Source organism: Anguilla rostrata, chromosome 1 (genome assembly GCF_018555375.3).
Source record: "Anguilla rostrata isolate EN2019 chromosome 1, ASM1855537v3, whole genome shotgun sequence".
NCBI lineage: Eukaryota > Metazoa > Chordata > Actinopteri > Anguilliformes > Anguillidae > Anguilla > Anguilla rostrata.
The window spans coordinates 59,162,180-59,738,895 of NC_057933.1; the positions used below are offsets into that span (position 1 = coordinate 59,162,180).

The following is a 576,716-nucleotide window of genomic DNA, read 5'->3' on the forward strand; positions in this document are numbered from 1 at the left end:
TGCTTTTTTGAATTATAATTTCCCATAAATTACAAAGATTAACCATTCCCTTCCCTCCACCTCCAACTCCCAAACTTTTGTACACATGGACACAAGATACTGGCTCGTTGGCTGATGAGCACACAGTGTGTTAATCGTTTGTTGTTTTTTAATTTTGTGTCTCAGTGACTTGTTTATTTTTAAGTCTGCAGCAAAATAGTGCAGTTCAGCTCCTGTGTGGCTTTGCATATCTTCACTCTCTGGCCCCTCGCACAGCAGGGGGACCCAATTACACCGCTAATTAAACCTCAGCGGTGGAAAAGAAGGACTAATTGGCTTCTCAGTGAGGAGGAGCTCGCTCACGCTCTCTCTCTCTCTCTCTCTCTCTCTCTAAAGCAGAGAGAGGCATGACTTTGTGAGAGGCTTTACAACAAACAAGTAGAAACTAGGCTGCTTAGGACATTCATCCCCATCCTGCGAGCATCCGGTCTTGTGTCTTGACAGAGGAGAGTATTTAGAGATAATGCAACAATCACATCTCCTCTTATCTTCTGAAAATTACATTTCAAATTTCTCACTTATCTGGGGGACAGCTGTTGAGAAGTGCAGATGATGGTCGGCATCTCATTTGTTTTACTGGTTGTTTTCCTGTTTCCCCTCGTCCCCGAGGCCTGATAAGGCCATATGTTGTGGGCAGTAGGGGCTGGGGGACGCTGGGGGACAGATGACATTTGTGTGCAGGTTTGCAGAGACTCCCCGCTGAGTGCTCAGTAGCCAGTAACCTTAAAGAGATTCACTTCATCCATGCTCCAGGAGCTCCAGCTTAGACACACAGAAACAAACACATATACTCACACCCCCAACACACACAGGCACGCACACACAAACACCCACACACACACACACACACACACACACACACCCTTAGGCATGAACACACTTACATGCAGACATACCTATTGGAGGTATGCTTTTGTGACTGAACACTTTGAAATAGGTTTATAATATAGTCTGATATGTATACATGTATTTAATTATTTCTGTGACTGAGAAACTTTAAAGCTTGAAATCCCATTTAAATCATGTACATTAAGAATGAACTGAGTAGAGAATATTGCCTGGAAAAATGAAAAATGGCAATGCTTTTTACATTCTTTGAACATTGATTGTCTTTTCCCCCCTATGTGCTCTCTGTATAAACCTAGATGGGCTGAATGGACTGTTCTTGTCACTGTACATAAATTCTGATAGACTTATGCTCAATATTCATTTTTTTGTGTGCGTCACAAATTGTTGTGTCAGATTGTTTCATATGAAATGGCAATGGAAATGTGGCATTATGTTTTGGGGCTGCCAATGTCCAGCTCCATAGAGGAGGGACTAGAAAAATCCTAGTTACTTCACCTCCGTGTGTTTATTGTGAAAGGATCTCAATAATATCTTCATCACTCTTGCATATCAACACTTCAGTTCTTGTACTGAGCTTTAATTCTTTCCAAAAATTGAATGATTTGATTTAAAATCCTAATATGATGCCACTCAAAACATCTCATAAAACAAGTTCAGTGCTTTTATCGTAAACTTGACCTTATTACTGGCACACAAAGTTTTTTTTAAAAATTAATGCACGTCATTGTAATATTATGGCTTCAGAATGTTAATGATGAAAAGATTATACTACATGACAGATGGTTACTTCAGCTATTAAATCTATTTTTATGCTACTGTTCATGCTTTAAGTGTTCTTACTGAAACATGAAGAAGAAAAAAACGTTTTTGAAAAAGTGTTTTTTATACTGTATATGTCCAGATTGAGTAATGTTTGTCTTACAATGATTCATTTTCATGAATAATTACGTATATTGAGTACTCCTATCATACAGATACTTTTCATGACAATTCCCACAAATTAATTTTTTAATATTTCATATCATAGTAACAAAAGACCAATGAAGCCAGTCAGTATCATAGTTTATCCTGTTAATTTTTCATCTTAAGTTTATATTAATTATTTTGGAAACAATTGTGTTCCTAAATGTCTAGTTTGGTTATTCCTAAGAATATGACACGTACATAATGTGCTTACAGATCATTTTACTTGTATAATTAGCAAATAGGCAAAATATATGACATGTTCTATGATGAATGCATGATAATTTAAAAAGATTTAAAAACTTCTGTTTTTGACAAGCCTATAAAATGCCATGCTGCAATGCTTTCCATTGAAAAATTTGAGAAAGGAAGTCATTTGGTGGAAAATTGCTCTATTTTCCCTGTTTTCCCAGCTCAGTGCTAACCCCAGCCTAATAAAAATGCCTTTCTTACAATGAAGCATGATTACAGACATAATCAGAAAGCCTGATGATGCATATTGAATGGCTGAACACAGATCTGGAATCAAATAAGCCTCAAGCAGCACAGCAAAAAGTATTCAGATTCACATAAGTAGTGACTACCTCATTTGCACCTGTCTTCCAGTGGATTCTGGAATGGGCTCTAAACAATTCTGATGCACCAAAAGTTCATGTATAGATCGTGCTGAATGTTGTGTAGTGTATTCAATGAGAACTTCGCCATCAGATATGTATCAGGACTCTTGAAGTAGCTGACTTCCTAAATCTTCTACCAATGTTGGGGACATTCACACATTATTTTCTTTTTGACTGAAGTGCATAATAGCACAGCCCCACAGAGAATCAGAAGGCCGCTAGCATTGGCTAACAGCTAGCATTCTACAATCTTACATTGTTAAAAAACTGACATACTAACTGAACTCAAGGCCCCTTGGCTCAGGAAGACTGGATTGGGTCCTATAGACCATAATTCACCATATAATTAATAGGTACCATAATTGTTCAGTCAGCTCAAATGCAACCATTGAACACCTGAAATATGCTGAAATCAAGATTAAGAACTGTACACAATGACTTTTTCAGAAATGACTTTACCTCCAGGCTACGGTATATCACAGCACCCTGTCATGCAACTGTTCCATTTTTCATCACAGCTCTTTGGGGTGTACGTGTACTTAATTGCTGGGAAATAATCAAACCCAAACCCATATATATTAGTCTGGGATAAATATATTAATAATTATATTTAACTGCACATGGAATTAATTTTTATTGGGACCGTATTCTGCATAAAAAGCATATTCCAAATTATACAGACAATCAAATTGTAGTACTCTGTGAAGATTCTGCCCTTTAACAAGTTTTTGAAGCATGAGAAGTCCTGTAGACCCATATTCCCAAAGGAAAAATGGGCAGAGTGAATATGAAAAAAAAATGACAACGTGCACAAGAACAAGACCCCCACCCCCAGAAATTCTGCAACAGAAAATTTGATAAGTACAGGAAAGCAAAATTACGTTAATTATGTTGAATGCAACTGCACAGATAATAGATTATTGGAAATGACACATACTGTATCCCCCTTAGTCTAGGAAGAATGTTCACACCTTGATTTGTTTGACACATGAGATTTAGAAGAGGTATAAGTACTCTGCTCACACCCTCACTGTACAGTATCTCAGGGTTCAGTCTGCCTTCTGTGCTCATGGAGCACCCTGGAAAGGGTAGTCAGAGTTCCACGCTGTCATTGAATCTCTCTCGTGCTCTGACAGGCTTGTCTCTCCTCTCTCATACATGTGTAAACACTAATAATAGAAGCACAGACTGGGACAGGAAACTGCATAGCTACTGTTGAGAATATAGATTGATATGTTATATGTGATAACATTTTTCATCCTTACAAATGTAACAACTTAGATTATGAATTTTAAAATGTATACATAGGGGATTTAACACTTATGCTTGCCTTAAAATGAAATATTTTGCCAACAAAACTGTTCTGTGAACACACTGGATACCTTTGTGGACATGTATTTGTAATGTTTGATTAAATCTTTCTAGGTATTTTTTTTTCATATGCTCCTTATGGGGAAATCAAGTCCAAGAGATATTTTTTATTAAGAGTCTTGATCAAACCAATGTTGAAATGTGAAGTCCACTATATTTCTAAACAATTGTAGGTTATCTTATGACATATCTTATCTTATCTTCCAGAATACTCCTCGGCATAAGGGGTCAGTTGCTATGGTTCTCAAAGTGTTTTAAAATAATAAAAAATTGGCAAATGTTGGGAATGGCATATAATAGCACAACATAGACCTTCTGACCTGCCTACTGCAAGTGCTTTAGGAAAAAGAGGAAAAAAATAAAATAAAATTAACTAGAAACTCTCAAAATGGAGTTTATTAAAAAAAATTATTTTATCTGTTTATACTGCAGGTAAGACTTATGAGAGAGAGAGAGAGAGAGAGAGAGAGAGAGAGTAAGAGAGCCTTTTGACTATTTCTTGAAAGGTTCACATACCATTTTCAGATTGCATTGATGGGCAATGCACAGTGGGCACAATTATGCTGCACTCTGGAGGACAGTGCTCAGTGACAGTGAAAAAGGAAAGATGCTACGGGTGCTAACGTGCTTAAGTACTGCTGATGTTCACCTGAAGCAACCATTTGCCCGATTCATCAGCAGTCATACTGCAGAGTGAGCACAGCCATTTTGGAATCAGGCTTTTACCTTGCAAGTTGGAGAAAACTAACTAATCTCACTTCTTGTGACCTCCATTTACACATTCAGCATGGGTCTGGAGAAACAACATTTGTTTCCAATAAAAAATTATAGTGTTTTAGTGGATTTAACCCCCTTCCCCCCCTGTTTAAAATTAGCATTAGATGTCGGTGTTGAATTTAAATTGCCACTGGAGATTTTAAGAATGTAAAAAATTATATGAAAGAAATTATGCAGTGTTGATAAAGGTATGAATAGAGGTTATCTTGTCACATTGTCTAGTTTTGGCCAGGTTATTATACCGTTCTCATACTGCCTCCCATGTCCATTTGCATATGTGATATATGCACATATATGTGTATGTGATATCCATATACACACATGCATTTTGTGATTTTTGCAGGAAATAGAAAATCTCAGGAAACAAGGCTTTCAGTCCCCTGGTGTTTGCAGTCACAGCTTAACCAATCCAGACCACAGACCGGAGCTGCAAAGCATGGCACGGGTGGGGTTGGATTTGAATGAGGCGCATGTTGACAAATAAAGAAGGACTTTAGGGTTTTAATTTTGGAAGGGGACTCGTGTGTGTTTTTGCTCTGCTGAAAATATGAGGATTTCTGCAGTATTGATTCTGCAGTCTCCAACCCCCACCTCAGCCTGCCCCCCTGCTCCACTGCCCCATACCCCCTGCTATGACTAGAGTAACACCAGAGAGCTGCAGGCAAAGAAGGGGGGGGGGGGGGGGTGGCAGACAGAGAAACAGAGATGGTGTGAGATGGATAGAGAGGAGGGGGAAGGAGAAAGAAAAATAACAGAGAATTTGTTGGTATGTGAGAGAAAGATAAAGTGTGTGTGAGAGAAAGAGAAAGATAGAAAGAAAGTGGGAGGGAAGAGGAGAACAAGGGAAACAATGAAAGATTTTTGAATCCGTTGTAATCAAATTTCTGAACTTTCCCTTGAATGCTTGCCTGGCTTAAAAATCTGTTTCAAAAGCTTATTTGGCTAATATTCATATTACAATTTCTCTCTGAATGCTTCCAGCAATTATTATTCTATAATTATTATTATATTATTCATGCATGTAACATTGAAATGTTCAGAAACTAGGTATTCCAGCTATAGTATTGAGATCTACATTTTATTTTCAGATTATAAGCAAAAATAAGGTTGTCTCCAAATTCATGTATGATTCTAAAGCCCTTCAGACTGAACGCATTGTTTCCACAAAATACAAATGGAAAATTGGCATAAAATCCAAGTGCAATTGTTGACATAGTTTTCATTGTAGAATGTGATCTACAATGTGTACATGCGACTTTAGAAATATTATGTTATGTAGCTCACAACGATAATAAATTAAGTGGATAATTCAATAAATACAGCACAGAAACAATGCAGCTAATTGTTATCATGTATGATAGTTAAGTGCAGGGAGATAATATATAAAGCATGTTAATTTTCTAAAATAGCTCTACCAATTTTGTTATTTAGTTTTAGATTTTCTATTATGTTGTTGTAATGATCCTTTTCATATTTTACTTTTCCGGCAGTTTATATTACTAATTGCTCTTGACATATTCTATTTTGGATTTTGAATTATTTTCATGATCCTCGAACTGTGTAATTGAGCTCTGGAATGTTGAAGCTAATGTACAAAATATATACACACAGAAACACACACACACACACACACACACACACCTTATTTTCTGTAATTAGATCTGATCCAGACTCTAAATTGGGTTGTTTAATGTAGTCTATGGATATGATTAACAAATTTGTTAGAAAAATATTTTGCCCTTAAACATTATAATTGAGTGTGTACTATTCAATATTAGCTTTTTCAACAGATGAGCTAATAGAAAAAAAATAAAAATGGAAACACTTTTATTTCTCTAATTATTACCCCCTCATTCCAGAGCAAGTATCTATATTTTGATTTAAAAAAACAATAGCAAAAAAAAAAAAAAACTTTTTCAACAACAACAGAATAATTAAGTGTCCAATGAATTTATATGCTAAATATGGCATAATTCTGGTGTGGAAAGCAAGGTCTTTTCCCTGAGGGAGTGTTCTAAACTGCAAATATCTTGTGGCAAAGTCACAGCTTCTACAGTAACACACTGTGGACGGTGCCAAGACACAAATTGTATCATCATATATTTTAGTCAGTTATGTAACGTGATATCTACAGTGTCCCTCTTCTCACCAAAGAAAGGAACACAATGCAACATGATGTAATACTATTAAAACAGAAATGCTGAAAATAGTGAGAACAAGAGCACTCTCCCAGTGTGGTGTAGTGAGTATAAAACTACAGGTTGCAGGTTCAAAACCCAGATGGAGGCACTGCCATCATGGTGCTTAGCCTGAACTGATTCAGTTTATGCGAAAAGATAAATGTAAAATGTAATCTGGGTCAATTACCCTGAATAAGGGTGTCCATGAAGAAAAAACTAATGTGAAAGAGGTGCTGTGATCAGTATGCTTGTTAAACTATTTGCTATAGAAGCCTGTATTCATGAAACATAAAAAGTCCCCTTTTCATGAGACAGTTTGAATTAAGACATATAAATATATTTTAAGAGGCAAGTTGCAATGTCTTTGAGATTGAGTTTATTCTTAAATACTTAAGAAGTATACATGTATACAGACAAAAAAGGCTATGTATGTGTGGCAATTTTAGTTGAATATATGTATTATCTTCATAAATAAATACTTATGAAGAAATACTGAATTTCATAGCAATACATTTGTAACCTATGCTCTAGAGCAGTGGTTCTCAACTCAGGCCAGAAAGGGCCGGTGTGGGTGCAGACTTTTGTTCCAACCAAGCAGTTACACACCTGATTCTACTAATCAAGGTCCTTAGTAAAGACTCCAAAGGTTGATTACTAGAATCAGGTGTGTAACTGCTTGGTTGGAACAAAAGCCTGCACCCACACCGGCCCTTTCTGGCCCGAGTTGAGAACCACTGCTCTAAAGAATGTGTTATTACTGGAATAACAACTTTGAACCACAAACTATGAATGTGTTTGACAAAAGTACAAGATTGATAGAATTCAATGATTTAAAAAAAATCAGTTTGTGTGACATACATAAAAATGCTTAAAATAACATTTGACTATTTAAAGGTATAATTTGCTATTATGCACTTACTATTTTGGTCTAACACTGACAGTTACAACCTGACAAAAAGTAATCCAGGAAGAATATACATTTCATGAAAAGGCAAAAATTTACAATACGGAAAATGAAAAACAAACCATGTATTGAGGTCATTCATTAAGTATACCATATGTGGCAAAATAACGATTTTTCTATCATTACACTCATTTAACATTTTAAAATGTAGGGGTTTAAAAATGGCTATTTACAAAACTGTTCTCAAGATACTCTTGTATAAGAGGCTCATGCTCCTTGTTTGATTTGCAGTAATACTTATTCTGTCCATGCATTATTCAACAGATATATTATTAAAACTTTTCACAGCATCATTGAAATGCTTTTACACAGAATAATTTTCCTTTTTGAAGTTTTGCTTTATATATTGTATATAAAAACATTAATTTATTTACACTTTTGGATTCTTTCCAGATTCAAAAGTACTTGCCTATTTTACTTTGAAATATTCTTTGTATTTATAAGAATTTCCAAGAATTGTATTTTAACCATTTTTATAAATTATTGTGTGTATGGACTCTGCTCCCAAAATGGATCCCAATGCATCATATTCTCATGAGTCTGTATAACGGCCCAATTCATTTTTTTTTGGACGTAAATACAGAGGAAATCATATAATTTTTTCAGCATGTACCTCATTTACCATTTGAACTGGAAAGTTTCATTGATGCAAATATTCCATACTGAACAGAAGAAGATGAAGAAGTCACACACTGGGGAAAGTGCAGGTACGTAACAGCATCCTGTGGTCACACAAGTTTAAAGTGCAATGAAAACCTCTGTTAAAAAAAATATAAAAATAAAAATATATCTGGCCTTCTGTTTTCATCAATCAACATCTGGTTTTTGAACTGAATTGATATGACTGTTGTTTGCAGGTGATTGTAATCCCACTCCTCTTGTGCAGCCATGCACAATTCAGACCTAAACTAAACCATGAAAAAGACAACAAGCCACCGTCACAGCTGGGAATAAAAAGAGGTAAATAAGTGGTCAAAATGACCCGAAGGGCCACCGTAATGAGACACTGTACAGTCTCAGAGTGTCAGACCCAAGGCACGGTTTGCTCGCTGTGTGTATTATACGTGCATGGGAGGGAGGGAAGAGACACAGTTGTGTATCAGTCCGCTCCCCCGCACTCCAGTCAGACAGCGCTGATCCAAAGCTGGCTCATCGCTCTGCGCTGTGATAATCATTTTGCATTTACAGTTTTCATTTTTCTTTTTGGAATTATCGGCTGGCGCTACATAATTACAGGCGCTCAAATGAGCTGTATCCGCACAGAAACAAACGTCGCAGCTCATACGACATGCTTGTTTGTGACAGAGAAAGCTCACCTGTGCCACGATCATACGCCAATAGAGAGATATGGATGTTGCGCTTTATTTATAAAGAGAGTGCAGCTGTCCTCCGAGTGTGGAAATCGTAAGAGCGGCTCTCAAATCAAGTTATCCGCACCAATACTAATGTTCCCTGTAAAATGCTTTCTCAAAGACAAAAGATTTGATGAGTGGAAGGTTATTATGGGTTATTGTCACGATTACTGCGCACATATAATAATGATTTCATACCTGCTTGTACCTGATATAATTGCAATAATTTACTTATATCCAGAGTTACCTCTGCCCTCCTCTCTCTTTCTATTCTTTGGTCTCTAATATACTCCATGATAGTAGTCTAACTGTGACAAGCAAGCCTGACCCTACTGGCCGCACAATTCAGAAGACCATAGAAGGCCATGCATTATATATATATATATATAGCATCAGATGTACACTTCCAACATACCTAGTGTAGACTCCCTCCCTCATAGGTGAAATCAGGCACTTCATAGAATAAGGCCGAGTCCAAAGTCTCTGCGTCCACCTTCTCCTTCTGCTTCTGTCTTCCTGCTTCATCCAGAGTGCCAAGAACCTCTCTCCACCATGCAAGGTATTCAGGAAAGGCAAAAAGTGTCTCTTTACTGTCGCTCATCCCTGTACTGCTGAAAGCCTTGAAGATCCAGCTCTTCTTTCTAAATCTGTGGACTTGGAGCTTTGATGCCCCCCAGCTGAGCACAGTGTGGTGTCTAAACCAGAGAAAGAAAAACTCAGCTTTTTCCAGAAAGTGGGGGAGAAAAACCAAAGAAGGCCCAAACTTTGATAAAAGTAACATTTTCAAGCTCAGAATTTGTGGCCTAAAGCAGTACATGTAATCTTCTAAAATTCTTTAATCTTCTAAAAATAAAAAAAACACACTTTAATCTAGAGGTTTAGATTTTTTTTATTAACATGCTCTGTTCTGTAGTTGCAGGGTGGATGTTCCTTTGGTTGTGGGCTTGTAGGGTACATATTCCCTCACTTATTGTGATTCTTGGATTTTGGAAAGGTAGACAGCCGTCTAAAACAATAGCTTTTATTTAAGATAAATCTCACTGAATATATGTTCACATGCAAAGCAGGTTTGTCCTTTAAATTCTCATTTCTCAGAAAGCATTACATTTTACTTGTAGCAAAAACGGAATGCAAGGAAAATATACCTGTAGGGTTTCTGAAAACCCAGTAACATACAGAAACTTGTAAAAGTGAAAATCTTGGATGTAAACAAAACTTAAAAAGATATTATGCCTTTGAACCTTTTCATAAAAATGCAATTCATAGCATATCCTGAACAGTATAATACACAAATTGTCAAGGACACTACTCCCCAGGTAAATTTCAGAGATAAAATATAAACACAGAGGAACCAGTAATTTAAGGAAAACATTATTAATCTCACCTCTATCATGCATTTTAAGTCTGAAAAAGTGCTTTTTAATATTTATGACTAACAAGAGGCAACATACGTCACACCTGTGTCACATGCAGAATGAATTCATTCATGATGGCTGTGCATCGTTGTAAATTACGATGTGTTTTTTTTAAATAGTAGGGATGACGGGGGAAGCTTTGAATATCCGTAAACTATTTTTGATCCATCTGAAAAGGTCTACACTTGTTTGAAGAAACTGTCATTGCAAAAAAAAAAAAAAACACCTCGTTCACTTCAATGCTCTGATGGAGAATTACCATCTTAGACAAAAACCAACACTGCCATTGACGTTCGGCTGCTTTGGTTAGTGTGCGATGCCGGTGCTGCACGGGACCCAGTGAAAAACTAAACCAATAAGAACATAATGCACTTTGTAGAAAAGCCCTAATGTTATGCAAATTGCTTTTTTTTTGCTGAAGGGGGCCCTGCGTATTTCTCTGGCTGCTGTGTTGATAACCCCCCTTTACGAGGGGATTAGGCAAATGCTGATGTTCTTCTTCTCCTTGGAAACCCGTCTTCATCCCAGATCTAATCCCGTGATCAGTTTTCCTCTGTCGGGGAATTTTCTTCTTTTTTTTTACTCGAGGTAGGTTTAGTGTGTGGTGTTGCGGTTCGACTGGCAGATTCTCACAGCTGTGAAGCACAACTCTACTGAAGGACATATGATGACATATTTGTGAGAGTGTGTTCTGACAGGCCCGTGTGAAAAGTGGATTTGCCTTGCAAAGTGAATGGGATGTCTTTGGAGCAAGGCCCAAAGCAGATGTAGACTAGCTTAACAATTCTTATGCTGTCGCTTGCAAAAGTATGGTAGCGGTAGAGTGAAATTTGCTCAATTTTTGCTCAGTACTTAGGGCAATTGGATTTTAAATCAAAATATGAGATCAGCTCTGTAAAATTAAGTCGATGGTTGGTAAGTTAAAGGATGATGAACAAGAGTTCTGGAAGTTTTACGGACAGGTGAAACCAGAATAAACCTTTGCCAAAGTGATGGACAGCCAAAAGTATAGAGAAAGGAAATAACAGGCTGTGATCCAAAGCACCTCCCTCCCCCGATCTGTGAAATATGGAGGAGATAGTGTCATGGTTTGAGCATGTATGGCTGCTTCTGTTCCAGGCTCACTCTTCTTTATTGATGATGTAACAGAGGAAGCAGTAGGATGAATCCAGAAGTATACAGACAGATTTTGTGTGTATGTACAAAGAAATTCCTCCAACCTGAAGGGCCAGTGCTTTATCCCGCAGCAAGACAATGAGCCCGAACACACTGTCAATGTAATCAAACATTCATCAATGGGAAAAAGTGGAAGGTTTAGACTGGCGAAGGCAGCCACTTGATCTATCGAGCATGCATTTCACTTGCTGAAGAGGAGACAGAAGGCATTTCCAGTCAGTGTCAACAACTGGAAGAAACCAGAACTTATCATGTTGAAGCAACCAACTGTAAGAAACCCATCCAACACCCGAAACAGTGGAAGTATCTGAGGGGCAAAAGCACCCATGTAATCTTACCTGGTGCTGCTGGAATGAGATTCATTTGCTTTTATCATAATTATCTGACTCCAAAATAGTGATTTAACCTTTCCTCTGTGCAGTTATGTATAGACGGAGGAGGAGGCTGTCGTCCACCAGTAATGTGACTGTATCACTATCTTCCTTGGTAGACGCGGATGTACCTTTGGCATGTGTAGCCTGCATAAATACAATTATGCATCCTGCTGTGACATTAGTGTATAGGCAAGTGACTACGAAGTTCTAGGTGTATGTTAGGAGCTTAAAACTACTAGGTGTGCAGTGGTAAGAGTCAAAGATGAATGCTAGGTTAAAGTGAATGCAGTTTATAGTACAGTTTGTTAAAAATGACAGGATACAATGGTGCAATATGTGTGCATAGTGGGATGGCTATATGCATATGCTTATGAGCAGGAGACCATGTTGACAAGTCTCCCCAAACCATTGCACATTTCACCTCATATACCAAAAAGATAAAAGAAACGCACCAAGTCTTCAATAAAGACACAATAATGACAAAACAGTACAGATCAATGATCCTGCTTGCACTATCACTACAAGCATATCACACCCAGTTAACCTTTGTATCTGGCTGGGTGTGGACTGATACGTATCAAGATCTTTAGTCAACACGCTATCACCAAAGACATCAACTTGTTCCCCATGACATCGGCTTTCCAACAATACAAATCATGATTACACTGTATTATGGAGACCCTAAGGATCACATAATGCTTATCTCGTAGGATATTGTGCAACTGATGTATGTATATAAATACCATGATGGAAAAGCTGATTGTTTGTACTTCCATCTCATGTTCATGTTTTGATATGCTTATTTAGCAAAAATAACAAAGTTCACTCTACTGTTACCATACTTTGAGGGCACTGTATATATGTGTGTGTTTATTTTACAGCCTGTAATCAATGCTACCAATCCTTTCCCTCCAGGAAGCATTTTCTTGACAGCTTGTGTGTCTGTATGCTAAACCTTCCCTGCTGGAATATTCTTGTTAATCTGTATTTAAATGTAATTAAATGCAAAGGCAGGGAGTTCTTGACTGCAGCCCTTACAGACTAGCTTTCCATCCCGTACTTTGCAGTTTAAAATGTAAATATATTTCATCCCTTCATTTTCTGTCAGCCCAGCGTTCTAATCCACATCTGCTGCCACATCCACCTGCTGCATGCCGGAACTTTATTATCCATTGGGCACCCAAAAACGCGAATGCTGGAGCTAACCGCTGCGTTGACAGACAAATCTGTGGCTCCTTCAAACGTCATTTTCATAACTGAGGTGTCAGAGCTATGTTGATTAAATGGATGTTTCTAACAGCAGCTGGGTGTTTGAGGGCTGCTTTACGTACAAATGACCTTTTAATTTAATTTAGGCCTATCAGAGAGGGACTTACGGCTTTCTCTTGCCTTAATAATATTTTTGGTTCATATTCCAATTTGCTAGTATTATTAGCCATCAAATTATATAGCACACAAATTGCAATGCAAATTGTAGCTCTATCAAGTACTGTCAGTCAGGGGATATGAGTACTCCCTTGCTGGAAAATACAACAAATATATTTTGGTTAAGCTCATGATGGGAATCTAGTCGGACATATGCATCAACTCTCAATTTATTTATTTGTTTATTTGGTTACTTATTTATTGATTTGTTTGTTTATTTTAATTTTGCAGCTCTCCAAGCCATTCATTAATGTGGCCAATATTATATATATAATATAATATAATATATAATGAGTAAAACTGAGGATAAAATTTGCCATAATTTACAGTGGCCCACTGTAGTGTTTCCAAATTGAATTTTGTTGTTTTACATTTATTCATTATTTGTACCTGCAATGACATGGAATAACAATCCAAAAACATAACATTTAGCCATTTATCATGGTTTAAAAATAAGAGGCCAATAGCTCCTCCAATTAATGACTGACCAGTTTCTCCAAGTTTCATTCTGGAAAATAAATAAAATAAATAATTTAATTAATTAATTACATTTATCGATAAAAGGCTGAATTTGAATAATCTTTATTGACAAAGAAACACACTACAGTATATACATTTAAACTAGAGCCTGGAGTCCAGGGATGAGTGTCATCTAGGCTTGAGGGTGTTGACTTCATCAAACCCAGAAAAAAATGGTGTGGAGGTGAAAGGATAATGGAAGCAGCCAGTGCAAGATGATGGTACATTTTAACACCAGCAGAAAACCTAGTTTTACAGATTGAGGTAATGGTACCAGGGGCTGTCAGTAAATTTTGCTCCTAAAATTTAAATTAAAACTGTAATAAATATATACGCAGTTTCGGCACAATAACCTTGAGTCTGAGTGGGGTTTTTTTCAATTCTAAAAGATTTCTTTGGCTTTTGATATTTCTAATCAGTGTTTCTAATTTCTCTCTTTATGTCATGAAGCGAAAGACACTTATTTGCAGTTGTTCCATTCTATTCTATTCTAATTTCATTTTAATTTCCTCCCATACGTGCTGATCCCAGAAATTCTCTTAGTTTTGTATGTTGAACAGGCGGTGAATACATTTTCTCATTAGAGGTGCTTTGTTTTCACAAAGCCTCGTGGGTGGTTTTAATTTGTATTCATTTGCATTTTATATTCCCTATAAAAATACCTGGGCCCTCAGTGAAGGACATGTTTTTGCAGCATTTCGAATCATTAAGCTGTGCTATTCCAAATGTTTCACATAACATTCATATGAGCATTTATATAAATTTGTCTAAATTTAAATTTTATGTAAAGTTTTAAAAACAAGTGCTTCTTTATTTTTACACATTTTTATAAAACTCATAGCTTAAAATAATGGAATCTTTACATGTCATGGATTTTAAAATACATAGAAAAATATGCAAACTATTTAGAAAGAATGAGTGGCGACCATTTTGGAAAAGCACTCAGTCATACAGTCGGTGAAATGGAGTGTTTACTAACACAACCTCTTGAAAACCCATATAGAGCAAAAAATAAAATAAATGATCACCTAGGGGACCATCTGTGTCAAGGGGTGCGACCATCTGGAGGGGCATCAATCTTTCCTTTTGGATTACCTTTGGGGATAATGTTATAGGTATAGCTGTGAAAGATGGGTTAGCTGCTGAGTGGTATTTACGTTTGATTACAATATTAATAGCTGGTTTCTTTGATTTAGCTTTTCACTGTCTGATTATAAATGGGCCTTCTGTGCCTTCATGGTGAAATTTTACATTCCTGATTCTGACACTAAAGTTATTCAGAGCAACAAAACTTGGGAACATTTGTACCAGAACGTGAGACGTGACAGATAAAATCCTGTAGCTAATTAAGTCGATACCTCCACGGAAGTTAAGAAATTCAGATGGCCAAAATGAAACTGCAAATAAAGAGCTGCCCTTTAGAACACCTTTCAGAGGATCAGAATCTTTCTCTTTCATGCAAAATTCTCACATTTCAGTGACAGTTCTGACTTCCTCATGATGTCATTTAATATGCTGGCACTGGGCAGGGATAACTGGTGTTATCATGGCAGCCAGCATCACCACTCTGGAACGGAGCATGCAGCTGCAGAGGGAAGGATGACCTCATCCATGGTTTGGCAGAAGGCTGTCAGTGGAGATAGGGTAGTGGGAATAATGCTGGCTGTGCCACACACACACACACACATACACGCACATGCACACACACGCCTGCACACACACACACGCATGCACACGCACACACACACACACACACACTTTACTTTCCTTATATAAAAGGCAATACTTCTGCCTTTGCCTCATTCTACCAAAACACCAGCACTAGTTTTCTTACAACAGAAACACTGTGTCAATCATAACACAATGCCCAATGACCTAGAAAACACTAACAACCACTAACATCACAGTTGATGCATCATTTTATATCAGTCTGTAAAGTAATAAATCATTTTGTGCTCTCTAATTTTTCTTATGTATGTATTTATTTATTTTCGTAATGTTATTAATATAAGAGATGTGCAGTATGGATTATGTCTAATATGCAGTGCATGCAGTGCAGTCAGATGCCCTTGCAGAATACATATCTTATCTGTTGGTTTACTGGAAAATTCTCAGAATAGATAACACTGTTGTGCGGTTCAGATTTGCCGCCATTCTCAGACCAGCCTCTCTCATTGATAGGCTATGATTTATCACATGATCAATTGTAGTAGCCCTAATCTCCTTTGAGACTACAGCCCTTTGGTCTTCCTCTCTGTTGTCTTCCACAATGCATGCAAACTCCTTTCTCTCCCCCTTTCCAGGCCACCCTTATTTCTCTGTTACCCAGTTCTATATCTCTTCTGGGTCCATCTTTAGATTTAAAAAATCATTCCAAAGATGTCCCCATTTACCTTATAAATGGTAATGACGTTGAAAACTCAACATTGCTGTCAACATTTATTTTTTATGTTAGGTATTGAACTTAAATTTCACAGTTTTGAAAAGATCATGTAAACATTTTCAAAATGGGTTGTAGATATGCATACAGTTTTGCTGGTCGTTGAGTTTGAGTGAGGAGAGAAATAAAATTGTGGTCATTCAATACATTTTGTGTCAAAACAATGAAAAGTAATTCACAGTCTATATAGATTGCTGATGTACTAACTGTGTGAAGAGTTTTGAAAAAGTGAAATCAGCTTGAGAAATGCTTGTTAACAATTGTAAGCACTACAAAGGTATTCCCTTGCAGTGGTATATTCTTACTAAAACTGGCAAGCTTGTTAATCACTGAGAACAGGTTCAGGACCTTTTTACTAGTTTTTTAATTTGATGCATTCCCCATTTGTGGCTCACCTATTCCCTATCTGTAGCTGTCACGGGTATTTGTGATTTGTGTGTGTGTGTGTGTGTGTGTGTGTGGGTGCATGTACATATGTGAGTGTATGTGTACAACTGCTATTGATGTGCGCTGAAAGTGAAGGTGCCTTAGTTACATGTCCCACAGGGTGATGGGAGTATGCTCGGGTGATTTTTTTCTGTGGTCATTTTGGACCAGACAGGCTAATGGCTGTATACTGAGAACAATGACCTCTCCAGACCAGAGCTGACTGAACAGGGAGTTTGCACACAGAGATCACAGGAGCGGTCTGGCTGTCTTGCAGACCAGAAATTGGTGGTCTTAAGGGGGAGGAATCCTTGCACAGACCCGGGGGCCACATGGAGGCAAAAATATGAACTTTGCCCATTTTATTTGTTGTAAGACCCTAATTTATTTAAGTGTGTTCTATTTTTTGTGGTCTTAGGATCTGTATTGGGACAATATTGCCAGGGAAGATTAAATGCAGATTTTTTTTTTGTTGGGGGGGGGGGTGGGGGGTCATGCTATTTATTTGAGCTTGTGTGTTGTTAATTGTAGAGAAAATCTCCTTTTAAAGGTGCTTGGTTGCATTATTGGCCATATGGGGATCAATAGAAGCGTTTCAATGCTTGCTTTGCTGCAGAACCCAGATCAATGGCCTGAATAATGAAAGTGTTTGTATATATGCGCACAAAACAATCTGACTGCCTTCTGCATTGATCTGAGCTGTTTTCAGCAATAAATTCTAAACTCGCTGGTGTACTAGAGGCAAACTCTAATTGCTTTTGCACCAAGTGCTATACACAGTCAACTCCAGGCAGCTTCCTTATAGATCTATCTGAGCGTACTGCAAGGAATCATTTGGTGACAGTAAAATGGTAAATGTTTTCATCTTATAAAAATGCATTTGATAACAACCCTTTTTACAGGCAGAACATTTTGAAACCTGACATTATTATCAGTGCAAATCACTTGCTCAGACGGACATAAGAAAGTATTACAGTACATTTTACACATTAATTCCTGGATTTTATTACAGCACATATTCACAGGTGGGAAATACACTATGCTACTACAATGCATTTTAAATGCAGGTTTTATTGGTGTGCCAGGTTTTCCTGCAGTCCTGACCTTGGGTCTGCAATCCTGCAACATAGTGGCAAATGCTTTTTAAAATGACTGTATATGACCTGCTGCTTGACTGCTTTCCAGGACATTTTGTGCTATGCACATGTGTGTGAGGTGTCATATTGTTTGGTAGTTATGTGAGGTGTTATCTTCATTCCTGTGGTGATGAGTCAATCTGAACCTGTCGAAACGCACTCCAACTCTCCTCCCCCAGGACGTACAAACATAATGCTTCCCCTCAGTGTTTTCACTGATCTGCTTATACTGCAACACAGAGGCACCAAGGCACAGACACACACGCGCACACACACACACACACATACACACACACGCATAAATAAACACACAGACACACCCACACATGCAAGCACAAATACACTCACACACACACAAACAAATATACACAGCATTGTACTGCTATACTTGTGAGGACTTCCGACTGATTTCCATTGACTACATTCATTTCGTAACCTCTAACCCTAACCCTAACCCCAACCACTACATGCCTAACCCTAACCGTAACCTTAACCTAATTCTACACCCTAACCCTAGCCCTAAGTACTAACCCTAAAACAGCCTCTTGAAAAAGTGAGGACCAGCAAAATGTCCTCACTTTCCGTAATTTTCCTTTCTATCCTTGTGAGGACATTTGGTTCTCACAAAGATAGTAGTACAAGTCCACACACGCAGACACACACGCGCACACACGCACACACGCATGCACATTCATGCACACACACACACGTACACACACACACAAGCATGCACACACACACACATGCGCACACACACACACACACAGTACATCATACTGTGAGGAGAAGTGTGCAGGTTATGGTGCAGGCTGCAGTGCTGGGAGAGTTACTGCAAGGCCACACACTGATTAAATTGTAGGTGTGGGGAGACGGGGTCACTGATGAGGGCCATGCTGGCAGATGCAGCTGTATCCGAGAACACCTCTTCTCTATAAGCACTGTTTGATATTTGGAGGGATTTTCCATCCAGAAACCTCCTTCCCCCAGATCCTTTAGTGAAATAAATTCAGAAAGTGCATGCTGCACCTCCTACGTCTGGCAATAAAAACAGGTTTTGTGAACAATACATTATATAAAACTCCCCATTCCCCAAATATTATATGTAATTCTTTAAAAACAGACTTAGGAGAACTGATAGTTCTTCCACATTCACCCACTTAAAGAATCTCCCCTACTCCTCCTTGTGTGTGTGTGTGTGTGTATGTGAATATGTGTGTGTGTGTGTGTGCATACCTCTGTGTGTCTGTACTGGCTACACCTGTAGCAGGTAGACCCTTCTAGTTGCAAGCATATTTCCTAAACCACAAGCAAGCTTAATAACACAGAGCAGGTTTGATATTGATACGCATGGGTGACAGTTTCAGGAGTAAAGCTGCCCTATTAAGAAAGAGAAAAGTGAGTTTAATAACAGATTTGTCTGCAGGGGAAATATTGGTTTCCCATGGTTCCAATCTGTTCCTGAATTGTCTCCACCTGCCCTCAGTGATCACTGCTTACAATTTGGACATTTACAAAGCCCCCCCACACAGTACACAGACACACACACACTCTCTCTCTCTCACACACACACACACACACACACAGCTAAGCACATCATTTCACTATGAATCTGCAGAATAATTTAAGTTTTTGTTTTAATTTACAGCATGTGTGCCTCAAATACTACTGAAATCCTTTCAAACATGTTCAGTGCTTGATTGAGCCTGTCTATAGCACCAGATGGACAGGGTCTGGACTTTACTTAGGCTGGTTCCCCTGTTTCAGGCAAGCTCAGTCAAGAACAGTGAAAGTATTTGAAAGGATTTCAATGCATATTTGGCCCAGGCCCGATTTACCGCTAACTAAATATCAACTGTATCGCATAATTTAAATATAAATACCAAATCAGTCGTTTATTACCTGTTGTTATTTTTGTTGATTTATATTGTGCTTATTTCAGTCCAGTCACAGCGTGTAATACTGTATATATAATGTGATATCACAATCCTTACAGTACACATTCAGGGACATTGTTGTTATACCCAGCTCCCCTTTGAGCTGTAGGGATATAATTTGCCTCAGGAGAAGACTGAGTAAAAGGCTGAATGACTTTCCTGGGCTATGGTCCTCTAGACACTAGGCCCATTAGCTGGGCATAGAGGAAGCACCAAGAGGTCTGTGTATGCTGTATGCTGTATTTGTTTTGAATTGCATCTGTGCCCTGATACCAGGAGAAGAGAGAAGGGCCATTTGCCACATCTATTCTGAGTAATTTCTCACCTTCCCATTTCTCCCAGCCTCTCAGATCTCAGATCAGTCAAAATATAACACCTCCTTCTCATGTCTGTGAATACTGAGCAAAGAGCAAGTGCAAAATGTACCAGGCTGGGAGAGAAGGGGGACAGAGACTGGAGTGAGGGAAACAGGGGTAGATGATAAGTTGAGGAGAGAGGGTATGCATTAATGAACAATGGAAAAGAGAAGAAAACACAGAAGAAAAATATAGAGAACCAAAGGGAAATGTTCTGAAGGCACAATTGAGCATGTAAAAAAGAGAGTGAGAGACAGAGAGAGAGAGCAAGAGAGAGGGTGAGGGTGAGAGAGAGAGAGACAGAGAGAGCAAGAGCAAGGGTGAGGGAGAGAAAGGAAAAGTGATTAAAAGAGAGTGAGAGATACATGATGGAGAGAGAAAGCAAAACTTGGAGAGACTAGTCGAGATACAGAGAAGGAGAAACACAAGCTTCTACTATATCTCACTAGAGGCAGAAGATGGACTTTTCTGAATCTACAGTTGTACAAATCATGCAGTGCCGCAGTTATTGGGAGTTATTCTGCTTCTATAAAATCCCACAGAAACAGATACAAACATGGGCCCATGGACAATGGGCCTTCTGTTGACTCTCCAAACTCAAACTCAAGATATGCACATGTTCCAGGCATCCAGCAGGTTTTCATTATGGGCATACACACATTCAGGAGTTTGGACAGGATTAAAGTAGGATAGATTTACACAGGCTGGAGGGCACCCAAGCTAAACATAGCTGTGCATAACATGAACGGTAAAGAATTGAACAAATCTCGCCCTGCACCGTGGGGCTTTCCTGAGCTCTGGGCTGCTGAAAATACACCCACTTCGGCTGATGAGAAATCATTTGGGCCAAATGTTTTCTTCCATTAGAAATAAAACCCACAGTTATTTCTTATTTTGGAGGCAACTGAAAAAAAAATCATACTTCTGTATTCTATGGCAGAGACTCCAGGCTGAGCTTTACAGGGATTTTATAGAAATGAGAATGGTTAACTTAGCAGAAAATGCACCCAAACGTAAGGCTCCACCAGGCTTCCTCTAAGGCACAAACAAAAGTTTCAGAAAACAACCTCAACCCGACCCTAAAATGCGTATCAGCAAAAGTGACACTATTCCTCCAAAAAACCACAGACTGCAGTGTGAAAAGGAAGTTAGCAGCATGTGAACATGATTGCTCATGATTTCAAGGTTTTTCGCGTGATTCAGTGCACCCTAATTGAACGAAAGAGGGAAAACTATAACAATCTAAACAAATTTAAACAGAATGACAGAAACAGCATAGTACTTTTTAAAAAATTGAATGGGACTCATTTCGGAATGGGAACATTCTAGAATCAGTTGCTGATCAAAATAATGCATAGCTTCTACTTGCACCAAGATAGACGTTTATCACATTTATTATCATGGATATTTTATCCACATTTTAGTTTTAATTCTTTAGATAATTCTTCAATTGTAGAAGTCTTCCTTGGCCTACCAAGCCCTTTGTGATTACTGAGCTCACCAGTGCTATCTTTCTTCTTAATGATGTTCCAAACTGTTGATTGTGGTAAGCCTAAAGTTTTGCTTATGTCTCTGACTGTTTCTTTTTTATTTCCCTCCCTCACAGTGGCTTCATTGTCTTTCTTTGGCACTATGGTCCTTATGGTGACAAATGCAAGTGACAATTGAAAGCCTAGAATCAAGACTAGATACTGAAAGCTCTCTTATGCCTGAACTTACGTAGTAAATGAACACACCTGACTAATCAAAAGCCATTTGTCCCAAACATTATGGTGCCCTAAAATGGGGGGACTATGTATAAAAAGTGTTGTCGTTTATAAAATGCATAAAAATACCCTTTAATAAAAGCTGAGAATTTGCAACCACATGTGAATTGTCTGAGAATTTGCAACCACATGTGGATTGTTAGATTACAAATCAAAAACTGTGGAATATAGAGCCAAATCAAGAAAAAAAAGTGCAATTGTCCCAAATATTATGGAGCTCACTGTAGCTAGACAGAGCTGTATCTATTTGTTTTGGTGGTCTGTACGCTTTGTCATTATGAGGGTGTAGTTGGGGTTGAGAACAGAGAAGTTTTTCCACTGTAAACACAGGAGCTAAGCAAGGAAAGCAATCCTGTTTAGTATGCCTTTAAGGAAAAGCACGCTGCACGCTGTAGTTGGTGAGAGACTGATAGAGAGCTTTGTTCCCACGCACTTGATGTGGCATTTAATAATTCCACTTTTGTGTGCCAGTCTCAGTCATGCGCAGGGCATGTCGCTGTCTGCCGCGGCTAATTTCCGTTGGATGTGGTCTGAATGTAAATCAGCCTCCCAATGCTAAGAGCCAAAGCTAATGCATACAGGCACTCCCTACCATCAACGTGAGGGCTGATGTCATGACAGGTGTCAATGCCCGGCCCAAGTTAAGGAGGTGGGGGGGGGGGAGGGTTGCAATTCTGGACCAACTGCAAATTACAATTCAAGTACACTTACTGTTCCTTCACTGAAAGGCAATTCAGTGTCAGCCAGGCGGTTGTGTAATTTTGGGTGCAGTTAATTTTTTAAAACACACCTACAACTGCCCTGCCCTTTGCCCACATGCTTTCTGCGCATGAACGCACTGCACTGCACTGCACTGCACTTTCTCCTTCAGCTGTTTTGCAGTCCAGCTGATAGGTCCGCTGCTGATGAGCCTCGTCTTTGTCTGCATGGTGCCTGAAATTAATTTTGCATGCCGGTTTCGCCCTCTCCCTCTGACTGCAATCTGCAGGGTTTCAGTCGCTGCCTTTCTCTAATCTCCTTAAAAGTCCCGAGTCAGCAGAATGAATCTCCCGGTGCCCTGGCACCTACAACCTGCCAACTTCGCGGCTTTGTTCCAGCCCCAGGAGCTGAAGCATACGTGTGACTGCAGGGAAAGCCTGGCATTTGCACCACTACATTAAAAATAGTTCAATTTTTTCCCCCACACAGTTTATAAGCCTGAATTTAGACTAATTACATTGTTTTCAGTGACTCAATTTTTATCACTGAAGCACCCACTCAAAGTAACTGACAGAAAGTAGAAAAATTGACGCGCATTAAAGAAAGGAATTCACCAGAAAATTAAAACTTTTTTTTACGCTAGAGCATGATGTGTGTAATGCTTTGCTATGCAACACAGCACTCCTTAAAGTTAGATAAATTACTCCCAATGATGTAGCTGGGAAGAATTTCACTCTAGTGGATTTGTCGAGCATGACAGTATTTTTTCAAAGGTACGTTTTATAACTTACAAATGAGTCAAGCTGTATATTGGTTAGATTGATACAACAATAACACAAGCAACAGCATATGCATACATTTTAATGTGTTGCAAAATGTTTCCTTTAGTTCTAAGGGACTAGAGCTAAGCCACTGTAACATAAAATGTCTTCCTTTTGACCCTTTCCTGACCTTTTCTTCAGTAAACGCAACCCCAGGATCCTGCAGATATCCAATGTTACCCATGAGGGTGTTCCCCTGCAGAAAGCTGGATCTCCAGTGTTAACAGAGTGTGTCTGTTTATTTATTTTTTTCTGCCGAAGGGGCCCGCGGGAGATCTGAGCAGGCCGGCGGGCAGGTCGCCAGCAGGATCGCCCGCATGTTATTCCACTTCTTGATTGGACGGCTCCGCACTGCCTCCCAGGGCTCCCAGCCTGTCAGCTCTGACACCTGTGTCCTCAAGCTGATGCAGGGGGTGGAGGCACGGGGGCCTGGAGGATATAGACTAGTTGGTGATGGATGGCTTCCAGTCACATGAGAAAGCTCATGCTTACAAGCAGCTGGTCCAACCCACCAAGTGACATAAGCGGCCTCGAGACTGCCAGGGGGCCCCCTATTTACTAAAATACATACAGATGGGTGACAAATGAAAGGAAAAGCCAACATGAAGTGTCTTGGTAAGGTGTTGGGGCACCACAAGCTGCCAGAACATCTTCAGGCATAGATTCTACTAGTCTCTCTTGCTCTCTAGGAACTCTACTGATCACTCAGAACTGATTTGCAGTGACCCTACCCTCTAAGGGTTCAAGTGGACCCAAACCATGGCAGCAAAATGCTCCCCACAGGATAACAGAGGAACCGGACCCCTTCGTTGTAGGGGTTAAGAATTCAGGCCTGTGCCGCCACACATGCACTCGCCCACTTGTCAAGAATATGGTGAATGATGACTCATCTGACCACATCACTTTTTTCCACACCTCTGTAGACCACCAGCATCACAGTCATCAAATGTACGCTTTTGACCACAATTTCCGACCTTATTTACTGATGCCTTTCCCATAGATCTAAATTCAGATGTCACTTCAGTCACTGTTCCTATTGAAACACTAGCCAGTTGAGCAGTCTTTGTTCCTGAAACTCCTACCATCCATGCCCCAATTACGAACCCTCTTTCAAAGTAATTTAGATCTTTTCCTCTTGCCATCTTGATCCAAAATCAAAATCATCTAGGCCTGCTCAGTATTTTTTTTTACATGCCACAGAGCATGATAGGATGTTAATTGCTTAATTGTGTCATACAGTACACCTGTATGGAAGCATCTGCATTTGTTATGTTTCTCCACTCATTTATTCGGGGGGGCTGAACATCCTATGTTAAATAGGATGTTCAGCTCTATGTGTTTAACATTCTCTGTCTCTGCCAGGGCTCTACGTAGCAGATGGGGGTTTTGGTAAAATATAGTTAGCATAGAAACACAGCAGCTATGGAAGCTATAAGGTCCAGGGGACGTTAGTACAGAAGACAGAAGGAACACAGAGCTGAATATCTGTTCAATACAAAGAACATCATTGACTTGTTGCGCATGTATTGACTGAACACACATACTGATAGATGTAATTGGTGAAAGGCTGGTGCTTCGTCTATGCAGAGTGCTTTGAATGGGATGGGGCAAACAAAGGGAATTATACAAAATGTGCTTTGTTTAATTTGCCTATGTATGCACAGAGTGACTAACAAGCTAGGCACTTCTAGTAAAGATCCATCAGCATCTTATTTAGCAGCTGGCTCTTTTTTCAAAGTTCTCTGCCTGTGTGCTAGCTCACTGCAACAGTAACACACTAGCTTTCTACCACATTAGCTTTTTCACTTTTTCACTGGTGGCTTCAACATGATTCATATTATGGTGGCATGTCAGCCATCTGCAATAGAAGACTTTAATTTTAGGGAATGTCCTTTTTGACAGTCTGATCAGTCAAATTTTGCTTAATGCATTGCAAAGTTAAATCACAGAGGGTGATTATGAACTGGAGGCTGTGAACAGGATCTCACAGTGAGCTCTGCAAACAACAAGCAGCCCAGCAGAAGAGGAAATGACCTGGGGGAACAGATCTTAAAAGATAATGGGCTGACTGCTTCCTGCTACCTGCATTGATTCTGCAGCGCTGCAGTGTCTCTACAAAAGGTGGATTTCGCAAGCGGAAAAACGTGATGGCCTCGATATCTCTTGGTTGTGCGTCAATGAGGTGAAAAAGTGTCTGCTCAGCTCACCAGAGCCTTTACATGAGGAGAGTGGAGGACTCAGACTGTTCCACTGGAAATACCCATTCTGAAACCCCTGCCATGGATGCAAAATTACCAAAGATGGCCAGAGCAAATTGACCCCTTGTTGAAGTCTCATTCAGAAGTAAAACCAAGGGTGTGGCAACATTGCATGTGGACAAGCTTGGGATTAGTTGGTCCATGCCTGGGGGAGGGGGACCCTACGTTGGGATGGAGCCTCATGTACTGGAGACCAGGTGGGGGCACAATGTTGGCTTCATCACAATGAGGGCACTGTGGGATCACCCTCCCTAATCCATCCAGATGGGTCACTCACCTGGCACACACAGTCCAGCACCACATCACCACAGAGAATGTATCAGACCTCTCTGTCTACTGCTGAAGTTAACCATCAAATGGAGGATGTCAATATCTACACCCAAGGCACCATCTGGTCCTGACATACGTGTCCTTTGTCTACTCGAGAGCCTTGGCAAAAGGCCCTTAAATAGGGAAGAGAGTGTGTACCTTGTAACACTGGGGAGAAAGTCAATGAGCTATGATGGACCAGTGGCCTCAATGTGGTTAGAGGACAAGAGGGCACGCTGCTAGGTACACATCACGAGCCAAAAGTCAGCATTCAGATGGGCCACCCCCAGTGGGATCAGCTGAAACCATATGGTCTGTTTGCCCATTTGTTATTTTTTGGTAGCAATTATCTTTCTGCAACAAAAATAAAGGAATGAATCAGAATTATACCTGTAATAAGTAAATTGCTTATTGTAATATACATATACCTTGCAAGATAAGAAAGTAACTTAAATAGTTAATCGAAACCCAAAATGGAAAATCCCAGCATAGCCTCTTCTGATTGGTCAAGATAATGCGTGTGAGGCACTCAAGACAGTCCAATGTGATTACATTGAGTGTACTCTGAATAAATACATTTTAATTTCTTTTTGTATATCACAATCTCACTAGTTTGGCACCCTGTCTGTTAGTTTCAGCCTGGTTCAGGATACACAGGAAACACAACTGGATACACTGCTAATGAAGAGACCAAAGGAGGGGCAGAAAAATTACAACAGTCTCTTAATGAAAAAATCTTAAGGAAGATGTCTGCCCTCCTCAATATTGCCATTGATCCTGTGAGTGCTGTGTCAAAAGATGATGTGGCTTGTCGATTGAAGGAATGTTTATCAAGCTTAGATAATTGATATGTCAAAGAAATTAGTGACAGCACAACACATCAATAAATTAAGACTCACTTTGTCTTCATCACCTGATATAAAGCTGATTTCTGGAAGGGTCATTTAATTCATACTATGAATGCGGAGGTTTTCTCAGAAGATAATAAAGCTTTTAAAGGTTTCAATCAGTAACTTTCTTATCTACGTTGCGTTTGCATTGTTTTATTGTTTCTATTATGGTTTCTCACTCAAACAGTGCTCAGAATATCAATGACAGAAGAGAAACACTAGGCCTACCAGCCAGCAATGTTAACAACACATTTGCTAACATATAAAAATGAACGTACAGTGCCTTCAGAAAATATTCACCCCATTTGAACTTCCTCACGTTTCCTCCTGTTACACGTTAAATTTTTAATGCCTTGAAGTATTTCTCCCCTTCACCAACACAATAAATTCAACACATTTATGACCCCAAAATAGTTTTATTCAAAAAATATATTTTTTAACAAAATGCTTACTCATCTACAGCAGTTTTCACCCCAACCTCAGTATCAGTACTTTGCAGATAGGCCCTTGGCAGCTATTGCAGCTCCTCTGTGGTATGTCTGTATGAGCGTTGCACATTTAGGTTTTGGAATTTGGAACTTGTCTGTTCCTCCTTACAAATTTGTTCACACTCTGCCAAGTCAGACGGAGAGCATTGGTGGGCAGCAATTTTCAGGTCATTCTACAGAATTTCAATAGAAATGATGTCTGCATGGGCTTTGGCAGAGGCCATTTCATAATACCTTCTTATTTTAAGCCATTCAGTAGTTTTTTTTGTCCCGTGCTTTGGCTCATTATCTTGTTGGAACATGAATCTTTTCCTGAAATGCAGAATTTCAGACCAAATGAAGCTGGTTCTACTCAAGGACCTGTGTTTGTTTTGTTCTACCTTGCCCTTGATGGCAACATGTTTCCCAGTCTTTCAGCAGCCCCATAACATGACGCTGCCACTACCAAGATAACAAAATATTGACTCTAACAATTTTTCTGTTCAAAGTTTCAGAAAATTTGCCACACATAACAGTGAGATTGCTCCTTGTTAACTGACTGACTTTCCCTCCCGAATGGGGTATTAGATAAAAGAATCTGCTTTTCCATGTTGATCTCTGACAGCCCTGAATCCGGTGTGGAGTCAGCTGGTGGAGACCGCGGCCCCAGGCGCAGGTGCTTCCATGGGTCCGTGGTGCCGGAAGTTTCCCGCTCGGGGAGGGAGCACAGGTGGTCCGGAGCGGTGCAGACCCACGGAGCAGCTCCACAGCATGTGGCACGGCTCCAGCCCCTCTCTGAGCATATGTCTGGGGTATGAGTGGAGGGGAACGGGGACAGAGAAAGGCCGGAAAATATGACTAACGCGAGCGGGAGCCAATCTTTCTGTGTTGTTGCACATCACATTTTATTATTTTCTCCAGGAATGCTATTGGTATTTATTCATTCCTATTTTGTGGGGATTGCACCTACTGAAACAAAGGTACAGCTCACACACACACACACACACACACGCACACACACATGCACGCATACCCACATGCATGCACACACACAAAATGTTATGAGAGGAGTAAAATTCCCATATACCACAGCTGAAAAATTCCAAAGAAATATGCTTATGCAAATGATGCACATACCTTTGGCTAATAACATTGATTCATTTTTTACATTTATACAAATTTTTTTTACTAATTTTGATTGATTATTCAAAATAAGAAAGAACCATTTTAATAATTTGTAGGTGATTTCTACATGTTAAATGTAGATCTGAACATTGGCCACCAAAAGAATCAATGAACGGAAAACAGAATTTAACCTGTCGCTGGTTGTTTTTCATGATGAATCAATAGACTTAATGATCTCTTTCCTTTTACCATAATTGTGCTGATTATTTCAGTATTACAGTGTCCCCGTAAGAAGGCTTGCATGTCTGGATAAGAGCATCTGCTAAGTGATTGTAATGTTATGTGTGTATTACACATTAAATAATTTCAATTATAGCAAAGCAACTCATGACATTAAATCATTTTGAGCTCAACAAATAGATTTAAAATCAGTTAAGCAGATTTATGACTAGTTTTTGTATAAGTCAAGAATAAGTCAATTTAAATGACCTATATTCAGAATGTAATATTATAAATAATACATTCTATAATATAAACTGAATTATATAAACTGAAAGCAAAGCTATGCTGAAGTTTTCAAGACCCAATAAACATTTCTTCTAATATACTTGTCTATATTTTCTGCAACAACATCACAGTTTAACATTAGCATAACCTTGCATGGATATTATCCTATATTTCTGCATGAGGAAAAATAATTAATGATTTTTACTGGTTTTCTTTTAATTTAAGTACATCGCCCTTTTAAGTAAGCTCATCATCTTTTTTATATGTGTAATTTTTTAATCATTACCCTTTGATGCATACAGCTATTATTTGCTTTACTTTGTGGTAAGCACACATATCATATCCTTTTTTAACAGTTGGTTAATGATTTAACCAACTGTACTGTATATATCCCAGTACTGATATATAGATATATTTTACCAGCTAAGTCACTTTGGAGTTTATTAATTGGCAGGATGATTGACAAAGGATAAAATCACATGATTCATATTCATATCTCTAAATGAGTTATGATGTACTTAAAATCGCATCATTAATGGGGTTATATTATTTTCTTTGGGTTACTATAGAAGCCACAGCCATACAGTATGTGACATGACCCTTTATGGTATAGCACTGGCAGACATAAGCAAGGGCAGAAGTGTCCGAAACATTCAAGTACCTGGCAAAACATAATTATGAACAATTGAAATAATGTTGCTATTGTCAAAGCCTTTGGTTCCATGTCAGTGTTTCTCATTATAAAATGAACTCGCAATGAACTCCCTCTCTTACTATTCAACCTCCTTACTTCGCTCGAGGTCCACCAAACACATTAAAAATAGCATCCCATTCTTCACATAGCCGAGCCTCCACACGGGAACAAAGTTGTGCGGCGCTGCGAGGCTCGCGCTGACACGGCTCCCTCAGAGATTTCCCGGCACGCAGAGTGCATGCCAGCCCCTGTTATTATCACATTTCATCACTTATGCAAATGGCGTCCTGCTGCGAAAGCCTAGAACCGAGCAGCACCGAGCTCCCCCCAAAAACGAATGCAAATGCACCTGCCGTAGGGGCGCGGTGACCCCCGCCTCACCTCTCCCCCGCCCCGCCACACGGTGCTGGCGTGGTAATCCCTGGTGCTCCTCGTGTCTAACGGAACGCTGCCGGGGGGGTACGCACATGCACACGCGCACATTCTTACGCAGATGCTTATACACATGTACTCACCCAGACGCACACACGCACGCAAGCACACACACAGGCGGTGTTAGGACCTCTTTAATACTCTACTGGGCCATCTGTCCATCAGATGTGCATCTTGCCCTCACTGTCCTACACCAGAAACCCAGAATTTTACTGAGGGATGGACCCCGGGCATGGACCCCCGGATTCTGTGATTGGAAAGATCAGTTAACTAACTAGAGTGTGAAAAGACCAAAAAGCAGAGGCTCAAGGCCGAAAAAATGGACTCATTCGTCTTGTTCTTTTATTAATTCAGAATGTCTTTTATTAAATCTAAATGTCATTAAATGTCAGAACTTCTTTATATGCTGACTCCTGGCTTTGTTCTTTCTTCAGCGGTACATCACACATCAGCACGGCAGTTCCACGTTAATAAATAGAGGTCTGCAGTAATTGCTCTGTTCACCTGCACAATCTGTGCTATGCTGTTGCATAAGGCAGAAGGCAGGAAGACAGAGGCTGTGACTAATTTGTGACCAGTGAGGTTGAAAATGGGCAGGCTAGGGATGTAAACCAAGCCTGTTTGGTGTGTTGTGTTCATCTAATGTAGTCCATACTGGCACACGAGGGCAATGTGCCCTGCAGACTCGCGTTGAGGGTGAATACTATTAACTAGATATAGGACCCTTATCTGTAATGTTTCTACAGTTTTTAAAATTTTAATTGGTTTAGTTTATCTGGTCACATGCTCCAGCTGTGACCATCCAAATGGCTAATATTAATCACAAACACTGGTTTGTTCATACTCAAATCTAAAAGCTCAAAGCAGAGTATTCCAATATGGTACAATGAAATGCAGAATTAATACAAAAATTAATTTGGCTTGTTTGGTTCTGTTTTTTTTTTTAAATGTACCCATTATTTTAATTACACTGAATTTCACCAGGTGAGGACCACACATCATTTATACAGAGTTATAAGTTATACAGTTACAAAGACTACATTTTAAAAATAATACAGGTTTTGTATAGGTTTTTAGAACAGAGAAAATTATGATGTTAAGTAAGCACCTCATAAACAGAGCACAGGCCTGTGTCAGAAAGTCCCCTGAGACCTGAGAAGGGGGGGGGGGGGGGTGGGGGGGGAGTGCAGACACAACATTCTGAAATGAGCTGACAAACAGAACCTTGCTGTGATGGATTTCCTGTATGTAATCAGGGCAAAACAAAGGAACACCACAGTCTCTGTACGTGAAATGTGTGTCATCACTGCCAGGGGCCTCATTTATGAAATGGTCTTGTGATCAAATTTTTACTTAATCGTGGCTTATGCAAAAAAAACAAAAAAAAAAAACAAGTATTATTTATAAAACCACACTTTGTTGTAGCTATGATCCTATCTATGTAAAGTTTGTACATGACCTAAGTTAATTACTTACTGGTAATGTGGAAGTACTGCAAGTTTCAGGGTTGCATATGAATCCTCAAAGTGGGCTGTCTCTGCACTTTAACAATAACTTTTAATTGTTAATTGATTTTAGGCAAGAAGAGGGCCATAAATACTGAAATGGAAGCTTTTTAGAGGGTAATGGCCATCATTGGCCGCATTAAAATGAAAGTTCATTTAAGATTTATATTTCACATAAGATACACCACTTCAAACCAAAAATGAACTCCGGTCTCAGTTATTTTTTATAAATCAAGCATAAGCACTACTTGAGAAATTATCTTAAATTTAAGTTTAAATCCAAGAACATTTTTTATAAAAGAGGTCTCAGGTGTAGACCTCTGTTTCATTGAAAGTGAGATGAAGCTGACAGTTAAGCACTATAACATCACTAACATCAAAGCACTCAGCAAGAGTGCAGGATATGGTTTTCATTTATTGTTATTGACCAATAGTTTATATATATTTGTCCTCTGAGAAAGTCTGCAATGGATTTTGAAGTATACATTTACCCAATTAGACAGGTCATCTGAAACACACACATGCACACACACAGGAACACACTGTTCTCTGCTATGTGTTCCAGTGGATTTCATTTTTTAGTGTCGGGAGAAATAATACAAGTTCCACAGGTCTGAATATGGAATCTGTACAGCTAGTTTGCGTTGCCATAGCAACCCCAGCTGAATTTCCGTGCCAGTGCACTCTGGTGTGTCTGCAGCTGTCCAAAGCAGTGAGCTTTCACAGGGGTCAGGCAGTGAGCACAGGCAGCATGTGCTGTGACAGGGCACAGTGAGCACAGGCAGTGTGTGCTGTGACAGGGCACAGTGAGCACAGGCAGCGTGTGCTGTGACAGGGGGGAGGCAGTGAGTACAGGCAGCGTGTGCTGTGACAGGGCACAGTGAGCACAGGTAGCGTGTGCTGTGACAGGGTCGGGCAGTGAACACAGGCAGTGTGCTGTGACAGGGCAGTGAGGCACAGGCAGGTGGGTCACTAGTGACAGGGAGGTGCTGGGGAGGCAGTGAGCACAGACAGCGTGTGCTGTGACAGGGCACAGTGAGCACAGGCAGTGAGCACAGGCAGCGTGTGCTGTGACAGTGGGAGGCAGACACAGTAGGCAATGACATGTTGTGCTCGGTAATTTATGGTTAGCAGTATGTTGATACCGTGCATGTTTTAAAACAGCCTGCAGCTGATTCTTATCTATTTGGGCCATTAAAAAGACTAAACTCAAACGTAACTCTGTGCATGGAAAAAAAAGTTGACTCGATCAAGCACTTTCTCGATAGGCCTCAGCTCTTGTGGTTCCTTCTTGCATGCGCTCTTGACAAAGCCAACCCCAATACAAAAAACTCCTTATTTAAAGTTTTCCAAACCACAGCATTGTTATTACTTAATGCCTCTTACATTTAGACAGTTACAAATTAAAATAAACTCTCAACATTCTGAATACCCCCAGCCCCCCCCAAAAAAAATTAAAATAAATAATAAAAAGGCAATTATAAAAATGAGCAAATGTGCATTATCGCCTATGATTGCTGCTTCATTTGAATATTGTACAGTGGGTACTATAGCTGATATGGTACTTTTTATATATAGTTAAGATTGTTGCAATAGACTATTTACTGTTTAGTCTGTTTTAGGCTATTATTAACATCCAGTTCTCTGGATAAGACCATATTAAATAAATAATATTTTCTTCATTAACATTAATGCTCTATAAATTGCTTTTGGATGAGGATGTCTAACCAATAACCGGCTAATCTCTGTATAAATCCACCCCCCTCTTGAATGACATGCACTGAGAGCAGAACTCCAGCAGAAACACTGAAAGTACAGTAAAATGGTCCAACAGATAGGATTTTTTACAATGAGCATATGACACATGTATCTAAGCCTCATTAGGGAGAGACTATGGAGCACTCTGGGCCCTGAAAGAAAAGCAGAAGTCAGGAGATTCAGTAAATGTAATCTCCCATCTGGTCCAACCGCTCTGCGCACTCTCACAAAGATAATCATCGAGGAGAGATAAGATTACAGATTGTTCTGTAAAAACAGTGCCCTGATTACGACGGTGAAGTTCAACATTGTTACATCTCAGACTCTTTGTTTTAAAAGAAATGATAGACAGAAAACTCTGAATTGTCAGCAAAGTCAGACAAAGAATAAATGAGCCATCCTTGACCATATAACTCCAAATCAGGAGGTCTCGGAAAGAGCTTTTACGTAAGCTCTCCTCACAATCTGATATAATGAAGGCCTGCCTGTAGGTCCCTCGTGCTTCTCCTCTTCTCATTCTGGAATTTGATCTTCAAATGCTCACCAGTGCAGTTTCTTAACCTCTAGCACCTGCTTGGCGTTTGCATGGATATCTCTGAGCAAAGTGCTGCCAAAGGGAACACGAATCAATTTTGCCCTCAATCACTGACCCTGAGTGAGCCTCATCTTTTTCACATAATAGCCGGGGTTAGGAATAGGGCCAGGAACTTCTTTTGCCCACTTCTCTGCCTCTGTTCTCATGAGGTGCTCTAGCAAAAAGTGGCACGTAATCTGCCTCTAAAATAATAAGCAAAAATGAGAACTCACATTGATGCGTATAAGGATAGCATCACTTTTTATATGGGGGAGGGGCTACATAAGGAATTTCCTCAGCGATGTTTGTTTTCGTTGGCGAGTGTGAAAACAAAGACAGTGCAGCATCTCAGATCAGCCTTGGCGGTGCTGACAGCGCTATCTTCTGGTTGGCAATATTCTCAATTCAGCAGAAAACAAGCTGCAGCCTAAAACATGGGTTTACTCATTATCACCCAAGGGACTTAACATAGTGGAGAAGCTAATGTATATCTGAAGCTGTAAGCTGCATCTGTAGTCTGGCAGCTCACTGTGGGATGCACAAAAAATAACTGAAGTTTGAAGGGTTTGGTGCCCTTAAAGACCAGAATGTGTATCTGATAATGAGGCTGGGAAACGGTCGATATGCAACACTGGCCTCAGCTGAGGAGAGCCTCTCTGCCTCTCCCAGCGGCTGATACGAGGCAAAAAAAGCTTGTGGGTACTGCAGGAAAACCGGGCGCCGCAGGACAGTTTTGATGTTTTAATGGCCAGTGTGTCAGTGCAGACAGTTTATCAGTTGGGCTGTCATGGTGCACCGAGGCCCTCAGAGAGAGACTTTAGCCTGGAGCAGAATCAGATTTTCTGGGGAACATCTTTGTGCTCTGGCCGTTGGGCAGTAGCTGCCTCATTGTCACACAAAAGGTATTTACAGTTACACATAAATGTTATATTATTGAATTCCCTCTCAGTATTTGAATTGTTGGTGGGTTAGGTTTTAAATGATGAAAACTATTCCCATTCTCATTTACACATTTCATACCCCTCAGCCCACAGCCCTACATGTAGTGAACCGGAGTTTTTAAAACATTCTCTCTGAGGAACATTGGATGTGCTCCCTCCCCCTTTCCTGTATTGTCTCTTTCCTTCCACCACCTCTGTCTCTTACACTACCTATCATTCCCTTTCTCCCACCCTCTTTCTCTTTCCCTATCCTTTGCTCCTCTGCTATTCTTTACCTCTTTGCTATCTTCTCTTTCTTTCTTTCATAATCCTTTCTGTCCTTTGTTCTGTCATCACCTCTCACTGTCCTTCTCTATTTTCCCTCCTCTCTCCTGCATTCCACATGAGTACCTTATTTTCGGTTCCTTCATGACTCAGCTGGGATTGAGCCCAAACTCTGGGGTTAATAACTCTAATTAGTGTCAGTCCTTTAGTTTGGTCTTTTTTGGCCTCAAACCCTCTCTCCCCTCCCAGCAGAAATCCTGAATGCAACCTGGGTTTCAAAGAGGAGGCATAGTAACACCATGATTTTTAAGGACAACTTATGAATTTTATGCCTGTTCCAGATCCAGATTTCTTCCAGATCATATGTTTTTAGAAGCTAATCCAAACAGAGATTACATTTACAAATGATTTTGCTTGTAAAAATGTTTAATGAACTGTCATTTTCTATGCAAATTATTGTAAAATATGTAAAAACCTCTAATTACAACCATGAAAGAAAGGATTGTAGAAAATCAAGAAAGAGAAAGAAAAAAGAAAAGAAGGGAGAATATTCTAAAAGTGATTTTAATGGGGTTTTTTATTTATTTTTTAAGGTTCACTAAAATAAATGTGAGGAGGCGGGGTCATTTTGTATACATCACCACACGCTAATTCTGAACACAGAACACAGCTACTATTTTGTTTCTTTACATATTTTAACACCTGTAACAAAGCAGAGCATTTGTGCCACCTATTTCATCTCATATAGTCTGCCAGAAAAACTACTAAGATTCTGTTGCATACAGGTATATCCCGAATGTGAAAATAATAGCAGAAGTGTGATAAAAGAAACAAATATTCATTTATTTTACTTATTCAACAGAAGTAAATCCAGGATTGTATAAAAGTTGTTCCTTTTGTGCAGGTAAGAATACTCAACCAAAGACATGGTAATTTTGCAAACTCAGCACTTCTGTTGGTTTTAACCCCTTATGCACCGTAGGTTCTGAATAAGGCCCCTGTGTGTAATTAAGCGAAATCAACCCTTTAATTACTTCCTCTGAAAATCAAGCAGAGGATGTAATCAGGAAATGCTCCCAGCCCCAGGACTCACAGTTGACAGCATTATGGTCATAACATACAGAAGATTGCATCATGCACAAGGCCCTCAGCCCATCCCGGCTGCTCAGAGAAAATGAATCAAAGTAAAAGACTTCGAGCACGTTTTGTTGGGCAGCCTGCCTATAGAATCCGTCAGTTGTCAGGGCCTATTTTTTGTGCCGCTTCTCACCACTCCTGCTGCATTTGGTGAAAGCTTTGATACCGAAAAACATTCCACCTTAGATTGGCATCAGGCAACATCTCACTTTAAACGGAAAAAAAAACCTTCATTTCTCCTTCTCACGCAGAGGCTTGCTTCCATTCAGACACATCAGCTCAACTTCACTGAAAATAATATTGACTTTCCAAACCCCTTGTTTTGTGCTTGACCTATTTACCATTGTCTGCGTCTCTTCTTTTGTCTGTAAATGGAAACTCTCGGCAATGTCCCGCCCGCACTGGCTCACTCACTGTAATGAAATTTTAACACTGGAGGGCAAAGAGGCAGGCCAAGCAGCCATTGCGCTGTTCATGCTCAGCTCTTATTTTACCCCAGCAGGTCCAAAATATACATCCGTCAATATACAGCTCAGATAGAGACCCTCCAGTGGTGAGTGACGTGGGCTGGGGTTGGTCATGCTCAGGGTTGCCAGACCTGTGTAGCTGCAGGGTTGAGGGCATTGGAGGCCAGGGGTAATGAGAGTGACGTTGACTGTCACAGCAGCTCAATCTCCGTCACACCGTGAGATGAGAGGGCACTTTGTGCCCAGCGTGCTGTCTCACCTGAGCTGCTCCGATCAATCGCAACATTGTTGTGATTCTCTCTTTGCCTGCTTGCTAATTATTGCACCTGGAAAGAGGAGTGCAGGATCGATCTGCCATCTCTGTTCATTAAAGCATCAAAAAAACGCCAACAACCCTGTGATTTTCCATTACAATGGTTTAAGAAAAGAAAACAAAACAGACAGATGCTAGCTTGTTACATTGCAGTGGTGATCACAGTCTCTTCTGCGCTTGAAGTGTATAGCTGTGTTGTGAATATTGAGATAACTTGGTGGTAGTAATAGGATGGAAAAATGTATATTCTGAAAAAAAAACAATGGTAAAATGCAGATTTTCATTGCTGGTTTCCCCTTGTGAAAAATCGTTACTCCTTTTTATCCAACACAAGATCATAAAAAAGCTATTATTTATGAACACTGTAATATATAAGAACATTTTGAAAATGCACCTCCTGTGCAGATCTGTTGTGACTGTAATCTTATAATCAATGGTTTTAGCAGTGCATTGAATGTGCCCTTGCTGATTGGACCTGGGGTAGATGCTAATGATTTCTCTTACTGGCCCAACACAGGTTTCACTTGTTCACCATATCCAATAATTATACAAAGTTGTGGAAATGTAAATTAGATTTCAACATTCTTCCATTAGGTAATGTCCAGGTAACACTAGGCACAATAGCTATGGAGGAATTACATTACATTACATTACATTTGTCAGACGCTTTTATCCGACGTACAATAAGTGCATCAGGACTGTGAAAAGATGCTCCTTGACCATGATTACAAATTGGCGGGGAGGACATGGAGTAGGCTGCGACAGTGAAAGAGATGGTGATGGAAATACAGGCATATTTCAAGATACAGTAGCTGCAGTATACTGTTGACCCATCTCATCATTGCAAGATCCAAGGTCAGTTTGCGAGAGCACAGACTAGAAGAAGTATTCTTCGACACACACTCTGCTAGATTCTTTTCACCCTGCAGTTCACCGGCTGTGCACTTAGTTTTCCGCTGGCTCAGGAGTTTGAATAGCCACAGGAGTCCCTATTGTGCTGAGGTGTGGGACGCCCATCCGACTCAAACCAGAACTGCTGCCAACGCTAGGGCCAGCTGTGCACCACCCCGCAGGAGTCCTGGTCATATACAGGCCTGGTGTGGTCAGGATTTGATCCAGACCACAAGGCATATCACATTTTTTAGAATTAGTCCTATAGCTGAATATGCTACTCCCAGGCTCCTTGCCCTCTTTTTTTTTTTTTTTTTTTTTTACATGATTACCAGATAAACCAATACTATATGCAATAAATATCATTATGCTGCATTCAGTTACACAGGTCTCAGAATAAATAATTAATTGATTAAACATAATTAATAATGAATAATTTTAGCTGACAGCCAGCCATCTTACTGTATGTCTGTAGAACAGAGAAAGTCCATGAAATGGTTCTGCATTCATATTCCTGCACACTGACCATAATGAGATAACAGCCATAACCGTTCATTAAAAAAAACAAAAAAAAAAAAACAAGTAGAACTGTTTCACAATTTTTTCACTCAATAGACCTAGAGCCATTTGTTTATTAGCTTTCTGCTCCTAAAGGGTTCATTTCTTTCACAGTATGATATATCTGCATGGAATTAAGGGAGCAATGTGGGGTTTGTTTTGGAAAATCTCTTCAATCTGAATCAATATTATTATGGCTGAGGCGAAGACTCATTTGCCGTGGAATCTCTGTGGATTAGTTTCTTATTACCCTTAGTGAAAATATATTGTCATTTAATTCAGTTTTTCTTGCATACACATACACACATACATATGCACACCCGCATGCATGCCTGCACGCACAAACACATGCAAATTTCCGTGTCAAATAACAGAGATAAGCCCTGGATTTTCTTTTGAATGTGCACCTTGGGGTTTCATGGGTAAAAGCACATTTCAGAGTTTTTAGAGTTTTTACAAATCATGTCACAAATATTTTGAGATTTCATTCTATTCAGCTCAAAAAGACCATTATAGAAAATAAATGGTGAATGGGTCGTGTGTTCCACCTCTTATCTTATCTCTTATCATACTCTGATATAATAATATAATTGCTCATAATTTTCTCCACCAGACAGTGATATGTTTCACAGGCTCTGAGTGTCTTCCACACAGTTTTCAGGTGCATATAAACAAAACCTCAAAGGTCCAAGAATTGCCAAACACAGCTGTCCTAAATCAGGGGGTCTGGGAATTGGAAAGGAGTGTAGGGGTGGGGCAGGGATGGGGCTGGGGACTGGGGTTAGATTTGCATCTGATAGTGATAGTCAGCACTCTTGTTTTACCACAGCTGACAGTAGTGAGAGCGAGGCACATGCCCCTCTGTCTTGCTGTGGTGGATCCTGTCTCCCATCTCATCACGCTCCAGCTTCATTCCAGGAAGGAACTGACTCACCAGAGAAGCCCAACATTTAAACAAAATGGCTTCAGTTTTTAGTGATTTAATTAAAACATCTAATTAAAGGCAAAGCATATGTGATAAATGGTTCACAGAAGTTCACTCGGTTTCCAAGTCATAAATTAGCAGCTAACTGAAACCATAGAAACCTGCAGAAACTTTGGCCTTCTAGGAGTTCTCATGAGAACTGTGGTCAGCACAGGGCTGTGGGTCAGGCTACACACAGCTATTATAGGACACGGCCTGTCTACACAGACCAATGGGGCATAGTCAGTTCAGAGTGATCTATGGAATGGGGCCAGTTCAGACAAAGCAATGGGAGCGATCAGTTCAGAGAGGGCACTGGGGTATGCCACTTCAAAGCAGGTGATGGGGTGTGGCCAGTTAAGACATACTGGTGGGTGTGGCCAGAGAGAGCTGGTGGTTGTGGCCAGTTCAAGGCATGCAGCATTGCAGGCTATGGGGTTCTGCAGCAGCGTGTGGGGAGTGAGAGCGGGGCCAGCGTTGCAGGAGCTGCTCTGGAGGCCTGGAAGCGCCAGGCTCTGGAAACCAGGTCGCCGTTAAAGCCTGTCCCTGGCTCGCTCGTTAGGCAATCCTATTGCTCCTTCTCGCTGCGCGGGGAGGATCAGGCGGCAAAGATAACAAGCAATTATTAAAGCTCCGTAAAACTGGGCTCTGGCGGTGGAGACAGCTCTCTGTGCGTCGCCGGCGCTGGGGATGACAGCTTTAGCGAGAGCAGCAGCGCACCTGAAGGCTTAAGCAGGGAGCAGGGCGCCGCGCTGCAGCGGCAGTTCTATCAGTCAGAGCGCGTGCAATTAAACGCCTCTAAAAATATCAAATGCCTAAAAATAGGTGGAAAAAGATGGGACCAGGTTAAAATGAGGGATTTCATAAAGCTGCTACCGTAAGCCGTTCCTCTGAAAACTTAAATGATTCTGCAAGAGGAAAGGCTGAATAAATGGCTAAATTAACTTGCATCTCCAAATGATCTGCTGTGAATAAATAAGTAATGGTTTGATTAGATACTCTACTGACCAGTTCCAACCTTTTAGCTTTTACCTGCAAATAAACTATTTTGCTTTTCTAAGTCACCACATTATATCTGTTGTGCATATTTGAAATAGTTGTGCGAACACCTCATTGAAGACTGCAAAACCTTCAATTTAAACTGCTGCTCATTCTGGTCACTTTGAAGCTCAGATTTCAGCTGACCTTCGACCAAGGGCCAAATGAAAATTCTCTGAGTTAAGAGCTGGGTGTCGCCCTGACATTATCCAGATGTTAATTATGGCTGAACACTAAAGTCAGTTCAATAAAAAGGCTTGAAGGGTGTGGCCTATTGCTAAACCCAGAGGACCAGTCTTCCCAGCTCCAGTCAATGATATAGGGCAGTCCTGAAAGGATGAGGAATGCCTTTGTTATCTTTAATAACGCAGAACAAATAGCGAGAGTGGCGTAGTTTGCCTTGTGAATGTCAAATGGCCGCACTACCCTTGACCATGCAAGGGATGAGAAATCCCGCCAGAGAAACTGCAGCATTGTTTATTCAGGGTACCACAGACGCACAATCACAGAGCTGCGTCTGAATGGCCACCTCCGCACGGTAATCGCAATAACACGGTCGTTTATATCAAACGCACCCCCTCTTTTCACCACATGTCCCCGGGCAACAATAAAAGCACTGGCTCAGAAACTTGTGTTGACACAAGAAGTCCTTCTAGTGCAGAGAAATGGCCCTCCAGCCCTCTGAAGTGAATGGAGCCCAAAAGCAATTGAAAGGCCGCTGACTATCACAGCCTTTGTCAAATATCATTATGCATGACTGAAAACAGGTGTTCAGTGACCCTCAATGGTCAGCGTTAGATGCTGGGGAGGGGTAAAACGAGGGATTGTTCGGGTTTTCGCGTCCATCCACAGCGATGCTTTGTGCCATAAAATAAAGATCTGGCCCTTTGATTGGGGCCGACGGCGGATCGTTTTGCAAACACAGGAACGCCCTCCTCATTCTCTCTGCCAAATCCTACTCTAATCCTCCTGAGTGAAAGGAGAAAGAGGAAGGAATTCGACAGAAGACAGGGAAAAAAGAAGCAAACGATGAAATTTTAGTCAGAAATACCTCATCTCCTGGATTGTTTGGAAGTACGGTAAAAATACTAGTAAAAATGTTGTTTTCAAACATATGATCGACAACTATGAACACAACCAACTCCTGACTTTCTCTGATAACTACAACTTATGTATTATTATACATGTGACAACAATGAGACAGCATGCAACCAGATTCGTTATTAGGCACTTTTAGCAATGCAATCGAATGTGAGAAGCGAGGCTAGATCAGTAATAAATGAGAATATGATCGATATTCAGTCCCAGTGTCTCCTTCACCAAACTGGCTCGCTAATCGATTCGGTGCAATACAGAGTCCCTCCAAGGCATATGAGGTAAATATTATGCGATGGGTGAGTACTGTGTTCTGAGAGCCCTCTCTCTGACATGGTATTCTGCTGGAAGGCCCCTGTCCTCTTGCCCTCCCCCTTGCAAAAACAAACATCATCTCCCATGCAATCTCTGGAAGCATTTTCACTTGACATTTCCTCCCCAGAAATGATGGGCAGGTTCCCAATAGATTAATTCCCTCTGTAATGATGACATTTAGTCTGAATAAAATTACCATGTGGCATGGGAATTAACTTGCAGATTGCCCTCTGTATTGTGCCTCATTGCAGACTGTAATGGGATTTTAACTTTTTATTTTATTTTGCCTTTTATGTCCTTCACTGGGTGAACTCCCCAGCCCCCATCAGTGCCATTCCATAATCACTGCAGCCTGGTTTGGCCAATCAGAGCTCTCTAATGAAGCATGTTTATAAGACCTAACGAGGGCACACCTGCTCTTTTCCATACAATAACCTACTGCCCTCTTGTACAATACTGAACGCTGTACTTCAATTAGGGAAAATTGAAATGTGATTTAAAATTTTTTTTATTTATTTATCCATTATTTAACTAGAAAGGTCCCATTGAGATACAATGTCTCTTCTGCCAGGGAGTCCTGGTCAAGATGGCAGCAGAAAAATAAACGTTTCAGATAAAAAGCATACCAAAAACAAAACAGAACAGAACATACAAGGATCAGGAGATAAAATGCACTTGTTGTTAGAAGCAATAACATTGTTCAATAAAAACTGATTTTAACATACTTTTAAACATGTCAAGAGAGGGTAAGGATTTCAGATTAAGTGTGCCTTGTAACTCATTCCAGGCATGCGGGGCATGAAAGGAAAAGGCAGATTTACCCAGGTCTGTTCGAGTACTTGTGACCATGAGGAGAATTTTCTCTGAGGATCTAGTGTTATGGCTACTGGAGTAATATTTCAGTAAGCCGGATATGTACTGCGGTAGTTTGCCCAGTAAAGCTTTTAAAATAAAAATTAACATATAGGTTTTTCTCCTTGAATACAATGAAGTCCATTGAACCATTTCATATAAGTTACAATGGTGTGTATTAGGGGTGTGCTGAGACGTCATTATCTGTATCTGTATCTGTATCTGTATCTGTTCAATCAACAAAATTATCTGTATCTGTATTTGGATAGAAGACAGGAAGTGGGCGTGGTTTATACGAAAGTCACGTTAAATCGGGCAAATGTTGTATTTTCTAACCTAATATTCATTGGCGATGCAGTTGTTGTGCCTTCAAAGCATCAAATTGATTTTATATTGGCATATAAATAATTATGAAATATATATAACTGTCTGAACCTATGGTCATTCTAGCAGTAGGCTCCAGGTAACAAGCTTTTTAACGATATATGATTCAACTAGGTCAGTTTTAAAATCGCAGAGGCATTTAATCATAAAAGATGCTATCATAAGCTCATTTTATGCTTTGTGTACTTGACGATGGTGTTATATTATTATCTAAATTAACTATTTATAACAATTATTTACCTTTAGTTTGTTCATTTTATGAAGCCATAGAAGTTATATAAGCAAAATATCAAAAAATATCAAAATTGGCATATGGAACCAAAATAATTGTTTTTGACGGTGTTGCCTCCCCTTAAACTGCTTTAGAATGCTGGATTTTGTAGCGCATTGATTTTAGAACTGTTAAAAGGCTGAGGTGTCCCTTTACTAAGAAATAACTTGTTGTGAGGTAAAAAAAAAAAAATAAAAACCTGGACTGGAAGAAAAAAACTGGACTGGAATAAAAAAAAACCTGGACTGGAGTGAAAAAAAAAACTGGACTAGAAGAAAGAAAAACCTGGACTGGAAGAAAAAAAACTGGACTGGAAGAAAGAAAAATCTGGACTGGAAGAAAAAAAACTGGACTGGAAGAAAGAAAAACCTGGACTGGAATTAAAAAAAAAAAACTGGACTGGAAGAAAAAAAAAAACCTGGACTGGAAGAAAAAAAACTGGACTGGAAAAACAAAACCTGGACTGGAAGAAAAAAAAACCTGGACTGGAAGAAAAAAAATCAACTGAATGAAAAAAATACGGAGACCCTTTTTTTTAGCTACTTTTGCGTTCCTTCGCAATGCTTTTGCATTACCTCGCAACGTTTGACATTCACAACAGTTACACGCAGGCTACCTTTCCGTGCAACTCTGGTAATTCATCTTGCCCTGGCTCTACATTTTGGACGGTGCAGTTGCATGCGCCCTTTTGTAATGTCTAATGTTGATATAAACAGAATGTCATCGCTTGCAGTGATTTGTTAACATCGTTTTGTTAACGATGTAAGGAATAAACACGACGGGCTGTCCCGTTATTGGAAATTATACAACGGCTTGGCTGAATACTCGATTCTGACTGGTCCAAGGGTGGGAATTATTTCGCAGTTAAGAGACACCTCGGCCTTTTAACAGTTCTAAAATCAATGTGCTACAAAATCCAGCATTCTAAAGCAGTTTAAACAGCAACATTATTCTTTCGCTTTTGAATTGTTGTTACCTTTTCAATATTCAATTTCACAATTGATGGCAACGTTGAATCACATTTCTAGTTACTGTTGCTAGCTTTATTTACGCATCCCGCAAATCGGAATCGTCCCTTATTTTGACATTGGAATAGGCATTGATATAACTCATGGCTATGGGACCCATTTTCATCCGTATTTTTGTGAACGATTGCGTTTATAGTAACCGCTGGTTTAAAGACAATTCAATAGTCAGCTAGCTAGCTAGCTAGCTGGGACAGCAAGCATGCCTTGAGACCAAATCAAATCAAATTTTAATATAGGCTAGGTAACAAGTGAGGCCGAAGCTGTTGTAGCGAGACAATGCTCTTTCAGGAAGCTGCTCGTAGGTAGTTTGAAACTCAATGACTACGCCTAGTTTTTTAAAACTAAACTAAAAGCAACAAACACAATTCAGCTAGCACAAGAACACATATGTACACACGATAAATTCACTTTTTACACGTATTTACAATTTACAGTCCCTATTTACAAAAGTCTGCATGCCGTGCATTCTGGGAGCTGCCGGCGCAGCCTGCCGGAACAGCCCCCGGATGTCACACTATCATAAATACGACGGGGGTGGTGATGCATCCGAGGCGAAGCCGAGGGTCGCTCAACCATGCCCCGAAGTACATTATTTTCCAATAACGGGACAGCCCGGAGTGGTTTATTCCACTTATACAATGGGTTACCAACAATGACTATAGCTATATGGTTACAGATTTTTATAGATTTAATCAGCTGAAAGTGAAATATTCTTCCGCTGGCGTTTGGGCATATTATTTTACCGTTGTCAAGCAAAACTCTGGTTGGTAGTTCTGTTTGGACCGTCATTATGCAAAAACTCTGGTTGGTAGTTCTATTTGCACCGTTGTTAAGCAAAAACCTCTGATCGTTAATTCTATGAAAACAATGATTCTATCAAGAAAAAATAGTTCCTTCTCATTTTATACCATACAATTAGTTTATGCCATGTATACCATACATTTTTTGTCATTACATTATTTAATAAAACTGCATGAAACCATAAGTCAATCAAATTCATCTCCCTAGCACTGTCTTGCTTTCTAAATGGTGTGGTCGCGCAGTGTAGACATAACGTTGTTCTATGACCCTCTGAAACGGGTTTTGAATGCCAGCTAGCATTTATGATAGGTTCGCCGTCATGAGGCAGCTGCTATCTGCCAGAGTTCCAGACTCTCTCTCTCTCTGCCCGTGTAACGTTAGATAGAGGCTATGAGAATTCGACATGGAGCTGACTTTTTTTCCCCCGAATCCGAATAATAACGAGCAACTTCCGGTAGAAGAAATATCTGTTTCCATCACATTATTCGTGCTTTCCCGAATACAGTATTTGGATTTGGATACATCCCTAGTGTGTATGTACACTTGCACAAGTTACAAACCGCAGGGCAGCATGATAGACTACATCCAGTTTTTTCAACAGAGATGAAGATGGATGCGTATAAATTTCATCACCATAGTCTAATACTGACAAAAAAGTACTTTGAACTAATCTTTTTCTAGCAGTAAAAGAAAAACATTTTTTTAAACAAAAATAAAAACCTAACTTTGGTCTAAGTTTTTTTTTTTTTTTTTTTTGATTTGGAATTTGATTTGTGACCACTCCTTTTTGGAAGAAGGGAGTGATTTCTTACCAGCATACACATATATTTAGATGCTATGGATATGTAGTATATCGATATTCATTTCATATTTCAGTTGAAATGAACTGTGAGAAAAAGCTGCAGAATTGGATTGAGCGGCATTTTTACTAGACCACACAGTGAAAACTGAATTTGCTGTTCAGCACAGTAAAACTAATTCTCAGAGGTGTTCTGCAATATGCAGCTTCTTGCATATTTAAAAAAATATTGGATACCATGACAAAGAAAATATAATTGTAACTGAAGTAAAATAATTCACAATTATAGGCTCAAGACAATATTTACTTTCCAGTATTGTGGCACCTTTATGTCTTTGCTGAAATGTCCCAATAAAATGTTGTAATGTAGGAAAAGTTATGTGTTATACTCAGCATACTCAGTTATACTCATACTATGACAATATTTTCAGCATCTAACCACATACTGTATATGTGGGCCTCATTGTAAGACCCACAGACACCTTTGCCTGCAGTGAGCTTTTCTTTCCTGCTCATTCTGTTCCAGGCATCTATCGATTTGTCAGCAGTGTGTTCTTAATCACTGTAAAATAACAACAGTGCAGTATTTGCATTGTTGTACCTTTTATCATTTTTGTAAATATTTTATAGCTCTGATACTCACACACTTGCTCTCATGCACACACACACATGCACACACATGCACACACGCAGGCACGCACACACACACACTCACACACACACACACAAACACATAGACATGCACACACACCCACACACCTTTTGTCAGTCTGGAATTGACAGGCCCATCCTATCCCTGTGGGTATCTCCTCTGCAGAATGTCCAGCCAGCCTCTGCTTCTGTTCTCTCTGCAGTGCCTCAGCTGAGCAATGCAGCCCTGGCATCGCAGAGCCATTCTTCCATTCTTCACGCACAGTTGGCACAGGCAGATTGGAGGAGGCACGCTGTAAGCTTCCAATAAAACAGGAAGTTAGGAATGAGGTGGAGAGAACCCTGCACACTAGGGCCCTTCCTCCATGGGAGACAGTGCAGCCAATTATGCACTAACCCGCTGGGCGTTGCTGACACTGGCACAAACAGGATTTATTCATACCTTCTGCAGTACCTTCCATCCAGCCTGATATGGGCTTCTGACATGCCCTCTGGCAGCCTCATTTCTCAGGCCTGAAAGATCTGACAACTCAAAATGTAGTCTAAACACATTAACATTCTCCTTATGGACCTTAATTAGCTCCAATATAATATGAGGTGTAATTAGTCAATTGTATGTACATTTTTTATTGTGCTTTTATTAGAAAAAAAAAGTTCTATAATCACGCAGAACCTGCTCTACTGTTAAGATTTCTGCTCGTCTGGTACAAATGACCAATCGTGGCTGAAATATACCAAGACGTTAAACGTGATATCCACTTTTGTTTATCTGTAAAAGAAAATAAAAGTTGTTTGCAAATTATGGCTAACTTGTGAGAAGAATATATCAGTTATTACAAAATACTGAGGTCCCCTACAGTAGTGGTGGTAGAATGAGGTGCCACAAACCCCAGAATGGGAGGATCCATCCTGTAGTATCAATGACTGTGATATCAAAGGAACAGTTGTTTTTTAAAATGTGTTCACATACATAAATGCTTCACAGCATTTGGTATCTTCACCCATTTTGTAGTTCATGTGGTCTCCCCCTGCCATTGTATGGGACACATAGCCATGTTAATATGGACCTTGTGATCGAAGAAGCTTGCTTAAATATTTATATCAGAAGGTAATTTACTATTCTGTATGGACACGGGGAGGCTGACTTTCAAATCAAAACTGTACAAAAGATCACAAAGATATCCTTATACTCAATGTGGCCCTTGCCAGGTCTTCCAGATATCTCTGGGGATATGAATATGTTTATTTCATAAGCAGTCACTTAATCTGAGAGTAAATTTGTCACACCTCCTGGAGGCCTGAGCACATCTGGTCTCCCATCTTAGACCTGCTCTTAGCTTCCCTTTGTGATAGTGTCCTTAACCGTTTCCCTTGTGTCTGGTTGTTTAGCTTGCTCCCTTGTTAGTTTTTCTATAATTGTTTTATTGGTTGATTAGTTTTCCCCACATGTATGTCGTTTGTCATTAGCCTCACCTGACTCTGTATTTAAGTTTGCTGTGTTTGCTCTGTCTTTGCTTGGTTTTTTGTAGTCTTTGTGTGTGTGTGTGTCCTCAGCCTTGTTTCATGCTCTTGTGTTTTTGTGATTCCTGGTTTATTGTCTCCCGTATTTGTTGACTTTCTTCTAGTGTGTTCTCCGTGTTATTGGTTTTGTTTCCCAGTGTTAGCATCTGGTTCACTCCTATTTGTCATTTAGTTTTTTCTTTATTAAAGTTATCTTGCTCGCTTACCCCCCGTCTTGAGTCGAACTCTGCATTTGGGTCCACCTCGCTCCAAGGTCTGACAAAATTACGCACACCTGACTAGACTGGTTATACAGAGCAACATTTGAATTGTGTTTCACTCCTATGTGTTCTTAGAGCTAGTCCAACTGGCAGGTGCACGTGCCATTGGTAGCATCCTCTTGGACATGGGCGCTGCTTGGCTACTATGTACATGAGAGGGCACACACAGGGGGTGTGGCAATGTGTGTCAGAAATGCTGGGGTCACAAGACCTCCCTCATATTTCAGTGGGGAAAGCTGACATGCTGGAAGGCCTCAGGCACATCCTGGTTCTTCACACAGCAGGTACATCATTCTCACAGAGAAAGATCTTCACATTAATGCTTATGTTTATTTTCATTTTCAGCAGGACCTCCAGAGATTTCAAACCTCTCACACATAGGATGATTACAGCAGCTACAGGTGTCTAATTAACCATCCTTTCACTTATCACTGGTACAACGGTTGGTTCATAAACTATAGTACTGCCGTATGGGGTTTCAGAAAAAAAGCTTGCAGGCAGGGCTGCTGGTTGCAATTCCCTGGCCTGGGACAAAATTATATTATTATTTTGTAGCAATTTCAGTGAGGGACAGACCAGGCAAATCTTGCATTTCAGTCATTGCTCTCATATATTAACACGCAAAGCAAATGAAGCCCGAGACTGGCAGAACTGGCTGTGAGTGCAGGCTACATAGCCTGTGGCCCACATGCAAACACTAGTAAGTGCAAAGTTAAAGTGTGCCCTTACTGGTTAGTTGCACATAAACATTAAAGTGATTTACCTATGTTACACAAGCAACAGCGACTGGCCAGTTAGCTACAATATTATTCCCAGGCCCAGGACAGTAGTATTTACCACAAGTTCACAAACCATTGGGGCCCCCCAACCTACCCGGTTGTCCCCCCTGACCACGACCCTGCTTGTAGGAATGTAGTTTTTACACTGTGCTGGATGGGTTTACTTGAAGAGTATGAAGATATGCCTCATACACAGCAGTACAAGGGGACATAACTTCTGGTTTATCAGATAAAAATGGGCCAATAGAATATAGTATATGGAAGGCATGCTTTGCTCACATGTACATCAGGATATCACAATGAAATTGTATTAAATGTTTCATATATTCAGCAAAAGTATTTAAACATGAGATCAAATATTTACCAAGACAGTCACTTAATATGAATCCAATTGGACATGCTTTTCATATGCTGAAGAAAAGAACTTAAGGCAACTAGCTCCCGAAACAAGCAGGTGCAGGAGATGGCTGCAGTACTGGCCAGGCAGAACATCACCAGAGACAATACTCAGTACTTGGTGTTAATGGGCCACAAACTTCAAGCAGTCATTGCATGCAAATGATATGCGACAAAGTACTAACAAAGTAAAAACAAAGTGTTTGCAATTAAAACTTCTGGATTGCCTAAATAATTCAAAAGAGAATTTCATCTGACCTAAACACTGGTTTATAGTGTCCTCAGCATGCTGTTCTGATATTTATCATGTGTGTACAAACTGTGCTCTCATAGCTGGCATGATAACTTTGTCATTTTCAATTAAGATTGTCAAATATCTGGGTGTGGCTTCACAAAAGTTGTGTTAGCTTATTCCACTCAGACATGTATTTATTTATTTACCTAATTTGAGTCATTCTGCTATCTCAATTTCTTTATCATTTAAATGATACTACATATTCGTTACCGTGAACATTCATTACAGTACACTCAACAGTATACTGTACTGCTTACAACACATCGATCAATTCAAAACAGCCACAAACAATCCAACCATGGACACGCCATTGTTAAAATACCGAGTTATATTTTATGTAAGTTTGAGCAAATTATTTTTTTCATTGTGTGGGAGTACTGTCTGCATTCTAGTGTCCTTGAGGGTAAGAGGACAGTCTCATTGCTATGCAGCCTTATGTGTAAATTTGAAATCCTTCCTGCTCTACAAGACAGTACAAGGTTCTGCTCTTCCATGACATCTGTCTCCCAGGTTGTATTGCAGGTTTTTGATGCTCCTGTTTTTTTCAATGTTAGACCATGTGCAGGATGAACAGTACAGTCACGTATGGACTCTCTATGTCAGGGGTTGCATATATGCATCCTGGTATCAGGGCAAGGGGGCTGGACTCCCAATGATTTTATTTAATATGAGAAGGACATCAACTTGAACTGTGAGAAGATAGATGGAAAGACAGATCAGATAGAAGGAAGGTGGGAAGGAGAAAATAGAAGAACGGGAGAAGGGGAAAGAGGGACAAAGATAACAAGAGGATAGAGAAGAATGGAAAAAACTGATACGGGAGAAAGAGAGAGGGAGACGGGAAAGGGGATGAACAGGCAAATTCAGGAAAAAAAATTGGAAAAGCAATGGAGCAAAGTAAAGGAGAGGGGGAGTGAGAAAGAGAGAGAGACAAAGAGAGAGGGAGAGCTGCTGAAAAATTCATGCCCCTGCCAGCTCAGTCCGTTCTCTTCTCAGCAGGAGACTGGCTTTGATACTTCACACTCTCGAAAAAAATGCAAATCGTTTTCACTGCCAAACGCCAGGAGAATATGTCCTCGGCAAGTGAGAAAATCCCGACCAAAACAAAACGAAACAAAAAATAAGCCATTTCCTTGCATTCAGCCTTGGATTAAAAAACACTGTTTGCGGTTCGAAGAAACGGTGTGAGTGGCATTTATAGTTTAAACTAAAATAATTCCATTTTGGAAATCATTATTTTGGGTCATGAATATAAATCTCTAATCCTTGACACAAGCCACAATTTGAAAGCAATTACGAGGTACAAAACTGAAATGTATAATTTTATTCTCATTATGAGGTTTTACGTCTGTGGTGGAAAATAACTAGCGGAATTAAAAAAGTGAACCCTTCGCATACCACGAAATGTGTCTGTAGCAAACAATGGATTCAACAAGGGCAAAGAGTGAAATATTGAATGTGAAAATTTGAGTGCCAGGCTGCTTTAGACTAGCAGTGGGGAGAATATTGGCTTTGACAGGTAGCACAGCAGGGGGCTTGGCTATGAACCACTGCAGTAAGATTGTAGATCCTTTTTTTTTACACAAGCTTGATTTCAGGAATACTGATTAGAACAGTGATGTATCGGTGATGTATTGTGGCAGCATTACAGACCACATGCTATTTTTCATTATAAATGTGAAACAAGAACACAAAACTGCACCAGACGGCTACATCACGTTTATTTTATATGTTGTTACACTGTTTTCATAATATTTTTGTAACCATATAATCCTTTTTTAGAGTTAATGTCAGCAGGTGAGACAGGGGGGAGAGGTGGGGTGGGGGTTGGGTAAGGGTCTTGTGGGGGGAGGGAAGAAAGATGTGGATGGAACAAGATTTTCCCTTCTGTGAGAAGCCAATCATGCCCTGGTGTTTGCGTGGCCAATCAGAGCACAGATTGTGGACTGGCCAACCAGAGCTCAGGAGGTGCACTGGGAAATCAGAGCACAGCTTCTGAGATGACTGAGGAGCAAGCAGCTTTAGGTTCAGCAGGTGGGGGGTTGTGCAGTGGGAGGCTGCCGTGGGAGTGGGGCTGTTTTAGGAGCAGCTCTGAACATGCTCTGAAAGGCTTCAGCGCGGAATGCAAAGCAGAGCTGGCCAAGGAGCGGGGATGGGTAGGGTGGGGTAGGACGGGGAGGAACAAGAAGGAGGAGTGATGGGTGAAGGGGAGCAATCACATTTTAATAAATTATACTTTCACAGTAGACACACAGAGATATGGAATGACCAGTCAACCGAATATATATAAAATCAACAGTAGACTACACAATTGTGCCATACCAAGCTCCTTATTAAAACTTCAATATAAAAACATTTTCTAAATTAAACAAAGGGATATGTCAACTTATTGTACTATGATATTTCAAAGTATTTAATATACCAAATAATTTTAAAAAGGTAACAAAAGACTAGAAAAATGGCAGGCCTCTGAAATGGAGATGCATTGTTTAGAAAGTCAGGAAGAAATGTATATTATATTATATTATATTATATTATATTATATTATATTATATTATATATTCTAATGAAATTTTGATTGCATGTTTAATGTTTGTTATTAAATGAAACTGCATTTCTATTTACAAACTGAGAGTAGACTATTTAAAAACAAGGTTACTGCAATGTAACAATTCCAATAAAAAAGATTCCGATTCCTGTATTTTGATGTCAGATTCAAAGTTATGAACACACCAGATCACAATACCCATCCACAAACTATAAGGTACCTTAACAGGATGAGCCACCCAGCAGCCTATTTCAACTGTATTTCATCATCATCATCATCATCATCATCATCATCATCATTGATCCAAAACATCATGATTTTAGCAAACTTACAATTACTTTGAGTATGTTTGTGGGTCTGGTTTGAAATGTGAAACAGGTTTAGACTTGATAAAATGGATATGGCAGAGAAGACAAGGCAGGTGTTAAAAATAACTAAATGAGGTACAAAAGGTTTAACATTATCTTTGATGTGCAAAGTGTGCCATGGCTGTACCTATGTTCATTTAGTCTCCTCTTCACTTAATGAAATGCATGCAGAAACTGAAAGTACCCTTACTATAAAAGGGCTGGCCAAGTGCAGCTTGTTGTATATCCATACACATTTGCAAGAAACAACAGTTCAAAATGTGTGGTTTAGTTTTAAGCTTCAGGGCTTTTGGTTATGCTCAAATGTGCAGAAGAAACACTGTCATTTGTGGACTACTAATGTCTCAATCCGTAAATTATACCTAAAGGAAGCAGAGATACTCCAAAACACCTAAAGAAATCGGGCAACAGATAACATGGGAGGAGAGTACACTTATGACATAGGGTAATATATTATCACCCACAATACCACAGCCCACACATATCATTCTCTTGTCATGTGACTTGTTGAGATGGTACCGAAATAGATATGGTTCTGTGCCTGTGTGATTACCAGATTTCACACAGTTCTGCAGGTCATAATAACATTTCTCTCCCCTGGAAAAAAAAAGTGAAGCTGAAAGGAAAGGCAAATTTGAATTCACAGTTAACTTATCTTTTACCATGGCAAGTGCATATAAAATACACTCCCTTAACTTCAGTGTGTGAGAAGCTCAGCCAAGGGGTGAAGGAAAGCTATGACTGGTAGATGTGCTTCTGAGGAGAATTGCTGCGGCAGTGACTGAACAGACTTAAAAATACAATGCAATAAAAATCAGGGATAAAAATACATTTAAACAATTATTTTGATTAAACTAAAGATTTGAGTGATTCATTTTGATTAACTTGATTTAAATTAATTTAATCAAATATTTTCCATGTTCCTTTTTACTTCCTTTGAAATTATATTTGGCTTTTTAATTAGTTGTGGATGATTTACAAAGCCCTTTTGGTTTTCTGTCCTTCAGATCAGCATAATGACTTCTCCCCCCTGAACTGATTAAAATATCTGCATTGTGTGTGTGCGTGTACGTGTGTGTGTGTGTGTGTGTGTGTGCATTTGTGTGTTCTCAAATTTAGGTCATTAACAGGTCTCTGAGTGTCCTAGAAAACCCAGCTTGGCCCTAAAAGATGCGATAAATTAATTCCCTTGGTGTTTTCTCCTTCATAGGTTTTCAGGGGTTTACTTGTCAGGTAGAAAATGGAATGAAGAAACAAGAAATAAAGAAAATCATTTCAGTAATTTAAATATAAAATAATTGTACTATTTTTTACTTTCAATTTCATGTTACTTCCTCCAGAGGCCATGAAAAACCTCCTATTCACAATTTTAAAATAATTCAGCAAATTTAGTTCTTTCACTGTTACATTCTTTTACCATTACAGTTGAAGTGCCAGTCAGTGATTGGTAAAAATTTGAGAAACAACTTTCTAATTTGCTGCTTTGATCGAGAATGGAAATGAATCTGTTGGACTCCCAGTTGATTGCGAATAAACAGCTAAACATACCTGAATGAGCAAACTTTTGAAACATAAATTGTAGCACTTATCATATTGTGGTTTGGCCACAGTCACAGTGAATCAGAGCCGGCTGCTAGCATTAACATTCTATGCAGTCATTTAGGGCCACAATCGTCCTTGGGCCACACAATTCAAGTTTGTGGGTATGATTCATGTTGGAGCAATCTGGGGCCACAACAAGAGTCTTGTTTAGAGCCACCAAAACCCTAGGGCCAACTGTGGTAACAAGGCTATTTGAAAAACCTGTTCAGTGATAATGAAAATTCCTTCCATATTTTGATATATTATGAAATGAGAAATGCCAGTTTGTTTACAGCCTCAGAGGTTTTATTGTGGTTAATTTGAATACTGTTATATGTTTCATGAGCAAAAAGAAAGTCTATTTTAGTATTTTTTTTTTTTTTTGTATAGGCACAGGTTGAAAGTGGATTGCATTATACTATTAACACTATTAATATATTGCCATTTTACAATTAAAACAATTTGTTGCCATTTGTTTTGTTTTTTATGTTAAAAAAACAAAAAAACAATAATCTAACAAGGCATTATTCCAGACTGAGATAAAATGTACAGCCAAGTTGTATTTATTGACAGAAGTAAATAAGGAGCACAGAACTAAAGTCTGTTGGTACAATAAGTAGTGATTATTTAATCTCTGATGTTATAATAGTTGTGTCTCATTTAAGCTCTCAATACTTAATCTCCATGTTACAGCAGATTCATATTCATGATTTTGAGTCTCCTTTCTAGAAAACATTAGAATATTAATAACTAGAAACACAAACAGTAAATTCTCGGCTCCAAATAAACAATAAAATAAACATTTATACTTTTATTTCCAACTTTGAGGTGTGATCAGAAATTTCAGTATTTTCAGACAGTATTTCAACTATATTAATAGATTTCAAGATAAACATCCATCCTGGCAAATACTATTTAAAAATAATAATAAATTAAGAAAGCCACATTTTCTGAAATGCACTCAGACACTTTGAGAAAATATGCAAGTCAATTAAACATGACCCCTTTTTTTTGTTGTTTGGGTATCAAGCAAACAAACATTTTGCAAATAAGGATTTGTCATAATGCTCATAAAGACTTAAAATTCAATAACGAAGAAAAGGTATGGACTGAAATCTGTAGTGCCAGGGCTGGAGATGGGAATATTTTTGGTATAATGTAAAGCACAAAATGCAAAAAATCTAAGTTCCTGTCTGCAACAGATTCAATGCAGTCAAAAAGATATAGAATACTTTTTTAAAAAATGAAAAAGAAAGTATTTTGTTAATGTTAGATGATGTCTGTACAGTTTCGGCATACTTCTATTACCAAATATAATCGTTTCATACTTTTGTCTTTAGCATTTGAGTCAAAAAATATTGGAAAGTCAAAAGACTTTTCCAGAGTCAAAGTTATTTCAAAGGCTATTTCAAAGGATAACAAAAGAATGTACCATTAAAATGTGTTACAATATACCACACAGTGAGTGAATAGTTCTGATATATGCTTGTAAACTGTATTCTGATTTCTTAATGATGATTAAGAAGTACAAAATCGGTATATGCTTTTTTCACTGAATACAGGTTACTTGCCTCATTTTCAAAGCCAACATTTGACATAGTCAACTCATTGCCCTTAAACAACCAATTACAACAATTCTGACAGATAATTTAATGTTAGTTTCCAAATGGTACCACAATTCTGCAATGTCAAGACACCTGTGTAAATGAAATTGCTTACATTTTTGCAATTGCTTATAATTGTTGTAGCAATGAAATTCATGCAAACATTTAAACACTGGGCTATATATGTAATGAATGCAAACAAAGTTGACCCTGTCTTGGCACTGTCTTTTGTAGTTACAGAGTAGATGAATTGATATAAAACTGCTGTTTAATTCTTGCGATGAAATCTAAAGACATTTAAGGGTGTGGAGTGCTTGTGAAAAAGGTACATCAAATTGTCATCTGATTTATTTCCAAGCCCATAGCAACTGATTGACAGCCCAGTCCTGGCCCACACTCACACCTCAGGTGGCCCACACACCTCCAAGGAATGATGGCGATGAACCCAATCCAAATCTACCTGCCAGAGCGCAGCCACATCTCAACCTTGATGAGACCATGGTCTCAGGTGTGGTATGCATTTGGGTCATGTTTGGACCAGAATCCAAATGCCGTGATAAACCTTAAATGTGGCTGGTTACAGTTGGGCCACTTTTGGCCCAAAATTGAAATGCTGCACAAACCTTACATGTGCTTGGTTATATTTGGATCACTTTTGGCCGACAGCGTACTTTCCATTGCCATAACTAACCCTTAAATGCCTTAACTCTACCATATTCAGACTGGAATTGTCTGCTACGTGGGTATGGATTTGCTGTTCTTTTGCCCTCGACCAATGTTAAACATTAAAGTAAATGAACACAACACTACGTGCGAAACCAAGGGAAAAAGAGAATAAATTGAACAATGCAAATGGATTGTAGTTGACAAAGTGAAAGACTGAAGCACAAGCATCACGTTAAGATTATTTAAAGTGTGTTGGTGTTACTCTTGGCTTGTCCTTAATTGAGGAGGGCCCAGAGCACGAGCAATTTACTGGCCATTATATGACATTGATTGGGCCCAAAGTGAAAACCAAACAAAAGAAATCAATAATGCAGTCAATCTTAAGCCTACACAGACTGAGAACAATAGACTGTGAGACAATTGACATAAGTCACATTTTATCTTCTCTGAAAATGTTTTTGCTCTGAGACGATTAGTTGGGCAGTCCAACAGATCAGTCAAATTTAAAGAATCAACAATTTCAGATGAGTTCATTACGGAGTTCGAAAGCATCAATAATGGCCCTACTAAAATTGGAGGTGCCTCCTCACTGTTGCTTAGAAACCTCCATCATAGTTGTTAGGGGAAATCAATGTTTACTTTCCCTATTAATCAGAAGCATATAAAAATCAATCCCCATTTTGCAGCATGCTTCAGAGGAGATGGACGGATTACGCATGTCTGCCCTTTCACCGCCGAACAGACACTAATGGCTGGAAAATGGCAGGCGACTAAGTGAGAGAGCTTTTATGCCACTTTCAGCTTTATTTTCTCATGAATATACAATGATAACGAAAAAGGTGAAACCTGTACCTTTGAAGTAGAGGATAAAAAATGGCAAAGGGCCATCCAAATGGCGCATAAGCTTCTAAACCTCGTGTAAGAACAGTGCTGTAGTCGATATTATCATTAGTAGTAGTAGAGTTCTTGATAGCCTTGAAGCATTAGGCTCTGATATTGGATATTGGAGAGACCAAGAGAGGCACTCTGAGACTTGTTGTGGATAACATGAGCTCTCTAAAGTAGCACAGCATTTTAGCCCAGGCACTGCTATTTTCAGGCCACATTCTTCCTAGTTCTTGAATTTTCAGTCTTCATAAGCATTAAGGCAGACATTAAGAGCCTAAGGTCTTTTTGAATCCTGTTAAAACCAGAAGTATTGGTTGTTTAAATCGGATATACCCTTAAAGTAGGTAAGAAGGTTTAATTAAATCTAGGACTGCATCTGACATGACAGCCTGGTCGCACAACCCATTCAACGAGTTTTTGAGCGAAATCCATTATTAATCATATGCATCAGCATATGTACAGATCTGAACGAACCTAGATATCTATGTAGCTAGCAATTCCGGGTAGCTGGGTAGCTTTTTAAGATAGGGATAATATGAGACAACTGGGACAATGCACACAGGATAAAAGCTAGAAAATGATACATCACGTTGCATTAAATTAGAACATAGTGGTTAGAAAACAAGAAATGTTTTCCATAAGGTTTTCTTTAAATTAACCAGTGAAAGAAAAATGTCCGATTTTGTTCTGGTTTGTACTGATTTAGAGAAACTCGTCAAGCCACATGATATGAGGAGTCCCTTATTCGTATGGAGAAGTACAAGTTTCAGGGAGCTGTAAATTTGTTCAATAGATACGAATGGATTGTGCAACCAAGTTGCACTAGAAAACTCAATCTCATTAAAATAATCAGATATAAACCCTATACTATGCATTATAGCACCTCCAGTGTTGTCCTTATTGCACCTCTACTGTAATCCTTTGCTGAGAAATCCAAGGTTAAAACCCAACTTCAACTTTTTTTTTTTATCTGTAAAGCATTTGCAAAGAAGGTGTTTTTTCTTAAGGAAATGATGAAAATCAGGGGTACTCAGAATAGACTAAAGCTTGAATGCTGCTGCATGAGATTCAGAGATACAAAAATGATCTATATTAGTGTCCTCTAGTGTGCTCCCCTCAAAATCATTGAGCTAGCCTGCACGCTCGTGACCGTTTTCCGCAAATTCAGGCTTACTTCAAGTTACTGTAGGTGGGTTCAGTAACCTAAGTCTGTCTGTGTTGCGCTTACCCAAAAGCCTGTGGCTGTGTTTCACTCTCCAGGCCACATGGTACCATAGGAAAGCAGCAATCAAATGAGAGACACATCTCACTTCCGACAGCTAGTAGCCTGTGGGTGCCTTGAAATTTCAGTGAGGAACAGCAGTAACCCAAGAAACCCTGGCCAACTTAAACCACCCTACCCCCGGCAGGGTGAAGGCCATTTTGTTTTTTGCAGTGGTGAGTCACGGTAGCGCCCCTTAGGCACAAACTCAACTCATGAGCCCACTCCGCCAGGTAGGATTTGTTTCCCTCTCGAGGCCTACATGCTCAACTCAAGTAAAAATGCATAGAGAAACTCAGCTTGAGAAAAAAAGAAAACTAACACGCAGAATGATAATTAGTTTAAAACAAAAGCCAATAAAACAACAGCAGTCAGCTTCACACCATAAGCCTCAACAGACACACCACATACGCTCTGGATTTCACAAGACCCACACCAGCCACCATTGTCATTTCACATATTTTCATATTTTTTTTTAGTTGGAAATTACTTCTCCCTTTTACCAAATCATTGACTGTACTATGCTCTCAACAGGGAGCACTGCAGCTTAGAGTGCATGAGTTTCTTGCTATACGTGCCCAGAGACTGTGACTATTTTCTACATGATAAACAGCAGTTTATTGCAGCAAAACTTGCATGGATTTGAGGATAACAGCTGCTCTCACTGGTCACTGCTATGCTGTGTATCACTGATCAGTCACATGGGCTGCCTATTCTATAGCAACCTGGTGTGGGGATTACAGCACCATTGAGACACACAGGTAAATGGGGAAAAGACCACTAGCTGCTTAGCTTCATCTAATGTCAAATAGATGCCAACTGTTGTATTTTTGTCTGCAGGCATGGAAATGTAGGTGTGCAGTGACTTATTCACCAAAATGCTCCCAACACATCAACTCTTACAATTTCAGACAATCTGCTGGCTGAGGTATAGAAACTGCATTGGGCTCTATGCAAAAGTATGAATGAACAATTGTGGCCCACCAAAGCGGACTTCTTGGTTCTGCAGCAGGCTAAAGACTTAGTCCAGAATCTAACATGTCATGTCTTGGCTATAGGACTCAGTCTGTGGTTGTGGCCAGCACCTGCACCGATTTTATTTTGTATATGAACTTTACACCAGCCATTTCATCAATTTGTACAAACATTCTATAAAGGGGCTTAGAAAATGAAAAGGGATAAATAAAAGACATAAAGATATTCAGTATGAATGTTATTTATGGCCAATGTAGCTGACTTCCCCAGAAACACTCTTGCAATTGCCATGCAGCTCTGCTGCCACCTGCTGGATATAGGCCTGTAGTTTAATACAGGGGTTCGCAAACGCAGTCCTGGGGCCCGTCTGTGCATGTCAGCTTTTGTTCCAGCCACAAATTCACTATTAGTTGGGTGGGGTTAGGATCAAGTTTGACAACCCCTGGCCAAATAAATCATTTTAAATAAATATTTTAATAATACAGCTGTGTTCAGATTATTTTCTGGTTGACTAGATCATTGAAAATTCAATTAAAATCAAGAAAATGTTTTATATAAACAATATGTAAAATACCCAGACAAAATAAATATGCATTATTTAAATAAATAATAATGCATCCAAGTTGCATTTTGAAATTATATCTACACCAGCATGGACAGCAAGTGAACGGTCTTGCTGATATTTTTTCCAGTTAGTCAATAGTTTGACTGTAAAAAAGAACTGCCTGTAATTCAGTTAGTATACATTTTAAATACAGCACACCTTGTTGAACAATAATCATGTTACAAGTTTAGTTCCTTGACAACTGCAGTGCACTGATTTCAGAAAATGGTAATGGCTGCTAAGTTTGTACCCACTCTCAGGTGTTCATGTGATTAATAAAAGCAATTCCCTAATTAATAGTCCTAATTAATGCAAATCCTAAACCCCGCTAATTTCAAATTGCAATATGGCTATTTACTGAAACAGATTTGTCAAGTGAGGTTTCAAAATTATAAAGGAGACTTAAAAAAAAAAAATCATAAGTACTCCATGTTTCTTTACCTTTTCCATTCATCTTTACATAATTTGTCTAACAAAAAAATTGCAGTTATTATAATTTATATTAATACAATTTAATCACCATAATACACATCATCATGAACATTATGATTATTTTTTCTTATGTAGTCAAGCTGTACCAATAGTATCTACAAGAGTTTTCTACAGATGCAGAATGTTTCACATTAGTTTGGTTACACTGCCACCTGTTGTTCAATTGATTTTTCCCCCAACACAGTGGTGATACAGGTCCAAGAATCAATAGCCACAACATGTGTAAATCACATTTTTTCAAATATATATATATATATATATATATATACTCAGGAGATTAAAACTCAAATTAAGACACTGATTAGTGGTAAAGCAATTTTTTCTGTTCTCACTGGCTGTTGGGCTGCTTAAAGAGGTCATGGATGGATTTTCTCTTTTAATGCATGCTTATGGCTCTCATGCTTATTTATCCATTTAGTATGGCAGCTACTCTTAAAATACTCTCCTGGTCTACACTAATATTTATGTCTGCTGTGGTTGGTGGTGAAGGCAGCACTTGCATCATAGTGGGTCTCACACATCTAGACTGACCATCGACGAACTGGGCAGTGCAATTACATGTATTACCACTGGAGGCATCAGAGAGCAGTGCCTGTGCTTCACAGTGTCTGTTCATTTCTGATGAAGTTTTATTTTATACTACCCTAACTAAAAAAGCCGGAATCGGTGATAACTACATTATTTTTTTAGGTAAGTTATATATTTTCAAAAATCATATGAATTACGAGTTGATAGATAGATTTTAAAAAGCTGAGAATGTGCAAAATATGTCTTTGTCCCAAACATTATGGTGCTCGCTCTATATAATAGCACAAAGGATTACACTAAATTTACGGATAAATGGGAGAACATTTGCTAAGGGGAAGGCTGAAATATAAATAATTAGAAAGTCTAGTCTGGATGTAATCTTTAATTATTTCCAGTTTATGCTATGGTTCTTGGTTAGCAAAGTTAACTTGCACTGGTGCTTTTGTGACATTGCACCTTTATTACCCAGTCTGAGAATGTTGTTAGTGAGGTCTGACACTTATGTTCATATTAATCAGGGGAATACATTTACTGTTTCTCATATTTTCTAAGTTGTCCTGGATAAGAATGCCTGCTTAGTGAATACAGTGTGCTGTCTAAGTCATGCACAAAATAAATTGTGCAGAAACAGTTGCCAATTAATTGTGAACAGCTACCACACCATACAACGTGCTGATGTACCACACTTCTCCATAAATGCCGTACACCACAGTAAAGCCTCAACACTTCCAGTTCCCAAACATTCTGAGGCCATGACCAACTGGATGAGAAAAACCATATCCCATATCCCAAAAAGTCTAGATGTATGCAGTTAAAAAAGGAAATTTTCAGCGTTATTGTTTGGTGTCCTTGCTCCTTATATTTATTGTGAAATACGTGTAGTTGCATTTTCATACAAGAAAGTCTCGATAAAAGTAATCCCAGAGCTCTGACTCCAGGCATGAATATTTGTTTTATCAGAGATTTTTTCTGTGTGAATGACAATTTGATGGCTCAGGTAGCACAGGGATCGTATTGTGAATGGTGAGTATACAATATGTTAGTGATGTTGCCCTGTGGCAGTAACAGCAAAACATCCCTTAATCTGTCACTACATTCATGAAAGATTCACACTAAATGTTTTTGGAGACATGAGGCTAAAAGAATTGAACATTTTGGCAGACAGCCAACAGTTAAATGGTTTAATAACCTGATGGTTTTCCGACATACCCATGTACCAAACTGTAAAGCTGCTAAAGCACACCAAATTATGTACAGCCTTTCAGTAAAGAAATTCAGAACAGAAGTGAAAAGCAAAGTACACACGCATATCCATTCCTTTTTTTATCCTGCAGCATTTAAAAGTAAATGAATCAGTAATTTGAAAATCTCTGCCAGGGCTCCATATCTTACGATACTCATTAATACTTAATTGCCGCTTACTTCTTATTCCAGGTTATGGTTTTATTTCAGTTTTTCATTATGTCTGGCCTGGCCTATTTCTCTGTACAGCTTTCAAATGTTTCAACATGGTCTTTCAGGGCAAGGTGACCACATGTCCTTCATAGGGGCCTGTATGTCCTGAAATACCAACCAGATAAGTCCATGCTAAAATCACACCTTCCACAAAGGCTGCTTTGATGCCATTGTTTTGAATGTTTGTGTAGAAACCACACAAAGATACTGTTTTACTGTTTCATGTTTAACACTGTTCCTTTCAGCATCAGTGTCTTTTTGTGTCCCCGAGGGTCTGATAAAAGACTGCTTTTAAAGATTTACAAGCATGAAGGAACTAACAACTCTTTGGAAAGAACTAACTGAAAGCTTTTGTTGGTATAGCAGAGGGTCAAAGAAGTTAGGCAACAGGCTTTCACACAGGTTTGAGCAGCAGAAGAGCACTGCCTTCATACCCTGCATGGCCAATCACTAACCTTTTATGGCTTACATAAATATCCAAGTCTATGTATGGATGTGTATGAAAAAGCCAAAAGTCACTCTGGGTAAGGTCAGCTGTCATCTAAAATATAATTATGAAGTGCATCTCATGAAGGTATATAAACAATAACATTGTGCGTATGGAAAATGGAGTGAACAATTGTCATCTGTGTTTTTAAAAAGTATTTTAGACGGCTTATCTTGCTGATGTCATGTATTATCAAATCCAGTGTATTATTAGCGTTCCACTGCCATTGACGTATTTTATCTAAGTCACACAAAATTTCCCATTTTGAAGTTTTTTCGTATTGAAGACTATGATTAAGATTGTGGAGTTTAGTCAGAACATTTCAAAGCAATCGTTAAAATGAGATTGACGATTTACACGAACCCCCCAGCGATCAGGAACACGTTTTCCATGTAATTCTGTGGCACTGATTGCTTAAGCAGAGCAGTGTTGGCAGGACAACGCGCCAGGAAATGGACACAAATCGCGAGACACTGAAACAAAGAAGGCAAAAATACTGAATATGATAGGCATATATAGCCTAATAGATTAAACATATGAATTCAAATCAAGAAAATGTATTTATTTATTCCCTGACCGTAATTGACCATCATGATCCAATCTTAATTTCAGTGGTCCTACAGTTACTGTAGCAGGAGGACGTTAACTAATTATGGTGTAGAATCTTAACCTTGTGGACGAAGCACCTAAATTACAGTATACTGTGTCTTGCATTTTTGAGAAACAGTGCGTAAATTGCATACAGTACTTAGGCCATGACTAAAAATAACGGGAACGAAAGCGCCTGTCACCTGTTTGCCGCGGTCTGTACTGCCCCCAGGGCGCTCCTTCAGGACACCACGTGCGTATCCGTAAAAAGATGACTTGTGAATTTCATTTCGTTCCCACATCCCCACGTAGAAGGAAGCCATCAGGAATTCTATTTGGAGTCTCGCAGTGCATTGGACATGTCACCGAGACTTTGCTAAGAGCGATAGCTGTTAACTTTAAACAAAACGCTGATGCATATTTGAAAATTATTCTTAACGACAATTATCTGCCTTTATTTTATTAGACTTAATGATGACTTGTTGAGCCTACAATTACGTCAACATTGAAGGTAGTGCCTGTGTTGTTTATTTATTCATTTAAATTTTAAACTTCTGAATAAAGAATCGGCTCACTCAAAGAAGATGGAGGAGAGCACTCGGTCACGCACGGTGATTACAAGCCACAGCAGCCCACATTCGGACAACTTCTCCACTTCAACACTTGCCTATGACAAACATTTTATTCGCACCGTACCGGGATTCCTCATCATTGCAGAAATAGTAAGTGTTAATTTCAGTTTTAGCTCAACCGTTACAATATGGAACAGAAAGTAGCCCGTTGGAAAGAAAAACGCAGACATCCGTCGCATGCAAGAGCCCTGAACATAGTAAAGTTATAAAGTTGGATGGGCTTGCTTGCTGTTTGTGGTTAATAACAACACGCAAAGAAAATAGCGTAGAACATAAAAATGAAAAAAGGACAATTAAACGTTGTAGCCGCATTACATTGCGAGGTAAAAATTAGTCTCAGTAAAAAGCTGTTATTAACCCCCCTTCTTATTTAAAAGACAATCTACATTAAAAAAAAAATGTATTTGGTTATCGCTCAAATATCGTTTTAGGTTAGCTTTAGCTCCCTTTGGGCAGGTTGATAGTCCGTGGAGTATTTATAGACGGGCGCCCCTCTTTTCGTTTGCGCCATCTCTGGAATTTGAAAAGTATAAAGGACCATTGTTGAATTTTGGCTCCGTGAGGAGTGGAACGCTAATAGAGTGCGACGTACATATGATGTACGATATGTAGGAGTACAGATATAGCTATTTATTTGTAAGAGCACACATATAACCATAAAAGACGACAGCACGTAGAGATTTTTCAGTTAATCTTACTGCGCACATTACAAACACTTAACTTTGAAAGCACACTGAAAGTGGAAATTTTATACTTGTTTCTCGCTAGAAATGTAAGTTTAAAAGTTGTGTTTTGCTATTAGTGGAACAGGTCATTTCACTTCCAGTACGGCAGTGAAACTACCATAAATTGTAAAATGTTAGATCATTTTCCAATCTTTTCCTGTCGATACCACTGTGACCTCTGCTCTAAAAATCTGTTGAATGTAAGGGAGACCGTGCAAATAACGTGCGATTGAGACCCTTAAAAACAGTGAACATTTGATCCCAGAAAAGAGTTAAGTATGAGGGCTGACCAAAAAACGATAAGCAATTATAAAAGGTTTCTTTATCTTTGTACTTCCTTGGAGTAGTGTGGATTTACTGTAATACTGGACGAATTGATCCAGATTACGGAGAAATTCCTTGGATCTTTATCTTAAGTCTGTCTTTTTCAAACGGTTGTAACAGATGTTCTTATTGTACAAATGCGTACACAAGGGAAGACCCAGTTGTCACCAGTTCAACAAACCATGAGATAAATTTAAGGATACTTCAGATGTAATAGACTGACTTCTTCAGAGTAGTCTTCTGAGTCTGATTAGTACAGACTAGTCTGTCAGTCATTTAAGTTGAAAACCTGAGTCATTTGATGTTTTTTTCCCTAGTATCCATGTTTAATGGAATTACCTTGCAGTTGTTTCCTGTTGTTTATCTGGGTGACATGCTAATATGAAACGGAACTGGTCTGGCAAACTGGATCATTTGACTAGCACCAGTGTTAGGTTAGGAAAAATAGCCTGCTCGCTAAGAGGTTTTTTCCTGTTTCCTTTTTATGTTGTCAGATTTGCACCTGTGAGGGAACAGGGTTGTGAAGCAGACACGTCTGGCTTACAGGAACACTATTTTTATCGGTTTGTAGTGTACATACACTACATTTCCAAAAGTATGTGGACACCTGAACATGACACCCATATGTACTTGTTGAACATCTCATTCCAAAACCATAGGCATTAATATGCAGTTGGACCTCCCTTTGCTGTAGTAACTGCCTGCAATCTACTGGGAAGGCTTTCCAGTAGTTTTTGGAACATGGCTGTGGGGATTTGGTTCCCATTTAGCCACAAGAGCATTAGTGAGGTTGGGCACTGATATTGGGCATGAGGTCTGGCTCGCAGTCGGCATTCCAATTAATCCCAAAGGTGTTTGATGGGGTAGAGGTCAGGGCTCTGTGCAGGCCTGTCAAGTTCTTCCCCATCAAACTCAGCAAACCATTTCTTTATAGACCTTGCTTTATGCATGGGTGTATTGTCATGCTGAAACAGGAAAGGGCCTTCTCCAAACTGCTACCACAAAGTTGGAAGAACATAACTCTCTAGAATGTTATTGTATGCCACAGTGTTAAGATTTCCCTTCACTGGAACTAGGGGGCCCAGCCCAAACCATGAAAAATTGCCCCAGACCTTTATTCCTCCTCCACCAAACTTTACAGTGGGCACTATTTGGGCCAGTACAGTTGGCACTACACTTTCCGCCAAACCCAGATTAGTCAGTCAGACTGCCAGCTAGTGAACTGTGATTCATCACTCCAGAGAACGCATTTCCACTGCTCTAGAGTCCAATGGTGGTGTGCTTTACTGTACGTCACACCAGCCAATGCTTAGCATTGTGCATGCCACTGTACATCTGCTATTGATGCGATTTTCAAAAGACACTGCCTACCTTCCTAAATTGTAGGGTTTTTGTGTCCTTATAGGGCAATTGTTGCTTTATTTATGAGGCATCTGCCAACTATTAAGGTATATTTATCGTTCATAATGTGATGTAATTGGACATAATTCCATGACATATCTGAATTATGCCATAGTGGTTTATGCAGATATTCATAGCCAGTGACAAGCCTGTGTCACTAGCTATGTTTTAGAACGGTTTGTTTAATATGGTATGCAGAATTGCTCTGTGTATATCTATGAGGGAAAACAACCAAAATAAATGTGATTTTTTGCTTCCGGCCATAGAACTTCTTGTGTGGTTTTGATAAGCTGTTTCCTCAAGGTTTGGCCAAGCCCACCACAATTTCCTTTTCTTTGCTTTGTAGTCAGTGGGCTGGACCCTGTAGTTCATCATTTGAGACTTCCTCCTCCTTTTAGATGTCACTATGTAGTGGCGTGAAAAAGTATTTCACCCCTTCCTGATTTCCTCTATTATTGCATTTTTAGCACACTGAATCAGATCTTTAGACAAAATGCAATAGCCTATAAGATAAAGGCAACTTGAGTAAACACAAAACACATTTTTAAAATTAGTATTTCATTTACTTAATGAAAAAAAGTTATCAAACACCCATATCACCCATGTGAAAAGTAATTGCCCTCTTAAACTTGGGGTTAATTGTGATTGCACCACCTTTAACAGCAATAACTGCAACCAAATGTTTCCAATAATTTGATATCAGTCTTTCACATTGCTGTCGAGGAATATTATCTCACTCTTCTTTCCTTTAATTCTGACAAATTGGTAGTTTTTTTTAGCATGAACTGCTTGTTTCAGGTACTGCCACAGCATCTATATTGGGTTCAAGTCAAGAATTTGACTAGGCCACTCCAAAACATGAATTTTGTTTCTTTTCAGCCATTCAGATGTGGACTTGTGTTTTGGATAATGGTCTTGCTGCATAACCCAATTACACTTCAGTTTCAGCTCTTGGATAGGCCTACATAACCGGACATTATCCTTAAGAGTTGTCTGATGATATAGCTGCTTAACTATAATAAATTCAATAATAAAATAATGTGTTTTTTGTTTATTCAGTTTCCCTTATTTCAGATCATTTGTGTAATGATCTGAAACTATTCAGCATGACAAATATGCAGTTATAGAGTAAATCAGGAAGAGGGCAAGTACTTATTCACGGCACTGTAAATGTAGTGATGAGATATATGTTGAAGGATTTGTCTCTTAAAATGTTTACCTTGCAAGTCAGTTTACTGTGTTTATATATTCTATACAGTACAGTCTAGGGATTTTGCTGATACAGGCATTTTAAGCATTGGCTATAGCTGTGCCAAACTGATAGTCATTTTTTACACCTGCATTCTTGTATTTAGATTTTATTGGCCTCCATCTTGTCTACTGTAGTTCAGCAGTTCTCCTGTTCTGTTCTGCCCCCTCTCACCCTCCCAGAGTGTTCCTCATGGAATCTTCTCTGTGTACTGTATTCCCCCCTCTTATTTTTTGGAATTTCCTCAGGTTTCAAATAAACCTCTGCAGTGAATCTGAATGGTCCTCTCCATGCAGTCAGTGTCAGTTTTACTGTAGGTGGAAATGGGTGAAGGATTCTGTGCTTGTTGTGTTTGAAGCAACAGGAAGCTGATTAAAAACAATTTCAGAGGACGGACCCCCCACCCCCCACCCCACCCCATCTCCATTGTTGCTCTTCCTTCCATAGCTGGTGTGCTTCAGTCTCAAATCCGCTCTGAGAATAATCACAGATAGCGTTTATCCTGCGATATAAAATCCAATTTAAAAGTATTTCCCGCACAACAGGAAGGGAGGCATCATATGAGCCAGCAACAAGGGAAAACAAATATATGCATTCTTTTCATATTATGTTAAAACACCAATTATTTTAACCACTTGCTTTATTTACTGAGAACCAATCAGGCCAAATAAGTGTTACAGACATTTTGTTTTTGTTTTTTTTTGTTATTATTTCAAAGTAAATGTATGGATTTCAAAACCAAACAAAATGTCTTTGGGCTTGAACACAACTGAATTCAAATGTATTGGAATGTCAAATTAATTTAAATACGCATCATTCTACAATATGCTGTTTTTCCAAGTTGTCATCATGCAGATAAAGGCTCGACTTCCCCTGAGGCAAACTGTCTTGTCTCCCTCAGATCTTCGGCCTGCTGGTGTGGACGCTGATCGGTGGAACTGAGTATTTCCGCGTATCTGCATTCGGGTGGGTCATGTTTGTAGCAGTGTTCTACTGGGTCCTGACAGTATTCTTCCTCATCATTTACTTGACCATGGCCTACACCAGAATCCCCCAAGTACCCTGGACAACAGTGGTAAGTGCCCTCTGCTCTCTACAGTGCCTCTGACACAACATGACCTTTAACAATAACTGTACACTTGTGTCTGCATTCCATGGAAAAAAGTGGTGGCATTTGCTTAAAGGGGAAAAAATCCATTTCTAATATGGTCAAAGCTATCAGAATGAACAGCATACTAATTTTACTGACATCTGTCTTCCATCCTGGAACAATCTGTCAAAGTGATGCATTTCACATTACAGAGGAAGCAACAGCCACTGATTAATGGACAAAAATGAATAAATAACATGAAGCAAGATGCCTTTCTGCATGGAATGGCTGGGGATTTATGTCTTCAGGCATAGTTACAGTATAGCAGAAATGTAAGTGTATTCACCTGATTAATATGAGCGATAGTGTCAGACCTGCCAAACATACCAGCAGGTGAAGATGCAACATCATTAAAGCACTAGTACAAGAACATTTTTCACTGAACGTCAAAGCTGTTTGGTGGCATTTTCCCAAAGTATTTCCATCACTTGTATTCTAGCCTTGTGCTCCTGGCAGTGGGCTTGTCTTCAGCATTTATGTCCTGTACCTGCCCTCATATCTTCTGTTTTTAAGCATTCATGTCAAATGTTAAACGTCGACTGTAATAGGCTGGCTTCTGTGCCTGTTGACTGCCAGGGCCTGTGCTTCAATAGCAGTGCAGCCGTGCTCTACCTGACGGCTGCTGCAGTGGATGCTGCTTCCATCAGCCGAGCCGTCAAGGGACAACACGACTTCAACAGCTGGGCAGCCTCCACGGTAAGGCCCCATTTTTCGGATAAATGATCCAAGTCTGATCCACAGTTCACCCTCTGCTGACATTTCACTTTATTGGCAAATCTTCCCCTTAATTGCAGCGAAAGCCTTTTGACTGGAAGCAGTGTACTAGTTACAGCAATAAATGATCAAATCCGTTTCAATTTTCAGCTGGATGGGTCAATTCAATTTTAGTTTATCAATTCAGGAACGTATTTGCAGTTATTTTTTAGAATTGATTTTAACTGAAAAAGAAGTGACCCTTTCCAAGGTTATGACATTTATCAAAAAAAAATCCAGCAGCACAGTAAATGTATGTCAGACCTTAATTGAATCGGTATCGAAGGAATTTAAGTGGATATTTACTCATCATGTTATGCCCATTTGTGCAGAAAAGCAGTTTCCTTGTGTGTAACTGAATGTTTCTGTTTCTCTCTTCCAGTTCTTTGCCTTCTTGGTAGCGCTGTGCTACCTGGGAAATGCGTACTTCAGTTTTAAATCCTGGCGATCACAGGAAGAAGGTCAATAAGAGTGAAAGGAAAAGGAAACTGATGCCGTTGATTGTTAAAAATATGAAGAAAGAGGACAGAGTTCAGAGATTGTTGCACTTTTTGCGAAAGACAAAGAGCTGGAAGTGCTACGTGGGCCAGGACAGAGTCCCTCCCATGACTATTGACAATCGTATTGTTTGTAGGAATCCAGAGACACTGGCTGGGAAGCCTATTTCAGGATGTGCAGGACTGACTATTTGAAAATATTTTTTTTTGTTTTTCATTGCTAATTCATTGCTAATAGACAGTGGTAAATGTGTCATTGAAGGACATATTTTAAATGACCTGTAATTTCTGTAGCTGGACTGTAGGATTAAATTACACTATGTTATTTATTTATTCATACACCAATAAAGTATACAATATGAAAGTTTATTAATTAACTAGCATTGTACTGGAATCCCTTATAACTGAGTAAGAAAAACTAAATGTGTTGAAAATGCATGTGTAGCACATTACACATATTCCCAGTGTACTGTATTATCATCAACACTATTGTTTGCATTTTTTTTGTTATCCACATGTAATGTAAAAATGAATGTAAGAAGTGAATTAATTTTATTTTGTACTTAAAGTTGTGCTTTGAAGATGGCACAAGAAGATTGAAGAAGATTCTCTTTTTTTACTCATTGGATTGGTTAAAGGGCAGCCCTGCTTAAATTTTATATTTTGAAATTAAAAGTATTAAAGTAAACAATTTAAGATATATTTTGATATATGGACACATTTTGTGGGGGCTCTCTTCACAGATCTTTAAGGCAGTGCGCTGCTTGTTTTACTGTTTTAAACTGTATTATAACCACTGCAGCAGGTCTTCTATGTGGAGAGAGTGGGCGCTTTATGAAGATGCGGTTAGCAACTTGCACTGGCTGCTCTGTTCCGCGCACCTTTTCAAACAAAAGATGTGCTGATTGGAAAACTCATGAAAGCAAAAGATGAGCGTAACACACATCCAGTTATACACACAGGTACAGGGTACAGTGGAGTTTCGTCTTGCCAGCTTCTGACAAAAAGATGATGTACAGGTACATCCGGTCAACATTGTTGTATTTATTAATCAGGATAGGTATAACAGCGTTCTTTAGTAATGACAAAATAAAAGTATATTTATACTATTTAGTGTAACCAAGTCAAGGCAATCAACAGCAATACAGGGATACAACCTACACAGGGAACATAAATGTGCCATAGATGGACATCCTTGAGCTACAGCTCTCTTTACAGAAGCCTGTATAGATGAGTGGGGAATTACATCAAAATTCAATTCAAGTATTTTCATTTTTATGTATTTTTAAAAAATAATTTTGAAATACTCAATTTCCTCACTGAAGAAAAATATATATTCTAAAGCATTCCAGGGTATTCCTAAAACCTCATGCTATTTGTCTGTATGAAGTGATAAGGTCAAATGGAGAACGCCTGGGTAGCATCAGCTAAATAACCTACTTGTCTTGGAAGTGGACACTGCTTATGCCTTTTTTTAACATTCAAAGTGGTCTGCCAGCAACAGCAAAAATCCATCCTTTTAAAATTGAGCCATGAGGCTAGTACAGTACATTTTACTGATTGGAAATGCCCACAAGGCTATAATATGCATCTACAGATGCCCACATTAAACATTCTTTTTCCGACAGCTACTCAATAAAACATTGTTCAGAATTGGCTAATTAGCACAAAGTCTCCTAAAAGGAACCTGGAAAAACAGGAGCTCCAGTATTCAAGAAATTAAATATTGATCACTGACTTTCTTCACTCCATCTTGTATCTTGTGACATCGCTAGTTGGTACTCTCCACATGATACGCTTACACAAAGTAAACTCGGGTTATCCACAGAATGGAAATTACGGTGTCAGGCCTTCTGGATAGAGAAGTGAAGGCAGCCTACACACTAGTTGGAGGCAAAGCATTTGAGCCACTTATGAAGCCAAAGAAAGCAAAGAGGAGAAATACAAGGTGAAGAAGGGACAGAGAGCTCTAGTATGAATAAAGAGAGGCTTCAAACCTATCCAATTTGCCGACGTACCCTGAATTTGGAAAAGCGCAAAATATGAATGCTTATGTGACAAAATCTCTAAAGCAATTATTGAGAAGAACAAGAATGTCACATAGAGGAATCTTTGTGTTGTCCATGCATAGTCATTAGAATGCATCACAGACAACGTGGTTTATGCATATTGAGCTCTCCAGAGGACGTGCTTGATCTCACGATGAAGAGTGTCCGAGCAGGAACTCAGAAAATGGCAGGTTTCACAGAGCAAGCTGTACTGGGTTACACCTGAAAAGCACAGCAGATCATCCCCTCCTCACCTCCGGTCACAGACTCTCAGTGCTGCCGACTCTTGTATCTGATGATAGGGTTGGTGGGTGTGTGGATCATTGTGGTATAATTGACGGTGGGGAAGTAGCCATCGACTAGGTCAAACTCATACAGACGAAGCATAGTGGACCAGATGGTCTTGATCTGAACGTAGGCAAAATTCTCACCGATACAACGATGGCGACCTGGAGGATGCAGAAAAATAATTACACTGTGCAAAATTAAAGGTCAGAAAGAAGTTATTGTGGCTCCATTGATCTCCATTTTATCTATGTTTTTTTTTATTTTATTTTTTTAAAACAAGGGTGTCATCATCCTGGAGGACAAATTAGTATGCTGGTCTTTGTTACACGCAATTGTTCTGGCTTAATTTCCTAATTAGGTCAAGGTATTAACCGTCTACAGCTTGGGACAACAGTTTATCAAAGGCACGGGGATTGTCACAATCACTTGGCTAATTATGCAGTTAATTGTGCAATCAATTCTGATTTTCATATTAGCAATCTTGATGACGCTGTACTTTGGTGCCATAAATCACACAACTCAGTTATGGATAGCATCACACAATGCATATTGAACTTTGAGGTCGATTTCAGCAGTGTAACTGCATTTATCTAGGATATTGCAAGTTAGTACATTCTGAAAGCACACAAGGCTTGATACCAAATGCAGTTTATTTAACAACATGCAAATCTCATGTTGTGGCACATGTGAGTGATACTTCTGCTAGCAATTTCCCCAAAAGTAGACAAATTTGTGTAGGAGGCAAAAAGATCAAAAGAAGTAAAAAGAAAATCAAGAACTGTCCAAGCAGAAAACTGCTCCATGGCACTTCTAATGAGTGCTTTAGCAGAAGGTTCTAAACTAGATGATTACAAATTACTAGGATGTGAAAAAAGGCACTGACACTTACTGACTGTACTGACCCCCAGAGTTTAGGCACAGAGGCACATAAAATCATTCCAAATACCCTTTCTTTTCTTATAAGCTTAAGCCACTGCAAACTATATTATTGCTATTAGTCTTATTTAACCATTCTGTGCAGGCAGTGCAATTGGACTTCTTAATGTGAGCTCCCCATTGCATAGAAAAAAGAAAGAACAAATAAACACGCGTGGAATGCAGCATGTGACAGCGTGGGAAAGCTGCTGTCAGTCATTGTCTCTGCTAATTAAAGAGTAATTTATGTAGATTGCTGGGGAGGGGCAATGTGATAATTGACTGACAGAAAGGCGACATTAACCTCTCGCAGAGAATTAAATGAATTGCAGGTGAGAAAACTGCCCTAAATTAACTGGTGTCCCAAACCACATTATAGTGACATATTTCCTCAATATACTGTGAGACAGCTTTATCATTCCCGTAAGTGCAGAATGAAAATACATTTTAATTAAGTAATTAAGAGCGGGGGCTGGAGACAAAACCAGCGCACGCACACACGGCCATCCTGCAGAAGTGGTTGAGTGAGGGCCGTGCTTTGAAACCGGCCCTGCCTCCTCCACACTCACCCGCTCCGAAGGGCACGTAGGCAAATTTCTCCCCTGCCGCCGGGTTCTCGTCTAGGTAGCGGTCGGGGTCGAAGTCCAGTCTCTGTATCCACGTGTCTGACAGGCGGTGGTTGACCGTGGGGGACACGCACACTTGGTGTCCGCTTGGGATGCTATACCCAGCAATTGTCTGGAAAAAGAGATGCGCGTTACTGTATTGGCATTCGTTCACTATGCCATGGCCCCCAAGTGTTAATATTCCAAAAATAATATAATACCCCCGCCAAAAACCAAACTGAACTGTTGGACACTGATCATGTCTGACACCTCAAAAATGGATCAAAACCCTTGCTGATAATAACAGTTGAAACAACATTTGATATAATCACTCACAGCCAATTATTTGTCAAACAAATACTGCTTTCTTTCCCCCACTTATTTATGCTGCAAGTATCCCTGGTTTCAATTCTCCAGCACCGGAATTCTTTTCTCATTTAATAAAAAATATTCTTGTTTCCTTGTTTTCTTGTCTTGGATGCAAAAAAACAACAAATAAAAACAAAATACTAATATTTACAGTCCTGAGTTCCACCATCTCTGTGTCGAGGCTACGGTGAATTAAAAAAAGGTGAAAGTTTCCACCTAGTGGTGACTATGGGAAAAGCAGCTGTGCTGGTGAATCTATACCTGAGGAGATCTGGCCATTCTCATCATTGTCATGATGGGGGGACGAAGTCTCAGGGTCTCTTTCAGACAGCGATCCAGCAAAGTCAGATCCTTCAGCTTCCAGAGGAGAAAAACACCATTAAAAGGGATGGCAGTGTCAACACACTGCAGCCTCACATAATAATAATGCAGCCAGTACGACAGTGGCTTTGATCACCGAGGGCCCTGGCAGCCAGCCAGCGGGGCATCACACAGGGCTGTGCAGGAGGGCACGGTGGAACCGACCTGGTCGTACTCCAGCGGGGGCAGGTCCTCTCCGCACACGGCCTTCTGCTCGGCGTAGCAGCGGTCCTGCAGCGCCTTGTTGCGGGACAGGAAGAAGCCCATCCAGGAGCTGGTGGTGGAGGAGGTGTGCTGCCCCGCCAGGAGCAAACCAATCAGCATCCCAGCAATCTCGCTGTCTGTCAGCGGCTTGCCATTCCTGCAGGGGGCAGGAGAGAGCTGAGCCCGTGCCTGGGCTTGGAAGCCGCATTCAACTATTTTTGGCTTCGACTACCTAATTAAATCGTACAACTGTGCACTGTGAATGCAGCTAATTAGGTCAAGTTTGGTACACAGACATCGTTTTGCTGCAGGTGTGAGGATCATGCCCATCCAACTGAAGTACTTCAGCCGTGAAATATGGCCATCTGCGAGAGTTCAGTTTTTGGGTTTAATGAATATAAATATCTACATACTGCTTTAGGCTTCACAAATGGATGAATCATATAGTGTTCTAACCAAAGCAGAACCAAGCTTTGCTGTATTGTTTTTGGAACAATGTAACTTTCTTATCACAGTTCAGTTGTTTTTTCACACGGCTGTTGTGCAATACTTCTTGGAGCAGAAAAACATGCAGAAGATATTTAGTACTGGAGGAAAAGAATATTTAAATCGTGCTAAGGAGATTACCCACAGCTAAATCAGCTTTCTCTAAAAACTCTAGTAGGGCAAAGCTGCAAAGCTAATGAAATGAGCATCCATTTCTGCTTCTAGTTTAAAGATGGTCAAGTACTTCAGTAAAGTAGAGGAGTGACTATTAGCTGTGGGTACATCTGTGCCGTTACTTTATGTGCTATGGGCAAAATGCTTATTATGTCCTGTGCTATGACTCGGGCCTGACTTCACAACTGTACAGTCTTACTTGTAGGTGGAATCCATAAGGGTCTGAAGCATGTCATCCTCTTTCTCCCCTGATTCCCGACGCCGCTGGATCACCTTGTAGAAGATGTTCTTGATCTCCACATGTGCTCTGTCCCTTCGTCTGCAAGAGACAAAGAAATAAGAGAGCTTAGATGTTAGGCCGCTCAGATGCATTTACTCACTACACACTGCAAACAGCTAAGACAAGGCTGTTGAATGATAAATGAAGGCTCATGACCTGCACAGAGCGAGTGAATGTCCACAAATATAAACTGACAATACAGTATGTCAAATGGGAGCCACTGTATGTAAGTAGAGTAAAGACCCTTGTGGCATTCCATACCAGGCTTGATATATTTCTAGACACTCTGCTGACAGTAGGTGAAATTATGACCCTAGAAGTGCTGAATATTGCATGCTTAGGTTCTCTGTACATTAGACCAGGGCATGAACATAAATAAAACAGAGTACCCTCCAGGGCTCTGACTTACCTGAAGCTGGGGAGGGGCAGCCAGCCGGGGAGGAGCCAGGCCGCGTGGCTGAAGCCCCCGTCCAGGTCCGCGTAGAGCTGGGCGACCTTCTCGTCCAGCATGCTGCGGATCTCCTTCCCGTGGAGGCAGCGGCTGGCAGTCAGGATGATCAGCTCCGACAGGGCCTCAAACAGATCTGTGAGAAAATGCACAGTGTCAGAGGCCCGCTATCCAAACAGGAACGACAGCCTGAATCAATGCCTAGAGAGCAGACAAAAATACATGCATGTTAGGGTTAGCTGTACTCCTGCTGTTGCCCTTGACCAGGGCACTGGCCTCAGAACTGGAGTAGGTCCCCTGGTGGCTGCCAAATTACCCCACAGGGTCAATAAAGTTTAACCTAAGAGCAATCTCATGCTGTGTGCTAGACACAAGTCAGAAAAATACAGGTATAGAAGTAACTTAGCTTAACTGACTAAATCACAGGAGCCAGCAGAATTGGACCCAACAGCTAGTTTATATTCAGTCTAACAGAGGGGAAAAGAAAGCCCCCAATCAACAAGTCATCTAAACATGAAGCAAACTACAATTTTTTAAGTATGAATTAACTTCAGTAAATAAATTAAAAGGCCAAATACAGTAAAGTATTTCTGTAATTTAGCATACTCTTTTCTCCACTGTCCCCCCAGCGCGTGAAGTAGTCCCTTGTCTCCTCCTCAATTATCATCACATGCTGTTTGAAATGGGCGATATTCAATCCTGTTTTCAGCATTTTCTTCTGCTCCAGAAATATCTGCAAAACAAGTTAAATCAGGGCATAATGATGCATTTATATGCACATAACAACAGTACTCTGTTAAGTTTATTACTTTTTTAACATTTGTCATCCAGTTTCATAAGAGAACATAACAGAAAAAAGATCAACTAAGGATATAGCGTTCATTTTCAACCAGACTTCATGAACATTACTTGGTTGGTACTACAAGACACAGAAAATGCAGACTAATAACAGGAGGAGCCACTGGCCACAGAGGTGAACCAGACCCAAGTCAAATATACCTTAAGATACAACTGCTAAATCTGAACGCTGCTTGGTAAAAACAGAGCAACAGATCAAAATCTGGACCTATAGCTCCATTCACACAGACAGATCCAAGAACATTCACTCGGATACAATGCCAGTGCCTATATTCACAAAGCGCGGGGGCCCTCTCTTACAGGGTTAGGCACGTCGTACGCCACTCCTTTCCCAAAGACTGGTGTCGTCAGTCGAGAGTACACATCTTCAGCGTTCAGGTCCTCGTTTTTACTGTTGAACATCAACGTGGCTGCATCGCTTCCCAGGAGGTACGTGAAGGTCTTCCCCACCATGGTGAAGCTGAACACAGGCCCATACTGGAAACAGAACACAAGACAAACCGTCTTAAACTGTGTAGTGTCAGGTTTCAAAATTCTATGCTGATTTTCAGCAATCTAATAATTTTCCATCATGTTACAAGTTCACCGACAAATTTTGTTGAAAAAAAAACCCCCACTTTAATTCAACCTGTATGTGACAGCTGAAATATAAATGATCATTCCAAACAGGTACATTTATCTATCTCAATCTTTGCCAATGTTTTTCAACGATACTATAATATAATAATATTGGGGAACAACTTTTTTTTTCTTTTCTATATTTCTGGCTCTGCCCTTATTGCCTGAAGGTGGAACAGTCCTTCTGAAACTACCTTTTCTCTTATTTTGCAGGTCTTGAGACAGGTTTTATTGCAACTTTTCTGATCGCTAGGTCTCGCGTTGTTGGTTAACCTTAATTGCGCTTTTTAAAAGTTATTTTGGCTAAAAGTGTCTGCAAGATGACTACATTGTAAAAATTTTAAAAAAGAAAAAGAAAAGAATAATAATAAGAAAAAAGTACATTATGGTATATATATACATAGCTTACCACTCTCTTTCATTCATTGCACTAAACTGGATATAAGAATACACAATGGATAATGAGGCAGTTCGGGGTATGCTATGGAGTAAATATCCAGAATGCGTGTATACTAACGTGTTCTTAATATCCCGTTCACATCACACAATACAGGCTGTGCCAAGTATACCAACATATTAAAAGACAAACAGAATTGACATTCTGAGTGACCTCACCATTCGCGAATCTTCTCGTGTCTTTCTGTCTTACCTTTTCGTAGGCACTTTCGAGAAACTCGATCGGGCTTTTCCCAAAGGCTATGGCGTGACCAAGAAAAGGAATACTGGAGGGAATGTGAGGAGGATATTTCTGTTGGAAAATAGCATAAAAAATGACAATCCCAGCAATTGCTTCGTATTAGATAAACGCTGAATTGGTGAAAAATAGGTAGTTCACATAACGATTAACGGCCTTAAATTTATAAAAGGATTGGTTTGGGTCTTGAGGAATAAAAGTTAAATACGTGCAGAAAAGAACGAGCAACTCACCGATGTTTTGTCAGGAGATTGCAGCTGTTTGTAGATATGTTTGGAAAAGTATCCCAAAGTCAAGATGGACGCAGTCGTAACCAGAATCATTGATGTCAAATTGTCACCCATCTTCTCCATCGTATTCTCTATCAGAGAGCTGCCAACTTCAAATATCCGTATCGTCATTTTCGTGGCTGTTAATAAAACAGTTACTTTCTAATGAAAGGTTTATTAAAGGTTCTCAACCAATCCGTTTTTGCTAAAATGGAATATAACGATGGACAATCCTGTTTGATTTCGTCGTGCTACAATAAAATCTGTTCAAAATCCCGTCCAACGCAGGATTTAAAAATGCATTCATGCATTTAATAATACACAATCTATATATGCGGCAAATTCAGCCCTTTTTCTGGCTAATACTCGATAAAAGAAAGCATTGTACTTGAACAGAAATAAGTCAGTAGACGTGTGCCCGGTAGCTACTCGATGTGCGTCTTCCCTATAATGATCTGATTGGACGACGCTGCCTGAACTGATGTCTGGCTATGTGCTGAGCTCGGTGATTGGCCGGGCGCGGAAACTGGCTACATGTGCGGCATATCTTATTGGCTGGGTAAACACACAATGTTGCAGGTGTGCTCTAGGTGGTGTCCTCATGTATCGCTTACAGAATGCGAAGTTCTCCTATTCGAAAGCTCTGATGAAAAGGTGATTTTTATACCACTGGCAATTTCCTATTTTGGAGCCTGTATTGTATACCTAACTGATTATTTTATTTAGTCTCCAGAAAACAAATTCTGCCCAAGTGCAATCTTGAACATACATAGTCTTTTTATATAGTGCTTTAAAGAATAATTATAATTTTATTCATTTCTAAATTATCACTTTCATTTGAGTAGTCCCATTGAGTGAACATAGCCTACACATTCACTGGAGTGGAGTGCGGTTGTACCTAAGCTAATGACAAAAATTTCCAATTAAACTGCCGTATACAGTATTTTATGAAGAACATTTTGCTCAGGAACATGACATCAGAACCTCACCAAGTATTTGAGCCTGACACTGTATATTTAATAGTGCAGCCACAGTTCTGGCACCATCAGTACTATTTCAAAGAATTTTAAGTCCTTTTCAGCCTCATGTGTGGTTGAGATTTAGGGAGCATGCGAGTCTGATACAGAAAGGGGATGTTCCTCCCCAGAGTGAAGAGAAGCGAGGGCTTCCTAAATGAGAGACCTGGCTGTTTACCTCAGTAAAATAACCAGCATTATGCCTGCAGATAGCCTGTGTGGTTGTGAGTGTCCAGGTGGATTATATATTCAGTGCAGTCTGTCTGTGCAGATACAACGATAGTGTCTGATCCAGCATGTGCAAAGGCATTAACTACCCATGCTTCCATGTGAAGGTAAGAAAATGTCTTTGTAACTATCATTCTCAAAGGAAAAAAAATATGATTCAGAAAGCTAAACTGATTGCATCTTCCTTAGTTTAACATCAGAGGTTTGAATATTACCATAGCCCTAAAACAATGAGGCCAGAAGACATGAGGCCTAGTTTGTGCAAGCCTACAGTGAGATATAGTGAGTGTTTGACTACTCCCACCTAAAAACTCAGTTTTCAGACTTGCATTAACTTATTTGTAACTAATTGTATATATTATGTGACTTATCTGTTATATGTTTGCAATAATATATTCTAAAATTATCACATTAATATGGAACAAAATATGGTAGATCAATTTCTTCTGTAGAACACCTTTTCAAGTTATATGTCACTGATTTTTAGCTATGACTGATAGAGCTGTCACAACAAGATTGAGTTTAATTTTAATGTTCTGCAAACTCTTGACAAGTGGTGATAGATTCTGGGTAGCACAGATCAGATAATAGAGTCTAATAGATTATTGAGGTGTGAAGTCATCTTGGTTCAAGCTTTTGACTCTTATAAATCTTCCTCAATCCATCACTCCCAACTCTTATCAGCAAATAATATGTTATTTGTGGTATCTGCTGAGAAAATGTTCAACATCAGACTGCTGAAATTTCTGGAAATTGTTGAAAGAGAGATATAGAGATGTAGTTGTGTATAAAAGGGAGAAGGACGCTATAAATGACATCGGAATGTTAAAGAGAATACTGTGAAATATTGGGCCTCTACTTAGGATGGGGTAGATTTTAAATACGGCTGTACAGCTATGGTCACACTCATGTTGATGTTATTGGAGAGTAGTATGGGGTTGTGGAGTGAGCTTAATATGTTCTGAGATGACGGTAATGGGCTGTGCAGATCAAATACTGTTAGACATGGTATATAAAATAATTAAATTAAATTCACAGTACAAAGATATGAATGAGAATTATTGATTTCCTTAAATAAAATTCAATAATTCATATCGAATAAATAGTAATAGTAATATGTAATATGCTATAATACATATAAAATAAAAATACAAATTAAATGTGTGATACTGCTTTATGGTCAAGTAATTTCAAATGCCTAACTGATAGCATTTTTAAAATAAAATAAAAGTACCGAGGAATTACACATATAATCCCAAGGTGGGGAAAACTGACGTTTTTATTTTCAAAGCTGTATGCAAATAAACATAATTAACAATATGTTACAATTTTAAATGATCATTTGCACAATTGTTTATAATACACTTTTAAAGAATCATAATTCCATTCACTATGGGTGATTTATTTCACATGAAAAAAAATCAAGTAGACATTAAAAAATCAAATTCTATGTGAAAACTGAACTATTCCCAGATTCCAGAATTCTCTGATATGTTGTCAGCAAGAACTTTTTTCTTTGCTTTAAAGTGAAAATATTTTATTAATATTTTCACTTTAAAGCATGTCCACATTGGACATTAATTAGGCATATGTACTGCACCAAAACATAATATCTGCTATCACAGAAAATTCAGCTAAATAAAATATAAACAGAAACATGTGCATGCACGCATGAGTGCAGGCACACACACACACACACACACACACACACACAAACAAAACATACACATCAGCACTAGGTTTGAATGCACAACAGGTGTCAGCAGTAGTGAAATCATAGCTGAGTGTAAGGTAGTACAGAAGTCAGTGCTGGATGTAAGGTAGTACATGTATCAGAGCAGGGTGTAAGGGCATTGTTGCTGGGTGTATGGTAGTGTAGGAATCAGTGCTTGGTACAATGATTAAACAGGAATCAAAGGTAGCCCAGTACTAGCGGCTGAATCCAATAAGCTGTAGTAAAAGGAGGAACAGTGTGATTATATCAAGGTACAGGTTCAGAGCAGCAAAGATATACTCTTCTGGACTGATGCTGTATTTGTGTTTTCCGCCCAGCATTAGCTGTGTATCCATCACCAAATACTGAGGGAGAAGGAGAGAAAGGAAAGAAACATAGATATCACAGTGCAAGTGAGAAAAAGGACTTCATATACAATTAATAATTATATATACAATTCTATATTTTTTATTTCATGATTCTACTAAGGGTAGATACTAATATATAAATCGTAACAGAAACTTAGACACCTACACACACACAATAAAGATATATGTATAATATACAGTTATTTTTCATCAAAGTGTTTTTCAAACACGTTTAGAATAAATTAAAAAAACAGCCTTCACTCACGAAAAAAGCCAAGAGATTTAACTCTTTACAGTAATTCAAAGAAAGTACCAACAGATATTAACCATAACGAATGATTAATATGTAACCATACTTACAATTGAAAAGACCAGAGTCCCCAATGAGGCATATACAATGTACAAATACTGATGAAAAGAAAAACAAGAATCATTAAGATGCATGCTTACAAAGTCTCACAATTGATTCTAAATGGCTAAAAAACCTAGGAATACAAACAAAATATGAACTCTAAAAGTGAAATATTCATATTTCGATACTGTAGACCACACTCTTCTCGTCTCCGCGCTGGCCACACTCGAGGTCTCTGGCACAACTTTAAAGAGGATTGCATCCTACATCTCTGAATGGTCCTTCAAGGGTTTCCCTGGCTGGTGGCTTTTCTTGTGCCTATGACCCTCCACCAGGTGTCCCAAAGGCTCTGTAGTCTGCATCCTCCTCTTTGTCATTTGCGCACAATCCTTTGGATCTGTCATCTCTTCCCGTGGTTTCTCATACCATTTCTACACTGGCAATACTCAGCTTTTCCTCCCTTCGACACACACAGGTCTCACTACCCATGTCAGTTAGGTTGGATGGTAGGCCGTTGCCAGGTGCACTTGATTCCCTCCTCACTATTGCAGGACCTGTCTGTCAATTTGAATGCTACAGGAGAGCTCACTCAGAACACTTCTACTGCAAGAGGCCCAGGGGTAACTCTATCTGACTACTCCTTCTCTTACAGCAGCAGGGAGTCAGGCCTCCTTTCTATATAAAGTCCAAAGAACACATCCCTGCATCGCCACCTTCTCTACACAGCTCCTAGTCCAGACCCGGGTGCTCTCATGCCTGGACTGAATCCCCTTCTTACTGGTATCCCTGCCTGTGCCACTCAGTCTCTGCAGCTAATGCAGAACACAGCTGCATGACCTGTCTACAGTCTTCCCAAGCATGTTCAACCTTCCTCATCTTACTAAACCAGCTACCTAGTAGCTGTAATCAAGTTTAAAATCATTGTTACTAATCTACATGGTGGAGAATTAAACAGTTCCACCACACCTCCAGTTAATCTACAGACCCTGCACTCTGACCAGATCTTTCCATTCCACAACCTTAAAGCAGCTGACTATCCCCTCTCTGTATTGTCAGTACTTCCTGTCACAATGCCTGTCTGTACTGGCCCCATGTGGGAGAAACAATCTTCATAACCCCAGCACCAAGCACTCCCACCTTACTTTGGTTTATGCTTTATGGGTCATGTATATGTTTTCCTCTTATGGCTTGTATTTTGGTTCTTAGTCAGCGTGGTTAACTTGCAATAGTGCTTTAGTGATGTTACATATAAATCTTCTGGTCTTGGAATGCTATTAGCTATGCCTGGTACTATTGCTCATATAAATCAGATGAATGCACTTACGGTTTCCCACAATGTGAGTTACTGTGGATAAATAAATGTACTATAATATAATGCATACCAACTGTATTTATGCTTTAGCGGTCAGCTGATACATACACTCATATATACAATATACTATTATTTGTAAACTACTGTTAAAACATATCTGCCTCACTTACCTGTGTCCGTAAAATTGCACACAGCAATCCAAATGATATTAGTGTCCAGCCAATTGCCCACATGGCCCCACTGGCTGCAGTGAAATCCCACTGAAAACAGAACCATTATGAGAAAGTCATATTTTATGTCCCAAGCAATATGTGCTGAAAGAGAGCAGCTGTTGTCCTTTCCCAGATTTTGTATTACTTCTCTCCCTGACCTATCGATCGGTTTGATCCAGTAATTGACACAGTGGTAGATACTGTTGGTAGGGTAGCATTTGTGGGATAGTAATTTTGTAATGCTGCAACAAATAGCTGATTTTCAGTTCTCAGGCAGGAGGCTATTGTTGCACTCATGAGCTTGGCAGTTATCCAGCATGCCTTGCTTATCTCATGTTTTTATAAATAATACATTTATCCACCAGGGTATTTAATGACGCAAATCAACTTAACTATCTCGCTCTTGTAGAAAACCGTAATGTATCTTTTTTACTGTGCTAGTGTGAAAACCAAATCCAAACTCACTCTCAGACACCTGTGAAAAAATGATTTAGGAAACTCACTTTTGACTGCATAGCAAACACACTCAGTGCGAAGGACACCAGAGCTGTGGCCCCTATAGCCCAGAGTACAGCTTCAGCCTCATAGAACCTGAGAAACAAACAGAGCACAGCTAATCCTTTACTTCCCACCTCCATCTCATCTCATATTCACACCAAATCATTATTCATTACAGTCATTAACTGCTGTTGGTCACCAATCATCATTAGGTTGCTGGCCCTTGACAGAAATAACCTTCTTTTGTCCCCCTGAACTAAAAAAAAATGAATCGTCATTGAGTAAATTGTAACCACTGTTGATGAATTTGGCCCTTGTTTCAAGTCTCTTGTTACTGGTAGTTTGTCAGCTGGGCCCAATTGGATCAATGTTTTCCACTTCAAAAAGGTAAACCTGTCTATTTTATACATCAGTACACATACATCAGTAACTTGTATAGTCATCCACTGCAGTAAAACACTGTTGATACTCACACTGTCACTGAGCCCAGCATGAAGCCTTCCACAATGGTCTGTACAGACAAAGGATAAACATGAGAGGAAAAACACACGCACACGCACACACCCACACACACACACACACACACACACATACACTTCACAGTATTTAGTGATGACGCCACCCTTCAAGCCCTCACAAAGGAAGTAACACTGGCTGCAAGTTAAGGCTAGGGGGCAGAGTCCTTGCCAATAGGGGAAGCCAAAAACAGGTGGAAGCTAGAATGGAGGAGGGAATTGAAAACAGAAAAAATAAATGCATTTCGCTATAGCTGGATAAGCAGTGCTGCTGCTTGCTCGTTCATCCCAACCCCTCTGAGAAGTGAAGAGGAAACTCCCAAAAGTAGTTTTGCTCAATGTGTGTGTGAAGCGAAAACCTTGTTACTTACGAATAGTCCCAGGAAGATAAAATTTAGTGGGACCTTCCGACGTACATTGTCGCAACAAGAGAGCACTATGATCAGAACGAACACAAGTCCCCTGCTCAAAATAAAAATACAATGCATAAGAACATAGCATTTCAAATATAAGATATTATATTATATATATATTATATACAGTATATTAGATATTCATAATGTCATGTGACACAACAAAGTCACTTTTAATGTGTGGCTAATTCAGATAAGAGGAAATGAACCATGCAAAAGAACAGAATGAGAATGAGAGAATTTTCATTATGACTTACATCATTGTATATGTAAACCAACTATTGTGTTGAACCCAATGCTTGAGATCATTCCTGGAGTGGGGAAAAAGATAGAATATTAATTGTAGCTTCAACAAATTTTTCTTTTTAAGATGTAGCACAAGCCTGTTCATTCTAAATGAGACAATATTAAATATACATTAGAAATATAACACACCTACAATTAGAGATAATGGCGTGTCCCTTGACTATGGTCCTAGTGGTAGACACTTCAATTTAAATAAATCACTTCATTAGTATGTTTAATATCAGCAGAAGGGCAACACAGAAAACAAATTTATTTCCCACTGGATTTACAGCTGATTAATTCTGAAATTTTAAATACTGGCAAGTATTACTTTCAGTCAAACCTAATAAACTAAAATGACTTTGAAAAAAGACTTGAATGCCCAGCTAAGTCAAGAGCTGCAAGATCCTACTAGAATGTGAGTCATTGATTATCAAAACCTTGCATGAATGCCAGAGTTGAAAGGTGATTTTGGAGATTACACATGCAATGGTTATTCTTTGCCAGAAGGACTTGAATGAAATGAAGAGGGTCACTCATCACTGCAGAAACTCCCTCACCAGTGCTGAGGACAACTACTATAGAAACACACTAGCCATTAAAGAAACTCACCACTATAGAAACACACTAGCCATTAAAGAAACTCACCACTACAGAAACACTCTAGCCATTAAAGAAACTCACCACTATAGAAACACACTAGCCAGTACAGAAACTCACCACTACAGAAACACTCTAGCCATTAAAGAAACTCACCACTATAGAAACACACCATTAAGACTCCACTATACGAGAAACTCACCACTACAGAAACGCACAAGCCAGTAAAGAAACTGACCACTACAGAAACACACAAGCCAGTACAGAAACTCACCACGACAGAAACACTCTAGCCATTAAAGAAACTCACCACTATAGAAACACACAAGCCAGTAAAGAAACTGACCACTACAGAAACACACAAGCCAGTACAGAAACTCACCACGACAGAAACACTCTAGCCAGTAAAAAAACTCACCACTACAGAAACACTCTAGCCATTAAAGAAACTCACCACTATAGAAACACACTAGCCAGTACAGAAACTCACCACTACAGAAACGCACAAGCCAGTAAAGAAACTCACCACTACAGAAACACACAAGCCAGTACAGAAACTCACCACGACAGAAACACTCTAGCCAGTACAGAAACTCACCACGACAGAAACACTCTAGCCAGTAAAGAAACTCACCACTACAGAAACACTCTAGCCATTACAGAAACTCACCACTACAGAAACCACAAGCCAGTACAGAAACTCACCACTACAGAAACCACAAGCCAGTAAAGAAACTCGACCACTACAGAAACACACAAGCCAGTACAGAAACTCTCCACTACAGAAACACACAAGCCATTAAAGAAACTCACCACTACAGAAACACACAAGCCAGTAAAGACACGCAGAACTACAGAAACACACAAGCCAGTAAAGAAACTCTCCACTACAGAAACACACAAGCCAGTAAAGAAACTCACCACTACAGAAACACACAAGCCAGTAAAGACACTCAGAACTACAGAAACACACAAGCCAGTAAAGACACTCAGAACTACAGAAACACACAAGCCAGTAAAGAAACTCTCCACTACAGAAACACACAAGTCAGTAAAAAAAACACACAACTACAGAAAGACACAAGCCAGTAAAGAAACACACTAACCATTATAAAAACTGTCAACACAAACAACTTACAACTTCACTGATGCAGAAATGCACAATCTTTCACACAGAAACACACTTACCAGACCGATACTAGAAATCACTCACCAGTAGGCCTGCAGAAACTCATTAGCAGATCAGTGCAGAGTAGACATTTACTGTCTACTACAGAAACACAATCACTATACAGAAACATGCTCAGCAGTAGAGGTGTAAACTCACCAGTATAAAAATGCACAGATTATTCCAACAGTGATCAGCAGCTGAACCATCAATGTCAAGTAGACTTTTCTTACAAAGCCTGGAAGACATGAAGAACTCCTTCCAAACTTTTGCTTGATGTTCTTATTTCTATTCAATGCATTATTTACATTGTTATTCAATTTAAAGTGCGGTAAGACACCATCTAAAGAAACCATACGCACCCCTGAGGACATGGGTCCAGTTTTGGAAAAAAGTGGCTGATAGAGAAAACTTAATTCGTCACAATGACAGACATAGATTTATAAATATTCAACATGTTCATCAAATATTCATCATCACATTTTAATTATTTTCCATGACTGTTTAAGATGGTAAATTAGAATTTCAAAGCTACCCATATCATTAGCAAAATATGGAACTATATATAACCCACTTTTTCATAAACTTTTTTGTGACTTCTAAAAAATGATTCATACAAAGGCAGGCTGGCGCACGCAATAGGTAAGATAAATATCGTAATTTATTAGGTTGCTACTACATTAGTCGCCCCCACAGGCCCACAGGTTACCAGCTGGAGATCATCAAGGGATATGGCTCTTCCACAGTTGGAGCTAAGTACTTTGTGTACTGCAGGGTTTTATATAGTCAGTGGCTCAAAGGTGAGTGCATCAGAAAAGTTTACTGTACACACTCCAGCTGCAGTATTCCTGGTGTATGGAGGAGAAAAGTTTAATAAAAAATATTTTTCAATAGCACATTTTTTTCTGTGGGTTGGTTACACATAGCACATCAGTTAAAAGATTTAGGGCAGATCTGAGACCTATTCTTGCAGCTAAATGGATGGCTTGAACTTATAAATCCTGCTAGGACTCTGGGGTGTCAGGACAAATAGTGTCCAGATCTTGCTCTTATCATTCAGTTCAATTCATTTCTCCACTCTTCTAACAATTTCAGTTCAGTACTATTCAAATACTCCCATTATTCTATCATCATATCATAACATCTTGATTTGATGATTAATTTAATCTGTGATATTAATATATTTTTATATGCCTCAATTGAAGAGTGACTGCATATTCCGAAACATGTAAACCATCATTTTAATAACAGTATGAGATTGAACTCTGTAGTTGGCCTATCGATGAGATAATGTACATATCATTCAAAAACCAGAATGTAATGAAAGGACACCCAACACTTACTTTTTATACACGGAAACACTTCAAACAAAAACTATGTATTTAAAGCAGACCCAGTCTTTGTCTGTCTATCTCATTTCATATTTGGTTTGAGTCCAAGGACACACTGTTGCTAGGGAATCTGACTCTACTGGCTTACCGAGAGCCAGTTTTACTAAAGGATTGCAACTGCTTTTCAGTCGCAAAAGCAGTTGCAACAAGGTTGCAATATCTACTTCGCTATTAAATCTTTGAAATGAGTCAGAATCGCTTTTCAAATCTATTTTTTGTGAGGATTATGTCACTCTGTGACTTCCTTTTGATGCATAGTTAAACGTGTTCATGCATATGTTTACCTGGAGAGAACGCGCTAAAACAGGGTGGAGATTATATAAATTAGGCCAATTACGTATTCCACCTAATTTACTAAAGCATGGTTTAATTGCAACTCCCCTCTTTGCGAGATAATTTTTAGAACTCCTGAAAGCAGGAGTAACATAAAAGCATGAAAGCAGCTGGAACACAAGCTTAGCCTATAGCTCATACACAGGCTGCCAGGCTGTACACACAATCTCTGCAGTCAGATCAGGGCTGCATGCGCTGGAGATGAACGAATGATGCATAACACTCTGGAAAGGAGTGCTATACGCTCTAAAATTATATTTGTTTTATTGAAAGGATGCAAGACATCTGTTGAAGTCGTCAGCTAGCAGCTCGTATGAAAGCGCAGTTCTGGATTTAAACAATTGTTCTGAATATGCGTTCATAATGAATTGTAATAAAATACAATCTCTTCACTGCCTTCTGAAAATTCTCCATCTTCATACTGTCTTCTGTTCCCACATTTTCCGATAATGTTTAGCCAGAAACGTTTTGATTTATGATTAGGATCATGAGTGCAGGATACATGTTAATGAACTGTTATTGTTTTCTATATAAGTATTGAAAAGGTAGAAGTGTTATCTTATTCTTTATTATTATTATTATTATTATTATTATTATTATTATTCTTCTTGTTGTTGTATGAATTATGCCTTTTGATAAGTTTGATTAATGTAATTAATCCCAGGTCACTCACCTCTCCGGATAGCTGCATCAGAGAAATGGAAGGTGTCCTGGTCCTCAAAGCCCTGGGAGTACTCGGGTGGAGCAGAGGAGTGACTGTCCATGGGATTCCCCATGTCGTCATAGTCACCAGCCGGGGTCACTACGGCGATGTTCCCCTGGCCAACATAGAAACCCTGTGTGGGCGCTGGATTCTGGGGATAGTAGTGTGGGCTGTAGGGAGGTGGATTCTGGTCATTCTTCAGATTGTCGCTCTCCATGTCTCACAGCTGTTTGTAGCTTTTCCTTTGAAGGAGTAGAAAAATTTCCCAAAGATTATCATCCCTTAATCCTTTGTTACTGGGAATTCCAGATACAGTATTTAAGTAGTCAACGTAAAATACCAAATGACATACTATAATTCTCTTAGAATAACTAAACCGAAGAGCAGGGCAATGAAGTGAAGAACACAAAACTAAATCAACCTCACCGATCTTCAATATATTTGAATGCCGAACCAAAATAAAGGCTTCACAGCAGAGCACTCAATATCAGTATAAATAGCTGATTATTTCCCCATTGTTACTCATTTCTGTGCCTTTCACACAGGTCTCCAGTTCTCCGCTGCTTACGTGTAAGGGTGCATGCAGGTCAAAGTCTTCCTTTTATCTATTTTTATTTTTTTTACCTCAGAAACAATGATTAGTCTTTAGTCAAAGAGAAAATTTACTTCCATTAAATTGAATATATAACCATAAACCATTTTGCTTATCAGGCCTTTCACAAGTCAAAAATATACGCATTTAAATTTCTGACTTCCTGTCACAGCACTAAAACAAGGCAACACCTGTATTTAATTGGCCCACAGTTAAACTAGATCTGTAGCAATCAGTATTTACTGAAAAGCACTTACCTTTTCAGTTGGAGATCTAGAGCTTATTTTTCTTTTGATTCAATTTTAAAAAATGTTTGTTTGAATACAGTGCGCAGTGAACAGTGTTGTAGCTTCTGAGCGATACTGTTTGACACTACTGGTCATGTGACCCGGAATTAGGGAGTACTTTCTGTTAAACATTGATTAGCCGTGTCATTCAAACATGGGTCCTGCAGGTTAAATTCAACAAAGCAGACACTTTTTTTCTAGCAACATCGAACCATCATTGTTAATAAAACATATGTATACATTTTGGGATGATGATATGTGGAGCATTTTAAAAAGTGCTGACAATATGCAATACATTTATATCTGTAAATGCACAGTAATGATCTAGAAGAGCAATGCATGCTTATTTTTTAGCACAGAATAAGCTGGCTCTTTTGCTCCTCTACTTTCTGGGGACAAAAATAAAGAATACAAGTCCATGTCCCTTTTTGGCCTTTTAATATTTGAGTTATGTACAAGCCTATTTCTCATCTTAATTACATTAATTAAGGTTCCAAATGACATAACACATAGTCATAAAACGAAACACTGGTGCACAGAATTCCACAAGCAGAATCTGAGACTGTCTCAACATGTTTTGCAGTGCCACTATCACCTCTTTCTCTCATACGGAACTGAAAAAAAACATGAATATAAAACACCACAATAATTGCCATTCAAGCTGCGTCAATTACATAAATAGATGCAAAAGAAAATTAGCTCTACAGATACATAAAATAAAACAAGTTGCAATAGGCCTATGGAATGTTAACTGCGGCTATTCAATTAGCACATTGTCAATTGACATATTCCTAGTTCATTAATTGGCTCTGCAGTGTAAATACTAAATCAAATAACTCTCCTTTTCACTTCTACCAAAATGAATGTAGATTTCTGTTCTTTGTCCCAAATGTGAAGACTCTAGATCTTAAAATTGTATTTGAGAATTAAGCTAGGGCGGCACGGGGGTGCAGTGGGTGGCACTCTCACCTCACAGCAAGAAGGTTGTGGGTTCGAATCTCGGCTTGGGGTCTCTCTGTGTGGAGTCTGCATGTTCTCCTCGTGTCCGCATGGGTTCCCTCCCACCCAATCCAAAGACATGCAGGTAAGCTAATTGGAGACTCTAAATTGCCCATAGGTATGAGTGTGAGTGAATAGTGTGTGTGCCCTGCGATAGACACCAGTCCAGGGTGTATTCCTGCTTCTTGCTCAATGCACGCTGGGATAGGCTCCAGCACCTCCTGTGACCCTGCTCAGAATAAGCGGGTATAGATAATTGATGGATGGAATTAAGCTCCTTTACCATCTGTCAGAATTGACAATATGTCTGATTACAAACAAGTCCAAAATAGAGTTAATGCAAGCAAAATGGTTGAGCTGATTAATAGGACTAATCTGTACTGTATGCATTTGGCAGTTTATCACCAAATGGGTAACTAACTAGCAACTCTCCTCCTCTTTAAATACCTCCTTCTTTGTTATCTTGACATGGGTTACCTATAAAAGCACTCTCTCCACTCTTCCCCTTGACTTTCACAAAATATGAGGCTACACTTCAGACTACCATGGGAAAAGTATCAAAAAGTTCCAGGAGAGCATTGAGGGTCTAGGCTTGTTTGGAGGTGTGCGCCGTTCCGTGCCATGGCACAAATTATCCGTGACATTCTGACATGATAACGGCTAATGACTCCCACTGTGAAGACTGACACTGACAACTGATGGCTGCAGGTGGTGCAAAATGTGAGGCACTTTGCTGAGAAAACTCACAAACCTGTTTCCTTATCATGAGATTCAGAACGCTTTAGACCTCTCAATGGTGTCTAATTCACAGATTTATCTTGGTATAGAAAAGGATTCACTGCAACTACACAGTAAAATGTTAAGAGTTAAAGCAACTCTTACAGAGTACATATGGTCCCTATTGGACTCATACGTACTCTGTCACAGCTGAATTAGCCGTGGACATGACTGAAACGTGCAGCTTTCAGTTATGACTTCATACTGATTGGTCAGTTCCTCAGAAGATTTCTCAGCAGATTAAAACAATAAATAAAATCTGCTGTATCAAAAGACAAACATTATATTAGTATTTAGTATAAGTAACACAATGAACCACAAGAGTTTATTAAACGTAACTGCCCTGGTAGCTAAACAGAAACAAAATCAGTCCAGGGGTTCAGTGGCTTCTGGTATAAAAATGTAGTACAGAATCACTTTCAATAGTTGCTTGGATAGTTGTGACTTACTCAGAAAAATTCAAATCATTCATTGGTCCCAAGAAAATGTAAAATCTATTTTTAAAAATTCACAGACCTTATGGAAAACAAAATAAAAATAATAATAAAAACAGTTGCACACTTTTAAAATCAGTCAACCAACTGCACTTTCCTTACATTCCTGTATATACACTCTTAACTCTCGCATTAGGAAAGAGCTGCATGGGCTTTTTATCAGGGAGATGATAAGCCAAATTACTTTTAGGCGTGCTTGATCAGGAATGTACTGTAAGACGGCTGGGGGTGGGGAAGTAGTGCTCAGCCACTTAGAAAGCTAGCCCTAGTCATGTCTTTTTCTCTCTCTGTCTCTCTCCCTGCACTATTGGGGCAATATGCACCCCTACCTGGGGCTAGAAGCTCCCGGGGGCAACTTGCTCCAATTGGCATTCAATTTTTATAGGCTTTATCATTTATATTTATTTTATCATTTATAGTATTTTCTAATCAGCCACATCGGGTGATGTTTTTTTACAACAATACCTGTCCTGTTTCTATTTCAAATTGAGTTATTCAGTCATTCTTAATTATACTAAGCAATGGTGAATGAGAAATCACAGCAAAAGAGAAACATCTGAAATGTTTCTTTTTTTACTCATTGAATGATTAATGCTATGTAAATTGAATGCTTTGGCATAGATTCTACAAGTCTCTGGAACTGCACTGGAGGAATGGAACATCATTCTTACAAAAGGAGACAAGCATTCAGGCCTGTACCGTTCTCTTGGTGTACGTTACACATGCACTTGACCACTAGTCGAGAATAGGAATCATCTGATCATCTCACTTTATATATATATATATATATATATATATATAAATGACAAAACCCCTGCTGTACTGCATTTGTCCTAATAATTAAATTAAAGTATTTCATTTTTCACACATAGTAGTGTTTGATGACATGTCAGCAATCAATCTAATGAGGTGCTAAAGTGGACCTGCTGTAACAATTTGGAGAGGTACTTTTTTTCAGGAAGCAGCGTGGGAGGAGTACATGGTCTGGGGAAATGGTGGGTTAAAGTTCAGTATCTGGCCAGTATGTTCTTGTGCATGAATATTTTAAAGATGCATAAGGGATAGTTTTGGAAATAATGGATAGTTTAGAAAAAGGATAGATGTATAATGAATAGCTTCGGAATCAGGTAATTTTCTTTTTGTTGCCTTGGGGCTACGTTGTGCAGCAAGGGGTACCTTTCAGGGCAATATAATGCTCCATGCAGGTTATACAATTTGATGTAAAATGATAGCCTGATAGTCAGTGTTTCTTTTGGCAAAATATCAACTGCTATTCACAGAAAATGGACCAAAAAAGGAAAAAAATGGAGCCAAATCAGATTTTTTTGAACCGTTCCCTCAAATAGTGATGACAGTGAACGAGAGCAGTGGATGGCAGAAACAGGTTTTAGTGGTAGTGAAGTGTTAGAATTAAGGGCATAAAATGAGCTTTGGTTAAAAATGCCCACGTACAGCTTGCTTGAAAAAAAGAACAAAACACACACACACACACACACACACACATGCACGCACGCACGCACACACACACACACACACACTTCACAGTATTTGGTTATGACTCCACCCTTCAAGCCCTCACAAAGGAAGTAACACTGGCATCAAGTTAAGGCTAGGGGGCAGAGTCCTTGCCATTCCTCTATACGCACACTCACACACACACACACATGTACATACACACACACACACTCTCCATGCATGCACAGACCTACCTTCAATTCCACCTCATCCCAAATTGTATTTATTATATTGAGCTCTGGGGACTGTGCAGGATATTTGACCAAACTGACATGTCACTGACATGTTCAGGGAACCATCTGCAGATGATGTGTGCTTTGTGACATGGCACATTATCCTGCAGGAAGTATCCATTTGGAAAAAGGGAAGACTGTGGCCATAAATGGATGCACATGATCAGCAACAATGCTTAGGTATGCTGTGGCATGCAAATGATGCTCAGCCTGCACCATGCACGCAAGGCAGGATAAATGTATTTGCCAAAATCTGACTCTGACCATCTGCATGTCATAGCAGAAAACGAGATTTGTCAAACCAGGTGACATTTTTACATTACAGGCATTTACAATCTTCAGTCATCCAGTTTTGGTGACCATGTGCCCGCTGTAACCTCATCTTCCTGTTCTTAACTGACAAGACTGGGACCCATCTTTGTCTTTTGCTGCTGTAGCCCGTCTGCTTCAAGGTTTGATGCATTGTGTGTTCAGAGATGCTCTGAAAATTGATGTTTTTGGAGCATTTGTGGCCTTTCTGTAAGCTTGAATGAGTCGGCTCATTCTCCTCTGACCTCTCCGTAACAAGGTGTTTTCACCCACAGAACTGCCGCTCAGATCCCATATCTTGCCCATTCTAACTTTTGGTTGAACAACAAATAAATGTCTTCACCATGTCTGTATACTTCTTATATTGAGTCATAATCACGTGATTAGCTGTTTGGAGGAGAAGGCTATTTGCATTAACAAACAGGAGTACCTGATAAAATGGCCACTGAGTGTACATTCAATATATCAGGTTGAACAATAGCTGTGTCATTCTAGTTCTTGCTACACATTGCAAATATGTTTAGAATGGATAGTAATAACTCCTTATTACAACCATTTTTCATGCAATGCATGTCCAGGAAATGCATGACATTCCTTGGTGCTTTAGTACCCTAATGGTACAGCATTGCCCTGAGGCAAGAACATTTTTTGGGGAGGCGGGGGAGTGAAAGAAAAATACATTATCATTGATACATTATCAGATGTCCTAAATAATCCAATAAATGGGATATAATCAGTTTTTTAAATAATTAAAAAAAAAAAGTAAAACCAAATGTGTGCAGTAGAGCCCCCACCTCCCTCCCGTTCCAAAATTTAACTGCCAAGTTTCCTTCGCAATAAATCCATCGCCGCTAAGACTCTAGGTGGCAGTGCAACATTGCTGATCTCGTTACGATTTAGAAAGCCAGGAAAATGTGTAGAATACTACATCGCCGATAAAGAGACGTAGACGGACGAAATTTGATTCCAGGTAACGTTTTAACAACAATAAGGTAGATGTGCAGCATACGTGATGTTAATCTGGATTACGTAAGAGGCGAATACATCCAACACATTTCAAAATGACAGTTACTTGTGTCTCATGCAGATGGTAATGTACATCGACTTCAAATATGTCACAGATATAGACCAAAACAAAGCAGCGCTGTTGCATGTCACCAATGACAACCATTGGTCGTGCGCACCAATTTGAGAAACAAAGAAATACATGCGTCAGAGAAATGCCCAAACGGAATATAAACTTTGACAAAGGACAGATTCTTTTTGTGCTGCGTCACCAAAAAGGGAAAGTTCATATGTGGCGCGACGGCTTTCCACAGACCAGAAAGTGTTAGAACATGGGCCGTGCGCCTAGATATATCTGCTCTTCAAAAAAAGGCGTTCCATGTGTAATCCGCCCCCCATCAAAGGGAAGCAGATTTATATTCAGCATTTTGAGGTGCATCTTCTGACGGCCTAGATCCAGAACTTTTAACCCAAAAAAGAAATGAAGCTGACGACTGCTTCAGACACTTCAAAGGAGCTGCGCTTAGCACTCTACGCTTCCTGAAGTACTGTGACCAAATGATTCGCAAATATTACTTGCCAAAACACAACATTTCGTTATAATCTTATGTCTCACAGGATTTTTTTAAATGACAAAATCCTTGAAAACCGAAAGTCGAAAGCCGTTGTCCAAACAGACTGGCACTACTAATAAACTTAATGCAGTCAAAAGTTGATCCTGCATTGTTTACATACTATCCATATTTTTTTCTGGTATACGTAGACCCATTTTGATTTTCATTCCATCTCTTATTTTTTCCCTGAAGTCAGCGTTTCCTCCAGCGAAGCATGCATTTATCTGGATGTAAAGTAAGCTCTTGCCTTCAGAATGTCTAACTCAGCTGAAGCATTATAAGCGTTAAGCTTGCATATTATCCTATAACATGGTCCGACAGACATGTCAGATTTGAATTCATTTCACCTACCGCCTATTTCCCGAACCCAAACACACCAGTTTAGGTTACGAATATGATATGTTTTTGTTGAAATGTGGTTGTGATATTGATAAATTGACGCGGTAGAGTTGTAAACACGTGGTTTGCTCGTTGTAACCTTGATAATTAGACGAGGAAATACGGAATTGTTCAAATAAGTGTTTTGGATGGAGATTTGTCTGACCGGCATCATTTTTATACATTGTACGCAATTTCGAGCCTCAAGCTATGTAAACGCGTTGGTTTTGATTGAAACAAGTCATGTACAACCTCATGAGAAATTCGCATTGCACTAGAAAGAATTGCATTCAAAATAAGAAACAAACCTAAACGGCGCCCCATAATATGCTCCCCTCACCTCTGCAGCGGTTTACTTATTTCACTTCAGTAGGCTACATATTTCACTTTGCAAGCTAGCTCAGTTTTGTTAGCCAAAGCAGCCTACAGACTGTTATGCCGACATTAAATTAAGAACACTTAGGCTCCATCGACATGTTTTTTTTTTTTTTTTTTTTTTGGCAGAATACTGATTTCCTATCTGTTCATGAATCCTTTCAGTGGATCACGACTTGCTGAAAGCCAACACAATTTAGCCATCAACATTGATATATTCACACGTTACTTTTTCTGTAAGGGTTTTTATTTTTCAGACTGAACTGAATACAATGTAGTAAATGGCCAGCATGTTTGTTTAAGATGGAGTATTTCGCTCTGTTTATAGAGTGCAGTTTGAAATGTTCATGGTTCATAACTTCATGCATATTTTATACACAAATCCAGTTTTATAGGGAAGAAACACTGAGCGGAGTATTAGCGTTTCCCCCCCCAAAATGCATTCATATCCATGGCATGTAATGATCATCTGCACACCACTCTGTCAGACACAGTATAAAGCTACTTTGAGTAGTATTAAACAGACAATTGTTCCTCTTCTTCCACGATCTCAGACATCAGCTTTCCTCCTATCTTGTGTCTTCCTTATTTTCTCTTCAGCTACCTTTATTGCAATGTAATGGAACTTAGCGTCAGTCTTTTCAAGAAATGATACCCCCGAGTTGTTGTCATTTCTTTCTGTTTCATGGCTTTAATATACAAGTCATTGTCACCTGTCCTCTCATTCTTTCTCATTATCTCTCACAATCCATTTGTTCATTGCATTCATGTTTTGTGTGTGCTTCTGTCCGGACAGAGTTGTGAAACTGTCTCTGTCATACCTTGCTGTTTCTTATCAATAATGCATGATGTCATGGTTCGAGTCATTTCTGAAACTGTACGTAACTGCAAGTTTCTCCCATGTACCTGTCCCACAGCTTGTTTGATCCTAAAATTTAATCTTTCATCTCTCATCTGAAGCCAGATAATGCATCAGTATTCTCCAGCCTTCTTGCTCTCAGAAATATATGCCCCTGCCTGTCTATATCTTTCGTTGTCTTGTCTGCGCAGGGAATGAATGGGCACATACCCTTCGCCCAGTTTTTCTTTTTAATTGGGAGAGTAATTCTAAAAAATGCCAAAAGACTGAATTATTCAACGGCCCGTCGGTCTTATAATTAATAGATCAGCGCAGTGCTGTCAGTCTGCTGTATTAAAGGGATGTTTCTCCCTGTTTGGTGGATGAAGTGTGTCATGACCGACGGTGACGGCTGGAACAGCTCCAGGTTTGTTCCGCGGGGCAAACGGGGATATGGCTGAGGTTCTGTGGGCCTCGCAATGAAATGGTGAGGTCAGGGCAAGGACAAAGTGTGGCCTTCGCTCAGCGGAGGCTGAGCCAATCGCATTTCCACGCAGCTGTGTGGTATTGCTCACCCAAGTCTATTGCCAGATCTTGACTCGCAGGTCGACTGGGTGCATTTCTACATCGCCGCTCCCCACACACAGCCAAATGTGATCCCGTTCACCTCAGAAAACCTTTTCTCTCACAGGGGCTGAATCCTGCTGTAACTGCCATTTCATTGACGTATTTACTGGAAGTGCTGTCTTTTGTACGCCATTCCACCTGTTGTAAAATACTTTCGTTCTCATTTATATTGTGAATAATGACAAATAATTATTCTTCAAAACAGGATACACTTGGTATGCATAAACAAAAGATACAAAATGCCCTAAATGCATTAAGAATTATCTGTGCAGTTGTTCAAAAGAAACTGATTTTGAAAGGCAGTGTGGTCTTTCTATGAAGAGCAGTAAGTCCATTTCACGCATATAGTCAGCACCGCAGATAACACTGTACATCATCTTATGATTACACTGGAAAATGAATTCAGGGTGCTAATAAATGTCCAACTTAAATGAAGTGTGTGAATACTTTTGGAGGAGGAGATAAATGTGATATTCTAAACTGTTTGTGGAGCTCTTCAGACTGGTAATATGGTATGCACTTTATTTTGGAGGGGTATATAAACCTTGTGTGATCACTGTGGTCCATTAATTCTGTTTGAAGAAAAGACTGCTTGTAATGACAAACATTACGTTACATTCATCTAGCAGATGCCCCAGCTAGACCTCAGTGAAAGAAAATAGAGGTTCATCGACCTGTGTTACAGTATGTGAGCACCAGTGCTAGACCTGGCTTACAGCATTTCCAGACCAGCAAGTGTTAGTGCATTGTCAATAAAGCAGCAAATGCAAGGTATCTTAGACCAACGTAGAACCATTAAAACAAATAGCAATTCATACTCATGCAGCTATCATCCATATTAAACCATGCTATAACAACCCTAAAGAGAATACAAAAAGGTTTACCCACTTTACACAAGCATATTCATTAACTTTCCTAACTTTATTTTATTTGAATTTATTTGTAAGGAGACCATGTATAGTTAAACCTACATTTTTGAAAGAGTCTCTACATTAGTTAAACTATTAGACTGATTCATATAAGAACATGTAATATTAAGTAAATATTTAGGGAATTCATTCATGTAAAATACTCTTGTTTTAATGAATCACTTGATTCTTTCAGGGAACAGACATTTTCGTGTACATGGTGTGAAAAGAATGGATTTATAGAGCTGCTGTTTAAACATCACACCACCGCTAATCAATCTCCATGCTTCCTTATATCCGCCACGCATTATAGTAAGCTCCAAACAAACTTAGCTTGTTTCCAGTTAACATCAGTGGCAGACCAGTGCAGAGTGCAGACTGATGCACCGTTTGTGATCACACTGAAATAGGAAAACCATTCAGATTAATCATCATTAAGCTGGCAATGTTTGACAGTAATTATGTATCCCTCTTGTTCATCAGGTTAAAACCTCTTTCACATTCAGCTGTGCTATTAGGGAAGGAATTCAGGTGGTTTAAGCAATTGTTCTGTGAAGAACATATTTTAGCTAATTTTAGCACTTGCTAATTTATCTCGGAACAAGCCCTTCAGGTCCTGTCTATTAGAAATAATTTGTGTTCCAGTAAAGTATAGTAAACTTATGTCAAAGCCAACTGTATCCTTAAATACTAAATTAGATGGCGAGTATTGGATTGAATGCACCGTTTCTTCATAAGTGATTTCTAGGTTGAGAACTTGATAGCAGTCATTGCTGGGGGCCATATACTCTTGTGGTGAACTTTCGGCCCAGTTCCAATGCTAAATTAAAGGAGTTATCCTTAAAGTTGGTTGCTATAATAGAGTTGTCCTGAAGACTCCCATTTATTTATTTATTTTAAAGAAAGCTGGCAGCATGCCCTCCTTTTGTATTTAACCTTTATTCAGATAGAGGGAAAAGCAGAGAGGGTTGCAGAGAGAGATGGGATCACAGCACAGGGAGTATTATGGCCAGGAAGTGAACCCCAGGCACATTGGTGAATTCCCACATGAGTTTGAGAGCCAGCTGCCCTATGGACTGCACCACAGTTTTGCCCTAAGACTTGCATTTATCTTTAGTTGCAGTTCTTCTGTCAGTATATCCCTTTTTAATTAGTGTAGCGACATTTTCCCCATAAGCTTACTGTTGCCCTTAGCCTCATTAATGTTGCTCAGAAAGAAATTGGCTTTAGCTTTCCTTTTTTTGTGATCAATTGGTTTTATTATACTTTGAAAAAAAGCATTTATGCTTTAGGCTTTCCAAAATGTGTTGTCACTTTATTTTTCAATACTCTGTGAACAAATCAATCAACAGACTTAGAATATTTTCTGGACCAGATTGTAAGGATTTCTTCAAAGCAGTATTTCTTCCTCACCAAGTGCCACATTTAACCAGGCCAGGAATTTTTGTTTGTTTAATATGGCATCTGTTTAGTAAATGCACAAAATAATTTTTGAACTCTTTATTTCATAATTATTGCTGCACACCAGTTATTATCAGTTTCTTCCTGAACGCTCTTTGGAACGGGGTAAATAGTTGCATGTTTCCCCTCTGGGTATTCTGGTATCTGAATATCTGCATACTGAGTTTTCTTGAAACCAAAGTAAGATAATAGTCAGTTAAATCTGTGTCTGTTATATAACATTGGGATCTGTGAGCATGTACAGCTATTGGACATCACCAGCAAGAAGTTTCTAGTAGCCCAATGGGAGGGATGTGCCATCTTGGGTTAAGGTGAACATGGCTGGACAGGAGAATATTGGCACAGGTTTTTACAATTTTCTTCCTGAAACGCAGGTGTTTTCATTGATTGCATGAAGTGATGTACGCACATACTGTATGTGTATGTTTGAGCAGGATATCCATTCAGCATTTGGTGCTGCTGTCTTAGCCTTTGTAAGAAAGGCTAAGACAGCAGTACCTTCCTGACTCCGAATCCACTTTGATGCCGGTAATTAGGTGTAGTAATTAAAATAATTAATTGCAACTTGTTGTTACCGGGTTTGCTAATTTGTGTATTATTGATTTTATTCTCTTACATTTTTTAATTAAACTGCTAGATGAGTAATGTGCTTTACAGCCAAACAAAACAAACATAGTTTTACATTTCTTAATCTGAAGAGGTGAATCTCTGTCTATTCCTCCTCATTTTTCAGAAAATCAAAAAATCACCCATTCTATGTCTATGAGTTTTACTTAGATTGCACAATGTTTATTTTACTAAGCTGTAAGATGTTTTTATATTCATCCAACTCATTGTGGGAACAGTGTCGTGACCTATTTTCATGCATGTTTGACTAGCCTCCTTTAAAGCCTGTTACAAGGCTACCCACCAGAATAATGGCATTGGTGGTTGGTTCCCATTGGACATCCTTCAGACAGCCACATATTGACAGAGTACTAGAAGACACGAGAAGTTTGTATGCAGAGGGAGCTTTTGTAATTACAAGTAGGTAGAGTCATTGTAAACAAGCACAAATTCAGAGCCATTCATATGTCTAGTTTTTAGATTATAGCATATGAGAGAGGGAATATGCTTTAATATAGGTACCTTGCTCAGGGTCCATACATTATTGCATTGTTAGAAAATGGCTTGTTCTGTTTGACCTGACTGGCCTATGCCTGTTTCTCTCTCTCCTCTCCATAAACATCAAAGGGAATTAATTTGACAATTAAAGGATACTCTGAGACCCTCACAGATGAACAAATAAGTTGAGTATAGTGGTTATTACCATGGCCTGAAGGTTTTATCACCTTCCTGAAGAAGCAGCTGTACACAATCTATTCAGATAAGGAGGGCCCAGTTTGGCTATACAACATCACAGGATTACTATAATAAGTTGCAGTTAAAGTTGAAAAACTCCAATAAATAAATAAATAAATAAATAATCTGTGTCATTCAATAGAAAACATCAATTGAATGCCTTAAATCCTATGTAAGTTGTTGAGGTTTTCCAGTTTGGAATGAACATTTTCTAGACAAACCCAGATAAAAGCATATGACATTTAGCAGTCTTCTATTGCTTGTTCCCTTGAGCTATCTTTCAGAGAGGTAACCTGTTAAAAGGGGATAATTAACTGTAGACGCAGCTGGATTCAGCACTGCCACATCCAAGATAGTGACAAATCCTGCTTTCCATGCAAACACCCACGCACACGCATTCGTACAAAAATAGTTGAAACTACTTAAATAAAATATAAAATATGTAAATTGTCTGTTTAAGCAGCATTAGCTTTATTCTTTACTCTACAATCTTAATTATGAAGAAAACATCAAACTAACTTGAGAATTTTTCCAGATGCTTTGACATCCATCCATGCTGCTTGTCCTGTATACAAACAGAGTAACAATAATGAAAACTAGCTAGCAATTCCAAAAATTATTTACATGGAGAACACACAGTTTGCCCGTAATTACCCATAACTCTGCATAAACAAAACTGCCGCAGCTTGTGTCTTTGGCTTCCTGCCAAAGTTCAGCATTCATTTTGAAGAGAAGGAAGAAAAAGAAAAAAAAACTGAATAATGTATTTATGTCAGGTCAAATGGTCCTGAGAGTGAAATATAGTATTTCAGTCAGTTTCTCCTTTAAGTTCTGGCACACTTGTAAAATATAGATATTGTATTGATTTAGCAAACAAAAGAGGAACTCTCCAACTCTCAGTTGATCTACCTTAAGCTGAAACTGTTGATACTTGATAATGATAATGATGGATTGTATTTATATAACACTTTTCATAATCTCAAAGGAGTTTACAGTGAAGGGAGAAACTCACCTCAATCAGCATTAATGCGCAGCATCCACCAGGCTGATGCACGGCAGCCATTTTGCACCAGAACATTCACCACACAAAAGCTGATGTGGAAAAGGAGGGAATTCCAGAGCAAATTCAACTGGAAGGCCAGGTTGAGAAAGCAAGTTTGGGGGCCGTCTGGGTAGTATAGAGGGTGGGAAAGCCGGTGAGGGTATGAGTCCTGATCATTAGCAACTCCTACTGGTTGGTCGGGGCGCCTGTCCAGCAGGGAGGGGATCAGGGGGAGATAGCGTGAACCTCCGCATGCGTTACGCTCTCCCAGTGAAACTCCTCGCTGTCAGGTGAAAAGAAGCGGCTGGCGACTCCACATGTATCGGAGGAGGCATGTGGTGGTCTACACCCTCCCCAGACCAACAGAAGGATAGCGCAACGGCCAGGACCGTGATACACACAGGGAATTTGTATAACGACTAAACTGGGGAGAAACTGGGAGAAAAATGGCAAAAAAAAGAAAAGAAAAAAGAAAGCAAGTTTTGGAATTTTGCCAGGACAATTTTGCTGAGAAACTGCCTACTCTTTGCTCTTTACATACCAGAGCATCTTCAATGACCACAATGATTCAGTTCCTTGTTTTACCATTTCATCTGATAGACAGTGTCTCCTGCAGCACAGTTTCCCTGTCATTCCAATGGAAAGTGAAGACCACCCCTACTGGGCCACCAAAAACACTGCACCTGCATCACGCCCAGATCTGCTAGGCTTCAGTCATTACACAGAAGCTAGGCACATTGTTGTATGTCTGCAGGTCCCTCTCGTCCTCTATAGACCCCATCATGCATAGCCAGTTCTGGATGGCTCTACTAAAAACATGACAGTAACATTCACCTACTGGGCAGGGATGGTTAGAAACACTGCAAGATGTACCTTGCCAACAATATGAGATAATGCTATGATGAGAATGCATCCCTGGAAGCCTTGGATGCAACTTTTTTCCCCAAACAAGTAAAAATGTATCATTTAGTCATGGAAAAAAAAAAACATAATCAATTAAATGGCACACAACATCTTAAGGCTGTTTTGAATAACCATCCACAATTCAAGTTCTTTTTCAAATGCTGGAGTAGCACAACTGAATAAAATTCAGATACTGTTTTGACAATGCTTGTCACAAAAATAACAAAACAAAACCAAAAAAAAGTGTACAAATTTCAAAATTTGAAATCTTTATCCTTTAGTTACAGGAATTTTCAGTGCCTTAAAACTGTTAGCTGGGTGGGTTGCTACAAATAAAATGTGGCCGCATGTTTTATCTACCTACTAAGGAGCCCTTTGCAAACCTTTTATTTAAGTGGGGAACTGTGGGTAGGGAACAACTATTTTAATCAGAAGTAGGGGTTGCGGTCATTGATTCCATCATCCAGTATTTTATATCTAATTTAAAATATGATATAGAAATATGAAAACATTAGAAAGCCTCTAAATAACAACTTACAAGTTGGCTATCATCAGGAGTTTGAGCCTCCAAATTTGTGCAGATTGATATACATAATTTTAAATTTCCAACATCCTTGTCACCATGACTACTAGACTGGGACTTGGGTGAGTCAAGAATCATAGGCCAGTGTTCGAAATAAGGGAGAGCCACCCTCCCCCGATTGAAATCTCTGGCGCTGCATCTTCGAGATTACTGATCTAAATGCCTTCAGCAAGTAAGTGCTCAACTGCATAAATAGTTGATTTGTAAAATGTAAGCTGTGTCACCTACGATAAAGGTTCTTTCATTGGAAGTAAATGTAAGCAATAATGTCCTTTCACACTCTTGCACGGCAAACACCAAAAAAGTTTTGACTTTAAACAATATGGTGTCCATGCACACCAGTTACACGCAAGGAGCCAGATGTGTACATGTGGTACCAGCAGGGGTTCTGTATGATACAGCATGTACTGTACGAAATAACGACCAGGGAAGAACAAATTACAAAAGCAATAGTTATTTCTTTTAATATTTTTTTTAAATTTACACAACAGATTCATAATTTTACAAATGATTTTGTAGTAAAAATATATTTTTTTTTTTACAAAAAAGAGCTTGTTTAAATATCTTTTGTTTCGTTTATTTTCTTTCAAATGCATTCACATACGAGGAGTACCCAGCTGTACGGCAGACAATTCTAATTGTGAGTGAAAGTGTCCATGGGTGTTTGCATTTATTGCAGTCATTAACAGGAAAGCAATGCAACAAAAAAACAATGGAAAAACAGCTTTCAGGGTGAACTCAAAGAAATTGCATAACACAACTATATATTCAAACCTTTAATTCAGAAACAGAAATAAATAAATACACGGAAATGGAGGAAGTAGCAGCATTGGGTTTGGGAATTTTTTGGTAGATGTTAAAGAATTTAGACTACTTAAACACTGAGAAATTGGATAATAATTATAAATTTGCATGTGATCATATAGGCCCAATATGAAGGGTTTTCCACTTGTATAAAAAGTTCATTGATTCAGATAAATAAACAATGATTCACTGATCACACCATTTCGATGCATAACCAAATTTAAAGTCCACAACCATCAGTCTGAAATAATTTAAATACATATCCCAGTTCTGTTGTCTCTTACTGAATGAGATGCATCTGCTAAGGGTTAATGTACAAGGCACTGTAATGAATTATATGTTTTTGAATCTTCTACTAAACCCTTTCCTACTTCACCTATGAATGTTGGTGCAAACCTCATCTTTGATTCATTGAAAAAAATGAGAGATGGAATTTACTAAACTAAGTACGACTATATAGTGACTGAATCATGTATAATATATATATATATAATAATAATAATAATAATAATAATAATAATAATAAATACCACTTCCACAAGTACAGAAGAATGGTAAATAGGTACAACTTAGGCTATATGTGAATAATGAATGAACAAATACATCGACTTACAAACAAATGTGAACAATTAGTCTAGTGCAGTGATTTTAAAGGACAAACTAAATCAAAGCATCTCTGTCTTTAGACCCAACAGACAATGCTCAGCTGTAATAGGTGCCTGGTATAGTTTCCCTGTAAGCTGAATAAATAAATTATAAATAATGAAATGAGCAGTATGGACTGAATCAGTCACAGGTCACAAACACATTCAGTGTATTTCTGGTTGAGTAAATGTCAAGCTGTCATGACAAAACAATGATTATGTTAGCATATGGCATAAATAGAGACATCTCTGTAGTCCATGATAAGATGTACTAATATCTGAAAAAAACAGCCCTACAAAACACTGCTTTGCGACTCATGTACAGCATAATATAATAATTTTAGACATGAAAAATGCAGGGTAAAATACTGAGTCAGTCCATTAGAGCTGATGGGATAATTTACTCAAAGGCATGAGACAAAAATAGCAACTAACAAAGAAAACTATGGACAGCATATATGCAGCAATGGGAATTTAGGGTGCGACCATATTTCTTTATTCTATCTGTTCCATATTCAGGCATTCATAAGGGGTACCACAGTCTATCACCACTGTCTCATCTCTTTTTAAGAAAACTGAAGCAAGGAAGTGTATGAAACTAAGAGGCTTGTGAAGAGACTCACTGAAACAGGATTCTGCCATTTCTGTGAAGTGAAAGGCATATCTGAATCGGCGTTATCAACTCACGTCCACCCCAATGCTTTATATTTATATATATATATATATTTATGTTTTATATATAGCACAAAAATATAGGTGGTGAATGCTCCTCATATATATGCAAGTAGATTTACAGATAGGTTAAATTTAAAAAAGCACTCTCAGAGTGCATATAAGGTAAGGAAAGATAACTCCACTCGTAGTTGTGAAGATGGGTTTTCATCAGTCGATATCAATATCAGTTGATATAGGACTCCGATGTCTTTCCGATGCACATCGTTCATTGGTTCCTGAAAAGTGTGCTTTAAAATATACGTGGACGTGCATCTTCTGGACTCAGAAGCGTGACGACATTTATCTTGGCAAAGCATTAGAACAAAAAAGACGTCCACTTTGCCAACTTTGTTAAACCATTGTGCAGACAGTGTTGAGGTTGGGGTCAAATCGAACAGCTTTTCCTTCTATGGATTTTGCGTTGGTGTTGTACATGGGGTTTTCAAAGGCTGCCTGGCCGTTGTTGTTCTCATGCGGTGAACAGCCTGAATACTGCATCTTAGGTGTGGTCCTGCAAAGAATCCATACAGTTCACATTGGTGAAAGGAGGCCATTTTCACACTTGGAAACCAAAATAAACCCAATGATGATTTTGACATGTACTCTGAATGCCTGGGCAAGTGTGATGCTGCTTGGGAACAGTACAATCTACAATCTCAGGAATGTGAAGCGTATGCATATAAATATGCAAATGCCGTTTCTTATTATTTCTTGAACACCAAAAAATCCATAATAGATTACAAAATATTCTACCAAGAAGCTTCTTGCTGTAATTTTTGTAACTATATACAGTGAATATTGACAAAACAGCCAGGGTCACTTAAACCACAGACTGTGGTTGTTAGGCAGACCCAGCTTCCTTTATGAGTTTTAGAGGACTACAGACTACATGCACAGACATGCCCATATGACACTTGCTGTTGAATTCATATGCAGTTCCACCTCCTTGGGAGCGGGCTTATAATCATACAGCTCCAGATCTCTCAGGTTTCATATTAGGCCCAGTATTCATATTCTGAGTGCAGGTGGAGGTGCGTTATATTACTGTAGGTGCATATGGAGTGCCCTTGGAGTCCATACAATCATAGATTCCATACATGTTGAATTTGTTCCTCAGAATATGTTTGAAGATCACGTTTGCATGGAATTATGAAGAAATGGCAATTTTCCCATAAATAATAGCAGAGGCACTTGCCTAAATACGACTAAATCAATCGGTAAAAAGGCACCATAACACATAGCGAGAGATACGGAAGGAGCAGCACACATACCGCTGTTTATAGAGGTAAAACCCAAAGCCTGCAGATATCAGGGCGAGAAAAGGCACGAGGATTGCTATGGCAACAGAGGCACTGCTGGTACCAGAGGGAGTACTGGAGGAGTTATCGCTCTGTGACACGTTCAGACCTGGGAGGAAAAAGCACATGCTTCAATACATATACATCATTACAGCAAAGTGGAACATGCTAATTATCACTGTTAAGAGGGCTCTGGTCAAATCAATTGTAACACACGTTCGGAATTATAAGTGTAATCATATTGTCAATAGCATAATTTTCATCATCGTCATCACACCACAGTCATTACCCTCCATCAATCAATTTGAATTAATATAGTACCATTTGCAATTTGATTGTCAAAGAGCACTTCATCATTGCCGTTAGCTGAACTGTTGATTATAGTGAGGATTTGAAAAATAATTCTGTCTCTTTCTATGCCCGGCTTTTTATCAGACTAACATTGCTTTCTGTAAGTTTTCTAGCTTACCCAAAAGAGATTACTTCAGTTCTGCTCTGACGTCTATTACCCTGCTACAAAATCCAGAAGTGCTCCCTGCGTTGTTTCTTTGCAGGCAAGAATTCATGATTTTAGAGAGAAATTTATGCAAACTTGGTGCATGGGGTTAAGCTAAGCAGTGACACAGTGGATCACAGACCGATTTTGGATAATCATGATATTTTTAAATAATGATCAGAGGTACCTATTCTCTGCAGTCCGAACTGGCCGTAGTCTTTACCCTGTATGAAGCCTTGGAACACATAGGTGGCACCATCGGGTTCTGCTGAAACCTGGATCAAAAGGAGATACAGAGTTAATCCAGCTAGCCCCGACCGCACGTGTCAAGACTGCAGGCCTCTGATATAAAAAAGCAATGGATAAGACGGGCTACCATTACAGACTGATATCAGATACCATCAGTGTTGCACAAAACATTCTCGGGTAGACTTTCACTCCAAAGAATATGGAATTCTCAGAAACAGCAAAAAAACAAAAATAATAAATAAATAAATAAATAAATAAATAAATTAGCCTATTATGTCCCCTTAAAAACAACATTATGGTTGATTATTTAATACATTGAATTACCAGCTTTAAAAGCAGATCATAGTGCATTTCAAAATTTTTCTGCATATATTTTTTAATTTTATGTTAATATGGTGACATTCAAAAGCACAGTAAAATCACTATTAACAGTACATTATTATAATTTTTATACAGTTATTTCAGATAATTGCAATCATCATAAAGTCTGCAATATAAGCCACATTTAATTGCACAATGCTTTTCTCTCTCATTTCAGTATACTTTCCACCTGCATAAGACTGGCCATGACAATTTAGAAGTAACACCATAACAACGTTTATAAATTCCTTTTATAATCACTGTTCACAGTAATGGCATACAATTCAGGGAAAATGATCATTTTGGTCAGTGGTTCAGTTCTGGCCTATTTAATAGCAGTACACACTTTTTCTTTAACAACGGTATGTGCATGAATTTCATCACAGTAAGCATCATGATTGACTTTCATGAATGCACCACCCTCCTAAAAAAGGCATTTCTGCACATAGCTTAAATCGCGCAGAGCAGAAAACATTACATCGGTCAGCGGGGGACGGCGCCATCCCGCAGGTTACCGTGTACTTACAAAACCGTCCATGGACCAGGTCTGGTCTTTAATCCTGCTCAGCACCACGTGAGATGCTGCTGTCGCGTGGTACACAAAGAGCATTAGCCTCGCCTCCTGGCTTTTATAAACTCCTGCATTTCAGGGGAGAGGAACAGCACAATAAAGAAGTTATCAGCATGCAGCACAAAGACTTCCATGTCCTCTCCTGAATTTGATGGGGTCTGTCACCTATTACGGCTGTAAATTCACTGGTGCCTTTTTGAATGGGGAAAAAAAGAGATGGAATTTGAATTATTTTTGAACTGGACCACTTTTCTATATATAGCTGCGTTCTGAAGCAGAGCATTAAAAATGAGATTATTTAAAAATTTTTGAAATTGGCAGCAGTATTGTGCTCTTGTGCCACTGCTACACTTATTTGTTTCCATACTACAAGACACACAGTGTACTACAGGAAAACTAGCACCAATCAGAAGAGGTACGCATCTCTCACTGATGAAAACTGGTAATCTATAAGCACCCAGTAAGTATTGAGGTTTGTGGTAACCCCAGTTGAGCCAAAAGCCACTCTTTTCTGGTAAGATGAAATCAATTATGTTTTGCTAAAGCAGACTCCCAGTCAAAGCCAGCTAATGACAAAACCCTGGCTTTTATAATGAAGATGCTTGCTACATGCATGATTTAATATGATTACTCCTATAGGCTGCATGTCTACTCTCAAGGAAAGATTAATGATCTAGCCTAAAGTCCTGCATCAGCTCAGAGGACGTATTGATGGGGAACAGCGTATGAGTACAATTATGTTTTCACGCACTGATGAAATGATATGCTGTATTACATTACTTTATGCACTTTAATTATGTGGGGCTTTAATTACAGATTTTTCCTCTGTTTCTTTTTAAATAAGATTGTGTGAATTCTGTTCTTACATCATTACTGTGAAACAGTCCTGTGACACTATGTTTGTTTTCAGGTACTTACTCACCTTGCTAAAGGAACAAGAAAAATAACTAAATCACAAATTAGCACACATAAAAGGTCTGCCAAGGATCTGCCATCACAGCCTGCACATGCTTCACAGTAGTAAAACCAAGGTCTGTTCTGCAGACCTACTGGGCCATTCTCACAAAGCCACATTATTTTAAAAGCTTTCACATTTACCCCCCTAAAAATACTCTGCTGTTTCTTGCGCACTGAAACACTAGATTGATTCAAACGCAGGTTCCCTTTTCAGCAGGAAATGGAAAGCTGGACTCTTCCTTCATATTCATAGTAATTATATACGCTCACTTTTGCATGAAACATTTCTGCCAATCTGATGGCCAGATATCCAGAATTACGTACCAGATGGCATACAATGAGGCAGAGCTGGCAATTACCAAGAATGTGCAAATGGAAAGAGGAGGAATTCTTTGAGAACCCTGAAAAAGTGTTATACAAATGCATTTCTCATTTTAACTTTGCAGGTAAACAGAAGGCTGCGATAATCTCTACCCATATTTAACTGACATTAAAACTGGATTCCATTTCAAGCAACATTTTTAAACCATTGCTACTTTCCCCCCTCGCTCAACATTTCCTGTCAATTTCAGTTGAATCATCGCACTCACAACACTGTATAAGGCGACAGAATCCCTAGCAGCTAGACCACACCTAAATGCTGTTCTGTTGTAAGCACAACTGTTCCGGAAAATAAAACTGCTGTGTCTGAGGGTGGCTGAAGGCGGTGACTGACCCTTACCTGACAGCAGCAGCTCCATATGACTGTTCGTCAGTGTAACGTTGACCCTCCCCGTGGTCATATTAAAGCTTGTGACAGTCAATGTCATTGGGTGCTTCCGGCCTCTGTATTCATATGAGCCTTTCCAGATGTAGTCAGGAGTGAAGACATCATCAGGCACTGCAATAGGGAACATGGCAACTTACAGTGAAAAGGGCCCTGTTACTGTACATCCTCAAATAATAATGGCCACGCTTGCAGACTGTTTAATGGTTTAAATAATTAAATATTTATGTCATTTAAAAAATGTGTAACCACTGCAGACTTTGTTTAAAGGTTTAAATAATTGAATATTCCTGTAATTTAAAAAATTGCAATGTGACCATAGAGGTGATATAATAGAAAGGATACCAACTTGAGTCTCTGTGAAAATGACACATTTACTGATAATGCAAAACAATAAAGAACAAGGGAACAAGAGGAGGAATTAACACTTAATTAAGAGTCATGTTGCTTACCAGTTATTTTGGGACTTGGTGTTCCTGGTACAGGTTTAATTGTTTTCTCAGACAATTTTGAGCCAGCTAAAGTAAAAGAGTAAAAAAAAAACCATCCTTAGCATATTCCTTCTCAGTATGTACTCTCTCACTATATCGACTCCTGAAAGTGAACTTCATTTCTCACAAGGCTGAAGATGCATACCTTCCAGGCTGTTGCTAAAACTGGGACTGGCGCTCTACAATTGACACGCATAGTGACAGAACAGCAGTGAACAGAAGAGATCAAAAAGCTTAAAACGGAGAGTGATGCAATGTTGCTACATGCTGCCAAACCTGGAATTCATATGCTAGCAAGAATACAATTATCAATGAAGAGATTTGTCAAAGCCTAATGTCAACCATGAAACGAAAGCAATGATAATAATTGTTGCATTTGTGATTCTGTTAATACTGATGGTTTAATAAAGCAAGCATTTCTTAAAAATTAATAGGTGAAGAGAGATACAATTAGAATGCAGAAAAACGAACATTATGGAACATACTCAGCAAACTATCATGCCTGATGGTTAGTTGTTGCCTTAAATCATTTGTGTAAAATCACAAACTAAATTCAAGTGGCTTTTGCAGTTACACAACTGTATTGTTAATTATTATTCAAAAATACTTTTAATAAGCTTTGCCAGTTATTTTAGGTTTTGCATGACATTATTAATCTTAAGTCATAATAGTTTGTTTAGTGTAAAATGCACATAGAATGCGGCCTGATCTATACATGCTTTACTCTGCTCACCAACTCTATGCACAAGGACAGTTACACGGATAATGGGATTTACTCAAGAAGGACATGTTCCTGGATCAACAGCCACTGTTGTTCCTGGAACAACACTCCTATTGACCAATCATTTCCCTCTGATGTCATCAGTGCTGTGCCGAACAACCCCAAACCCCTGAGCCATTTCAAAATTCCGTCCAAATTGCCCCAGTTTCCAGAGAGATAAGCACATTTTGTGCACCATAGCTCTGCATTTCTGTTTGCAAAATTTTACAAAATCACAGATTTGTTGAAAATATTAGTGGCACCTTATTTCCATCATTTGTACTGTATATATGAGCACTATTAGTGGCTTGCATTTGTAGCTGAGGAAGTGCAGTGACTAACTGAGCTAAGATTACTAGCTAGTTGCTAAGTAACACCTTACAGTTCTCAAATAAGCAATGACGAATCGTAACAAAAACATGATAGGCTAATAAACTTGCATGTACTTATTAATGAAATAATTAATTACAGTACTAAATAATATTTAGATTAATTATTTGGTAACATTTTAGTCACTAGAAAATATTGCCCATATTCAGGATTGAATTCAGGAGTGTTTATCGGGATATACTGTATGTGCTAAGGTTGATCCAGGATCATCATCGGATCATCTATGCTGAAATAGATTTGCAAATGTTGATCCTTGATATATTTCTCAATGTTTATCGAGGATGATCATCACTGTGTTGATCCTGGACATATTTGCAAGTGTTTATCCAGGACGATCATCACCATGGTAATCCTGAATAGATTTTCTAATTCTGGATATTTGCCGACGTTGATCTAGGATGATCCGCACCATGTTGATCTCATATACTGGCAAATTATTATCTGGGGTGATCATGACAGTGTTGTTTCTACATTTTCAAATGTTGATCCTGGACAGACTTGCTAATGTTGATACAGGATTTTCATTACCATTTTCATGGATAACAATACATTTAAAAAACAAAGAAAACCAATCCACATTTTGAAAACATTATTTTCTCTAAAACAACTGAAGGTGGCCCTTATATTACTTATTGTGAATAATTTGGAATTAAAAAACAAACATGGCAGAAAAGCAGGGCCATCTGGAGAATTTTGAAATGGCTCAGGGGGAGGCTGTTCAGCACAGACTGATGACATCAGAGAACAATTATTGGTTAACTGGAATGTTGTTCCAGGAAAAATAGTGTTGAACCGGGAGCATATCCCACTTGCCTAAATCACATTGTGCCAGTATACACATCTGTGTTACACCACACTTCTACCAGTTAGGGTGCACTCGGCTGCACGAGTTCTGTTGGTTAGTCATAGCGGGGAATTAGATCTAGACTTGTAGCCAGAGGGTTACAAGCTTTCATGTCTGGTGGGAAAGGCCTTGTGCTCCTCACCACGGCTTTTAACCTGAGCTAACTGCTTTAGCACATATCCAGCTGTATAAGGAGATGACATATAAAATCCTACTTCCAACAATCCAAATCCAATTCAACTGTATGTTTCCCTGGATAAGGATTACAAGCAGACAAAGTAATAACCTATGACAGGTGCTGCAGTTATCTTTTAAGAACACAAGGCCCTGTATCCACACTGACGGACCAGAACACATTAAGCACAGCGTGTTTCAGCAGCTCACCTCGGCACACTGGCATTTTCCCCGTCCACATCCCGTCGGACCTGCACACCCGATGCTCAGATCCCCCAGAAAGGAAGAAGCCATTCTGGCAGCTGTAGACAAGGGTGTACCCAAAGCCAGGCAGGTCCATTCCCACTACGTTCACATGAGAGGGGCTGTCTGGCTGCTTGCAGGAATGGGCTGAAGGGAGGGAACACAGGCTCTTATGAAACCAACACAAAGTCATTCTTTCTCCATTAAACCCCATTACAGGCAGGTTGGTCAGCACAGGCCTGCTGGTTTGCTTGTTCCATATCTTCAATGAAAGGCGCAGCTGTCTGGAATAATGCCTTAAATCGCCTGAAATCCAGCAACCAGGAGCTGGACCGGCCTCCTTCAAAATGGACAAACTTCAGAAACTTCTGTCAGTTGACAGAAAATATGCTTCTAACACTGTATCATTGAGATTTGACAGACATAAGGTGGAAAGGCAGAATAATGCTTCCAAGTGATGTACTGAATTTCTCATTTTCTGTTTGTGTGCGGTGCACATCAGATGTCTGGAAACATATCACACAAAGAACATCTGAAGGTCAACAGCTGCCCCAAGGAGGATGTAGGCACTTCACTGTATGCTCTATTCTCACATGTGTGGCTCATTCACAATGGACTGGATGAATTAAATCTAAAGAAAATAGAAAATGTGATTATTACTGTCACACCTTCAGAACATTGACTATTCATGTAAAATTACATGTCCTTGTGAGCTACCTTTGCTTTACATTCTGATGATACGAAATATCAGTGCCAGCTAATTATTAACAAGTGAATCATGTAACAGGTTTTCAATATTTTGAACAAGAAATGCATGTGTTTAAAAAAAAAAAGCATTATTACAACTTACAAAAATAAAGCACAAATATATACAATGAATAAGAATGGCAAAAAGTTAACAATTATTGTATTTTTTAAACACAACAATTGAACTTCTGCATAAAACATATAGCTTAGTATATAATATACAGTAACACAGAAACCTATCAGCCTTTATAAAATTATTAGTCCATGCCCACTTTTATACTAAGTTATACAAACCAGATATTTTTTGTGGTATTTTTAAAATAATATTTTATGATTGCTGTGCATATTGACAGACTGAGCATCAACAGTAAAAATAAAAAGGATGATAAATGAACTCATGATGCATCATCTTAACTGTAGTATCATGCCAAAAAAGCGTTTCTCCAAGAAAATGTTGTCATTTCCATAGCCAGCACTAGAGACAAGCTTGGCATGTAGTGGGATGAACTGGCATCCATAATTTTCCACTGGGGCCATTTCCGAAGTCTAAGAAATAAAAAAAACCGAATGCCCTTTTCATCGTGTTGATGCTGACAAACCGTGCACTCTGCACTAGGCCTTGTTCTACGCATCCGAGCGGTAGCGAGAAAATGTCATTTTAGGAAGTTAGGCATTACTGTCAAACTTGCTTAAGTGACAGCTTAATTTTTATACCTGAAAAAATTGTCATTTTAGGCTTTTTGATAACCCTCTGAAGAGGTGGTTACTGGGAGAAAAGCATTCCTCTGTCATTCCCAAAAATAAAAAAATAAATACTGAGGTCTGTGCTATAAATCAACGTATTTTTTAGGTCTTTGGAAGATTCTCTAGACATAGAAATCCACGGAAATCCATGTATGAGCTCCAATACCATGCATAGTTACATCTGGATGAGTGATGTGAGTGCCCTTATAAAATTATCCATCATTATCCATCATCATTATTATCCATATAATTGTCCTTTTCATTTATATTTTCTTTTTTTAATCAAGGAATGACGTTTTTTTTTTGTTTAATGTCAAATCAAACTCACTGACTTTATCATTGCTGATCATACTTTATTATATTTATGTACTATTTTTGTCAGTAGCAATAATGACGATGGAAATGAAGGACAGAAGAACAATTTTCAGACAGCTGAAAGCACAGAAGTACAAAAAAAAACATACACTTGAGTATGTCAAGCATACTGGGCTCTTCACAATGGGATGCCCAGATTCGGCCTGACCTTTGCTGCACGGAGGTTTCACAAGAAAACACGTACATAATGTGCTGACCTTCTCCTCAAAAAAGTGTTTTCCCCAGATTTTAGCCATAGTTGTACAAAAAGTTCCATTTAGCTCATTATACCATCAAGGAGGTAAAGAAGAATACATTTATAGGATCTGTAGAATACTTAACAGTCTAAGGCTTAAAGTATCAAAATGTGATTTTGGTGATTCAAACAATTATACACACAGCACGACACAATTATAATTGGATGAATAAATTCCAATCTGTCTTCCGAAATCAAGAGGCAGCTGTTAATGCATCATGTCAGCAAAGTTTCTCCTGATGCATTTTTCATGACTTCTTACTTTGAATGCCACAATGACAGGGAGAGTGTGTATAATCTCCATATTCCAAAAATACAGGAATGCAAGGTGACACAGGGACAAGCCATCTTAAAAGTTTTTGTTTCCCAGAACAATCCCTTTACGTTGGCAAACATTCTCAAATTTGTCCGATTATCTGGATATCAGTGCACATAATTTTTAAGACAAATAAAGCACTGGAGGAACATTCTTATTCCATTTAAGTTTATCCAGTTTGGATGGGCATTTGTGTTAACTTTACCAAAGAATGTATATAGTGCCATGTAGAGATCCTCCTTATCGAAGTAAGCAACAGGAACTGGGGCAAATGATCACAACAGCCAAAAACCTGGAAAATGAGAGTTATTGTGTAGCTGTTGAACATGACTGCCTACATGCTATCAGTGCTAAGCAATGCAAAAACCTCAGATGCTCCAACTTTAACTAGCAAGTTAACAACACTGTGTGCTAACTGTTCATTAGCATTCAGTTACATTATGGTTATGGGACAATCACATCTTTTTGATGAGAAGGTTTTTGATGATACATCCAGTATATGTTATTTTCATGGTCTATAGTATGTCTGGCATCATTTAAAAAGAAAAATGTTTGTGTGTGTGTACCTGTATGAAATAAAGCAAAAAGCTAGGAGTAAGGATATAGTGATTTTCAGTGTATGACCCTTGTTTGACAACCTATTTTGGTATTGTGACCTTTTGCCTGTGTGGATATCCAGCAGTATGCTTGCAGGCAGACCACTCTTTTACACTGCCTGCGTTGTCTGTAACAGCTATATTTTCAAGACCCTCTGTGTGTCTTAGTTAGACTCTATGAAAGAGCTGGAATTTTTTCTCTTCTGTTCGTTTTCAAATTCAAGGCCTGGTGAACTCGCTGAGGGAAACACATTCACTGTTGTTCAGCGCATATATTGTGCATGTTTCCTCCCCCCCCAGGGGCCTGGCTCTCACTGGGCTACAGCATGTATAACTAAAAAACCGTAGTCCTCTTCTCACCACCATAGCCTCTTTGACTTGCCGACAGCGTACTGTATGGCTGCAAGCGTTAAGTGAGAGAGCCTACAGTAAATCACCCTGTGTGGTACCTTCCCACTGTAAGCCCTACCAATGAGCTTTGGCTTGACTGGTAAGTGTGAGAGTAGCCCATGGGTTCTGAGGACAGAAGGCAATTTTTGACAAAAGTCAAATCTTCTTATTTATAATTCTGTACATAGGGTGGTCTGTGTTTATTTATTGATTTATTATTATTATTACATCACAAGCCTCATGTATTATTGATATACATATATACGAAAAAGAGAGAGGCTAGAAAGAAAAAGGAGAGATAGACAGCGAGCACTTTAGCTGAGGATTCACATCAGTGAAATATGGCCAACAAAATATTTTTATAATTATTTCATGATAAATATTGTTAAATTTAGAAATATGTGGTAGAAAGTGTTTGTTATTTTTGTCTGGGCATGCAGCCACTCTTCATTTGGAAGCCGGAGAGCCCTGTGGCAGAACGCTCTCCTTTCTATGCAGAGCACGGCACATCTGGGGAAATCATGCGCCATTATGGAAATCATTTTTAAAATCAAGTTTTCTTTGAGTTTTTCCTCACGACATTAATTTAGGAGCCACTTATTGCACCTGCCGGGCAGGCATTGTGAAATGAGCGCTCTCCGCTGCCACAGGTGCAACAATACACAGCCTCATATCGCCGAATTGAACAGTGCTCTGTGTGAGCCACGTCGGGTGTGATTACATGTACATTTATCAGTTCGGAGGCATGGCTATTCTGAAGGCTTTCACAGCCGCAGAGAGCGCAGCAGCAGACACTGGGCGTGGTGTTCTGCAGGATTACTGATTGCAGAAACTCGGAAAAGGTCTCGGGGCACACTCGTGCAGTAAGGCCGGGGGCACAGGAAATGCAAAAACAATGAAACACACCGAGAGGTTAATAACAAAGTTACTCCGGAGAGTGCTGCGAACTCACGGATGCATTCAGGCTGGGAACCGCTCCAGGTGAAGTCGGGCTGACACAGTCGGGTGGTTGAGCCCTGTAGAAGGTAAGAGGGCTGGCACTGGAAATGTATCACACTGCCCACCTGCGATGGAGGGACAAATGCATTACTAACCACACCCAATTACGCTTGATTTATTTAACCTTTAATTCACATTGAGACTGCAAGAGTGAGCTGAAAAGGTACGCTGTCGACCATGCATATTCAAAGGAACAGGTACTAGCATTATAAGACCTGGCACACACAGCAATACCTGTTCTTCTTCATCACAAAAGAACAGAAATTCTTCTTGGAATATACATTCATAGAGGGTCTATGAAGCTTTTACCTCACATTAATTTCCGCAACAAAATAACTTTATAAATCTTACAAAAGCACTTGCTCAGGAGATTTTGTTAGATGGCTGACCGTAAGTCAAGGCACATCATGACTCATACCTGAGAGTAATATTTAATATATCATACGTTATGTCATCTTTCATAAAGCACTGAATTTACTTTCCAGTAATTTAGATTTTCATGACATGTCAATACGGATGGTTTAATGCAGTATATTCTCAGGACAATATGTGACAATATTTTTCTGTCCCCCTCTTGTGAAGTCGCCTGTGCATCACAGACCTGAGTGCTGGTGAAACAGATACCTCTGTGCTTAACAATGCTTTCTGGCTTAATTATTGTGAGCCAGAAAGCATTATTAAACATGCAGTCTATGAATGCATCATTATTACAGTGGTCATTATGATAAATACTGGAGACATGGGTTATCTAAATGACAAGATGATAATATCTTCCTCACTTCATTAGAACGTCATTATAATTTGGTGAATACATTCCTGTTCTGTTCAGTGCAGGGCTAGACAAATGATTTATGACAGCAGTATGTTATATTTCAGTGTTTCTGTGAAACTTGGTCATTATGTATGGTTTGAGGTTTTACTGGAAACAAGCTTTGCAAAGTGGCTGACAAAATTATTACTGTGAGTACAACTTCCCGACGATCTGGAAAAACCTTGTTCAAAGTTATGCATGTGGCAAATCTGTTATTATCTCTCCTCAGAAAATCAAATTAAAACTGTGCCAAAGGCTGCTCTCTTGTTTCCAGGAGAGGTTTGTGTGTGAACATAAGGACATAAATGATCATGTTCGTGTGGATCATGATAAAAGCGCTGTTTTTCTTCCCATCGAGCAGATGCACTGGGAGATGGCAGTGTGTATCTGCAGGTCCTGCTGTGATGGAAGCTCGTGCACAGGCAGCCCCAGTGAGACTCCATAAGGACACGGCCAAGGAAGCAGACAAACAAATGCCTGTCTGCCGCTCTCCTTCCCCGAGTCCTTATCTACTGTCAGTTGGCAACGCTCACTTGCTGTCGATGTGCTGATTTTCAGGCAAAAAAATAGTTATCTTGCTGTTTAGAACCTAATGAAGAACAGCCTTTCCTCCGGCCGGCTTTTCTAGAAGAGTAAAGTGTGTGAATGTGGTATATGTATGATGTATGGCACATACATGCATGCTAGGAGCGTGGACTTGTTGACTGTATGACTGATAATAAGGGTGATAATAAGAACCTCTCTTTTAACATTGGTAGGTGACATTTCTTTGGTTATTATCATCAACATACAGTACATAACATAAGTGTACATATAAAATCTAGGATAAATAATCCCTCTGTAATGTCACGTGAAAAGTTAAATGCAATTAATCACAAATGGTACAATTATCCAAAAGACAAAAAGCTGGAAAACATATTTTAATGACAGTATAATATTAATATCTGGACTAGCCATGAATCATGAACAATATTGTGCAAAACTGCATCAACATATCTACAGGTTCCTAACTGATCAAAGTTATAAAGTAGAAAATTACCTCATCACAAATCAGAAATAGCTAATCCCCCCATGTTTTTTATCTTTACAAATGTTGCAACAGAAGTATATTGCATTCATTTACAGAGCCCCAACCACAAATTTGCCCAGGGAGCCATTGCTTCCTAAACCAAAATACACTTTTTGGGTACCAAAATGCCAAATGAGGAATAAAAGAAAACTATTATAAACGAAACCCACAACTCTCTACCTTCCCCCTTTCTACATGTAAGGCTGTTTGCTTTCTGCTTCGTCTTTCTCACTAGCCTTCAGGTTGTGAAAGTGAATATACTAGCCTTGCCTGTCTTTATGTCACTTTAAACTGAACATCCACAAAAAATAATTGGGGATGGTATTAACATGTCATGTCTTTCACCCGTTATTCAGATTCAGAACCAACCCTACTTATCAATTCACTACAACACCTACAGAATGTGCCTACAGTATGCAATTATGTTATATCTCCCAGATAACCACTGTACCACAGTCCTTTATTACTGAAATGTAATTTGCATTTTTATAAAGCAAGCTTTGATAGCTGGAAGTGAAAAATGAAAACAAACCATGGACACCATGTGTATTCACTGGATTGTTCATGTTTTGACCATCATTATCAGACGTCCACATTATTTAAGAAACAGAGAGGTGGAAAAGTACTGGTACTAGTAAAAGTACTAGTTTGGCTCTGTCCTCCAACACATTGGATTTGAAATAAAATAATGCATATGAGATTAAAGTGCTGACTGTCAGCTTTAATTTTGAGGGTATTTACATCAATATCCGGGTAATCCATGTAGGAAGTACAACCCTTTTTTACACAGTCCTTTCATTTTAGGGGAGCAAAAGTAAAGGGACAACAGGCTGCTCAACTGTTTCTTGCCAATTTGAGTGTCTTTGCATCATTAATTCATGCACAAAAAAGATAACAAAAGGACTAGAGTTTCTAGGTGTGAAATTTGAATTTAGTCTGTTGCTGTTATCTTTCAACATGAAGACCAAATTAATGCCAGTAAAGCAGGCCATACGAAAAATCCATATAAATCGATCAGAGACATAGCCAAAACATTTGTCGGGTCCAAATGAACTGTTTGATACGTTGCTAGAAAGCAAGAACGCACTGATCAACTCAGAAGCTGCAAACAACTTGGTAGATCATGGAAGACCACTAATGTGGATGACTGAAGAATACTTTAAATTGTAAGGAAAACCCCCTTTTCAACAGTTGAACAGATCAGGAACACTCTCCAGGATGGAGGCACAGGTGTGCGAAAGACTACCATAAAGAGAAGACTACATTAGCATAACCTCAGGGGGTTTTCTGCAAGATGCACACAGAATATATTGCAAAGAATAAGCTATTTTGAGTTCCTGTCTCCACTAATGATCAACGCAAATATTTTTGGCCAAATTTGCAGCCAGTTACATTGCAATATGGAGCTCTAATTTAACTTTCTATGGTAAAGGTACATACTGTGTAATATTATTTCAATGGCAATACTATATCTCTGTGTTGATGCCCCTCTAGCATAATCAATAGTTTTTGTTTTATTACTGACTGCAAAATATTCTGGTACATTGTGACAAGGTTACCCTTGCATTAAAACCACATTTTCCTGGCAGATTGAAAACCTTTTTTAAAATACCACTGTGGGATAGTAATCACATCCTTAAGGACTTGATCCCCTTTACACTCAGTCAGCTCAAATTTTAAGAAAATGCCAAAGGGGCGAAAACATAGCTGACTGTCATAGCAAGCCATCTGCACTGCTCCAAATATATACAAATATTTAGCTTGTTTACAGGACTTAAGCATCCCTGAAGCTTTTTTCTAAGAATAAAAGACAGCTTGGACCCTGCGATGCACAGTAAGAGGTGCTTAAGCCTGCGAACTAGGAAAAGTGTTTCCATTTACACAGTGATGGGAGAATGGGGCTATGCACCCCAGAATCTGTGTGATCTACCATATGCTGTCAATCTCAAACACAGCACAGGGATTGCTCTGAAAAAGCAGAGATGACACAACACTACGATGTGTTCCAATCGGCGAATCAGTGATAGAGTAATAGTAAGTTCTATTTTGTAAGAGTCAGTAGAATTTTAAGCATTCTCACATGTTTTGTTTCATAACAGCACAAGAACCAAACTCCACAGTGAGAACTTGATTTAAGCAGTCAGATTTAAGTATGTGGATGATTATGCTAATAATGCAAAACACTCAAATCTGAGTCTCCATGAGAACTGAGAACGAGGATCAAATTGCATATGTAAACAGGACAAATTATAATTTATATATTTAAACCATAAGCTGTTTAAGATTCAAAGACTGTTAAAGGATATTACATTCAGAAACATACAACCAGGCAGTTTCAAGAACACTGGAGAAAAAAAAAACCCTTAAACGACCTTGAGGTTCTCGTATTCACAATTAACCAGTTTCAAGGTCTTCAAGGACATGTGGAAACACTGTATTGCACTTTATTTTTATGTTATATAATAATAATTATGCTATTTTTTACTTACACCTTTTTACTTTTCTAATTTCCGTGTTTTAGTTTTCATTTTATTTTTCATTATGTGGAAAGGGTGTGATTTCTTAGAATTGTCAATATTACAAGAATGGCAAGTTACAACTGAATTTTCACAACTATGTTTCACAGAAATTAAACAAGCCATGTTTCAAAGCAGAGCACTCAGCATTTTCCTACATTCATTAAAATAACTTGGTACTGTTTTTTCATCTTGCCAAGAGCGTGCAGTCTTTATGTGTGTGAACACAAGTTTTAATATTGGCCAAACTAGTAATACAGAAGCCAGCTAGTGGGCGGGCTTAGCAGCAAAGTGTCTGATAACATGGTACTATAGGATTTTCAGTTGCCAAAAGCCTTCTGCTTTTTATTCACAGACTAGTTGTATAACTACTTTGGTAGTGAGTGTCTATTCATGCAAGCTCTTGCATTACCAGTTTTTTTTATCCAGGCTTTGTGGTGTATTTGCTAGCTAGTTAGCTACTTAGTACTTACTAACTTAGTTACACGTTCTATGTTTGTTTTCCCAGGACATTACAGTCAAGACTGTGCTGGCTGCCAGACTCATTGAATCATTGAGAATGCATTTGCAATTTGTGCACAAAATGTTAAAAGAGCTCTGCATTTTACAGACTAAATTCAAATATGATTTAACATTTTGTGAATGAAATAAGCACTTTTTATGTCGTGCACAAAATGCAGTAAGTTGTTTCTTTATTTTGCTACATGAAAAACATCTTGTGGCACAAAATGCATGAAATTTAAAATACATTTGGCACCCAATACTGTTTAAGTTTTCTAGCTGTTTTAAGTTATACAATGCAATGCTATTTTCAAGGTCACAAGTCATACTCTATAAATGTACTGTTTACTTGATGCCTGCTGAGATTTTTTTTTTTTTTGCTGTATCAGCAATACTCTATTTGTCAGGAACCTATCTTGGTTTAACTCACAGGGAAAATGGGGATAATTTAGTTATTTCAGTCTCTCCTCTGGGTTCAAATAGAACTGCATGGAAATAAATCACTCTGATAGGCCATTTAAATGGTTCAAAATGAAACCAGTTTTGGTGAAGTAATGTTTACATAAGGAATTAATGGGCTCAATTCATTTTTAGAGGCATTTTTTTTGCATTTTGTTTTCATACTGTCAGTTCAGGAAAGTGTAGACATCCCCTGTTCTCTTCCAAAATTTCATATGGAGGAGATGTTGATACAATTGTGGATTAGGCCGGGGGGGTTAATACAGTTCTGCTATATTATCATAGATGCAGCACGTCCCCCCCCGCCCCGTTTGCCCCCTCCCCAGACAGTCGACGCCTCTCTCCAGACGGATGGCACCCTTGGCAATCACATATGCTGGCTAGAACCAGCCATGGACTGGGCTTATGAAAAAGTTTGATGACCAATTTGTACAAGCCTCTGCCTGAAATTGAGAAATGAGGTGCATCAGTTACACCTGATTTATGACTGTAATGTTTCTTTTTATGCCTTTGTTTCCATTCTCACGTCAAGGTTCTCAAGGCGGGAAATAAAGCATCTATATAAAAAGTGATTCCTATTCTCATCACATCATTGTTGTCGTTGTGTGAACATTGATTATTAATGCTAGCCGACAGTCTCAAATCCCACACATAACACTGGTAATGGGGTGGACTGTTTAAAAAAAAAAAAAAAAATTCCTTATCCTTTCTTTTAGGCCATAGTCTCTAGCACATTTAAAAATAGCATACAGAACAGAACAGAGCTGAAAGCTATTCCACATCACTCACCTTGAAGCCCGAGGTTCTGTTCAGAGAGCCATGCCGAGGTGTTCCAGGGTTCTCACATGTAGTGCGGGTTGGTTCTAGGGAAGAAGAGAACGGAACTCAGGTCTGATATTGACAAATTTCTACAATTTACAATATACAGTAAATGTCTTCAAGACTTTAGAGGTCATGCCCAGTGAAATGTCTGAACGCTCAAACCCTCTGTTGGCCTGCATGTTGATGATATAAATGCATTCAGTCTGTTTTTGCCTCCCATACACAATTTCTGTTTTCACAGTGGGTACCTAATGGAGAGATTTGATTTCAGTTGGCCTTCATTTTCCCAATAATCCTAACAATACGGACTTTGTTCCTCAGACATTCTGACTGCTTGGGTGATCTATCAACATAAGCTCCGGGGCACTTTCATCAACTGGAATTAAATCACAAGTATTCTGCAAGACAGAAGACAGTGGCTAATCAACACTTCTCTGAATATACTGCAGAATTTGAGATGCAATGAAAAAAGACAGAGGAAACATTGGAGCAAGTGAACAGATAACAAAAGCACTTAGTAAAGCACTTTATCCAACTGGTGTCACTTAAATTGATTTATAAAACTTCTGTAAATCATGGCTGTCCTCTAGCATCCAAGAGAGTCCACCTCACAAGAGCATAGCTTTTACACTAAGGAGTGCGTTAAACAGAATGTACTTAAATACAAAGCATGTATACAACTCCCCTGGAGCAGAGGGTGGGGGTGACACAGAATAGGAAACATCCTTGTCAGCATTTTTGACTGTTGCAGTTCTACCTCAAAAACATTGTAAGCTTATACTTGCAAAGAAACACTTTTGAAGTTTCATTCAGTTTTATCCTGTCACAGCTATGACACCTGACTAATGTCATAGAATTTCAAAAGCCTTCTAGAGATTAAACCTTTTTCCCAGCAGTTTACCTAAGAGATATGTCTAATTTGAGCCTGAATCTTTAAAAAAAGGCACATGGAAAATGGCTTACCTAGCGTAATGAGAATGAGGCATCAAAAAGCACAAAATGGATGACACTATCATCTCCACTATTTGATTCAATGAGTTAAAGAGATAATATTGTTTAGTTGGAGTGCAAAGTCTTTTGATTGGTTTGTACAATTAATAAAAGGCTCAAATGTACCTGTCCCATCACTAGGTGCAGAGAACACAGATCACTTGGCCATCTCAAGGTTTTTAGCAAATATTTTTTATACCAAACATTGTAATGGGGTTTTAGAACAATACTCAATTTTTACTATTATTATTATGTCAATGAGAATGTATTTTGCGGATAGTGAAGCAAAAATGAGTTGCCCCTGGCAGTTGATATTTTCATCATGCACGGTCTTGAGTGCTGAGACTACCCACCCCCCTCTTTACAGATTAAAGCCGTGCATGGTAACAGTTCAAAATCATCACACGCTTTTATCTTATCAAAGAGCATTGTTGCGTAGGCAAGCCTACGCCGGAAAAACTCCTCTGCAAAGCATTTAAGCAGGTCTGTTGAAAAATGGCCTTTAGGCAGCAAAAAAGTACTCGAGTAAACGCAAGGACAAATCAGCTTACAATCATTCAGGGAAAAGCGTAAAGTGTCCCCACCCCTCCTCCACACGGAATCACGCTCAATCCTGTTTCCTCCCCTGGCTGTTATCTATGTAAGCGCTCCCCTGACGCGTTACGGTACCTATGCATCGCGGCTGGGTCCCGCTCCAGGTGCCGTCGGCTTGGCAGATGCGCGTTGTGGAGCCCACGGGGATGTAGGGGGCGCTGCAGCTGAAGGACACCTCCGACTGGTAGATGAAACTGCGTCCTTCCCTCGTACCCTGCACCGGAATGCCGGGGTCCCCACAGAATCTGGCTGCAAAGATGACGGTACTGAATGTTTAATGTCTGAAATGTGCCAGGATGCTGCAATGCGGCCACACGGATTATACCACGTTATATGACACTGTCATTTAAAATGCCCTAAATCACAATAAATCCACAGGTTGTTTGATTCTTATTTGCCCCATTTCAGGTAATGACGGCTCGGGAACTTGCTTTACTTACTGTCCTCGGTGCCATTCAGGCGTGCTTTGGGTTAATATGCACCCGGATAAATAAATCAAAAGTGTTGGAATTCGGAATTACGCATACACATCAAATGTCAAGCAACTCTGAATTGCATTAGTGAGACCCACAGGAATGTGGATGCCCAGAGCTAGGAGGCACCAATTATGACAGAGATAAAAAGGAAAGGATAAAAAGGCGGCATCAGACAGAATGTGGCTTCGCTTGTTTTTCTTATGGAGTGCTAAAATATTTATGCCTAGCACTTATAATTATTATATTGAGTTTTTCTTTTTCATTTTCTGACTAGACCATAGCCTCAAATGATGTTATTACTACATGATTAGGTCAGCTGAAATCATCTGTTCAGAGTCCTGAAGCCAGCAGAGTGCTGATGAACAGATGCAATTCCACAACTGAGACTTCGGAATGGACAGAATTGTTGATCTATCCGGTGTATTATGTACCTTTGCTATTCTGAGTTTCTTTGCCATTAGCTATAAATGCCTGCGTAATTCACATACAGCTCTTCTTTTTTTGGGTGTCTAGCCAAACTTCAATTGTTATTTTTTTGCCTGCATGACTTACCAACAAGCACACTTTTCACTGCCAAAAAAAAACAAAGAAACACAACGAGGATGTGACTTGAATCTAAATATGAGGAATTTAGCTAAATTTACGTTTTGCCACACACACACACACACACACACACACACATACATACATACATACATACATACATACAAACACACACACACACACACACACACACACACACACACACACACACACATACATACATACAAACACATACACACACACACACACACACATACATACATACAACCTCTGGAGGCATAACGGCACTGTAGAAGCTATTTTGGAGTCAATGCTTTACACTATGAACCTGTGAATGCACTTATACTTACCGTAAAGCTGACGTGTAAAGTGTTAGAAATACCTAAGTAAGTACATAAGATATTACATATTGCAAGCAAAAACTAGGTCAGTTGAAAACACACAGTGAAACTGAAATAATTTCACAATACTGAAATAACCCCTTAAAGACAAGAAGCAGTAAGGCTGAATCACAAAATGATGGGAGGTGTAAAAGAAGAGTACAGCACAGGAACAGTAATCAATTGCAAAAAGGAAGAGGAAGTGACTCACGCAGGCACTGAGGCAGATCACCACTCCAGGAACCACTACCCACGCAGGTGAGGACTGCAGGAAAGGACAGCTCATACCCTGCTGAGCAGCTGTAACTCACACTGGAACCCCACTGAAAATCTGCACCCTCCACTAACCCATTAGAGATTGTAGGGGGTGAGTCACAGGTCACAGCTGAGGGCATAAGAGGACAGGAGGGAGAACAATTACGCTTACACCTGCCATGGAACAATGTTTGGAGCTGGAGTTGGACTTGGAGTTGAAAGAGATAAGGTGAGTTTACTGAGAATATACTTCAACAATGCAACTACTGTGCTGCTGAGCGTGTATTGTCTTTGTGGTATATGATGATGTACACAGTACAGTGAAATATAATGAAATCACTTTGATTCACCCAGTATGCATAGCTATTGAGTGAATGAAAGGTAGAGGTGCCTTGGATCATATTACTTTAGCCATTACATTTGGAGATACATCAAGAAAACCATGAAAAGTAAGCTTCGTCTCTCGAACACCTACCCTCAAATACATTTTCATAAAAGGGATTAAAAAAGTGAATTACAAGAGATTCTTCAGGTTGAGTTTTATCAGTAGAATGTGGGGACATTATCAAAAGGAGCAGTAGGAAATTAGCAAAAGGTAAATTCTCACAAAGAGAGAAGTGGCTGTGTGGTATAGCTTGCAAGGTCATGTAGTAGGCAGAAACTCGATTTTCAAGCTTTATACGGTGCTAGATACTGTTCTCGTCATTATTCCATGTTACATAAAATATTTCTTTTGAGTCAAAATGCTCTACTTAATTATTATTTATACATTTTTCCCATAGCGCGCAGGCAGGACTGCCGCCGTGGGCTATGCATGGCAAATTGTGGTCACTCACTCACGGACGTTTAGTCGGACGCATGCGCAGGTGGTGCCAGCTAAAACGTGTCTGCGGAAGTGAGTTGCGCCGTGGGTCTGGACGGTTCCGTGCTTGTTAAACAATTTCATCAAAATGATCATCCTAATCAGTACTGTCCAGCTGGGTCGGTAGGCCCGTCTCACTGCTGAGTCCTCCCTCACTCTTCACTCTGCAGGCCACTCGAGTGGGCACCACATCACAGGAGCGCCTGATTGACAGGAGGAGCCCCACAGAATGAAACCCTCCCTGGGGCTCAACACATAGCCAGTGCCTCAGTGCCCCAGTGCCTTAGCAGGAGGAGTCAGCGGGCGGCCCCCGGCACAGAATTCTCATGAACGAATAATTCAAATTCTGTTCTGACGTGGAACACAAGACTTTGAACACGGATGGACGTTTCTGACAGCTAGTGCCTTTCGTAAAATGCGTCCTTTCAGATTTCTTTGATGTTTTATGATCAAAGAAAGGGGCACCTGGCTTCTCATGAGAAAATGATGAGAAGAAGGAAATTTGACACGGGTCCTCTGTACATATAGAGGTAGAGACGGCTAGAGCTGATTGGCTCCTGAGTCAGTCTGCTGATCTCCTTGCACCTCAGAGATGGTGTGATGGAGTTGCAGGCCTCTGTTTTCAGCAGAAGGGTTTGCCAGTGCAACTGAGGTTACGGACGTCACATTGCCATTTTTATTGGTGTTACCTGTCACCTGACATGAATCCCAGCCTTGGTGCACCTTGACCTTATTTACCACAGAACATACATGAAAGCTAAAATACACATTTAAAACAGTGTACATGCACAGTTTGTTGACAAAGATGCCATACATTATGAGATTTGTGTATTTAGGTGATCTGAGCCACACTTACAGTTTTGGGCTATATTTCAACGATCTAAGCGCACGGTCTAAAGCGCATGGCGCAAGTGCATTTAGGGCGTGTCCAAATCCACTTTTGCTAGTTTAACAGCGGATAATCTGAGCGCAAAGTAAGGCGCATGGTTCAAAGGGGTTGTACTTAGACTCTTAATTAATCATAGGTGTGTTTTGGGCGTAACATGAAATAAACCAATCAGAGTGTCATCTCCCATTCCCTTTAAAATCCAGGTATACTTGCACCTTGGTGGATTGCTATTATAATGGCGGATTTGCCAAGTAGTAGGAAAGAACGCTTCTCTGCAGAGGAAATGGCATGTATTTTTAAAAAATATTGCACGTTGTGCACCCGCCTATATAGGCGCATATTACTATCTAAATAATGTGCCCTTAAAATAACAGTAAAATACTGCGCCATTGACTTAAGACCAGATTTTTGTTGGTCAATCGCGCAATCGCTTTCCGCTGCCTCAAGATAGCAATACACTAACATTGTGCCTGACCACGCCTCATTTTAAGACCAACACGCCCATGGGCGCTCAGATGGGTGCAATTTACATTTGCTATTTAAACAACGTGGGCGCTGGACGGGAAAATGACAACTGCGTCGGTCTGAAACTAGCAAAGACACCTGCGTTGCGCTTGGCGCCGCTTTGCGCCGGGTGTAAGACTGAGCCCTCTGTGTTAATATGAAGCAGTGCGTCAGAGAATGCCCGAATGGCGAGGAGGATGTACCTGTACAGGTGGGCGTGACTCCACTCCAGGTGCCATTGAGAGTGCAGGAGCGGGTAGCAGAATCGGCAGGATCCATGATGAACCCAGGGTGGCACAGGAATGTGACATTCTGCCCGACTGAAAAGTCGTCTCCATACCTCAGACCCTTGGCTGGTGTCCCTGGGTCACCACAGGTTATCACTGCGGAAACCACACAAACGCTTCTTAACACAGAGAACAGAATGTAACCGGAACATGGTGATCACGGTCTGCTTAATATTTAAGGCTATAATTGTTTTACATTTTGAAGAAAAACATTACAACAAAAGTAAAAATATAAACAGGAAATCCTTTGGTGTAATTGTTTTTGTGAATGCAAATAATCTTAATTTTAAGGTTTTTTTATTCACTCTTTATTCAGCACTATACTGTTGGGTTTGTTCTTCATTTAATCTCTTATTTACACTATTAGGGTGACCACGTATTAGATTTAAAAGAAGAGGATGGGGCTGACAGCTGTTATGAATATGATACAGTCTAAGGAATACAATATAGTCAGTTTGTTTGTTCAAATACAGTCTATGGAATGAGAAAAACATAACAGTACATTTTTAGGAATGAAAAATATAGCCTGGATATATATTTGTGGTCCAAAAAAGAAGAAATATCAGGGCAAAAGAGGACATCATGTCACCAGTAGTGAGTGCCATATACTGTCTCTGCTGAAAGTCAATTGACACAATATTCAAATATACACCTTTACGGGGGATGTGTTTTAAAATTAAACAAGAACAAAACGTGCATACAGTGGCATTCTGGACCTTGACACCTCCTACACTGAACAGACAATTAAAACTTAAAATTTCAAGTGAGAAATAATTGTGTAAGACATCAACTTTATGCAGTTTTGGCGGAATTATTGAAACCCAATAAGAAGTTAATTAGCAGTGAACTTTGTGCTTGCTGTTACAGCAGAAATTTGGGTTTTGTTTTGCTTCCTTTATTCCTATGAGATTTGTATGACAATGCAGTTATTGATTACAACACTTCACAACTATTTCTTGCAGCATTGTTTCATACAGTGAAAATTAGTTTTGAGTCTGTGCCCCAAAATTCCTATTGCTATAATTCTGTGAGTTATATGCCATGTTACATTTTCTCATCTGTAAGTGCATATACTTTACAATTTTTTTTAACCTTCTTTCATGATTCTTTTACTTGTATTACACGATTAGATTTCTCCATTTGGTTTATGTTCTGTGAAGCCCCTTGAGATGCATTCTTTGTTGTTATTATTATTAGTAGTAGTTAGTTTATATTTCTCATTAATTCTTGTGAATTCTTACAGGTTCTTGTAAATCTTCATAGGAATGTCTACTGTATAAATCACTGTAAACATTACAGTTCAGGTACATAACAGTACTTTATGAAAGTAAAGACTAGATGTTAAAGATAAAATTTTCAAAAGAGCATACGCAGTTACACAAGTGTAACCTGCTTTTTTATCAACTCACATTCAGGTCTCAGTTTTCAAGCTTGCTGAAATGATACTTTTCTGCATCAAACTGAAAATGAGCATGTCATGGGAATTGCATATGTAAAGTCTGTTTTCAGAACAACGTTATTATTGCTCCTTTATATTCTTGTGCCAGGGTCATTGGTGTACATCTTAATCATGTAAACAAAGGTATGTAATTCAGCTTCCAGTACCCGGTTACTAAAAGGCACAACACAGCAATCAAAGGTAACTATGGTAATCACACCACCTAATATTTCTGCACATTCTGCACTGCTTCGTGTCCTACAGTACATTGGTGCCTATATGTTTGCTTCTGGGTTGCCGGTGCTGCATGTTTTTGCTTTTTTAATTTTGTTGCTGCTCTGAACTTCTCTCTAAGATCATCAGTACTGTCTTTGACGCTAAGGCAATGATAGCATCCCATGTTCTGTACATGATTATATAGCTGAAGCTAATTTTTGATGTTATATCCTTTGCACACATAAAAACATTTTTAACCCGGAAAACTATAGTATCTCTTGAAATCTTGACACTGACTCCAGAAGGAAAATGGAATATGTCTAGTGCATGAACATGGAATACGTTTATGGAATATGTTTTCAAGTTTCCTAGCATTTGTTTCCCCCGTTTTCCCTTGCTGCAGGCACAGTGTATAATCTATTCAACAAATGTACAAATTGAAAATGATCAGGTCCAAAAAAATATACTGAAATTGTACATTTCTGAAACCAAACGAGTCTTGTAATACACAAAATAAAAAGCAATGTCACTGTCAAATTATATTATGACCTTTCAAAACTGTTCCAGTGGGCAAAACAGATGACGCTGTTTATGTTGTCAGTGATACTCTCAAGAGTAAAATGCATTAAAAAAATAGTTTTTCATTTATTTGCTCAAAAATACTGCTTGGGCACTTGCATTTCTTCTGTTAAATGGTTTTTCATCTAAAACAATCAACAGTATGACTACAGTTAGAGCAAACTGTTGGCACCACTATTTCATCCTTTATAATTGTCTTTGTATACTCGTTATGCCAAACCTTTCATATTCATACATTTACACTCTCAATGCAGGACGAGCTGCAGCACAAAGATATCAGCAATTCATGTATTCCACATAGCTATAAAGTGACTGTAGCAGCTAACATAAACTGCAGGAATCACAAATCACATTAAAACAACCAATTTATGCAGACACAAAGATATCCCCCAGGCAGTATTCCTTTTATTCTGAATGATAGATCTCACTGTTACCGTAACATGTAAAAATCAATGTTAGAAAACCTCTTTTCCCATAAGTCTCAAAAGCTCTCACATCAATAATCAATGCTGCAGATCTTACCGATGTCTCCAGCGGCTGCACATGTCCTCATATCACAGCATATCACTCAAGCAATTTTAGATATATGAGACATTGAATAAGTAAGACTTCAAGTCATGCATCTGCTGCTCACTTTGCATATAGTGTAAAGGCTTGCAGATTGATATTTAAAAACTGATTAATTCAGTATTAGAATTTTGAACAAAATTGTCATTACATAATGCAATGAATACATTTCTTTAGATTTGAAAAACAGGACACTATCAGAAAATGTGTTTTTAAATCCATTCTTGTTAATGTGCATTTCAGTTATCTATTTAGATAGTGGAAAGATAAAACTGAGTGCATGTTTGATATAGGACTCCTTTTGATTGTAGAGCGCTCTCCTTCTCCTGACGAAACCATGCATATAATATTTTACCTTCTGAAAGGATATGCACTCTTATCTCAAATTGATCTCCTGTTCTCACCATTATCAGTACATGCATTTGGAAAGCTAAAATTCCCTCTTAATGTCTCAATTCACTCAAACCCTACTTCATTCATATTGGATAACTGCTTGATTCAGCTATCTACAGAAAATGTTTTTAATCTAGGGAAATGTATTTTACTACCTTTCTTTACATCTAACAAATGCTGAAAGATTTTTTTCTCCCATTGGAATTAAGACACTTAGAATTAAGTTCACAGACCCATAACTTACATATATAGAGAGGTTTCAGAATTAATTTCAAGGTACCTATTGCATCCTAACTAAAACCAAGATATACAACCAATTAAAATAGTCAATAACATAATCTATTCTGAATTTTAAAATTTATTATTCTAAAATTTAAAGCTAATATAAAAATAGTATAAAATTGTCCAAGTAACCTATCCTATCTCAAAAACACAGATTTCTTGATCTTTTTCACCCTCGAAGAAATATTTTAATAAAAATAATATAATAAATGATTTGTGTGTACAAAACAACAGAGTTTGAATTAAGTTGTGTAACTTCCATATATTTAACATAAAATTCAAGGGAAATGAAGAAGGTAGCTTTGGCCCAATATGACATACAGTGCCGTTGTTTCCTCTATTATTACATATTTGTCACACTGAATGGTTTCAGATCTGCATACAGAATTTAATATTAGACAATGGGAACCTGAGTAAAGACAAAAAACATCTATTAAAATAATTATAAAATTATTCAATCAACCAATTAACCAAATTGTATTGATAATTAGATTCAGTTGATTGAACTCAGCCAGGCTTGATTGCAGCCAGCCTTTTAAAAGTTAAACCTCACTCACAGTGAACTTTACCATCAGAGAGTAGTCACCACAAGTTTCTACAAGCACTCTATGCCATGATCAAAGGAAATTCCAGAAGAGACAAGAAAAGAGGTTATTGAAATATATCAGTCTAGAAATGGTTACAAAGCCATTTCTAAGGCTCTGGGACTCCACTGAACCACAGTGAGAGCCATTATCTCCAAATGAAGAACACTTGGAACACTGGCCAATCTTCCTGCCAAAAGTTCTCCAATGGTACAGCAACAACTCATCCAAGAAGTAAAAAAACATGACCAGGTTAAAACCTAGTATATGGCTGGCCCTAACACGTGATCCGGCCGACCAGTGGTGTAACTGCATAACTTGGCCAACCAATGGTGTAACTTCATCACTCAGTCAGTCAGTACCTCACAGACATTTGCGTTTGTAGGGCTGGCCCCGCTGTTGCGGTCCAGCCAAAAAAAGATCTCAGAAAAACATCCACTGCCAGCCTCTCTAGCCTCACCTAAGGTCAGTGTTCGTGACTCCACAATAAGGAAGAGACCGAGACAAAATGGGATTCATGGGAGAATAGCAAGGTAGAAACTACTGCAAACCAAAAGAAACAATGTTCAGCTCACATTTAAAAAAAGCACCTGGATCGGAAAAAGTTTTGGAGTGGCCAAGTCACTCGAGTCATGGGTTGAACTTGGTTCAAGTCTGACTTGAACCCGATAGAGATTCTGAAATGAGCAGTTCATGTTTGAAAACCTACCAATTTGTCTGAATTAAAGAAGTTCTGCAAAGAAGGGTGGGCAAAAATTCCTCCATGGCAATGTGATATTGTATTATAGGAAGTGTTTGGTCGCAGTTATTGCTAATAAAGGTGGTGCATCCAGTTATTAAATTTAAAGGGGCAATTCTTTTTTCACATAGGTGATATGGGTGTTTGGTAACTTTTTTCATTAAATAAATTAAATAATAATTAAAAAAATGTGTTTTGTGTTTACTCAGGTTCCCTTTGTCTAATATTACATTTTGTCTGAAAACCATTCAGTGTGTTTAGAGATGTTCAAAATATCAACTACAAACCAGTGGATCCAGTGTAATTTATTTTTCTTGTACAGCTAATGGTCTTGCATAACATACCAGGAGAACCCCACAATCCTTTGCACAGACAACAATGAGATTACCATGGCTGAAATCAAACTGTATGCCACTATTTGAACAAAAGCTTTTGCCAAGCTTTCTCTTTCAAGTTAACACCAGTTGCTGTTCATGTTTGCCACACAAAGAGGAGAGGCCAATTAAAATTATTATCCTTTTTCATTTTTTATCATTTTTAAGTCATGGTAAGGTACCCTCCTCCCCATTTTTTGCCTCTACCTCCAGAAGTGTAGATGTATGCCTTTTCTACAGAGGAAGTCAGACCTTAAGCTTTCCTCATTCAGTCTTACCCAGAGGCATCCCCAGAATGCCTTCCTCTCCAGTTCACCTTCAGATTCTGTTCCTATTCTAGGAATACCTTGAAGGGACACTTTTCATCATTCATACCTTTGATGCCTGGCTTACAGTTTAAGAAATGAGAACACTGCTGGAACACATATTTTATATGGATAAAAGAGACAAATTGACAGGATTAATTACATTAGCATTCATTACTGGAAGTTACAGAATTAATCTTTGAAGGATTAATTTGTGTTTAATCATAGCCTATGTTTACCATTCTGGCATGTCTTTATATCAACATGATGAACAATATTTCAAATGCACATTTCCTAATAAACAGTTGTCTGTAAAGTTCCTTGCTAATAATTACACTTACTGGTGCAGTTTGGTGGGTTGCCAGACCATGTGCCATTGGCCAGGCACTGCCGCACAGGTGACCCTGAAAGCAGGTACTGGTCCATGCAAGTGTAAACAATGGAGTGGGAGTAGCTAGTTCCCTCCATGTGGAACACACGGCTGTTAGCGGGGGTGCCAGGATTCCCACAGTGCACCGCTAGAGAGGGGAACAGAAAGCCAGTTAGTGACAGCCCAAAAACAAGACATAAATTTAACACTGATAATAATCCAATGATGGAATAATTGTGCTTTTGTAAACGTTTCATTAAATAAGATAATACTTGAGAATAATAATCATAACAGATCAGTGATCAGTTCTGAACTTCAACCAGTTTTTTCTATTGTCAACTAAAATAATTTCATGAGAAGTTAACAAAGGAAATGCACTCATTACATTTCAGCACTTAGCAGATGGTGGTATCCATAGTGACTAACACAGATTACATTTTTACATACAATCTGGATATACAGCTGGCTATTTTTACTGGAGCAATTCAGGTTAAGTACCTTGCTCAAGGGTCCAACAGCAGCACTCCAATTGGGAATCAAACTCACAACCTTTGTGTTAGAAGCCAAGTTCCCAAACCATTATACAACACTGCCACCCTTACATTAGCTGCTATGTAGAACAGGAATCACTTGCTAATAGGGCTGTAATATCTATTTGAAAAGGAGTGCTTCTTAACCAGAAAGAATTCAGGTTATTTAAAAAGTAAAGGTTAAATTAGCTCACTAGCCTTTATTGAATTGCACATTCAAATATGCAAAGATCCTGAATGCCCTCCAACATTTGATAAACACGTAATTCTTTGATGAAGTAAGGCAATTGACCTGATTTAATTGAATACTGAAACCCTTCTGTATAAACTACAAAATATACCTCTTTGCATTTTTGCTGGATATTCTGAAAAGGGATAATGAATGTAAATACTATTCTCACACATCCATATACTATATAAAGAACACAAATAAGATGGATAATGTGAAAGACAAATACAAAAGGGAAGGACAAATATTCAAGTAATTATTTCACCCCCTGCTGAACTGCATGATTCTAAAGCAACAATTTATTTCACACTATTTTATCTCATTTTTAGACCAATCATGGCCAATATTCTCTGTTAATATTCATATGTTGTCGTTTTAATGTCGTTTTGCTGGCACTTTATGTATTGTATTTTTGTTGTGCTTTCCCAGTCCATTTCATACTTTGTATGGTTACAACTGTGCATTATCTTTCTGAAATACTCTCTCTAACAGCTCTGTGGCCTATTTTGTTTCGCAAAACGCATAGCTTTATTCAACAGAGTGAACAGCAATTCTTGCAATACAAAGGATTTTAAAATGAGTCATAGCATACAAATCATGTGATTCCTTCTACTAATACAAACATAATGTGAGCAAACAGGTTTTATAGAATGCTACGATTACATTCAAAGATTTCCAATGAAAAGAATCAAGCTGGTGATTTACCATAAATATTTTTGTTTAACAAATACAGCATATCTCTATAATATATTAACAATAATTGAGCGACACGTTAGTTCAGACACGCCACGGCAGTCAAGCCTGGCTCTGGCTGAATTGGCTGATGGCTTAGCTGATTAGTGATGTTCACCTATCGCCGTCTATTCACATAACAGGGCAGTCTATTTAAACTCCCTTCCCCTACCCATTTAGTTGCTTCCTCCTGCATACTTGCTGCAGACTGCCTGTCTGAACCTGTTCCCTCCTGCATGCATGCTTGCTGCAGACAGCCGGTCTAAACCTGGTGCCTCCTGCATGCATGCATGCTTGCTGCAGATTTTCTGTCTAAACCTGCTGCCTCCTGCATGCATGCTTGCTGCAGACAGCCTGTCTAAACCTGTTCCCTCCTGTATGCATGCTTGCTGCAGACTGCCTGTCTGAACCTGTTCCCTCCTGTATGCATGCTTGCTGCAGACTGCCTGTCTAAACCTGCTGCCTCCTGCATGCATGCTTGCTGCAGACAGCCTGTACAAACCCGCTGCCTCCTGCATGCATGCATGCTTGCTGCATATTTTCTGTCTAAACCTGCTGCCTCCTACATGCATGCTTGCTGCAGACAGCCTGTCTAAACCTGTTCCCTCCTGTATGCATGCTTGCTGCAGACGCCGTGAACCTGTCCTCTGTAGCATGCTTTTGCAGACTGCTGTTAAACCTTTCCTCCTGTATGCATGCTTGCTGCAGACTGCCTGTCTGAACCTGTTCCCTCCTGTATGCATGCTTGCTGCAGACTGCCTGTACAAACCTGTTCCCTCCTGATGCAGCTTGTGCAACTGCTGTCTGACTGTCCTCTGTACATGTGCTGCAGACTGCGTACAACGTTCCTCCTGTATTTACGTACGCGCACTGCACCTAAACCCACCCCACCAGCCCCTCCCTCCTCCTTTATGGGTGGCACGGTGGTGCAGTGGATGGTACTGTTGCCAAAGATATGCTATCATCCTATCCTGTATAATTAAAGGTTAATAATGGTCCTCGTTGCTGCTGGATCTGTACAGTGTGTACCCCTCTAGGAGGGTTTGCTGCTTCCCTCCCTGCCTCACCCACGCTTGCTTGTGTGAATGGCCGGGAGGGCTTCCAGAACAGAGCCATATGACACCAAACATTACTGTATTGCCTTTTAGGATTATTAATGAAGATTCTAACCTTGACGACAGTGGTCCTGACTGAAATACAGAAATTATATTATATCACTGGTGTGTATGATAAATAGGTAGTGGACGTTAGAAGCACATGACCAGGTGAAGGTTTTAAACTGAGCCATCGAAAATGAAATTGGATTTTTGGCAAGAGACGATGTGCGGTCACATTTCTTCGTACTAAAATGAGCCCAAGCTGATAGTGAGCAAGCCAAACATATTTGAAATGTATTTGCAGATAAAAATGTATTGTATAAACTGTGTGGACGATTTGGTCAAAGGAGGCCAAACGGAGAGCTAGGCAGCATCAAATGGCTGGCTCCGATTACATCAGCCAGCAGTGACATTTACAGTGTAGTGATTGGTCGACAGAGGGACAATCTAAGGAAAGCATCAGTGCTGACTTAGAAGGTGGGAATGGAACAGGGGTTTAATGCAACACAAGCGTTCAGAGCTGAAAGGGAGAGACGCTCAGCTTTCCCAGGGTGTGGGGAGTCAACCGACTGTAAATCTGTTTGGTTTCGAAGCTGTACCACAGCTGCTAAGACCGGGGCGGTGAAGTGAAACAGCACCTCACTGAAATTGATTTAAACCACGCTCTCCCGCCTGAGGACCATATCACTATAAAGACAGTGAAGGCAGCCAGTAAGACTTCTTCACCTTCCGCCGACATTTGGGACTTCCATGTGTCTTAAAAACGTCCGAGTCCATTTTCAACATTCTGAACAACTGAAAGAATCATTTTTGTGTCCTCCAAAACCAGGATGTGGTGATATTTTATTCTGATGGAATTTTGAAACATGATTCACTGTGCTGTGGCAGAGAGAGAGCTTCTGTTAAGATCAGGAGTGTATTAGCTTACAGAGGTCCTAGATTGTGAAATGCAATGTAAGCCAGAAGGAATGTGCACGTCTGTGTGTGTGTATTGAATTTTGGCCACAGATTCTGTCTTTGCGCCCTGGTTGTGGATCATTTTTATGAAATAAATTTTCTAAAAATGTATTGGGGCTGGGCTCAATATAGTTTTGCCAATCCTTGGTACAGAAAGTAGAGAAAGTGGTTGGCTGGGTAGGGAGCTGAGGGTAGACACATTGCAGGGTAGCTTAAGATAGCACGCCCAACAGTTTGACCCGAGTGTGAAACTCACGTTTACAGGTGGGCTGCTTCCCGGACCAGGTGCCATTAGGGAAGCACATCCGCTCAGCTGAACCGTACAGTGTGGAGCCCGTGGAGCAAGTGAAGCGCACTTTACCACCAACCCTAAAACTGCTCTCCTCTCTGCTTCCATGAGCAGGAGTGCCTGGGTCTCCACAAGAACCAGCAGTGTCACCTGGAGAGAGAGAGAGAGGTGGGAGAGAGAAAGAGAGAGAAATCAAACAACAGTATACAGGAAAAATGAAATAGGACACCCTTTACAAGTGTGAGAAAACAATCAAAACATTTAAACTGGCAAGATTAAAAAGTAAAAGGTATAATAACATTGTGGCAATTGGAAAGCACTCCCATAGCACCTCATAACAAAGTTATTTGTCATTTTATCCAATACAAAATTTAATTAAGTGTTTCATTTGTTTCTATGAAACAAGATAGCTAAGTCATTGTCTAGGGTTGAGCTTTGGAACGGTGCCATTTTAGACATGGCATAGGAAGACTGGCCAGATATCCCATTTGTATGTTTAGAAGCTATCAAAAGAAAAATGACAAAAAACCTATTTCAACACAATGGGAACCCCTTAAGTTTCCAAGAGAACATATATAACTGAGTGGGAGCAGTGTCAATATTTTTACTGCATCTGCTTTTTACGGCAGATCATAAAACCTCATACTCAAAAGACAGCTTTGCCAGGTTTGGCTGTGCTTTAGTTTGACCTGGTGTTTACATTTAAGATATGGTCTATAAAGACTTTCACTCTGAATCTACGTCTTCCAGTCCTCTAAGGGCTACTCAGTGACTCAGCTAGGAAAGGACGTGAGCTCAGGCAAGGCCCTATAGCTAAGACATTGCAGGCCCTAGCCTCAGCAATATTTCCACAGTGGCAGAATACAATTAACAGTAACATTTTGCTCTTGGGAGGTTACGCAGGCATTCCAAAACAAATTACCGAGGGTTGCAGAAACAGTCATCTAAGCTATCATAAAACATTTATTCAACACAAATGACAATTGTGATATACATGCAGAGTAAAATGTCACATTACAGGATATAAAATGTTAAATGTAAAGTCCAAAACACCCATTTTCAGCGATGGGCATTTCTGAAATTACCATGAAGGTCTTGTGAATGCTTAATGCACAGTGTTAACAAGGCCTATGTAGACTCCCCTTAGGTTATGTCCCATTCAATTAAATTCAGTTTTATTTGAATAGCCCTTACAAAGGGCATTGTCACAAAGCAGCTTTACAGAGATCCAGACCAGGACTTGTGTTATTAAAGGGGATGTCTAAGAATTCCATAGTTCCACAAGACTATCTAAGGTCTTATGAGTGCTTTATGTAAGGTGCAGTGAATTCTTTCAGGAGCCCCCTTATGCCAACTTTATCACTTAGGGTCTATGAAGTTGGAATCCATTTTAGCTGATGCCAGAAGTAGAATGGTTTTATACGAGCTCAGAGGTTACTGTTGCATTTGTTCCCCTTAACCAGTTCCCATACAGCTCTATCTTCATATGGCATGATGCAAGCAGTTGGATTTCGATGCATCGCAGCCCTTTGGTAATTTTGTGACTCACCCTGCGCTGAAGTGGGAGGGGAGCAGCTGCTGAGGGTTGTGCAGCGGATTGCTCATTTTGAGGCTATCCCGTACTATGCACGTTTCGCAGCCTATTCAAAAGGCAGCGTTTGAAGATTATATATATGTACATATATTGCATTTATTGCTCATTGTTTTTCTTTCTTTATATATGATTTTAATTCCTGTATTTATTTCTATTTTTAATTGTCTAAGGTTGTTCTGGTTCAAAAGATAATACTGTGCATGGATCATGTTTAAACGTACAACCAATTAGGAAGGTCACGTTTTTTTTTGTTGCCAAAAGCGGTACAAGAGGGATTCGATGAGTTGCAGTTTGCTCATGTTACAGTATATATACACTTATTTTATCTATGTAGTGAGTAGGGAAGAGTAAAGAAAGCTTTCTCAGCCAGTCTTGGTTTTCTGTAGGCTTTTTAATTCATTTGTTGGCCAGTTACTTTCTAATCACGTTTTTACCTCTTCTATATGTATGTCCAATTTCAATTCTATATGCAGATGTGACAGCTATGCCGCATGGAGATAGACTTGCTGTTTTGTTGCTTAGCAATGTCTATGAGTAATTATATACCACAACTTATGCAAGCCCACTCAGTTCAGTTATAATTTTTCCTTCTTTCATTTGAGAAACATCGAGTCATTTTATATTGTATGATTTTCCTTAATTTTACTTTGTCTAATAAAACTTCAAGATACTGTTGTCATTATTTCTTAGTTATAGTATAGCATATTTAAGCTATTTAACTACAGGTTTAATGGGAAATTAAATCTGGCCTATAATACATTTTTAGGAAACCTTTTAATTTTGATGGAAGAAAATTTGAACAAATGTAAAATGTCCCTTATTTAAGAGAATCTTTTGGACACAATTGTTTGAAAAAAAAAAGACAAAAGTATGTTTTCTGAGAAACATCTGATTATGATATCATTATCCTTGTCTTCCAAATTGACAGTATGCCCTGTGCAATGGATATGGCTCTTGAAGGGAATAAAAGACGTCATTTGATTGGCTATTAATAAATCCAGCTACGCCACACCCACTGATAATATATTCAGTGCAACCCAGCCCTGTTTCCACGTGCACCATGCCTTTTGCGCAGTGCTCTCCTCGCCTCTGGTCTATGTCTCTCCACTGATCAGTAATTGCTTTCCTGCAGTGCTATGTAGCCTGAGCAGTCTGTGAATTTCACATACTGAAATTCTCTTGTGTGATACATGTGAAGGCAAGTGAATAGCACTGGGTGATTATGAAAGCTAAATATTCCAACGTGACGCTCTGTGAAGGAGTATTGAGGCTGTTATTCTGACGATCAGAGCTTTTATTCTGCGTGACCCAGGGGAACAGCTAGTTCTGTGCTCTTTGACCAGTTTACCAGAGAAGCTGAATGCTCTTAAAGACAATCAATACAAAGCACAATCTTTCATTTACAGCAGTCTGCAGTAACCACAATACTAAGGGCTCCTGTAATTTCTTGAAGCTATTGTGACTCATTTTGACTAGCTATTGTTACATACATAACATAGCAGGCTTCAAGTCCTCCAGTTGTGTCAAATCAAAAAATCATCCCACAATGTTTAACACAATTCCACAGGTAAACTACTTACACCTGGGCTTTTTCTTTGTTTAAACTGTTTTAAGTACGAGTGAGGTCACTCAGAGCATAGTTCCCTAGCGGGTCACCTGCTTGTCCTCAGGGACCTGTGGAAGACAACCACTGAACTAAATCTGCTCCACTCATCCACAAGCCTCACCGCAGGAAGTAGTGCAGTGCCTTAGTACCTCATGTCTGCTGTTAGCAGAGACCGGAATGTTCTGCCCAACGGCAGAGTGTAGGCAGTGAATTACTTTGCTCCGGCCTTGCTTTCTCTCCAGTCCATAAAAGCACTTGTGCAATTCTTGTACAATAGTGCGTGCCGGGCTAGACATCTAGAATCTATAAGATTCCCTTGAGCTTTGTTGATCTTTAGGACTGAAAATGCATTTTTTTTCTTTACATTTAGAGCATCAATCAGTCCCTGATTTATAGGAGATGCACGAGAGCACATATCTGTGAATACATGTGTCAATATTCCACCAATGTCTTGGTGAGGAGATGCATATAGTTTTTAATCATCACTGTTGTCAGAAATAAATGAAACATCGTAAAAAGGGGGCATGGGTTAAAAGGGTTATAAATCAATGATAACCCATGGCTTTAAAAATGATGGATGTGATCTCTGTACACAGTCAAACTACAGTACGAACACATAGCCCTCGGGGACAGCAAAACAAGTCTATAACAATAGGCATTATGAATTACATCTACAGAAGTAAGTCTATAAAGAAAGGTCACGTCTGGCCAATGAAAAGTATTGTCCCTAATCTGTGACTGTGAGTGCTGCATACACTACAAAACTTTATCAGCAATACTTCTGATAGGTTGGCTGAGCTCGCCATAACATTTTTAGATTGCGAAAATTATTTTTGATCTCCGGTCAGGCCCCTCAGCCATTAATTACAGACCTGACAGAATCACTCCCCCAACCTCCCCGACAATACATGTTCCTAAGAGCTGAGATGCAAGTGAGACTCTGCTAACTTCAGTGCTTCCTGCTGATTTGCACTGGGTACACTGCTCTCTCCCACCCTTCCTCAGATGCACATGCAGCAGGTGGGGGAGAGTCAGACTGGGGGGGGGGAGGGATTTTTCAGACAAAATGTCCCAAACTTCCACACTTCAGGCACTTCATGAATTTCTGTACACATACAATGTGCTTAAAGTTTGCATTACATCAGAGTACAAAAGTCATATACACCTGCCTGCAAAATGCAAAAAATAAAAAATAAATAAATAAATAAAAAAACATGTTTGAGCTGCGGAAATTGACACCCAACGGGATTCATTTTTATTCTCGGCACCAATTTGCCATCTTAAAGCCTGCACCACTACACCGTGGAGAAAATGTGAAAGTAGTATTTTTCAGAGGATTCACAAGTGGGAAAAAACTTGCATGAAAAAATCCTTTGTGGTAATGCTCCTTTCAACTACTCCATTAACCATCTCAGCAGAAGAAAACCAGGAAAACAACAACCATGGAGCAAACTTAACCTCGCCTTTTCATGAGTTTCTCAAAATATGTCGCTCCTACGGGAACCATCAAAGCCACTATATGCATACATGCTCAGCCTATTAATGCTGGCTGAAGCCTTTTGATGACTATGATAAATGAAATGCACTTTAGTATAAGACCCAGTGGATGTGATGCACCATTACATTAAAACACATTTTTTCTTAAAATTCATTGTTTTGGAAGCAAAGCATGATTTTGGAAATGGTTGGAAACATCCTGAATAACAGAACCTATTGTGCCAGAGATAACAGTTTGTTTCAAGACAATTAATACTTCCGTGCACTGTGGTGTAATTTCAAAACAGCTAGCTAGCAATTATGATGGTTTGCTAGGCTACTTGCTCTACTTAGCTCTTCGTAGACATGATCGGTTTCTGAGTACACCACTCTATAAGACTGCATTGCATCTCATGGTTTGTGTAATTGCAAATCTGTAGCCTTACCTTGCAAGCTAGCGAGATTTGATAGCATTACAGTGAAAATGCAATAAATTGTACAGAATACTGAAACGTAAGTCTTGTTTGTTATCTTGCACATTTTATAACTGTTAATTTTGAGCCATCCTTCAATAAAATATAACTCACTGAATCACTTACTCAGAAACTCCACCCACATACTGTAAGCATACACTCTACAGAGAGAGAGAGAAGACAGAGAGAGAACAAAGTAGAGGGAGAACTAACCTGAGATAGATTTTGTTTCCTGAATTCACTCTTCACCTTCAATTTCAATTAATCAAACGTGTATCAATGCAGCATACCTGACTGCATGAATATAGAAGCTATGAGGATTTACAGTGATATATATCATCCAAGACTCAATGATGGTCCAGACAGCATATTTTGATGATGTTCTGATGAAGACCAATGTGGTCAAAATGTTACCGGTTCTCATGGCTAAATAAGTACAATTTTTTTGGAGCATCAAACAAGTGTGCATGTCTTTTCTTTTTCGATTCTCATGTTCCTGTGACCCAGTTTTTTGGTGTGCATTTGTTTTTCTAACACCAGACAGCATATCTAAACTGCTACATGTTTATCTGAGAAATCCATAAAATATACTAATTATAACAAATAAAGAAAGCTTTACTTTTCATTAATAATCTTCAAGAATGGCTTATGATTATGCAGTTGGTAAACAAAGGGTCATATAAAATTTTAAATACAGTGCTTTCCCTTTCTGTGGAATAATGTTAACATGTTAAATTCATTAAATATAGTTATGCTAAGGAATTTTGTTCCTAATAACAGTATCAGACAGTGAAAACTCCCAGGAACTACTGAAGAAAATGAATGATCTCAGTTAAGGCTCTATTACAAGTTAGCGATGAAGGCGTCATCTGACCAACGTCAAACAAATCCCCTTAAGCATTGTGTATACGTGCACTGTATGATACAGTGATCCCCTCAGGCTCCAGGGAAGGACCCAAGGGTAAAACAAATCATGTGAAATTCAATCTACAACGCTCTTCATTGTTGCAATTTAAGCTATTTGCATTAGCTTGCTGAACAAAGTAATAAACAGTGCTAGCAGTTAACTAAATACATTTTGGCAAACGAGGAACTGTATTTCATGGCAAACTTACAGATACCAAAATATATAATTTTACATCAAAACTTAAAAAAATTAATTTGTATTTAATTTATTTGAGATATTTTCTGGAGAGGGAACCACACTTGTATCTGTCCTTTTGCTGCATTTCTGCTGTGGGTATGCACACAAGCCCAGAGACCACCACATAGCTTGTCATGGTTTATTCCGTATACTCTCAGAGTAACAGGATGAGAGCTGATTCTCATTCCCAAGAGGAATTGTGAGTGCAAAGCTGCAGGACTCTGAAGAATCAGACTATTTTCTAGAGGATAAGTCCCTTCCATCTCCGGCAAGACCCACTGGGCTTCTACATTATAATATTTATCCATCCCACTGAAGGAGCTTTACTATATAGGTACTGTTGGTCTGTCTGAATAGCAGCTTTGATTTGAGTCGTTATGGCCCACATTCTGACAATCCACTTCACTTCAGTTACACTGCAGGGTGGTAAAGGGGCAACTTCAATGGCAAGAGATAGAGGGGGAAAGGGGTGATTCCCTGACAAGCTAATTTAACAGTCAAGGTGTGGAGAAAATTAAGTCTCCTGACTGAGTATTGATAACCAGCAACAGACATGGTATCAACTGTGTAATTAAAAAGAAGGCTTGCAATGCCCATTTGCAAAAATTCAATAATGCCACTGAAATGTATAAAACATAGCAAGAACACATAACGTAGCCACACTTTCTCAGTTTCTCAATCTGGAGTCCTATTAATGTTTTATGAAGCAATCATAAGTCATTATATTGATAATCAAAGCCAGGGAAATGTCTGCACGTTTTCAGCCACAGATTCACTGCTGACTCCGGAATGTTCCTGTTTCTGTATGGATGAGGCCGAGGGCAGAATTATTAACCACCAAAACAGCCTCTTGAGCGGGGATGACTTTATATACGGTCGTGCTCTCGAAATCATATAAATGTACTTTGACACAAGCACACTCAGCTTTCCGTACGGCGGCACTGCTCCTGAATATATGGATTTATTGCCCTGTTTTCTGGCAATGCCCACCATCACTTTGGCAATAATCTCACGCTACACAAAAGGACAGAACATTCTCAAGGGGAAAAGCAGAACGATTCTTCAGTTTCTCTGAAACAGACGGCGCCTAATAAAGGAAGAAAAACACTAAATGCCATCCGGATTTCACTGATCAATTACTGCCACTAAACCTCCGGACTCCCACAAGGAAACACACCCGAGTGCCTGATCGCAGAGAGAATGGCATCCCTCGAAACAGGAGACAACTTCCGCAATTTACTTTCAGTCCCTGCAGGGTCAGCGTGATCTTTGATTAAAGACTGCCTGGTAACAATTTAATTCATAATGGCGTGGTATATTCTACTAATTTTGCCATTTCAATTTCTCAGTGGGGGGAAAATATTGTCTCTTGGTTGGAAATGAAAGAAAACTGCGAGAACTGTGAGAAAGGCAAATTATGGGGAAAATGGCATGAGTTCTAAGGTGTTTTTTCACCTTGCTGTATACATTGATGACAGGATGTGACACCAGATTCACAGATGCTAGAAAGACATCACATGAGACAATATTTGCATATTACATCCAGCGTCACGTTCTGTCAGCAATCTTGCAGTAGGTGTATTTATTTATTTTATCTGAGGTTCAGTTTTACCATGGTAACCTGAGGAATCAGAGGGGATAGGAATGCAAGGAACTGTGCAGCCAGGGTGAGTAGCTGTAGAGAGTGAATAGCTGTTCAAATGTAGAGAGCCAGTTTCATGAGAACTTGATCAGGGACATTCTTCACTGTGCTGGGACAACAATTTTTTTCTACTTTCGGTCCTGAGGGAAGAGCGCCCCCTTGTGACTCACCAACAACTCACCTAGCAGCAACTTCATTTTACCAGGAAGTCTCTCCTCCACATACTAACTAGTCCCACACCTGCGTAGCTTCAGGGCTTTTACACCAGAAGGGCACAGGGTGATATGGCAGCTGGCTACCACTTATTAGAGTTTTCCTACTTGGTTCGTTTCAGCCTCTCAAGTGGACTCAGAACGATGACTCAGCATTTTTGTGCCTATGTGAACACGCCAATGGGACACAGACCCCTCTGAAATGGACTGAACTGAGACTACCTTAGGAGGTGGTCTCAGCACGGTTCGCTTGTGGTTCTTTCTGAGGTCCACTTATTTTGTGTGCATTGGGAACACAAAGCGGCCTCAGTCGCATTTTGCTGTGTATTTTGATGTCCACGAATACCTCGAGCCTTGCCATACGCTGATTCTATGCAGCTGCAGTGACTTCTGAGCGTGCCCGGCTAAAAAGAAATAGCAGAATGCCTGCTGGTGGTGTTTGGGGGATTGTGTGTTCAGAAGAAACTGTGCTCTTTTTCTACAAAATGTAGCACAGCCAAATCATAAACACATCTACAGAGGCCATCTTGAAGAAAATGACCCATAATCAGGGCTTGGCATAAGTAGTACACAAGCATTAACAGAAAAAAGATTAAAATGCACATCAATTTTAAGTCATAATGGTGCAAATGCCCACCTATTGTTAGGTACGCATTCCGTTAGGACATAAAATAGTCTTGGATTTCAATCTTTTTTTGCCATAAATGTGTACTTGTGTACCACTTATGTCAACCCCTAATCCAATGTTACAGCAATGGGGTCCAAGTTCTAAAGGAGTTATTGTCTGAAGAACTAGTCGGATATCTCATCAATGCACAGTAGTGTCCAATCTTATTCGAAAAGTGCCATCATATTTTGCTTAAAAAAGAAGTCCATTCAATCAGTAATCAATAGACCTATTTTGTTATTGACATTACTGTGATTTCTTATCTTTATAACTATGCAAAGCCAATGAACTATACGAAAATGATGAAATACAGTGGTGATCTGAATTCCATGATTTATTACCGTTAGCTACCTTTGTAAGCTTTGTAATCAAATGTTGAATATTCATTTAAAAGATTAACGGGTCAGCACATTCATTTTTGCAAGTTGTACACAATGTTCCGCAATGTGAAAATGTGATTCTGCCTCCAGAGGAATGATTAGTGATACTGGTCAGTGCTACACCAGTACAGCCTTTAATAGCAGCCAATATTACTTACCCCTAGCAGCATTTAGTACCAGCCAGTATCACTTACCTTCTGGGCAGCATTTAAAACACTTGCTATCATCTACCTTCTAAACTGCATTACCTAGTAAGAGGGTATTATCTAGCTTCAGGGAAGGAGCAGTAGCAGACAGCTACTGTTACAAATCTTGTCCTGAAGGATCATTAATATAGTGCTTCAAAAGCTACCCTGAGGAAACAAGATAACAACAACGTCCCAAATGTAGCCTTGGGAGCAGGACTGACCCTCTGTTGCAAAATGCTGTTCTGAAAATAGATGATATACACTGTAATTAAAAACTACGCTGAATACATCTCACCCCTAAAAATCAGTCAAAAGCACTTGGCCATTTTAAAGGCATATGCAATTCTCCAGTTCTTTTCTTATATTCAGTCTGCCTTATTCTTTCCAATTCAGATTTTTCATTCAATTTTACTTCATCCTCAAAGCAAAATTCTTCACATTTGTCAGTCCACATCCATTCTATTCAGCACATGTCTCGTGCCTAAGATTAAAAGATTCAAGGGTATTTACACCCATACCAGGTGAACCGTGTTAATTTTATAATATAATTCTATGTGTACATTTGCCCTACCCTGTTGGATTTGTCTCTCTCTCTCAAATTCGAATTCAAATGAGCTTTATTGGCATGACATATATCGATACATATTGGCAAAGCATGGGTACAACTAACATTCAAATAAACATTGAATGCGCATGGGTGTGTGTGGTATTTGTGTATGTTATCTTGTGTAATGTCATGTCATGTGCAAAATCAGGAAAACAGTGAATATTTAACAATAGTTAAGAAAAGTATACAAAAAGTATCTCTCTCTCTCTCTCTTTCCCCCTCTCTCTCTCTCTCTCTCTCTCTCTCTTTCAACCTCTCCTGCTGCTCAGCACCATGGACAGCAGCCGCAACCTAGAGAGGCTCAGCAGTATATGCACTGCAGCAATTGTCAAAATCACTCAATTATTGGGAGCCAGCTTTCTAAAAACTGGCGTCTGCCCTACAGACGAAGCACAGAAACTCCAGCTCCTGTCACACCGAGACTTCATGTTTACGGACAGAAATCGAGGAGGCAAACTCCTGGCTACCCTGACCTCAAACTCCATCCTATTGGCCGTTTCCCCCACAGCTGCTGTCTTGTTTCCTACAACCCACGACTGAGTTCGGACTCTTCTCAAAACCTCCCCATGGTAGTTGTTTGTAAGTTATAAATAACATGCACGTGCACCTGCGCACGCACAGGAACACACACACATTTTTTATTTATTACACTACCAGGACAGCTGGTGATCACTTTTCTCCCTGCGTGATATCTCTTTCTCACTGTGTAATATCTTCATTACACTGTGCTGCTAAGATGTAAACACTGAGATACATTCAGATTTCTACAAACACGTGGCGTGATATTGAAGACACGGTCTACAACATGTTGTTCTGGAGACACAGTTGAGACCAGTAGTCAGGCTTAGCGCATGCAAAGCTGAACCTTCACAGGGTTTATGAGCCTCATTCTGCCTGCGCTAGCTACAAAACCCAGTGAATCCAGGTGCAGCATTCCCATGTGTGATGGTGCCGCTCACTCTACCTGAACAGTGCGGCATGGAGGCGTTCCAGTGGCCATTGGGCTGGCAGGTGCGGGACGCAGGACCCTTCAGCTCCCGACCGTCTGAGCACGAGTAATACACAGTCGATCCGACCGTGAACTTATCCCCCGTCAGAACTCCACTGGGTGGGGAGCCCGGATGACCACAGTTGATGACTACAAAAGCACAAGAAAATGCATTAACCATGACGAGCATGCAGGAGTGTCATTTCTGCTCAGGGAACAAATTCTGCTCCACTTTCCCTAGTAAAACACCAATAAAACACAAAAAGTCTTCTGACACATTTCCAGAAAATAAATCTTTCCACTTGATATGTTTTTCTCAGCTTGTTTTATTCTCAAATCTATATGTAGATAAGTTCCATGCCTCTGTCAGTTTTATAAATGACCAGAATACTAAAATTAAACTAAAACGAATGATTCTTCCCTTTAGGTTCTGCTACAGTCAGCAATTCTCACAAAGGGGACAGAAGGGGAATGCTTCTGAAAATGTCTGCCTCTGGGCTTACCTTCAAAACCTTCACAACATCTTGAATCTCAAACACTTATACAAATACAGCAGCATTTTTAAAACAAACCTCATTCTGTTTGACTGACCCAACTACAGTATTTATCACATTAATGTCCCCTTGCTATACAATATCGTACTACATTTTTAAATGTGTCTATCAATTATTCAGTTCCGACAAATTGAAAGTAACAAAGTGAAAAGTCAGTTTCACTTGAAACAATTCAAGGTCTAGGTCAATTGATCTCCAGCAGCATGACTCAAAAGAGTGACTACAGGTCACTGAAGTCAAAATAGGCAGCAAAAACTGTTATGTACCTATGCATTCAGGTAAGGGCCTGTCCCACTGTCCAGTCGGCTGGCAGGTAAGCACGGATGAGCCAAACAGGAAATGACCCGGACTGCAGACATAGAACACCACCGTCCCGTAGGTGAAGTTCCCTTGTCCGATCTTACTCTCCCTGACAGCATTGGCTGGGACACCAGGATCTGAGCAATTCACCACTAAGCGAAAAAAAGAATAAATAAGCACTGCAAATCGTGCAAAACCACAATGTTTATATACTTCAAGGTTAAAACCTTTATTAAACATTTATATCAAACCAGGCATGACCTCAGTACTTTCACAGTTAAATGCACTTCATGTTTCAGTCCTTCTAGAGGAACACAGGCTTCTGCATAGATAATGTATTCTTAACCTATGTCAAATGATACAATTTTGTACGATTAAGTTGGCAGGGTCAATAAAGACATAAAGCTTTGTTTCTAATGAAGTATTGAGTGACGTTTCCCCTCATATTCCATTAAAAGCAGGTATGGACAGTTCCAGCCCTGGAGTATCATGGAAGCTTGTTGATATTCATTCTGCTTTTTTCGAGACTTTTTTTGAGCGTGATTAAAATTGTCATTTGGACCAGAAGTGACCTCATCTGGTACAGCAGATGGTAATCAGTGAAAAGCTAAAATGAAAACCTGCATCCATCTGCATTTGTAGATCATATCTTCATCATGTGTGATCTTGACTTGCATATGTAAGTGAATATATTGTTGCTAATTAACATATTGAATGCTGAAAATAGCCTTATGCATATCTGACTACATTCCATAAAATAACCATTAATGAAAGAATAACAATGAGAATAACAATGAAATACAGGCTGTTGACTGACTAATTTCTCTCATTCTTGGAGTTAACACAATAAACACCTTATTAAATTACATTTCTCTTAATACTGTTTTTCCTCCACTACAACTCTCAAGAGTTGCTTGCAAATTTCATGGAAACATAGCCACTGACATTCAAGACCATTCTGGCTTCCCTTCCCTGCAGCGGTTCTTGAGTTTTAGGGGTCAGCAGCTGATCAGAAGACCAATCACCCACCTCGGCAGACTGGCGGGGGCTGGCTCCACTGCCGGTTGGCTTGGCACTGAGTTCGCGACGGCCCCTCCAGGGTGTAGCCCGTGTTGCAGGAGAAGGTCACCACGTCGTTGAGGTTGAAGTCATTGCCGATGGTGCGCCCATAGATGGGGCTACCCGGGTGGCCACAGCTGATGGCTGTCAGGAAAAAAAAAAAAAGATGGAGTGCTCAATCTGCCTTGCTTCGCTTAAGAAGATAACGAGCGCGCTTTCATATTACAAGCGGAGGAGTCCACAGGGCCAGACTTAACAGGGAGAAAAGAAGCAGAAACCAACTTTTTTGCAGCTGAAAAGTAGGTGAAAGCCCTGAGGCATGAAGAGGAGGAAAACACTGAACTCCTCCGGAAGATCTGCAGCATCCAATAAAAGAAGATTACGCCTGCAGGGACACTTCCAGGAGCTCCTCCAATCTGTGTGAGGCAGTGTGGTTTTCTTGAAGACAAATCCCCTCCCCCCCCCCAAAAAAAAATCCAAGGGATAAAATGAGAATCCTACACAGAAAGTACAACTTCACTACAGATTAATGTTCCTAAATCAAATACCAGGTATTTCACAGAAGTTCAAAGCTTCTAACAGAGTGGTGGTGCCAAAACACAGCACTTGACTGCACAGCTCAGCATACCACATTATTGCCTACAAGACCGCCAGCAGCAGCCATGGGCACAACCAACCAGAGGGTTTCATAATGAAATACTGCATCTTCCTGAGCGCCACCATGTCCACTGCCTGGCACAACCAGTCAGGAAAGAGTGAGGAAAAAAAAAAACCACTTGGGGTACATAGGCAAATATGTTTGTGCATGTTGTGTGTGTGTAAGTACTAGGACAGTCACACAATTTTTGTTGTTTGGCTCTGTACTACTCGTACTTTTAAAGAAAATAATGAGTATGAAGATAAAAGGTTGACTGACAGTTTTAATTTGAGGGTATTTGCATCCATATTAGGTGATCCGTGTAGGAAACAGCTCTTTACATACACAGACTCCCCATTTCAGAGGAACAAAAATAAAACGGACACTCGTTTCTTGGTCAGCTGGTCCTTTGCATCATTTGGTCACGCACAAGAAAGATTCAACTCTAGGCCTTTGTTGTCTATGTGTGAAACTTACATTTGCTCTTAAGTATGCAATTGTGATATTCCTTGGTGTGGCAATAAAAGAGCACATACCCTCCTCCTCCCTATCATCTGGTAGGAAGGAGGATGTACATGCTGCCAAAGGGAAAACTGCCTTTCAATCCATGGTGTACATAAGCTCTCATTGACCAAAATGGGGACAGTATTGTTTGGTAGGTGGGGAGGGGCTGAGGTTCAATGGTTATGTAAATCTAAAGTGAAATGGAATAAAGTTGTTCCCATAAAGGTTGAGAGAAAGAGGGGAACTTGCCAGCCTGTACAATAAACCAATAAACCAATGTTTGTTTTCCTACAAAATCAAATTGATATTTTCCTAAAGTGCCCAGTATGAAAATTATTGTTCAAGTTGTGAATCCATAGACAAATGTATGAAAATATTCACAAATTGCATTTATAAATAGGCTATATGAGATACAGCCATTACGTTTTAAGCTAGCTTATACATTAGCGTTGCAATTTTAAAGGAACCGAGAAATCTAATGGTAAATTTAGGATTTTTTAACTTATCTTGTTTATTTTCTCTGTTCGTGTTGGTGTTTGACAAAGAGAGAGGAGAGGAAAATAAATTTTGGGGACTGCTTGTTTATCTCGTTCAGGGAGAAACACTCCTGTTGCACCCTGTGAAATTAAATCTGAATGAACAATTTGCTGTCGCTTGAGCACTGGGTTTTTTAGATGGAAAAAGACAGATGATGAGTTCAGCCAACTCCCTTTACCACCGCCCTGTGTCACGACTTCACACACACGGTGAAGACTGGAAAATAGAATTTCTGCACATCGTAGTTCTATGACCAACAACAGTGACAAAACAGAGCGCCATATGTTAATAAACATAGATCATGATTTATTTTGTCCACATTACATTACATGTAACAGGACTTTGTAAGTGAAGAAGCACATCTGAAATGTAAACAGAGAAAACAGCAGAGGGAAGCGGATACTCACGCACACACGCTGGGAGCTGCCCGGACCAGCTGTGGTCCTGCTGGCAGATACGGACCGAGGAGCCAATGAGGCGGAAGCCGGGGATGCACTGGTACACCACTGTGTCCCGGTAGCCGAAATTCTCCCCTATCACCTGACCGTTCACAATTTGCTCCGGGATACCACAGTGACCCGCTTTGGGTAGAGGGAGGTGGCAAGCAAGGAAAGGCAGAGAGAAGAAGAAAGTGAGTGAGATAGACAGTTATCAGCCTGCACGCTCTCCATGCACACGCCATCTCAGCAGCATACTGTATCACCTTTTGTGGGCAGCAGCGCAAACCACCTCTGCCTGTATCCACAAGGCAGGGTTACTGGGTTAAAATAACTGAATGGAATTCTCATTTCCTATCATTTTCAAGTCTACCCACTGACCAGTTGGTCATTTCAGACAGTATCATGAACACTGAAGAATGTGCACTACTTGGTATTCGGTGTTAGTACCGAGGCACTGGGTCTCTGTCCCACTCCAAAGTCCAGAGGACAGGCACTCCCGCACGGTAGAGCCCAGCAGCACATATCCCTGCTCGCATGTGAATATAGCCGTGGCTCCAAAGGTATTCTGCGTCCCAATCTTCCTCCCGTGTGGGGGTGTGCGGAGCTCGCCGCAGGAAACAACTGGAACAAGACGACGTGTCCACAGAAAAAGCACAGTTAAAAAAGAAGAGAACAGACCACAGCGTGCTTCAACACAGAGGCTGAAGGCAGGAGCACCGCGGGACCTGTAAAGCAGAGTTTGTACTTTTCAGTCCCACTCAAACAACGCCATTAAAAGCTACTGACTCACAACCCAACTCTGTCTTCTGCTGCTGCTCGTACATTCATATTTCACAGGCAATAAAATCTATCATATCTACTCCGGACCTGGATGAGTTTCACAGCTGATTGAAAGTGAAATTCACTACTTCTCTAGTTGTCCTTGTTGTGTGATACGGTGCCATGCTTTTGTTCCTGATTTCAGTTTTTTCATTAATCATTAAACACAGAATCTAATATTAATGGTCACTTAAAATATAGATGACTTCCTCACATCTGTGTTGCACTGACAGCACTGTACTCAGATTTCCTGAAAAAGGACAGTAGGCCATATTTGATTCAGTGGCCGTATGGTTAGAGCATCTGCCCTCTCCCTGGAACATTAGGAATACAACTCCCCAGAGAAGACATGTCAAAGAATGGTACCCACAGGCTCCCTGCTTAGCACACATTAACAGGGACTGATTGTGGGCAAATGTCCAGTCCAGGGGGTGTGCTTGCACATGAAGCCATCGTACATCACAGCGACTCCCCGCGCCTGGACATCGCTTCACAATGAGCAATAAATGTGTCAATTCATATTTAAAATATCAATATTTCATCCAGCACATCTGTGTGGCCCATATTTGGTCTGTATGACAAAGTTAGGTTTAGAAGTTGATCGCTGGGTAAGGGCGGGAGCTTACTCTGGCAGTGCGGCCTCTCGTTACGCCAGCTCCACACTCCATTGGCCAAACACTGTACGTGGGCGGGGCCCTGGCGGAAGTACCCCGGGTCACAGGTGAAGATGACCTTGGTCCTGTACTCGTAATTTGATCCGTTGACGATTCTCCACCTCCCGTGGTCCAGCGTGAAAGAGCCGATGCTGGGACAGGTCACCACTGTGGATTGCAGCATACAGAAGCGCCCTGGGTCATTTGCATAGAGTCTACTGTGCCCAGCCTGGTATAAAACCCAGACAGTGTAACACAGCTATGCACCGAAGCATAAAAAGCTGGTTTTTCAATTATGCCATTTGCTGGAAATGACGGCAACAGCAGCAGCAGCAGCACCTGCATGTTGTTGAATGGGTGCATTATAGGACATAACCCAACACCGCCGTGGAACTGGCATGTAATTGTGTAATCTGTGAAAAGCTGATTGTCTGGTACATTTAATTGCGGAACGCGTGTCCCCTGACTGCAAGCTTTCAAAATGCCTTTGAAATAACAGCTCATGAAAATGATAATAAATAAAGTATTTAATGATGACATTTCTGTGTATTTTCATGATGATGGATAATATTGTCTTTACAGCCTGGAGGCAAGAGCACCTGTGTGTCTTCTTACAGCAGTTTAAGCTTCCTTTGACTCTGCTGTTGCAAACTGGGTATTGTGAGCTCTGTTATTTATGAAAATATACATTTAAATGAAATAGAAAATGAATAACAATAGTTTGAATAATACGTAGAAACAATCATACTTGTGAATCATAGTTTATCTGAATGAGCTGCTCACGATCAAACAGCGGAAGGTGATGAAATACATTTCTCTCTGACTGCCTTTTCGCCTTCTGTGCTGCACCCAGGCTGGAATGAAATAGGCAGTAACTTAATGTTTTGGGTAAAATGTTCATCTGCTCATGAATACCTCAGTGCAGCTAAATTTAAAGTCCTTCTGGTTCGTTAAGTTCGCTGACTTTGTTTCCACTGATACCTTCTGGCACTCAGCTGCTCTGGAAAGCCTCCCTATAATTTGGTTTAGCTCACCTCTCTCTCACCAACGCCTCTCTCGCACCTGTCCCAGCATCCCCCTCTCTCTCACTTGCCCCAGCACGAGTGTCTTTCTCACCTGAGCAGCGGGGGGTTTTATTGTGGTTGCTCCAGGTGCCGTCGGGCTGGCACACGGCGGTCGTTAGCTCCTTGGAGGAGAGCCTGTAGCCGTCGTGGCAAAAGTATGTGACGTGCGTGCCCACGGAGTAATCTGCACTCAGCACACCCCCGCTCGCAGGGGCTTTGGGTATTCCACAGGACACAGCTGGAAGGGAACAGGAGGACGAACACATGCTACTCAGACGGGGAAGGGAAAGCAAACACACGCCACTCACCGAGAAAGCGGAGCAGGCACCTGGAGTTCACGCAGGGCTGCTTCAGCAGGCGCAAGGAGATTGTGGAGGAAAGCAGCAAACACCTGCTGCTCTTGTAGGTAATACACCTCATTGACTTATTCATCTCTTAATTTGGTACTGTCAGTTTCATACAGCACACGGACATATGGGTGTGCATCTATGCCTGTGGATGTGTGGGGTGTGTATGTACGCGCTTATGATAGAGAAAGAGAGCCATTGAATTTGTAAGGCTCTGTTAATTACAGAGCGATTCAACAAAAAATATTCGGCTTCTTAGTAATTAATCTGGGCATGAATAGAGAGAAATGACATTTCCATAAACAAGGATAAACACGATCATCGAATGTTTCCTTTCCAAGAATGTAAGCATTCACAGAATTAAGTGACACTAAGGCAATAATTCAACCATTTGATTAGTACAGTGTCTCAAATAAGCAGCATTACCATAGATACAGAAAGAACAAAATGGATAACTGAAACAATGTCACATGAGTGCATTGCACACATGTTCCAAGCACACACATTATGATGCAAAGAGAACATTCACATAAAACAGCACAAAAAAATGCCCAGCATATGTCCACATCAAGCCAAACAAATCCAATTCAATGCTCATTGGCCCTTACTGTGACAGATTTAAGCACACATGTTTTATTTCTGTTTCTTGCACATGATGAGCTCATTGAAACTGGGGGCAGAATGTTACATTAGGGGGGGGAAACATTAACACCCCCACCCAAAAAAAACCCCATAAAACTGAGCATTCAAAGCCCTAGACAAAGAAACCTCCATTCAGATCTATACCATAGTGCTTCTGAAATTACATTATTCATTTGCACAGCAGACTTCAGAGAATTCAGCTCAGGAAGACACTGCGCTGCATCTAATTATGCAGCTAGATATTTACAGAAGCAATTTAGGTTAAGTACATAGCTCAAGGGTTCGACAGCAGAGGCCGACCCACGAATGTTTAGATACAAGTCCAATGCCCTTAATCACAATGCAATTTGCACACAAACACCCGTGCACACAAAGGAACCCGCGGCGGAAGTGGCTCTGTGACACCTGCACGCACCTTGGCAGGCCGGGACAGGCGAGTCCCAGGTGTAGTAGCCGTACGGCGTCTTCCTGCAGACGGCCGAGCTCTTGCCGATGAGCCGGTAGCCGCGGTCGCAGGCCCAGCGCACCACGCTGTTCAGATAGCCTCCCGTCTGGCTGAGGACCGACCCATGGGGCGGTGAGTCAGGGGTGCTGCAGTACAGAGCTGCGAACAACAGTAGGCGTGAGCTCATCCTCCGCTTCCTCAGAACAGGAACATCCCCATATGTCCGGCAGCACAGAAGGCAGCAGAGCGGATTGAAGTGAAACCAGGGGAGGAGGGCCGTGCGTCTGCTCCATATGCTGCAAGCTCTCAGCAACATAAAAAAGCAGCACTCCTGCATTTGCATTCCTTCAAAACACAAATGCCGTGCCGCATATAGCCGAGATAAAAGAACTACTGCGCTAACTTAAGCCCCAGAGATGTAAGTCCTATCTCTCCTCATAAAAAAAGGTTACAATTTATATATTTTAATGATTGACTTTTTAATATGATTTTAATTTGAATGACATCAAAACCATTGTTATCAATGACATTCTATTTTTATACCACAGATGCACAGGAAAAAATAGCATGCAGCTAGTGGTGTATGTTTCAGTAATTCAGCTTGAGATAGTCATGATCACAAAAAAAAATAAAAAAAATAAAAAAAATAAAAAAAGCACCGGACAAAAGAAACACACAACTGGGACTGTTATATAATGTTACATACTGGCAACGGTTCTGTTGGAATTAAAGACGGGCTCACAGAAATAATTTCACACACAGCAATTAATAGCATTTACTGAATTAACATAGGACCACAGCTGAGACTGATCCTTACACAATATGCTAAGCTGTGGCGCCACACAGCTCCAGGAAGCAGAGAGCTTTAATGGAGGAGGGCGATCAGAAAATCTCCCCAGCAGCCCACACTTCAGAGGAACTCGACCTGTATCGCAGCCAACCCGTGCAGCAGCGTGGCGTAGTGCTTTGAGAAGCTCGTCATTTAACCAGAACGTTGCAGGACTGATTCCGCAAGACCTTTTGTGCAATTGCTTCTGTACATGTCCTGTATTGATTACTTTTTATCTAAGGAGCTTGACCTTGGTAAAGGTTTCTGCTAGGACAAGCTAATAATAATATAATGACCAGACCCAATGGCGTGGCTGTTATTTGCTAAGGTTTCATCCAGTCAGGCAAGAAGATGGTTGATCGAGAGACTGCTTTAACAGCAGCTGCACTCAGACAGTAGTTTGTGAGGCAAGACTCATTTAAACTCAATGAAACTGATGACAAGATTCCAAAAAGGCATGAACAGTCTGTTATTGGGGGACACGGTAGTTTTAGGAAAGCTTGCCAGATGTTCCATTGAAGTGTTTCAGAACTGATGGGATTTGCCTCGAATCATTCGATAGTTTCCTTAAATTTAAATTTAACTTACAATGATATTCAAGCATTTGGTCTTTTTCATCACATCACAGTTTGGTGGGCTTAGTTATCACCCAAAATTCACTAGCCAAACTGTGATCTTTAAGGAACAAAAGTTACACTTGCATTTATTTGTAAAAGGTAAAGACAAATTTTGAAAAGCCTAGTGCATTACAAAACACACTGAAAATCCCGAACAAGTAGTATTATATTTCATGTTATGTTATGTACAATTCAGTGCAAACATTTTATTTCCACATGATATTATATATATAGTATGTTTCACCTTTTAACACGTATTGTATTAACGTAACTGGATTTTTGAAGTATACTCAAAGGCATCACAGGCAAGTTCAAGTCACAGATTTAATAAAAGATTAATACACTTCACAGCAATCCATTTTGCAAAGTTGTAGGTCACAGGTCAATGTGTCATTTTAAAGTTTCCAGAGGGATTTACCATGTCACTTTAAATCTGTGACCAATGCAGCCATTGGTAAGTTGGCCAACATTCATCTTTTCAGACTGAGGCCCTCGACGCATTAATATAAAAAGGCAGGCTATGGAACACTGGCTTAGAAGAACAGGGTCAAACTTCAGCTTCAAACATTACTTTATCTGGACTGACAGAGATAAATAGCTCCCACTGGGAGTGGTGTCCTTTTTTGCAGTCTCTTTCTGTCTAAAACTGCATATATGGACACCGTGACTTTGGCTGTCCAAATATCCTCTTGTGAATTATGCAATAAAATACCCTTTAAATTATTTGAATGCCATGACGTTCAATGCTTCAACAGTTAAGACAATGCATTCAGCAAAACATTACTGTAGCTATTTAGCAGTGATAGGCATTTCTCCTCTCTACCATTTATACCTGTGATGGAGCACATACATATTGGCAGCAGAACAACATCACTTACTGATGAAGGCAGTATGCTGAAATATTTGGATCTTCAAGCCTAATCTATTTCCCTTATATACAAATATGTAATCTATATGCATTCCAGTATAAATGCATCATTTCTTTCATTGCAATCGATTTTCACTGAGATTTACACAGCCATTCATATTGCTGGATATTTACTGAAATAATTAATACAGCTTGCTCAAAGACACAAAGGCAGAATACCGCCTGAATGGAACTTGAAACCTGCAGCCCGCAACCATCTGTTTCTCTCCAACAACGCCACACTGCTGCACCAAAATACCCAGTCTCTCAAAAGAGCCCCATGCATGCTGTCAAAGGGAAGAAAGAGGGCTCTTTCTGGGCACAGCGCCTCAGTCATCTGCTCAAGCCATCTCCACATGCCAGCTGAAACATGCAGAGGTATAAACGTGCAGGAGAAAGGTATTGATCTAAAAGGATACATACTTTGATACTCACCGACATATCTGAGGTTGAAGCCCTTCTTGTTGGTGCCATGGTCAGAGGACCAGCGCAGGAAAAGCTGGTGGCCAGTGGTGGAGATGTTGAAGGGTGTAGGGTGGTCACCGCTTAGGGCAGCCAGACTCTGACTGTGAATGGTAGGACCTTTACACACATACACACAAACACAGATGCAAACAGACACACAGACACACACACAACACACAGGATAAAACAGGACAGCACAAAAGACATGTCAAAATCCATATCCTTAAAAACAAAACAGAAATTCATTCTTTATTCTGAGGTTTAACCACTAAGTGATGTTTAAATCTTTAGAGTCTGTAAAAAGGTCTTTACAACTTTGAGTAACTTGGATTTTTGAAAATGAGTCTTTGCCTTTGGTATTGCCCCATTATATTTACTTACATCATAAATACAGTTGGAAAGTTCAGCATTCACCAAAATTAACCGATGAAAAATTGTTTCACAATTTGTCAACTAAACGAAATACTGATTGAACCGAGGCATCAGTTTCAAACAATGGAACAGAGTCAACGTGTAAAATATAAAGGACAGATAAATGACATGTGAGATGAGCTACCATCAAAGATTTCCAAGATATCAAATTCCTTCTCAGTCTGGAACAGCTCAAAGTACAGGGTGATGTTGTAGCCCTTCTCCACACTGATGGTCCAGGAGCAGGTCTGCAGGTTGGGGTAGCTGTCTGGGTAGCCGGGGCTGAGGATCACCCCCGTCGAGTCGAAGCGCACCTCACTGGCTGGGCACTGAGCTGCAAGAACACATCGGAACGCAGGATTACGTTCGTCACCACGGCCACCACCTCGTTACACGATGCACCTGCCACGTTCAGGGACGGTGGCAAGTGGCTACATCTATGAATAATGTTTTGTACCGTTTTATGTCACTGTTCTCTTTCCACCAGTGTTGCTCGTAATATGCTTGGTACAGGTACACAGTGTACTTTGGAGCTGCCTCTACTTTAAACTGCTCGCTGTCCGAACTGCAGTAAAATGATGTAGGAGAAGGGATTAAATTGGGAATATGCATGTAATACCTTCTGAAGTACTTGCTTTATAGAGAGCAATATATCAGCTTGAAGGAGAGGAGGTTAAAACATACTTTTACAGTTTGAAGGTAAGTTTTAACCACCCCATTCGAGCTTATGAGTCACCACTGGCCAGGCATGAGCGTGCACTACAACTGACCACTCTAAAAAAGCACATTAGTTCAGGGCTGTCCAGCCCTGTTACAAGGACATCTACCATCCTGGACATTTTCATTTCAAAAACTTAATTTGGAACACCTGATTCCACTCATTTCGAGCGCAGCCAGATTTCTAGCTTTCTGAATATACGGTGTGCTCTATAATGTTTGGGGCAAAGCCCCCCATTTCAGGGCAACATAATGTTTGGGACACATAATGCTAAGTAAATTAAAGTATGTTTTGAATGTTTAGTACTTTGTCAAATATCCTTTGCATGCAAGGATCGCTTGAAGTCTGTGACCCATAGATATCACAAGATGCTGAGTATCTTCATCGGTGATGCTCTGCCAGACCTATACTGCAGCCATTTTCTCTTTAGCACATGTTCAATTGAATTCAGATCGGGTGAATGGCTTAACCAGTGAAAACAAATTCCAGTTTTTGGATTTGAAAAGCTCCGTTAAAAGTATGTTTGGGATCATTAATGCAGGATGAAGTGCCATCTAATGAATTTGGAGGCATTTTGGTTGAACTTGAGAATATATATATATATATATATATATATATATATAGATATATATTGCAGTTGAAGTCAGAAGGAAAAACATCAACATGTTCAAACATCTACACCTACTCTACATCTACTCATTTTCTTCCATCTTCATCTTCTGGTTCAGCATTTCACACACAAAATGAGTTTAGTGTTTCCTATTGTGCATTCTTGTGCCTGAGGCAGAGGCAAAATTCAGATAAAGTAAATGACTCTCAAGGGGGAAGAGGGGGAAAATGTGGCTTCATGAAAGATTAACTACAACAGATGTTCAGGCCAAAAAAAAAAAAAAAAAAGGCAGGACACTGATGCATTCAAAAAAAAAACCAAAATGAATAATTAAACCAAGCCAAAAAGTGGAAGAAATACAGGGAACATGGATAGAAGAAAACACCACTGCTGGGAAAGGTAATGGGTAGAAAACTCTTACTGGAGAAGCCACATGTGTGAGTGAAGCAATGATTAAATCACATGTACAAACTGAACCTTGGCATGTGGGTGGAGACCCGTCCATCTGTAGCCTCTCCCCCAGCCTGCAGGTCAAGATCTCATTTCCCACCAGCGTGAACCCAGGATGGCACTGGTACCTGATGATGTCACCTGGAGGACATTTCCAGACAGCCAACATTATGTGATTAAAACATTAAACTGATTAAGAAGGACACCGGTCTTGTAGTGGTGGGATAGAGAGGTTTATGAGCCCACAAATCAGTGAAGCATTTCACAAGACACTTTAAGCATCAGTGACTTAAAAACATTGATTTAGCATGGTATGCGCACAACACTAGAGCTAGTGATAGGAAAAGTTACAGTTAAATAATGTAAATGCCTTCAGTGATTCACTGATTTTGAAGCAATCATAGTGCTTCGGTGTGGAGCGCAAATAGGTTTTATTGGTTGATTTGAGTTCATGATTCACAGGACATGGTGGCTGCACCCATTATTGTGTTCATGAATCCTCATTCTCCAGGACTAATGTCTCATACTATTTTGAAGACCTGCAGAACTGTAGGGGATATAACCTGAATGATCAACCACTGTAGAGCCATCTGGAGAAATGGCAAGAAAGAGATAGTAATGATACTTTGAATCCAGGTGGTAAATCCAGACACACTGTACTGCAATGCCGGTTCAACAATGGTTCAAGACGGAGAGGCTAAAAACTATCCTGCACCAGTTTTTAACTGAATAACAAACATGACAATATAATACCCATTCATTAGCAGATAAATCCTTTTTTGATAGCATATAATTTTTTAGTACCATTACCACCATGCACTTCCCAAAAATGTAAGTGTTATAACTGTAAAATAAAATGTTTTTTTTTTTTTTTTTTAAATCATTCTTTGGTCAATTTGTTATAATCCAAATTATCAAATGTGGCCTAATACCATGGTTATATCTTAATATGAAGTTCATGAAAGCACTGTAAAGCAACAAGATTAGATAAAGTTAAGCAACTCACTTCCTACTGTACTATCATCCTTTGTTTTGATATAGAACTCACAGTAGCATTTGATTATTATCATATGGCAAGCCACACAAAGAATTATCAAGGAAGGCATACACTCTTACCTGAAGTTTTAAAGTAAAATGAATAAAATGCAATGGCCTTGTACTATAAATGCAAGTGTTGATGTATTTTTTTTTTTTTTTTTTACTGAAACAATTTACAAAGTCACGGCTGCCAAAAGCGAAAAAAACTGATGAAAAAAATGCTTGCATTGAACAAAGGACTGTATTTAACCAAATGTCAAATTTAAGGACAGCTATTGATTTCATCTAAGGCAATGCCTCATGCAGAGAGATAGAAAGCTGTTTTCCGTTAGCTGAATTAAGCCTGCACAAAGCTGTGGTGTGCCTCTCTCGTACGTGCTAAACTCTGCAGGATTATACGAGGACCATGGAGACGGCACAGCTCCTCTGAGTGTCCGTACTCCTCGTGTAACCTAGTAGATTAGGTATAAAGCTCACGAAAGCACGGCATGGCAGCCGAGCACGGCAGAAAATGAACACATTGTTAATTTATGATCCCAAACACATGCAATGCATCAGACAGTTTGAAAGCACTTGCTGGTTTTCTTATATTTTGGCATATTTTACAGCTTGTGCCAGGGGAAGCGGATCACATATAATGAGACAGACTACTGCTCTGATCACGTTAAAGAGGATATTTCATCCAGTTTCAACACAGAGGGGAACAAAAACAACATTTCATAAAGAAAAATCTTTCAATTACTGCACAGAGCAAAGCAGGACAGTAAATATACAAAAGGACATAACATGTTCATAAGTTTCCAATTACGAGCTCGACAATATCAAACAAAAAACGCAGAAGGCGGAATGAATTTTACCGATTTCAAATTCATCATCGTCTGTCAGGATATCTGCATTAGCGACAGCTGAGGGAGGCTGGCAGACTCTAAGCTGGTAAGCTGAAATGAAAAATACATGTATAGATCAACCAAAGGGCCTGTGCTGGTGGCTTAAGAGTGAGGCTTTGAGAACCCCCCAAAATGGATGGTGCTTTAAACCACTCACAGATTTTAACCAACTGCTATATTTTTTGTTCTGGATCACGAAGCCATTTGATTACTTCATAGAAGTCCTTTTTTGACAGTGCACGGTAGCCCTGCCCATTTTGGTTCATGCGGATCATGGAGCCTCATTTATACCACTGGTAACTAAATGCAATGTGCTGTAAATACCCATGTTCATATTAACAACTGACTACTTCATTTCTGACATATGGTTTGAGAGATGAAAGTAACTCCAATAAAACGTATAAGACATCTGTCAAATTTTAAAGTTCTCCACAATTAGAAGCATTTCAAACATGTTCATTTTGAGGTTATTTTGCAGCACCCAAAAAAGTCACCTTAAAAATGGCAGGCTATGAAAGGCCAGTGGATAAGCTTTCAAACAAAACTAATACACTATTCCCGAACTGAACAAGGTAAGACAGACTAGAGTTTATCAGGTATTGTGTCCAAACCAGAATTAAGTACTGCATATTCATTTATTTACATTTAAACATTGTGTACACAGATATGTGGATATATTGCAGTCTTCATTAAGCTTATTTATTAATTTGTTTATTTATTCATTGCTTGATTGACACAAACTATGACAGTTGCTCTGGACAAAGGCTTTTGTTTGCCAAGTAATCAAACAACACAAATGAGTGGGAAGCGATAAATATACATGAATAAGAGACTGAACTTCCTTATCTTGCCTTTCTCTCGGCCATGCACTCACCATGGTAACGGAGGACAAAGAAGCCGCTGCCACTGAAGTCGCTGTGGAACTTGATGAGCACCTGGTTGGAGGTGCTTTGTACGGCTTCCAGCGCAGTGGTTCCGCTGAACTGTCCAACCTGTGGTGAGTTCTGATCGGGTCCATCCCTGCACAGACAACGGAACCCATCAGCTGAGGTTCATCATTGCAAATGATCCCATAAAAGTGTAAACATTATTATGTTTTTAACTCACCCCAAAAACATGCTGAATATTTTCAATAACATGAAAATACAGCTAGTTAATCAGCAAATTTGAAATGAGAAAAATGCATGTAATTAAGCAGTGTGTAGATGGGAAATTAAAACAACATCTTTGCATACTTTAAACACATTATTTTTTGCTGAAGTCAAGTAAACCCAAAGTGCATTTACTTACAGACAGCTCAGAATAGCTATACTATGTTTTTAGTTTAGAAGCAACAAATTATCATATTTGTAAGTATCTTGTTAAAATGCAGTAGTAAGCAACTTTAGTGGCTAGGAAAAACTGCAAATGGGTCAACAAACAAATTCCATACACTGGTTTTATACTTTTGGGTATGTTCCCTCCAGAAGCAGTGTGAGCTATCACAATCAATGAATTAATAACACGAAGATGCGACTATTCGTTTTGTTTGACATTCACCTGAACATGCATGTCTGAATAAACTACACAGAACATTACAGTTAATGAACATAATCTAACAACCAACCCAAATATACCACTGCAGGTTTGCTGCAGGCTGAAAAACTGGAGCACATTACACATTACACATGAATATATAAAAGCACTATCTTCATGAAATATTGTTGAAGCCTGTTACACTATTTATTAGACCATTAGCTCCCATTGCTTAACTGTCTCATAATTCAAACGTGTAAGAATTCTCTAAAAACAACCTTTAAACAACAATTCCCTGTTTTTTCACAGAGGTACCAAAGGAGCTGAATGTTATCAAAACTAATTATCTCATCAAAGCAAAATGAAAAAAGAATACAACAGGGCTTGCTTCAGATTGAAATAATACAAAATATAAAAATAAGGCAGGAAATTGACTTTAAGCAAAAGCGGCTAGTTTTACAACAAAGGCTCACTCAACAAGATTAATCATGGAGAAGAGATGGACTCCAAGTAAACTCGCTTTTTAGTACAGTCAAGCTTGGCTAATGAACAGCAGGCGACAGCTGATTAAACTGGGTCATCCATTACTTTCTAATAGTTGAAAGGCACACCATATGGTTGTTTTAGTACACAGAGAATGTGGAAAATTGCAGCATAGAGAGGTGACTCGGCATGTTCCTTTTCTGATGACAGTTTACCGACACCCACCCCTACCCCCACCTCCAACAGATGGTTCCAGACACTTTGGAAATGCTGAGGGACATGTGAATGGTGATGAGTTATGGGAGTTAGGGATTCCTATTGTGATGCATTGAGGTTATTGTAAAACAGAATTTTGGGCCTGTTCATTATTTTGTGATCAAGAGATAATCATCTCAGTATTTGCTCAATTATCTCAAGATCATAAGAAATAAATATTCTGATTATTCCATAGGCTTAACTCTACATGGATAAAAAAACAGTCCTTATACAGTTCCTCTGACTGGCTATATCTGATAGGATATTTATTCTTCAATTTCTATGGGAAAATAGCTCTAAGCACTCTGTATTACTGTGGGAGAAATATCACTAAAATACTCTCCATTGAGGAGTCATTTTGGACTAATAAAATCAAAGACTTTAAAATAGAAATGGCTGTGTCCAAGGTGCACACAGAAAAATAAAATAAATCTGTACCATACTTCACCATTGTAATATGAAGCAAAAAACATTACATGGAAAAGCATGACCAAAATGGTTGACCTTGGAAGATAATTATATTTATCATAATTTGCAGTGTAGCTAATCATACTGTTGGTGGCAACAGGCCAAAAGCCACTCATGGCAAAACTACTGATATACATAATAAACACAATAACTTACAATAAGACTCATTATATAATATTGTATTCATGAAAACTATAACAGGATTATAGCGTGATGGGTGAGAAGACATACAATGTCACAATTGAGTGCCTCCCTATGATTTGAAAGGAATGGAACTAATTATTGATTACATCTACAAAAAGAAAAACAAAGAAAACAAGGATTATCTGTCTTTTTTCTGAAGCAGACAAATATTTATCTTCCTTGACAACTGAGCGGATATCTTATCACTCCAAGATCTCTGAGTCTACAATCTAAATTAGCATTTTATGATTTGATATTTGCTGTGTGTGGGGTAGTTGCACTAGTGCATGGGCTAGTCCAATGCGTTAAATAAAAATGTGAAGTTATCCATCTATCGAGCACTTTCATTCCTCAGATCTGCTAGGTTATTCATCTTTCCTGCGCTACCATCACTCAGCCACAAGCAAATGTCTCTCTGAAGAGACTGGAATGTGTGTGCCAGTAAGAATGTTCTCATAAAGCTATTGTTTCTGATAAATGGGATATTATGAATAAAAATGATGCCATGTCAGTTCAGGATGTATTTTGTTCGTACGCAAGGCTGATAAATGAGACCCTCAGGTCTGAGATTATCAGAGATCTCCAAAGATATTCTCAAATGCTTATAGACTACGCATCACTGGTGAAAGTGATGTATATTTTAAATTCATCTAATATATTATTCCACTCCCCTTGTTTTTCCCTGTTTCTTAATGGCAGGTTTTCTCCAGATGTTAGACACTTCTACAATGCACTGAGGAGAAATGAATGATGAAAAGATAGTGAGACTGCAAACTGTGCAAATACAATAATGTAGTTTCTTTTGAAACTCATTTTTTAGACTGGAGAGGGTGGCAGGTATGCGGGCAGTGTTCATAAATAAATGCACCCAGAGGAGTTTAAAGTACAGAACAGCATGAGGGATCATAGAGTGGAACAGAACTATTCTCCTCACTCTTATAAGCACACCCCATAGTTCCACTAGTGGGGCCAAGGTGGATCAGATCCCACTTGTTTAAAAAGAGGGGTATGCTATGAAACAAGAAACAGGAGGCAGGGGAAATCACGACTGTGGTGTCATACTTCATCATTTAAGAGTGCGTAATTCTAGGTGTTTCAAGTTCGATCAGATTATTAAAACTAACAGATGATGTCAGAACAATCTTGTACTTCTGACAATAATTCCACGGATGGGTTCTTATCTCTTAGCATGGTATCCAAGATGGATTTGCATCAGTTAGGATCAAGTCAAGGCGGCATTCCTACCACTTTGGGGTGCCATCATAGATCACACTGTCCAATCAGTAAAGATGCCATGGATAGGTTGACATAGTCTTATGTTACAGTTTACAATAATTGCTGTGGTGTTTTTCGATTATTGTTCTAGTGATGATGTCATAGCTAATATGATTCTTACCACACAGTGATATAGTCATAGATAGGTTCAGTGCTCAGGAGAGTGAAGTTGATGTAAATTCCATTTCCAGGTGGTACCCTGATGTTCCAAAAACAGTCCTGAAAGTTGGGGTACTCTGCAGGATGCCCAGGGGAGTAGATGGTCCCATTCACCAAAGTGATGTTACCCCCGCAGAGAGCTGTGGGACAGACAGCAAAAGAAATAACCATGGTTTCACATACATGTACCTATTAGAGCTTGATGCTCAGTCGCTCTTACTGACTTGTATCTTTGCTCATATTGTTCGTCTTGCACAATGAATTTACTGTACCTTACCATAATTCCCATATTAGTTGCTAAGGATAAACGTTTTAGTGCACAAATAGCTCACATGAAATTATTTTAGCTAGTAGCAACATTGAAATACCTTATATGGTGTGACCATAAAGAAAGTAGGGATCAAGTTTCAGAGTTTTGAATATCAAAGTTGGAATGAAAATAGCATACTCTTTGGTTCAGGCTAAAGAAATACTAGAAGCCACATATATGTGTTTCCCTACTGTGTGTCAAATTAATTTCAAATGAAGGTCACAATATGTCTTCTGCCTTCTTCCTCCAGTGAGCAGCTAATTCAAGCTGACATCCGAAGGGTTTTTTTAATTAAGAGTGAGGGAGCGAGGTGCATGAATCCACTGTAATATTCATGCTCTTTTTGGCAAGCTGATGTTATACCCTGGGGTCAGCAGAGAGAACATGTTCTGGCAGTGGGTCAGAAATCTCCACAGAGGGCATAATATGTTTAATTTAAGGATAGGATCAAGGGAACGGATGAGTTCCACATTGACTCATGCGTTTTATCCATAAACAAACAATTTAAACCAACCATTTAATTTAAAAAATCCAATGCTGCCATGAGTAGGAGAGAAAATAACTTCCATTACCTCAGAGATATGATCTTCAGTGTTACTGACCACCCTCAGTGAACTGTCACTGAACCCCAAAGGGCACAAATCAAAGAGCTGTAAATGCAATCGCACCTTCTTATTATAATAAAATACACAGATTCTCTGCGTCATTATTCTCAATTCCAAAAAGAAAGGGTATAAAAGAAAGAAAAAGCAAATGTAAAAAATAAAAAACAAAAAGGGAATAATGAAAAAAGCCTGTGAACTCTCTTTAACTGTGTGTCAGGAGCGTTTGCAATTTTTTGAGTTAAGCAAGTTTCTGAGGGAGCGGTATAACAAAAACAATGATATGCACTAGGGGTGTCCACAAATACAAATATCTTATTTGAAAATGCGCAAACAAAGACATTGTAACAAATAATACGTATGTCTGAATATTAATACAATTATTCTATTTTTTTTTTTGTTAAACAAAGGCAAAGTAATAGTGCAAGTCTGTATGTTGCTGCTGTCTTGATTACATTTTCAGAACTGCCGCATAAGTTCAGGAGGAAGTGGGAGTAGGCCAAAGTTCTTGGACGTGTGTGTCCGTGTGGGAGAAATTTTATCTGTGTGGGCTATCCATGTATGGTTGGGCTGCCACTACATCAAGTGTTTACTGTTAGTCTATATAGCCTTGTTTCTCAGATGCTTGTTATATGACTCCTGGTTAACAAGAACCAGTAAAAACAAGCAGGGTGCGTTTTCATTCAAAAACAGAAGTCATGCATTTCTTTATCAAGAGTGGAGCTGGCAAGCCAGCATCAAAGCTTCAAGTAGCCCTCCCCCAGCTACCCCTCGCCTACATGGCCTGTACTGTAGGTGACTCAGAGGCAGTGTAGGCTTGCAGATGTAGCGTTCACACACATCACCACTTTGTCCCCAAAATCTAAATGAGTAGCATGAAGCGAACCAATGGGCTTCATTCACAAAACTTTTCTTAAATTCTTACTTTTGTTCTTAAAAATGTTCCAACGAAAAACCAATAAGGGATTCATGACACATGTGCAGACCTTTGTTTTTGTGCATATCCCAGGTGTATGAGATGATGAATGCAGACTGTTTGTAAATTTTATGTGCAATCCTGTGCATGTGATTAACATAAGGAAACAGCCAAACACAGATAAGAAAAAAATGATGAATGTCGAAATGTTTGTAGAAACGTTCTTACACACAGTTTACAATCAAATGTGATTGTACACATATTTCATGAATGAGGCCCAATATGTCTATGTAATCTATCTTGAAAGTCCATTATATGTCCTTCATATACTGTACATGTTTTCTACTGAGTAATAGCCGACTTGTTACTTAATCACGATATTAACTCCTCATTAGCACATGAGCTACCCATAATTGACATAGTTCATTGCAAGAAGATATATTCAATTTATTAGTATTTGATGGATATCAATGATAGTGGATCTAAACACAGAACTATTCTGTGGGTATAAAGCCAGAATTGCATTCCTCTTTGGTGTAACTTCTGGTTTAAACTACGCCCACTTCCAGTTTCTATCCAAATACAAACCCAAATAAAAATACAGTTGAACCAATTCAGATACAGATACAAATAGTGGTACCCCTGAATACCCTACTCAAGTACAATATAAATGGTCTACACATTTATTTATTCATTTCCAGTCTTAGATGCAGTTCCCCTTCCAATGTTCCCTCACTGATTCTACATCTTCCATGGCAGGATCCATCCCTGTGAAGTCAGTATATCCAGTGTATCTAGCTCTTTTCTTGGTCAATAGCTCACAAGTTCTCTGTAATCGACACACATACATTATTTATGACATTTCCTCTTGCTGTTTGCAATGTAGATTTTTTTGAGAAAGCCAAGTGGCCAGTATTCTTACAAGCTGTCGGCTGCAGACAGGTTATAATGCTGTATGTCCATATTAATTATGTCATGCTCATTCTTGAATATTGACATTTCACAGGAAATCCAGGGCCATCTGCCCAAGTGTAAATGATCTGAATCTGTGAGTTCTTAGGAGGTGAATAATGCAAGGGGAAATGTACTATAATAATTACAGAAGGGTCACGTCCTTGCACTATTGCTAAAAAATACCACATTTGAAATAAAGAAGGGCCAGAAAAAAATCAGTTTGCAAATGAGCATGATCCTGGGTCACCAAAGAAAAGCCAATGCAGAAAAAATGCAGTAAAGAGATTCTGCTTAACACTTGTTTGTTATAGGTTATGACAAACTTGAAACCTGGATAAATATAGAATTAATAACGGATTTAAATTAAAGTTGCTATTTTAACATCACTTTAGTTATGAACACTGCATTACACACAACCTCTAATCCTGAAGTGTTCATATATTAGAGCTTGTACTGCATTCATACATACATATATAATTCACAGACTCTGAAATCTGTTGAGTTGCAGGAGAAGAATTTCTCCTACGGACTCCTGCATATAAATATGTGTCTTACTCCTGGCCTGGATTCAGCCAATAAAATCATTCTTTTCTTGACAAACACAATATGAGTCACCAAAATTAAAAAGCACCACTAACTATTTTATTTATAAGTTAATAAGGTCACATTTTGACTAAATCCTTGTTCATTGTCCTCAGTGCCAAAATGAGTCCCAAGCCTTGCCAAGAACAGGCCATATATTCAGCATTCCCTGTAATTTAATTTTGCTCAACCACTTTGTAACAGTTGTATAACTGTAAACATCACTGTTGGCTTAAGGTTCTAAAGACCTGATGCTCTAACATAAAAAAATCTATTTTTGCACTTTTACTCTGTAGTTAATTCAATTTATGGCCTTCTCGTATCTTTGCAATTGTGTCAGGACTGTCAACATTAGTACAGAAATGGCCCATATTTTAATCATTTAATGATATTAAATGATTAAAAAAACGGACACAGGAAGCACTGATGCTGCCCTTCACTGTCAGAGTGCAGATTGACTGGACTGACAGACAGGAAGTGAAGATAACTCATCCCACCTTCACTGCATAATGATACACAGGCAGAAATGGAAGACCCCGCCTCTCACCTTCGCAGCGCGGCACAGGGTGGTTCCAGGTCCGGCTGACTCCATGGAGACAGGTGAGCGAGGCCTCTCCAATCAGGGAGTACCCAGGCAGGCACTCAAAAGATACAGTCAGGCCAACACCAAAATCATCCCCAATCACTATGCCATTGCGAAATGGCCGGGGGTCAGGACAACTCTGCAGCTCATATGCTGAACACAGAAAACAAGCAGAAAAATAAGTACAGGTATTCACTTCAAATCCTTAAATGGTTGACAAAGGCCTTTCTGAAACCAGTACCTTCACAATGTTTACTTTTATAATATTCTTGAGTCTATTCACAATATATTTTTCATTATTAGTCCCTGTGTCCCTGAGAAGGCAAAACAGTACACAAAAGAAAAGAAAACAAACACAAAAAAGAACTCATATTCATGTATATGGGATACAATTATAATGTTAAAACATGTGCTGCTATGACAATCCAACAAGATGCATGGAAATAGTCAATATGCCAATCAGAACACTTTTACCAACACGGACGTCTTATGTGTGTCCGTGACAATCCGAAACGTTTCTGGGTGACGTATTTTTAAAATCTCTGACAATCTCAGTGAGTGGCAATGAAGGCAGTGGGTCCCGAGATAAGGATGACCTTACCCTGGTAAATTATGTGGAAGCCAGGCTTGTTCTGTGAGTAGTCACTGTGAAAGAAAAAGCTGGTCTCATGGGTGGTGCTGAAGAGCGGCTCTGGAACCACAGGGCCACTGAACCTGTCAATCACAGAACCCATCTCCTGTGAACCGCTGCGGATCTCCAGGTAGTCATGGATGGCCTCGGTGGAGAAGTTCAGGAACTGAATGTGGATTCCTTAAATGGAACAGAACAACATTAAAGATAAACAAAAACATACAAAAACAGCAACAATAACATGAAACATAAGACAGAACTGGATCTTATTTTTCTTATTTGAACCAGGAAGTCAATTTGAGGGAAATTTTCTTAATTTCTTTTGTCAAAATTTTGCTGCCCATTGCATAACTGCTAATCTTTCATAAATTCATCAAATTAAATCTTTCCTGCCCAAGACTGATCTATTGCAGCAAACACCTGTTCTTTTAAACTCTACTTCTAAGTGTCCAACCCATAGCCATGGGGCACTATTCATGCCAGTATACAATATTTAATATAAAATAAAATAGAAATATTAACAAACTTGAAGGCTGTTATCTTCCTTGTGTGTGGTAGCGCACTCTAACTGCGGCATTTCACAGTACGTTCTGCCAATACACGTATACTATCGCTGAAAGAAATCTATTATTACTTGTAAAACCTACAGTTGAAAAGGGATTATTTCTGTGAGTTAACTTACTTCTATTCTGAGTGATACTGAATCAGGGTTAAAGTTACTGTTCTACTGTAACCTACCACTTTAGTCACATATCTCGTCACATTCCCTTAGACATCCAAAGTCTCCAACAGGCACAACTGCACTGATCTCTGGAACTTACATTTCTCTAGACAGGTCTCCACACAGTAAAATGTTAAGTCAACACTTACAGAGTACACATGGTCCCTATTGGACTCATACGGACTCTGTTAACAGTAGTATTGACACTGGACATTTAACTGTGCAGAATGATCAATTTTAATTAGTGGAGGTGCTATGTTATACCTGTGTCTGCTGACATGGACAGTCTAACACCATCCCAGTCCTGATAAAATGTCCAGAATTTATGCAGTCTACAATAATTAATAGACCCAAAATGGATCCAAACAATGGCATAACTCCAGTTAGTTTCATTACAGACATACACATACAAGCAACTATTCTAACTCCTAATGCACACAATAAAAAGAGCATATTGTAAACCAGCATTTCCCAACCTTTTTCATCCCATCCACAACACACAAGTTTTCAAAAGGCAAAAACGAATAAATAAAAAAATTCCTCAGCCAGTGCTTTCAATATCAGCAGGCACTATTGCTGAATATTGTATTGTTTGTACTTTTTGACAGGACAAACTTGCTATTTCCTTTGCTGCTTGCAGAACTAACAATGAGCTCATAATGGCTTTGCACACTGGTAATATCACTGATTCAGTGATCGCGCATGAATTTTTGTCTTAGCCACAATCTCAGAAACTCAACAGCTTCAATGCTTTCTCCGTTGCAGCAATGGTTCTCAACGCTTTTTTCACCCCCTTATCATTTGCACCTGTTTATGAGTTTGGTCTCTCAAACAAATGAAGTAATTTCAGTCTTTGTTAGCTAGGGATGATTGGTAATGTGTTGAAACCTACATTTGCTTGGAACCAGGGCGTGCTTTGAGAATTTCTCCACACATGTAAGGCATAATGGAATAGGCCAAGATGGATCCCAGGTGTATATAAACCCAAAGGATAGCTGTAATTGCAGAGGCTGTTGCTCACCAGCCTAGCTTTCTTCCTGCACTCGAGTAAGTGTTTACTGCTGCTGCAGAAGAGCGATGGCGAAGGAGGAGGAGGTGGGGTCCTTTGTTTCGGGAACTAATCCCTTTCCGTTTTGGAGGCTGGTCCACTTTTTCACAACTAGTCCACTCACATTATAGGGACATGATCAAGAAAGACCAAAATTTAAAAATAGCCCTTGAGGGTTTTAATTAAGTGATCTAGATTTTAATGACGATAATTCAGGATTTTGTGAATAAGATTCATTACTTTTTATTATTAAATTAATTTTAACCTTTTTGTTACATGCCACACCTGATTGGCACACCACTGTTCTTTAAATTGCGGTTGAGAAACTACACTGTTGATCACAATTAAATATCACATTCTCTTGAACAGCACAGCTCATAATTTTCATTGTATCCAATATAACACTTGATTATTCATAGAAGTAAATCAGCTTGATAACATTAGGCTACTCAAGGACAGACTAAGGTATACAAGCTGAAATAAAACCTGGGATACACACAGTCTATTAGCATCAGACCTGATACTGGATCAACAACACAATTTCACCTGCAGTGTCACTATGTCATACCACTAAACATTTAAACGCACCAAAGCCAACGGGAAGTTCAACGGTCCAGCTGCAGTCCAGGCCACTGGGGTAATTCCCGGGAAAACCTGGACTCAGGATCACGCCAGCGAAATCAGTCCTCGATCCACCGCACTGAGCTGTAAAGATTCACCCACAGCCATGTCAACAACACATCAACTCTCATATCAGTACAGTTCACTAACACATTAACACTCACTTCAACACATTCCATGACATATCTAGGCTAAACTCAAGCACTCAAGCAAAGTCAGAGAGAAAATAAAGACAGAGATGAGGTCTGCTTTACAAAAGCATTGAGATAGCTGATTCACTCAACAATTACCTCACTGAAAGTCTCTCTAGTGAAAAGTATACAGATGAAAATATGATGCAAGTCAAGAGACTTAGAATTGATTCTATTCAAGGCTTATTAAAGTAATTGGCTAGGCCATCTACAATCTCATGAGAAAATGTTGCAATAAAGCAATCCATAAAAGCTGGAAAATTCCTGAAGACAGGACACAAATTAAATATACTACCAATAAACAAGAACGGGGTTTGTGCTGATGCAGAAAACGACAACGCTGTAGGCAAGTTTTCTACAACTTGTGAAAAACATTGGAATTGATTATTAGGGATAAATTAAGTCTTTTTTCTCAACAAAAATACAATTGCAGGGGATATTCAACAACGATTTCAAAAGGTATCACTCAACATATAACAGTTTTTTTTTTAAAGATAGTTATAATATCTTCTGACACCAATCAAATGTATAGTTGTAACATACAGTAACAGACAATTCAATGCCACATGAGTGACTAATAATAAAACAAAAATCTCTTGGAATTAAAGGAGCCAGCTCAAAGTGGACTCAATATTGACTTCAGCATAGCATACAAAGAATAAGAATAACAGACCTATTACATACATAGAAACACATTTCTAAAGTGGGAAAAATGTATGATATAATATCACGCACATTGATCTAGTACTAGTTTTTGTCCTCTAATTCTATAGAGCACATTTGACAGCTAGTACTCCAGTTGTGGAGCAGTACCATGAATCTACCTCTCCTTATAGACATCCCATCACCTGATTTCTCGACAGCCTGACAACTGAAATTTCAACACATTTTCATCAACTAAAAGAGACATAATCCTCTCTGCCATTAAGGCCCATGTACCTTAATGATGATCTAATGCATTTGTACAGCCACAAGACGAAAAGAAAAAAGAAAGAGAACCACCCCCTGGATCTTTTCGGCACACTGGCTTGACAGAAGAGTTCTGCTCATAGTTTGAAAAATAGCAAGCATTGTTTCTCTATATAGATTCAAGTGTCTGTGAAATCTAAGGGACAAAAAAATTTCAAGGAGAATTAATGGCATTTTCCAGCTGAAATGCTATCAAGATTGAAAGTTATGGATACTTTGTTCCTCATTGCGTCTAGGAATGTGTAACAGCCAAGCAAGCTCAGTTTAACTTCAAGGAAGGTGACAAGCAGGAGATGAGTGTGACAAGGAAATGGGAGGGAGAGAATGAGCCCTAGCCTAGATACAGATAGCACTGAGCCACTCAATATGCAGTTGTGCAGAAACTTAAAAAATAAAATCAGTAAATGTGTATTCCAGTGGAAGTCCTTCAAACAAAGCAACATTTTTACCAGTGGGAAAAAGCTGAACACTCAATTTCCTTTTCTGAAAAAAAGGAGAAAAGGAAATGAAATCTCGTTCAGTCAGATACGGTCAGATGGACTTTACTGACCCACACTAATAAAGTTTCTCCTATTAAGTCTCATTACTGACTGCACATTGATCCTGTCCCTCTCTTGAATGAAAGTGTTGGGTTAAGCTCCAGATCCCAAATAATTTAGTGGATATAGCCCTCAGTAACTTCTACCTACATCATCATTCCATACCAATTTAAGTTAACAACAAACATTCTTTGAGGCCGTACCAAGACACAATGGTACCGGAAAATTCCATCTTCTGACAGGTCCAGGCATACATGTTATATATGTGTTACCCTGTGGACGGAGAAATGAACATTAAAAACTCACCTGTTCATTAGTAAACTAGTCCATACACAACTTAAATTCTTAAATTAGAAAAAAACTATAATTATGTTCATGGTGATGGTACAAACTCTTAAACGCATTGGCTCTCATTAGGCTCAGGGTTAAACCACTTACACAGTCACTACAAGCTACACTTAAGGACAAAGCAAGCAAGCAAAGACCAATAAATGCACAATAACTTTCATATTCTGTAAGAAGATATTTATCATTTAAAGTTTATGTTACAGTAATTCCATAGTTAGTCTCATGGGTACTCTCCAATTATAAGATAAAATTTAGGTCTCACTTTTTAAAACAAAAAGATATCTGGTTCTTTCAAAAGATAAGCAATTGTTATAAATCTCTTTTCACAGACAAATAAAGAAAAAACATATCCCAATACACAAACAAGTTTTCTTGAAGATGTATCGGAGCCACATAAGGAAGCATTTTATAATAACGACACAGTGAAGAAAAATTAGTTGAAAACTTAAGATAATCTGGAAATAATGAAGGATGTGCATGAGTAGCTCTTCATGCTCTCAATGCTAGCCAAGGGCACTGTACTTTAGCTGAATCACCTCATACCTTCTTTTGATACCCTGCGCCCTGGCTCCTCTCTAAAGACTGAAGCTAAGAGGGCCAGACAGATTGGAGCACAGGGAAAAACTGGTTGCTACTAAAAGCAATGACCCAGGACAGGGAGGTTTTCCTTCTTGTGAGACAAATGTAAAAAGGCTGTGAAAGGTCCTCTGTACTGAAAGAGATGGTATCTTCAAATGAAGTGGTAGACCTAGGTCCTGACTGTGGTCAGTACTGATCCAGCAGTGCCTATGGCAAAAGGTAGAGGTTTCCCTCATTTTCATGGACGCTGCGGCCATATGCTAAATGTGTAGTTTCTTTTCTACTACATATGATAGGTGGTGACTGTGCTATTGCAGAATGGATGTGGGCAGAACCCAAGTGGGAGCTAGCCATTAGTGGAGGCTGAGATGAATCATTCCTCCTACCCACTCCCACTGCAACACTTCATATGTGAAATATGCAATACAAGTAAAATACCATATTGTTATTTTTAATAACAACAATACTACTACTACAACCGCTACACATACTATTGCTACTACTACTACTACTACTACTATTAATAATAATAATAATAATAATAATAATAATAGACCTACCTGCAGAGAGTAACCTGGGTCACACAGAAAGGAGACCACGTCGCCTACCAGAAAGCGCTCGCCCACTCTTACTCCATTGTTGGGACTCTGGGGTTCTGGGCAGGAATCCAAACCTATTGCTTGGGACAGAGAGAATTGGGGGTCTGTACAAATATGGAGACTTTGCGGATAGAGGAATAATAAGACAATTTAGAATGAGATCAGTTGAAAACATTTTCAAGCTTGGATAATTTTTCAATGTTCGAGTAATTGGAGCGCACATATCTGATGATAACAAAACGGAGCAAAAATAAATAAAGAAATAAAAATCTTTTGCACTCATTTTCCCTGTCTATATAGTATCACATTGCAGCTTGAAAATGTTGTCAGAATACAAAGTTAAAATATTTAAACGAGGTGATCAGCAGCTCAGAATGAGCACAGGTTCAAATCCAGATTGTCCAAACCTCGCACCTGTGCACCCTGAACACCCATCGCATGGGTTTATTCCTGGCATAACCTGCTAACTGCACAATTCCTGTACAATCCAGAGGTAACTCTCCCAAAAAAACACTCATCATACAGCACCTGTGTGCTCCAGGGGGACTCTCCCCTCTACACACCCCCTGCACAATATCTGTACTTCAGGTGGACCACGCCCACTACACACCAACCATACAGTAGTTGTGTGCCTCAGACGGACCCTGTCCACCCGCAACACGCCCAGGGTACCTGTGTACTCCAGGTGGAATCCCGCTGCTGATACACTGATGTCCGATTGGAAGGTCAGGTACAAGTTGTTTGAAGTGCTGTTCAGAAGCTGAGGGATTGTTGTCCCTGAAATGTTTGACCAGAAGGCTGCTGTTGTTTGTATGGTATGTACAAAATATTTGAGTGATTCAGCTATACTGGTGTCCAGAAATACAGCAGTCAACAGCCTCGCAATTTCATCAATTTTTCACTTACGACAGACACTCTCTATATAAGAAAGGGCAAGCTGAGAATTGGCTTACATGACCATTGACAAAATATCTGTAGAATATGATGTCCCTGAAACACAACTGAATCGTGTAATAATTATATACAGACATACAGGCGTACTGTAACTTCTAGGGAAGTGACAACTGCTCTGCTATAAAAGCAAAACTTCCCTGTCCCTAAATGAATCATTTGTCACATTGTCAGTCCTCTTCATTAAAGTTTATGGCACAATGACAAGAAGATTTATAATTAACATTACCATTTTAACGACAGCAGGCTAACGCAGTACATCTGTGATGCAGAGATGAATGTTCACCTGAATAGCTTCCGAGCCTCGGGGCATTATGATCTGCCCCGTCATAGAAATCCAGGGAGTCCCAGTTGTGCTCCGTGCCAAAACTTACGACCTGGATCTGAAGGTTAAACAATCGTACAAAAACGTTCAAACATTTAAGAATAGATTTAGCGTATGATACACAAAACGTTCGCCTTATCAACTGCCAATCAAGGCACCAAGATTTCACTTGAGTTCAACATCACCAAAGGTTTAGTTAACAAGCACTGCCATTACTTTTGACTTTCGCTCATTTCACTGTGAATGTTTTTTTTTTCCCCTCACTTGGATCCCAGCTCCTTCTGGCACCGAGACCCTCCAGACGCAGTTGAGGTTGTTGTCGTACGGCTCGGGGTATCCCGGAGACAGGATGGTCCCTCTGCGGGCAGTCAGGACGCCACCGCAGGGCACTGCAAGGCAGATAGAGATCGGGAGGGGGGAGAGGGCCAATCAGAGCGCGGGCCCACAGGGTCAGGCACACACGCACACTCACACCAGCAGACCAGCGGGAGCAGCAGCGGTGATTCAGGAAAGTAAATGCCGATTAAGAAATGAGGGTAATGAAACACGACATTTCAAAAAAGCCAATACAGAGTGACTTAAAGGACGGGGACAGCATCTTTTCAACGTAAAATATGTGCTTTTCATTAAGGGTAAAATTAAATAAAAGCCATGCTTAATAATGAGGAAAAATAAATGAAATTTTCACTGCAGGACAAATCCATGCCTCAGAATCAGTATTTGCCAAATGTGTCTTACAGCATGTAATTATTCGTGCAAGGGCAAAAGAGTATGTGGAATGCTGCAGCCTGCTCAGTGGAACCATTAATTCAACATGCATCCATGGCAACCATTAAGAACGAATAAAAAGGACGCACAGCAATTGGATGAAACATTGAACATAAGGCTGCTAAAATAGAATCAACTCATTGAAAACAAAAGCACATGGATATTGGTGTCATTGACATTTGATCAAATTAAACTTTAGAATGAGAGCAGAACTGGTATTACATGAGGAGTGCTAAGAAGTCTGGCTTGTCTGGGAAATACTGGTAGGGCACATGCCTGGGTCACCTCTTACCTTGCTGATCACCCTTATGTTCACTCTCTGCTCAGTACTGTTTCTCTACCCCAAGGCTCTGCTATGGGTCCGCTCTTGCTTTCTTTTTACTGGTAATGGATGATCTTTACTGAAAGTGGCATGCGTGTTTATCATGCAAAACAATCAAAAACAGATATTGATCCAATAAAGGGAAGTGCCTCCCCTATTGTACCTCTCTGGCCACCACACAACAAATGAACCCCACTGGACGAAACCCAACTGTACTATTGCAAAAATCAAATAAAGGAAATTAAATTGCTTGTAGTGTGTAAAACTCTCACTGGATAAACACATAGGGGGTGATTCATAAAAGTTTGTGGTAATTGGAGCTGATATCCTCTGTAGAAGAGTGTTTCCTCCCAGGGATTTTTCACTGTTAATCTGGCCACCTGTATTGCATTCATTTGTCACTGGCTAAGTGAAGGACTCCTGGCCTACTCTTCTTGCTCTTGGTAGGATGAGGACGATTGTGTCACACCACTGTGAGCTCTAAGATATAACCTCACAGTTATGAACACAGAGTCTCAGTCCTGTGACAACAGAGGTCAGGGAGCTTGTGGTGAGTGCCCTTTACTGTTTACTTTTGAGTCACTGTATTGAATTCTCATTTATGGCACATTGCACTTCCTGTGCTTCAGTTACATTACTTATACATCTCTGCCCAGCGAAATTATTTTATAAAATATATTTTATTTCCTGATGCCTGGTCAAGCCATTAGGATATTTCAAATTGTGATTTGAAATTACGTTGCTGTGGAACATGTATTTTTAAAATAGTGTGCTTTAAAAACTGTTACAAAATCAGTTTTCTCTGAGACTTCTTCATGAGTTATGTGCAGCCGGTACATCATATGCCTGTATATTAGGCCCTTCAAAACCTAAACCAGTTGCACGCCTGCCCACTCTGGTGTGGAGACAACAATTTAAAATGCATACAATATTGTTTTTTTGTTACCTGCATGCAACGCACCATCGAGAATAAGGCAGCAAAAAGCTGACATCATTTCAGTGATCAGTTGCCACATTTATGAACAGTGCACACATTTTGTGACTGAGGAGCTACCGAAAACTTTTCTGAATCACCCAGTGTGATTTTTGTGCTCAGTGGTTTGGTTAAAGGTGGGAAATAAACTTTGCATTTATATGTTCGCCTACATCAGATAGGAACATTTTGACTGCGAGTGTGCTGAATAATAGAGTGAATGAAATGACTCATTAAAACAAAAATTCAGGCTCCTATGTTTCCTATGTTTAGCGTTAAAGAAGCACGTTTCAGTTTGAATTGAGTCCAGTGCTGTCTCCATTAAGGATAACTCTCAGAATACTGGCCCAAGTCATTCACAGGTGCCCCATTATCCACCAAGAAACACCCTCTCGCTGAACCAGCCACATCCTCACATCCTCCTCAGACGCCATCAGAACAGCCAAAGAACGCAGAGAACAAATGCATGACCGCGGAGGGTAAAAATGCACCCTCTTTCATATAAATCTTGGTGACAGAGAGAGTGGGCGAAAAGAAAAAATACAGAACGAAAGACCACCATGGAATACAGCACATCTTACAATTCATCCTTCTACCTTGGAGAAGGAAAGCATAAAGGGGAAATGTATTCAAAAAGGACAAAGAGAAGGTCTTTTCTGAATTTCAATGATACTTCCTGGAGAGAAACCATGGCACACAGTCTTTTCCCCCATTGGACAGCTTAGATAAGCAATTTTCTCCTGTTTGTTAAAGGATTGCCTGCTCCTGTCCTACCCAGTCTGAACACAGTAGTGTAGAACTGTCAACAACGCAATCTCCTTTGGATAGCTAACACATCCAAGACTCTCTTCTCAGCATACACCTGATTCCATCTGTCATGAGCAAGGTGGTGATCTAGAGGTCAATGCTAATCACTGTTTAAACAGCTCCGAGGAAGCAGGGACAAAGGGAGGGGACAGCTAATATAAGAGAGGGGGAAAGCTATGCATATTCACCAGAGAGAGAGAGAGAGCGCCGTCAAATGTTAAATGTTCCAGTTCACCACTTAAATTATTAAAGTGATTCAGTTCACTGCAATTTCACGCTCATCTATATTTCACAGTTGATATCTGCAGTCCTGCAAACTCCGGAGCAATAGGGACAAATGCCCTCAGCCGTTAACCCCTAAACTACACAAGCCAGCTTTGAGGAAAATGGCAGTTTTGAATAGACAGAAGATGCTGATGAACTATGACTGCTTCATCAAGCGTAACTAACCAACAATAGCCAACAGGGTGTATTCCAATCAATTTAAAAGGTCTCCTTTAAAAGATCAAGGAACAAAGAAATGGTGCAGTATTTCTATACTGTGACTGGATAGCCCACTTAATAAAGGGGTAATCCAGTAAAGAGATAAAATTTGATATGTTGTAGGATATGTATAAAACATTGCCTTTATGACAGAGCACAATGCTTCAGAAGTACAGTGAGCCCTGAGCCGACCCCTCTTCCATCAGCTGATGATGTGATTCAGGCAGCTGTGAGCCTTTACCATAAGTCTACAGGAGGATGCCAAAAAGTTTAAAAAGAAAGGTTATTTTGCGACCAATAGGTTTCCAGTGCAATGACGGATATTAATACACTATAACAAGGCATGTCTACATCCCATTTGATCTTGTGCACGTGCAGAGAAAAGTAAGATCTTGCTCAAACCAGTTACATCCAGCTACATCTCAGGCTGTTGGGAAGAGGGGCTCTTGGCTAACTGTGTTATGGAAGCACCAAATATCAAACATCAAGGTAATGCTTATATATAATATACTACATATCAAATTAACGAGTTTGACTGGAAAGCCCTTTTAAAGTAAGTTTTTTTTTTTTTTTTTGTTTGGTTCACTGAGACACTGACGGGGTAGAATGCAGCAAACGTCATGTCATCCGATCGCTCGCTACACCTACCCTGAGAGGAGGAAAGCACTAACTGTGGATCAAACGGGCTCCAGTCTCCCACGGCGACATCGCCCACTTTGCCTTGCACCATGCAAACAAAAACATTCAGAAGATAATTGGTCTGCAACTCTGTGAATTTTGGGGGTTGCTAAACTAAAAACAAAGAACACTGGTCAGGCATGAAAGAGAGAGGAACATGGAACGGATGGATATGAATCCTTAGTCTTTGGATATAAAGAACAAACTACAAGGTAAAAATTGAGGCAGATTTGAAAAGCATTTTTCCAGTAAAAAAAAAATCAAGGTATATGTTTCAATTCATAGATTTAAATACCCCTTGATTCACTAATTCAGTGTATACAAATGTGCACCAAATGTGCAAGGACTGAGAAACCTACAGTAAAACACCAATAAAAGTTTTAATATTCAGAGAGTACATTACCATTTTTAAATAAAAGTGCAAATCCATTTTGTCATATCCTTACATAAAAAAGTAAAAAAAGTTTCTTTTTTTTTACATTTATAATAGCCCGCACTAAAGCAAAAATATTGAGTATTTCCAGATCAATGCCGAAACCAGTTTTAATTTTGTATGGAATGTCACAAGAAAATTTATTTGCCTTGGGTTCTTACTTTTTTTTCTGAAATAAGCTGCAGCATATGAAATAGCAAATGTTAGTGAATGAGGGGGTAGAATTGTATTTTCTGCGTAAACTCAGAAAGAGATTTGTCTTAGATGACATAACCTGTAGATTACAGTCTCAAAATAGAAACACCATTTCTCATGAGTTGGTGGTGAAAGATTTCTTGAGCATATGTCGACCAGCTCATGAGAACGATAACTCCATGCTGCACACGTTAAACCCGATGACTGCACTGTCAAGGGGGAGAAATTCTACCAATGCGCTTCAAAGGATGGAATCATGATTCATATGTTTAAAAATGCAATCCATAACACATTCCGCTCCACATGCATTCTCCGGTACCCGCTTGCTCCGTTTCGCTTCGGGGGCATGTTCACGACAGACTGCTGTTACTCAAGCTAACGTTCTCTCCGAGCGCTTATCACTCCTGCCAGATTTCCCAGCACGCCTTCTGGCGCCTGTCCCGCTACTCACCGACACAGGTGGGCAGGGAGTCGTTCCACTGGGCCAGGGCGTCAGGGATGGCCTCGCACCTGATGGCCGTGGGGCCGTGCAGAGTGTACCCCGGGGCGCACTCGAAGAGCACGGACGATCCCACCCCGAAATCGTTCCCGATGCGCTTCCCGAACCGCGGCTCAGGGACGGAGTTGCACTGGGACGCGCTGGTCCGAGGGACCGCTGGGGACAGAGACAAGCAGGATGTGAGGGACAGGCTATCATCTCAGACTAATTTTCACAGGTAAGAAAAGCACCTAAAGCAGAAGCAGAAGTAAATGTGGTAAAAAGAGACTTCTTTCTGATAACTGTATAACACGTTCCAAAGACACACTCAATGCACAATGAAGGCTCACCTTGGTACACAAAGTGGAAGCCTTTCGCAGTTTGAGGTCCCACAGCTGTGAACTTGATCGTGATTTGATTACCTGAACTCAAAGGCAAGGATTCTCCTGGGATGGAAAAAAAAAAGAAAATCTCTAAACACCGTGGAACACTCTTCATGCCGCGTGTTGCCAATGAGCAGACAGTTACTCATCACCATCTGAATGGTTTCCCATCATGCAATGTGTGAAAATAATTCTGAAAGAAGTGCCTATGCCCACTAATCCCTAGATTCAATCAAACACTCTTAGCCACTTCAAAGGCAAATGCAATTCAACTAAACTTTATACTTTTTGGACTTCAAACAAACATTATGCCCATAAGGATCTACCTTAATGTTCATAAAGACTGAAAGACCAAGAAACAGGAACAAGTATGGCCTGGGAATCGTGATGTTTGGGCTGAAGAAGGGACCTTTTTTTAAAGAGCAAGTGAACTTACCCTTTGCAAAGACTGCCTTTACAACCCCCACTGGTTTAATACAATGAATAAATTATACCATTCAAAGAAAATGTTTAAAAAGAAGTCATTAATTTATTTGGAATTTATCAGTATAGTTACTTTCTGAGAGCAATTTAGGCATACATTGTTTATTATACAATATAAAAAACAATATATACCATTTTCTCTAGTATTTGGCGCATGTGATACGTAGAAAATAATTTAAGAAATAATGCATAGGAGGGCTAAAAATAGTGATAAGAGAACTTTCATTTTCGAGTAAAGGCTATTTCAACTGCTAACAACAGAATTGGCCATTTAAATGTTATGTGTTTGAGCATTCTCCATTATGAAATAAAATTACAGTTATTTGGTGGTAATTCATATTCTGATTTGTTGAATCTTAAATGTGCATTATGTAAAAGCTTCAAAGCTATATTTTAATTCTGAGTTTTAAACATAAGACGACAAGGTAATACAGGCGATTCATGTCGTTTGGAGGTCTAGATGATGGTAACCACTTCTCTGCTCTTATCTTAGCAGCCCGACAGTGGAAACAGAAACCGTAACCGTTCCCACGAGTACTGAGCAGCGCGGAATGGCACGGAGTGGCCCTTGTAACGGTTCGGCCCTACAGTGGAAAAGCGGCTAATGTAGCCCAAGCCCCACCCACCCTGTTTGCTTAACCCTGTTAAGATTCAGTAGCAGTGAAACTTGGAGTGGCTGATTTGAGCCCCTGGGGCAGTCAGAGAGACCAGATTTTTTTCTTAGATCTTTTAATTTATTGAAATCTGTCAGGATAAATATAACCAAATTGGAACAACAGTGTTCTTACAACAAACTTACATAATGCACCTTTAATTAAGGAATGCACATTTGTATATACTGTGGCGTGTGCCTGATTTAAGCAGGTAGCTGTTGCCTTTGGCCATCACAGTGAGTGAAATCCCTCCCCCCATTAGCTGGTTAGATAAAAACAAACAAGAAAAAGATGACGATATAGACAAATGTGAAAATTGTGTTAAAAGAAAATGACAATACAAAACATAGGTCTTATTTTCAGCTTCACAAGCTTCCGCTATTTTCTATTTTTGGAATGCCTTTTTAAACACAGTCATTTTAAATGAATAAGCCCCAAAAGTGGGCTGATGAGCTTGATGGGTGGCGGGCTCTGCACAATATACAACTGGGGTGTCTCCCAGAGTAAATGAGAGTCACCTGGTGTGCAAATTTCTTTGTACTAATTATCATCAGCTTAAATTAACATTGTGGAAAGGCAGCCCGCTAAGGTCTTTGCTACAAGAACTGTAATTCCACCAGCCTTGTGTTTGTTCAGGAACAATGTGTGGATTGCTAGCAAAGTTCATTACCAAGTTGGCAACAGTGTATCTCTCATTCCTCATCACTGGCATGTAATCCCACACGTTAGCTATTATCCCAGTGTGAATGCTACTTTTTAAAAACTGAGTATGGAGAAGTATTTCCTTAAAGTGCTAATGTAAGTGTTGTAGGCTGGTAAAGGAGAGAGAACTGCAGAAATATCAGCAGAGAGAGAACCCACTGAAGTTCACCCTACAGAAATGACTAATAAACAACCAGGTTATAATTATTTTTTCAAGCCATGTTCTTCCAAGGCCCAGGAAAACTGCTGACTGACCCCTGAACCCAAAAATATGTTTCTGGGTGTTAGGGATACCACATTTTCCACCACTGTTTCTGTGAATCTAAAATATACACGTAGACTTACTTTATCTATCTGTCCACCCTCTCTGTCCACCACGCCATTCAGAACTCTCCCTCTTCCACCACCTACACATCATTCCATGTGCATCATTCTGTCTCTACACTCTAGCAGTCCATCATCTTTATGCTCACAGCTTTCCCACTCACTTGTCTCATTAAGAATTGGATTTTGTACTCGTTCAGTGATGTACAAGTTTTACCTGAATGGGAGCCAGAGAGGGAGGAGAGAAGAGACGTCTCTTGTGTTGGTCCATCGTAGATCTCAACCACATCATTCAGAGAGGTCTGGAAGAACACAAACTGCCCAAAGAGTACTGGAGAGAGAGAGAGAGAGAGAGAAAGAGAGAGAGAGAGAGGATGGATTAATGTTTTCAGGTTGTGTATATTCTACTCAGACTAGTCAAAATATACATATTTGGCAATGGATATAACTAAAATGAAAATTAAAGGTTGAAATACCCAGTTTAAATGACACTAGACTAAATCATCCATTCTGTGCTACACCTACATACTTCAAATATGTTTGATTTACGTGATTTTATTATATTTAATAAATCCACTCATTTTAGTCACAGTTACCTATATAAATTGGATGGAAATTTGTAATGCAATTAAATTATGTTCATCAAAACAATTATTTTTTGAGGGAAGATGCACAATGTTAAATAGACGATAGCCTTTTCTAACTGATTGTCTGTGCAGTGTGCCCTGATATTGTTTTTACAGTGTTAATTAATAGGATTCTACCAGGGTATCATTATTATTCATTATATCAGCTCACAGTGCAACCCCAGGGTACAATATCTGCATGTTTATTTAAATATTTTAATTAGATAGCTCTCTGAAACGCCTCTTTGTGCACACATTCTCATTATTAATGTATATTTGTTTTATCTTAATGTATTTAAGTTTTCAGACAGGAGAACAGAAGCAGTCCTAAGAAGGATTTTTGTCTGTTTGTTAACAATCTACACTGTTCACATATGACAAAAAGGTAGCTTTGCAAAGAAGAAAGAAAACAACTGTATCTGCTGCACATCAAATGTCACCTAAACCCAGTTTTGTTAGAGGCATTGCTGAATTATACTTGCATTAAGACAGGCCAATAAATTAATGATATTTACATTTTTACAAACATGGGTGTTTGCCTCAGGAGCAGTGCTTCAACCCCTGAGCATGTCCCAATTTAAATAAAATATGGCTGCAGTGTCTTACGCAACAGTCATCCATTCAGCTTTTGACCTCAGCACAACTGGGTGAATTTGACTGCGTATAAATACGAAGTTGCGTTCCATTATAGTCAACTGTTTAATTTCATTTTAGACCAGCCCTAATATTACATGTGCTTTGCAAAATCTCTATGTGATAATTGAAGCTATTACTACCAAATTGCAGTGATAGCCATTAACCATTTTAGCAATTAGCCATATTAACCTTAAGTAGCAAAGAGAAGATGCCATACTTCTACATTTTGACAGGACAGCCCACTTAATAAAAGTGTAATCCAGTAAAAATATTATATTTGATTTGTTGCATTGCCTTATAGTTCATACCAAGGCTTACAATTAGTTAGCCCACAGCTGACCCCCCCTTCAAATTCTGATGCTAGGGACTAAAGAATTTGTTATCCATTTCTGTAAGTTCATAGAACAATGCCACAAATGTTCAGGCAAATGAAAAATGCATTTTAAAAAAATCATAAATTACTTTAAAATAAACCATTCTGGCAACATTTCTGCTCTTTAAGTTGTGAGATACTTGGTAGAAATTATTGGTTTGGGAAACCTGATACATTCCAACAGCAGGGATGGTTAACCAAACAGAAAAGCGTTCACTGCCTTTACTCCTGCAGTTTATCCCTGAATTGTCTGAATCAATCTCAAAGTGGAATTTGGCTCTGCTGCACTAAATGGCTAAAGAGATGAGCCAGGCTGTGATTATCTCTGTCCCCCACTTCCTCTAAATTCAAAGCAATGAAACCTTCAGCAAGCTTGCCCTCCATCTCTGCCAGACAAACTGGTGCAAATCCAAGCCTGTGCCTTTACAAGAGCAGCCACACAAATTATGAGCCTCTGCTAGATCCTTTTACTTTTCAAGGCTAAACAGAAGAGAACAAAAAAACGAACGCGTGATTTCTCCCGGGCATTGCAAATCAACACGCAAATAACTACTAGCAGCCAACTAAGTGCACTTCACTAACTATGTTCCCATACTGCCACACTGCAATATGCTGAATGTGAGAGATAATGCCACAGAGTAAAAAAAGCTGCACGAGTCCACGTCAGTTTTGATTGGAATCATTTTTGAAAATCAAGTCCAGCCTCAAGCTAATGAATAAATGTGTACAAGTGAAGTGAATACTCTCATACTCCCAAAAAACATTCTGGCTTCATGAAATCAGGACTAATGACAGTACATTTCTGACAACAGAATTGGTTGTCAGGGGTGATATTTTGAATTTTTCTCACCCCTGATGCTCTGTGCCCACCCCTGTCCCTGAAGGGCACTTATGTACTGATCTTACAAATGTAGCACAATTAGCATTAGTGGATGATAATAACCCTGTGCTAATATAGAAGTTTCTGAACATGTTCATGAGTGTATTGCTTATGGCTGTCCGAAGTTGAGCTTTGATAGGAACCAGGTGTTATTGCAGGGTGAGGCAAAAATTTAGCTTTTTGGCCAGGCACACCTGTGGTGGGTTTGCCAGTTTAAAAAGGACACTTATATTGAAAAGGACTTAAACCTACAAAATATTATTTTATTTTCTTCAGATTGTGCTTGTAACAACAGAAAATGGTGTGATTCATTTCATACAGCATTCATGACATTATACTTAAAGGTGCAATTTCTAACTCTTTAATGTAGACAAATAACTTTTAAAAAATAAGACACCCACATAGTTTGCAGAAAGATGAAGAGTAAAACCATTGCTTTTCCTCAAAAAAAAAAAAAAAAAAAAATTTATTTAGAATTTCAATTGTCTTTTATGGTTCGAAAGCCGTGTTGTGCTTATATCCATCTGAGACATCAGATACTAGGGTTACCGCCACCAACAGCCAGTATCATGCCCATTTTTTCTCACAAATAAAATGCACTGTCGGGTGCCAGTTAGAGCTACTGTGAAGAAATGGCTCAGTTTGTTGGTAAGCGCACGGCTCCACCAGAGAGCCAGCTAAGCCCAACCAGTCGGAAAAGGATTCTCTACGCTGCAGAAACTATGAAGAATGCTAACGTTAGCCTACATGCATATCGAACAAAACAGCTAGCCCACAGAAGACAAATCACATCACTAGCAATCTCTGTGGCCCCCACTTGTGGGGGCGGAGTTTTGATTGAGAGCAAATAGAGAGGCGGTGCCATGCTTTGAGTTGCGATGACAGTTCTCCCAGGTGGGCACTAGATGAGGTTTCAAATAAGCGATTGGAAAAGGTGCAAAAGCAACACAACTATGCAAAGTTTCTCCAATTGAAAGACAATGACAGATCAGCGTAGTGGGGGGGTGAAAAATGTGTGTCACACACGAGAATACTAATGCAACCACCATTTTAGTTTCCTGACCAGAATATATCACAGTATTCCTAAAACCATATCGTGCATAAAATTAAACTGGCATTTTAGATATAAACGATATATCCCCTGGCCATAACTGTGTGTCCCTACCCTCTTGTGGATTTCAGTAATGGTTGAGAGAGCCCAGGAGCTCCTTTGACAGATCTCTGGTAAGGCCTATAAATTTTATAATAATGGCTGCACGAGTCCCATGACTGATCATTGGCCTGGCCCAGTGATATTTTCAGATATTTAAATTATACCAAGGAGGACAACAATCAATCAAGCCCATCATTTTTTTTTTCTTCTGTCTGATTTTAACTTACCCTCTAGTGCACTATTATGATGCAAAGCACAATTAAAGTGTTCTCACAGGGCCATGTGCTATTCAAATTCTGGGCCACAGGACCAGGAACAATAGAAGAGGGGCAACAGTCAGAAAGGTAAACAAAACCTGTTGTTTAATAGTCCAAGTGGAAACGGGAAGCTTGAATTCATGACAGGACGGCTGTGCTGGACTTAACTGCGTGCTTGTTTTTGCTTTTTTGGTTTATGCAATGTGTGAAGCCTCCTCTTGCAACTTAGCAGGACATTAGCATGACAAATAACGGACTGTGCTTTGTGAATTTGCTCAAAAACTGTGCAGTGTCACGTAGTCTGAGTACTCTGACTCTAACCCTGCTCTCCTATCTTGGCTAGTTCTGCATTATCTCATTTGCATGTGCCAAGGAATCACAGAGCACAAATAATTGCTGACTGCCTAATTGGCACAGTTGTGTGCAGGATTACATGGATAGGGACACATTTGACTACCTCTTCTTATGTACAAGCCATCGATGGAAGCAGTGGGACTTGAAACAATGACGACCCAGGAGGATGAAATGCAGCAAAGATATCTGAAACCGTGCTTTAATCGTATCTTTTCCCTTGACCTTTTTGTTAGTTGTGCTTGATTAACCCTCATAATTAATTAGCTGAATAATCTGTACCAGTCAGAAACTAATTACATTTCTTCTAATTGTATCTTGTTGTTCTGTTGTTTTTGTTCATGGCAAGTAATTTTCCAGCATTTCTATAGATTGACTAATTATTTGATTGTGTAAATAGATATACTTTTCATTCTCAATTCCCACAATCAAAGCATGTTGTCAATGTAATAATCAATAAATATGCACAGATCCTGTGCAGTTTGAATGACCATGAAAATGTACAACATTTGTTCACAAGCTGCTCTTTCATGAAAACCGGCTGAATTTTTAGATTAAATATATTTATTTTAAACACAGGATTTGCGGTAAGTTTTAATCACAGACGCTTGATGTGAAGAACAGTGGGCTACCACCTGAGAAAAGGAACTAGGTGGCACACTTGTCAATCAAAGAAAAGAAATGGAAACAGATGGATATCAGTGGTTTTTCTGACTGATGCCTCATGCATTTCAGGATCATGAGGAAAGACTGACTAGGACATGGGATTCACTGAACATCCTTTCCCAGCCAATTTCTTGCTTATAAGCGGGATGCTTTCTTTCCTACCCGCAGCACACAGCTACAAATGAACCATCTGTGATGACATAGACAAATCTGAACCTATACTTTTTGTAATGGCCCGCAATTGCCATTGTTATCACCAGCTGCCATTCTGTTGGTATCATCCAATCATTTTTACATAAACATGAGTGATGAAACTGAATAATTTGTTTGACTGTTCTGAGATGATAAATTGATGTGCATTTGCTAGTTGCAGCAGCTTTTCCTGCTCCTGTATGCTAATATGAGAGCCGGCCTTCACCAATCTGCAGAACAAACAAAAAAGGAGCGTGCCAATCAATGTACTGCCCACAACAAAATATAATATGGACAATAGCATCACACCTAAAGAGAAAGGAGGATGCTTACAGAGAAGCCTGCTTGAAAAGTAGCACAACACAGTTTGCCTGAAGCCAGAGGCATCACATTCTCACATCATACTGATACATCACACACAAAACATAAAAAATGGGCTAAAATGCAAGTGAATCACTATCTACTATACGCAGAACTGAGGGCTTCATCACTAATGAACAATTCAGCATCCAGCTGTCATTTATATTGCAGGGATGGATATAGGGCATTCATATCAGGGTCAATATATGCGGTCATAAATCACATAATTCACAATTCAAGAATACATATTCATGCTGTGTTACAATGCTGCTTCCAGTGCTGTAATTACCTTGCTATTCTCTTTTTTCCCCAAAGACCTAACCCCTATTACAATCAAATGAGATACTAAGACCCTTCTTGAGTGTACACAGTATCAAGAGCTTCACAGTAGATGAAAAAAACAAGTAATATTGCATATGATAAAGAAAATCCTTCCTCCCACAATAGGTTCCATTTTTTTATGTGCATATTCACTCCATATAAAAAATTTAAAAAACAGAAAAAACATCATGTCACTTTGATCAGCCTGTTATAGAAATGTGGTGACGCTGAAGGAAAGGGCACGGTACAGTATGTTCACCATCTCTCCTGCCCTGTACCTCTCATTCTGTTCTCCCTCTCTCTCTCTCTCGCTCTCCCCCTCATGTCCCAGAGTCACTCATGCTTTCCCCTGATCTATTCCTCCGGTATAATCATGGTTTTTGACTATAACCATAAATCACTGAAAAAAACATTAGATCTGGGAGCATATTTCACTCGGTGGCATGAACACTTTTTCCCTCTCTGTCCCTGGATTGTGATCTGTGAGACGTGTGCGAATGCTGAGGGTATATTTTTCCCTGGTGGTGACGGCCGAGCCGCATGTGAGCCAGCTAGGCCCGGGCTATCCCAGAAGTCCTATTAAACTTTACTGCCACACACCAGGTTCAAGGATTCAGAATTACTCATTTATTTTCGCCATAACATGGAATATATGAATGTGTATACTACAGCGAGATATTGTATTTGCCTAAGGGACAGAATGCTCTGTTTAAATTGGGGAGGAGACAAGATAAAGTTTATAAAGGGGTTCAGAGGATGGGACAGGCAGACAGGCCAGATATTCTGGCTTTGTTAGAAAAGTATGACCTTATCTGCGTCTGCCAAACATTTCAGTATGACTAGGTTCCTTAGGTTAGTTCTAAGGAACAAAGTCAATTTAAATACAATATTTTAATCCTGAATAAGACACCTGGATTTTTTTGGATGAAGTTCTGCCGTAGAGTAATTACACAGCTGCTCCCTGAAGCTGTCAGACAGTTAAATTAACTTTTAAGCCAAAGACAAAAAAACTGCCTTGTGCACTCCCTGACAAATCCATTCACAAGAGAAACAGGGAATTACATGAATCACATGTACATTCACTTATAATGTTGCAGTATTACAATGAATAGCTTGTCTGTAATAGACAGTGCACCAATGAACCAATGAATGTATACAACACAACACAAAATGATAGAAGTCACTTTTCGTTCAATAAAAAATATGGGGTTATAGGTCTGGATGTTGAAGGTGCAATATGTTGAGGTGTATGGACCACCTATTCTTTGACCTGTGTGAAATCTCCTCTGTGGTTCAAATCTGTGTTTGTCAGCCCAGAGAGCACTCTAATAGAAATCAGGTGAACACACAGCAGGGACTTACAATAGAGCACAAAGCAAAAAAATCATACCCTGGGGCCTTTTGACCCTATAAAGCATAAAGCACAGACACTTGGCAAGGACACTACATCCTTCTTTGTTTTCTCGAAGGAGCAAGTCCTTCTCTCCAAGTCCGAGTACTTTCTGTCCCCCAAAACTGATCCTGGGTAATTTCATTGAACTCTAATCCTGACCTGCAGCACTATAAGAAAAAAAAAAAAATCTGAAACAGCTTTAGAATTAGTGAACCTAACTCCCTGTCTATACATAATTTGATTTGTTGAACAAAAGTGTTCTGACCATATATTACATGAAAACAGTGATGGATAAAAAATGAAAAAAAAAAAACCCAAAAAAACCGTACTTCAACTGACGAACGATCAAAAAAATCAGAGACTGTCTGGAAAAGGGAACCGTAAATCGATGTGTCCGTGTTCTCCGCATGAGGAAAGCTGCGTCGTAAATCCAACTGAGGCCACATTTCTGTTCAATGAACAAGCAAAAACACAACACCAAAAAAAAAATCGATGAACAGTAAAAGCCACTCACACTTCTCTGCCATGGCATGGGGTCAAGACAACTAAATAAACACGCATTTTGTACGGTGAACACATGAACCAATGGTGACCACCACACCTCATGCCTCAACATGCGCATAAAATTTTTACATTTACGTTTTAGGCATTTAGCCGACGTTGTCATCCAGAGAGACTTACAAATAGTGCATGAAGAAAGGGCCTAGATTTGTAAATCACCGGCATTCCCAGTTACTGCTAATGAGAGTGCAATGGTGGAAATAGGTCATCTATTATCTATTGGGGGGAGGGGGGGGTGTAGGGAGTGTAGGGAAATATAGGATAGATTGGTGAAGATGTGGTAGAGGAAAATTGGAATCATGTGAAATAGATGGTGTAATATGATGGTGAACAGAGTAAAGATTAATCATGGAAATTTTTTCAGTCGAAAGGATAGAATGTGTAAAGGTAGGAAAATACTGCATTTCAGTCAAAAGGAAGTGCTGAAATATGAAAAAATATATGTATCAGTTCCCTACACTGTATAAACATGTGAGCAGTACTGTACATCACAATACGTATTAAATTGGATCCATTTGACATGCTGGTGGTGACAGTACCAACTCTGACTTGAGAAGGTCATTGGTTGAATTCTCAGTTGTTTGGGCTGGTTTGTGATTGCGGGGGTACAATGACACGCAAGGGTCTTTTCAACAGGTGTGCAGAGAATGCATTTCCTGCTTCGCTACAGAAATCCTTATAAGAGACTCGCCTGTGACGGCCCTGAAGCACAGATTTGTTTCTTTCTACTTCCAGAGTAAACAGCTCAGGGTAATGATATCTTTCTCTGGCTTCTTAAATAGGGGAAGTGAACCTGGATGACACTCAGCCACCCAGGAGACAGCATTTCTGTTTCCTGTGGTGAGTGAAGGAGCGGAGAGCCGCAAACGGATTGGGTCTGCACTCACAGGCAAGTGAGCAGGAGGTTACAGATGGACGGGATCAGCAGGAGGGTCTCAAACATGAATCAAATACATTCACTGCTCCTCATTCTTCTGCATGGAAAGCACCTGCACCCACACACACACACACGCACGCACGCACACACACGCACACACATACACACCTAAGGAAACAGATATTGAAAAAGAATGACATGGAAACCAAGTCTAATTTAATAAAGTTAATATTTCAGATAGAATTCAGACACTGGTCTGTTGGTTTGTACTTGGTTCACTAGGCAGGGCTACCTCAAACATGCCCTGGCTTCTCCTCTTCACCTCTTCCTGCCTCCCTAATATTATCTGCTGTGATTTCTATTCCATCCTCCTCCCTGACACAGTAAAGAGACAAAAAGCACCTTTACTCTCAGCTCAGTGACTGCAGGGAAATAACCTGGAACAAAGACTGAAAAGAGACATACCAGCACACCATTACCTGCTGTAGTTACACTGTGATGCTATTGGTTTTACTATTGCTATTATTTCTTAATAATAATGACACATAACATATCCATGACCATTTATTTATTTATTGACTTTAATTTTTTGAGTGATTTGTTATCTACTGGACAGATGTGGGAGAACCCTTTCTGGACTGGCTGCCGGGGTGCTGTAAATTCCAACTCTGTGTCTTCAGCCTGTGTGTTAATCTTTTCTTCTGACCATACTTGTGTTCTCCAAAATGAGTCTGATAACAGTTACCACAGAGAATGTGGATTGCATTAGCCTGCCAAGAAAGACGGTAAAAAAACAAAAACAATTAAGTATAACTGTAAATACTTGTGCCGTAGAAAAAAAGATGAATTGTCAAGACTACATTTTAGTCCAGAATAATGAAAGGACAGCACATTTGGATTTAAATACCTAATAAAGGCAGTAGGCTGGTTCAGTGACACAGCTAAAGACAGAGAAATTGAAACCATACCTGCAAACCACAGAAATATTCTGACTTGATGGAATGTTGCAATGAATTATCTGCATCATCTATTCAGAAAATTATATTCCATGGAGTTCATCATTAAGTTCTCAGTCTACCAAAGCCCTCAGAATTATACCAAGGTGATTATATGCCACCAAAATGCTGACGGTGCATTTTGCAAATCACAGTGTCAGTTTTCTCTCCTCCCTATAACTGCACGTAGTACATACTGAATATTTCACGTACAGCCCTCTGATTATACTTTATAAACACAGTCCACTAACTGCACATTTTACACACACCACTAACTGCACATTTTACACACACCACCAACTGTACATTTTACACACATCACACTAATTGCACATTTTACACACAGCCCACTAACTGCACATTTTACACACAGTCCACTAACTGCACATTTTACACACAGCCCTCTAAGTGCACCCTTACATACACTCATCTAACTGGAGCCTTTGCTAAATAGCCCTCTTTACAAACAGCGCTTGGCCATGTCCTTTGCACACTTGATTACGCTGCTTTGCCCATATCCCCTGTACTGCACACTTTGCATACTATAAATCCCCCCAGATTCACTGTTGTGCATGAATAGGAGTAGGACACTGTCAGAACTCACAGGAAGAACCGTCCAATTAGATCCTTCAGGTCTGCCTACTGTTACTACACAGTTCTTCCTTTTCTTCCAGTGTTCTGGCCCTCCTTTCATTCCACTCTGATGCTTCCAATAGTATTAAAGCTGCACTCTCCCTTCCCCATCAAATGCTCTGCAGATCTCCATTTCAAAGCCATGGGCATATCCCTCTGACTGACTGTAACAGCTCCATTGTGATTATCATGAATAAGACTTAACATCCCTGTCATACCCCACATACACTGAATCCAGCCGTAATGGATGGTATTCACTTGGAACAGACCTCTCTCTCCTCAGACTCGCACTGAAGCTATGGTGGAGGGAAGCTATCTGCACTTGATTCTGAGGAAAAATCATTTCTCTTCCAAACGCACTGTGAGGCCAGAGGTGCCATGAAATAGCTTTTTGACAAACTGTAAAGAAAGAGTACAAAAAACAAAACAAAAGCATCAACTCTAGGAGGTACCAGATACAGCATTTCTTTACTGATGCCAACAGCAATACAGCAATATAACAGAACAGAGAGGCAGATGACCTGCCAAGTAGTTCACTGACATTAACAATTTGATAAGAATAAGTTCAAACTATGCACATAGACTTAAGTGCAAACCATACACACACACAGAAACCCACACACATAAACACAAACGTACACCAAGATGCACACACATACACACACTCACATATGTGCGTGCTCACATCACACACACACATCACAGCTATTCCAATATTTTGTTTTATTTTATCTTTTTTATAGCCATTAAGAACAAATCAAAGCAAGAGAGATAAATCAGGGGTATCACTGCAAGATCCTTGTTTTACATCCGCCCAGCACAGAGCATTACCAAAGCACTGCAGTGGATTAAGTGGAGGCCTTGTCATTTGCATGCGGCATTGAAAAGGCAGCCGTTAGAAAAATAATCTGTCTGAACAGACAATGAGTATGCGGGAAATGGCCCAATGATTCAACCAGGACATTAACCTCAGTACAGGTAGCTGTATCCTTGTCAAATTATACTTAATGCATTTTAACTTCACATGAATAATCCTTTCTCATCTTTTGAGAAAGATGAGACGTCAGAGATTTGTCACCCCAAAAAAAAAAGAGGGTTGTGAGGGGTCGAGAAAGGGCTATAAGTCTAGTCCACAAGTATAGGGAGCTTCACCATCAATCAGGTGTGACATCAGTACGCCATATGTAATCCAACCCTCAGATTGGATATGTTTGGATTAAAAAGGCAAGTCAAGGTCATAGAATCTTGGTTTTATATCTTACTTTTGGAGAGACACCTATATCTATGCTGGGCCAGTTGTGGCAACTTGATGAGTTTGACTGGTACTTTGCATATGTTTGTATTTAAAAAAAAAAAATCCAAAATAAATAAGACAACACCAACATACAGGCAAGGAACTGCAACAAAGAGAATGTCTGAAAGGTACCTGTGAAAGACCAGCCAATGATTCTCACCATAATTCCATCGGCATGAGTGCAGCAAAGGACCACACTCAACAACCACAAGGTCACATGACCGGCAGTGAACTAGCAACAGGAGACTACCTCCGAAAATCCTCTATAATGACTGAATACAGCCACGCTTTGCATACACATGACAGTCCTGTCATCTGTAATGAGTCACTTCCTAATAAATGCTATGTGTTTACAAATTGTTTTTTCATTATTGTAATAAGTTAAGCTCCTCTAATTAAATGAACTCAAATGACATTTATATGAATGACATCTTCTCAAAGAGGCTCATAAGCTGTGAATGTTAATTCATTTGTGGGTGGCCCATAATAATAGCACCCTGTTGACCCCAGCTAACCTCTCATGGGTAAATATTAAGGATGAAATCAAATTTACTAACCAATATTAGGACATGAAGAGGAGGTTTTGGAAATAGAAGAATTTAAAAAACATTGAATTATACAACAAATTATATAACTCAATAATCAATTGACAATAGCTATGGCAACTGCATTGTATGTGTTCATGGATATGTCATATGGCACCAGCTGCGGCTGGGCAGAAAAGTACCACTGACTAATGGAGCATTATTATTGTACCCAGAAAAAATCACCTGCTTGGCATCTCCAAGATGTTTTACTGGTTGGCTTAGCACTTATGAATGCCTGGCAAGCTGTGGGAAATAGGAAATGTGTGGCTTTATAAAAACATCATCTGTATTCGAACACAACGTGGCCTAGTGGCCAGGGAAACTGGCCTTCAACCCAAAATTTCTGGGCTCCAAGCTTGGATTATTTATTAGTTTATTTCTGAGAAACGGAAATCAAACACTAGACTAGGGCTGTAGAGAGAACACAGGGGAGGTAGAGTGTGGACAGAAGACATTAACCCCACCCCCCCCAAAAAAAAAAATATATATATAGATATATATATATTATATGAATAGGTCAGTGCTTAGAAATAATAAAATATTTATACAAAACACATACTGGTATTTACAACATTGATCTTGATGTAACAGTAAGATCCAAAAGCAGTGATTATTGTGTATGAGTATTTAAGCTCCTGTTTGTAAGAGTATTTGCCTCCATGTGTGCAAAAGATAGAGAGAGAGACAGAGAAGTGAGAGAGCGTACTTCCAAGTGTGTAGTGCATGTTTGTGTGAATGCGTGCCTGTGTGTGTGTGTGTGTGTGTGGGTATGTGTGATTTATTTGTTAGAGTATTGGGTGGTCTGGAAAATTATTCTTGGTTTACGTTTCAGTTAGAAACTGATGAGGGAAGGTGGTACATTATCAGTGTGAAGGTGAGAATTGAGAGATTGAGATATGGATACAGTAGCAAAATATGATGCTCACATTTGATATTGACATGAAAATAAAAGACAAATAGCTTCTGGGACGAGCTCAAATATAAAGCAGACCAGGCCACTTCAAACCCTTCTTATTATTTATTCTTTTAATTATTTGATATTGTGTACTAACCATAGATTTTACTCTCGATTTCAAAAGAATCGCCTTTAGGACACCACTCTCTATGCTTTAATTCCATTCTGGAGCAATGGCCATTTTCTAAAGGAGCTTATTAAAAATAGAATTAATTGATTTTGATAACTATCCACATGCACAAACTATTCTCCCTCAGATCCTGGATGACTATCCCATGATTCCCACAATGTCCCACAAGCGTTCGTATGCATTTCAGATAACCTAAAGTTCAGTTAGGTGTAAAATTAAACCACAACTACAAAATGATGAATAGTACTAACAGAAGCCTTCATGCTCAATGTCAGTTTCCTTCTAAGATTTAAAAGCTCTGATACTGGTAGCCAGCCACATCATAATAGCTTAATATGAAGCCATTATTTTTTATGATCCTATCAATAGCTGACCATGTTTCATAACATAGCATCTGCATAAATAACCACAGCACTTACGTCAATACAAGATTTTAGTTATTAAAATAAATATACAGATGCTTCACTAAGTAATGAGAGGAGGCTATTAAAAATTTCGGCCTGCTGACAAACAGGAAATGAGGTTTGAAAATAACTTTAAATGACTTTCATGAGAGAATAAAAATACATTCTAAAAATAAAATGGCCACTGCTAAATGTGATGACACAACAAAAAGTCAGTAGATCCTATGTTTTTACTCTCACTTTTTCCATATTATGATACTATACAATAGTTATGCATAACGTCATACTCTGAGTTGAAAGCTATGTTATGCAACAGTATGTTATTCTCACCAGGTACTTATTAATAATGAGACACACACACAGGAGTCTGTCGGTAAGGAATAAGGACGGTGTATACAAAGATTATATATAAATACTTAAAAGGATTTCTTTGTAAGCCTGATTCCATTAAACATTTAACAGTAATCAAAAATAAGGAGGAGAATTAGCAAACATTTAAGGGGAGATTAGCTGAGAAAAAACATGACAAAGGAGTGAAGCCAATCTATCCTGAGGCATACATCCATAGCACTACTTAAAAATCTGCAGCGTTGCTTTTGACAATTTTGTCTTGATAAAAGAACATTTCACACACTGCAAACTACTACCCTTTCTCATATGGAAATAACTGCTGCATTCAGGTTGAGATTCATCTGGAAAATTAAACCCCAGAAACAGAATTGTAGCAGGCAATTAAAACAAACAAACAAACAAAAAAAAACATTGCTGATGTTTTTTTTAAAGCACTTTTTAAAGTCTTCTATCACTAGATCTGTAGTGTATAAACCTGTCATTGTCTTGCAGGCTTAGGGTCAGGGTCAATGCTCCTTACACACGCCTGTGTCATACACCAAAGACTTTGAGAGGCATAAATGGTGAGTGCTCACTGTAATACTTTAGAGGTAATTATACATTTTTTTCTTAATCACCAGGGGGACCGTCAGAGAGGAAAAGGCCTCCGCGAGTGCAAATCAGACTGAACAGCGGGTCTTTGTGAGTAATTTCCCTTCCAAATGAAACCTGTCATTGTTTGAAATGCTGCTGATATCATTTTCTGTGACAGAACAATGAAGCATTGCATGAGCTTCGCAGGAGTGCGGCTTTAACAGCATTCTATTCTCATGAAAAATTCAAATTAAATTCAAATCTGACCCAGGAGAGCACCAGACTTGCGCTTCACTTCAAATGTACACAATACCAACAGCAGACAGATGGGTGAGCAGTACTAAGAGTAGGAGGAGTAACAATCTTCACACCTGGTACGCGCTGTATGACAAACAGATAAGCCATTTCGCCTGTTATATTTCAGATAAGCACAGTGCAAACCCTGCTCAGGTTGCCTGACGTCTACTGTATGTGCACGGGCTGACATAGCGGGCTCATTAAATTGAATTGTTCACCTCACCAGACAAAAGTAAGGCTGGGTGAAAAAAGCGGCACTCGCAGACAGCCGGTAAGCAAGTCTACAGGAAATCAGAATGTAAACTATGAACCTCTCCTTTTCCGATGGGATAATTTGGAGATCATATCTTCACATAATGTGGGAAACCGGTTAACAGCATGCTAGCATAAAATGTTCCCAGAGCCTCTTCTGGTTTTATTTTGACCGGGGGGGGAATCAGTGCCCAGAAATCATTAACCACTGCAGGTGCTCATTCTCTGCTATGCAACACATTCTCATAGACATGACTGGCAGAACTAGTCAAGAATACAGCTGAATAGATAAGGTAGTTAAGAAGATATGACATCTTGTTTGATAAACAAAGGGAGGACATCATCTAGTACTCAATCAAAATATATGAGATCAGTCTGATCTAATGGCCTGTTCTAAGTACATTTTAGCACAAAAGAAGCAATAATGAGCAGTAAGCAATCACATACATATACTGTCAGAGATTTTTTTTAAGATGATACTGAATACATGCAAAGAAAGGTGAAAAAAGAAATACATGACTTCAATTTCATTCTGTTCTACAAATTTTCACATTCCATTAAGAAACCTGTTTGAACAGACAGTGGTCAAGATTGCGGAACACTTGACACTTTTATGATTTTATCCTGCATTATTTTGGCCAACACTCTAAAAAGCATACTATGCATCAGAATATCTTCCCTCCATGAGTCTGACAGAAACATTTTCCACAAAATACTGTTAAAGATAATATTTTCGACATTTACCTTGAAAAGAGATCACACATACAAGACAGATCTACCAACTCTCAGACTGCAGTAAGTGTACCTAATACTGTGTACGTCCACATCATTTTGACACAGTGAAAGCTTGCTGTGCTCCAATTCATGCGATAACAATACGAAAGTGAACATTTTGCAGAAGAGCTAGTCTTCAGACTAACACTGTTATACAAATGGCTCTCTAGCTCAGACTGTCCCAACAGAGTATTATGATTGGCACCACTGCCCCTTCTTAAACAATAACATGGATCACATCGCTTTCGGTACTTACATCTATATAAGATATTTCCGTGTTCAAGCAACCAGCAAATAAGCACCACTGAATAAGTACTGTTGCTTCTCTTATTTGTCTCCTGATGTATTGTATCCCATGAATCTTTAGCCCCTATGTGATGTTCCCATAACAGTAATTTGACACTTGTATCATATGCTGCTATTTCGCAATGCAGCCCAGGCATGGACAGACCACAGTCCTGTGAGAGAGGCCATTACTGCCACTCAAAAGGAAAATGGATCTTCAAGTCCATAAAATGCAGACTTCAAATCAGGTTTTAGCTTCAATCGGGCTTGCCACTGAGTTGGGTGATTCATAGGAATTGTACAATTAAATACACTCTGCTTTACAGAATAATAAGCAAGATAAAGGCATCTTCTAAACAAATACATAACATAATGTGCTGGGACCTTTATATCCTGATATTAGCTTTTCTGTGTTGCTGTCTTGCATAAGCCTTCTTTAAGAAAATAACTAGTTTACAGGTTGCTTGTTGCTAGGTGACCATGCTTTCCTTCTCAAACCACTGCTCTTAAATAGTCAAACAGGGAAAAAAAAATGAATATTCCTCCTGCAGCTGAGCACAGCATGGGGAGGGGCTGCTGCGAATGTAACTCAGCACAGAAAAGAAAGGGTAACATTCTGCATTCGTCCAAATCAGCGGCATCCACAGTGCGTTCTGCAGGGTTCTGGCCCCCGTTCGAACTCAGGGCTTAACTGCGCACTGGTTAAACTGAAGATACTGACTGGACGAGACCCGGGATGACCCGATGTCTCACGTGACGGTGAGCAGATGGTTGAAAAGCATCCCTAAAACCCTCAGGGCAGCGGATTATAAAGACCGGGATCAGACGCCACCAGTATAAACGCGGCGCCCTTACCGAATTCCCTCGGGACAGAGATGGCGTAGACGCAGCTGTGTCCCGCGGTGTAGTTTCGGGGAAAGCTGGGTGACAGGACTGTGCCCTCTGTCCCAGTGGACCGACTTCCACAAGGAGCTGCGGGTACAAAGGCAAAGTGGCGGATTCAGCACTCACAGAGAGAGCTAATCGACAGCACTGGCACTCTCTCAGGCTGCTGTGAGAGAAGAAGCAGAAACACTCCCACCGGAAGGCATGCAAACCTCTTCTTTTGATTATAACTCAAAACGAAAGGGACAATTAGAACAGATATGCATGCTCAGTCATTCTGGGGGGGGAAAAAAAACAAAAACAATTTTTTAAAAAAAGGCATGAAACCATACCTGAGTCATCATTTGGAATGGCTTTGTTCTGTCAATTACCTCCATAAACATTTAACAGAAGTAAGTGCTGTCTCCTGCCAACAAACCCTTTATGAATCATTTATAAAGTATTTTGCCAGAGTTTACCATTTATTGCTCGTTCATTTGATTGTATATACATATTTACACTCCTGTCTGAGGGTGGATTACTAATGAAGCAGGTGACGTGCTTTTGATGTATGATCCCCTTAGACTGCTGAGGTGGCAGGTGGGCATGATGTCAGCAAAGGGAGCCTCGTTCATCAAGAGATAGACATCGCCTGCTACTCAAGGGCAGAATCAGTCACAACAAGGCAGTAAAACTGCGCACGGGGCTGGGAGTCTTTCTGCGAGCAGAGAAAGCTCAGGGATCGTTTAACACGGACATCCTCGCAGTACTGCGCGTTATATAGCTGCGTGATGGACCTTCAGCAGCCACAAAGAAGAAAGGGCTTAAAAAGAGAGAATTCCTCAGCTTGAGGTTCATTCATCCGTTAGGCTGACATGTGTGCACACGCATGCCGACATGTATGCACATGCTGTCCATGTGAATGCCCAGTAACTGTATCCCTGTCCCTGATCTCCACCCTGACAGTCTACAAAACGTTCCTCTTCTGGGGATGTTAGGTGGCAGCTGACTGGATGGATTAAGATGCTCTTCCAACTCCATAATTATGCCCTGACCTGATTCCACTGGCCGTTCGCTCCATCGATGTAAGGTACAGTATGTACGGCATATCTTGGCGGTGCCTTTAAATCAGAGCTTATGATCATCTAGTTCAGTAAATTACAGCCTTCATTGAACAAGCTTGACAGTGTAAATGGTCTAAAGAGCAGCGGATAACCTGGGGGCCCGGAGCCCCCCCCACAACCCCAAGAGTAGCATGCCGTTACCATGGCAACTCGGCCGGGCCCTGTTCCACTGCGGCCTGCCGTCGTCCCCCATCATGCAGGTGAGGGTAGAGTAGCCCTGCAGCACGTATCCGGGCGCGCAGCGGAACGTCACTGACGATCCCAGCTTGTAGTCGGTCCCCAGTCTGGTCCCGTTCATCACCCCGCCGGGATCGAAGCAGGATTCCCGCAGCTTGGCTTCATGGGAACACAGCAGTAATTACCACACCAGCCAACGATGTCACATGCAGTGCAGTAACGGCGGAGGGAGAATGCGCCGAGGCAGAAGCTGTGGGAATGCTCAGCAGTGCCATGCTAAGACTGAATAATAACTGACGTTCCATTAACATGGGGCGCAATCGCATAATATTACTGACAACTGGAATTTGCGGCTGCTCAAAGTAAAAAAAATGCTCATAGTTGTCAGCCACTAAGCTTTTGTTGTTTATATGCCTTTCAACTCAAAAATCAATGTTTAATTATTTTTTGCTGGCTTCGATGACAATATACAATACTTAAATGTTACTTTCGATTTCTCCATTAATACAGTGATTGAAGATCCTTCTTAAATGTTTATTCAATCTCATCTTGCAGTCATCCATTATAGTAATGGCAGCATATTACTGCTGCTATATTAATGCAGTCTAAATAACCAGGAAAACCAGCCCATTATTGTATATAATTTCTCTAACTAAGCAGATTATGATATACAAATACAATGGATGGGTCATAATTGCCTGTTTCCTAAATATTTAGCATGTGTGAACAAATGTGAGCACTGGAATGAGTGGAATACAGGTAAGTAGATAAAAGGCTCCATTCCCTCAGATATGTAATGCATGGCTATTGGAAATAAAAAAAAATCCATATTAGTCATAATATTACATCATTGCACTCTCTGTGCAGACAGTACTTCTGCTTTTGTTGCAATAACCTGTAAGTAGCAAACATGTTACATTAGCCCCCCCCCCCCCAGACATGCAAACAGCAGGGATTAGAGTTCCTCTTCAGAAACACCAAATGTCGAGGCAAGCAATATCAAATGACCCCTTTCCCACCTTTGTACTCCAGGTGAAATCCTGTGTAGCTCACGGAGCCATCGCTGCGGAAGGCTAAGTGCATGGTGTTGGAGGAGCTCTCGATCTTTTCGGGCAGCTTGCTGTCCTGAAAGCTACCAATCAGATGACTGCTGCTGTCTGGACCATCGTAGATGTACAGGAAGTCATAGTTAGGCTCGATACTGAAGCTGGGAGAGAGACAACAAAGAAGTATACCGAGGTCAGGTTGTGACAATGATGTTCTGCAAGAGTGTTGCAAATAATAAAGCATTGCACAGGAATCGCTGTGATGCTTTTCAGATAGTGGTGTATTCTGCATAATTCAATAATGTCTGTAAGTTGCCCAGGATATAGGCACCAACAAAACAAACATATAAATCAATAAGAAGACTTGTTAATTAGATCCAAAGACACAGCAATGTCTAGCATATCTGAGAATGTTTAAGAATCTGTCATGTTCAATATGGGCTTCCTGCCCTTCTCATGCAAACACTTGGAGGAAAAACAAATTCCAGAACAAGAGAGCAGACATGACTGAATTGTTTCTACCATACAGTACATGTTGCCAGGCAGGATTTAATGACAAAAACATATGACATTAATGTGCAATTATCTGACACTATGAATAACGATGGAAAAGCAGCAAGAGGCATTCATTACTTATAAACTACCTGGATATTGATAACAAAAAGGTTTTTTTCTACAAAGAGACTGATCTAATTCAATCTGATCTAATTACCTGCTACAAGACTGATTTGAATATTAGAGATATATCAGTGTACATAAATCTTTGTGTGGGTAGATTCCTCATTAATTGACATACTATATGTTCTAGAAATAGCTAATACAAATATATTGAATTTAATGAGTGGAGGTTTTTCAGTGCCAGTTATGGTCAAATATGTTTGCTCTGAAAATGAAATAAATGGAAAATAACACTGAAAAACAATTCTTATGTGGTAGAATTTCCCAATAACTGAATTTCTGTAGATCTGAAATGACTACAGCACATCCCACTCTGATTTAGTGGTTTTGTATCTGCAGAACCACTTCACAAAGTTTGATTGCATTGCTTGTCTCTTTAATGTTCCACCAGCAAAGCTAAAAAAAAAAAGAAGATTGAGGTTTCACTGTTGAGGCTTTGAAACGATTGAAAACTTTTTATTGCTGTGGAGGTCATTAGAAATGGCGACATACACATTTTAAATCTTTTCAAAACAAATTATTTTAGCCTTGCTGTTAATTCATTTTATTCTGTTGTGCTATTTATATTTTTTATTATTTTGTTATGCTGTATCTTTTTAAAACTGTGTTACCTTACTTTCACCTTCATATCACGTATTCTATTTACCAAAATATGCAGTGGATGGCATTTGCTTGTTTAATATGAGTTATTTTAAAATTTGTGCATATTAAACTGAGGGATATCTCACACTGAGGATGCAAAAATCTGAGAGTGGATAAATGTAAATCAAAACTACATAACCCATGAAATATTTATGCAATTTTATCACTTACACAAAAAATGTGAACACCCAACATTTCACTTCATGTGACCCGTTTTCTTTTCATATGTCAGAATTTCATTCACATGTGTAAATGTTAAATTCGCATGTGAAATTATGACATTCATTTGAGAAAAGGCAAATTTCACATGCAATTTTTTCAGAACAGATGACATTTATTCCTACTTAGATATTGAGTAAATCAGGTCAACTTTTCACTGAAAGAATAGATGAAAGCAGGCATGTGAACCAAAAGGATATTTCAAACCTCGATCTGGAAAACAGCCATGCTGCAATTGATTTACTCAGCTAAATAAACGGCTGGTTGCACTAGAGTTACGTTTGCCTGTAGCCACGTTATCAGCTTCATGCCTGACTGAAAAATGTTGAGCAGTCACATCAATAGCACAATGAATAATTTGATTTTAAAAAGTGTAGATTTTCGCTGTTTACGAAGTTTTTTCATCATGTTCATTCGTATGTTGTTCATTTTCGCACACCAACCGAGCAAGAGAACACGCACATTTTCATCAAATGCGAAATTCATTGTGTAATCAAATCATCTCGCTCTGGAAGTGCACGCATAGGAGTGTCATAAAGCTGATTTTACATCGCTGCTCATCCACATGGCACTCAGGAGGTAGGAGTGGGAAGCTGAGCTAAAGAAAGGACCAAGCACACTCTTACTGTGATGTGCTTTCCCTTCCGCACCAACAAGCACTAGTTGAGCAGTTAGAAACAAGAATACCCTACATTATTTTGACACACAGGAAAATGTCCAGTGTTAATCCAACTCTAACAGAGTACACATAATTCCAACAGGGAGTTAATTCAACACTGAGCATTTTACTGCGCACATACCACATTACTTTATCCCTGATACGTGATGATACACTAAGTTTGGTTACATTTCAGTCACGTCACTGGCCAATGGCAGGACAATTCATCCCCGGACTCGAGGCACTTGAGGGGCATGGGTCGAATAATGAGACTATCGTAGCTGTCGGGGACATTTGCCTTGGGTGCGGTGTGTCTGCAGAGCTCTTGTGCAGCGGGCTCAGAGACTCCTCTGAGCCGCATGGCAGTTTACAGATCTGGCAGCGGAGTGGCAGGCTGCGTTTCCGGCCCAGTCGGCCTTCTCAAAGCCGCGGTTTCCAAGGAGAGAAACCCGGACCTCAGATCTCTGGCGCCGCACCCCATTGCCGTCTCAAGCTCCAGGCAGACAGCGGGTCATGCATCAGGACTCTCTAGCTCCAGCGCCGTCAGCCAGCTCACACCCAGAGGAAATGTCAGCTTCTGATGGAAGGTTCAGTAGAGAGCTAATTTTTCTTCTTTTTTTGACAGTGCAGATTTGAGGTGTTGGTAACTTTAAAACTGAGAGGCCTGGCAGCACATCAAAGAGGCCACAGTAACTCAAGTCTGCCACTGCGAGCTCCTTCCTGTCTCAGCCTCTAACTGCCTGCGGAGTTCTTAGCTGTTGGTCCTAACCCTACACTGCAAAGTTTAAATAGAAATCGAGTCCAATTAAGAGTGCTGTTATAACAGGAAACAATTTTAAAGAGTATTATTTTCTATCTTAATTGGAAGCATCACTGAACACTAAAAACTAGACATTAAAGTGAAGCTTAAAAAAAAAAAGCCGGCTTTTAACTCATAGCTCATTCTGTGACCAAAGAATTGTGAGTAGCCGGATTACCTTATATTGCAGTCACAAAGTTGGTTACATTCTTTTGGTTATTCTTTGGTTATCCCCTAAGCATGCATACACCCAGTTTACAATAACTAACACAATTTTATAAAAAATGACGTAGCACAAAGGTGGGAAATTCCAGTCCTGGAGGGCCAGTGTGTATGCAGGTTTTTATTTACACCATTTACCCAGGCTAAGTGAGCTAATTGGCTGCATACACCAACACTGGTTCACGAGTAGATTAGATCACAACAGACCGTTTTATATAGGTAATCAAGAACTGTCTTTGGCTGTCATTCATGCGTTTACCAAGAAATGTAGCGAAAATATCAGATGGCATAAATGTTACGGCTAATGAAGTAATTATGGCCATAAGTTGGCATGCAAGCCAGAAACAGATATGGCCCTCATCGCCCACCTTTGATGAAGCACTATTATAAATGCTACATAAAACACATCTGAAGTGTTATCTTCAGATACATTTTAGAAACACTGAATCAACCGCTCTATACATCCACATGAACAGAGAACACTGGCAATAAACTCATCCGTTTTAGAATCACTTCGCAATGTATTCCATAGTTAGAGAAATGATTGAAGAAACAAAGAATGGAAAGAGTTAAGGACATCTTACATTACCTGATGAATGCCAGGGATATGACATAGTCAGAATTGACAGCGATAAGCCAGTCGCAGTCCTTGCTATGAGGGTAAGGGTGAGGGAAGTTTGGGGATAGGATGAACCCGGAAGAATCTGTCAAATTTCCCCCACATGGAGCTGTGGAGAGAAACACACACACATAGATAACACAGCAAATACACAGTAGCTATGACTTTTACTCATACAAACAATTAAGTCTGGCATTAATGCTGATGCCTGAACAAGGTCATGAGACATATAGCTATCTTCAATTTCTACATCATACATTACTAACTGCTTATCTGGTCGGTCATGGAGAGACTAGAGCCTATCTCAACACAGAAATACTCACTAGACAGGTCGCCAATTCATCAAAGGCACATACGCCACTCGATCACGCACTCATACCTATAAGTACGGGAAAATTAGACTATCCAGTTTGCCTACATGGCTTTGGGCTGTGGGAGGAAACCAGAGTACCAGGATGAAACCCACGCGGACACAGGGAGGACATGCAAACTCCACACAGTAAGGACCCAGCTGGGATTTGAGCCCAGGACCTTCTTGCTGTGAGGTAACAGCTATCCACTTCACCACCATCCCACCATTCAGTTTTTTATTGTTCTTGTTATTGTTCTTCTTCTTGTTCTTCTTTTTCTTCTTCTTCTTATTATTAGGTGTAGTTATTCTCAATTATAATATAAAAAATTCATATTGCCTGAACAGGACTATATAAGACAAAATATATTATTTAAAATAGATTTTTTAAATCCCTTTGAGTAATATTGCAATTGCGCCTTTTCATATAATTAAATTAAAGATCAAGATAAAGCTCTGATTTTTAAGTTGATTAGTAAATAAATACAAAGCAAAAACAGCACTTGAGATTTGCTAGCATGAATGCTTTTCAAGTGCAAAGTTTGAAGGCTATTTTAAATTAAATATTAATTTATTTCTGGTTGCATAACAACATGTTATGAAACATTATCACACTTTACATTGGCAACTGTTTCTTAGACTGTCACTAAAATAAGAAACTACATTTTTTTTTTAAATTACAGCTGTAAGCCAGTCTCATAACCGCTTCATCCTTCATCAAATCACAATGGCTGGAATGAGAGTGCATGCTCTCTGAAATGCATGTAAAATCCTCATGCGACATTACAGACACTTTTCAATTCATAGATAGAATTTCTATTAATTTCCTGACTGGAAATGAATTTGCCCCAACCCTGCGCTACTTATGCAGGAAGCACACGCAGACAGCGGGAGCCTGATTAGCCACAAGTGCAGCAGCTGTGTGATGAGGCACGGAACACCCTATCAATCGAATACCTCTGTCCCCAGGTGACACCGAAGCCAACTGTGTGACATCCCACACAGGGCTGGTGCTGAATATCGGAATATGGGACCTGGACCCACAAAACGATACATTTTTAATTAGTCTTTGATGTTCAAGGTAATTCAAGTGCTGAAGAATCATGCTCCATTCAAAATCCCCATAACTATGGGCAATGGTAAGACACACAGAGTGCTAATCAATTCAATCCTACTATTCTACTGAGCTAATACTAAGATAGGCAAAGCAAATATTCAATGCAGCTACAAACAACAGCCAGACTGGTTTCTGTACACTGGCAGCCAGAATCAGATTTTTGTACACAGAATTTCTGCTGATTCGTGCTTATTATTCATGCATGATCAGGTCTTTTGATTACAGCCAATGCTAACCATCCATTTGCCTGTCATATTTCTTATTGTTCCTTGGCAGTTACTTTACACTGTGCTGGTGGGAGGAGCAGAACCTTTGCAATGCCTTGCACCCCTGAGGAAAACAAGTCCAAAGAGGCTATTAAGAAACAAAACAATAATATATCTATTGATTGGACAGAAAGTAAAAGCTAAGCTTCGAAAACACTGTGATTACCCATTATGCAGAATTTTCTTCAAGTGACCAGATAAACAAATAAACTTCTCTGAGACATCCCATTGTCAAACAGCACAGGAATTGACTGACCGATTTACTGACCAGCTGATAATTTTAAAACTCACCAATGCAGACAGGAGGACTAGGCTGCCAGTAGTATCGATTCTCCACTTGAATGCATGCAATCTTCGCTTCTCCTTGAAGCTCATAACCCGGGTCACAGAGAAAGGTGACCGTGTCACCAGGTTCCTTCCCATCACCATAGCGACTGCCATTCATGGGCACACCAGGGTCTCTGCAGGCTGTTGCTACTGAACCTGGGATGGAATGATAAAATTAGCTACAGAAGTTCACTGTGGGTAACAATTTCATTCAAGGTTGTATATGGTGAGGACCTATTTGCCGTACTGAGGTTGCAATAAAGTACAATCTTTACCAATCCTCCTTCTAGGTGGATTTTATTTTTGGATAATGGTATACAGTAGGTATGTATAGCTGTATACAGAAAGGTAACCAGTATAGTGGTTGTTTACAATACTAATAGTTTTGTTATTTAACTTTAAGCTCATTGATTATAAATGTGTCTTCTTGGTGATATTGCACTTTAGTATTATACCCATGTTCTCCACTTCCCTAAGCTGCTGTAGATAAGAGTGTCTGCCAACTGAATGTAATATCAAGTAATGTAATAATGGCAGAAAACTTTGGCAGGAAACAGATTTTCATTTTAAATGAATCAGGAATAGCTTCAGAATTACTTAGCCTGGGCAGTGAAATGGATGTAAGGACTGGGCACAGCAGAAAACTGGCTGTAGCTTTACTCAGGAAGGGAGGGATTTCAGTTGACGCAGCATCTGTGTCATGTTCTATCATAAATTAGAACATATGTTCTTCTCAGTGTCTGTGCAAGCTTAACTGGTGGACTGCCAGATGAACAGAATCATCTGCTTTGAGTTTTAGAGGACGGCACATGCACTTTGCAGAATGTACAGAGGAGGGCTCAGCAAAAGCAAAAATGCACTCAAATCAGGAATTCCAAATGGAGAAAACAGGAGTAAAATTCAAAAAAAAAAAAAAAGGATCAGAAGAATAACGAGTAGCTGTTATTCAGTTCTTTGTATTCCGGTCGAGAGACTCACTGGAGAACTCGATGGCGAAGCCGGACTTGCTGATATAGAAGTCGGTCTCAAAGTGGATGGTGACCCGGTTGAGGGTGCTGTGGACTCTCTCCGGGAGCAGGGACCCGCTCACCTCCCGCAGGAGCATTTCATTCTCCACGGGCCCATCCCAAATCCGCAGAATGTCATGGGATGCCTCTGTATCGAATGCCAAGAACTGGAGGCTGGGTGGGAGTGAAGACATATTGAGTTGGAAATCAAGAGCACTCCAGGGACAGTGCAACAAGAAGGCTCTATCACATGGTTCAGAGTGAGCAGGGAAAAAACCATCTCCATGATTACTCGAATAAATAGGTGACTAATGACTAACAACCGAAGAAGGTAATAATTATCATTGACCACATCTGTTGCTACAATGAGCCAGGCAAGAAAGAAAGCTCCAAGGTGGATTATTGATGTACAGTGAGATGTAGCATGAAATTACCTCTTAATTGCGAACATGTGGTTGTGACTTCACTGTCTGTGTGTTTAAACTTAGCAGCAAGAAAAAGTGAATTTCAAAGAATTCCCTCACTAAAAATGAGCAGTATTTATTAGCTAACAGGAATGATATTAGCCTTGGAACTAAAGTTTACAGCTGCAATTATAGCATTTTATTGTTTTTGTTACAATACAGGGTGGGGATTAAGCCATTTACAGGGCAAGGCCAGTTTGTCCTTTGATAAATCAAAATTTAATTGGGCACAACAGCCAAAATATAGGACACCAAGGCCCAAATCAAGGATACAATAACAATGATAATTACATTGATAATTGTGTACAATACAATCAAAAATCGAGAGAGAAGATATTATGGGATTGGAAAATTGACAATGTGACCTTGGAGGCAGATTGGAGAAAAATTAAGGTACTTACTCAAGCGCAAGATAGCTTGGATGTCATTATACTGTTCACTAATGAAACAAAAAACATTACTAGCAAGCGACCTAGAACATATAGGACCGGTTTGACAGACACAAATTAAGTGTAGACTTGGACTAAAGTGAGTTTTGTATGGAAAATCTCTATTCAAAATTGAATTTAGCCAAGGACTAGACTTAATTTGTGACTTAGTCTGATTTAGTCTGTGAACCCGGCCCGTAATTTGCTAGATATATCGGATGGAAAGCTAAGCATTGAATTAACTCATTAACAAGCTATCTAACATGATGAAAATTTACTTTTTTTCTGAGAAAACCTGGTCAAAGTACAATATTTATTTTTTGATGAATGGTTTTAAATTGGGAGTTTAATGCTTTTTAAATTGGGGAGTGTCGAACTTGGCATTGTGGGTAGTTAATCATTGATGGGCATTATGGACACAATCCAGGGCAACTACAGCATTGGACACAAAGCCACAGGATAATTCTTGTCTTGGTAGTATTTATTAGTATTTAGAAAATTGTCAAGCATTGATATACCTATGTCTAATAACTCCAATCAGCTTTACAAAAAAATATTTCATCTTAAATATCAAAGGCAGTTGTGTCTTCCATATTCTTTCAAAAGGTCTGAGACTTTGTAGACTGTCTGTCACTCAGAATAAAGGTTGATGAGAAAATGATTTTCAACTGTTTTTGTAAATAACAGAAAAGTTTTACAGTACCTTACTGATTACAGTGAAAAAGTTGGACTTAAAGTTGACTGCCAAAGCACCACCCAGTGTTTCATAATCTCCATATTGAGTGATACTCTAGCCCTAGATTGCACTGATTCCCTCTACTGGACCGATGCCTGGCACTGCTACATATGTATATAGGGCCAGGCTATGATATATTGGTGTGAGGTACTGTGAATATAAAACAAGACCATAATGAAAATCCTGCAAATGCAAGCCTGAGGCAGGAATTCTAATCTTTTTTATTATTTATTATTATTTTAAGCTGAATTTCAAGACATGTTTCCTTTGGGTGGTGAGAAAACGCTCCTGGACATGTTTCTAGGCTTCAGGACAGGAAAGTAAACCCTTGACTTCAAATCTATTTGTGATGGCTAGTCACAGAACTGGTCTGGTTGTTTGTTCTCAAGGTTATGCCGCTTCACCTCCGCACAGCAATGAAAAACAGAATACATAAAGAGGATGTCTTTAAGCTTCATATCCCCCAGGCCTCTGATGCATACGATGCGTGGAATAGAAAGAAGCTTATGCAGTGACGATGAGCAAAAGGCACCCATTGAAATTCTCCTCCTCCAATTCTTTGCTCCAATTCCACCCACTCCTTCCTCCTAACCCTCCCCTGACAGACACTGAAACTGATATTCTCTTTCATTGTTTTCTTTTTCAGAATTTGCCTCGGGTTCTACCAGAAGACAGGGGGGCCTTAAGAGAATTGTCCTGCAATTTTTGAAACCCATCCAACTTCTAAGTGCTTTATCTCCGCATTGAGCCAAAATACCTTAAGTGCTTATACCTTACATATCTACATATTTATGTTTGAACTGAAGGTTCTTGTGAGGAATGAATGTGTGACAAACCAAACGGCTGACAACTGAAGTTTTTACGTGTGCTTGCTGATCAGATATTTTCATGTGACATAAATGTTCATGTGATATACATTCTGTTCCATCATATGTCACTTTGACTGCAACCAGTCATGGAGATCATTATCAGTAACTATTAATCTAGAAAATCACCCAAGCCTACCAGATGGCCAATTAGATCAATGCCTTTTTTCAAAGCAGCAGCTATGGAAAACACTCAAATCCATGTCCCTGTGATTTAAAGGTGTTGCATATGCTCGCATGTCACCTGTACCTGACAATGTTCCCAGTCTCCACCTCGATGACCCAGGTACATCGCAGGTTGTTGTCATAGGGGAAGGGGTAGCCAGGGGATAGGATGCTTCCTGATGACTCCCCTTTGAAACTGCCTCCGCACTCCGCTGTAAGGGAATCAGAAATGACTTTAGGGACCAGCCTGGTGCAGACCTACCCCAAGAACCAGTCTTTGTAATCCTGAAGCCTTGTGAGAAATGTACTCTGGCTCTATATATGCCCTCACTCTATCAACCGTAGAAAGAAAAAATGCCAAATATTTTAACACCAAATATTAGAATAAATCGCACTGCCAGGCCCCCATGGCGAAATTGGAGCAAAAAGTCCTATAGGCTATAGAGATAAACAAATTGACATTGCTTTCAGCTGTTTATTATTATCCCACAAAGTTGTGTCTCCTTGGCAACTGCAAGCTTTGCTTTCCCTTAACAACCCAATCACAATTATTGGATCATGCAAAAAAAATAAAATAAAATAAAAATAAATAAATCTGACATGTTTAGAGTGCATTACTGTTTCATGTTTTAAAATTACTCCCCACTGCAAGAGAATTATAATTCCATGGTCCCTGTGTTTTTCCCAATGCGATTTTTAAAAATTATTGTCATAAATAAATATTGAAACATATTTTGTGTGTAAAAAGCCTAATGTTTTACTTCAATAATATATATATATATATATATATATATATATATTGAAGTCATGTAAATATAAGACGACAGTATAAAAGTGACTACAAGATAAACAGTGCGCATGTATGGAGGACAATCAATGAAAAAAATTAAAATATGATTCAAAGAAATTGAGAAAGAAAATAAGTAGCATTTTTGTTTCTTTCCCCTCAATTTCTGTTTTCCTTTTCCTTTTTCATTGTGGAACACAATATTATAAAATAAATGACTCAGTTGAATAAAGTTGACACTTACAATTATTTTCTTCACAACAGCTACAGATATTCTATTAAATATATATTGAATTTAAAATATGTGTAACTATGTTACACTTGTTTTCTGTATAAATTTAAGATAATTATTAGGTTCCAGTAATAGGAATTGCAATATATTATTGTATATATGTTATATCTGAAATGTGTTATTGCTCTGTTAGCAATACATTTTCAATACAAGGTGGCCATGCCATTTCCTAATCTCATTACAATACAATCTCAGAGATATGATCCTCAGGGTCACTGACCGACTGCTCAACCAAACAGAGCAAACGGACATAGCAACCACGGTTATGCATTATAAAACTCATTGTAAAAGACATATATTCACTTACTATCCCTGAAGCAAAAAGCAAACATTAAACACCAACAGTCACGCTTTCCACTGATAAATTACACCTCCCACTCTAAAACTGCATGGTAGTCGATCAAAATTCACCTAGCTTTTTAAGGAACCAGTATAACGAACCAGAAGAGAAGGTACTTCCTTATGCACTCGTGTTTTAATGTATGGTTTGACACATTGGTGCATTTGTTTGTGAGCAGTTTGAGTTGAGCTGGCTAGTCATAAGCCACCTGCTCGTCGGCAGGCTGGTCCTGTGGCTCTGATCCCTCACAGAAGTCTTTCATGACTCACCAAGAACTGCCTCACTTCCTTTGAAGCTATATACAGTATGCCCTGTGTTATCCTTTTATACGATGCTTTTCTTGGCCAATAGCTTTCACTTGCCCTGTAATCAAGACATGCATTCTTCCTTTATCACACTTCAAGTCTCAAAAATGTACATTTTATTTATTTATTTATTTATTGTGAACAGTCAAATACAGACAGGTTATTTTTGCACTGCATCCTAAGGTTAATCACATCCACATCAAGACAATGTATGTGTGAATTATCGGAATATGCAAGTTGTCAGGGCTAAGCGGTCCAAGGGGAGGTGTAAAATCAAAATTTTGTGCACTTTATATACAGTGTGACAGTCGACCATTTTTTTTAAATAAAGAAGGGACAGAAGAGATCAAATGGTCCACAAAAAGACCAAAGGTAGACTATAATTTAGAGGGCCAGCATTGAAAGATTTGTATCTACAGACTTAATAAAATAAGGCTAGAGTGGAGTTCATTCTCAAGGTTCATTCTGGAGATTCCAGTGTGAAGTAATAGCTTCCACAATGGTGATGGCAATATTCAATTTAAGACCCCTGGAGAGCTAGGCTAGCCCAGGTTCACACAAGGTTCGCAGTTATTACAGTTCCTCCTGATCACTTCATTAACTCATTTAAATGGCTGTCCACAAAATATATGGGCTGGAATTGCAGCACATATTAATGAACTAAGTCACATTAGCATCCATCCTCATCTGCATATCTACTTGGCAAACAACGCACTGTTCAATTAGGCTTGAATAACAAAATTTAGAGCACATTTTATTAATCGTAACATTATGAATTTTCTGATATCAATTAGAAACACCCCATTACAATAACCACCTTCTTCCACACAATCACAGCTTAAAATATATTTCATAAATGTACAGGGAGAGAATGAAGGGTTCTAAGATATGATAAGGTACCAGGGCTAATAAATGTCCTTTATTCAGTTATTCTAAAGGCATGCTTTATGATCCATGAAAATGCTTTATTTTTTTCAACTTAGGCCATACAGAATTGATTAACAGCTTAATGGATGGCCTACTTCACTTTTCTCAAAAACAAATAAAAAATAAAAAAATAACTTGTGATATGATTCATTATTTGTAAATAAACCGTGCCATGCTTTGCGTCATAATGCACTGTCCACTTCCTCTTCATTTCCTGATGCCCTGGACTAATATTCTCCTTGTGCAGCTATTTTTGGACCACTGATTGATTTAAGGACACACTTGTGGTGTGGTTATGCAAAGTCATACTGTCACAACTTACGTCACGACTTTGTTTTTTAGATGGGAATACAGCTGCTTCAAAATACTAAAAATATATAATTCTGCCTGCCACTCCAGATTCCACCTTATCTGTGGGCATATATCATTCACATGCTCACAGTCAAACCCAAAGCAGCAACTTCAAATGTTGCTGCTGCTGTTCTGGATGGCTAGAGATACTATAGCCTATTTTGTGGGCGTTCTGTATTTTGGGTTAGTTGATCGGATCTACAGTACATCAATCCATCTGTTTCCCAGCTGAATATCAGTGTTATTCGCAAGTTTTGTGAATCATTGTAGACAACTTATAACTCAAAACTGAACTGAATGTTATGATAGAGACACCTCCATTTTCAAATGCACCATGCATCTTTTAAAAACTTTTTAAAACAACCTCATTGCTTTGTCATAATGATTGTTATTTAAGGAAACATGCCTTTCATCAGCAGCATAGTACAATATCCTAAAATAAATTTTCATGGATTATAGTGGATAAACTTAAATATGTAAAAATTGTGACAACACAACATAATTATGTCACTGGTATCTAGTAAACTTACTTTGTGGCAATGCCTTGTAAGTAACAGTATTCAAATACATTTTCATTCACTCATACTTTTAATGGTGCATAATTATCACTTCAGTATGGATAGGCTGTTGTATGGCTGGCATGCAGTTCTCATGTTGCATAAATCTGACAAATCTAGCTTGACTCATTTTCCCTCTATCTTATTAATTTAGCATTAGACGTTTACTGAATATAGTAATAACCTTGTACTGTTTCAATATAATTGTTCTATTTTAATCTAGGTATTAATTTGAGTAATTAACTGATTGAACATTTGCTTAAAAATTAACACAATAGATAGCATGGTAGATTTCCTGTTAATCATTTGAATTAAAAAAATGAAAATTCTGGGAATGCTGAACGGCTCATTTGATTAAGGCACCACACTGTGCCTATAAACGGGCTGAATCCATACCATGCCAGTGCCATCTGTGGCCTTTAGCTTCTTTAACAGGCCTTTAACAGGTGTTTGCATTGCTCAGGGAATGGGATGGTACCGTTGGATAGGGTTCATTGCTATTTAGCGACCCCTGCTGGTCAGTTGGGAGCCCATATATTAGAGTAAAGCTCCTTGTGAAAGGCCTTCCTCAGATGCTGCTCTATGCGAGTTCAGCTGTAGTCAGCGGTGTGAAAAGAAGCAGCTGACTACATTCTCCCGAATCAGCAGTAGGGTCTGCATCTACGTAGCTGAAGCTGCAGATGACTAGCCATTCCAAATTATCCTGGGAATGGATACATAGTAAAATATTAGAAATATTACATTTCAGTTTAATTGTTAAAGAAATAAGATGAATAGCATATTAGCACAATAGGATTTGTGTATTTATTTATTTTTTTATAAATTTGGCACCCAACATGGGACTGAGCATATCCCATCTACAATGGACCTCAACTAACCCGTTGTCGAAAGCACTCTGTTATGTGGACTCCCATCAGCACAAGTTCAAAGAGAGAGTCTTTGCTACCAGCAAGCTAAATCTGTATTGTACAGGGAGTGGGGCAACAGTTTTATAGTTAAAAAAAAAAAAAAAAAAAAATGTTTCCACCTCACTTTTCTGAAAATAAAATCCATTATAGTAATGAAATTTGTATGGCTTCACAACTGACTAATTTTGCTTGACAGCATTTTAACTAACTGAAATGATGAAATCAAAGGAAATAGGAACACATCACACACATTGTAGATTGAAATTCTGACCTGATATGCACTGAGAGTACAGAGGATTAAAATAGAAAAACATGTTTTGCCTTCTACACATACATTTTGTTCAAACTACACATGTACTCTGTAGGCACACCCACCCCTCCTCACACAGAAAAAAGCATCCTGCCCAGAAACATCCCAAAAACATTTTAGACAAACTAATACAGGCAGAGGAGCATGGATTCGGCCAATGTCCACAAAGACAGAGATTGCCAGTGCATTATAAATATGACTGAGCATGGCTATTTCATAATATTTTCAAGATAAAAATCTAATTTAAAATTTGGCAATGATAAATTTCCATGCATTGAGTAGGATTCAATTAAGCAAACTATAATAGGGCCACCTAAAGGTCAAAGGTTCAATTCCCAGGCAGGACACTGCCATTGTACTCTAGAGCTACTTCAATTGCTTTATCATATATCCAGCTGTATAAATGGAGGCAATGTAAATGCTATTTAGAAAGTTGTGTAAGTCACTCTGGATAAAGGTTTCTGCTAAATGCCTGTAATGTAATGTGATGTAATGTCTGCTAGATAGAAGTCGCAATAGCCTCTGTCAAGCCACTTCTCATTTGCACCACCTCAGTCCTCTAATTGATGAAGTAATTGGCAATAATTAAGCACAGATGATGATTGACAGCGATGTTTACAAGAAACATTTGTGATAAATTCTGTTTGGTTACTTACTACCATGGACATGCTGCAGTGTTTTTAAATAGGAGCATGTTAGCTTTTGTTAGAAGCAGTGGGAAATGCTGGATTAAAAATGAGAGCAGTTATATAATATTTTACTTGAAAAAGTAAAAAAGTAAAATTTAAAAAATGAATCATTTTAGTACAGTAATATGAAAATAGTTTGTGGCAGCTGTATTTTAAAACAAATAAGCTAAATTAAATAAAAGTAGTGAATGCCATGTACAAAGTTAAAATTAAAATTCATGATGTTTGGTGAAAATTTGTGCATAGGAAGACACACATCTTTCTGCATTGACTGAGTTTGTTACCACAGCCAAGTATCATTTTACCTTTTATGGTCCCACAATTCACCCAGTGACATTGCAGTATTGTTTTCTTTTTTTGTAATTTGTAATTGCCCAGCTTGGTTTTCATCAAACCCGGAATTGAGGATAGTGGGATGAATGACACATCAAGTCTGCACATTTGCTTTGGATCAAAAATCGTGACAGCTTTAAAAAAAATTGTGAACTGGTTGATAGAAACATGGTTTATGTTTGAGTTGATCGGAGTTGTAATACCTTGTGAGTTTCTCCTCTTTAACTTCATTAAAAGTTTGGCGCACTGGTGGTTTATTGTTTTGTTTGTGCTGTGGGTCTGCTGAAATTCATTTGTAAGCTGTTCAATTTTATTACAGGTTTTGTGGATTCTGATGACATGACTTTCATATAACTGGATCATATCAACCAGCCATTTTCTGTGAAGAACTGAATCTCAAAACCCTTATCCGTCAATAACGCCTTCAGTTCTGTCAGCACAACGGTGTTTGGTGTGATATTATACCCATTTCCACAAATCTGGGGCAAAAACAAAGGATACTTTGAATGGTACTCTGCAGCAGATTACCAGCTTGGAAGATGTTTAAAAACTTTCTGGAGACAAATTTGTTTACTTTAGGGAAATTAGTTGACCAGACACTACATGCTAGAAGCAAAATGGGGGCAATGCACAAGTTAAATGCACTGAATTTGGCAACAAACATTACAGGACGATCTTATATAATTTTAACATACAACTTGCATTGTCAAACACAAATGCAGTCACATTTTTAAAATCAATGTTATTATCCAATAAGCACTACCTGATGCTCTCCGCAACTGAGGAGTACGTCATGAGAGTTAGGTATACTTTCACAAACAAAATTGCAGATGGTTTGTAAATTAGGTAAATGACAGTTAACCAAGCCTATTAACCACCCCAGGACTATGACTGGAAAATGCATTCTATTCAGGTAAATTAACTCAGGGCGGGTAAAGAAATATAATACACTCCAACCAAAATACAGTGCTTTGAGTTATGCATGTTTAATACGCTCCCATTTGGCAAAAACATTAATTGGACAGAAGCTCAGCTCACTTTTCCTTTAAAAGAACATCCTGCTTCCAGTCCCCAACACAATTGTCAGCCCATACCTTTTACCGTTTCTTGGATGTTAAATGTTAAGAGCATTAGGCAGAACATTAAGAGCACAAAAGGTTAGCTTAATTGAATCTGAAAGCAAACTGCACAGTGCTTAGTGTCTGAATGAATCTTGGGATTTATTTATTTTCCATTAACTTTCAAAAAAGTCAGAACATAAGAACAGCATATTTCAAACATAAATATGGATATAAAGTAACTGTGTTCAGGTGAAGTAAATAAATAATTAATTTTATGAAGAAATTATTGAAATGTACAGCAGGAATTACATTTGCTGGAAGGTAAGTGGGAGAGTGATAAAAATTCAATTAAGGTTTTCTGTTTGTGCCAAATGCATGCAACACCCTGCACTGGACTAACAGTCACACAGTTATGGAAACCAGCAGGCTGGTTTAAATAAGTAATCATGCAAATTCAGCAGACATCCCTTTGTTTTGACATAAAGGCTAACTAAACATGCTATTTGTCACAATCTCCAATTGAAAGGGGAATTGAATTGTCAAGTGCTTTCAATTAAGGCCTCAGAAAGACCTTGGGAAAGAGGCAGAGTGATGCACAGCCTGCAAACCATAATAAAGGACCATGAATTAGCGCTTGGTTTTAAACTTTAAACTGAACCACATTATAACATACATAAGAAAAAATATTCCTGCATAATTATACAACTGCATAATTTTGCCGCAAAAACAGATGTTAAAGATGATGCCCCAATCTCACCTCTTATTTTAAGTCACTGACAAAATTTCACTTCTCCTGGCTGTCAGAATCCATTAGAGGAATTTTGATCAGAAATCATGTGTAGAGACATGATTTCAGTGTGAGTGCCAGCACTGAGTGCTTTCTCAAAGATAAATTTTTTAAATTAAAAAACCAAAGAGCTGTTTTCATTCACTTGCAAATGGAAAAGTTTTAAACAGAGTTCCATTACACAGAGATTGTGTGTAATTAAAACCCTTCGGATTAGCTCTGAGAATGCCTGTGGCGTACTCCTTCATGTGCAGTACTTTAATGGAATGTTGCTGTCGCTGGGAGTGTCACATACCGATGCAGGAGGGGAGGGTGTGGTCCCACGCCCGTCTCTCTCCTGTCATGCACCTCAGCACGCTGCTGCCATGCAGGGTGTAGCCCGGGTTGCACTTGTAGGCCACACTGCTGCCAGAAAAGTGGCCCTGGTCGCTGATCTTGAACCCGAATTGGGGAACCCCGGGATCTTCGCAGTGGGAGAGCTCGAAACCTGAGAGAGAGGGAATCGGCATCAAACTAATTCTTTTTCCCAAAGGCATAAGACTAGGTACACCAAACACACCAAAATCATGCTGTGATTGGCTCTTCACTGACCCATTGCATCATTTAGTCATTAACACACAGAAGCTGAACCCTTGGGCTTGGAGGGGGCAGTGTCTACAGGGATGCTCAACCCTCATTCTAAACAACACCAACATCTACAGGAATACATTACTCAAACCTGTTCTCGGAAGGATGCCGCGTTGACATTGATACAGTGCTCAACCCTGATCCTGGAGGGCCACAATTTCTGCAGCCTGCTCAACCCTTGTACAGGAGAGCAACACTGTCTGCAGGCTTACTCAACCCTGGCTTTGTACAGCATCAATAACTCCAGGCTTCTACTTCAGCCAGGCAATATAAATGGGATTTAACTTGACGTTGTCTCGACTAGGTACGTGATAAAAATAAATAAAAAAATCATTTTACCAAAAACCAATAACATGCTCAAAGTTTAAGAATATAAATGTTGCAAAAAGCATAACACACTATGCATTTAACATGCTTTGTGACCCCCCCCCCCCCAAAAAAAAAGAAAATTCTAAATCAGATTGAATGCCTTTAAAAAAATGTCATGCCCAGAGAGAAAGAGGAGGTCCCATTTGATCATTTTATGAGACAATACAGGACAAGTAGAACAAGCCGTTTCATACAGCAGCACTGCAGCTGTGCACAGTGAAATCAAAAATATGCCCCCACACGAAACAAGGGATGAGCCCAACAAAGATAGACAGATAGCCTTGACAGATTCCTCATGCTGTCAAATAGAAATTGCAATGTAACTAATATAGCTTTCTAGCTAAAGAAAATGGTTTCATTCAAATTCTGAACATATAAAAATACATCTCAATTACCCATGAAAAGAATGTATAAATAGTAACATGGTCATTTCATACATTGTATGGTTACTTTTAGTTCAAAATCAAGTTCAGATCTAACAGCCTACTTCTTTCATTAGAATTGATCCTACATGAACAGTGGTGTGATCCAATTTTATTCCAGTTGTCCTAACATGACTTTGACTCCGCATGTTGACTGAATTTAATCAAAACCTATTGTTTTAACAGCTAACCGGTGAGAATCGTCCTACTAATGACACTCAAATCTAAGCCAAAAGCATATCCTTAGTCTTGACTGTGCTGAAGGTGCAATAGCAGAAGGGAGCTGGAAAAGTGCTGCAGGCCTACTCAAGCGCATCACGTCAGTTTGCAGTCTCCTCCTGTCATCGCTGCCCATTCCGAGCTGAATGAATTCAGTCATTACCAGTGAATATCTATCTTTAAATCAGTTTAAACTATAGGTGGCTGTAGTTGGGAATTTTCCCTTCCCGAGCAGGCAGTACAATTATAATGAAATATTATGAGCTCATTGATTAATGTGTTCAGGGTTTGAACACTAAATATGGGGGCTGGCAGTCGCGTGATCCTGACCACAGACTTGACCTTGTGTTGCATCTGTGCTCCTCTCCTGTGAGAAACATACCATCATTTTGCAACAGAGCAGGATCACGTGAGCCACGCAGCAGCTGTGATTTATCTAGCTCTCTCGTAACGTTTCCCTCCTCAGCGTTGAATGTTATGATAATATTACAAGCGTCACATTTGGTATAAATCACACAGCAGTTACTGCCTCCACTTAGTAAATTACCTTTGCGCTGTTCCTTCAACGTCAACGGTGCACGAGCTGAATACATTCAGAAAAATACTGCCCCCCACCCCCAACCCTTCTTTGGGACATTCCCTGAGAAGAATACTGAATAGGTGCCCTTCAAGGTCCCACATTCAGATTAATTCATCCTGCACAGTCAGAAGACTTGACATATTTCAAAGAGTGAAGGAAACAGCCTTGATCTTCTCAACACCCATGGCTGTTCTTTAAATTACTATCAATAATTTCCCATAAGGTTATCACAAAATACATATTACTAAATGGAGCTTGAAATCAAGCTGAAGTTTTCCTGAAATTAATAATAAAGAAAAGAGAAATCAGAATGAGCTCACCAAGAATTAGGCCTTACGCAGTTGGTTTATCAGTGTTTACTACAATGTGCACAACCATATACATTTTCTGGGATTTGGTTTGACGAAGAATATCTAAATAAATTGTAAAATCTAAAAGTACCTTTTAAGCATACATTTACCCAGTCTGGCCATTACTGAAGCTGTAGGGAAATACATTTCTTTCTTTTTTTGAGATGGAAAAAACTTCAAACCTTAAAACCTTAAAGTGCTTTTAAACAGACACATTTCCCCGGTGTAGGCATTACTGGAGCCGTCTGAGAGATACTCATCATGTTCCAGGCTCTTGACTGTGAGGTTACACACACTCATGTCTGAAGTGATTTGTGTCTGTTTCTCTTGCTCTCACAAAGCTGGTCCCTGACAGTAAATGACAGCGAGTGTGTGTGCGTGTGCGTGTGTGTGTGTGTGTGTGTGTGTGTCTGCGTGTCTGTGTGTCTGTGTGGGTGTGTGTGCGCATTTTGGGGGAGGGGAGTGCAGTTTCTCTTCAAACCTTGGCACTACAATGCTCCCCCATTTCTCTGTTTCTTTCCCTGAATTTCTGACCAGCCCTGCTTGGGAAAACCACATTTCTGTTATTTAGCATTTCTCATTATCCTTTACCAATTAAAGGGTTGTTCATCCTGGCAAACACAAACCAAATCAATGCACATTGATCTGGCACGCAGTCCCATTCTGCAAGCAAATTCATGTTGACCTAGGCTGCATCACCATTCACATCAAGTTTAGCTCTCTGGACTGCTTGTAGTGCTAGAGAAAAAAAAGCTTTTAATCTGAGACATCTTCAGCACCATCTGTATTCGAATACGCTTCAACAGGAAGCATCTTTATCCCAGAGTAGTCTAAATGAAGGAAGGAAACTGCTATGGGGATCTGCTTGGTCATGTAAATCAGTACACAGCTGGAACGATGCATATTCACTAATCCCCATGTGCATCCATCAGCTAATATAATAATAAAGTTCAGCTGACCTGTCCAATATCTGATCTGCAATTTCTGAAATATGCAACATCTATTTAGAATGTCATCAGTTATGGGGTGTTTTTTTTATTTTGCAGAGGGAGTCAGGTAGCAGGCACTTAAATTAATGATGAAGAGTCTCAACTTATTTTGTTCCAAGCTAAGAGCTGGAACAAAGCTATTTAAGCTATTGTATTCAATGTCTTTGCCAACAACTCATGTTTATGATTGTTAATAAGCTGGATGGATTCTATCACATCAAACAAATCTATCATAAAATTATTCCATATGTGCAAAATACACACAAACACGAGAGAGAGAGAAATTGCATAAGCCTTTTCTTTATTTATTTTTTTATGTTGTTTTGCAGAAATTATACATATATTTTCAGGGCTTTAGAAATGAACAGATATAGATGATCTATCAATTTCAATTCTGAGATCAATATCTCAATCAATATTTATTTGCAAATGTCTGTACAAATGTAATTAATGTTTATATTGATTTTGATAAATGAATATTGATTGAACTGCAACATGCCATTTTTCTGCAGCCTAAAAGGAAAATAATTAATAATAAATTAGCACCTTTCATGCAAGTTATCTGTAGCCCAAAGCACGTTAACAAAAAAGAAGCAAAAATATGCTATATATGAGGCACAAAGATGCTAAAGTAAAAAACTTTTCCAAGAAAATATACTATAATAAACAGGTAGAATACATAAAGTTCTCAAATTGTTCAATTGCTTGGTCCTGCCAAAAAAAGTATTTTGAAAAGAATGGCAATGTGATTCATTAAAAAAAAAAATCATAAATTAAAATTCAGGATGCTGACCAAGGCAGCCATTGAATCAATTGATTTTTGTGAATGAGCCCTGTTCCCTTCGTTTTTTTCCTCATTTGACAAGTGTACATCCCCAAACCTTTTGCATTCTTCGAACCACCAAATATGTGTTGCCTCTCGTGGAGGTTCATGTCTCTAATTATTGCACATGCAATTTGACAATGACACTAGAAATCTAATAGAAAAAAATAACTTCAGTTTCAACAAAATGAATATATTACTGAAATGTATTCAGCTCAAGTCTACTTTAATTTCCACAGGGTGAAATGTCAGACCTCATTTACTTTTAATATATAATTCAAGCACACCTCACTTGTTACTGCGCCATGATTTTTCATGAGATCACAAAAGGACTCACTGTACCACCAGTATCTTCACATAACCAGTCAGGGTACCACTTGATTACTGCCAACCACAGAAAATTATGGGCAATTATCTCCCAGCATGCACCAGTAAAATCCTGGCCTACAGCAAAACTGTCTCTGTTTTAAAATGCCATTTTTATTTACTCTTGCAATCCGCAGCTTCATCTAGTTGTGAAATTGCATTGTCTGTGTGAGCTGTGATTGACTCTGCTTCTCCTGGGCTCTGCTGACCTTTACTAAGACATCAAACAACTTAATCCCCCAGCTCGAATTTCACCGCGGACAGAAAAGGGATTTTGGAGATTTTAAATTAGATCCCCCCCATTCCCCCGGAATGTCTTCAGTGGTCTGACCCTCTGACTAAAACCCAGTCAAGTGATCTTAGGATGTGGACAGAACCTGGGCAGAAAGGGAGGAGGTCTTCCCATTTGTGACATTTACTTTCCTTGCAAATCACTTCTGTAAGAACAGAATCAAAGACATTGAACAGTCACCATAATGCTGTACTGCGCACTGTCCAAAACATGAGCTTTCGGAGCACTGTGCCATTCTTTGTGTTGTAGGTGAGTGTCACTTACTTGTGTATAGCAGCCTGAATCCCTGCCCGGTGGACTCCCCTGCATCAGAGAAGAACTCCAGCCAGAGGTGGTTTGAGGTGCTGATGAGCGTCAGGCCCAGCATGGCGGACCCTGTGAACATGCCCAGCACCTGCGCTGTGTTGTCTTTTCCGTCGTAGATCTGCAGAGAGCAGAGAACATCAATCAACTGAGCGCAGACTTCATGTTCAAAGCACCACCTGGCAGCCTTTATGACAATGTGTTGTGTTTAACCAAGTGGTACAAATCAGAAAAAGGACATTTATTTATGAACTCAGCAACTCCAGCTATTTCACACCATACTGGGAGCTCTGAAAACCAGAATAAAATGTGTGATAAACAAAAAAGAATCTTGATTTCAGTACTCGGTGTCAACGAGTTTCAAAGAGCCATTTAGTGACTTGAAAACTATTAGTAGAGCTAGCTGTGAAAACAGTTACGGAGAGCAATCTCCTTGTCTGTCAAGTTTGTCACCTTGTCTGTCAGGTTACCTTGAGGTAGTCTCCCTGCCCCAGATGGAATGCTCTGGCTGTAATGTTGATTCCCTTCCCAGCATGCACCTGAATGCTGTAGATACACTCATGGTTGTTGTCATAGTTCAGTGGGTAATTTGGGGACAACAGTATTCCATCATTGTCCTGTACCGTGGAGCCGCATTCCGCTACATAAGGAAAAAAGGAAAAAAAAGCAAGATGTAGAAAGCATTGAGTGACATCAGTTCAATTGTAACATTACATGTATTTATACATACGTTAAAATCTGAAGTACACACTGAAAACCCACGCTAGAAATTTTTTAGCTGTGAGTCATTATTATTATTATTTTTTTTTTTCAATTGTGTGGTAGTCTGTATCAACGTGTATGAATATTAATGTGCGTGTAGCCAGTACATTCGCAGCACCTGAAAGTGCTCAATAGGGAGTGGTGAACTGAGCTCAAACAACAATACAGTTGCATGCAGCAAAGCAGCCACTTTTTCTGTCAGGCTCAACATCAGTTGAAGTGGAGAGGCAAGGAAGCATAATTTTTGTCAGGAAAAATGGGGTATTATGCGCAGACTATCATGGAACATGCCTAACGTTTTCCATGGTGTTCTTTGTTGAATGCAGAGTTGCACCCTTGGTTTAGCCCAGAATTTGAAAGAGATTACTCAACATAGTACAGGGACTGGGCTGAGAAGCCTAACCCTTACATTACCGCACCAGTTTGCCTGCATGTCATCAGGTTTTCCATCATGGTCTCCCACCTTCAAGCACCATAAGAAATCTTGCTACGGTCATACAGATGGTGGAATGAGTGTTGTACATACTATTGTATGTACTGAAATTACACATATAGCTACTCAATATGTGCATAACACACACTGTGTCATTATAAACTATAAAGCATGCAGTACTGTGTGAACAAAATAACATTTAAAAAAAAAAAAAGAATGCCATGGCATTGGCATGGTAGTTGACACAAAGTGCTTTTCAAACATGGATAGTAAGCATAGCACTATATTACCACTGAATAACAGTATTTATGTATTGATTAAATAGTGCCTCTGCCTTTTTCCTAGAATCTTTAGGTTCAATTTGATGTCATTGTTATAAATCTAAGCAGTTGAACAATGGTGTAAATTCACCAGAAAAGGTGAATGGTATAAATTCAGCTAAGTAGCTTTCAGGTTGTTAAAACAGTTGCAGCAAAGCAAAGCACTGCTGGCAGGAGCTTAGTTATGAGCATTTCATGGAAATTAAAGTACTTGCAGTAGCTGGTTTTCTCTGATTTAAACCGCTGGTGTGACAAACCCTGTGTTACTGCTACTAGCCAATGTTCATTATTTTCTTGCTAGCTACCAGCTAACATTATTCAACCTGGTTTTGATACCTAGTAGTTTGTATGAGAGACATATGTTAATCGTGTACTAGTTAAGTCCACAGATTGAAGAGCTAGCTACATTGATAAACAAAGAAAAAAAAAATCAATTGCTTGAATTCTAAGAAAAAGTCTTAAATAAATGGGACTCCCGATACACCTAGTTCCTACGGTCCTGATTAAAAAAATAATATATATCAGGCTGCCAACAACGAATAACAGCCTGCCCAGTCTTTCTTTCTTAGAGACACTTGAAACACTGAGAAGCAGAATATGACAGAACTACGTTTCATCAAGGACCCACATTCCGATTTGATGAGAGAATTCCATCCAAATCCATTCATCTAGATTCCATGTCCACTCAGAAAACTTGGCATAAGCAGGATCCAATAAATGAAGAAATCTTTTGACACACCACCACTAAACAAACAGCTGTCATCAGTCTGGAGAAGCACAAGAGCAGCAGATGACAGCAGCAGTAGATTCCCTGATTCTTTAATTAATGGTGTTGCATGCACTTGTGTCAGGGGTCATTTTTACCCGTCTGAGCTGCTCACACATAGCCCTCACAATGGCCGATGATTTGTATACCGAGAAACTGGGGAGTTGTGGAAGGTGCAGTTTAAACTGAGAGTTCATAAGAACTAAGGAGGCAATGCGGAGGAAACTCATTTCAAGGAATCATTGTAAAAATGCTTCCTTCTATAATGACAAAGTGGCAAAGCCAGCAAAGAGCAGGGATCACTAAAAGATACAATGGCTAGAATGAAAGATCAGGGCCGCAGGAAAATATATGATAGCCAACATAACAGCCTCTAGCAAACCCAGAAAGCTTTATTGTCCATACAGACACTTTTTCATTGGAAGTCAAAAACAAATTATTACAGTTCGTTTTAAAAGAACAAAACTCATCCACGAAAAAGCACAGAATTCTAGCTGTGAGTTCTCAAATCACACATTCACACACAATTCACATGGGGACTAGCACAGGGACATAAGAATGTAGGTACACATTCCATGGTTCCTGGAGGATATGAATTTTATATTATATTTCTGCAGTTAATATATTCCAGCTACAGCAAATAAAACTATAACAAAAGAGAGAAATAAATGCCTTCTATCATGAATTGACAGAAAAAAGTACCACCTGCACTCTTTTTTCATACATTTTGTTTGCAAAGCTGCATGTCAACCTTTCAGCTTTTTCTGTACCATAGAAAATAATAAAAAGCTTGAGCTCACTGTCAGGACATTCTTGACATTACCGTTAAAAGAACAGACTCCTGTGACTGCACTAAACTAAATAATAATGGACCCCCTTCTTCTATTGTACCCACGTAAGCAGCTTACCTGACACAATATTTTTGCGGTTAAAGAAGACGGTATACAACCAGAGGTCCGTGGGTTCAGTTCAAAGGTGTGGTGCTGCTGTTGTACCATAAAACACAGCAGCTCACCTGAAATACTTGAGTAAACACCCAGATGGATACATGGATACTATATCCAATGCGAGCTACAGTACTGTATGAACTGCGTATGCGCTTGGATGAGGGCACTTGATGAGAAAATCAACAATAAATACTGTTTATGTTCATGCTGAATAGAGACTTGGATGCGGAACACATGCATGTGGAAGGTTTTATTCAATAATTTAAATAAATATGTCTGAAAATAAATCCGTTTGCATCTAAAGTGAAATTACTTATTATTCTATTGTAGAAAGGGTTTAAATGAAACTCAATGCCTGACCTGTGCAATGACCTGAAATTCCTGACAATCGTGGTATGGGAGAACCACAATGAGAAGCACAGCTAATTCTCTGATAGAGAAAGAAAGAGTATTCATCCAGCAGGCTTATATCATTTGACCTGCAATGGTGATACCTTTGCTTGCTCAGTATATCAGTTTCATCACAATCGAGCTAATGAAAATACAACATTCCAAGGTAAGCTTGAAAATTTGTATCAAAATTGAAGGTTTACACGTGCAACATAAATATAAAAGTAATCCATTCATAGGTCCATGAATGGTATTCCCACCTCAGAATGTAATTATATATCATTTTAATTACTAAATGATAATGAAATGGTACTATGTTTGAAATAATTTTACTGACAAGATCACACCTTAAGGGCTTATCATTTGCTAATAAGCATGGATCTCTCTATCTCTCTGTGTCTCTCGCGTTCTCACTCTCATAAAGCATTTCAAACCTTTGAGCTAGCATTTGGAAATGCCTTTCCATTTCTTCTACAATCTCAGCACAGGCAGGGTGGGCAGCTCAAAGACTGGAATCTCATTTTAAAAACACGATGGCATTAGTGGTGAAGAACAACCTTTTCATTACAGACCACCTTCGGCAGGTAAATAATTCTCCCGGACTGAGCTCCCATGTTGAAAAACAGTCTCCAGTGAGTTATGATTCCTTCGCAATACAGTAGAAAATAGAAGCGCTTGTAACTACGAGCATAAGAGAATGGATATGCAGAAAAAAACGAATCCATCCTGGATGATGCAGAGAGGCAGATGCAATCTCCCGAGTGAAACTCCTCCTAGATGGAACAGGCCTGGAATATGACCCGCTGATCCAAATGAATCAGCCCAGACGGGGAACAGGACTCTGCACTGCAGCAGTTTTGGGTCAAAAGTCAAAAATTACCCAAGCAGATAATCAGGGAAACTGAATTCTGAAGTGCGCAAAGTATGATTAAAATTCCACACACACACACCCTGCTCTCCTTCCTTTGTGTCAAGACTTACAGAGTTGGGAGGGGTGTGGGGTGTGTGAGCGTGTGTGTGTGTGTGTGTGTGTGTGTGTGTGTTTGTTCAAAACAAGGGAACATGGAAATATGGAGCTCCTCTGCACACGTTCCAGCGCTCAGAAATACAAGCCCACGGTGGGCGAGACACTGAGTGATGCTTCTAGAAATGTGCCTGGAAGGAAACTCAGCAGTTTTTGCACACCTCAGTGTGAACTAAAAACAGCTAAAAAAAAAAAAAGAAAAGAAATGAAAATCAGCCTGATTTTTTGATATACCAAATCATTTTTCTGTGGGGGCAGGAGGCTGTACTGCTATTACCATACATTTATGTAGTCCAATAAGTCCAAATTTACGAAAAATGGGCTAATAATGATCTGGATCTGGATGAAATAAATATAGTACTATTCAGGGAATAAACAGATATGACATAATATGGCTGTGTATTCATACATAATAATGCATAACCACAGAATTTAATTAAAATTATTCTTTTTTAGTGTAACAGTGTTGACTAATTTTCATATCCAAAATGTACCACAATTAGCAATCAACATTAACATGCACTGTCTATATTTATCAAGTTTCTGCTATCCCGAACAGGACCTGACTTGACTAAGGGGAGTACATTTCTCTTTTTGGTGTTCTGTTGCCTCCTGTGTACCAGAGGTACGGTCACCTTTTATGTAGGCACTTTTTTGTATCGAAGAGAACTTCTCTCTTAAGATAAACTAAGCTGATGGTTAGTGTTGGTGCTACCACTGCCTCTGCACTGCACCAGTGTTGAAGGTGCCTGCCCACAGACCCTACAGAGAGACAGTGACTAATGTTGAAACGAATGAAAGCAGCTCACCACGTACCCACACACCTTGGCAGAGGTGCACTCCACATGCGCCGTCCACCCCCCAGGCACACAACCTCTGGCACCCCCTCCAGGCGGTAGCCTGCGTTGCAGGAGAACCTGAGCGCGTCTCCCACACCAAAGCTGTGGCCCATGCGCCAGCCAAACCTAGGCATTCCAGGGTCCTCGCATGGCTCCAAGTCATATTCTGGGAACAATGATATTATGATATTATACATAATACTGCAGTACATAGCAACATTGCTGAAACTACATTGATAAAGCATACTGTGTGTTTATACATTAGGAATAAGACACAGCAAGCAGTGAGATTCTCATCATGTATGCCTTGGGCAGCCATAAGAACTATACAGTTTGCAGTGCTTTTTTCTGCTTATATCTCACATACTTACCTTAGATAAATAAAAAAAATATAAAAATAGAAAATAATTATAAAGTTACATCAGTTTTAAGAGTTAGAATCTTTAATTGATTGGAATACAAATTTACAGTACAAGAGTCTTAATTTTAAAAGAGGATATTATAATAGCCAATAATTAAACATGCAGTAATAAGGATCTCAGTACAACGCTTTTTTTTTTTACATTGGCTTGCTGCACAATATGTTCCCTTTTCATGCACCCATTATCTTTGATTTCATTTATATCACATGTTGTTGACTCTCCCATATTGTGTGCTTGTACAATACTACCAAGACATGTCCCTTTGTCTCATATCAGCAGTATTAATTATTTTCAGCAATTAAAAATAACTTTTGCACCTTGTGCATAGCGTCTTTTACTCATTGGTCCATTCTAACAGTAACCCAGCTGAAGCCCTCCTCAACTTTCTAGCCAGCTAAGGTTTTATTTTTTTCACTGCCCCTGGAGGTTACTCTCAAGAGGCTTCACTTCTGACACCCATTAAACGCAGGGCACACACTCAAATATGCTAAATAATGAGGTTCCCAAATGGCTCAAAAGGGCTTGTCACAAGCACAAGCGGAGCCACACTGCATGCTAGCTGCTTTGGGACTCTCATATGTCATTAGCTACCTGTGACCAGGAGTCCAGAATGGCAGGGCGTCTAACCAGAGCCAGGGTGGGTTACATCAGCAAGCATTCCTCTGGCAACCATTGAATTGCTTTCTCCGAACGACACGCTAGGCACCCACAGGCTTGTTGTTGTGAGAGACACAATGCTTTATCAATCGACACTAGCTCTGCTACAGTGCACCGTTTGGCTGGTGGAGGGTAAAATAATCACTTCCTCGCTTCCTCATTGGAAAATGTATTGGAGTAGTGCACATGCTTCAATTGCATAGCTCCTTGGGTGCAACTGGAACTGTGGTGACTCGAGTGACAAGACTGGTGATTCCAAATTGGAGAGAAAATTGGAAAATGATTTTTAGAAAATAATAAGCTAAATGGTAGCTGTAAACCACTGACATTTTCAAAAAAGACATACAGCAGATGTCCTCAGAATCTGGGGAATTTTTTTTACACAGTTATGAAAAATTATTTCTTGTCAATACATTTTTAATGACTCCCACAGGAATCACACTTCAGCAGGGAAAGGACAACAGAAGCCATTGCATTCCCTTGTGTGTTTTTCCAAATAACTGTAGGAAAGCTTTGAATGCTGAAAGTAACTATTCCAAGGTAAAACGGGGATGAGATCAGCATTTATAACCAGCAAGGTTTTCCTGTTCATTTTTATTTATTTTTTCATTTTACTGATGATTCAGGGACATACCTGGTACTTATTTTATGATCTGTACTCAATAACAGGATGAGGTCGGCAACAGTAAAGATAAATAGCTGTCATGATGAATGGACAGTGTTTCTCAACGCTCGAAGTCACACTCCAGAGGAATTATGAAAAATTGCTCTGCTGCACATCACCGATTGCAATCCTTCTTCTGTGACCTTAAAGACTGCTCTGAGTGCACGGGAACTCGGCAGAGATAAGATCTAAAGCAGGCCCCTGCTCTGACGGTGCTCCGTTCAGGACGGGCATCAATGACACGCCACACGCCAAGCGGCACGGCGTGAAGAGCATCTCGACGCGTTCCCACCTCTGCGTCCATGTGGGGAACCCAAGCCGAGAATGACTTGAGAGGGTCAACCCAGATGAACTGAGATTTCATGAACCGAGACCTGCTCGATGACGAATGACAGAGCTGTGACAGGGAACGTGTGAATCTGATCAAAGAGGCTCGCGAAAAGAAGAGGGACATCTGGTGAGTGGCAGGAGGCCAGCGGAACATTAGGCTCTGCAATCACAGCTTGAATAAAGGCCGTAGATTTGAGCGAGCCATTTGTCCTCCTTTTCAACATGAGCATTGACAGATTATAACAGTGGAGGCAAGTATCTCTCCTGGTGATTATCCAAAATAGCTCCCCTCCCTCATAATCCTCACTGATCTGCTGGGGAAAATCTGGCAGCGGCTGGGTTGACTGTTCTGGGTTAAATGGTCCTTTGTCTCCTGGTTCTCAAGAGAAGGTTGATCTCTAGCCCAGTACCCTTCCTTTCTCCCACCAGGTATATAAGCCTCAAGGTCCTGTTCATCGTGCATTACTTAATGTGAAAGATGTGCAAATACGAAAATAAAATATAACTGGAGGGAGGGTTGAGTTATGAAAAACAGCAAAAAGTACCTCACAGAATTCATAATACTGCAATATATAATAAATAAAATGATGGCATGCTGATTTGATAAAAGTGCCAGCATAGGATTAGGAACCTTGTTGCATTTCTGTCCTTCACCAACACTTTGTTTTTGGGCCCCACATGGGTTCCATAGCGCTGTCAATGTGATGGCACTGTAACCTCTCATTTTCTCTCTCTGACATACAGCGTTCCTGACAGATCCCAGCACGCCTCCTTCCGGATGAAAGCCAACCTGTACAGCTTCGCTAAGTTGCACATCCTGTACCTCACAGCGAAGCCCACCCTGATTCAGACTGCAACACAGATTAAATATATGCTGATGAAATGAAACATCTCCTTTACCTGAGAATGTGATGTTGAATCCTTCGAACGATATGGAGAAATCGGAAATGAAGCGCAGCTGAGCTTTGAAGTTCCCGTAGAGCCCGGCGTTAACCGCAGAAGGCCGTACGGAGCCTGTGAGTCGTGCCAGTGGATGAGTGAAGCTGCCATTTTCTGTGATCAATAAGTAGTCATGGTGATCTTCCAAATGGAAGCTGTGAAAGGTGAAATGAACTCCTATCGGGAGAAAAAAAACTGTTAGGCCTACACATGATCAGAATGCAATCAAGTGCACTTGAATGGCTTGCAAAGAATCCTTTTGTTTCCAAGAGCCCGATTTTCATGTTCATCAGGAACGGCGATGAAACAACATTAAACTGCAGAAGTGAAATGTGGACTGGTGATAACATCACAATGCATATATTATAAATGAGAGGTCATTTATAACAAGACCGGGTATTTAAATAAAACAGAATAAGCTTAAGTTTCAATACAGACTACTGTCCAAAGACATACAATGACAATCTTAGTATCCATGCACGCGGCCCTAGCAAATTAAAATTCTATCAGCCAACTTTCCCTTGAGGGATCCTAGAGATGTGCCACTATATCCATGTTCATCATGCGCTTCCTGTACTGCTGGCAGATGTGCTGACAAATTTTAATCACCAATTAGGTTTGCTTGCTTTTTCAAGTCATGGCATGCATGGCTGATTGGCTACACCATCCGACGCCAACCCTTTCTCCCCCCAGCACACAAAGCAAGCACTGCTCCATTTCAGTACGGGACCGAGAACAGAGAACAACAATTACACAACCTGAAAACCCATCCTACTCCAGCTCTGCCCTGACAGAAGCCCGGTGTTATCTATGCCTGCAACACAGGAGGAGCATTACTGCTACCTTTTCCGTGGCTAACCTCCACCGTCCAGGTGCAGTTTAGGGAGCTGGGGTACAACTCGGGGTATCCAGGGGACAGAATGGTTCCACTGGGGCCTCTGATGTCACCGCCACAGAGAGCTGGAAGGAGACGGGTGAAAGAACAGCAGGTTTTTCTCCTGAAGCAAACGAAACATGGCTCTGACAACACAGCATAATTGATCATGAAATTATTATTATTAGAAATTAAAGATAGGTACAGTATACTAATAAATAAACAACAATAGCTAAAATATGTTTTGTTTCGTCATCTGCAATCCATGGAAAGGGCACTATTTTTTTTAGAAGTGATTTTTTAAAAAACAAAGGTAATATCTCACACGACCATGGAGATCATAACAAAAGCAACATAAATATGAATGGAATCAGTAACACGACCATCAAGCCAAATCCTCCTACGGCAGCCTACACCAGCACTGTCAATTGAGCAGCACTCACCCACTGCACTGTGTTGTATCACCATGTTGGTTTACATTATTTAGCTTGTTTAGTCCATGCACTGACCCAGGGAGACTAGAACATATTTCATCTTTTCATCAAATCATCTATTTACACAGATAGATATTTACCGAAGCAATTCACATAACTGTAAGTGCTCTTTTTCAACAGCACAACAGCAGTGTCACATTTGGGATTTAAGGCTACAAACTCTGAGCTTCCAGGCCGGTTCTTATTGTACACTTTACAGTACTACATCATGGTGATGGTATTACGAGGTAATGGTGTTCTGTGCTTATTCATCTGCTGTTCAGCACTATGTGCATACTATTAACGCACGTAAGTATGCATTAATACCTCACTCCTAAGTATAATGGTTATACTACAAGTACTCTAAAGACGAGCGCTTAGATTTTTGCTATTTTTCCACTTGATACATATTTATTGTGTACCTGGTTGGTCTGCACATCTTCTTGCTATTGCAAAATAAATAAATAAATAAAGATTAATTTATTGCTACCCGTTGCACTTCTGTCTCATTTTTTCAGCGTCACCAATAAAAATATCGATTCATTCACTGATGCACATTTAGGATCAGTTGCCCTTCAGCAAGTCCTGTCAATGTATATCAGCTGCACAACAAACAACAGCACAATCAGGCTCTTCTTATCTTGTTAGTGTCTCACTTCTTTACAACCACTGAATGGATGGATCATCGTATTCATGCACAATTAATGTTCATCTCTCAGGATGCTCAATTCAACTCCACAAAGCTGCTCAATCTGGTGTTACCCATCCTGACAGTGTCTTAATGCCTCCATAGCACCACTCAATAGATGGATGAAAGCAGTCATGCAAGATCAATTTTAATCTCTCGGATGTTTGCATACAGTGCTGCAGTGCTGTATACGAGTCACAGGGAATATGCAGCTGGTGTACGACCAAGGCTTGTCATGCGGGCTTTGCATTGACTGAGCTTGCAGGCTGCCAAGGTTGGTGCACGAGCAAAAGAATGATTAAGGCTGCATAGAGTTTATACTGTAATTTTGCTGAAACGGTCTATACGGTACATGGATCAGTGAGAGTAATGGTGTGTTTGGAGAGGTTAAAACTGTTTTGTCATGACTTTAAGAAGTAGATAGAATAAGGCTTTGTCTTTTTCTGCCTGCATTAAGAGACAGATATATCAGTAGTACTGTACACAGCGAAAAAAAAAATAACTGAGTAAGCTGTTCAAAAATGAAATAAAATCAATTTTCGTTTCATATTCATTTTCTGCTCTAACAGCATTTCACAAAGCAGGTTTCAGGTTTATTTGACCCAAGGATTAAGCACAATTCCCAAAGTTAAATTAGATGTTCAGTGGATTTGGACATCCAGGTTAACAGGGGTCATGACATTAAGAGGGGAATATAATCTTACAGTATCTATTTCTTCAGATAGTTCACAGGTTTCAGATTTATCTATTTCCATTTTTTTTTCAATTGTGATTTCTTTTGATTACATTTTTTCTTTTGGTATTTTTAAGAGCACAAGGCCCCACAGAAAGTCTAGAGTGATAAAATTAGAATGAATAGTTGATGTACGTATACTGCACTTTGTTGTCATGTGAAATAATCACTGCTCACAACACAAATCAAAATTCTATATATACTGTATGTACAGTGATGATTTACTATATGTACATTTTTCATTCATCATGTGTGTGTTTCAACCATCTAATGTGCTGCTTCACAAATTAGCCTTGAGTTCATATATCTGTTAGGTGAGCATTCCCCTTTTGTCTGCTGAAATATTTAAACATTTTCTGATGTGCATGTACGTGTGTGAGTGTGAGTGTGCGTGCGCATGTGTGTGTCTATGCGTGTGTGTGCATGTGTGTGTGTGGGCCAACAACAACAAAACAAAAAAAACCTAAGAGTGTATTTTACTTTCATGTTGTCAGTTCAGTAAACACAGTGTCATTTGTGAAAATAAAGAATGCAATTCAAAAGGTTAATCGGTGAGATATTTTTCTCAGTGTCATCGTGCCTGCTAAAAATCATCAGAGCTCGCAATTCATTGCCTCTATTTATCAACAGGTACCACACACACTACTGCCTCATGATGACTGCAAAGTTCTTAATAATTCACCAAGTATAGACAATGGACTTCATATCTATTCAAATGGAACTCTAATTACACACTGTTTACATTGTAGATCATACTTTTTGAAAGAAGCAATTTGCCACTCAAGACAGGAAACATTGTATCCTAACCAAATAAAACTAAGGGAGAATTCGATCAAAGTTTTTACATGTATAAAAATGGAATGTAAATATATGAGGAAATTACTTACAAGTTTTTGCACTGATAGCAGGATTTTTTATTTCTTTACACAGATAGTTGTCAATGAAGACCGCCTAGACTTATCTTAACATTATGAAAAATTACAAGCCTAAATGGACTGAATGGCCTGTTTTGGTCATCTCACTGAAATTTCTTAAATAAAATTTGTCTAAAATTGCTACTAAACTAAAGCAACATCTGAAGTAAGAGATGATTGATTAATTATCTCAAATAGTGGTAAAATTGATCATAACCATAATTGTTTAAGAACCATATTCATTAAGAATAGCCAGGGAATCAGAGAGGGATGTATCTGACAAAAAAACAATTAAACTTGCGTATGTTTTTTAAAAATCCACAAATGCATGGCCTTCCCATATAAGGTTAAATACTCAGGGTATTTATATTAGGGTAGATCACACTTTCCAGATGTCCAGTTTCTATGCACATCATTTTGAATAAGTGGCTAATAAGGAGGTTGTCAATATCATCGCACTTACAGACCTGCAGCTAAATGAGGACAGGAGCAACAAAATGGGGAGTGAATAACAGGAATAGGAATTCTTGGTAGTTTTCAGTGGTTGGACAGCACAGGCCAAGTATAGCAGAGTAGACATACAGAACAGAAAGCATATCCTCCCACCACATGGTCAGTTTTGAAAAAGTAACATCTAATTATTGAACACTGCTGAATGGCTCGGTGAGAAAGTTGCCCATGGAGTTTCCCACTACCGGCACTGAAAATAGGTACAACCGCCCACTTGCGCATATGAGGTTTGATGAGCTTTTATAGGTATCTGCCATTTGCTGTTAATGGTCTTTAAAATCTTGGTATATTTTAGAAAGAAATTTTTAATAAATAAATCAGTAATACTATCAATTACTATGCTAATGAAATAAGGTACACTAGTTGTTCAGTGAACTGTTTCTGGATCTAGAAATAATTAACTGAACAGGAACTGGACATTTTAAATTGGGACAGCTGGGACAGGGATGAATACTAACAAAAACTTTTTTGACTTGGGGGGTTGCGAGTTTCCCTTGATGGGGAAATGCTATTATACCTTCATCAAGCCTCTTGATATAAACAGATCAGCAAATGTATAGTTTACTGAAAGGGTCTGAAATAAAAACTATTCTAGCCCTGGTGAAGCAAGCAAATAATCTAATTCATCTGAATTGGACATAGGGTCCAATGCAGCTATGAGGCTCACTGCAAAGCCAGGCTCAGAAAAACTAATTGAGCTGTCTTTTCCACATCTATCTTGCCTTGGTAACAAAGAAAGTCCGTAATTTTCTTAATACCCATAATATCCGAATATCCAGTTAAACAGTTTTCTATTTATATACACAATTTTCTGTCTATATACATTCAGACAACCATCGAATGCAACTACTTGCGACAAAGCACAAAGCATGAAGGCCTTTTCTCAGATGTTCATTTGCTCAATTACTTTTCCATCCATCCATCCATTATCTATACTCGCTTATCCTGGTCAGTGACGTGGGGGGTGCTGGAGCCTATCCCAGCATGCATTGGGCAAGAGGCAGGAATACACCCTAGACAGGTCACAAATCTATCGCAGGGCACACACACCATTCACTCACACACTCATACCAATGGGCAATTTAGAGACTCCAATTAGCCTACCTGCATGTCTTTGGACCTCCTATCTTACTCCAATACACCTGTTATCCAATACTCAGGCATAGGCCTATATTATCTACAAGAACGTAACCGAAAATTTGTTTCATTTTAATTTCTATTTATTTTAACTAATAAATAATATCAATTCAATATTTTGTTGTCAAATTATAGATCGATTTCATTCATAAGGTAGTTAGCAGTGCAGTAAGTGGCATGTATATATACTGTACTGCTTTATTTTAAATATGCAATTTGGTTGGTGACTTGTGTAAACACACAATATTTCATATTTAATACTTTCTATTTGAGACTTGAAACAGCCTTCAGTGCAATAACACAAAGTTGTCTGTGTATTAAACCTCGCCATCTCCACTCCTATTCATTGCCAAAGATATGTCCAGATAGAAGAAGGAGATTTATTATCACATTACTGTATCGTCATAATTTGCTGCTTTTCTTTCTTTTTTGTAAGGGTACTTGATAATATCTGATCATACCGCTGGAAATAAGAACTAATGCTCAAAGTACATTTGAGTTCATAGATGTCCTTAGATAGAACTGAAAACAATAAAAATAAAGTGATAATTATAATACTATATATATATATATATATATACACAACAAGAAAAAGGGGTTTTGGAAAAGATCCAGAACTGAAGAACATACACTCACAGCCAGATACCAAGGTAAGTTAAAGGTCCTTTAAAGTGTTCCCAGAGCACTGTTCCTTATTTCCATCAACCATATGCCAGAAATATGAGGGCAGCAAGAACATAAACCCAGAATAATTAAAGTAAGCTGTAAATTTAAATTTGCATATCTGTAAAATTGGTAATTTACCGTAAATTGGGGGCACACAAAGTGAGAATAATATCAATCATTACCACATTTATACATAATATTGCACACGTTAATAATAGAGAGTTTTTAAGAGTTTTTAACATGTCACTGACTATCTTCATTTAAACTATGCTCTACAGAGAGAATATACCACAGTAGTATGAGTTAATGACAATAGGGCAACGAAGTAAAACTCCAACATTAATGTGAGAATTCGGTCATTTTTGTAGCGATCTTAAAGAGCTGACTTTCTGCCTCGGAACATTTTCTAACTCCCCGCACACCAGTTTTAGAAAAAAAAACACAAAACTACTTTCCTTTGGGCGTTAAAAATTCCTGAGTATAACACAACTGCATGACTTACCTTCACAAGCAGGCAGTGGGTGATTCCACCAGCGGTTCTTCTCACAGACAAGCGGGTCATCGTGACTCAGCGTGTAGCCCGGGTCACAACCAAAGGAAACCGAAGACCCAATGGACAGATCCGGACCGTAACGCTGCCCATTGACTGGGACCCCCGGGTCCAGACAGGAGTAGCTGTCAACAGTTACACCTGTGGAACAGAGAGCACCTGCAGGTCAGCATTCAGCCAACAGACATACGCTGACACACATAAATGCACACATGCATATATGCACACAAAGAAACATTATGCATGCCAAAATTATGATCTAGGCCAAACAGTCTTACTTTCATAGTAGATCTTGAAGCCACTGTTGGAGCGGCTATTGTCTGTTGTGAAGAGCAGGTACAGCTGATTACCACTGGAGAACAGAAACTGGGGAACCTGGGTCCCATTGAAGGAGCCGATGACCGGGGACAGCAAATTGGGCCCATCGTGAAGTTCCAAAAAGTCATAATTGAGTTCTGTCTGAAATCTGCCAGAAACATCAGTTAGGGTGAGATGGTACAACTGAATATGTCACATCAGCATGAAGGTACAAGCCTCACACGCATATCACACGCAGTCCATCTGAAGTGCATGTTTACCCTTGTTGCATTACTAGCATCAAATTGTAATAGGTTAGCTTTTCTCATTTATTTGTCCATTACAGAGAATTATAAAGTGTTCTTCGCCCTGTGAGATGTCTTTAACAAGGGTACTAAAGCTAACAGTGTAACAGTGCGATACAACACTGCCCCCAGTTCCCACTTGTTGATGGAAATTCCGCAATGGCAGCAATTGCCATCCTATTAATGTTGCTTTATTTAAGAAAAGTTTCTCTCCAGTTCCCATCTTTTCCATGTTACTCAGACTTCAACCTTTTGACTTTTTTACACAAACAAACCATTTTCTGTCTTTCCCCCCATCTTCCATAAAAAATGCCCCTTTACACACCATGAAGGTTATTTCCATTAGTGTCGTCTTCTTTTCCCCTGTCTTTGTTCCACTGCTTTTTTCCTCCACTCTTTTGCTCCCCCATCAGTAAAGTAGGCATTAAAGAGGCAAAATATTAAAGAAAAACACAAGGAATGCCAAAGATACCTGTCAAATGTGATTTTAATGGAGCGCCCTGGCTCGGCCTCGATCACCCACTCGCAGCTGAGAGAGTCCTTGTAGTACCCTGGCCACCCGGGAGACAGGATCACCCCCCTGGGGGCGGTGAAGTGACCTCCACAAGGTGCTGGAGGGCAGAGCATGCAGTTAACAGACACATTCTCACAGCGTGAAACACACGGGGAATTTACAGCATTGGTTACAGCAGATGTGCCAAGAGTCACTGCAAAACTGACTTATTACAGAATACTCATATGTGCTATTGTATTATACTACCTTACTTTCAGTTTCTATACTTATTACTTTAAATATTTTAACATTGAAAACATGTCATATGTGTCCTAATGATACTGTTCTCGCTGCAGCTGGTGCTCTGTTTTCTGATCAGCATAAAATAAAACGTCTAGATTAGTGAAATGACAGAGCTTCCATATATTCTGCAATCACACTGAAAAGTAACAAGGATACACTTTATTGATTCAAAAATATTATAGAATGTTAAGTGAAATAAGCAAGAGAAGATTGACTGGCAGGTGGTTGAATAAGTTTGAATAAGTTCCGGTGCCAAGTAAATATTATGCACAACAGGTACAGTAGTATATTAAAAAGCATACCTTCACATTTTGGAATGGGTCCACTCCACATCACCTGCCCATTGCTTAACTCACAGGTGATAGTCTCTGCTCCCTGTGTCTTTATAAAGCCTTCCTCACAGACCACGGAGATGGAGCTGCCCAGCTGGAAACTGTCCCCGAAGCGTCGGGCATTTAGGGGCATCCCAGGGTCTGGGCACTCATTGTGTCCAAAAGCTGACAGCATTAAAGAAAGAGAAACACCATGCTCTTCTGACACCCTTTATCTTTGAGATTTAGTTCAGAAACAGTAGTCAGACAAAGATTCACAGACAGAAAGATATGCTACATGCATATCATTATAGACTTTGTACTATTTTTACCTTTCTTCATTTATGAGTGTTTTGGAAAGATATATTGTCTTAATGTGCAAATAAAGCTAGACTGCATTGCAATTTCAGACATCCATATAAAGGAATCCGGGAGATGGCACAATCACCAAAGGTACATCAGTAATTCTGGAAAGGGAATCTGAGCTAAAGCATATGATTGTACCAAAGGGATATGTATGACAAGTCCTGGCGTCTGCCTTGAGTTGACTATGCCAGTAAATTCTTACTTTCCCGGAACAAGATTCAAAGATTAAAGAGATTGCAAAGAAGACATCATCCAAAATTGTCTCTAGACAGAGTACTACAGGATATCAGCCAATTATTGCTTAATTGGCATGAAATGAATATTCCATCAATAGTTTTGTTCATGGCCAACGTCCATGCTCAGCATTAATATTTGAAGGTATTTTGATTTGCCTCCTATAGTATACGTTTCAAAAGGTGTGATTAATGCAGAAACTCAGCTTGCTCTATACTGCAATTGCAATATACCACACGACGGCTTTAGTTTGTAATTGAAGCAGGGGGAGCTAGTGTCTCGAATAATTGGGGCATCTCCAGGGTGTGATTGTGCAATGGTATTGCGCAATGGCAGATTTTTTATTCATGGTTATTTCAAGTCATAGATCATAAATAATCAAAGTCTTATATCCACTCATACTCTCATGAGAAATTTAAAAATGTAAAAATTGACTTATTGAACTCATTAAACTTAATAAGGTAATAGCACACTGTACATTGCAGAATACGGTTTGATGTTTGGTGAGGAACCTACTGCTCTGTAATACCTTTGTTGTTCCCACAGTATTAAATCATTATTGGAGCTCTGGTCTGGAGTACTCACTGCTGTAGGTCATTATTGGAGCTCTGGTCTGGAGTACTCACTGCTGTAGGTCATTATTGGAGCTCTGGTCTGGAGTACTCACTGCTGTAGGTCATTATTGGAGCTCTGGTCTGGAGTACTCACTGCTGTAGGTCATTATTGGAGCTCTGGTCTGGAGTACTCACTGCTGTAGGTCATTATTGGAGCTCTGGTCTGGAGTACTCACTGCTGTAGGTCATTATTGGAGCTCTGGTCTGGAGTACTCACTGCTGTAGGTCATTATTGGAGCTCTGGTCTGGAGTACTCACTGCTGTAGGTCATTATTGGAGCTCTGGTCTGGAGTACTCACTGCTGTAGGTCATTATTGGAGCTCTGGTCTGGAGTACTCACTGCTGTAGTCATTATTGGAGCTCTGGTCTGGAGTACTCACTGCTGTAGGTCATTATTGGAGCTCTGGTCTGGAGTACTCACTGCTGTAGGTCATTATTGGAGCTCTGGTCTGGAGTACTCACTGCTGTAGGTGATGTTGAACCCACGGCCAGACATGGAGTGGTCAGCCTGGAACTCGAGCCGTAGCACGTTGGTGTTGCTGGTGAGGTGAGAGGGCACCTCTGCCCCAGAGAAGCGCCCCAGGACCGCTGACTCCGGAAGCTCGCCGTCCTTAACGGCCAGGAAGTCGTACGGCGCTTCCAGGTCAAAGTCGTTGAAGGCTAGGTGTATCCTGCTGCCAGGTTCCGAGAGGATGAGCCACACACAGTTGAGGTTGTTCCCATAGCCTTCTGGGTAATCGGGTGACAGGACAGATCCCACAGGTGCCGTAAAGTTTGACAAGCAGGGGACTGCAGAGAGACGGAGAAATGGAAAATGAATAAAAAGAATTCTATAACAGTAACTCAGCAGACAGTTACCCCCTGTGTTTACTTTTATTACATTTTGATCTTCTATTGGAAAAAGGGTTACTCTCTCTATGAATGGACCTTCATAATGTTATAGCTGTTTACTACTGAAAAGCCACACATATATAATGAATCAGTCATGCCTGTCTCTTGGGATGCTTCTTCTGAACTCAGACAAAATGCTATGTTCATTTCTGGTATAGTCCTAATCTTTACATTCTTATGACTGCAAGCTGTTACAAATATGGTTATGGAGAATTGCCATAGAGGAAGAAAATAAAAATTTTACCCTGTATATAGTTCATTTTATTTGCAATATAGCCAACTGCCCATGTTGCCTATGTTTTATTGCCATTCTATAAAATATCTACAGTCTGCATTGAGACTGTGGCTGTTTTTATCCTGTTACTGCAGTTTCCACAGAAACACAGGGCTAATGTGCACACTAAATTAAGTGTATACATAATTCTTTGAATACAGAAGACCTCAACTTCATATCCTTTTAATGCCACATTCATGATAAAAATAAAAAAAATACTCTATGTAGTCTCTCAACAACAGTTTGGGCTGCTGTGTCTTCTACTTTAGTGTTTCACTGCACAAATACTTCCAGATGGTGGAAATGATTTAAATAAAATACATTGCAATGATTCATTTTATAATGCAACTTATTTGACATAAAATTGAATTAATTCAATAAAGTATAAATTCTGTAAGAGAATTGTTGTGAGTAGTAGAATATTGTTTTTTTCAGTGCAGTTTTCCTTGTAGGATATCATAAATGAACAACAGATGCATTAAATATCAAAACCCACTTAATGTCCAACTTAATGAGATACCTGTGGAATACAACAGCAGGGATGGGAGATATAGACCTTCAATGACTTTTTCATTAACCACTCTGCATAGGGGTTTATATCCATTGGCTATTATAACATGGTTTCCCTTCCAGTTCCTGCATGTTTTAATGACAGTCTTGAGAGACTTCAATGCAGTTGCTCTGCCAAGCTGTACGAGGAGGACGCAAACTCACATATGCAAATAGGTATATTAGCAGACCACTGGTTGTTGTTCTGGCAGGAGATAGTCCTCTCTCCGATGAGCTCAAACCCAAACTGACACTCAAACCGCAGCACATCCCCATTGGAGAAGCCTCCTCCATCTCGGATCCCATACAGGGGTGTCCCAGGATCCCCACAGCTTTCTTTGTCTATTTCTGCAGAAAGAAAGAGTGAGGCCACACAAGATGTGTGTGTGTGTCTGAGCCACAGCTTTACAGGAATATAAATCTTGCACAATCCCTGCACATACACAAAAGCTGATTCCTGCATCAATTCTATATTTTTGTCAAAAGTGCAAAAAAGCCAAGTGAAGAGGTGCATAAATCTTCCCTGCTCAGCAGCAGAATAAAGGGCTGAGAGGAGCAATGGAATAGAACACAATTAATATTCCTTTTGCATGGGGACAGGCTGTGCTCATGTCACAGCTGCATGTCCCTCATTTCCAAAATGGGCACCCAGAAGCCCATGGATGACCAAAATACCACAAACATTGTGTTCTTTTCTGTGCCTTCTAGGGCTTCCCACCTCACGACTGACCTACATATTCCTTTGTTGACATTTTTCATGGTGAAAATCTCCACACAACTTGTTGGTACAATTCAGCATTAATGTCACAACCTGTGTTGAATGTCCTATCCTTAGGAGCATGGGGGGGGGAGGTAATTACTGTAGCTGAAAGGTTATCTGAGCGCACAGAACATCTGCAGCTGTTGTCATTTACACAAAATGATGAGTGAATGGCTTCATTGTGCGCATTTTGGAAAATAAATCCATCAGCATAAATTCTTACTCTAGTCTGGGGATGTTAATTATGGCAGTTATGTGGAGAGCATATTGGATGTTTCCTTATAAAGATCAACACAAAAAAGAGCCCTTACATTTATTGCACCCTTTTTAACAAGAGTAAACATGTCAGATATGGGGCTTCACACCACAGAGGCCAACAATCCAATGTTGGATTGTTGCCTGTCTAGCTGTACTGTTTTTTATATATCATGCTATTTTAGTACTTCAGATTATCAGTACAGATAACTATATCATTTCATAATTCACATGTTATGATTATCATTGCACCATGATACTACCTGTCCTGTGCATTTATCTCTCATCTAGCCCATTGAAACATTAGAGTTGAAGATATGGCCCTGAACTGCAGATGTGGAGGGAAAGATATGATTTCCATTTTATGTTGTACTACTTTGTAATGTATCAAAACTGCTTGTTCACTAACCAACAAGATATGCTGCCACATAAAAAGTGCATAACAAAAAACCAAAGTGATGCTGCCCACAGACTGAAGGGGTCAAAGAAGCATCAAGTGGATTCTCACCATTGATTTGCATTGGATACACTGACAGTAAAGCTTGCCAAAAATCATCATATATGTATCACAAGTTGAACACACAGTATATATTCAAATAATAATATGTGTTACAATATGCAATATCCAGCAACTGCCTGAATACAATTATAGCTTTATACTAATTAACTGGAAACCAGAATGTTGAACACTTTCTAGTCCAAGCTACAGGTGATGCATGATGAAGGGGTTCAGAGGAAATGCTTCTCAGTGAACTGTCATAATAATATAGTTTGAGAAATGATCTTTGACTGATGTGGGGAGCTGAACAGAAACAGTGAACAGATGTAGCATCATTTCAGACTAACCATAATTTTGTGCAACCGAAAATCGTGCACGCATGAACAGAACCTTTCACCACATCAACAGACAAAATATTTCAATATTGTTGTCTTATAATGCACACTCAAGCTTTAGATCAGTTTTAATGGAGCAAAAATCCTGGATCATGGATATTTTTTTTTATTCAGTGAGCTGAATCTGAATAGTCCATCTCCAGCTTCTAAATGACAAAGGGGTTACAGCCCATTACAATACTGGCTAGGTTAGTAGAATACCACCTGCAGTTCATGAAAAGGATTGAATTTTTCATGCTTTTGAAATGGAGTAATGGCCAAACATTAGCAACTGGATCTGAAATTCTATCAACACCTTGAAGTCTAATAAATAACAACACAATTTGGTGTTACAGTATTATATAAAACCAGAGTATGCGAGCAGGGCGGGAGTGGGGGTGCGAGAGACCGTAATTTGACTGGAGCGTCTCCGTAAGTGGTCGCTTCCATATCGCTCCAGTACCGCTGAAGTGACACAGCCAGCTCTGGAATAATCGCGCACATTCTGGGTATTACATAAACGTCAAAGAGAGTTAGCTAATGAGGTGATGTTCCACTCATGTTTTTTCAAAAGGCTTGAACAGCGTATGATTGGAGTGGCACCACTGAGAGTAAAGTATCACGTCATCCCGTAAAATCTTTGGTTGACTGTGGGAAACAAAGATGGAGTATGCACAAACAACAGCCATACTCTGATTACTTCCAACTTTTTCAAAGTATTTTTGTCAATTATTTTTATCACTGATGAATTTATCCACGATATGTGATACATTGTAAACTGTAATCACCATTAGCTCATTTCTATTATACTTTCTGTCAGATGACAGCTCAATAGACTATTTCCGGTGAGCTAGAATAAATTATGACTTGGGTGAGAACTGCATTATGTCGTTTATCAGAGAGCCTTTATTTAGACAGTACAGCAAGCCTACAAGCAAGCCTTGGATTATTAGCTTTATTGCTGGTGTAGGCCTACAAAAAAATCATAATTTAATCCATCATATAAGAAAAAAGGAGTGAATTTGGAGCAGCGCCCAATTTTGCTTGGAGCGATGAACGACTTTTGAGCAGAGCGTGGAAGAGGATGGGGACTGGTGCAGTGGAGTGGGCACACACCCTTTTGAGTGAGAAGTGGGATTTTGTATCACACAACTCCACTCACATACTCTGTATAAAACATATCAAATGACAAAGGCAGCAATCATTGCTATACCCATATTCCGAGCAACAAAGAACCCAGACAATTTGTTCTCTTTATCTTTCAAGTCCTTTTAAATTTTTGCTGATCCCTTAGGTACTTTACGTTTCAGTGCTGCAAGCTTACAGTGTTAAAGCGCACAGAGTAGCAGTGGGTAGATCTAGTCTTCAGCAGCAGTAGAAGTTACTGGTTTCTCTTCTGAAATGTGTCTCTAAAACCTGCTGGAGCTCTTGCTTCCAGAACATAAATTATCCATCCCTTACTAGCAGGTTGAAGATACAATGTCCATGCCAGAGGTATGCATATTCTATTCAAAACCAAATCGACTGAATCATTATCTCACACATAGACGTTGAGCTTCCTCTGTATGTGTTCTGCCATTTCATGGTTATATAAATGGATATTGCAAAGAGGACTCTCTAAAATGAGAATGCATGGGGCTCCTGGGGGTTATTTATATTTTTAAATGTTATGGTGGACCGTTGTTTGAATTGAATTCAGACTTTTTTTCTTTTATCCCCCTTTTCTCAAAACAATAGAGGTTGAGAATTTGAAATGCATCGATTTTTCTGCCTTCTGTTTTTTCTTCAATTTCCAGGTAGAAACACATCCATCATTTAGAAATACATTTATCCAAGAACCTTGACCGAGAAGGAAATAATGAAATATTTACGAAAAGAAAACCTGTTTGAAAGACAGAAATATTGTCCATTATCAAATCAGAAGTGAACCTGCTTAATACACAAATAATTGATTTGTGTAATTACTTTCAGCAAGTTATTTCCCTCATGGAAAGAAGATAAAAAGCAACATTGTCTTGACTTTTATTTTGACCAAGGCCTGGATGCAATTAACATTTGTTCTTAACTACAATTTGTCCTCAATATGTTAACAAAATTGTGTTACAATTGCCTTTCATGATCTCTGAACTTCTTGTGACATATATTGAAATATAAAACTAAACAGAAAACTAAAAAAATAATAATTAAAAATAATAATAATAATAATAATTAAATGCAAGGCAGTTAGATTTAATCATGAGTCAAAGTTGAAAACAAATGGTCATTTAATCCAGGCATGAACAAAGGTTCCGCAATGTTGCATACACAATCATGCATACCTAAAATGTGTTGTGCCAAGAAAGAAAAAATGTCTGGCCCGAATAACAAGTAAACCTTTGAGCAAACAAACAAAGATTTTTATTATTGACCGACAAACTGCTTCAGTACCAACAGAATGTTACAAAAACCTATAATGCCATTGAATTGGGACTTTAATGCCTTGGCTTGAAAAATAATGGACCAGCTTCTCTTTGAACCAACAAATGGGAATATTTACATCCCTCAGGAAAACACAAGCCCGCACACTGGCATACATGTGCACACGCATAAACATGTTTCTCCTTTCATTTTACATTCCAAGTGGTTTTAGTTTGATGTACAGCCCAGAGCCAGTTGCTGAGTGAGAAGGAAAAAAAATGAAAAGACAATATCATTTATCCTTGGGTGATGGGCTGAGAATTCCAAACACAGGTAAATGTGCTATTGAGAATATTCTTGTGGAATCTGGCCAATGTCTAAAAAACCCTCAACTTCAGGAAAAAGAATAAAGGCGTTATTAAATAAGCAATATACCTTTATGGCCATGATTACAACACATTTAAAAGAGTATCAACATTTTGGTTGGATTTACTGCATAAACAGTGCTAATAAAATGAAACTTTGTCAAGGTACATTTTCATTCAATATTAGCAATTTAGTTATATAACTAGTCAACTACAAATAATAGTTATCAGTAGTCAAGTTTATTTTTAGCACTATGTGACATACTCATGTAGCAAGGAGGATTAGACTTCCAGTGGAAATAAAAGTGAGTATCTATGCCTTCAATAACAGTCAGATTTTATACTGTTTGGAGATGGTGGCAGCTGTTGGCAGAATCAATTCTGTTTGAAATATAGTGCCATTTTATTTTGAGGTATTTTTGGCTTTACAGTGTTTGAGTGACAGTGAGGTAATTATCTGACCGACTGTTTGCGATTGCTTTGAGACGCCGACTAAGATAAGGTTTTCTGGACTGGCATTGCTTTGTTTTAAGATTTGGACGCTTTATAGCTCAATTTCTCCCTTGTTTTATTTTTGGCCCATGTCTCTTTTTTGCGCATGACATCTTTGGTGTACATTTTCCCAACAAACCTAAACAATAGGTTTCAGACTGGAAGGCAAGAGCAGAATCCATCAAAGTGGCTGGAGGCACATAGGCAGCTGGCCTGGCTGGGGTCACAAGCCAAAGGGTTCCTCCATTGTTTGCTTTCTTTCTGACCCATTTGTGTGACTGACTCCTTGAAAGTGGTAGTTTAGCACTCACCTCTTTTTCAGTTGATGATTAGATTGCCATCCTTTAGTAGTAGTTGTAAAAGCTGGGCTTCTGCTACTGAACCACATTAATAATATAATCTGTCACCCAGAAAACCCTAACACTACAAAAAGACCCTAAAAGTACAATGGTTCCCTTATTGGTACATAGCAAGGCAGTAATTTGATTTTAGAGAGACTTTATGAGTGTCCTAGGAGAAACTGCCTGCTTAATACTTTTTGATATTTCTTTTCATACAAACTCCAGAGTGGCTCATTTGATAAAGGCACTCACCACATGCTCAGTCTCGGCTATATAGACCACAAATCAAGGTTCCTTTCTGGTTAATGTCACTAGAGAACAGTGATGGGGTGGATATGAATCAACCAGCGTTCTTCAGGTTCTTGCCAAACGTGTGCATTCGCTACTTGTTGTTGTGAGTGAGACCTATGACTGCCCTCTGTTCCTGCCAGCTCTCCTCTAATGTGTAGCCTGAACTTTATTGTGGATAACTTTCATTGGCTCATGGGGGAGTTCACCAGAGGAACGTTGATTCAGGAATTCTGGTGCGCCTTGCACAGCTGTGTGTGGTTAGCTAGCAACTTGAGAAGGACAACTGACATTTTCAAATTGGGACAAAAAAAAAAAAAAAACAAACACCAATGACTTAAAAATATTTTAAAATACATAGTTGTACAGAGGTGCCTGAAGGTATAACATCTGTCCAGTCAAAATTAGGCTCTGGAGCACCCACCCCAAGACCCTAAGAAAAATGATTAATCTACCTTTGTAGTTGATCTTGAATCCTATTGATCCCACGCTCTCATCAGACTGCAAGTGGAGCCACATCTGGTGACTCATGCTGACAATGAGGTCAGGAACAAAACTGCCTGTCAACCTGCAGACACAGAAAAGAGCAGATTTAGAGGCAGATCAACCTCAAAACATCTATAATTCTAGATACAATTTTAAAAACAGTTCACTGATTTTATATTAACACTTACACTTGGAGCACTGCTCTAGGGTCTCCGACCTCTCCTCCATCTCCAATGGTTAACGTGTCATATCCAATCTCCAAGTCAAATTCTTCAAAGTTAATCTGAATTACCTGCGATGGAAAAATGAAAAATTGGTTAACGGCCTGTTAAACTCCCCGATTTTGCATTGATAGTTTATTCTTGCTGCTACGACAACTTGAAAATGAATGCAGCCAGCCAGAGAAATTGTTTTCGTTCTTCTAAAATTAAATCCTGTATTCCACATGCAAAGCATTATCTTTACAACCCTTATTAAATGTTTCCTTATGGTATGAAAACAAATGCTTTAAAATGCAAGCTCTGTGCCGGTCCCAATCTAGCAGGACAACCAGTTAAATCACGTCTACCTGCTTTAGTGTCAATGAGAGTTTTACTGTATTACAAAGTACAATTTTCATTAACACAATAAAATGACATTGATGATAAGGATTTATGGAAAAGCAAAGAAAAAAAATCCTAAAGATTTCTCATATTCAGAAGATCAAAGCCAAAGAACATATTAAATTCCAATTTTTTATACCCCCTAATCACAAATGATAAAACAGCCGAGAGCAGCAATTAACAGGAGCCTAGAGGGCAAACACAGTCCACAGCTGGCATGAAATCTAATTATACAATGCAGCAGGCTCAAGACTAAAGAAACATCAGGGAAAATCCACACAAATAAGAGCTGTAATTGGACTGACCATGGGGGCAATGCTCTTTTGTTAACTTGTCTTCCACACTGTTGATATTGTGCCCTAGCACAAGCTGTGTTCATCAAATTTCATGAGGTTAGAAAAAAAAAAAAAAAAAAAACTATATCCATGGTTATCATTGCTTTTTTTTTATTTTTTTCCCCCCACAAACACCCTTGTACAGAGAAACTTATAAATCTTTAAATAGCATCAATTTCATACAGCTGGATATCAAAATAATTATTCTGGTTAAAAGCCTTGTTTAGAGGTACAACAGCAAAAGCATACAATGTATTCAACTTGAAATCCTAAGGTCACCATTCATGTACACTACCCACTCTGACACACTGCCAACCTTAATAAATCTTGTTTATTTCAATAAATACAATTTAATTGTACACAGATGTCAGCCCTAAAGCCCCACAACACTATATTATGACATTTTACCTACTATGTTACTTACTATGCTGAAATATGTATAAAATACTCTCTTTTATTAAAGATTTTGTGCTTTCTATAAATGGTGCAATATACGGCCGTCATGGTATGTGGCCTTTGTCTGATTTGAATTTTAACATGGGCTTGCAATGTGATGTAAGCTGAATGGAAACAGAATGGAAGAGATCACTTAATTCCCTGTTTTTCACTTCTTGAAGTGTCATTTATTATTATTTACTTATTTAAGCCCCACCCCCCTTCTTCCCCTCCACAAACACACACGCACACACACACACAATGAAAGTATGTAGCTGCATTAGATCTAATGTTCCTAGCTCCTAGATTCCAAGTTAATAGAACCATAAAATTTCCAGTCCACATCCATGTAGCACACTAATGGGGATGTTTCAAGTTGTATTTCAATTAGAAGAGTTTTACATGGCCTTCCCTAGACACATGACCTCCCTGGGTTTGTAAATTGGAAGATTCTCTTTTATGGCAACACGTCCAGTGCTCATGATCTAGCTCAAGGATCCGCCCAGATATTGCTTGTGTAATTCTGGTATAGTATACAGTATATACTTCACGTGATGATCTGGGCTGTCCAAAACACACTGCCTCAGGCACATACTGAGGGCTGCATACTAGGGCACACATGGTTTGATGTCTGCTCAGTTTGATGCCGCTCCAGGGAACTTTACAATTTAAAAACATAAGAGCACACAAGGAGGAGAGCAGACTATTCAGTCCTTCCTGATCTCTTCATTAGCCTGATATCTCAGTAACTCCGTCAATGTGTTGAGTTTGCTCTTGAAGGACCCCAAAGCCTCTGCCTCCATCATAAATCCTGACAAGTTAATCCATGACTGAATAGCTGTGTAAGGAAATATTTTCCCGCTTGATAGTATGAGATTTACTTTGAACTAATTTCCAACTGTGCCCTCTGGTTCTGCTCACAGAACTAGGTTGTTGGAGCCTAAAGAGTTCCGTTTCCCCCACAGTGCATTTGGGCACAGGGGACACCAATATGCATTAGTAGACCTGTTGCTTCAGGCAGATTGGACCATCCTGGTGGTCCTGTTTCCGCCTTACTTGATAAAGCTTTGTTCTAAAACTGTATAATTTTGTAACAGGGCCCCATAGGAGCATGATCGCACATCAGTGGTCTAAGACAGGCAAGCAGCATGCTGACAAAACAAGTCAGGGCTTTTCCACAATGCTCTGGCACTTCTGTCAGATGTTCCCTTGTGCACCCAGACACAATATGGGTGTTTCTCTTCTGTACCATTTCCAAGGCAGTGAAAACTTGAGCACAACAGCGTGCCAGACTGTAATTAGCTGTTAACGCAGAAGGATGCTACAGTGACCGTCCTTTACTGTGATTTTACTGTACAAGAGCACAACTGAGGAATAATCCATTCAGACTCCGCAGAAGGTAGTTAATGAGGACAGTTTGCTGTTATGTGATGAACTATTGCTAGATAAATTCATTTTTGTTTAAAATCCATGTCAAACACATCCATTTATTTTAGGAATATTAAATTTAAAATGTGACTTGATAAATGTGAGTTTTTAATGAGGGAGAAGGGGTGAATTCTACAAGATTTTTATGTTTTTTTTTTTCTTTTCAGAAAGACTCGAGAGAATCTTGCATGAAAGCGAAAAATATTTAAGCTTGATAAACCACATCCCAACACTGAAAATCCAGACAGATTTTTTTTTATCTCTCTGATGACTGTGGGAACTATAAAATCCTGGCACACGGTAAAACAGACTGATGAGAATCAGTGGGAATAGATGGAGCGGTAAATAGAGTTTACATTGTGATTAACCAATTAAGAAACACACAGGAATATGTTGCTATGGAGACAGGCTCAAAGGTAGACCTGAATCTATCTTTGCAATAGGCAGCTAATGATAGTCGGAACAAAAAGTATGGCATAACATGGGGAAATACAGGATCAAAAAATATGTTGTTCATTAACATAGCCTACTGGATACTGCTTTTGTGCGTCTGTCGGTCCATCCACCCAGATCAAAGGAATCCAACAAGCTTTTACCTCTAGATGCTGCATCAAACAGGCCAGGTTTGCATTCCAGTCTTGCACATGTTACAGGGCTGATGCTCCATAGGTAGGAGACATGCTATTGTTCTTATTTCTTTATTATTGGCCGACCAGGCTCTTTGTGATTTCTGGGCTCACTAGTTCACTTCTTAATTACGTTCCAAAAGTTGATTTTGGTAAGCTTAACGTTTGGCCCATGTCTCTGACTGTTTTTTTTTCTCATTTCTCAGCCTCATAATGGCTTCCTTGACTTTCACTGGCACAACTCTGGTCCTCACATTGACAAACACCAATAATAGACTCCAAAGACAATGAGGCGGCTTGAATCATAACTAGATACTGAAAGTTCTTTATACCAGCACTAAGGAAGCAACTGAACATACCTGACTTATCCGAAACACTTGTGAGGCCATTTGTCCCAAACATTCTGATGCCCTGAAATGGGGGGACTATTGATAAAAAGTGCTATAATTTCTACAAAAACAGAAGAAAAAAATGTATTAAAATGCCCTTAAATAAGAGCTGTGAATTGTTTGATTACAAATCTAAAGTTGTGGAGTGCAGAGCCAAATAATTTAAAAAAAAAGTCTTTGTCCCACACATTACGGTGTGCAGTGTACATACAGTACCTGGTGGGTTTATGTAGGGCTATGGGAGTAGTTCACATAACCTAACATTATTATATTCAGCAGCATGGTGGCACAATAAGTTGTTAAATCCCAGGTGAGCCATTACAGTTGTATTCTGCTGCATCAGCAAATTTCCAGCTGTATAAATGTATAACGTAAAAAAAAATTTAGACCCCCTTGTGAGCAGCATGTGGATGCCCTCACATACTGTGTACCACTGACTATCGGGGATGCAATGTGCTGATTTTTAGTTTTCCCTTTCATTTAGTGCCCCTCCCCCCAGAGAGTTGGTGCCCTTTTCACCTACTCTGTGCACAGATCTGGCCCTGGACCATACATACTGTACTACACTGTATGACAAATTGCATATTAGTGCAAATGATGTCATGAAGTCATGTGATTATTTTAAAATGTCATCTCAGGTTAATTGGGTACCAAATATACTATATTATTCTTACATCTAATTAAATGTCATATGTTTAATTCCATGCCACAGGACCCATTATTATTTGATCAGGCGAGCCTTCCAGGGTTGCTCTGATCTGGTACAAAAGCCAATAATGCCAAATGAGACAGTGGATTGTATTCAATCAACAGCTGTCCTTACTGTAACTTTTTCACAGAAAGAGCTACTTTATTTTGTTTGCCTATATGCCACAATGCTATGCTAAAAGATATAGTTTATTTATGCAGGCAAAACAATGTGTGTCCTTTTATGCAAGCCAAACAACTGAAACACCATTAGAAATGTCATTACATTACCAAAATGCTTCTTGGTCGTCACTATAATAGCATGCTATTGGCTGGCAGTGTGCCAGGCAAGAGTTATACTGTCCATCTTGAGTCGTTGCAGGTCTCATTGACTATACGGAGGGACGGCTAGCCCAGTACTGATCAGAGAAGCTCACAGGTGGGCTTGTTTTGTTCCAGGGAATATATACATATTGGAGATAACAACATTCTTTTGTACACAATATTTTTGGCATGTATGCAACTGTGAAATGAACAACAATGATAATTCCTCTGGAGAATTTCCAAGCAAACAATGGACATTCTGTCGAGGTTTCTCCAGGATAGCACATTTTTGGGAGTAAAAATGACTATGGATTTTGTTTTTTGGATTTGTGTCGTTACAAGCATACCGATTATATCATGATGTGTGTTATCTGTAGATTTCCAAAATGTAAAGAAGGTAAGTTCCCCCCAAGCCACCCCATGTTACAAAATAAGGAACCGTTGTCACTAAAACATTGGCATCGTAAAATAGTTTATAAACATAGAACTGTGATTTTAGAACTTTAAAATGGTGTATCGTGTGACTATTTTGATTGAAAATTTCAGTGTAAAAAAAAAAAAACTAGAAATACCACGGTTGTATGCCTGTATTCTAGAGTTATGGTGTTGAATAATGGCCAGAAAAGTGTTTTTGCAGAACATCATGATGTCACAGTGAAGTTGACCTTTGACCGTTTGGATATAAAATGTCATCACTTCATCATTTTATCCTATTAGACATTCGTGTGAAACTTTGTCATAATTAGCTTATAAATTCTTGAGTTTAGTGGCCAAAAAACTTGTTTTGTGAGGTCACAGTGACCTTGACCTTTGACCACCAAAATCTAATCAGTTCATCCTTTAGTCCAAGTGGTCGTTTGTGCCAAATTTGAAGAAATTCCCTCAAGGCGTTCCTGAGATATCGCGTTTCACGAGAATGGGACGAATGGGACAGACGGACAGACAACCTGAAAATTTAATGTCTCCGGCCACGGCTGTGCAATCGCGGAGGCATAAAAAGAATGAATGCAAATAAACCCACTCCGGCCTGTGTTACTTAAAGGGTTGAACTGTATATTTTCATGGAAATCCTATTCCCCCTATTTTGTGACTGTCATTCAGTGTTTCACATCCATTAGTTCATTATTTCATATCCATTAAAAACTGTACATCTATGCATATGAATTTCATATTCCAGCTGTCACTGATGTAATTAAGCCCTTGAGGTAAAAATAAAGTGATTTAATTGCACAGCTTTCCAGGCACCGTTAGTTTTGCATCTTGTAGTTGCTGTCAATCACATGCACTGCCTAGCAACAGTAGCTACATTTGGGACATCTTCACTGGCTAAAGACAGAAATAATTACTGTACATCAGTTCCTAGTACAGTTGTGGATCGAATGTCGGCATCTATATTATTAAAATATCAAAAGACATCTAAGGTCCAAACTTCAAGTTAATATTTGATAAATTATAGAACACATAAATCCTTGAATTATTTATTTTATATTTTTATCCAGGGCAATCTGATAGCATGCATTTTTTGTTATAACAATTTTTACAACAGGGAATTTAATGAAGCAATTCAGGTGGAGAATTTACTCTAGGACGTAAATAAGTAGGATTTGAACCTGCAAACTGTCCTGGTTACACCTTCATGCATGTACCAAATTCTGATGGCCAACAATTATGAATTTAACCCTTTTATGGTTACTACGTTTGTTTAAAAAATATATATATAAGCAAAAGCAACACCTAAAGACTGAATAGTTACAGACATTAATTATTTTATTTTTTGACATCTCAACACAGAGTTGTAACCACAAATAGAGCAGGCAGGAAATCACACTGCTCTTACAATCGGACCCTGGGGCATTTAAAATCAATTAGAGTGAGCTGCAGTGGTGCAGTGGCTCCAAATTAAATTAAGGCTGACAGTCTCCGTTTTCTCATACCAAGGTTAAAAAAGCTGCACAATCAAATGAGGGGCTCAGAAACTTTAGCGGTCTGAAATAAATGAAGCAAAAATATGGAACACAATGAGTGGCCATTTCACACTTCTCACCTTCTAGCAAGGCCGAAATGTAGTAGTATTTTAAGTTTCACAGGAGAAATAGTCTTTTTTAGATACATAAATGGTGCATTGTGCAGAATCCCAGTGATTGATGAGAGATACATGTAACAATATACTAGAAGTCTGCTCTTTATGTGACACCGTGGCACCCTGTATTCCTCTCCCCTCTGTATGCATACTTCCCTAGCTTTTTTAGGCAGCAGAAACTAAGATCACTCATTTAGTAAAATATGAAATAATGTTGCACATATTAATGAACAAACTTATTTCAGCATATCAGTGGTAAGCTGAAAATGCGATTTAAATACACAGACACACAAACATGCATTTTATATTATATTCAGAACTGAAACTGCTACAAATGTTTTGGTTTAAGGAAGGCAAAAACCTCAAGTCAAAAACCTATTCGTGTAGGGCAAGGCATGCTATGCAGGATTTTTAATTTGAAAATATTATAAAATAACCATGCTAAGGCACATCTCTGATGCACTGGCAAACTAAGTCTTTAAGGACTTCTGCAGAATTTCTGCACCTTTACCTGTATATGTTATTCTTAGTGTTTGGGACTTTTCTGGCCATGGCGCTCTTTTCTGTGTGGGGAGGGATGGGTGTGGCTACAGAGAATGTTCAATGGAGTGTTCGTTGCTATTATATATTACAGCTAGCCCAGATACAGCAAAGCAAAAAGACAAGCCGACAGGGCTTGTTCAAGACCTGCGGTTACTGTAACCTTGGAATTGGTTTTCCTTGGTGGCATCAGCTGAGATTTGCTAAGGGGATAAAAAGCTATGCAGAGCCGGCTTGTTTTCTGTTAGACCTGTAAGTAACGTTACCTTTAGTTATGCAGCTAGGGTTGCCAGACATCTGGTTTTTTTACTGGAATGTCCGGTTTTGTACATGTCCGGTTTGTGGTCCCGACTAGACAATGTAGCCTAATGTCCGGTCCTAGTAACTGATGGAAGAAATTTACTGGTAGCTCCTAATGAATTTGTGTGTCTGTGACACAGTCGGGTACTTGAGGGTGAGTGAAGACAGAGGAGGAGACATACTGTATTTGATTGTAAACACAGGCTGGAAAATCCTGCATAGTATGTATTTAGCTTGCAATTTAACTGAAAAAAATTGAGCTGAAACTGCTCAATTAATCTGGTTAAACTCCATTTAGGTTTAACATTGTGCTGGAATTGCAAAATGTATGATGATGATGATGATGTCGATGATGAATCATACGATAGAAAAGCTCCTACGAAGCCTTGTCATTTCTCTTAGTCTTCCAATCTAACTACAACGTGCTGTGTTCTTTATTTTGAGTAATGAGTAATATATTTTCCCCCGTTCCTCCTATCACAAGTTGCAGTCCCTAAAATGAATGAAAAACAATGTGAAAAATGAACCCAACAGTATTATAAGATATTATAATGAAATGTAATAAGTTAAACCCCATTCGAAATGCTAAAGAACAAAAATTCAGATTGAATGCTCCCTCAATCAGAGATGCTGCTGCTCGTACGCTCCTTGAAGCAGCTGCATTGTTACGACAGGCATAAAGCTTTCATGCAGACATCTGAACAATGGGACCGGGAAAGGTCAAGGGAAAAACATTGTCTGGATGCAGAAATTTGTCGGCTCCTCTAATTGATGGCCACACTTTGTCATTTTCTTTGCACAAAGCCCGCTTGCCGAACGAGGCCTCAGTTTGTTAATGCTCAGACTGCGTCGTTTGGGGCACAATCGTTCTGATTCATTTCGTCCACTGCGCCAGGCAGACTTGAGGATGTTGGCGGGGGACCTCGTTTTTATGAGTCATTACACTGTAGCTGTAATCAGGTTGGATTTATATGTACAGACAGTCAATAGCACTGTGATACAGGAATGGCAGTGCGGTTCAGGGACTGGCCTTATAGTCAGCAGGTTGCAGGTTTGGGATTTTCATGCATGAACCTGTGATTCATGCATTGCTGTACTCTTATGTTTTAATATAGTGTGGTTGATTCTGAACTAGCATATGTGGTTACTTTTATACACTTGTACAGTTTCTTTGGTGAATGCTAAAGTGTCTCTGTGCTATATTTTATTATGTGCAATTCATTTTAAAAGATAAAAATGACAACAAAAAAAACCCTGATCTACACCAACAATATTAACTCCACTCTACTCCACAAGGCAGATTCATGTTGCAACTTCGTATCACCCATCCAATAACATACTGTTAAATATGATCCCCCTCTTGAGCAGAGAGAGAAATTTTCTCTTGGAAGGACACTAAAGGGAAATCTGAAAGTATCTCTCTATATTACATCATTTAAGTTCATAAATATAAATGTCTTAAGTATACTGATGCACGAGGAACAGTGGCTAAGGGAATGCTGGTATGGAAGTCATCAACTAGGGGCAACTGATCCATAGTGCATACTCCCAGACCGTGATGGCTGTGCATTGGTTCAAGGTGAAAGGCAAAACAAGCAAATAACTCTGCATCAGTTGACTGAAAATATCAATCTAGGGTGAGCAGGCAATCTCATTGAGAACAGTTTGTCGATAACTTCACACAGAGGGACTCTATGGTTGGGTTGCTGTGCATGAACCCATTATTACGTCTAGAAATGCACATTTGTGAGTACAGTGATGCAAAGAGCACAAGCAGTGTGGTCTACCAAGTAGAGGAAAAAAGTCATATTGTCAGATGAGTCGTCCTTCACTTTGTTCAAAAAAAAAAAAAAAAACGGACATGCGCATGCGTGGGACATGCCAAAATGAATCTAGAGGCCAGAGTATTTGTTTCCAGAGCGAAGGGTTCTGGCAGCTGTGTTATGGTGTGGAGTGCATTTCTGTGGCTTATTTTAACCTCGTGAGTCAAAATGGCTCGTACCAGAGTGGGTTTATTTGTATTCATTCTGTTTTCATACGATTACATTTTAAATTGATCTGGCCACACAATATGCCGTTAGAAAGCATCAAAATTCACGGCTCCATCTCTATAAACAATTTTATGGTGCCAATGTTTTAGCGATAACAGCTCCTTATTTTGTAACATGTTGGGACGTAAACCAGGGTTGGGGTTCTCACCTTTTATGCATTTCGAAAATCCGCATATGAGACACCAATCATGGTAAAGTCAGTATGCTTATCACAGGAAGGGTTCAGCAAACAGAATCCGTAGTCGTAAAATGTGCTAACTCGAAGAAACTTTGATAGAAAGTCAATTGTTTACTTAGCAGTTCTCCAGAAGAATTATCGTTTTTGTCAATTTCACCACTGCATACACGCCAAGAGTACTGTGTAAATAAGAATTGTTATTATATCCAGTTTATACCTGCCAAGCACAAGTAATGACTCCAATTGGGTAGGATAATTTCTCCTCTATACACAGCCAGTGAATGGTGAGCTATTGTAGTGACGACTGAGAATTATTTTAGCCAAAGAATTATGTTTCTAATGGTGTATAGGTTGTTGGGCTTGCATAAAATGGCATTGTTTCTCCTGCGAGCACAATAGACAAAGAAAGATTCTGAAAACTGAAAAGTTTGCCAGCTGAGACCAGCGGCAAGCAGAAAAGCTGTCACTGGGTTTAACTTTCTTTTGTCTTTGTACTTTTAGTTTGTTGTTTTAGTTTATTGTTTTTACCCAGGACACGTGCGGGGGAAGGGTGAAGGTGGTTGCTTATGTTTTCGCGTTGGTGTGGCTGTGCTCTCTCTCTCTCCATGCGGCCCACTCCTGGAACTGCCAATTCTCACTCCCAGGGGTGTCGCACTGGTGTGTGACACAACCATTTGATGAAAATTTATTTTCATTGGCAAGAACCACTTACTTCTCATTTCCATGTCTCATTACAGCCAGAAAAGTCAATCTTATTGAGATTTGATTCCAGATTTGGAGGGCTTTAGTGACTTGCATATGCCATTAAACAGTGCGTTTTTGATTAAACCAGGCTCTTGCTATTGCCATTTAACTTGCTTTCTATCTTTGATTGCTTATCTAGGCAGCTAGCTATCTGTGGACTTAAACAGGTCTGTCACAGCAACTGTTCAAATCAAAGAAAACCAGATATGAAACAGTTCCATATCTTTCATTAAAGCACCCAGCTTACTTGCTAACAATATCTAAACAATGGCTCAGTTTTCCAGTTGGAAATACAAGCTAATAGCAATACAGAATATACTAACTATTTTGCAGATAGCTAGCTACAACAACCCATGGAACCTAATGAAACTATGTTGCCATGACACATAAGATTAGGTAGCTAATGCTCAAGATAGAATTCAAATAGTTACTTAACTAACACGTCCTTTGCTTTACATTTACATTACATTACTTACAGCACAGCAACATTTGAATTGTCATATATATACACAGATTTTGGTATGGTAATTAAAACCCAGCCACAATTTGAGGCCACCATTTTTAATTACAAAACTCATTTAGAAACTAGTCATTTGGATGAATCAATGTCACCCCACTTTTACTGACCTTTTTTACGATTTGTAACACTCATTGGAATTAGTGGAAAGGAAGTGATGATAAATAGAACATGAGGAGAACATGCAAACTCTTCTCAGAAAGGCCCTCGGCTGGGATTCTAACTCGGAAGCTTATACCCAGCTATTTTAGCCATCCATTGAGCATGATTAAATGTTCGTATGCTAGTGAAATTCCATGCAGTTTTTTTGGTGTATTCATATGGATTTTAAAGCTTTGAAATGTGGGCAGCTGACTTAAAAGGTTGACAAAAATAAATAAATAAAGAAAATATCCATACCTAATTAAGGTTTACTTGCACAGTAACTGCAAAAGTGTTAGCTAATGAACATTACAGTATTCTGCTAATTTGTGGTTTGCTAGCAAATTCTAATTTGCTAATTTAACAAGAATTTTATGAACCATTTAAAATTAGGGTTTACTGTCTATTTCTTGCACAGTTTGGGTGAAGTCACACATCATCCGACAAGATCACCAGTCATCACTTTCACCTCCCACAATTGGTCGCTTGAGTACGTGTTTTCTATTTTTGACACTACAGTATGTTCTTAAATGTAATTCAATCATATATTGGAAATCTCAATACAGCGATCATTGATGAGTCCTCTTTGAAAGAACTATGGAATGGGGAAATAGAATTTGAAATGGGGGACAATTTATACATAAGATATTTTTTAGCTGATTGGTTATCGTGCCATGTTCCTTATCACTTCTGGCCACTTTGCCAACTTGCCTTGAGTTGTCAGCTATTCCAACATGAATAGCCTCTCTTTGAAAACTGAATTGCCTGTGAAATTCACTTCTCATTGGAGGATCTGTGGCTTCATGCTGTGGGTTCATTCCAGTCGCTTCTTTTATCTTTCTCGCATGACCCATACATTGATCAATGTCCCGTATCTTTAGGAACGTTGCAATTTGTTAAATGGCCTTTTGAGGAGCAAGGATCGAGGAGCGAGGATGCTCCCCGAGGATGTTCCCGCAAGGATGCAGGAATGCAGCCTTTGTAAAAGTAGTTTTCTGCAACACGTGACGTATAAATGATCCACCTCTCCACACCTGTCACTGTAATTGACATCACTTAAAACTGATGCTTGGCTGAGCAAGGACATTCCATTTGCCTAATACTCGTTGCGTTGATAAATAACGTATTACTTCAGCCTATAATTTATTATTATAATTTATTATATACCATTCTATATTTCCACCTTCATCAGTGGTTTGATTACTTCCTGTGAAAATGACAGATTCTGACCGGTCTGCTGCCAATGCAAAATGTTTATTTTTTTGGCGTATCCACCACTCCACTATCAATAGTCACTGCATGAGGTGTTGCATTTCCACTCCATTACGCAGATCCTCCATTGACTTGACTAATTTGGTTTGTACTTTAATGCTGGTCACGCAATTCATTAATAATTGGATTGTCTAGAAAATAATTCAAATAATCCCCCAAACATTTGTTCAAATCCTTGTTTGTTACTTCCTTCAATATGGTGAAGGAAAGTTTGCATCCCACTGAAAATGAATGGCTTTGAAATTAAAATCCCGAGCTATCCTTACAAGCAGTACTAAATCCAGGCAAGCACTTTCCCTAGTTTTTTTTACGGCCTCACAAGCCTATCCTGGTTGGCAATTAATAAGCAACTGGAACTCACCCAATTTCCAGGAAACTCAGCAACACAAATAACTAAATTGCGTTGTCAGAATCTTTCATAATGCCCAAGGCAAAAAGGAGATCATCAGGTTGACGATTATGAAGCTAAAGGACATTTCAAAGCTAGCGTATGATTGGTGCTGAAAGTGCAGGGAGCTATTGAGAGATGTGTGAGTAAGAAGCAGATGCACCCGGCTGTGCCTCAGTGACAGGGGCCCAGAGAGAAACAAACAGAGGACGTCTTTAGAATGCTAATGATTGCCTGCTCCAAGCATCACGCACTTGGGCCCTCGGAGAGGAGCTGGCCTTCCATGACTGTTCAGATGACAGACTAAGGAGCTGAGCCCTGTTGTTTCCCCAGGACCCACACCTGAGCAGAATAATAAAGCTCTTACAACTAATGGGAGATCAGAGAGGTCATGGCATGTCATCTCTTAACTGCAGTTTTCCCTGGTTTATTTAAACAACGTCAACAGAGAGCAAAAAATGAAAAATAAAAAAATATGCCTGTTTGTGCATTAACAAAGCCAGGGAGAGTTGATTAACACAAAGAAAGAGGAAGAGAAAATTGCAAAGAGGTTAACTCAGAGGTTTACACAACTGATCAAAAATTGGTACTGTATCTATGAAAGAGAAACAGTAAAGTGTGGGAATACAGTATGGATTCTGTGAGTGAGGGAAAATAATTCTAGCGCTTTCTTACAGTATATGACAAACTGTTTGTCTATAATGTAAAATAAACAAATAAATGGGTAACACGTGATATTGCATTGTAAGACAGGAAAGCAGCAAGACATGTTTCCATTCCCCTGGGTTGAGTGCAGTGGTGTAGATGAGTAGTTCCAAAGAGGATGACTCTGCATGTAAATGCCCTTAATTATGATACAAATGGGTACTGTGCCGAAGTCTTACAGTACATATAATTAGCCTCATTACTAGCAGTATGTCAGACCTGCCTCGTTCAACCAATCTTCTACATGTCAAGTGACAACAGAGCACTTAAGTGAAATAGCTATAAATGGACCACCCCCAATCATAAGCAAGAATATTTCTCAATTACCCGTTATATAGCAAGACAAGCTATTGCAAGCTGAATCCTTTGGATTTTGATTTCATCGGCATGTGAGCAGTACCATATGTATTCTCAAGGCCAACATACAGTTGGTCAGCTTGGCAAATTTATGCGAGTTTAGCAATGCACTGCATTCAAAATTAAAGCACAGCAAAGAATTATGGGAGGATGAGGCTTCAATAATTTTACTGGTGATACTAAAACATTTGTAATGCACTTGCTTGAATTAATCATAGTGTTTAGCTATGGAAATTAAAAACAATTTGGTTATTTTGGTTAATAAAGTTGTTTTTCACAGTATGGGATTTTTGAAGCCTCAGTTTGCTACCCCGTCTACATGGAAGCTCTGTCCACGTGCCAAGTGACAGGTTGACCCACCTTATTGGGGTTGCTTGCGGTAATTATCCATACACATTGGGAGTTGCTCTCATACTGAATGGGGAAGTTTGGAGAGGTGAAAGTACCAGAGGGCCCATGGAGGTTTGATCCACATGTTTTCACTGCAAGAAGAAAAGAAGAAAAACATTCTAAGCTAGAGCAGCCAGTCTAGGGGAAAACCTACTGTCTACAGAAACCACCCTTTATAAGTATGTGAGATGGAACGTTTAATGCAGAAAACCTACTGTCTACAGAAACCACCCTTTATAAGTATGTGAGATGGAACGTTTAATGCACGCTAAATGGTTAATATGGCCTGTATTAGACAGGAAAGATATCCAGCTAACCTGTCTCAGAATTTAATGTCGTTCAATAGTATCATTTTATGTTTGTTGAGTGCAAAGATGGGCAATTTGGCACCTATTGTTCATGCTTATAATCACACTTACAGGTACAATAAAACTGAATTAGTCATCATGCAGATATGACGAGATCCATTATACATTTTTTTTTAAATTTTTTGTCAAATATTTATGTGTGGTCAGTGTTTCCAAAATGTCACCAATTACCACAGGGGTATTTTCAAATGGGTAATTCACTTACTGTAGCTTAAAATTTTAATAATTTATTAAAATGAGGATATTTATAATGTCCCCCCACTCTGCAATAAATGCACTTTGCATCTGATGCATCTTTTCATGGGTTCAAAGGAAAGCAATCAGAGAATGCTTAATTCATATGAAGATAACCTCAGAGGAAACCTCCAGGTCTCCCTGCATAACTTACCAAGGAAATAAATTTGCCCAAAAGACCTCCATTGCCCTCACAAGTCACAATATTATTTAAGGATACTTAAGGATATAGATGTGTGATTGAAAAACAGATGCTTTTATTGCAGTTGTTCGCATTAATATTCCAACAACATCAGGAAACCTGCAGTTTGTGGGCAGCTACATTCAAACAAGAAAACATTATAAAAATTGCATATCCTACAGAAATGAATGTGGGATTGGCAATTACAGTCATACACCTCATCAATAGAGTGGTATATTGCACTTGCTATACACTCTAAAATTCACTCCCAGCCCTGAAAATCAATGCTTCTTTGCATAACACAATCAACCCAAACAAAAAACAGTTTTGGACTGGTTACAGGAAAAAAAAACGGGAAGGTTATATAACAATGCAAGTTGTGAGTCAATGACATCAGCGTGTGTGCACCGGTGTGTGTGACCTGCAAGATTTGGAAAAAATAAGCAGCTAATAGCGACACAATGCTACCCATGGTTAACCTTGGTGCACGCACATTCACAAGCCATCCCCTCGGCCTGCTGCCCACCAGGGGTGGCCGGGGCAGGCTCTCACCTTTACAGGCAGGTCGATGGTCGCTCCAGGCCGCAAACACTTCAGCCACCCTCTGACAGGTGATGGTTTTGGAGCCTTGAAGGACGTGGTCCTCGTCGCAAGTGAACAGAGCCGTGGCACCAATGCTTTGGTAGCCGAGAGAGAGGAAGCAGAGCACACAGCACTGAGCATCGGGACTTAAACGTCCAGCAGACGAAAATGCGCCTGGCCCACCTCATTCATCAAGCACAGGGACTCGGAATTTTTCTGCTTTGCAATCATGGACATCATTTACTAGCGCTGCTGTCACATTTTCTACGTTTCCCTGAGGCGCATGGCGTCAAAACCTTCCCCATATGAGAGGCAAAATTTATCTTAAACTTATGAAAAGTATATTATTGTCATGACTTATTATTGTGGGACTGAGGCTGAAGCACAGAAAAAAAGAACTGCTCCATTGTAATTGAGATTGTAAAAATACATGAATCATTTTTCACCATTCCCTTTGTGAGTGTAATTTCTTTTGTAATTATGTATTTATTAAATATTGATAAAGTGTGATTTGTTTAAAATGTAATATTCACAAAGGAAAATGACCCGAGCCATATTTAATGGGATCTCTAATCAAGACATTATTACTTACCTCCTTCAATACTTAACTTGGCTCTCTGGAGTTAACAATGTAATATTATGGTGCCAGTAGTAGTTAGGAGTGGGTGGAATCATGAACTGTTAATCATGAACATGCGGGACATTTACTGTATTAAAATCTTAACTTCCCTCATTTGAACTGTCTCCTGGTTACTTGTAGTCCATTTGAAGAACATACAGCTCTCTGAAGTGGTTTACCTGAAGTTTGTCCCTATGCGCTTTCCATTCTCTGGTTCCCCAGGGTCAGGGCAGGAATTTGATGCTTGTTTTATGCCTCCATCATTCACTGCAAACACAGAGGAAAACATTCTTTCATTTCATCTGGCCAAATGCCTTTTTTAAATGTCATATTCCAACATCCATCCATTACCTATACCCGCTTATCCTGAGCAGGGTCGCGGGGGGTGCTGGAGCCTAACCCAGCGTACATTGGGCAAGAGGCAGGAATACACCCTGGACAGGCCGCCAATCTATCATAGAGCACACACACCATTCACTCACACACTCATACCTATGGACAATTTAGAGTCTCCAATTAACCTACCTGCATGTCTTTGGACTGTGGGAGGAAACCGGAGTACCCGGAGGAAACCCACGCGGACACGGGGAGAACATGAAAACTCCACACAGAAAGGCCCCAAGCCGAAATTCGAACCCACAACCTTCTTGCTGTGAGGCGACAGTGCTACCCACTGCACCACCGTGCAGCCCATATTCCAACATTAAAGCAATTATTCAATCTTCGGTATAACTTCAGGGGTGCCTATTGTTCCCATTCAACAATATTAAAAATACATTATTATTTTAGCTTTTTATCTTTGGTGGTGTCAGTTTTTATTACCCTTATCATAATTTCATATCATTAACTCTTATTGGAGTCCATTCCTACTACAGGCACTACAGTGAATGAAATGCAATTTGATAAAAATCACCAGAGATCATTCATTCTCTGCTCTTAATCCAATGCAGAGGATGCATGTCAGTTTTTATTTTCTTTGTGAATGAACCCATTCAAATTACTGATATTAGCATTCCCTGTGAGGGCTGCAGTGGGAATATGTTCAGCAAAATGCTAATTAAAGCGTATAGCTTTGACCAGGAATCATTTATACATTCAGGCTAGGGTGGCGTTTTGCATAAATGAGAAGCATCAACTCTACTGGGATGAATACATGCGCACTCATACACGCACACAAATGCACACATTCGCACGCATTAATCCACAGTGATGTCATGATGGGGCGGGCATGAAGGCAACAGCTGGGCATGTGAAACCCCATCGTAGCCATCCGAGCTGCCCTTGCAGTGTATAACAGCGAGGCACAATGCCCCAGGAACTGACATACAGAGAATTTTGGTTTTAAATCCCCCTTGTGATGTTCCTTTTGTACTCCTGAGCAGGGACATTAACCTGGACACTGGTTTTCTGCCTGGAACAGTGGTCAGCGCCTGATTCATAACCAATCAGCGAGAGAACCCGCAAATATATATATATATATATATAGTTTGCAGACATGGTGAAGAGGTTTAGTGATTGTTTGACCAAACATCAGAACGGGCAAGACACATTTTTTTTGACCATGGTATGATTGTTGGTGTCAGACATGGTGGTTCCAGCATCTCAGAAACAGCTGCCCTCCAAGAATTTTCACACACTACAGCCTACAGTTTACAGAGAACGATGTGATAAACAAAAAACACTGAGCGGCAGTTCTGTGAATGAAAACACCTTGATAATGAGAGAGGTCAGAGGAGAATGGGCAGACTCATTTAAGCTAAAGGAAAGGCAACAAATATTCAAATAACGGCTCTTTACATCAGTGGTGTGCAAAAGGGCATCTCTGAGTGCACAACCCATCAAGCCTTAAAGCAGATGGCTACCGCAGCAGAAGACCACACCGTGTGTAGGAACATGGAAGAGGAATATGAGGCTACAGTAGGCACATGATCACCGAAACTGTACGATTGAAAATACAAAAATTTCACCTGCACTGACAAATCTCGATTTCTGCTGTGGCATACAGATGGTAGGGTCAGAATTTTGCGTCAACAGCAAGAAACGGCAGATCAATGATCCAACCTTATGTCAATGGTTCAGGCTGCTGGTTGTGGTGTAATGTTGTGAGCATTAGGCCCCTTATTACCAATAGAGCATCATTTGAATGCCACAGTATACCTACAGCAAGCACTGTTGCTGACATCCTTTATGGCCAGTCTACCATTTTTCAAATGCATACTTCCAGCAGGATAATGCACCAGATGACAAAGCATGCATCATCTCAAGCTGGTTCCACAAACATAACAGTGACTTCAGTCGACCCCAATGGCCTTCAAAGACCCCAGATCTCAATCCACTAGAGCACCTTCCGGAAGAAGTGGAATGGGAGGTTCGCAGTATGAACATGCGGCCAAACAATCTGCAGGAACTGCATGATGCTATTGCATCGACATGGACAAAAACCCCCGAGGGGGTTGAATCCATGAATCCATGCTGTGACGAATTCAAGCTGCCCTGCAGGCAAAGGGGGGTCCTGCTCGGTAGACCTATCTAATGAAGTGGCCGCTGAGTGTATAATTTGGTGTAGAAATAGTGTTCTTGTGATTTGGTCAGGTTGCAAAAATGTGCCTCTGCAGAAAATAAATGGTGTTCAGCTATTTATAATGTAGCCAGAATGTTCTGGATCGTGGGGGGTAAAGAAAAATGTTGTAACTGCAGCCAAGGCACTCACCATAACCTTTACTTCAATGAAGGTTTCAATACATTTTTGCTGAACGGGCTCACCTCAAACAATGCATCGCATAACTACTATGTCTCAAAGAATTTCTCTGGATCAGTGTAATGGCAATCTAGATATGTGAATTCACAAGACTGGACTGCACATGTTCAAGAACATTAGTCCAAAAGGCTTGAAGGTTCAAGGGGAAAGTTTATGCTGCTAAAGCCACCACACATAATGCAATACAATGGCTCAAAAACTGGATTTCTCCATGATCCTCACACGTGCAATGCCAGGGCTTTCTTTTGCATGAAACATTCTCCATTCCTGTTTTTTTAAATATTTTGATTTCTTTGAAACCTTCTCATCAAATGTTAATAAGCAAAACTAGATAACATATCTGCAAAATTGAGAGAGCAAATAAACATCCGCCCTGCAGCAGCAGCATCAAGCACCATGACAGATCACAGAGGAATTTGTTTTTCCAAGAATTCATGAATATTTTTATTCCAACAGCTATATCACAGATGGTGCCCATTACTTTTTAATGGATTGGGAAAGCACTATCGCCATCACATTGCATGACAGACAGATGCGTGCACGTGCAAGCATGCAAACACAAACGCGCAAACAGATGGACATGCACATCTCCCATGCACATGCACGCATTTACAAACACAGGGACATGCATACATACTGTGCACGTGTGCATGAGCATACACACACACACACACACTCACACATGCACGCACACATGCAAGCATGCATGAGCGCGCACACACACACACACACACACACACATACACACAAAGGATATGTCCATTATTGTTTTTTGGATTTTTTTTTTCCTGCCAGGGCAGCAGGTCACAATACAGCTCTCTGCATTATTCACGAAACAAAGCAGCTGATGCTGTTAAATGCAAGGCTGTAAAGATTATATACAACTATCATAAACTATTTAGGCCACAGCCTTAAAACACGGAGCAAAAGCAAACTACCATGCCGTTTACCCCATGGGAGCTGAGATACTCACTCTGCTGGTAGAGTGAAAACAGAGCAGGTCTGTTTTCACACCTCCGCAATGTGTGACGGCCTACAGAACACATGCAGGTCATTCATGGCAGACTGCCCCAAGTGGTCGGATAAGGACACAATTTTGCCTGACCGACTGTCTCAGCGCCAGTGTGGTATAATCAGCCAGCCTGGTTCTCGCTCTACTGTAGAAACGAGGTGTAAGGAGCCATCTGGTCCTGGCTTTGCAGGGGGATAGTCATGGAATATGCCAGGCTGGGTCCAGCCCTAAAGCAGGGGTGGAATATGCAAGGCTGGTCTAGCCGTACAGCAGAAAAAGTGGCAATGTAGCAATGTGGTAACAAAGGTTGTTTGGGGAGAGAGGTTCATGTCTACATATATATATATGTCCTGGGTCCATGAGATTGCTCCAGCCCTGTCCCTTGCTTCGTGGTCAGCCCCGTTCCTCTGCTCGCTTCAGCCCTGTCCCTCTGCTCATGCCTTGACGAAGCCTGGAGCTCCAGATTTATCACCTGGCCTCTCTAAACTGCACTATAATGAACTATACAATTTGAGCTTATATTATTCCTGTTAGCTAATACCTCAACTGTAACCTGTTTAACCCGTTTTATTTGCTGCGATAGATCCCTTACAGCATTTCTGCTAAATTCTTTTCTACCACTATTTTACACCAGCCTGGTCAGAGGAGGATGGGCTCCCCCTCTATAGCTGGGTGTCTCCTCATGCCCTTGCCATTTGGGGGTTCAGGCCTGGTGTTTGCACCGTTGCTATTTTTTCTGTTTCTTGCCTTGCTACTCCGTAAGGCATCTTTGTGACAGTTCTCTATAAAAAGCTCTATAGAATTAAAATTGAATTGAATTGAATAAGGCATTAGACTCTCAACACAGGATTAAAATTTTGGAATTTTGAAGCTAGGATGCTCAATATTAGCTTGAGAACCCCAGACTTATACAGTATTTCATTAACCAACTGTAATGGTATATTGGTGTGCATATTTAAACACATCAGCAGCAGCATCATCTGTCCAAATGCACAGCTGTTTTAGCCAAGCCATCTCATTTCAGCTATTCATTATAAACACCGCACAGACTGATAATCACTCTGCTAAATCTCACAAAATCAGAGCACAAAAGTGAAGCAAGCACAATAGACTTCTGTTCACAGTAGCCAAGACTCCTGTACAAGTGAATGTGCTTTTGTCAACACATTATTTGTGGTGCTATAGGAACGAACTGAAACATAATAATAAACACCACAGCCGAGAATGCAACTGTCACATCTGCCAATTGCAACGTACAAGGATCTTATCAATAACAGCCAAACCCTGTTTCCGCCAGCAGGAGAAAAATAATTATGAGGGTGTCAGGAGAGGGATTGTTGATGCTCCACCTCGCTGATGAGCAAACAGGTTTTTTTGCTAGGCTCCAGACCACCATTGTGCAACAGAAGAGGTAGGCAATGAGACATCTGTTCACTAAACATTTTACACCCTTACGTACAAACATATTGCACACTCCTGTGGAGCGATGTCCCTGAGTGTAGGCACCATCCTTTGAATGCCCAGTAAATGGCACGTTAATTAGTGATTTGAATAATCCCATTTGTGGGTGGTAGGTTGGTGGTAGCTCCAAAAATGATCAAACTGTTTTATTCAGATTCAGTGTGTACAAACTTGCTAATATGAGTATGTGATTCATTTCTGACTGCAAGAACTAATGCTCCCCAGTGGGCAGAGCTGCCAGCGGAGGGCTTGGAGAGACACACTAGCTCTACCTCTCTTTGTTTGTGTCTGAACCAGCTCTCAGAAGGACAGCATTATGGAATTTTGCAGAATGGTTGAATACAATGCCCCTTCCCCCCAAAGGAATTCATAATATTATAGCGCCAAAAAATGGTTTTGTCGCTCACTAAACAGTGAGTGCTGTTTTGGTGCTCAATAAAAAGCATTAAAAGATAGCTGTCACTAATACTGCTTATCATGGGCAGGGTCGCAGGGGGTGCTGGAGCCTATCACAGTGTGCATTGGGCAAGAGGCAGGAATACACCCTGAACAGGCCGCCAATCTATCGTAGGGCACACACACCATTCACTCACACACTCATTCCTATGGGCAATTTAGCATCTCCAATTAGCCTTCCTGCATGCCTTCTGGACTGTTGGAGGAAACCGGACTACACAGAGGAAACCAACACGGGCACGGGGAAACATGTAAACTCCACACAGAAAGGCCCAGGCCAGATTTGAACCAAGTATCTTCTTGCTGTGAGGCGACAGTGCTACCCACTGCACCCCTACTAACTGTGCCAATTCCCAGTTCAGCCAAATAACGTAGTGCATTGTGTGTCTACTTCCACATTTATGAAAAATCATGATTGACTTTCAACTTCTTGGAAGCACTGACCCTTCCTAGCTTCAGCCTCATTAATAGGTTGCATCTCATCAGCCTTGTTTCAGTGTTATGATAGATAATATAAAACAAACAAACTGAGTCCTCAAAACACTGCAAAGAGTTGTTCTGTGACAAACTCAACGTAAATGTCAACGAAGCAAACAGGCGGGAAACAGATGCCCCTTTAGCCTTTGGGCGACTGATTCGCCTTGCCCTGGACCATGTCTCTATCGGAGGTGTTTGCCAACTGTCTGACAGCAGAAAAATGAGCCAGCATGGCAGCACAGCTGCAGGCCACAGCAAAGACACTGAGCTCACAACAGCTCTCAGAAAGTATGACGCAAACCTAGCAGGAGATGAACACAAACTTGTCACATTTTCCCCAAGCACTTTACTGTGAGTGAATGGCATCTGACACACTTTAACAAGCCAAAATTCTGTCCTCCTGTAGAGTCAATCAAGCGTGCTCAGGAAATAAGAAATCCGGGTGTTGGTAAATGTGTCAGCATTAGAGGTGCTCAACTCACCTAATTTAGATTTAGAATTTCAGTTTTCTGGCAGAAGGCAGCCCGGCTTGTGAAGACTACAAAGAAGATTTCTGACCTACTATATATTTTTAGGACTGAAATAATCATGGTTCACTAATCCTCACACAGAGCAGAAGCCACTAGGGAACAGTTTTAGTGTGATCTCACAAATATACAGTCTAAATAAATTTCACAGAATACAATGTGAGTTGCATCAGTGCCAAAGGTGTGTAGTGTGAATTGTAGCATAAGTAGCACAGGTAAACCTTTCCAATTGAACTAAGGCAATCTATCTTATTTATGTGAAGAGTTACAAGCAATGAAATGCGCAATTCCAAGCAGAATCTGAAATTTGTTTATATACTTGTGACACACACTGGGTGACGCCCCTGGGAGGCACAGAAGAGCTGGACACATGGAGATGATCATTTCTAGTGTCCATTGGCATTTATTAATAGAGCGAGTTTGAATAACTAAACAATGATAAGCTTCTCCTTTCCCCTCAGGGGCTCCACGTAAAAATAATAAACTAAAATAAGAAAGAGAACATAAAACACAACTGAAACTTTTCAGCCACATTATTTCACTTTCCCTCTTGCTCACAGGTCAGGGATTCTCAGACACCTACTGTAGAAAGTTGAAAGTCCAGGGATGCAATCAGTAATGCACCCCTGGTGTGTGCCTACCTAACCAGTTGGCATGGCCCTCAGATTGCTCACATTGTCTCTCTCTCTCAGACTGAGCCTTGCCACAAATAGGTATTCAAAAAAAACCATGCGGGGTGAATATCTCTGAAGAACAGTAATATGGTATAAACAGAGGAGCTAAAAAAAACTGTATCTAGGCTACATGCATATTAAAGGGAGAGCTGGATAGCCTATGGATGAAAAGCCCCTAATTCAATATGTGACAGACAGCAAAAATGTAAGACAGTCAAAGCTATTATAAACGTAACTCAGAAACCTGACTGCATGTACGAAATAAAACAAAGTGCTGCTAAAAATAAACACCAGCTTTTCAAACAGAACGTCCTGTTTTCAAATTATTTGTACAGGTCTGGTTTGTGGTCTTAATTGGAAAATATAACGTCTGGTCTGAGTAATTGATTGGAAAAAAGTACCATTATTTTGTGATAAATTTGAACCCCACAGACCGGCTAGTGAACCCCCGGTCTGTGAAAGTTTCAGTTAATGTGCATCAGTATTGTACTTTCCATCACAATGTTTTTTATTGGATGTGTGAATGACAGTGTCAGTGTTAGCAGTGTCATTCACAATGTCGTTAGTGTGAAATAGCAGTTTGCAATTCAATCTGCAGAGTACGTTTATAAGCCAATAGAAATTAGATACAGGTATAACCAAATGTAAACAATGCTATTACCAAGAGAAAACCACTTTAAAAAAAAATCAACTTTTAAAATATTTTTTTCCTCTAAGCCTGTGCACTGCTGTGGCATCTTCTGTCTCTTGTGCAGTCAGCCCCTGCTCCTTTTCACTCTGCACTCCACCAGCTGAGCCGCACAGTCATTGCAGACTGCAGGTGTCTGATTAACCAAGGTGACTGCTCTTGTGTGAGCACACAGTACCACCGCATGCCAAGCACAGTTTCTTGGAAAATTTGAACATTAACACACCCCATGTATGTACATACTGTACAATATGCAGGAGTTGGGCAGAAATTAACCTAAACTTTGTGAGGAGCCCTGCATACACAGGGTATTTCTAGGATTTTACACTCCCAATTAAGCCTTTAATCCCATGTGCGAAAACTGTTGGGTGCGTAAAGGTTGTGTATACCTGAGCTGTAAGGTACACACGACCTTCAAGGGCTATTCACTCCTTCAGTCTATTCCACAGTATCAGAATCCAGTCCTGGAGGGCTGCATTGTCTGCATATTTTAATGCATTTCAGCACCAGTGATTAGTTAATGTTGTTGATTGGCTAAATAATCTACTGTACACACCTTGTTCTAAAGGTGTTAAATGGCAGCTGATCTGAAAGGAATTTGAGTTTGACACCCCTGGTCTCTTCATTGCTAAAGAAATGTGTTGTGGGCAATACCATGGATTTCTCTGCTGCCAGTATCATTGTACTGTAATATTTAGCAGATTTTGAATACACAATATGACCCGACACAAGCTTGAAATGCACTACATGGTCAAAGGTATGTGGATACTCCTTCTAATTAGAGTTTTGGCAACTTCAGCCACACGTATTGCTAACACGTGGATTAGATCAAGCATACATCCATTCAATCTCCATAGACAAACATTGACAGTAGAATGGGTGAGCTCAGTGACTTTCAACGTTGCACTGTTATAGGACGCCACCTTTCCAAGTCAGTTAGTCAAATATCTGCCCTGCTAGAGCTGCCCTGGTCAACTGTAAGTCCTGCTATTGTGAAGTGGAAATACCTAAGAGCAACAACAGCTCAGCCACGAAGCAGTAAGACACACAAGCTCACAGAACAAGACCGCCGAGTGCTGAAGTGTGTAAAAATCATCTGTCCTCAGTTGCATCACTCAATACCAAGTTCCAGACTGCCTCTGGAAGCAACATCAGCACAAGAACTGTACTTTGGGAGCTTCATTTCCATGGCTAAGCAGCCACACACAAGCCTAAGATCACTATGCAGAATGCCAAGCATCAGCTGGAATGGTGTGAAGCACACCACCCCAACATTGGACTCTGGAACAGTGGGAACACGTTCTCTGGAATGATTAGTCACGCTTAACTATCTGGCAGTCTGACGGACGAATCTGGGTTTGGCGAATGCCAGGGAAACCCTACCTGCCTGAATGTATAGTGCCAACTGTAAAGTTTGGTGGGGGAGGAATAAAGATCTGGGGCTGTTTTTCATGGTTTGGACTGGGACCTGTAGTTCCAGTGAAGGGAAATCTTAATGCTACAGCATACAGTGGCAACAGTTTGGAGATGGCCCTTTCATGTTTCCGACTGCAATCCAGGCCTTATCGTCCAATATCAGTGCCCGCCCTCACTAATGCTCTTGTGGCTGAATGGAAGCAAATCCCCGCAGCCATGTTCCAAAATCTAGTGGAAAGCCTTCCCAGAAGACTGGAGGCTGTTATAGCAGCAAAGGGGGATCCAGCTCCATATCAATGCCCATGGTTTTAGAATGAGATGTTCAACAAGCACATACGGGTGTGATGTTTGGGTGTCCACACACTTTTGGTCATGTAATGTATTTTCTTTTTAAAGCAAGTATTTGCCTTTTAAGATTTATATATATATATATATATATATATGTATATATATATAGCTTAAGACATGGATGGTGCTTGTCGTGGGGCAGCGTGCCTGCAGCGAACAACTATTGGATGAAAGGGCTGCCTTTTTCACGGCAAACCCCTTTCCTTCATCTCTCCTAAATAGTCCACATCCACAAATTACTTTTCTTTGGAACAAATAAAAGGACAAATAGGGTTGTTTCCTCATGCAGGTGAAGCAGCAAGGAACACGGAAAGCTTTTTTTTTCCTTCTGAGCTCAGCCAATTTCCCTAAAGAATTAAGCAGAGCAAAGATACTGGAAGAATGTTAAGGCCCCTTCCGGTTTGTCTACCCGGAAAAGTGAGATGTCACCTGCCACATATAGAATGTCTCTTGCAAAGAGGACAAACAACAGACAAAATCTTTTTGCAAGGGGAGTAATGTAAGCAACATCAATGCGAGTTCAACCCAAATTAATATTATGTAGTTTTAGTAAAAAAAATAACTAAACTACCAAGACACACTACTGCAACAAATTATAAAATCTTGTTATGGCTTTTGTAGATAGTTGAAAGAATAGCATCAAATAAGAATTTGAATTAGCTTAGTATTTTGAGTAGCCAAGTGATGACCCCTTGTGCCCGACAGCGTTTCCGGGGATTTTTTAAACAGGTAGGCTAGCATTTTCAGACACATGCACAAACATTCTGTGCATGAACATGTCCATTTTGAGAATTGCTGTGAATGCTTAATTTATGGGAAAATGTTCTAGAATCTTTGACCCAAACATGAAACATACCAAGCTGAACTTAACCTTTCCTAACTGATTGACACTATGGCCAATGACACAACAACATGCAGGATCTTTAGCCACAACTGACACTGGTAGTGCTGGGATGACATGTCACTGCCTTGAGAATGACTGTTTTAGCTGCATGCACCACCCCATTTAACTTCCTCATTAACTAACACCCAGTCGTTACAGTGTATACGACTGTTTACAATTGAAAGGAGTTTCTACCTTTTAAACATCTGATAATAGGGCACTTGATCCCTATCTGACTCATATAAACTCGGCAAAACTGAATCATGCTGAATATTTTACTGCAGCATTTGGAAAGCAAGGCATGATTATGCAAACAACACTTCCAGACAATGATGTCCAAACAAAATGTCAGAACTCATCATAAATATCAGTGAACCATGCAAATGAGAGAAATGGTGCATCAGATGACACATCTTTCAGAAATAGTGACAGAGGGCATACTCACAGATGGGGAATTTGTTGTTGTTGTCTTTGCCTGGAAATAACTTCACTCCTCTGGATTTAAAATCTACGGACTTTTTCACTGGATTAAAAAAAAAAAAACAAAAACAAAAAACACATGAAACAGAATTCTGAAATTAGGTGGTGTAAATTTTAATTTCAGTATGTCCACTATATCTAAAAGCCAAAACTAAATAAATATGAACAACTGTAAGAACAATCAGGATTATCACAGTCATCACTTCCAAACTGACAATGATCATTATCATCGTCATCATCACCATCAGCGTCATTATCAAAATTAAGAAGCATAAACACCTTAGTGTCTGAGGATGCCGTGGTACTGCCAAAATTAAAGCAAATTAAATATATAAAGACTTGGTCTAAGTCCACCAGATGTAAAGTGTATTAGTCTGAACCAGTGCTGAGAAACTCATCTTGCTGCACTGTGGCTCTCCAGGGTGACAGTGGGGACACATTCAGCTCCATTTTGAGTGACGCACCGAGATGAAAAACACACAGGTCGCCATTTCTGTGCCATGGCACAGAAAGAAAAAAAACAGTCTCAGCTGTGATACAGAAGGACTGCCAAATGACTGACAACCATAATAATAGTATCAACTGTTGGAAAAAAAGAACCCCTGCTGGTGTGTGTTGTCCCATAAAAAAATGTCTATAAAAATAAACAATTGTGAAATATCAAGCTAGAAAACAGCTCAGTTCATTTCTGCTGTCATCATTTCATAAATACTTTGTTATATTATAAGACATCAAAGAGATCACTATCTGATATAAGGATACAGATAATTTATTGACACCATGCACAACCAAGTCTGGTCAATAATGTTTTTCCTGAGAAACCCTGTGTACAATCAGCATTTGTCTTTAACTCTGAATAACAAGTACAAATGTTACCATAGTATCTTCCTTCAGAAACATGATCACCAACATTAACAGAAAAGGGCCCTCAACCTAGCCTTAAAAAAGAAATTCAAGTATTTATTGGCAAGACAGTATATTGAATTAACCCACTTTGAGTCATTTAATATTTGTAGTTTGCATCAATGTGCAGGGGGCGGTGTGCTGTGCATCTGTGCGCTGTGAAAATAATGTCACGCAGGGAAGATGCTAATGAAATCAACCTGTTCATTAAGACGCCTGGCTCCACAGCAGGCAAGCCTCCAGACTTGTTTGAGATAGCTGTTGAATGGCATAAGGCTAAAACAATCAGCTGCACCTCCTCTTTGGTGCATTCATGCAGCTGCAGAGCATAGCATGATACACAAACATCATTCCTCCATTTTGTGATCATTAAGTATAAGCATCCTCTTTTTCACAGCCAATAGCATCAAGCAAACCATCAAAACATTAGGTTTTTGCCTGTCACTCTCCTTCTCTCTCTATCGCTGTCCCATCCCAGCACCTATATTTAAAGTCTTCAAGCCCTCACATTTCTTTTAGCTGCAGCCTCAGGCTATTCCTATATTTCCCCAAACTATCTTGAAGTTATCTGTCCCCCATACACTGCACTCGCCACCCACTCCCCACACCTCTGCTAAAACCATCTGGGAGTTAAATAGACTGTAATAATATATCACATATTATGCAAGAAAAGACTGCATTCAATTATTTCCCAGTTCCACTTAATATGAGAAAGTGAATTTTTTATTTAGTTCTGAAATACAAAAAAAAAAATAATAAAATTAAAAATGAAATGACTCACATTAATAAATAATAAATGACCAAAATGTTAATAAGGGATTCAGTAGGCAGAATGTTCACTGCGAACATTCATAGTATCGGACAAAATGTCAGGACGGCAAGAAAACTATGTTCACAATGATCAAAAACAGTTTCACAATAATCACAAAAATTAACTTAAACTGTTTCTAAGGGGGGTAAAAAAGGGAAAACACAGCACTTGAGCAGAAAAGTTAAGGATCAATCTGATTTAATCCAGGTCATTGCCAGGCCTAGCATTCCTATGTGAACCAAGTTTTGACTGACTAGGGCAATTTCTCTGTTCATTTGGCCTCTCTCAGATTACTGAGGACTGAAGAGTCCACCAGAGTCCGGAGCATGTTGGTCTGGACTTTGCAAGTTTTCCTAAACAGTAATATTTTGTAAACTAAATTGCCAAGGTAAGCAATATTTGCTTATTATATTCTACTGACACAAGGGAAATATGCTTCTGGACTTCCTCCTGCAGAATTTGGGTTATTTATCTGCAGAAGTCTATTGATTTTCTGAATATGTAATGGATTGTTTCTGCATGTACTCCAGAGGACAGAAACCATATTTTGCTCTCTGTTTAGTGTTTTTTGAAAAGTGTGATATGTTAAAAGTCAGGAGAATCGCATATACTGATACTAGTTTAATTATCAAAATCATTTATTTATGTATCATTTACAATTTTACCCCAACAAAGGCTTTGCCAAAAAAACATCTGCTTATGACTCCTTTTGTATACTAATGAAGCCACCTAATATTGTGTTTGTTTTGTCGAGAATTGAGAATTACCTGCCCTTATAAAGCTCTGTGATATAAAGTAATTAATATGGAGGCATAAATTGTGCAATAGCATTGTGACTTGTAACATTGTAACATGTTAAATGTTAATGGAAATAACATATGGACCCTTAAGCACTATTGCAACATATGTGAGATCACAATTAATTTCTTTATCAGCACCTGCTGGGAAATTGTGTTTAGTTCACAATTTGTAGCTCAGTATGAACTTTGGATACCAAGAAAATATTCTCACATCAAAATGTACTCAAACCTTTAGTTACAGCTGGAGGGCTCACGCTTTCAACTTATAAGAGTGGACAAACAACGTCACTATTTCATTTAAACCTTCCAGGCATTACAGCTTGCTTCACAAAAAAGAACAGAAAAGGTGAAATGGTGTCAGTGGTAAATGTGCTTCACTGTGACTTCAAAAACAACACAGCAGCGATGGGTTTGAAAGAGCTGAACAATATCAAAATTTAAAATGAAAAGTTACAGTATTTCATATGTGAGAAAACATTTTAGTATTAATGACTTGAAAATACATGAAATAGCTGGTAAATAGAAGCACATTCCCCTGGAGTGTCTGACACGACAGATCAGGGTTTGACATGGCGCCAGATACATTCTAGACAAAATGAAAAATAATGAGCTTAGATGGGCTAAAAATGGTCTGTTTTTGTCATCAGCTGTCTTATGCTTCGAATGAAAAATAAATAATGAAAGAGAGCTCACCAAAAAAATGCGTAATTTGAAATATTATTCTTTTATATTAAAATAGTTACTACTCTGATGTGATGTTTCAAATTAAAACGCTCTTCAAAGTATCTATGTCACAGTGCTCTGTGCTAACAGAAATACCTTTGGAACTTTGAAGAACAAATGCCTGCTTCTCAATAATTTCTCAATGTTTTTCTACCAGATTATGAATCACCAATTGTACCTCTCTACAGCGCCACCTGCAGCTGCACAAGGAGTACTGCAGCTGAAGTGCATGTGTCATCAGGAGAGACTAAGGCAGTGTCATCCTGTGAAACCCTGACTGTATTAAACCCACCCTTGCAGTGCCCATTTTAGAACACCTTCAGACGTTTGCCGAAGCCGTATCATCATTAGCCGAACCAGCCTCATTCAGAGTCGTCAGGCTCAGTTTGGTTAGTGTCAGCCGAAGTTCAGCCAGCCCACCCAGCCTCATTCAGGGTTTGTGTCAGTATCATAAGGACATATTCACCATTGGTATCATAGTCAGACAAACATGAGTCAGTCAGAGTTAGGATTGCTCTGGCAGGAGCTAAACAAATATTGTGAATTTATTTATTATTTTATTTAGTTTAGTTTAGTTAGTTTTTTTTCTTCATTTCATTACAGGAACATTGCACATTAATCAAAATTACTTTAAATCCAATAGTGTTAGCCAATGGAAAAATATAATTTTGGAAGAGATCTCATTTCCAGAAAGCATTAGTATTGGTTAACATAACGTGGAAAATGATATCTAGGTAACAAATGGGCAAAGGCACACCTGCTTGCATGCAAAAACTATAAAAGCTGATGCAACTTCAGCGTATGCATGCTGGATGGGATCAGGCAAACTGTTCCCCACCACCAGTCGCCTATAAACTAAAAAAGTTAGAGTTCAGTACAAGAAAATGGCATTCATCCCATCTAGGCTCATAATTTTGCCCACTGTCTATAGGGTAATCAACTTCATGCCACACCTTGTCTTGAAGGGATAATTCACCTTCTTGGGTTTCTGATGAATTGCCAGATTTACAATGGCAGGTATAGGGCCATTGGGGGTTGATGGCCTAAAATACTTCCAAAGCAGCTTGCACAGTGACGTTTCCAGAGGCTGTACATATGAACAGATTACTTTAATTGTATTTTTTTATTTCTTTATGTTTTTAAAAAATATTGCTATATAATGTATTCACAATTATAAGCAGAAAAGTAAGTTCATTTGAAATTTTGATGGATTGCCTCTTTAAATGTACAGGTAAGCAACACAACTAGGGTCTCAAATATTAAATGAATAAACATGGAAAAATGATATCCGCTGAGCCTGGAATGCTACAAAATGTAAACTCCATTGTCCAGCAAAACTGATTTCCCCTTTATACCTTTTACTGTACCTCTCAGTTATAAAAAAAAGTATAATATCTGTTTGCCACATTATCACGCCGTTAATCTTTTGATCGATATATAATAATACATGGTGATTTGAGAACTACAGCACCTAATCTTTAAAGCTTATGACAGACATTTTGATTCATTGAGGTTTGAAAATGTTACCCAATTTTTGAATGGGCCATGTGATGGAAAATATAACATTTATTCACAGTTTTTAATTGATAACATAACCACATATTACTTTACATTAAATCTGATTAAAGAAATTGTCCTTCGTATAGTTCACTGTGATTTTTTTTATGGTGAAAGTCAGCATTAAGGCAGGGAGATTAATATGCCTGATAAATTACTCCAGTGCAGGTTTGATGGGTAGAGAACTTTTTGATATAGATATGAACCATACTCATTCTTAACGAGCTTTATGACACCGTACTAGATTGACCTTTAAGATTAAACAGTAAAGATATCCAACCAATGACTTAATACACTTTCCTGCAGACAGCACCCGGGAAAGAAGAAGCAAGCAAACACTGACAACCTTTCAACGGATTTGTTTCAGTGAAAGTCTTCTACATCATTTCTACTTCATTAGCAATCTGGCAGAGAGCTCTCCTTTAATGCACAAAAATGATTCTATTGATATTTAAATGACCTTTCCCACAGTAAATGTTATTTTCATGTATTTTGCGCATGTCATATAATTTGAACACGGGTACCTTGATATTGTGCGCTGAAGCCTCTAAACCGATGATTGCTGTCAGTCACAAAGTGTAACCTTAGCCAGTTCTTGTTGCTGACAACAGGCGGAGGTATATTCATCCCAGACAACCTGCAATTGAAGAGGGAGATATATTGAAAGAGAAATACACCATGTTAAAAGTCTGCTAAATCTGCTGTGCCATAATGATTTGACATTGACTGCAATTGTTTACGGAGGAACGATGCTGAAAACCTAAAAAAGAAAGAAAAAAAGCTATGGCTCACAAAAAGCAAAGAAAAAAAAGCATTTTCTTTCAATTGTGAATCACAGGACAAATATTGATTGATTCCAGGTCTGTGGCACTGCCAGCACAGTGTGCAGGGGTGTAACTGGATAAGGTATAAAGAGCAATGTTCAGAGTTGAGATCAGGAAAATAAATTAGCTGTTATTTACAGTGCCGTGGTGTTGAAAAATAGAATAAAATAAAAGGAACAATAATAAAGAAAATTAAACACTAAACATGTAAACTTAATCAAAATAACTTTTATCAGTTAATAAGGTCATACTACTATTGACAAAATAACATCACCACTCTTTCCCCAGTTCTGCAAAAAAAGTATTCTATGGGTTATGTATACCCATCCTCATTAGTGATTATCCAATCACCACAAAATGCACAATAAACAGATACAAAGTTCTTCTCTTAGGTTTGATAACAGGACATATAGTATGCTGTATAACTACATATTTACATCCCCCATGTAAATGGACAATGCAAATTGGTATAAATGTTTGTTTGTGAATGTGAATGCTGCTAGATAAATTTTCCCATGGGGATGATATAGTATTCTATCTATCTATTTATCTATGTAACCACAGTATCTATTTTATAGGCAATTCTTATTGTCATTCGCTAATATACAAAAACTTGACAACAAAGTATAAACTTATCCTTTCTGGAGTGTAATGTTTCATCAGCTGTTTAACACTTTGAATGACCACATTCTCTTCAGATGGTAATATGAAAAAGTGGGCCAAGTTACGTGAAATAATTCAGGAAACATTGGATAGCATTGCTTTGGAATAGAGCTTGTTTAATTTATGTGAGCTAAAATAGCCACTAGTGTTTGTTTTAACTTGGCCTCATTTTGATATTAATACTTTTAAAGGCAGGCCTAGATATTGCATGTTTTAATTTATGACTTACTGTATAGACAGTGCTTTGTATGCATTAGTAACTTGGTATTTTTATACGTTGAAAATGTTTCTATTTTTACCATCTGTGTTATGAGTGACTGATAATGATAATGAAAAATAATGTATGAACCATAAAATAATTACATCTAGAGCGACATGCATACCCATATAGTACATTCAAGTCATATACATTCTATCTCAAAGAAAGACATAGGCTTTGAATAATTTTTCCTGTACGATGAATTACAAATATATGAAAGAGTTAGTCGACCTTTACACAATGTGATTAGTTAGTATGCTAATGCTACGAATGCACAGTACCTGTTGGTACCAACCAAACCCTACATTTGACTAACAATAACAGAAACTCAATAATCAAGATAGACCTAGCATGAACATACAACCAGAAAGAACTTTTACTGGACCTTGTGACTAGCTTGCTAAAATGATTTTTTTGGACCTTGTGACTAGCGTGCTAAAATGATATCTAAGCGTCCATTTCTACATTGCTAGCTAGCTTACCAAATAGCTAGCTAGCCAGCTGGGAATCCCACATTTGAAAGAGCAAGTCAGTTCTATGCTAGGCTTGCTGTCACTCACATAACTTAGTATTACAATTGTATTTGATCTTGGGGCAAAATATTCTCACAGTATGTTTTCTTGATTGTAAGCCAGCCATCTACTCCGCGGCGAAGCTATTTTTAGCACTTCAACGTAATTCCAGTGACACTCAATAACCGGAAGTCAGACAACAAAGCAGTCGCATTAGTACACACGTCTATGGAGAAGGCGCCAGAATCGGTAACGTTACAAGCTTTCAGTAATAAATTTTATAAGAAATCATGTTTATATTAAACATTACTGTTATGTGACATGCAATAGCGACAGTCAGTACACAGACCGACCATTTATGGTTGGTGTAGGATTTATAAACTTCCCTAAACCCAAGACGCAACTGGAGAAGTGGCTTGCAGCCATCCAAAAGTGCAACTGAGTGTGGAAAAGGTGAATAAAAGCACGTTCATTTGCACAAAACATTTTGTTGGAGGCAGTGGACCGATGATCACCCTGATCCCATCCCTGCAAGATATTAAATCGAACAGGCACAATCTGAAATATATAGCCTAACCACTATGGGAACGGCAAGAAGAGCTGATTTAATTTGACTGATTTATGAAAGCGTAAGATGTTTATTTGACTAATGCCCACCTGGAATAATTATGTGAAACAACACCGAAAGTCATTGATGCTGTTTAGCACTAAAACCGAAATATTGAAAGTTGTCAGTCACTCTCCCTCAATCAGCGGCAACTGGTGAGCTGAAAATTGGTGGGGCGCAAAACTTTCCTTTAAACTAATCATTGATCTCAACCTGTTTTTATTCATTTTCCTTTATTATCAAGGTTGTCAACGATCGGACTAATCAAATGGCAAGTAACCTAACACACAGTGTCTTCATACATGTAAGGGGTATTAAATCAAATTCAATTTATCTGTTAAAAATCCGTTTTAATCACTAAGTAGTCTACACTTAACAAACAAGATAAACCAGTCTGTTATTTACCGTGTTTGCTTTCAGAATAACCAGCAAAAACAAAACCTGCACTTCAAGATTGTTTACAATCTACGCATTGCAGATATTTGCCATGAATACGAGTGCGGAGAAAGAAGTGCATGTATCCGCAACTAATGTTGATTAAAAATGTGCACAATTTCGTACTGCAAATGAAAATAAATGTAGGCTATAAGGCCTAGGCTACTTGCTAAAACTGCCTATTTGGGGAGAGCTGGCTATATATGAGAGTATTGAGAAGCCTATTTTGTGGATTCATTTTATTGATACTCAAGGAAAATCAGGGGAAATTTCCACCACTGTTTAGTGATTAAAATTGATTTTTCTAAATCGCATTTATCATTTAATCTCCCTAACACAATGCAAAGAAGCAGTGTGTCACTTTCAAATTGATTAGTCAGATTGTTTGCATGCTTGTTAATCACTGACAATTAATGAAAAGTTTGAGATCAATGATTAGTTTAAAGGAAAGTTTTGCGCCCCACCAATTTTCAGCTCACCAGTCGCCGTTGCAACTAACCCGTTGATTAACTCATCTATCTTTCCATGGCACTTTAACCATCGTTTCAGGTGCACTACACTGTGAAACTCAACCTCAGAAGTAAATTGTGCCCCTGGAACCTCATCAGGTGTTAAAATCACTGGATTTATATTAGCATTTAGGTTAGAAGTTGGTAGTACAGCCATTATGACAATAGGCGCTAAGCCAAAATGTGCATTTTCGCGTCTGACTTCCGTTCTGCTAGTAGAAATATGACATCACCAGTGACGTTGCCGCCGCGGAGCGCTGTTGAGTGCCTATGTGGTGAAATGAGAACCAACATAGCAATAACATACTATGTGGACAAAGCAGGACACTAATTACAATTATGACTATATATGCAGCTACATGGCAGCTACATCTGAATAAAATGCAAGTTCAATTGGATTCAGATCAAGTGAATGACTCAACCAGTGAAGAATTTTTCCTGTTTTTGGTTTTGGAAAACTCCTTTGTTGATTGCAGTATGTTTGAGATCATAGTCTTGCTGTAGGAAGAAGAGCCATCCAATGAGTTTGGAGGCATTTGGTTTAACCTGAGCAGATAAAATCCTTCTGTACACTTCAGAATTCAGCAGTTAGATCATCAATGAAGACAAGTGATCCTGTACCTGTGGCAGCCATATATTGTCGAACCATAACACCCCCACCTCTCCCTGCTTTGAGAGGGGGTCTGCTTTGAATCTTGGTCAGTTCCTTTTAGCATCCTCACTTTGCTCTTAGCATCACTCTGATTCAAGTGAATCTTGGTGTCATCTGTCCACAAGACATTTTTCCAGAACTCTGCAGGCTCTTTTAGATGCAAGCTGTAACTTAGCCATCTTGTTTTTGCAGCCAACTAGTTGTCTGCATCTTGCAGTGTAGCCTCTGTATTTCTGTTTCTGAAGTATTATGTGGACAGTGCCCCTGACACATCCACCCCTGCCTCCCGAAGAGTGTTTCTGATCTGTTTGGGGTTTTTTCTTCATTATAGTGAGTCATCAACAATAAAGGTCTTCCCTGGCTTACCAGGCTCTTTGTGATTTCTGATCTCAACAATGCTCTCTTTCTTCATAATGATGTTCTAAACAGTTGATTTTGGTCAGTGCAAGGTTTGGCCTATGTACTATATCATGTACAGAATTAAAACATTAAAACATTATCATGCCTATTTTTTTTTAAAGTGCTGTAATCTCTACATGGTGAAATCAAAATGTATAGAAATACCCTTAAATAAAAGAGACTGTGCACTAACCACACGTGAATTGTTTGATTACACATATAAAATTGTGGAGTACACAGCCAAATAAAGAAAAAATATGTTTTTGCCCCAAACATTATGGAGCTCACTGAATATATAGACCTTGTCAGAGATACTTCAGTGACACTAACCAAGAGAAAGAGAAATAGCAGCAAGTAAATCTACCCTGCTAGATTATTGGGACATATTGCTCACAATTGTCACAAGGCCATTGACTCATGTTATTCAGCAAAGCAGTCAAGGTATGTGTCACAAAGGGTTGAGCAATTCCTTTAGTGTCTTGGCCAAATTCCAATCCTGGCACTGAATCTTTCCAGCTAATCATCATTGAGTTTTATTGATATAAAACACCACCCACACACTCCTCCTCCTCCCAGAGTCAAGAGCCAGTATATGTAACTTCACTGGCCTCGGTTGAACCTGAAGTCTCTGCAGCAGCATCTAAAGTATAAATACATGAATACATTAGAATTAAGTGTATGTTGTGTTCTCTGATCTCCACCCAAAAGATAAAGGCCTTGAAGGTAGAATGGGAAACAGTGAAGAGCCTCTTCACAAAGAAGTGTTCACAAAGACAGCTGTCTGGGATCATTTCTAAGTGAGCACGGCTTTAACTTATTTTTCCTCACAAAAACATTCTTGTACATATGGTACTGAATTGTTAATTTGCTAAAGAGACATCCTCATTATGAGAAGCAGCTCACATCATTTATTCTAACATTTATAGTACAGTGAATTTCCTGAAACCTTTACATTTAAGCACCTTGCACAAGGGCAAATAAAAAGAGCAGTACCTGAGATCTGAACTGGCAACTATTTGGCTATAATCTGAATTTATTCCGCACTACATCCAGCTACAACTGCCTAGGCACTGGTAGTTCACCTGCATTTATTTCAAAGGGGGAACTGAATTTGATACAGCATGAATGCTATCGAGTAGTAGTAGTAGTAGTAATTTATTTCAGTCCTTATTATTACAATTTTCCAAAAAGAATGCACATAGAAATAAATAAATAACAATAAGGCATTAAATTAAATTAAATTAAAAGGAAAACAAAAAATATTGACCGAAAAGGTGTAGGCTGAAGCTTTAGCTTATTATACCTACCCTTTTTACATAACATATTCTAATAGGCAACCCTTTCACTACTAGGTTTAGGCTATACAAAAACAAAACAGAACAGAAACAAAAACAAAAGTTCCAAACGTTTCATACACAATAATGATCATAACTCTGTTTTATATTTGTTTACCACATTATTTTTAAACATTTTTTAAATTTGCAAAGTGAACTACACATTCTTAATTCCTTGTCACAACTATTCCACAAATTAACCCCTTTGACAGATATACATCTAATCTTTATATTTGTCCTTACCCTTGATTTTTTAAACATACCTATTCCCCTAATTTCATACTGGCTCTCTCTAATTTCAAACAACCTCTGAATACAGTTAGGAAGCAAATTATTTTGTGCTTTGTACATTATCTGTGCAGTTTTAAGATGAACTAGATCACAAAATTTTAAAGCGTGTAAGTTAGTAAATAGTGCGTTGGTTGGTTCGTAATAATCCGTTCGATTTACAATTCTTATAGCTCTCTTCTGTAGGATGAAAATTGTATCTAACTACGTGTTGCCAACTTCACTAACAAAGCTAACAAAGTTGCAAACAAAGACTCTCATCCTCATCAGGGTTCACTGATTCATCCTCATCAGGGTTCACTGATTATAAAACACAGCATAACTTGAAATATTGAAATATTTAAAGAATTTATTTCTAACTCTATACCTCAGGAATATAACAACATAATATTACATTACATTTTATTTAGTAGTGGCTTTATCCGAAGCGACACACAAAAACTGCATACTGAAGGATGTTGGAACAACTACAGAACACAGGTCAGATAAGGTAGCTACAATTTGCATAAAATACCAGTTATCCGTAGCCATGAGCATATATCATGGTGTATGTGAGAAAATCAAGAGGCTAATATTTGAATAGGTTATGGATAACTTTTACATACAATTACATACAGGGTTCATACACTTTTTCACCAATGATTTTCAATGACTTTTCCATGACTTCTCCACAACCTTTAACTGAATTTCCATGACTAAAACAAATGACTTTATCACAGCGGGACGATTTAAAATTATTTATTGTAACACTAAGTAAACTTAGGTCTGTATCTGAAACATATGGTGCCTCTCTAAAACAAATAAACACCAGACAGACACACTTAGATACATTCTCTCATATTTTAATTTGAATAGTTTAACATTTTTGTCAATGTCTCAAACAGGGCTCGAAAAGTTTATGTTCAATTTATCGAAAGCTGAAAAGTTGAAGCGAACGATTACGGCATTTTTTTTTGAAACGTTAACGTAGTGTTTTGTGTAGCGACCTGGTTGAAACAGCTCATTTCTCCAATGCAGTTTACTGGCGGTTGATTTAATTAGCGGTATTAATGTGGCGAGAAGCGCTTTGTCGTTTGAATGCATAACACGCAATTGCTTGAAGAGTCGACACATTTTAGGCGTGACAGTTTAACTGTTACTTGTAAACCGTACTGTTATATTGTCGTTTATCAATAAAAAATCTATTGCATATATTGTTGGTGCTCCTTACATTTTGGTGGGTGCTCCTAACTTTTTGAAGTTGGGAGCACCAGTGCTACCAAGTAAAAAAGTTAATTTCGTGCAGCTTTATATTATTGAAGCTGCACTTCCCTGGCATATTGTCGGCACAGTAGGGCCTACGTTTACTAACTGGTACATTAGCAGAAGCGTGCCTGTTGGGCTTGCCTGTAAACAGACTGAGCCAGACCGAATTAACTTCTCTCACCACCAAAATACCGCGAAGGTTACGTGCCAATTTACGTTTTATTACTATACATACTATTTTTATGATTGGATTAATTAGTAATTATATTTGATGCAACTTTAGCAATATTTCCATTACTTTTCCAAAACTTTTCAAAAAATATAATTTTCCATAACTTTTCCAGGGCCTGGAAATTGCATTTTAAATTTCAATTACTTTTCCAGGTTTTTCATGACCGTACGAACCCTGTACATACCTATGGCCTGCTAATGTTACTTATTCCACACAATTCCGTGTTTACATCCCAGTTGTAACTAAATGTCAAGAATAGCAAAATACCGAACAAGGAAACACACAAAACAGCTGCGCTACGGAGTGCCATACGATGTTCTCACACATTAAGGGGTGCACTCTGTGTAAAAGATCGTTATAGCGCTGCCTAATTACTGTTACCATCTATATGGAATCATTCATGTTACTAAAAATGTGATTTTAAATATCTCTGACCATCTCACCTCTTCGCTTGACATTTTGCTTGGAAAGCTAGACTGTGTGTCCTCAATGTAGATGTGAGTGGGGTTGAGGATGGAGGAGGAGACACAGAGTCTAGAAGGGCCACAAATAAAACCTACATAGTATACCTTTAAAAATATTGACCAGAAAATATTTAAAATTATTAACACTTCTTTATGAAATGCCCTTACCAAGTGTAACTTAGATTGAACAGCTTTACCTGAAGTAATGAAGATTAAGTTAATTGTTAAGTAATATAATAGCAGTGTGCCCTCTCAGGGTTGAAACCTGCAGAGTGGTTGAACCTGAATGCCAAAACAACTACTTCATACTGCTACCCTGATTGTCAGTTGATTGACAGCTAAGGGACCTAATATCTCAAAGGATAGAGGGGGTAATCGATTTCTTACCCCAGTTGTATTGGTTGGCCTTTCAGGCTGGTTACCATTTGCTGAGATGTAAATGACGCAAGCATGGAAGGCATACAAAAAAGCCTTTAGTCACTCATCAAATCATAATACATTTCCTGCCTTCCTGCATTCTGAAAGTGCTTCAAGGTCTCAGCTATAACTCGAATGAATTGAATCGCAAGTGAATTGATGGCGACAATAAGAAGCAACGGTGGAAAGGCTTCAGAGGGCTGTGTCACAGCAACACTGCCAATTCATCAGCAGGCTATTCAACCATCTTCCACGCAATTCTAATATTGAACTTCAGCAAGCCTGAAGGAGAGGAAGGAAATCTAGTGATGAAAGAGCCCAACAAAAGGAAGTTGCCAATTCACATTTAATCCAAAATATCCCAACTTAATGTTTTCATGTTATTCAACTACCGTATGCATGTAAAATTATAAAGGTGCATTATTAAAGGAATACAGTGTGGGGTGAGTTGCTCCTACACACAGTTAAAGTGAAAACCTGAACTTAGGGCCTTTTGTTTTGGAAAAGTTTCCATTTTTGTCATTATGGCGAGTTATCTTCTCCAGCCACACTTGACAGGGCGTGCATGCTCTTTGCAACTGGTGAGTCACTTAGTTTCCTGTACATGGTGTGATGCAGGGCTGGGGATCGCCACTCACTATGTGGTGAATGGACAGGAAAAACAACGAAAACTTTTGGCTCTCGTTCATTGCCAATGAAAAGTCAACATAACCAAGCTCTTCGCCAAAGAAGTAAAAAGGCCAATCTGGCAACCAAATCAGGCATACATTCCATCATCACAATGAGATTTATAAAATGCATGGGTCAACCAAAAGAAGGATTTTCTTCTGAATGGTGGGTGCAGTGAATAGAGGCAGTGAAAATATTCAGATCTGAGGAAGATACTCTACATGTCAGAGGATGACATTCTAGCTACTATAAAAAGGAAGGACAGAAACAGAGCCTTAAATGTAATCGACATTTCACCTTAACTTTCACTCACTTGAAATTACCATAAAGCTTCAATTTACAACCCGGACTTTTAACTGCTTATGTTAAATGTTCACTATAGGTTTATAGGTTCACTAACATGCAGATATTTTAAACTGGTTTAACAATATGATAAACGACAAGGTGAACTAAAAAAATGTTTTTTTTAAAGTACATTGTTAGCCTATAGGCAACATATTTATCGACATATACCAGTAATATCACTGTGAAGTAGCAATGAACTTCTGCATCTTCATTTCAGTTGTTTGAGCTGTGGAAAATTTATACTTTTTCTTTTCCCCCCTTCGATTCGTACACTCGCTTGGGGTCCATTCCAACATCCCTAGCTGCTGCTCCACTCTTGTTTTCCAAATAAGATGTTATGTGATAGCATCTTGTTTAAATTTATTAGCAAATTGTCTCTGGTGCCAAATGGTAACATCTCTCAGCTTGCTGGCTACAACATTTTAACTGCACTGCAATGAGATATTGACAGACTGCTTCCTGGATTATTCCCTGGCTATTATTGGGGACCAGCATTTATTTGCATTTTTATGTTTTTGTTCCAGGCTGTTAAGGGACCAGGTTTGTTACAGACGCAGTGTCTAATGGAAGGTCCACAGTAGATTGTTAATGGTTCTCTTCACAAACATGGTTTTGTGAGTTTAGAAATCACAAAAATGAACTTAATACACCTTTAACACTTGCCTTTGTTTGCAAAACAAAATTGAGGACAATTACTGCTTGAAACTCAGCCAAAGATGCATTTTAATAAGCTTTGCACAGAGAATATGCAGAGTCAGTTCGGTCAGGAAACTCTTGCTGCAGTTGACCATTGGTTGGCCTCAGCAACTTCATTTTCTCATACTCAGTCAATCACATACACACATCACTGCATGGTCTCATACTCGGCCAATCACAGGCACATATCATTCATGTTCTCATACTCAACCAATCACACGCACACATTACTAATGCAGCAGCTTTTTTCTACTGACAGACCTCTCCAGTGTTGCTCATTGCTAGTGCTACTCTTTGCATGCTTTGCTTGCTACTGTTCACCAAATTGCTCTCACCTTCCATCACCCCGGCCTCCACCTGCTGTTTAGATCTGCTTTTATGTTATTTTTTTCCTTCATATTTCTCCCATTAAGTAAGAGAGATGTATTGTGCTCCCTGTTTCATAGGTTAGTGCATGTTGGTGCATGCATGGAAGTACCTAAAGTACCAAACCAAAATAATTACATTGCATATTCATTGATATATTTAATATGTGAGTTACCTGACTGAAAATATATTATGAGGGGTAAGACTGCCAAGAGAAAAGAACAGCACTTGTATCCCCTAATAGGCATTGCTCTTTATGAGGTTAGACAATAATGAGGCTAGACAACATGTGGGAATATATAAAAGCAATGCGATCAAATAGAAGTACATTTCCACTACAACTTTTCAGAATGATTTTAATGAATACATAAATGAGCAGGAAGTTACATGATGAATGAGATATCTTGGGTCAGATAAGGCACAGAAAAACTATAAAGATCATGGGGTCTAAAGTAAGAGAAATGACTTGTCAAAACATTGTAGATGTAGGCTTATGTTCCATTTGATGAAAGCATTGGTCTTGCTCTTAGTAAACACATTTATTTTACCTGATAGCACACAATGTGCAATTAAGCTTGAGGCAGCCTTAGCTAGTACCTTTGGAATGTGTAATCATCACCAATTGATACCACAACATAAAATCCAGCTCTGGAAAAAATAAGAGGTCACCATAATTCTTTGAAGAATCAGGGTTACTCCACCAAATATTCATTTCTGAACTCTTCCAAAGTGAGGACATTCTTATTTGTATTATTTATTTATAGGTATAGATTTTTAGTTTGCATTATTCAATGTATAACTATACTATCTGTTTTTAGTATTTTGGCCAGTTTTTTTTATTTTGGCCAGTTTTTTTTATTTTGGCCAGTTTTTTGCAAATAAATGTATTTGTTATTAAAAAAAAACAAATGTGGTCAATAATTCATGAAAGAATATCAAAATATTTTACACAGTCACATTCCCATTGACTGTGAAACTGAAAATGTAATGTTTCAATGTTTTTTTCTTTCAAAAGCTGTATATTGTTTTTAGGCCTGAGAAAGGGCTGAACCCCTCATTTTACCAAAGGTATCCACTGTCCTGGCAGGCAGGTGAAGCCCAAAGATAGTAGTCTCTATAAATGCAGTAGTTCCAGCTATAATCACCTACAGCCTGTCAATAGCAATACAATCCCATCAGGCCAAAAAAGCAATGAGCAGTGTCATACTGTGCATTACAGCCTATTTTAAAGTCAGCATTTTTAACAAGCACAAAAATGGGTTCAGAAGAGGCTGTAGTCAAGCGTCTTTGTGTGTATTGATAAGAAAACTACATGAGCTCGGTACCATATTTCAGTGTGATAGATCCTTTCCAGATCAGGGAAACAGCAGACTTAGTCTAAGTCACTGTCAGCCAGGGAAGTCGTATAACATTTTATTCAAGACCAATTTGTCTAACTGAAGACCTCATTAGACCTGGGGATGGCATTTGGCAGAATCCAGAGACGTTCAAGTACAATATTTGATGCAAATTATCAGTATTTTAGAATGAATTGTCATGCAATTCACATCTCATAGTTTCAACCTTTGTTTTCTAAGGTAAAAAAATAAAATAAATGCATGTAATGGGCATATCAGTTGATTGCCCATCCTACTCACTTAGTATCATTATGAGTATCGGCTTTGGAAAACTCATATTGAGGAACCTCTAATTGGTAGTTTGTAGACGTACCTATAGCCACAGAAACAAGAGATTTTTTTTTTCATATTTTTACAGAAGACTTTTTAAATCAGACAGGAATGCCAATATTTGTCCATATTTAAAAAGATGTGTTAAAAAAGTGCTTCATCAAAAAAAAAAACCTAAATTTCCCATGTGGATTCCTTGCCAGCTGTTACGGAATGTGCAATCAGCTCTGATGTACTTTAGTGTTGTGCTGCTGACCTAACAGCAACTATCATGGCTGAAGTTGGAGAATTGAAAAGGTGGGCACAAACCAAGGACAGGAGAGAAGTTGAAGGTTATGCTTGAAAAATGTCACAAAAAAAGCAGACAAAGCAGAAACCAAGATCCAAGGTCCCAGGGCACAAGACAGGAAGTTCTGAGGAATCACAAATATAGCATCACAAGACTAGAAAATATTTATTAAACTTCGATTTAAAGGTCTGTTTTACATGTATTATTTATCTGGGTGCAATACAGGAGAAAGTAATAGTCTGACTTTTGGCAAAATCACTTTTTGGCTATCTTATGCAAAGTTAGATGATAATCTTCATACTGATTGCATCCCTGTGCGTCAAACACAAAATTATATTAGACAATATTTATGGGCTGAATGCTAACTGCAACCTCTATGAATGGCTGCAGTTGGAAGCAACACTAGCTTAGTTAGCCAAAAAGGGAATTTCACAAAAAGTCAAAACTATTCCTTTCATTGAAAATACATTTATAAGGAAAAAGAACAGTGCAGAGCATCCTTCTAATACTGACGGAACTGTAAACGACATAAACACAAATGAATGCTGTCAAAAAAAGCAATGTTTGGGTTAGATAATCAAGGACAGAAATGAAAGTCTGTCAGTCAAGCAGGTGTTTCCAAAAGAATGGTGTAAACAACTGAATGATGTGCTTCTCAAAATTAGTGTCACTCGTGGTAGAATGCTCAGTCCATAAACTGGCACAGATAAAAGCTTCAAAGCCTTCATGAAGAAGTCTGGCAGGCTATTTCTCCTCACCATGCCAGCTATGCAATCAGCAATTATGTGATTTTTAATAGTAAAGATTATGCATAAAGGTATATGCAACGATGTTCACATTGCAGTGAGTGCATCTCTAATGGTCTATACAGCGTGTATTTAAGCCCCTTATGGATCTCATTAATGGCACCTGTAAGCCTCCAATCAACAAATGACAAAGAACATATTGCTAATTTGTTCTAGTCAGGAAAAATAAAAATCTGTAAGTAGTTATTCCGTAGCTTTGCAAAAATCAGTCAGGAATGGAGAAAAAAAAAAACAACAAAGCAGGAATGAAAATGGTAGAAAGTTACAGGAATATACATGGAGTGAAATCTTATTTGCACAATTGCACATATTTTCAGCACAATTATTTAAAAAAAAACAAACAAAAAAAAACGCACACTTGGCTAAATTTGCTCAACCACTGAAGTGGACAAATAGCCTGTGACATAAAGGCACAGTATTCTTGATGCCTGTCCTTCTCAGGGGTCAGTGCTGACCACATGACTCATCACTACTGAACCATCTGGGGGACCCATCAACATTAAAATGTGATTTTGTCAAAATGAATAAGCTGGTGGCACAGATGAGCTCAGGAACTTGATGTACTCTCTTTTAATATGCAACTTTTTAATATTCAGTTTTTGTTTTGACTGCATTTGGATGACTCTCAAAAATACCTGAATCAAAAAACACTGAATTAAAATTAATCTGCAAATTATTTTTAGGGCGTGAGTCAAGGTTGGACAGACGGAGCATGCTGACGCTTCATGAATGGCCCTGTGCCTATGCTTTCTGCACATAACTTGAGTGAACGTTTTTTTTTTTCTCTAGTTCCAGAACGTCTTGTCAAGCAATCAAAGAAATAATGTAATACATTTTACAGAAGCTCTTATCCAGAGCAATCTACGCAGATCACATTCTTTACATACATTCTATTTGTAAAGCTGGGTATTTTCCTGAAACGATGCAGGATAATATAACTTTATATTTAACCTATAACCTTAGATTTACAATCCTATTTCCCTTACCATTACACTACACTGCATGCCCAATTCTTGCAAAGAAATATAAATAAATAAACAAATAACAGGAAGCTAGAAGTAACACCATGTGAATGGTGTGAGATTATCGATCATGATGAATCTGTACCTTAGGATGGCAGGTGTATTCCATCCACCAAGTTGATGGCTGGTGGGTAATATTTAACATACATATGTGCCACAGCAAAGCAAGCCCATCGCTGTAGTCTGGCATTGGCTATTCCCGCACTGACTTACTATTGGGGCTCTCACATGATAATGGAAAACAATGTGCCAATGTTTTTTCAATGGAAGGGTCAATTGTGCTTACCTGCATGGCGGTGGTGGGCTGCATGCACTATTTCTGCACTCAAAGCTCAAATAATATGACCTTTAACCTCATCCAGCCGCTGTTCCCTGGGCAAAAACCAATACATTTATAATGTGCAATTTGCTGCATTGTTCCTTGAAAAACAGAGGAGAAACTGATATTACGTGTCACTGAACTCCTGGAGCTCTACAAAAGGAGTCTCAAGGAATACAGACACAATGTAAAGAAATAATTTTTAAATTATCTAATGTCAGTGGTTTAATGGAGCAGGCTTGTTGTGACTTTAGCAGTAAATTGTACTGAATTAACAATCATTGATTTGTGCTAACTAGCATCTAGTCAGGTTCTATTAGTAAGCTGGCTAGTTGTACTGTAGGTAGTGAGAACAGGCAAATACTAAACTATATTCAACTGTGGGAAACAAATCCTGTTATAGTCCTCAAACATACCTAGTTAACAAAAAAAACAACAACATGTATTTCTTATTTAATGAAACCTTTTGATAAATAATTACAGCGAATTTATTACAAATTGTAGTAGATTGTTAAATTTAACTATGGACTATGAGTTAATATGATGGTTATGCTTGTGTGATTTGTTTTGCCATTTCTGCAACAGTCAGGTGAACTGAATTGACCCACGGTTATTAATATTCCCACAAAAGTTCCTCTTCCTTACTGCTGATGTCACTCTGTTATTTATTTATTTATTTGTTTGTTCATTCATTTCCATTTTCTTGTTCTCACATATAAACAACATTGCTCTACCCTGGATGGCAAGTGAAGAGCCTTTCCATTATAATGTGAAAGCTGCTTAACTCCACATTGGGCTTTTCCAGATGGCCTCCAATTCGAGCACTAATTAAGTCCAGCCCCTCAGCCCCCCCTCAGGTGTTGTGAACAAAAATATTGCCGGGTAATAAAGCTGCTGGCAATACAAAGGCATTAATACTGTTAGCTCTTAAAAGGGTTAATGTTTATAAGCTTATTTTTATTATATGCCACATTTTGGAAAAGACAGCATGTTGATAAATGTACCTGCCCCGGAAAGCAATTAAACTTGAACCCGTAGCACAGAGTATCTTTTAAATTGTGTGCATTTGTTTACTTTCCAAAACAGTAGTCATTATAGCTTCACAGCCCATTAGCTAACTTATATGCTAAGGACCTGTCATTTATTCAAAACTCTAACGCCTCAATAGAGCCACATTAAAATGGCAACATTTACATATTTTTATTGAGCTCAGCTTATTCCATGCAGTATCTACATACAATAGCAATAATACTTATCAAATTCAAATGCAGTGACTCAATTAGACAATCACACACCGTGTAATTTCCCAATAATGGAAGTTGAAATGAGAAACGGGTTCATGCGTTTCTCTTATGGGGAAAAATAGCCAGCATGAAAACACTAACGTGCTCAAAACAATCGCCCTATGACTTGATGGGATGACAGAACACTTCTCAATAATATGCATACTATTCAATTCAAATTACATTGATACATTCTAGCAGAAATATTTTGGTGGAAATGCTTATATTAGTAAATAATATAGTATCAAAGAAATCAACCGCATCAACATTCTGTTTTTTTTCTTTCTTTTTTAATGTGCAGAGTGACATTCCCATTCTTCTCTATTTATGAAATTAATGATGAAGCATACCATGTTAATGATGTGGATGTCTTACTAATTCATCTTATAATGCATTTTTCAATTACAAAAACTAACCACGGTTTAGCTATTACAATATTACACTAGTTAATTTTTTTACAGAAACAAAGTTATTGTAATGTTATTCATTTAAAAAGCAACCGTAAGTGTGGGGTTGTGAAATTGGTATATTAACCTAAATGATTTTTAATGTTGGTCATACCATTGTTTGTACACTGCTATACACAATGGTTAAATGGTACATTTTTACTCATAGTCCATATTATTTTAACAATGTGTATTTGACTGCTTAGATTCTCTTCTTTCTACATAATTCCTGAATTCCTATACCACAATATCAGTTACTGTATATGTGCGTTTATAGCCTTATTTCTGGGTTCTCTGTTTCTCTGGGTTCATAGGATGCCAAAGATAAAGACTAACCGATACAAAAATGATTTCCTTCCTTCAGCCATCAGTTTATTAATCAAATTGTAAAGACCCTGGTAGGCACTTAGCTATGTATATGAGGTATGGGCGTGTGTTTTTCTGTGTCTTTTATATTGTCAGTTGATTCTTTTATGTTTTTGTATTGTATTTGATCTTAATGCTGCACATCAATCACCCTCTGGGATTATAATAAAGTCTGAGTCTGAGTCTGAGTCATTCTCATTGAATTTATAACCTAGAATATTTCCAACCACCCTTAATACTTTGTAGATCATATGTGGGAAAATGTGCATTTCCCCATGGGGTATCAGCATATTCAATTATGTTCAATACAATGTCTGTTCAAGGTCAGCCTGTCAACAGAACCTAGAGCTGCCAGAAAACTGTTGGATGAAGCATAAACTAGTGCAAACTGCAGAACATATTTTATAGGTAATTGTCTTGCTTGATGAATTAAACATGGGGGAAAGGATGCATTAATTCCAAGATCTAGCTCCAAATGAATTTTGTTTAAAAAGACAAAATACCTTAATAAATTATAAATACCTCATTACCTTAAAGCCATCAGAAAGGTACCATGAAAGAGAGTGTTGTCCCTTGGTTGTCATCTACATTTTTTAGGTGTTTATATGATTATGAAAAATGAAAATCTATTAACAGACAAATATATTAACAAAAATGAAAATCTATTTTTTGTGAAAAACACAGTCAACCAGGCTGAATCTGATATAGCATCTCAGAACATTTAGTACTGTAAAAGCTTTTAATAGTGATATTAAGCAACTGTACTACATTTACTGATCATTTAATTGTTATTAAATCATGCTGACAAATGTTGTGCAAAAGTCACCCATGATAACTATTAATAAGTGATATAAATATGCCAGCCGTACTGCAGTACTAACTGTTTTTATTGACAGAACTCCAATGTGTTGTTGTTTGACCTACGCTGACGTAAACGCCTGCAATCCTCCAAAACTGGCCAATGTGAGAGGGAAACCACCTGGAGGTCACATGTTCCTAATGAGGGGATATATGCAAAAAGTTTTAAAGTTCTGAAAATATTTTTTTATTTATTTCTCATATCTGAAACTCTGTAGCGCCACCATGTGTTTTGTCTGGACCAGTGCTTTAGGAATAGAGTTAAGCTTCATTGCTTCATCTTCATGCATTGACACTGCCTTCAGGAAGCTCAGCACCATGGAGATATAGGAAGGGCTACTTGTGTGCCCAATGGCAGCTGGGCTGAGTAGCAGTAGTTCAGGGTTAACACACCACCCTGAAGGCAAGTCCAGAGTCGGTGGTAGCTGGGAATAGGTAGGGAAATGCAGAGGTAGCTGTGAGACATGGGTGAGTGACCATTTTTGCAGACAATTTTTGCAGCCTTGATTGGATTATCCCAGTTTCCTCCCTTCTAGAGGTTTTGATACAGCTCCTGGCAAAAGCAGCTCAGCAATAGTATTTTCTTCACATTCTGCATTTCTTTCATAATTGGAAGGGGCACAATGACACTGGGGGAATTAGAAGAGGCAGTGAGAGGCAGGAGCCACAGAAAAAGACAAGCGGTTATGTGTGTGAGAGGGGATTTTAAGTGTCTTCAAACGGTTCACACAAAATTCAGGTCATCTGGTGAAGTCAGTGTATGTAAGGGGGGGGTCATTAAATTTCTGAAAATATGTGATAATGAATATGATCTGCAAAATGGATTCCCAACTCACAATATTGTAGGAGGCTCAGAGCCCTCGACTTCCAGGTAGTCATACTTGTCCTCTGTCTGAAAGTCGGTGAAGATGATGGAGATGGTGTCACCTGGGTCAGCAAGGATGGTCCATGTGCAGTCTGCACTGTTGTGATATTCACCCGGGAAATTTGGGCTGGAAATGATTCCGCTTGTACCTCTCAGTGTCCCACCACAAGTGTCTTCAGCTGTCAAATCAAACACAGACAGACCAATTTTTAAACTCACAGTAGAGAAGATGACACTATTTTAATGTGTAGCAAATTACCTTATTGAGGGTGTCTGACATTGTTTGCATTTTGTTTATTTGCTCAAGAAAACACTGACTGAAGGGATTTAGTACTGTACAATATGAACTGCTGACTCCATGTCAGGCTGCCTAACTAATGGCTCTGTGCTTTTTAAAAGAAACAAACATCTGCATTTATTTCCAGGGCTAGGTTAAGAAAATATGATGTTTTTGTTCATGTTTCCATATGTACATCCACACACAGGGATATTTTAAATTCAGTATTTCATAGGAAATGTATCATATTGTCCATATGGAGGAGGAGGAAGATGAAGAGGAAGAGGAAGAAGAAGAGGAAGAATAGGAAGAAGAGGAAGAGGAAGAAGAAGAAGAAGAAATCTGTAGTCTTTTAAGAATTCTGGAATTATACCTTTGATCTCTGTATTCTGTGTAAATGGACTCCACCAACAGAAGGTTTTTCTGAATAAAAATTCACCAGCTGTATATCCCAGCAGAGTAAATCTCTTCCCCATGTTTTCACCAAGCTAAATTTAATTTTAACAACCTTGGATTTATATTCTCAAGCTCCACTCTCAGATGTGGATGCAAATACAGTAGGCCTGCTACATTTATACAGATAAAGAAATCCAGACAGGTCTGTGTACACAGTTTTTCTTGTATTCATATGCTATTTATGTATTTACCATACTTTCTATAAATACAGTACAGTGGATAGGCATCACCAATGCAGTAGTGATGTACACGCATACAGTACACATATTAATGAACCTATTCACATTCCCACATGCATACCTGCATAGCCACACATACACAAACACACGCGCACGTGTACACACGCACACAGACACACACACACACACACGTGTACACACACATAGACACACATACACACACGCATGCAGGCACACAAACACACGCAATAAATTTACAATTTAGTTCACATTCCTAATCCCATTTTGGATTCCCTGTTAACTATTTACATCAACTACTGGAAAAAAGCAAGATTGTTGTAGCATTAAAAGTTTATTGCCTCTTATTTAAAATGTGTCTTTTATATTCTTGGAATCACATACCCCATCATTATTCATTCTAAACAGCAAATAATATAACCATTTGAGTTATATATTCATGTTTATTTATCTTTCTCAACAAGAAAATTAAAAAGATATCAGCTGATTCATTTTCCCGTAAAATAAAAATGGGTTAGATGAAGAGACAATCTTTTAAATAGTTATTTTTGTTTTGTTTTACTGACTGAAGGAATATACAGTCTGATCCAGTATTGGAACATAAAGATGATCCAAAAAGGCTGTATACAATAACCGACACAGCTCATTAGCAATAATAAACACTTTTTGGTTACCTTTATCAAGGGTGCAAACAAGTCTAGTGTTGAATTGTGTTATGAAACTTTCCCCTCCGTGTGTAATTTCAGCATAATTTCCAAACGCTTGAAAGCTCTATTTTCTAAGTCTAAAATGCATGTTTCATTTAAGACAGTTAAGTTCAAAAAGAAAAATCGGACACTCATTGAGGAGTCACAAAGGTGCCCATAGAAGACTCCACATCTGACTCTGCCTCTAACAACACCCCTGACTCACACAGATCTTCCAGTGATCCTGTGCCCAGAAGCCAATATCCCATGTTTCTCACACCTCTTTAGATGGACGTGCCAAGTTCAGAAGCACCGGGATGTGTGCGCACTGTGGGCAGAGAGCCTGTCGAAGCTGTAGGGCCAGGTGCACAGAGCCCGTGGGGTGAAGGCCACTGCCACACTGACCCCCCGTCAACCACCGGATTCCCCATCAACCACTCAATAATGGCATCAGATGATAAACACGGCAAGGGGGAAATTGTGTATCACTGTGACACACACGAAAGAAAGATACTAAGGATAATAATGAAATATTTTGAAAACATAATGTGACTGAAGGAATAAAGTAGACTGGTGCTCAGTAAGGGCTGAACCAATCTCAGAAAGTAGCTCAGTTTGGGAAGAACATACACACTTGATGCATATGTGCTCTGAAATGCTCAAATATTATATTTATGTTTCTGTCACAAGCCAGTCCTTCATGTGTTTTAATGTTATTTTTTGTTATTGAAGCTGAAATTTACATAATATCAAGAAACAATAGATGCTGATAATAAATGCATGCACAAATTAATATCTATCAACCAAACGGAGAGACCGCATAACAGTGAAGTGACTTGTTTAGATGCCAGGTTCCTGGGGTCACACGCTGACTGTGTTCAGAGAACCGCCAAGAGTCCTGATCTCTCCCACACTCTGGCCTTCCCAATCTGTACTTGTCTGGACACGACTGTGTGGGCGTCTGTGTAAGTGCCCATTTCTTTTTTTTCCATTTTCTTTTTTTGGAAAATGCATGCAGCCTACAAAAATTACTTCAAAAACTGATCTCTGATAAATGAGTCTAATCTAAGAAATGCTGTCACGAATTTGACAAAAATGACAAATGTTATCTACATGAAAAAATGCTTAGAGGTTGTTGCCATAACAGATGTCTTATCTGTCATTTAATGAGTGCTAGGAAATAGAAGCATTCTTCTCCTCACAAATGAATGTTGACTTTTTCAGAACCAGATCATTGCTCTGACTGCAGTAAGAAGTAAAATCATTTATCACCATGGCTACGGACACCCGAGTGTTCAATGGACTTTACTTGGACTGATCCTGGCTTGGACTCCAAATTGCCTCCAGCTCACACTAACCACACCATGCAAATGTCTCTGCGCTCAGGTTATTCGTTATATCATTATAACCCCATTCAGAGGGGGTTTTAATGTATCTACTATGTTTGAATTAATTCAGCTATTTCAATCATAGAGCAGCATGAGTGTAAACATATGCATATGAAAGAGAATTTTATCCTCAAGTGAAGAAATCTAACATGCAAATGGTATTGCAGCAGCAAACCTTTGTATCAACATGAAAGTGTACAGTAGCTTAATTAGCTTTCTTAAACATCATTCCTACTGATTTTAAAGCAGTCAACCTATGTCACCTGTTCTGTAGTATCAATGTATTTTTTTTTTCCAATTCACTCATGCTATATCTGGTATAATGCTCATACTGTATGATGAATGATGTGATGAATTCCTTGGCATTACTGTGCATCTGAACCATTAAATGTGGTCGGCAAAATGGAACCATATATCCATTTACAGAAAAATCTAAGCATATTTTCTTTTCTACAGTATGCAGTATGCTATATAGTATGCAGATGGGAAAGGAAATATAGTCATAGTGGTACTTTAAAGTTCATTAATATATGCTTTTAATTGAAGATTAAGATTCTATATGAACTGACATTAGAGGCGTTTTAATATATACAGGCTGTGATTCAGTGCTTAAGAATTCATGCTGACACAAGCTGATATTCTTGGGCTGTAATTTTCCTGCAAAATAGCAGAGGGATGGACAATGCAGGGGATTCATTTTTATAGAAACAGGGCCTCACCTTTTCATGATTTTATGCATCACATTTCATGCAACATATGTTCGATTACAGGTTGAAATATATATTGTTTGACATTCTTTGCATTTTTGAACATTATTATTATTATTATTATTATTATTACCTGCACATTCCTGAAGTGAAAATGTATCATGCATGTGATATATATCAGGTAATCACATAATGACATGCCATAAGTGATTGATTGATTTTTTTATTTTTTTTTGTTGTCTTTCATTCCCAAAGGTTTTAACCCTGCAGGCTGCAGATGGAATCTTAGATTGACTGAAAGCACAGAAATACAATTGTGTGGATGTCCCTGAGGTGAGCACTGGTGAAGGAACCAAACCAATATGTGCCATATGAGAGAGAGTGAGAGAGTGAGAGAGAGAGAGAGAGTTGTCATGTTGAGTGTCCCTTGGGGCTAAGGGATAGAGACAGTGAGGATGACAACCATGCTCTGATATCTGGAGACTGCAGGGGCTGTCAAGTGCTTTCGGGCCATGCAATAGCTCTCCAAACACCACTGTATCGCTCTGACATGAGCTCAGAAGACAACACACAACGTTGCACCCCTGTGATATAAACAAAGTGCTGGTGCAGATTAGCTGTACTGTTGGGCCAACAGTAGTCACATGCATGAATGAAAGATCAAATGACAGTCCTCTCAAATTAAAAGATATTTAACAGACATGTACAGACAATCTCTATCGCTATTGCCAAGACTGGCTAAATCGATTTCCTCTACAGTTAGGTATGTCACAGGGTCACCCTTTCATCCTTTCAGCTGTTTTCTGCTTCTCTGAACATCACCCCTTTTCATTCATCTTTCCCTTTCTTTTGTCCACAATGTCCAAAAGGGGTTCAAACATCCCTGCACAGCCAAAAACAACCTTGGCCCTGAACTCCCAAGTTCAGGCTCAAGTTCAAAGCATGTTGTTGATTTTCATCAACAAAACCTTATCCTTAAAAATGCTATACTGCACAAAAATATATTCAGATATGTGGGCTTATTAGCTTCATATAAATGCTCATGAGAAATAACTGAATTGTAAGATTGAGTTCAACAGTTGAGCACATGATACAATGATCAGTTGTATGAAGATTAACAATACATATTTCACTAGAGAGTACAGGCAATGGGCCTCATTCACTAAACATGTGTAAGATCAGATTTTATTAACGCCAAGTGCGTTTACGAACATTTCCACGAACATAATTTTTTTTCTTATTCTTTGGTACATTCAAAATTTAGGCGTGTTTATCTTGACATTGTTACTTGAGAGATGGTGACTGAAGATGGTTGGCTATTTGGCACAAAATTAAACAACATGAAATATTAAAACTGTGTTCTGAAGGTTTTCACTAATGAGACCTGTTAACATTTAAAGGTGACAGTGCCTATCCATTGCATCCATGGATCCTGTCCAAGACCCGCCTTCACCAGAGATGGAGCGGTACATCAATGTTGCTCTCCTGCCATGCAAGAAGCATCTTAAATACCGACAGTGGATTTAAATGAACTTGCTAGTAAATACCCCGCTAAATTTAAGACATGCAGCAACACAGAATTTTGTGGCAGTGACAGTAATTTGCAGCATGCTTAGTAAATATGGCCCCAACATAAAAACATAAACATAAAAAATTTAAATAAACCGGTATAGGTTACTATGTTACACACTTCAACATAGAGAGCATCTAAGATAGGCAGAGACCTATGCTTATCTAGTTTTGGCTGAAATGATTTGAGTCATAGTGTCTTTGGATACGCCTATGTCTCTCTGCAGCTCTCTGATGCACATACATTGCATCAATGCAGTAACCCCAAATATGAAATGCTGGTTATACACAATGATCATTTCCTTTTGAGTTGTATTTACATGTCATTTGTCACAATCTCTTCCCACTTTGGGTTCAGTGGTGACACCATAGCACACATAGTGGCTTCACATTTCCCTGTGGTCACTGCATCTGTCCCAGGTGCCCCCCCCCCCCCCACCCACCAAAAAAGATACATTGTTGGATTTGGGAGGGGAGGGGTCCAGGGCTATTCATGCAGACGTTGCTAGCCCTACAGGGAATTCCCTCACCATTCAAGGCGGTGATAGCACATGTAACAGGGAAATGCCTTGTTAGTATTTCAATGGCTGCCTGGAATTATCTGGACTCAGCACAAGTAGGCTCATTTTACAGACCTTCCCATTTCTTATGGTTATTGTATACAGCATATCCCCGTCTCGATATCTATACCCATGCATCGTTACGCATATCTTTCATATCTTTCCACAAGTGCATCAGTGAAACATAATTGAAGCTGTAAATGTGCTTTGTGTATTGCGTTCCTAATATAGTCCTGTGAATTCAAAAACTGCTACACATTTTAACAAAAAATAATAAAAGACAGATATTAAATCAATACTTAAGGTTTATAGCTAAGATGAACCTATAAAAATCATCCCAGTTTAGCTCCCTACCTTCATGACATCATTTATCGAAGGAGGCTTTTTTCAGTTGCCATAAAGGAGTCTGCATTTCCCAGACAAGTTTTTCAGACATAACCGAATATGCCAGTCTGATGTGGTCTTGATGTAATGATATTAAAAGGAAAGAAAGCAGCCAATCTGAATGGCCATAATGAAAATACACTGCCACCGCTCTCACAGGTACATTTTTTCCCCTTAAACCAAACTTTTACAACTACACTGCAGGCGCACTACAGTCTCCAGTCACAAACATACCACAATTGAGTGTAAAACACCTTAATTTGCTAGTACCATGGGTTACCACTATAGTTTGACAGTTGGGCCAGGAATGTGAGAGCAGAGTTCAGTGGACACTGATTTCACTGATATAGAAGTTTGCTGTCAAAAGTAAATGTGCACATGGTATCAGTATTATAGCTAATAAAAATGTATTTCATATGTTCAGCTCTAAATGCAGAGAATGGTACATTTAGAATTTATGTAATTTGGTTTTTGTTTACAAACTCATTGGAGCAATACACTTTGATATTGTCAGCTCTTTGGCTAACTGTTTGCCATATCCAGGGGTTTGGCTGTACTTATGGTAAAGAACCCATCCCATGCAGCTAAAGGGTATACAAATAAAACTGGATCAGTTGATGACAGCCATTTGTAAAACTGCTGAAGGCACATTCTTTCTCATTCTCAGTATCATCATCAGTCTTTATGTATCCTGCATACTTGCTTGCAGGGAACATTTCTCTTACTTTGAGTACCGCACATAATGGGATCATTTGGAGAATAGTCTATCCTAAATGCCAATGCACACACAAGCAAACTGCCTTTAAGCAGCACAGCAAAATGACTTAAGGAATAAAAGCTGAGGTTACCATGGGTAACAATCTATATTTAATTTAGAAAAAGGAAGAAAGTCGCACACTCTATGCTCATATTGAACACTATTTCTTTGGAGAAGAAACATTTGAACTATAATCTCTTTCACAAGGGTGATGTTTGCAACTACTTTAATCTCTCACTGAATTTGTGAAAACTCAATGAAAAATACAATTAACAATGGTGCAAATATTTATTGGAGACCTGTGCCTGTGTTAAAGATCGGCATCCTGCCTGCCATGTACGGACACAAGAGCCATCCACACCATGCCCATGCCGAGAAAGACATGTGCAAAGTTCAGTTCTGCTTTGCTTGGAGATCCAATACATAGCCTAGCTACCCCAGTCCCTGTTAAAAAACATTTAGCATGTTTTGGAAATCCAAGTTAACTGGCCTATTTTTAAAGTTTAAAAAATTTCCAATCTCATCCAAATTTTTGTCCAATTCGCAAACTATGACAAGCGTGCTCACATATGCCCCCTGCTGCCGATTCAGAGAGTGATGACAACTTCTCCTCCGAAACATGCAGTGCCAGATGCTTCTTTTCACACTACAGCCACAAGCTGCGCACATGCAGAGCCGGGGCGGAGGAGACCCAATCATATGCATGTTCAGAGAGCAAGCCACGGGCGACCAGACGGTCAACAGGGGTAGCTTGAGCAATGAGCACTGCTATCCCAGCTGATTAAATCCCTCCTACATATTCCTTGGATAATGTGGAGCCAATTCTGAGTTGCCCATGCAGGGCTGCCAGCCACTGTTGGCACTGGTACAGGTCAAATTCAATCCAAGATTGCGGTTTCCACTCATGCACCACAAGTGACCCTTCTATTGGGTGAGCTATCCACCAGCCCCAAGTTAGCTAGCCTATGTGTCTTTAAATCGTCTCTGTATTGACCAATAAACTGAATATAATACATTAATGCAAATCAATGTCCATTTTAACCAGAAATAACCACTATCCCTTAATACTGCAAGCAGCCAGCTATCCTAAAGCTCATTGCTGCATTGACTGTGTGTGCTTGTGTGTGTGTTTGTATGTGTATATTTTTAACCCTTTGAAGAGTAGATTTTTTTATTTTTGTTTTCTTCTAAATCCTAAATCAATGTTCTAGAACCTCATTGATTTCAGTTACCAGAAGTGATTGTTACATCAGCATTAGAATGTCCAGTAAAGAACATTCTAATCACTTATTTGTAATATTGTACCTTAAAGGGTTGAAATATGCATAAGGAAAAAGTATGAATTGTTCAAATCAAAGATTCTTAATGTCGAAGTTCCCTTTAAGTCAACCAGTCTTTAAGTCTACTCCGTTATGCTGTTGCTAAAATGGGAAAGAGCATTATGAAAATAGATTATGATTATGAATAGGTTTTTGCCTTTACTGTTCTATGGCAATCACATTCCACATTTAACATGTGCAAAAAGAACCCCACTTGAGTTCTTTCAAAAATCATTGAATAATAATGTGAAAAAATTACATCACCAATAAGAACACACATAAAATGTATCTAATCCAAAACGATTTCATATTCTACACATTTAAATTATGGATTTTCAAGACCTAACTATTTTAATAAAAGATTATTCTGTGGTTCTGTGGTTGCTGGTATTATCTAAATAGCATTTGTCTTGGCTGCTGGGTCTCACATTTTGTTAAAGCACTTATCCAGTATGTTCGATGGGGGCCCATGGTCTGGCATCAAATCTGAACTGCACCAGTGCCAATGGTGGAATTTCAGATTGAGAGAAATTAGCGGTTGCTTTGATGTGCTCCCAAAAGTTACAATGCAGAGTTGTACAACTAGAACAAACATGGCACTGGAATTGATTAATAAGTTCTCACAATAGCACTGCAAATATTTTCCAGGGTAAAAATTATTTATTTTATTTTTTATTTTTAGTGGGGGCGTGGGTTGTAAATATTTGCTGGATCTTTATTTGTCTTTTATTCGGCACAGCAGTACACAGCTGAATAAAATGGCCGAATATTAATACTGAGTGGTAATTTTCTGGAAGGGAGAAGTCTGTTAGGTTAGGTGCTGTTGGGTGAATTTTGTACAGGTGTCTTATTTATAGTGAGAGCCATCCAATCAAGTCACTTTCCATCAGGAGTATGCTTCCAACAAGAGCCAATTGAGATCTGATCACAAGAGATTTAAAACAAGTCTTCGCTGCTCCCTCCTGGTTCATTTTGCAGAAAAATAAAGTATAGAGCATAATAGTATTGCTCACAGTAACAGAAAACAAACATTTAATCCAGCAAAAACTTGTGCACCACTTCCTAATTACATTGAATCTTGAGACATAATGGCAATGACCCCAATTAGCAAAAGAGACCTGTCATCTTAAAAGCATATTTTCATAAAATTATTTTTTTTTTATCTTCCCTTATCAGAAGTTAACTTAAGCGAAAAATGCAACACCACAGAATTAACTGATGCCATGTGGAAGCACTTAAACTCTGTCACATTGCCATCTTCTGTGTCTCTGCCAGTCTATACAGACTAATCACTCAACAAAACCAAACATTCTGAATCACTGAACAAACTTACAAGATTGGCCAGCCATGTGATGTTGGATTGCAAAGCAAAGGCCACATGGCAACATAAATGTGTACATAAACATATATAAACAAACAAAACATTTAGAGAGAACAGTGCAGCGCACAAATTCAAACAGACAAAGAAAAACTAACTGATCTTGGTCACATACTATATTGCCTTTCAAATGTACGGGAACAGGAGAGTGAGATTTGATTTTTTTTGTTTTATTTGCTATATACTTAGGCCATTTGGATTTGAGATCAAACAATGAACATGTGACAAATGTAAAGAAAATCAGCTTTTGTTTCATGGTATTTGCATGTGCATATGTTTTACCATTCTCCTTGACAGAATCTTGGAACCTTTCTGAATGATCATATTGAAGTGAATCATTGCAGATTGCATATCTACTGTCACTACAAATAGCTCAGAATGTTCTGCATAAAGGCTTTGACACAGAACAGAGCTACCTTGCACTTATGAGAGGGCCTGCCTAATTCCATCAGAAGGACAAGGACCACCCTGAACTATATGAATGCTTTCATACTCATAAACCTGCAGATAGCACAGAACCCCACGTACAGGTGTCTGTCAACTCCTGTTACTAATCCTAGTCTTCACCCCCTACAGAATGCTTCAAGCTGACACAAACCTCATGAAAATTCTGTGATTCTAAGTTATTCATCTGAGTGACATGGTGGACTTTGTTAGGACTTTATTCTTTCACAATCCAGCAGAGTGATTGAGGTTTTTTCTTTTTTTTTCTTTTTAGAAATACATTTATAATGGCAGAATCCTATATATAAAAGTTACCTGAGGTGGATCATAATTTCAAAACCAATGACACCCAGGTACCCACATATTAATTTTGCCTTCAAAGCATACAATTAATTTAAATTAGAGGGTAATGATATGGTAATGAAATTATTACTGATAACTGGTTATGAGAAAGACTTTTAGATGTTTTAGTGGATTAAAATATATGACTATAATCTTTATTTTTTCATTGATGCCATTTCATCAGCTTTTTTCTTGAACGCAAAGTTAAGATACATTTTATGTAGTGTGAGGCTAAAATCTTATATATATATATTAAATAATAAAAATAAACAAACATTAACATTCTTCATTTCAACAAGGGTTCCCTCTGTTCCTCCCTGGACTTGATACTTCACCATGGCAACAAGGTTTCTCTGTCTTCTTTACTGGATATGTAATACATATACACAACCAGCTCCACACCACAATTACCCAGATGGCTTGTTACTTCCTTAGCTATAGAACACCCATGCAATTTTTTTTAGCTAAATCTGTCTTGTGTCAAAGTTCTTTTAGAAAAGAACCATAATATATTAAATTGAGTGCTATAGCAACAGCAGCACATATTAAACTGGCCTCATACAAATGATGCTGAAATATAAGTCTTCATTAAGAGTCATAATTTATGTGTGGCGACAAGAATGTTCACTATGCACCACTGCTGACCACCACACAGTAAATTACACACCATACGGGCCTCATGTTACTGCCTGGTAGTCACATGCATGAATTACACATCGGTTGTATTTGAAGCTAACAGAAAGAAAACTAGATTTAGATTTCTGTCAAACATGTCCACAATGAATTTAAGAAAATTATGAGCTGAAAAAGGGAATCTTACAAGAATATGATACAAACTGAGTGCTGTTCAAATAAGAGTATCTCCAAATTGTGACAGAGACCTTAGTTTTGCAAATAAATCTCTCAATCCACAATGAGTACTACTCTGACATTTGGTATACCAACCATAAAATCTGGTTTCAGTGATCCATCTTACCATAACAATAAGGCAGAAAATGTAAGATTTTTTTGGAAACAGAAATGTGAATACTGTGATGTATCTGTAAATTGAAAAACAAACAAAACAGGTATGCCAACTGGTAAGCTCTTGCACAGCAAAGTGTTCAGTGTTAAATGAACTCTTACAGAGTACAATACAGTCTATGTACAGACTCATATGTACTCTGTTAGCGTTGCATTAACACTGGACATGTCACATATCCCATCTATGATTTGGCTGAAATGCAATTTATTAAGCAATATAATAAGATTAATTATTATTAAACAACATTCAATTATGTTTCTAATTAACTAACATAATTATTCATATTTTAAATGCATGAATGGAACTGATTTCTCAAGTGACTTCTCCATATGCATGAAGATACACTTGATAGCAATTAAAAGCACCTATGTAGCAAATTCCATAATGCTAGGCTTACATTTTTATTGTTTAAATGTGCTGTGATATTCCACTGAGAACAGAAACAGATAACCCTCATAATTCCTAAAAAAATATCCAGCCAGAAGATAGATGCATACTGGAAAATGTATGCTGATTTTGTTTATTATATATATAGCTACCTAACCTAATTATTAATATTGTTGTGCCATAGGATGTCAACAACTCCAAACCAAATCCAGATTAAAACATATTGTTGGACCCCATACAAGCAGGATCATATTCCTTTCAACATATCTAACAAGATTTAAATGGTTAACAATTGTATGTTATGGTAACTTATGAATATTTGTAGGAAAATTGGAAATTGTAGGAAAGAAAACTCATTTATACTGCTACATTTATTCTACTGCATTGTAGGCCCACTGTCCTGTCTAAGCATTGCAATCACAATTTGATGTTCAAAAAGTGATGTATTTTATTCTCAAATAAATGTACTACCACTAGGCCCTCATTTCAGTTATTCTATTTAATTTTTAGCATTCACCCTGTGTAAGAGCCCTCTTGTTATCTCTTTGTTTCCACCCTTCTTTTTTTGGTTATATTTCTGCAAATGTGATATATAGTGCAGTTCCTTAACAATTATGATGCACCCGCCGCCCATGTACAGAGAATTATCACGCTCCCACCCCAAGTACACAAAACATTTGATGCTCATTTACTGGCATTTATTTAAGGCACACTGCATAAACACAGTCAGTGCTCTTTATGTTATGTGGATGAGTCAGTCTAATCATCTCTCTCTAATATGAGACCATCCAGATTATATAGAAATGGATCTATGCACTGTCTGCTCTGAACTGATGCCCAAGAACACGCAGGCTTGTGATTCTTTTGGTCAATGCTTCACAGATCCAGAAAAAATTCACTGATCTTTTCAGTGGGTGGATTTGCTGATGTACTATAGCAGGCACAGTGAATGGATTGAGCTATTGAGAATATTCAAAGATCAGTGAATCTACATTGAAACTGTGGCATGGACCAAAAAATAATAGATATAATAGAATAATAATAAGAAATAATAGATAGCTCACAACTCTCTCCACCCTCCCCTGTTGACAAATATGACTTAAGCACATTTTGACCATAGTGAGGTAGAAAACACCCTCCCCTCTCCCTTTAACACAGATCAAAATTACTGTGATATATATTAGTTACTTTGATCACTTTTAACCCTCCTGTTCTGTTCATTTTTTAGGTACAGCAAAAATGTTCCTGGGTCAATCCCCATACAGGGGGGGTTTGCAAATACATGAAATGAACCATTTTCATTTAAAATGTTGATTACACTAATTAAGGCCAGTAGAAGAAGTTTCATACTGAAAAAATAATTTTAAGTATTTTTCCTAGATTTTCAAACTTTAAAAAGGGTCAATTTGACCCGCAACATAACAGGAGGGTTAATCAGATGAAACTGAAATTTTCTTCTGTGGCCCTTTGAACATACTGTTTTTGCATTGTCAAGCAAAACTGGCTGATAGTTCTATTTGGACTGTTAGGCAAAAACCTCATGCAAAATTGTCTGGGTGTAAGGTGCAGAGTGCAGAGTGAAAACTGGCATAATCCATCATGCTCACATGCAAATAAACATACACAAAGACACACAGACACACACACAGACATAGAGACACACACAGACAGACAGAGACACACACATACACAGACACACGCATACACACACACACGCATTTCCCTCAGGAAAAGCTCCATATGAAGTAATCTGCTGTGATCAGGTTGTAGATGATGCTAAATAAGTCAAATTTGACTGATGGAGCTCATATCGAGTCTCACCTCTGCAGATGGGGATGGGGAAGTCCCACACAGCAGCATTGCCTGCGTTGGTGACACAAGTCAGCTGTGGGTGCCCGTCCAGGACATAACCCGTCACACAGCTGTATCGGATCTTGTCTCCCACCTGGAAACTCGTCCCATAGAGGATACCTTTAGGTGGAACACCTGGATTTCCACAAGAGCTGCTCTGCAACTCTGGAGCAGGAAAGACAAGACAGACAGTCAGAACAGACTTGACTGAATTCTTGAACTGAATCACAGATATCATTTACTTTCCCTGCAGGTAGGACCTTGATTTAGCACTAGAAAATGGCATGTTCACATCGAGGCTAGCACATTGCTTACATATAAAGTTTATAATAATAATAATATTTTTGTTGTTGTTATTATGTCATGATTCAACTGTACTGCTGTCAATGTTCTACCTGATGAGAGAGAGGAGAGAAGGTTCTGAGTAAAGTTGTGTAAGTATGCGTTTGTGGTGAGGAAAAAGATTCATGATATTTTTCCATCCATTTGGAAAATTCCTCAAACTGGTTTTAAAAATATTTGTCACTAGCACCTCCAGCAAAAAATAAATAAACAAATCATTCATTCTAGGACTGTAAAATAGATAAATCTAGCAAGAGAAGTTGCAAGTTGACAATACTGGTCATGCATTGGTACTGTGAAGAAGCACTGGAAGTCATGTGGCATGTAAGCAACCATGACTGCCCTTATCCTTGTGTTTACAGGGGGGCATCACAAAAAAAATAAAAAATGCCATTCTGAGGTCCTCTAATCTTTAAAAAAAAATGAGATCAGATAGAGATGCTCAATGGAAATTGGAGTTCTGAACATATTCATCCACAATGCATTGCAGCTTTGCCAAGTGACAGGATGAAACATATGCAAATGTCTGCAGGTACAAGCTTGCCATCTTTCTGATGTTCACTTTCCTTAATTACCACACTGCTAAGCTTGTAAAATAGCCTGAATTAAAACACAGTAATTAAAGTGCTATCCTGCATGCTTCTCCTTTAATGATACTAGAATTATCACTCCTTTATGGATCTATGGAAGTGGGTGTGTAATTTGATGTGTGAATATTGCTTCCCAGAGGGTTTTTTTATTTTTTTTAAATGGGTGTGCATGATTTCTTTACATTAGTAAACTAGGTTGAAGTGTCAGGTATTCTGAGCTGTGTGCATTCACCAGACTGCAACGCATGTGTGAAGAGAAGCACGTCCCTCAAAAAGAGACTGAAACTGTATTTGGATAATTTATCAAGTATAGACAAACGTTCTGTTCAGAACAGCCTTTTAACATTTAACAATTTAAAATATGAATAAAACATAAGTAACATATTCTTTTACAATATATACGAATATTAATATCTGCAAATATTCTGATCTGTGATCACCATAAAATGAGGTAGGCCATACGTGCTGCAAACTGGGGGGGGGGGTCTATGGAAGTCTCACAGTAATGGCAAGCACGCTGAAATTCACTTAGCTCTGTTAGACCGAAAGCTTCTTGATGTAATGGGATTAATGTTTTTGAACCTCGGCAGACCATGAGTTGCGCACTCTGCACCTGACTGGTCTACCTCTTTCTGTTAGTACGGGAGAAATAAGAGAGCACGACATGCTGAAAAACAGCATTCTCCTTCGGTTCCTCCAGGCAAGGCAGCAAACTGCACAAAGATCTGGTCTGATCTGATGCGCTCCAATTCGTTACGGGCAGAATTGCACAAAGACAGGAGCTGGATTTTGCTGTCAGATAGGAGCTGGATTGTACCCTCTCTGCCACCTGCTTATCTGTGAAATGCCACCTTCACACACTATTCATCTCTCTACCTGCCAAGGACTTTTTCATCACACCCTGTATTATTTTGGTGACATAATATTTGTTACTTCTCCTTGTATAACTTTAATCAATGTGTACAACATAAATGTACTTTCATGCTTAATACAATTAACATCCCATCTAAATTTTAATATAAATATTTGTTGTCATTATTTAAACAATAGGTCCTTAGAGTATTAAACTGACATAAGGAGACCAGAAAATCCTTTTGAGATTTCCAGAATAAATGCAAATGACATCTTTCGTAATTGGGGACATGATCACAGCCATATGCCTGCCCCATTGCTGAAATGTCCTCCTTCGATTTCACCCCTCAGCTCTCATGGGTGCTTGTCCGCCTTTTCACTCTGTAATCCACCAGTAAGGCTGCTTCAGGTACTATTCTGAAGGATGGTATGGCTGAAGCAACGGATGCAGACGGAACACAGGTCCCCGCTCAGTCACGACAACACCATTATGTGTCATTCCGCTGGACTACTGGGTGCATACCTGGACAGAAAGGCACATTGCTGGACTCACAAAATGTTTGCAATGAGACTGGGAACTCAGGAAGCCCTGGGACATTATGTTTCTGAGGGATCCTGCCTGAACTTCTATCCCAGCATGCACCGAGAGCCCCCATAGAGCATATAGCTCACCATAGAGTATAAAACATAAAATACAGCCATTATTATTTATTAGATTTTTTTTTCTCCATCTATCGCAACACATATTTAGTATAAGAGATTGCAATACAAGACAATAATGATTTAAGAGAACTTGAAATTACTAAACCTTTTTTATTGTTGTAGCCCTAAGAACCCAGTGAAATTTCAGCTGTTTGAAATGGGTTCAGATTACAGTGCCCTGGACATGGGTGACTATAAAGAGCTAGTACTTCCCACATTGGCTGATCCCACCCTCCAGACTTTGATGCAGTCATGTTGGCAGCTGCCTCATGTCTGAAGCCCACCTTAGGTAGGATTAGCATCTACATTTCTTCAAAAACCATTTTACTGGAATCTGCTATCCACAGTTACATGCCCCATGCTACTTTCACCATTTACAGCATTAACCTGATCAATAATTTCATCAATAACATCAATAATTTGTGACCCAGACTGATTTTTAGGAATGGTGTTTTTTTTTGTTTTTTTTTACAGATGTATAAAGAATACATGCTTTACTTGTGCAAGCAACATAGCTTTTTTTCAGTGAGAACATTATGTTCAGATGTAAATAAGCATTGCTCCCTTAAGCTTGGCTATTCCATTATTTTACACACTCAATTGATAAATATATGCCTAGTCTAATGGTTGTGCTGGTGAAGCACATAAGACCAAACAGAATTTCATTAAAAACCACATATCACTCTTGTCATGTTTTGAGCTAAGCATGTTAGTGAGAGGCCCAGGGGGCCGTCTCTTTAACCCGTGACAGAATCATTGATCTTCTACAGATCAGTGAACTTTGTGTTTGGTTACGGATCTATAAGCCACGCCTGGGCATAAAGCTCCAGCTATGTCTTTGAAGAGAGCGTTTCAGCAGTCAGACTACTTAGAGGGCCAAACAATGGGAGCCAGAGAACGAGAAAGATGGCACTAAATGAACCCATCACCTCAGTCTGGTTATTATAGAGACGACATGCTGCATTTCAAGGAATAAAACATGACTGATGCTTGCTATATACCTCTGCCAATCTCCACGAATGAAAGCAGAGACAAAACACATTAAATTATGATTGATTGCTATAAAAGTAAATGCAGGAAATGAGACCAAATATGGAAATTCCCCATTTGTGAATACTGAATGCAGTACACTGCATTAAACTTCATAAGTGCCATTAGTGCCACTTAGAAAGCACTCAGACTGAATGTAACTTAGCACGTGTGTTATACCCAAGTCCTATTGGGATGTCAGGTACTCCATTCGACTAGTTGCAGGCTGGTGGAGCATGCCCCATACCAACACAGCACTGAGAGTATGTCACTTTTCAGGGGCTTCCCATAGGAATTTCCATAATGGCCACAGACAATCAGCCAATAAACATTACCTTCCATGCCCTCTGACCTCATGTAAATACACAGAATTCAGTTCAGGTACAATTTAATATCAGCTAAAACCCAGCCTTGGGACACTTTGTGTTTCTTCCTTATCCACATGAGCCCTGTTTCATTCTTTTTCACAAAAGCATATGTGGCTAGGTGCGGTGCCGTATAAAAAAAAATAAAATAAAAAAATAAAAAAAAGTACTTGCCTCCTTCCTGATTTCCTCTAATACTGCATATTTGTCATACTAAATGGTTTCACAAAAAAGGAGAACCTGAGTAAACACAAAACAATTTTTTCAAATTATTTCATTCATTTAATGAAAAGAGTTATCAAACACCCATATCTCCCATGTGAAAAAAGTAATTGCCTCCTGAAACCTAACTGACTGCACCATCTTTAGAAGCAATAATGACAACCAAATGCTTCCTATAATTTAATATCAGTCTTTCACTTTGCTGAGGAGGAATTTTAGCCCTCTCTTCTTTGCAGACAAATTGGCAGGTTTTTGAGAATGAACATTTCAAGTCTTTCCACAGAATCTCTATTGGATTCAAGTCAGGACTTTGACTAGGGAACTCCAAAACTTTAATTTAGTTTCTTCTCAGCCATTCGGATTTGAACTTGCTATTTGTGTTTTGGATTATTGTCTTGCTTCATAACCCAATTATGCTTCAGATTCTGCTCACGGATAGATGACCGGACATTCTCCTTAAGCATTTTCTGGTACAGATCAGAATTCATGGTTCCTTCAATAGCCGCGTTTCCACCAAAAGTACCTTGAACTTTTAGTCCCAGGAACTACTTTTCAAGGAACTAAAAGGTTCCTTCAGCCCATGGTTGTCTGCGTTTCCACCGCGGTCTAAAGTCCCGCGAAGATTAGGCAAATTAGCCCACTGACGTATGAAAAAGCGACGTTGTCGTCGGTCCATCTGTCCTATGATTTCTTCTGTAACCCCATACTACCACCGAAGTAGCCTACATTATTTTCTAAAAACCAGGACAGCCCAGAGGGGTTTATTCCACTTATATACAACGGGTTACCAACAATGATTATATATGGTTACTTTTGTATTTATTGATTTTTATCAATTTAATCACCTGGAATTGAAATATTTTTCTGCAGCCGTTTGGGCATATTTTACCGTTGTCAAGCAAAACTGTCGTTGGTAGTTGAACTTGGACCGTTGTTATGCAACAAATAGGATATAACAGGCCAATAGTCAGATTGTAACTGTTTTATATATCCTCTCAAACACATTCATTATGTTTTTATACGAACATTCGCTTTCATGTCTTGACATCCGAAGCGACAGAATGCATTCACATTTCCAATATAACTGGCAACAACAGCAGAAAACATGCACACGTTGTAAACGATTTGCTGTTTGATTACTTTCTCATCGTCAATTCCATATAGGCTAATCGAAAAATTACAAGAATAGAACAAAAACTCGGACTTGCGTGAAAATTTAAATTAGTAGTGGTACAGCCACCATTTGCTTTCCTTCCAAGTTACTGCTAGCCGAGCAGCGAAGTGTGCCCTCCAGATGCGAACCATGCACCATAAATTAGTCCATAGTCTTCCTGTTCTTTTTGTGGAATTGAAGGATGGCAGAGTAAAATTACGGCAGTCTGAAAAAGCTAAAGGGACGATTACTAGAATTAACCAGTTATTTTACCCTGACAAAAAGTGCGGAAGGTGATTTCCAGTTTGCTTTTACTGTATCACCAATGTGAATTACGCAGAACTACCGCATACCTCACATAACTGTATCAAACGTTTTGAGTCAATTACAACGGGCTAACAAAGAAAATCGGGAAGAAAATATTCAGCAACCGAATTAATCCATTTGAATGTTTTGGTACGTAATATGCTGTCCCAGCACGAATGCTTAGCATTTTATAAAACGAATACTAAAGCAAGAAAAGAACAGAAGAGCGCACGTTATAATTCCAAGACGTTGGCAGGCTATAACCAAAACTAGGCTACTGCACCGCATAACATACAAGTTTGATCTGAAGTTATTATGGAAATAAATCGTTTTGCGGCTGCATATTTTTAAACATGGCGGCTGAAAATAAACACAAAAAAATTCTGCGGAGTACTCGACCAATCAGAAATGTTCAGCGCTGCAAGCTCCACCCAAAAGGTTCCTGTACTTTCGGAAAGTACTACCCCCCGAGCAGGAACGTTTTTGGGGGTAAAATAAAGCCCCCGGAACTAAATTTAGACCCTAGTTCCTGCGGTGGAAACGCACTGAGTTCCTCAAAAGGTTCCTAGTTCCGGGGTAAAGTTCCTGCGGTGGAAACGCGGCTAATAATGGCATGTCATCCAGCTCCAGAGGCAGCAAAGCATCCCCGCACCATCACACTACTGCCACCATGTTTGTCTGTTCGTATGATATTTTTCTGTGAAATGCTGTATTTGCTTTACGGCAGACATAAATGGACTCTTGTCATCCTAAAAGTTCCACTTTTGACTCATCTGTCCATAAAACCTTATCCTAAAAGGCTTGTGGATCAACCAAGGTTTTTGCAAATGTGAGATGAGCACTGGTGTTTCTCTTGGTTAGCAGTGGTTTATGCCTTGCTACTCTCCCATGAATCCCATTTTTGCCCAGACTCTCTTATTGTGGAGTCATGAACACTGACCTTAGCTAAAGCTACAGAGGCCTGCAGTTCTTTGGAAGTTCTCCTGGGATGAGTTGTCGCTGCAGCATTGCCAAAATTTTGCCAGACTGGCCACTGCTGGAAAGCTTCCCCACTGTTCCAATTATTCTCCATTTGGAGATAATGGATCTCACTGTGGTTTAATGGAGTCCCACTGCCTTAAACATGGCTTTGTAACCCTTTCCAGACTTGATACATTTCAACAACTTATTTTCTCTCCTCTGCTGGAATTTCCTTTGATCGTGGCATCGCGTGCTTGAAGAGTAGCTTTGTTATAACTACTTCACTGTGATGGTAAGGATCAATATGAGTGAGATTTAGATTCAACAGGGCTGGTTGCAATCAAGCCAGGCAGTGTTCAATCAGCGGAATCTAATTATCAATTAAATTTGGTTAATTGACTGATTGAGTAACTTGAAATTACTTTTTTCACATGGTGATATGGGTGTTTGATTTTTTGCATTAAATTAAATAATAATTTTAAAAGTATGTTTTGTGTTTACTCAGTTTCCTGTTGTCTAATATTACATTTTTTCTAAAGATCTGAAGCCATTCCGTGTGACAAATATGCAATAACGGAGGAAATGAGGAATGAGCAAATACTTTTTTCAAGGCACTGTAGCCAACCAGCTCTATGAATGAAAAATGGCAAAAGAAGCTTTCTTGGGTAAAACAATTAAGTGGGTGAAAAATTGCAATTTGACTGGCGTGAATGGTGTCCTATCCCATGTCTTCAAACTATCATCAGACCAATTAGCACTTTTACTTAAATTTTTGTTACGTTACTATTATCATTGTTCATTCATGTTTAAGGAAACCATTGTATGACCACTGGAAAAAATGAAGGTGATTACCACCCAGTGGTCAGAAATAATGAAATGCCTTGAAAAGGTGATTGTGTCTTATTAAATGTTACATCCCAGACACTCTCAAATCCATATGAATTTACATACTAATCTTAATCAGTCTGTTGATTTCATTATTTCCTTGGCCATTTACACTACTTTAGAACATTTAGATAAATTAAACACTTATGTTAGAATGTAATTTATTGATTACAGTTCTGCTTTCAGCAATAATATCCCAACAAAGTTGTCATAAAACTCCAAAGTCTGGGTCTGTGCCATTGTATTTGCAACTTGACATTAGATAGTTTATGAAGGACACAGGTTGTACAAATTGGCAACCACACTGCTACATTGGTTCTTACTAATGATGCCCCGAGGGCTACGTGCTTAGCCCACTGATTCTTTCTTTTCACCCATGACTATGTAGATAAATACAGCAACAACTGTATTATTAAGTTTGGTGATTACGCACAATTGTGATTGGCTTACTACAAAACTATGATGAGAATGCATACAGCAAGGGGGTGAGTAGCTTGTTGGAGAAGAGTGCTGACAGACACCTCACTCTTAATGTAAGTGAAAATAAAAGAATCATCTTTCCATTTAAGAACCCCAGAGTCAGCCATGATCCTATTAGTATTGATGGAGTAGCTGTCGAGATTGTAAACTGTTTTAAATTTTGGGAGGGGAGGTTTACATCATAAACCAATTTTAGTCACATAACACTTAGGCTCCTCTAATGGATTTAAAGATGTGCTTACACAGTTGTTGCTCAAACAGTTAGCTCTTCCAAAACACTATATATGGTTGTGCAGTATATTTGCATAGTATACAAAAGCTGATTCCATGATCTGGTTGAGGTGAACTCAGTTCTGAGAGTAGCTTACTGTGGCAACAGTCTGTGTGTGGTTCTACAGTGCAACTGAGGTGTTAGCACTGTTGGTATAAGCCACCTCACTGGCTTCCTGATGGCACCATTGACACCATTTGCATACTTGCCGGGTGACTGTTGTGACTGTTGGACAGGAGGTGTTCTTTAAACCACTCTACAGTACTCATTGTTCCCTCACTATGTGATATGGTAATTGAACTACAGAGGGCCATAAGGCCAATCGAAAGATTGTCGGGGTGGCTCAGAAGAAAATTTGCACAGACCTGTCACAGTTGTCAGTTGAATGTATTTATTCAAGTTGGACCCAAGTAAGGTCCTTAAAGACCCCAGGCACCCTGTTTTTGAGTTCTTCAGTCAGGCTGACAGTACTGTAGCCTTAAACCCCATGACAGCAGACAGGAACAATGTTCATCCAAATACTGTGCCCCTTTTTGAATGCATCACTGCACATTTAGTTATTTATAATTCTTATCATTTCTATTTTTGGCTTAAAGGGCAAGTTAACATTCTAGGGTTTCTTTTGTGTTATTATTTCAGTATTAGTGTATGCTTTTGATTGGCTCAGACCTTTTGTGCGTGATGAAGGATATTGCTTGTCCTCAGATGACAAGCAGGTTAATGGGGCCTAGTACAGCACCATTCTGAGGTTTGTGGTCAAAAAATTTTTAAAAGTACACTTCAAACCAGGCATCCCCCCCGAACCACCAAACATGCATATTTTCTCGCACTGACCGTTTCATTTGAGACACTCATTAAAAACCAATATATTGCCCTCCTCAATATATTATATAATATAATCCTCAATATTTTGTATTGAGGAGAGAAAAAGTTATGGCTGTAGCAGTACTTGCTACCTAGCTAGTCCGCAGGTAACCGCTAAACCAATCATGCTTCTTTCTTGTGCTTTTTTTGGTCTGATGTACTGTGTAGACCTAAGCAAGCTGTCGGCCTAGCTGGTTCTCATGTTTGTCTCGGTGACCGTTTGTTAACGTTTCCCCCAGCCTGCAGCCGAGCACTGCGTGGGCTGAGCCCTGTTCATGATTCTGATGTCTACTTTGACCTACGTTCTCAATTTTCCAAGTAGTGAAACCCAGCACATTGTCTACTGTATACATCTAGGCCTAATAGTACAGTGAGTGCACGTGTTGGCGTGTGTCAGAGGGTGAGACAGGGCCCGTAAAAACATTTTCACAGGGGCCCGTCATAACTAGCTTCCGCCACTGCTGCAAGCCTTCTTTTTTACCATGCACAGTAACTTGTTTTTGATGTTCCAGATTTTTAATTGGTCACAGTACAATGATGACACGCACAGAAAACAAACCAAATGTATTATCTGAAAAACACTAGCTAGACAGCGTGACATGTTCTTTCCCACTTTCCATTCAAATTAAGCACTTTCTCTTTGAATCACACAATGTCACCAACGGCTGTCTAAACATTATGATCAAAAAAACAACATAAATGTCAAACCAATAAGTGCATTTACAGAGTGCAGTGTATTTTTTCCCCCCTATGTTCTGGCTCTTCTTATCTGTGTAAAAAATTCTGAATCATATGCAACCACTGAGTCTGATATTAACCTCTCGACCACGAGCAAATAATTAGGCATGTGCATAAAATTAAATTGAAAATATTAAGTCAATGATTTTGAGTTTTAAAAAAGTCACTAAGCAATGCAAGGTTATAAACGATATGGCATATTCTGTTCCTTGAAAAAAATCCCCCCCCCCCCCCCAGCATCTTGCACAGGTAGGTCATATTTTCAGATGGATTTCATATGATTAGACCACTCTGTAGCATTCATTCACAATTAAAACCATAAATATAAGTTATTAAATTGGGAGGGCATTTCTTTCCCTGAGGTCTCAGCTCGGCCGCAGCTTGCATGTCCCACAGGAAATTATTATTTTTTAAATAATTAGAGTAATATACACCCATACAATCTCTGCCCCTATGCCAGCTAAAACATGAACTAAAACAGAAATAATATTTTTAGTTGTAGTCTGGTTTTAGTTAAATGAAATGTTATCTCCTCCGCTTCATTCAGACTATGGACCTGTTTCCCAGTTCTATGTGAAACAGTATGTACCCTTCACATGATCACAGCCCCAAAATCCATCAGGCAAGCGTGCATTACTATAGGATAAGTGTCACCGTAGCATAGCATAGCCAGGCACGAAAGATTCCTCCAGCAATGAGGATTTAACAAACCCTGCCGCCCGACAAATTAGCATCACAATCTCATTTTTATAAAGCAGTGCTCCGAGGAAAGAGGGAAAAGCAATATCGTAACGTGCAGCAAGCTCAACTTAAATGTCCCGCATGTGAATTATTCTCCTGTTGGCATGCAGCAGAGAAATTACAGCACACTGCCACTGTCTGGGGAACAATAACATCAGGAAACACATTTCCATAATCGAATATCCGTGTCCTGTGTCACATACTCATGCACTTGTGAGTGTGTGTGTGTGTGTGGGGGGTAGAGAGGGGTGCAGGGGGGGGTTCAGGGAGAATGAGGGAAAGAGGGTGAGTGTGTGTTTGTGTGTGTTTGTGTGCATGCATGCATAAGCAGGGGAGGAAATCTCTTTGTATCCTCGCAGCACTGGCACTCGTCCGCATCTTTGAGTACACTGGCAGAGACAGCGTTGCAGGATTGTTTCAAATTCGTGGAGCAGTTTTGTCCGTCAGTCTGTGTTTGTATTTGACCCCAGATGAGCAATCACCAGCACAGCTTTTCATCAGGCGAGGGACAGCGAGAAAAAAACAAGATATAATGGAAAACGGAAAAGAAATCTTTCAGACACACTCTCAATCACACTGTATTGTTGAGACGGACAAAACGGAGAAATGATAAAAAGCGGCAGATGGGGAAAGCAAAGGAGAAACTTAAAGTTTGAAATAAGTCATACAGGTAGGCAAGGAGCACACTGTGTAATTGTTATTTCAGAGAATGAGCTGTGTGAAGGGAAAAGACAATTTATACCTGCACCAAAACCAGTAAAGGTTCTCCCAAAAACACAATAGGATCAACCCTTTTGACCAAGAGGCTCCAGAAAGCCTTCCCTCTAATATTGACTTCCATTATCATTTTCATGTACAGCTTTGAATCAAATCAGAACAGTTAGGTCAAAGTCTGCCTGGGCCCTGACAATGTTTATCTGGAAGGGGGCACAGCAAAGATGTATTTTAATATATGAATGCTCATTTATTCAGACTCCATCTAGGTTTATAAAGGGAAAAGGAAAGAAAAGGTGGTACGTGGAGATTTTTTTAATAGGGCAGAATTGCATCGTAATGTCTCTGCTGTAAGTATGTTACATTAATTTATTCTCATGAATTATGAAATGTTCTTTGGAAATTAATGTTAGTCTAAAAGTGAGTCTCAGTTCATCAGCGTATAATACAGAAACATTGCCATACACTTCTAATGCACGTGTAGTGGTTGGTGGAAGGAGAGGCGTAGTACAAAATTCTGGGCCCGGTGCAAATACAGCTTCTGTAGGCCCCTTTCCCAAATCAAACTTTGTGATCTAGACTTTGCGGGCCACCGCCCCTTGGCTCCCTGTGTGATCAGTTCCACTACTCCTCCCACTATAATGGCCCTGAGTGGAAGTATACTTTTCACAAGATGGTGGCTACTATAATGCTATGATTGTACCTTTTTTTAAACAATGCAATTGCATACATTTTAAAACAGTTTATTTTCTAATGCTGCATGTCAGGCTCTAATATCCTCAGCAATAGATAAACCTCACCTCTGTATTGATTTCACCTGCAATGACCCATTAAGTTTTAATATGGGATTCAAGCCTGGGGTACAGGCTCAGTGTATGAGCATGCAATAAGTAATATTGGACCAAACCAAAAATCTACTTCACTGCACACCTTCACACCTCTTACCAGACCGAAAATCAACACACTTTGCACTAATCACGCCAAGCACAAATGCCAAAAATTAAAACGCTGTCGATTAATCACCCCTCCATTCCACACCGATCTCAAAACACAATACGCAGTAAAAGCTTCACTCCGCATCGAAGCAGCACAAACAGCAGCAGGCGCAGACTCAAGACAAAGAAGAGCAATCCTACTCTACACAGGCCTACAATCAACACATGGCTCTTCATGCATCTTCAAACCCATATCAGACCAACATTCAAAGCGCTGCATACTAATCACACGCCACACTACACCATAAATCAGCGCGCTGAACATTAATCACCTTCTGTGTCATAAGTAAAACCAACAGATCTTGTCCTCTTCGTTTTTAAAAAGGCTTCAAAGCTTTTGATGTGAGTAGAAGAGATGAATTGCATTTGTTAGTCTAATTTCATATGAATTTTTTAAAATACTAATGTTCACATGTTGTTAATTTCATTATGATAATGTAACATCAAAATGTTTATTAAAATGTATATTTCTTTAAAAAAATAATAAAACATATTTTATATATCAATATAAATTTTCTCCATTAACACTAATGTTGCAAAACTGTAGGCAAATCCCATGATGGTCACACCATAATAAAAAAAATTATATATTTTATTTTTATATATAAAAACAGAAAAGCACAGTAGCTTGCTTTTACAATGTAATAGGACAATCTAGAATGGCCAAATTCTGAGTTTGATGAAGGCATACATTGAAACCCCTCAGGGACAAAACTCCCGCATCCGAAACCGCTCACGTCACGACCATACAATTTAATCATTCTTTCGTTGTCCCAAAATCAATCATTTATTTTTCAAGTTTCACTCAATCTACCCATAACCTCTTTAGTCATACTGTTCAGTGGAGACAGAAAGACAAGAGGGATCATATAAGCTCCTTTCCACCGAACACTGTCAGAGGTCAGAAAATGTATTAAAATACATTAAATTAACTTTCCACGGGGAAGATAGCACTGCTTAGCTGTGAGCCGACAAATCTCAGTGACATATGAGCAAAACGAAAAAATATAGCGAAAAACTGTGGAGCATGAAAGAATAAAAATACACACTGGGTGGAAAAATTACAACCTAAAGCTACAGCAAAAAATACAGCACTCGATGCTGTCTGATGAAAACTTAATTAAATACCAACTATAATACTGCAAGTGTCTTCACTTATGTATGGTCCTAAGCATTTATAAATTAGCTTCTAAGGGCTATTGATCTGTGTTAAATAACAGCAAGTAATAATAAAAATAATAATAAAAATGATGATGATGATGATGATTATTATTATTATTATTATTATTATTATTATTATATTTTAACACTACTCATGGAACTTTAGATGAAAACAACATCAGATGAAACATGTTGCTCATCACTTTGCTCATTTCACATCGACACTCCTCCAATAAATATTTCCATTTCTATTACTCAAATAATAACATAACTTTTCTTATTTAGAGTTGTTTGTAACATATCATGTTCAGAGGGAATAAGGAATACTCAAAGTTGCACAGGAATACTCAGATTTTTGGCAAGTTAATCAAAATACTTGATAAGACCGACCCAATAAATGATTCAATCAATCAGTCAATAAATGATGCTGAATCATTCATAAATAAATTCAGTGATGGCATAACAAGGGGGAAAACATTATGCTGGTATCAATAGTATTATGGATGCTGTACAGTAATTACATCAAAATAGTCACAGCAGTTTTTCCCCCTGATTGTTGTTAGTTGTACAACAATCAATCCTGCAGAAAAATAAACTGACACAAACATTTTACAGACAGAAAAATGCAAGCAGAGAGTAAACAAGAGGGTCCTTGGGCATCCAAAATCAATGGAAAACCAGAGGGACTAAAAGAGCAAAGGCCATAATATTTAGCAGCAGGAGACACCCAAAGGGACATGCATCCATATCCACCTTGTTTTCCTTTGTAAAGCCACAATGTTTTACTCCCACTTCAACTGGAGCTACTCACAGGTTCAATGCAGAAAAAGTAAAACATTTTTTGATTTATTGACATGTCTAGCAAAACATGATATTGGGCATTCCTTTAACACTACTAGACTGAAAAAATTGTATTCTTACACACCCTTGTAGTTTTAACAACATAGCACAGGCCACAAAGACAAGACACATATAACATTATGCATATTTTAAAGAGGCTTGGAATTGATTGTCTTTCATCATTGTTTGAAGATGTGTGAAAAGTTTACCATAATCCGAGTATCATATTTTTAGTAATGAAAACAAGGGGATCTGCCAAATATGGCCTTAGATGTAAAGGGTTTAGTTGGCAAAATGTGGTGCTAAAAAAAAAGAAAAAAGAAAAAGAAAAAAAACGACTGCATAATACATAAACTTAAAAAAAAGTATCACATTCATCAAAGGTTGAGCTTTCAGTGCTTTCAAGAGCTTTTACAATTCTTTCACATGCAAAGACCTGACATGCTTTTAACAAAATGATCCTTCCCTTTGTAAGTCATGCAAATGGTATTTTTAATTACTTTAATTAATACTAATGAAGGGCAATGTGCAAATAATATGATCCTGTCTTTTATTATTTTATTATTTTTTACTTGTGTTAGTGGGACATTCCTATCCAAGATGGCACATTCAGTTCCTTATAGTTATCATCAGTTATATACTGAAAGGAAACAGGAAACAGTGAATAAAATATAATACAATAACAAATGTTATTTATTTGTTTGTTTGTTTCATTATTTAAGGCTGGGCGTGGAAGAAAGCATTTTGCAAGAATATTCAAAAATGAATCATACATTTCCACCAATGGAGTTGTGGTATCATTTCCTATAGCATACACAGAAAAAAATACATTGATACATTGATGTGAAATAGTTGCAGGAAAAGTGGCCAAATTGCACTTCCAGATTAATGCACAAGCCTCTTCAATGTTGAATCTCCATTGAGTTTCCCTGTTTGAAACTGAAAATAATGGCAAAAAAGCAGCAACCATGCAGGGCTAAAATACTGTTTCCTTGTATCTGAGTAATTTTAGTAATGTTTACACGGAAGGAACTTGATTTCAGGCAAGAAATATTATCAAACAGACTAAATAATGAGAACTTCTTTTAAAAGTTATTTGTGGTTATTAACAATATAAAGAATTTATTGTAAGATGTCATGTTCTAACTACAACACCATGCATGACTGGATGGCTGTATAAACATATTAAGTAGATGTCTGAGTCAAATGTAGCATTAAAGTATAATAGCATCAACTGCTGGTGAAGCATATTTACCTTTCAGGAAGTGAGGACATCTTACCTCAATAGCATTGCCATAAAATACCAATGCAGTCAGGCAATACAAATTCAGCTAAAATTCAGTTTTAACTACAGCTATAGTTTTGACTGTGTTTAAACACACATTTTAAATTGATACAATTTCGGGACATTACATCTCTTTACTATGGATTTGTTGCACGCCCAATGATCAATGGGGTTAACAAGAAAATTGAGTAATTGCTACTCTAAAAGAGAGAAGCATAAGCCACATTTAAATGATTTTATGCTAGACTCCATCTCCTATTTATCACTGTACACCTTCAGAACAAAACAATGTTAGACAATTTCTAATTGTTCACTGTAAATCTTTCCAAACAGCCAAAGTTATGAAGAGCTCACACAACAGAAGCACTCAATGTGGCAGAAATAAACAAGCAATATGATATGACAAAGCACAGGCAATATCATTCCTGAGCTAAATTGACTGTTGCATCTATTTGGCATGACTCATTACACCTTACCAGCAGGAGACTGCAATTTATGCATAATAATGCTGGAATAATTTGTTATTTCCTACAGGCAATGGTTTGTATTTTCAGAAAAAAATAATAAATAAAAAATCAATATCATAAAAAAAAAATTCATTGTGACTTGATAGTTTTATGGTTTATGGGTTGTCATCTTGACAAGCTGCCACTAAATCCCACCATGGCATACACTCCAAAAATATCTGATTGCTTACTGCATACCTTTCCTTACTATCTTTACACTAGCTCTGCCATATAGAGAGAGAGAGAGAGAGAGAGAGAGAATATAGAGCATAATGCATTTCACAAGTATTCATTCACACAAGTGTACTGGTGGCTTAATGCCTGCTGTTACACGCAGCACAATGCCTGCCCCCGATTGTTACTCGGCACACACTCATTGAAGCTGGACTCCATTTTGCAAGGTTTTGGCTGGATCAAGCAACAGCTGTAGAGATTCACTGCTGCGTCCACGAGGGAATCAAATTAGCATCGGTCAATAAATGGAATTAAAAACATGAGAAGTTTCTACTTCGTCTGCACTTGAAGGAGAGGGATTCATTTTGAGCATCCTGTGGAGCACTCCATCACCTGTCAAAGCTTGAAAGACAGTAATAAAATGACTTCCCTACTAGAACCCTCAGAGAAAATGGAATCATGTATTTATTACCAAGTTCTCTGAAGCTTTTTTTTGGCAACACATCTCCCCCTTGATTGATAGCCCATGGCAAAGTCTTAGTTTAATCAGAATCAGTAACCTGATGAGGGTGTTCCCTTGTCTTAACTTCCTTTCCTCCTGCAATGCATTAGTGGCCTCTGAAGTAACTAATCATGTAAATGGAAGGGAACTGTGGCCATAAGATAACCACATGATATAAAACTACTCCAGCTTTCTCTTGTCCAGGACAGCCGTGTCAGTCAGACAGGGGTAAATCTGTGTGTGGAAGTCCTTGTGCAATTGTTATAAATAAATAAACATAATTACTGCACAATTGTTTACTTGTACAAGGCTGAGTATGCTTGTAAAGATAATTTATGTTGTATAAACAGATTGCTTGGGCAATGCAATAGCTTAACTTCCTTCCCCTTTTGATTGTATGAAATCTTTGTAGCACAAACATTGTATCTAGCTAAAGCCATAAATATCCCAGAGTAAATAAAAGTCCAACATAGTGGCAAAAGCCTCAGAAGATAGATTATTATTCAGATTATCTTGGTAGAACATGAGGAAATTCAATTGAGCATATGCAGCTTGGGGAAGGTGGCGGAAACTTGCATGTACAGTATAAACGCAGCAATAGTTATTTACTAATTGTGACAGCACGGCTAGTTATCGTTACTTACCTTTCAGACCTGTTTTCTGTTTGCTGCATCGCCGAGATGATGCAATTAGTGAGAACTTGGATCAAAATATTAAGTTACATATACAGCACAACTAATTAATTGACATAGTTTTTTTAGTACTGAAATGAACTGGAGAAGCTAGAGAGAGAATTATGACCCAAAATTCCATAAAAATAGAATATACTGATATATGTATATTTCTGGGTTGGAGGAATCTTCCAAATAAGGTGACTGTATAACTAATTAATCATAGGAATACCTTATGTCTTATACAGGTTATTCATAACAGGGAAGCTGGCAGTTATCAGCTTAAGGTGTTTAGGCCTACGGGACTCATATTGCAGTCAGAAAATGTAAATATTTGGGTTAACATTAGAATAGTTGTGTATGTGTAAAGGTTGCCATTGTCACAATGACACTTATAAGGGAAGCCAGGCCTGGTTGGTACTTTACAACATTGTTGATTAAATAGGCTTATATTATTGTTTATATTGTTGTTTAAATAATTTTTTTAAATTATTATTTAAATGTTTTTCAAGTTTGACTATTTTTAATAGATTTCAAATTGAATCATAAAAAGTGCTAAGAGAATATTTGAATTTATTTTCTGAAGGAATGTCTAAAGTTTATTACATAGTACATTAACAATAACAGACAATTTTTTTACAGCAAAGATTAAGTAATTGATGACGGTTTGTACCCTTGCCTGAAATATCTGCGTTTATGTCACAGATGCAATCTTAAACTCTACTGTATAATACTATACTATACTATACTAACTACTATATGCATAACATATAAAGTTTGATGGTATGCCATTATCCAGAGATATTTAAAGCATTGCTACAAATTAATTAGTACACACTCCAAAAATAGAAATGCAGTAGAAAATTATGGAAGCTGTACTTGGTTGTACAGGTTAGATATTAATTTTTTTTTTTTTAATTTATTTATTAACTTTACTCCCTTGCACTGTGTGATATTTAGCTTCTGTAAGTAAAGAAAATTCCTTCCAGGAAAATCCTACTTTTTGTAATTAAAATTTGATTGCATGCATCTTAGAATGAATGACAAATACATTGATAAATATAAATTAATGATGGATAATATGCAAAATATGGAAAGGTTATCTATACATAAGTATTAAATATGAAAATTTAAGAACAAATTGTCTATTTTAAACACTAATTGGTTTTTGTTTGACTTGCATTTTATATGGCTGTCTGTGATGATTCATATCATCCTGGCAGATGGTCAGGCAGGCAGACAGACAAAGTTGATCTTTTTTTTACTATCAATAAAAAATAAATATAATAATAATAATAATAATAATAATGTTATTATTATTATTCTTATTATTCTTATTATTATTATAACAAACAGGGAGACTTGTGATTACAACTGACTATCATCATTTTATCATGGCCAATGTGCAGCTCTTGATTCATGGATTCACCTTCCTCTGAGGACAGATATTGTATCATATAAAACAAGACTGTAATCGACATCCCCTGACCTCACCTTGAATCAAGGATAAAACCATTCCTCAAGACTACGGTTCCAAAGTGCTTATAGCAGTTTCACTGAATGGCCCCCTCTGTGCCTTGTATTCCATCACATTCATTTGAGCCGGATCAATCACGCACCTCACAGTGTTAACATATTGTCCTTTGGAATGCCTCCCCCTCAGACAGTCAAGGTTGCCAAGGTTAAAAAAAAAAAAAAAACCTATCTGGGAACTTCACAGATCAAGGCACAACCCGTGTTATGTGGTCTCGGTGACACTATTATCTCTTAATGCATCAGTTATGTCACCTCGCATCAGTTTTGCTGTCCTTATGTCAGGTGATTACAGTATGAACAACAAGTTCTGAGGTGTGGACTGTGCAGATCACGCAGAAGGCACAAATTGATTAAACCTTGCACCACATCTCACTGCTAACCACAGATGTACTTTGCAAAATGTTGGACTCACTGTACCGCAACATTTTATAAGTGTTGGAGTCAGCTCAAAACTTCAGCGGCACAGCAGAAATAGCAATAGATAACCATTATAGTTTTGCCCTTGTCTTGAGTAACACACATTTAAATTAGGCTACATAATGCAGATTTCTTCATAGAACATTTGTTCAAACTTCCAGTTTTTGTAGTGTACTGTCATGCTAAACTACAAAAAACATCACTGTCCAAATACTTATAGACTGCACTGTATCTGTGGAGCCAAATGACCCCAGTGAATTTAGTGAATTGACTATGCCTGCTTGCCTGCCATCAATGCCTAAGAATTTCCTGAAAAATTAATTAGGATAAGCCTGAGATACTTGGCTTCAAATGAAAAACAGATCTTTATTAGGCATACACAACTTCTTACTAGGCTTCTGACCGAGATCTAAGTTTAAACCTCATATGGGAACAGTGACCAAGACTGTTCTTTCACTCCGCTCCTGCTGACTGACTGAAGCTAAGCAAGTGTGGGCTTGGTTAGTACTTGGATGGGAGACCACCAGGGAATACTGAGTTGCTGCTGGAAGTGGTGTTGGTGGGCCAACAGGGGGAAATCTTTCCTCTGGTCAAATAAACCCTAATGCCCCAGTGCAGTGACAGGGACACTGTGCTGTAGGAGATGTCGTCTTTCGGATGAGACTTTAAACCGAGGTCCTGACTCCCTGTGGTCATTAAAGATCCCATGACACTTATCGCAAAGAGTAGGGGGTTCCCCGGTGCCCTGGCTAGCCCCAGATCTGGCTCTCGCAAAAACTTGCCACCTAATCATCCCCCGATTTAACTGGCTAAAAAAAATGTTCTCTCCCTCCAGTGGAGCTGCTCAGTGGCCAACAATAGTGGTTGTACTGGGCAGCTCCCAGGTGTGAATGTGTATGAGTGTGAAGCAGGGCGTTGCTGCAAAAGCAATCTTTTTTTTTTACCTACCCTGGGTAAATAAAGGTTAAATAAATAAAATTAAAAAAAAAAAATATAGCTAATGTTAGCTACAGGATATAGCTAATAGCTAAATATAGCTAATGTGAGACCCCAATCTCCTATCCTTGAATGTCCCAGCTCAAGTTTTTAGATCCTCCACAAGTCTCCTCAAGGTGCCAAAGATAACATGCAAAAAGAGTGGAGAAACTGCCTCCTGTTTTTATGCAAAACAGCTGTGGAACACTCTTCCAAATGTATATATCTTTTTAGAAGTAAAGCTATGAGCCAGTTTTAGTTTCACTGACACAGATAAGCTTAGTCCTGGACTAAATTACATTTTGAATGGTGAAGCTTAATTAACGAAGCTTAATTTGTGTCTGTGAAACCGGCCCTATATGTATTGCTCTTGATAAACCAAATCCAAGTAAATAAATAATATATGTGATAATGTGACTCATCACATTATAGCCCTTACATCTGACCTCGGACTCCAGCCTGATGAGACAAACTGACCCCTGCCCTCGGCTCTCTGTCTGCCAGGCAATTACGTGGAGATGAAAGTAAAGGAATAAATGCTAAAGTCCATCCTCATTAACACAGGGACACAAAACGGAGAAACGAATCACCACACTGCCATGGGGAGTGTATGAAAAAGAGGGAAGCGGTCATCAAGGAAAAACTGAAAGTACCGCAGGTTACTGTTGAATCATATATGAATCAATCTAAACATATTAGCATTCATGGCTGTCATTTATGCTGCAGGAATAGACATTAGATATTCACAGAAGATCATTTGTAGGTAAATGGGTTCCATTAAAATGTGTGCTCCATTTCATTTCTGCCCCTTTGAAATACCTGGTGTGGTGATCACATTGTTAGAGACTGATAAATTATTACAATCGAGTGTATGAATTAGTAACTATAGCACAGCCAGCGATATGTGTTGCTTAAAAAATACGAATTTTAAGTTCATAACTACAATAGGATTAAAAGATATTTCAGTCCCAATGCTGAAACCCCTATCTATCTCAGTAAGGTTTCTGCCATCCCAACAAAAATAAACTCAAAGAAGCAGTGTAAAAAAGAATAAAAGCAATGTTCAAAAAACAATCCTCACATTCATGTCTACAGTTTATTCTTAAATTGGATATCATTAAATTTTCAAATGGGTCACTAAAATATGTTAAACCTGGTCACTGGCTCAACTGAAGAATGAGTAGCACTAATGAAGCTGAAAGTCAGCTAATTACTTCATTTTAGTTGATGTGGTCTCATTTTAAGGACTTAAACAGCGCATATCAAAAAATAATCTCAATTATCTTATTCCACATGCAACGTTCTTAAAGACCCTATATTGTACTTGTTTGTTTGCTTTTTCAGTATATGGTGTAGCTAGAGCCAACGGTTCGTTGGATAAATTGAGAGAATAGGGACATTTTCATTTTTTTTACTTGGGGGTACATAAATAAGATTAGAAAGTAAACAGCTTTCTTAAAAGAGGAATTTTTATTGTGCCGGATTAAATTTACAGTAGGTTGGAAAGATATTGCTTCTTGCAATGGTCAATCGGGAGAACTGGGATGATTCCTAATGGGCTGCTGTTGTTGGGTCGCTGACAACAGTGTCGGGAAACGCAAACATTTTATAAACGGATCATTGTGTAGGCTATAGCCTACTTGCTGCAGTGTGGGCTGCTGCCTTCATGTCTCTCACCCAGCTTGCTCTCTGAACCTCACAAAGACATTGCTACGGACAGCAGCCACGTCAAAAACTTGAAATGGGGTGATAAGAAAACTGACAGGGATGATAAGAGAAACCCCCTCCTAAAATTCCAAATTGGTTAAGCCTAGATTTGTTTTAGATTATGATTGGTTACCTAACGATGTAATGACAAGTTTGCGCCAGACAGACTGAGAAGGAAAGTGCAAAGAAGATTGAGAATAAAAAGAGAAAAGGGAGAGCAAAAAAGCTGGGATTTAAAAAAAGAAATTCATTAGAAGGTGAAGTGGCCAAATGTGCCCAACATTGATATACTTTTAGTTAAAGAAAGCTCGCAGCTGGTGACTCAAGGCCTGGAGAATATAACGATAGCTAACGAGGGTGATCTGTGCCGTAGCAACAAAAGGACCCCAAGGTCCAGGCCTCTGTAATTGTTTCCTGTGGAACTGAAAATTTCAATAGCCATAACCACACTAACAAAATATTTTTCTGTAATGCCACCTTGCTGTATTGAACTGTGCGCTCAGCACTCCCATAGTCTGATGGCTGCTTTAACTGGAGTGCTCCCCTCTTGTCAAAGAAGCTGCATATACTGTAGGAAAAAAAAGGTTGCGACCGTTGTAGGCTACCACACTCGTTCTTTGCAGTGAAAGAGGTCTTCACTTGCAGGTCTCAGAAATTAATAGGAAATAAATATTAAGCATTTTTTTGGATATAAAAAGAAGTAAAAGAGAAAGATGATGATATCAGTAAATTGGCTGAAAAGGACGCAACTGTTTAATGTACTAATTTAGTTCATAATGACCACTGCTAGCTAGCAATTCACGGACAGGTAGTTGAGCATAGCTGTCACTCTGGAAAAGACCCAGATAGATAGCTAATGTGTACTATTCTTGCAAATCATTTAAAGGTATCCTGTTGCTTCTATAAATAAATATATTACCATGCAAACTGGTTTTTATTATTATTTATATCTGAATCTGCGTGCAGCCATGCATAATATGGTGCTTTGAAAAGGACTCCCCATTTATACTTTTAAGTTAATTGAAAGGAATTGAATAAGTATGCCATTTTTTTCTATAGTTCAGATGAGTATGAAGCATGGAAATATATTGGGAAAAAAATTTAGTATAATAAATAAATAAAAAAATAAAAAAATAAATAAATCGGCTGATCTGAGGCATGAAATGCCTGGCCTGAAAATGAGTCACACTCTGGCCCTGGCTCCTTGGCACGATGGCTGTTCAAACCACTTGTTGAAGGTAACACCAGAGTCAAATGTTCCCGCCCACATTTTGTGCAGACAGTGGCCTCGTTGCTTACACACAACATCAACTCTTATTTCTATGTTCTTGGTGGAGAGCTGGTACAGCACCTCCCTATAGTGGGTTAAAATGCATTACATTTTAGATTACACTGTAGGCATTTACAGTGGTTGACGTGCTTATCCAGAGCGACATACAATTAGTGCAACAAAAAAAAAAAGGGGCTGAATTCACAAATCACCACCATCCCGAGCACCAATTAATGAGAAGTGCAACTGTCGGGCCATAACACTCTGGTAATAGGCAATCCTCTGTCACTAGAACTACCATGTGGAAGGGAAGGTGGATGCATCTGACCCTTAACAGAGGCAATTCAGCCATTGATGCTCATGTTTAAAAATGAATTAATTTACATTTATTGAATTGTCATAAACACACTGCATGCAACTCTGCTATGTGCTCAGTTGTACAGAGACGTGACAGGGCTGCACTGCAACTTCTCTCACACACTGGGATACAAACACACAACTCACACATACTTTGTATGTTGACACACTCTCACAAGCACACTCACAGACACAAAAACATACGTGCCAATGTACACACAGACAGAAACAAACATGAACATATAATGTGCAAATGCATACAAATAAATAACTAATCTGTATGAGGTGCAAGTGAATACAATTTCTATAAAGTGAGACATTTAATTACAACTGTTCTGTTCTTATGCAGCCCCCTGATTTCTCCACTCCTCAAAGATACATTCCTTTAGAAAGTTAAACCCTCACCAGTCACTTACTTGTCACATTGTGAGAACCAGCGCATTCAAACCATGACACTGATGGAACGTTCTGTCAGAAGCATGTCTACCGCTATGTCTCTGTACCTTTTCGCAATACATTGAGAGCCCTTGCATCTCTTCTCCTTGATCGTTTAAACAGCTTTATTTAAACAGCAATAGTTGAAGGTTTTAAATGAACGAAGGGTTCAAATTACACAGAGGCCATTGATGTAGATGCCCTGCATTTTGGCCTTAATGGCCTTTTAAACATAACTACCTGCATGGCCATTTGTGCCTTGCCTTATAATCCTTGGCTGTGGTGTTCTCTGGAGGAGAAAAAATGTTTCCCATTCCTGCTCTTCAAAATAATTTACTAGAGCATTGTTCACAGCACATGAAAGTGGCGTTGGTTCCCATGGCCAGAGACATGAGAAGTAGGGGTGCTGAGAATGCTGCAGCACTGCTTTCTGGTTGGTAACTTACTGTAATAATGGGAGCTGCAATATCGAAAATAACATGTCGGTCACTGAGTCACACTCAGAAATAGCAAACTAAATGTGACCCAAACAATTATATAGCAGGACAGTCTTGAAATTACTTGTAATTGTTTATATTTTAAGACAGGGGCTTTCAAGTTGGGGTTGTGCCATTGGTGCACAGACTATTGATCTCGAAGCCAAACACAAGCTGAATCCTCAATGTTAGCCTGAGTTTTACAATGTATCATTGCAAATAACCATCAAAAGCACGAATACAACAAAATAAAAGTAAGAAAATGTCATGCGTTGTGATTTTAAATTATAACATTAATTTATTTTACTTAAAATTTTTTCCTGTCACCAGTAACCAGTCTGTTTGCAAGGAAATGCCAGACGGCAGCACTTCAGTTGTCAGCTCTCTCGCGAGCTAGCCATCATATTGGTAACATTAGCTATCTGGAGTAGAGATCAGATCACCAGGATGCAAAAGTTTTTGAACCAAAATATGTCAACCCCCTCAAGAAGCCATGCCAGTATCAAAAATACCAACATTGGTTTTTAGATTTGGGGTTTACTTACATTGGGTCAGAGGAACAGTCCCAACCTCAATCTCGTAAGTGATAGTATGAAGCCTTGTCACCTCGAAACGAAACACCATGCACTGAAGGACAAACCCTGAGACTACTTTGACAGGAAATGGTCACAATTAAGAAGTCAGTCTAGTTTACTGTCAGAAAGCACTTTTATGCCATACTTTCAAGTCCACTGAAGTGCTTCCCATGCTGTTACAAACCAGATGCAAAATATGAAATACAGATAAACTGAAACTTGTACATTCTTCATTTACTGTTATGCCTTTATCGTGGTCAAAGGTGTCCTATTGTCATGCACTCAACTCAGCAATGGGCCTATGTGTTCAGTTAAATCAGTAGACTGGCCTGCACATGGAGTTAGATGATCAGTATGGGGAACCACTGTTTTAAAAAACTGTGCTGTGTGAATGAATTCCTCCCATTCAAACAACTGGCAATCTAGAATTCTGAGAAACTGCCACATTAACAAGCAGTTGTGGCAGCAAACAAAGTTTGCAACACCAAATTTCAGAAGTAGCCTAAGGGTGGTGGGCAGTAGTCACTACAAATCCTGCCACATTGCAAAAAAAGAAAGTGTACATTTTTTTGACTTGATTGGAGGAAATTGGTGCTATGATTTGTAGGGAGAGGGCTGTTTTTTAAAAAGAATGCATCAATACCAAAAACATTGCCAATCATCCACATTGTTTCATAGTGAGCATAATGTTCATTAGCAAGCAAGTGATCACCAGTGAACAAATAGTTAGCAAAATGACTCAAAAAAAGAATATTAGACTTTGTTTTCTAATACAAATTCTAACAAATTTGTAGTGACATACAGTATATAACAATGACAACAATAATGACATCTGAAACACTCAAGCTGCGATACATTTAGCAACCCCGCAGTAGAGTGCAGCAGGGCTAGCAGTAGCTTGGCAGACCCTGAAGGTGATAGTTGAGAAGAACCAGCAAGCTGCCACCACATCTGAAACTGTTACCACCACTGCTGGTTTTGAGCAGCGCTCTCAATTGAATATGAAGTTCCCTGGGAGAAGATTTAGGACTAAGAAGTTTGATCCATCGTCCTAACAAGGTTGGATTATGAAATGACAGTGGCTACATTGCATTAGTGAAATTGAGCACGATCTTCTGCTTCATTTGCAGGAAATCAGTCAAAAAGGTGTACACAACTGTCCATTACTAAGGGGGTTGCTGGTGAAAAGCAACTGCAAAGTTTAATCAACATGAGGTGCTGAATATGCACCCTAATTCAATACTAGTATTAGTTACACTCAGTAAAACACAAACTGGTGCTCTGCTGTCTATCTATCTGTTCAAAGGAGTGGACAAGTAAGCTGATCTCCACTACCTGACCACCTTATGTCGCTTCAACAAAGAGTTTCATTTTTTCTACCCATTGTCAGCTAAAAACCTGGCTACGGAATTTTATGACTCAAAGAAGATGAACACATCTGGCTGTCTTACATGTGTATAGACATTCTGGAGAGATTGAACATTAAACCCCTCATTAGAAGTATAAGCAGTATGACAGAGCAGGTAAGGCCACGTTTAGGGCTTTCTAAGTGTAGGTAAGACATTTGGTTATTATTCATTACATTGCTGCTGTGCAGAATCAGTTTGATTGACAATGTTTTGTGATGCTACTGTGTGATGTGCTATAAAAACATACATATTTATTGAGCGGCAGATGTCACCAATGACAGTAACCCAGACAGTGTGTGAATATCTGTGCGTGGTAATCACTTGAGAGGCAACAGATGTGATGAATGTATTGTGTAGCCTAACTGGCCATCAAATTCAGGTGTAGCGGTATGTATACAAACAAAATTATTGTGGCAGCATAATTTAGCATAAGCAAGATACAGCCAACTGTGAGCACACTTTAAAGCTATCTTCATAGTTTCTTTATGTCAAGCTAGCTATTAAGTTATACCAGTAATGTTAGATGACAGATCCATGACTCTTGGGTCTGTGGAAAGGCTTAAAAAGAAGAAGTTGTAGGTTTTAGTGCTGTGAATCCATATGTTAAAAAAAGATGCCATGTTTTTGTATCGGTCAGTGTCATAAATCACTCTGTGGACCCACGTTTATCACAACAGGTGCAATTTATTTATTTTAATACCATGGTGATTCACATTTGTTTTAGTCTATTGCACAGAGGCATGAAGAAACACAGAGCAAAGTATAATATTCGTTCTGTATTTTTGGAGAAATATGCGTTTTAAATTCATCGTCATTTCAACGGTTGAAGTTGTCATTTTTCTACGTCACGAATACAGTAACACTCCTGTTTCCAGCGCCGTAAAGAAACTGACAGGACACATGTCCATGCTGTTCAGACAATGAAATATTTGACTAACGTTAGGTTCACTTTAATTAGAGTTCCTTTAATTGTTTCTGGTTATATTCTTGTACTCTAGCTAAGCTTACGTACTAGCTAGAGGTTCTTCATAAGGCAATGTTATCGATAACGTTAGCTTGCTAGTTCGCTTTTATGAGGCGTATGTTGGCTTTTATCTTAACTGGCTGCTAGATGCAAATGTAACTGGATACAAGTCACGTCCTTACTTAGCTTCTACGATACTTGATATTCTACTAGCTAGCTAGCTTGTAATCAGTCTCCCAAAGAGAGCGCGTATCATGGGTAGCTATGGTACGGAACGGTCTGTCAATCATAGCTAACTGCGTTTCATTACCACGCCGCGTTGGTGAATTTATAGTGGAAATTGCTTAGAAATACGTTTTAAAGTACATTGAAATGACTGAAGAATAAAAATTATGCACTTTGTTTTGTTTGCTGAAGACACGAAGTTACGTTCAACCCCATGGTATCCTTTAGGTTTGTATTCTTTGTGCAAATTATATAGTATGAATCTGTGTTTTACTGTGATTGATCTGTGTATGATTAACACATATGAACTATTGTATCAACCCTCCATGCTAGTTCAACAAATAGAAGGAAAGTAACTAATATTTAAATAGTGACTTCACGTCACGATTTAGCATTTTCGTTGGCAGTACACCCTTTGTAACAGGCTTGTCCTGTCTATCACTCTTTTATGTCACACTCTCAAGCATTCATATAACTGCTGTGTATAGCAGGGTTGACCTAACATGAGTGTCCATAAAAGAAATGAAAGCTTTATAAATCCTGTCGTTAAATTCTTTTTCTGTTTTATCTGTTTTAATTAGTAAGCTACATTACAGGGCCAAAAGTATGTGGACACCTGACATCCAAAATCTCATTCAAAACTATGGCCATCAGAATAGAGTTAGTCAGCCCTTTGCTGTTATAACAGCCTCCACTCTTCCAGGAAGGCTTTATATTAGATGTTGGAGCATTGCTGCAGGGATTTGCTTCCATTCAGCCAGAAGAGCATTAGTGAGGTCAAGCACTGATTGTGTGATTAGACCTTGGCTTTCCAATTGATCCCAAAGGTGTTGGATGGGGCTGAGGTCAGGGCTCTGTGCAGGCCAGTAAAGTTCTTCCACTCTGTTCTTGACAAAACCAACTCTATATGGACCTTGCTGTGTGCCCGGGGCATTGGCATGCTGAAACAGGAAAGAGCTTGGACAAGTCAGCAAGCACAGGGCGGTACTATACAGTGAGATCCATAATGCTTGGGACAAAGGCTTATTTTGTCCCTTACAACAACATTTTAAATGTGTAATCAAACAATGATTTGTAGAGTTTAGTTTCACCACGTAGACATTACAGCACTTTTTATGCATAGCTCCTATTGCAGGGAACTATAATGTTTGGGACATACTCATGTTATGTAAATTACATTTTATTTAATGTTTTTCATGTTTCATGTTTGTCAGTAGTAGTAGTTTGTCACCTATCCTGTACTACAGCTGTCTTCAGCTCCTGCTTGTTTTGGGGGCTAGTTGCTTTATGATTTTTATTCAGCATATGAAAATAATTTTCAGTTCGATTCAGATTGGGTGAATGACTTGGCCACTCAAGAATTTTCGAGTTTTTGGCTTTGAAAAACTAATTTGTTGCTATAGTATTATGTTTGGGACCATTTACTTTCTGTAGGATGAAGTGCTGTCCAATGAGTTAGGAGGCATATGCTTGAAGTTGAGCAGATAAGATGCTTCTGTACACTTCAGAATTCAACCTGCTGCTGCTATCAGCTGTCACATAATCAATGAAGACAACTGAGCCAGTACCTGTGGCAGCTAAACATGCTCAAACCATAACATCCCCACCATGTTTATCAGGGGGGTACTTTGGATCTCGGGCAGGTCCTTTTGGCCTCCACACTTTGCTTTGCTCTTGCCATCGCTCTGATACAAGTCATTCTTTTACTCATCTGTTCACAAGACCTTTTTTCCAGAAATCAGCAGGCTTTTTAAGGTACTTCTTCAAACCGTAACCTAGCTGTAACAGACTTCAATCAGTCATTGGATGCGGATGATATGCAACCAAGTACTAAACATGACTACTTTCATTTACATAATATTAATATGACCCAAACATCATGATGCTCTGAAATGGGGCGACTATGTATAAAAAGTGTTGTAATTTCTACATGGTGAAACCAAAATGTATAAAAATAATTGAGAAGTACAGATCCACTTCAAGAAAAAATATATCTTTGACCCAAACATTATGGAATTATGGAGCTCACATACTGCATATACTGTACGTGCGTGTCTGTGTGTGTGGACTACAAACCCTCACTATCTGACAATTTAATATCCGCGAATCAACATAAATAGTCATTACATTTTTAATCTCAATTTATCTTTATCTTTGATTAAAAAATGTATGTGACATGCCAAATTTTTGTGAGTAAATCACATAAAAGGCTCCAACCACATTAACAGTGAGGCGTGCACTGACGTTTATGTGGCAAGTAACAATGCAGAAAAGTTCTATTGCAATTCAAATCGCAACCATACACTAAAATAGCTTAGTATCACAAACAGTGGTGAAGTGACACCAATGGTGAATCTTTGGTTTAATGGTATAGATAAACAGTTTTGGCTTAAATCTTCAACCAGAGCGCTTTCCAGTGTACGCCCTTTTTGGGGGGGCATATGCAATTTTTGCCTGCTAACTTCTTCCTTTCCGTAAGGGGCTGTTTGCGACACTGCTCACTGCTCACCCTGCAGTCTGCTTCCCTGTAGGAAATTCAATCAAAGAAATGCATGGTGGAGGGATGCTTTTTCACAGTCACAGGCATTTGGACATATCTGGTAGCCGCAGACTTTCCTTTTCATCGTCTGCTGCCTTGTGCGCTATCGGCAGTGCCTATCCTCATATAACTGTGAAGGGCACCACCGGTGTAGCGTAATTGGGGTATGGTGCCAAGAGATATGATTAGCTCACCAAGATAAAGACAACATCCCTAGCTGAGGGAACCAATCACACTCTTTGTTTCCTGAAGTCCTCTACAGTTGAATTTCCATCACCCGTCACAAAGCTATAATAACCGGCCAGCACTACCATTGCCTTATTTTATTGCATCTCCGGGTTGTCAAGCACACCGTGGAAATGTGTAGCGAAGAACATGAGACAAGAAAGGATGACATACAGGTCTGTTGAGTTTCAGAATGTGCCTACAAATTATCTGCATTTCAGTGTTTGAACAGACCTGTCCTCTTCTGCTTGGGCACCTCACCGCATACACAATTCCACTTGAGTGGACATAGAGAGGCAAGTCCTAAAGCCGGCCTTTCCTATTACCTACAGTACCTGCAGAATCTCATTCCTAATGAGGTCTCAGTCTCTCAAAAAGCAATTGTTACAAATAGCTTGGAGGAAATCAGTGAAGAAAATTTTGCCATTTTGTAACAAATGGTAAAAGAAAACATTTCTCATGAGGAAGTCACTATATTCTCCTCAGGGCCCAACAGCACCAGCTGGACACATGCCTGGCTTAATGCTACACTTGACATATAGCAGAGCGTAAAATTAGAGCCAGATGTAGATTTTATCCCTCTTGTACCACCTGGGTGTGTAGTGTTATGCCTGGATGTGAATCACGCTGTATGCACAGCAACATTGAGACTTAGCATGTGAAATAACACACTGTCCTCCACGCTGATGCAAATCTAAATCCCAGATCACAAATGCAAAATATCTATAATTGTATAACAATTAAAAATAACATGGTTGTTGTGTGTGTTGTGAAGCTTTATATTTCACAACAAGCGGTCAAACAGCCAGCAAGTAAAATAATCAATAGGCTCTCAAACAACTTGTTAGCTGTTTGAACTGTTGCATCCAGAACAACAAAATGGTCAATTTATTAATTGAGTTTCACCTCTGGGAGGTTAACTAAATGACTGGTGAGAAACAGTGCATGTTACACCCCTTTCAGATGTAACAAAATGATATGCAAATTGAATAAACTATTGTAGCCTGCTGTGGGGACACAGCTAATGTTTATAAATTCATGGCATGACCTGCCACCCTCTGCATATCAGCTCTTATGTTTGGTCATTAATGTGTTGCACTAGTTTAGCAGCTAGCTATAAAGCAGTTCTGTTATAAAGATGTCTACCATTTTGAATCTGTTAAGTTAACAGCCTTATTTGTGTGAAGCTATTAGTATTCTGAAACATAAAAATAGAGAGTAGGTGCAGCTTGGCAACTCACATTTTTAAAAATAGCTTCACCCAACATGGGGCTGAACATGTCCAATTCCTGTCCTAAATAGGAATGGCCAGCTATTTGCAACTGTAGCTGCGTTCATTCCTGAACTGCACTGCCGAATCTGGAGACTGTAGACATCAACAGTTCTCCTCTGTGGTGTGGTGTCGCCAACCAGCTTCTTTCCACGCTGCAGTCCACAGTCAAGCAGCCAAGATCGACCAATGGGGGCTGCTAGAGCATTATGCAACCTAACCAACTGATCCCACCCATGCAAAAAGACTGATGCGATTGTTAATTGTGTGTTGCCGGACAGAGGTGCTTGCCAGGCAGCACTGGCATGGTCCAGATCCAAGACCGTGGGGCTCATCCTTGCACCATTCACCACAGTATGGTGCTGTAACTGAATGAGCCAACCAGCAGCCTGTATCGAGATATTTTGTGTATTTACATGACCAAATATTGTAATATACAATATACAAGTGCCAGACATGCAGCGAGGCTTATTTTGGTTGGTGCAACATAAAATCCATTCACAAACATTTGATTTAGCATTATGCTTGGTATCAGCTGGTGCTCTAAAGCAGCCAAGGGACTTGTACCCTAAACAGCAGGATAATTAAATGACTCCATTTGGCCTCAGCCTAGTATAACACATTTTAAAGTTTTAGTTTTCAAAAAATACATCAAATTAACACCACATTATTCATTTATTTCAGCTCTAGAGAAAAAAAAAAGCCTTTGACAATGCAGCCTACAGAAGATAATCCAATGGATTTACCCTTGGAAAAAATGGATATTTCAAACGACTTGTCAAAGACCTCTAATTGAATGTATTGATGAATTCATAAATAGGGGTAAAGGGCATGACGTAACCTCTCAATGTAGTTTGCTGGTTTTTAAGGGGCTATTTAATTCAACCCAGAGGCCAGGACAGAGGTTGCTATGGAAAGCTGTTCCTTTCAACCGAAAAGGATTAATCAAGTTTCACTTTAACAAGCTGAGTAAAAGTACAAACACTGCTTGCTATATAAAAGGACAGAATCAAATTAAAGCATAGCAGAACAAAGTGGATTGTAAAACAAGACTACTTGCCTTCCACTAATGAAACCGCAACGAAGACCACTCAGGCATGCTCGTGACCATTTGGGTGAAAGTGAGTATGTGGATTTGCGTGTGCGTGCGTGCGTGTATGTATGCGTGTTCTAAAAACATTTTCTGCAAATGTGTTTAGGACAAGGCCCTCTTTCATCTTTGGACTTCTTTTTGTTGTTTTTCCTCCTCTGATAACAGCCTCCTCAAATAACTACAGTAATGCAGTACATATTCTTTTGCACTTTACTTTGTCTACTACACTTGAAATACATAATTATTGTGTCCTTGCCATTACACTGATATTTGTTGATTCCTTGGCAACAATATACCAGTGTACCTGTTTGATGTCATGAGGACTTGGCTGCAACTAATATTCATTAGTCTGAAACTAATAAATGTACAGTGCGACTGTAATGCACAGTGGATATATTCATGGACTTGTGGCAGCTTAGGGCATTCAATCTGAAATCCAGACATCAAATAAACAGAGCTGGAAATGAACAGACAAGTCTTACCTTCATAGTAAATTTTAAATCCATGAGCGCTTACAGCAAAGTCGCTGGTAAGACGTAGAGAAAAAACTGACCCTGTGCTGGTGACAGGGGGCGGGATCTGGAATCCTGTCAATCTGTTGGGAGATAAAAAATACAAAATTAAAAACTTGCTAGTTAAACAATCTGGTTCCACTGATCATATCTGGTATTGAACATTGTGCCTGGTCTTTGGTCTGAACCATCTATATATTATACGACTATAATATGGTAATTTTAATATGTTTGCTTATATTGTGGAACACTTTAATGTAATTACCGTTTAAAAGACAAATGGATATATCATCTGCCTAAATTTCAACAGAAAGGAGTCATCAAACACAGAAACTCATATCGCTCCTGAAGAAGATCATAGGCTTGCTTTGATAAGTACCAGGGGAAAATATAGGATGAAAAACATAAGAACACGCATGGCTTTTTCAAGAGATCCACAGCTGGGAGGCAAATAGAGAACCATTTTGGTTGAAATAGAAAAAAGAAGTAGAATATTAGAAGTATGCAAGCTGGCAAAATATTTTACTTGTAAAAGCATCCTTCAACTTGCTAATGCACATCACTGTTTTCTCTAAATAAATCAACTGGAGAGGATTGCTTTGAATAATATTAATTTATAGCAGATTTAAATTTTTAAGATATTTTAAATGAATCCTCATTTGAAAACTTTACTTATCACCTCCTACCAGTTGTACAGTGGCTAAGAAGTGCAGAACATTGCATTACACAACACAAATGAACTAAACAGAAAACACAATGACATTTCACAAAACACAACAACAAAGAGCCTAGACAGGGTAAGTATTGTCATTGCTGATTGGATGTCTATGGTGTTACTCTGGGATTAAATAAGTGAGGCTGGCTTTGTTAAAGTCATTGCACTTTCAAGTTGCATTGGCAATTTCCCAGGGGCAATCATCTTCTCATAATTATGTACAATTCTCTAACTAATTGTAAAATTAATTATTACCTTTATTCAAGACGCCAAGGCACATTTCGTGCACCAGTAAAATGACCAATAACTTCTAATCACACAAACCAAACCAAAGGTGACAGTGGCAAGGAAAATCTCAGTCTGCCCTTGTCTCTTCTTGTTGAACCTCTCCTTGTCTCAGTTTTCTGCACTCCCCCATCTCTTTCTACACAGGTTTGAGTGGTGAACAAGAATTTATATTCAAGGTCAAAAGTCTCTGCCCTTGTCACAACAAGGCAATCTCAATGCCAAATTCCAGGCAACTTCAAAAGGAAATGATTTTCAGTTTTTAGATATCCATATAGATAAATTATAGTAAACCTGTGATGTGGGGCATTAAATTAGTCATTTTAGTGCAACAATAGTAATGTTACTGGTTTTCAACCTTTTTGCACAATGTAGTCCATTTGGAGGACTGGGCATTGAATCTTAAGCCAGGTTATGATGTGAATCAAATTGAAGACATTTCCCACAATTCATTGACAATTGTATAATATAATGTTTACATATTTATTCATGTAACAATGTACAGTAACTATACACAGGGACATTTGGGGCCCCTGGCTTCCTGATCACGGGACTGACCCTCTGCTGAGTTACGTTCATCATTAACTTTTCTGGTCAATCAAGGCATAAGGACGTGTCTGTCCTCTTCCTCCTGTGACCCTGAAATAAACTCACTCCTTGATCAATTACACATCAGCTTGGGGCAGGAACACCCCTTTTAGCAGGAAATGGGGAGCCTGATTTAATATGCTCGCTTAAGCATTAAAGCAGTAATCAATAGTCTATCTATCCATGTTTTATTGACCGCTCCAATACCAGAAGCCAATCACATGTTGGTGCACTCAAAATAATAAAATAATACACCGATCACGTTACAGTGATCATGTCACGTCAGTGACTTTTTGAGTATCTAACAAATTTGCTCTGAGGGTAAGACGTTGTCTAACCGACCAGACGCATCATCTTAAGGAGACTGCCAGACTTCGCTGCGCGCACGAGACCTGCCTGAGTTGGCCTGCCATCGTCCGCGAAATAAAACGAGCTGGTTTAATTCCCATCGACAGATGTTTTGAGGAACAAGTATCTACAGACGTTTCCTCCGTATCTCCCTTGTGGCCGGACCCAAGTGGAATATGTGCACATCCCAAGTCGCGACCGCGACATCAAGGAAGAAGTTTCCCAAGTCTCTGCGCACCTGCCACAGACCCTGGGACCAACTGATGAGCTGACGCATCGGAATTAATGATTGGCCTCCCTTATTATTGTAGTTAAGTATTTTTAATATAATAAGTGAATTTTATTGAACACTGACATCAAACCATAGCGTTAAACTCGTAATACCTGATTAGGTCATTTTACTGCTCTGTGTTGTTTTGTTTTGCTATGAATGGCAAATTCCAGTGTTGTTTTACATTGTTAAAACTTCATTTTATGAGACTGATTAAATTAAATAATTAAAAGTAACAAATTAACCTTCATTCAATGGTAGTACAGTTAACCTCTTTGAACTATTATTTTGTCTGATTAGAATCGTATATTATTCCTCATATTATGCAAATGATTGTTTTCAATTAGCTTAGTCACATATTTATTATCATAGCCAATAAATATATCCTTTATTTCCAAACCATTGTCTGACTATGTTATTTCACTATGTTGGGGTCTACAGACGTACATAATTATGATTGGTTGTTGAACTCCATTGTTTTGAATAAACCTGAATCAAACCTCACTACATTCTTAAGGTGAATATTTGTGACACATAACGTTTGAATGCGCACATTCTCTTTGGATGATAAGATGAAAAAACACAAGGCCAAGTTACTATAAATAATTTAGGAAACATTTTTATTTCATTTTTTTGTACTGTGTTTGTTATGAGTAAGTGATAATAGTAATGCATACAAATGTAGGCTATGAGAGAGAGATGCATACACATAATTACATGTGTTTTCATGCAATTATGCATACACATAATTGCATGAAAACACATATATTCTAGCTGAAAGAAACACATAGGCATGGATTCAGTAATTTCTCCTAGACTATGAATGATAAATTAAAGTGTTTGTAATATTTTCAAATGGAAGTGTTTTAAAGGGGTTAGGAAGACCTTGTTTGCATGTCGGCAGATGAGCTATAGGGTTAACTAACATTAATTTAGAAACATGGTGCCATTACAATGTATTGCACTCAATACAATCCATTATAGCAAGGATTATATTTTCACTAAAATCAAATGATCCCAATATTGACCCTAGTTGTATTACACAAAAGCCCACTGTCTGGGAATGTAAAAAAAAAAAAAAAAAAAACACCCCTGTGTATGGCAAGTCTTCTCTTTACCTTTTCTTTCAGTTTTAATCATGGACATTCTCTCATTCTGACCTCTCCCTCTGTGTGTGTGTCATAATGTTGTGTCTCTGTCTACAGCCATATGTATTACTGTGGGCAATAGAAATAATCCATAGACAGTGCTTTCCTTGCGTTTCCTTTATTTTTTCCTGTCTCTCCAATTAACAGCATGCAGTCTGTTCAACACATGTCAATTAGTGACAGTGTCCTTTATGGATTGCCTCATTACTCTTTGCTCAATTGCATGGTGTTATGTGACAATGCAACGATAAATCCATTAGCTCTGTGTCAAGAATTATTGTCTTGGTTGAAGGAAGTGGTGGAGATCACACGTAAACAAGCTCTTAGAATAGAAAAAACAGTCCACTGGATAAGCGCAGCAGGTAATCAAACAGACTGCAGGCGAGGAGAACTAAAGACTAAAGAAAATCCAGTCAAACAGTGGCTTGGCAAAATATAGTCCTGTCAACTTAATAATAATGAGATGAGGAACACAAAATTTCAGTATATGAAAATAACTCAGTTGTAGCTGCTGTCATTGTACCCTGGCTTCAGGCTACTGCAAAGACCACAACACCCACACACAAAAAAGGATATGATTTTAATTATTATAATTGCAAACATTGAATAGAAAACAGTTAACACTGCTCATAGAGATGTGGATTCACTCACAATGTTTTGGTTCCATGTTACTGTATATGCCAAATTGCTTAATCGGCAGCATGGGGTCATAACACATCACAATTTTCATACAAATGCAGCCTGACTTTCCGAGCAGAAAAGGCCTTGTATTTTCATGTCAATGGAGATAAAAAATAATAAATTAGATGCCAGTGCACCAGACAACATCAGGGTTCTTGCATTGTCAGGAAAAAACAATAGGGCTTTATTAATCTGTAAATTAGCCGGCTTGGTTATGCAAATTTGCCCCTACAATAGACTGTTTCTGCAGTGGGCAGCACAGTAAATGTGCCAGGTGAGGGCCCTTTGCTACAGCATTACAGAGCCATCCAATGCAGATTGAAAATATTTTCTGATGTGGTCAGACATCAGACAACACAGCTCCAGTTCATTTCCACAGTAAGACTCAGAAATACGAGGGACTCTTTTATCTGGTATGTATCCACCATTTTGGATTAACAAAAGAAGAAGACTCGCAATATGATTTAGATTCCAGAGCAGCAATCCCTAATTTTCACATAGATGGCAGGTTTTACTGTTTCATTCTTATGGCAGACAATCAAGAAAGAAAGAAAAAAAACCTGTTCTTTTTAAGCAGCAGCCAGTTGGTGGGCACGGTTGAGGGTGTAGTGCAATTTGGGCCGCAGAGAATGCCAAGACAGATTATTGTGAATCTAGAGCCGTTTGCTGTATCCATTATCAGCTAATGAGGAGCTACCCGTAGCAATGGAAATTGTAGGGTCTCGTGTTTGTCTGATGTTGTCCTTGTAATATAATATAATATTTGTCAAATGCTAATTTCACATGGGTGCTAATTGCATTTTGTAGTTGAAACAGGCTGCAAAAGTAAAACAATTCTATGACTTTGTTCAACATAGTGGATAAATTCTGAAAGAACCTCAAATGTTGTAATCTGTGTTACTGAAAAGTAGATTCAGTCAAACACATTTAGCCTATTTACAGACATATGCTAGATGTCCTTTTGGTAGGCTATGTGGAAAGTGCATGGTAAATACAATGATATTGTTATATTTTAGTTATATTTTAGTTATGAGAAATGTTACAGTATGTGTTACAGTAACACAAAAAATGATAGCTGGGAAGGCAGATATTACAGTATGGAGATTGCTTTATTTTTGCATAAACTGATATGACATAGCATTCCATGCTGAATTCAATGTGTCCTTTCAGGGTCTGGCTCATCTCAGGAATACTGTTCCAGTGCCCCACCAGCCAAAGAGGCAGGCACTGTGGAGGGCCCAATCCATCACAAGATCATACTTTTTATGAAGGTATGATTTGGAAATGGATTATTTGAGCAGTGTCCATTTAAGAAGAGGTCCCGTCTCCATGCTGATGTCCCTCTTTCCAGGCCACACTCACGCCCTTGAACTGGCTAACAGCATTTGACTGAATTTTGGGGTATGTCTGCGGAACTTGTGAAAGGACAGACCACACTACTGCCTGCACAGTGTAGGTGGTACTAAGAAGAATTTACCAACTTGTCTTCAGATAAAGGAGAAAACATGAGAGAGGGGAGATGGGAAAATCAACTATCTGGCAATGGGAAATGTCATCTCTCATGTTCTGCAAATAAGAGAAAAATGATCCCATTACTCAATCCATGTGTGGGAAAGGCTCCTGAAGGCACACAAGAATGAGAAACATGGATACGATCAGAGAAAAGCAGCAACACTTCCAGCCAGGCCAGAAAAAGTGCTATTAGTTTTTGCCATCTTCTGACCAAGGGGCACACTAAACTGAGTATGACATTGTATTGCGATGTAACGTGTACACTAAAATGCAGAATTTCTTCCATTATACAAGCCATGGGTCCAGCCTCTGGGTTCCCACTTACACGATTATCCAGCATTCTGCATCAGATTTATAATATAACAATAATGTGGCTGATAAGTTCCTTATTATGATAATATATTGGCAACAGAATGTGTAAACAATTAGCCAACTTTCAATTTTTATGAGGCCAGTTTGTATCTGTGGCATTGTGACATATCATTTGTCACTAGTGATACTATGCTATGCTTGTACTTTCCCTGAAGCAAAACCATTTTGCCACACAATAAAGATTTAAATGTCACATTATTAAATATCAATTGTTAAAATGTTGAATATTTATCATTTAAAACAAACAAACATTATTCAGTGTAACAGTCATTAAAAACAAATGAAGCTTTAAAGAATGGAAATTATTCAGGATCCTTAAACTCATTCTTGGCAAAACAATGAATCACGCCTCTTTCCAGCACAAACGCTGTTTATGTGGAAACTGCCCTGCTCCCGTCTCCTCCTGAACTAGACCTTGTTGTGATTACAACACATGGCCTTGATCAATCAACATTTGTCCTTAATTCTGATTCTGGTTTTTTATAGAACAATCGCCAAAGTGTACTAATCAAACAGTGTTTATGACTCTCGCACGCATCTGTAAATTGAAGGGCCCATTTTGATTGTTTGATGTTGCAGTGGAGTGAGAGCAGTGCTAATAGACCCATGCTGTGTGAAGAAGAGGTGGCCCCTGCAGGAGCACCCCTAAATCCTTTAACAGCATTAGACACAAACTTGATCCCAGTTACCCTGATGAAAAGTCATGCTGTTTAATCTCAGTCTCATGATTCCTTGAGGGTATCTTACCTTAGGGTAAAACTTGGAGACCAGGGTCATGCATAAAACGGTCATGCGCACAGATTTGATCGTAAATTATGTGTACGCCGAAATCCTTGCCAAAGTTAAAATTTATAAACCTTGAAATTGTCCTGAAAATCTGCATATTTCTATGCAAGCTCCAAACCATACATACAAACTCCTTGAGGCTGTTCAGTTGTCTTGCAGACAAGAGACATGTTTTCCCAATCTCTCAACAGCCATGCTATTCGAAGAGCATAGTGTGTACAAATGGGACAGTGTAAATGCATCAGCTTAGTTATTTAAAAGTGACAGCTATTTGTAAGTAATATTGTCAAAATTACGACAGAAATGCCATTAATACCTACATAATACTCTCTTCTGTAAAAACCAATAGAAGAGGAGCAAAATGTGAATAGCTACACTGCACTGCAAAGTAAGCAATGTGCTTGAAATCAATTGTATGAGATAGCATAGCAACTAGAAGAAACAATATGCAAATTGATTTACAGTTATGAAAGATTAACTCATTATACACATGACTAAAAAACATATGTTTGAGCTATTCACATTCAAGGGACCATATGGCTGTGCTACTGTGGGAAGACCTTGCAAAAGAAGCGATGCACCATGGACCGGGCAGATTTCCCTGCACACGAGGATGAATGTGTCTCATGAGTCGATACCATTTACCCAGAGCCATCCTGTCACAGCTTGCCAAGCAACATATTTAGTTTTGCTGGATACAGTTCTGCTGATGGGACCAAACAATATGATCTTGTCTGCACCTCCATCAACAGCACAACTCCTATTCAGAGAATTCTTCTTTTTTACTTGCTTTTCTCCCAGTATTTTTCCTTGTATTTAACTAAAATTACAATTGCGTTATTTAGCAGCTTTGTACTGCCATTTCCAAGTGATTTAAATAGTGAAATAAGATGTACAATGCCAATCATAGAAGGAGAGCCGGGGGCGTTCACTGAGTCGTAGAGCTCATTCATGAGCGCACACATTTCGGGATATTTGCGATTTATAAATAAAAATGAAAATGCATATGTGCGATTTTCGAAACGTTTTTCATTTGTGCACACATTTTATGAATCCTGTGTATGCATGATTTTGTAAAAGGCTGTACAATAAGATTTAGGACAAAATCCATGCAAATTCTATGCATGAGGCCCCAGCGCTGAATTGCGAGCTTACTCGCTTGGCTTGCCTGCTTGTTTGCTTTGAAATTGGATGGAAAACCGAAAGTGTTTCACTGAAGAGCCCCATTTGTGCCTCACTATTGTTGGGAGAACTGGAACTGTGGAGGAGGCCTCTGTCCCACCCTTTAGTCTAAACAAGCTACACTGCAGTCCCAATTTAGCAAGCCATACAATGTTGACACTGACTCCAATCTGGGAATATTTTGTTTTCCATTTGTTTCCTTTATGAATTGGCAGTGTTTGCAAATTAAATAAAAGTAAATTGGATTGATTGTTTTGCATTTTACTCTGGCTGTGTTGTGTTATCACACACTTGCCTGCCACCTGCCTTCCCCAAGTCCTCCTACAAAATATTTTTATCTGACTGAATATAGTTTATGACTTGTCATAGTAAAAGGCAGAACCTTGCTTGAATATTTGTTTTTGCTTTTTCTGTTCCACTGAACAGCAATAACAATAAGGAGAGTGAAAGAGTAATGAATACTTCATTTTGCTTTTTTCTTCCAAAATATGGTTAGAGATTCTGTCCACAAATAATTTATTGTCTCTCTACTCCCCGCCCCCCTCCCCCGCATTTAGAATTTTAAACACAGAAATAATTGCCAACTTAAATGCACAAATATTTGTCTAATAATGAAGACTAGACAGCTGGTAGGGTCAGCCAATATAAACAGAAGTCAATGACTGACCATACGTAAAAAGTCCCGGATAAATCAGAGATTGCTGCTAAAATGTAAGGTTTGCTGTCACCATGGCGAACCTGCTGTGTTTTCTTTTGACAATCCTACTTCTGTGTTGATAGATGCACTCGGGGACCAATTATTACCAGTGCAGAACAAACTGAGGGAACACAGAAAGGTTTGCCTCATAGCATGTGGAGCCTTGCTTTGACTTCCTGTCATTCCTTTTATTGTACATCCACAAAAGAAAACCTGTACCATCACGAGAGAGAGCCAAGGAGGCCTGCTAATGAGATCCAATTTCCCCTTGAGTCACTTGTAAATTATGACATTGTGTACGATACATCCGATTCCCTGCTCTCCGATGTGGTGGCGGTGCACATCGATCTTCAGATCAGCCGCACAAATCGCAGCCCTGAGACCACATTACTCCCTGGTGTGTTACACTGTGCAGCCACCCAAAATGAATCAAAGATCCATAGCATAAAGTAAGAAACATGAATGGATTTAACACGTCCCCAGAATTTGTTGTCAACTTTCACTCACAATTAAATGTTTGGCTCAAAAAACTGTTATAGCAATAATGACTTGGGAGCAGTTGTGTGAGCAGCAGCAAGCACAAGAGCAACATCTGACTGTAGGTTTAAAAAGGGGCTCCATTACTGATGCATGCATGTGATTTGAGTAGGAGAACATGCAGTGATGTGTGTATGTGATTGAGTATGAGAACATGCAGTGATGTGTGTATGTGATTGAGTATGCGAACATGCAGTGATGTGTGTATGTGATTGAGTATGAGAACATGCAGTGATGTGTGTATGTGATTGAGTATGCGAACATGCAGTGATGTGTGTATGTGATTGAGCATGAGAACATGCAGTGATGTGTGTATGTGATTGTTTGAGTATGAGAACATGCAGTGATGTGTGTATGTGATTGTTTGAGTATGAGAACATGCAGTGATGTGTGTATGTGATTGTTTGAGTAGGAGAACATGCAGTTGCTGAGCTCGACTAAGACTGGAAACATACTTGATTTAAATTACACGAACGTGTACGCAAAATGGCTGTCATGCGTATCCTGGGGTCACAGAGAGCTCTTTGTGCACATAATCAAAAATTAATGTTACACATCTACAAGGTGCAATACCTGTGTTTATGTGTGGGTAGTATAAATTTTATGCAAAGTGACGTGACTGGCAGGAAGGATGGCGGAATCATTTGAAGAGGAGCCGTGATCTTTTAAACTTCCATATCATCAAAAATTAAGCAGACGAGCATGTGAACAATGTCGCCCGGAACGCAACCACTTCACCTGCACGTTGCACAAGAACATTCTAGTATGTTTCCAGCCTAATGGTTGGCTACAGCAAGAGTTTCCTGACTGAACATGAGCTGCCCATTTCATGGATGCTCATTGTTGAGAATTTTCATTATTAAATTCAAAAGAAAAGAAACCCCCAACCACAGTATCAAGCTTTACAATTAGCGTTTTCCTCGTTGTTTTGACACTGTATGTCGCCAAGAGTGATCGACTGGCTAAAACACACAGCAGAATAAGCAAAAGGATAAATGTTCATCATGAAAACTAAACTAACATCTATATTCCAAACATACCCATCACTTTTCCCACCATTGACATTTTCCACTTGCATCAGCTGCCACCATAAACCATAAGAAATTTGACACATGAATTATCCATCATTTCTATAGCACATGATTTATAAACAGACAAATATTTCAACAGTTAATGTACTTATTTCTTTTAGACATAATTATAGATTTTTAAGCCTGCAACAAGTCATTTTAATGGCCTTTTTCCAGCACAACAATAATGACTGCAAAATATTTTACAGGGAAATACTTCCAAACTGAGTGCAGTCATAATGAGGCAGCATTCCATGACATTCATATTAATAATTTTCATAATTAACTTTTTGCATTAAGTTAAGGTAAGGGGGTGTAAGCTGAAGAATTCTATTAGCCAGCCCCCCATCCCCCTCAATGGGATGTCTTGCGGGTTATATCCACTGCTGTTCATTAAAGAATAAATCTTCTGAAATTCCGCTTCCTTAATGAATGCTATTGAGATCACCCATTTGCATTTTTTTTTTTTGCATTTAGAACATTTAGGCATGTATGATTTGATAGAAATGTGCATCTTCATTTTTAGAGTCAGGATGAAATGGATTTCCAATATTTGCCTATTTCTCTTTTTTTTGTGGCTGACCCCTTTTTGACAGAAATGTGTTTGTGTCACTCTCATATCTGTCTGCACACTGGCTCTGATGAATGACACCCTGTGTGAAAAGCATTGTTATTTATTTCCATTTTCCATCATACCCTGCTCCTGTCTATATAAGGTTATGGGTATACTACTGCAGGACCTGGAGACTGAGTGACAAGTAGAATCCGTGTGTTCACTGACAGATTTAATTTACCCAGTGAGTTTGTGACAGGTAAGGTCTGCTACATTCTTTTGACACTGAGGCAACTAATCAGCAAAAAGACATCTTGATCTTATTTCATGTTCTGTAAATCTGTAATCATGTGTACCCCTCAGATAGTAATATTCACTGTAATTTATCTTATTCTGTGTCACAATAAATTAAAGCCAATGATATCTGAATCCCAAAACGAGACAATGGTGCTCTTAAGCTAATCATAAATCTTACATTCTTGCACAAACTGGAATTTATGCAGATTGAACATACTAGCTTATAATGCATCATTAACGTTATATAATAATAACTTTTCATGTATGTTCATGCTCGACAAAGTGGACATTGGAATTGAGTTTTCACATGACAGTTTTGTTTAAAAAAATACATCAAGACTCATCACAGGATTTATGCTTATTTATGTTGACACTAGGCCTGCTTTATTTCTGTTCTACAGGGGTCAGGGCAGTTTAGAATGGAGCACTGCATGTTTACTTTGCACCTGCAATGCTCTATGGGTATTTTAAACACAGAAATAACTAAAAATGCCTCTGATCAGTTTTTCTTCAGGAAAGGACTTACCACATTTTTTGTATGCTGCCGCAGCCATGAAAAGGCACTTGACTCTGATGGTAAATTCAAATCCCTTCAGTAGAAGTCCTCTTCATAGCCAAATACATAACATTACCCAAAGGGTACATTCAATCTCATCACCTTACAACAATAAAGTGCATTTACATCACATAACATTTACATGTTTTTTTTTGTTTGTTTTTTTTGTAAAACTATGATTTTACTGTGAGAGAGCAGACCACTGTAAAAACACAACTTTGTGGGGACTTTACCCCACTAGTATGGGATTGGGTAGGCTCGGGAAGTATTCAATGTGCTGTACAATGCTGTTCAATCATTATGTACAATGTACTGTGGTATGATTGTGTGAAGGCCAAATACATGATTCACTATGAGAGTAACAGAGACTTCTACATGATGAGTGTAGGTGCAGACTAGAGGGCAAATTTCAAGTGATTGCCATCATGGGTGTACACGTGAATGACATTAAGGCTTTAACATGATAAAACATAATTGCCAGGTTTAGTTTGTTATGAAGTCGCGAAAAAATTTGCCTAGCAAAAAAAACAGTATAGTAGTTCTGCCAAATATGCGCTGTTATCATTTGCAAGAAAATGTTAATGCAGCTATAACTATTGACATCTATAGCTAATAGCTATTTAAAGGCAAGCCTATAAGCTTGCATACTGTGACTCATTTAGCACATTTAAAAATCAATGTTTGATGTTATTCAGGGTTCAAGTGATAAGAGGGCAGTATTTGTAGCTTTACGATAGTTTTCTCCAGTGACTAATGATGGAGGTACATTAGCCACCCTATGCAATGGTCTTGGTGAAATGTTTGTTGGTGCCAGAAGGGGCTTGGGTCAGATTTTTAGTTACAAGTAATCTGTAAATTACTATGGAGTATCCTAATAAAGCAATTCAACAACTTCATCTGGGGAAGATCATGGTTTTATTGGTCAAAAAAATGTTTATTTTTTTCCTGCTGGTTCTGAGAGAGGTGTTACACGAGTAAATGGTCAGGGCAGATGTATAAAAAGATTCCTTAAAATGGAGAGAGAAGCTAGTTAAATCAAGCAATGATTACTTGAACCATGTGATGGTGTACATGCTTCTCAGCTCTATAAAGTGATTAATTGTGACTTATAAATAATTCCTTCATAAAGCAGTTACCTTGTGTCCTTTAGTGCTTCATGAATCAGGTGCCTTACATCCGTTTGTGCTTCACGAAGCAGTTAGCTTATTATCCTTCTGTGCTTCATTAATCAGTTACCTCATTATCCTTTCCAGTTTCATGAAACAGAAACCATATATTCATATTCTTTGGTTCTTCCTAAAGCCCCATTATGCCTAAAAAGTATTATGTCAATGCCCCTATTAGTCGTTACACAAAATGTGTAACATTTATGTATCTTACAATTAATGTATACTGTGTGGTTTACTTTTCTGCCAAGTATCACGCAACTGCTCAATTGCTTCACTACATCCCTGTAATCTATACATTGTTATGAATGTATCGATAAGTGAACCATAAGATACAATATACAATATGTAAGCTACGAAGGTTACATTTAGCACATAGCCTACCTCATCTATATGGATTGTTGTTCTCTGAAGTTACTTACAGTAAAACATACACACCAACATAACTAATTATATTGTTAGAACTCCTCTATAAGGAGTCAGATGTTTTGATTGATTTATGCTCCAAATTCCTCTAATCATTTTGGCATATAGATCAATACTGTATTTTTAATCCTCACTCAGACAACGTGACATAGTATTCCATTCTGAGCTTCTCAGTCACAGAATAACAGTAATAATGGTCATAACTGCATAGTTTCTCGAGATCCTGCTGGGTGAAATCTCTTTTAATGGATCTCAAATTGTAGGAGCGTGGCAGCCACACACTGTGCTTGCAACTTTGAGGGGACTAATTGGTGAAACCCGCTGAATGCATGTGCAGGCTTTGACCCCTTCCCTGTGACAAATACCTCAGAAAATTACATGGCCAAGGAAAATTAAGACTCGTTCAAATTGTCACTATGAATGCTTTTGAGGGTCAAGCTATTTTTCTGCTGTAATTATTGCCACTCAAAAACCAAGCGAATGGCAGTAAAATCTCTCTGACGACATCCATGCTCAGTGTTCTTCCTGGCTTGATACAGCTTACCACTCCCCCACCCTCTTGCTCCCTCCCTCTCTCTTGACATTGCGTATGTTTTAAACATAACATATTGCACAGCTTTAGCCTCCATAAAGTAATTATTAATCAGTTGAAAACAACCATAATTTCATAGCCAGTGAAAGTACATCTTTAAGCCCCAGTTCACTTTATGCTCCCAATAAAATGTATAGAAAGGAATAGGGAAACGGCCTGGTAGCCACATACATACTGGTTAAGTTTCAAGGAAAAGTACTGCAGTCATGCTGTCCAGTGGTATAGGATAAGGTAAATCAGCTTTGGTAAAGGAGGAACTACCAATCGAAGAAATTATATTTCTACAGTTTTGGGTTTCATCATGACGGACTCAGGTGAACATCATACCAGCAGACTCATACTGGTGCGTGATGGATGTAGAGAGGAGTACAGGGTCTACACCTGGAGGCCAGGGGCAGAGTGATGAAGGGAGGGTCTTTGCTTTAGGTTTAAAATCATCCATCATGTCTGTCCTGTTCCTGATGTGGGACAGAAATGAACCATCCCTCACACCAGCCTCCCCAGGCGGCAGCAGCAGCAGCTGGAGCACAGAAGCAGCTGGTCCACAACATGCTCCCAATCCTGGAATTTACACAAGGCCTCGCTTCAGTGATGCTGCTATATTAAAAACCTATATCGGCTCAGCAGCCCTCATCAGGAGAACAAACCCTATCTGTGACCTCAGCAATTAACAGAGAAAAATAAACAAACATAATAGACCAGCCAATTTGCTTTAGATGGTATAACTCTGTTATCAGTTTTTGAGATTTATATCGCAAGCACTAGCAGAAGATCTGGTGAGAGATACAAGTTATGTCTTCGTTTTTCCAAGGCTATAACGAAAACCCCATGGTATTGGTAAGAGGAATCGATGGCTGTTACTATTGTGTGATTTTATACTGCTGTCTATACCCTAAACGACTCACACTTTGGTCTCAGAAAGCTGAATGAATGTGGACTAACATGTCTGTGTGTCCAAAGACATCGTTAGTCACATACCCCTTTTGAAATTTCATTCACATCGGTTCTACTACCTGTTCTAAAAAAGGAACAGGAAATGAAGCCATGACTAATACAGAAAAAAACAACGCCATGCAGAGGTGAAATTGCATTGCAATATCATTCATCAATAAATAATACAATAATATAATAAGTTCTAAGATGCTCTGAATATGCTCTGAATGGATATGGTGATGCTGTTAAACTCTGAAATGCAGCTTCATGAACCCACTTCATTTTTATAATCTATTACTTTGTTGCAAAGATGCAGCTACCAAATCTGAATACCAAACATACAGATATTCCAAGCTGGACAGAATAATTTGAGGTTACAGCATGATTGACCTTGTTTCATGAGTACTTAATGAGTATCTGCCTACTGGTGAATTCAATAAGAGAAATAGCCTGCTGTAGCTGCCAGGATCGAGAGCTTCCTGAAACCCTGGTGCTTCAGCATTGATAAGGGTTCTTGAGTGTAGGAAAGCAGGAATTCCAGACTAAAGCAAGCAATAAAATCCTACACACATTTCAGTTCCAGTCACCCAATTCCTTTTGGGTTATTTTATAAATAGTTTTATTCTCAGTTTTCTTTTTTTCAATCAAAGTGCAATCGCCAGCCCATGCATTCAAAACAACCTAAATAGTTTTTTTTTTTTTGCTTATGTATACATGTGTGCATGCTTGAGCATGTTTGAGTATAGTAAATTGTTTTCCTTTTTTCATTACCTCCAACAATAGAGTTGAAAGCGGTTATGTTTTTGCCCCAGTCCATGTTTGTTTGTCTGCCTTTTAGTAGCATATCTCCAATAGTTATGAACGGATTTGCGTGAAACTTTACGGAAAGCTTTGTCATGGGCCAAAGAAGAACCAATTAAATTTTGCTGAAGGAGGGCGTGGTAGCAGGGATGGCTTTTCACAAAAAGGCATATAACTTCCAAATGGAATCCTGCAACACCGCAAGACTTCGAGGAAAGTTTGGTCATGGGGAAAGGAAGAACTGATTGACTTTTCCCAAAGGGGATGTGGCAGAGGGCATGGCTTCTCACAAAAAGGCAAGTAACTTCTGAACAGATTCACGTAGCACCATGAAACTTTATGTGCCTATCAGCAAGGGGGTGCTGGAGAACTCATTTCCAGTCACTAAACAAATATAATGCTGATTGGTCATGTGTTGTTGCATTAACCAACTAAAATGCTGTTGATTGATTGGCTAGAATTAAAATATTTCATATCCTATGCCCCATTTTTTGATCCAGTCATCAAAATGCATGTATATCCTAATTTGAATGTCATGGAAGACATTATTAACTTTTGTGAATGCCCAACATATAGAACTTTTATATCTTGACAATTTTATAGTGCTGACGGAGGTATGCACTCAACTGATTGTTGTCTTCTAGTTTTTTTTTGTTTGTTTGTTTTTTTGTGGTAGACAATATATGAAAAATATCAAAACATGGTATTCAGTAACTAAGCAAAACATGGCAGCTCATTTGATAATGTGCTGTGCACCAATGTAAGAAACACAGTATGCAATATGTGGGGCTTCATGTGAATAAATTCTAAATGTTTATTATAGTCTTTGTATTTAAAACCTTAACAGTACATGTTTCATTTAAAGAAAAGTCAAACATACTTTGTAATTTAGGACAGTACAGAAGCTCCTAAGTCCCCCGACATTGTCTTTTTATCAGATTTGTGAGCATTCAGTATTCTGAACAGCACTGAATATTCACCAGAGCCACTGCTACTAGAAGCCAGATGCAATGACTCAAAACACAGCCATCACAAATAATAAACAAAGCAAATGAGAAAAGGGAGGTGTAATGCTTGATTATCGTTACTTTGTGTAAAGCACAGTCAAATGACATGCCCTGAGCAAGATGCATGCATGCGTGCACACACGCACACACACAGGGATTGCGTGAATAATTGTTCTCAGGGTAATTCTGAGAGAGGGAAACTAAACAGGACATGATTAATGAATTCATTTATAAAGGCAACGAACACACTATAGTGGGTGTAATAAATTTCCATTATTTTATTTTTTAATAGGCATTTCTAATTTCATCTTTGTATTACCTTTCTTAAAGTAATAAACTGCCTGCCTTTGCCATAGCAAAGTCTCACGTCACCTGTAACCAGTAAACCTCTTGACAGCAGCATAATGCATTGCCCAATTCCGACATCTATTAAATGGCACTCATTTTGACAGCCTGACATCCCAGTGATTTATATCCCTTCCCATTATCACAAACATTATGTTTTCCAATTTATGCTCCTTTTTAATAAAAAAAAACAATGCATTATTCCCAGGTTAACCAGAGAGAAGAGCATTATAGTATAGTGATGAAAATCTGCACAATTACAGGTTTGATTACCAAAAAGCAAATTAAATGAATATCATGGAAATGTAAATTAGAAAGTAAATAACCCCTGATAAAGGTGTGTGGTAATTAAATAAATGCTAATAAGATCATGACCAGTGCAAACTGAAGAAATGCCAAACTGGTATTTATACAACATTGGTGAAAAGAGTGTTTGTGTATTTTGAAGAAAGGCAATAGGTTTAATGATCAGTACATTGTCCCATCACTTAAAATACTTGCATCAGAGAACAAGAATGCAATGAAAGGCAAGATATCCACTTCATTACCACACTAATTGTTGCTATCTCGTTTTTTTAAATAATGTTCCTCACACCAAGTGGCAGGATTAAAGGTAGCTGAGTGTAAATGATGGTGGACTGATAGTCTTTAGAGAACAGGTCTTCTCGCTGATGTGGAGCAATTTGTCTTCCAAGGCTTGGAATTAATGGCCTGCTTGTACTCTCTGGCCCAGCTGATATGACTAGCTCTGATCCGTTTGCCTGCCAAAATGTTTGGACTTACAGCCCAGGCAGTTCCAAGCTCTGAGCCATGTTGTTGCCATACATTGTGCATTATATTTTATAATCTTATAAGTTCTGCTCTGGTTAGGATTCAGGATGCTACCATATACTTACCATTCTTAGCCTTGCTGCAATACCTAAATACACAAACCAGAACTAAGAATGATTTTTTTTAAATAATTTTATATAAAAAGATATTTAATTCAAATGCTAATTACCAGGCAATGGTGGACAAATGGTAAATGGACTGCATTTATATAGCACCTTTATCCAAAGCGCTTTACAATTGATGCCTCTCATTCACCCATTCACACACACACTCACACTCACACACACACACCAAGGGTGAAAGGCTGCCATGCAAGGTACCAATCAGCTCGTTGGGAGCAATTAGGGGTTAGGTGTCTTGCTCAGAGACATTTTGACACACCCAGGGCGGGGAATCAAACCGGCAACCCTCCGACTGCCAGCCAACCACTCTTACCTCCTGAGCTATGTCGCCCATCAAAGAAAGCTTGCATATAGAGCACATACTCTGTAATCCAATTATCTCAATATATATGGATTTATGGACTTCACAGTACATGGGTCATGATGGAAGTGGCTGTAAAAAGTGACTGAGCATTCTAATAACATTGGCATCTTATTATATGTCTTTTTTCCTTTTTGTTTCCATTAAAGCCAATATGTTCAAAATTCTATGCCTTGTCATGAGTTAATACAGAAACAAAACTCATGTAACTAAACAAGTCATGAAGAAAAGCACAACAGAAAATGAAAGTGAGAGTTGATTATCTGATTAGGCCTAGTCTGTTGTGAAATCAGACATTGCTGCTCTATGCCTACCCAAGTTGACAGAAAAGTCAGGCACATTGTTAGTGTATTACTATCTTGAGGCAGCGAAAAGCGATTGCGCGATTGACTAACAAAAACCTGGTCTTAAGTCAATGGCGCAGTATTTTACTGTTATTTTAGGGCGCATTATTAAGATAGTAATATGCGCCTACATAGGCGGGTGCACAACGCACAATATTTTTAAAAAATACATGTCATGCAGATCCGTTTCCTCTGCAGGGAAGTGTTCTTTCCTACTACTTGGCAAATCTGCCATTATTATGGCAATCCGCCAAGGTGCACGCTCACCTGCCTTTTAAAGGGAATGGGAGATGACACTGATTGGTTTATTTTATGTTACTCCCAAAACACACCTATGATTAATTAAGAGACTAAGTACAACCCCTTCGAACAATGTGCCTTACTTTGTGCTCAGTTTATCCGCAGTTAAACTAGCAAAAGTGGATTTGGACATGCCCTAAATGCACTTGCGCCATGCGCTTTAGACCGTGCGCTTAGATCGTTAAAATATAGCCCACAGTGTCAGCACACCATTCTAGAAGTCTATTGCAAATGCACACATTTTTAGGGGTCCAGGCATCTTGGGGCCATTCTTAGGGGGTTTATGTATCTTGTCGTATCTTATGCTATTATTATTATTTATTAATTATATATATATATATATATATATATATATATAATGTATGATTAGTATTTGTCAGAAACGTACTTGCAGAGGTTGTCAAGAGATGATTGTCAAGTGTTGTCAAGAGTATTATTAAAAATATGGCATCGCCAACGTCACGTTTGTGCATGTCATGTTCATTGTACCATATCTCCTCAACCGTATGGGCTATCAAAGTGCTTTAAATATCACATGAAACTAGACATATACACAATATCTATGGTCTCTGTGAGTGATGTTGTCTTCCATGGGTAAACAAATGTGCAACATGCACCAGTTCCGAGCTTTGTCTTAGCGTATACCTTTGTAGTCTATCTCCTCTAATCTAATTCTAGATCTAATTTAGCCACCATTTTGTCCAGCGTCACTGCTGATGTCACACTAATGATTGGTAGCCAATTCAGTCAATCAGAGGTGATTTAAAAGCAGAACGAATCGGAAGAGAGGTTGGATAGGAGATCAGGGAATCCCGAACAGTATAGTGACACAGATCGACTGCTACAAGAAGGCAAACATGGCGAAGAAAGTATTTTACAGCCGATGAAGTACTGCAAATGTTGTTTGTTCCCCTATGTGTCCAGTTAGACAGAAACTGCCACTTTGACTATCACTAGCACTAGATGGAAAAACACCCATGGCCAGTGCTGGAAAAAGTAGACACAGAACAATAAATAGTGGACAGCTGAAATAACTGTCAAATGTTCAAGCAGGGATATTTTAAAAAAATAAATAAATAAATCAATTCAAGCAGTTTTGATCAGTGTGATTTGTTGTTATTTGTACGTAAAATGTGAACATTCTTTGTGTTTGTTTGTATTTTCTTTCTCTTTGCAAACTGTTTTCATCTATTCTGTTGTATAGTACAGTTCAATAACTGGCATCTCCAGAAAGCTGAATTTGTGCTGAATCATTAGACACTTGATTACTTTACAGTCAAAAACACCTGCCCAAAAAAAGACATGCCCAAACGGCCCCTTTCAGGTCATATACGATTTAACCATTTTCTATTTTAGTTTTGATATACAGATAGTCTACAACTCGCCATTTTAGTTACAATCCTCAAAGAAGGTAATGATTTCAAATCAAAAGCTTGAAAGAGTCCATGGTGGTTAGCAACAATTTCTATCCACAGAAGCGCTCTGAATGGTGGTTCAGCTAGCCAATGAAGAGGTCAACAAAGAGTCAATTCTCCTTAAAAAATAATGAACAATACTCATTATGCATTCACAAATTAAGATTATGATTAAAATTAAATGAGGCATTACTTTGACATGATAGTCAGTTAAAAATGGCAGGGATGAAACTGCAACTGATATGGAACATTTGAGACACATCTGTTTTGTTTTCTTACGGCAATAAAGAATACATAGTAAAAAATGTAATTAATAGACCGACATTTCAAATAAGCACTGTATATTAACTAACTGTAATTTACTACTTTGTGTAAAAAAAATCAGTTTCACATTGAACTACTCATTCTGTTTCGTTTATTTTGCAAATATATACATGCTGCATACATTCATTACATATGTTTCTCCATGCCATTTACAGATTGCCATCTTGACAAATAGCATCGCAACAGCTCCACCCTAACCCAACGACGAATATTATAACTCATACATTATAAGCTCATATCAGTCTAAATATTTAAAAGAAGGGCTGTCTGATCCCTTGGGTTTCCTGTGGAGAGTAAAGGATGGATTGTGATGATTTATTCAAAAAGTTAATCAAACATGTACAGTAAGCCCGTAGCCTTAAGCATGTCTCCTAATGTGTTTAGCGTCAAGCTTGTTCAGATTCTCTGGCAGTATCCAACTTAAATTAAAGACATAAAGGTGATGTATGTGGGTCCCCATATCTCTAGGCATAAACAGTCTTCCTGCAAAGTATTTAAATGTCCGTCCTTTTCTTTTCATTACCCAGCACAGCAGTGCTGAATAAAATTTTAACCAGATGTGAATAGGTTTTTTTTTATTTTTTACATATATTAACAATAATGGAGACATGCAGCTAGTCTGCAGTCAATCAAGCTTCAGAAAAAATAAAGGTGAGATACAGTTCAACATGACAAAAAAAATTCAGATTGTGTGCAAGCCTTCTTGTTTTGTTTATAATCCCTCTAAACCTTTCCCAAGTACTTAAAACACCACCTGTAGGGTAAGGGATATGGTTGCCGGTAATATGAAGAGTGGCAGAGCGAGATAGAAAAAAGAAAAAAGGGCTTGTCATGAGTGAAGCCGCATTACTGCTGTTCTTGCTCTTATCTATTCTTCATTGCTTCGACTGTGATTAATTCACAGGACATTAGATAGCTTGAAACGTGGCATCTGCAAGTTTATTCATTAATTCTCAGATTTTCCACAACAGCAGGTATTCACCTTCACAGTCCATCATCAGACTGTACAGAGCAAACTCGCTGCTCAGCAGATTGTTCCTCTTCTCAACTGTAATTCCTTTCGCTATTCGTGGTGGAATGAACCACCTGTAACTGTCAGAACTGCAGAATCGCTCATTGTCTTGCAGCACCAAATAAATGCACAGCTGTGGATACTATACATCTCCTTGGCTTTAAGAGTTTTGACTTAACCTACTATATGACAGCTGCCGAGAATCTGATCACCCACGTGTGTGGCTCTTTCAGTCCATTATAAACAGCTATGACTTGGATTAAATCAAAAGCTACTATAAAGACAAATGATATTCAATTAAACGGGATTTAAACTAAGAAGGATTTTTGCTCATTAGGTGTCAGAAGTCAGGAAAATCCAGAAAATCATGGACATGGACTTGAGGCTCTCCTACATTGCAATCACTGTTGCTTTAATAAAAGAAAAAGCATAACATATATCAAACTCACAGAAAAAAGTTTTAAAATGCTGCAAATTAATGTTGGCATGTCATCATACTTAACTCATGTAATATGATGCAATTTAATTTTACTCTTGAGGGCTATTGCTTGAAGCCATATAAATGTTGCAGTCTATTTTGACAGCACAGAATGTGCCGAGGTACAAATACACTTGTTTAATGCAAATATCTAAACTTCTGAGTGGTATAATTGAAAACAAAAATGGAGAATTGACAGTTGAGCCACGGTTGCTATTTTCTAACGTTTGCTTGTTCCGAACGTTTGCAATGAGTGGGTGGAATGGGGACTCACTGAACAGCCTCTCAGGGATTCAGAGATGCACAAACACATTGCCAGAGTAGTATTTTAATGGTTTGAACAGTCCACATTATAATGCTGGTATTGCACAAATGCAATCATGCCATTGGAAATACTTGATATGGGGTAATTATGATATTAAATTTATTTAATAAAATGTGGAGGCATCCACGGACAGAAACTCAAACAAAAATGACATTTCATATAAATTTATAAAAATAAATTGCTATGATGTATTTGTCATAAATATGTTTTTGTAATTGGTTGTGTAAAGATAAAATGCATATTGGCAAACATATGATTCCCAGAAGAGCACACAAACAACATTATACAGGTAGAATTCGGCAGTGGCATGACCAGCCACTTTGTCAGGTGACCTTTTCATAGCATTTTCTATGAAAAAAATCATTGTAGTTCACAAAAGGCATCAGAAATAATAAATTCAAATTGAGGTAACACTACAAGATACTACAATTCCCATGAGCACTGGGTTCACACAGTATGGTCATCCCATTGGCCCATCCAGTTTGCTCTTTGTGTCTTGCCTCCTCAATCGAGCTGGGAATATAATTGATAAGAAGGAGAACTCGGCTGAAATCGAACCACTGCCAAACATGGCAGTGCGTACAAACTGTATATACTCATTGTGGCTTTAAACATTTTGTTTAGTGACACTCCATGCTAGTGGAGAGCACAGATTTAGATCCTACGTTTATGCTCGGAAAACACGGAATTGACCACGATTGACGCACCATACATATAGCAACAATAGCAAAAGGAAGCATAATCTTTGACAGATGAACGTCCTTGATTTCAGAGTCGCTTTAGATATTTAGCGCTGCAAAAAAAAAGAAAAAAAAGAAGAGTTGGCTTGTCACAGTGTTCGGTTTAACCCTGTGGCATACGATGCATGGTGTAGTTATTTTCTCACTGCAAAATAAATAAAAGTGCATCTACAGAGTTTCAATACTGACATAATTAAATGAATATAAGCACATGATATTCACACAATGCTCAATACAATTCGATATAGCCAGTTCTCCTCAATTAGGCTATAGGTGAGTAATAAAATCATTTCTCTTTGCATCGCTAAATTGCACACATTTCTTCGACATTATTTAAAGGTTTAGCCTACTAAGTAGGGCCCCTGTAGACTGTGCTTGTAAACCCCGCTCACACCTCCATCATCCTCAGTCCCACTCACACCTCCGTTGAGGACACACCCTCGAGTACTAAAAGCAAAACGTCAAGCGAAGAGGTGAGTTGGTCAGAGAGATTGAAAATAGCATCTTTAGCAATATGAATGATTCCATATAAATGGTAACAATAAACAGGCAGTGTTATAAAAAGTTTTACACTGAATGCTCCCCTTAGCACGTGGGAACATGATTTGGTAGCTACTCCGTTGTGCCAGTGCAGCTATTTTATGTTTTTCCTTGTTTGGTATTTAGCTATTCTAGGCCCTGTTTCGCAAAGCAGGATTACTTTAAAAATAAAATAGTCAGAGACATATTAATACAGCTGGCAAATTTGTACAGTACCGCTGTCATCTCTGGCTTGTGTATGTGTCTCCACAGCTGATGGAGATAGGAACCCAACAGGAAGGTGGAATTCTGAAGTGAATCACTTTGAAAGTGAAGACAAATGACACTAATTTTGAAATGTAATCATTTACTGGAAAAGTTACTTGCACTTTTTTAGCCTAATTGAAAAAATAAAAAAAAACGTACAACAAAAAGAAGGCTCTGATTTTTAGTTCTAAATCATTTTATACATTTATAACGATTAAACAAGATAATCAGACTATTTGCAGCTAGACCACAATTATTTCACCTGCCAGTCTAAAGTTAGATTATTTATAATTATTCTGAATAAATTAAATAATTTAACATTTTGCCACATAGCCCATTACAAATACAAACAAACAAACTAACAAACAAACAAGCAAATAAAGTATTAGTTGATGTGAATAAATTAAAGTATTAGCATGTGAATATTGAATATTCAATCTTCATTGCCTACATAGCTATTTCTCACATAATGTGACCTAATGAAGAATCACCTTGAGGTCATTCTTCATTAGCCATCAAGCGTCTAATAATGAACAATTAACAGCTCGTTAGTATTGAGAGGTTGCAATTGTGGTAGGAACGAAGACCATTATACATAGTGGGTCCAAAAACAAACGAACAACAAAAAGCCTACAGATCAGTGATCAAATTGTATACACTGTATGGTTCATGTCATAGAACAGGGTTGCCCAACCCTTCTAGTGGAGATCTACTGGCCTGTAGGCTTTCACTCCCCAACCCCAACAAAGTGCATCACATACAACAGATAACAATCTTAATGAGCTGCTAATTAGCAGAATTAGGAAAACCTACAGGACAGTAGATCCCCAGGAACAGGGTTGGGCAGTTTGTCATAAAGAATGTATAGCCTGTGCATATCCAGTAGGCTACAGAGGAACTGAGAAATATTAACCATGAAAAATGATCATGGGGGAAACTGAACATAGTCTAGCCTGACAACTCAGCTGAACTTAAACTGCTTTTATTTCTCTTAAATGATAAATTCATCTGTCAATGTGTTCAGCAATGCGTGCATTGATACACCTGTTTAATTTATATGTTTTTAAATTGCCTCTGCATAATGCCAGCTTGCCTTCAGAAGTAGACTGAACCCAACACACAATAATTGTATAGCCATACGCATTTTTTTTTCAGGATCTTTGTGCCACTCCTTTGGAAGTAGCTGACCTCACATTAACCCAACACACAATAATCAAATAGCCATATGTGTTTTTCCAATATTGAATTTTCATTGGTAAATGATATTTAAGAAAAATACTAATCTCTGTTTAATGTTTACCTATTTACGAAGAGAATATTCGAATACCATTGGTCAAATTAGGGAAAGAAAAAATATCTGATACAAAATATTATCTGTGCAAATGGGGTTCATGTTCATGTTTCTTAGAAGACAGAGCTAATGGCAGTGCCATAATATCACACAGAGGGTCACTGTGTTTAGAGAAACCAAAATAGAAATGTTTATTATGGTGACGCAACAGAAAACTATTCTATGATCTTTACAAACTGCTCTTTTAACAGTTCTGTGGAATAGGCTATATATAAGCTTCATCACATTTCAACGTAATAAGAGGCTCAGCTACAAGCTCTGCCTCCCTTGCCAAGTGGTTTCTGAGATATTGCATTTGGCACTTACAGTACATCAGAGCTTGAATTCTGCTCAGAAAAAAAGTGCAATTTATGTGAACCATAACTATTACTGCTCGGTTGGATTTAGTAAAACTTTGCCTCAGACATGTATTTTCCTGTAATATGTAACATATTTCATGCATATCAACAAACATTAATTACTTTATGACATGACATATTTCATTCAGGGATTTTCAACAAAACATCCTTTATCTGTAAGTAATAACATTACTTATAAGTCATATTACTTTTTTTATGTGTTCCAACTTGACATGCATTTGCTATGGTTCACCAAATTCGTAGTTTTGTGATGATCAGTTTCCATATTATCCATCTATATAGTTATACTTTTATTGAGGTTAATTAGAAAGGGTGGTGTCAACAAGGTAGATGGATTTATGGAGAGATCTCTATTAGCCTTAATTAAGCCTGTATTAATTTTCACATGATGGAAGAGTGTGTTGGAGTTAATATTATAATAACAAACACAACAATTTAAACCCATCCACCAATACTGGAAATCGCACTTTCATTTAAACGGATCAAGCAACAAAAGTGCTGACACCCAATTATAATAGTTTATGCGTAGGCGGCAGTGTAGCACAGTGGGTAAGGAACTGCGCTTGTAACCCGAAGGTCAAGGGTTCAATTCCTGCATAGGGCACTGCCGTTGTACCCTTGAGCAAGGTACTTAACATGCATTGCTTAAGTATGTATCCAGCTGTATAAATGGATACAATGTTAAAAAAATAAAAATAAAAAAAAATGCTATGTAAAAGTTGTGTAAGTCGCTCTGGATAAGAGCGTCTGCTAAATGCCTGTAATGTAATGCAATGTTCATGGGAACTATAGGCAAGTAGTTCTAGTTATGCTTAGAACATGATCAAGCTAGGAGAAAACTGTCACATTTGTGCAAAGGTATTTAGAGCAATATAAAGGAGGGAGGCTGAGCCGTTTGAGTTCTGTAGACATTTAGTCCCTTAACCGAATGAAATGTCAGTTTCCCTTTTCCTGGCTGAAAAAACATACATTTTCTTTTTGTCAGAATCTGGCTTCCTCTGTAATTTTAGACCTACAAGATTTTCTGTCCCCCTGAGCTCTCCTATAATTCACAGCAGGTCTTGAATTGTTAGGGGATGGACACTTTGAAATTGAGTAAAGCATTGCACTACTGAAGCACCACTGCAACATGGTTACATCTTCTGAAAATGCTTTATTTTTGAGAAAGAGGATTTATGTATGGGAGGATTTCTGTATTTATTATTGTGACATATTCAAGGGTTGGTGGCTCGAAATGCCCGAGGAAATGCAATGAGTCAAGTACTTCTTTATTCCCCTCTTCAGTAATGCAATATATGATAAAAAACCAAACACCCAGCAAATGATCTGTTTCCTGTCAACCCTTCTGAATTTATTCCACTATACTTTTCAAGTTAAATCTTAACATATTTAGTCTTTTTTTTTTTTATAAATCCAAACTGTGTTCTTGTGGTTCTATGTTCTGATGGTTCTGTTCTTAGAGTGTTCCATGCTCTTGCAATTGCCATGTAAAACAAAACAACTCATGCAGCTAGGTTGCCTTGAGGCATTACTCTGTAAGCCCAGTGCCAGATGTATGTCAGAGTATGTTTTATTCATGAGGATGGTGTGCACAATGCCTTCAAAGAGAAGCCGTTACATGAATAAGACGCACCAGTCAAATTTTTTCTGCATGGTTACAAAGATGGTTCTTGGTGAGGGGTGAGAAGAACTTTATGTTGACAGTTCTGTTGTTTTGTCACTTTTTTAAGTGACATGTAGGAGCTGGCCTGTCTACTCTCATTAAAAGACCACATAGTCTACAAGCAGGCTGGGCTGGTACTTCAGATGATTCTAAGTTGTCAAGCTTAGCTTAAATGATTCTTTATTTAAAAATGATTCAGAGTAAAATGGCATGAAAAGAGTACTGTGAAGAAGCCATTAGATCAAAGTAATCAGAAATTAGTTTGGAGATTGCAGCCAGCCATCCACTGTTCCCTGCTCTTCAACTTCTGTTCTACCATTGAATAAATATTTACTAGGGATGTACTACCCATGAAGGTTGTCTGCAGGGCGGTGGGTTGAGAGCCACAGAATAGGCTTCTCACTTCTATTTTTGGAGAGAAGGTGTCTACAGGGCTAATGCTGTGTGGTCATAGCATGTGTAGGCTTTGTTCCAGTTAGGTATTTATCCTTCTGGTTCAAGGAACTGCTGTCATGATTGAACCTATTTAGCTTTACTACCCAGTTCTGAGGGCATTTTGGTCTAAATGGAGGTCAGCAACCTGTTGGCCTGTGGTTTTTCAGGGCAGAAGTTGAGTAGTTGCTCTTCAGGGGATCCACTACAGTCTACAGCCCTGCATGAGGCAGTTTTTTTCCAGTCCCACTCCCACATGCTATTATAACACTATCTCAACGAGCTACATTCCTGTGACAGTTTATGGCGTGCCCACCTCCACCAGCATCATTTTTGTCCCACCCCCACACTCACTCAATGTTTTGCTATAAATGTCCTTTGCCAGCTGACCCACCCTGTCATATTGAAAATGCCTGACTTTTTTTCTACTTCTCTCCTTATTTAAGTAATATAGCATTCAAATCCACCTGACACCCAACAGAAAAAAGTTAATTAGTTTAAGTTCCCTGACATAATACAAGTGTCTCAGATGACAAAAACATACTTCAGTGAAAATATTTTCAAAAATATGATTTATTTTATTTTTCATGAATGTAGAATAGGTTTCAGCATGATAAAAAATATATTGTTCTTGAGATTAAGATTAATAATCTGTCAAACTGCTTCACTATTTCAGTTTTGGTTTGGTGGCCATAAACAAGCATTTTAAGGACAAATTACATTCATTTTTTTATTTCATATCGGCACCTCACTGACAGTTTACCACATTAGAAATATATCACTGGAAAATTGGAGAATGTATTTTCAGTAATGTATCTGGTATAGTAAAGGTAAGTGAAACCAGTATATGTTAAAATGCATTTCTGTAGTAATGTTATTGATTTGGAATATATTATACAAGTTCACACATGCTATCCTTAAGTTAGAATGAATGTAGGGGCAGAAAGATTTATCTGGCAATATATCTTTATGTTTTATTCATTCGTATTGATCTTAGTCTTATTACAGCTCTATGGTGGACTTATGATAAGATGTTGAGATTGGTCATTTCCAGGAAAAGGAAGAGGCCACTCAGGGTAGTGGACTTGCTACCTACATGGTAAACTACCCTCATGTGACCATGCCTGCATTCAGAATGGCTCCCTATATGGTTTATCGTGTACCAGGGTATAGGTCACTTTCTAGGGCAGCAGTGCACAAACCGTGGGTCACGATACAAGTTTGGGTTGCGGGAGATATCTATTGGGTCGTGAAATCATTATCAGTTATCCTGGATTTACACCAAACTCAGAATTCCTGTGGCGCTCTCACCAGAAGTAATTTATTTTCAATAAAGAAAGAGTCAACCAGCGTAATTCCAACTGCACTCTGCTGGATAGTGCAAATTAACCGAACTGCTTATAATAATTGTCCTTGATGCTCTTGCTTGGCTAGCAAGTAGGCCACAGCAGCACTGCAATGCAATTAGGCCTGTATTAAAAAGGTGCTAGTATTTATTAATGTCATTCTGTGTTTGTACAAATAAATGCTCAATAGAATAAAAATAAAACTAGTTAAAACACATATTGTTTGCATTTGACAGTGTATTTTATATAATCATGTAAATACCTGCTTTAATGTTGACTAGTGCGTCATTCCTACTGCACTCCAGAAGATAGCGACAATTCTACCTAATTATTAACTTGTTTATAAATTGGTCATAAAACGTAAGACAGTTAATGCCTTTAGCTAGTCATTGCTATGCAGTCTTTTTGTGCTTTTGACATCAAAAAATCTGTAACATTATTGAAATATTGGCCGTATTGAAATATCAGCAATATTTAGAAATAATAGCATGAGAAACTGTGTTTAAAGTTCACCACTGGGAAATTGATAAGTGGATGATACGTCCCATTGAAAAGAAACTCACTGATGATGACTGTAACTTTAATTAAAAGAAATGTTTTATCATTTTTGTCACCACTAGCAAAGCCATGGGATCACAGTTGCTCCAAATGTAATTGTCACATATGACCCCTCACTATTCCTTTGCACTTAAGCATCTGCCACAGACATATTTTCAATATGCATCACCTGCACATGGTATGAAAGCCAAGCATACACAGGACACATCAGAGCTGCCACATAGTACATAGCATTGGAAGATATGCCAACGGTTTATACCATGCATGCAACACAGAGTTTTTTAAACCTTGTGCATGCAGATTGATGTGAGGTCTTTGCTGATGACATGACATTCTCCAACAATCTCAAGAAAACGGCTGGTAGCAAAGCAGCAGAGAGCTCTAAGTACCTGCAGATAACGCCACGCTTTGATGAATTTTGGCATTAAGCAACTCACACAGCCTTAAAATTTCAGCTTGCAGTAATCCACTTTATGTTTAATGATTAGCTCTCTCTGAATATGCATCAAGAGGATTCCTGAAGTCCTGGAAGACTTGCTACGGTCTAATTTCTCTACAATTTCCGCTCCTGAGTAAGCAGCATAAACGCATCTTTTGAAAGCATGTGATCCTGCAAGAAGTCTAGGCTGGAGGATAATCATTCTGTTAGCTGACCACCTTTAAAAATGTGTTTTCTATGGTGGTTTAAAGTTTACTCAGATGCTTGGTAGCAGTTATTTTGAGAGCTGTGTGGTATATTTGATGATTTACCTCAGGATTCAACCTGAGTGAACCAATCCTGTTGTCCTGTCTGGCATGGGGGGGGGGGGGGGAGTGTTGACACCGTCTCTAGTCCACTGAGTTTATTTAGCTCGGCTACATGGAGAAAAGTGGTGCATAATCTTGTTAGTTTTTTTCATTCCTGTCCCTGTCTCCCAGTGAAAAAAACAACAACGAGCCCAAACAAACAAAAAACAAACAAAGAAACAGGCCAAATGTTATTATGTTCTTTTATCCGCATTAATGAAATTATGGGGGGAAAATAACATCTCGCTGCAAACCTCTCCCCTGTGAATGGCGGACTGTGCCTTTAAGGGGCCCAATGAATGCAACGAGCAGCACCTGACCTGGCTGCTAATCAGACTCGGGTGAGAAACCCTGCATGTGAGGCTGCCGCTGTCCAAGGTGCTGTAAGTTTACCAGGCTGGGAGAGGGGGCAGGAGACGCAGACAGCCGCCAAAACCACACTATACATCATGATTATCATGACACAAGATCGCGATAAATCTGTTATTGCATCAGAAAGGCCACCGTTAGGGGTTTCACCCTTAGTCCGTGTATGACTGAAAAGACTTCAATACATTTCTATTTAGCATTGAGCATTACACACAGAACAGTTAACTCAAAGTACTGTGTATATTTAAAAATAACCCATAAAGAAAATTGTCAGAGTGCTAACAGCCACACTATTTTTTTTTATTCTAATTTGATTTTAAAGCTGCTGTCGAAAGCACATTCTTTTCTGAAATAACATGCGCAGCAGCAATATGATCAAGCTCCATGATTTCTAAACAATAGGAGACTAAAAATATAATTGAGTGCAGTTACTATTTTTGAACCATATCTGGATTTGGAAAGATCCATCAAAATGATTTTTTTGTATCCTTTGGAACAAGTCCTGATTTCTCTTCTATAGTTTCAAGGGTCTTTCAGCACAGAAATGAAAGGATTAGTTCTGGCAGATTACAGAGATGAGAAACCTGGCACGTTCCAGAATGAAATTCCAGAGTTAACCCTTCCCATTCCTCTGCCTGAATGGAAAAGTGGCTGTTTGAATAACTGTGAGTTCTAAGTCGCACTTTGCCTATGTAAAACTATCAATAAGTCTGTCCAGATCATTTGCAATCCATGTAAGCGTGTGATAAAATATTCTGCTTTGTCTCCAGTAAAGCATTCAAAGTTATGTAAATAGCATGGACGGCTAGAATCAACATGAAGTGTCTCTATGGCTTCATACCAACAGATTTAGATGTGAGCGAGGCTAAATTAAGTTCATCAAGCCAGTGTTTTAATATGCTACATGCTAATTTACTCATTAGCACATGAATATGTTAATTGTATAATATTTGCCTAAATAATGGATGCAGAGCAGTCAGAGTAGGCGATTATTTGATTATGATATAAGAGCATGTTTGTTCACTCTGACACATTAAGTGAAAGGCAAGGAATCTGTTCAGCAGATACATTTTATTTCATCATCTCCCAATGCCACCCCAGGGGGAATGAACTAAAACAGACACATCTTTCCACAGTGCTGAAGTACACGTTTGTGTGTTTGTATTCCAATTGTCATGTGAGCAAAGAGCTTATCTGATGTTCCCCTTGGATTTTTTGCCAAATGATTTAAGCCCCCCAACATTTGGTGCCTATGCTGAAGAATATTTATGGCAAACAAACTATAAATATTTCTTGGGACAAAAACATTGCTATATTTGTTTGTGAGGACTACACTCATCAATGGTCCTTCAGTTTGTTAGTTGTTCATTAATATGCTAACTAATAATCAGACCAGCTAAATTCCTTGAATGTAGTATACATGCTTTCCCCCAAATTATTCCCCAGCCGTGAATATGTATGCCATATGTTTGGGCACTTTGATTAAATGAATGACTTAAAATAGTTGTAGTCTTCCCAGAATATCCATAAAATGAGAATTTTTTGTTAAATCAAATGTAAAATCAAAACAGACCAAATAAGAAAGCCGATATTGTGTGCACAGTGTCATTAATGATAGCTATATGCTGCAAATAAACAGTGAAGTTTGTTACTATGTATAACTAGTACTATGTACTAAATCCTAAATGGATCACCCATTATGTGAAGACCCTCAAATGCACTTTAACATAACATTCACTGTTTTATTTCAAATCCAACGTGCTGAAGTACAGAGCCGAAGCTATAAGCCAAGTGTATATATAAAAAGCTATAAGCTATATAGCATGTGTGTTTGGTGTTTGTTGTGTGTGTGTGTGTGTGTGTTGTATGTGGTGCAGGCAACTTAATTAAATATAACCCTTGCTGAGTTTGTAATTCCGACCTCAATTCTAAAATTCTAACTGCTACCAAAAAAGGTAGGGTTAAAGTCAAGACTGAACACAGCTATACCTTCTTACGCTCTTTATTGACAAAAACATGATGTTGGTTTCTAATAAAGCTGTTTCTTTTAAGAGCACCAAGTGGGTTTGGCCTTCTCAAGTGGAATCCATGGGGAGTCAGGCGAACCCAATTGCACTGAATGAATTCCACTTTGCCAAAATATGCCCAGTAAATACTTTCATACATCCCTGTAGAGGCTTGGGTCTGCATATGGAAGTCTGACAACCCAAAGTGACAACCCAATGTGCCTTTGTTGATTAGGATGTCAGCTTGTTGTCTCACTTGTTCATTTTTATTTTTTATTTTTTTACACACAGAAATATGTTTTACTTCAAAAATAATCGTTGACAGAACTTTGCTCAAAATAGCCTCCTTTGGCTCTCATTACAATTAAACGAGTTACAGAAAGTCTATCCAATCTTTTTGCAAAGTGGGAGATAGTGGTAGTTGAATTGACTGAAATCTTATCTGCTAGAAGTTTTCTTTAAAAGCACTGGTAACCTAATATTTGTGACTGGTACTGCATATATATTGGCACTGTACTCCGCAATTTTAGATTAGAATTTAAGTAATTTGTATATGGTTACGGTGATTATTCACAGCTTTTATTTAAGGGTATGTTTACACACTTTGGTTTTACTATCTAGAAATTACAGCACTTGCTATACATAGTCCCCCCATTTCAGGGCACCATTATATTTAGGGCACATTAATAGTACGTGCACATTAATAGTATGTGAATAACAGTAGTCGTGTTTAGTACTTTGACACATATCCTTTGCATGCAATGACTCCTTAAAATCTGTGATCAATAGACATGACCAGGTGTTGAGTATCTTCTCTGGTGATGCTCTGCCAGGCCTGTACTGCAGGCATCTTCAGCACTTGCTTGTTAGTCGCCTTAAAGTTGAAGTATGTAAGTCTGAAGAAACTAGCAAGAGAGAGCTAGATATGTAAAAAGAAAATTCCACCCCTTCCCACCCCCTCCCGTCAGCTCTCCCTCTAAAGCCCCTCCCTCCCAACGCATGCACACACGCTGTCTTCTGGAGAGAGAGACATGACCTGTTCTGTCATAATCAGTTGGAAGTCGCTATGAGCAGTCTCATATAAATTACAGTTTGTTGTCTCATTTTAGCGGAACAATATCTTGACTTTCATAATCTGTATGTATTAATGCCAAATTCAGTGTAAAAATGCCATCTTGTCACCAGTCACACAATCACCTTGGATGTTTTCGCGGGTACATCTGATTTACTAGACAATTGTTTACTAGAAAATTGTTGGAAAACAAACTCACATCCTGCACCTGTACCTTTTTTTCCAGCATATGCACCGCATGTTCAATTAGATTCAGACTGGGTGAATGCCTTAACCAGTCAAGAATTTGAATAACTTCTTTGTTGCTTTACCAGTATGTTTGAGATCATTGTCCTGCTGTAAAATGAAGTGTCATACAATGAGGCAGGAGGCATTTGCTTGAACTTTTGCAGATACTGTAAGGCAGGTGTCTGGGGTTTTTTCTTCATTATGGTGAGAATTCTTCAGTCATCAACTGAAGAGGTCTTAGTTAACCTACCAGGCCCTTTGCAATTACTGAGCTCACCAGTGCTCTCTTTCTTCTTTCTTCTTAATAATGTTCCAGACAGGTGATTTTGGTAAGTCTAAGGTTTGGCCTATGACTTTTTTTGTTCTTATTTCACAGCATCATAATGGCATCTTTGACTGTTATTGCACAACCCTCATGTTGACAAACGCCAATAATAGCCTCCAAAGGCAATCAAAAGCCTAGAATCAAGACTAGATACTGAAAGCTCTCTTATACTTACTCTCTTAGGAAGCAATTGAACGCACCTGACTCATCAGAAACACCTGTGGAGTCATTTATCCCAAACACTATGGTGCCCTGAAAAGGGGGGTGGTGGGGGGGCTATGTATAAAAATTGCTGGACTTTCTACATGGTGTAACCAAAATGTAAAAAAGTACCTTTTAAAAAAAGATGAGAATCTTACTTCAACCACATGCACATTGTTTGACTGCAAATCAAAATTTGTGGAGCATAGCGACACATCAAGCAAAACTATGTCTTTGTCCCAAGCATAATGGAACGCATTGTAGATGTATGATATAAACTGTGGCATGCCGTGCATATACAAGAATATATGGCATGACAGGATGGTAATCAGCCAGAGGCTGATAACCGAAGTTAACCACCCTTAAGTGTCATATGTTCTTGTATATTCACTGGCATGGGGTGATATATATCTCTTATTCCATGGTTACAACTAAAATGCATGGAAAAAATAAAACGGTATTTTTTACTTTTAATACTTTTTATCAAGTACGTAACTAAAACCATTATCTACATATCACTTATCTAAATATATGGTTCCTCTGATAATGGGTCATGGCACTAGAGTTCGGATTCTACAGACTTGTCCTTATCATCAACAATGAAAAACATAAAAGAGAAAAGACATTTACCAATGAGAAACTAAGTACACATTATCTGTTGGTATGATGCGTTTAGCTGCAGGTATCATGAGCAGACAGTCAGCTGTGTTATTTTCCCTAATCCACATTATATTGCTACGGTACGGTACGGTCATATTTCCAAACTTAATAAATATTGCCCCCCTGACCTCATAAAAGCTTGATGTAACGTGTTGCAACAAAGATATTCGCTGGATGAAAATGCTTTTTATCTGCCTATTTAACCTTAACTATTGGTTTTGTGAATTGGCTATTATAACCTGTTGCTATGGTTACCTTGTCAGGATTTATAAGCCAACAATTTGAAAGTTCTCATAGTAGTTTAGAACTGTAATGAGGCAAAATACCCAGATTACCATGCCTACACACAAATATAATGTACAGCTGTGAACCAATCAGAATTGAGTATTCATCCAAACCATGGAATAAATATATATTTTGTTATTCGGTGTATTTTTTGTGTGCCCCTTTTTGTGTGTGCATTTTTATAATTCATGGGTCAGAATCCAAAGACAGAAATAGATCCATTAAATCAATTAAATAAATGTTAATATGATCTCATTGTGAGTTGAATTGTTTTGCACCCCTCCTTCATAGAATTCATCATAAGCACAATGCAGGTTATAGTTTACATAGTTCTTATAGATTTATATTATGGATTACTTCTTATAAATTAGATTTTTTCTGAATTCTTGGCATTCAGATGTTCATAAATCTAGGACCATGTAGTTCCACAATATTTAATGTAATGTTTTTAAAAGGATAAAAATCATCATGTCACATTTGTGCCTGCCTTATACACACACGTAGGAATGGTGAAGAATATCAACAGCTTGCCCTTGCAGTTCTGGGAGAACTATAACCGACAGACATAGAGAATGGAGTACACTCACCTAGTCCGGAAATTTGCTGGATGGGGATGTCCGTCATACAGAGACAAAAAATCGTATTCCTCCTCCACTGCAAAAGACTGAAAGACGATCTGAATTCTGTTCCTCTCCTCTGCGATGATTACCCATGTACAGTTGGCACCATTCGGATATCCATATGGAAAACCTGGGCTCTCTATGGTACCATTTCTTCCTTTTAACGTTCCACCACAGTTAGTAATAAAACCTGTAAGAGAGAGATCAAGTATAGTTAATCAGATTATAATAGATAGGTCCAATCATTCATTTCATCGCCAGTTTGAATAATCAATTTTTCCAGACTTTTTAAAATACACTACAGCAGGAAACACATTTGGTATCTTGAACATATCAAGGTCACCCTAGTCATCTCAAGCTTGACAGCCACCTCTTTTCACGGTAGCCTACTATATATGCAGTCGTGCAACTTTTTGACCTGTCATAATACTGTTTATAAAAGCATTGAACGGTCATTGACCCTGTCCTTTTATTACTCTTACACATTGAGTTGCTCACTCTCACAATAAATCTTTGTTGCTCAGTTTGGCTGTTTTACTTGTTTATTTTTGTATTCAGTTTTCACAAGAAAATCCATGCTGCTTTTCAGCATCACAAATATAATATTACCAAAAGTGGTAGATGGATTATTAAATATAAATCGATCTCAGCAGCCAGAAAATGTGTCAGAATAACACATACGCCCACAGCTTGGATGAAGCTATGGCATGGCACTGGGCCACAGAGCCTTCTTCCTCCTCTCCGTCAGTATGGATGCATGGCCGCTGTTGTGCTTTGCACATGATCTCACTTCCTGTCTGTTTCCTGACTCATTCCCAGTTTCCCAGATCAGGGCAACCGACCTCTTGTATACAGCTATAGGGCCATAGTATGCCGAGATGATGGTGCCAGATATCTGTTGTTGGGATCTGACTATGTATTAGTATGAATGTGAATGGAAAATAAAGGAATCCTGTTGGTCAAGGCACTATTTGTACAATCCTGAAAATGTTTCAGGACTCTTTGGGCCAACTGGCAATACATATGCAAAATTAAAAATGCAAGAAATACAAGGGGAACCACCAATGTGTGTTTGAGTGTGGCATACCATTCCAATTTCAGCGCTGGGAAGAAATTTGGCATATAAATAATTCCAATCGAATGGAAGGAAAAGCTTTATGTGATCACAGAACAAACTATAACAGCATAACCCAAAATGTTTTTTCACAGTCCAGTGATCGGCTTGATGTAATGGTTCCAGTGTCATGTTTTCCTTTGCGACAGTCCTATGTACTGCCAAATGTGTCCATCCTAATTCCTCATTTGCCAGTATTCCATAAATTCTGGAGAAAGTCCTTGCAAAGACTGTCACCTGACACCTTGGCTAAGATGTAAGGTACCAGCAATGCACTTTGCCCAGGATTCAATCAAAATGTGTCCTTAACTAGCACTTACATATTTACAAGGTAGGTAATGGGCTCTGTCAAATGGGCTCTGTGAAAAGCAGTGCCCTCCTACCCTCTCCTTCCTTTTTCACAGGGGGCCCCAGAATACTGAAGGCCACCACTGACTTAATCAATTCAAGCAAGAGTAATAAACTTGGCACAGGTTATTCATTCTCTAAAATTCAAAATATGTTGTGTGAGAATGAAAGACTTTGATATTCAAAGACACACTACGAGTAGAATGAACTTCGGTCCTGATGGCCTTGTAAGGCCTTTAGATAAGCCAAGAAAACAAAGAAGACTGATGACTCAAAACAACGGAAATGGAACAACATTGATAAAGAGAGAGTTTTTCCTCATTTTATTCAAAGGGTGCCGTAGTGGCCTGGAATCAGCCACCTGTATCTCCAACCACCAGCAAAACTAATGTATGCCTGGGGCATATGGCTTTAAGCCAGCAATGCTCTGTTAACCGTCTCCAAAAAAAGGGAAACTATTTACTCACAGATCAACACAACGGGACACTGTCCCAAGCCAAGCGCGCCCTCACAGTAAGAGAGAAAACCTGGAGCATTCATCTTTGTCTGTAGTAAGGAATGTTGACACCTTTCCAAACTGAGACAGGATTTTTCCCTTTTTACACCATCCAAAAATGGAAATAGCCCTATTCTTATTATATTCTGTAGAACTGAGCCAGGATCTCTGTATTCACAATATTGTATAGTACTTAGGCAGATGTGTATACTCACTGTGTCAAATGGATACAAACCTTATTATCAATTACTGAGCCAGACTCTCTCGTTGTCACTCTGTGCTGACTGCATTGAACATAACTGTGCTAGGATCTTCATATATTTACTACATTTGGGATAGTTTATATAGAGATAACATATGTTCAGACTTTACTTCAAAATCTTGCCAATTCTCCCTTGTTTCGGCTCATAGACCAGCTTGGCGATTTCGAAAACAGATGTTTGTTTATTACCAGGTAGCGTTATGGTACATTTTGTATTAAAGGCCATATATGTCATACTAGTGCACCTTTGATAGTAACCAATGAGGCTCATTGATTGAAACTCATACAGAATCACCTGTGGCACCCTTTCATACTGAAGCCAAGCCATGTCGAGCCTGTGTAAAAGGTCATGCACTGTGTCTCGATCCCAGGTTGGATAACATGTTGACCTACACACCAACGGTTTTACCCAGGTCATTGCTTTGTTGTGAAAGGGGTGTTAGTTTCCATAAAGTTCCCCCCCCCCTCCAAAAAAAAGGACAAAAAAAACGCATATTTGGATTATAAACTGTATTAGGAAATAACACATTTTTGATATGCAGTATGACCTGAACAAGCCATTGTCACATTGTCAACTTTTCAAGGATATGTAACTTTTTTTAATTATGTATGATTTGATTTATTTATTGATTGACTTCTGGAAGAGATTTTTACTAACAGTAGTTTACTCAAAAACAGTTTTTTGGAAATATTTCCCGCAAAGGTTACCACATGGCTAAGTTTCCGCATTGTACATGAACTATTGCCCATGTTACATTTATCAAGCGATACATTAATAGGGGATTCTCCCCTATTTACCATATACATTTTCCTCCCATATAGCTTTTCTTCTCGCTGGAACAACACTGCAGTTCTGAAATGTGTTTAGCGGTTTCATCAATATTTCCAGCTCCACAGAGGAGAACTTGTATATTTTGCATTCCATTGTTTTGCTTTCTTGCAATGCACAAGGCATGTCTTCAATACTATTTTAATGAACTCGCTGCGCTTGAGCTCATCTACTTTACATAACCAGTCTTAGTAAATGCCACACTAAATTGGCAACACATAATTTTGCGGCACTGACGCTAATTTGCAGAATTCTTCGTAAATACGGCCCTTAGTGTGGCTTCACTATTCCCTCATATCTACTAACTTTAACAATGGAGGAAATGTATACTGCACCACCTTTCCTCCCCCTGTCAAGATGTCATTATTTTAGGTTGTAAGTAACCTAGCTGCATGCAGGCTAAATTATACATATTTTGGTAAAAGACTATGTTTTCATGTTGACATTTTAGTCTGAGCATTATTCCTATCCAAGGACATTTGGAATTGTTAGTAAATAAAGTGCCAAGTTCAATCGAATGCACTTAGACTGCTTACGTGCATATGCAATTCAATTCAGCTCTCCAGATTAATCCAGTGACTTATCTCCATAAATGCTGCTTCATCTGTTGCATTGAAGTATGATAACTGGTACTACAAAGTTTTTGCCAAAATGATTGACACTCAAATAAACTGTTGCTTTTTCAAGATGACTTTCTCCCATCCTGGCACTACAATAAAAATAGGGAGCTAATGATTTAATACATTAGATTTTTTTGGTTTCATTTTATTACATAAAAAAAATGCCCGAGCAAGGCGAATGAAAGTCAGTCTGCTTGTATTCCTTAAAAATATAGCCCAAAACTTAAAATAAATATTATATATGTGTGTGTGTGTGTATACATATATACATTCTGGTATGTTAAAAAGCTCTGGCTTTTATCGACATATTTTGACTTTTCACAGCGTTATCATGTTTGATCCCCCCTTCATTACAGCATAAAAATGACTTTATCCACAGCATATGCCCTAATTATTTACGATAAACTGGGAAAGGACTTATTTTATAGCTCTATTACTGTAATGTTACACGTATAAAGCATGATGATTCCATTATTTCATTATTTAGTAGAATATTTATATAATGATTTAATTGGCAACATAATATTGTGAAGTAAAAATAGCGATGCTGGATACAGAAAGAAAGATTTTTTTTTTTTCCCAAAGGGCAAAAAAAGGGCCTTTTTAGAAATAAATGTTTAAACTACACGTTATGAACAAATCATGTGTTCAAATACCACATTTCCAAAAACCTAATGTGAACACCCAATATGTTTAGAGTACATACTGTATGTGTATTATAAAAATGATCCCACTTATAAAATGAGTGCGGAAAAAGTTATCTATGCTATTTCAAATCACGTTTTTTGTGTGTAAATTATAGTTCACATGTGAAAATGTGGAATTTCATGTGATTTCATGTCACATTTTGTTTTCGCATGTGGAAACATTGTTTATTTATGTGTATGATAGTAAATATAACATTGAGACTGGCCTTTTGTAAACGTCAGTGGATTATAATAATAGGCACAGTCTTTTCAATGAAAGAATTCCTGTCTCTAATTAACAACAGCTTTAGATAATTACATGTGAGCTTTGACTGTAATTGCTAATTATATTCAGACAACTATAAATCTGTGCTACTGGCTTGATGGGTCATTTCACTTTATTGATTTTAATTGGTAGCTCTAGAAATTGTTTGCTATGAATAGCTCACAGAATATAGTTGGAGATCAGTGTAGGCGACTGAGTGAGGCAATCATTTATAAGTTTTTCTCTTGCGGTAGATTTGCCAGAGAGGAGAAGAATATTACCATGACTACACTGAAGCATGTGCTGCCCATTGATGGAAATGCACAGAATCACATTGGTCTGTATTTTCAGCATCACATCAATTGGAAAATTCCCTTTATGAAACTGCATTTGAAGTGAAGCCTTACGGGAGGATTTTTGAAATGGTCCCTATATAATGCATTCAAAATTATTTTTACATACAGGCAGTGGGTGGAGAATATATTGACCTTCTCAAATAGTTTTCATGTTCAACTTCTTAACAGTTAATTCTACTGTTAGCAGTTGCAATTGCTTTTACTCTGAAAATGTACTTATTTTACCAATATTTGTTTCTCTGGGAAAGAACAAAATATATAGTTTAAGTACTAAGATATTGCATGAATTATTTTTATAGTGTAGTATAATGGGTAAGGAACTGGTCTTGTAACCTAAAGGTTGCGGGTTCCATTCCTGCTATGCAAAAAGTTGTGTAAGCTGCTCTGGATATGAGCATCGGCTAAATGCCTGTAATGCAATGCAATTTGCTTATATCTTTATTTTATTTAAAATGTGTAAGCAAAGTTGGAGACCGGCGGTCTTTGCAAATGGTAAGTTCACTCCTGCCTGCAACCCAGTCACCACATTTTCAGGCTAATTTTTTGCTTGATTGGATATGACACAACTTAAGTGTGGTTCAGTTGAATTGCGCATGCCATTAAACTAAGTGTGTTTGATTGACTGTGGGAGGTTTTTCATGTATACAACTTGATATGCACCAATGTGGCTTTGGATAAGTACAGGGTGAAAACATCTAAGTGTCATCCAGGGATTTAACCTAAAAAAACTCCCGTTACAAGATCACTTGCATAAACACTGCTCTTGTATGAACACTCCACAGCAACAAAGGAACTGATTCGATATCCTCACTGCTGCAATGGCAGTGCATGTATGACCCTTAACAAGTTCCTCTTTAGATACTTTCACAGACTGATGACTGAAAACAACGGAAATGGAACAATATTGATAAATATCTTCATTTTAAAACATATTTAATATTAAATAATTGCCTATTGTTTGAATATAAGCACCACATATTTAGGTGATATTTGTGTTATTGTTTATTTTAAATTAATTTAGACAATTGTTTTGGCAATACTACTGTATGTGTGGTCATGCCAATAAAGCATATTTTAGAGATGGAAAACTGCAGTATTATCTGTTTTTTTTCTTTCATGTCATTGCCAGCATGCAAATCACTACTGCTGAAGTGCCCTTACTCCTACAATATATTGCCTGTGCAAGAACAAGCTGGTGACAATTTCCCATATCGCTTGTTGCAAAGTGGTAGCCCCTCGGGAAGGAGAGATGTATTTCTCACTGGCAATTGGTAGCCTGTGGTTGTCTGGTGCACCACTGGGAGGAACTAATGCAGTGATAACCCTACTCCAGGGGCCTGTGTCACAAAGCAGGATTACTGAGTTAGCTGGATAACTGCACTGACTAAAACAGGGAACAGCTCTTTTTACTTCAGTCCGTGTTCCAGATTTGCGAGAGTTCCAGGTTTTACTCAGCGCAGTTATCTCGCAGTTATCCAGCTAACCCAGTAATCCTGTTACAGAGATACAGGCACCAGGTGGCATGAAGTCAACTGTATCTGAGTGCTACAGAGATATGCTCAAAATATTGACAGCTGTTTGCAAATGCCTTATGAATCTACTGAAATAACATCATATGGCACATGTCCTGGTAGCATGTCCTAAATACCAGCTGTTATAAGTTGGCACTGCTTAGTATGATGGTTATTTGGCATTCCAAATACTACATAAAATCCACTTCAAGAAGAGTGTTGCCTTCGTTTTTGTAATTTTTTTAATTTTCAGTTTTTGTATAAAAATGTGTTTTTTTTTTTTTTTTTTTGTTTGATTTCATTTTTCAGTGTGTTTTCAAATGCATTATGGGGCATTAAAACACAACAGTGCCTTCACTGTAATCCCTGGTGAGAACAGTTTATGTTGAAACCCAGTTTATACACAGTAAAATCTCTGGTGTTAATTTAGCAGTCTGGGTGAGTCCAAGGGCGATCAAATTTAGTCCATCAGCACCAAATATGCTTTATCAGACTTGATTTAACACTGAATATTTACAGCGTAGGGGTCTCATTAGTGGGTCTACTGTGGAATTGTTTTAAGCAAGGTCACAGTGAGGGGATGTGACAAAAGCTGTGAGTGCCTTTATTCATTTTACCATCCACAATTAGCAGTCGTATTGAAAATGGAGAAAATCATCTGAAATTACTATATGTGGAATTAAAATGGCCTCTTTCAGATCATTCCATTCCATTCAGTCTTCGGTGCTAGTTTTAAGCCTACAATAAATTACAGAAGCTTTTTCAGCACTCTAGGCTACTAGATCACAAAGTACAGACAAATCACTGATATAATCCCTCACCTCAAAATTACCTCTCTTCTTCAGAGAGTATTAAAGGACAGATGATGTTTAGCTGTGGTGTGGAACAGGAGAAACTGACAGAGGGACGACAGAGACAGAGGAATGAACATTTTTGCTTTCCATTCAGTAGACAATACAATAAAATGGAGAAGGGGGAGGGAAATGTACTGGGGGAAAGAGAGTGATGGGAGGCCCGTGACGTGTCAGCTGGAACCCACGCAGATCACGCTAATGAGCTCACATGTAGCGCCTACACACGCTTCTCACTGCACAGCACGCCTGCCATTCCCAGTGCACTTTGCATACTTTCACTAAATTAAGAGACATTCCAACATAGTCTCAAAGCCACCATTGGCCATTGCATAAGCTGCACATTCAGCATTCGTTTTACAATTTTGTTTTTCTTCTCAAATTTTGCTTCTGGCCACCAGTGGCTGTCCAAGTGACCATGTCTTTTGCTGTAACAAATTACTTTTGACCCCACTTCCGATCCACTTCATGAGATGACCTCAAGCTACACTACAGTTCGCATTCAATCAACTTCTGCCCTTAACTTTGGCTTACAATTAAATGCAAGCGTTTTATTTCACAAACACGGCTTTGCGTTCAACGGTCATAAAACGGAACTTGCCAAAATGTGTTTGTGAGGAAAAAAGCTGTTCGTATTTAGCTCCAAATCTTAAGAAATTATGCACTTTGCTTTTACATTTGGACTGTGAAATGGACCAAGACTGATTTATTACAGGTGTGAGAGTGACTACAGAGACAGTCATCCAGGTGGCAACACTGCACTGTAGCTTCAACCTACTTTTTATTCCCCACCCCACTTCCAAACCCTCTGAGTCTCCCATGACCGGTCATTCAGAGTGTCTTATTTAGAACAGAGTCCTCCCAAGATGTTGGACAGAAAAGGCCAAAGTGTGACCCCAGTCTAAATCCCGCCCCTGGGATTGAACACTGTTATCAAACGTCTGTCTCTACCACAAACGACCGGCACTTATCACTACGCAGGATTCACTAAGACCATGTCCCTTGGCGTGTGGGATTCCTGTGCTGTGTCCGCAGGATACGACACGACTGCTATCCTCAGAAAAGGACACCGTGAAAGCATTTACACTGTGGCTTCCATATTGTTAAAATTGCTGGTCACTGCTACATCCATTGTGAGTGCACTTCAGGAAGGCTTCATATCCTTATTACATTACATTACATCATGTAACAGGCATTTAATGAGGTTGACTCAATGCCTAAAGCAGAAGAGCTAGACACCAGTCCTGGAGGGTGGTAATGCCTGCTGTCTGCTTGGTGTGCTTCCTCAATTAAGTGATTAATTTAAGATGTAGATTGGATGAGGAGTCCACACACCTTATTACCACGGCCATAATTGGCTGCTGATTGAAGGGAGACCACAGACACTGTGGCCCTCCAGGACTTCAATATGAACTAAATGACCTAAACTCCGCTGATTGAAACATTCAAATTAGACTCTAAAGGCTTTCTCCTTGGTCAGAGTGTTTTCAGCAGGTTTCAGTGAGCCATCTTCCAGCTGCTTTTTGGCAGAGATTCAGGGTTTTCTACAGGCCTGCTTAGGCCCCACATGTGCGACGCAAGGCTGCAGCTGTTGCATTTGGCCAGTTTTGTATGCAGGATGTTTAAAAAGCATAATATCTGTGGAAATAATAAATAAATAAATAAATAAAACGATCACAGGGGGAAAAAAAAACTGCCTGGCTGCCATTTTCACATGATTAATTCCCAGCATTTAGTGGCTGCTGAGAGGCGGAATAAGTATGAGGGAGGCTAAAAGCAGCTGTACAAAGCTTTCCCTTCCATTTAAGACAGTCTTACAAAATATGCTAGCTGTAAGTCCACAAATCATGACAGTCTTCATTTCCTTGGCATGATATCTCAAAAACATATGGAAACAAGCACGAAACCGTCCAGACACACGGTGCAACTTGGCAAACTATATTTTTTGGTTGATTTTACGCGCTCATATATGGCAGTTGGTTGAAAATAGACACTTCATGCTACAATCATGATAACGGCAATGACTGTGCTGTGACGTTTAGGGTGCAAACAGCAAGGCTGAATCCTTTTGACGTAATTTACATAGAAACTATACGCACAGATCGCCTAGTTTCACTCACTGTGGCCAAGTGGAATCGATAACGTTTAAAAAAATATATAACTTAAATATATAAAGATTTAATTCAATCGTCTACTGGGGGTTTTGCCATTTATTGAGGATGTGACAGAAAATTTTGGTGCCGCTGACTGTAATCAAATGTTTTTCACATTTACCATTTGATTGAGCAAGTACCATTCACAGTACATTTTTATGGGTTAGTGCTGTCAGATTGTGCTAGTTACTTTACATGAACCTTGTACGGTGATCAATAAAGGCTAACAGCACAGTACCACTTACTTCTTGTCACTTGTACCACTGTAATGAACTAAAAAAAGGCTACAAACTACCTTTTCTATGAGAAATGTGTTGTCGAGCTCAAGCGCATACAGTGCTGGCGACATTCTATAGCTCCGTTATGCTCTCCATACTATATAGCTAGTTATGGCATGTCCTCACCTCTGTAACATTATTTGTTGTCCTCTGTGTGTCCATACATCTGTATCGGTGGTTGTAGCTGTGTGTCCTTAGCTCCTACTTATGCGTGCAGGATAGCATCCGTTAACTAGGTTAACTAAAGTAGGCAATCCGTATGCGCTAACTAGGTTAGCTAAAGTAGGGGAAACGCGAACATGTTAGGGTTAGCTAAAGTAACGTTAGGCGATAAAGGTGTGCTTAAAAATGTCGTGCCATACCACCTGCGCATGCGTCCTACTAAACGAAGCACAACCTGCGCATGCGTCCCACCAAACCTCCCTCAAAGGTTGTCCGTGAGTGAGTGAATGAGTGAGTGACCACGATTTGCCACGCATAGCCCATGAAAAAATGTGCGGCTGAAAATGTTAAACTGTTAAAATGTTAATTTTATTTTTTTAAATCATATGGTAGTATTGGCTCTGAATTGCAGAGAGAAGAACAAAGGTTTAGGTAATGACGATTCCCCCACTGCTGTCAAAATCCAGAAAGGAATGCAAGTTTTTTTTTTAAGTGCAACACACTTTCTTGATCCGTTTTCAAAGACTACTAAATTACACTTCAGTATGAATTATGAGTAATCCACGCTTGCCTCCTGAAGAATGTTTCTGATTTGTTGGACATGTGTTTGGGGGTTTTTATTCATTATGTGAGACTTAATCAGTCATCAACTGTTGAGGTCTTTCTTGGCCTACCAGGCCCCTTGCAGTTAATTAGCTCACCAGTGCTCTTTTTCTCATTAATAATGTTCCAAACAGTTGATTTTGGTAAGCCTAAGGGTTGGCCTGTCTTAGATGGCTTTTTGTTTCTCAGCCACATAACTTGACTTTCATTATCACAACTCTGATCCTCACGTTGACAAATGCCAATAACTGATGCCAAAGGTAATCAAAAGCATTGAATTCAGACTAGATACTGAAAGCTCTCTTAAACCTGGACCAAGGAAGTAATTAAACACACCTGACTAATCAGAAACACCTGTGAAGCCATTTGTTCCGAACATTATGGTGCCATGAAATGGGGGAGAGTATGTATAAAAAGTGCTGGTATTTATACACAGTGAAACCAAAATGTATAAAAATATCCGCAAATAAAGGATGATAATGTGCACTTTACCAATATATGATTTGTTTAATTACAATTCAAATTGTGGAGTATAGAGCCAAATCAAAAAAAAAAAAAAAAAAGTATTTGTCCCAAACGTTATGGATCCCACTTTATACATGTAAAATCCAATATAGTGAAGCCATGGGTGGCATGAATCATGTTTATCTATGAAAAGTTTTAAGATTAGTAGACTACTTACTATTGATATTTATTGTTTTGAACTGTCAATTGTTTCTCTATTATTTTGCATCATTACATTATTATATTCAAAGAAACCATAGAAGAAAAAAGCAAATGCAGATGATGAATGACAAATAGAAACAAAACAAAAACCAAACACTGGTTTAGCCACTGGTCATGAAATACATCTCACAAAAATTGTCATTCCTCAGGTCAATCTGACCTAATCCAAACACAAGGGTTACATAAAAATTTCATTTTAAATTGTTGCATGTGTATACCAAAAAGAAAACTGAAACACTGACTGCACATATTTCATTTCGGAAAATGTAACATTTTGGTTTATGAGACACAGATAACAGATGGTTGATTCATACCACACTCCATTTTCCCTTGGTTTTTATATCCAGCCAAAGACTAGGCATTACAAGTGCTCATCTTATTTGTGGAAGCAGCTATAAAACCTGTGCAATTACACTTTTACTACACAGTATGCCATATTTACATCACATCATTGTGCTTACAGCTGAGGAAAAGACCAAGCAGGTAAATGTCTCACTGGACCTCAGATCAATAAGGTTCCATTGAACCTTTTTTACAAAGTACGGTACTGGTATGTACAGGACGAAAATGACATTAAATTTTCATTTGAGTATAAAAGCTATAACTATCCATCTACCTCTTTCAAGGTGAGGCTGCCCACCACACCAGCTGGCATTCTTCCACCTTCAACACTCCCATCTCCACCTGCTGTGTGGGGAAATCACTCTCCTCACTATTTAATGTAAACTGCTAAATTTTAATTTGTTGTCTCTTTCCAACCCCATATGGTCAAGTAACACCACATAATTGTGATGCCAGCAGGTATATTTAATGGTAATCCAAGAACCAGAAACTGAAGAATAGCATTTCCACGTAAATGTCTAAATTAGTATTCACACAGAAGTTAAACCATTTTCATATGACTTTTAGTCCTTCTTTACAAGGCTCATTGTGAGACTGTACGAAAAGCACCCTACAATAAATGTGTTGTAATACAATATTCCAATTTAATTGAATGTATGTTGCTCCCTGTCCTTAATAAACAATTAAAACTAGTAGGCTGATTGGTTTATTAAAGATTATTTACTCAATACAATGTGTGCAGGCTAACAACATACTCATGCCTGTCAGAAGACATGTAGGTACTGTTAAGCGAGGTTTATTATTCCTGCCTGTCGTTCTCTGCATGTATGTACACCATCCCACTGCACCCGAAGAGAAGAGAGAAATCTCATGTCATCTAAATCATGGTTGTCAGACAATTCCTAGAGGGCCAGTATGTTTGCTGCTTTTTGATCCAACTCTGCATGATTTTTTTTTCATTAGTCCAATCATTTACTCCATTTGGTCTTTTTTATTTTTTTTAAATTCAATTATACAATGAAGCTGAAGAGTGCATGTGTGCCCTGTGCTAATTACTAATTACTAATTGGGTCAATTTAACAAGGGCAATTGGCTGGAACAAAAACCTGCTTTTACACTCTCAACCTCTAGGAATTAACTTTGACACCCAGGATTTAAACCATTTTCCACATGACACTGTACTGCTTGTGGACTAACTATTTAAACGTAGCAAGGCAGAAACCTCTGCTAACCATCAATGCACGTCTTTTGGAGTGGCCTAGTCAAAGCCCTGACTTGAACCCAGTAGAGATGCAGTGGCAGGACCTGAAGTTCATGCTCAAAACCCTACTAATTTGACTGAATTAAAACAGTTCCGCTAAGAAGTGAGGGCTAACATTGCAGAAATGCAAAGTTTGGTTGCAGTTATTGTTGCTAAAGTAGGTTCAACCAGTTAAGTTTATAGAGGCAATTAATTTTTCACATGGGTGATATGGGTGTTTGATAACTTTTTTCATTAAATAAATGAAATCATATTTTTAACCTCATGTGAATTATTTAATTACAAATCTAAAACTGTAGCGTACAGAGCCAAATCAAGAAGAAATGTGTTATGGGGTTCACTATATATAGAGATAATTTTTGCCACATGATTTAAGACTTTCTCATGTATAAATTAGCAGGTAAAGCATATGTTCATTCTCCAAGATCCATAAAATGGCCATTGTCAATTGCATGCATTTTTATTTATTTATTTATTTTTGCTTTTTTAGCAGGGTTGGTGAGAAGTATTTTTCTTCCAGGAAAATTCAGTTTAGGAAGATATTGCCGCAGGCTTTATTTTTTATTTCTATTTTTTTTTTTTTTGCATAGTTCCAGTTTACCAGCATAAGAAATGTTGACTCATTATCAACCAGAATAGCATATGCTGTCCATGCTTGTCCATAAGATGATTTTTATTTTCAATTTTATGTTTTTTGTTATGCCATTCACATATTGAAGGTGACTTAGATTTTTTTCATCAAACTTACATTTTTATGCATTAACATATATTGCAAGATATTTGCCGAGGTAAATTAGTGCTGTACATACAGTAGGAGTATAAGAGTAAGGCTTCTCTTCGTTCGCAATACATCCGTACACCGTGATGGTCTTTCCGATCCATAACGTCGGAATTTTAACTGCTGAAATGCTGCATGCTGGATACATAATTTTTTTCTTTCACATGCAAGCAAAGCTCACTGGCAATTTTAGCATTAAAGTGCAGAAGTGATGTTGGGGTTTTGGAACACGATTAAATAGATGTCTCACAGTTCTCTTGGACACCAATCAGAGAACAACCCCTGCTATATACTGCTGCCAGTGACTCATTTGTGCTGAAGAGCTCCCGTCTGAGTGCACTCACTCTTCCCTGAGCTGACAGTCCTACTGCTCGAGATTAACCTCTACAATCCAGCGCCCCCTGGATGTGAGAAGTCACACTGACGTTATCTCTAGGCCAAACTTCAAGGGGAGCTGTGGCAGACTTCAAACAGCAAAGCCAAGTATTCCCCATTTCACCCGGCATGCATCTTCAGTGAGACTGCCAGCCCATGTTCACTGAATTTATGGGCTGTGATAAATCCCAGACCTTTGAAAATTTCCCTCTCTGTGCATGAGCATGCTCACAGACAGACACAAACACACACATGCCCTCGCACATGTTCTCTCTCTCAGATCGGGTTATTCCTGACAGAGGGCCAAATTATATATGAGCCAAATCCAATAGTATCGTGCTGACAGATTACTGTATACACACTCACATTACAAGAGGCAAGGACCATCACACTAAGGTCAGTGCTTACAAAGGATTGAAGCACATTTCCTGCATTGATCTGACTCATGTCACTAGAGATTGCTAGTATGCACTTTTATTGTCTATTACGGAAAGACAACATTGTAATTTTTTATCAAATATGGAATACTGTAATTGATAGCAGTTATGATACTGATGATTAATCCTAGTTATTACTAATAAAATGATTTCCAAAAAAATGTGCTGCCAAATGACTAAATAATCGCCTTGTTGCTGCTGCATAAATATCGCATTTTGCTTTGCTTAACGCAGAACTTGACGGATTACAAATAATATCAAGGGCATTGTGTTTGTTCTCATACAAGGCTAATTCAAAGATACAGTTTGTGAGTAATCCTTGATAGAGTAATCTGTCACATGTGCTGTGTGCCTTGCATGTCAGAAATTTTGATTTTTAAATACATATTGATTTTTCTCTCAGTAACCTGAAGTGGATTCTTACCAAGGTCATCACTGTTAAAGAGAACATGTTTGCAGTTTAACACAAGCCTGATAAAATAGAAGATCAATAACTACAATATGTGAATATCAAAAGACATAAACAGTTCACTGCTGTGGCATTAACTGCTGTAAATACTTTTTTGATTCAGAATTTAAGATGTTCTTTAAAAAATGATGAAAAGTTTTATGCAGCCTAACAAAATAGACTGCATATAAACATATTTTCTTAGTATAAGAAACATATTTATGAGTCCAGTTTACCCACTACAGTACCCATGGCAGGTAGAAATAATTCACATTTTGTGTCAAGCTTGAGTCCCTGGCTGTTTCATCAGTTCTGAACATTAATTATAATCCAAAAGGGACTATTCTCTGATGGTCTTTGTTTGTAGTCTCCACTTCATAATTGTATGCATAAAAGTACACATTACGCATATTTACAGGGGGAGCAGAGCAGCATAATGATTAGGGAGCTGTTCATTTCGGGCTTGTCACCCGAAGGCTGCGGGTTTCAGTCCCAGGTGGGCTACACTACCGCTGCTCCCTCCAGCAAGGTACTTGACCTGATTTATTCTAGTAAATATTATTGCATTAGATTAATCTGCTCAGCAGATGTCTTTATGCAGAGCAACTTATGTAACCTAATATATAAATCTTGGCATTGGCCATTTATTTAAACAAGTCATTCAAAGATTCTCTCAACACACTCTAAGGTGGACTGACCACCATCCAACACAATTACATATATTTTATAACAGAACATGCAACACTGTATTTTTAAGTTTTTACTAAATCAGCCTTTTGCAAGAGATCAGTGAAAAACTTTCACCTTTACAAACACCCTGTAATAAACTCATAAATAACAATATAAGTTGATTGAATGAGCAGTATTACACAGCAGTATCTCCCAAAAAGGGACTGATTGTTTGTAAATTTATACAAAGCGAAAATGTAGCATCTGAATAGTTAAGTCACCATGAATATGGCTGTATGGCAAATAAGTAAAAAAAAAAAAAAAGTCAAACCTCTGACTGGATCTCGGCTCACACAAGATATAGTACATGTAAACCAACTTAAACCAATATGTGTGTAGTGTTAATAATGTCGCCTTGGTTTCTGCCTGAAGTTGTGATGAGACACGGACTCAGTGAAGCATCTGACAGGATGCTTTCGGTTTTGGAAAGGACTGCGGCTCCAACACGTTTCTTGTGTATTTTACTACCTCAGCTGGAATTAAGAGCCTGAGTCTGTCAGACTGGCAAATTAGGATTCAACCCTGCGAGATGTATATATTGATTCATGGTCAAACATTGAGTTCTTAGATTGAGAGGGAAATACAGCGATCTATGTATTATTTTGCTTTTATAAAAGTGATAAATTTGATTGTTCAACCTACTTTAAATGCATTCTTCACATAAGGCTCTGGAAGGGATGGAATATCAAATTCATTTTGAAGATTTGTATTGACATTTTACTTTTTACATGTTTGACGAGAAATCGGTTGAGTTCTGCAATATTTCTCATTGCAGGGAACAAGTGTACTTATTCAGAAGCATATTGAGAATCCCGTCAATGCTACTATTCGCACTTTTTCAAAATTTGAAATTTCATTTGACTGTAACTGGAAGGACAAGTAGTTATTGCTGGCAGATACTGACATGCTAACTGGCAAAAAGTGTGGATTCACATTTTACTGTTTTGTGAGGTAACAGGCAATTGGAAACATGATGCAACAGTGGGAAACTTCACTTGTCACAGACAGGCCATGCCCTTGTCCAGTAGCACATAAACCAGCAGTACCACCAACATGGAGAACAAAGGCAGCTACGGGCCTTTCCAGAACCAACAAAGGGCACAAAATTGAAGAGGAATTTTACATATTACTTATGACTCTGACTGTGTGTGATTTTGCTAAAAACTACTCAAGTCAAAAGTGACTTATTTGTTCATAGAAAGCCAGTCCCAGTGAATAGCATGCTGGGATTAAAATGGACCAGATAGGCCAGATTGTTGGGTGATGCATATGTCAGGGTCACTTATGGGAAAGTAGAATGGCTTTCCAGAACTACACCTAAAATTTCACTCAGAAGCAGCTGGAAGTGAGCAGAAAATTATAAGTTGGCTGGCACTAAATACAGCCATTAAAGACCCCTTAGCAACTGAATTTCATTCAAATTAGTGTCCTCATTTGCAGCCACAGCTTGACATTGTGCTGCCAGTGCTGCATGGGCTACCACCATGGAAGCACAACTAACTAACCTACTAACTAACCAACTACCTAACAAACTAACTAAATAAATAAATAAAAGTCACTCCCTCCCCAGGTTCATCCCCAATTATAACCAGGTTTCCGGGGGAAATAGTGGGCCAGGTAGCCCAGAGTAATATGTTGCTTTGTATGTTTATGCTTTGCATGTTTTCTATTAAGTATTGACTGTCCTTGTAGTGCTCCTTACTCCTCATTCCTGTTATCATTTTTGTGATCATTCAATTACATGATGTATGGCTTTATACAAGATGACTGCAGAGCATTACAGGGTACAAGAGCAAAACACAAATAATAAAAAAGCATGCAAGAGTATAACTGAAAGGATTAACCACCAACTACAAGTGACTACCTAAATATCTTAAGGCCTTACAGCAATGCTGTAAATACAACCTCAACTACAACTTGCCAAGTGCAGTTTGACTCTGCTGCATACCTCTAGGGTGACCAAAAGAGAGAGAAGACAGCAAACACGGTGTGACATCCACCCTAAATTACAATGAGCAACAGCAGTGGTGGAGCGGTAGGTCTGGGGAGCGGGGAAACAGACAGGTCAGCTCTGGATAAAGCTACATTGTGCAAAGACACAGACACACACAGAAATATGTAAAACATGTACATGCAAAAGTATGCATGCACACATTGCACGCAGACCGGCACATACAAACTCACCCTTCTCAGGTCAAAACAATTCAAGCAAAGCTCCTGAATGCTGAGAATGTCTCTCCACCTGACATGTCTTAACCAGGGCCTTCATATATTGTAGGAAGAACCCATTCACTCAACTAATTAGATTGTTATTGTAATGACAAAGAGAAGGATCATGTTGTGCTTCTGCCTCAGAAAAACAAATATTATCATGGAATAAGTCTTTTTTTTGTCTATGCATGTGTGTGTGTGTGTATACATGTGAACCCGGTTACAAAAATGCATATTCTTGATGATGATTTTTGGTGATGATTTCCTGGAAAGGCTCCTAAGTATCATGGTGCATGATAAATCTTCACTTTCCTCAGTACTAGCAGCAGACATGCATCTACAGCCACTGAGTTCAGTCAGAAATCAATAGGCTAGGCACTCAGCCCATTGTCCATCATGCAAGTGAACAGGTTCGCCCCGTGTACAACATGAGTTGTGCACAAAGGTAACACCATACATCTTTTTGGTCTTTACTGCAAGGCCATCTGGCCATCTGAGGCCTAATGCTCTGCTGTGCTCTGCTTGAATGTTCTTTTTCCTTCCTCGATAAGTGGGGGTATGTCTAGCGGAGCTGTCAGAGGAGCACTGAAGAAGAATAGCCCCAGGTAACATGTTCCAGGGAGCAATTTATACCATAGATTTTAGGCATTATGATGATCTAGAATTAATAATAGTTTGTAAAATGCATGCAAGTGTTTACCAACGTAACGACTGCCTAATACATGCATGTAGCTATAGCTGCCGAAATAAGCAAATGTTTATTCAAAAAAGAACCAAAAGCAAGGAGGTGAGGGAGCTCCATGGAAAGCGTTTATGGATCAGGAACAAAATCCAAGAAAAACTAACATTTTTTAGCTCATATAACTCAACTAATAAATGCCATGGCCACATCATCAAATGCTTATAAATGTACTATGGCTTTTCAATGATTATGTACACGAACACTTGGTGGACCTGCTATAGTATACAGCAGTGATGCTGTTTCAAACCTGTGATGAAGCTTTTATTTTTTCTCCCCTCAACTGAATCATCTCTATTAAAATATACCACCTTTTTGAAATTCTTTTCAGTGGTGCTCTCCATGCAATTTGTGGTTTAAGTGTAACTTTTATGGTACCCCTCCATTCTGCACAGCCGCATAGATGCAATATGATTTAATGTTCTGTGAATCACATTTGCATGTCCACTCAAAGCAAACTTTTTCCTTTTTTTATACATTTTAATGTACTACAAAAGTTATAATGAGCCTGGACTTGACTGTGGCAGGTGGATGCAGACCACAGCCAATTCAGTGCTCCTCATGACCATAAAGCATAACCAGCCTTGAAAAGCAATTCACTCTTATGCATTATTGATACGCTACAGTATATATTTCCAGCCCATAAAATATGAACCACTGCTTGCGGAGTGGAACAAACCGAACAAGTAAACATAAAAAAAATAACTTCCCATAATAAACTTGCGCTTTGCTTTCAACTCTATGCAGATACATGGCAAGGTAAAACGCATTTATGCATCAATTTGTCACAAATGAATGAAGCTTTAAGACCATTATATCGAGCTTAATGGATTCCACCCATTTTGACTTTTTTAAATGAAAGGATGTTGAAACAACATAGAGTTGATTCTAAGAAGACGCTTAGGGGTTAGGGGGGACAAACAGAATAGCGAAATATAACAACATTGCAGAATAACAACATATTTGTCTTTTTCATAATATCCACAGGGACCAACATCAATGGAAATTAACTTCTGCAGTGTCCATGAAACCTTGTCAAATCCTAGAGTGAAACAGGACTACTGCAAGAGTAAGTCCTTTAACAGCCATACACATGGGGAGGAGGTGAAAGTGTGGTGTGGAGGTTCGGGAGTTGGTATTGTTAACAGATGGTCACAGGTTTTAAAAATCAAATTACAGCTGTTATAGTCCTAAGAAAAGTACTTAACCTGAATGGTTCCAGTAAAGCTCCATCTGTAGGAATGGATAATATGGGAAAGATGGAAATGCAAGCTATGTGAGCCGGTAACTGGTAAGCCAATAAAACATAGTCAGCCAAACCCTCTTTTTGACAAAAATAAAGCGCATAACTGTTTCAGTCCTAGCAGGTTGTACATACCTTTTTTCAGAATTAAATAGAATGTAATACAGCACAGCATCACTATAAACATGTATTCACCTTCATTAATCCAAGTGTGTGTTGTAAATTCCAACCTAAAGAAAATCTTTGAAATGATTGTTATCAAAGTGTGTTCAAAGACAAATATAAATGTTTTATTAAGAACTGACCACAAATTTAGATTAGATTTATTTGGGGAATAGTGCCAAAACTACTCATTTTGTCCATGTGAGATTTTGCATACACAGCATACACTTCTGAAAATTGATACCACTGACTAGTATTGCTAGTTCAGACTGCATTTTGAGTCCTCCCCTCTGACTCACCCAAAAATAAAAAATGAAAAATAAAAAAATAAGCCGAGACTTAAATTTCCAGGAACAAACCTCACTTCTATGTCTCAAAGTTCTGATCATTTTTCTTCAACAAAAACAAAGCTGTGTCCATTAAAAGAAAGGCTAAATTGGATTTTGTGTCTGGCAGACATCTCAAAATGTCAAGCTGTCTTCAGATATACTACAACCATTACTTGAGACTGTTGTCATAAATTGTGTAGAATACTTGAGGAAAGACAGCTGGGAAAAGTTTTAGTGTCAGCCATCAGATTGGATATGTCAAAGAATTTGCAAACACAGTGTTTCTTTCAGGCGACAACTCCTCCAAATCAAACAAAAGAATAGTCTGTAGGGACACTTTTGTGTTTAACTGTAGCATTCACCTTGGAAAAGCTGTGGAGTTCCTAATTCAACCTTTTTGTGGAAAGAAAATACAAGAAATATTAGGAAGTGAGCCAGTGTACGGTGATACTGCTTACTTCAGGATGTCCCTAAAAACTCAGCACCTAGGCGAACGTGTGCTTAGGGAAACGAATGAGTGACGCACACAACAATGCAATGCGCACACAACCAAAGAAGCAACTTTTTAAACCAACAGTAAGATCTCTCCGTGGTGTTGGGAAGTTTGCTTATTTAAAATGAATCAGCACATTCAAGTTCAATAACTATCTAAACTGAAGCTACTGCTAAACAATATGTATGACTATAACCTGAAATTTTTTTGCAACTATAACGACATTTATTCTGCAATATCAGTCTCAATCTTAATCTCTGCCTAGGACTCTGGGAAAGTTGGTGGCACTATTCCTGTTTTTGTTTGTCTCACTTCTGCTTGCATGAGGCATTACTAGGCCTATGCTATACACTCGGCGAGTTGTTCATTATGTTATTTCGAGTTTTCGTTCTCAAATTGTTCAGTTCATTTGAGTCTTCCTGTACATTCAACACAATCACTTTACATCTTTCATTTGAGTCTTTCGAACTTTGAACAAATTGAACAAAACAAACGAAAGACTGGTCTGACAGGCTTCCGGTCCAGCACAGTACTAGTACATGAGCAATTTTGTATCATTTATTTAATGACAAAACTAAATGTGCCTACACTGCAAATACTAAAATATCCCAATTACAAGTACCCGTTGCTTACATGTAGATAATTTGGTGTCTTTAGTCTTTAATGACAAGAGTCAATTAGTGTCTGAAGAAAGAACTGGTCCAGTGAAAAACTGCTCAGAAATACGTCACCTGCCATTTGTATGTGAATATCTACAATAGTATACAATATTGTTAGGCTTTGCACAGCTGTTTGTACAAACATTTAGCCTGCATTTAAAATATAATCTATAGGATATTTTATTAACAGGGCACAATATTTAGCAGTGTGGGACAATTTCTAATGAATACATTGGTACAGAACCCTTTGGGAAATGCATAGTGAAAACATACTCTTTAATTCATGTTTTATTTAGGCTACATGACTATCATGCAATCACAGAGTTGTGCTAACCTGTGAGCCAATTGCTTTCATTTTTACACTAGCAAGTGACTATATGTGTGGCTATATTTGTCCTGTATCATCAACAAAGTGCAAATCGTACCTGCATTATTTTGTGCCTAATCTTGGACCACAAATAGCAGTAATGTAAGTGTGATAATATTACAGCTATTTCCTGCCTAGCTACATTTGATGTAATTTTGAGCGGATTTGGCTGTGTTGGATTTCACTCAATGCCTTAAAAACGCCTTTTATTTAGCGTCTGCTTGGCTTGGTGATTGCTTTGTAAGAAATGTCCTAATTTGCCACCAGCCAGTTGTATTACCACACTGAAAATGCTTTCCATGCTAAATGTTCTATCGGTGAAAAATTTGAGGGCCTGCTGCCTCCCTTGGAGTTCCCAGGTATCATGTTAAATAGTAATTTCACGCAAGCTTCACTGTCCATAGAGAAACTCTTGCAACACTGATATGTCCTCTTTTACGTTGGTAGCATCCGTTTGGGTCATATGAATTTTTAATGGATATCCAAGGACATGCCTTTATCTGGAATCATACATATGGACTGTCTACGTGTACTGCTATCTAAGCATACTGTTTAGTGTATATTTTTGGTTGGCCTATGAAATTCGTAATATGCGAATAAATGAATGAAATAATAATTATTATTATTATTATAATTATTCCATTCATTTATTTGCACACGCATAGTTCTAGTGCTGCTTCTTGCTGATGCTATAATAATAATAATAATAATAATAATAATAATCATCATCATCATCATCATCATCATCCAAGTGTCATAATGTTCTGCCATTTTGAACATTATTGAAGGCAAATGTCAGCAATGCTGCAACTCATTTTAAAATGAAGCTGCTTGCTATATTTATGGGACCAAAATAGTTGTTTACTCCTGAAACGTACAGTATGCTCCCTAATATGCTGAGCAAAACACCAGAAATAAGTATGTCATCCTGGGATTTTAAGTACACTATATTTAGATTTAGGAAATTTTGATTACTTGGCAGCTTCTCATCTAGTGTGCTACACTTGTGTACTCGATGGGGAAAACGTCTGATTTAGAACATGGCTCTAGATATCTCAAAATCGTGGTGAATCTGCACGACATGCTGAAATCATTTAAATGAGAATTCCGTCCTCTTCTGGGCTCTGCTGCTTCATCACTGACACAGCATTTCATTCCATTGACCTACGAAACTTCCAAATCTTAGAATCTTAGAATCTTAGACCGATGTGGCTCCCCTCTAGCAATTTTGGGGGTTCATACAAGAGAATGGTTTTCAGGTAATGGCCTAATTAAATTAAATCATTTCCATCATAGTTTAAAAACAACAGCTGTAAAAACAAATATACCCAAACTGTTATTTTGCTTAATTTGTGGGGAAATCACTGTTGTAGGACACACATTGATTTCTGTGACAATGAATGTTATTTATGAATAGATTAATTTGACGTTTAACCTGGACAAGTATCATGTGTAATTTCATTTTAAAGGCTGCCTACATACCAGGTCTTGTCAATAATCGTGTGGATGCTTTATCATGTTTTCATTTTCATTTTTCATCCTGTTTTCAGTTTTCACTTTGGGTGGTGCTGTAGATGCATGCATTTTCAGGATGTCCATGCTCTGTGCCCAGGGGCCAGGTCCACTGGTCTGATTTACCCAGCCTTCAGTCAAATTATTCTGTATCAGACCTCTTCTGTCAACCCTGCTGCAGCTAATTACATGAGGTCAGGGATAGTGAAGTCAACACTAAGGCCCCTTGACTCAGCATGGTCATCCTTAATTTTGGTGCTGCCTTTTCTGTTTCACCTCTTTCGATTAACATTCCCATAGTATGCACTTTTATATGCATTTAACTGTTTTCAGCTTCATAACATTCAGCTCTCTATAAAAGTCATTTTAGCTTGCATCCAAATTCATCTTCGCTGTGCAGTTCCTCATAAGTCTATGATCATGACCGATGCCAGCAACACTTGTTCAGTCCATGTTTCTGTCCTAAATGCCGTCTTCTCTGCCAAAGCAGAGGGCTCCCTCATAACTGCTTCATTTGCCACTCTTTCCCAGTTCCCACTAGGGATGCATAGGTATGAAAATTTCTGACCGACACCGATTCCAATTATTTGTGGTAAACATCAGCTGATACCGACTGTTTGGTGGTACTGCTTACATAAATTTTATGAACAACAATTTGAAATCTTGCCATTCGAATAAACACATTTTTAATTACATAACTTTTTATGGCATTTTTTTACATTCATCCAACTTAAAATGCATGCTTCAAACTGAATGTGCATTCCCGAAATATCAGTGTTTTGCCCCTAGAATTTTGTTTCAGGCCTGGTGGTACGCATTGAAACCCCTAAACAGAGGTGGCAGGCAGGGTGGCATATTGACATGGTCGGGCGCAGCAGGCAGTCTGCAATTTATATTTGCTTTCAATATTCTGTACATGATCACAAGGAAAGGATACCTTTACACTACATTTATTGCAGAAAAATAAGCTGTGTAACCTCAGCGACATTATAATTAAGACTCCACAGTTGCATACAGAGCGTCTTTAACAATGTTACACACTTGTGACAAAGAGTATTTTTTTAGAAGATTCAGTAAAAATATATTAGATCAAATTAATTTGCCTTAGATTAAAGAGCCAGGGGCCATCTGGGTAGTGTAAAGATAAAAGCACTCGCCTACCACGGCAGAAACCCGCGTTCAATGCCCGGCAGCGGTACTTCCGGCTTGGTCAGACGTTCCTACAAACACAGTTGGCAGTGTTCGTGGGTGGGAAGGTGAGGGTATGAGTCCTGATTGTTGCATTAGCAACTCCTACTGGTTGGTCGGGGTGCCTGTTCAGCAGGGAGGGGATCTGGGGGAGATAGTGTGAACCTCCACACGCGTTACACTCTCCCAGTGAAACTCCTCGCTGTCAGGTGAAAAGAAGCGGCTGGCGACTTCACACGTATCAGAGGAGGCATGTGGTAGCCTACACGCTCCCCAGACCAACAGTAGGATAGCGCCTCGACCAGGAACTTGATACACATGGGGAATTGGTATAATGACCTAATTGGGGAGAAAATGGGAGAAAAATGGCAACAAAAAAAAAAGATTGAAGTGCCAGGAAGTTGCTGGTATGAAGCATTGCTCTTGTAGGAATAAAACAGGGACACATCTGGCATTAATTTGCAGGTTTAGCAAGGTTTTATGCACCTTGTGAAATTACTGTTAACAACATCTAACCTTTACAAAATATTAGCACATCAGGAGCATAGGAGAAAAACGTTTAATACTTGGCTGCCCGTCCCCCGCATTTTACTCGTTTAGGCCATGCTCACATTGTCATAAACTTAATTTTCACCATGAAGAATGCCTGACTACTTTACATTCTAGACGGAGGTAAATGCAAGCAAAATCTATCACTGTTATCGTCACAGCACAACCGACCCAAGAAATGCCGGAATCACTGTCCTAAAATTTCTTCTTACCATGAAGAGTGCCTGACCCGCAAGCCTAGGAAATGTGTTACTACGGCAGCACAATTATACTGAGAAATACCATTTTGGAAAAAAGTCTATATGCTGTCACTGTATTGAGATCAAACCTCCCTGCGTTGCTTGTGTCGAAAGTCCTGCGAGGAGTAACAGCATTAGATTCACTTGCATACACATCAGACCAGAATATAAACAAGGGATTCTTCACTGTAAAAAGAAATTTTACGACAATGCTCAAACATACCGACACAATGCGATAATGTTAGGTTTGCAGAGCAAACAAGAGACATACAGTGAGATTGCAGTTCCACAAGAAAATATTAAATATTAGTAACTTTCACTTCACTCGACAGGGATAAGTAAAGTAAAGGAACTGACCACAGTTCAGTCGGACTGACAGCAGCATAGAACACAATGAACTGTATAAGAACAAGTCCATACACAGTTTGTTGATAGAATACTGCGGAGGACACTCTTATCACACCAGTTTCCCAGGCAACAACACAGATGTTGACTCATATTTGGGAACAGTGCCCTGCAGAGGATCCCAAACCAAAATGATTATTTATTACCAAATGAATAGGTATATGGCGTTATTTTCGGCATTTTAAAAAAGCATTTTGTTGCCGGGCAGCCCATCAGGTCTGTATAATTAAAAGGGAAACACTGAATATGAAAAACAAAGTGCAATTATTATTTACTTGACAGGGAAATGAAAACCACCTCTTGAATTACAAATAAACAATGGACTATTTTTTCCTTTTGATTGACAGGGCATAATCGGATCTGGCCATCAATTTCTTCTAGCCCGATGGCCAATTGCAGTATTATCGGCCAATGACGATCGGTGGCCAATCAATCGGCGCATCCCAAGTTCCCACCGCTACACTCAAAAATCCTGACGATAGTCATCTGCTGCTTTTGAACACTAGTCTCAATTCCAAGAACGTCAATCAAGCTCAAAACATGGACATCGAAATATACTTCTAGTGCTGCTAACATTTGCTTCTTGCTGCTGCCATAATAATAATAATAATAATATCATCATCATCATCATCATAATAATAATAATAATAATAATAATAATAATAATAAGCAAGCACCAGTTGGTGCTGGGCACTGACTCATTAAAAAGTAGCATGTCCTTTTCTAATCCTGGTGTCACCAGGATGCATCTACAGCGGTTAACTGGGATATTGATTTGGACTTCCTGATTGTTCAGGAAACAGCAGGTGCTCTATGCATAGTTTACTATCGCTATCACATAACGTTAGCATGGCCAACATCCGATCAAGGATCACAGCTAGGGTTCCAACTCTGTGCCAGATGGATATAGTCTGCTGATCATTCAGAAAATGGCAGGTGCTCTGCTACACACATAATTTTAGGGTTTGGTAATTGGATGACCTGCTGTCTGGGAGTTTCTGGTATTCCTTCTGTCTAGCAGGGGAGTTGTATCATGCAACCTGTTAGTAGGGCAGTAGATGCTGGTGGGTGCACTGTAGTACCTGAAGCTGATCCACTATGAGTCCAAAAGTGAGTTTAAAAGAGCTTTGAAAGAGAGTTTATTGACTGAGATGATCAATAATCCTGGTATAAGGAGACTGGTGGAGTCTGTAGAGCCAACTACTCTCAATCAACATACAACTCCCTGTTTGGCCAGGGGTTCTATCCCTCAACATGGCACTATGTACAGTGATCCACATCTCTGCCACCATCCTAATGAACAACATGAAAGGAGCCTGGTATAACACTCCAGCCACAGAAGAAACCAGAAGTTTGAAGGTTCACTGCCATTGCATCTTTCAGTAAAAGAATAATGACAAATTACCATAGAAATATGTATAATGTGAGCTCGGTAAGCTAAATAAATAATGCTTTGCAGTACAATAATGAGCAAGAACACATGTTCATTAGTGAAGAATTAGAATGGCTAAAGCACATGAACTCAGTAGGGCATGAATAAACCACATGCAACCACAAGGTCAATACTTGGCCTTGCAGGAGTGCATGGACATGTTTTTGGCACCATCATTGTGAAATGTAATAAATTGCACATGGTTATTTTAGTACTTTTAGTACAAAACTTCATGAAGGTTTAATTATATGGCTTTAATGGTACTTTTGCTATGAAGACGTAAGCTACTTGTGTTAAACTAATTTAGACAATTTACAGTGAGACATGACAGTGCCAGTTACTGTTAATACATGCACATGTTTTTAGTTGTTAAAAAGCTTAAACAAGAACAAAATCTCACTTTTCAGTAAATGACCACATTACCTGTATAGGGCCATTCAAATTTAATTAATAAGCAACAGCTTATATTTTCAGAAGAGTGAGGCCAGGTACAAGCATAAAGATTTTACGTTTAAAAAGTTAACCCCCTTTAAAATATGTATTTAGATTGCTGGCAGCCTCAAGACCTAGGAATAGCAATGGGTTCACATGGGTTCCCTCTGGGTACTCCAGTTTTCTCACAGTCCAAAGACATGCAGGTTAGGCTAACTGGAGACTCTAAATTGCCCATAGGTATGAGTGTGTCAGTGAATGGTGAGTGAATGCCCTCCGATAGATTAGCAGCCTGTCCACGGTGTATTCCATATACTGTATATGCATATATACATACACACTCACACACACGCACATATATAGTACTGTGCAAAAGTCATAGGCACCCCAGATTTTTAAATATAATATATAGTATATATTTGTATTCTGCATTAGTGTGTCAGTAGAAAAGAGCAAATTTGAGATTTCCAAACATAAATTTTCCAAAAAATGAAATTTTACAGATACATTTTTGTATTTTGCTAAATAAAGTAATATTTTAAGTAATAGACTACTTTTCAGATAAAAACTTGATCAAGGGTCTCTGGGATTACCTGGAGAGCCAGAAGCAAGCGAAACAGCCAAAATCTGCAGAAGAACTGTGGCAAGTTCTCCAAAATGCTTGGAACAACCTATCAGCTGATTTTCTTACAAAACTGCAGGACAGTGTACTTAAGAGAATTGATGTAGTTTTAAAGGCGAAGGGTGGTCGCACCAAAAATTGATTTTATTTAGTTTTTAACTATTTACTGCTCTTTATATTATTTTTTTGATATTTGTAACCTTTCATTTCATTATTTTTTTACAGGTACCCAAGACTTTTGTACAGTACAGTACATATATATTAAAACAGTACAGTGCGAAGAAGAATAATGCTAAGCTCAAATACAGGGGAAATTATTCAAGCTGGATGTTCAGGCAGCACTGAAAAAAGTACATGCCGGGTATACGTTAGCCTGTCCATATCAAAGTGATCATTATGACAATAATAATTAGTGACAATTGAATTATTAATTTAATTTTATTAAGATTTATAACAATTGAATTATTAATTCAATTTTTGTTGTACAGCGCTGTTCAGAAAGACATTGTCACAAAGAAAGTTTATTAGACTCTGAGTCATCATTTCAGCAAAACCTACAGTAATGGTGAAATATGGATCACCACAGACAGCACTGCAGCCCCAGCAGCCCTCTCCTCAGCCTTCTCCTCCCATATTCCCTGGCCGTCTGGCAGGGGAGGTGGAGCTGGTCTGCTTGTTTCCTCCTCCAGGATATCAACTGCTCTTTCCCTTTCTCACCTCTCCAGCTCTTCATTTGAATTCCATGCCCTAACCGTTACTAACTCTACCAACTGTTTATAGTGGGAATAGGCTGAAAACTTTTTTAATGTTGAACTTAATGTCTGAAGGTCATATCATGATTGCAGAGGGTAAAAAAAAAAAAAAAAAAAACAGGTTTTACAGTTATGTCCAATTGAAAAATGGATACATATATTCTCATACTATATCTATCATTGTAGGTACAGTGTAATGTCATTGATTTTAAGGCTACTTAATGAAAAGTAGGATCAAAAAAGCTAACAAATTCAAGCCATGTCAAAAAAATTTTTCAAATGTTCTGTTGTTTTTTATGTTTTGTTTTTTAAACTACTGAGGATTACACAGGAACAACAATACTGTAACAATACTTTATTTTTTTATTTTGATCTTGTAATATTATTCCATGTTATATAAATGAAATGAAGGCTGCTGGGTGGCTCATTTTGTTAAGGCACCAGGCAGAGGTGAAAGGATGAGCCCCATGGTCTTGGATCTAATTCAGGGCACGCCATTGCCGACTGTGGCCAGTAGCTCTATAACGTGATGTGCAATTGGCAATTACATCGGCCAGGGTATGGCAGGGTTCAGTCAGTTAGGGGTCCATGTTTTATTGCTCTTTAGCTATCCGCGCTGATCAATCGGATGCCTGTGGACTGCATGTCAAAGCCGTATATGAATGCTATTCATTTGACTCCGCTCTATGCAAGTTTAGCTCTATTCTGTGATGGGAAAACAAGCAGCTTAGTTGGCAACACCACGTATTTCAGAGGAGAACCACAGATGTCTAAACTCTCAAATCAGCAGTGGGCTTTGTGCATTAACATGGGATGCACCTGAAGATAATATGAAATTCCAAATTAGGGTGGGAATTGGACAGTCACACATGTTCAGCCACACACAAATTTATATTAAAAATGTATCATTTATATTATTAAAATAAAAATTAAGACATTGGTTATTTGAATTATTCAAACTGAGAATTATATAAGCATTTCATCCATTTAATGGACGAATAAAACTGCAACAAGCTACATAAACAGTTAACTGACTCAGTACTAATGACTAATTTGTTTAGTAGATTTCATTGTGAACGGTGGGTAGTTCAAAGTTTTACATATTTATGGAAGTGATTCTGGATAAGCACTTTGTAATAGTGTGCAGTACAGTAGCAAGCAGTGTCTTCCTTTTGTAAGGCAGTGCAACCAATCTACACCATAATGCCATCCACTAGACCAAAGGTCACTTCCGGAGAGGTATGGCCGACTGGCCTTGATCTTATAACGAAATGGTACATCAGTCAATAATCCACATGTAATAAACTTGTGAAACCACAGCCAGCCAAAACAGAAGTACTGATTCTCCACACAAGCAAGGGTAAATAGGAGTCTTCCAGCAGTGTGCTCACGTATATATGCACAGTAAAATGATTAGTGTTAAATCGACTCTGATAGTGTCCATTTGATCCCTCTCATACAAACTCTGTTTGAGTTAAGTTAACACTAAATATTTTGCTGCGTGTACTGTATTTGTGCAAATGTATGCAGTTTTGACAGGAAATTGGCAGAATGGTGATAAACTGATCCTGGATTGGTTGTGGGAACAACCTTGGAGCATCAGTTACAGGCCTGGACATCAGTTTTAATAAGATATCAAGTTAGCATGGCAAGGAAAGAAAAACAGGGATTAAAATAAATTAGTCTTTCACCATTGACACAAACTATTTTACATATTTGTTCCATTTACAACATTGTAATTGTTGCTGGTAGGGCAAAACTTGTGATAATACTGTTAAGTACAGTGTGGCTACATGAACATGTTCTTTTCAGAAAGGCACAGGATTTACCAACAGCAATTCTAACCTTAACCACTGTGCTAATGATCAAAACTAATTTAGTGTTGGTGTATAGAAGAACTCTACATCACCTTTACCCAGGGGATATTCATTTTTCATAAGTATGTCTGGCCATGTATGTAATTAGCCCTAAATAATGAGTAATTATGACAATGCCTGTTTCTCTAACAAGCAGAAGTAGGGATCTGTTGCGGTGTCCCCTATGTCAGGTCACCGACCTGTCTACTTTTGACAATTCCTGTTTCTCAGAGAAAATTGGTTTGTGGTCTCAAGGTCAAAACTCCAGATGTAGGATACATTTACCTGACCTTTAGACTTTATATTTATACCAGTCTCTATTACATTATGGTGTCCCCTTAGTAAGTCAACTCTGTTCATAAAAGAGAGATCAGGGCATTATTCTTGTGGTGAGACCTTTCTGGATTGTAGGTCATTTTTTGTTCTGAATAGCTGCAATAATTTGCTGACAAAATCCTATGCTAATGAACTGCATGCATTGTCTAACATGAAAGCAGTGCGGCAGGACAGTCATTTCACCAGGAACATGGATCAATATCAGACCAGACAGTGACTACCCAGGCATGTAAAACGGTGTGTGCGCACATGTGTGTGTGTGAACCTGCACGTCCGTGAGAATCTGTGTGTGGGCATGTGCCTGCTCGCACATGCTGGTGTGTGTGTGCATGCGTGTGTGTGTGTGCATGCATACATGCATGATTGTATGTGCGTGTGAAAGAGATGAGAGAAAAGCGCTACATAACCAGCAGAAACACTTGACATTTTAAAGAGAGTTTGAAAATCCCTCTGGTAATGCAATAATCCATCTGTGCTGGGGACTGGCAAGAGAAAAGAAAATGAATCAGTCTTAAGTGGACTTTTCACTGCAAGACTGACACTACATTCTGCAGCCCTGTTATATTATTTATTATACAATACATTCTCATGGAAGATACCCTTTACTCAGAACAAGGTGCATATTACCCATGTATAGAGCCTATTCCAGGTAGGGAACTTGCTCAAGGGTACAAGAGCGGTGTCCCACATGGGAATCGATTGTGTAACCCTGTGGTTACAAGCTCCTCAAGTACTTCTACAGGTGCCTCCACTGGTCTGCATTACTTCACACTATCTTGTGAAATATGAGGTTTTCACAACAGTGAATTAAAATAATGCGCCACAGAAACAGGTTCCTCAAGGAAGTTCCCATTTGAGGAGGAGCTTGTGTTGCATTTGAGATTGTTTCTTTTGGTTTTATTTATCGAACAAAATGTTATTATTATTTATTCACTTGGTAGAGACCCTCATGGAACTCAACTTATAGTTTGCTTATAAGTCACTGCTATATGATGAGTGCTGCCACCATACACATATACACATTCCTGTCTTCAGCATAGGTCAATTATTGATCATAAAATAATTCTATACAAGACCGTCAGCTTCTCTGTCATCACAAAACAAACAACATGTTTAGGTTTATGATCATTATTACAACACACTACACTCCACGGGATGATGCAGACAAACAACAGACTGATTCAGTATTTTCACCCCACCGTCACGGTGTAGCATGCCAATTTCTGACCAAAAAATAAAACTAACAATTCAATAAAAAAGTACCACGAATGCCTCACCAATGTGAAATAATTTGTCTTCTGAAACAGTAAGAACATATCAAATTTAGTTTCTCACAGGATATTAAGAGATTCTTAAGATTCAAGACCCAAGGAAATTGGTGCGCTCTTGAACCATTACCCTCCCCACTCCAACCATCCATATCAGCAGCTTCAATTATAACATCGTCTTCCCCTGTGACCCCCAGCTGATCTGGCATCTGTGACCCTTTATGCATCACTCAAATTCTCTGGAGTTAAATGGATTGTTGTGTCCAGCAAGGGGCTCTTGATAGCTTGGGGAAAACGCTTATTTGTTGTCTCATACGCAGGTACTTCCATCAACATAATTACAGTATTATGTGTCTCATCCTCCCCACCCCCATCTCTTCCCAAAAGCAGCCACCTGAAGCCTAAGCCTTCCATTTCCTTCTGATTGAACGCTGCAGGACAGGGAGACCTGAATTCATGTGTGAGCGTGATAATAATGTAATCTGAATGGCCCAGTGGGGTATTGGACTGGATGCAGATAGCAGCTGATTGCTTCTTTCTCTCAGTGGTGAATCATTTCTTAAAGGAAGAAGTAAGCTTTGCTGGTAGACTGGTTCTCCATGTCATCCCTGGTTGAATGCTCCCTCCAACAGCTTCACAACAAGAAATAGCCTAACTAATCCATTCTCTATACCAACATACCACAATCAGTGCAAACCTGCTCACATCTAGAAACTATGAAAGCTTTAATTTTACATATAAATTAATTTGACGTGTTCAGAAAATATGCATGCTTTGAAACACAGTACAACTACTCAGAAAGTCAACAATATGATAAAACACCAATAGTATTTTTGCAGATATAGACCACTGAGAAGCTAATGAAATTCATCAACAAAGCATGGGTACTAGTATAAAGCACACCTCAGAATCTTCTGTACAATTCAGCTGTGCATAAGTTTGTCTGATTTTCTTTAATGTGTAGGGTACACACTCTTCTGCAGATATCCAACATAAATACTGCCTGAAAAAGTATAGACCCAAACTGGATTAGCTCCAGATTGGCCCTTTCCCAGTTTCCCAGTTTTGGTCTGTGTGAATAAGCTTGTAAAGCAATGTGTCATTGTGTCTTAACAAGGGATTTCATGGGGCTGTGATCAATGCTTCTGAGGTGGCATTGCTTTCGTGTGGTCAAAACATTAAATATGGCAGGACCAACTAGATATCGAGCTTCTGAAGACCTCCACACTCATAGCCAGCGCACATGTAATGAGACAGGCAGCTCAGAAAATCCTGTGTGCTACATAAGAGAACAAAAGCAATCTGTAGCCATCTCTCCAGATTATACTAGTGAAATCTTGATTGAGAATTCTGGTCTCTAAAATGTCACCTTTGCAAGTGGCAAGAGCCCCAGTGAGACTTAAACTAAACTAATGGACCTCAGCCTGAGTCCTGCAAATAACTCAGTTCTGTATGTTTGATGACATTCAGAGTCAGGTCTATCACCATCTCTTAAGGTGTCTACACATCAAGCTAATTACCTAACACTAGCCAAAATGGGCAATTATAGGGGACCTATCATTTCCTACAGTACAAGACGAGCCAGAACACACTGGTTCAATGACCCTTGCCTGAATTTGCTTTTTTATCTGTGTGAAAGAACTAAAAAAACACAAGTGGTAGAGATCTTGTCTGCACTGTATCTTTGAAATCCAGAAAAAATTGCTTATATCACAGTAAAGGTGTATGTACATTTTGAGAAACTAGCAAAAGAGCTAGATTTTGAATTAAAAAAGATAAAACAAAGAAAAACGTTCCACCCCCATTTTCAACTATCCCTTCAAAGCCCCTCCCTTCAAATATCCCTTCAAAGACAGCACACACGCTGTCTTACATCTGAGTACTGGAGAGAGAGCTGTGACACCTTCTATTCAGTTGAATATGGACAATTTCAAATAAATCGATGTTTATGTCATCTTATTTTTCCTTTCGTAATCTGTACGTCTTAATAACAAATTCAGAGTAAAAATATAGTTCTGAAGCCTTTAAACATAAGATGACAGCACTGGAGTTTTGCATCGTTTGGAAGCTAACTTCTTTAGCCAGCTTGTCACCAGTCACACAATCACTTTGACTGCTTTCGCGGCTGCAAGCTAATGGGCTTCAGATCATGAAAGCCAAGACATTTTTTGTATAAAATCAGATGAGGTCCTGATTTTAAAACAGTTTTACAAATACAAAATTTGACATAAAGACATAGTTTTAAACATAAGATGACAAGCTAGCACCAGAGTTTCATTAGACTACTATAGCTATACTATACAATAGAGACCTATAGCTACTGCCATTTGTCACCAGTCACACGTAGTGACTTTATGTCTTGGCTTTCATGATCTGTATGTCTCAATGTCATATTCAGCATGAAATATAGTTTTAAATCTTTTAAACGGAAGATGACAAGGTAGTGCCAAAGTTTTGCGTCATTTGTTAGTCTAGCTTTAACACCATCTCTGCAGTTAAGTTAGCTACCTCTGCTCTACTCTTATCTGTGTAGCCCCGCCCACCCTGCCTGCTCTCAGTACATAAAGTCACTGTCATGCTCATGGAACCAGCTCGAGAGGATGCATGCTTTATGACATGACACATTATCCTGCTGGATGTACAGTACCATTTTAAAAAGGGTAGACTGTGGCCATAAAGGGATCCGCAATGTCAGCAACAATACTTATGTATTGTGTGCATTTAAATGATTCGCATTAAAGACAGTTGCTTGTCTTGGCCTAATGTGTGCAAAGAAAACATTCACCATACCATTACACCCCCACCACCAGCCTGCACCATTCACGCAAGGCAGGATAAATCCATGGATTCATTCTGTTTATGCCAAATCCTAACCCTACCATTTGCATGTCACTGCAGAAATTGAGATTAGTCAGACCAGGCAATGTCTTTTCCAAATTTCATTCAGTTTTTCTGATCATGTGCCCACTGTAGCCTCAACCTCCTGCCCTTATCTGGCAAGAGTGGAAGCGGGTATGTTCTTCTGCAGCTGTAGCCCATCTGCTTCAAAGTTCGATGCGTTGTGCATTTAGCAATGCCTTTCTGAACACACTGTTGTAAACAGCTGTAATTTGAATATGTGTAGCCTTTCTGTAAGGTTAACCAAATCTGCCCATCCTCCTCTTACCTCTCTTATTAACAAGTTGTTTTCGCCCACAGGATCACTGCTCACTGGATGTTTTTTGTTTATTGTACCATTCTCTTTAAACTCTAGAGACTGAAGTGTGTGAAAATCCCACGAAGGCGGCTGTTTCTGAGAAACTGGAACCTACAACAACTAAACCTCTTCACCATATCTGCATGTTTTATATGAGCAGGTGTTTCTAATAAGGTGGCCACTAAGTATATGTGTGTGCGTATGTATGTGTGTGTATATATATATATATATATATATATATATATATATATATTCAGCAGTATTGCCATGTATTAGGGTATTGAAAGATTGTACATGAAACAATTGTTGTTGTGTACTAGTGTATTAAAAGATCATCAAAGCTCATTACTCTGGTCTCTGCTTCTTTGTTACATGGTACCTGTCCATTGCTGATCTACAAGAAGAATGAGAATACAGCTCTGGTCTACAGTCGTTCTGGTCATATTACCTATATGGATTATACATATGGATTTAATCTTGATTTTTAATTTTCCTCAGCATCAGCTATCTCCCATTTGGCAACCACAAAACAACCATGACTCTAAATAGTTGATTTTTCTTCCAGACAAAAACAAAATAAAAATACATTTTTCAATTTAGCACAACTTATTTCTGTCATATGATGATGACCAGAATATGTGCTGCTTCAATTAGATTATCAGTTCTTTCTGCACCGTCATCAAGCATCGAGTAACCATCGATCAAGAATGGGATTATTACATATGAATCCTGTGATTTATACCACCAATAATAATAATACAGTTAAAAGCACATTTTGAACAAATCTGGATTTTTTAATAGACCTGCGTTTATACATTATACCCATACACCAAGAAGTTGTAGCAGACTTCATTGACATGAGTACTGATGGTGAAAATGTAAAATGTCGTAGCCTATATTTTATCTATATCGCTACCGCGGGCGTGTAGACTTCGTGTGCCAGGGCCAAAAAAAAAACGCTGCTTTGATTAACCCATATACAGTACGATGTAAGCTTTACATACCAGGACTCTCCCAGGTCATTATGAAATCGTAACACCTCACTCCTACATATGCTTAAATTCGTGCATGCCGTGGGATCGAGATATGATGCTTGTGCACCATTACCAGCCAGCTGCAAGCATAACAAGTACTGAATTTCTTTGCAAGCGAACGTGCACCCACTCTAAATTTGTCCAATCGCCAGCCTTAGGTTTTAAAAGCAGCATCTCCGACATTCCACTAGTGTGTGAGCGTGCCAGTCTGTGCGTGCGTGCGTGCGCGCGTGCGTAGGCGCGCGCGGCGAGCGTAATAATAAAAAGTGCTTAAAGACTAAATACATTACTTTGATCATTAATGAGTGCACCGGTTATATTCACCTTATTAAATGTATAAAAGACAGACATATTTGAAACAAGCACTTAGGCTTCCTCGAGCCCCCTTGTCCTAATCTTTCAGTGCAACAGTTATAACGATGATATCGTTGCGCATAGGAGCACCTGCAATAGTGACAATAGGCAAATGTTCTGTTATTCGAGATGACGTTACTCTGTATGATAGGCAATCTATTGGTTTTTTTCTTCCTTTTTTATTTCATACCACAGTCTAACAGTCGTTTTTTGCTAGTTTACTCGCGTTAACTCAAATACAGATGTAAACATCAATGTATTGTCCATAGAATGCTACTGTCCATGTTTTGTACGTTTTCAACTCTGCGTTTTAAATAAATAAATAAATAAATAGATACATTTCAGGTGAGAAATTTCACAGCGTAAACCGCTCCATAGACGAAGAGGGTTCGAAGAACCAATTCCGTAAAATGGTTCGGATCATACCTTTCATTTAAATCAGTCTCTTTAATTTAAAGTAACCGTCTCCACTGTTAAGAAATCAATATACTCCAGCAGTGCGACTCGGAAAGCTTTGCAAATGCTAATTGGGTGAAACTTTAATTGGGTAAAAATCTCGAAGCAACAAAAACAAAAACCCAAATTTCATTAGGTCGTCTTCTCAAACAGCCCGCTAGTTACTAGGCATATGAAGCAGGTCACGTATTCGCTTGAGCATACTGCGAGAATATTTATTACTGAGCCTCTGTTCAATGCCTGCATTGAACGCCAAGGCTTCCAAGTAAATGCATTGCCTGAACTCCGGTTTATTATTTTAGATTTTAAGCACATTGTTTTCTTATGATACGAAACGAATAGTACCGTGTTTCATGAATAGCCTACGTTTTTTTATGCGGACAATAATATTAAGGACCGAATACATACCTTGCACACAAGAGAACGTCATGAAAAAGATGAGATTCCAAAATACAACTCCTGTTTTAAGTCTCATTTTCTTATCTTGATAGAAGTCCGCAGGTGAACGATTAATACATCCTTTATTGAAAATGTCTTTTAATTCCGCCGTCCTGGCGAAATATCCCTCTTTATTGATGGCTTTCATAATCACATCTAGCTATTTATTTATTTTCTTGGTATTCCTCGCCCGGGCGCAGTATGGTTGCCGTCGAGCCGGCTGCGCGGTCACGGCTCGAAGTGTGCAGTGCTTGTGGGATACCACGGCAACCTTGAAGAGGACTCAACCATCTCGTCAACGGGGGCAAAAAGGCTCAGCTCTACTCCTGCTAGTCCTGCTTATCTCCATTTACACCCCTTTCGCTCTCCTTTACCTGACAAATACTTCCTTTTTAACGTGAATACGCCATTATTTAAATAGGACCAGATTAGTAGACTATCAACAGTCACAGAAACTCAAGTAGACCTATAACTGGACACAAAATACAGCAGGTTAAGTATAATGTAATGCCTACATCGAGTTCGGTTGGTGTTCTACAATAAGTATAAGCACGTCCACGTACGTTTCCGTGCCTTTGTAAAAAAAAAATGTTCTTCACCAAATGCACAGGCTAAAGACTAAACTTAAATGTAATGCCAAGCAAACGAATTCGTAGTAGCAGAATGATCACGTCAACATTAGACTTTATTATGGTGGATTCCTCAAGTCTGTTTAGATTAGAAATCCGCACCGAACATTATGGGACAAAAGATATGCTTTCCTTCAGCATACCATCAACCATTCCGTTTATCCACTTCTTATTTGCCCATCGGAGTTTTATTTTTATTTTTTTTAAACAAAGGTTCATTAGATCCGCGTGGATCTGGTTTCATTGGTGATAATAAACTTTACAGCTGTCTCCAGTTGAACCACAGAAGGTCCACGTCTGCCATCTACAGGTTGCCGGCACATAATCGAACAGCACACAGTAGGCTACAGTGAAATAGCCTACGCAAGTAGCCGCACACCCATATCACCCACCCACCAGCGTACGCACACACACACGCACAACTACAAGTATAGAGGCAGAGCCAGCGAGAGAGAGAGACAGAGAGACAGAGAGAGAGAGAGAGCATAGTTGCCAGGTCTGCCAACTCCAGTTGTGCAGACTTCATTACGTTTCTTACCCTCCGGCAACAAAGGCGTTTGTTTGCTAGATCAGACAGGGCCACTTGAATCCTGGTACTGCATTGTCCATTGTACCCTACACAGAGGGAAGCGGAGCCGATATCATGTGACTGACAAAATATCGTTTTCTAATAAAACATCATTACCAAGGCGAACCATGACTCTGACGATCCCAAAATTATTCGGAAACCTCTGCACACAACGTATATATATACTTCACTATTTGTGCATGCACCACTTGAAACTGCAATGAAAGCTAAATGTGCTATGCATTGACCAAATGTATGGATTTTCTGTTCTTCCATTCTTTATGTTTATTTAATTTATCTGTCCAACGATCCGTATACATTAATCGATTTTGGGGGGGGTTATTTTCCGCTTTTCAGCTAAATAGACACATACATTGTTAGTACGATGCGCGACCACTTCGAAAGGACAATATGAGATGCAGTAACAGTAAAACGGTTCAGTGTTCAGCACTCCCCTCTTTGTGGGACTGTCCAAGGTTCTGAATTCGCAAAGATGGCCCCACATTGGTTGTTGAAAAGACACAGAATTAACTGGGACGTCATCAATTCGGGATTCCAAAGCATGCATCGTGTCGAAATTTCCGGAATGTTATATTTCTGTTTTATAATTTGCAGTCGGCTGAGGTAATGCTTATTTTTTGGATTCTTAGCCTAAATTTACCAGAAAATTCACAATTACTGCTTGCAGACTTAAATTGGGCGCATAAATGCCAAATAAAGTAATGAATCAAAGAAATAAGAAGGTTCCGCACCCCAAAAGATGCCTCAAACACGCTTAAAGTTTTCCTAGAAGACTATGCGACAAACATTTCAGCGTTATAGAGAAAATATCACACTCGCTCTTGCTCTGAACATTTTTGAACACATTATGTAACCTATAAGACATAACCGGCGCCAACCATGGTTAATAAAAAAAATAAAATAAAAAACTTAAAAATAATTAATTGGTTGATTTTCTCATTAAGCACATTTTCATTAAGAATTACCATTAAGCAAATTACAACTCATTTGAGCTTTGCGCCAATAAAAACGGTATAACAAATAAAACATGTAACACCAATATACACACTGCTACTATTAGTACTACTACAAATAATTGCTAAGGTAGGGTCAGTTCTATAAGCTGTTACAACAGCCTATTATAATACAAATAACCTAGACTGTGACCTAATAACCCAGTTGCAAAAGGTTGTATGGAGATAACTACACTGGCCTGTATAAGTATATACCAATAAACTATACTCGTTAAAAATTATTAAATTCAGATGAAGTAGAAACCTGTCTGTTCAGTATCTATGGTTATGGTTGGTAATTTTTTAAATTTTTATTATTGAGATGAACTGAAACACAAGCTATACATTACTATTTTACAAAATACCTAATGCAAAATTCATGCATTCCCTTCAAGAAAACAAATCAGAAGTGCATTGTTTACAAATGAGTGTGGTCATTACATATTCATTGTACAAGGAAAATAAAGAAATTAAGAGGGCCAGATTGCATGCTTAAATGTTCTATGCAAAGAATATTCTGCATAATGAACAGTGGGTGCAGATGCCCAAAGGAACCATCAGCAAAATTTTCAGTGCAAAATCAAGTACTCTTTGTCCAAGTGCTTTGAGAGTACATTTTACTCTAATAAAGAAGGATATAGGCCTACACACAGTCCCTGTATAAACTCTGTTAGAGCTGATTTAACACTAAGAATGTTTCTGTACTCTTTTTGACGTGGCTAGAATTGGGTAAGAAACCTACAACAGCATTGCATTTATCACAGGCCTGAAATAGCCTGCCATCTTGCATACCTGGCTCTTTCGTCCTCAGACAATCTGAGAATCAGCATAACCAACCATGATGCAAAGTTTGACAATCATGTGAAAAATGTACAGGAGAAAGGCTGGTGTGTGCAGACAGAAGCCAACTAAAAGTCACCCACCACGGATGGCCGCGTGCATTACAGTGTGTTCATTAGCCAGAGTACTGTAGGTATTTTACTGCAAAAAAAAAGTGGAAGTGGAAGGATAACAGGTGGAAATCTGCTGCATACTGCAGGGACCATGAAAGGCAGCTTTGACAGGTTACTGTGGGGGTCTACCAGGGCTTAGTCTGCTCTATGTTTACAAGTCACAGGGTTTATTGGTGAATGACTGGGGGGGGGGGGGGGGTAGCTGTACAAGTACATTATTCATAAGTATGCTCATCTTGTCATAGTTCACTGACTCAAAACAATTCAAAACACATCAACTAAATCAACACTGATTTTTCTGTCCATAGCAGCGAAAATATTATTTTAAAAAGCTTTTGGATTCTCTGCATGAAATTAGATAATTCAGTCAGCAGCACTCCTACACCAAAGAGATGTGAAAAGGGGCTGCAGTGACTACAGCAGAAAATGGGCAGGGACCAAATGGTTTGTAGAGGAATGGGGAGTTTGTTCCACCACTGGGGAGCTAGGGTGAAGAAGAACCGTGGTCAGGACAAGTCAGAATCATTCACCCGTATGGCGGGTGGTGTAAGTTGCCCCACAGCAGCAGAGCGGAGCGGTCAAGCTAGCATGTATGCTTAAATTATGTCCTATAGGAAAGCGGGGGCTGTCCTGTTGGCTGCAGCATAGGCCAGAGTCAGAAATTCGAACTTGATCCTAGCGGCGACTGGTAGCCAGTGGAATGACCTCAGTAGGGGAGTGACATGTGAGAACTTAGGAAGGTTGAAGACAAGTTGGTGCAGAAGCATTCTGGATAAGTTGTAGTGGCTGTATGGCACAGGCTGTCAGGTTTTCAAGGAGGCAGTTGCAGTAATCTAAATGGGAGATTACTATGGCCTGGATGAGTAGCTGGGTGGAGTACATGGTCAAGTGTGTTGTACAGGAGGACTCTGCAGGACCATGATGTTGCCATGATGTGATCCATGAAGTCCTACTGGCCATCCAGCATCACCCTCAGGTTCTTTCAGAGTGAAAGGCAGCCACTGTACCACTGGCAGTGATGGTGAGCTCCCGTAGTAGGGAGGTCTTGTGAGGGACAAAGAGCAGCTTAGTCTTGTTGAGGTTTAGCTTCAGGTGATGCCAGACTACCAATGTTGAGATGTCAGGCTGATACTGTCTCATTAAACGGAATGGCAGAGGGAAGAAAAGAGAACAGCTGTGTATAATCAGCATAACAGTAATAAGAGAAGCCATGTGAATTAATGACTGAGGCAAGAGATTTGGAGTAAATGAAGAACAGCAGAGGCCCCAGTACAGATCCCTGTGGGACTCCTGTAGCAAAGGGACGAGGTGCAGAGATAGACCCCATCCAGGTGGCCTGGTAGGACCTATCTGTAAGATAGGAAGCAAATCAAGAGAGGGCAGTCCCAGAAATGCCCATCCCAGCCAGTGTGGAGATGAGTAGTAGGTGGTTGACCATGTCAAATACTGCAAATAGGTTTAGGAGGACCAGGACAGAGGAGAGTAGCACTTGCAGTAGCAAGTGCCTCTGTCACAGCCAGGGGGGCAGTCTCGGTTGAGTGCCAGACTGTTCAAAGGCCAGACTGGTGAGGGTTAATACATCGCTTGTTTAAGTTGTCTGACAAGCAAAGAAAGGACATGTGCACTTTCTGATCAAGATTTTTTAGGAGATTTGTGGGTGCTCAGCTGAAAACTGGAATGAAACAAAAAGTCCTTCCATAAGAGAAAGGAACAGCAGAGCTCCACTAAAAAGACTCAGGTGGGCTTGTTAAATATATATAATATTTTAAATTTTATTAGCTTTTTCGACCATTAAGGTAGCAGGGATTCTTACAAACAGCCCTGGATTTTAAATTGGTTTTAAGGGGTTAATCCCCAATCTAAATGCTGATGGCTAAAACAGTTTTTTTTTTTTAGAAAATAGAAAAGAATGTGCAGACAGCATGCACTCCAATGGATTTTACAATATACACAGATCAAATAATAAATTTATCAATTGAACATTTTTGCCATAAATGACGGTCATACATGCACAGCAGTGATTCTTCTGTTGATTGTTATCCATTGTCTTCTCATCGTGACTTAAAAGTCACTGCAAGAGGTGCTTATACATCTGTCAAGCAAATTATGTCTAGTGAATTCAGACAAGATATCCTTCTGCCCTTCAACCAACCAGAAAGTCTATAAGGTGGCCCTGAAATCTAATCTTACCAGAAACTTTGTAAAGCGGCTTTGTTATCCAATTTCTGTGACACAAAGAAACAGTGATGTACAGAGAGAAAAAGGGTAAAAACAAGCATTTGTTTTGCACACAGCAATTGTACAATATCATCCAAAGTATTAAAAAGAGTTTGGTATCTGTGAAAAAGATCAGCTGGACTATTTCACTAGCCTCTGTCTCCTGACGTGACGAAGAAGTGGTATAAACATCGGCATGTGACATTACATTTTTTTTGTTTCAGTTTTGCCGGTTTAATTTAATTGATACTAACCAACATGGGGTTAAAACTTGTGTTGAAATGGTGAAATTTGAATTAATCTTTGTTTTTTGTGAATCGTATAAAAACAATTTAAAAAAAAAACAATTTAAAAAAACACCATGGACTGTGAATCCCCAAGACTGTATTTCAAAAACACTGCAATGCATTACAATGCACAAATGAATGCAATATTGGCTGGATAATGTTTCGGACTTTATTCCTTAAAAAAAAAAAAAAAAAAAACATTCCATTTGCTTATCAGGCTATAGATGAAGCAGCTTTTCTGCCAACTGGCATGTTGTAATATTTGTGTGTAGTTTTGATATACATAATAATAATCTTTCACATTGTAATCTTGATATTTTTGATGCATATATATGCGAGCCCCTGTGTGTAACAGACTGGAGGGTGTATGCATACCTTGTGAGGCACATTACAAGGTAATATTGTGTCCTTAAAAAAACAATAAAACTGCGACATAACTTAAGACCAAGTTTTGGTTGGTCAATACGGAATAAGATATTATTTAAAATTATTTTACTGAATAAGGTGAGATTCAACTGTAATGTTAAATACAAACAGGGGCCACTAGCGGCTGCAAGCTGAATAGACCACACCTCTGACTATCCTGAGTAGTCAATATCCAACATCATCAAGGGGCCCTCTACCCATCTAGCACACAACCGTGAAACTGCATCCAGTTTACCCCAAGTACAGCCTACCTCTCTGGGGCTGAGCAATGTGAATGGGTGGGGATCACGTTCGAAACATATGGCAGCAATGGCTTTTACTTTGTTTTAGTAACTACTTTAGACTACTTTTTAAATGAGGGAAAATCAGAAACATCAGAACAAGCTAAATACCAAATATCAAAAATAAAATAATTATTCGACCAGTAAGGCAGCAAAGCTTCCAATTGAATCGCAAAAAGCAAATGCATGTAGCTATACCTCAGCTGCAGCAGCCTGTCCTCAGAGATTCCCAGTTAATCTCTCTGTAACATACTGAGGTTGGAAACTGAGGAGAATAAGACAGACTCAATTAAAGATCTTTCTGAACTGTACTTAAACCCTTTGTGCAACTCCTTCCCCATTTAGGGGGTGTTCTATTTAAGGCTTCATAACTCCACATGTGAGCATCACAGAGACTTGGAAATGAAACAAGACACTTTTAACATTTACAGTACTAAGTATTAGTACTGTATTAGTTTATTCATAATTTAGGCAGAAATAAAATGTCACAAATGCAAAAAATGAAGTTGTACTCCTTTAGTTTGAAATGAAATACTGAGAGATCATGTCTATAACAGGTAAAATTATACAGGTCCTGGATCATGATTTCCTTGACCACAACTGTGCACAATCTGAGAGTGATAAGCACAACTACTGAATCTATGAAGAAAAAAGCAAGCAGTGTCCCTCAGCGTCTCAGAATCCTATTCAAAATGTCTAAATTGTGCACTTCTGTAACTCATAACACAATCATATATTTCACTACAAATCAACTATTTTGCCAAGCTAGACACGTGTTACCAGCCAAGTCAATTGCAAATCCAGTGGTGCCAAGCTAGGCACATGAGTTATAAGCCTAGAGACATGAGTAACCAGGAAATACAGTGGGTTGCCGGCCAGTGGGTTGCCGGCCTAGGAATATTAGAGAGCAGTTTAGGAATGCTAGTGATCAGCTAAATTAGGCACAAATCCAGTGGGTTACCCTCTAATCTACCCCCACCGGCCTCTCATCTACCCCCACTGACCTCTCATCTACCCTCGCTGACCTCTCATCTACCCTCGCTGACCTCTCATCTGCCACCATCGACCTCTCATCTACCCCCGCCAGCCTTTCATCTACACCCGCCAGCCTCTCATCTACCCCCACCAGCCTCAGATCTACCCCCACCGGCCTCTGATCTACCCCCACCGGCCTCTCATCTACCCCCACGGCCTCTCATCTACCCCCACCGGCCTCTCATCTACCCCCGCCAGGCTCTCATCGACCCCCACCAGCCTCTCATCTACCCCCGCCAGCCTCTCATCTACCCCCACCAGCCTCTCATCTACCCCGCCAGCTCTCATCGACCCCCACCAGCCTCTCATCTACCCCCGCCAGCCTCTCATCTACCCCGCCAGCCTCTCATCGACCCCCGCCAGCCTCTCAACGACCCCCGCCAGCCTCTCATCGACCTCCGCCGGCCTCTCATCGACCCCCGCCAGCCTCTCATCGACCCCCGCCAGCCTCTCATCTACCCGCCAGCCTCTCATCGACCCCCGCCAGCCTCTCATCGACCCCCACGGCCTCTCATCGACCCCCCCGCCTCTCATCGACCCCCGCCAGCCTCTCATCTACCCCGCCAGCCTTCCTACCCCATCGGCCTCTCATATACCCCCACCTGCCTTTCATCCAACCCCGCCAGCCTCTCATCTACCCCCACCTGCCGCTCATCTACCCTCATCGGCCTCTCATCTACCCTCGCTGGCCCCTCATTTTACCAGCGCCTGCTTATCAGACGCTAGATCGTTTGCTGGCTTCGATTAGGGTATACACGCCCCCAGCCTCTCAGTAGTATTGCCTCACACTTTATTGAAGATTTATTTGGTTATTTTTCTACTTGCTGGAAGGACGGCATGCTGTGAGGCTGGATGCAGACTGAGCAGTAACTAGTGCTCCTGCATTTCATTTCATGTTTCGTTGTTTTATTTTTTTTGGTTTTGTTTTGTTTCTTTTTTTCCCAGAAGCAAGGGTGTGTTTTATGTATGATAAAGATGGCCATTGAACAAAATTAAGGGGTATCAAATGTTATAAAAATGTTATAAAAATAAAAAAATATCAGTTTATTTAAGCTCACATACTCACAAAACAAGTACAAACATTTTGGTCATAATTGATTTAGTGAATATTGATATTTTAGAAGTGTGCGGTTAGCCTTGGCATCATTATGAGTCAAGCCTTCCGAGACAGGCCTTTTGAAATCTTTATTGAATAAAACATTGGCTCACCAGTGTGAGTAATTTTGCTTTGATATAACACATTTTTTGATTATAGAATACACACAAATTACAGCTAAACTTTTGTTAATACGCCCATATTTTGGAAGATCAAACCTACCTATGTCCATATTCCAGAGGGATGGAAAGCAGTTGGGGGTGGGAGGGTTGTTCTCTGTATTTTGTCTGCTGAGTTTGGAGACGTAAATACCCATAATTCATATGTATATGTACATATTATATGTTGCCTCATTTCTCATAACGACTGCCTGTTTATTAATGAAGCATGATTTTTAAATCCTGATTATTCATATGGCCTGATTATTTGAATTAGCATGATTTATGAAATAATTAGCAAATATGAATTTGCAGTATTCTTAAAATAGACCAGAGTTTGTTAATTAATTTAAATTGTATTCATAAATCCTGACATAAATTGTTGTGGTCATAAAGCCTGTGGTATTCAAAAAGCATACTTATTCAATATTCCTACAAATTTTGCTTGTAACTATAGCCAGTTTATTCATATCACCATATTGTTTATAAAGGCTGATTATTCATACAGCCTGTTTTTCGTAACTCATAATGAGTTGCAGATTGAAAACTAACACCTGCAGGAAGACAGCAATGCTCACGGAATGGAAGAGGAAACAAATCAGTTAAATGGGAAGTGCTTTCATTACAAGCTATTGTGATTAAAAAGTGTGTGTGTGCGTGTGTGTGTGTGTTGACAACTCAGTCCAATATGCATTACGCATCTTAGCGGTAGGACTCCATCTCAGTTTTGTTGTCGATATACTTTTCCATGTTTACTAATAATTTGTAGCACTGTGGAATACAAAACAAGGCATTAGCTGACTAATTGGTTCCTTTCTGTAATCACAATGACCCTAAAGCACCTAACCATGTGTTCAGCCATACACGGTTAGGTACCATCTGGGTAGTGTAGCACAGTGGTTGAGGAACTGAAAGTTTAATCAGATGGTTTCTGGTTTGAATCCTAGTTTGGACACTGCCGGCATGCCCTTGAGCAAGGTGCATGACTGCTCTAGTAAATGTTCAACTGTGATTATGTAAAACGCGAGCTATGCAAGTCACCCTGGAATAATAGCAATCGTGAGGCAAGGATTTATTTGGTTTAATTAAGCTGGAGAATGATGTGAAAAGAATTTTGAAAAAGCTAGCACTCAATTACCTCCACCATTTTTACTGTAGGGGAGTAGAAGTTTGAGTGTGCATGTGAGAAAGACAGGGAGAAAGAGAGAGAGAGAGGAAGAGGGAGATGGAGAGAATCTGCCTGTCTCAGTCAGCCAGTCAATCAATTATCAAGATAAGTGAAACAGTAATTGACAGGTCTGTGGCACAGAGAATATATAATCTGATATTAGGGCTACGGAAATAACTGTTATGGGTAATACAAGAGGCAAGAGAAACTCATGGGCCAACAGAGGGCATCTCTCTCTTTCTCACTCACTCACACACACACACACAGTCAATATGAGGTATTTGCAAGTACAGTGTTAGGAATTTCATAAATGTATCAATTTGAAGATTTCACTGTGTAAGTCTTCAGCAGAGAGGAAAGGACCTGTCAATGTGTCAAATTTGCCTCTTTGATTAAATGTGACCCACTTGCAATGGAACAAAAGGTTAGCAGGGAAGTCACGCCATTCCATGATAACTGCCAGACCTCTCGAGTATATCATCATAAGAGTTGTAACGATGACAACATCATTAGTATGTGATCGCAAGATTAGCTAAGTAACCTTGTTCTCTGAAGAAAAGACAACCACTGGGCTGTATAATGAACTGCAATCTTGCTGCCTCTGTGACAAGGGATGAGAATTTATTTTCTGAAGGAAAGTCTAACTAGGGCTCTGCTTTTCAGCAGCTGGGTTTTCTAGGCCTTTACCTGCCTTTTATGTTTACTTGTGTGGCCACCCGTTCATCCCATTGTAATCAAATCGTGACTAATTTTGTCAGTTCACAAAGAAATGGTGGGAGCTGGAGTGAGCAGATATGCTAACAAAACTTAGTCAAAGCTTTTCAACATGCCCTCAAAAGGTAAGCAACTGAATAAGCAGGTAAATGATGAGCCTAGATGTGATGAATGGAGGGAGCTGCTGGAAGACAACAGTCTATTTTTTCAGCTCTCTGAATTCACAGCCTGATACATTTATTAAATTTAATTGAAAACAAGCAAGGAACTCTATTTTTCATAATCAGAGCACACACATTTTGCTGTATAAAGAGCCAATTGTATTTCATAAAGGAATTCACCTTGACACCGGCTTTACACAATGCTGACCACATGTGACTGTATTGGTGGTGAGTTGTAGGCTACATTTCATTACCCATTTCTGTGCAAAGCACCATTTTAACATTCTTCATGAAAATGGAGAACACACAGCCAAGATTAGTCAGATAGCTATGCAGGCAATTACTGTATATTTTAGTTGTACAGACCAGCCAGAGAGGTTTTCCTATTTCTCTAGAACCAAATTTCATTTTTAGTGTTCAATAATGATGGCTTAGACAGTAGCCTAGTAATATATGAAGAAACAACTAAATGAATATATATATACAGTACATACATACACATATATATATATATAGTAAAAATATTAAAATGAATGTACATAGAAAAGAATACAGATAAAATCTAACATAAATTCGTATTTATGCATTTATTTATTTCTGTATTTATTTCTAGATTCATTCATTTCTGTGTGTTTTCTGTTTACTCAGTTTCCCTATGTCTAATATCACAATTTGTATAAAGATGTGAAGCCATTCAGTGTGACAAGTATGCAGTATTAGAGGAAATCAGGAAGGGGAAAAATACTTTTTCATGAAATTGTAGAGATGTGATGATGGAGTCTATTAAAACACTAGCTGGTCAACTATATTCTGGGATTGGCAGCAGACAGTTTACTGAAAGAACACTCTGCTACTACTAGTACTTTCTATCAGTGGCGGCATATGAAACACCCGCCTGGAGTGTCTGCACTTTTGACTGACAAGAAATTAGAGCAAGCTAGCATGCTATATCAAAACTATGCAATCTCTTAGTCACCCGAATACAGCATACTTGCATTTAACTAAAACATACTTTTATTTGTCAATATCTCCCCAAAACATTTATCTAAATCTCTGGGTTGTTCTTTGGAGACAAGAGGGGGTAACTGAGTGTTGAACCTATGTCACTCAAGCTCCAAGATGGAATCACTTCAAAAAATCCATATTACATTTTGCCCTGCTCTCCCTAACAAATGTAAATGTAGTAAAAGCAACCAGTGTTGCAGCAAGGCATGTGCACTGGATCTATGCACTCTGGTATTCATCAACCAATGGGAATAAAGTGACACCATGACATAACTTTGATTTTCAGCCCCCTCATTATCATATGGAGGAAGAAATACGAAAATAGATAAATACGTAAATAAAAATATAAAGAAATAACAATGGAAATAAATATAAACAGAAATTGATGAATCAAGAAATAAATATGGAAATAAATTCATAAATATGTATTTGTCATATTTTATCTATTTATTTAATTTATAATTTATTTCTGTGAACATTACTTTTCTTGCATTTATAAATTAATTAAATCCATTAAAAACTTGCCCATTGAATGTCACATCTAATTGAAACAATAATTGCAATTTTAATGAGGAAAGCTCACTTGTTAAAAGTAGATGACAAGCTTACTGAGAAAATGTCATGAGAAGTGATTAGTACAGTTAAAAGCTGAAAACGAGAACATTGTCACTGTCATATCGTATCCATGCTGGCAATAAACTAACTAAAATTGTCACATGCTGCTTATGACATGCTGATGCCAAATCACAAATTTAAGCATTTTTCCTGAGTAGATTATATAAGAGAAAGGGCCTTTCACATTCCAAAATAAGTGAGATTCCATCGGCACTCCTCCACCCATTTTCATGGTGGGACCCAATTTTACTTCACAGTGCCATTATATTTTTGCAACCAATAAAAGCGCAGACCACAACTGCAGGAAATATGCCCAGACTTACATGCCTTACATGCTCATTAGACACACACATATCTGGAAAACTGATGCATTTTTTTCCCTGCACATACACTTACGGCCCTCTTCGGCCTTGCCTTACTGCACCATACTGTGAAACCATGATAAGAGAACTAGTGAGAGCGAGATAGATTGCTAGATCACTAGCTAGCCAGCAAGCGTTTTCACAAAATGGTTATACTATTGTCTACTATGCAGATTTTCATTCTATTTCGTATTGATTCGGGGAAACTCAAGCCATCTCATGCCAGTCCCTCATTTGTAGGACAAGTATGAATTTACTGTGCCGGAATGTCATTGAATAGATACTATGAATGAGTTTTGAGACCACGTTGGGATATGCGGAGCAGAGTGATGTGAGCAGAGGATGTCTATATCTACAGATGCCTGGTCAAGTGTCTAGCTAACCTAGACAGCGTACATGGAATAGGCTAGGGTTGAAACCTTTTCTTTGAAGGAGATACATTTCTTTGGGAGGAGAAGAGTTATTGGTAGATTTGTTCAGGGAAGGTGAACACCTCAAAGTAAAATTGATGGGCAGTTGGTGTTTGGGCATTTTGAAGATCGTAGGGTTGTTAGGGAGTTTTTGAGGTGTGCATGCTGGTTTTTTTTCCAACCTTAATTGCTAATTCTGAAGCATAAATAGCTGTTAAATGTTTTAAATGATAAAATTAATGTCTAATGAGAGATAATTTACTTTCTTAATGGCACATTATGAAAAAGATATTCATGTTACAAAGAATTTAAGAGCTTCAGATTAATTTTCAGATGACAAATTATTTCATTTTCAACTATATGATGTGGTAAATTTGAATTTGGTTACGTTTTGTATTGATGAATTAATCAGCAGTTGAAATTAATCGGCTTTTTAAAAAACTCCTAAATGCTATAAGTGTGGACACTGGAACTAAACCGTTTATGGGAAATGAGTTTAAAGATGAAGCAAACAGTAGTGACCTAAAACGTTCTGTGTTGAATTGTGATAAAAATCTGTTTCAATAAGAAATGATGGAACTTGAACATGTTTTCAACAATCTGAGAGAGAGAGCGCAAACTTGACATAGTAATACATTTACTCAAGTTAACATTTACTATTATTAATATGAATTACTGCAATACCAGAGGAAAGGAAAATTCAAAATAAGGTTTCCTCCTTATCTCATTTAACTTTTCCTAGACAAAAAATGAGCTTCATTCATCACCAATGTGAGATTTTGACTTTCTCGTACATCTCAAATTCTGCTCCTGAGAAATAACTCAACTCTCACTAAGAGAACAGTATTTAAGCTCTAACAATGTTCTTGGTTAACTTTCACTTCAATGCTTTTTATTTGTCTGAAATTAATTAGATAACATAAATGCAAGATCCAAGGAGAAACTCATGAGACATCTATAAGCACAGCAACTAATCAATAAGAACTCCTACATTTCTCATGCGTCTCATGTTCATCTCAAACTGTCTATTACTTCCCAGAGGTAAAGAAAATGAGAAAAGAGTTGGCTTGTGATTCTCATCTCATCACGGCTTATGTCTCCTGTCATGTTTTTCTCCTGAGCAAAATTTCCATAGAAACTCACATCAGCCCCATTTTGAGTTTAAAAAGAGATCTCAGCACATTCTGCTACTATTCTCAGTTTGTCTCAACTCATGCATCTCATATTGACCTCAGGCTGAGCAATCAGCTCTCCTTATAAACTCAGTCAGTTCTCATCCCAGCCTGTAATAGATAAACCGGCTGCATCTCAGATCTGACTCCGTTTATGAGCTTCAAAAGAGATCTCAATACATTCTGATATATACACTACAAGGCCAAAAGTATGAGGAGACCTGACATCCAACATCACATCAAAAGTTATGGGCATTAATATGAAGTTGGTCCGCCTTTTGCTACTATGACAACTGACACTCTTCTGGGAAGGCTTTATACTAGATGTTGGAGCATTGCTGCAGGGATTCTATTCAGTCAGAAGAGCATGAGTGAGGTCAGGCACCGATTGGGTGATACTCTTGTAACTTTTGTATGGGCAAGCTAAGTCAGAAATGCCTAAACATTCTAACTTCCTTGGATACAGGAAAAACAATATGTTAAATATGCAAAATGACCAATAATAATGACGCACAAGAAATAGGTGTCATTTCGAGAGGCCCACGGGCAGTGCAATATTGTTATAACCCCAACAGGTAATATTTGTAGTGCCAATTTTCACAAGGCGGACTTCAACTATCTACAAACACAATGTGGCTTTGCTAAAAAACTAGCGCTGGTGCATTGGGTGCAGTGCCTTCCCTCCCTACACCTCCCTCTCAACTGTTGCTGGTAGTGACACTCCCGATTGTGGCAGAACAGAAGCATGATGGATCGGTAAGTAGGCCTACCATTAGCTAGCGATAATTAAATAGTTTTCAAGCTTATATGTGGGATCAAAGCCTTTCATTATTCAGTTGTAATGTCTGGAGTTTGAGACTGCTGCCAAGTCTAATGTTAGTGTACAGTAGCTCAGCATGACAATATTATTGTAGCCCAGATTATGTAGCTTTCTTTCATGCAGTCTGGTAGTCTAATGTAACTGCATGGGACAACCTCTCTCTAAACTAGCGATGAGGAATGGTGTTTTACGATGTATGATTTGTCTTATGGATATGAATATTAATGAGTGCCATATACACGTCCACTCTGTCTGATGTGAAGGTCACGATAATCTAGTGTTTATAACAATTCAATGGTTATAACTGGGTTAAAAATTTGAATGAAATATGAAGACAACAATCTATTGTAACTTCTGTGGAATATATCCACAATTCGAATCCAGTTTCCTGGACCTTTAATAGTATTCTTTTTATGGTTCGGAAATATATATTTTCATTGATCAAGCTTATTGTACCGATTTATGTTTTCTGTTTTATTGTTTTATTGCATGAGACATGCCAGACAAATAAAGTTCACTATTAAAGTCAATGGTATGCTTTAAGCTGGCCTGAATAGGTTGGTCTCATACTGTTCTTACATTCTTCAGAGGGGAGGAGAGGGTTACAATTAATCATAATTATAGCATTTTTGTTAAACATGTTTGATCCTTATTCTTGTTCTTTTAAACCTATTTTTATTATTTTAGGTTTCCTAATATGGAATGGTCAGTCATGCTCTTCTTTGTGGCATTAGTGCATAAATACACACATCTCCTGTGAAATGCATGCAATCAGCTACCATTTTCACACAGAATCCCATCAACTGAGTCATTGCATTATAAGAGCACTTGTGCCAGAATACTGACCAAAGACTGCCGAGTGACGCATTCCTCTTTTAGTGATGTCATAGTCAATTGTAGACTGCAGGGCTGGCACAGATAGTCAGCACAGGCATGGACTGTCACTGTAGGGTGACTACACATAGTAGCCATATGAAAAGTTTCTTGTCAACCTTGAATCTATTAAGAAAAACGATAAGTTGTGAAAACTGCAAAACCTTCTGGTTTGGTTGCAGCAAGAAACAGATCAGTATTTCTTAACCAGCGAACTGGTTACATATGACAATCATCTCCTTTGCCTGGACATTTTTTTCCCTTTGGTTCTTGCTGAAATGTTTCATTTCCAAAACATCTTTTTCAAAATATGCCTGGCCAGCCTAATATTTTGGGTCATAGGCATTATTAGACATTACAGACACTATTACCAAAAGCTTTACTAAAGGATTAAATTAGGCTCTAAGAAGCAGCAGAGAGAAGCTGAATAGAGAGATGTCTTTTTTCCTGAAAGAGTTGTGTGGTGTGAAGACTGTTGGGAATCAATCCATCACACTCAGGCTTCATTATACTGTAGAATCTGCGGATATATCTCCAGCAAAAAGGAACCCTGTCTCAAAAGAAGAAAAGAATGAGCAAGAGCAGCTTGGAGTTAAGGCAACTGAGAAAAATAATCTTTCTCTTTTCACCTGGGAGAGACTTCAGAAAAAAAAAAATTCCAGTTTCATGATACAGTACAATATTCATTTCAACTTGCGAGGATTTGCCTATTTTTATTTTCTTTTAAAGATGACTTATTGCACAATATGCCATATAGAAAACAATGTTTCGTTGTTTTTGTGAGCATATATTTTATTATTAATTTCCCAGTGCATTCCAACAGCAATGTGGTGCATTGCACCAACTGCAGAGCATCGAACAATTATCTTAACTGAAATCCATGGTTAGCTCATATTGACCAATAATAATTAGACTGAAAATGAAAAAGAAAGAATGAAAAATAAATATGTAGGACTGGTGGACTTTGAACGTACCGCTAAAACAGATTGTTTTTCATCCTTTAATGCACACACACAAACACATGCTGAATGTTGGTGTAGGGAATGGGAGTTAGGTGGGTAAAAGCATGGGTCATACAGCCCTTACAGTACACTGAGTAATAGAGATTTCACGATTCACTGCTGTTCAGTTTCAGGCCCTATCCTAAAAACATTAGTATGCATCATCCCCTTTCTCTGAGATGTCTGGTCTTTTTTGTTGCTGCTTCTAAGCAACACTAAGTTGAGTCCTGAGAGGGGGTGTGCCACAGACGGGCCACCGCTGTTTGAGTCCAGTACAGTCTGCATAATTGGATGATATATGTGCTCCCTACATTAGTCATTGCAGATGTGGAGGTGTAAATCATTAGAATATATATGTCTACTTACAGAGTGGAAATGTTTACAATGTGTTTTTGCTGTCCGTCCCTTCTGCCTGTATTTATTGCTTTTACACTCTGGCCTGCAGTAAAGATTGCAAATGCCCTCTGCCTCCTGGTTCTCTTTGAGTGACAGGCTAACACTGGGACCCAATTACTGAAACCTTTCTCTACAACTGTGGCTTACAGCACCTGCACACAGGACATATACAGCACACCTTCAAAAAAAGGGAATTCAATATTAAGGATACAGCGTTGTAGAATGATTACCAGGTTATGTCTTATGTAAACATGGACAAATGCAGCTTTATTATTATACACAGTACATTCACACAGAATGGATTGTGTTATTTAATTATTCGTTTTAAATTATGTTCTACAGAATAAACACCATTGGAACTGATAATGCTTGCAATTGCTACCCTTTCACCATCTTGTGAAAAAAACCTGGTTATTATAGAAGCTGCTCGTTTTGTGAGCCAGTCAGTCATTTTTCAAAGAACTACACAAGCAATGTACAACAGCTGTGGTGCATTTGTGTGCCATTTTACCTCGGAGTAGGAAACCTACTTTAGTGTGGGAGCAACTTTGGTTGTGAACAGCAGGCACCATGGGGTTGCAATCAAAATGTTGCAAGCTAAAAAAATATTATTCAGAGGGAGTCGGACACTGGTATGTGGTTGTAACAGTGAATCTATAAAACATTTTGCATGAGTAAGTCACATCCTATTTTTATGCTCATTTTAAAACCATTTCAGGACAATTTGTACTGCTTAGTTTTCAGCATGCAATGCATTCACATAGGGTAAAACTGAATATGAAGACACTGAAGTAAAATACATTTTATCATATGAAAAATGGCTGCACATTGTCTAAAACTGAAAATGCAACCCACTTAAATCAAGTTCCTTACCACCACATCACGCTTACTGCAGCTAAATTCAACCAAAAAATAAATTGACAACTTTCACACCAATAATAGCACAGTTCCAAATACAAGATCCCTGCATATGCGTAGCTGCAAAGATTATTTTTATGAAAAGAGCCATGTCAATGTTTAAAATGGGTGCAGCGCATAATGAAGAATCCATTACACCATTATTAGGTGCTCTCTGGAATATACCTACTTTGTAAAAAACATTCACTCTAATGGACGCTTAAAGCTGTATTATAGTTGTAAAAGAACTGTGCCCTCATCCATGATTATTTATACATCTTACTGTTGTCTAAATCATCAATTTATACAGCCAAATATTTTACTGAAGCAACTTGTATTAAATGTCTTGCCCGAAGACACTGAACCAAGCCTTAACCCTCATGTTGTCCTCAGAGCCTGCATGAAATTTGATGACTTTTCCTGAAGTGACCCCACCATTATAAAGTTAAGCATCATACTTTTTTATTTTTTTTATTTTTATAAAAGTGGTACACCATCAGGGTACAAAGATCATCTTATGAGTCTTTTCTGCAGTAATGAAATCGGTCATAATCAAAGTTAAGTGCTACACATCCATTACAGCAATTATGGTACATGTTTTGTTGTAAAAACAAGTGGTGTAGAATGAAGAAATACAATTTCTCTGGACTGTGAAGTGGAGGGTCAGTTAGACCCTGTGGACATGGGGTACATGCATAATATGAAGACAACACAAGGGTTAATGCAGGACAACAGGAATACATTGGAAGGAAACATAGATTGACTTGTTGGCATTAGCATTTAATCCTGACTGGGTCAGATTCTCTACTGTATCTTTAGCAGTGTTAATGATTAAATCATTTAAGCGAGGATCAATTGTATGTACAGAGTAGTGCTTTTTCACTTGTAAAACCCCACATTTCAGAGACAAAACCAAAGGCAGGTTGGAGGTTGGGGGAAAGGGGCGTGAGGCCAGAAATAAATCAAAAGCTGAGCAGGTGATTAGTTCAGAGTTATATAATGGCAGGCCTGACTAAGTGTTAAAATACTTTTAGGAGAAATGGTTATTAGCAGTTTAAGTGAGGTAATCCTAAGAGTAATGTGTTATGTCTAACATAAATTAATTTAATAGTACACTGTCTCTTTTCTTAAGTGAGATAATCCTAAGAGTAATGTACTCTTTCCTATATTAATTAATTTAGTAGTAGAATGTTTTTTTTCCACAAGTTTTTAATTGTTTCCTTTTTGCTGTACATCCTTACATAGCGGATACAGATTAAACACACGTTCATTTGACCAGATGAGTAGCATGTAACCTGTGAACTACGAACCTCTCTCACTTAACAATGCTATTTCCAATTCTTTCATGCCACTGCGCTGTCAACCAGTGTTTAGATATAAATAAATGAGCTGCCTAGAGCCCATACTCATCTCTGTTCTGTTCATATACATTTTTATACATGGTTTAATATATTTTGGGGTGTTAGTACAAGTTATTTTTCCTCATGTCATTTTTAATGGACTTTAAGGGTATTCACATTTTTTTGAACGATTCTTGCAAGGCCAAATGGCATTATCCCAAATAAAAAGGCTGCATTTGTTCCACAGACATCATCATCAACGGTGAATATGTCTAATTTAACAAGGCAATTTAATTTTCAATGACTGTGGTATTAAAATGATCCAGAGTATGAATCGAGACACCTGGTGTTGCAAGATGTGTGTGATTTATTTTGACTACAGATCGCTTTGTAGGAGCACAGCCCCACTGCCAGAAAATCCAGTGAGTATAATTGTACACTGATACATTTCAAATGGAGAGCGTTTTGGACATGATTGTGGCTGCAAGGCCAGAGCACTTTCTTGGCTGGGAAAGGCCATTTGATTCATTGGCACCTTACAGAGTATCAGTAAAAACCTCTGGTGAAAAGCCAGTTCTCTCTGTGTGAAAATTTCAACCTCCAGATGCAGACCCTACTGAAGGTCCTTATTCATCTAAAACCAGAGTTTTAATAGGCAAAGGTTCTCAAGAGTACAACAGAAAGGCAGCATGTAAGATTTCCGGAAAGGAACAGTTGTTCTAGCCCTTAACCTGGATATCTGAAGTGCTTTCTCCACTTTCTACATATAAATGTACATAATGCAGAGGTGTCATTTTCTGTATCTGTTCAACTAAAACAATTATTTGTATACAAATGAAATTCCAGAATTGGTAGAGTAAAATAAGGCATTGTCTGATCCAGAAAAGCCAGTTTCATAGCATAATGCACAGTAACTTGTCCGGTAGACAGTCTATTTACCCCCAGCCCAGTTCCATCTGCAACTAGCATGACACATTGGTGTGCTTTTAACTTTGACATCTCATTAGTCATGAAGTAGAACAGTTCATTTATTTTTAAAGCTATATTTTACAGACAACACTAAACTCACTAATCACTGCATATGGGTTTCAAGGTACACATTGATATTCATATACTATAGATTCACCTGTTTCCACAACACATTACAATGGTTGGAAATGAACTCTATCGAAACTGCAATAAAATCGTAATACATTCCTATTAACCCATGTAATTGTGGTCATTTTCTGATGCAGACAGAATACACACCCTGCAAGCAATTTCAAATACATAGTTTATAAGTGCCACCATTGTCAGGTCGTTTAACAAGCACCCTAGCCTAGTCCCATCTGCAACTACTGTGACACACTGAACAATAGTGTCTATCGAAAATATTCTTTCACCATCAAAAATTTGTATTCCATCATAGCAACAAGATTAAGCCATGGTATGCCAATACAGTGATGAAAAATGCTGCTCACTGAATAGCAAAATAAACAAGAAATCTTAAAAATCTTGTAAAATAAACCACGTCATTCTACTATTAATATCGATGACAAAATGTGGAACAAGTGCACAATCATACCATTGTTTGTGGCAATGTCCCTTTCAAAATTCCCTGGTCATTTATTATCTTGAAAAATCTGTTTCAGAAATGAACATGCCAATAGAATTTTAGAGGGTTGGGAGTTCCTTTCTGCTTATTCCATCATTTTGGGTGCTTCTGTCTAGAAAGAACTCTTCTGGCTCATCATATATATATATATATATATATATATATATATATATATATATATTATATATATTTTTTTTAAGTGAATCCTAATCTGGCTTGCTGATGAGAGGTTGCTTCTTCCAGTGTAGCTTCTGTAATTCTCTTCTCAAAGTCTTCAGCATATGGTGGCTTGTAATATTTTCACCCCTGCACTCTGGGGACTGCTGTGGATGTCACTGACTGTTATTCTAGCCTCTTTCTTCACAGCTCTTGTCTGTAATCAACTGCAGTTCCTTGCCTGACCTGTATGGTGTTCATTTTTGAGGGCGTCAGTGATTTCTTTAATTTTCAAAACTTTCCAAACTACTGCACTTGTTATGCCCAATTTCTATGCTATTCTACTTAATGCATTCTTCTGTCCTCTCTGCTAACAGATTAGTTGTTTTTCAGCCATAGTCTGTCTTCTGGTAATCATGATGTCGTATGCCTCTGACTCCAAATGCAATCTCAGATGAAAACCAAGGCTAAAACCAAGACTAGATTCTCGCTGCTTTCATTTATGAATAATCCATTCCAAAGGAAACACCAACAGTTAACACCTGTCAGTCATCTGTTAACTTAATTTTGCACAGATGAAAATGCGGGACTCAACACATAAACAGCTGTTTCTGTAAAATGGTAAAATATATACACAAATATATACATATGCACTTGTCTCATGTTCATCTTTTGATCCCAAATCTAAACGCCATAAGTACATAGAAAATAAGAAATTTCCCTACCGTTCTTACAGAGAGCACTGCACAATAAACACCCTTTATATGCATACGAAGAGAATATGTGAACAAGAAGCTTAAGGTGAAAGGTTTTTTGAGCTGTTCACAGAAACTAATTTTGCATATTCGCTTCAAACCCTGTAAACCTACCCGAGGGGGGCAGGGGGCTTTGGGCCTTAGGGGCCTGCTGACCCTAGTTTGGCAATTCCCTGGGCTAAGCTAAAGCAATTATGATTTTCAATTTTCTAGTGTCTGCTCATTCTCGCACCAGTGATGTATTATTGAAACAAGGGGACAGAATGAAACTGAACTAACATGTTTCTGTCACCATAAATGTCAGTGACAACTGAATGAGAGTAATATAAAATCCGTAAGTACAAAGTCAAGCTCTCTTTTGCCCCCTCCCACCTGGGAGCCCATGCCATTCCTCTGCTGGATAGGGTCAGATGGCCAACAGTACAAATCTGGATTCTGCTCATGGGAGAACCATTGGCAGGGCAACACTTCAGCCAGAACATTTACAGCTGCAATTTCTCCTATTTTAATAGAACTGAAAAAAGCTAGAGAAAAATGTCAAAGTCCATTTTTACAAGCAGGGTAACGGGCACCTCGGTAATTGAAATGAAAGTCTGAAAGGTAAATTGGTTGACAAGGGCATTCCTTTTGTTGAGCCTTTCCTATCTACTTAACACAGAAACAAACTAGATGGCCCCAAACACACACCAGACACCCAAATATACAACTTCCCCCTTCACCTCAGTCCAAAGGTGCAGGATTATTATATCTGCTTCTCCGCAAATGAGGCAGGAAGAGCATACTACTGTCACACAGAGACTTTGTTTTCCTAGTGCGCTGGCCTCATCTGGCGTCACCGTCAGTGTGAGGGTGATGTATGGCCGCTGACAGAGCGCAGGCCGCCGAAGGAATGCATCGCTGTTCCTCCCGCGACCTCGTTTGGTTCATCACCGTATCTCATCCTGGCGTCACGCGCGCTATCTAATATCTGTCAGCATCCCTCCTAAGTGCGATGCATTACCGCCGGCTCTTTGCATGCGCCGTCGCCGCTAACCTGCTGCCCCCTGGCTTTGTCGTGCGGCGGCTGCACCGCGAAAGGGAACCGCGTCAATTTATGCCTCTGTGAAACTCACCAGAAGTCCGAGACTGAAAAATGTCTTTGTCAGAACAAGATGCGGGAGTGAATAAATCAGGCCCACAATTCCACATCTTCAGTTTCTAATTTCAATATGAACAATTTAACAGCAGGATTAGCATTATCTGATTACTTTCTTACAGTTAAAGCAACTACATTTTTTTATCACAGTGGCACAGTATATGTAAATGTTCTGCTGTCCTATAACATATATATTCTACATTTTACCATACGTACAATGTAAAATAGAAATGAAAATACAAAGTTATGAAAATAAACTAATGTTTGTTAATGAAAAACATTAATTCATAGGCAGAGCCTTTTGAAAATATGCATTCAATGGTCTTTATATATGTGAGATTTTTGTGCACACTTTTAGTAGGTGATGCACAAGCACTGTGTTTAGTTTACATACATGCCTTTACCTGAGTGCCAGATGGCTCTCTTCACATACAACACTTCGGTGCGTGGACATCAAAAAGCCACAGTAATTAGAGCCAAGATCTAACTGCATCTTTTCACATAACAAATGTGTTTCCAGGTCTCTGTAAACCTTAATTAAGCTTGCTGTTTATGGATGCAGGAGGAGGAGCTATATTTAGAAAGGTTTCCACCCCTTTCTTCTGTTTGACTGAGGGGTCTATTCCCCCAAGCCTCTCCACCCCCACATGATATTAATCATTCGGTTAGGAAGTGTGTTTTTAATTCCTCTCCTTCTCATTCAACTGTGGCTAACACTCCGATCTTTAAATATTAGCGGACATACAGTGAAATAGTAACAGCGCATAGTTTACGAGAAAACTTTTCTTTTGAGAGAGAAAAAATATGGTTGTTATAAAGCCCAACATTCAAAACTCCTTTTAGGATTATAGTCAAATCCACATTACAAAAATATGAAAAAAGGTAATATTAGACCTAGAGATTTAAACCCAAAGATTTTTTGGACACGACCTGACCAGAACCCACATTCTTTTCAGCCCCAGCCCAACCCGAGCCCAAATGCAAGCTTTCTCAGCAGAAAAGAGAAGCACACACCAAATGGAACCCCCAAAAATGTAGTCCTGCTCAGGACAATGCTAAAAAAGTAATATGTACACACTGATATCATCCACTCCTTAAAATAGGTCACTCGACAATATATAAGATTGTGAAGTAGTGTCCCACATGGAATATAAAACTAGTCCAGCTCTCCAAACACAACTCTCAATTCCCACCCACATTATAGTTAATACAGCAACAGAAGCATTGATATTCACACACATATTCAGGGTAATACAATTCAGAGAGTGAATGTAGAAAAATAATACTTTGCTTAGCAGGTGGCCTTCCTCTAGGGTGGCTTATAGTTTTATACGTAACACATTCTCTGGTACAGTTGTACAGCTGCATTTTTACTGGACCTTAAGGCAAAACACCTTACCCAATGGCACCGCAGCTGCGTCCACGGATTTTAAACTTTCAGGTCGATTGCTATATACAAAAAAGAAAATAAAACACTTTTTTTTTTAAATGTGAAAAAGTCATTTTAGGTAAAAAAAAAAAATCATACTTCAATATTTTTTTCACAAACCCACACAATACAAATTTTCTAGGTGTCATATCAGCAAGTTCAGCGTTTGAAGAACAAACAAACAGGGATCTAAATGACTGTACTGATGTTACATTCTCTGTTGCAAGTTTGGAGAACCCAAGTACCATATGAGCCACTGTGTCATTTTCCAAAACTGCAGTGTGTGGTTTTTGGGTAGCTGTGGGCACAAGACAATAAAGAATTGTGGGAAATTCCAGTTTCAGTAAGTAGATCAAAAAGTTCTAAATTTAACTTTAAAAAAGTTTTAACTGAAAAACTTTTAAAATGTTCATTTACGCATTAGCATGAATTATTTTTTAATCCAAAAATACTGTGATTCATCCAATAAAAGCAGCATATTCAAAAACTGAATATAGAAAGAATTTAAAGTTACTTAGGTTTTTAGTTATCTGTCACCATGATTCAGTTGGAAAAAACAACAGTGCATTCCATAAATAAATGAATAAATAAAACAATTACACTGCCTTAACCATTCTGGTCATGAAGCCTCATTTGAAGCCAGTCTCTGTGAGGCTCCATTTGCATAGCTGCTCAATTCTCTCCAACGTACTGTAAGATATGCTGATGATGAAATACCCAACACATTGATCTAACTGAAAGCAAAGCAGATGCATGTAATTAATACATAAGGGTTGGACAATAAGCATCCAACATCAACTTGAACAGTTTCAGTACATTGGAAATGGCTGATGGTCATGCACAGATAAACATGCATAAATAATGTTCTGTAATACTTTGATCTTCAAATTAAATGTCTCTGTTTGTAAACTTGTGTGTCCATTTCATCAGTATATTTTTATTTATAATTTATGAGAAACTTTTGATCACACCTGCATTGAATGTTCTGAAAAGGAACTTTGATGAGTGGTTCTACATTCTCAGTAAAGAAGCATTATGCCACAGATTGTAGAGGCCACAGGTCTCCCTATATCAGCAAGACTATATAAACTTTGATAATGGTTGATTCTCAGTAACAAAACAGTGATTATATTCATTTGAAATTATCGTAAAATAGCTTGAATCACTATTTCTGTCCCGTTGGCTGTGCCTGATTGACTGTCTACTTCCGTATCAGTAACCAAACCCTGGTGTACGCATGCAAGTTGTTTCAAGTGTAAACCGTGTTAACACAGGTATCTGATACAAGTAGATATAAATAGGCGGTCAAAAAAAAACAAATATCAGCAACAAAAAAAAAATTGGAACTGGCCATCAAGACCTGCGGTGTAAACGTAGCCTTAGATAGCAGGGCATAGCCCACTTCTCAGCTCATTCCAACAGTTTACGTGCTCAGAGCATGCTGCTCGTCTCGTAGAGGCAAAATTCATCTAACGGAGCTGTTATTGCTTGTATTTTCAGGTTCATTGTGCAGATCAACCCAGATGGCACAAAGTATTCCTCAAAGGTCCACATCAGCCGGTGGACAGGGTAGAATCCAGGAGAAAGCAGCACGCCTGAATCCCCATGAGGGATCCGTCACCACATGCATATTCCTTATTGCTTTTTAAAATGCAAATAGGCTATAATTTAATTCATTGAACTTTTCGTCTATTTCATGTAAGACAATCTTGTTCAAAATGCTCCTTTTGTAATGCTGTAGAACAATAAGCATAACTTCCTTCACAAGTCAGTGCATTGTCCTTGTGTCATTTTGAAGAACTGCATTTACAACAGTTGGCTACTTGGAAGATTTGATTTACTGCAACTTACAACAGTTTATAGTAGCTTATTTGACTGTGTTATTAATTAATTCTACCATCACTAATTCAAACTGAAGAGACTATTAATGCACACACATTTAACATTTGCTCTGTCATCTACTTAGACAGCCGCAAATGCCCACGAGTGCACAAGTCATCAGCTTAGACAGGATACCAAAAGTAATTCTGTAAATGAACAAAGCCATACTGCAAATTTAATTAAATATAGTAACCACCATTTAGAACTCATTTTGCATGTGTGTTGACAACATCGCCTACTAAGCAATATTTATTTCAGGACAAGGGGCAGTGAACTAGAAAATTCACACTGAGATTTCAGCCAACCACTATGAGCCGGAATGAGCTAGAAGTATGGAGATGCATTTTAGAGAGAAGATCCTGTGTTGCAAAAGTGCCAAGTGTATGGGTGTGCAGTTTAGGTCATCTTTGATCTCATCCAATATTTCTGGGATTGCATGAACTGAGAGCTGATGGGAGCTTTGATGTCGTGTTCTGATATCTGGGAGAGGTATGTTCGAGTGCAAGTAAGTGTAAATTCACATTTGTGATCTATGATTCTGGTAATGTATCCATATAGCAGCAATTACAACACCCTTCCAATGTTCTTGAGCTGTAAAACTTCAGTAAACCTTTCTGCATTAAAATGAATTTATAATTTTTACATTTTGGAAAAAAAGGCAGGAACAAAGACCAAACCTGAGATCTAAATGACATGTTATAACAATGTTATAGCACTTACAGCAGTTTTAATCAGGGTGAATTAACTAATGTTTGGGAAGGCAGGCCACATCTGATGACAAACCTGATTCCACTCAGCCTATCAAGCACATGCATATAGATACTGTATATGTTTTGGTTGACAGAATGTTCTTTTTTCATGTATATGAAGTCAGGAGGCCATTCTTCTTCAAATGAATACACATAGCAAAGGATGTCCATGCACAAGGTTGCTTGTTAGCTAAGTACTGTGTGAGTCGAGGGGGAAACAGCTAGTGGCTGTGGTACTACTTAAATGCTAAATAGCACACTGATGTCTCTGAAAACACTTGAAGCATAGCTATCTAGAGATTGCAGCAGTTTTGTAACCTCCAGCTAAGGTTAAAAATGATGTTTGTCATTGAGACTTTATGTGAACTGCCTCAAGGTAGCTACTTAGTGTGGCAGGCGGTTATTAGGACTTTATCTAGGGAGTCTCAGTTGATGTGCCTTGATAGTCAATTAAGCAATTTGTAAAAATAAAAAAAATTAAAAATAAATAAAATAAAGTTGTAAACCATAGGGCAAATTACTGATTGCTGTTGTCATTCCCATAAGCAATTAAGGTAAAATAGCGATATTGCAGCAGCAACATTTCATGTTTTTATTTTAACTGTATTCAGTGGATGTAAGTACAAGGAAATGCCATTTCACTTCATTTGATTTCGTATTTCGTAGGGGAAGTCGTAAATGTAATATTGTGTGTATTTTTCAGAAGCGCCAAAGAGACAAGACTTAAGATCACTCAAGGAGTTCACCACTGATAATCTGGAAGGAAGAGGATTGTTCTTCATTGATGTCATTATTGACACACTGTCACATCTAGTACAATGCATTGTCCCTGAGTGGTATGTTGATTTTTCTTAATACTTGCATACTGTATGGTTTGGATTGAGAATGTTACAGTAATATAGTGTAATGTTTCTAAATACAATACGTTATTTGAACTGTAAATAAATAGTTCCGCTTGAAAATTACATATTGCAAATAAAAGTTTTTTTCGGGCAATATTAGTTTACTTCGTCATTCAATTTAGACCTGAAAACCCTTCAATAATAGCTATACACTATATGGCCTAAAGTATCTGGACACCTTTTGGTCTGGGGCAGTTTTTCATGGTTTGGCCCAGTTAAACCAATAAGTTGGTTTGGGACCAATAACTTGCAGTCAAATAAAAGTAGGCTTCCCATCCCAAATCAATTATCACAACCTAAACCATATCATGAAACTTATTTTTTGTATACTTCCTGCAGTTACACTGTCTCGTTTATCTGTGCATGAAAATATTGTATACTGTTCCAGCTTTCAGAACAGCTCCTAAATTATTCAGAAAACAGTTTTAAGTGTCCATATGTAGGCTAATGCACTTTTATATTGCATTTACTTTCGGTAAATCCAATACTTGCATTTTTATTGTTCTTTTGCCCATGTAAATGTTTTTGTAATCCAAAATGCCTGCACTTGTATTCAAGATAAATGTGTTTGCTAGGCCAGGCACCATTTTCAACTTAAACCTACTAGTATCCGTTTAGAACATGGCTGGCATATCTGACCACCCAATGCTCTCTTTATGTACCAGTCTTTCAGTCGGTCTTTATGTCATTTTCGGTTAAGAAAACTTTTTAGTGGCATATGTGTTCAAAACATTATCACAAATGTCCAATTTGGAGTGTTTTGGGATGTCTTGGAAAAACTCTTGCAGAAATGTATTGCGTTTAGTTAGTTGTGTTAGATTAGCATTATAGCTGACTTCCCTGGTTAGTTTTACCTTTAGTGCCAGCCAGCTACCTAGTATTTGATTGCAGTATGTTAGCTAGCTAAATAGTAAATGGACTGCATTTATATAGCGCTTTTATCCAAAGCGCTTTACAATTGATGCCTCTCATTCGCCAGAGCAGTTAGGGGTTAGGTGTCTTGCTGAAGGACACTTCGACACGCCCAGGGTGGGGTTTGAACCGGCAACCCTCCGACTGCCAGACAATCGGTCTTACCTCCTGAGCTATGTCGCCCCTACACGCTAGCTAGCCTAATTTGGAATTGTAACTTTTCTTGCTCACCTACCATGCTAAGATAGGAAGAAAGGTCAGTACAATGGCAAGCAATACACTGATTCCCAGGCTTCCCAGTACTACTGTACAATCTTTCTTTTAACAAAACACTTTGCCACAATATCGCAAAATCCATATTGTGCCACCATACCAGTATTCATGTTAATACAAGTATAACAGCTACCTCTAATTGACACGCATTTTTCCTACTTGAAAAATCAATGCTCATTCATCACATTCATGATACCGCTGGACTTGTATGTATGCATATAGAAATAGTTCAGCATCCTAACTTTGTCAGGCTTCCCATTAATTTGAAACTTCACAAACCATTAAAATGTGAACTGTCAGTGTTCCGAATGCAAGGGGCTTGAAATTAAGGCAGCCAATGGTGTTTAACGAGAAATATCTAATAGCCCATTCTGCTGCATATTTTCTACTTTCATACATGTTTGCTTTAATACTTGACCAGTAAACAGTATGGGTGGTATATGATGGTTTATGATTGTTTTCATATTTAAAAAATTGAGACACTGGTATCTCTTGTGGTTGTTTTGTATTCAGTAAATTTGCGTGAACCTATATCCCTGCTCTTCTATAAATAATGAACAGCCCGAAATCCCTATGTCACCATGGAATTGTGTCAGTGCTCATTTCACCTTCACACCAGATAGATACACCTGGGAAATAGGTCAGCAATGGAGTTTTGAAATACTGGCCATTAAATACACTAGTAACCATGAATAATTATGTAAGCACAAAGAAAATTATGTGCTTAAAATTTATTGGAAACTTTATTGGATTGCTTTGGGATTGGAATACATTCAAACCATTTACTTTTTGTGATAACCCAGTTTATTTGCCTTGTCATTTCAGATGCAAATGTTTTTATATAAGAAAGAAGATGACATCTTGTGGTCATTGTTTTTCATCATTTAATTTACAACACCCAAATATTAAGTGCATCAGCTGGCTTGATAATTCCCCTTACCAAAAAATAATGCTTTCAAAAACCACATGTGAACACCCAATGATATCAAATTAGACAAAATTCCATAACTCATGTCAATGGGACTGCTTTATCACTTGGGCCCATAGAAAGCCTTGACCATCTGAGATGAGAGGCATGTGACTCCTGTTTCAACTCTTATCTTTGAGAGGGTACTCACAGCTATCCACTGCAGGCACTCAAATATAAAAAATATTACATAAAAAGAACGGGCAGGATCAATTATGCCATTAAGGATTAATTAGATAAAGCTTGTTAGCACAAGTCAATAGTACGATACAACTAGGCTAAATGGTAGTGTCAACAAAGTGAAACATGTACAAAGCAACAACATCTAGACAAATCATTAGAGTGGACAATATTCATGCACATTATGCCTGGTTCACTAGCCCAATGTATATAATTTGTTTTGCACCACGTACAATTTATAATTAGAACACATCCAACTGACAACAGAACAGCATTTAAAAAAAAAAAAAAACATTTAAAAACAGAAACTGGAGCTTGACAAAGGTTTGGGGGCATCATTTGTCAAAAACAAAAGGAAAATAGTAGGTTAGAGAGTAGGTATTATATTATGTGCCTTTTATTTCAGAGGCAGTTGTCAATGGCAATATTTCCTTTGCTCAAGGAATAAAATACTGTTTTTAAAACAAGTCTGTGACAGTGGGGTCTGTCACTCGTCTTCCATATGCATTCTTACACACACACAAGCCACTATCAGCACATGCACACACATTGCATTCCCTTACAGTTTAACATTTAGCTACATTGAGTATGTACCTATTGCAAGTAGGAACATTCAAGCATTGGAGTATTTGTGCAGGTGTATCATTTTTCTGTCCAAACCTGTGTTAGTTTGTTCATTTATTCAATCCCGGTAACCATACGTTTCCACTGTGTGTTTGTTTTAGTCTGCAGGTGCACACATTAGCTTCTACAAATATACATACCAGACAATCATATGGCACAATTGCTACAGTAACATTAACACAGCCCCCCCCCCCCCGCCCCCCAACGCAATAAATAAATAACTTGGCAGGTTTTGATGTACAGACATGTTCAGTGACGTTCAATGCTTTAACTCTTATCACCTAAAAAGGAAATACAATTCTTTCAGCCATCTCAAGAATTTCTCAAGCAGTAAAGATTTTTTGACACAAAACAAGTGTGCAGTATTTTTCAATGAGGTGGTTTTTGTCTGTTCCTATGAGATACTTAGTTTCATTAAATGTACTGCCCCACACAGAGCCTGTATTCCCACACATTTCATAGGTTGTTTTCATAGTTAGCACTGTAAAGTACAAAACCACTCAAAATGAAAAAGCTTCTTTTTTCATGACATCTTGCCCACTCAAACTTAAAAGTCAAATTCTGCCTATGCACCCAGTATTCATGCTTTTCCACCCACCTAAGATTGATGTGCGTAGGCCACTGGAATTGCATGCTGCGTGTACAGAAACCGGTACGGTTATGTTAATTACAATTTAAGTATATGGTGAGATGTGGTTGCAGAAACAGTGTGGTTGTGAAAACTTTTAAAATAAGGCTCCCCAGTCATCTACCTTAGGTCCAATTCAAGTCACAAGTAAGTAGAGGCTGATAGCTCTCTTGCTTTGTTGCTTCAATTTTTCCTGGATAAACACATCTGCCCATCAATTCAAAAATTTAATTGAGCAATTTGTTGTCGTCTTCAGCATTTCTAGACTCCACAGAAACAAGATTTATCATGGAGTAGCCTGCAAAATTCTCTGCCAGATCAAGGGATCTTGGTCAGGGAACCCTTAACCTTTACTGTTAGTGAGCAAATTGTGATTCATCCACAATTCAAGATGCCGGCAGGGAACACTGAATGGGCTCCTTTCTGCCCTCTGACAAATGTAATAACTAGTGTTTTTCCAACATTCTGTAAACACACACCAAGTATAAGTTCAACATTGTTTCTCCTTCCCCAACTGTTGACTTTTAATTGACCTTTTTCTTTAAGGCTATTGTCCATCATTCCAAAACTAGAGTAGCTGGGGATGAAAAAAAAAGAAAAAAGCTATACCTCTGAAAATCTCACTGCTTAAAAAAGAAGGTCAAAGACTACAAAGGTGACTTGGCAACAATCCATCTCACACACAGTATTTATATGGGATACATCAGAGGGGAAAAAAATGGGACTACTTTAGTGCCAGAAAACCTCCTGGCACTCTTGACTCACAAAAGTTCTGTCAGGCACATAGCTTTATTAAATGTCTCACAAAAGTGCACACACAAATAAACACAAACAAACACATGCATATGGATGTGCGCACACACTCACACACATACACGCACGCACGCACGCACACACAAATTTACACACCATGTTTACAAAATACCAGTTACAAGTATCTTGAAAACCTTCCAAGATCTCATTTGGCTATCATACATGTGCATGATTGGCAGCAACAAATCTCCCAGCAGCTCACTGGTGGTTGAGGGAGAGTGAAGGGGGAAAAAATGGGGGGAGTCTGCACATGCGGAATGAGAAGTAATATAAAATTATCGACTGCACCTGGGCTGCCTATAACTGCAGTCAATCTCTTTAGAGACGGCACATCACTGGGGCTGGAGCTCGCAGAGACTTAGATGCTGTTAGCCCATCCAATATTAATGCCATCCATACACAATCCACATTAAATTCTGCCACACCGGGGAAATCAGGACCAGAGGAAAAGATGTTTCCTCTCACATATGAAATCTGTGTTCAGGCCTAATCTCACACATGACACATGCATACAGCTTGTTTAAATGCATGAGTATTATTACTATTATCTTTAGTTAGATAGGTGAGTGGAGAGCAACGATGCACAGATAAAGGCATAGAGATTCAATTTGTAAGCCCACACAGGTGTATTTTTACAGACTTCTCTGAGCTAAGGGGGAAAACTGCATTCTTAGAAATCATGTTTCTATTGAGCTACTCATAAATACACTTTTCAAACCATATTGTATTTTCAGACAAGGTAATACCTTACAGAGGGATTTCAGGTATATGTTTTAGCATTTAGAGACCACTACACTAAAACTAATGACCCAGTAAATTCTAGTCTGCTATCTAAGAATGTGTATTAATTCACTACAGATTCCTCCTTTCATCTAACCAGAAAAGAACAAGGAAATGGCCGGATCTGAGGATTGTGATTCCAAGGGACAAATGTGTAGAGAGTGAATATTCACTCACAGATTCAGTCTAACCCCTTTTGATTCTCATGTTCTCTCAATAAGAGTCTCCAGAGGAAATAATGAAAAAAGATTAGCATGGACTGTTCAGGGCTAAATCGCCATATACCCTGACAAACAAAACAGAACTATTTTGCAAGCTGGCAGGTAAAGACCCAGTTTGAGATCATTCATAATTAAATTATCAATGAGTGTCACACCTGCAGAATACGCATGTAAGTGACCACGTGAGCGAGATTTCTCATGGGCATGGGAAGAGGAGACGCAGGCAAAGTCTGCTGAAGCAGATTATCCCTCACAATTTCAACATACAGCCACAGAAAATCTCTTCATCACCACCCTGCCGTTTAACTGCCTCCCACCTAGTTGAGTCATTCACCCCACATTAAGGAAGACACTCACGGCTATGTCCTAACAGGAGCAGAAAACATATAACATGGAAACATGCCTGGACTCTGGGAATCATTTCATGACGTATTTTAAAAATATAAATGCTCTATTGATCTTAATTCTTAAATGAAAATGGGTATCTAGAAATGTTTTGATTAAATTAAGAAAGATGAGCTTTGATTTATAAAATAAAGCCCCACTAACAAATCACCAAGAGTAGCCTGAGATATGTCATTAGCTGGAGCCTGCAGCAGTAGTGGGACATAATTGGATTTGTCCCACTGGGGTAAGATGGGCTCATATTGGCTATGAATCCTTCGGTTATGCTGAATAAGAACCCCCTTCCAAATCATTAGGGGCTAACTGATTACCAGCTTCTGATTGGTGCAAGCTCTCCTGTTGTATGCTTTTTGGCTTTTTGTGCAGAGACCTTAATTGGTTTGTGAGATAAGAGGACAGCATGCTCTCTAGCTGCAGAGCTTCATAGGGGCATAGCAGTGACCTTAGATGCACAAATTGAAGCTCCATTTTGCGGTAATATTTTTCCAGATTATACAGTGAAGCTAAAAGCTGACACCAGATGGTATTATGAATACATAATTTGTTATGAATCATAGTTTTTACTTTTACTTGATGCCTGTAAAATACATATAAATAGAGAGATATAATTGCCATAAAGCATTTGTAAGTTTATCATTGTGCTTCCTACGTCCGAAGTTCTCCTATGGTTTTTCAAAGTTTTGACAACTGTGCAGTGAATGGAAAAAACTGTATTGCAGGCTCCCTAAGACAAGTAGTCTTTTCTTACTCTCCTTGTGTCAACCGTACATTATTCAGTCAGCCTTGCACATCTGGTTAATTATTCACTAAACTGAGATAAGTACAGCATACAAGGAACTCCCTGTAGTTGCATTGCTTGTAACCTATTTGTCCTGCTGGTATACTGTTTGAGTGGGACGAACACTCGCTGCTTTATTAAATTATATATTTATTTATTAATTTATTGTAATTTGACAGTAAGTTATATTAGCATGGGTTCAGCACATGGCATGCAACTCAAAGGCAAATCTGGATACAGATCTGGTAAGTACCAGATCTGTATCCAGGCACAGCTCTACCCTTTCTGCCGCCCAAGGTGGGGGTGTGAACGCAGGCAGGTGTGGAGGAGTGGGGGAAGAGATAGCAATTGCAGACCGGAGGATCAAAAGTAGATATAAGATATACTTTTAATGTCAGAATGACCTAGGAAAAGTAAATCTAATTCATAATCCGTGCACTGTGCCCACAGGTGCCCAATTTTGAATAAATTCACTTGAAAGTTAGTCATCTGGATGCCAAAAAGTCAGGGGGTGAAGGCCTCGGGCTAATTGGATATCGGGAAGTACATGCGGCGGCCCTTGAAGTGAAGTGATTGATCTGTCTGGAATGAACACCACTTCAACTTCCTTTCACAGATTTCAGCCTTCCCCAGAGACCAAGGTTCTCCAAGACCACCTTCTGCTATCAATTAATCCAACCAGTTACTCTGGATTGAAAAAGCCAGTCTCTACACATTATACCTGTCTTTCGCAGCAGAGCTGAGATCAGGCTGACTCATTTTACCACTTTTCTTCTGTAGAGTTTAAATCAGGCTGACTAACGTTTCCCCTTTTATACCACAAAGCTCCGACCATACATACAAAGGTAATACGCTTATTGCATTAAGGCAAGAGGCCTAGCAATAAACAGACCAACTACCTTGCTGCTGTAGGTTGCTATTTATATTGCTACATTTATATAAATTGGTAAAATCTAAACAGCTAGCTAGGGCTGAAATGGCAGTTCAACAGTGGTCTGTGGATATTACATTGACATGGTTTGTGATGGAAAGCCAATACTTCCATAGACAACAAAGACCATACCTGAACAAACACTTTTACATTCTCTAGGTGAAAATCTGTTAGTATGCCATTTACTTTCCTAAGCATGATTTTTTTAACCAGCTGCCTATTTAGATGTCGATGTTATTTCAGTATGGACATTGAAATGATCCACTTAGTATTTGGTTTTTGAGTTTTAAAGGAAGCTTTGTAACCTTTTTTGTACTTGGTCATGGTGGCTGCTTGATTAATGACACAAGCACTTTTAGTGTTTTCCCTCATTTCCGGAGAGCTAATACCTTCCACCTTACAGATAAAAAAGGTGGTAAACTCAGTCTTATTATCTGTATTGATTAAGAGGCAATTGTTACAGTAGCACTCAATATCGCTGATTAGTTTGATCTCACTGCTAGTTGTGAGTTATGTTTTTACCAGAAATTAATCAACGAGCTTAAGTGCCAGTGGCTGAATACCTCCATAAAGACCCCCAAAGTACCCCCATAAAGACACTAGAGAGGCCCCTAAAATACCAAGGGACACCTCCATAAAGCACTGTTAATTAGTTTGAATCAATAAAAAAGGTGTGGGGAATGCACATCTTGACTGATGCTCACGGCCACTTACAATGCTTTTTTGCATCTAGGCTTGCTGACCAAGCCTTAAGTTGCCAGGATAGTGGAATCTATTCACATGAATAGTTGACTGTAAGAGTTTCTGGTGTATGTGATATAATGTTCAAAATTTTTTTACATTGATATGATCTAGGCCTGTATAATCATGTGAGAGTTTACAGTTTTGCAATGACTGATTTTGCACAGACAGATGACTAACTGATTGAAATGAAATAAAATTCTTAAAGCAGGCTCAGCTTAAATACTGAGATAAAACTGAAATTGGAAAGGGTTACAAAGCCATTTCTAAGGCTCTGGGGCTCCCCCGTACCACAGTGAGAGCCATTATCTCCAACTGGAGAACACTTGGAACAGTGGAGGTTCTTCCCAAAAGTGGCCAGCCAGCCAAAAGTTCTGCCAAGCCAGCCTGCCAAGGAATGGTCTCATCCAGAAAGTCAAAAGTCACAAAAAACACATGGTGGTGGTGGTAGTGTGATGAAATTTAAATATTTTGGTTGCTGCTGAAAGGTAATTACGAATAATACAAAACTGATTATTTGCAATAGATAACTTTTCATGATTATTTTCTTTAAACTACCATTGACTATTTATTATTTTTAGGCTATTTACCACTATTCTCCATTTACAAGTTTTAGACAGCATCTACCATATATATTATTTTGAAAATTCCTTAAAATTCGACTTTGATTCTGAATTTGGAATACACATTAAAATGTTTAAGCTGCAGCATATGTGCAATTTTAAGAGTGAGAAAATAATACAAGATTCTGTCATAGTGAAGAGTCATCTGTATAAGAGTAGGTGTGGTTATTTAATATTATGGAAATTGTCATTTTGAAAAATGTTTTTGAAATGAGGTGGGGAGAAAAAAGCACCAGGAATTTTCGCTTCTTGAAAAACACTTATAGCAATGACCTTATATACTACGAGTAACTTGAGTATGCTGCTGAGAAATGTAGTGGTGCTGAGAACTCTGAAACCCATGAGTGGTGGAGCAGGACACAAAGAGCTTTGGCATTCCTGATCAATGAGAATTAACAGGATCCATAACAGGTGAGCTTCGAGTAAAAGGCTCCATTATCAGGTAGGCATTATCTCCGGTGAAAGCAGTGTCATTCTTTAGGTGACAGAGGTCATGGCAGAAAATACTCCTGCTATTGAAAGAGCTCATGGTCAGGTCCCAGGAACATCTGTAAAAAACTAACAGCTTAAATCTCTTCAAGTTCAAGGCTAAAAGCTTTTTTTCCATCCATAGTTCAAATAGCCATATGATCTTGTCTATATCTCTAATGGTGATTTCCTGCTTGACAGTCATTAAACTCCAAAATTATATATATATACACTGTATATATCCATCCACCCATCCATTATCAAAACTCGCTTATCCTGAGCAGGGTCGCGGGGGCTGCTGGAGCCTATCCCAGCGTGCATTGGGCGAGAGGCAGGAATACACCCTGGACAGGCCGTCAATCTATCACAGGGCGCACACACCATTCACTCAGGCACTCATACCTTTGGACTGTGGCAGGAAACCGGAGTACGCGGAGGAAACCCACGTGGACACGGGGAGAACATGCAAACTCCAAGCAGAAAGGCCCCAAGCAGAGATTCAAACCCACGACCTTCAATGAGGAGGGCGATGCCACAATTTGTATTTGTTCAACCAATAAAATTCTTTGTATTTGTATTCGGATAAAAACTGAAGTGTCAACCGGAAGTGGGTGGAGTTTAACTCAGAAGCTGTATAAAATGCCTGTATAAACTGATATTAAATTATAAGCAAAGCTTTCTTGAAGTTATTGCAGCTAAATATGGTACAACCAGTTATTAAACTCAAGGTCAAATCAAAATTAATCAAAGCAATTGTATTTGTATAGGGCTTTTCACCGAGAACTATCACAAAGGTGGTTTAAAGAGCAGCAGGAAAATGTGCAAAAATCTGAGCAAAAGAGCAAAACCCAGTCCTGAACCTCCCAAAAAGTTATTAAGGGGGCAATTACTTTTTCATATGGGTGATATGGGTGTTTGATAGCTTTTTCATAAAATAAAGGAAGCAATAAATATGTGTTTTGTGCCTCCTCAGGTTCACTTTTTCTAATATTATGTGTATAATAATAATATTATTATTTGTATAAAAATATGAAACCATTCAGTGTGACCAATATGTAATAATAGAGGAAATCAGGAAGGGGGTAAATACAATTACATGACACTGTATTGATCTATTACCATTAAAATGTATCTATTATCATTTTACTTTGTTGTTGTACACTATTAAAAATATATTTAATTCTCTGCAGTGGGTAAGTATATTTTCATATTAATCAATAGATAAATTATTGAGTTTTTAAAAAATTTGTTACACATTCTGCTTTGCTGAAATCCAATTGAATTCAGGCAAAACCAAGAAATCTGGTGTAACTGAAATAGGCTGCTTTTTCCCACGCAGTAAAACCATGTAGACTTTGCAGCTTGACCATCAGAGCTTGTAATTTGTTCAGACCTTGGTTGACTATGACTTGGATATACCATTCTTAATTTACCATAAAACTTACAAAAGCCACTCTCTTTTAATGGCCAGCAAATACATAAAATGAAAATAAACAGCCGTCTCCAAAACCAGCGGTCTCCAAATCACCCTGGTAACAGGGAAGTACTTTGTCGATTTCCCATGGCAACGCAGTTGCTAGCACTTCATTTATTGTGGAAAGGAAAACATTCCGCAGCTCAAACAACAAAATGTACAAGATGAGTGAGTTCAATGTTGCTTCACAGACTCTACCTGTATACTCACTACCTGCTTTATCATCCGATTTAAAATGTTATCTTGTATGACTCAGAACACCTTTATATAGTTAGTTTCAATAGTCAAAGCCAAGTTTTTAAAAGAGATAGCCTATATTTACACACGTGTAATGATACACAGTAAAGTTGTGGCCTCTAGATTCCTGGCCAGGGGACTGACCCTCTGCTGAGTCACAATTCACCTTTCTGGTCAACTAAGGCATAATAAAGTACCTGTCCCTTTCCTCTTTTGACCCTACAATAAACTAACGGCTTGATCATTAGGCACCAGTTTGGGCAGGGACACCCCCTTTGAGAAGGAAATGCTTAAACATTAAAGCAGTACTAGATGGTTTATCCAACAGTGATTGACAGCTCCAATAAAATCAGGCAAAAAAATGTTCCGGTACCCAAAATCATCTACCAATGTGGTTCCAGGGGACGCACATGGGGTATAGTTTCATCAGGGACATCTGAGCATAGAATGCACCATTACCTGGTTGCAGTGGCTTTCACCTTTGAAGACTAATTCATAGCATTAATGAATTAGCTAGGTAGCTAGTATACAATGTGAATCATACAGGGTTAAACCAATATGTTGGTCTGTTGTTTCAACAGATCACCCTGTTCATTTCAAACTGCCTGCGGTGCAGTTGCGACAGCCTGGACAGTGTTTTTATTCTCTCTAAATTAGTTTAGTTTGTTTTTAGTCTTTCCTTATTTCATCCAAGTTCCATTTTCTATAGCATTATTTAGCTCTATATTTGACATTTTAGCAGTTAGTAGGCAGTAGCAACATTAGTATTTTATAGTTCATTTGAAGTTAATATTTAGGAAGCCAGACTAGTTTTCATAATTGTACATAGCTTTTCCAATTGTAACGTTAGTCTTTTCTAATTGCAGTATTTTTCATTTTAGTTTCAACTGCAGCAAGTGGGCTAGGTCAAGCTGTTTTCTAATTTTATCTGAGATAGCTAGTATAGGTTACACTTGTCCGTGACTGTCAGAGCACCACCAAGTTACTCACAAAATTACATTGTCAAGAATAAGATTGCTTTTGAAACTGAATGTTCAAAGTGAAACCATCTTCAAAGAGAAACCATTCAGCTAGCTCAGGTTAGTCTACGTTTCATAGTCAAGGATCAGAATTTAGTTGACGTGGTTCCTTACTGGGGGAGTAAATAAGTTAGGGAATGATACAGTTGGTCATTCATTTGTCTACTCTGTAACTGCATAAGGACAGCAATCGAGTCATATCTGGTTTATATTTGCCAAACTACTCTTAGGGAAACAATGATTCAAAGTAATTTGCTGACATCATAATAAAATAGCAATTCAGAACAGTAACAGATTTAGTTTCAGTTATGGTGCCCCTGAGATTACATCTCAGTTCCAGCTTGTCCGGCTAAACATCTATGAACCTTAGCTACATTATCATTCAAAGCTGCCCGTCATCAGCCTTAGCTCAACATTCATCAGTTTAAGCTGTAGCTTTGTCCAGTGGTCCTCAATCTTATCCAGATAACACACCTGATTCTACTAATCAACCACTAGAGTCTTTGCTAAGGACCTTGATTAGTAGAATCAGGTGTGTAACTGCTTGGTTGGAATGAAAGCCTGCACCCACACCAGCCCTTTCTTGATAAGATTGAGGATCCCTGCCTTTGTCAGTCTCAGCTCTACTTCATTAGCATGCTAAAAGTAGCAAGCTAACAGTTGCCGCCCATTTTTGCACGGCCTGCTTAATTTGCACAGGGTAAATTTCTGGTTCCAACGCACGAGTAATGACTCGGCTGATGTAGCCAACACCAGCATGTTACATTGGAGGTAACCATTCCCTCTCATGAGAGAGTTGATACCTATTCTCCACATACATCTACTTGAATACCTTTCAAAAAAATCAATATCAATACAAAATACACGCATACGTACATTTGTCTCTGGTTTATTCATTGCCATTTTTGTTGTTTTTCTGAAGGACACACCAGAAACACACGACCTGCCTGACTTTATCATTTTAGTGGAATTAATTCATTCATTCATTCATTCATTCATTCAGACAGAAACATCAGTCTGAGAAACCATTTTGCGATATAACCAGTTCTACTGCCATTCAGAATGTGATGTTTTCAATGCAGGGTTTTTTGTCACTTAACAGGTAGTTAAATTTATCTACCGTGTTTGGGTCAATTACCTATATTCACACCGTCATTCTACTGTAAGCAGGAGCTTATTCAGTAAACTTAAGTCTCAAGTCTCTGTGTTGTTCTTTTTAAAACATGCTTGCTTGAGCAGCCATCACAGCAAAGTATATAAATAGCTCAATGTAGGCAATGCACAAATGGATATTTTGTTTGTTTGCTTGAACAGCCATTGATTCAGGGCCACTGTACAGTCCACTTTATTTAGTTTGGTCATATTACCTATCTGAGTCTCCAGGAAACTACATAAGGGATACACTTACACTAAATACACAAGTAATGTAAAAGGAAGTAACTGAAAAAAGATTTCAGAGTGCTGCATATAACAACACAGACATCAGTGCTGCCAATAAGATTCACAGTAATCAACATGACAGAATGTCAGTAAATCTTACTCTGATGCTGCTGTTGCCTCTAATATTGTTTGATTGTCAGTTGCCTTGGGTATTTCTCAAAAGATAAATGAATGATAAAGATAATCCATTGATGATGCAAATTTTAATTGCAATTGCATGGTGAATAGAAGCACACAATGAACACTCCAGATAGCCAACACAGCAAAACATTATTTTTAATGGTGCACATTTCTAAAATGCAATTCTGGATCCTCTGGAAACATTACGTGTTCTTTTGACAATTTAAAAGTAAAATAATAATAAATTCTGAAAATTAAGAAAAAAAATTGTAATTATGTTGGCCTATATTTTCATACATATTCTTGCATGTAATAAAAATGCTCAACTGATACAACTTTGAATTAATCCTTAGGGCTATATTTTAACGATCTAAGCGCAGTCTAAAGCGCATGGTGCAAGTGCATTTAGGGCGTGTCCAAATTCACTTACTAGTTTAACGGCGGATAATCTGAGCGCAAAGTAACGCGGTTCAAAGGGGTTGTACTTAGTCTCTTAATTAATCATAGGTGTGTTTCTGGCATAACATGAAATAAACCAATCAGAGTGTCATCTCCCATTCCCTTTAAAAGCCAGGTGTGCTTGCACCTTGGCGGATTGCTATTATAATGGCGGATTTGCCAAGTACTAGATAATAAATATTATGACTAACCATTATGAGATGTATTTTTTTTAAATATCGCTCATTGTGCACCCGCCTATGTAGGCGCATATTACTATCTTAATAATGCGCCCTTAAAATAACAGTAAAATACTGCACCATTGACTTAAGACCAGGTTTTTGTTGGTCAATCGCGCAATCGCTTTCTGCTGCCTCAAGATAGCAATGCACCAACAATGCACCTGACCACACCTCATTTTAAGACCAATACACCCATGGGTGGTCAGATGGGCGCAAGTACATTTGCTATTTAAACAACGTGGGCGCTGGACGGGAAAATGACAACTGCGTCGGTCTGAAATTAGCAAAGGCACTTGCATTGCGCTTGGCTCCGCTTTGTGCCGGGTGTAAGATAGAGCCCTTAGTGTGTTTTTAGACTTACCTTCTTAACATCTTTTTTCCTTTCTTCTCCCTTCTTCAGTCATAAAATTTTCTATCATTTCAGCGACCAATTTTCTTAACTAGGACTATCTAAGAACAGACATTGAATAACTTCTTGGCACAAGTAATCAATAATAAACTATCTTTATAATTGTTTATTTAAAATACGCTACACAAACTACTGCTAATTATTATTATTATTATTATTATTATTATTATTAAAAGCTAAAAAAAGAAAGGCCTTTATCCTGCACTCAGAAAGCAGACTGAAGCACCTTCAGGCCTTATTTCCTCAGCAGTGAAAGTGCTTGCAAATGGAAATAATTGTCATGCGGAAGCAGTTGCTTCGCTGGCTGTCTGAGTGTAAACTCTACGGTAAACAGCTCCAAGGCTCTGCCAAGGAGCACTGTACAGGATCAAAGTACTCAAGTCTTCCTGTATAAAATAACCAAGCCATAAACTTGCCTGATTGTCTTAAACAATTAAGCTTAGTATGAGAATTGTAGGGGGAGAGGAATCACTGACAATAATCATGCAGTTGACATTGCTTTAGCATGCAGAGAGGAAGGAAGTGGGAGAGATGCAAATGAATTATTGGTGGAGATGTAAACCTTGCTGGATCCTAGCCAATTACTCCCCAACTAAGTGAGGCATTGCCGATCTGAGCTACCCAGTGAAACTGGTGCTGGACTGATCTTGGTCATTATCTCAGCTGACCTTTTTCTCACAGCCACATGTCAATTTTCAGCTGAGCACTGAATGCAATCTCACCTTTACCTACAGAATAGAGGGCATGCACATGACGTCACAGTAAGTGGAAGTCACTGCCGTTACACCCACTGAGTGGCAGAAAGATGACTGAGTGGCAGCGTTAACGTTCAGCTTCAATGCCGCGAAAACACAAAAAACACATCTAAAATGGGAAAGAGCTGTTGTGCGATTGACCGTACAAATAGATTCAACAAGAAATCGGGGGGGAAATCTTTTTACTGCCGAAAGCTAAAGAAAAGAGAAGCAAATGGATTGCTGCAATTCGCAGAAACAACTGGAATCCAGGCAGCAAAACGTGGATTTGCAGTTGTCATTTTGTGTCAGGTATGTTGGATTTTTGGGTAAAATCATACCTTAAGTTATGTACTGTATTGACTACTCATCAATTAAATATTTATCTTTCATTTATATTCTGTGTAACTGTAAAGTTTTTGTCAGCATAAAAAAACATCCATGATGATGAGCCTTGTGTTCTACAAACAAAGGGGGGATGGTTAGATCATTTATATGCTTGGCTAGCTAACACTAAGGTATGATTTTACCAAAAAATCTAACATACCTAACACAAAATAACAACCGCAAATACACGTTTCGGTGCCTGGATTCGAGTTGTTTCTGCGAATTGCAGCGATGCATTTGCTTCTCTTTTCTTTAGCTTTCAGCAGACTGAAAAGATAGCTCCAACTTCTTGTTGAATGTCCATGGACCACTGGTTCTTTGGTAAGTTGTAAGGATCACTGTCGAGTCCAACTGCCTTTAATTAAAGCAGATAATCGTTTGTTTTACTCCCGGTTTTGCAGTTTCCTCTACTAAAGGCAGCCATGTCGCAGCATGTTTTGCCACGCAAACCGGACACCCACCGCACGCGTAGCGGTCGCGAGCACACGACACGCGTACTACGCGCGTAAGTGAAGCGTAGTTGAAGTACCGTTATTACAACGTAGCGGGCGACGTCCTCTACACCAGATGCGAACGCGTCACGAACCGGCTGCGAAACTTGTGCGACACAAGCGAACTGAAGCGTAGTTTTTCGCTTCTGTTCTATTTTTCTGCTTGCCGCGCGTCATGATGACCTGTTTATACACAGAAATATGCTCTAAAATGCTAGGTATACATGCTCTGATTTATATTTCATCCTTATATTAGGCTATTGGGGGTGTGTCCCTAGTTCCCTACCATATATTTTATAAGCAGCTAAAAAATACAAGCCTTTTTGTTTTTGTCCTTGCAGGGGAAAAAAAAAACAAACAAAAAAACTGGAACCTGGGAAAAATGCAAACTTAGTTTCGCTATCTTATTTTGCGGAGGGGGTGGGGTAAATTTGAAAATACACCACAGAAAGACGTAGCCTATTGAATGATGTAGAAGTGAATGCACCAAGCAGCGATTTGATAGCCCGAGTGTTGGAAGGTAGTTTTTAACCAACCATTGCTCGGCCTGTTTGACTTCTCCGATGTCTTTGTTTGCCGTGCTTTCAAAAAGGGCTTGTTAATAAAAATCAGATAATCCACAGAGCTTTAAAAAATCAGATTTAGTGGTCTTGCCGATGAAAATGCACCTATTTTATAAATGAAGTCGTAAGCAAGCCTTTATTGCACGTGTACTTCAAAGCTTCCGGTGTTCATGGCGTTGTGGTGTTAATATCCCTTCAAGTTTAAACTGTTACGCTATCTTTTTGACGATTAACTGACTTTGCGCGACACAGACGGATCCCGTGTAGACACACGACACGCCATGCCGTGCTGCTTCGCCATGCTGCTTACGCATGCAGTGGGTGCCCCGCGTCAGTCCCGACTGAGGGGGCGTATTGAGCTTGTAAGTCAAATTGATTTATGTCGATTTACGATGTGCTGGTGGTCCTGAACTACACTAAATCAATCAGTCGCACGGATACACATCACAACCACGTGTGCTTGTAAGTCTACCCGCCAACTGCGGTGCCTTGGCTGCCCCTAACTGCTGGTCTGGGATCAGATTTCCCTTCCCAGGTCCTAACTTTAACCATTAGTAGGAGAAGAAAATAACTGACTCTGGACCAGCAGATAGGGCTAACTGCACCCAACACCGGTGGCTAGCTAGCAATACTCACGACAAATGCGGTGTCACTGGTTAGCTTAATGGATTTTTTCAATGGTCAGGACAATAATGTTAAAAAGGGAGAAAATCATTCCAAATCCAACCATGTAGAGCAGGTCATATACAGCCAGGGTAGATTAGCGAGTCTGTCAGCGCCAGCATGAAAGATATCGTTTATAAAGTTTTGGTTAGCTAACGTTAACGTTAGGAAGGGCTGGCTCAGCAGGTAGCTAGCTAGCTGTCATTACAAACCATATGCTGTACAGTACACAATGTAACGAAACTTTGTTTCGCAAGGCTTCGGTGTAACATAGACTTTCAGTGTGCTCACAGCACTTACAAAGGAATACACACATTGTGAAAATCAGAATCACAGTGCACTTAGACAAGACAGGTGCAGTAGGCAAGAGACAGACAATTTCTAATAAATAGTTTCATTAAAACATAGTAAGTAGTAAATATATTGTTGGTAATTTATCGAAAACCATGCTGGCTAGCTATATTGTTGTTGTGTTGTGATAAAAATATATATGACGTTATATTCCATTTGAAATTACGTCTTAAGTTAGTTAGGTTAGGTTGTACTCGTTTATATGGTCTATGGTTGTACTTTATAGATCCCTGAAAGGAAATCCTGTTGTCATCACGACCGTACAATTATGATGTGAAATAAACAATATAACTTAATAGTAACAAATCTGTTATTTCTGGTCATTTTAAATTGAAGTACGATATCAAAGTGACACTAGAAGTAAAAGGGCGCAAGCATGTTCCAGCTGATCCGTGACGATATAAGCGTGCGTTGTGAGCACAATACCGGTATGTGTAGTTCCTAAGCGTACTAAACGTACACAACGTACTTCTCATGGGTCAATCGTGCTGCTGATATTATATTTCATGAGTCATAGGCTATATGTCATGAGTACCGCATACCAATAGCTAACTGGTTCCCGACTTGTAACTAAAAATATCGCTTATTGAAAATTGCCCCATTCATTTTCCCATTGCCACATTTGCGGGAAAACGAGGGGAGTGGCTTGGTGACGTTTACACTTACGAGCTCTATGCATTTTCCTTAAATTTATTAGCACAACGCAAGTGTGGCTTCTTATCATTTGCTTTGTCTTTGAATTCTACATTATCTTCCAGATGGTTAGTTTTAGTAGCTATAGGTGTCAACAATTTTACAAGTTAGTCCACTCGATTAGGTTAAATCCAATGTAAACAGGCTAAGAAACGTTACTCAAGCACTCACACATTTCAGTGTTACGCCAGTAACCTAGCTAAAATGCAACAGTGACATAAAAATGTGTCTTCGTATTTTATCAATAGTTTGTTTAGCATTTTAAGTCTCTAGCGAGTGAATTCGGTAATGGTTTTTAAGCTTTTGTGTCATAAATATGTAGACTATACCAATTATTTGGAGTCAAAAGTAACATTAGCTTTCCTTCTACGGCTCTTGGGCATATGTACACATGTGTCTCCTTTATATGTCGCATTATTTGTGTGGTTTTCTATTTTGTACTCGTTTCACAATTTTCCAATTCAATTCCGTCTGCATTGGCAAGTCTCTGGCAATAAAAAAAACTCACTCAACTACTGTTGTTACACTGCCATCTAGCGTTTCATCGAGGAACGAGGGTCTGTCGCTGTAGCTCCAAGCCCAAAATCAATCCATTCTCATGAACGGTACAGAATAATCGTTTTGTGGTTAACGTTAGATCTACTCCAGGAACAACCGCGCAGCTAAAACTTACATTGCTAAGGTCAGCTAGGCTAACTTAGGGTAGATCTAACTTAAATAAAGCATCAATGCGTCTTGTGGCGCCAATTCCCTAAACGTTTTGTCTCGCTACAGACTAACAGATTGTATGAGTTGTTGCTAAATTTAAAGTACATATATAGTCCAGCCTTAGAACAGCACGAGGTTGTTAATTCCACGCAAACAATATACCGTTTGTACTAGGTATCCCTAACTATTTTACATAAACGTTAGACTAAAACAGGTGTTAGCGTCCTTTCCGAGTGCTTTACTCGCGAACGTTGTCTGCAAACTTAACATCATAGCTAACGTTTTAATAAGAACAATGGCGGGTAACATACCTCAAACACTTCAGCTCACTCGTGTAAAATGGCTACGGTGGACATCTGAACTCCTTCCCCAGCCCCCACGTGTTCCCGGGTCGCATACAGGAAATTGCGTGCCATCACCAGGTTAATTAACACTCTACGTACGATTTACTCAGGTTTGACAGCACGTCTGTATTACCCACCATTATTCTTATCTGTTAAGCCATATTCTGTGTACAACAATTCATTTAGTTTTTGTGCTGTATATAGCAGTAAATAGCATGTAAAACTTATAACTTGATTAATTTAAGTAGCCTAAACATTTCTTAGCGTGGATAAGCTATATTTACTGAAGCCAATTATCATTTTATGCAGTGTGGTTTTTGTAATGGGTCTGTAGGTTGGTCTTTAAAGTTGGTTATGTGCTCCTATCATTTGACAGAAATTCTCAAGGAACTTTTTTGAAATTGAGAAAGCACACAGAAATACACTACTAATATAATGTAGTACACTGGACAGCGATTTCTTCAGTTTTAACCCTTAAGCATCTCCTGTGGATGTGGTTATGAGCTGGTAAAACTGATTTTCACTGGTACACTGGTGATCTTCTCTCAACAAAAACGTTGGCTCAGATTATTTCACTCCAACATAATTTAATTTGTTTAATATTGTTTTTAGCTAATAAGAAATGCAGTTAACCTTTATGCAAATAATTAAAAAATAATAATAATTTTGGCATTATTTTAGCCTCTCTGTGTGAACAAAGTGATTTTCTGTTCTGTTCTGTTTTCCTTTTTTGCATTGAAATGTGATTTCATTACTGCAGATCTCTCATTGGGGTGAGAAAATGATCAATTATGATCAGCTACTCCTGGTTTGAGGAAACACAGAAAAGCAGCAATGATCATTAAACTGAGTTAAACTAGATATTCCTACTACAGGAATAGAAAAAAGCAAAGATTAGGCCCTATATACCATTCAAATTTATGTTACATTTTCAAATTTCACTAGCCAGTGAGGCTATCACTTGAAATAACTAGTGAATTAACTACTCTAATTTAGTGCAGTGGTTGCCACATGCTAATTTAGTTTAGTTACTATTACAACAACCTCTCCCTCTGGAAATTGAGCCTTGCCAGAGCCCTGCTCTTGTACTTGCCTCTGCTTATTTTTTTAATGTATACGCGTCAAGCTGCTTGGCATAAATACAATGACCTATGTAAAATAATTACTTAATCAGAACAAGTCCAGCAGAAGGAGCGGGTGCAGGCAATCTTAATTTCTATTATTTTTTCAAAAGTTTCTTCATTAATCTTACTTTCTGTGGTGAAATTTACAAACTCAAATGTTGCAAGTCGAGCTACAATATAAAAACGGGTCGTTTCGGAGGATTTGACTATACTTATGTCTGTTATGGAGAGCAGTCTGCGCCAAGAGAGGTTGAATGCTTGAAGGACAGGACAGAGTTCAGGCAAGATTCAATATTGCAATACGAGCTTAAAAATCACATTTCCTTATAGGAATGATGGGGATGATTTTTCTCAACATTACAAAAAGTTATTGAAGGCATGGCATACATGGTTCACAAAGGCTATAGGAAAATACACTTTTTGCAATGTGTCATAAAAACTCCTTAGTGAAAATGAAAAGAGATTACAGGGTATATAAAATTGCCTCTTTGGAGAAAAGATCTGTTAGTGAAAATGCTATTTCTGATCAGTGAGAAAAGCCAACAGATTTGTGCAAAAAAAAAAAAAAACCCTTGAAATCCTATCCCAGCAAAGTGTTTTTGGCATGCCAGAGAACATTGACTTTGCAGCCTGCAGCACATGCTCAAGTCAACCTAGAATGACGACCATGTCTTTGACTTTTTTTAACTTTTGTTTTACGTGGCAGGTGAATTAAGATTGGAATCTTATTTATAATAATGGCCTGGCAAGAGTCAAAATGACTCTTGAGGAGCCATGGGGTGGGTGGTGGAGGCGGGGTTAAATTCATTAATTAGTTACCCTCTTAACAGGCATCATTATATGAAGTATTACTATGAAAACAATGCCAGTCTGTACAATATCATGCCATATATGTGCTTAATATACAGTATTATGCATGCATTTATTGCCAAAGAGACCACACTCCGTCAGATAGAAGACATGTGTGCGCACACACATACACACACACAAACACACCAAGTGTCACTTAGTTACAGGAGTTTCCAATGAAAACAGAAATCCTTACGTAAAACTAATTGTAGGACGTGTCCTCAAGTGACTCTGAAGTCAATTGATCGTCATCATTTATCACACAGATGCTTATAAATGAGCAAAGTTCCCAAGCTGACATGCTGTTAGACCCTTTCTACACTTTAATAAGTTCATAAAGAATAAATAATTAACTGGGTCACAAACCTCCCTGGGGATACAAGTTCTGAAACATCACAATACTCAGGAGCTGAGAGATTGCATTTCCTGGGATGACATAAGTAACCATATAAAATGGAACATGAAATGTCCTGCATTTACAGTACATGTAATAGAAAATATGCAAATCAGATTCTGTTTTAATTTTAATTGAATTCTCTGATGTCATTGTAATTTGTGCTACAATTATTTTGCATAATTTACATGATGTCCAATTGAAGTTCTTTCTAGCCTTTCAAAAAAAAAGTCAAAAAAGAATTTCTATAACAATGAACAGAAAAGTAGTTTATGAACTGCATTGTTGCTTGAAGGAGAGAGGACCAGACATGTTGTTGGGACTTGGGATGCTTCTGATAATCACTAAAAAGAAACTGGTGGCCATAAGGAGACAGAGCCCTTGGTCATGTTTTCTGAAACGCAACACGGTCCTAAAATTCAGACCATTACTTTTTACTTCTCTATTCAACTCAATATAGAGGGTGACTACAAAGGCAAGAAATCCCTCAGGCTAGACTTCACCAAGGCAAAGCTTAGCAGTACAAGTTGTCACAAAATGTAATTAGAAGTTACACAGGGAAATGTGAACTGTGGGCAGATTTGTTATTTTTATTTTATTTCTTTATTGTTTTTTATTTTGTATTTCTTTATTTAAATTTTTTTTTTTTTTTTTTTTTTTGGGGGGGGGGGGTATGCCCTAACATAGACTCTTTTCATTTTTTTATTTTCTATTTTAGTTTAGTTTTACCTTTTCACATCTCTGTATTTTACCTTTCCAAAGCTCTCTTAAACCAGCAAAAAGGAAGCAACTGCCTAATCAGGACCACTGTGAAGCCATTTGCACCAAACATTATGGTGCCCTGAAATGGGGGGACTGTGTAAAAATAGGTTAATTACAGAGCCAAATCAAGAAAAAAATATGCCTTTGTCCCAAACATTATGAAGCTCCCTGCATTCATAACCATGCTCAGTGTATGTTTGCGTTGGTCAGCTCTGGCATGTAAAACAGCAATTTTGAACTTCAATATTTCCACCATTTTCAAAACCAATCTCAATACCATTTCTCAGGTGGATGACTCACCAACTACCACTTTTGGTATAGCTATGTTATGCCATTACCTTGTTGTGGATACCCCTAAAAAATAAGCATTAAAAAATTAGCTTAAAAATTGTACTTTTGGGCAAACATAACTGAATGTAAATGTGTGTATTTAATCAAGGTTCAAAACCATGTGGCTAGCCACTTTAATTGATGTTAGGTACCATATTGTCTTTGCTACTGTATGTAGATAGCTAATTCTAGATAGATCTGTGCTTGATACCTCCTTGATGGAGAGCAGACTGGTATTAGCATTAGGGCTTATCAATTTTCTGTTCATGTAAACATTTCATGTGAAACATAATTTGTTTGTGATTAATATATATGCATTTTGACATATTATCAAGCGCATGTCTGAAATTAATAAAAATTAGTTGAAGTTGTGATTTTATTGTTGATTTTAAACAGTGGTATGAAACAAAAAATTACAGCAAAGAAAAAAAGCTATCATGAATTCGAACTAAACATGCCATCTTCTTTCCTGTCATCTGGCTCACAAGCGTGATGCCTGCCAAGGAGAAAACAGTAGGAGCATCATGATGGAGAGGCCGACTGGAGGGTGTCTTCACCAGCTGCTGTCTGCTCCTGGCCAGTCAGGGAATATTCATCCTCCAGAATTGTTAACAGGAACCATTCATTGTAGTTTTTAGCACTGGCGTATACAGTAAATGGAAAATATATTTTGTTTGAGGTGGAAAATTCATATTAAAATGAAAACTATTCAGTTTTGCCATTCTTTTCATATCACAGAACAAAATGTATTGTGTTAATTCAACTCTAACAGTGTTAATTCAACTCTTAACAGATAACATTTGGTCCCACTCTGGAATGTGGAACCAAATCTTATCTGTTAAGAGTTGAAATAACACTTAGAGTCGAATGAACACTGGGCATTTTACTGAGCAGGAGTAATGGTTTGTAGATGCGCTCGTAACAAAGACTCTCATAACGCACTTGCTCATTGTCTATGACTGTAGTACTAACGCATTGTTTTTATAGAGAACGATATAGGATGATCTGATTCCCAATAATGAAAAAAATCCCACCATACCCACAGTTAATTCATTCTTATCGAACTGGTCTCTTATACAACTGTGCCGCAGTTGCGCTAATGCCTAGAGTCACATAATTGAGTACACCCTAATTTTTCAGTGTCTTGCATTACCACTGGCATTTGGCAATTCTGCTTTGACTGTGAAAATAGAGCCCGTCATAACAAGGAGGCAGATTAAACTAAATTTAAAATATAATTTGGCAGTTTTTGGTAACCTTTATTACAACACAAATGCATTTTCTTGAACTCTACCACTACAACCATGTACCAACAAAAAACAATATCATCTGAAAATGCTGTGTAGATCAAAATGGTGTTTAAAAATGGCCATAATCTCACAACACCAAAACACCAAAAAAATTGCACTGTTTAAAATATTAGACCCTGGAGCAGTGGTCTCCAACCGTGGTCCTGGGTCTAATAACCGTTTTCACCTTAAAATCAGCACCCAATTGAGACCCAAGACACCAGGTGAGTTGAGTTAACTGTGTAATCAACTGCTCTAATTGATTCATGAAGTACAGAGTCACTATGAAAACCAACAGACCCTGTAGCTCTCCAGGACCAGGGTTGGAGACCACTGCCCTGGAGTGTGTTCATCAGAATGAAACTAGAAAGGTTACAATTCCTGAAGGAATTGTGTGGGCTTGCTTCGAATTCCAACTGGCACTGTCCTCAAGCCTCAATGCATTTCAACGAGGGCGCATAGCTCAGAAGAAGCACAAAGCCGCCCAGACCCATGGTGCACCGTAGCGTTACATAAACAGCCGGGGATCAGCAAGTAGAGATTATGTTCCAGGGATTAGTCATATCCTAAAAGTGTCATGAGTAAAACTTGGCTAACTGTATAGCTAGCTAGCTATGGCATGTCCTCACCTCTGTAACATTATTTGTGTCCTTGTGCCATATCTGTATGTGTGTCGTCCGGGTCCATACATCTGTATCGGTGGTTGTAGCTGTGTGTCATTAGTTCCTACTTATGCATGCAGGATAGTATCCTTACGCGGGTTGTAGCTGTGTGTCCGTAGCTCCTACTCATGCATGCAGGATAGCATCCGTACACGCTAACTAGGTTAACTAAAGTAGGCAATAAAGCTGTGCTTAAAAATCGTGTGCCGTTGGAAGTGCGTCCTACTAAACGTCCATGACCACCTGTGCATGCGTCCTATTAAAGCGTTCCACTAAACATCCATGACTGACCCTTTATGGAGTGACCACAAAAAAGTTAAATATTTCAAAAAGTTTTGAATATTTCAAAAATCTGAAAACAAGCAACAATGTCTGGAACTAGCCGGTCATTTTGGTGTAAAAAGTTTGAACATAGTGCAAAAACTGTAGGACTAGTTAGAGCTAGAAAAATTAGGCGGAAAGTTCAGATAATAAGAAATATGAAAGATACCAAGAGCGGGCTTGCCGGAAGCAAGCCCACTAACTACAGTGGAATCTGGGTGATATCAGGGTGAGTTCAGTTATCAAAAATTCAGCCTGAAGTTTCACAGAGGCACAGATGAGAAGCAAAGTCCAAAGGAACTTCCATTATTTAAGTAGCATATCGAAGCCTACATGAACCCTTAAAGGATATTGGTTGTGGACAGTACTGAGGGAGGAAAGAGGCAGTGCTATGGCAATGTTGAGTAAAACTTTTTTACCTGGATAGCAAAACAGATCAAAATCCTATTAGTGTATTAGTGCAGAAGAATTTGGGGGCATAGGATAATAGGATAATGTCACTGTTTCACTGTGCCAGCAAGTTGAAGGTATGCTTTGATTACTAGAGGACTAAGATGAGCTGGTCATCACAGCCATAAAACGTAAATCCCATTCAAGCTTTTGGGAAAAAATTACCAGGAGGTACATGAGCTAAACCCTGGGAACATGCTGAGAGCACCTGCTGGGTGTGTCTAGACCTTATTAAACAGCAAGGCAAGGACCTGTTAAGCTACTGCTACATCTCATGTGGATCTACAGCTTTAATAAAACGGAACAAAAAACGTTTATGTTTATTATTATTATTATTATTATTATTATTATTATTAATAATCCTTTCTTTGCATATACTCTTCCCCAGGGTAGATCACATAGCTGCATATTTACTGAAACAAGTATACTGTTCAAGAGCATAATAGCAGCGCCCCACTTGAGAAATGAACCTATACCCTTCAGTGCAAGCCCAGTTCCACAAATACTACATAAATACAAATACATCATATTGTTCTCCATTTGCAATGTTCAAAATGAGGGTATTATGTGTCATTGTCACCTAATCACTTGTAAAAAGGTGTTACCCTGGAAATTGACAAAACAGATGAGCTGGTACTGTGCATAAGTCCCACATAAAAATCAAGTTATGTTCTCACTCTTGGAATTACTGTAAGTACCAATGGGAGGACACCAGGAAACAAATATTTAATTATAATATTAATAAAGCTTAACCCTGTTCTCCTTCAGCTCTCCTGATCTGACCTTTGCACCAAAGGTTTGGAACGAACTCCCATTACAAATAAGACAAGCAACCTCTGTTGACAGTTTTAAGAAACAGCTCAAAACCCATTTTTATGATCTTGCTTTCAATTAATTTTACCTTTTTATTTTAACGCCATTGTTATTATTTTATATTTCTTTTACATTTCTTATACTTGTTTTATGATTTTTATATCTTAGGATTGTTTTTATCATTATCAATTAATTTTATTACAATTATTTTATTTATTTTATTTTTATTAGTATTCTTTTCTTTATTATTTTTTATTTATTTTTAATTTACTTCGTTTCTGCTATTATCATTATTATATTATCTTAATACCTGTGGTACTGACTTCTATTGTTTCTCTTGTAAAGCACTTTGAGCTGCATTTTATGATATGAAAGGTGCTATATAAATAAAGTTTATTATTATTATTATTATTATTATTATTATTATTACTATTATCTCACACTTCTGCTTCTTCTGGGGGAGCTCCTTCTAGTCTCACCTCTCCACCTCACCCCAGCCATGGGTGATCTGTACCCTGGGGCAGCCGGCAGAATGTGAGCAGCTCACTCTTACATGCCTCCTCGATGCTGATGGCCAGAGGGGTGGAGGTCCCCATTGGTTACAGCAAAGAAAGGCTCTGACGCAGCATGCCAGGGTATAGGAAGAGTGGTTGGAGTGGACCAACTGACCCCCCAGAGCAGAACGCAAGTCAGGAAATGTGTCTATATAGGAAATGTGAGCTATATTCAAACCATTCATGACTCAATGGAATGTTATTATCTCAAAGGAAATTGTATTCAATGAGTGCCTATTGTATTTTATACATCATTTTAATCAACTCTTACTTTAATAGCAATGACATGATGTTGCAGGACTATGTCTAAAAATTGAAAAATGTTTATGTCTATCATTGAAAAATGACTTTTTTAAGACACACCGGTAAAATTAGATTTTTGGTTTTTCATCAATCTTAAATGCTGATGACTCATAATATACATGATATGGCAAAAAGAAGTTATAATAATAATTCTATTGTATTTTGAAGTATGCATTAAGCTTACTTATGCTTAATGCATACTAAGTTGATTCTTATGTTACCTATTTTTCATTTTTTCATTTTCATTAGAGGTGGGCGGACAGATTCTTTTCACAGTATCAGTTCCTTCGAGTTGATACATGTAAATGTACCGAACCTTTCGAATCTCTCGAGTTCTTATACTTTTTCTAAAAAATGGCGTCAGTTTCTCCGTGACACTGTTAGTTTAAGTGGTAAGCTGACCGCTCTTGATGCTATTTATAGAATATAAACTTTTTTCGTCAGTTATTCCAGTCAATAGGGGTTGAGTTTTGATACCAAATAATGTTTTTTGGGTGTACAGTAAAACATCTCATTTTTGCTAAGCTGTGTATATTATATACAGTATATTACATTTTCTGAGTAACGAGCCCATGCTTGTATGTAGGTAGGCTATGTAAGCCCAATACAATGTTACAGAAATGTGACTTGACTACATCAATTTGTCGTTCTTCCTGGGCAAGTAGCAGACGTCCTAGTTTGAGAGAACAGTTCATTCGAACTTGTTCAGTGAGTGCAGGCTGCCTGTCTCGACTCAAGTCCGATTCAACTCATTGGTTCATTCGATCTCGCTCATTCATTGGTTGTTCTGATTGCTATGCTTTGAGCGCTGCACCTACCGTAGCAGGCAGCAGTTTTGAGTGGAAAAATTCAGGGAGGGTCTGATTCATGAGCACTCGGACGTTCAACAGGCTGACCCGGTACATACCGGACACTAAAAAGAGTCGTTCAAAAAGATTATTTTGTTCATTTTCACCCATCACTAATCTTCATTGGCCATTATACAGGTCACATAGCTAACATTAATACAACAATATTAATAGGTAGCAGTGATAATTCATCTTAGCAAAATAGCTATTTTTTTGTAAGCTAACTTAACGTAATTCATAGCTTAGTATCACCACTTCATTTTAAATTATGCATTTTTTTATCTGTGGATTTGGCTCATTTCCAAATTCCATGGTAAAGGTGTCTAACATGGAAAATGCATAATGTCCTTAGCTCTGTCTGATTATCTTTAAATTTGATCCTTTCATATTATATTTATATATTTATATATATCAGAGCTGGCCTGTAAGTGTGTGGGGCTCAAGGCGAGATCATGAAAATGGGCCCCAAAATAATAAATAATAAAAATTATAAATAAAAAGCATCACATGGGGGCCCCTTAACCATGCCAGGGCCCTAGGCGTTCATCTGTATGATCTAATGGACAGACTAGCTCTGTGCTTCATTCAATTTACACCAAACATCTTACTAAAATGGCAAACCTCCCCAGAATTGTCAAACATTATCCTTTCATGTAATCAGATTGCGCTAGTCTTGGTTTCAATTGGTCTCAACCTCCCCTCGGCCATGGTCTTGAATCGGACTTGCTTGAGGCAGTATCAACTACAGCTCTGGTGATCAATATTCATGCAGAAGAACACAGCATAAAATAAGTTAATTAATATTTCTACTTCCTGCTTGAAAGGGAGTGAATATAGAATTTACTTTGACTGATCATTTACACAGAAAGAACTGGAGTTCAAGTGCTTGGGGACAAAGCAGGAATGGCTGATTCTCATATTTAATCTTTGCAGCCACAGAACATTCAAATAACTAAATCAAATCTACATCTACTTAGGTGCCAGGCAGGATGCAAAATTCCCAGGTCGATGTGCTAGTGTCAGTGCGCAAACAAGAGTTGGTAAATTCATTCAATTATTTTAATTTCCAAAAAAGCGATATAATTCTTTGCATCTGAGTCTGCTAAATAAATTTCCCCTTTCAATACAATGTTGATGGTCTACTACATAACATAATGACATATAAATAAAGAAACCACTAGCCTATTGTGTCAACCATGTTGTAGAGCAAGGTGTGACAAGAATAATGAAACTGAAACCAGTATTTTGGTATTATCAATAGCATGTACATTGTAATAGTTGCACGCAAGTAAATAATTTCCTTATGGAGCCATGTACTGTACATTCAAATTAATATTGCCCCATGTGCTGTTTACTCATGCTTTTGTCTGATGATTCAGGGGTACTCTGCTTGTTTCAAAGTAAAAGTAGATAAGATAATCAACACAATACACACAAGTCAAATCAGTTTCTGCTTTAGGCCAGGGGATTTTGACTGTCATATTTTCATGTAACCTAGATTCCCTTTTCCAGACTTATAGCCTAACCCAGGTGCCTCCTTCTCCTAATATTTTGAAATACACAAAATTACTTTAGTTAAAATAAAACTGCAGTTTGTCCACAAAATGTTCATTCCACCCACATTCCATCCAAAATTTTTCCATTTTTCCATGAAATTAGATCACATCAATAAAATACCATTCCATTCATAAAATAGCACTTCATTCACAACATTTTCTGTTGTCCTGTACTTTTCTTTCCTCCTACTAAACTGCATGACTGTCACAAAGTGAATGTTGAATTTCAAATGCAAAATATAGTATGTTGCAAGTGGTGTCTCGTAATGTAGAGGTATATATTTAATCACAACTTTGGTGCGGATTTCAGTTTATGCAGAAAATAATATGCAATTTATGTGTACAATCATTTATACAAAATTTCCTGCCTCTCAGTACAGCAGCAGGAGGCCAATGAAAATCATGGAATGATTGACACCCATGCTACTAATTGATCGATCCAACCACTTTTTAACATTCCCGCTTTTTCATGCTAAAAAATTTGTATTACACATTTCCCAATTATGACAAATTCAGTTCAGTGTTCGTTATAGCACTGGAAGAAGTCAAACCATGGGGAAATATTCAGTTTCAACTTCAGTCATGCTGGTAATCTAATAAACAAATTAAGGAGTTAATTAATTAATTTATTTCATTGGTTTTATTTAATTTATTTAATTGGCAGGTCAAGGGCAGCTCCAATTTTGGTCATTACAAATATACTGTAGCCTAATGTTTTAATCTACAGCAGCTTAAAAAAAACATATTACTTGTGCACTTTCATAAATAGTTTCATTTACATTCAGCAGGCTATTTTGTTAATGGCAGAACTGTATGTAGGCCCATACCAAGTTAGTTATTTGGATATGCATAATATACAGGCACAAACAGACACCAACATATTGTATAGATCACGGGTGTCAAACAGAAACCCAAGGGGGCTACAGTAGTTGCAGTTTTTTTGCGGTTTCCTTCCGATCAGCTACCAATTAAGGCCTTGAGAACAAGGTGTGTGTTTTCCTTGGCCAATCAATGACTTAAATGAAACACTTGTGCCGAGAGCACCCCAAAAACCAGTAGACACTGTGGCCCTCCAGGACCTGTGGCATAGATAATTTTGTTCCAAACATAATGAGCACTGAAAATTTTCAGGCAGCACCTCCAGTATGGTTAAGGCCACACCACCCAAAAAAAAAAAAAAAATATATATATATATATATATATATATATATATATATATATATATATATATACATCAATTGTAAAGCGCTTTGGATAAAAGCACTATATAAATGCAGTCCATTTACCATTACCATTTACCATTTATATACGATATATATATATCAGCGTTTCCAAGAGCAAATTGTGTAAGATCAGGTTTAGAAAGAGGCCCCAAACTCACGACAGATATAAACCTGTAGGGCAGAGGTTATACCGTGACAGAGGTGCAAGTGTAAATACAAATTTACACTTGCAACATAAGGTATCATAATTCTCATACAGAGAGTCGTTCAGTTTTACATTGCTATGCATTTATAATGAATACTTGCCTCACAATTTATATGGGTAAAGCACCTTGCACAAGAGTACAAAAGTTTTGTCAATGATAAGAACATTCTATTAAAAAGCCCCTTAATCACTGTACATTTTATCATAGTTCCATATATTATGTATTCATTTGCAAAATAACACAGGCTGAGTCTCTTGAGTAGTTGTTGAACTAAACAAAACTGAACTGCCTTTGATTAGTTTTCTCTCAGAGGCTGATGTTCAAAGCCAAAATCCAGCCGATTCAGCACCTGAGCTGCAGTGAGGCCTAAGAAACACCTACAGGAGGTGTTACAGGATGAAACTGACACTGACAAAGGAGTGCAGCATTGGATTAACCTGCATGCCACTGATGCAACCTGCAGCTCCAGGGGAAGAAGAGTTTGACGCCCAGAAAACTGAAGAACTGAAAACCAGCAAATAAATTCAGCTGTTCGCAAGAGCTCCTGGTGAGACCGGGTGAAACACCTTTGGCTAGAACACATAATGACTTAACTGAATTCAAAAACCAACAGCATTGGCACCAGTAATGAGTATAAATATTTGCTTAGAAGATCCAAATTGAACATTGAAACGATACAGTTGTTCAATTTCTTGAACTGGATGAATATATGTGTAACCATGATCTTGTGGTAACTAACCTGACATTGAGGTTTATTTAAATGAAAAACCAAAGAGAGTTGTGACATAGTAAAGGTTAGAATTGTGCCATAGCATTGCACAGTTAATGGACCATTAATAAACTCTAACATTGCTCTCCATATATGTTTTATCGCAACCCATACCATTACGTTGCAGATGGTACATTTGCCCACATACTCCCCTCCTCCCTCTATACTCAAAGAAAATCTCCTCCACCAATAATGTTGACAAACAATTATATTGACACATCGCTGTACAACAAATTGTGCCAATCTGTGTGTGGTGGGTTTCGTTTTTAACATCTATGTATCCCCTTTGCTCTTTTTCATTGCCATATATCATTTGTTGGCATAGCAACATAATTTGTCAATGTGGTGTAGTGCAAGTATGTGCATCCTCTGAAATGCAGAGAGTCAGCCACTGCTTCTTTTAATTCAGTGGACCACCTGCTGAGCTGCTTAGTCATTGTACCAAAAGACTACATTACTTACACAGCTGGTGCAGGCAGATGGCAGACACTTGATTGGCAAGTGGTGATGCTATGAAACATGCACTGTCTTTTGGGTAGTTGGCTACTGCAATCAATTCAATTTCATTCCAGACTGTGGGGCATGGAATTGCACTGAAGGAAGTATTTTTAAATTTGGTAGATTGCAGTGGGTATGTTTTCATGCTCATGCATATCATATTACCCAATGCCAGATTGTCAGCGAGGATCTATGAAGTAGACTTTGTTGTCTACTCAGGAATGATTTGGCCCCAGTGACTTCCAGTCGTTCTGATGGGAAGTTGTAATACAGGAATATGCAAATCCTGGAGATGTCTCAATTTGATATTCCAATTTTGTGCAGATGTGGCAATCTTTGTTGTCTCAAGAAGGGATGGTGATTTTCAATTATTTCATGGATCGAATGATCGCATAATGGGCTCGATTCCAAAATCGATTCCCATCATAGGGAATAATCTATTTTTAGTACGCATCTTGACTGGGCAGCACCACTGTTTGTATCAAAAATGCGTGCACACATAACAATGCACACCATTACCCAAGTTTTCCCATAATAATAAAGTCTTAAAGACATACTATGCAGGTCTTTTTATTTGAAAATATTACAAAAAAATGTACTAAGGTATATCTATGATGCACTGGCAATCTCAGTGTTTACACACTTTAGCGAAATTTGTGCTCTTTTACCTGTATTTGTTATTTTAAAATGTGTTCGGGACGTTTCTGGGCATGGTGCTCTTTTCTGTGTGGAGAGGGGTGGGTGTGGCTACAGAGCCTCTGGCTTGGGATCTGATTCCAATGAAGTGTTTGTTTCTAGCCAGTTGCCGTGACGTATTATACCTTTAATGGTTAACCTATTGTGTCAATAAACACAAACTGTCTCAGTGTCGGTTATTTGCACCCACAAAACCATATGCAATGGTTTGGCTGAATACTCAATTCTGATTGACTGGGAAATGTGCATTATTTTTTCATATATGCCCAGCTATGTTGCACGTCTGCAAAAGTTCTGTTACTATTCTAAATTAATACATAACGGTCAGACTCGGAAATAAGTAAAGTGAAAATTTGAAAGAACGAGCAAGGAAACAGTTACAATTTCATACTTGCAACAGTGTCAGCTTGATGTTCATGAATGACTGTAGACTATAGAGAGAAGCTAGTCTAGTTATAGCTTGACTGCATTTATAGTTCCCAGCTAACAATGTTGTGAAGAATTTTATTAACAGAATTTTTCCCACGGCGCGCAGGCAGGACTGCCACCGTGGGCTATTCGTGGCAAATTGTGGTCACTCACTCACGGACGTTGTGGTCACTCACTCACTCGTGGACGACCTGAGAGGGATGTTTTGTACGACTCATGCACAGGTGGTACTTCGTTTAGTAGGACGCATGAGCAGGTGGTACGGAACGACATTTTTAAGCACAGCTTTATCGCCTAACGTTATTTTAGCTGACCCTAACATATTAGCGTTTCGCCTACTTTAGTTAACCTAGTTATCGTGTACGGATCACCTGCTTTAGTTAACCTAGTTAACGCGTACGGATGCTATCCTGCACGCATGAGTAGGGGCTAAGGACACAGAGGCTACTACCGATACAGATGTATGGACACAAGGAGGACCACAAATAATGTTACAGACGTCAGGATATGCCATAGCTAGCTAGCTATATAGTTAGTACAGGTACGCCGTGGGTCTGGATGGTTTCGTGCTTGTTATATTAGATAACACACTTCAGGTAGGCGTACTAAAAGACATATTTGTTGCTAAGTGGAATAGGGTATGGGATATTTGTTGAAATACTTTAGTAACGTTTCTATTGCAATGGAATCACGTATAGGTAGGTGGTAAATTCATATTTACTACAGGCGTTTCAAACTATATATTTGCTTTATTCTGTTCATACTCGATGAAGAAATATCCCCTATGTTAATGTGTTTCTCCTTTTTTACATATGGTATGATAAATTAATAAATGGAGCCAACATTTAGTTTTACAGACATAACCTTTTTTCAAAAATAAAAATGATTCAGTAAGCATGTATCCGCGGAGTAATCGATATATCCATTACTCGTACCCATCCCTAGTCTGAAGTTGACCCTGAGTAAGGCGATGTCAGGGCAATTATAATATTGTCAATTGGCACACATCAAACTGTCTAGTAACTCTGCCCATTGACATCCCTGCCCTCGGATTTAAAATGTCTGCTTGTCTGCTATCTTGAGGCAGTGAGATAATGCGAAACTTATCGATGCGTGTTTTGCCTGATTTGTACCTACTGTTAGAAATGCGCAGCATTCATCAATCACATACACATTTCTGAATGTGCAAACCACTCAACCATACACTTTGTGAAACAACCTTGTTCATGAATTAGGTTATTTTTCATCTCTCTCTCTCTCTCTCTCTCTCTCTCTATGTGACAGGCCACATAATACTGAAAGCGCGCTCTGCAGTCTTCTTTGTCCTCTCCCAGAAGAATACTCAGTTTTTCATCATCAGGCAAGTTTTGTTACATTTTTTAAGTTTAAAAAAAAGCAGTTTTCAAAGAGCGAGGATATTGCAGTGGGAGAGCAAGAACCATAACTTTCTAAAAATAAATAAATAAAAAACTGCAAGTTTCAGGGATCGCTCACAACTCCTGTGACCCCTGGGCAGTGATGTCCTTTAATACCTGTTTCATTAGCGAGGCTAAGGTCACAGAGTCTCTCTTTCCAACTTTGCACAGTCTGAAATGTGGCTCTGTGGAATGCAGATACAGTAGTTTCTTATTCAGTTGCTGGCACAACACCCACATGGTGAGGCTGGAGCACTCAGCCTGCTTAGCCAGTAAAAACCTGTGCTCACAGCCTCTGTATAAACAAACCCAGCCCTGCAAGACTGCTGAAGTGCACCTTGCATGGGGTCTGCTCTGATGGTGCAATAATAATAATAATAATAATAATAATAATAATAATAATAAGAAGAAGAAGAAGAAGAAGAAGAAGAATAAGAAGTAGAAGTAAAAATAAAACAGTGGCATGCTTAACTTAAGTGTTAATAAGACAAAAAAAAAAATTTTTTTAATGTATTAAAAATGTAATTATTATATGTTCTAGGCAATGGGGGTTCATATCACCATCACAAAACAAATGTATTTATTTCAGTCCCAGTCACTTCAAAAATGCCTATTGTATAGCAAATTGACATCACATCAAGCCTAGCTGTTAAAAGAAATAAAGTGCATTTTACAGTAGGGGACTATGCTCTTGAAAACACCATTGTTTACAACAACACCAATCACTATGGCATAACGATTCAGTTTACTGTGACAGAGGTTGCATGAACACAAGAATCTGCATTTCTAAGCAGAGAATGTGTAGCGATTTCTGAAAATACTGGTGATTATCATAACATTGAATTCAGTTTTGAGTTGAGAGATGCCTGCATTGATTTGTAAACTCTGCACATCACGCTAATAAGCTGGGAAATAGATGGATTGATGTGGATCATGTCAACTTATCCAAAATATCAAAATGCATCGAAATGCACTATGGTGTCTATAGCCATCCAAAACAGCAGCAGCAATGTTAAATGACGAGCTGATTTGAAGATGCAGGTTTTCGGTTTTGGCTATGCATGTAAATAAACACACAGATCAGTTGAAAGATGGAGCTCAATTTTTTTGTCATTTTGACTGAACACAGCAATCTTGCCAATTAAGAAACAAAGTTGGAAGTATGCATAACCACACTGCAAGTGTGTCCATAAGCCAATTAAGGCCTGAAAATAACCGCAAGGTGAGTACTGGTGCAGTCCGCCAAGAAATCAAGGGAGAGTGGACAGTACATAGAACCCAAAGCACTGCATAATTCATTGACAAATTAATGAATACTAATAAACAATCAAGTAAAGTGGGGCATTTGTTAAACTATTACATTTGTGTGGCCTAACTGACCAAGTAACACAACAATGCTTTGTAGGAAGTTCCATTTGAGATTGAAGATGTTTTCTTTTCAGTAATAGCCTCGCTTGCCACTCCCCATAAAGCTAAGACTGCAGAGTTATTGTTTATGTATGAACTCTAATTATCATACCAGACACAGAACACATATAAATCTTCACAATCAGTTTCACTGTTGCATCTCTAACCAGTTTCCTGGTTTGTACTGCTGAGATAGGATGGTATTAGTCTCCTAATCTATGTTAGATTAGTTGTAAAGCATATTTCACTTATTCATTGTGGACTTCCCAGTACTCTATGGCATCTTCTCTTTCCCACTTTCTTCTTACATTGCATTTATTTGGCAGACGCTTTCATCCGAAGCGACGTACAAAAAGTGCATTTCATGGTCATAGACAACTACTAAACACAGATTCAATAAGATACAATACTTATTTTGTACAGCTATTTCTAGCCAAGAAGACAGTTTAGTTCACACAGTGAACACTATTCTGACCTAACCTCTGCAAAGCCAACTAGGCAGAAGAATAAGCTACAGTATTAGGACAAATACAAATTACCAAAAAGTGCTGGGATGGGGCAACATGTAACAAGTGTCATAGAAAGGGGGGGGGGGGGGTGGATTTAGAGTGAAATATACAGCGTGGTGGTAGTTAGTCCAGGTATAGTCTGAAGAGATGAGTCTTCAGGCCATGGCAGAAGATGGGTAGTGAGGGGGAGGTTCGGAGGGGGACGGGGAGTTCGTTCCAGCACTGGGGAGCTAGGGTGAAGAAGCTTGGTGATCCCTTTGGTCGGGTGGGAGGGGTTACAAGGCGCCCTGCTGCCACAGAGCGGAGTGGTCGAGCAGGCACATAGGATCGAATCATGTCCTGCAAGTAGATGGGTGCTGTCCTGTTGGCTGCAGTGTAGGCAAGAGTCAGGGCTTTGAACCGGATCCTGGCAGCGACTGGTAGCCAGTGGAGTGATCGCAGCAGAGGAGTAACGTGGGAGAATTTGGGAAGGTTGTAGATGAGTCGGGCAGAGGCATTCTGAATCATCTGTAGTGGCTGTATGGCACAAGCTGGCAGGCTTGCAAGGACAGAGTTGCAGTAATCAAGGCGAGAGGTCACGGTAGCCTGGACAAGCAGCTGGGTAGAGTGCGTCGTCAGGTATGGTCGAATCCTTCTGATGTTTTACAGAAGGAATCTGCAGGACCGTGATGTTGCCTTGATGTGCTCCTTGAGGTCCAGTTAGTCATCCAGGACCACCCCCAAGCTCTTGGCAGAGTGAGAGGCAGTCACTGTGGTGCCATCAACCGTGATTGAGAGCTCACGTAGAAAGGAGGTCTTGCATGGGAAAAAGAGCAGCTCAGTTTTGTTGAGGTTGAGCTTCAGGTGGTGGCTGGCCATCCAGGTGGAGATGTCAGCCAGGCAGGAAGATATCTTATCATCGACCTGTGTGGCCGAGGGGGGGAAAGAAAAGAAGAGTTGCGTGTCATCTGCATAACAATGATAGGAGAAGCCATGTGAATTAATAACTGAACCAATAGATTTGGTGTATAAGGAGAACAGCAGAGGACCCAGTACAGACCCCTACGGCACTCCCGTAACAAGGGGATGAGAAGCAGAGGCAGACCCCTGCCAGGTGACCTGGTAGGACCTATCTGCAAGATAGGAAGCGAACCAGGACAGGGCAGTCCCAGCAATGCCCATCTCAGCCAAGGTGGAGAGGAGTATTTTATGGTTTACCGCGTCGAAAGCTGCAGACAGGTCAAGAAGGATCAGGACAGAGGAGAGGCGTGACGCTCTTGCAGTGGCAAGTGCCTCTGTCACAGCCAGGAGCGCAGTCTTTGTTGAGTGCCCGGATCGGAAGCCAGACTGGTGAGGGTCTAGCAGGTTGTTCTGATGGAGAAAAGAGGTTAGTTGTTTAAGAACTGCTCGTTCAAGGGTTTTGGACAGAAAGGGTAGAAGCAATACGAGTCGATAATTCATTACATCGGAGGGGTCTGAGGTGGGTTTTTTGAGAAGTGGGGTAACACGAGCCATCTTAAAATCAGAGGGAACATGACCAGAGGCAAGAGAGGAATTAACAATGGAGGACAGATAGGGAAGGATCTGGAAATGGATTGGAGAACAACTGTAGATGGGATGGGGTCAAGCCGACAGGTGGTTGCACGATGAGAGGTGATGAGTTGTAGTACATCGAAGTCCTCCAGCATCTCAGAGGAGATCAATGTGGCTGTGGGTTTGTCCCGGGGGGTTGGGGGGCTCAGTGGATGGGCAAAGGAGTTCCAGATTGTAGCCACTTTTCCTTCAAAGGTGGCCAGAAAGTCATCTGCAGAGAGGGAAGAGGGAGGTGGGGGTGGAGGAGGAATGAGGTGGGAAGAGAAGGTGGAGAACAGTTTTAGTGGGTTAGACACATGCACTGATCTTAGATTGGAAAAATGAGGCTTTAGCTTACGTGAGGGCAGATGTGAAAGTGGCCAGCAGGGTATGATATGCGGTCAGGTCATCAGAGGATTGGGATTTCCTCCACTTCCTCTCTGCAGCCCGCAGTGATGTTCTGCTGGAGCGTAGTGACTCAGTCAGCCATGGGCAGGGGGGTGAGGTGGAGTTAGCAATATCAACTGGCAGGTTAGAGAAAGACGCAGGAGGGGAAGTATAGACAAAGCAGTGGAGATGAGGGAAGATTGTGACAGAGTAGCGAGGTTTCTCCTGAAAGTTACTGTGGGTGAGCTGTTGGATGAATTGTGGGGTAGTAAGTAGGAGAGGGATAAAGAAAGAAAGAAGTGGTCTGAGACATGAAGGGGAGTCACCGTGAGTTGAGGAATGGAGCAGCTTCTGGTGAATACAAGGTCTAGTTGGTTACCAGCCTTGTGTGTGCGTGGGGGGGGGGGGGGGCGGGGGGGGGGAGAGGACAGGGATAGGGCGAAAGACTGGAGGAGTGAGGCAACCCTGGACAGTTAGGAGGTCTCTGGTGGGAGGTTGAAGTCTCCCAGTAGAATAGCAGGAGTGCCATCCTCAGGGGGGGAGCTCAGGAGAGTGTCCAGCTCGTCCAGGAAAGAACCGAGTGGACCTGGAGGACGGTACAGAACAATAATGTGAAAATGCATGTCTAACTTTGCATCCCAGCTTGCCTGAAGGACATCTCATGCTGGATGGTGGGCCGTCCTCTTGAGCTCAACCTGGCGAAGGCTGAGGTGCTGTACATTCCATCTGAGCTCTCCTCACTGCTGGAGCTCTCCTTTAATACCATAGGAAAGCTCACTCATGGCTATTCTATTGCAAGAAGCCAAGGGGTAACCCTAGAAAAACTCTCATTTTCTGTCAATGAAGCAGCAGATAGAGGTGTATATTCTTTTTTGAACAACCTCCAAATATTCCACCCCTTCCTCACTGTCTATTCAACTATTGAAACTAGTAAAAATTACTTTTATAGGTATCTACTTTTCAAATTACATTCTCACTGGTCTCCCTGCTTGAGTCACTTAACCCCTGCAGCTAATACAGAGCTTTAAAAAGTTTAAACACATCAAGTTTAAAACCTTGGTACTAGCCTATAGAAACCATAGCCAAGGAAAAAAAAATATTATTTATTTATTTATTTATTGAAAATGTGATAACAGGTAAATGGCTTGCGTGTCACAATTCTAAGTGGTCATCCACCACAAGATGGCAATATGCTACCTGACGTATTATCATCACTCAAACCATAGAACATATGATTTTCAAAAAAAAAGAAAAACATACCTTAAACATTTCTAATTATCATGACAAAGGCTTATGCAAGTTCAGTGTCAGAGAGTAGCCTGTGATTACTGTCGTTATGCCAATTATAGTGTATCTTTTATTTGAGTGCCTGTTTTCAAAAGTAACCAATTAATAAATAACCAAAACATGCATTCTCCCCCTTGAACTGGAACTAAATAATATAAAAACCAAATAAAGATCTCAATAATAAAAATGAAATAAAAAAACTCACAAAGAATTAAACTGAAACAAAGCAAAATGTATTGTACATGTAATGTGTTCATAGTATAGAAATGGAAACTAATTGAAAAACAAAACTTTAATAAGCTTATTGGTATGTATTTAGAATTAGCCATGTTTTGTGGTTAGCATAGTTAACTTGTACTAGGGATATTGTAATGTTTCATCTTTACTCACTGGTCTGGGAATGTTGTTAGCACAGTCTGGCACTACAGCTCATATTAAACAGGCGAATACACATTTTTCTCCTACATTGTAAATCACTCTGGATAAGAGTGTCTGCAAAATTAATGCAATCTAATTCACATGACTTTCACATTTTCTCATAACCTCTTGATAAATGCCTCTCTTATCCTTGACTTATTTCAGAAGCTCCTTGGGGATCAATGTATGTTGTATCATTATGTGAGTTTCTTGGTACTTAAATTAAATATATGTATATGTGAAGACACTTTGTAAAAACTTTTTTATATTTTTTATTAACTTGACAATCAAGTACAAACAATTTTTTGGATAGTTTTCATCAGCTGTTTAAAAAAAATCAATTTAAATAATCTTCTTCCAAGAGGGAATTTTTGTTATTTTGCACAACGTTTGAATGACCACATTCTTTTCAGATGAAGATGAAGAAAACACAGGTCCAAGGTACATTAAATAATTGAGGTAGCAATGCTTTGGAATAAAGCTTGTTTCATTTGTGTGAGCTAAGGTAGCCAATATTGTTTATTGTAACTTGGCCTCATTTTGATATCTATACTTTCAATGGCAGGCTTAGATTTTGCAAGCTTTAATTAATAACGTATAGACAGTGCTTTGTATGTGAGTAACTTGGCATTTTTGTACGTTGAAAACGTACGTTGAGATATATATATATATATATACAGTGTGTGTGTGTATATATATTTTTTATTTTTTTTAACCTGTCTGTATTGTTGACCCCTTCTGTGACAAACCTCTATATCTTCAATTAAAATATAAATACCGTGCTTAAGTGGAACCATTAAGACATCTAATAGCTGTGAGTGTAAATGACCATCTAAATCTGTCTGAAAGAACATTGAGGACCAATAAAACGGCCATTAAAGGTGCTGCACTGCTGCATTAGTATGCAGTGAAGGGGATGCTGCTTATTCTGTTTAATGGCACTCGCCTTTTTTTTTTCAAACGACATTCCACAAAAAACCTCAGGAGAGTCACTTGTCATGTAGATGGTACAGATAGTTGTGTTTCTATCCTACTGGCATTCTTTCCTAAGCACAACGAGGCATAAAACACAACTCCAGCCACTATGATCTGGTTAAACCTGGAGGCTAATAGATTTTCAGATGGGTGTTAAAGGGTTTAATTTTCCAAATAAAACCCAGCCACCTCTGTCCATTCTTTGTTGTACATTATCCCAGAGTTAATAGTCCATCTAGTCATGATATCTAAAGACACACCACCATCTGTACAAAGCCACTGTTTGCACCGGTGCAAAGCCACACTGACTTTTGCCATGTCTCTTGGAACCAAAGGATCATTCTTTCACATGAAATGTGAAGTTAGCGGGCTATAACCTTTTTGTTAGCACCTACAGATGTCAGACCATGATTATCCACTTGTTAAGCCTTGATGTATAGACCTTCCGATAATACTGTTTCCGGGTCCAAGCCTCTGCTGCGTTGGCTGAGGCTCTTGTCTTTTCAACGTGCCGCCATGCTGTGTCCCTTGTTTGAATAGATCTGAGTTCAAAAAAACTATTCAATTGTCATTCTACCACCTTCCTTGCGAAAGAGAAGAGGAAATGGCTGCAGCTGATAATTAAGTTACAATTCTTAAACGAATGAAGAAAAACAAAGTCTGGCGCCAGTGGGTGCTAACGTTAGGTAGCTGTTTACATCCTGTTCTTACCTGTCCTTATCAGTTCTCATGATGCATACATTAGTGCACAACCTGTCTACATTACAGTTTATCATTACTGTACACCTGCTACCATATATATATATATATATATATATATATATATATATATATATATATATATATATAACCACTGTATTAGGCCTATATGTAAGGAATAAACCACGACGGGCTGTCCCGTTATTGGAACATAGCGGTAGTTCTACTATTCGCACCGTTGTTAAGCAAAAACCTCTGCTCGTTAATTCTATGAAACCAACGATTCTATCAAGAAAAAAATAGTTCTTGTTTTATACCATACAACTAGCACCAATTTTGGTCATTTTTGCCTTGACATTATTTAAGAAAACTACATGAAACCATAACTCAATCAAATTAATCTCCCATTGCTCTGTCTTGCTTTTTTAAAATGTTGCGGTCTAGCAGTGTAGACATTGCGTTTTCCCAAGACACTCTGAAACCAAGTTTGAATGCCAGTTAGCTTTATTATAGGTTCGCCGTCACTTATCACCTAGCCAATATTAAAATTCTGGGTTTTAGGTCAGAATGATCTCACAGCATGCTTGTTATGCCGGCTAGCTAGCTAACTATTGAATTGTATTCAAAACAGCGGTTACTACAAACAGAATCGTTCACAAAGATATGGATGAAAATGCGTCCTGTAGTCATGAGTTAAATACGGAATGCTTATTCTACTGTCCAAATAAGGGATGATTCCGTATTTTATGGGATGGTTGGCATCCCTAAATAAAGTAACTGACCGTGATTCAACGTTGCCATCTATTGCGAAACTTGGACATTGAAAAGGGGAGGGGACGTAACAACAATTTAAAATCGAAAGAATAATGTTGCTGTTTGAATTGCTTTAGAATGCTGGATTTTGTAGCGTATTGATTTTATTGGAGTTGAAAAAATGTAGACTCTTTTTAACCCTCAATGGTGCCTCACTAAAGAAGGAAGTGATCATGAAAAGGTTCACAGGTTCAGGATCTGAAGGAGCATTTGGACCCGGAAATGGCAAAACGTCACGCGTCACGCGAGTATCTCAGAAATTTTGTTCCAGATTTCCTCATAGTTCCCTTTGATAGTACACCCTACAATAAGGGAATCATCAGTGGAATGCAAGTCAAATGATCTTGTGTCATCGAGTTTTCCTCTACTCTACTTTTTATAATATGTACAGAATGAGTAATAGCACTTAAGAGCCCTTTTTAAATTCCAAGACATAATTATCAAACTAAAACAGCCATCATTGTAATAAGTAATTCAAGACCCAATTACATTTAAGGCAGTGAAGCTAAAAGTCTGGGTTTGCTAAAAGTGCTTAAAAAAGAATTTTTCTGAACTGCTTCTATTTTCATGATGCACAGAATATATGATTCATGCGCGTATGATGCCAGGAAAAAGTATTTGGCCCCTTTCTGATTAACTCTATTATTGCATATTTGTCACACTGAATTGTTTTAGATCTTTAGACATCATTTTATATTAGACAGAAGGCAGCAACAATAGAAAACTGCAAGGGGTCCAAATATTGAATAATTACTAAATACCTTTAGACAGCCCATTCAAAATTCTGTGTGACAGTTATTGAAACTAAAGTGTCATTGTACAGACACATTATGCCAAGTTTTCAACATTGCCTTTTCAATCCCTCACACAAAGAATCTGAAGGTGGCAACACAATCATATAATATATTGACAATGTCTTGGATTTAATTGACATGTAACCTTAACTGACATGCAACCTTAACAAAATTTATTTTTGGCATTGGTGTTAGTAACAGTAATATTGACTGAATGCAGGCCAATTAATTACACAACACAAAAGACAACAACAACAACAACAACAAAAATAATAATAATAATAATAATAATAATAATAATAATAATAATAATAATAATAATAATCGCTTTTAACTGATATTACACCAACAAATATGAACAGGAAAATTTAACAACTGTTGGAAAAACAGAAATTCATATGATAACATTGTGTTATAAAGTAATGGGAACTGGCTAATCAAAACGTATTTGGAAATGGAAATAACTTGCATACCTAGAGAAAAGAAGAGAAACATCTTCAAAAAAGAAACAGTCAGAATTCTTATACATTTAATCTAAATTAAATATTATATATAAATATATAAAATGTAATCCCTTAGTCAAGGGTTCAAACTACAGTATTATAGGTCGTATTACTTCTGTGTTTCACAGTTGTTCTCCTAGTTATATATTCACTAGTGAGGCCTAAAAATGAGCTAACGATGCACTTAGCTGCGCAACGAGTGGTCTGGGACACTCATTAAGTGATGACAGTTTTTAAGTGCAGTGTTACTTAAGAGGGTTTTAGAAAACAGCCAAAATATTAAAGATGCATCTTATGATGATTTTAGTGCTATGACAGTTTTGGGAAATGGAGCCCTGCTCTACATTACAGCCATGAGACCAGGCTGCATGCATATCAAACTAGCTTTATAGTACTAATAAAATTATTGTTATCACCATTACCTCAGCGTAGAAGAGTAATACATTTTTAAAAGAGCAACATACACTCAACAAGCTGTCCTTAAACTCAATGTTTGTCCTCAACTTTGAAAAAACCAATTAAAAGTAATAATAATATATAAAATAATAATAATTTTTGACCTTTCAGAAACAGTAGTGATTTTATCAATCTCTGGATCACTTTCTGCATCAACTCTGTTTAATCTTTGTGCTTATTTTTTTGGAAATTACCTTTTTGAAATGCAATATATGAAAAGCACTGTATAAATAAATAAATGAATGGCACTAACTTGCCAAACTGAGTGTGTGAATAAAACTTATATTGCTTGTATTTACTTCTAGTCAAATGTAATGACAAATGTTTTATGAATACAGGCAAGTTTTCAGTTAAAATTAGGCCAAGGAGCCTAACTTTAAGCCATATTGGTTTAATCAGTGAAAGGATGTTATTTGCTGATGGGAACTGCATATGAATGGTCCCTCAGTGTAGGTACAAACATCATATATATCTATTCAGTATGTCACACACCATGCTTCTTGCATATATAGATAATATTTGTTGTGGGGTGTTGATGCACAGGTTGAATCATATTACAGTATAGTCAGAGACACCACCTGGGGGCAAGAGTACTGAGTACATGTTTTATCATTAGCATATAAGCTGAGTTGAAGGGGGGGGTTAGTTGTTGAAGGTAGGTAGACTATGTTTATGTTGCTAAAGCCAACTCAGAAATCAATGTGGAAAAATCAAGGACATTTTTTCTGAGAGGGGACATTCCACCCTTTTTTCCTTTATTCAGATATAAAGCAGAAAGTGTAGCAATCAGAGAAGGGACCACAGTTCAGGAGGTGCCACCTCTATGGTCTATGGTCTGTGCTGCACACAACCACACAGTCTCACCCAATCGAGGAGTCTTTTAAGGTAAGTGCAATGCTATGATGTAAAAAACAGATAAAACAATCTGGGTAAGACAATAAAACCACCTGAACTGTGCAGTTTTGAGTGACAATTAGAGTGATTTTAGGAAAGGGGAGGGAAATCAAGGTCAAAGACATGGAAAGATGGCTAGCCTTGCTTTGCCTCGCCTTGTAATGAAAATCTCAAGGTCCTTTGGTACAATTTCATATTCTGTAACTTTACTGACTAAAAGTACTGAATAACTGACTTTTCTTGAATTGAACTTAAGCAATGTAATGAAATATTAATTAGTAGCTGAAGGTGTCTCCTCAAAGTAACTGCTTTACAGTTTGATATTAATTTGAGAAATTGATAAGGGAACTAAACTTTTGCGGAAGATTGACCTTAGTTTCAGCCTCATTGTTTAATGGCCATTGTCTAACAATGACAAAAGAAGTCATTTATAAAATGAATATGAATTTCAATCAGCAGAAATTAAGAAGCCACAGAAAGACCCTGTACCATTAATCACTTTATTTGTATCAGGCTATAGGTAGCAGTAGTTAACGTTTTCAGCAAACAATTAAGTAATTCATGACTGCATTCACAACTATGATATTTTGATATTTAACATAGTTTGTATGTATTCTTCTTCATACTACACACAGACAATTCTGAATTATACATTTTATTGCTAGCTAATTTTTGTTTTCAGCTAAAGGCTAAAAACAAAATGTGACTTTGAGGAATAATAAAACCTGATAGGTCTATATCACTCTTCCATAGAGTGTGTCTATGGAAGAGCCTAACTGAATGTTTTCAGAAGTAGTGAGATAACACATCTTTAATTTGCATATGGCCCCTGGTCAGGGAACCAGGCTTGAAACAAGGAGTCTGGAGGTGCTATTTCCAGGTTGAGAATTACTGTTGAACCCTTGAGCAAGGTGCTTAAACTAAATTGCTTCTGTAAATTTCCAGCTGTATAAAAATCACATATGAGCAGTGTAAACTGCCCTGGATAGAAGTTTATACCGAGCAAATAAATAGTGTCCTATAATTATTAATGCTTGTGCCACATGAATAGAAAGGTACATTAAATCATCTGGGAAATCTTATTTTCTTACTTATTATGGTACTCCTGCCTCATCTTCCAGAATTTCCACTTTATCTGTTTTATTTCTAACAACATTATTGCAATTAGATAAAATAAATTAGGTTAGGCATGTTAAAGACCTAGCAGATTCAGCTACCGTTTTATGCCCATTCGACTGTCTGAGAGAGTAAACAGACATTGTTGTATCATTTAGATTACCCAAGGTTGATAATGGACCACAAATTCTGCAGTACAGAGTACAGTCCAAAAAAAAAAAAAAAAAACATGCAGCAACATTATTTAATTTGCAAGCTGAATAAATAATGCTGAACTTTAATTGTAATGCAGCATCATCCTACTGAGCTAGCATCCTACAATGTCTCATTTTGGCTAGTTTTCACTCATAACCCGGGTCATGTATCTTTTCTGTATTGGCCTCAAACATGGTCTCCGCATGATGAAATATTTAAGAGTAAAGAAAATATCTTCACTAATAACAATAACATAATAACACCTACCGCATACCTGTTTTTAAAGAGGGATGTGGTGCAGTTCTTTATGTTGCAGAATGCCAGTTTAAGTAAAAGCTTTATATAAGGGCCATTAATCTTTTAAACAACACGCAGTAACAATGAATGACCTCAGTATTGTCCTATGTTGCCTGGTTATTGCTCATGTGCTGCATTTATATGAATTGTTCTGTATGAGCTGTGAGACAAAATTCCCTCTATTAGGAGGCCAAAAAAACAAAATCTGGAAATCAGTTCTTTATCCAGCACACACCAAAATTCAAAGCCAGCAGCCTGCTTTAATCCTCACCTGTAGTGCCAAAGGACATCCTCTTAAACCTTGAAATCGCATTCCTCTTCAATCTCTCCCATGGATTTAGGACATGTGTTCCTGGGGGCTGTGCATGCAGTCTTAATGCTTCAGAGGTAGGCCTCCATCAGGGGTAGAGAGAAGGACAAGCCATCGCCTTGGGGTGCAGATCTGGGCCTGTGGGGGATCAGCAGGGGAATCGGGCATAGTGTGCATGAGATCTCCCCCATGTGGTTCTACAGGTTGCCCAGTGGGCAGGATCCGTGCTACATTATTAATGTGGTGTGCACATTGATCCCTCATGCATACCCACTGACGGGATTCCTGCACAATTGTTTCTGCTGCGTGATAAAACACAACAGACATACCAGCCTTATATTACAGTCTCCATGCCATAGGGCAGCAAGACCTGTTTCATTTAGGGGGTGAAGAGGTCACTGTGGTGCGGATGTGAAAAGGGGAGACCTGCTGAAGTTTTCAAACCACAGTTTCTACCTTTCATACTTAAATACAAGAAAAGCAATAAGCTTGACAATCTAAAGACCAAATGACCCCAGCCAAGGGAATTATTCACACTCTTATTCACACTATGGTTATATCGCTTGTAGTGTACCACCTGGGTATAATTACTTTGCTGCTCAGGGACCCCCCTCAGGCTCTTTTCCTTCAAGGTTATGACAAGGCTAAATGAACATGGGCAAGTCATGAAGAGGAGAATAGTGCCAATGGTTATGGTAGTTCAGCAAATTCCCTGAGTCAGACACATGAAATGTGAACCTACAGTCTGCACTGGTGGCATATCAGTCTCCTCCAGCCTTCACTACTCATATGTTCCATAGTGCAGATGCAGGGCCAGGGACCTTGGCCTTATCCTCCTCTCCCTTCTTTCCCTTCTCATGTTCAGTTTGGTCTCATGCCCTTCACATGACCACATATGGTCAGACATCAACCTTCTGACAGGAAAGGAATGAGATGTGGTGCTTTCTCCAGTTTTAAAGGTTTTATTTAAAGCATAATGGTCAGCAATGTCAGCAATCTGTTCTCAGTTCCTTCATTTGATGTGAAGGCAAGAGACCAGATTTCCCACTTTCAGGCAACAGTGGGATGTGTACTTGCTGGCCATGCCGGAAGGGGTAAAGATTTGCGTTCAAGCAGGTGCCCCCAGCTCTTTGAGTGGAGCAGGAGGGGTGTGGCTCCTCCCTATCACCTGCAAAGCACAGTAAAACAAAACAAGTGCTATCTAAAAAACAATAACAATATGAAAAATTGGCATGAACAAATATGCATTCAATTTAACAATAGTTCCACTAAAGAAACTAGTTCATTAATACATAGTTGAACAGCAATGCTTTTCATGTATGAAATGGAGGCTGCGGGCATTCCGGAAAATAAAATAGTTCCAAACGCAAGCAGCACAGCACAAGCCACACAGGTTTTATACAAGGTTCCAGATATTCCAAATATTTCAAAAATGTCACCTTAGCACTGTCATTTTGTCATATTTTTCTACAGTAAGCTGCAGAAGCACATGAATGTTTAACAAATAATGTTTAACAGATTAAACATTTTAAACCTGAATTTTAGAGAAGTTTTGTGTCCCTGAGTTTTGTCAAATAAAGAGTTCTAACCTCTAAATCAGTTCAATCACATTCTCTTAATCCTGACAAACCTTGTGCATACATTATCCCTCTACAAACCATATATGGAGTTACTGCACCTGAGGTATTGTTACATATGCAGGTGAGGACATTTTATTTTATTAAAAAGAGCACAATATTTAGCAGTGTGGGACAATTAATAATGAATGTATATTGGTACAAATATTATATCAATTTAGTGGAACAAGCTGTGCTCATAATTTTATGACTTGTAATAAATCCATACATAATAAAATCATATCCGACAATCCCAAAACAAGTCGGCATTGCAGCATGTCCTGTTCCTTCATGGATTAATTCCTAAACTTTGCCACCACTTTCAGTTCAGGAGTTGTTGCTGTCAGTCTCAGAGCACGGCCTGCTCAAGCAGATCAATGCTGTCATTGGCTAATGGCTACTACAGAGCCCAATGGTGAATTTTTTAAAAAGAGGAATGGTTGCAGCTTCAGTGAGTGGCAAGTGCACAGCTTACTATGAGCCCAAGGAACGAATCGTTACATGGAGGTGAGTCAGTTCCTTTTGTTCACCAAAAATATTTGTTCAAAAAGAACATGCAGACAAAACAGGCCAGCCTACTTAGTCAGTAGTGACAGAAATAGAACTAGTAAGGATAGTAGTATGGAAAATTATGGAAATTGTAACCATGCTAAACGTATCTAATAGTTACAGTACATGCAATTTAAATAGATAGAGACAGTGGATTTACCATACCAGGCGGAGCAACAAAAACCAAATCAAGATAGAGAAAGATGGAGACCAGTGAGAAAATAGAGTTGAGGCTACAAAAATTCCCTGTTGCTGCGGAATGTGTATGACATAGAGAAGATATTGGTTACAAATGTGCCCTTGGTATGTTGTCAGGTGGTGCATCCAGTTAAAGTACTCCTTCTTAGTGCATGGCCTAGAATCAAATCCAATCATTGCCATGTCAGACTGTGGCCATATAATTAATAACACCTTTGCCATGTCGGGGAAGTTAACTCAGCATGTTAATCCCTGCCTCACAAAGCAAGTGAGTCCTCTTGTTGATCTAGCACCTGCAATCTGCCTGTGCCAGATTCTCAAGTAGTGTAGTCCTCTGGCAGAATAACAGTGCTTCTCAGCAGCAAAATGAAAAAGCAGTTCCAAAAAATGATTCAAGACATGCTGAATAGCTCAGCTGGCTGAAGTTCTATGCTGCTTGCTGTCCATCACTAAATATTGAAATCCATAGAGATGTTATGTCAAGAGAGCTGTGTGGCTTGAAAAAGCTTTCCCTTTAAACTGAAAGATGTCTGTACTTTCTCTGAGAAGAAATTGAGTTTCATAGGATAATTGAAAAATTGCATTGCTCATACTAATAAAGAAGGAAGAAGCATCGGGATATGTACTACCTGATTAAAACAATAAGCACTATGCATGTCATTTGGAAGGTGATGTAATTAAAAGTAATTCCAATAAAAAAAGTTTTTAAAGAAAATTATTTTCTGAGTTCCATACTTCCAAAAGAAAATCTTAGGTTTACTTTGATACTGTGGATTCTAGTCCTAAGTTCTTGTAGATATAAAGCCTCAAAGGGAAAATAAACAAAAGACAACAAATTGTGTCAGCAGAAAGGCCAGAAACTCCACAGTGACATATTGTACATGGAAACATTGGCCTGTACCACCCAATTGTATACTTCAGTGACATTTTAATGGAAAGTCTGATATGGACATTAATGATATAGTTGCAGTATTCACAACGGGAGGTGCATGGTATAACATATTCTGGTCCATAGTTTAGCAATACCTTAGACTATTTATGTGACCTTAGTTACTTAAATTTCTTTTGAACGTGTATCCAGCAGGCGTAATAAAAATAGAAATTGAATAATAAAACACTTTTTATTTGTGTCAGGCAGCATATCCAACTAAAGCACTAGCCCTTGATGCAGGGATTTGTCCCACAGTCTTGAATCACACCTTGACTATGCTTTTCTTGCTTGTGGCCAACAGCCCCGTGGGGCTGCACACAATTGACTATAGCATCAGCCAAGGAGGGATGGTTTCAGCTGGCAGGATTCCCTGACCAAGAAGTCCTCCGACAGAATGGCTGTGCAGCTTGAAGTCTGCAGGGTGGAAAGAGATTTCCAAATGTACACTGCCTGACGATGACATGATTCAATGGACTATGTGATGATACTGTGAAAATAAATGGCCTTAACTCATGGTGTGATCATTATCATAACTGTTATTTAGTTCTAGTATTGGCACAAACAAACCTCCAGATAACATTGAAGAACTTGCAAAGGACAGATGACATGTGTAAGAGTAAGTGTCCACGATAATTTGCTGATTTTAAGGCTTAAAAAGTACCTTTCATTCTCATATATGCAAAACTGATATACAATATATAATATGACATGCCTATTCACCTTAAAATGGATATATAATTAAATGTATTTACATTGCAGCCAACTGTCTCTATATTATAGACAATGTAAAGGTGATGCACCATGCACACTATAATGACAGGAAATTTTGTTTTAATTTGTTTGTTTCTCCAATGACCTCAAGCTTAATAAATTATTAGTTTGCACTTTCCCTTCAAAAGCAGTGACGTCATATAAAATAATGGGATACACTACTGTAATAGGATTGCATATATTCAGTCAGTTGTTCCTATGTAGTTTACAACATTTAGAAAGATCAACCACCTCAAGGCATCAATTCAAAAGAATTAAAAGAAAACACTCTGAGGCCATTCAGAGGCCTTCTGATGCTCAGGTAACACTGAAGTTAATCTCTGCTGCACTTCCAAGAAAAAAAAGGGAGGAGGAGCCAGCAGGTATTAGTTAGCCAGGCAAATATTCAAAAGTACTATCGCTAGCTTTCCAAAATGGTCCACATCTGGAGTGAAAAAATATATGACTTAATTCCATGTGATCACTCTATTGCCAAGACTAACAAAATAAATTGTAATTCAATTCCACTGTGAGCTGTAGTGAGAAGTTTAGTAAAATGTTTAACAAAGATAAATTGTATCAACTTATTTCAATTCAAACTGTCAGGACAGCTTAATTCAATGAAATAAAGTGGACACAATCAAGATGTGTGTGCTGTGTGTGTGGTGAGAGAGAGAGAGAGAGAGAGAGAGAGAGAGAGAGAGAGGTAACTGTGAGTGCTGTTCTTGAGCACAGAGCAGATTTAGAAGCTAGTGCCCTTCAGTAACCTTGTTGTAGTACCATTGGGTTGCAAGCATAGTAGGTCTTGTGTGAGCCTGAAAGTGGGTGGACTAATCCCTGCTGTACCACAGGTATTGCTTCTAGACATTCTGGTTGAGACCTCTTGGACTGTTGCCATTGCAAACATACCCAACAAAATTGTATTTGCAGCCCAGGAGAGGGAGCAGGCAACTACCTGTGACCATATCCTCATCTTTTCTAATGGGGTGGTTGTGCATTTCACACTTTTCTTTGCATAAAACGGTATAAACACCCAACATATAGCCCAAGCATTGCATTAGGAAATGAATTTGAAAAAAAAAAAAAAAAAAACATTTTCATGCTTAAGAGAATGTTAATCTTTGTTTATTTCAAATTAATTTCATTTCCAAATTTTTCTGTTCTCTGTATGGATCAAATGATGTATCTATTGAGAGGTGCATCCAATTACAAAACTTAATAAAAACTGGTGAGATCAACAGAGATTGCAGATTCTAAACTGAATCAACATTACATTGCAAATGTAATTTAACATGGGAAAAACTCTTTAAGAAATCAGTGCTTTTAAAATCAATAACCATCTGGCACGATGTACATCCCTGAGTTTCATATTGTTAATGGATAAGTTATAGATGACAGGCCTAATAAGAAATTGTTATGGTACGAATTTCAATTGTCAAAAATAATTATTTAATTTCGGGGAAATTACAATATATCAATGTGGAAAGTATGTGTAATCCTTAACTTATTGCCCTCATAATCATCTGACATCAATCACATTTAGGTCATTAATAAAGGAGGTCATTGCCTGCTGCATTACTGGTTCAGGAGGAAGAACCAGAGAAATCCAAAGCAGGGTTGAAGACATTATTATAATTATCCTACCATTATTAAAATTATCCTATTATTATACTATTATGACATGATAAGCTGTAAAATTTAGTGGAGTGTTAATACTTTTTTCCAAAAAAAAAAAAAAAGAATTTTTTTTTAAGTAGAGATAAAGCAGAGAAAGTAGAGATAAGTATCTGCAGTCATTATTAAAGTCCAAAGTATTAATCTGTGATTTCCTATGAAAACAGGATTTGATTTTGCTATGGGAACATGTAGGGCTTGCTGTTGTGGTGAACCTTTGGCATGGCAGTTAAGTGAGGGCTGAAGTCAGGTGGCCATCTGCTGCTAACTGGAGCAAAAACACATTCTCCTCTGTGCCATCCAATTGCTAAAGTCTGGAAAATATCTCAAGGTGGGATTTTCGTGCTTCAGTTGGGAATCTAGTGTCCATGAACCTTACATATTTCTTGTCTGTCCTCATAATGGAGTAGGCAGAGCATTTGTGTGCATATCACTGGTTCTTCTTAGATAGTGAATCTGTACAAATGGTTGACCCTTTGGATATTGAATTTGTCAGCCTACAAAGAGGGCACGTTTACTGAATGTAAAACATTAGGGACTGATGCAAATTCATATAGCCCAATAAAACAAAGATTTGGCTGGTGCAGCTTAAACTCCATATCAGACTCAGATAGTTTGGTTTAGAAGCCCGCTGTTTTATTTATTTATTTATTTATTTATTTATTTATTTATTTATTTATTTATTTATTTGTTTGTTTGTTTATTTGCTTGTTTGTTTGTTTATTTCTTTATTTTTGAAAATTTCTGAAGGCACAGACAAGTTTGTAGCCATACACAAAATAAAAATACATTTGTAGTTACATAACTGCAACTATTGCGGGTCAGCTAGGGCTATAAATAATCAATGGTAAACCATCAATTTTAATCTACAATGCAAACATAACAGTTTATACTTAAGTGTTTCCGGAAAATGTCAGTAAGGGTCTGAAAATACATCAGGGAAATGATTTAGTACCAAGAACACACCAAGTAAAAAAGCTTATTTATTATCAAAGACCATATGACTTGCTTGCTCGGTAAACATTATTCAATTAGTGATGGGGTTGTGAGGATTCATGAACCAAAAGTAGACAGAGCTACAATATGTTCAACAAAAACACATTTTTTCACATAAAAAATGCCAAGTCAGTCACACAAAGCATTGTCTGTAAGTCATTAATTAAAACAAGCAAAATCTAGGCCTGCCATTGAAAATATTAAGGTTGTGTTACAACAAACAATATTGGCTATCTTAGGTCACACAAATTAAACAAGCTCTTTTTCAAAGCAATGCCACTATGTTTCCTAAATTATTTCAAGTAATGTGGCCCTTGACAAATCCTGACAAATTAGTTTTTCTTATTTCTTGCAATGCAAAGGTGTGAATTTGTTTTAATAAGACCCAATCAAGGATTGTAACCTTCCTGTTTTTTAACAAATCTTAGGATTGCAGAGTAATGTGCAACAGTACACTGAAAATAGTTAGCATGCATGTGGAGATCTAAGCAAAAGATATTGTTTTCAAGTAAAGTAAGTAGTATAGAAGTATTCCTTGATCATACATGTGCATAATACAGCAGACCCTTTGATTTTGCTCAAAACGATGTTGACTATGGTATTCAAAGATCTGTCAGATATTTTTGAGGTGTTTCTCCCTTTCAAAACCTCTTTGTATGATTCAAGTATTGTGGATATATAAGAAAGCCCACTGTTCAAGATTATTGTTTTAAATGGTGATTGATTATTTTTACTTTGTAATAAGACCTTTTTCTCACGTTGATTATATTTTCATATTATTTGTTCTATATTTGCTGGTATTTTACAGTCCAGTACACACTAAATGAATGTATTCCTGCAATCGTTGAATTTTCCATCTATTTCAACTGATCAAGCAAAGCAATTAGATTCCCCAGTCTCCCTGGAGAAGCTGGAGGAAGCTGCAGCTGCCATACATAAAAGTAAATCACCAGGACTAGATTGGATTTTTCCAGAGCTTTTATTAGCAATATGGGATTTCATATATCTGGTATTGCTGAATTATATCACAGTATTCTCTTAACTGGCACTTATTACAAAAATTAGAATCCCGCACTTACTGCAATGCACCTTAACTTCCTTATCATTTTAAAATAACACAATGAAGAATTTACGATAAAATCGCTTGGGAAATGTTATTTTGGACTTGACATATTCCAACCAAATTGCCTTTAAGAGCATTCAAGATGGGCTGATGGCAGAGCTTTGAGTGAGAAGAAATAGATAAAGAAATATTGTGGTAGCAGGGTAGTATAATGGGTAAGGGACTGGTCTCGTAACCTATAGGTCACAGGTTTGATACCCAGGTAGGACACTGTCGTTGTACCCTTGAGCAAGGTACTTAACCTGCATTTCTTCAGTATGTATCCAGCTGTATAAATGGATGTTGTGCAAGTCGCTCTGGATAAGTGCATCTGCTAAATGCCTGTAATGTAATGTATACATATTTCACAACATATAGATTTCACACTCCCCTGAAAAGATATATTTTTATTCTACACAAGCCAGTTCCATCCTAGTATTATGCAATAAATATCATTTTTTTCCTGGTTTTGAGAGTTTTCATTGTAAAGTTTAATGCCTGTTTATACTTTACCTCTTCGCTATTTTTGGTTATCACTCTCCCAGTTCTAATACATCCTTCAGATTTTGCATCGTTAGGCATTACATGCACAAAACGGTGCCTGATGACTCACTCCTATTACTGCCTTCAATATTTAAGCACCATGCCTGCATTGGTATTATTCATAGGTTATCCATAAGTATCTTGCATTTAATGAAATGTTTTTGGTCAATAGCTCCAATTTTATCAATTTATTTTTTGGGAGTATACGGGCAATTATGAAACTTATTCGTTTAAGGTTTTTATTCAAGGGAGATTGTAGAATTTTTACCAGTTCTGCTTTACAGTGTGTTTGGTATTTTATCTCTAAACTCTTCAATATCAGCATTATTGTAAAAGAGCACTTCAATTTGCAGACCTGAATATCTCTTCAGTTAAATTCTTTCTCTCTGTTTCAAGGGCAGCATTTTGAAAGGCTTGTTTTAAATACTCACTAAAAAAAATGCTATGCTCAATCAAGGCATCTTTTGGAGCATCTGCACCATATACCATGCTGCTAAAAGCAAAAACGATTACAACTGCCTATGTAGCATGAAAGCAGATATTTGCCTTTTACAAGAAACTGGACAGTATTCAAACCAACACTTTATTAAACAGTGCATGGAGGACATTGGCCCCATAGATGATTGCTGATTACATACTCCCACAAATAGACAATACACTTATTAGTGTGGTTGCCATTGGAAATTTTTCCCCATAAAGAATGAATGGGGGAATGTTCACCCTGGTGATGTCACAATGCTCTATCTTCTCAGCCTTGTGAAGTTACAATGCTCTGGCCTCTAGCAGGTGTACTCTGGTCTCTCTCAGGACTTGAATATTCCGCCATTCATCTCTCTGGGGAAAAATTGCAAACAAATAGTGGGATGACAAATTGGACTTGGAAGAGTTCCATTGCTCGGTCCATTGTTCATTGGTGCAGAACCCTAACCCAAACAGTAAGCCTAACCCTAAGCCTAACCCTAGCTGTAAACCCAACCCCAATGCTAGCTGATACCCTAACCCTATCCCTAGCTGTAACCCTAACCGTAACACTAGCTGACACACTGACCATAACCCTAAGCCTAGCTGTGACCCTAACCCAAACCCTACCTGTAACCCTAACCCTAACCCTAAAACTAGCTGTAACCCGACCCCTAACCCTAGTTGTAACAATGACCATAACCCTAACCCTAACTGTAACCCTAACCCTAACCCTAGCTGTAACCCTAACCCTAACCCTAACCCTAACCCTAGCTGTAACCGTAACCGTAACCCTAACCCTAGCTGTAACACAAACCCTAACCCTAACCCCAGCTGTAAGGCTAACCCTAACTGTAACTCTAACTCTAGCTGTAACACTAATCCTAACCAAAGCTGTAAACTTAACCGTAACCCTAACCCTAGCTGTAACCGTAACCCTAACCCTACATGTAACCCTAACCCGAACAGTAGCAGTAACACTAACCCTAGCTGAAACCCTATCCCAAACCCTAACCCTAGCTGTAAAGCTAACCATAAACCTAGCTGTAACCATAATCCAAACCCTAACCCTAGATGTAACCCTAACCCTAACCATAGCTGTAACCCTAAACCTAACCCTAACCCTAGCTAAAAGTCTAACCCTAACACTAGCTGTAACCCAAACCCTAACCCTAGCTCTAACCCTAACGCTAACCATAACCCTAGCTGTAACCCTAACCATAACCCTAACAGTAACCCGAACCCTAACCCTAACCCTAACCTAAACCCTAGCTGTAACATTAACCCTGACCCTAACTGTAACCATAACCCTAACCCTAACTTTAGATGTGACCCAAACCCTAGCTGTAACACTAACCCTAACATTAGATGTAACCCTAACCTTAACCCTAGCTGTAACCCTAACCCTAACCCTACATTACATTACATTACAGGCATTTAGCAGACGCTGTTATCCAGAGCGACTTACACAACTTTTACATAGCATTTCACATTGTATCCATTTATACAGCTGGATATATACTGAAGCAATTCAAGGGTACAACGGCAGTGTCCTTACCCGGGAATCGAACCTTCGACCTTTCGGTTACAAGCCCAGTTCCTTACCCACTGTGCTACACTCTGTCCGTAGTGTTAGGGTTAAAACCTTAGTTTTAACCCTAACCCTAACCCTAGCTATAAACCTAACCCTAACCCTAGCTGTAACCCTAATCCTAACCCTAGCTGTTACTCTAACCCTAACCCTAGTTGTAACTCTAATCCTACACAAGATGTAACTTTAACCCTAACCCTAGCTGTTACCCTAACCCTAACGCTAGCTGTAACCCTAACCCTAGTTGTAATACTAACCCTACGCCTAGCTGTAACCCTAACCCTAATCCTAACATAAACTGTAAGTTTAACTCTAACCGTAATGGTAGCTGAACACCTAACCCTAGCTGAAACCTTAACTCTAACCCTAGCTCTATCCCGAACCCTAATCCAAACTTTTTGCGTAACCCTAACCCTAGCAGTAACCCAAACCCTAGGGTAACGGTTAGGCTAACATCTAGGGTTAGGGGTAGGGATACAGCTAGTGATAGAGCTTGGTTTAGTGTTACAGCGAGGGTTAGGGTTATTGGTAGAGTTATAGCTAGGGTTAGGGTTAGGGTAACAGCAAGAGATAGGGTTAGGGTTACAATTTGGGTTACGGATAGGGTTACAACTTGGGTTACGGTTAGGTATAGGATTTCACCTAAGGATAGCTTAAGGGTTACAGCAAGGGTTAGGGTTATAGCTAGGATTAAGGTTTGGGTTACAATTAGGGTTAGGGTCAGGATTAGTTTTACAGATACCATTAGGGTTAGGGTTAGGGTAACTGCTAGGGATAGAGTTAGGGTTACAGCTAGGGTTAGGGTTAGGGTAACAGCTAGGGTTAGGGTTAGGTTACAGCTAGGGATAGGGAAAGGATTACAGCTAGGTTTAGGGTTTGGGTTACACCTTGTTTAGATTTAGGGTTAGGGATACAGCTAGGTAGGATTACTGGAACCAGGCCGAAAAAAAGCCAGGCCAGGCCAGGCCTAGGCCAGGGCGGGGCCAGGGGCCAGGGCCAGGCAGGCCAGGCCGGGGAGGCCGGGCCCAGGGCCGCCAGGCCGGCCAGGCAGGCCAGGGCCAGGCAGGCCGGCAACCCAGGTAGGCTAGCCAGGGCCGGGGCCAGGCTAGGCAGGTTAGGCAAATTGTTTGTAATAGGAAGGCTAGGCAGGCAGGCCAGGATTCAGGTAGGCCACATTGACAAAATAACAGGCCAGGGAGGGCCGGGGCTAGGCAGGGCTAGGGCCAGGGGGCCCGGGGCCAGGGCCAGGCAGGGCCAGGCAGGCCAGGCAGGGCGGCCAGGCCAGGGCCAGGCCAGGCCAGCCAGGGCCAGGAGCCAGCCAGGCCAGGGCCAGGCCAGGCCAGGCCAGGCCAGGCCAGGCCAGGGCCAGGCCAGGCGCCAGGCCAGGCCAGGCCAGGCCAGGCCAGGCCAGGCCAGGCCAGGGCCAGGCCAGGCCAGGCCAGGCCAGGCCAGCAGGCAGGCCAGGCCAGGCCAGGCCAGGCCAGGCCAGGGCCAGGGCCAGGCCAGGCAGCAGGCCAGCCAGGCCACCAGGCCAGGCCAGCCAGGCCAGGCCAGGCCAGGCCAGGCCAGGCCAGGCCAGGCCAGGCCAGGCCAGGCCAGGCCAGGCCAGCAGCAGGCCAGGCGGCAGGCCAGGCCAGGCCGGCCAAGGCCAGGCCAGGCCAGGCCAGGCCAGGCCAGGCCAGGCCAGGCCAGGCCAAAGGCCAGGCCAGGCCAGGCCAGGCCAGGCCAGCCAGGCCAGGCCAGGCCAGGCCAGGCCAGGCGGCAGGCCAGGCCAGGCCAGGCCAGGCCAGGCCAGAGCCAGGCCAGGGCCAGGCCAGGCAGCCAGGCCAGGCCAGGCCAGGCCAGGCCAGGGCCGGCCAGGCCAGGCGCCAGGCCAGGCCAGGCCAGGCAGGCCAGGCCAGGCCAGGCCAGAGGCCCAGGCCAGGCCCAGCAGAGGCCGGCCAGGGCCAGGCCAGGCCAGGCCAGGCCAGCAGGCCACAGGCCGGCCAGGGCCAGGCACAGGCCAGGCACCAGCAGCAGGCCAGGGCCAGGCCAGGCCAGGCCAGGCCAGGCCAGGCCAGGCGCCAGGCGCAGGCCAGGCCAGGCCAGGGCCAGGCCAGGGCCACAGGCCAGGCAGGCCAGGCCAGGCCAGGCCAGGCCGGCCAGGCCAGCAGGCACAGGCCAGGCCAGGCCAGCGCCAGGCCAGGCCAGGCCAGGCCAGGCCAGGCAGCACGCAGCAGCAGGCAGGCACAACCGCAGCCAGCAGGCAGCCAGCCAGGCCGGCCAGCAGCCAGGCCAGGCAGGCCAGGCCAGGCCAGGCCAGGCCAGGCCAGGCCAGCCAGGCCAGGCAGGCCAGCAGCCAGGCCAGGAGACAGGCCAGCCAGGCCAGGCCAGCGCAAGGCCAGGCCAGGCCAGGCCAGGCCGGCAGCAGGCCAGGCAGGCCAGGCCAGGCCAGGCAGGCCAGGCCAGGCCAGGCCAGGACAGGCGGCCAGAGGCCAGCCGCCAGGCCAGGCCAGGCCAGGCCAGGCCAGGCAAGGCCAGGCCGAGCCAGGCCAGGCCAGGCCAGGCCAGGCCAGGCCAGGCCAGCCAGCCCCAGGCCAGCCAGCCAGGCCAGGCCAGGCCAGGCCAGGCCAGGCCAGCCAGGCCAGGCCAGCCAGCAGGCCAGGCCAGGCCAGGCCAGGCCAGGCCAGGCCAGGCCAGCGGCCAGGCCGCAGCCAGGCCAAGGCCAGGCCAGGCCAGGCGGAGGCAGAGCCAGGCCAGGCCAGGCCAGGCCAGGCCAGGCCAGGCAGGCCAGGCCAGGCCAGGCGCCAGGCCAGGCCAGGCCAGGCCAGGCCAGGCCAGGCCAGGCCAGGCCAGGCCAGGCCAGGCCAGGAGCCAGGCCAGGCCAGGCCAGCCAGGCCAGGCTCAGGCGGCCAGGCCAGGCCAGGCCAGGCCAGGCCAGGCCAGGCCAGGCCAGGCCAGGCCAGGCCAGGCCAGGCCAGGCCAGGCCAGGCCAGGGCCAGGCCAGGCCAGGCAGGCCAGGCCAGGCCAGGCCAGGCCAGGCCAGGCCAGCACAGGCCAGCCAGGCCCCAGGCCAGGCCAGGGCCAGGCCAGGGCCAGGCCAGGCCAGGCCAGGCCAGGCCAGGCCAGGCCAGGCCAGGCCAGGCCAGGCCAGGCCAGGGCCAGGCCAGGCCAGGCCAGGCCAGGCCAGGCCAGGCCAGGCCAGGCCAGGCCAGGCCAGGCCAGGCCAGGCCAGGCCAGGCCAGGCCAGGCCAGGCCAGGCCAGGCCAGGGCCAGGCCAGGCCAGGCCAGGCCAGGCCAGGCCAGGCCAGGCCAGGCCAGGCCAGGCCAGGCCAGGAGCCAGGCCAGGCCAGGCCAGAGGCCAGGCCAGGCCAGGCCAGGCCAGGCCAGCAGGCCAGGCCAGGCCAGGCCAGGCCAGGCCAGCAGCCAGGCCAGGCCAGGCCAGGCCAGGCCAGGCCAGGCCAGGCCAGGCCAGGCCAGGCCAGGCCAGGCCAGGCCAGGCCAGGCCAGGCCAGGCCAGGCCAGCAGGCCAGGCCAGGCCAGGCCAGGCCAGGGCCAGGCGGCCAGGCCAGGCCAGGGCCAGCCAGGCCAGGCCGGCCAGGCCAGGCCAGGCCAGGCCAGGCCAGGCCAGGCCAGGCCAGGCCAGGCCAGGCCAGGCCAGGCCAGGCCAGGCCAGGCCAGGGCCAGGCCAGGCCAGGCAGGCCAGGCCAGGCCAGGAGGCCAGGCCAGGCCAGGCCAGGCCAGGCCAGGCCAGGCTCAGGCCAGGCCAGGCCAGGGCCAGGCCAGGCCAGGCCGCCAGGCCAGCCAGGCCAGGCCAGCCAGGCCAGGCCAGGCCAGCCAGGCCAGCCAGGCCAGGCCAGGCCAGGCCAGGCCAGGCAGCCAGGCCAGGCCAGGCCAGGCCACAGGCCAGGCCAGGCCGGCCAGGGGCCAGGCCAGGCCAGGCCAGGCCAGGGCCAGGCCAGGCCAGGCCAGGCCAGGCCAGGCCAGGCCAGGCCAGGCCAGGCCAGGCCAGGCCAGGCCAGGCCAGGCCAGGCGGCCAGGCCAGGCCAGGCCAGCCAGGCCAGGCCAGCCAGAGCCAGGCCAGCCAGGCCAGGCCAGGCCAGGCCGCCAGCCAGGCCAGGCCAGCCAGGCCAGCCAGGCAGGCCAGGCCAGGCCAGCCAGGCCAGGCCAGGCCAGGCCAGCAGCCAGGCCAGCCAGGCCAGGCCAGGCCAGGCCAGGCCAGCCAGGCCAGGCAGGCCCAGGCCAGGCCAGGAGCCAGGCCAGGCCAGCCAGGCCAGGCCAGGCCAGGCGCCAGGCAGCCAGGCCAGCCAGCCAGGCCAGCCAGGCCAGCCAGCCAGGCCAGGCCAGGCCAGGCCAGGCCAGGCCAGGGCCAGGCCAGGCCAGGCCAGGCCAGGCCAGGCCAGGCCAGGCCAGGCCAGGCCAGCCAGGCCAGGCCAGGCCAGGCCAGGCCAGGCCAGGCCAGGCCAGGCCAGGCCAGGCCAGGCCAGGCCAGGCCAGGCCAGGCCAGGCCAGGCCAGGCCAGGCAGCCAGGCCAGGCCAGGCCAGGCCAGGCCAGGCCAGGCCAGGCCAGGCCAGGCCAGGCCAGGCCAGGCCAGGCCAGGCCAGGCCAGGCCAGGCCAGGCCAGGCCAGGCCAGGCCAGGCCAGCCAGGCCAGGCCAGGGCCAGGCCAGGCCAGGCCAGGCCAGGCGGCCAGGCCAGGCCAGGCCAGGCCAGGCCAGGCCAGGCCAGGCCAGGGCCAGGCCAGGCCAGGCCAGGCCAGGCCAGGCCAGGCCAGGCCAGGCCAGGCCAGGCCAGGCCAGGCCAGGCCAGGCGCAGGCCAGGAGCCAGGCCAGGCCAGGCGGGCCAGGCCAGGCCAGGGCCAGGGCCGGCCGCCAGGCCAGGCCAGGCCAGGCCAGGCCAGGCCAGGCAGGCCGGCCAGGCCAGGCCAGGCCAGGCCAGGCCGGCCAGGCCAGGCCAGGCCAGGCCGGCAGGCCAGGCCAGGCCAGGCCAGGCAGGCCAGGCCAGGCCAGGCCAGGCCAGGCCAGGCCAGGCCAGGCCAGGCCAGGCCGCCAGGCCAGGCCAGGCCAGGCCAGGCCAGGCCAGGCCAGGCCAGGCCAGGCCAGGCCAGGCCAGGCCAGGGCCAGGCCAGGCCAGGGCCAGGCCAGGCGGCCAGGCCAGGCCAGGCCAGGCCAGGCCAGGCCAGGCCAGGCCAGGCCAGGCCAGGCCAGGCCAGGCCAGGCCAGGCCAGGGCCAGGCCAGGCCAGGCAGGCCAGGCCAGGCCAGGCCAGGCCACAGGCCAGGCCAGGCCAGGGCCAGGCCAGGCCAGGGCCAGGCCAGGCCAGGCCAGGCCAGGCCAGGCCAGGCCAGGCCAGGCCAGGCCAGGCCAGGCCGGCCAGGCCAGGCCAGGCCAGGCCAGGCCGGCCAGGCCAGGCCAGGCCAGGCCAGGCCAGGCCGGCCAGGCCAGGCCAGGCCAGGCCGGCCAGGCAGGCCGGCCGGCCAGGCCAGGCCAGGCCAGGCCGGCCAGGCCAGGCCAGGCCAGGCCAGGCCAGGCCAGGCCAGGCCAGGCCAGGCCAGGCCAGGCCAGGCCAGGCCAGGCCAGGCCGGCCAGGCCAGGCCAGGCCAGGCCAGGCCGGCCAGGCCAGGCCAGGCCAGGCCAGGCCAGGCCAGGCCAGGCCAGGCCAGGCCAGGCCAGGCCAGGCCAGGCCAGGCCAGGCCAGGCCAGGCCAGGCCAGGCCAGGCCAGGCCAGGCCAGGCCAGGCCAGGCCAGGCCAGGCCAGGCCAGGCCAGGCCAGGGCCAGGCCGGCCAGGCCAGGCCAGGCCAGGCCAGGCCAGGCCAGGCCAGGCCAGGCCAGGCCAGGCCAGGCCAGGCCAGGCGGCCAGGCCAGCAGGCCAGGCCAGCAGGCCAGCCAGGCAGGCCGCAGGCCAGGCCAGGCCAGCCAGGCCAGGCCAGCCAGGCCAGCCAGGCCAGGCCAGGCCAGGCCAGCCAGGCCAGGCCAGGCCAGGCCAGGCCAGGCCAGGCAGGCCAGGCCAGGCCAGGCCAGGCCAGCCAGGCCAGGCCAGCCAGGGGCCAGGCCAGGCCAGGCCAGCCAGGAGCCAGGCCAGGCCAGCCAGGCCAGCCAGGCAGGCCGGCCAGCCAGGCCAGGCAGGCCAGGCCAGCCAGCAGCAGGCCAGGCCAGCCAGCCAGGCCAGGCCAGGCCAGGCCAGGCCAGGCCAGGCCAGGCCAGCCAGGCCAGGCCAGCCAGGCCAGCCAGGCCAGGCCAGGCCAGGCCAGGCCAGCCAGGCCAGGCCAGCCAGGCCAGGCCAGGCCAGGCCAGGCCAGGCCAGGCCAGGCCAGGCCAGGCCAGGCCAGGCCAGCCAGGCCAGGCCAGGCCAGGCCAGGCCGGCCAGGCCAGGCCAGGCCAGGCCAGGCCAGGCCAGCCAGGCCAGGCCAGGCCAGGCCAGGCCGCCAGGCCAGGCCAGGCCAGGCCAGCCAGGCCAGGCCAGGCCAGGCCAGGCCAGGCCAGGCCAGGCCAGCCAGGCCAGGCCAGGCCAGGCCAGGCCAGGCCAGGCCAGGCCAGGCCAGGCCAGGCCAGGCCAGGCCAGGCCAGGCCAGGCCAGGCCAGGCCAGGCCAGGCCAGGCCAGGCCAGGCCAGGGCCAGGCCAGGCCAGCCAGGCCAGGCCAGGCCAGGCCAGGCCAGGCCAGGCCAGGCCAGGCCAGGCCAGGCCAGGCCAGGCCAGGCCAGGCCAGGCCAGGCCAGGCCAGGCCAGGCCAGGCCAGGCCAGGCCAGGCCAGGCCAGGCCAGGCCAGGCCAGGCCAGGCCAGGCCAGGCCAGGCCAGGCCAGGCCAGGCCAGGCCAGGCCAGCCAGGCCAGGCCAGGGCCAGCCAGGCCAGGCCAGGCCAGGCCAGGCCAGGCCAGGCCAGGCCAGGGCCAGGCCAGGCCAGGCCAGGCCAGGCCAGGCCAGGCCAGGCCAGGCCAGGCCAGGCCAGGCCAGGCCAGGCCAGGCCAGGCCAGGCCAGGCCAGGCCAGGCCAGGCCAGGCCAGGCCAGGCCAGGCCAGGCCAGGCCAGGCCAGCCAGAGGGGGGGGGGGGGGGGGGGGGGGGGGGGGGGGGGGGGGGGGGGAGGCGCCAGGCCAGGCCAGGCCAGGCCAGGCAGCCAGGCCAGGCCAGGCCAGGCCAGGCCAGGCCAGGCCAGGCCAGGCCAGGCCAGGGCCAGGCCAGGCCAGGCCAGGCCAGGCCAGGCCAGGCCAGGCCAGGCAGCCAGGCCAGGCCAGCCAGGCCAGGCCAGGCCAGGCCAGGCCAGGCCAGGCCAGGCCAGGCCAGGCCAGGCCAGGGCCAGGGCCAGGGCCAGGCCAGCAGGCCAGGCCAGGCCAGGCCAGGCCAGGCCAGGCCAGGCCAGGCCAGGCCAGGCCAGGAGCCAGGCCAGAGCCAGGCCAGCCAGGCCAGGGCCAGGCCAGCCAGGCCAGGCCAGGCCAGGCCAGGCCAGGCCAGGCCAGAGGCCAGGCCAGGCCAGGCCAGGCCAGGCCAGGCCAGGCCAGGCCAGGCCAGGCCAGGCCAGGCCAGGCCAGGCCAGGCCAGGGCCAGGCCAGGCCAGGCCAGGCCAGGCCGACAGGCCAGGCCAGGCCAGGCCAGGCCAGGCCAGCGCAGGCCAGGCCAGGCCAGCCAGGCCAGGCCAGGCGGCCAGGCCAGGCCAGGCCAGGCCAGGCCAGGCCAGGCCAGGCCAGGCCAGGGCCAGGCCAGGCCAGGCCAGGCCAGGGCCAGGCCAGGCCAGGCCAGGCCAGGCCAGGCCAGGCCAGGCCAGGCCAGGCCAGGCCAGGCCAGGCCAGGCCAGGCCAGGCCAGGGCCAGGCCAGGCCAGGCCAGGCAGGCCAGGCCGGAGCCAGGCCAGGCCAGGCAGGGGCCAGGCCAGGCCAGGCCAGGCCAGGCCAGGCCAGGAATCCACAACACCAAGCTGAGAGACAATTGCAGTCTCAGATCATGAGCTCATCACTTTCCTTCCTACTTAGTTTTCATATCGTAACAACATTTCACAATTCTTCAACACTTAAAGACAAACAGATTGATTCATTCTTCAGTATGGAGTGATCATCCTCTCTAGAATGACTCATTATTTTGGGAAAAGGCAACCATAAGGGGAAACTAATGTTTTATTCTGTCCATGAAATACTTGAGTAGAGGATAAGAAATTCAATGTCATTCTCCCACCAATTCCCCACTAATGAAAATGACATGCAGCCATTAAGATTTCAATAATTTACTTTCTATGAAAACCGCATTTTAATCCTAAAAGCAATGCAAAGAGAATTTGAATGTGAAAATAAAACTTTGAAGTACTCTCTATATGCATTAAGACAAAAAAAAAGGTCATTTATCTGAGATCCAAATCATGAAGGCATTGTACAACCCTAATAACAAACAGCACATTTACATCTTTCTACATCCCATAGAGCACAATATCAGAAAAAAATAAACTGACCCTCCTTGAGCTGTCGACAAACAAACTGAGGCTTATGATTACTCTATCTCCACCAATGTAAAGCCATGGTTTCAATTGAAAATAACTGATCCTACTGGTTTCTCAGATGAATTTGCTCCATTATTCCTCCCTTATTTGTCAAAACTGTGTCAGACATTTTCCATATAGCACATTCCCCAACCTATGATTATTACCCCCTTCATAAACAAAACATCTCTGACTGCTTAAGCCACTATCACTTTTAAATACACCACTGATCATAAATGGCATATTAAATAGACAAGAAACAGTTGTTCCAACATTGTTCCATATGAATTCATTTATCAGCCCAGATTCATCAGGTGGGATCAGATCCATGATGCTATAATTGAATATGTCTCATTTCAATCACAACAACAGTTGCAGCATCCCTGAACAATGAAATAGCCTTTGACATAGTCTAATGGCAACTTATATTTGTTAAATTAAGCAAGTGCATTTTCACTTCCCAAAAACGTCTACCCTTTCTTTATGATGCCGGTACTCCCATCAACTAATTAGATCTCCACTCTATACAGTATAATAAATAGATTTTATTGGAAAGACAACAACCCAAGGATCAAATTAGACATGCTTCAAAAGCTCTTGATTCTTGGTGGTCTAGCTGCTCCAGATTTTATAAGTTACCTATCCACATAGCACAGTAAATTCTGAAATGGACAGACACTGTATATAGTCAAGACTAATGAATCCAAAAAAAAAAACTATTGCAATACTATTTCCTTGAATAATATTCTGCATATAGGCCAAACCACCAAGACTAGATCGCAGACAAACCTGACATTCTTATTAACAAGCTCTTTATTTTCCATATGTACTTTAGTAAAGCTTTACGTATCTGAATGATCTACTACAGAATGATTATCTACATATTAGAAAAAATTAACCTTCCCACCCACATTCAACATCTACAATTATCTTTCACCAATCCACCTTCTCCAATGTTTGAAACCCTGAGCAGCATAACCACAATAAACCATTGTACTGTATACAAACGACACTGCTTAGAAGACTCAATTTCAGTCCCAACAGAAAATATTGAATGCAAACCTGCACACCACTGATGACCATGCATTCTGGAGAAAGAAATAAAAAACATTTGTAAAAATATCTTTGCAATGTCCTGAAAAACAAAACTACAACTATTACAACACAGCATAAAACTGCACTCCCAGATAACTATGTCCATGCCATATGGCTATACCCCCCTGTACAACACTAGTGAAAATGCTTGTGGATAATATTCTGAGCTTACAGTATCTGTCTCGGTGACCTCTCAGCATTTAATAATCACATCAGGCACCATAAACTATTTCAATTACCATGGCCATTAGTTAAGTGGTTGCATTACTGAAGTGAAAAGACATCCACATTCTCCATAAACCGCAACGTAAATGCTACTTTCAACGCACTTGTTCCTGGTTTTGGTTATACACTTTGTTGTATGTCGCTCTGGATAAGACCGTCAAATTCCTGTAATGTAATGTAATGTAATACATATTGCACTTCACCTGTATTTGTTTTGTTTCATACAATAATAACATAACATAAAATGAAGGGTGAGGTAAGTCAACTACATTACATTTCCCACATGCATTTATAGAAAACTTTTATTTTGTAATTGCAGTTTAATCTAAATTGATGTATCATGCTCTATTTTTTATTCAGTGTGCCATGTCCCAACTGGCTGATATTATTCCTACTTTGTATCCTATATAGATAATCAAGGCATACAGTTTTCAGTTGTACTGAAGCATATAACATCACAACCAAGCACCTCTTTGAGGAACTGCAATTCCCATGATTCAACGTGCTTTCTTACATAAACATGTTTGGTTCCTTCGATGAAAACTGTTTTGGAACAGCTGATTTACGAATAAAAAATTGCCAATACAAAGCCCAAGGTGACATAAATGTTTAGCTTTTCTGCTGTTTTTCATTTAAACAAAAAACAATTTCTCAGCACAGCACACATACTGTACATATATAATCTCCAAGATAAGTACTGTTGTCATATATAATATTTGCACTTATAGCCTAATAGATTTTTGCCAATTCATAGCACTATCTTTAGATTTTGTGTTAAAATGGTATGTCGATAGACATCAATATTATATTTAACAATATTTCCCCCATTCACAGTAAAAAAAGAATGCCTTGATCAATCTTCAAGAAATGTGGCACTTGCAACACTTTCATAAGAGTTGCAAGAAAAAAAATACTGAACATGTGGACCGAATCAGCCCAACAAGGCTATAAAGATAGAAGAAGTTAATAATGGACAAGAAAAAAATTCTCAGATTTAGAAGATATGGGAAGAAATTCAGGGAATATAATAGATACTGCATATGTATTTGAATAATTCAGTTTTCTCAGTTGTAATATAATTGTAAGTGTACTCAACTTCAGTATGGTATAAGTGAGTGACATAGCCCGACTTTAAATAAGATTCAAGCGTCATGCTGTTACCCACTTAAACTGTTGTCCTCCTCCCTCCTCAACCCAACCCCTTGCCCTCTTCTCTTGCAGATGACTTTGCAACTTACTTTGAGAGGAAAGCTGCAGACGTCCACAGTTCCTTCACGGAATCTCCAGCACAGTCTTCTAGTCTCTTCACCATTTACGCCCACCCCAGCCAACCCACACTCTCTGCATTCTCTCCCTTTACATATCCAGATGTCAAACCACCTGCTCACTGGACCCGATTGATGACGCTTAAATATTTATTTTCTTTCCCCCCTCTGACACGCAGATCTGCTCACAATTCTCGGCCTGCCTTTTGACATCTCATCCATGATGAACAGCTGACATCAAAAGCTTATTCTGGCCAAAACTGAGCTAGTCTAAATCAGATGTGTCTGTGCGGTGGGTCGCTTGTTGGTCCAAGGAAATCCTGGCTTGGGCATCTCTGGATGTCTTCTGTCCTTCTGGTGAGCCGTTCCAGGAACTGGAAACTGTGCTGGTTCACTGTTGCAGGAAGGTACATAGTAGGGGTGTGCAGAGACGTCATTATCTGTATCTGTTCAACCAACAAAATTATCTGTATCTGTATCTGTATTCGGATAGAAGACAGGACGTGGGCGTGGTTTATACCGGAAGTCAAGTTAAATCAGGCAAATGCTGTATTTTCGAACCTAATATTCATTGGCAATGCAATTGTTGTGCCTTCAAAGCATCAAATGATTTAATATTGGAATGTAATTATGAAATATATTTTCACATCCTCATACTGTACCATTTCATCTCTCTCTTTTAAATTTTTTTTTATTTTTAACTAAACTAAGTTTTAGGAACTGTCTGAACCCCCCTCCCACCCCCCCTTTAACTGGGGGGACATTGAACAATCAGAAACTGAAAAAAAATTATATAAATCGAAAGATTCTGTTTTGCATTGGAAATAGAAACTACTTACAGTAAAGATATATAGAAAAATGCCCTTCAGTTGAAGGGAATAATCTTAAATTCCGATGATGCTGCGTGAGCATTTACTTGTTGCTATGTTGCAGAACGCTATGAACGTGTAAATTTAGTAAATATACTGATCTCGTGGTGGATCACTTCCTTTAGCTTACTTGCAGGATACCAAGTTTACGTAAGAGTTAGAACCCACTGGTCACAAGAGAGAAAGTGTGTCTCCCCGCTTGTTCCTTTACATCTGCAGGCCTTCACTTTCTCTTTCCCCATTGGGGGTAGCTAGGCCAAGATGCCCTTTTAGAGGTTGTGCTGTGTTGCACGTCCTCCAGGCCCCTGGTGATCAGATAAGAGAAGAGAACAAAGAGGGACAGGAACAGAAAAGGGAACACAACATATTTATAGGACAGGAAGTGATATACTGCACCCAGTCACCATGTGATCAGTCCATCCAACCATTATTATGCAATTGTGACGTGAGTCTGACCTGTTGATTCAAAACAGTGCTCATAGGCCCTACAGTAACATATTTTCATGTGATGTAAATGTGATCAGAACTCAATCAAAACCCTTTTCAATAATAACGACACCAGCTAAAAGAATGTTTCACTGTCTATCTGAAGACAATTAATTGTACAGCATGCCTATAGGTTTGAAACTCCTTTTATAGTCTCTTTCCGGGCTAATTTTGGTGTTCTATGCACATGGTGAGCAATGTCCATCGAGCATGAATATTTGACTAAGTGGCATCTTATTGTGTGCAGTCATACCATTCTGTATCCTTCTTCTGTCAGATGGCTGAAACAAAGTATGGCTGGGCTGTGTTTGTTCATATTTATTTTGGAGACCTCCTGGGGAAATCAGGCTATTGCCTAAAGAAGAGTTGGAAAACAACTATGGCTCTTCCCTTGAGACAAAGCTCTCCTGTGCAGGGACTGTGAGAAGTATAACATTTTAGAAACATGTTCAGCTATCACCCCTGGTCACTGATGTCACAAAATGATCCCATGATATTTGGCTCAAAACATAGGTGTTCCTTTATAAATTTGAAATTTCACCTAGTCAATGGTCAGTTTAATTTGCTATATAAATCACTGCCATCTCAGTTGATGTGGGGGTGAGTTCTGGTATTAAAAGTCTGCTGTGCTTCAGTCAGGTGAATAATTATTTTTCAGCTCCTTCTATATCACTGCTCCTCACATGATTCCACAAAACAGGACCCACCTGGCTGAATTTTCCAGTCTGGAATTCAGTCTCATTAGTTGTTGGTTGTGATGAAAATACACAACTGTGTATTTGGAGTGTCAGAAGACACTCCAAAGTTGAAATTTTGAGGTATGCACATGTTATATACATGGCATGTACAATAACATGTCAACAAATGCAGATACAGGAATATAGATCATATAATTACAGTATGGTTATGGGTGTGTTTTATTTTTGAAGTTGTTTACATTATGTAACTGCACATAAAACCTGGTGGTGTTTTTGGGTTGTAACTACAGTAGGGAGTGGAAAAAGAGAAATTATGAATAATTTCACAATTTCAATGTTTGTAATTATTAGAATTGTAAAACAAACAACTGGTCACAAATAACATCATAAGATAAAGTTTGTTGTGCTACAAAAATGGTGAAATGGCAAAGAAATGAACAAGTCAAATGAAATAGTCAGAAGTTCTCAGAGGGGCAAAGGCAAAACGAATCCATGTGAGCAGCAGTGAGTTACATGCTTGCTTTGATGCTTTTTGAACCTTAGATGGCAATGGCCTCATCTACTGTACATGCACCTGAGATTAATTGCCAATCACCCGAGGTCTTTGTGGTTTTCCTTTTTTTGGCACAGCCTGCTGTGTGTTTTGGCTTTACATCTTTCTCTCATTTTAAGCTTCCTCCTAGCATCTACAATAGAACTGCTTTCAAGTACTTAATCTTGTATTTAATTTGTTTTGGCTACTCCCTTTCAGTTTTTCTAATCCACAAATGAGGTAATAAAAGGGTGCTTGACATTTCTTTAATTTGTTTTGTCATGTAGCCACTCATAATGTAATAACTGCACATAATGAAATAACTGCATAATGTAATAAAAAATAATAAAAACTCATGCAACAATCTGCCTGCAATGTAATAAGAATTGAGCCCATAATGTAATAACTTTTTACATATGATGTAATAAGTTAATATGAGTTTAGTATCAACTTTTCATGATTAATGTAAAGTTTTGACATCACTTGAGTAAAACAACAAATTAAAATATGTATTTAAGTGCATTTAAGTGTTTTATGGATGAACATTTAATATACAATTAATCTGTGTAACTGGGACTGGGAAAATGGGATTCATGTGAGAGTAGCAAGGCAGAAACCACTGCTAACCAAGAGAAACATCAACGCTCATCTCACATTAGCAAAAAAAGCCTTTTGGGACAATGTTCTATGGACAGATGGGTAAAAAGTGGCTATGCAGCAAGACAATGATCTGTTTATATGTATATAGGTAGTAGTGTAATATGAAACACATCAAAAACACATCTAAAAATTACTTTAATTGCCAATATTGACTATCTGAACACATCTGATTTTATTTGAAACATTTAAAAAATAAATCGTATTGAGACTTTTCTAGAACATTGCCATTTGGCAATTTTGTAGCTCATCAGGAGAAAAAAAAACTTGAATATATATATATATACGAATGTTTTCTGTCCCTGATCTTGCATAATTTCATGAGCACGTTCATGTTCATCAGGAGAATATAGCACAGAAATAATTTCATGCAAGGGAGGAAGTATGTCGAGCACCGCAAAGCACTGGCATAACAAACCATAAAGAATGCAACATTTTCAATGTCCCCAGTCACAGTCATAATGCCCCTGAATCAGCTAATACTAGTTTTAAGGCATGAAACCCAGGTAAAAACAAAAAACAAATGTGAAACAGCAAACATCCAAGTTATGCATTCTATTAAATTAATGTCACGGAGTTGTGACCAGGTTTATTGTGAAGGGATTACAATCCGTTTCAGTGGTTGTAAATGTTTGTGTTGAGAATTTCTCAAAGTGAGAGGAACTCATTTATTTTTCTTCATATAATTTTACTTTGTTTTACTTGTTTTCCAAAATGACTACTTTTTATGGCAGTCTAAATCTGAGGGAAATAAAGGTGGTTTTTGCATACAACACATTTTGGTTTCTTTTCGTACTCAAACAACATGACAAGAATCGGAAACAGGATTCAATAAGAACCGGATTTAATAAGCAGATTCGGACTGGTAACCAGAATTGATTAAATCTAAATGATACACAACCCCACTCCCACGTCTGTAGTGTCCGCTTCCACTAGAAAAGGTGAGGAAGGATCAGAGAGGGTTAGAACAGGTGCAGTAGTGAATTTTTGTTTAAGTTCATCAAAGGTGAATTCTGCCTCTGGAGACTAGCAAAAATGAGTGTTGGGCTGTTTTGCCAGGGCTGTCAGTGCTGCAGCTAGAGAGCAAAAATTCCTAACGAGCCTCCCATAGAAATGAGCAAAGCCTAAAAAAATACTGATTTCAGGTGAAACCACTCCGACACAGCACGCACATTCCCGGGATCCATTTGAATAAAACTGTAGGATATAATAAAACCAGTTGGTGGGTGAAAATGACATTTTTCAGGTTTTATGAAAAGCTTTTTGTCTAGAAGCTGCTGGAGAATTTGTCTGTGAGTGGAGGGGGACTGTGAAAATATCTGAATGTCATCTAGATCGACAAACATGAAATTATGTGAAACGTCTCAAGATATCTTTGATCTCTGAGTTTCTGACTGGAAACTACCTGGTATTTGTAGTGTCCAGTCGGAGTGTTAAATGTAGTCTTCCACTCATCCCCTTGACAGATGCAGACTAGGTGATAGGTGTTGCGTAGATACAGATTAGTAAAGACTGAAGCTCCCTGTAATGACACAGGCTGATGACATTAATGGCAGAGGATAACGGTTTTTCATTATAATTTTGTTGAGCACTCTATAGTCAATTTGAGGAAGAAGACCATCGTCTTTATAACAAATGCAAAACCCGGAGACGTGGTGGTGTGAATGCGACTACCAGCCAAAGCCTCTCTTATGTATTCCTCCATTGCCTTGGTTTTCAGATCTGACAAGATTCTTCCTTGAGGAAGGGTGGTTCCCAAGAGTGTGTCAATGGTGCAATCATATGGCCAGTGCAGAGGTAAGCCCTTAGCCAGATCTTTCCTGAAGACACAGCACAGAACTCTGGACACACAAGACAGAGAAACATTTGAACAATAACACCCCCAGTCCTGTACAGTACCCACAGACCAGTCAATGTTATGGCTATCCATGGATAACTATGGGTGACCTAGCACTAAGGGGAGTTCATTGGAGTCAACTAAATGAAACTAAATTTGTTAAACATCATTGTCACAGATAATGATTTATTCTAGAGAAGTAATAAACTCAATGGCCCCCAGACAAAGAGGTGTACTTTCAGAGTGGTTACAGAAAGAGGTTCAAAGAGCTGTATTGGGAGAATGCAATGTTGTTTGACTAGGGTGCTATCTAAAAAGTTCCCTGCAGCCCCAGAGTCAATAAATGTATGCAAATACAATTCGCCTGAGGACCATTGGAGAATAGCAGGAAGTTGAGTACATAAAGAGGACAAAGAGGGAGACACAATCTGCCTCAACAGCAGTCTCCCCTTTTCTGACAACTCAGGACAAGAGGCACAAAAATGTTCTTTAACACTGCAGTAGATGCAACATATTCCCTTTAGTCTTTGTTCCTTCTCCATTCGAGGAAGGCAAGTGTGACTCAACTGTATGGGTTCCTCTACAGAATCAGAACTGGAATTGTTTCTCTCCAAATATATCAGACCATGGTTGGAACCAGCACTGGTAAATGGATTACTTGGGATGGCATTAAGATTACCTTGATACTTGAGGTAGAGAAGTTTGGAGCTGGGCATTTCGTGTTCCCCGTCCTTACGGTTGTTTGCACAGTCAAAGATGAAAATGAATGGAGGCGATTAAAAATGTACTTCTCATCAGGGGATGTGTGACTTCACCCAAACACCAAAATTTCAGTGCACTGCTTGATCTTTACTGACACCCCCCCCACCCCCCTCCCCCAACAGCACATCTTCTTCTACTTTGGGACATGCTGAGTCACCAAATTACCAAATGGGTTCAGTTAGTTAATTAGGCTATTAAAAGCAGACTATCACAATTGCAGTAAAACAAAAAGTATTCTGTTGATTTCAGTTATGCACATTTTTTAAGTATGCTCTGAGGTGACTACAAGAAAATGTACTTTTTTGTAGCATTTCCATTTTTGTATTGTAGTAATTATTTTTTATAAAAAAGTCTCCTAATCTCCTAGAAATCTGTGACTTCCCTTAAATTCATATCTCTTTCAAAAAAAAAAAAATATATAATGTTTTTATTTTCATTTTTCTTGAAAAAGTGAAAAAAAAACAATGCAATGCATGCAATACATTGTTTTTCTTAGCTTTGTATTGTATTACGTCTCCCATTTTCCTTTGTTAACATGAGAAAGAAAAATAACAAAAATCTCAAAAAGTCTCTCTTTTAAGTCATTGCAGGTGTGCACCATGACTCTAGACTGTAATGGAGAAACATCTGCCCTTTTCTACAAAACTAAAGGGTTCACAGACATATTTTCAACTTAGTTATACCCATATTATACACAAGAATAAGAATAAGAATCAGTGCATGATTTTAATTGACACAATTTGATAACAGTCATACTCTCATTGTTTTACTTATTGTTGAGTTAATATTAGACCCTGGTTTGTCAACATGATTTTGAATGAAGCTGAAATTAATCAATTTTCCAAGGCACATGTACAGTGGAGCCTAACTTCCTTTAGGTGCCACAAGTTATTGTGAGTTCAAGATGCTCGCTCACCAAGAAGAACCTGTGATTGCATAACATTCACAGGTATATATACTTTCTAGCGATGCTTATGTTTTATTTTCAGGAAACAAAATCTGTGATAGTATTCAAAATGTAGTCTACTAATTAATGCTAACTAAAGGAAATATAAGGAGTTGTACTTATTTAGTGATTTTATTAAATGTTTGCTTTACATATCTCGTTCAAAAACCACAGCCGAGTATACGACGGAAACATTGTGATATTTTTCAAACAATACACACGATCTAATAAAAGGGTAATTACACCCTAGATCCCTTCATTTTGTTTTTTAGCTGAAAACATGTTTGTATGCCTACTTTATAATGAAACATTTTAATCTGTGCTGTTATTTCAAATAATTATGTTATAATGATATTATTTCAAATCATTTCTGAAATAATATCATTTAGCAGAAAAAAAAAAAAAACTGGTAGAAAACCTCTTGGTGCTGCCCTCTTAACATTTGAAAAAATACTTTCTGTATCCCATTCTGGCCCCGCCCCCCAATGACAATGGAGATATCCAGCCAGAAAGTTGTTGCCGCCCACAAATGAATCTTTTTAATATGATGGAACGCTGCTAGCCCCTGGTCCAGCATTTATCAAACCAGAGAAATATGGCAGCATGTTCATAAACCTTCTCATATTCCGCCTAAACCATCCACTAAAATATGTTTCTGAAAACATTTTAGGTGAGAAATAGACCATGCAATTGTTGAATCTTGATTTATCTTTTATCGGCAATGCCTAGTTTCATAGTTTGATCTGAGTTTCATGAGCAAGGTGCAGCTATGTACATTGCAAAGAAAAATGAATAAAAAGGTAAATCATTTTTAACTGATCAAATATTAAAGACTAAGGTGAATCAATAGGCTTCTAACTGGTCAAACTGGTACTCCAGGGCCAAGGTTGGGAACCATTGGTGTACAACATTGGACTGGTTAATCATTCCCTCATAGGTGAGTTGATACGGATGTTCTCCACGCACATCTTCATTAGTGTTTCATTAAATTATTTGATAATAATATCATGTTTTGTCTCTGGTTTATTCATTGTCGTTTTATGTTCCTTACCTAAGGAACACATCAACAGCGAAACACACACAACCTGCTATTTTAGTGGAATAAGAAGTAGGCCAATGTGAATTGGAGAAATCAATTTGCCATATTAGCAATTCTACTGCCAGTTTAAAATGAATGCTTTCACTGTAGGGTTTTTAGGCACTTGTAGTTATACAATGACAGACTGGTGGGTAAGTGTGGAATGATTGCTGACTTCAGAAAAAAGCAAGTTGTGTACTATTATTATTCAAGTATTTATTTATCCTTTCAGCGAACCCCCTGAATTTCAACTTTTATTGCTTTTGGGGGGAGTCAGGGCCTCATTCAGGGAAGCTGAGCACCCCCTGGCTTCCCTGTAATTCAAAGCTTGAGCTGCTGTTGTCACTTGCGCAGAGCTGACAAGCTGTCAACTGCCATGGTTACCTGTGTCAAAAATATGGTTGCGGTGGTAGATATTACATCATGCAAATACTATGGCAGTGTCTCAAATGGAAGGCAGCTGCCTGCTGCCTTGCTCTCTAGTCAGTCATTTTCCTTAGGCAGCGTTTTTGTATGAAGGTACCTGTAAAGGAATCTGGATTAAGACTGGCTTCCAAAGTAGCAATATGTCAGTGTCACAATGTTGCCAAGATACCAACACCTGACAGCTGTCATTACTGCTACTGTTTGGTTATTTGGACAAGCCTAGTCAAAACAAGCATCACAAGGGGATGTTGAAATTATAATAACTAACAACATTAATCTCACATAAATGACGAGTCTGAAGACTTGAAGAGTTTGGAAGACATTGCAGCCAGGCAAATGTCTGGTCGCAGATAAAAGTGGTTGAGATTTAAAGCTGTATGCTATTTGACAGGCTCTCCTGAGGGTATTTTTTACTATTTGAAATCGAATTGCCACAGATGAGAAATTCACAGTACATTTGCTGAACCTATAATTACAGGTAAAATTGGTTTTAGGGGTTTAAAAAGTATTTTTCCGAGAGAACTGTGAGGTCAGTATGATGAGACTCTATAAAATTGCTGGTTGCTACAGTGGTCCCTGATTACTAAAGAAAAATCTTTTTGGCCATTCACATCATTTCATATGGGTCTGGATTGTGCTGACGCACACAACCTTTTCAATGAATAGTGTAAAAGATGGAAATGATGCCACAAGTGGTATCTTTGATGCTTACCCTTTACCCTTACCCCCCTGATGATGACATTTTCTGCCCCAAACTGACAAAAACAGAGCTGTTATATTACAGTGCTCAATTTCAGTTAAGTCTACATGCTTTTTTACAGGTATTTCTGAACATTTTTCAACATCTTTCTTTTTTTCTTTTATGTTCATTGTTTTTCAAATTGTTCATATTTACCAATTAGAGAATAAAAGGTATTTAAAAGTTTAAAAAATGATAGAGTGCAATTCGTTCAAGTCATTTACTGGAAATTGTTTTCAGTATGATTATTATTTGATATTTTGTTTTAAATGGTTATTGTGGATATTTTTTTACTTCATTTCAGTTTTCATAAAATGACAGGTATTTTCATGTTCTCTGGCCAGTTTAATGGATTTTATTTTACATTCCAGGGTTTTACTGTTGACAATATTCTTAATATATACTGTTACCAAAAGTTGTGTAAATGCGTAAAAACTGTGTAGAATCTTTTTAAACAATTAAAAATGTGTTTCAGGCATGACTTGAAATGGTTCCTTTTTAATAAATACTAAAAATACTGTTTTTTCAGTTCTGTAAAGACATGTGTTTCAGTCACAAAAAATACTATTTTCAATTAGATTTATGAAGAAATATATTGGGTTATTGGTAAAAATATATTAAGACCCAAATGAGTCAATATTTTTAATTGTAATATCTTCAGATTCTGTCACTTTTTGTAAGTGTTTCCTTGTTTTAAATGTATTAACCTGTGTGTGTGTGCATGTGTGTGTGTGTCTGTGCTTGATTTATCATGTGCAGTTGAAAGGTCTATCAAAGATTTACCCATAAAACACTTAAAATGCACTTATTTAAATTTAAGCGTATTACAATATATGATGCTACCTAATTCCTGAAAACAAATCTGCTAAATTCATAATGTATTGACCAGTGTATAATGTAATAACTTATTGCATTACGTATATTCAAAAAGCTATTACATTATGCACTCAATAGTTACATTATTAGCTTATTATTACATTAGGAGCTTTTATTACCTTTTTTATGACATTATACACAGTTATTGCATTAGACATAGCTATTACATTATGAGTTGCTACACACCTTCATGTATCCACTCCACATTCAGCATAATGACCATACCCATCACTGTGCAACATGTGGTGGAGAATACAAGCACTGAGTGGGTAGTACCCCTGATGAATTTTTGTTTTTCATGTTTATTTTATTTTCTTTTCCTTCCAAGAATGACTGTCAAGAAAATGCACAGCTGCAAGGCCAAGGCCAAGAGACAGGCAGTCCTGAACTCTCACAAATCTGTGCTGTCAGCTTACGGAAAGATCTTGCACAATCAGACAAATGGCATGAGTGATGGATGTGAAAACCACCTTTCACCTGCCAAAACATGATCACGGAGCCAGTCCCTTTTTTAGCTGTTTCACAACACCAGGATATGCAGCATTACTACATAGCAATCTAACTTCAATTTAGACATTTTTAGCTGCAAACATACGCGCTTCATTTAAAATTAAATTGAGCAGACAGCAAGAATGTAGACACTCCAGAGTGTATTTCTCCAAATCCCAAATTCCCACTCATATTCATCCATAGGCTTAAGGGGACACAACATTGAAATGGTGTATGTCAGCATTTTTACATAAAGGGATACGCTGGGAAATGCTTCATTGGATCAGTACATTTTTCTTTAATTCGTTAGACACATTTTTAGGTTTTCACAACCTGATTTCAGTTTACGTTCAACATTTTCAATTGAGAAAACCTTAAAAATATAGGTGCAATGAACTGAAATTTTAGGTTTATCCAATGAAACATTAGGGATTAATACAGTTATTCTGATTTTTCAGCCTCAGGATGGCCTGTTTAATGAGCGTCAACACTTATTTGGTTCTCAGCAGTAGTAACAGAATGCTAATTCCACATATAATCAACTCTAGACCTTTTGTTTGTTTTCTTGTGCATGAACTAATGATGCAAAGGAAACAACAACCAGCAGAGCAGCATATCCTTTTAGACCAGCAGATCATAGTTGCATTTTCACTGTAGGGGAACTGGTTTCCTAGCTGCATTGAGTTCTTCCTGTAGTTGTGGTGCAATTTTACAATGGTTTCTTTTGCTAGGCACACAATATGTGTCTACTGCCTCTTGATCTTCCTGGTCTTCTCCTGTTAACATTACTACCCATCAGCTGGACCCTTATGAGTGTGTACTGAACACTGCACCTGGAAATCGTAAGTTTCTTTGCAATTTGCCATCTGCCAGATTAAACTATGCAAAACTCTGGATACTGTATAGGTGTGATCCCCAAAACCCACAGATATACTGTGGTACACCGAGTCACACTCGGTGTCCCCCTGGAGGTGCTGCAGTTTAACACAAGAGCACAGTGCTGGAGAAGGCCTCTAGGCCAGGTAGTAGAGGGGAAATATCTGCCAAGGGAAATCCTGGAGAGCATTAAGACCCTGGGGGAGACGACCAGGCAAGGAGAGCACAGATGAGGCCCCTGATACAATCATTGACAGGATTAACTCTCCACACCTGTAGACCCTTGACACGCCCCCACCACGCCCTACGAGCAGCAGAGCTGCGTTAACAAAACAAGCCAGGAGAGTTTAAAAAGGCCAGATAAATCAGGAGTGAGGAGAAGGAATGAGGGGACTGAACTGCAAGGCAACGGTCTGTTCCTGTGTTCTCAACTACAGACCCAAAGGAGGACTGCTTTAGGCAAAGTTGGAAGCCGGGCACCTCTATCGTGTTTGTTTTGTTTCTCTCACCTTGCCTCTCTCTCTCTCTCTCTCTCTCGCTGTTTGCCACAGAGCCAGCCCCTGAAGCCTGATGGAAGTGGTGATCGCCCAGAAGAAGTGCGACCTTAGTTTCCGTATTCCCTGTTCCCGTACCCCTGCCGTTTATTAGTAAATAACAACCTTGGTTTTGAGCACTAAAATTGTGACAGTCTGATCTGTTGGTCATTGTTGAGCTTGGGGTACCACAATACACTGTATTCGTTCACTCGCAAAGTGTTTCATCAGTTTAATCTGGAGCTCATTTGAAGTATAATAGAAGAGGAGGCTAAAATTAGTTGTATATATTAAAAAACTGATAGCAAAAGTACATGATATCTTCTCCATCTGCAGCAAATGGAAAGTCTAGATAAATGACATGTACAAGGCAATATTTGGCATCTGTTTGATATTTAAAATTAGAAGAATTTAAAAATATGTTCTTCTGGCACTTTCAGATGAACATTAAACAGGAACAGAACAGACAACACTGAGACAAAAATAAACTATTTATCTTCACTTGACAGATTTGAGACTGAACAGGTTTTAAAAATAAATATAAAAAAACATTAAATTGAAGCATGCCACAGAAAAGGTTCTGGTCTCCTTCACTCACAGAAAACATAATTGCTGCTACAACATTGCAGATTGCAATCTATTACTTCACACAAGGAATTGCAGGTTTGGCAGGAGGACTATTCCCAGGTAGTGGTTTGAGGTTGTGATTAGGGAGTTGGACAAGTTACCAGATGATTTAAGTACACACTCTTATGTGGGGCACTGCTAATGTACTGTTGAGCAAGCTAGTTAACTGGATTTGCTTCAATAAATATCCAGAGGTTTCAAATGTAAAATCTAAGTTATGTAAAGTCTGCTAAGAAGGGGGAGCTGCTTAAGATTTTAACAGATTCAGGTTTTAAACGATAAAGCTAATGATAAAAATAATTGTTGAATTTCATTTCAGTTACAGGAACTTACTGTGTTGTGCAGTAAATATTACTATTAATCTAATATATTGCCCCTATGAAAACACATCTGTAACTAATTTAAAAAATAATGTAATTTTGGCCTAATTAAAATGCTAAGAAGTGAAATGTCATTTCTTGAACGGAATGACCATCAAGTAATATAATTCAGAAAATAACATTTATTACGATGCATATATTAAAATCAAACTACCACCCTGTTATGCTGTACAAAGTGCTAAAATAGAACTAACATAATACTTAACATAATTTGCATGTAACGCATAGCTATGCATTACATGCAAATATACATAGGGATACCAAACTAAAAGAGGCCATGGATAATATTATGGAAGCATTGAATTTATTTAAATTATGTAAAGATTCATTAAAGAGAGTGTTCATGGTTGCTACAGTATTTCATGGAACATTTCCTTGGAAAAGTGTTTTAATTCTTTTTGTAATTCCACAACCCCCTCCCCCCCCCCCTTTGGTTTGAGAACCCTATCCTCACGCCTCAGTCTACAAGTCGGGCTTGTGCAAAATGAATCATAAGATATTACATGTTCAGTTCAACTGGCAGACTGTAAATGGCCAATTGACCAATGAGGGTTGCTTCATTCCAACAGACACTGGAGTCCCAGCCAACTGAAAGCCTCCGAGGGTAATGCTCATGTCAATTTTGCAACTCCCTACAGGACTGCCGGCCACAGTTGGAACTTGCACAGTACAGATTTGAAACCAGAGCACGTGGCTCATGTACTAGAACAATACTCTAACTGGTTGAGCCAAACAGCAGCTGCTGTTTATCCTTTTTAGTGGTACTGTGAATTCCCCTTTAACCCCTTAAGGGTTTATTTGCATTCATTCCATTTTTTATGGTGACATTTTCCATCAATATGGTCACACAATATACCATTTGAAAGTATTAAAGATCATGGTTCTATCTCTATAAACTATTTCACGATGCCAATGTTCTAGTGACAACGATTTCTTATTTTGTAATAAGTGGGCAGGCAAAACAGGCTTGGGGGGCCCCCTTCTATGCATTTTTGGAAGTCCAAAGATGACAGGAATTGTGGTAAATTCATTATCCATATCATGGCAAGGGTCCAGCAAACAAAATCCATAGTAGTTTTCAGTCCCAAAAACATGCTAACTCTGAGAAGCAGTGATAATGTACATTGTTTACATAACAATTCTTTGGAGGAAATATCATTGTTGTCCATTTCACCATTGTATACACAGTGACAGTACTGTGTATATATTAAATGTTACTATCTCCAGCTTATATATACAGGGGCCAGAAAAATTATTTGTCCCCTTCCTGATTTCATATATCATTGCTTATTTGTCACATTGAATGGTTTCAGATCTTTAGACAAAATGTTATATTACACAAAGGGAAACTGAGTAAACAAAGTTTTGGAGTGGCCTAATTCAAGTCCTGACTTGAACCCAATAGAAATGCAGTGGCAGGATGTGAAACAATCAGTCCATGCTTTAAAAACTACCAATTTGTTTAAATTAAAACAGTTCTGCAAAGAAGAGTGAGCTAAAATTTCTTGACAATGATGTGAGAGACTGATATCAAATTATAGGAATCATTCCGTTGCAGTTATTGCAGCTCATGGTGGTGCAACCAGTTAAGTTTAAGGGGGCAAATACTTTTGGGTGATATGGATGTTTTGATACCTTTTTTAAATTAAATAAATTAAAGATTTAAAAAAAAAATGTGTTCTGTTTACTCAGGTTTCCTTTGTCTAATATTACAGTTTGTATAAAGATCTGCAACCATTCAGTGTGGCAAATATGCAATAATAGAGGAAAATACTTTCTGGTACTCTCTTGAAAAAGATGAGGCCACCTACAAGGTTCTCTAACCAAGCTGACCAAGCAGTCCCTCAGTACAGCTAATGGGACCTGCAGGGTGCATGCAACGACTTGACCTGGACTGCATTAAATTCAGCACACAACCATCGAATGGCATGACTATAGTGATGACTGAGAAACCTTTTAACCAATGAAATTAAGTTTCTAATGGTGTATAGGCTGTTAGGCTTGCATAAAAGGATAAGCATTGTTTTTCCCGCAAAAAAAAAAAAAAAAAAAAAAAAACCTTTTCAGTACACACGCTGAGAATGTTAAACTAAAAAAGTTGTTGTTTTACGACAAAAATTAATTTAGCAATGCCTTAAGTCTAAACAGAGGCCCAGGAAGAAATCACTTGTCAGGTGATGAGGGCTCCTCTGGAGAGCCTGCTGTGGCAGGCAATGATGGTGAGGGACCCCCGAGAGGGCTCGCGGTGACAGGAGGAGGTGGCAAGGGACCTTCTGGAGGGCTCACGGTGACAGGTGGTGAAGCAATCTCTGGAGGGCCTGCTGCAGCAGGCTGCGGGGGCTCCTTGTCTGGAGGGCCCACTGCAGCAGGCGGTAATGGAGCCTCTTCTGGAAGGCTTGCCGCCTCTGATAGGATCTACAAGGGTGGCAAGGGGACAGGTTTTAGTGACTCCCCTGGACATGGCCTCTGGTGGGACCTCTAGGTGGGGTGTGGTTAACGCTCAGAAATATAGATATGGATTAAGTACATATTTCCACATGCACTGACAGGGGAAGACAATCAGCTGAAACCATGCAGATTCATTCTGCTGGAAAAAGCTCCCACACAGCATTTTCTATAAAATAAAGCAATTAAAACAAAATGCCAACAAAACTAATTTACAGTCTAGTTCCTCCTATTGTTGTTGTTATAAACAGATCATTAAACAGTGTCACAACAAAACTCCAAGACTGACTGCCTGTCTCTGGGTGTTACATGGCAAATTGTATTTACCAAATGTATTTATGCATTTACAGAAATTTTGAGTGATGGCCTTTTCATCATATATTTTATGAAAATAGCCACATTTATTGTGTTTGTACAAAAAGTGTTGTTGGTGATGTGCAAAATCATGCTTTTTTTGCTTATGTATGAAGTTACCTTCAACACAATGGGATGGCAAGTCCTGCAGACTTTTCAAGTTTTCTGTGCTGTTTCAGGAGGAAAATCTGCAGGGTGAATTTTTTTTTTCTCTCTGAAAGTATTAGACAGCTATTCAATACTTTAATCAATGCTTTTTCAGCAATAATGGCTATGCTAAATGTGTTATGCTAAGAGTACTACTGTCTTACAGGAGGTTAAAAGAAAACTCTTTAGTCGGAAACTTTTGAATTTGCCATTTTTAATCCAATTACGAAGAATTCAAACTGTGAACATTGTAAATACTGGAAAATAATAATTCAGAGAATGCATAATAATTTACAGTGAGCTTAATAATGTTTGTTAATGGCAAATGGCTCCAAAAGAATGAGTCTGCCTTTTTGTCAAGGTAGTGCGAGGTGGGTCGCAATTGCGGACCTAGGGGATCTAAAAGTTAACCCTGAGGGGTAACCACAAAAATCGCCAAGCGATTGAAAGGGACAGGGGAAAACACCAAATAATAAAGAGTTCTAAATAATCGCTCCCTCTACTCACTAAATCTTTTGTCAGTGGACTCAGAAAACGTAGCTACCTAGAAAGTAAAAACCCAATAGGAAAACAGAGTGGAGTAATCTACTAAAGAAAATGACACTTGCAGCCAGGTGGGTCAGAAATGGTAAACTAAAGAGACGAGGCCAAAATGTCCTCCACAGCACTAAGAGAAAATCAGCTCAGAGAAGAAACTAAATGGCTGTCAAATCTCGCAGATAGGATTGATGCGGTAACTTCTGCGGATTCTTACACCCCTACACACCTAGAGCATGACACAGAACGATGTTCTCCCTACATCTAACAATGAGTCTGTACTGAACCCCGGAAACCAGGGGCTAGATATAGGACTCCCACACCTGACCCTCATCAGGGACAATTAACTCAAGGAACCAATGCGTGTGAGGTGCCACCACCTCACAATAGGACTCACACACCCGTCCCTCATCAGGGACAATTAACAGAAACCAATGAGTGAGAGGTGCTACCACCTCACACTTCTAACTAGCAGGAGCTGAAGATAGCTGCCGTTTTCAAACGGTCATGGGGGGCCCTGTGTATGCTGGTTTTCATTCCAATCACAATTTCAATCCCAGAATTTTAACAAGCAGTTAATTTTTCTTGATTAGGCACTTTCATGTTTTAGAGCAGGGGTCCCCAATCTTATCCAGAAACGACCAGTGTGGGTGTCAGCTTTTGTTTCAACCAATCACATCTTTGCACATTACATTACATTTATTTATTTATTCTTCTTTTTCCCCACAGATACATGTTTTTTTTTTTCTGTCTGCACACTCCACCTGCTCATGGAACAATCAAGACTGGAAAGTGCTCAGAATACCCAGCACATGAGCAAACGTGCTAGCAGAGCTTATATACTTACAACACTGTCACTTTGGTTTGAGAACTCAATTCTGTGCCTACAAAAATTGTAACTTTAAAAAAAAAATGTTGACAAAGGTCCTGTGCAAAGTTTTTTATGAACTTTTATAGTTGTCCATCCATTTGCACTCTGTTTGGTTTTTTGAACTTTCCTATGAAGGACTTTCAGAGATTTTTTTTAAAATACCAGCCTCCAGCAAAGCTATAGATTTTTATATTCTTTCTCCTACCTGATAACTGAAGTGATGAGAAAGTTATGAGCTCCTTCCTGCTGAAAGTTTAATCTGCCATCCTAGCTCAGGCAATGCCGTGCATGTTTAAAGGTCACAGCGGACTGAACTGACTTCAGATGACCAGACGGTGGGCTAGGAAAAATCTGCTCAGTCTGCTGCGCCAGTTGGTCCTGAATGGACGTAATCCAGAGATGACTCCCCTGATTCTTCATGATTCTTCAACCTTGGTTGACCACTGGCACACAGCCTTTAACTGAGCCAAGCAAATAACAGGAGGGTGCAACTTGAGCATTCGAGTTTGTTCAGCAAGTAAACACATAAAAGATACTGGCAATAATTGAGCATTCACAAACAACAAGTTCAGACAAACACAAACTTTACGGAAAATCAATAGATGCAAATGTACGGGAGTAATATATGAGCGTTCAATAAAGATAGGTGCATAATCATGCTTGTAATTTAAATGATGATGTTAAAATGAATCTTTTTTAAAGCTAAATCTTAAAAGGCCTGTAGCACCACTGTCTCTGTAACTATTACCATAGCCCGCTGTTTGCCAGGCATGAAATATGAATGAATGAAGTTTGACTAAATCGTTTTATATTAAACTGCTCATTCAAAAAATTTCTGGTCTGTAAAGTTGAAAGCAAAGCAAGGCGCTTCACAGGGAAATAGGAACATAAGAAATTCATTTTGCTCTCATTGTGCAAATTTACAAAAGGCCATTGTTCCTGTCTGCCCTTGGGAATATTTTAGTGTAAAATTGTTGATTAATCCCCAAGAATAATCAGTCATCTTGTAAGGCTCATCTGGTTGATGTGTCAAAGTCTTTGCAAATGGAAATTAGGGCTTGATGTGACATGCTATATATACAATATTCAAGAGCACATTTCTTGGGTTATGCTGACTTAATCTTGGCTAAACAGAGCTGAACCAAACTCAACATGTATATGGGTGACACTGGTACCTGAACAAACCTTTTCTCACTGTACGGATCGACTAGAGATTACATCCAACAGAAAAGACAAACAGAATGGGAAAAAAAGCTATTCCCCTGGAACAACGAAGCAGAAAAAACAGCACAGAAATCAAACCTACATTTTTTTTCAAGGATCTAGTGGATGAGGAAATACTAATAATGGCATAGTAAAGTTATATATTCTGGCATGACACAATCAAATATTTCCTTCAGAAAAGCAGGTCAGAGTACCTTAAAAATAGCTATCAAAAACCTATTTTAAAATTGTTTTGGGCTTTGTCTCATAATTAAGTTATGACACTTTTAAACCTACTGAGGAAAGAAGAATCCTTCCTGTCTTTTGAATGTTTTTTCTAGCCCATTTTTGCTCCCAGCTTTTTCATATTCTAATAATCATTGTAGATCTTCTCCCAACATTCAGTCCAGTCCTGAATTGCACTGGTTCAGTGTTGTACTGTATAAATGAGATGCATATCAGGCAAGTTGAACTAGAAGTCTACTTTTTTCCCGTCCATGTTTATGGATATTCTATTGTGCAGACTATGAGCATGCCAACAGAAGCAAATAACTTGACCCCTTTCCCACAGCATGCTTTAAAACCTGGTATTCTTGAATGCTCTTGACCTTCACACTTTGGTTCTCTCCTTACAGACAGAGACTCAGTATAACCACAATGCACTCATTTGTTATTATTGACATCAGCTACCAAATCAAGATATTGTGTGAGTGCAGTAGTTATGTAGAAACACTACATTTCCTAAAGTTTGTGAACACCTCTTTCTATTTAGTGGTTTTAGTGGCTATTTCAGCCACATCCATTGCTAACAGCTACATAAAATCAAGTATACAGCCATGCAATCTCCATTGATGAAAATTGGCAGTAGAATGGGTTGTACTGAAGCGCTCAGTGACTTTCAACTTGGCACTGTCATAGGATGCCACCTTTCCAACAAGTCAGTTCCTCAAATTTCTGCCCTGCTAGAGCTGCCCCAGTCAAGCTCACAGAATGTGACCGCCAAGTGCGGAAGCATGTAACGTGTACATTTCATCTGTCCTTGGTTGAAACACTCACTACAGAGTTCAAAACTACCTCTGGAAACAACATCAGCACAAGAACTGTTCATCAGACTGCTTCATGAAATGGGTTTCTATGGCTGAGCAGCTGTACACAAGCCAAAGATCACCATGCAAAATGCCAAGTGTAAGCTGGAGTGGTGTAAAAAACACTGCAATTGGACTCTGGAGCAGTGGAAATGTGTTCTCTGGAGTGATGAATCACGCTTCACAATCTGGCAGTCTAACGGATGAATCTGGGTTTGGCGGAATGCAAAATGCTAACTGTACTGGCTCGAATAGTGCCAACTAATGTTTGGTAGAAGAAGAATAATAGTCTGGGGCTACAATAACATTCTAGAGTATTGTACCTTTCCAACTTTGTGGCAAAAAGTTTGGGGAAGGCAATTTCCTGTTTCAGCATGACATTACAATCGTGCACAAAGCAAGGTCCATAAAGAAATGGTTCGCTGAGTTTGGTGGGGGAGAACTTGATTGGCTTGCACAAAGCCGTGACCTCTACCCTATAAAACACCTTTGGGATGAATTGGAATGCCGACTACAATCCAGGTCTTACACCCAACATCAGTGCCCAACCTCACTAATGCACTTGTGGCTGAATGGAAACAAATCCCCGCAGCCATGTTCCAAAATCTACAGGAAAGCTTTTCCAGAAGAGTGGAGGAAGAGTTAAAGCAGCAAAGGGGGGTCTAAATCCATATAAATGGTCATGATTTTGGAATGAGATGTTCAACAAGTTCATATGGCTGCGATGTTCAAATGTCCACATACTTTGGGAAATATAGTTTATGTTAGTTAAGTAGAAAATGCACTGACTATCCATCTTTCATGTTAATACAGAATCATTTTCAATAACGACGTTGCCAGAGGGCAACCAAGGCAATTTCACCAAACAGACAGTTTACATTGAAAATCAAACTAAAAATCATTCTTCTGCATACAATTAGTAACTAGGGATTTTTTAAAAAAAACACTCATTTCTGTGTTCTTTGTATTAGACTCCAAATTGTCGCCACAGACTAAATGGATCCATGTAACGCTCGAACAGGATTGGAACTTCTCAGTTTTGGACTGCCTGTGTTTGAGGAACTATTTTCCTGGATCTGGCATCTCTTGAAGGGGAAGAAAAATATATACTGTATACATAAATAAAAATCCATGAATTGCATCCACAATAGTTGGCAGGGGCCCCAGTCCGCAATGCTGATTTGGCATTGGTTTTTTTGCATTCCGGGACCTCTGAGACAGTTCGGTCACCACCCACACACGGGCACTTTTTCTTCCAGCTCCTCCAGATTTACAAATTAAGCACTGGATCTATGGTACTATCAGGGAGCTAACAGGAGCTTAAATTCTGAAAGGAGATCAAATAAGAGGGGGGTTTACTCAACAGGGATCTCTGAAATGTCAGTCAACATCAGAAAGGATATTTAGGCAATGTTATACTATGCCTCACAGAAGGCTTGGATCAGATCCAGGCCATACCCATACTGACTGTTGCCAGGAGTCCTCTGGGTGTGTAGCTGGCCACAGCATTGTTCATGAGGGACTGGTTTCAGGCCACAAGATCAATCCTGCCTCATCGCTCACTGGAAACTCCTCTGGTTGACTAGCCACATGTAGTCCCTCTGTGCCAGTCCTACGGAACACTGGCATGGCTTAGCTGGTTGGCTGCAGTGTAAAAAGAAGTGGTGAACAAATTGTGCATTATGTAAATACAATCCAGGCTGCTCTTTACTCAAAATGACCTTTAACCTTAGAGACCTGAGGTGATTTTGATGTTTTTCACTATGCTCAGTTTTTCTTTTTACAGATTAAACAGGATTATCTAATAGATAACCCCTCCTGCAACCCCTCATTCTGTTCTCAAGACTCGTCTTTATTAGGCTTAGGCCTGGATATGATACGGTTTAGTTGGTCGGCCCCATTATGTGCAAAAAATAATAATTTTCACTTACTAAAAAACGTGTTTACTTGAGTATATCTTCCAAATCAAAAGTTTCAGTTCAAGCTCTCTGCTTCTACTTTACAAAACAGAAGACATTAAACAAAATGTTAATTTGACATTACCAGACAAGAAGCATACAACATATTTGAGAGCCTCTAGCCTCCTCAGCTTCACAAAACAGAGAAAAGGATCCTACATTCAGAAATAAGAGTGTTATTTAACGGATATTACAGGGAGTGCCTTTGGGGCAAACGGTCAAATTCATATGATCACTGTTCAAACAAAACAAATGATACATTTTACAATCATATTTTTATTGGGTGTGACGGTAATATCACGGGTTCTGAGTTGAAGCCAGTATGAGGTAACACTGGCATAGGTTGGGCAAGTAAATAATATACATAGTATATTATCATATAATATATTAAATATAATTTATATTGTATAGCTATCTGTTAGTTATCTGTAATACAATATAACTAGATTTATATTGTCACATAGCTATGCCTACTAAGGTACATATGCCCCATGGTCTGCTGTTCATTATCCAGAGAGGGAGGGTTCCAGTCAATGTGTGTTCAATCTCATTCAGCAGTCAATCAATCACTCAATCCTCTGGGCAAGCAGGTGCCTGCACTCTGGCTGTTCCAGCTTCACATTACGTTTACAGTGTTGCTAATCTTATGTAGAAATAAATGTATTTATTGTTTGTGATGCAAGGTCAATGTAACTACAGTACCACAAGTCTTATCATCCGTTGCACATACAATCAAGAAAAATAGTTCTGCTTTAGACATACACAATGCACCAAAAACATATTGTGAAGAATTATAACTGAAGCATTTAATTTATATGGAATATTAGGCATTTATTCAGTGGGTGAGAAGAGGACTTTCATAACCAGGGTTCCAAGTATAGAGATAGGCAGGGGAATCCTGGGTCTATAGAGTAACATTCCTGAACTGGCTGAAAAATAAAAGCCTGTGACCTCTCAACTAGAGTCCAGATGAAATGGCTGAACCAAGACTGCCTGTTCAAATATATTCATCTTCACAGAAGCCCCACAAGAAGAGAGGTACAGAATAACACAGGATTGTTCTGTCCTTTTTCATGGGCAGCTAAATAAGACAGTTTTCAAGGTATCAGCAGTTATCAACGTTTATAACTGGAGCAGGGTGAAAATCTAAATGTTTCCAATGGATCAGAAGCAAGCCCAGAATCTCTTCTCTTGAGCTGATGTGATTGACAGTCATGCATTTTCCTTTTTTTTTTTTTTTTTTTTTTAGCATTTTGACCATTTCCATCTTCAAAGCCTTTTGGACAATTATGAAAGTACACTTAGAGACAGAAAATGCTTCTGAAAGCTTTAGTGGCTTGGTCTGCACCAAACCAATTTGCCTTTCAGTGATAAAATATTTCTTTTTTTTCAGTCAGCAGGTACCACCTAATTTATGTGGAATCTGACATTTTGAAATTAGTATCTACTGTCGCTCTTGTCCAAAGATTATATGTATTCCCTGCTTTTTTACTTTTTTAAACTTTTTTTTTAAAACTTTTTTTTGGCATTTTATAATAGTTAATATGTACATTGCAATGATAGTTCATGATTCTGCTTATGAACTGGAATCATCATAAAATGATTTCTCATGCTATGATTCCAGAAAATATTACTAATTACAAAGAGAGGTTACATGAGCTGACATTAAAATAAACATTTTAAGAACAACTTAAAGTAAACTGGGAAATATTTAAGATAGTTCAGTCTTTTAAAAAAATCTATTTTCATAGGTGCTAGTTTTTATTATGCAGAACTAATGTGATTCATTTTTTCAATTTTTAAATAATTGAATGTTTCCTTCATACGCATTCTTGAAATGGAATCACAAATCGAAACTGAGTTTTTTGTCCGAGGGATGTATTTAAAAGTGATACAGTTGCAATTTATTTCTCATTCTGGTGATCAGAATAGTTCATCTGAAAACAAATCTTTTTTTAAAAAACTTCTTTTAACAACTTTTAACTTCTTTTAACAACTTCTTTTCCATCCTGATAATGTTTGTTTTTTAAACAATGGGTTAAATAAAAATCATATCTATTCATCTCGCCTTCTTTAGCACAATGAAGAAAACCACTGTACATTTCGGTTGCAACTCCTGCAACGTTTCCAAAGCCTGGGAGAAAAGCTCTGCCATATAGGAAAAGATTAAAAGCCTGGATAAACATATGGCACAGATAAGTATCTAGCGACTGTCTCTTTCCCAAGGGAGTGCCTGACAAAGAGAACTTTTTTGTAAGTAATTGTTCTAGTTTCGTTTTTGTTGTGAGAAAGAAGGAAACTGTCTGCACACATCTGCGTACACACTGTAAGCAATGAATTATTTAATCACACTGGAAATGTGTATATGGAGCTCAGAACAGATTAGAGATATAGCTGATGAAATGTGGAGACAGTCCCTTAGATTTAATTAAACACACCATAACAATGGATAATGTCCAGCTAATATGATGACTTTCATCATATAATAACTTTATCAATGATGATGTACCATAATAAAACTGGATAAGGTAATAACTTGCTGGATGATGAAATAAACAGATAATAAAATACCATTTTAGGCAGTGCAATTACTTATTCTGTTCTTTGCTTACTATGTCTTCAGGCTGGCAACAAATATTTGTTGAATAATGTAATAACTTCAATGAATTATATAATAATTAACCAGCATCATGTCTTTATGAACAGTATAATCCAAAGTGTCAGCTAATGGTTTTTAAAAAATGATTTTTTAAGATATACGCAATGTGAGTTTGACTCAACTCTTAACAAGCATTTTTCCTCAGAAAGCACATACTGTATGCAAGCAGTAGCCAAAAGGTTGTAAACACCTGGATAAAGGGGAGCACAAAGAACACTGAAAGTAGATGCTTCCTCAGTGGTCCCTGAGTTAATTAAACTAGCAGCATCCTACAGTAGCACACTCAGTTCGAAAAAATTCTTCTGCTAAAAATGTACAGAAATGCTGTGCAGGCTTGCTTGCAAAAAACAGTAGTTGGTCTGGCTAGATGAGATGAGACCTCTGTGACTTTAAAAGAGGGCTGTAACAACAGTGCAATTACACAGTGCAATAACACCAGAAGCATACATTGTTAAAATGTAAAAAAAACTTTTGCATGAATAATGTAATAAAATCAGATAATGTAATACCTTGCTGAATAATCTGTTATGTTATTGGGTGGTTATTACATTATCAGGTGAGTAACAACTATGATGAAGTAGTACCTTCAAAGAATAATGTAATAACTAACCAAAATCCTGTTTTTTCAGTCATTTTAGGAGTCCCCTGGACATCTTAAACTGCCTGGTAAATTAGTTAAAAGAAATATAAAGCTATCAAAATACCATTTGTCATTTCATAGTGAAATATTGAAATAAGTTTATGATTGAGAACAAAGCATTCTTGCAAAATACACATTCTGAGATAATTATGGGATAGCCTTTATTCAGTTTACAATAAATTTTCCTGTGCCAAGATTTTCTATTCTTCTTACATTTCCATTTCATTTATGGTTTTTGGCCATAGGTTTGATTATACTTTAGTTTGTGTTTTGTCATAAAATTAGAGACAGAATAAAATATAGATTCTTTACCTTCAAAAAGTTTCATTTCATAATTTTCCTAAAGTAAAACAGAGAGAGAGAGAGAGAGAGAGAGAGACTCCAAGCAAATTAGACAACAGCAAGCACCGGACAGATAAAAAATAAGTTGTTACATTATCTGGAAAAAGTTATTACATTACTGGATTTATTACATTTTAAGGTCAAAATGTATTACATTATGAAAAGTTATTGGATTATTTTGTGTTAATACATTATTAATTCCTTCATGCACTTAGCCAGGTTAACAGCATGCAATTCAATAAAATGTTACTTAAATTGTTTCAGATTCATCAAATAAACCTTAAAGCTCCTTAAGACTGAAAAACTGAAGAACGAGTAACAGGGGTGGCCTGAAAATGACCATGTCTGGGCTGGAAATGCTTTTGGGTTGCAGAATCTGATGAATTAAATCATTAACTTGGCAGGCATTTGCTGGCATTCTGATGTTCTGAATGATGATTAAGGAGTTCAGCTTTTTAGTTTACATCATATATGCAGCACATGTACCACAGCTTGTGCCTGGTTAAAACAGTTCACCGTTGCAGTTCCTTCACTTCCTGTAGATCACACTGGTCAAAACATTGTGGCATCACATAATAATAAACTTTTTTTCACTAAGTACAAGTTTCTCACCTCATTTTTATATAGCATTAAAGCAGAGGAAGCTGCAGCTCAAGGGTCTTAGGCTGGCAATTTCTAGAATGTTGATATACAATTTAGCATTACGCATGTTGCTATATATACACTCACCGGCCACTTCATTAGGCACACTTGTTCAACTGCAAACTGCACCCGTTAACGCAAATATATAATCAGCCAATCACGTGGCAGCAACTCAAAGCATTTAGGTATGTAGACATGGTCAAGACGATCTGCTGAAGTTCAAACAGAGCATCAAAATGGGGAAGAAAGGTGATTTTAGTGACATTGAACATGGTTGTTGGTGCCAGACGGGCTGGTTTGAGTATTTCAGAAACTGCTGATCTACTGGGATTTTCACACACAACAATCACTAGGGTTTACAGAGAACGGTCCGAAAAAGAGAAAACATCCAGTGAGCGACAGTTCTCTGGGCGAAAATGCCTTATTGATGGCAGAGGTCAGAGGAGAATGGCCAGACTGGTTCGAGGGTTCAAGCTGATAGAAAGGCAACAGTAACTCAAATAACCACTTGTTACATCCGAGGTATGCAGAAGAGCATCTCTGAACGCACACCACGTCAAACCTTGAAACAGATGGGCTACAGCAGCAGAAGACCACACCGACCACACTCCTGTCACCTAATGAAGTGGCCGGTGAGTGTATATATATATATATATATATATATATATATATATATATATAGTGCCATGAAAAAGCATTTGGCCCTTCCTGATTTCCTCTGTTAGAGTTGATGACTCGACAATAAGAAAGTGTCTTGGCAAAAATGAGATTTGTGGGAGAGTAGCAAGTTGGAAACCACTGCTAACCAAGTGAAACATTAATGATGTTCTCACATTTGTAAAAAATGAATGATCCCCAAGCCTTTTAGGATAATGTTCTATGGACAGATGAGTCTAAAGTGGAACTATCTGAATGACATGGGTCCCATTATGTCTGGTGCAAAACAAATACAGCATTTCACAGTAAGAACATCATATACCAATAGTCAAAATGGGTGGTGGTAGTATGATGGTGTGGGGATGATTTGCTGCTTTAGAACCTGGAAGACATGCCATTACTGAAGGAACCATTAATTATTCTCTGTACCAGAAAATTCTTAAGGATAATGTCCAGTCATCTGGAGCTGAAATTAATTGGGTTATGCAGCAAGACAATGACCCAAAACACAAAAGCAAGTGATTTAAATAGTTGAAAAACAAAATTAAAGTTTTTGAGTGGCATAGTCAAAGTTCTCTGTTGAAGCCAATGGAGATGCTATTGCAAGAACTGAAATGTGCAGTTCATGCTGAAAATCCTACCAGTTTGTCTGAATTAAAGCAGTTCTGCAAAAACAGAGTGGCTTCTTATTGTGCATATAATAATATCTCCAATTCAGCAATGCTGCTAGCATGGGTCCACATATGGTTCTGTTCTTAACAAAACAGCTTTACATGCCCAGTTTCTGTACCCTGTCACTTGCCAAGACGTCTGTCTAACTCACCACTAGTTCTTCTCAGACCACATCTCCATTGCCTGCTGATCCCCATTAATGTTCCTCTTCCTTGCCTTTTCCCAGGCCACTGGATGCCTAGCAGGCTCAAAATTGTAAGGCTACAGTCCTTCACTATCATAATTCTTTAGATATTTAACCTCGTCCATCTCCACTGTGGAATTCATCTAATTGATCTTCATCTATAATTATATGCTGCATTGTAGCTGTTTCACACTAGGGACTCCCTTCCACAATGTCACTTCTGGGTATTTAATCGCAATTAAGTTGTGGGGGTGGGCATGGCAATTAACATTACAAAATCATGTCCAGCTGTAATTCTAGGTTTTTTTTTCTTTTAAAAAATATATGAAATCCACTTCCTACATCCCACACGTTTTTTTTTACTGGAGGTACTAATCCAGACATTGCACTTTAAGGTTAAGTACCTTGTTCAAGAGTACAATGGCAGTGTCCCACATGGGAATAGAACCTACAACCTCAGAGGATATATTCATGGCCATTACTCAACACTGCCACACACTTATGCAGCAGAGAGGATTCAGAAAATGAACTGTATTGTTTTTCAGGGTGTTCAGCTGTGTTCTAGATCTACTAATATTAATACAGACTATAGATTTGAGCCTCCAACAAAAAATACATTTTTATAACTCCTTTCAGCATGCCATTTTAATTATGAGATCTAATAAGAGCATATTACTGGTTCACGAGAGTCTGATGGACAGATATCAGCGCTGAGAAGGAGTGCAGCGAACTTACAGATAGCATTTGAGGGTGTTCACATTCTTTAAAAAAACTGTGCATTCAGAGGTCATGTCCTATTCTTTCCTTCTAAATTTTGTATTTTGTGCTTCAGTCGATGTCATCCCTCATTAAATAGCGAGGAGAAGAGGGTAAGCATCAGGGAATTAAGTCACATTCGCACTGCAGACGGGCTCAGTGACTGATCCGAGCTGCCCCGCTTCTGTAATTATTCCCTCGCAAGCCCAGATGGAGTCTGTTCTGCATAGGTAACCAACTCACAGCCCCCTCCATTTCCTTCACTGAACCATTTATTGACAGCCCCATGGGATATATCACTTTTCTTTCGGCTATGCAACTTTGAGAATGATCTGTGATGAATATTTATACACAAGCTATGGCAGTAGACAAATAGAAACTCGAGTAATGGCAAAATATATGATACCAAGGAGTCTTTTTGAGTGGTGTCCCTATTTAAATTTATTGTGGTGGACTGCTAAATACAGTCTCAAGTGATGAGTTATGAATAAAATTACCTAAACAAAACTAAATTATTTTCATAATATTATGTTCACTGGAGATTTCAAATCTTGTATTTGAGATGTATGTAATGCCTCATCTAAAACACCTGATGTGGGAGTCAGAATTCAGGTGATTTTAATACCAAAGACTAATAATATCACATCCCGTTCATGCCGTGGACTACTTTTATGAATTAATCAGCTCAGGACATTAATGCATTTGTTCAATTAACTCTTCTGTTTGAAAGCTTTTCTCTTACATCTGTCTTTACTAATGACTAATCCCCAAATTTCCATTAAGTGCTCATTGGGTTGTTAACCCCATATAGTTATTATTGCACAGTCATTACTTTATAATTATGATTGAACCTCCACTCATTGTCTTAAAAATCAAAATGTCATAAATCATTTAAACAGTTTAGGTGCCAACAATTGGGGCTGATCTGGAAAATGAATTCCATTGTCTATAATAGAGTGCAACTTTTTTGTTAACCCAATGAACATACTCAGGACAGTGTGTACGATAACTTACTGTACGAAATATGTTCCCCCTAATGTCCAGCTGATGTTTTTGAGAAACTTGACAGCAGCACATACCACCAAGTAATAGGTTCTCTCTGAAATTGTTGTCATGAAATTCAAGGGCTCACTGTTCTAAAATATTGCTTTCTATCACCATCTTGTCAAAAAAAAAAAAACACCTTAGGACTCATTCCAGGGATATGCTGAACACTGGTGTCTGTCTCAGGAGTGAGGCCTACTTGTAAACTAATCTTTTGGATGTTGTGATGCTTTCTTGCCTTTCCTTCAACTTCCACCTTGAGTTTTAGATCTCAGTATATTCCACTCCCACAGCTCTGATTTCTGTCCCTTCTAGGAAGGTAAGGGAAGCATGTATTGCTGGTGTGGGACCACTCTGCCTTATATTTTGAGAGTTTCTGTTTCTCTCCCAATGAATGGATGAGGCAGACTGCTGGCATGGCATCCAATTCAATGCAATTTCTCCTCCCCTTCTGAGGGAAATTAAGAAAAAATAATACCCTGATCAGGTTGAGGTCAGTGTTGTGTATTTTTTGATACAAGCACCAGATTCCATGCACAGGTAAAACAAATACCAGGGATGATTCTTAGCTTTAGAACCATTGCATATTCTTTTATTTATTACAGAATCATTACAGCATTTTTCGAAACAGCCACCATACTGTTCCATTGAGTGAGTTTGTTGACCCATAATCTGATCGCATGTTGGTCTAGTTCACACTACAAATAAGAGAGGAAATGCTTATGCCATTCAACTTGAGGAATTCCACAAGCATTCCATTAGAATATGCATAAAAATGTTCATTTAAATGAGAAGTCTGCCTGTTTGGGAATTCTGTTCTCTCATAGGTAGAACAAGGTCCAGTGAAGATTTTAGCTTACCATTACCATTACATCAGAGATCAAAATACCTTAAGACACTGGATATACAATTCACTTCAGGTACCTATAAAGTTCACCATATAAGATCATAAGTAATTGTGGGAAAAATACTTAAAAATCTTACGCTCATGTACCTTAAATTCAAATTATGTAACAGTTGTATTGTTCCATTGTACTCTCTGTTTCCTCATTCTTGTATCTGATATTGCCATTTTAACTGCTAATTGCCATATAGACATTCCATTTTGTAAGCTTTTTTTTCTAAAGTCAGCCATGAAGTCAGTGGTGGGACAAAGGAAATGTTTACATTAAAATTGTTTTATTTTAAAATTGCAACATACAGATAAGAGCACAAGAACTCCTTGGTGACCTGAAGGAAGTGCAGGTACGGGCAACCTTGAGCAGGATACTCACAACTGAATCTTATGGATATTCCCTCTACTGATTTAAATGACCTTCAGGACAAAAGGGCATATCACATGCATTCAGTTTTAAACTGTCTTAAAGCTAATGGGCAAGACAGAGTATAGAAAAAAACAAGAGGAAGCATGCTGCCTCCTTTAATTCTGAGCTCTACTGAGCTGAGGATGGTGTTGAGGAAGCAACGACAGAGCTGTGTCAAGACTTACCCATGATTCTTCAGTGTCCTGAAAGCCCCCTGTCTCTACAGGAGCTAATGACTGCAGTTTATGAATAGATTGCCGGGAAATCACTGTGGTCCGACAGACTAACAGCTGAATATCACAATGGGTTTTGATCAATGAATTTGACATTTGGGAGGCTAACAGAGCTGTGGAATGGGAGCCTTTAGATGTAGGATGATAGTGTTTTTTTATTGTCTAAGAAAGAGGATATTTACTTATTTAAGAATTCCATTACACTTTTATGGGTGGACTATAAGATATTGGTGAAAGCAATCACTTACCGGATTGACAATGTAATTACTTAATCCATACTTATTCACAACCATAAATAATGTATTACAGATAGGTCAATCTATGAGAGTTTATTTTTAGTGTGTGACTTTCTCTATCATGCCTTTTCCGGATCAGGACCAAATGGATCCTTGTTTCTAATTCAGACTTTCATCAAAGGAGCGCTCTGCATTGTAAAGATTAATAATGGTCTCACTGCTTGGTATGTTCCTCTGTTTTTGGCATCCCCTGCTTTGTGTTTCATTTTGCTGTTTGTGCTGCTGCATTTGTTTCTTTCGCCCCTACAGACGAAGATAATGATGTCACGGTCATGTTACGGAGACCCTGGTCGGAAGGAAGAGGATACATTGTCTGACAACCCTCTTCAGAAGACGCACAGAGCTGAGGACACAGCTGAACGTTGCCTGGCAACCAGACCAAGGGATGCCTTTTGCTGAGGACACCGACGACCATTGTGGAGCAGTGTTATTAAAAAGATGAAGGACTGTATATTGATAATGTGCATATTTTTCCATTAGTCTATATCGGATATATTACTCCCTGCTTTGCTGTACAATACACACCCACTTGTCTTTTTGCTATTCATTTTGTGCTCAGCTGGGTCTTCTTTGAGGTTGTGGTTCTTGTTGAAATGGCTTAGTGTTATGTCCATTCATGTACACCTGGCTATTGTAATGCATGTGGATTTCATAACGCTGCTCCTTAACGGACTATGGAGGGGTAAGGCAGGAGTGTCTCTTTCCTGGCTTCCAATTCTCCCTCGCTCCTTAAGAAGCCACTTGACTGGAATAGCAGCCTCTGAAAATCCTGAAAATTCCAGGGATGCTACGGTTAATCTTTCTGTAAACACTGTTAATGTGTTGTGTTGAGAAATGCTGGAGACAGACTGGTTACTGCAGCCATTCACTCTTCTTGGCCCACCTTCAAGCTCGCTGCAGATTCAAAGGGTAATAATCTATTTTCTGGTGAGATTACCATTGACTTAACCTGGAGTTCTACATTTACTTACTTATCCGATGGAGGTCAATGGCCCATAAATTTAAACAGTAGAATAGTTTCAAATGTTATTGAAGTTATATTGTCCAAACACTTTGACATAGATATCATTTGCATGCACACTGAACAGAGGGGGAGAGGGGGGTTAGGGTTGAATGTTCATCAGTTCCTGTAAAAAAGAGAAATTTTTTTTTGTTGTAATAATTGTGTAGTCAGTGGTCACCTACCAAGGCAGAAGCTTGGATACAGCCCTTTTCATGTTGGAGGAGGCACTGTTCTTCAGTTCATCCTTTCCCCAACAGTTTTCTCCATTAGGTAGCTTGTTAATTATTTTTGGGGTAAGTTGGGGTCACAAAGATGTGTCATTTGATGTTTTGACAGTTGTGTGTTGATGAATGAGAATGATTTGGCATGCAATATTAGATATCACTCTATTAAAACAACGAAGATTTTTTTGAATCGTTAAAAACTATTTTCCAAGTTTTTCAGATCCCCTATGTGGCATCTGGACAGTAGATAAATAACCATGCATCTATATTTTTCCAGTGTAGACATCTATGACCCTGGAGTAGACAGTAGAGAATAGAGAGTGTTTGTTAAAATGGATGGTGTCACATGCTGGGTGACATCCCTGGGAGGGACAGAAGAGCTGGATGCAAGCAAATGCAATAAATTACTGTTCAAGTTTTCAGTGGATTTTATTAAGAACAGAGGTTTTAACAAATAAATAAACAGAAAATAATCTTCTTTTCCCCCCCGATGTGTTCCAGGTAAAATAATAAACCAAAATAAGAAAGAAAAATAAACAAAACACAGAGGAAACATTTCAGCCATGTTATTTCACTTTCCCACTTGCTCACTGGTCAGGGATTCCCTGATCTCAGATGCCTACTGTGGGAAGAAGTCCACTTGTGTGCTTATTTACCCAGTAGGTGTGGGCCTCAGATTGCCCCAATCCCCCCTCACTCAGATCAATCCCTGCCACAGAGGGTTAGAAGATTCTGGACATTTTGAAACTAAGGGAATATTGAAATTTCTCAACATATATGAAGCATATAAAATAATAATTTGGTGGGAAATTAATAATAATAATAATAATAATTGTACAGTGCTGTTCCAATTACACATCACAGTGTTACATATATAAAATACAACAAAATCAAATAAAGTACAAAATAAAAACTGAAAAAAAAAACATAATGCAAAGAAAACAATAGTGAATATCAATAAAAGATGGAGGGCTAATGTTGCAGTAGAGAGTGTAAACTGATCTTGGAAAACATTATAAAGGAATACACTTCCAATGTAAATTGGTGATGTACAGTGGAGGAATCTAAATCACTGTACATTACCGCAGATATCAGTACAACTAACTATTTTAATAATGCTGTCGCTAAAAGCTATCTATTGTTCCTTGGTGATTATACATATTTTGTTCCAATGGTAATGTTAAATAAAGAAGTTAAGAGCTCACACATATATTTCTCACACAGTACCAAAATGGGATGACATCATAAAAAGTTGAAGAACCTCTCTCTCTAAAAAAAAAATAAATAAATAAAAAAAACAGATCAGAAAATGAATTGACCTGTTATGAGGGCATCTTATGCCACAGCACACACAAGTGGGGAAATTAAATTTTGTATTTTTCCTCACCACATGCGAAGGGATGTTCCGCAACTGCTGCTAGTTCGATCTGTTCTGGGAGCAGGCTCCATTTTCAATCTTGCAAAAATTGATGGAATCCTTGGGGTCCAGGTTGCAGCACATTACATCCCTGCAGTGTTAGACTGCATGCCATGCTTGTAAATCTCACTTTAATAGCTTGTAGGATATTATTTGGCTCATAATTTGTCCTCCAAAATGGAGCCTGACAATGAATGTAACACTGAGTTTCAATACCCTAACAACCTTGAGAAACATTGAAAACTGCAAAGCAAATGTTGATGTGTCAAAAAGTGTAGGGAATCAAGGTTTCAAATGATCAAATGTGCCATATTACAAAAAATAAAAACGAAGGCCATGGAGGAAAATCTTTATAACGGTATTTCATTGTCAAAAGTAATACCAGAGAGACACAGAATGTTTGCAAATAAGTTGAATACCCTGATTGTCCAGTTCCCATCTAAAATGATTTTTCTAAAATATCTATTTAAACTAGCATCATACAGATGCACATTATTTGGGACACACCAATAGTTAGCTAGTATTTGATCAAGCATACCTCAGACTACAAACATTTCATCAATTAGCCTAATTTCCCTCACAGTTTCTGTATAATGTCCCTGTGAGGCAATTTCCTATTTTTGCCTCATTTGAATGTCACAAAACACCAACTGCTCTTGAGTGTGGATACATCCAGTTCCTGTCATCAAGCCATTTTTGCAATGTAAAGACCAATTCATTTAAAGACTGCACTGTTTAAACTGCAATGACAATACACCAAACTCATTTGCTGGCCTTTGCTGCACTTCACCTTTGAAGGCTGTTAATTATGCAATTACGGGATAATGTATCTCTTTGAGCGATGTGTTGCCTATGTGATTTGCACTTTGTAGTGATTAAATTGATTTCACTAACCTCTGTTGATTATTCTAATATGCTAACATAATATGAAATAAAAGGAAGTCAGCACACAAAACTGTGAAAAATAATTTCCAGTTGCCAATGGTTACAGATTAACCCATCATTGGGCACCACAAATAATTTAGCAAAACAAACGACAATAATAATAGAAAAAATCTATATTTTACTTTTCTTGCTTTTATAATCTTTTAATGTTTATATTAGCTGGCCTGAGCCTTTCTGTGTGGATTTTGCATGTTCTGTGGGTGTCCATGTGGGTTTTCGCTGGTTACTCCAGTTTCCTCCTAATTGGAGACTCTCTCGCCCAATGCATGCTGGGATAGGCTCCAGCATCCCCCGCTACCCTCTCCAGGATAAGTGTGTATAGATGATGGATGGATGAACAGTTTGTACAGTTTGCCCTTATGTACCCTTCTGTTGGCCGTGTAAATACCAAGTTACAGTACATATTATGCCATATTATATCAAAACATTTGTTATTTTTGTAAAAATCCATGAAAACCCACTGAAAAGTCTCATTGCAGCTGTGTTTTATTTATTTATTTTATTTTATTTTCAGGCGGAAACTTTCTGAGAATCCAAACAGCATGCAAAAATGCCCTAAAAGGAAATGTCATTTAAGTGTTTTACAAAAAATCCAAAATGACTGAAAATCTAATACACTTTTCTGGTCCAAGAGACAAATGTGTAAGTAGATGCACTTATGTACCAAATTTTGTGATTATACATTATTTGGGTCAGTTACATACTTCCAAAGTTTGCATTTTCAAGTCTCATTTCTAGTTGAGAGTTGTGTAAACACAGCTTTCACAGGTTACTGGCCTTTATAAGCATGCAACATTTGGTGAATTTTTCTCAGTCCCTGTTCATTTTCATGTTCACCCCTGAATGATGGACACAGCCCCCATTCCAATCACTCAAGTGTTAAACAGGATGTCTATGCCCTTGTACTACTCTACACCACTCCAAAATTCCTTGTATACATGTCACATTGTGATTGGCAAGTATACGCGCTGATGTGATAATATTGCTATCTATACTAAGATGGTGTAGTCACTTCGAGTAAAAAAAAGGGTCATTTGAACACTGAAGGTGGGATTTTCAGTATCCCATGGCTGCAGACATGTCATTGTGCAAACAATGTCATCCGCCATCATAATACACTCCGATAGGGTTGACTTCTTACTGAATAGCCAAGGCAGCCACAAGTCACCACCCATGTTCAGGATTGACATATCTAATTGAAGTGTCTGCAAAAACAAGAACATCCTTCTGCCTTTTGAAACAATGTTACATTCAGTGACATTCAGTGAAGCTGAGGTGGGATGGTATGGGCTGCAATAAAGTATTGGTAGAATTTAAATGTAGCATTTATCAATGTTATCTTGCTGGTTGGGAAGTGTTGCACACCTTCCGTCTAGCAAAAAAAAAATAAAAAAATAAAAATAGTCCTAATGTTTATGCATGACAATGCACTGCAATTTTTTTTTGCCTGAGGCAATCGTTAGACCTTTCTGGCATGGAACACCAGGACTGTCATCGGGTTGGCCACCTTATTCACCTGACGTGAACCCAATAGAGGACCTCTTGTACTTTCAGGATTGTTGTGTGCACTGTGGTAAGCTGTTTGTGGCATTTTGCACTGAACTGAATAAGATTTCCCAGCATGAAATATTAATATTCAATTAGTCAGTCAGCTTCTAGCATTCAGTAGTTGTACCACCATGCCATCCTTGCCAAAGATGAATAGATAAATATTTCATGGGCTGTGCTGTATCCATACTACTGTTTTCCAGCAGTAATTCCATCTTTTTAAATTCTTGCCATTCAGTGACAAAGTATTAAGTAAAAGAACACTGCCAGCCTTTGGCATTGATATCCAGAAGCATTTGACAAGTGTGTTTATATCCAAAGCTGATTACATTATCACCTGCAGCACTTGTTTTGTGAGTTGGGAGTGCGTACCTCACAGTGAAAAGAGCATAAGTTTTATGCCTCTTGTGGAAAACTATATGAAGTGAAAGTTAGATTTTTTGGAAGATGAACAACAGTTCTTTTTTCTGTCTGAATTTCATGAATATTTCATTGCAGCTAAAGTAAATCTATAAATAAATAACTAGAAAATATGGAAATCTCTCCCATATCAGCACACAGTGATCAAGTCAAAGGCCCAACACACAGAGATCTGGTTTATAAGTTTATAAATTATTTAAGGGCTAGTATATTGTTATTGTTATACTACTACTACTACTAATAATAATAATAATCATCATCATCATCATTATTATTATTCTTATTATTATATTTTATTATTATTATTATTATTATTAATAATAATAATAATAATAATAACAATAATAATAATAATAATAATAATAATACTAATAATAATAATAACAATAATAATAAGAATAATAAAATATTTTTATTATCATTATTGTTGTTGCTGCTGCTGCGGTTTTTTTTACCCTTTGAGCCTTAAAAATGCTGTAAAATTCAAAACAAATGAGCTACTGTAATAAAACCTGTAGCATACAATTAAACCATATGACAGAGATAACTATACAGGGTACTGAATGGAATCTGTGATTATAGTGATCATAGAACTGATCAAAAAAGGGATCCTTCTACTCATCACACCCTGCTCCTCTCATGTTGCATCAGTTAATGATAATTTAATTAGAACCGTAGCCCAAGAAAAGGCCTTTTTCAGAAAGAAACAAAAAACTCAGAACAAAATCATCAGCACTCAAAACATTGCCCACGTCACATTATTTGCCTATAAAATGCCACTTGCTCCTTAAAACGAGCAAAAGGCTTTAAAAATGAAGGCTTTCTCCGCAATGAAAAAAGAGATAAAATGAATAATCACATGAAATAAAAATGAAAACATGTTCAAAAGTCAATTTGCAGATTATAAGTGTGTGTCTTTTCCTGGGTTCTATCATAACATTCTCTAAATATTTTCTGTTTGCACATTTTTGCTTCATTCAGGCTATGGGTTTTGTGTCAACACTGTTTTCAAGAATAAGTTCATGAGGGGATATGGGATTTCTTTAAAACAAAGCAATTGTGTTTCTTGCAGATGAAACCACATCACACAGAATCAGACTTGAGTTCATTTTATCTTGAAAATGATGAAAATGGAAAGTCCACAGAATGCTGCCACTGATGGAGTCTCTGAGTCTCTCAGGAAAAGCCTTTCCTTGTCTTTGCCTTTGTCATTGGAACTAGAGTGTTGATACAACAAATGCAATATGAAGCTCAAGCAAATCATTTCTGAAGCACACTTTCCATGTAAACATAATATGATGTGACACTGAAAAACTATGATCAGAATCCAAAAGGAAAAAACAAGGGAAACATGCAATGCTTTTGAAGGACTGGGTGGAGGCAGAAGAGAGACAGCTCTGGCAGTGGCTGAAGGAGAGCACCAGAGTCGGGAGTGCAGTTCTCAGGTGCTCAAAAGACAACAACCACGCAGAGGTTAAGTGTTCAACACAATCACCTCTTAGCCATCAGGAACAAATCTGGGGTTGTCCTTTGGGGTACCAGGGGGTGGCAATTGCCACCCCCTAGCTTCTTGGTGTAGTTAGTGTTGAGTTGTTTTACACATATTTTCCCTGCCTCTGTACCCTCCTAATCAACACCCATTATAGTATCTCTAAAAACTAATTTAAAATCAAAAACGTTCAGTTCTTTGCAAATTAAAAAATCCTGGATCAGTACAATAAGGTCGTTTTTGATGCACCAAGCTCAACCAACGTCAATGACATGAGCAGGGGAAAAAATATGAGAGACGGGTGCCAGGTGCAGCTTAGGCCTAGATCTAAAAAAATTTAAAATTGAAACTAATCCGCGAAAACCAAGACAAAAACAGATTGCATTAGATTGTGTTTATAAGAAAAAAATGACACCGTAGCAAAAAATTTCAAGTGATGAGTTGAGTTTGACAAGTAACATCCCTGCTGAAGCTAGCACCAAATTGACAGCAGCGTCGACAGCGGCAATAGCAGCAGGAACAGAGGAGAAATCAGCAAACGTTAGCAGTGGCGTATTACCTAAAGACATTAGCAAGTCAAAAAAAGGACTTGTTTTTTCTGGACAATTGTACAAGACTCACAAATAGATTGAGTCAGACTCTCTTTGAGATCATCATTTTAGCAAAGAAATAGAATTAGCAGGGGAAAAGAAAGGAAGTAATGCTTTTACATTCTGAAAAAAAACAGTAACAGACACAGAGGAGCTGTGATTGCGCTGCTAACTACAGGGCAATATGCATGGTTCAAAAGAAATCATTGCCTCTAAAATTATCTAAATGGTGGAGATGCAGGAGAACAGAGGCCATATCAAAACCATGCTAAGGGCTACAGCGTTAGTTGGGCACCAGGGCCTACTGTTACATGGACATAATGAGCAGAACGACTCTGCCAGTAAAGGTAACTTTTGTGAATTTTTAGACGTGCAAAGTGCAACTGATGATGGGGTGAAATCGAGGGAATATGAACACTATTCTTTCCCTGGGAATCAAAACAAAATTCTATACATGACTGAGGACAGGATTAAGAATTCAGAATTAAGAATTAAGATCATTGAGGAGGTGAAAGAGGCCAAATATGTTTATATTTTAGTTGACAAGATGAAGGACCTGTCAAAAAAGAGCAATTGGAAATTCTGTTTCGCAATGTACATGAAGGCATTGCTTGTGAACATGCTATAGGCACCTTCTACACAAGGGATCTCAGTGCCGAGTCGCTGTTTTGCAAACAAATAAGTAGTGCAGGGTTAGACATTCAATTATGCATTGGCCAATGCTATAATGGAGCAAGCGTAATGTGTGGGTGTATGAACAGGGTACAGGTGAAGAAAAAGTCCCTTATGTTTTGTATATCCACTGCTACTGGCATAGACTGAACCTTCTGCTGGTGAATATTATTCAGAAATTTCAGAGGTATCTCAGTTTTTCAACATTGTTCAGACATTGTTGCCAACAAAACCTATCATGCACCTGTACAACATTTGGAAATAATGCAGCATGCTCAAGGTAGTAAGTAATCAAACTGAATCAAGCACGTGTTGGTTGTAAACATTGCTGTCAATCATCATCTGTGCTAAATTAGTGGCAATTATTTTATCAGCTTAGATTATTGAGGTGGTATAAATGGGATAATTGTTTGAGAAGGGACTTGAAAAAGAAGCTATTGTGACCTCTGGCTAGCGGAAGACTGAAGTACACACATGGCTGGGCTATCAGAGCAGCTTCAAGAATGGGGTATAGCAATCAACAAAGCTACAACTCTCATCAGCAGCAATACATGTCTATTGGAGAATATCAGATCGCAAGCTGAATGGGAGGCTACGGTCGAAAGTGCCCAAGCGTTTGCTGTCCAAGTTGGTGTTCCAGTGGCAGCCCACTAACCCAACCTGTGAGGGTACGCAGAATGCTGACATTACTGTCCAGAAGAGGCCAAAGACAGAAGGATGGTGAAGAGGACAGGAGGTTCTATTATGCAATCATTGATCGATTTATGATGAGTTTACTCATAGATTTACAGAGCACAAGGCCCTCCTGCAGTCAATCGAGACTTTTGAAGATAAATACAAATTTATGAATTTGCCACTATCAATGTATTTGCCAGTCTGTATGACATGTCAACTGTACCTTGCTCAAGTCTCAGCGTTACTCAGCGTAAGGGTTTTTAGCTATCAGGTCCCGGCAGTAATCTGATAGCAGCATCCTGTCAACCCTGGATGCTCTCCCAATTGCATTCTCAGAGATTTAAAAACTTTTTGTACTGCAGCAATTTTACCGGTATCAACAGCATCCAATGAGAAGATTTTCTCTGTATTGAAGAGTTAAAGCTTACCACAATGGGTGACAAAAGGCTAACATACTTGATGGTCATGGCAGTGAAACTTCACATCATTGAACTCGGACGACCCGGTCAGACTTAGCTAAATTGTGACGCTATCATTGCCCTTTTATGGACTGATTACAGTCTACCTTCTGCCTCTGTTGCTGGTGTCTCAAAAGACATTGTTTTCTTCCACTCAGCAAGTGTAAATTTGTGTTGTTAACCTAGCTGTTGCTTGTTTACTGAATGCTTCATCTGTCAGTCACACAGAGTATTTTCGCTTTATAGTGAAAACAGTTAATCTGAGTAACTGGTTTTGTTTTTATATGCTTATGTACTTTGTATTGGGTGAGCTGATAAGCTTTCACTGTGCCTGTGTGTGTGTGTGTGTGACCGCAAGTTACATTCTACCGGTGGCCTAAGTTGTTCTGTATGCGCTCTTCCACACAGTGTCCTGCTTATGTTTAGCAAGTGTTGTTGTATATCTTGGCATTGCTTCATACCATGTTTAGATTCATATAATCACCCCTTGTCAATGTCAGGAATATTGAATAAATTTGGGCATATTAAGGTTGTCTTAAACACTATCATGGATACGTTGCCTTGTCTGCAACTGTGAATTCATTACGTTTGCATATAATTATATCATAATAATTTTTTGACATCATCTAATTTTTTGTAAATAAAGCCTCTGAGAAAATGGCTTAAAACATTTTTCAAAAGTCCAGAAAATAAGTACATCACATTTTTATTTAATCACGTTAAATAAAAATGAAAACATTTTCAAAAGTCAATCTGTAGATTATATTTGTGTCTTTTCTCGAGTTCCATATTTATATAAATGTTTTATGTCTGTATTTAAAGTCTTAAATCATAAAATTAATCATAAAAGATGCTAAGAGGACTAAGAGGTGATTGTGATGAGCAGAACATTGAACACTGCTGTATTTAAGCCTTTAAATACAAAAATGAGGTTCTGTGCAGTGTTGACTCTAGCCATTTTGTCACGATCCTAAATCATGCAGTGGCATCAGGAATTAATATAAATATTTATTCTGCAAAGACCACTAACAAATTAAAGTCATGTGCTTGCCTGGATGCTAATCATCTCAAATATTTTATAGTTTATACAATTTTATAGCAAATTTTAAAACAAATAATATTTTGATGCTATTTCTCTGAATGCTCAGAATGGCAGCATTTGATATTTGGTAGGTGTCTTGACAATTTTACATAATACTTAGTTTATACTTTGCATTTAAAACATCTCATTAGGTAGAAAAATAAATCCTTGCCTTCTCCAGCCAGCTATAGTGATATCTTGCACCATGATCCTCCTGGATCAGACCTGTAGGGAAGATCACCCAAGGCCCCTTTAATGGGCATTGCAAAAGGAGGAAGAACGAGGACAGCTAGAAACACATTGCCATAGAACTGCAAATCCAATAAATACAATAAAGGGGGTAGCAATGACATGAGTGTTCAATGATTAGTAGAGTGACTATTTAATGACATGCATACACGATGTATGTGTGTGTGTAAGCGTGTACGCATACGTGCTTTCATGTGTGCATTTATGAGAAATATGGAATATATTGTTTTCCAGCCCGTTTGCATCATGGTCCCTCACCTGTTATGCCAGGCACAGAGCTGATGTAACAAAGTTTGACATCAGAGTGACCATAAATAATTTAAGGAAGTTTCAGCTCACGAGATTACATGCATATCGCTGCGTTGTTTAATTCAACAATAGTAAAGGCTTAATGTGTACCATACAAAGAACACGCATACCATGACATGCTTAATACAAACACAAGTAGTGAATAGAAATGACAAAACTCAGTGATTATTTAGAATTAGTATACAGGAGGAGATACAAGTAGACATTTTTGTCATACGGAAATCAAATCCCAACACTTTGTATTTAATTCATTTCACAAAATTGTTTACAATAGCCCTTTCATGAATTATCTTTGCACATTTTGAAGATGCCATTTTTCCTCTTTATTGACTTATCAAATGAAATCATGCACTGTTTGCAACAGATTAGATCTCATCCATTTTCTGTGTGATTACCAACCTCAGATCTGCAACTGAAAACAAGAAGAGGAGAGTCGAGCAGTCTTCAGATTGGAGGGAAAAGGGTACATTCTTTGAATGTGCATCGGTGGATAATCATCCTACACAGCATGCAGATTCACATATAGCTTGCAAATAGAGCTGAACAACTGAATATGTTAATAAAAACACAATAAGATGAAAAAATGTATTACACTTCTCACATAAAGAGGTAGGAATAAAATGAATACACAAACAAAACTCACAGCCTTTAGTTATTTGAAGTCACATTACACACAGCATTCTCAATTATTGCCATGGTACTTTGTAATTTATTAGTCTTTTGATACAGTAATATAATATTTATAATACTAAATCCCATTAGCTGCAATGCTACTGGGATAAAGGAGACAGAATATATACTTCTGGTTTTTGTACATTCTGCACAGCAACATGCAAAGGACTGAAATCAGAGACTTAGGGCTATATTTTAATGATCTAAGCGCATGGCGCAAGTGCATTTAGGGCGTGTCCAAATCCACTTTTGCTAGTTTAACGGCGGATAATCGGAGCACAAAGTAAGGCGCATGGTTCAAAGGGGTTGTACTTAATTAATCATAGGTGTGTTTTGGGCGTAACATGAAATGAACCAATCAGAGTGTCATCTCCCATTCCCTTTAAAAGCCAGGTGTGCTTGCACGCCCATGGGCGCTCAGATGGGCGCAAGTACATTTGCTATTTAAACAACGTGGGTGCTGGACGGGAAAATGACAACTGCGTCGGTCTGAAACTAGCAAAGATACTTGCGTTGCTCTTGGCGCCGGGTGTAAGATAGAGCCCTTAATGTTTGAAAAGTTAGTGGGGTGTTTTGGTTGTTATTAATTAATGCATACCAAAGAGAGTTAAAGAACATTCTATGCCCATGCTCTTTTGAAGTGTTACATAAATAACACCACAGCAATGTTTCTTTAAACATTTCACCTTACAGAAATTCAGGTCTGGGAATGGGATTAGCAGGGAGGGCATTGTGTGATGTCCATGTAAGCAATCTGTAATGTAAGGGCCTGATTCAAGGTTTGAGACAGGTACTCTTAAATTTAATTTCTTAGCAAGGGAAGTGTTTTTTTTTTTCTTCCCCTGTGTGTATTCTGACTTGGGTGACTTAAATGGGCATATAATATATGTACGCATGGGGTGGAACCTCACTGAAAAGAATGTGGGACCCGCTGAATGCTGAGCTATGTGAATCCTTGCAACTTAGTAAAGGTTTACAGCTTAATTATGCCACCATTTAACGTGCATGCTGTTAAACTCAGATCTCTTTAAAATATCAGTGATATATGAGAACATAATAGCAGAGACTTAAAGTTCACAAAATACCTAATTTGCTTGATAAACAAAGGCAACAACTTTAAAAATTATTGGTGAACAGTCATGCAGAACCATTCTCTTTATTCAGGTTTTACAGAAAATTTTCAACTAGCCCAAATTGAATAAAATCAGTTTAATCATTACAAAGACAACACTTTCTGGCATTTCCAGAAAATTGTGTGATTATCTACAGAAACTTCAGCAGAGAAATGTGGTATAGTTTAGTTTCATTACCGTACCCTAAATGCCTAAATGAAAATGTGTCTTGTAAGACCTATTGAAGTGTGTGCCTGGGTCTGCTCTTTCTTACTCGCTACATTTTCATTTGGGGATTTGGGTGATTGGGCCCCTTTAAATGTATATACCGCTGACTACTTCATAAAAGATGGCCATGCCTTGTGGCACTGAATAATGGCTTTTTTATATAAAGGAAACAGCAACAGAATTGTAACTCCAGGCCAGTTCACATTTTCCATCTGTGGGCATAGGTTGGGACAAAAACAATTTAATTATATACCGTGGAATTCTGCATGGGCCACCCATTTCAAAGTTAATTAAGTGGTTGTGTATCCCAAGTGAGGTCCTGCATAGCTGGGAGTGTGTAAAAAGTACTTAAGTTTCTCAAGTCAGGATCTGGTCCTATCGCAGGCAAGGCAGGCTTTGACAATTTCAGAGGAATGTGGCAATTGAAAATGTTTCCACGGCGCAGCTGTCAAACAGGGTTACCCTCCAGAAGAAAGATTGCATGAGAGCTGTGTTCATGCATCACTCTTTGAAAGGCTGTGCATTTGGACTCCGTCTAAATAAGACAATAAGTTACCTCTGTGTTTCAGATAAGATAGACTCTGTACTATGCTGTCTGTGAGGAAGACCACCACTACCCAGAGTTCTGTGGCATTTCTGATCTTCAGCAGCACAGGCAGCTGCAAAGCTACAGAAAAAAACCCTGTCCGTTCCCACAACCCCTTCCTAACTTCACTTAGCCACATAATTACATAACAATTTTTTTATTTTTTTTATTTAGAAGTTTGTTTTTGCATTACTTATTATTTTGATTTACCGTCCTTGCTCATTACAATTTATCACATCAGTTTCGTCAATGTGATATTTTTTGGCTGCACTATATCTGGCATCACCTTTATGTCCCCGCACCCACTCAGGGAGCACAGCAGCTCTAGCATGTGTGCTCTTTTAATATTCTCACCTGTGAGCCACCTTTCAAGCCAACAAGTCTTCTAAAGGAGAACTGGCATCAAACGCAGGCATCTGCTGAGTGATGCACAGCAGTAAGCCCGGGAATCCTGACAAATTACTGTTAGCCCGCCACAACACAGCAGGAAAGAGCATATTGTGCCCTGACAGTGTGACTCCAGATCTAGGATGGCCAATAGCAGGGTCTTGACTCAGAATAGCAATGTTTAGGCTGTAGGGCTCTGTCTGTATTCCTGGGGAGTGCATTTACTGGCAAAACCACCTGGTAACCCACTTGCATTTAAATATACTTCAAAATGGTATTTGTGTATTCATGTCAAGTTTGGACCGTCCCATACATTTATTTTCTGGGAGGAAAATAAAACCTTTCTGCTATAATGCCATAGTTTGTGGTAGTGCATTCCTGCTACTCTCTCAAACCTTTGACAGACTGGAATATGTATTTTTAAATACTGAACTTTAAATACTTCAGCTTCTCACATGGCACCTGAATCATCAAGCTGAATTGGAAATGGTTGAAATAGTTAAATGCAGAATAATTGATCATATTTATGGGTTGCCTAGAGCAATATAAATGTTTTAATGCTTTTATCTAAATATTAATTTGTTATGAGTGTTAATATAAAACCTCTATCTTAACATAAATTAGTTACGTGTGGCACTTAGATGACATCCATCTAGTATGAAAGTATCTGTCGTGATGTACCCATAGGCCCGAATGACATTCAAAGTGCAGTGTTTGATGTTCTAAGCATTCAAGCATGATCTTAGCCCAGCATCAAGAAATAGCTTCCATTGCAGGCTCACACGGTGGCCCTCTCTTCCCCTCCCCAATATAAATGGGAGGCTCTGACAAGCTGAGGACAAGTTTTACATTAATATGAGACTGGGGAGGAGATAAGTGTCTTAATTGAACCATTTGAGCCTATTAAGCTTTCTTCTCTAGTGTTCACATGTAAAGAGGGAATTCATTTTAGACTGCAGCACACTCTAGGCTAATAAGGGTTAACTTGCAGAATATTTAATCATGAAAGATATTATATTATTTATAATTTTTCTCTCATAATTTCCCATGACTCGCTGTGTGAAGGGATGGGTGAGAAAAATGTTTAATTACAGCAAGTAACTTAATTATTTACAGAGTAAATTAGAGAAATATTGGGTGACTTGTAGTGACAGAACTGTGAGATTTATTAAATCCATAATGGATAGAGCTACCATCGGTTGCCAATAATTACAATCACCGATTTGAACCAATGAAGCAGAACAGTTATTTCCTGTCAGGAGCAATACAATAAATCAAGGACTGATTTTAATAGCTCCACCCTTTTTGTGGTTCATGAAGCCGCAGAAATCTGGCTGGAAAGATGGTTGTCAGCAGGGCACAAGCCATCAATACACAAGCCAGCTGTCTACTGAACGCTGGGGATTCTTTGTCTGTATGCACAAACAATCCAATGTAGAGAGAGGACTCTGAAATGTAAACAGAGAGGGCTCCAATCTAAATAGACCTCTCACTCATGGCTGCCAAAGAAACAATGAGAGACAGAAGACAAAGGGATAACATCTGTTGTAAATACAGGAGAGAAAATTTACCACTAAATAATGACATTTAGTTCCCTCAAACAATGAGTAAGTATGTGCTCAGGATAAGTCTGCTGTAATAATGTTCTTATTACATTAAATTTTTAGTGTGATATATATATTTTCAATGTTTTCTTCAACAAAAAAAAAAATGTTGTACTAAACATCCTTCGCTAAAGAGCTGTGGCCGTATCACTGCTGATAAACTGTAAAACCATGCCTTTTTAAAGGATCAGCCAAAAGGTAATGCATTTTAATTTAGCACATTTATATAAGTGAACTTAATTTTCAGTGCTAATGCCCGTCTTTGCTGTTGCAATGTTCTACTGTTTCAGTTCTTTGCGTGTTTTTTGTTTTGATGTTGGTATATTCAGCCTTTCGGCATGGGTCTTGGTGATGGATTATGATACTACATCAAATTTCAGTTTCAGTTGAGTAGATATAATCTCCCAGCTACAGATGGCAAACTTTGACAGCATACTGTTTTATCTTCACTGTTTTTTGTTTTTGTTTTATTTTTCATTTACAGATAGTCTTGAGTACATCACCATGAAATTGTCATGTTGTTAGAAGTATGACTCTTTTAATAAGGCATGCGTATTTGCCACTTCCTGGTTTACTCTATTATTGCATATTTGCCACACTGGATGGTTTCAGTTCTTTACACAAAATGTAATATTATCTACATATATATTGACAAAGGGAAACTAAGCAAAGGCAAAATTCATTTTTTAATTTATCATTTCATTTATTTAATGAATAAAAGTTATCAAACTCCCATATCACCCATGTGAAAAAGTAAATGCCCCCTTAGATCCTTAATCAACCAATTAACCAAATTTAATTGGTAATTAGATTCAGTTGATTGAACACAGCCAGGCTTGATTGCAGCCCTGTTGACTCCAAACCTCACTCATATTGAACCTTTCCTGAGTAGCAAGACAGAAACCACTGCTAACCATGAGAAAAATTAATGTTTGTCTCACATTTGCAAAAAATGTGCCTGGATGACCCCCAAATGTTTTGGGATACATTTCTATGAACAGATGAGTTAAAAGTGGAACTTTTTTTGACAATATTTCATAGTGAAAACATCATACCAATAGTCAAACATGGTGGTGATGTGTGATGGTGTGGAGATGCTGCCTCGGGACCTGGATGACATCCAATTATTGGAGGAAGCATTGTGCTCTATACTAGAAAATTCTCAAAGAGAAAGTCTGTGAGCTGAAGCATAATTGGGTCAAGCAACCCAAGATGACACTGATCCACACAAAACTGAAAGTCCATACCTGAATGGCTGAAAATAAACTAAATTAAAGTTTTGGAATGGTCTAGTCAAAGTCCTGACTAACAGTATACCAAATAGAGATGGTGCAGCAGTATCTGAAACAACCTACTTACGCTCGAAAACCAACTAATTTGTGTGAATTAAAGCAGTTTTGCAAAGAGCTGGCTAAAATTC

General features: G+C 39.1%; 4 protein-coding genes across 8 annotated transcripts; 1 reads left to right on the plus strand and 3 right to left on the minus strand.

Moving 5' to 3' along the window:
• The first annotated feature begins 64,465 nt into the window (after positions 1-64,465).
• cmtm8b (CKLF-like MARVEL transmembrane domain containing 8b) lies at positions 64,466-71,605 on the plus strand. 2 transcript variants are annotated; one of them, XM_064345630.1, is made up of 4 exons: positions 64,466-64,905; positions 69,416-69,589; positions 70,258-70,360; positions 70,800-71,605. In XM_064345630.1, the coding sequence occupies exons 1-4, from the start codon at positions 64,768-64,770 to the stop codon at positions 70,853-70,855; spliced, it is 471 nt and encodes a 156-aa protein (XP_064201700.1). In that variant the 5' UTR covers positions 64,466-64,767; the 3' UTR covers positions 70,856-71,605. The 2 variants fall into 2 exon arrangements, with proteins under 2 accessions (XP_064201700.1, XP_064201692.1); XM_064345622.1 differs by having other exon boundaries at positions 64,469-64,905; positions 70,241-70,360.
• Positions 71,606-71,938: 333 nt separating this feature from the next.
• Positions 71,939-79,987, minus strand: LOC135260395 (lanosterol 14-alpha demethylase). Its single transcript, XM_064345612.1, has 10 exons — positions 79,495-79,987; positions 79,217-79,315; positions 78,250-78,426; positions 77,698-77,824; positions 77,053-77,227; positions 76,563-76,682; positions 75,665-75,860; positions 75,401-75,496; positions 74,735-74,903; positions 71,939-73,411 (listed from the first exon to the last, which is right to left on the minus strand). Exons 1-10 carry the CDS (start codon positions 79,660-79,662, stop codon positions 73,233-73,235), a joined length of 1,506 nt encoding a protein of 501 aa, XP_064201682.1. The 5' UTR covers positions 79,663-79,987; the 3' UTR covers positions 71,939-73,232.
• A 2,037-nt stretch (positions 79,988-82,024) lies between these two features.
• Positions 82,025-91,610, minus strand: zgc:110410 (uncharacterized protein LOC553618 homolog). The gene is made up of 10 exons (XM_064345641.1): positions 91,488-91,610; positions 90,609-90,880; positions 88,371-88,449; positions 86,416-86,469; positions 86,117-86,207; positions 85,704-85,741; positions 85,236-85,323; positions 84,691-84,780; positions 83,217-83,264; positions 82,025-82,853 (listed from the first exon to the last, which is right to left on the minus strand). The coding sequence occupies exons 2-10, from the start codon at positions 90,853-90,855 to the stop codon at positions 82,704-82,706; spliced, it is 885 nt and encodes a 294-aa protein (XP_064201711.1). The 5' UTR covers positions 90,856-90,880; positions 91,488-91,610; the 3' UTR covers positions 82,025-82,703.
• Positions 91,611-106,357: 14,747 nt separating this feature from the next.
• Positions 106,358-431,651, minus strand: LOC135260434 (CUB and sushi domain-containing protein 3-like). 4 transcript variants are annotated; one of them, XM_064345659.1, is made up of 71 exons: positions 431,371-431,651; positions 393,466-393,688; positions 357,302-357,414; positions 323,969-324,163; positions 310,244-310,451; positions 291,960-292,072; positions 286,607-286,684; positions 275,641-275,728; positions 274,813-274,937; positions 273,448-273,569; positions 259,177-259,280; positions 258,958-259,070; positions 252,897-253,079; positions 251,480-251,806; positions 249,795-249,989; positions 249,169-249,307; positions 248,373-248,560; positions 248,047-248,235; positions 242,393-242,509; positions 241,511-241,726; positions 238,515-238,703; positions 233,527-233,696; positions 233,018-233,177; positions 228,012-228,203; positions 220,155-220,281; positions 217,382-217,584; positions 216,368-216,559; positions 214,315-214,453; positions 210,481-210,668; positions 209,426-209,620; positions 208,152-208,268; positions 191,338-191,451; positions 188,926-189,021; positions 188,549-188,752; positions 187,440-187,511; positions 183,703-183,827; positions 183,400-183,496; positions 182,835-182,939; positions 182,124-182,242; positions 180,840-180,909; positions 178,905-179,021; positions 176,518-176,727; positions 175,881-176,069; positions 171,932-172,109; positions 168,506-168,651; positions 167,602-167,682; positions 165,734-165,847; positions 164,074-164,262; positions 163,488-163,634; positions 160,670-160,858; positions 159,318-159,503; positions 158,175-158,369; positions 157,177-157,350; positions 156,697-156,870; positions 154,582-154,755; positions 153,519-153,704; positions 152,675-152,848; positions 141,689-141,871; positions 137,859-138,035; positions 131,957-132,136; positions 129,455-129,628; positions 127,920-128,093; positions 126,228-126,301; positions 120,036-120,147; positions 115,648-115,827; positions 113,231-113,296; positions 112,734-112,892; positions 111,011-111,123; positions 110,063-110,150; positions 109,353-109,488; positions 106,358-108,592 (listed from the first exon to the last, which is right to left on the minus strand). In XM_064345659.1, the coding sequence occupies exons 1-71, from the start codon at positions 431,546-431,548 to the stop codon at positions 108,433-108,435; spliced, it is 10,887 nt and encodes a 3,628-aa protein (XP_064201729.1). In that variant the 5' UTR covers positions 431,549-431,651; the 3' UTR covers positions 106,358-108,432. The 4 variants fall into 4 exon arrangements, with proteins under 4 accessions (XP_064201729.1, XP_064201721.1, XP_064201743.1 ...); XM_064345651.1 differs by having other exon boundaries at positions 163,476-163,634; XM_064345673.1 differs by lacking the exon at positions 187,440-187,511.
• Positions 431,652-576,716: the final 145,065 nt, after the last annotated feature.

Coding starts and splice junctions, on each gene's coding strand:
- cmtm8b (XM_064345622.1), top strand. CDS start 64,768: ATGGAGGAGAGCACTCGGTCACGCACGGTGATTACAAGCCACAGCAGC. Junction 64,906..69,415: donor TCCTCATCATTGCAGAAATA/GTAAGTGTTAAT, acceptor TGTCTCCCTCAG/ATCTTCGGCCTGCTGGTGTG. Junction 70,361..70,799: donor ACAGCTGGGCAGCCTCCACG/GTAAGGCCCCAT, acceptor TCTCTCTTCCAG/TTCTTTGCCTTCTTGGTAGC.
- LOC135260395 (XM_064345612.1), bottom strand. CDS start 79,662: ATGACGATACGGATATTTGAAGTTGGCAGCTCTCTGATAGAGAATACG. Junction 79,316..79,494: donor AATCTCCTGACAAAACATCG/GTGAGTTGCTCG, acceptor ATTTTCCAACAG/AAATATCCTCCTCACATTCC. Junction 75,497..75,664: donor CCCCGCTGGAGTACGACCAG/GTCGGTTCCACC, acceptor CTCCTCTGGAAG/CTGAAGGATCTGACTTTGCT.
- zgc:110410 (XM_064345641.1), bottom strand. CDS start 90,855: ATGGAGAGCGACAATCTGAAGAATGACCAGAATCCACCTCCCTACAGC. Junction 86,470..88,370: donor ATCTGTGCATTTTTATACTG/GTGAGTTTACAC, acceptor TCCCCACTCCAG/GAATGATCTCAAGCATTGGG. Junction 82,854..83,216: donor GGACTCTGGTCTTTTCAATT/GTAAGTATGGTT, acceptor CTTCTCCCTCAG/TATTTGGTGATGGATACACA.
- LOC135260434 (XM_064345651.1), bottom strand. CDS start 431,548: ATGAAAGCCATCAATAAAGAGGGATATTTCGCCAGGACGGCGGAATTA. Junction 241,727..242,392: donor GGAGGTTAGCCACGGAAAAG/GTAGCAGTAATG, acceptor TTCTCCCGATAG/GAGTTCATTTCACCTTTCAC. Junction 187,512..188,548: donor CTCCCTGCCCACCTGTGTCG/GTGAGTAGCGGG, acceptor GCATGGTGCAAG/GCAAAGTGGGCGATGTCGCC.